This window comes from Urocampus carinirostris, chromosome 5 (genome assembly GCF_059441175.1).
Source record: "Urocampus carinirostris isolate Australia breed hairy pipefish chromosome 5, RoL_Ucar_1.0, whole genome shotgun sequence".
NCBI lineage: Eukaryota > Metazoa > Chordata > Actinopteri > Syngnathiformes > Syngnathidae > Urocampus > Urocampus carinirostris.
This window is the reverse complement of record NC_142353.1, coordinates 25053381-25629281: the sequence shown is the minus strand read 5'-3', so window position 1 is coordinate 25629281 and position 575901 is coordinate 25053381. Positions and strand designations below refer to the sequence as shown.

Below are 575901 nucleotides of genomic sequence, written 5' to 3'. Positions count from 1 at the left end.
AAAGCCCCCAAAGGGCAATCTTACCTCGAGTCTACAACTAATAAAATAAGAACTATGTATCTACAAATAATAACACACTACACACAATTGCAGTTGAATAAAGGGTTTTATTGTCATTATACAACATTTAAAAAAAAATGGAGGACATTTGTCAACTGTACGCAAAGCTTCAGGTATGAGCAAAAAGCCCCCACTTACTTCACCCAACACGCACGCCCCTTCCACCCATGTGTGGTCCAGGCTTTATCACCCTCGATCCCCATGCGGAAATCAGAACACCTGGAGCCTCGCCACACCATCATGGATGTTGGAGCTCTTCCGCCTGTGTGGGTATGGCACAGAGCGGCTGGCTAGTTGCGCACAAGCATCAGGGGTCCTTGAATTGAGCCAAGTCTCTGCAATGATTAAAATACACGAGTTCGGAATGTAGCAGTTACCCACAAATTGTAGCTCTAGGTCATCTGTTTCATGGGTAATGGATCTGGCGTTGCTGACTCTGCAGGGGGGTAACTTGTGAGGATTGCTACGTAGCTTAGCCGTAGCAGGGAGCATCGAGAGGAACAGTTCAGGGGACGTTCTAATTCATGATCTGACTTTAATAAGAAGCGGAACAACGCACAATGTTCTAACGATAGTTGAGTTACCAAATGTTTTAATAACGCATCACATTAGTCATAACTGAGAAAAGTAATTGTGTTCCAGGAACGTATTCCTTTGTAACGGATTACTCCTAGCGCTGCTGAAAGGTGTAACTAATGTTGTCAAGATTGAATTCTAGTATTTAATTTAAGATTGGAAATGCCAAACATTTTCAAAATAGATTTTAGCTAAAACTTCTAAGCAAATATCTAGGACAATTTGCTATACATAATTTTAATGTTCTCTATCCTTGCTCAATAAATTTACAGTGAACAACCATTCTGTAATTAATGTCTTTGTAATTGTTCATTGTGAAGTTGTGTGTTTGTGTGTGTGGTCGGAGCGAGTTTGGGGAATCAGGCATCGCTCCAGCACTGAGACGCCCCGCAGTGGCGACCAGCTGGGATCGCTGACTCAGCCGGGACCCGATCCAACTTTGAGACTGCATCTGTCTTCGACTTAAATCAAGACCAGCACTTCCTAGGAGCATTTTGGAAAGTTTAGGAAACGTGTTGCAGCCCTCAATAAAAGAAAGTATAAAGTATTACATGAACTCATACAGTATTGATTTTTTTCATTTGTGCAACGTGCAGGAAAGCTGTGTGTATTATAGAGACCTGCACTATTTTTATTGTAATACACAGTTCCATAGTTTTCCACGGTTCTAAAATAAGGTGTAGGGATACATTTCCAGATGGTGTACTATCCTTTCTTCATTATCAATTTCCATCCATTATCTGCACCGCTTATCCTCAGTAGGGTCACGGGGGTGCTGGAGCCCATCCCAGCTATCTCCGGGCAGTGGGCAGGGGACACCCTGAACTGGTTGCCAGCCAGTCGCAGGGCACACAGGGACGGACAACTCACTCGCTCATTCACACCTAGGGACAATTTGGACCGGCCAAATCACCTGAAATACATGTTTTTGGAATGTGGGAGGAAACCGGAGTGCCCGGAAAAACTCCGCACAGGAAGTCTGGTAGCTGGATGTGAACCCATGACCTCAGAACTGTGCCGCTGTGCTGCCCTCATTATCAATATTTGTTACTCAAATATTTTAAATACAAAGCCACAGTGGAGAGCATTCTAGGATACGGTACCTGGTGCACCAGGAGCACGCCACGAGCAGGAAAACATACATAGAGTAATCAACACAGTCCAGAAGATCATTGGCTGCTCTCTGCGCAGTCTAGAGGACATTGCCAGCTTGCCATCAACATTATAAAGGTCTCTTCCCACTCCAACCACCACACCTTTGACCTCTTCTTTTCCAATAGGTGTTACGGGTCACTTCAAAGAAGGGCAAAATGACTAAGGGCCATCACCACCCTAAACAAGAGCACAAAACTGTGAAAACATGCATCTTGCGACTTTTTTGTTGTTGTTTTTGCCACTTAATGTTAATTTACAGAACTGTCAAAATAATGAGACCTTTTTGGGTATTTGTGTCGCTCATTTCACTGTTGAGTGACATGGCTGCTTTCTTGTGTCCCGTTTCATCTGGAGGGACGAAAGCATGACCAACTTGGGTGCCGAGGTGCTTAACTTGTTTGGGCATTTGGGTTAACCATGGTCCCCCCCAATTTTTTTTTTTATTTGCTACTTTTTCCCTTTTTTATTTTCTTTGTTTTTGTGTATGTGTTTGTCTTGCTGTCGGTCACCTCTCTCGAGGGTTACGACCAGGGTAGATAGATTTTGAGTTTGAGTTTACCCTTTTGTTCTTATCTTTCTATGTGGGGCACATTATTTAATATACACAGCCATAAATTGCATGGACATTCTGTGTACATTTCTATTTGTACTTTTCTTATGTTTTTGTGTTGGAGCGTTACTTTTCATGACTTTGATATGTCTATCAGGTCAAAGTCTTAGAATGTGTCATCTGGACAGTCACTACACTGCTGTCATTGGTGAAATCCAGACCATATGTTTTTTTGAGCCAGTGTTGTCATGGTCCTCATTCCAGCCATTGTATTTTGTCACTTTTGATCAATATAGGATTTTGGGACAAAATGGTCAATTATGTGGCTTAATGGTGGTCCGTTCATACCGTGTTAATGTTTCCTGTAAATACAGAACAAACAAAATGGTTTGTGAAGATAATCATTATTTATTTATTTTTCTTCTGTTGGTTGATATTTCTGGTCATTTGAATTATCCGTTTTTTTTATTTTACTATATATTTTTTCCAAACATTGTACTTACTTTTCTTTATGTCCTTAATTTAACTGGAAATGCAAGGATTGGGGGAAGAAAATACACAACAAAATTAAATTATAAGTGAAAAACATTTTAAGAAGAGTTTCGGAGTGTATTAGTCGAAAACTATTTACATTTTTGTTGTGGTTAAGAAAGTTACAAATAATGAATGAGTTGACAGGCTGTGACATTATTTTAAAAAGAAAAGCATGCCCAGCCCTCTTTTCTGAGCTAACTACACCCTATTAGTGCAAATAAATGTGTGGTTATTTTTCATCATCATGTGTGATCTCTTATATTTAAAAAAAACAGTTATTATGTTACAAATGTATTTTATGAGCTCTTTTCTGAATATTTTATCACTGGAAGGTGAAAACTTTACACACCTACTCTGTGTTTTCTTTCCAAACAGGTGCCACTACCTCAAAAGCTGGAGAATGGATGGGGTCAGAGGTGGGCTAATATTTTAAGATAATCCCATTGACCTTTTCTCATAAGTGAAAATGAGCGGTAGGGGGGTATATCTTTCTTCTTCTTTCAGCAAAAACACATACAAACACATGCGCTGAACAGTTTTAATTCAGTCACTACACACGCGTTTGCTTTAAACAATATGACAGCACGTGCACACACACACACATGACGCAACGGGGGATGTGGGGTGGAGAGGTCGTCCTGGAGGTCATCGAACATGGCTGTTTTTATACCCACTTTACAGCTATGACTACATTCCATTCCTGCTGTGTTCACTCACAAACATACACATTGATAACAAGCATATTTGAGTGACTAGAGGGCAGTCCATACACCCCATGCTGTTTTCATTCTCTCTGGCACAGAAGTAGTTTTTTACTCCGACCCCTCCTTAACCTGCTGTCACGGTCAAAGTGGGTTGCACTGATTTATTGATTATTGAGGTAAAAAGATACAAAAAAAAGAAAAAACATTTTCCTGTTGAATATTTGGAAAAGGAACAGTCACAAATTTTCAAACAAGAGCTGGATCAAAAAGTGTCTATTGATAACACAGGTCAGCAACAAATGTGGTTTTCGTATTCTATAAGCCAATTGAAGGTGAATCTGATGAGCTAAATCCAGAAATTAATTTGGTTTTGCTCAATCGGGTAAAACTCTCGAGATATGTATGCATGTATCAAGCATTTTAGAAGAAGCCTGGAAATTTTAACAATGGTTATGCAACATGCAATTTATGTTTACTAGATTTTGTCAATGTTTACCATTCAGTTTCAATGTTTTTATCAGGTAAGTCATACATATTATTGGAGAATCACATTTTTCCTAAAAACCTTACTTAAGATGGTGAAGGACAGGGATGGGAAAACTTTTTGCGTTGTGGGCCACATCGGGTTCTAAAATGCTGCAGAAAGGACGGGCCAGGAGGAAAAATGATTGATTCATTTTATTTTCAAGGGACACTGTGCAGTGTCTGAAATAACGCATTCCTGGACGCCAGGGCCATGCATCTTTTACGCCGAGCGCACAATTTACAAAACGTCTCCGCCCAGACTTTTTCAAGAAAAAAAAATCAAACGTTTGCTTTATTCCGATTTTGAAATCTTCGTTCGGTTTGGAAATTTCAGAATTTCGATTCGTTTGGCAATTTGCATACTCTGCAGCCCATCAGAAGCCTGCATCGAATAACTTCGTGCTTCCAGACTGTGCATTTGCATATCATTTTCCGAAGTAGACGCACAGAGAACACAAGAAAAATTGATAAGAGGTTAGGAACCAAGCAAAAACCTCAGCCCCAGAAGAAATATTCAAAAGAAGCAAACAAAATTTATGACGGTACAAAACTTAAACATACATTGAAAGAATCATGGAAAGAGGAGTTCACGTGGCTTGTAGCAGACAACGCAATGCAAACATTGCATGAATCAGGATGAGTAACTACAGGTACATACTGATGGCAGATAGAAAACAGCGATGTCATATACATGCAATGAATGTTATAAGTAAATGTATAATAAACTTAATTTTGAGGTGATGTTCTGTTATATGTTCTGATCATCAAAGTTGGGAAAAATGGGGCAGGCAATTTTTCAGAGTTGTCCTGGTATCCGGTAACCTTTTTGTCATGAGTTTCAGACACTGCACTGTGTAATGTATGACAACTAGATGTTGCTGTTTTGTTTAGTGTAACCAAAAACAAGGGTTACAAAGCACAAAGATGTATACAGACTAAAGGGTTCTGTGACCAAAAAGCATGAGTTTTCTTTCATTTAAATTTTATAACCAGCCTTTTGAAATAAAGGGGAAAAGTCAAACAAAAAAGAAAAGTAAAATATGAAAAAAAGGGGAACAAAGGAGGAAAGAAAAAAGAAAGAAAATGGAGAAAAGCAAGAAAGAGATATTTGGAAAGAAAAAAAGGAGAAAGAACCTATGAATAAAAAGAAAAGAAAAAAACTGAAATAAAAAAAGATTTTTTTTTTTTTTTTTTGGGTTGGGAGGGGGGAGATCAGCCGTAGCAGCATGATTGCCGACAAAGTGGGCATTGCAGCAAAAGGGGGAAAAATATTAATAGGACATTAACATTCTACTTCTACTATTTTCATTTGGCGGGACGTATTCAAAAGCTTGACCACGGGCTATTGTCTGCCCATGCCTGAAAGTAGACAAAAAAAAACTTATAATACCACAAAAATAGAATAAATGTTGTCTCATGGTCTGATGTTTTTTAGATCAACTTAGCACACAAACCTGACCTCATGAGGAGAAGTGGATGCTCTTTCCTGATTCTGCAGTGCAAAACTGCCCTCAGTTGGTTTTAGAAATCTAGACAACATTCAATAGTTTTCTACTATGTTGGCCAGTGTGAAATACAACGTATAAATGGTGTTTGAGTGGTAATATGTTAATGGTGTTAGTGGTAATGTTTAACTTGGTCAAATTAAATAAAGAGAGCAAAACTATTTTAAACAACTCATGGCAACGTGCTGCATTTAAAAAGAAGAGCCAATTAGAATTACGGTTATAGCATCTTGTGAAATAACCACGAATCGATCTATACTGATGCGATACTGTGACTTTTTGCTGGGTGATCTCATGATCATTGAATAATTGAAACTTCCCCATTGAGTTGGTTTATCTGAATGATAAAAACAGCTCAAAGGCAAGATTTTTCTTGTTAAATAACTACAATTGGATCTCTAAAAAAATAAATGTTTCTATTATAACTCTTTCAGGACAAAAGCCGAGAGAGTCAGATAAAAAAGCAGCAATGTAATGAAAATACAAATATAAAAATGTCAATATATCAACTACACTATACCTTCCTTTACACAAAATTTTGAAAATAAAGACAGGATGTGCAAATAGTGTAAACAATACAATAGCCTGTAACAGTATAAAAATAAAATACTTCTACTACAATTACTGTCACAGAGCATAAGGCAAGAGGGTCAAACCAATGTTATATCACCTTCATTTTGATGTATGGGGATTCATATGGTGCCTTGAGACTGACTGGCAACCAGTTCAGGGTGTCGTCTGCCCGATGCCCGAAGAGGGCTGGGATGGGCTCGAACCCCCCCGTGACCCTAGTGAAGATAGGCGGTGCAGAAAACAGATGGATGGAGGAACATATGAAATAAGATAATATTTTATCATTACTCTTGTGTGGTGAGGTTGTTGACAATTCGCAGCCCTAGTGCAGGGAGTACAGTTTACAGTAAAATTGTCACGTAGTGTGAGTCTTCAACCATTCTATGTGTGTTAGTGTGAAGTAAGGAGGACTGCTGGCTACGATTGTAAACAAATTGCATCAATTACTCACTTTACTGTCTAAGTGTTGATTTACACCAAACCTTTGCTTTTATTTTTAAATTATTCTCAGCTTTTCATTAGCCACTTAAATTAGGCCATATTTTGTTAACGCATTTTTGGATAAGTTAAGTGCCTCAAGAGGTTTACTTAGATATAAATGAGCATTTTTGGCCAAACTGAAAAAAATCTGGCCTTGGGTCTTAAGAGGCCCAGTATAAAGGCAGTTAAAAGGCTTTTGTTGAAAGGCTGCAATTTTTTGCCACCAGGACAATTGAAGCCCATGTAATAACAAAGGCTCATTAAAATGATGTGAGAACGTGGCTGCATTTGTCTGGTGTCAACATGGCAGCTCAGGCAGTCCAATAAGTGATTAAGGACATAAAGGGGGCAGTATTGCAGAAGGGGGCAAAATCAAAGGAGAAATTTGGCATTAAAGTGGTGAAATCGAACAAATACAGATGATTATGACGAAGAGCGGGGCCACTAAATGCTCACCCAGCATTTGGGTGCAATGTGTCCATCTGTTTCCTCACAAAAAACTCGAAAGCAATGACAGGAGACGTACAATGCTTCCTTATGCTTTACTCTCTCTCTGGCGTTAATCTCTTTAATCTTTATAGAGTATTGGGAGTTTGGGAAACATTTGCTAAGGCCATGGAAGGCGACTTACAGACAGTTTTAGGGTAATTCCAGTACACCATCCTGCGTCTTCGGGGCAGAAAACAGTACACCAATGAAACTGTATAGCAAAGACTAAGCACTGCTGATCTCAACCCGAAACTGCAGAGACAATGACTCGGGAGTGGATGGGATTCGCCTGGAGTTTGTTAAGGCTCTGGATTTTGTGGGCGTGTCATTGTATAAATGCCTCCGCAATATCATGTGGACAGTGGCTCTGAATTGGCAAATAAGGGAGGGGGTCCTCCTTTTTAAGATGGGATCGCAAAGAGTGTGTTCCAACTACAGGGGCATCACACTTGGTATGGTATATTGGTGGGAGAGTCCGTTGGAAAGTCCGATTCAGAAAGCTGAGTGTGGTTTTTGCCGAGGGCGTGGAACAGTGTGAAAACTTTATACACGCTAAAGGTTTTACATGAATGGATGGGAGTTTGCCCATCCAGTTTACAAGTGTTTTGACCAGGAAGCCTTGCGTGAGATGCTTTGGGAGTATTGGGTACTGGACAGTCTTATTTGGGCTGTTCAGTGTCTATAGTTTTCTCCACAGTAAGTCGGATTAATTTCCAATGGGAGGTGAACTCCACCAGGGCTGAACTTTGTCACGATTCTGTGTATAACCTTTATCAACATAATTTGCAACGGCCGCCCTGGCAAGAATGATGTTGTGCTGTTAGCTTACTCTTCAATTCCCCCAGGAGTGATTCGCAACTGGCTGGCATGTAGATCGAACTCCAAGTCTGAGATCATGGTTGTCATCTAGAATAGCGGGGCATGCCCTTTGTGGGTCGGGATTAGAACCTTCCCCTAGTGAAGTACAAGTAACTCAGGGTCTTGTTCACAAAACAGGACAGGGTGGACCGGGATCTTGATAGAGGGATCGGTGTATCGTCTGCCGTCATGCAGACCCTGTCCAACGTAGTGATGAAGGAGCTTAGCAGAAAGGCAAAGATCTACATTTACCAGTCAATTAACATTCTTTCTTCACCTATGGTGGCTACCTGAACAAGAGTACGGATACAAACGGTTAAAATAAGTGTCCTCCACAGGTTGGCTCCAAACTCCCTTAGAAATAAGATGAGAACCTCGGTCACCCAAGAGGGACTTAGTGTAGAGCTGCTATTCCTCTGCATTGACAGGAGCAAGTTGAGGTGGCTTGTGCATCTGCTGAGGATGCCTCCTTGACGCCTCCCTTAGGAGGTGTTGCATGTCCCCACTGGGTTGGTTGGTTGGTTGGTATGTTTCCAATGGGATTCATCCTTCAACTCTCAATCTAGAAACTATAGTGTGCTGCTCTTCAAACAGAGCCACGCTTTTGACCAGTGGAACAGTGACCTGAAAGTGATGTGTGTTAAGTTTTAACCATGTTTTCTCACTTTTTTTTTCTCGTTTGTATTATTTTATTGGTTCTTGACCATGCACCGACTAGGTAACTTTTAACTGTACAGTATCAGGCTCTCGGGATTCGACACGTCGCAGCAGTTGTCCAGGAATTTGACTAACATAGTGTACCATGAAGGGATCTTGACAGCGCTTTTAATCGGGTGTGTTTCAGTTTTACATCTTGTAAAGTGGCATTATGAAAGGGAAAGTCTATCATTGTGCTTGGAGTTGTATCAGGCTAAAGGGGGATTTCCCCAAATTGGATATCAAACTACCATCACAAAAGTGGTTTCAAACAGTTCCCTTTCCAAAAAAGATAAATATAATGATAAAAGCATTATGGGTTGATATTAGATTTGCAGTCGAGATGCAATCCAAGAATGTAAGATGTGTAAAAATGCAAGAAATAAAATAATTTGTTCACAGATGTTGAGTTTTCAGGCCCACCAAATTAAATAATTATCAGGAAGTTGAGGAGATAGATTTGTATGAAGCCACTTAGCACCTCACAAAAGTATACATTGTCATCTCATATCCAAAATGTAGGACTCAAAACATGACGAACCCAAGTATCGGTGTTGTGCCAGTTCCTAAAGTGGGCACAAACATTTCTCATTACATCAGACCACATCGGCAACATTAGCTTCTTACCCAGCTCTGCCGCTTCACATTTCCATCGCAAGCTCTCCTCCTTGTTCAGGATGCACATTAGATTAAATATTTTATCATCAGACTCAATGCACTTAGAGCATTGGCAAACTAAATCACAGAAAGACAGCATGTCATAGAGGAGACACCTTGGGTTGACTAAGTCGTGGCGTGCTAGCACAAATCGATGAGAGGGACTAATCGGATGGATCTACCGAGGAAGGCCCTGCCCTGAATCCAGATGATGGACATCAGATGGGGAGTGATGTTGCCATTAGTACAGCATCAGCGCGTCAGGCAGCCCAGCGTAACGACAAGGTCTTCCTAGTCAACGAGGAATACATTCTCAATGCTGTCAGCCGAGGTTGTTACATCCCTCGAAAAGAAGGGGCTGGTGCGTGTTTGAGCTGGAAAGATGTTTGTGTGTTCATTAGATTTTGTCGGACTTTGGAGTGCCAAAAGTCATCAGAAGGGCGGGGCAAGAGAAAAGAAGGATTTATGCGGACTTTTGATCAACTACCTGCTCATCATGGGCTGAATTCACACATTGTCAGGTGGCGACTCACGTCAGATGTCTGAGTTATTATGAGTTATCCCTCGTTGATTACCATTATTTCGAGCATTGCATCCTATACAGCACCAAGGACTACTTGTCATCACCGAAAGGTAAATAGATGCCATTTTTATCAGAAAACTTCCCACTTACTTAAATACTAATTATTAAAGCATGCAGACAACATTGCGAAGGGAGAGCATGTTGTGGGTAAGACAAACAAGTGATAAATTGTGGTGTTTAAACATCCATCCATCCATCCATTATCTGCACCGCTTATCCTCAGTAGGGTCGCTGGGGTGCTGGAGCCCTTCCCAGGTGTCTTCGGGCAGTGGGCAGGGGACACCCTGAACTGGTTGTCAGCCAGGCGTAGGGCACACTGAGACAGACAATTTGCTCGCTAATTCACACCTAGGGGCAATTTGGACCGACCGATTAGCCTGACATGCATGTTTTTGGAATGTGGGAGGAAACCGGAGTGCCCGGAGGAAACCCACGCAAGCACGGGAGAACAGGCAAACTCCACACAGGAGGTACAATCTCATGACCTCAGAACTGTGTCGCACACGCACTAACCACTGCGCGGCCGTGCTGCCCGTGTTTAAACATATTTTATGAAATCATTGTAAAGTACAAATGAATCAGTCAATTAAGGCAATTATGAAACAATTATTTAAATGCAAGTAGTGTGCTTCTGTGTGAATTCATAAGTACTTCAAGTATTAAGAGACAAGGTAATTCCAGTCATCCAACTGTTGCACAACTTGTATCAAAAAGTCAAACTGTAAAAGCACATCCTTAGATTGAAAGATACTTTCACATGGACGTTGTCTTAAGCATTATCAGCTGATAAAAAAAATTAATGGGAACATTTCTCACATATTTGCTTGGGAAGTATCACTCCTCATGCATCTGTTTTGGACGACCCATACCCAGTTTTTTGGAAATGCGTGTGTGTGTGTGTGTGTGTGTGTGTGTGTGTGTGTGTGTGTTAGCTTTGCAACAGTACATAACAGTATTCACCAAGTATTGCTCAAGCTATTTAAACCAGTTTAACCTTAGTTGGAAAGAGGGTTTTTAGAAAGGGAAAATTGTGAAAAAGTGTAAAATGATGACAACAATTAAACGAGGGGGATAACTACCGGTGTTTATTTTACATTTTTCGGATTGCTGCTGCCGTAAAACCTCAGGCGGTATCTGGTCCGACTATATTTTCCATGGCACAGCTACTTTCTCACTTCTCACTTCAATTGCAAATATCTTGCAACACACTCAGAAATATTTATTTTATTGCAAAGAAATTGATGCTAGTTGGGCCTCCAATTGTAAATATTGTTACATGATACATATACTTTTACATAAAACATTGATATGGTTGGAATAAAGGCATTAGTTCGATTTATCCTGGCGTGTAAAACTGCAAATTACAGTATGGTCTTATATAAGCCCCTGAAAAGGCACAATTGACAAATCACTCTATGTGATAAATAATACTAAAAGTGTGAAACCCTGTTGCTGCTACCTACGTCATCATTCTGAGCACATCATGAGAGCATTACTGGTAAATGTAATCAAAGTGAATTAAGGCAGGACACCACCGATCCCAATATTATGAGCTCATTGTACCTTCCCCATTATGACTTCTGCGATGAGCGGCTCAATTTGTAGATGCCGTTCTCATCGCTGAGTGATACTTACTAGACATGCAATCATGAGCAAAAAGCTGGGTGGGCAGCTATCAAGTCCTCTTTGCTGCTCTACTCTTTCATTACAGCAATGGATGTACATTCAGTTCTGCATGCTCAAGTCTCAATTTGAAACCTTAGAATGAAATTCATGCCTCACTGTCTTTTTACGGCTCGGCTCTAGAGCAAAAGTATAGATCCTCAGTCCGTGGAAAAAGCTAATATCCAAATTACTGAAAGCAAAGTGGCAAAATGAATAACAGATTCAGATTCAGATTCAGATCTACTTTATTGTCATTCTAGTACACGTGTATACAGAACGAAATGTCGATGCATCTGACCCCCGCAGTTTCCTTGAATGTACAGATATAAATAAAGTTGTATTGTATTTTGGCTACGTATAGTGTTTTACCATAGTGCCGATAGTGCAAGAAGAGTAGCTAACCAGATGTGCAAAATGGGCAGTCAGGTTAACAAGTCAGGTACACAGTAACATTAACACTGTAACAATAACGCTGTAATTACAATAGTGCAGAGAGCAATGTGCAATGAGTGGCAAGCTATAAAAAACTGCCAGTAGTGCAAAAAGTCAGATTAGCAGCCGTTTAGATTTAAGTTAACTATATGTTAGATTGACCATTTAACAGTCTAATGGCCAGGGGGACTAGACTATTGCGGAGCCTGGTGGTCCTGCACCGCACACAGCATAACCTCTTCCCAGAGGCTAGCAGAGTGAACAGTCCATGATGGGGGTGAGAGGGGTCCCCGGTAATGTTCTTAGCATGGGATAGGCAGCGCTTCTGGCCAATGTCCTGAATGGAGGGAAGTGTAGTCCCGATTATTTTCTCTGCTGTCCTCGTTACCCTCCTCACACTACCCCAGTCGGTAGCGCTGCAGCCTCCACACCACACAGAGATACAGCTGGTCAGGATACTCTCTATGGTGCCCCTGTAGAATGTGATGAGGGAGGGTGGGGGCAGGTGGGCTCTCCTCATCCTCCGCAGGAAGTACAGGCGCTGCTGTGCCCTCTTAACCAGTGATGCAGTGTTCACGGACCAGGTGAGTTTGTTTGTAATGTGCACCCCTAGGAACTTGATACTGCTGACAACCTCCACAGCCTTGTTGTTGATGCAAAGTGGGGCATGGTTGGGCTGGTTTTTCCTAAAGTCGACAATGATCTCTTTAGTTTTGTCAACATTCAGGACCAGGCTGTTGTCCCTGCACCAGCCCACCAACTGCTCCACCTCCTCTCTGTAGGCTAGGTCGACGATGTGGTTTGTGGCGGACCTAGGGACGCAGTCGTGTGTCATCAAGGTGAACAGCAAGGGGCTTAGGACGCAGCCTTGGGGGGAGCCCGTGCTGAGGTAGATGACATCTGAACTGTTCTGACCTATCCGCACTGATTGGGGTCTGTCACAGAGGAAGTCCAGCAGCCAGTTCCGCAGGGGGGTGTTGAAACCCAGGAGTCTCATTTTGTCTACCAGATGTTGTGGGATGATGGTGTTGAATGCTGAACTGAAGTCCAGGAACAGCATCCGCACATGGGTGTTCTTCTCCTCTAGATGTGTCAGGCTCAGGTGAAGCGCAGAGGAGATGGCATCCCTGGTGGAGCGGTTTGTCCTGTAGGCAAACTGAAAGGGGTCGAATGAGGAGGGGAGACTGGAGGTGATGTGCTCTTTAACCAGTCTCTCAAAGCACTTCATTATGATAGGAGTCAGTGCAACGGGCCGGTAATCGTTGAATGATAAGATCTGGGGTTTCTTTGGCACTAGGATGATGTTGGCAAATTTGAAGCATGATGGTACTTTGGCTTGGTCTAGCGAGGTGTTGAAAATGTCTGTTAGTACACAAGCCAGCTGATCGGCGCACTCCCTAAGTACCCGCCCCGGAATGTTGTCCGGGCCTGGAGCCTTCCTTGTGTTGACCCTTCTCAGGGTCTTCCTCACGTCAGATGAGTCCAGGTGGAGTGCTCTTTCGTCCTGATTTGGAACCGCTTTCGCTGCAGTGGTGCCGTTTTGTGCCTCGAACCTTCCAAAGAATTTGTTGAGGTCATTCAGAAAGTCCATGCTAGTGTCCTGCACTGGGGCGGTGGTTGGCTTGTATTTGGTAATGGCCTGAATGCCTTTCCACATATCCCTGGTGTTGGTTTTATTGAGGAAACGTTCCTGGATTTTTTGACTGTACGTTCGCTTTGCTAGTCTGATAGCACGGTTCAGGTTAGCCCGCGCTGATCTCAGCGCCTCCATGTCACCAGATTTAAAGACCAGGTTCCGTACTTTTAGTTGTTTGCGTATCTCAGCAGTCATCCAGGGCTTCTGATTGGCACGGGTGCATATAGTTTTGGTATTGCTGACGTCTTCTGCACATTTACTGATATAGGCTGACACAGAAATGGCGTACTCATCTATATTTATTTTGTTGTTGTAAGTGGCAGCCGATTTAAACATGTCCCAATCAGTGCAATCAAAGCAGTCCTGTAGTGCCTCCATTGCCCCCTCAGACCACACCCTCACCTGCTTCTCTGTAGGTTTTTCTCTGGTCAGCAGGGGCTTGTATGCTGGAATTAGCATAACAGAAAGGTGATCTGATGAGCCAAGGTAGGGGCGGGGGGCTGCTTTATATGCACCTTTGATGTTTGTGTAGGCCAGGTCTAATGTGTTCCTACCTCTTGTAGCAAAATTTACATGCTGATGGAAATGCGGGAGAACTGTTTTCATATTGGCCTGGTTAAAGTCCCCCGCCGCAATAAAAATGCACTCGGTGTAAGCATGCTGCAGTTCACTCACAGTTCGGTAGAGAACGTCCATTGCCTCCTTCGTATTAGCGCTGGGGGGCACGTACACGGCAGTAATGATGGTCGCGCTAAACTCCCTCGGTAGGTAGAAGGGTCTGCAGATCACCGTCAAAAGTTCAATGTCTCGTGAGCAGTGATTCGAGATTATCTTCGCATTTCTACACCAGTTGTTGTTTGTATAAATGCATAGACCGCCACCTTTTCTTTTGCCGGTGAGCTCGCCGCTTCTATCAGCGCGGAAAGCAGTTAGCCCCACAATGCTAACAGCGTCATTCGGGATAGATGAGTTTAGCCATGTCTCCGTCAGAATTAAAGCACAACAGTTCGTCAGCTCGCGGTTCGATGAGAATTCCAATTGTAAATGGTCCAGTTTGTTGTCCAGGGAGCGGACGTTGGATAGGAAAATGGATGGTAGAGGCGTTTTGAAGGGTTTAGCCTTCATCCGAGCCGTTAGCCCGGCCCGACAACCTCGTTTCCTTCCCCGGTCACAGCGCTTCCGCTTGCCACTTTTACTCGCTGCTTTGTAGGCCGCTGTGTTCTGTTGACGTAGCACTCCGAGGCTAAGTAAACACTCCAGAGTGATCGTCGAAATTTGCGCTGGATTTCTGGATGTTCGCATATCCAGCAAAAAACTGCGATCGTATATTAATCTACAGTTAGAGTTGTCTTTGTTCGCCCTCATAAACTGAGTCGAAGATTGGGTTTTTTGACTAGAATGTGAGAAACTGTCGGGAGCAGATCCAGCCGCAGCCATAGAGGGCGCCGCCATTTTGAAATATAACAGTTGTGTGAAGTAGAGAACATTAATCCCTTATTAATACTTGTTGATTTTCTGTTCTAATTCCACTTTCTTCGCTTCTGTCTGAATCATAGTTGTATGGGCCAAACCATCATAGGAAAGCTGAGCTCTGTCTATTCACCAGCATTAGTGCTAACAAATGCTTAGCATGCTAATTGTCACTCTTGCTATTGCAAAGGTTTTCTGAAGTCCCATTTCTCATCACATGCACACAAAAATGATCTGAGAAAAAATTGAATTTAGATTATTTTTTGCAAGCTATAATGTCGAACACTGACATTCGAGATTGTAAAGAGACAAACTGGCAGGGTGCCAACAAAGATTTTCCTAGGGGTATTTGCATCCTCATCCAAAAGTGCATATTTTTAAAAGTCGGATGTTTTAACCAAGTGTTGTTGTTTTTTTTTTAACTTAAAAAATACATCTCAGTAAAAAGGCCCATTAAAATGTTAAAAATACATGTCAGCACAGTAACACGGCAATTGAAACTCAGCTCAGGGATCGTGTGTTTTAGTAATTTTTTGTTTTTGTTTTAACGACAAGACTATATTAACTATGTATAAATGTTAGTTTAAAACATCATTCAGTTGTATTGAAAATTCATTACAGCGGGGTAATCACTTAAAACTTTTAAAATATATTAATTTGTATAACAGATTTTCTTGTTGAAAATGTACTTTTTAATGTGAGCTCTCAAACAAACTAAGTACAATGAAACCATAGCTGAGCATCAACAACAAAACAATGACACTGTGTGTGGCAGAAAAAAAATAATTAAAAAAAAATAAAAATAAAAAAAAATAAAAAAATAAAAAATATATATATATATATATATATATATATATATATATATATATATATATATATATATATCATCTCATTAGCCGTACCGCTTATCCTCATTAGGGTCGCGGGGGGGCTGGAGCCCATCCCAGCCATATCCAGGCAGTGTGCAGGGGACACCCTGAACTGGTTGCCAACCAACCGCAGGGCACACGGGAACAGACAACTCACTCGCACAGTCACACCTAGGGACAATTTGGACCGGCCAATTCACCTGAAATGCATGTCTTTGGAATGTGGGAGCAAACCGGAGTGCCCGGAGGAAACCCACGCAAGCACGGGGAGAACATACAAACTCCGCACAGTAAGGCCGGTAGCTGGATTTGGTCTCTACCTGGGCCTCCATCTTTATGTTTTCCATTTTAATGTGTCAAACACGGAAAATGCCACTCAAAATCGGTTATGCGTCTCAACCAACAATTGTGCACAACCATTCTAGTAAATTTGCAGCTTTGGTTAGGTGCCTGGAACAGGTGCCCCTCCTCTTTCTCATGCACTACGAGTGCAAAGAGTCATTCAAACAACAAATGCCATAATAGTTGTGTAGTGTTTTTCCTCCTACACAATACATATCATTTTCCAATATCAAAGATTTTTGAAAAAGCAACAGGGAGCCACTAGGGAGTGCCAAAGCTTCATGCGGTTCTAGAGCCACCTGTTTCTGTCCCCCGTCACAGTGGGTACATCTCTTGTGGCCTCACAATGAACTTTTTGTTCCCTTGGCCTTCAAGAGCGTTATTAAAACTCCGACTAAATATCTACCTATATAAAATAAAAACATGCTTGTCTCTCATTGTTAAATAAATTGGCTAAAAATAAAAAACATAAGAGTTAAATAAAAATATTCCTATTTCCCCCAATTTTGTATTGGTGTCCTGAATATGTTGAGTATATTCCACTCAATGAGCATAAGTCCCAGACATGGGATTGTTTTACCTAAATTTTGTTTTTCAACTCACCTCACAGTGACCGATCGCTCCAAATCTTCTTCAATTGCCAGGGATCGTTATCTTTCCCCTTGTTCTTAATTTGTCGTTCTCTGTAGGACTGAGCAGGGGAGTTATGACTTTACGTTTCAGGATTAACGCCCTTCATGGCAGCAAAGTGATGTAATCAATTCTCTCACGACCAATGACGTGATGCGCAAAAAACATGGCATAAATCAAGATGATTTTTTTGATAACCGCTTAACATTGAGGAATGAAGACAGGAGAATCTCCCTCAACTCATGAATCAAAGTAAGTAAGAACACAGTATCAGATATAATTCTGACAAGAGGCTTAAAAACATGCGACTGAAACTAGCCTCCAAGAGAACACCCTTGTCCTTACTTACCTGAAGGATTTGCAAAGGCAACTAGAATCTGAGGAGTTTAAATGTATTATAATCTTCACCAAAAATATATTTTGGGTGTCTAAATGATAAAAACTTTCTGAATATCCCAGACATTTAAATTAATTCTTAACTACCCTTCCAGACATTATATTTAGATGGATTTGGAAGTCTACATTTAATTTTTTCGTCTGAAGTAAATTGTCTTCAAGATGTTTTGCTGGTAGAATCATTTGGTAAAGGCACAATTTTGTAAAGTGAAAAGCATCCATCCATCCATTATCTGCATTGCTTATCCTCAGTCGGGTCGCGGGAGTGCTAGAGCCCATCCCAGTCATCCTCAGGAAGTAGGCAGGGGACACCCTGAACTGGTTGCCAGTCACTCGCAGGGCACACAGAGACAGACAACTCACTAGGTCAATCACACATAGGGACAATTTGGACCTGCCAGTTAACCTGACATTCATGTTATTGGAATGTGGGAGGAAACCGGAGACTAACTGGTGGTAGAATAAAAAAGGACCATTGGAAAACAGGGCATCCTGTGGCAGAAATCTGCCAAAAATGCATTGTAAAGCTAATTTATTAAAAATTGCAATAATAGTTTTATTGCTTATATGTTACTCAGGGCGACAGTGTGTATTCAAATGTCTTTCTTGCCATTAGCATAAGATGACGATGACATCTTTGCAGCCTTGTACTACTGCGGTACAGTGTTTAAAGGGAGTTCAAATTTAGACAGGGTGTTTAGAACATTATTTCATAAAAACATTATATATATATATATATATATATATATATATATATATATATATATATATATAAAAGAGAGAGAGAGAGAGAGAGAGAGAGAGAGAGAGAGAGAGAGAGAGAGAGAGAGAGAGAGAGAGAAAAATCCATCCATCCATCCATTACCTACACCTCTTATCCTCACTCGAGTCGTAGGGGGCCTGGAGCCCATGTCATTTGTATCAGAGGTGGTCCTGTAGTAACATGTCTGCACACTCCCCACCACTACTTGATTTAAAAATCCGTTTCAGACAATATTTTGCAGTTAAGGTCACTCATGTTTATCGATTGGATAAAATATGCTATTACCACAAAACCAATAGTTACTGTATGCATTTCCAATCCTATTAGCCGTCTCCTGCGGTATATAACGTGCCTTGCGTTGTTAGGCACACTTTTAAATTTCTTAAGAATTGGGGTTTTTAGGTGCGCCTTAGAGCCTGAAAAATATGGTACTTAGGGATATTTAAACTCGCCATGGTGTTTTTAAATGCCGGACTAAAATAGTCAATGTAAGGGAACAAGATCAACTCCATTACAACCATAACTTAATTTTACAAAGGTAGTTTAGTGAGCAATCTGAGTGTTTTAACCCTAAAATCAGGGGAATGCAGAATTTTCCAATTTGCAGCATAAGTCAAATAAGAGAAATATATTGGCAGGGGCGTGGCATAATAGTTTGTCCTAAATAAACATACATTTTCTGTCTTCACCCCCTTCGGGCCACACAAGAGATTTGGATTTATATTTGTTTTTGAGATAAATTTCTCCCCATATAGGTGCTGGGTAATATAATAGAAATATCTCGTTTACATTTTCAATTGCAGGGGGTTATTACCATTACAATTTAGCACTGGGAAATGCTACCTTAATTTTTTGCATGGCCCACAATAAATGTCCATGAGTGATACATAATCTTTGCACTAATACTTATTTCATAGTGCCCTGTTTAGGTGTAGCATGCACCTGTCCTCTTGGGCGCAACCCATAGGGGGTGATGACACTTAAATAGGACAAGGCCATACAAACTAGTGCCCACTGCTGTTAATCACTAGGGAAGAAGAAACCCAATGGCTAAGCAAAGCCACCAGATAAGGTTGTTGAGAAACATGGCAAAAATGTAATAATTTTATGAGCATTTCAGACAAACTTCCACTTTTCAATCCTTGAAAATACAATATTAATATATAAGCATTTCAAGGATGTCAAGCACCTGTTTGAACCCTGCTTACAGTATGTCATGTTGTGGGCTCTGCATAAGCTTTCTAGTTCGGGGAATTCAAAATTAGTGCCTCCTTTTTTGTTTTTCTCTCTGTAATATATGTAACTCCATGGTAATTACAGAGCTGTTACAAATTATTCGATTACTATACTTAGATTAAGAACAATATACCTTGAAAGCTATTTCCTACAACCACAATGTTTTTGGCCGCCATCAAATTCTAACATTGGGTAAAGATTGTAATACTTTTGCCCTAGGGCTTTAAAACTTGATTAGATTTCAATGTGGAATATCTCAAGTTGGGATTTGGCAGGGTTGAATATTTTTGAAAGCCGATGAATGAAAAACAAAACACAGCATTTACGTTACAACAACCGTTTTATGTCGGACACACTCTCGACCCGTTAAGCTGGCAAAACACAGGAAGAACTTTTTTAATCTGTGTTTCACTAATACCATCTTGTCAGCACCATGCATCACCATGGTCCAGGATATTGGAGCAATTACTTTCTTGGAGCACCCCCTCAGATCACAGGGGTTTTCCAAATCTAATTCATCTGTGGGACCAAGTAAAACAGACCCTTACAACATCAACATCATCATAATTGCTTGTGGCATTTGCTGAAAAAGAGGCCAAGTGGGTCTGGCCTCCCCTGGTGTGTTTTATCATTAAGACCACGAAGACACGAAAAAAAAATTGCTCCTATAGGAAGTTGCTTCTCACTCATCTCAAACAGATGTATGCAGTTTTTTCGACAATCACAACTTCAAAAACATGACTTAGCTATATACCCTCAACATTGAATTAGCCCTTTAAACCGTTGTTGTGTCATTGAGAGATGCATTCGAAACTGCTGGAAAGTGGAAAATTCAGCACTCATAGCTTTCAAGGTCAAACATCAAAGCATTACGTCAAATGTAAACAAAGAGAAGTGGCTGACATGTATGATGAATTCAGCTAGTGCCACAAGGAAAAGGACAATTCAATCATGGCTTCGTTCAAATGTGTAAACACATTTTCTGACAGGAAATATATTACAATAGCTTATTTCAGGTGTATGTCTATCGCTATCAAAAAGCAGTGACAGTCTCACAGTTGTAACCCTTTTGAGGTCTCCAAATCCCACCTCAAAGGGCTGTTCGATTGGGTTTTTGATGCGGTTCCTACAAACTGCTCGACTGGAAAGACGAATGATTCATTTTTGATTCCCTTTGTACAAATTTACTACTCAATTTGACTACTTTGGCAGGGCCATGAGTTATTTTTTGTTATTTTCAATTAATATGTGAATCAACATACCAACACTGCAACTATTTTCCAAGGTTATGTCTTCAGGAAAAAAAAAATAATAAAAATGTCTCTTAATGAACGTCTTGTTTTATTTTGTCAATTTGGTCCGCATCTGTTGACTTTAAAGGTAGGGTGAGTCATTTGAGGTGTCCTTAAAAAGTGGACCGGTAAATATTTTCTCATTTAAGTATGTTAAAAATGCCAACCTGAAATTAAAGAGCCTTTATGCTTTATTCTCCACTGTGCCTCTCTGCTTTTTCTTACTTTCATCAGAGCTGCCCGTGGCGGAAAACATTAGCATCGAGGAATGGAGCTGTCGGAGTGGTATAGAGTTACGTCATGCTTTTATTGCATTTTCTTTTATTTAATTTTGTGCACTATTTTTCTAACCGTCAAAAAATTTATTTGAACAAAAAGAGGGAATTAAAATGTGTTTTTTTAAACAACAGATTAATAAAAAAAAAATAAAAAAATACCATATTTCCTGTACTACAGGTGTCACCAGCCCAAAAATGCATTATTACGATCGAAAAAACATATATAAGTCGCATTTTGGGGAAAATTTAGTGTATAAAACCCAACACCAAAAACATACATGTCAGGGGCAGGCAAGGTGTCGGTGATCTGGTAAACTCACGTTGGCAAAAGCGATAGTCCAAATGTTCGGCAGGCGGAATTCATGGTCGAAAACATATGATATGCAGTGGAACCTCGGTTCTCGACCATAATCTGTTCCAGAACCCTGTTCGAAAACCGATTCGTTCGATCACCGAAAATCGTTTTTCCCATTAAAAGTAATGTAAAATCGCTTTAATCCGTTCCAACACCCTGAATGTTTACCATGAACGTAAACATGAAGCTAACCCAGGCTAATCGTACGTTTGTCTTAGCGTAATCTTCCGTACCAAAGATTACGCTAACATGAACGTGTAAAAATAAAAAAATCAGGTCGTTTATACGTCATTTAGCACCCGGGTCTCCACAAAAAGTGGTGAGCGGTTAAAGGATAAAGAAAAGAATTATGAATAGGATTTCTTACCTTTGTGGTGCTCAGCAGAAGCCATGCTGTATGTATAGCAAGATCGGAAACTCGCACCTCTCTTCATATTCTGCTATTATTTCTTTCTTAAATGCAATAGTTGTACGCACTACTCTCTGTAGCAACTTTGCTGCTTGCACCGACCTTCTTCGGAGGCATAATTAGGGGCTAAAACACTCCGTTCACCGATATTAAAAGCGAAAGTGAAAAGAAGTGCGCGTGCACGTCATAACAGTTCTTCAGGAGGGGTTGGGGCAATCGACACGATCTACACCCGCACGCCGCTCAGCATCGCACCCTAGCGTACCGGCGTTCGAACTCCGATTTTTTGAACGAAAAGCGAAGCAAGAATTTCTCGAAATTTTTGGTCGAGAACCGATTTCTTCGAACTGAGAGGCGTTCGAGAAACGAGGTCCCACTGTAAAAGTTATATACAAATAAATGACATCGTGCAGTCTGCCTGACTTCAGTCTACCCAATCTGTACCACTATATTTTAAATGGAGTATCTCCATACACCGGTGCTGATCTAAAACTTGCATGTTGTATAGAAATCACTTTAGAGCATGTGGAAAATATTTACTTTGGGGAATTGACATTTGCCTCCCGTTTTATCCATTGATAAGTTTGCAGTTTATTTCTGCATAATAGGCTTTATGGTAGAGCACAAACCAGATTTTAATACATGTGATATTTGAAATGCTACTGTTCTGAATTGCTGCTTAATTGCAATAAAAGCAGATCATTTCCATAGTAAGACAGGGCAACGGTAAGGTCTCTTTAGCTATTATATTGACTGTCTTTGACGTGATTCGTACTTACGCAACATAAAATTGCTCGGAAATACATAAAAGTACCCTGTGAAAAATATTCGCGGCAAATCCTTGAATAATTTGAGGGCTGGAAGTCCCTCCGTTTGATTTACAGATAAACATGGCCGTCTTATGTCTACATTAAAACACATACGATAGAGCCCGGGCAGCACGGCGGCACAGTTCATGTCTTGGGAAACTCCTGCGTGGGTTCAGCTCCAGACTTCCTGTGCGGAGTTTGTATGTTCTCACCGTGCTTGCGTGGGTTTCCTCCGGGCACTCCGGTTTCCTCCAACATTCCAAAAACATGCATTTCAGGTGAATTGGCCGGTCCAAATTGTCCCTAGGTGTGAATGAGCGAGTGAGTTGTCTGTCCCCGTGTGTCCTGCGATTGGCTGGCAACCAGTTCAGGGTGTCCCCTGCCCACTGCCCGATGACTGCTGGGATGGGCTCCAGCACCCCCGCGACCCTACTGAGGATAATGAGATGATGATGAGATGAGGCGATAGAGCCCAGAACCTTGCCGGTTGGCACAGCCCAGCGCACAACAATAGATCACCATCGTAAAAAGTCGTGGTTAAATTCTTCTCTCGCAGTTATTGATGTTTGTCCCAACTCAAACTCTCAATCAAGTGCTGTCCACTAGGGGGCCTCTAGATGCCCATCATGGCTCTGTATGAGTCTGATCTTTTGTCCACATTTATTATTTGTCTTTAAACTAAAAGAAAGAGAGTGCCGTTTGCAACTGTATGTGATCAATACGCGTGGGAATTTGGAACCAAATTGACATTGCCAGTCTGTCATGTTTGTCGTATTTTATTTCTTCATTACAAAAACCTATTCACTATTTGTCGACTAATTCTCTAGTTGCTGTTCTGCAAAATTTATAATCAAAGGTTTTCGGTTTTGTGGCTATAGGTGTGCCATTTTTGTTGTTGTTTTGGGCTACTGATAGTTGGACTCGCCAGAGTTTCCTATCAATAGATTAATAAGGAGCTTATTTATTAACAACACAAAAACTGTCAGAACACAACAGACATGTTTAGAAATGGGAACAGTCACACAATGTTGTCATCTGACTTTGGATCATAATTCACAACCACGCCCAAATCAAAACAAATCAGGCCTATTCTATTTATCTACTTTATTTTCTGACAGGTACAAGATAGCTGGATTTTTTTAATATACAGATTGTAGTGTACCTTGATCTAAATTGTTTGATTGAGTATATTCATTCATTTATTTTCCAACCACTTCTCCACACAAGGGACCCTATCCAAGCTGACTTCAGGTAGTGAGCAGGGGAGAACATGGACCAGTTGCCAGCCAATCACAAGGCAATAAAATGTATTCAGATGTGAAATTGTAAATGAAATGTAACCATGCTGGTAAATGTTTGCAAAGCCTAAGATGCCTTCGTCTCAAATTGAACAAAATTGAATTGGTAAATGTAAATGAAGCCTAGAAAACAACAACGGAAAAAACTACAATCTAGATGACGCACTTAGTAAATAGCTCCATGTAGCTATTGCTGGAGAAAATAGCTTTTTGGAAGCCTATCTGCCAGAGGAAGAGACCTCTAAATATATGTTGTGGTCGGAAAACCTTGTGTCAAACTTTGATATGGCACGCAAGCAGTAGAAAAAAAACACATTTGCAGTCATGTCAATCAAATTCACATCAGAAGGAATTTGCTGGAACAGAGAGACCGTAAATCCTGTTTGAAGGTAAATGAGCAGAAGCGTGTCCTGATTTGCTTACTGACAACGGCTCAGGAAGTACACGAACCATTCCGCTCTGACCTGTTGCAGCATCTTGGCGGTTTCCTCGTCTTTCATGCCTTCATCCCCGAGGCGAGACATGGGACCTCCTGACATTGGAGAGGCAAGAACACGAGCATCCATGACAGCTTTCCGATGGATTTGTGCATCGGTGGAAGCCTCGGAGGCACGTCTGAGTGGTGAGAAGGGGAGACACAGCGAGATGGACAAACACAAGAATGTGGTCCTGAATTGGAGACCTGATGATGTGTCATATAAAAACTGATGGAGGACAAGTAATAGTTTATGCTTAATCATGATGATAGTCTACTCATAATAACTATTTTTAGTTAACTTTTTATCTGCCATTAAGTCTAGACATGTTTATTTAAAAACCCCTAATCACTTAAACTCTCAAAGGGCTGCATAGACCACTATTACAACACCCCTGATTTGAAACCTGCATAAGGTGCAAGGAAAAACTCAAAAAACATCAGGATGAGGAAAAAATGAAGAAACCTTGAGAAGTGTCTGCACATGAAGTAATACCCCTGTCAGAATGACCAGGCTGCGATGGCTAATGCAAGGACATCAACAGACAATACACAGACATCATAAACATTAAATATTGGTAATAACAGAATGTCCACCAATGATGAATATGGACATCGTTGGCAATAACTCATCACTGTCATTGATGGCTATGCATGTCAATGGCACAATTTGATTCTCTTTACTTATATACTTGCGTGTTACGACAGTACAACATCAAATACATTTAGTTGTGAAATGATTTAAAGGGCATTAGCACCTCATAGTGGTAAAAAAAACTGAAATCATTCAAAAGATTTGAATAAGCAAAAATACAGTATCTATCATATTAACTTGCATTTTTTTTAAATACTCATGGATTGAAAAATGTGTATTACCCCTCTGTTATGAGTACCCACCAGAACCCAAAAACTTCTGAGAGGTTGGGCAAAAAATAAATATGAGATAAGAAAAATGTAGCACTTTGGTCACTCTGGGTTCCATAATTTGAATTATTCCTTGTCCTTAGCAGCACTCCTTTTGGGTTTCACTACACAATAGTGTGACATCTAGTGGTCAAATATTGCACAGTGTCCCTTTAAGGCCTAAGTTAATGTGAAAGAATATTCAAATGTGGACAATATTGCTGGGTATTAACACTGTCTGGGATCAGGAACCCAAAATGTTGAAAGAGCCATGATGGAACAAAGAAAAAAAAAACAATTTTGTCTGGAACTGCAAAAAGTTAAAGCTTTTTATAACACTATTTGTAAAATATGTTGAAACAAGTCGTCAGAAAGTAGTGATGGGAATTTCAACTCTTTATAGAACTGACTCTTTCAGCTAGGCTTACTAAACAGCTCTTCAGACTTGTGTTGCTTTAATCCATACAATACCAGTAATAAGGTAAGATTAAGCAAAAAACTGATTAAAAATTAATCTAAAAAATGTATTATTCTACTATATCATAAAAACCTTTATTTTTCACTCTACAGTGAACATTTAACTCATTTAAACGTTTACTTTTTATCCTAAGCAACTTCAATGTCAATTAAAACAGAATCTTCCCTCCAAAATGCAAATGATTACCTTTTTAGTGCTATACATAAACTTTAAAACAGAGTTTCAACTATCCACAATTCAACCAATTTAGACTGAAACTACACAGACCCTCTGAAAAACACGCAAAACATATACATTAAAATGTGTTATTGCCATTCAATTGGGTAGATTCGGCTCTTGTTTGTCCTTTGACTCAGTTATTTTACTTACTTTTTGTACTCCGTGTTGTACTCCCTCTCAACACTACCTGCTCCTTTAATTGACAAAAAGGCCAGAGAGGGAAAAAAAAGTCTCTTGAAGGGAGCCGGCTTCACACCAATCAGGAGCCGGCTCCCCTTATTTACTTCGAAGAGGTCATAGAGCCATTCTGTTTGCGAACGACACATTACTAGAAGAAAGTTTGCAACGTAGCTTGAACAAGCAATTCATTTGTATACCGGGACCTGCGCCGAAGGTTTTGTATGTTTTAACTTTAAAATGTAAGCAACGTTAGTTAATCATTTACATGTTTTTAATTGGTTCAGTTCTTCTGATGAAAAAATTTGAAATATCTTCTTGGAAGCTCAACATATCTGCGTAAATAGAAAAAAAGAACAGTATGTAAGGCTTTTATTGAGTGAACTGTAATCCAATATTCCCATGTATGCTTCTTCTTGTGCTAGCTAAAGTCGCTGCCACTTTTGAGCATCGCAGGTCTCCAAACAGTTTGTGGTGGTTGTCCCAAATGAGACCAGAAAGCGACCTGTTTTTCCTGGCTTGTCACGTTAATGAATGTGAGCCCCAATTAAGTGTGATCGTCCCACAGCCACTGAAAGAAATATTGGACTCCTTCTCGCAAACCACAAACCTCCCAAACGCTGTCACACGAACATGACATTTAAACAACAAAAGAATCGGGATCAAATTAACTTCTCCTGACCGAAGTTTGCCTTCTAACCTTTGTAGAAGCTAATTTTTTTGTTTGGTTTACGCTGCTTACTAACATTGCACTCTGTCGGGATTAACAGACCTTTGCAGACAAAGCCATGAATCAGGTCATTGACCTTGAGCACAACATACAACGAGGCCCTTTTATTTATTTATTTGTTTGTTTGTTTGTTTGTAATTTTCATGGCTAATGTCTGTAATTCAAAATGAAAAAGTGTATGTCCATGAGTGTTTGTAGACCTTCCATATCGAGGGACCACATCTCATTTTATTGTGATTTTGTTAGTTATTGTTCCTTTTTATGCGCATAATAATGTGTTAAAAAATGTTAGTGATAAAGGAAAGAAAAATTGGAACAGTGACAACAAAGATCAAGTCAAAGAAGGAAACAATTTCAAAATATAAAAATTGCGTACAATTGTCTGCCATTGAAGTGCTGCTGGAAAGTACAGTAAATGGTTTAAAAATGTTATACTTTTAGCTTTTTAGCAATATATAAATCTTTATTAACTACATGCTTAAAGAATGATCAATGTTTAGGTAAAGGCTTTATTACTGTTGAAGGAATTTTAGGGAGTCGCTTAAAAGTGATGTAGGCTAATATGCTTTTGTATGCACTACTTGAAGTTGTTTTGGTTTTGCTGGTCATTTTGTTTTTTTGAAGAAAAATAAGGCGAATATATAATATAATACTATCGGCTTTTAAGTGCATGATCCTTCCATTTGATATTTTATAAATTTAATTTTTTTATTGCTTTGAGTCGCAGCTTGTCATTAGGGTGAAATGGTGGGTCATGAGGTTATACCAGTTTAAAACAAATTTTTTAGAATTCAATTTCATGCTAAAATACATCTTCTAATCAGGTTGCATTATTGTTTTTTTCTGGATTATTGTTACCAGACCTGAATCAAAGTTCTTGACTCTCCTGAAGGGCAAGGCAAGGCAAGGCAAGACTTGTTTTTTGTACACGAAGCAACAAGCAGGTTTGGTTTTAACAATTGCCTGGGAACAATTTTGTTATTCTATCACCATAGTACTTGTCTGTTTTGACCTTTCTGTAATTATGAGCATTCCTATAACCCTTTTTATGTGTACTATGCAAACATTCCTTTAAGACAAAAGACAAACAAAACTAAAAGAGAGTGGTGACCATTAAATAATGAATAAGACAATTTACAATTCGAATGACTAACATGTTGGAAAATAATAGAGAATGGAAGGTCTTCTCCACATAGAAAAGTTGCATGCACATGAACCAACTCCCTGCTACTCATCTTAAATCGACACTAATTCATTAATCAGATAAAAGCCTTGCTTTACCCAATTTAATATATGGACACACACAGAGTGCACATTTAAATGTGTTGAACGATGTGATGTGCTTGGATAATTAAAAAGCAGACTCAATGCACTCAACATTTTTATTAAGATGTTGAAAGACACAAGAGGCACTCAGGGTCCAGTACATCTTTTGTGGCAGGAGTTAACATTGGTGACATCATGATAACATACAAGAAGGTGGCGAAATATGTTTGGTCCGAGTTAGAGGTATGATCTTTAGCCTATGTCCGAACCTTCAGTTCAGCCTATAATGCGTGCGTATAATCGATTGCATCTCCCCTTTGCGCTAAGTGCATGCGCGTCTGTGTTGTCAAGCCGAGCACGGAGGCGGGCTGCATTACGCTGAATGGGAGATGGAATCCATCACACGCGCAGATCTTCCACAAAGAAAATAAACTAAAAACAACGACAGATGGCTACATAAAAAAAGTCCGCGAGAGAGAAGCTCCCCTCCTCCTTAAAAAAATACAAACTCACAAATAAAATGATAAAATTCGGGTTAGCTTGGGGCTTGATCCCTCAAATCAAGGTAATTTGTCTGGCTCAGATTAATACGAGCTTGGATGCCCACAGGCCGGTTCGAGTCCAACTGGATTTTTTTTTAGCCCAACCTTACCTCTAGTCCAAATACACAAAACTGTCAGCAAAAGCCGCACGTATATAAGAACCGCCAAGAACTTTGATGAGTGGAAAGGGAAAGAGTTAACAAAGTGGCTACAGATGGAAGAGGCAGATGGTTCCGTTTGTAAAGGGTAGCCCACAGCCACCATGGTGCTTTATGGGTGATGGATATTAGTCTAGAGTGCCCATGGCCCTTCTTTAGGATTGTGGTATAATGCCACTCAAATGCTGAATGAGGACAGTTCTGGCAAGTGATCCCATCAAATGGCCCGCCATCAGTAATTTGATCTAACCTGTGTGTGAGAGGGTAAGCTCGTTTAGGATCAGTTTGCCAACATAATATGATTTCTCAAACACTAATATATCGTCTTAGTATTTATTTTAATCCTACATAGGGGAAATGGCATCCTGTCCTAGCATTATCCAGGATGACCTGTTTTTATTTCGTCTCATGCAGGTAATGCTGTAGGTCTGTAAAACCGATTGTTTGCCTAAAAAATTGTATACACTTTAATTGTTTAATTTGAGTTAGAAATTGTTTGAATTGGATTGTCTTTATTGTCATCGATATCAAAGTTTGTGAGACATTGTATGCAATATGATTAGACATGGCACTCCATGGTAAATACAGATGCTCCCCTACTTACAACCATTCAATTTACTATAAATGGTAGATACAAACATTTTTTCAGGATGTCAAAAAATATCCGGACATTGCTGTAAATTAGATTTTGTATTGTGTGCACCTTTTTTCCGAGTACAGGGGATTACTGCTTAACATGGCGGCGCATGGATGCATGCTTGCGGCTAGTTGCTCTCCAGCTAATCTTCTATTTATTGCCGTTCTCTTGTCTTTTTTGCTTTCACTTTTGGACACATGTGTGGCCAAAAACACTTACAGTAGGGACGAACTTATTCGGTTGGGTGGGCGTCTAAATTTCGACTTTTCGGGCACTTTTTATACCGCCTATGATATACCGAGCGAACTTCAAAGAGATCCAGCATCCTTGTGGACAGCTATTCATCCTAATAAACGACGACAGCGTCGCCGTAAGGACAGAAAACAGAAGCGTGGTTGCCGTGCAGGTAGATGTGTGAAGCGTGCGAAGTCTAAGCAGCAAGATGGACGCGAGGATGTAACTAATTCCACCATTCATTCCTCGCCGGACAACCGAAGCTTTACACTCAGCGCACACGAAAAGCAACAACCGCGGCATCTTTTGAAGACCTCGACAAAGACTACAAAGAGTTCAGCTAAGTCAAATGATTCAGCAAAGCTAAAATTTGGTCTTTTAAATATTAGATCGCTTGCTCCAAAAGCTTTACTTGTTGATAACATTATTCGTGATTATAAACTTAACTGTATGGGTCTTTGTGAAACTTGGTTACGCCCGGATGAGTATTTAGCGCTAAATTATGCTTCTCCCCCAGACTACGAGAGTAGCCATATAGCGCGTACGTTGAAGAGGGGTGGTGGTGTTGCGCTAATTTCTGAAAAATCGCTCAAATTTAATCCTCGTACCACTAATAATTACAAGGCGTTTGAGGCTCTTGTGATGCGGTCCTCTCTATTGTCAATTTATGTAATAACTATCTATCGCGCACCTGGGCCATACACAACTTTCTTAGACGAATTTGCTGAACTTTTGTCTGAACTAGTAACCTATGCAGACAAAATTATAATTATGGGGGACTTTAACATTCATATGAACTCCCCACTCAGTTCACTTACTATTGCGTTTAAGTCTCTAATTGATGCATTTGGTTTTAATCAACTGGTTGATTTGCCAACCCATAAAGATGGGAACACGCTAGACTTGATTCTGACTCGAGGAGTTTTAACCTCAAACATTATGGTGTTACCGTGTACTACCGTTATCTCGGATCATTATTTAGTTACATTTGAGGTGCTAGCTAAATGTAGTGTTAAAAAAGCTGAAGGATTTAGCGGACGCAATATAAGCACTGGCACAGTTTCTGAGCTCTTTGAACTCCTTCCTGGAGCAGTTGCGTCCTTTCCTTCATACAATGGCTTGATTGACTCACTCATGAATGAGTTCAATACCACCCTGACTAGTGTCCTGGATTCAATAGCGCCCATAAGGCTAAAATCACGTCCTAAAAGACACACGCCTTGGTTTACTGATGAAACTAGAACCCTTAAACAAGAATGCAGGAAATTGGAAAGAAAATGGCGCGCTACCAAGCTTGAGGTTTTCCATCAAACATGGTGTGACAGCTTGTTAAAGTATAAAGCGGCCCTTGCCTCTGCAAAATCGGCCTATCTTTCGAAGGTGATTGCGTCTCAAAAGAACAATCCCAAAGCCCTTTTTGACACTGTAGCATCGCTTACAAGGCAACAGACTACTGCAGATAGTTCGACGCACTCTGCTCATGACTTAATGGTCTTCTTTACTAAGAAGATTCAATGCATACAGGAAGAAATTGCTAAAGAAATTATTAATACCACACATACTAAAGGGCTGAAATCTACAGATGCACGACAGGGTGGCTGTCCTGGGAAATTGTCCGGTTTTAGTGAACTGTCACTTGATGATCTCAAACAGGTGGTGAATGCGGCCAAACCGACAACTTGCCAGTTCGACCCGCTCCCAGGTTCACTTATTAAAAGTATTTTTGGCGTCCTTGGACCTTCAGTTCTAAATATTATAAACATATCACTCTCCTCAGGTGTAGTTCCAGCAGCTTTTAAGTCCGCCGTTATTAAACCCACACTGAAACGACCCAACCTTGATCCAGAAATCTTAAGTAATTATAGACCTGTGTCAAACCTACCTTTCCTCTCTAAAGTACTTGAAAAAGAAGTGGCACAGCAGCTAAATGTTTTCATATCCGAGAATAACCTTTTTGAATCCATGCAATCAGGATTCAGGGCTAACCACTCTACTGAGACAGCTCTGATCAAGGTAACAAATGATCTCCTACTGGAAATGGATTCTGGCGCTTCATCACTTTTGCTGCTGCTGGATCTTAGTGCTGCTTTTGACACAGTGCACCACAATTTCCTACTAGAACGGTTGGAAAAATGGATTGGTCTCTCAGGAACCTTCCTCTCGCGGTTCAGATCCTACCTCTCAGATAGGACGCACTGTGTTAAATATGGTGAAATGACATCTGAGCCCTTTAATGTTACCTGAGGTGTTCCGCAGGGTTCAGTGCTTGGCCCCCTTCTTTTCAGCATTTACATGCTTCCATTAGGTGATATTATTCGCAAGTACAATATCAGCTTCCACTGCTACGCAGACGACACTCAACTATATCTTCCGTTGGAGGAATCTCCCACACTAAACTGTGGAAATTTGGAGGCCTGCCTCATTGAGATAAAAGAGTGGATGTCACTCAATTTCTTGCGTCTGAACTCTGAAAAGACCGAAATGTTAGTCATTGGTCCATCTAAATGCCGTGATATATTCTCAAAAACTGCTGTGAACATTGACAAATGTCACATCACACAGAGTGACTCAGTTAAAAATTTAGGTGTCATATTTGACCCTGATCTATCCTTTGAAATGCATGTAAAGAAAATTACTAGAACCGCTTTCTTCCATTTTCGTAACATTGCTAAAATCTGTTCAATACTGTCTCAGTCTGATGCGGAAATTATAATTCATGCGTTTGTTACCTCCCATCTCGATTACTGTAATGCACTACTCTCTGGTCTCCCGAAGTCTAGAATCAAGTCACTTCAGCTGGTACAAAATGCCGCAGCGAGGCTTTTAACTAGGACAAAAAAGTACGATCACATAACACCGATTTTGGCTAACCTGCATTGGCTCCCAGTTAGCCATAGATGTGATTTCAAGGTTCTCTTAGTATTGTACAAAATCATACATGGACTTGCTCCCTCTTATCTTTCAGATCTGATTTGCCCCTACGTCCCGGTCCGAAGCCTACGATCTGAGAGTGCCGGTCTTCTGGTGATCCCAAGAGCAAAGAAGTGTTCTGCTGGTTCGAGAGCGTTCTCCATCCGGGCACCGGTGCTGTGGAATGCTCTTCCCCCTGAGATCCGATCTGCAACCTCAGTGGAAATGTTTAAATCTAAACTTAAAACTCACTTCTACTCCATAGCATATGAATAACCTACTCTTCTCGTCGGCTGAAAAATAGTCTGTGTAATAATCTGTGGAGCCCTTTGAGACTCTTAGTGATTTAGGGCTATACAAATAAAAATGACTTGACTTGACTTGACTACTGTAGTGCTTCTTTCCGCCACTACCGGCGTGTGGCGCTGTGAGAGGTCACCCAGAATCCACCCGGAAAAAAAAAAATCTGCTTCCTCTTCCTACTTTTTGTGTAAACACTCTACACTGTGAATTTCCCTGCGGGGATAAATAAAGTATCTATCTATCTATCTATCTATCTATCTATCTATCTATCTATCTATCTATCTATCTATCTATCTATCTATCTATCTATCTATCTATCTATCTATCTATCTGTCTACTGTATATACTATGTCTATACTATCTTTGACATTTTTATTGTTTTATATCTCGTGCATCCATTCAATATGGTTGGTGTAAAGTGTAAAGAAGAGGCCGTTTCTTTTGAATCAAAAGTGGAATAAGAAATCTTGACGCTGTTGAGAAAATGGTTGGATCGCTTTTTTCGGCCACTCTCTAACACGGAGGAGGACCTCTTGAAGCTTATCTTCCAAAATTAAGTTACATTTAACTTTATTCATCTTTATAGAGCATATTATTTTATGAAATGTTTATCTTTTTAGTACAAAACAATACAGGTTACCTATACAAGCCCTAAGCATAGTTATATAAACCTTAAGTATACAAAATATAGCAATGAAGCAACTTATGAACAAATTCAACTTACGAAAGTTCATAGGTCGGGCAGCGTCTGTATGTAATAAAGACTTTAAAAATAAAAATAAGATAAAAGACTGGCATGATAACAAACCAAAAATAATTAAAGTAGAGCTTGAGACTCGTCTCGCAAAAAAATTAGTGCAATAACATTTAGCAGCAACAAAAATGTTAAGCAGCAACAACAATATTACCAAATTAGTCTCAATATAAATTTCACCCTGAACAGAGTCCGTTTGTAGTGTCATTTATGAACATAACGGCTAGACGAGCCGACACTTTGGAATCAATGACGGATGCCCGTTCAAATAAATCACTCCCTTCAAGATGTTTGTTTTTTCTTGCACGTGATTGGTCAATATGCATTTTTTTCAGGAAAATTTGGGTTGTTGACTTTAAATTTGATGAGTTTATAAAACCTTTAAATTGTTTTTATTTTATTTTTATTTTTTGTGGATCTGTAAGTATTTTCATGTATTTTTCCGATGTTCCACAATTATTATTTATTTATTTTTTTTTTTTAACGAAACAAATTTAAAGTACAATCGTGTAGGTTGTAAGATATAGAAAAATAACAATTACTGTAATGGGCATTGCATCAGCCCCAATGAAACCTCCTGGCATTTGTTCTCTTTATGGTTTTGCCTCAAAGGCACGGGACATTTTGTATTCATTTTGTATTCGGGATTATGTCTGTAATTTTTTTTTTACAATATGCAAATCTGTTTTGAGGACTGCTATTGCTGGTGGCCCAACAAATAATTCCACATCAAAACTGTGGAGTGAGGCCAAAATTAAAGCCACCCTGTAATTATGTTCATTTAAAATAAAAGAAAATATTGGACAACATCTGTAGGCCATTCACTAATCTGTTATGTAGTTATTGTTATGGAATTTTTTTGAATGTGTAAACAAAACACAACACTCTGGTACAGCTTCCATTATTTAATACATATAATATGCCCTGCATTCCAAAGGGAAAGTTGAAAGCACTCCGAGTGACGGATCTTTGGAAATGTCACCCAAAAAAATCTGTCATAGGCCTAAATAATCGTAACCAGAGGGAATGTTAGACTTTGTGTTTGCTATGAAAGTACAGGCGCGTGTCTGAGTATGCGCCTGCGTGTAATGAGACTCGTCTGCAAACTGTTATTTTGTTGTAATCCTTTGCCGTTTGTGTTGGGGTTGAATGTGAAAGGGAATGTTTATGCTTCCCTCGCCAAGCATGTTTTAATGGTCTGCACTGGTTGGCTAGTATTATCCGGCTTACTTTACAAGATTTTGCATAAACCACTTGTGGTTTCTGGGAAACTTACAAATGTCACTGCCAAGTGAAGCAGCAGATACATTTTGAGGAGAAGTGCAACTCTTATCTTCCAGCTGAGCGCAGATAGATAATTCAATGTATTTGAAGGTGATGCCTGAATGATGATTTTTTTTATGTGTGTGTTTTTTTGGCGCGTTACTCTTTTTTGTTAAGCAACCCGACAATTTGGCCTAATCCATATTGACTGCTCTTCCATGACCTCACTCCAAAGGGTTCATCAGACGACAAGATTTACCAGGAGACAGCCAATCCAAACAACCCGATTTAACCTTTTCCCCCACCGGTACGGGTAGCGAGACAAAGAAGAGACGTGAATGTGTGCAGGTAGACACCACAAATGCGCCAGAGACGCGTTTGTGTATGTGACTAAAGCTTTTCACTATCAGCCTTTGACATGACGAATGGCGCTGAGATGTAAAGTCAAAGATAAACTAAATCTCTAACTGCTCCCTGGGAGCTGAGTCATAAAACTCCCCAAACGTTAGTGGCATATATTAAAGCCTGTTAAGGCCACCATGTTTGTGGGCGGATTGACCCAGATATCAATATTATCAATACTAAGCAAGAACTTGGTTCGAAATGATACTATTGTCCTGGGATCGATAGTTCACTTGTCCACCAATTTCCTCAAAGCGTTGCTTGTATATGTAGAAAGCGCAGTTCCTCTCTCTCTCACCCAGCCTCTTGGTCACTGTCTAAGCTTATGCATGTTTGTGTAACTGACAGGAACACTTTTAGCACCTCTCCCCACCTGGTCTGTTGCTGTATCTTGCTTGCCAGGTAAAAGAGTGGGCTGATCTATTTGTGCGCCCCTATCAGAAACTAATTTTGACAAAGGCAAATGGGAAGCACAGTGCTTTATGGGCTTTTATCTTAAAAAACAACATTTGTGTGGTAAAGTTGTCCGCTACTGCTGCAAATTTACATCAAAATATGAAAAAAGATCACCCTACGGAGATTAACAATCTACAACCAAATATGTACACGTGTTACAAAAACCTGCAAAACCATTGTCACAATGGCAACAGGGCCAAAACCACTTGCTTGCGACGTTGCTGATTTTTTGGGGATTATTCGAATGTATTGCTCTGGTCTCCTGATGTCTAGCATCAAAAGTTTGCAGACCAGAAAGTTTCACCATATAACTACCATATTAGTTAACTTGCACCGGCGACCAGTCCGCTTAAGATGTGACTCTAAGGTTCTCTTACTAACATACAAACGTTTGCATGGACTTTCCCCCTCTTATCTCTGATGTGATTCCCCCCTATGTTCCTGCACAGAGCCTCTGCTTGAAAAATGCTGGTCTACTTGTGACCCCATGAACCAAGAAGAAATCTGCAGGCTCGAGAGCGTTCGCCGTCCGGGCCCCGATGCTGTGGAATGCTTACCTCTGGAGATAGGTCCTGCAACCTCAATAGAAATTTTCAAATCTAGACTTAAGACCCACTTTTACTCAATAGTTGATGATTGATGCCCACCTCATTCTTTTTCCAACTGCCTGGCTGGTGGTGTAACGAGGGAGAAGTACGATTTGAGATGAGTCAGCAGACCAATGCCCTGGACCTGAAGCATGTCAACGTCTGCAGCTACCAGCTGGCAGAAATGGGAAGCTGTGTCGTTGCTGTCATGGACTTTTTGGACAATTTTACAGGATCCAGGTGTCGTTGCTGTCATGCACTTTCTGGACAAATTTCCACATCTAAGGGGCCGGTCACACAGCCGTTTGCGGCTGAATCACGGCTAAAATTTTGAGTTGTTTTTTTTGCCCGTGGTTGCCCGCGATGGAAAATGCGCAAAATTGGCCAACCCGCTGTTCATCGGTGGTATGCCCGCAAAACAGACGCCGGCGACTGTTCCGCTTCCTCATCGCGTCATTTCCGCGTCATTTTCTCGTGTGGACCACGGGTATAAAAGCTCCCGAGCCGGTGTTGTGCCAAAATCCGACTCCTACGCAAACCCCCCACCCCACCCCACCCCCTCGCGTGAACGCGCATTCTGCTGCGATCGCTTTTGTTGGAAGCGTGCATTGACGTTGGTGACTTTTTCATCCGCGTTAACAAATGCATTTTGTCTCTCACAGTCTCTGGGTTTATTGCCTGCATTCAGTAAACAAAACAATACAAAAGTCAGGGGCATCTGTTCACGACTGCAATTATCTTCAGCGCTTACAAATTCACTAAAGCTACGGCAAGCAGACAATATGCGAGCACATTAATATTGAAACTTCCATAGTAACAATGAACATAACTTTCCCACGTACCTGCATTCAGTAAACAAAACAATACAAAAGTCAGGGGCATCTGTTCACGACTGCAATTATCTAAAATATTAAAGATACAAAAAACGGGTCATCACTCAACAGGCCGCACCTTGTGGCTAATTGCATCAAAACACGTTGCATCATCGTTTCAAGCTGTATTGCTTTACTTCTTATTAAGTGTTTTTTTTAATATACATCATTTAGCACAACTTATATATCTTTATATACAAAAATAATTTGCGAAAGCAGCTCATATGTCTAGCAAAATATGCATTTTTTATCCAACTGATATTGGGCACATCTTACCTTCAGCGCTTACAAATTCACTAAAGCTACGGCAAGCGCTGAAGCCCATAAAGTGCCAAACGAAAAAAACAGTCGCAGACGCCCATGACTTAACAACTGAATGAGGTACCGGAATATTAACAGTAATACAACAAAAACACAGATTTTGTGAGAATTCAAAAAAACATTCAAAACAATCAAATTTCAACTCTGTTACACCTGCCATGAAGACAACATGCTCCTTCTACACAACAGGTGTGCATAGCAAGGACCAAAGCAAGCACTAATACATAAAAATTGGCAAGTGAAACCGCCACCTGCTCACAATAGAAGTAATAGAATTGTGTCTCTAATATATGGTGAAACACATATGAGGCAAAGAATAGTTTCTTTTTTGTAGATACTATCATGACAATTTTTTTTGCATTTTCCTGTTACATTTCATTGTACAGTTATAAAAATCAAGACATTTATTAATGTAGACACAGTTCATAATGAGTAATGTTTAAAGTAAAACAACCAAACAAAAACAACAACCATTCGTCAACTTTGTTTTGAAATTACTATATTTTATGCTTGGTGAGTTACATTCAGAACATGACCTAATGCTTCTACCTGGGCAGGGGTCTCAAACTCGCAGCCTCGGGCCATATTTAGCTCCCGGCGACAATAGTTTGATTCCCTCCACCGAAATATCAAAGTTTAATGTCGGTGCGCCTCACGAGTTTGATATAGATGCTAGCTCCGTACTAATTAGTTAGGCAGGGCTCGAAAATTAGGAACAATTCACTCGCAAATGCAGCCTAGATTACATTGTGTGCAGGATAAAAGCAAAAACATTAGATTTTTGCGAGTTCTGTCTGAAGTGTTTTTTAAACGTGGCCTTTGAAAGTCAGAGTACTTGGCTGGCCGCTCGCGTTTAAAAGCGTAAGATGAAGCAAAATAGATAGAGACAGAGAGCAAAAGACATAGAGGAAGGAAGGGACAATGACAAATTGAGAAAGAGAAAGAGAAAGAGAAAGAGAAAGAGAAAGAGAAAGAGAAAGAGAAAGAGAAAGAGAAAGAGAGACATGTATTGGGACAGAAAGAATAGAGAGAAACAGAGGGCACTCCAACTCTGGTCGCCCCCGTATAATTTGGGTTTGAGACCCTGTTCTTGGGGGTTTAATATATTTACTAGTTTTCAATTCACAAGGAATTTTCATCTTATTTTAATTTCTTTTTAAACTGTACAATTTTTGTTTAATTATTTTATTATTAGAGTACGTTTATAACTAAAAATATATTTTTCATAAAGTGGGGGAATGCACTGTACTAACAAACACAAAGGGCATTATTTTCCTTAAAGTTTTTGATATTTCAAAATTGTCCATTCAAGTCACATTTATTTATATAGCCCTTAATCACAAAAATGTCTCAAAGGACTGCACAGGATTACAATTACACAATTACCTGATCTTAAACCAACATTATGTATCAAATATTATGTAAACCTAGCGGAAAGCAGTAATCATTGTTTCATTTTATTTCAACATATTGTTTTTGATTTCCAATGTATAATTTTGGGGGTTATTTTTTTGCAGACAAAAGTAAGTTCTTTAAGAATTTATTTCTTCTAGGAACCACTTTAAAGAGGTAAACGATGCTTTCCTTTACACATTTGACAGTTGGAATGAAAACAACCCACCATTACGTTACACCGCTGTTACTGCATTAAGTGACCAGTTGTTACACGATAGCAATGGAAAAAACACCCAACACGTTAACACAGTCCTGTTTTAATGACATTTTTCTGCATTGAAATCACATCCTGTCGAACATCTTAACTACCACCTACTCTTGGACATGCTCATTGTTTGATATTTTATCATTTATGTGTCCTGCCAAAACAATGACCTATTGGCCCTGGGTTATCCCGCACCGGTCAAGCCTTCTTAAATCTGTCCTCGCTTATTCATCCATGGCGTTGTGATAAGGATGCAGCCGTTGTTGAGCAAGTCAAGCATTCTGCTCTTGTTTTGCCAGACTTAGACTACCAATAAGTTTGGACAATAAGGCGCACTCAGTACATGAGATATTTACAAGGGAATACAGTACACAGAAGGGGTTTTAATAACATACGGTACCTTAACCCCTTAACGTGCCGCAGACTCGCCCGTGGGCTGCCGAACTTTTGATAAACAAATATGTGTCCGTACGATGCCACCAGTCCCTGAAATAAGTCATGCCACATATCATTGGATAGATTAAACTTTTGGGATTCAAAATGTCCATTTCAAGATGTACCTGTCAGAGAATCATCACGATCAGTCTGAAACAAGATACTAGAAAACTGATTTTCATCCCATCTGTGCTGATGGGATGAAAATCAGCATAGAATAATCAAAACTAAAGACCAACATTCCCCAAAGTATCACCACAAACATCACCATGAACCACAGAGAGCTAGAACCTGTCACCAAGTTTAAATATCTTGGAGCTGTCATATCAGAAGAGGGGTCAGAACCAGAAATCATGGCCAAGATAGCTCAAACCACAGCTGCACTTGCCAGACTTCAACCCATCTAGAGGGAAGAACATAGTAGTGAAATCAAAGATCAGACTCATGCAAGTGCTGGTTACTTCCATCTTCCTCTACGCCTCCGCAACACGGACTCTTACAGCAAAACTGGAAAAGAAAATGCAGGCCACCGAGAGTTGATGCTACAGGAAAATTCTAGAAAACAGTTACTTGCCCATAAAGATGGAGGACTTTCAAAGAGGATCTGTTATACAAATATCCATCTTTACAAATAATTTGTCATTGTTCGGATGTTCCTTCTTATGTTAGAAATTCCTGCATAGAAAAGCATCACTCCTGCAAAGACCTGCCGCACTAGGATTGTTCTCAAAGCTCTAGGAAATGAAATTCCATCTGATTCCACTTAATTTTGTGAAAACAACATGAGGAAAAAGGCTATAAATTCCTTGTTACCCTGCAGCTGGCCTGCGTGGGAACAGAAAGTTGGTCACTGACAATGTGTAAAATAAGCGATTAACGATTACAATGGAAATTATTGGAGCTTAGGGATCAGCAGCCATCATGAACGAAAATGTGTAAATTTTTATGTGGTGAAACGAGACATGGCATAATTGTCAGTTCTTTTGTGTCAATGAAATCATTTAAACATCCTTATTTTAAGACAGTTTAAAGGGAACAGTGCACATTATAACTAATGACTCTCTCTCTCTCTCTCTCTCTCTCTCTCTCTCTCTCTCTCTCTCTCTCTCTCTCTCTCTCAGTTTTCTAGTTTTATTCTACATTCAAACAAATGGTGGAGAATCATAGACTTTTGATGAAAAAAACAACAGCTCAGCATCATTGGCTGGGTGCCTTCTTTAAATGTGTTTAAATGAAACCAAAACTGGCAAAACATAATACACCGGGGTTCGGCCACAAGCAACTCTGGAACCGCATTTGGCTCTTTGGTGTCACTAGTGACTCACTTGGGCTTTTTAAAAAACATTTGATAATGGAAAATGATGTGGTTTCTGTGGGATAACAATCATGACACAAACATAGTTAACATTGTCCAATGAATATAGAAGTATACAGTTTATACAATATATGTTGCCTTCCTTGTAAGGTTTGAATAAAGTTTATAGTATTTTGAGGCTCCAAACATATGTATCTGTTGTGGGGGTTCAATATGGCTCTTTCAACATTCTGGGCTGCAAACCCCTGTCCAAGGTAAAACAAGTACTATGATCTCCCATTCCATGGAATAGTTTTTCAATTTAAGCGTTTTCTTTTTAATGTGTTGTAAAAGCTTCTCTCAAACGGAAAAGTAATATTTATATCATTACATTTGGGAAAACAGCACTCTGTGGGAAAACACAAGTTCGTTTTTTCACTTTCAGAGGCGTGAAACTTGCTCAACATTAAAATACAGCATACGCATATACAAATCAAAATATTCGTCCTAAAGGACACAATAAAAGACAATTTACTGAAACATAGAATGCTTATCGACTCAGCCAAATCTTGGAAACATCTCCATAAAGAAGCTGTAAATAATAAGGGTGTGCATCCATTGGAACTCAAAACCTGAGGTATACAGTACAGTCGGAGTCTGGCTCGGGAGTGTAGCTACAGCTTTACAGCACGGTCTATCGGCCGAGGGGCCCTTTAATGATAGTTAACGAGTTGGGGTTGTGCACTGTCCGCCACCCGCACCCAAACTTAAGTGCTTGCAAGTGTGATACTCTCGAGATGAGTAAATCTACCTCCACACTGGGAGCGTTTGCATCCCGTCTTGTCTTTACGATCGTGCTATTTTCTGCTTGAAGCAGCTAACAGACGTACAAAAAGAATGGCTGTGATGGACTCCTGCGACCCTGTTCAAGGTGATATGAAGATTTTTATCCAATTTGAGAGGCTCCTGGGAGATAAAATAAAGCAGACAAAGGGCAAATATCGTATAAAAAGAATGTAAAAAGCTGCAATATACAGGAAAACGTCAAAGCGAGCTGTACTGTCGACCTCCTCATCTTCTTTTACAAGTTGTCAAAAGTCTTGCACGAATTGGAAATGTATCGAAACAGGGAAGACATTCAGCCAGACATGAAATTGATTAGACGGGAAATTAGATTATAAAATCTCGGTGTGTGATGAGGATCTAATACCAAATTTGTCTTGGCCCCTTATGCTGATTGTATAGTGGGATGGCCTCATGAATGTGTAGAGACAGCAAGTAGCTCATATTTGTTGTAAAGCTTTTGAATTTGAAATATTGACAAAATGTTCACATTTGGAATTTCTTATCCCTAAAACAAGTGGAGTATAAGGAGTGAACAGGCACTAACTGCCATATAAAAAACAAAGACCCAGCCTCCAGGGTAATTCTGTCCCAGCCCCTGGAAATTGAGAAAGCATTCCAGAAGTATTATAGTGATTTATACTTACAACCCTTCTCTGCAGATGAATACAGTATCACAACATTTTTAGAAAGCCTAGACTTTCCCAAGCATTGCTCTCCAACAGAACGCAGCATTGACAGCAGAAATCTTAAGAAAGAAATACAGCTAGCAAGTGAACAAAATCACCAAAAATCTCCAGGAATAGGTGGCTTTGGAGACTCATCTTACAAAGGATTCGTAGGTCAACTAATACCATTCCTGAAAAATTCCTTTAACTACTCTCTTAGGTTAGAAATGATTCCTCCCTCATGGAAAGAATTTATTATTACGATTATCCAGAAGGAAGGAAAAGACCAAAAATATTGCGGTACTTACAGACCAATATCTCTTTTAAATGTAGGCTACATGCTTTATATTTGCATTAGAGCCAAAAGGTTGAAGACACTTATGATGTTGATGAGGACATGCTTCATCAAAGAAAGACAAACACAAGACAACATAAGGTACAAATTGCACATTATTGACAGAATGCATAACACAGGTGAGAGTGACATTTTGGTCGGAATAGATTCAGAAAAGGCTTTTGAGAATGTGAACTACAAATGTATCTACAAGACACTGAGAAGATTTGGCTTTAGTAATTAAGAAGTTAAATGCATTGAATCCCTATACCAGGACCCACATTTAAGGATAGAAATAAATAGTAGTTTAACTGGACAAATTAATTTAAAAAGAGTTCAAGGCAGGGGTGTGGACTCTCTCCAAGTCTTTTACCACTATTCATTGATGTGTTAGCAAAATTAATAAGACCAGATGAAGGGATAAAAGGAGTAGTCGTAGGAAGGGAAGATCATAAGATAGCGTAGTTTGCAGATGACATATTGATTTATTTAACTCAACCTGACAAAAAACTTCCTAGGTTGAAGGGACTGAGTTGGACTTCAGCCACTGATTTTCAAAAGCTTGCGTTTCCACGTCAAAGGAAAAGGCAGATCCACTAATCCCTTTACCTCTCCAATGACAATAATCATATTAAAACAAAAAATAACTGCCTTTTGCAAGAATGTTTTTCTAGTCATGAAACAAAAATCAATTGACTCGGGAAACATTTGTTTGTTTCCTGTGCACAACAAGCTCACATGCTTAATCAATAGTCTTGAGGCCCGCAGTGAAGAGCTGAGCCAATCAGACAAAACGTGTCGACTGATATTTTTTGTCAATAACACCACCATTGATGACCTTTAAGTTGCAACCTTATTTGCCCTTCCAGTGTGGCTGGCATCACAAACCACTTTAAGTGCTGTAATTTGGCAATTTAGTCACTTCTGTTGCTAAAACTTTTACACTAATTCATCATTACTTTGTGCTTCGATTTTATGCTGATTCACTGCTTTACGGATTTTGACTTGAACTGTCTTCATTGTCATTGACATCAATGTATCGTGTATTGTGTTCTGAGCTGACAGCACACAGCAAATGCTATTACGGGGGCAGGTTAGGGAGGGTTATGTGTATTGGGTGGGCCTCACTGCCTGTGCGTGACTGTGATAGGCTGGAGTATGCTGTCAGTCAAATGGGCAGGGGTGGGCAGACGCACAAGTCAATGTGTCATTGCTCGGTATGGATGTCATCTTGAGGTAAGATTGGCCCTTGTGAGCTTTTATGAAGGTGCAATGCTACTTCCCGTTTTTTTTTTTTAGTTTTCGTGGAGGGTTTCTGGTCGCCATTAACCGCAATAAACAAAGGATTACTGTATTACCAATATCAATAATAGTGATAGGTAAGGGACCCATTTAAGTGTTTCATCAAATGACCTGTCAACCTAAACCTTCACCTTGACATCTGATAGTGAGACTGGAAATAATAAATAATAAAAAGAATAAATGATAATGGAAAATTATCAGGAATTCAGTACAGAAAAAGCAAAATAAACAAGTTTGTTGCTGAAGTAGTCAATGTGGCTCAAAGTGAAAATTATAACAAACCTACCCTGACAGTGCATCTACCCACTTACTACCTCACTGACCTTTCAAGCTAACACTTGCCAATCACAAACAATACGATTTGTCACAGACCTCCAAAAGTGTTCTTCTTATCATCCTCATTTCAACCCCGCATGTGGGTGCTTCTGTCACATTTGCGGGAACTGTCGATTCAAGACCTTTGTTGTGCCACGTGTTTTCTCATGGTCACTCATTTTTGTTTTTACAAGCTCTATGTGTCTCTTCATAATTGTATATTATCTAAAATATTCGAGGTGCAGATTAGTGATGGGAATGCCGGTGTACCGAATGCGGATAGTGATTTTCCAGGGAATGTGCACAACATATATTTCTTTGAAAGCGGCAACACTTTAAGTTAAAAGCGGTGAGTACTTCCGATTTTCGTTTTTATTCAGGCTTATTTGAAATTTTTACTGCTTTAAAATATTTTTCAGCAGCACGGAAGCGCAGTGGTTAGCGCTTGTGCGGCACAGTTCATGTCATGGGAACCTGTCGTGGGTTCAAATCCAGCTCCAGACTTCCTGTGCGGGATTTGTTAGAATGAAAAGACAGATAACCTCTGAAATAAAGGTGAAAAAAAAATAGATTATAATATGTAAAACTGTTAACTGTGAGGGACTGATTAGGACCTATTTAATTTCGGAAGAAAACCGCACAGCACCAATATATCAAACGCATTTAATAATTTGGTGATGCGTCGCCTAAGTATCTCAAGTGTGCGGTGCACGGAAGGAATGGCAAGTTGCCCTTTTCCACAAGGCTTGTGCTGTAAAACACCGCAATGATGTTCTGAAATTTTACGATGCCCTTATAGAGGAGATATTATTCATATAATACGGAAGTGGGCAGTCTGGTAAGTCGAAGAAGAAAAACCTCGAAAAACATGCACAGCATGCAGTTCCTTTTTTGCCTTTTAGGTATGTGATTGTGACTTTTTTTTCGTGTTTTTTGTCACGTGCCTGTTAATTAATATAATACTGTCTATATAGCTCCCTGAAGCCTTCCAGTTTTGTTTGGTCTAGTTAGGGACCCGTTAGACGTTGGCTAGTTTGCTTGCCTGCCGAGCCCATCGTCTTTTCTCCCAGCTTGGTTCATGTTTGTTGCCAAAATAGTTTTTTTGTAGTTGGCTCCCTGCTATCCTGGCTGCCTACTGCACGCCTTTGGTAGGCCAGCCTTCCGTTCTTCCGCCAATTGGTCACGGGTAGCCTACCGTGTCCCGGCTGGTTTGGCCGCTGTTAGCCCTCTGCGTGTTATTTTTGCCAGTTTGTCCCATTTTGGCTGGCCTCCATTTTTGTACCATTGCTGCACCCACCTGTGACACAACGCCTTAGCATTCTGCACAAAAACTAACAAAACTTTAGTTAAAACACTCAAAATCTTTTTTGACTAATTCACACATAAACCGATATGGCGAGTGGCTTGCTAGGGTGCTTGAGTTCAGAGCTCAGGGAGTCAAAGATGCAATATATCGGAAAATAATTGGAATATACCAACGACATATATAGATATTATGCACAAATGATAGGACAGCCCCCTCTCTCTCACCCAGCACACTATGCTACTCTCCGAGTCTATGTCCTAATCAATGACTGACATAACTCACCCTACGGAGAGCAACGAGATGATGCGCCTGCCGGAGAGCCAGCTCCGGGTTCCGGAGCAACGCCGCCAGGACAACCAGCCACGCCCAGCCCAACGTGGCTGGTCAGGGCTGGCCAACCCCTTTCGGCCCCGTCAGTTATTTTATAAAAAAAATAAAATAAAATGTTTAGTGCCTAAAGTCTTTGTGTTGTGTTTACCGTAATTTTTAACCAACTCACTTTATTTAATGATCATAACATTTCCAAGCAAAAAGCTTCAGATCTGTATTTGTCAATACTACCCTTTATTTATTTTATGATCATTACCAAAATTCCAAGTATCACCCACCCCTTATAGTACTATTTTCCATCGGATCTTAATTTGAGAACAGCAAAACTGTGACAAGAGCCAAAAGACGTACTTTGGAATTTTGGATACGGGAAATAGCTTTTAGAAAAAAGAGGAATGCCCTCTACTCTGCCTCTGTGGGCAATCCCTTTAGGGGTTCTCATCAGTACTGCCATTGTTTAAAAAACACAGCTGGCGTTCCTCAGAAGGGACCACAAGAAGGAGCGGAAGTGGAGACTTGCAGGTCAGGAGTAGAGGAGGAGGAGAACACGATGGGAGGCGAAGCTGATCTGTAGCCGGAGCACAAGCTGGCCAGACATGGAGGGTACTGAAGTTGACCGAATCACAGAAAGATAGAAGAGGACGGATGAAGGGAAAGATGAAGGACGGATGACACTTGTTTGACCTATAACAAATTTCTGCGTGTGAGATCATCCTCAAGTGTGTTTGCTTGCAACGTAGACAGGCTGTGTTTTATTAACCATACCAGGTCAGGATGACGGCAACAGACCAAAAAGTCCTTCTATCGCAAACAGGAGAAAAGCTCTCAGATCTTGACCCACGTCCACAAAATCAATGAGCAAAACATGATTTGACCGAAAGGCTTTAAAAAGATTCCGCTAAAGCCTCTGCACGCTTGGAAAAGCTCCACATAGGGATTGAAAAACAACAATGGAGAAATAACTCTTCATTGTATGGCTAAAGGATTAAAAGCAGGCGCAAGATCCTAGAGATCGATTATGTTTGTTCTTAGGTTGTCGCCAACATTTTGAGAAGAATACCACCATAAGGTTTCATAGGAGGGAAAACTATTTTCGAACCGAGCAAAATATGACGTGTTGAGAAAATGCCTATTGCAGAAAGACAACAAAATAGATCTTGTTTTATTGAAAGTAAAATATAGGTGTATTTGTTTTATTTTATTTGAAACGTTTTAAGATGACTATTATTGACTATTTTTTCTCACTGTTGTCCATTATGTTGGCTGTTGTTGCTCACTGTTGTTCATTATTTTGACTATTATGCACTGCTTAAATCATAGTCCCTATCGGCCAGTAATGATGCTGTTCTTTGACCATCACACCCTTTTGAGCGGATCTGTTGATTTCCTTCTTCTGATCTAATCCGAAACCATTTTATCATAGCTTCATTTTCCTTTTTCTAATGTGTGTATGTCTGTGTAATCGAGCTTTTCAGTATAAATTATCATAAGACTTTGTCCATTCCCGAGTATTTCCCGCTCCTAACTTACCAAGTAGTCTGTCACGAAATGGGTCGGGACTGTCTTGAAACGGGTCGGGAAGCAGGAAGTTGGAACTCATTTGCGTAGACGATCTGTCACTTTAATTGAGAAAGAAAAGTTGTCAACACACAAACGGAACAAAAACAAAACAAAGCAGGCTCAAATGCAGTCAAAACTACAGACTAGATATTTAACGGGATTAAACAGAACTTGCAGAATCTCTCAGAATGTTACACCGAAGTGCAACAAAGTCCAACAAGCACAACAAGAATGAACAGGTATCAAACAGGCATGAACAGGTTTTCAACAAGGGTAAACAATGATCTGGCCAAGGGCAGTTCCAAAAGGAACGTTTAAGTACCCATAGGAGTAATCAAGAAATGCAGGTCAGCCGGTGTCAAGGGGTGGGGCCAGCTGGGCGCCATGACAACCGTGCAGGACATGACAGAGTAAGGATCAGGAAACCAGCAGAATTGAGAAGTTGATGTAGCAGTATGGTACTTGACTCCATTCCGAAAAATAAAAAAATAAATAATGTTGGCAGGTTGCAAGTGACCCTTGTGCATCAGTTCTGCAACCTAAAAAATAAATGCGCCAATTGGTTATAAATTATTTTTAACACAATCAGGTGTAATACGTAGTTCATTCATTCATTTGACATTGTAAAAGTATTTTTTTTTAAAAAGAGCTTGACAGGAAGTGAGCAGCTTGGAAGTCATGCATTGCCACTAATGAGGCTCTCTGCCCTTGTTCCTCTCGCTAAAATTACTCAGTCATAATCATAACATCATCATTCATAACAACTCCCTCAAACGTCCGTTTGAGGGGAAGTCGAACAGAGTGAAGGATGAGTCTTGGATACATATGAGGGTGCATTGGCATTAGTCGAAAACTACTCAATCATCTTGTCTCTACACCTACCTTAACATTGTGCTGGCAGAACACTTCTTTATTCATGACCACTTTATGTCAATGCTACTTTTATTTTATTTTAACTAGTTAGCTTTATATTTAATTCTGTGAAAAAAACTCGATAACGAGTACTGTAACGTGTAATTAAAATTGTGTAACTCCACTGTCATTATTACCTAGTGCATTACTGCATTATGCCGTGATTTTTTACATGCAGATCGTGAATTACTGTGTCCTATGATTACTTATCACTCCAGCATCACTTACTTTGCCATATACAACCCTTTATATTTCTACATTTTAGTAAGAGGTGGGATGTTTACAATTACCTACAAAGTACAACTGAATGCAGTTATTTTAGTCTTATTTGTAAAAATATTTTGGCAATACTCAATTTTGAGTGGTTTGAAGCCCGAGGCAAAATGGATATGGGGTGTCTCGTGAAGTATTCGTTTGAAAGCTTTCAAGATTGCACAAGCCAAGAAATATGAAAGTTTCACTACTGCAACATGTTGGTATCAGCGTTTTATCCTATTTCTTTTATCAAATGGCAGTACAGTATATATGGTAATTTGTAACTAGCTACTTTTTGGTGTCCGTAATCTGAGAGGTAACTGAGTTACATTTTAAATGAACCATAAATAATTAATACTGTAATATAGTTACGTGCCAGACTCTATGACTGGATGAAACTTCAAATGAACACAACAACCCTAAAGTAAATACTTCACTCAAATACATTGATAATCATAAGATGTATAAATTACCATTTAATGAGTAATGTGATATAAATAAAATAACCAAACGGTAAGTACCTAAAACTTCAAACATGACTATACCTGCAGTAAAAACCTGCAAAATCATTGACCAACCCTCAAAAATCACAGATACTTGTGGCGGGTCTAGCTTATGGTAACCATATCAGATCTTTGGTTGATATCCATCAATCCATCCATCCATTATCTGCACCGCTTATCCTCAGTAGGGTCGCGGAGAGTGCTGGAGCCCATCCCAGCTATCTTCGGGCAGTGGGCAGGGGACACTCTGAGCTGGTTGCCAGCCAGTCGCAGGGCACACAGGGACAGACAATTCGCTCGCTCATTCAGACCTAGGGACAATTTGGACCAGCCAATTAACCTGACATGCATGTTTTTGGAATGTGGGAGGAAACCGGAATGCCTGGAGGAAACCGTTGGTTGATATCATAAGCAGAAAGCCAAATAATGGCAGCATTACTCCATGTAACTGGAATCCAAGGAATCATTGCTTCATTAAGAAGCCAATTAAAGTTCCCACAGAAGGACATGGTGCCTTATATACAGTGCCTTGTCAACATATTGCAATATTTCAGGCTTCAAACGTTTAGATACAAAACTCAAAATACTTTCCAAGAATCAGCAACATGTGAGACACTATCCTGAAAAGAAATCAAATGTATTCATCATCTTATATTTTGCTTTATGTCACGACCAGAACGAAATTAGGACCCAGATGCGTAACAGTAACCACAAGTTTATTGAGATATAGAGGAAAGGTAGCGCCCACGATCCGGTGCTTGCTGGATGCGGGAAGCAAGCCGCTCACACAATTGGAATGTGTTCCGAATGCGCAAGTGGATCTTCCGGAGCAGAAAAACGTAGTGTTGTAGACCGAAAAAACAGGTCGATAGCCGGGACAGGAGAGCAGAACGTGGTCGGGATCAAAAAACGAGTCATTGGCCAGGACAGGAGATCAAAACGTGGTCGGGGTCAGAAAGCAGGTCGTAGCCGGAGACTAACGGGGAAATAAGGAATGGACGGGTGGAAAACGGGTGAAAAAGCGGGACAGACGGGAGTCGGAGTCAAAATGCTTTCCTTGTTGAAACAGAGGTTCACAGACGGACTGACAACAGGCGAGTGACTGGATGGAGCTTAAGTAGGACGGGGAATCTCAGGAAGCCAGCGGCGGCTGGTGCCAAACGAGCGGGCAAAAGGGGAAATTAATCAGTCATCATGACACTCTTATATTGTACAAATTTAAAAAAAATGTAAAAGTAGATCTTGCAAAAATATTGGCTCCCTTTGAGTTAAACCTTAGTAGAACTTATTTTTGCTGTGAGCACAGCCACAAGTCTTTTTGGGTATGTCTCTTTAAGATTTGCACATCTTGAAATAGAAATATTTGTACATTTTTTCTTACAAAAAACGTTTTGTCATGTTTAATGGTGATTGTGCACAGCATTTTCCAGATCATTCCACAAATGCTCTATGGGATTGAAGTCTGGACTTCGGCTCCATTCTAACCCCTATTGGTGGTTTTAAAACATTTCATTATAGATTTTGCTTTCTGTTAAGGGTTTTTGTCTTGTTGGAAAGTGACCGTGCGTCCGATTCTCAGGTCTTTTTGCAGACTCCAACAGATTTCCTGGCAGAAGTCAGACGTCATCAGGGATTTTCTAGAGTCAGTTAATGTTGGCCAAGCTGAGAGAACAGGGGGACAATATTTTGCAACACTCACTTTTCAGTTTCTTCGGTGGCCGGAGGGGTAGGGCGCCCGCCCCGAGACTGAGAGGTTGCTGGTTCAAGCCTCGGCCGAGTCATACCTAAGACTTACAACATTGGTACTCATTGCCTCCCTGCTTGGCCCTCGGCATTAGGGGTTGGAATTGGGGGGGTTGATCACCTAATGACTCCCAACGCATCAGTTGGGTTGAGCGAGGGGGCTGGGAATCCCCTCCTCTGTATCAATCTCCCAGAAAGAGTCAGGAATGTGTTCTTGACTCTAGCCACCTCCCACTAGGGGATATGGCTCCAGTATGTATATATATATATATATATATATATATACATATATATATAATATAAAATGTTGAAATAATTTTTTTCCACGATTGTTTCTCACAAAGTCTTGATTCTTAGAAGATATTGATATTTATTATTTCAGTGTTTAGGTTTAAGTTTGAAGCTTGAAATGTGGCAAAGATTCACGGAGGCCAATACTTTTAATAAGTAATGTCTCCATCAATGTTGTCCAATTCCCATCTGTGTTTTTGTGGTATTGTCAAGTTTCTTACTGCTTGGATGTTGCATTTTTCTGGTCTCACTTGCAATTTACCTCTTATAGACACTATAGGGGATTTTGTAAAGTAGTTTGTAAAGTATCTTTATTTAGTTTATGAATAACAATGCAGGGCTCAGCTGCAATACTTCAACTTAAGTCTAGGACATTGAAGGGCTAGATTCTAAAAGTAATGTGCTGATATATTCTCACTTGGGGGCAAGGTTGTGATTGCAGGTAATTGTTCTGCTGTTGTCATGAAAGGGACGAACACCATCTGGCAGCTGCAATATTCATGAGTGCAGGAAAGCAGGAAGTGAGGTGAAAGTAAAAAGATGTCACTGGCAAAGAGTGTGAGTGCTTGGCAGAAAACTTTGATTCATTTTAACTGCTTTCAAAGGCACGGCCACTAGCTTCATGACAACGTTTGGGGGGACTGTGGAAATTGCAGACTTGATAGAATTAGAATTGTCTTTATCGTCATTAAACACAGTTGTCAGAACAAGAACAAATGGTAGACCCAATCGCGTAACGTTATTCACAACTTCTTTGAAATATAAAGGAAAGGCAGCGCCAGCGATACGGTGCTCACTGGACTCGGGAAGCAAGCCGCTCACGGGATCGGAGCGTGTTACGAATGCGGAAGTGGATCTTCCGTAGCAGGAGTTCGTAGCGTAGTTAGACGGAAAAACAGGTCGTAGCCGGGACGGGAGATCAGAAAGTAGTCGGGGTCAAAAACGGGTCGTTAGCCGGAACAGGAGATCAAAACGTAATCGGGGTCAAAAAACGGGTGGTAGCAGGAGACAAATGGGGAAATCAGGAACGGACGAGTGGAAAACAGGTGACAAAACGGGACCGACGGGAGTCAGAGTCAATGCTTGCTTTGTGAAAACAGGTTTGCTGACGGACTGGCCTTAAATAGGAGGGGAACCAATCAGGTAACCAGCAGCATATATATCCACTATTGTCCGCTGCGTCCACAAACACGTCTTACCTTTACTCCAATTCCCATCAGCCCCCGTTGTATTCGCCCGTGGAAAACATGTCAGAATAAGTCTCTAAAATGTATACATTCCAAAAATATACAGTTGCAAATACATATTATACATGGTTACACATAATTACGAAGAAAGACGGTACACCGAGAGAGTTTTCAAAGCTTTAATAATAATATTATAACTTTCATCCCAAACCGTCTCTGTGAAGGATAGCAAAACGCTACTAGGAACACGCTTGCAACACAAGGAAAAGCGTCTGTTAAAAAAAAAAAAATACGGTATTTGTAAAAATCATGGTAAACCGTGCTCATCTTCCTCCTTATAACTGACGTCATTAAAGTCGTCTTCCCCAGTATGGGAAAGAGGCTTTGTCACATAGACATCGTCCTACGCTCCTTTATTCAGAAACACGCTAGCAACACACTCGCATATATTCCACCGGTCTAAATCTTACCTTTTGTACTCGAGCGCTGCTGGCGGCTGCTAGAAAAAAATACATAAATTGGCCGCATCACTGAATAAGCCGCAGGGTTGAACATTCGGGAAAAAATTAGCGGCCTATAGTCCGGAATTTACGGTATATCTTTTTCTCAGTCGTGTGCGCTTGATTAGAGTAGTGATGGCCTTGGGGCAGAAATTGCCTCTGAGCCTGTTAGTCCTCGTTTTAAAGGACACATGGCGCCTACCAGAGGGAAGCAGGTTAAAGAGGTGGTGGCCATGGTGAAATGAGTCACTTATAAGAGAGGACCGACTAATATTTCCATCCCTTTGTCACGTCTAAATGAAACTACTTAAAGTAACCTAAGCAAACTATTCTTGTCCGTTCCAACAACATTTTTGTTTACAGCCAATTTCCAGCATAATGATTGTTTGGGTTGAGTGGTGATTGCAGTGAATTGTGGGTATTTTTAGCCCTTTGTTAAAAATCCATGCTCGGAAAACTTCAGCTTAGTCGATTCCTGCTTGTGTCAGTCCACTTTTGCTTCGCTTCAGTCATGATGCAGGTTCGACTGGGTTCACCTCAGATCTATTGTGTCTAATGATTGGAGCTTTATTTAAAGTTAAAAATGTGAAAAAATGTTCAATGTTAAAGATTTTGACTCACTATGGTAGAAGATGACAACAAAAGTTTAGTCGCAGATTTTTAAAGCCATTCTCAAGATGACCCATTGAAGAGAAGCAAGATCTCTTGAGGAGGTAAAACTTTGTTAACAATTGATTTTGAATTCCATGTTCATAGCCAAGCATCCTTTTGTCCCACAAGAGATGAAAGAAAAAATGTGTTTGTATTGGTAGATAATTCTGCTAATTTCAGTGCGTTTTTTTCGCATTGTACTACATTTGTGTTTTTTTACTCTATGTAAAAAAAAATATGAATTGTATGGATAAGTTCTTATTTTCTCATGATACTAAAATACAATAAAATAAATGTATTTATTTATTTATTTATTCGATTTGATCTTGACGTGCAGTGAGGTTTTCGTCAGGTGTCTGTGCGACACGGTGAGATTTAAAAGTAGATGAACTTAAGCCTTTTTCGTCATTTGATTGACAACGCAAGAAGGTAGTATATTAACGTAGCAGATATAAAAAACGATTTATTGTCTTATGTTAACTTTTAAATTAAGTCTATGCGTTGCTCCTTTTGAATGAAAGCATCAATGCGTAAGTAACCCCTCTATTATGAAAAACGAAGTCCATGCAATGAGAACAAAATTACTGGGTGGCTTGACTTGCTGATAGCTTGCTAATACCACGGGCGTAACCAGCCTGTTTTTTTTTTATTTTTTGGGGGCGCTCAAACTCCCTCAAATTCAACCGAAAGCACCCCCACCAATTATGCCATTTTTAAAACTTTTTTCCTTTATAAAGGACAGAATAGGCTTAAATATGATGAAAAACATTCGATATTTTAAAACAAAACCAAGATGTGTCAAAAATACTCCACTGCCTTGAAATGGTTGTGTATATTTGATTGCTAGCCCATTATGTATTACTAATTTGATTTTTTTAGTGACTGAAAGATTTTTGTATGTGGTTGTTGCTGGAAAGGGAGGGAGATAAGACGCCCAAAGTGCTCTCAACCTAAGAATCGCCCCCGGTTAATACAATCACTAATTTAATATTTTGGGGCTGAGGTGCGCACCAAATCACAATCTTAGGTCTCACTATTCATTAGGTCATGAGGCAAGACAATTGCGTGCATCAATCTATATTGTTCAGCACAGTAATACATCACATACTGCTTGTATTAATAGTGTTCATAATATCATGTTAAAGTTCAGCGTTTTTGAAAAAGAAAATGTGAGGTTAAATGAGAAAGCACTTCAACACTGAATAATTTCTTATATGAAATTCCCATTGCATTTGGGCGATTTTGCAGGTCTGTCACATACATTGACTCCAACTTCCTCCCATTTCCTCTTCAGTTGTTTGTCTTGACCCCTACATGTCTTCCTTGGCCTACCAGTATGCTTGACTTGAACAAGTTCCCATGCTGTTTGTACGTGGTCCAAATCTTCAATACAGCTGCCTGTGAACAGCCCACCTCTTTGGCAACCATACGAGTAGTTACCTTCTTCAAGAAGTTTGACGATCCTGTCTTTGGTCTGAAGAGACATCTCTCTTGTTGGAGCTATGATTCTTGCCATTCCACTTAGTCCAGCAGCCCCCAAGGTGTGATAACAGCTGTCTAACGAGCAGACTTAATCTAATCGAGGTGCCCTATTAAGGAAATTGCTTGGGTGCGTCCTTGTTTTTTACTCAAAATGCACTGATTACATATTCTTTTCTTTAGAATTGAGTGATTCCATATTTATTTCCCTTCACTTGCTCTATAAAAGTAACATCTACTGACCATTGCAATGTTTTTCCTTAATTTATTTTTTTGTGTTTCTGAATGCCAATATGTGCACTTTGAAATGATTTTTGTTTCATGTTTGTGAATTTTTTCTTCATATCTGAGCGAGGGCTTGCCCAAGACTCATGATTTCATACTTTATGCTAGGGGTTGTACGTGCAACTTGAAAGCACTGCAAAAGTGCAGGCAGCACATGACCTGCTGCAAATGTGGATGGTGTCTGCTTGTGCAACACTTTCTCTGTGGGTGTTTGTCAGTCTAAAAACCAAACAAAAAAACATTTAATAGGACCAGCTGCCATGTTCACAGAGGAGTGCGCAAAACCCGTTTGGATTCTTTGATGCTAACCTCTGAATTTGCAGACATCTGTCAGTGTATGCGTGTGTGTATGTGTTTGTATGAAAGAGTTATGGAAGCCATGTCGCCATCTGTTTATATTGTTTCGCTTTTCGATTGCTCAACTTGCATTACACTTGTATTTATTTGAGTGTGACGTGTATTGTTGACACACTCATCCACACGCAAGGCTAACCCTTTCCTGCATCTCCCTGTCAGGAAAAAAGACAAATGCTTCATTTTCTGTTTTTGAAAGATGGAAGAGTTAATCCACACAAGTATCAAGCTCCCAGTTTGTTTTGAATAATCAATTGAGTTTGGTCCATTTCTTCAAATTCGGGCAGACGTCTGTGGAAATGGTTAATGATTTTCCTAATTTGTCAGGAATGCTCCAGAAAGTAAATTTTCCCTTCTAGCATGAACATGCCCTAGTTTTATTTTCACGTGTCACGAGTGTGTCAAGATATCATCAGTTATGATCACTAAATAATCAATTTCCTCATTATTTAAAATGGATATTTTTAAACAAACAATATACTTAACCAGATCGGTAGCCTAGATGGTAGGGCGCCCGCTCCGAGACTGGGAGGTCGCTGGTTCAAGCCTCGGCCGAGTCATACCTAAGACTGGGAATTGGGGGGTTTGGTCACCTAATGACTAAAATGGCTGCGCCCTGTTTGGCTGCGGCTGCATCGGCTCGCTACAGTTTAACTGTATGGGTCAGGTGTATCGACATTTGGTTCTGTGTGCATGGTTACAAAGAATGACAATAAAAGTAAATTTTATTCTAATTCTATTTTACTTGCCAAAGGGTTTACAGTCATCCCTCGTTTTTCATGGGGGCTGCGTTCCAAAAGTAGAAACGTTTATTTATTTTTAATTTTTTATTTATTACTCAAGAATAAACCTAATTCACGGTCTCAAGTATTTCTCTAACAAGTAATAATACGATATCCTACCATAAATTTTGTCATACACTTTGCATTTTTTGTTCTGTTTTTACATATACCTTCTGTACTGTCAAATTACAATATAAAAAATCTTATCGCCGCTTTTTTGCACTGCTGTATGGATTAAGGCTACTTTACACGATGTTTTGCAGCCACCATGTGAACATTATGGAAAATTTAATTCATCTTCCGATTGCTCTATTGAAAACATATCTATAAAAATGGCAGAACATTTTCTTTGTGTCAAATATAAGTGAAAACATGCTGTATACATGAAGTGCAACCAGTTTCCTAAATAAATGAACAAATAAAAGAATACCACAAGCTAGCCCATGAACTCGAACAAAGGAGACGTTGCATATTGTAGCTGGTGTTTGGCACCATTTTTAAGGGTAACATGCCAGGAGTGCTCCTCCTTTTCTGTGTTTTCATAGTCGGTATTGCTAAGTGACGTTTTCGATCTGTTTCATTCATAAAAGAAAATTCTCCCGCTGAAGTTCAATATGGTCACGTGACGAGGCTGCTACGTTTGATTGACTAAACATTGCAGAGCCTGGTGGAGTTTTGCGTGAAAATAAGTGTGCCTTAGCGGAGACGGACAGACAGGTACGTACGTGGAGTGGATTTATCAAGTCACGAAGTAACGACCTCAATGTTGCCCAATGTAGCGGAGTAAAAGTACCATCTTTCTTACCTTAATTACTAAAATTTACTCAAGTAAAAGTATAGGGATTTCAAAATACTCCTAGAAGTACAAAATTTCCCAAAACTTTCTCGAGTACATTCGTAGAGCAGATGTGGGTAGTAACGGAGTAAATGTACTCCGTTACTACCCACATCTGCTCTACGAATGCAGAGTAGAATCTGATACCCGGCGGTAGATGAGGCAAGAAGATAAAGTGAGCCTTTCCAATTTTTTACATTTCGTTGTTGCCATTTCAAAAATAAATTTGGCATTGAATGTTTTTTGGGGGGAAATTCCATTCAGTAAGGACTTAAAAATGACAAAAATGGGAGATTAGTCTATTTAAATGACAGCAATGGCATGCATTTATGTATACACATGCATTTATTTACAAGTATGTTATGTTTCTTTAATCTGGTTTATAAATAAAGTAAATAGTACTGCAGTGGTTAGCACATTCCCCTATCATGCAAATGTCCTCAGTTCGAGACCGGGTCGAAACATATGTTGACCTGGAAAGGGATGAGCTCCACCAGGCTGTACTTGCTAAAGGCATACTACAGGAAATAGTGCCCCTACTACCCAGTGGTTAAGGGATCCAAACAAATAAATAATGTCCACTTTTAAAGCGCTGAATTATATAATTTGAAAAATTCCAAATACAATATGATAAGATGAGATTTTTTTCAACTAAATTTGATACATATTCGATACATAAAATTAATACATGATAAAATTGCTAGTGAAAAAAATAGCCAGCTGTAGCCTGAGGGCTTAGTTTGCCCACTCCTGTTTTAGAATTCTGTGCATTTATGAACATATGAACACATTTATCAACCTAATTCGCCGGTATTTGGTAGAAGCCTTGCTTTGCCAATGAAAATGTCAACAAATATTAAACAAATTGAGCAACTTGCTTTTCAAGGCGGCAAACAAGCACATTTTTACATTTAAAGTATAATAATTATTTAAGTTAAGGGCAATCTAGGTTAGCGTGGGGTGAGGTAAGGTTGAGAGTCCCATCTTTTATGTAATCTTGATTTAAACTGTTAACTCTACCTTGCCCAATTTATTTTTAACTACACTTACTCGTTCCGCCAACCCAAACTAACAGATCAAGCGAACCATAACTCTTATCATCAATCCATAAAATTCTGTATAACTCAAACTGAATACCTCACTCCATAGTTAAAAAATACGGGACATGGGCTGGATCTAGGCCATTGGCTAATTTAATCTGGACCGCTACAGATTTCTGAGTCCGTCAAAAATAGAAGTCAGCCACTCCGCCTTTATTTTTTTAAATAAAATACCGAATGCTGCAAACTGAATGCTCTCTCTGGCCACGAGAGGGCAGACTTGAGTTTGTATAGTATGGTGAATTGGTTCAGGTGTAAAACTGCACTCACTCAATAAATCAGGTAACTCTTTCATCTATCCATCCATTATCTGCACCGCTTATCCTCAGTAAGGTCACGGGGATGCTGGAGCCCCTCTCAGCTGTCTTCGGGCAGTGGGCAAGGGACACCCTGAACTGGTTGCCAGCCAGTCACAGGGCACACAGGGACGGACAATTCGCTCGCTCATTCACACCTAGGGACAATTTTGAACCGACCAGTTAACCTGACATGCATGTTTTTGGAATGTGGGAAGAAACTTGAGTGCCCGGAGGAAACCCACAGAAGCACGGGGAGAACATGCAAACTCCACACAGAGGTTCGATCTCATGACCTCAGAACTGTTCCGCACACGCGCGAACCACTGTGCCGCCTTGCTACCCCTAACTCTTTTAATGTAAAAAAAAAAAAATGTTTTCCCCATTATTTGTGAATATACGTGTTGTTTCATCCATGATATAATATGTAGTAATAGATACATAAACAAATAAATCCAAATAAATAAATGAATCATATGTAATGAAGCCTGAATGATAAAGCATAATAAGAAAAACAAAGTAAACTTTTTGAGTTGACATTCTTATACTGATCCGGCCCGCTTTAGAATGGAAGGTCTGGATCTGGCCCCAGAGCCAAACTCAGTTTGGCATCCCTGCTTTATTTGATGAATGGTAGAAACACAAAATGAAAGTCCAAACCTAATTTTTTTCCTGCCGTCCCAACACTTTTGTAGGAGAAGTGGATTGCAAAAAAACAATAACAGACTCCATGCCAGAGAATTTTGGAACGGTAGTGCAGATCTTACGGGTTTGTGTGAGCACTTCTGTTTAGTAGCCCACCGTTGGGCTTCTGAGACCTAAAAGACATAAAGCAGAGACGAGGGCGAAAGGTTAATAAACACGCACATGCACACTCACGCACTCATGCAAAAACATTAACACTCACCAGACACGCACATTCAAAGGGCTTTTTATTTTCCGGACTTTTGTTTTCCATTAGGAGGAATTAATTGCTGCAAGCTTGCATGTGGACATTTTTTTTTTACTTTGGATTTCAAGTTAAGCTCAAAATTGCCTTACTTCCTTCGAGTTGATAGCAATACACACTAAAACAAAGTATGGATACACGAATTTGACACATGTTTTGACCCCAAGGTTAACAGTACATGCTTTTTAAATTGTGCAAAGACTTTTTGGCCATCACCAAAATGAGAATTAAATACGCTGACTGGGGAAATACCTTCGATCTAGCTCTGGGTGGGCGATACTGGTGTTTTTGACACTGATCCCGTCCATGTAAATACAGGATAGTATTGATCAATACCGATTTGATATTGATACTTTCTTCTTGTAAATCTAATTTGCCAGAGATTTGGGAAGTATGCCTACAATCCAGTGTGCCTTACTATACATTTGGAAATGCATGACTAGAACAGAATGATTCTACATTTACCATTTATGAATTAATCGAACATATTTTCGGTGTAAAACTGGATTCCCTAATATTTTTGATTTTTGAAATGTTTTTTTTAATTTTTGCTTTTGATCTAATGTGCATTATAGTTTAATCCACCTTAAAAATGAAAACATATTTTACATGAGAGTATTTTTAAAGTTATGTCTTATACATAGAGTAAGTGCGCTTCATAATCCACAAAATACGGTACAAATTTTAAAGTTATAATGCACGTATAATCTTACGACACACTCTAAACCTGCTTCATTATCCTAGTTAAAACGGGTAGATCCCATTACTCGCTAGTATCGCTAATATAAATATTTGGATCTGTTCGACCATCCTTACCGGCAGATTAACAAACTCCTCTCCCAGGGAAAACAAGATGAATTTTGACCAGTGCTGAGATCTGAAAGTGAAACGAATGCTAGACTGTTTATCAATGAGGCTACGAAGTTTATTCTGCCTGGAGCAAACACTGCAGGCTTCCTAATAACACCAGCACTTGTTTCTGCTCGGCATATACAAAAACGATAATGTCGGGCCGTGAGAACAGATGGATGTCAACAAGTTTGCGTACACTTAGGTTGCATACAACACCGTGTATGGATATTAGGACGCCAGTTGTTTGGAATAGCCCGCCCATATTTTCTCTCTGGTGGCAATTCAAATGTTTCAACAAGTCAGCGTTGCAGGTAATGGATGGGTGGATACTAAAATATCTAACTGGCAAATGTTTTAATACCATTGGCGTCTGATTTTCTATTTAGCTTAATTTTAATAGGTTTAATAGGTTTAACAAACGTGTGTTCCTGAAAAGCAGTCATTGGTAACCGTTACAAGTTCAGTGGTGGCCAAAATGGCCATGGAGAGCGGCTAGTCCTGCAGGTTTTTGCAATGGTTGGCCACACCTGTACAGTACAGGTTCACTTCATTTAAAAATTAATTAAGCTACCCCTGAGATTACTGAATCCAAAAAGTAACACTTACTCTGAAAGTAACTATCTAATTACAAATGACGATATATACTCGCAGAGAAGCCGACCCTCTAAACCTGCTTCAAAGCCATATTGTAAAAATAAAATAAAATGCGCATACCAACCTATAGATACAGTGAAGCCTTCATATTTATTGGCTTGTGCAAACTTAAAACCTTGGAAACGAACACTTAGCCGAAACACTCTATACCCATGTTGGAGGGTCGTTTTCCGCAGTGCTGTTTTTGTCTTGCCCCTCAATTAACATGGGTCAGGTGTTTTCAGATCATGTCCATGACCATTCAAGATGAGGAGAACCTATAGACTTTTGCGCAATTAGAAAACGAGTATGATGACTGCCTCACAGACGTGCTTGTTTTTTGTCACTGCCGGTTGTTGCAGTCCCTGCGCTGGCTGCCAGCCAGTCGCAGGGCCCACAAAGATAGATAATTCACCTACTCATTCACACCTATAGGTAATTTTGGAAGCTACAAATACCCACACAGGCACAGGGAGACCATGCAAACTCCGCACGGGAACGCTGCAGTAGCTGGAATTGAATCATGGACCTCTGCACAGGAAGACTGCAGTAGCTGAAATTGAACCATGGACCTCCGCACCGTGGGGCTGCACGCTAACCACCCAGCTTTCGTGCTCACTAATGTACTAAATTGCATTCACTTGTCATCGTTCCTTGTGGATTAAAGGAAACTCCAGCGACCTGACATTGACACAGAAGAAAAAGTGTAGTGTTTTGATAGATAACTTTTACAGCTGTTCAATTTATGTGTGCAAAAGTTTAAATATCGTGAGTATGTTGTAAATATTGAAGTAAATATTAAAGTAGCCTATTGTCAAGCCGCCCATTTTACAGCTGTTACGTATTTTTTTCATATCTTTGGCTAAAACATGGAAGAAGAAATGTCTCAAGAAGTCACGAGCGTTTTCTATGCGTATTGGTATGTTCATTGTGTGGTTTTTGTCAGCCAAATTCATGTTTTTGCGCCGAAGGTGCCGCAGCCTTTTATTTAACCGGTCCTGGTTGGCTCACGTTAGCTGCACATATTGTGTAGTTTAGTCATCTAGCCTGCCGTGTCCATTTGTTTATTCCAGGCCGGGTTCACTTTGTCGCTGTAGCCACTTTTCTTTGTTGGTTCCAGGTTTGCCTGGCTGCTCACTGCATGTTTTTGGTTGGCCAGCCTCACGTTTTCCCAACAATGCTGTGGCCACCTTTCGTTGATGGTAGCCGAACCATGTGTTATTTTTTCCTGTTAGCTCCTTTTTGGCTCCTCACCCTTTCATGTACCATTACTGACACAACACCTAGGCATTCTCCACAAAATTAGTGAAATTGGCTTAAAACATTAGAAACATCTTTGGCTAATTAACTCATAAACAATAATGGTGAGTAGTTTGCAAGGGTTCCGCACATGACGTCACAGCTTAGGATGTCTAAGCCAGGACAGGGTGTCTTCAAAGTCCATTATCTCAGAAAAAAATGGAATTTGCGGATGAAATACATATAGATTTTATGCCTAAAAACATCAACTATTTCCTCACATTTTGAATGTTTTAATTTTTTGGTAATACCAAATTGAATGGCCAGTGCGCTCTTCAATAATGACTCCGAACCCTGTAAGAGCAAGATATAAAGACACATAAGGCAAATTTGTTTTAACCACTTAGATGGTGTTACAGGTTGTTTTGGGAGATTAAAATGTTTGCTAAAAAATAATATTTTAAACTTTTACCAAACATTATTTTCTTATCTAATTCTGATAAATCCATTCCGAGCTATCAAAGTCTTGTTGATCAACCGAGTTTTGCAGATTTTCCACGCAGGACAAATGTGGTTTTCAACGATGCACCCGAAGACTAAAGAAAGTCAACAACAACAAAACATCTCCATTGCCTTATTGAAAAAAAACAACACGGATGTTGTAATTTTACAATGCTGGGCCTTACAGGTCAAAAAGTTCAGGGTGTCCCCTGGCCTCTGCCCGGAGATGCCTGGGATGGGCTCCAGCGCCCCCCATGACCCTAGTAAGGATAAGCGATGCAGAAAATGGATGGATGGGTCTTACAGGTTTAAAAAAGCTCGGACTTAAAAAGACTCTGTTGTCATTTCACTTGACAGACATAAATGCGTGTCAGTCGGTGCCCAGTTTAAACTCTGCTTACTTTTCCACCCTATTTTTATTGAATTGATGCCCTGGGCCTTACCAAACCTCGTGGATGCACAATTTTAAAATATTTTTGGGAAAACAAATCAGATGAAGGTTCCTTTTGTACTCATGGTGCAAAATCGGTTCTCCACTCATCACATGATTCCCTGGAACCCCCAAAAAACAACCATAAATCAGATCCAAGTTGAGATCAGTCATTAAGATAAACAGCTGGCCCACTTGCAATTGGTTGTTACACGTGTGTCCATTTCTCTTTGCTCTTGAAGTATGTTCTAGGGCAGGGGTCTCCAAGGTGGTGCCCCCTATGGACAGCTGAAGTGCCCATGGAATTGTTCTGAAAATAGCACACTAGTGCTGGGTATTGTGATTTTCCAGCAAAATGCTATGTTAGTAGTTTACTGTGTCAGTTTAACCCTACATCCAATAATTAACCTGTTAATAACAAAGTACCAACATGATAATAGCATGATACGTTAATATTTTAGAAATTCATACCAAACTGGGTGCTCTTTGCGCTAATTAGTAACAAATAGTAGCTCTCAGTTTGAAAAAGGTTATAGACCCCTGCTCTAGGGTGTTGCGTTTTGGGCAACAGAAGTCATCAGATTTTCTGTCACTTCTTGGTGGATTAGTAGCAGGCCGTTTGCAAGACTCCAGCTGAGGCTGGCCTAGTGCAGTGTAATTAATGGCTCAAGGAAAAGAACCGCATGAATGAAACCCCTCTTTGGTTCCATTGCGTCATTAACCTCGTAAGCCCCAGAAATAGAAAATCACTTGCAAAACATTTTTTGGTCTTTCACATAATCTTGTTGGAGACCTCTGTTGCAGAAATGAGAATTTTCAACGAAAATGTGTTTTGGTAAGTGCCAGAACCGAACAGACGGTAGACCCAAACGCGTAACGTTTTCACAACAAGCTTTATTTTACGGAAGCCGGGCAGTCATGCGTGTGAAAACAAACGCCAGCGATTCGGGGATTGCTGGGCAGAAGAAGCGGGGCAGAGAAGTCAGGCGCGGAATGAAATGAAATGAAATGATCTGCATTTATATAGCGCTTTTCAAGTCAATAACTTCCCAAAGCGCTTTACATTGTGCTTCACATTTGCCAATAGCGGCCGTGATCTGCGCAGCCATGTAAGGCGCTAACTTGCTTATTGGGGGTTTTGGGGGTTCAGTGTCTTACCCAAGGACACTTCGACATGTAACACGGACAAGCCGGGATTCAAACTGGGATCCCTTGATCCTAAGATGATCGCTCTACCTCCTGAGCTACTGCCGCCCCAAAAACAGGTAGCCAGGGGCAGACGAGCAGGATACCTGACAGGACAAGAGAGATGGGATCGATACCAGATACAGGATACACGAGCAGAATACCGGACAGGACAGGACAGGACAGACAGGATCGATACTGGATACAGGATACAGGTGGGGACGGGACAGACGGGATCGATACCGAATACAGGATACATGAGCAGGGTACCGGACAGGAAGGGACAGATGGAATCAATATCGGATACAGGATACACGAGCAGGATACCGGACAGGACGGGACAGACGGGATCGATACCGGATGCAGGATACACCAGCAGGATACCAGATAGAACGGGACAGGCGGGATCAAAACCGGATACGGGATGCACGAGCAATATGCAGGTGAGGACGGGACAGACGGGATCGATACCGGATACAGAATACATGAGCAGGATACCGGACAGGACGGGACAGACGGGATCGATACCAGATACAGGATCCACGAGCAAGATACCGGACAGGACGGGACAGACAGGCTCGATACCAGATACTGGATAGACGAGCAGGATACCGGACAGGATGGGACAGAGTAAAAATGCTTGCTCTGCAAGTGCAGAAATTTGTTGATGGACTGACAAGGAGTGAATGAGAGCACTGAGTTTAAATAGGAGGGGAGCCAATCAGGCAACGAGCAGCAGCTGGCGGAAAATGAGCAGGTACAGGTGGGGGCAATGGGTAATTGTGACAGTAAGTTTTCCCCAAATGATGCTCTCTGCACTTTAAACAGACCTCAGAGACTACCACAGTGAAGGTGCATTCATACAGGGACTTGATTACACACAAGTGGATTCCATTTATCATCGTTAGTCATTTAGATCAACATTGAATCATTCAGAGATCCTCACTGAACTTCTGGACAGAGTTTGCTGTGCTGAAAGTAAAGGGGCTGAATAATTTTGCACACCCACCTTTTCGTTTTGTATTTGTTAAAAAAGTTTAAAATATCCAAAAAAGTGTGTTCCACTTCATGATTGTGTCCCACTTATTGTTGATGCTCACAAGAAATTACAGTTTTATATCCTGATGTTTGAAGTCTGAAATGTGGCATAAGGTCACAAAGTTCAAGGGGGCCAAATAGTTTTTGTTTTATTCATTTTCTTAGTCAACAAACACCATGCTTAAAACCTACGTCAGAAAAAGATATTTTGAAGCAGTAAAAGAGTCAAATAAGACTAAATGAAAACAAAATCGTAAGTACTCACTGCTTTCAAAGCACATATGATAGGTAGGCGCATGCATGCTGGGCTTTTGTAGGAAATCTTGATGGGTAGTAAGGAATCTCAGAACATTGGCTTGTCTTTGAGGAGCAGGAGGACTCTGCACTGACAACGGTTGAGACCAGATGATGGAGGTGCCGTATCTCAATCAAATCAGGAAGCTTCTCTTGCTATTGGTAAATGTTGAAACCAGTACTTTATGTTTCATGAGGGGGAGCAAACCCTACCAAACAATAAAAAACAGCCTGGAGAGGGATAGGCAAAACCCCACTGTGCTTGTCAAAGACACCACAGGAAGTGGTGCCCCGATGACCCTGGCGGTTAAGGGATCTGTGAAATGTAAACTAACAATTAGAAGAACTTTTTTTCTGAAAGAAAAACAAATGTAGAAAGCATAAAAACAAAGAATACCGTACCTGACTGTTCACCCTGACCAAGATAACAAGATAGAATAGAATAGAATAGAATAGAATAGAATAGAATAGAATAGAATATACCTTTATTGTCATTGTTACAAAATGGGTTAACATACTGTGACAACGAAATTGGGCGTGACACTCCAGTTTCACACATTCACAGTGAGGTAAAAAACCCAAGAAGATAAAGGAACAGAGAAGATAAGGTTATAAAACAAGGAGGATAAGGTTATAGTTATAATTTACACAAAATTTACACAAGAAATGTCAGCATGTAGGATGTTACATACAGTTTGGTATCGTAAGGGTTTGTGCAATATGCAATAGTTGGTGTAAAAATAGTCATCATAGTGCGAAAAATAAAGATAACTTGGATGCATGGACATGTGTGCCTCATGTAAAGATTGCGACCCACAAAAATTGCTCACAATCCCTTTCATTCTGTTCTGTTTGTTGTCCAACTTCTTGTTGAATTGATTGCCCATGTTTGCCTTGGAGGGCATCTAGTAGATTGACGATTGAGTCACGTTTGGCCAACAAAAGCCGCTCACCGTTTGCAAAGCTTGCTACAGCATGTGATACTCTCAAAACAAGTATTTGCGGTTCAATGGAATGCAAATATTTATTTCAAACGATGCTTCTTCATTGGCAGAAAGTAAAACTCATTATGTTTCTCATTTTATTATATTCCATCGATCCAGCCAACCATTTTCTAAAACCGATTAATCTCACGGGGATCGTGGATATTTCATATGATTCACTTTATCTAGTAAAATAGGAAATATAATACTTAAAATGAATAAAAGTTATTACATTTGTCAGATGGAAGATGCTTTTATCCGTGAGAATATTTTAAATGAGACACGAGGAAAAAAAATGTCCTAATTTCCTGACATTCCAAAGGTCTCATTTATAAACATGCGTTGGAAAGATCACTAATGGTGGCATATGTAGGAAACACAGGAAGTGCATATAAGAATATAAACTTCACAATTTACAAAACAGTGTGCATGCACGTTCCACGCTTATTTCTCTTTATAAATCACAATCAACTCCAAAGTTGTAGCAAGTGGCACCACTTTATGCCTTAAAAGGCCAGGGGAACGCCCTTGATGAAAATTCAAATGTGCCAAACGTGAAGCTGATTAAAGAGTAGAAAATATATTCTGCAAAATGCGAAGGAGAGGTTCTTGTGGATAAGGTGGATTGTCGGAAACAGTTCTAATTGGGGGGGCTAAGCGTTGGCATCAAAAACTCCAAAAAAGGAAGAGGAGTGGCAGCATGTGGCTGACAAAAATGTCGCCCCAAAGGGCCAGACCGTGGCAGAAAGAAGTCGTCCGACATTAAAGTGGATGCCAAGAAAGGATCGCCCTACACCGCAAGAGTGTGTGCGTGTCAGGTGGGCAAGAAGGGACCACAAAGCTCACCACCATGGAGGAAAGCTGGAAGCTGGCAGGGATTATCGGGGGGATCCCCTTGTAAATGGAGTAGGAGCGGAGGGGAAGTTGGACACAGATTCACCAGAACCAAATGTGCCTGACGCACTGGATGATGCAGGTCATATTAATCCTCTCTTTGAAATTATAATCAAACAAACAACGTGTAGAGTACAAACGTCATGCATCAGTACCAACTGCCATGCGCAACGACTATGACATTTTAGTAATCAATGAAAACTATCGAATACTAATAATTGAATAATTAGTTGTGCTGGCTTCAACATCACAATCCACTGCCACTAGTACTGTAAGCACAGTGGCAATGGGTAGCCATGGTAACCAGAGGCAGCACGGGAAGCTGACTGACATTAAACATAACGATGGGCAAATGGTGGAGGCTAACAATTGTATGCTAACGTCTACATGCTAATAAGAACCAAGTAAAAAATTACTTGTACACACATTCTACCGAGTTAAAAAACGTCATGCTAACAGTTACATCCAGCACAACTCTCACAATTGCCTCTGCAATTGTCTAGTTAATTTATATGTTTGTGTGTACGCTCCCGGGATAGTCAATGTCGCTTACACCTCTTACTTCGTTTTTTCAAATATACTCTTCATATGTGTTATGTGAAAAGTAATATTTGATTTACGTATGTTTTATTTGTAAACATATTGGATTCAGATACTTTCTTTTGTTTCATCAATCTGCTGTTGAGTTGTGGTATCCCATTTCTCCAGATTTTGTGCGTCCAACAGGACCAGAGCTCCGGTCAGGTTTTTTTTTTTTTAATTCATAAATACCAAATGTTTCTTACAAATGGCATACACCTTGTTTTGTGCGTACATAGTCTTTTATAATTGAGGCCCCAGATAATTTATCTTGTTTAATTTAAAAAGTATTTTCCCTAGCAGATATTTTATTCATTTATACATGTAAGTTTTATTTTTACTGAAATACATATATGAAATACATTACATAATATATAGAAACATATAATTTAAATCGGGAAAATAAATTGCCAGAGGAAGAAAATGTTGCACTTGGAAAGATTCAGGATGATATATGGAGTGCAGGTGGACTTCCAACGAACAGACTAACAGGCCTTTCATGTTCAGAATTCTAGCTTATTCACAGGAGTTCAAATATTTATTTGCAGCTGTATCAGACAAATACATTGTTAAAAAATAATGCATTGTGATTTCTGGATTTTTCTTTTTAGGTTATTGTCTCAAATGGTTTATAAGTGGGAGAAATAGCAAAATAGCAGGGTGTTCAAATACTTATTTTCTTCACTGTAAGCATCTAAGAGAAAAAACTGTTGAATGTTGGTTGGGAGTTAATGCCTACTTGCTTTCATACACTAATAATAAAGATTTAAGATTCACTAAATATTCAAGTTTTAACATGCTTGATTTAAAATGAAAAAAGAAGTTTGTATGTTCTTTATACCCAGCGTTAAGTACAATCCTAAAACACTTTCTTCTGTAGTTGAATAAGAGTTTCATTATTGTTTCTGTATGTATTTCCCCAAATCTTATATAAGGCAAAATTAATAAACTGTTCATTATGTCAAAGTTTTTATGTCAAATATATGTCTGCAGCTGGGGCAGCACGGTGATGCAGTGGTTAGCGCATGTGCGGCACAGTTCTGAGGTCATGAGATCGAACCTCCTGTGTGGAGTTTGCATATTCTCCCAGTGCTTGAGTGGGTTTCCTCCGGGCACTCCGGTATCCTCCCACATTCCCAAAAACATGCATGTCAGGTTAATTGGCCGGTCCAAATCGTCCCTATGTGTGACCCTACTGACGATAAGCGGTGCAGATAATGGATGGATATGTCTGCAGCTATTCATCACTGTGATGTTCTTTGCTAATTTGAATTGTGCACTATTTATAAATGGTATCCAGCTAATATCCTGGCAAATAATCAGTCTGAGAACATAAACTGTTTTTATTTGAACATGGCCTATTTTTATTTACATTTCAAGGTCTTTTGGGGATTTCGCAAATAACAAAAAATTGTTTTTGATACATTTGTTAATTGTTTGATTTTATCAAACATTTTTCGACTCAATTCTACAGTCATATCTGCCTGTAATTTGTCTACATTTGTAGCTAAGCCTAATATTGTTGTGTCATCAGCAAATAAAATATATTTTAATTTTAATGATACATTACACAAGTAATACATAAACAATTATGTAATAGGCAATAGTAAGGACTAGTGAGAAAGTGTAAAAATATTTTAGAACAACTTATAAGAAAAACAAAACAAAAAAAGAGAAGAGGGCACAAACGCATTGTGATCATTTTGTTAGCATACACGCATATTTATAATATTGGCATCAGACTCAAAAATGACACATGAATTGCTAATCAAATTATTGCACAGGGGTTTTGGAGCGCTCGCCAGTTTATTTTTGTTTGTTTATTTAGTTAAGGTTTTCAGCTCTGAGGACTTGAAGCATCTCGACAAATGACACCATTCTTTTTTCCTTGTTGACTTGGTGTTTCTCTTCCAGCTGCGCCACACATTTGTCTTGCTGAGTGTTTTTCACACTCCGACTCGGGCGGTCCGCTAAGGCCTCGCCCGGGCAAACTTATCACCCGGGCCCAAGCATCCCCTCTCCATTACGCTGCAAACAAATGGTTGTGTTAGACCTGTGTCGGGACCCTGATTGAATTTCTCTTCTCATCCTTCACAGCAACAACACCCTCCACCGTGCACGTTGCCTGTGCATTGGAATGTTTGGCCTACCTATGGGCATTAGGCTACTGGACAGTAATCCCTCGTTTTTCACAGTGGTTGCTTACCAAAAAAAGTCCAGCGAAAACCTGCTAAGTAGATTAATTTATTTATCTATTAGTGACAGTAACCTATAACATCTAAGAATGTGACAAAATAACTATAGAGAAGACAAAACTATCTCTATCACAGCCTATCACAGATGCTCACAGACAGTCACGCCCACCCAACACACACAAATACACACACAGAGCCCTCTGTGACCTGCCCCTGTGATAGCATTTGTTGTGTGTTGTCTGCTCCAGATCACAATGCACGATGATAATCTGCGATGTTTCGAAACCACAAAAAGTAAACTGCCATAAAGGAAGCATTACTGTACTTTCTATGAGTTGCATTAGGTCAAAAGTTACTTAAAGGGAAATTGAGAAGTATTTAGTCCCTCCTAGGGGTAAAAAATGCATTAAAAAAAACAACAATAGCGATTTAAATAATAAGCAAAAAAAAACTTGCAGTTGACTTGCAGTTATTTGATAAAGACAGGATTGAACGCCATCTCTCAGTGTACCCGGAAAAAAATAAAATAACTTGTGAAAGGCTGTTCAAAAAGAATGAGGAGAACCTTGGTAGAGTTTCGTCACTATGAATCTCTATAGTTTATATTTTTTCTTGTTTTTGACTACATAATACATTGAGTTCAAGAGGTCAAATATTACAGTGTCCCGATACATTTTTGATGGCTTGATTAAAAACGTAGTTTCAATTATTCCAAAAGACCATGCTACCATTCAGCGCAGGAAAAGACGATAGTAATTGGACAGCTCTACCTTTTTTGCAAAAGCACATTGCTCCCACTAGGTGATCCTGATGTTATGTAAAATAAACATATATAGAACTACGAGTGTTTATAAAAATGCTTGTTAACATGATAGTTCATGTGTTTCCTTATGCTAAATAATCCACAATGTCCCAAATAGGTAAATTCTTGTTGTTAAACAGATTTTTCGAATTGGTTATGGTTAGTATTGTCAGGCACCAGGACGGAATCTCGGACCCAATTGCGGAATGGCAGCTTTGTGACAGGTTGGCAGAATCGATACGGCTTAGCGGGCAGGTCGATGGCCAGGGCAGGAGAGCAGGTCGTAATCGTGGGGCAAAAACAGGTCGATACCGAAGGCAGGCAGGAATCAAACAGGAAAGATCTTTTTTACTGGAATCTGGCAAAACTCACAGAGAGACACAAGTACGGTCTGACACCCTCCTCTTGGCCGCTGACAGCTTAAGAGGAGGGTGCCAGCCAATCAGAGAGCGTGCTCCTGCGCACCAAACGGTTGCCACAGGTGTCTTCATTTTGGCAATCATGACAATTATGTTGAGCGCACAACAGTCAAAGCTATTTCACAAAAAGATTGAAAGGTTTGCTAACGCTCTTTAGAAAACGCAGTAAAGTAATATTTAAAAGAGCTGACTATTCACTAGTCCCAGGTGGGTCCATGTAGCAGTGAGGCACATGCGAATGAGTGCATGAGGTGAATGAATGGATGCTCAAAGGATGCTGTGGAAGAGGGTGCACACCTCTCGCCAGGCATTTAATTGCAATCATTTCATGTTATCGCCTTTATATATTCACTCTTGTGTGTTAATGTTGTCTCGATTGTTGTACTTTAAGTATGTAGAACTTTTCATCTAGTTTTGCATAGTTTTTGGATATGCAGTCATGTCGTGTAGACAGGCACCTGGAGCAGCTGTAAGAGGACATAAATGAATGCACTGGTAGATGTGTAGGGAGAGATAGAGAGCGAGAGAGGGAAGGAGAGCGAGCAATGAGAAAAGTACCCAAAGGAGTTAAAACCAGGACCGTTTTTAGGTTCAGAGCTGATTGTTTAGCTGGTTATTATTATTTTGGCATTTCACTTAAAGTGATTTAGGAGCGATTGTCCATGCTGGTGCTGGGAGGATGACTACACACTTACAAACATGTAACAGTTAAGCTACGCTGATCATTGTTGCATTTGATTCAATGCAGCTAATATGGGGACTGATATCTGTTGATCATAACAAAGTCATGGTATTGGGTGGTAAAATAGTTTTTCAACATAAGCACTGTTTAAAATACTCTCGCCGTAATATACTGGAGCCTCCACAGACTCTGCAGTTGTGCCGCAAGTGACACTACCTGAGCAAAAAAAGAGCAGGGAGGGTGACAAGAGCGGTGCTAGATATCAAATGGAAAGAATCATTTCAGGGCAGTGGAGCATTTCTGATGGTGCGTTGTTCACATTTTTGTTTTGTTTTCCTTTTTTATTATTTTTTGCTGGTGTTTTTTGTCGTATTTAGAAGTGGTGTCCGTAACTTCAAAATATTCTACTTGCTGACGCCATCTTCTGTCTGAAATTATCATTGCAGAGTCTTTTTTGTTGTGCATGCAAATATGTGAAATTCTTAGACGGGTTCGAACAAACTTCCTTTTTCATCTTTTTTAGTTTTTTTGTTCTTATTTCGCCATTTTTATCCTAGAATAACAGAAAAACGCGAGCACACACGTGAAATTACTGTCCTCCACTCAAACCCAGGGACCCCAATTTGTGATTGGAGCAACGTAAATAAACATGACTTGACTTGACTCCAATCACCTTGGCGGTTGCTTTCTGTGATGTCCTTGGGCAAGTACGGGCTGGTGTTACCAATCATTATCCAGGTCATTTTTGGCCTTAATGTTTGCTACCCTAAATGAAACAGATTGTAATGGTTTCCATAGTTAACAGTAGCAGGAAAGGCCTCCAGATTCGACGCAGATACTTGATCATTAATAGGTCTTGCTATCAGTGTAGCAAACCAAGGCTAAAAACTATTTTCCCATGGATCTTCTTCTCATGTGGCGTATGCTTTGATTGTTGCAATAATGATGTAAAATTAGCTTAGCTTGACATATAACATAATCCTATCACAGGGACATGAACACCTACATATATCAACATTGACCTGTCTGACTACAAACAAAAGCCCTCCCTTATTTTGACAAGCACATCTCTTGACACAAGAGATTTGTTCCTGTTGACTCGAATCAGTCGATTGAGCTTTCTAATCAAACTTTCTTGGGCACTACTTTGCATGCCGCAAAAAAAAAGAAAGGACGAGGTGGAAGGTGACGACAGACGTGTACAGTCAATTTAAAGCATGTGTGCTGAGCTCGACTTTGGATTCAGGCCGCTTCTGTGAGGGTGCATTAATGATCGGACCAGATAAGGATTACGTTTGAAGCTCCCTTCGCAAATTTCTTTGTGTAGGTGCATCGATGTGTGCACGCGGCAAACACGGAGGTTCAATCACGGCGACTGGATAGCCGCCGCCAGATTCTCGGAGGAGACGCCAAACTTTAACGACTCGGACGAAAGCTTCGGAGAAACATTGTGGGAGGTTATGAGGGTTAATACAATATGGGACTGAGAGTTGGAAGGGAAGAATGTAAATGTTGGATCACCAAATGTCCTTCAAGTACATCTGAAGAAGTACAGACCGACATGTTCTTTTCCATGTGTACAAACTACGGATATGCTTGATCATTTTAAGATTACAGCAAACTTTAGTTTTAAGTTTAGGAGAGTAATGAAAAGGTAAAACGTGTAATGAAAAGAGAAAACAGAAATGGATTTGGAACTTGCAAGGAGAACAGGGCCAACCCCCAAATAAGAGATGCCAACCTGTTCTAAAGGCCCTCCCCTGAGTCCTTTTTGTGAAATCTCCTAGGTTACAAAAAGCAAATCCAAGCCCATAGGGTGTAGATTTCCAAGAACATCATGGTGATTAGCCTATGATAAACAGTTCTTAATAGTCAAATCAATAAACAGCAGAGCGCAATAATCACCAAAATAACAAACTATGCAATCTCATTTTCAGGTGTCCAATATTAAACAGGATACACTTATTATGTTACAAGGGTTACGACAATATGGGACGGAGAATATGAAGGAAGTTATGTAAATGTTGGATCAATGAATGTCCTTTTGTCCTCTCAAGAAGTACAGACCGATGTTCTTTCTAATGGACACTAAAAATAAACCATATATATACATAAACTTGACTATTTTATGATCATAGCGAATTAATTTTAGAGTGAAAGCAGATTTAATAATGGGTTAATTATACGAAATATTGAACTGATAATTCTTTCATTCTAACAGTGAAAGGCAGGGGGTATTTAAATTATGTTTCGATTTATCTTATTGATCACTGTTTCCAAACAAAATGAAATGAAATGAAATAAATCACAGTTTTCGCTGCAGGTTGGCTCTTTCCGGGACATATATTAAGGTCCAGTGAAACATATACGGTGGAACCTCGGTATTCGAACGCCTCTCAGTTCGAACAAATCGGAGTCCGACCAAAAATTTGCGGTAAATGCCGGTATTGCGTCAGTGCGTACGCTAGGGCGTGATGCTGAGCGGCGTATGGTGTAGATCGCTTTTTTCGTGACCAACTGTTATCACGTGCTGACGTGCTTCGTTTTGCTTTTGGTTTTAATATAGGTGTACGAAGTGTTTTAGACCCTAATTATGCCTCCGAAGAAAGTCAGTGCAAGCAGCAAAATTGCTACAGGTGAAAAAAGAAAAGTAGTGCGTACAACTATTACATTCAAGAAAGAACCACAAAGGTAAGAAGTCATATTCATAATTCTTTTCTTTATCCTTTTTTTTTTTTTTTAACGTTCATGTTAGCGTAATCTTTCGTACGCAAGATTACTATAACGCGAACGTACGAAAGCCTGGGTTAGCATTATGTTTACGTTGAACATCAGGTAAACATTCAGGGTGTTGGAACAGAGCCCAACTTTCAGGGTGTTGGAACAGAGCCCCCTTTCCAATGAACTGCTCACGACTTGTTGTGGAGACCCGCGTGCTAAATGACTTGTAAACGACCTGATTTTTTTATTTTTACACGTTCATGTTAGCGTAATCTTTCGTACGGAAGATTACGATAACGCGGACGTACGATTAGCCTGGGTTAGCCTTATGTTTACGATAAACATTCAAGGTAAACATTCAGGGTGTTGGAACGGATTAAAACGATTTACAGTGCATCCGGAAAGTATTCACAGCGCTTCACTTTTTCCACATTTTGTTATGTTACAGCCTCATTTCAAATTGTATTAATTTAATCTCTTATCTCAAAATTCTACACAAAATACTCCATTATGACAATGTGAAAACGCAGGACAACGACCCAAAGCACACAGCCAAGATCTCAAAAGATTGGCTTCAGAACCACTCCGTGAATGTCCTGGAGTGGCCCAGACAGAGTCCAGACTTGAATCCGATCGAACATCTCTGGAGAGATCTGAAAATGGCTGTGCACAGACGTCTCCCATCCAACCTGATTGAGCTTGAGACTTATTGCAAAGAAGAATGGGCAAAACTGCCTAAAGATAGGTGTGCTAAACTTGTGGGATCATATTCAAAAAGACTTGAGAATGTATTTGCTGCCAAAGGTGGATCAACAAAGTATTAAGCAAAGGCTGTGAATACTTATGTAAATGTGATTTCTTAGTTTTCTATTTTTAACAAATTCAAAAAAAGTTAAAAAAAAAAACTTTTTCGCATTGTCATAATGGAGTATTTTGTGCAGAATTTTGAGATAAGAGGTTAAATTAATACAATTTGGAATGAGGCTGTAACATAACAAAATGTGGAAAAAGTGAAGCGCTGTGAATACTTTCCGAATGCACTGTACATTATTTTTAATGGGAAAAATGATTGCGGTGATCGAACAAATCGGTTTTCGAACAGGGTTCTGGAACGGATTATGGTCAATAACCAAGGTTCCACTGTAAATGAAAAACTAGATATGATTTCACAACCAGGGTAACACACACAATCGGATACTTGTAAAAAAGAATTATTGTGATTTTTAGACAGAAATGTAATCACTTCCAAAAAAAAAATCTGGGGCAGACCTTGTGTCATGATTCCAATTGCCCTCATCTGTGCCCGCTTGTTTGGCAACAGCTGCTGCTCGTTGCCTGATTGGTTCCCTTCCTATTTAAACTCAGTGCTCTCATTCACTCCTGGTCAGTCGGTCAACAAAAGGCAAAGTGTTTGACTCTGGCTCCCGTCTGTCCGGTAACCTGCTCGTTATCGATCCCGTATGTCCCGTATCCTGTATCAATCCCTGATCCAAGCCTCGTCATCCTGTATCCTGTACCGATCCCATCTGTCCCGTCCTGTCCGGTATCCTGCTCGTTATCGATCCCATCTTTTCTGTATCATGTTTCCGATATCGATCCCATCTGTCCTGTGCAATATCCTGCTTGTCTGCCCCTGGCTTCCCGTTTTCCCGTGCCTGACTTTGCTGCCACGCTTTTTCTACGCGGTGATCGCCGAATCGCTGGCGTTTGTGTTCCCGCGCATGACTGCTCCTCTTCCGTAAATAGAGCTTGGTGTGAAAACGTTACGCGTTTGGGTCTACCGTTTGTTCGGGTTCTGACACCTTGATCCTTTGACTATAGGTAATTTTCAAGGTGCTTGTAATCAAATGTTATAGTGAAACCAGCAACACATACTCATTTTATCACATTATTTACATTTTACACTCGGGAGAACAGCTTTGTTTACCCAACGACTTTTGAACAAACAACAACTGTTTCCAAAACAGTCAACCCTTTGGATGGAAAATATTAGCTCAGTTTTGATTAATGACTATGTTCATTAACATTCTGTTGCTGCCCTGTTGGAGAGGTGACTTTGAAGTTGTTATTATTGTTGACCACGGTGCATTTTATTTGCACACCCGCACGTCTGCATCACGTAGATCATCCGTTTCATTGGGAGGGCGCGAATAAATGCAACAAGTGCATCTTTTAATTTTTCACAGTGATTTGGTAACAATTCAATGAACAGCATTGATAGTAATCAAACAAATGAAGAAAGTCCAATACAGCAGGTTTCCAAGTGCAAGTACTAGGATTTCCTTTAAAGGAAATATTGCTCGACTAGTTTCTACGATCATAGTAAAGCTCTGTTTAATTTGAAGTCGCCCCTCGAACATACAGTTTGAGACTTTTGGAAAAGTCAACCTTCAGTGTCGGATCATGTTTGTTCCCGAAACGTGTTTTTTTGGGGGGGGGTTCCAGCTCCACATTGAGTGCCTAATCATGCGGTGTAACGTAACAAATGAATCAAGGGGCTATATTAATGTTATTAAATCATTTCCTGCTTTATCTCAATATTATTCCATTATTGCTTACTGTCATGATGCCAAACGTTCTAATTTTGTTTGGAATACTTCCTTTTTCTGGTATTTTGCTGCAGTGATGGGGCACGGAAACTGTTCTGGAGCAGTTTTGATCACATCGATTACAGTGATCTTAATTAAACCTTGTTTTAATGCTCTTTTGATATTAAAATGATCTAATTTGGTCACAGTCCTGCCTTCAGGTTCATCCTCTCTGTTCTCTCTCTCGACCTTGCCTTATTAGGTCAACCGCTTCTGGGTACAAATTTTCCTCCTCACAGCTGCTGTCACTTGTCCTAATTTCTTTCCAATCATTACTCTGCCTTAACACAATTTAAGGTCTCTGTCCTCTTGGCCCTGTGCTAGTTTGTTGACTTTCTTGTCACACCCTTAACACAATAATTTTGTTTATTTTTGTTCAGTACATCATGAACTAAAAAACATATTTGAAGTTTGCCTTTTTGGGATCTCTTTTTTTGTCCCCAAAAACCCGACATTAAGGTCCATGAAAGACATAGGAAAAGGTGGAATGTGTTGTTTGATGTTTCCTCAACAAAAAGGCCTGTTTCAAGGACAATCCAGACACAAACACCAAAAAAGATGAAAAAAGAAGAGTTTATTCAAGCAGATCTAAGAAATGCACACACTTGCGCATGCGACATAAGGAGCTTGACAAAGGTTGCAGTGATGACATAAGCTAGGAGATGGTGGCAACAAGCAAAAAAGTTCAAAATTCCGTACACCTCAGTTAATTGTTTATTGTTTATTGCTCTAACATCAACGTTTGTGTTGTCTTTGTAAAAAGTAAAGTACTAAATAAAGTGTGTTCTTCCGATCCATTGAGTGGAAGCTGCACATTATCCAAACCCTCGACTTTGCCTTCGTGACCTGGAACTCTTCCTCACAAAGACGACTGCAACAGCGGCCTCGATAACGAGCGCCGGGAGGAGTTTGATGATTATGATGAGCATCATGAGCCTCCACCAGCGTGAAGATCATTGAAGAACCGGCGATCGTAACAACATCTCACTTGGGGTCCTGACCGCCGTGCGGCCGAGTGGGACGTAAAATCACATTAAGTGAAATGGATGCAATCGGGCCAATCTGCGAGCGGGCCTCCTACCGTGTTACCTTGTGAAGGGCACCCCAGAGTGTTTGGCGCAGAGTGTCACTTGGAATGTTTGAGATGAGCCGGCCAGTGTTTGTCCTTTGTGAAGTCTGAGCAATGAATATCATCAAGGCTGGGGAAGCAACTTTGTTTTCAACCTGGGCAATCGACGACTTCACTTCAAGAGAGCACTTTTGCTTCACCCATGCTCTAAAAGCTCTTCAGTCAGATGTCCACTCTGAAGATGTCTTGTGACACTTCTTTTTCTATGCCATTTTTCATAAGGTGGAGCAGCTTTGCTCGTCCATCAGGTGCTCGCAGAAGGGGGCAAACTTATTTAATCTTCTTAATTAAAATAGCACATTTCCGAATCTCGCTCACAAGTCAGAAAGTGGTCGATGGTGATCCATAATTATGAAAGTTATTGATCCCTTTTTTTTTTTACCTTCGTCAGCTTTGAGCACAACACCTTTGAGGTTTTTCTGTTGCACACCATTAAACTTGATCCACTTCTTTTCATCTTTCAGACTCTTGGTAAGGGAGGAAAAAGTCACCCCGGTCATCATGGGGAAAGATTTGCTATCCTTCGAGCTTGTCGGGAGAGGTCAGGCGGAAAGGAAGGAAAGAAGAAAGGTGAGGTTATTGGGTCTTGATGGCACAAGGTGAGAGCCAGTTTTTGGTTGGAAGGAGAAAACAAACAGTGCTAGTCTGAGCTACAACCAAAACATTGTAAGAAAGGCCAGAAAAAGTCAATCAATAACTCAAGTCTTTACTTTCCAGGAACCATATTTGGAAATCTTGATAAGATTTTAAAAAGTAATTCATCTCCATGAAAAGATTGAAGTCATCACGAGATTTGAAGAAGTAACGGAACAAGCATATAGGGTTATTGTTTAGGAATTTAGTCAATAGAATTAGAATTATTGTAACAATACTGAAAATGATCGTTAATAATTTCAAATTATTTAATATATATATTTTTTTAGAATATAGAATTATATATTTATATAATTTAATAATTTCATGATAAGTTGTTATGACAAAATATAAAGTCCTGGTGATGATATTCTAAGTAAGAATTTAGAAAGTTGGGATGATTTTAAAGTTGTTAAAAAAAAGGATCTCATAAAATTTTAAGTTGTCGTGAGAAGTTCAAAAGGGATAAGCATGACATTTATTGAATTTGTTAAAAGATTAAAAGAAACAAACTCTTGAGACGATCACTGAATACTTTGAGTAATTGTAATGAGATCGTGACAGGATTTAGTGACCCTGACAAGATTTTGTAACCCTCGTTAAACTGTAAGTTTGATTTTTTTTTTTTTTTAAAGGGCAATTTGACGTTTAAATCAAAAAATAACATTTGGTATGAAACACATTGTGGTAAATATTTGATCATATAACTAAATCATCAAACAGAATACATTATTTTAATCAGCGAACGATTTGTTATTTCAGCAAAGGATTGAAAGAAAATACCTCAAAGAAATCATAGACATTGTATCGAATATGGGTGGTAAATCAATTATTCTAACAAACAATTTATTGACCAGTTGAATTCAAGAGCCGAGTTTATTCCTTTTAAAACTCATCTCGCCTTTTTGGAGCGCCACATACGTTTTTAGATCATTATGTCAGGAAAATTGATAAAAACCCTTGTTTAGTTATTCTGAAGGGTGGCTACACACACTTTGGGTGAATTCTTTTTACGGTTTTGATAGTTCAATATACTTTAATCAAGACACACAAACTCTTGAATTTATGGACTTTTCTTTTGATAATTATCTACTAAAGAAGTTTGAATAGAACACAAAACACTAATGAGAAAATAAAACAAAAACAAAAACTAGAAGTTGAGAACTTAATCTGGCACCATTTGGATAGACAACAACATTGGCTGGATTATTCCGTTCTTGTATTTCGATAGAGTTCCCCCTTTAACGTCACACCAATACCAATACCTGGCAACAACGAGATTTTCTGAGGAATCCTGGTAGGCTTGAGAGCTGGTTGGAACGAGGACAACAGGATGCAGAGCGTTGAACAAGAGGTTGACTGCTGGTGGCTTGAGGCTTCTCCGAGGTCGCTGGCTTTGTCCCACTGGTTTGGGCGCTAGCTTGATCAAGTTTGGCGGCCGACCTGGCAAGGCTCGCCGGCTGCCTGTTGAGCTGAGACCTGGCCAGGACCGGCCAGGGCCTTGGTCCAACTTTTTCTCCTGTTTTGGAAATCCCTCCTGCCTTGTGGTTGGCCAAAATCAGACTGCTCTTGCGAGGTGAGACGTGTACCAGATCTCTGTCCCGGTCTCATGGGAGGGGCAGACCCCCCTGTGGTGGAGTTTTTACGGCAACCTTTGATGCACAAATGAAGCCAACGCCCATGTCACCAACCTCACATTCCAGCAGTATCAGTCAGATAAAATATCTATCTGATTGACTCTAAACACAGTATTCAACTCACAAGTTTTGACATTGTTTGATCATTTCCTGACCAAACGTTGAATACTCTACAACATCATATCAAGAACCAATAGCATGTCTTTCATTATTGAACGCTGCGGGAAGAACAGGCAAGTCAGCATATAGATGATAGACCGGACCTAAGACAACAAAAGCAAAAGTTAAGACATTGATTGAAATAAAATAAATCTCTCCCTTTCGACGTTGACTCCGGTTAGCACCCGTTAGCTCTCTGTGTGTTATTTTAACCAGTCAGCCCCTTTTTGGCTGATCGCCCTTTGTTGTACCATTACTGCATCCACCTAAGACACAATGGCGAGGCATTCTCCACAATAACTAGGCTTAAAAGTCTATTTGACAGATTAAAGCGTAAACCAATTTAGTGACTGGCTTGCTAAGGTGCCAGTGTTCCTCAAATGACATCATAGCTCACTCTTCAAAATGCATTATCTCAGAAATAGTGGGAATATGCCGAGAAAATCTATATAGATTTTATGCAACAAGCATGTACTATTCCCTCACATTTTGCATGTTTTAAAATTTGGGAATACCCTTGTGTGTGTGTGTGTGTATCTGTGAGTGTGTGTAAAGGGGATATGAGGTGCAGAGAATGAAAATGTGCCACACACGTGCTGTGATCAGGGGCGAGACATTTAAGTAGTGGATTAGCCAGCGGCCACAGGTCTATCGATGATGTTGGACTAACAGGTTGATGAATGGAGTCCTGCAACAAGCTGGGTGCAAGACAGCCAACGCTGTGCTCTTGCCTCCCCGTCACCTTTGCCTTGATTCATTACGGGGGTTTAGCTGGCTTGATTTTCAGGAAACGGCTCTTGGAATTTAAACCATTGTCTTCAACAGTGATAGATTGCGACAAGGCAAAATGAATTGAGTTCATAATCTAAGATTTATGTTGCTTTGAAAATCTCTTGGGTTTTACAAGGTTAGTCTTGGTCGGTAACTCCTGACTTCAATTTGTAACATTAATTATCCATCTTGTGGCAACCCTGGATTTCAGTTGCACCTGCATCAAGTTTTTTACTCAATCAATTCGGCAAAAATAGGATTATTCTGAAGGATTCAAAATAGATCATCGTAATTCCCCACACTCACAAAATGTATGCCTTTTTTTTATATTACTATTGTTGTAAATTACTTATGTTGCATTTATTTCAATTTACATCTGCTAAAACTGTTGTATTGCAACAGTTCATTTTGTTCGTTGGATTGTAAAAAACAATAAAATTGGATAAGTCTCATATATTGCTGGGCTTTAGACGCTGTCTTCAGATGAAAAAAAAAATCAGTTATTCTTTGTCTTCCTTCCTGGCGCTCCGACCAAATAAAAAATAGCACTTTAAAATTTTCTATCTGTATTAAAGATTATTTTCTCTTTTAAAAATGCTGTTTGATCTGGTTCTTCTTAGCTTGCCTGCGACAGTGACATCCCGATGTCGTCATCCCTACTTGGTGACCTCTGCCGACCGACCTTATCTGATGATGAATTGGTCAAACTCGAACCAGTCCTGGAAAAAAACAGGGCATGCCAGTAAGAAAGAGACCCAGAACGTTATGTCAAGCTGAAAAAATGAGCTGCTGAATGACAGCCAGCTGGGACGAATTCATCTTTTTTTTTCATGGAAAAGTTCAGTGACTGTCCATCTCTATGAATTACCATAAACATTCCACATGGACATCACCTGCCAACTAAAATAGTCGGGCTAATAAACTAATGATATTGTAATGATGGTTTGTTTCTTTGATTCAAACAGCAGAACATGACTTTTTGCCATAACCTCACTTTACTCTCCAAAAGTAAATATTCAATTTTCAGCAGTCCTGCTGCATACAATAATTTGAAGGTAAAATAGCAGATGCCAAAAGGTCAAAATTTTACTAAACTGATAAATCTAGTAAAAGGGTTCTATTATTATTATGAGTATCATTATTCAATTACAAAACATAATACAATTTTCTGGAAAAATCATACAATCTCACTCAGAATTATTTTTAAATGAGTTGAAAAAGGAAATCAAATGTATTATTATAGTACCAATGCTCCCCTACTTACGACCATTCGACTTACGCAAAATGGTAAATACGAAAAAAATTTCGGGACGTGGAAAAAATCTGGACGTTGCTGTAAGCTCGATTTTGTATTGTCTGCACTTTTGTCCGAGTACAGGACAGTACTGTAGTGCTTATTTCCGCCGCTACTGGCGTGTGGCGCTGTGAGAGCTCACCTAGCATCCACCCCGAAAAAGAAATCCGCTTTCTTTCTAGTTCGTGTGTAAACCTTCTATACTGTATCTCCAGCGCGCCAAGAACTTTGACATTTTTATTGTTTTATATCTCATGCATACATTCAACATGGTTGATGTAAAGTGTAAAGATGCGAGCTGTTGTGTTTTTTTTTTTAATGAAAGAGGAATAAGAAAGCTTGATGCGGTTGAGAAAATGGTTGGATTGCTTTTTACCACGGAGGAAGAAGTCATCTTAAACTTAACTTTATAGAACATATTATTTTGATTTTTTTTTTTTAGTACAAAACAGTACAGGTTACTTATATAAACATTAAACATATTTATATAAACAACCAAAATGTAGCACTGAAGCAACTTACAAACACATTACGAACAATCTCGTTCGTAAGTAGGGCGTCGTCTGTATAAAAAAATATTCTTAAAACAATGGTAATTAACATCATATTAAATAACATGGAAAAAAAATGTTAATCTTTATTAAACATCAAATATTTACAACTACATATAATATTTATTTAAATAGAGAAGGGTAAATACCATAGTAAGAAAAGTACAGCTATCAAACGTAAACGCTGACCAGTATTTGCAAATAGTATAGTAATCAGCCAATTGAAATGCATTATGACAGACATGATGTAAAATAAATACAGTTTTGCTTTTCATTAAAGGCAATGACTACCAGTGTCTTGTTTAAAAAAAAGAAAGAGTATGAACAGACACATGTTGTATTCTGAAAGACACAAGCAAATACTGGCCTTGCAAACACATTGCAGCTTTTCGGGCCATTTTTCACATGTCCACATAACAGGGAGTGATGATATTCCATTTCTCAAATTAAATAGTTAAACGTGAAAAACAAGCCTTTCTTCCTTCATTGTAATGGGAGGAATCAACCATTTTAGTTTATTGTATGATAATCAAAGAAAAGTCATAAAACTACTTCAAGGGAAGCGGAAAACAATCCCCTCAAGGTTCTTTTCCTATTGTGTTATCGGGTTTCATTGCAAACAACAGGAACTCTAAAAATCCGAAGAGACAAGCTGTCAGCGTTTGAACCGCTTAATTAATTCTCTTAAATAGCTCTAAAAAAAAACGGAGGGGAAAATGGTAGTTCTTCTCGATGCTCCTCACGTACACTTGCACACATACATAACTGTTGGATACTATATGTGAGGCTAGAGTATTGTTGTGTTTGAATGTTTGAAAGTCTTCTCTTTTTTAAATTTTTTTTCCGCATACAAATGGAGGCTAACAGACAGAAGCAAGGACAATGTGCAGCTCAGTTGTCTCGTAGTGCCGGGCTGCAGTCAGTAACGGCATGCGCATGTATGTGTAATTATTATGACTTCAACAACGATGCTGAATACGGTAGGCTTTTCAATTAGGCATGGATAGAATGAACATTGACAAAGACCATAAGTTGCCACAAAGGGTTATTTTCCTTGTTATATTGCCGCATGAAAATGAAGCTTTTAACTGGAAATGTGTTGCTTCACACCTTTCAACTGGTGTCGCCACGGCACGAGAGAAAAAAAGAAAGCAGCACCGCCTTTCCAACCGCTCCAGTGGAAGTGACCCTGAGTCAGGCAATTAACACCCGGCCCGGCACAGTTCAGGAATGCTCAGTGAATAACGGCGGGGGGTTGTGGAGTTCGTCAGCTCCTGCTGGCTTGAATGCGTGGGACTAAATGCAGGTGACGGGAAGGAAGGCTGTTGGGGGCTCTCAGGAAAGCAGCCGTGCATGTTCTTCAGTCGAAACAGGCTGTATAGCAACATAAACATTTTTGGTCCACGCACGTGGCCGCTCTGGAGGAGGCGCTATTATCGTTGTTTGGGAAAATAGGGCCATCAAAGATGGCGGTGCCTCAAAATTGGCTGATTCATCAGCTACTTTTGAAATGTATCATTTTTAGAAATATGTGTCTGTTTACTTTACGAGAAGGCTCTCGGGACAAAAAAAGGTAAATGATCGAGACTGTGTTACATTCAACACAGAACAAGACGACTTACCTTTTGTTACAGAAGAAGGAACTTCAGCGCATAGAAACAGACAGTGCTTGTTGTGAAAGTTGACAAAGAAGCTAGAGAAAGATGATGTTAATTCTTGAGGTAGAAGAAGACAATGATAATTCTAAAGAAGATCTTTGCTTCTCTCATAGAATAAGAAAGTTATGGCATAAAAGTAGAGAAGATAAGCTTTAGACAGAGAAGAAGCAGCTAGTTTTTGGCGTGGGAAAATAGGGGGCTAGGTATTAACATAGAAGACGAATTTTTGGCATAGAAGAAGTACATTTTTGCTCAAAGGAAAACAACAAATTCTCCGGGTAAAGGTCGCTAGCTTTCAGTGTGGATAATGAAAATACGTTTTGGCTTGGAAGAAGATGGCGTATGCTTCCAATGTACAAGGAGGAAAGCCAGATTGTAGTGAAAAATCCACTCCAAATTCAGCAAACGAAATTGCAAACAATTGAAATTCGATTAGCAGCGCCAGAATGATCACATTTTCTATTTTCCTTTTTGATCACGAAATTTTCAAAGCCAAAGATTTTGCTGACTTATTTACTTGTGATCAATCATTTGAGAGAATATGAAGAGTATGGATTATTGGTATCAGACACACACTGGTCTGATAAGCAGATATCGAGTACAGTAATCATTTATGTATCGCAGTTTATTTTCACGGTTTTGATAATTTGTGGATTTTCATTGAGCAATGCATTGTGGTCTGCAGCTGACGACACCCAGCTAATGCTATCAACAGTTGCGGAGGGCTTTGCGTGTGTTACGTGACTGTGGGTTACGTGACTGTGTGCGCGACTCTGATAGGCTGGTGTATGCTGTCAGTCAAACAGCAGGGCTGGCGCACAAGTCAAAATGTATACCAAAACATCATCACGAAGCACGGCGACAGCTAGTTTTTGACCCAATTGTTAAATTAAAAAGAAAGGAATCAATGAAATTGGACTTTGAGGAAAGTCAGATGAGCGCACAGAAATGCTGATCCGCACCACGGATCTATAGTTGTTATTTTCTTACAGTCGTATATCTTACATGTTCCTGATAACAAATACATAAATGTTTCTACTTTGCGGGTTTTGACTATTCTGGCACTTTTTTGGAATGCAATCCCCACGGACAACAAAGAATTACCGTACTCTATAAACCTGTTGATATCAGCCACACAGACAACTTGTGTCTGGTGGTGTACTGCAGCAGAATTATGACACATTCCATCTGCATAAGAAAAAAAAGTACTTGCTTACAGGTTTTGGTCAAAATTACATTTTCTATATGAAATAATTGGAGGTATTGGTACTTTGTATCTGTAAATACTTAAAAAAGAATATGTATGTCTTAAAAATGGTCCCTAAAACTATGAGATTAAAAAAATTATAAAAGTAATAATTCAATCATAAAATTCAAACTGCAGATTTCTCATTAAATATAATTTGACTGTCTCATAACATGTCCCGAGTATTCTGCAGTTTGCAAATATGATGTCTCCCGTTTTTAGGGACAACTTTTGGATGAGTCTGAATTATACGTCTACCACTCTGTTTTACGCTCAGTATGCCGCGCCGACGTCTGCCACCGACTTGGGATCACATCTAATACGCTAATCTTCTCCTAGCATCTTGGGAAATCACCTGAGCATGCCCAGCCACCAGGCCGTGAAATACACACCCTGGAAAAATAAGTCAAGCGGGCGTTTGGAGGCGTCCGGAGAAGTGTTCATTTGTGAGCTTTTGCTGATGGAGAAGAAGCAGGGAATTCTAGGATGCGAGCAAATAAGTGGAATGACACCTTTGCATTGGATCGAAGGGGGCTTGGATTGAAACTGGGGCTTGGTGAAAGGAAGGAAATGGGGGGAGATTTGGGGCCACGTTCGGCCTTGAGGCCACGGTTCCGTCACGCCTCACGGCCCGGCAGGCCACATGGGCCTGTCCCTCTAGAGGGGGAGTTGGGTTCGAACATTGTTTCTCCTGCGAAGCGGGGAGTGATGAGGCGTACCGGCATGTCTGACACATCGAAGCAGTTGGCCCAGAGACCCTGACGCCGTTCGGGTCTTGACCCGACCATCTGCGGCTCCCGAACAGGCCAGGGCTTGTTTCCGTGACGAAAACCACGCAAATGAGGGAAGGCAGACAAACAGACGTCGGTGAAATCATATGTGGAATAAAGTACGCGTCACATTTTTCCGTCAAGCTTTCGCGGCCAACGCTGCGTCCTTGAGGGATTATTAGTGTCTGCATCCAATCAAAGTCATCAACACGCCCTTTTTCTTGAAAGCTTTGCTCGATCGTGGTTGCAAGAAACCAGGGCCGGCTGACTTCGGGGGAAACCAGAAGACGACCGGGTCCGGGTTCCAGTCCATCGCAATCAAAACGAAAACACAGATGCTCTATCGCACCTAAATACGTGTAAATGGTCACCATGATTGGCATCTATTCAAAGATACACAAAAGGATAGAAATTGTAAAATCAAATTGTGTGACGAGAGTTTTTTTCATTTGGGCCATGTTAATAGTCATACCTTCATTCTTAGAATAACCAAAACAGACAAAAAGACTTAATTTTGCTGGGCAGATAGAGTTCGGCTGCTTGGAGTGGTCGGTGGTCAGGAACTGCAGTACCCTATTTTGCCGCCAGATGGCGGTGGAGACCCCGCAAAATTAGATGTTTATTGATTTGTTGCTATTTCTTATGGGTGCCTTGACACTAAACCTAGCTAAAGACACTTGCGGAGGCCTAAAGTACAACTGTGTAAATAATTACAAAAATAAATTTAGCCGTTTCAGAGCCTATAATTCACACAAAAACACATACATCGGAATGTACATTATAAGGTAGTTTAGATTACTTTATATTTAAATAGATGTATTGACATGTACGCTATGCCTGACCGAGAGTAGAACAGTTTGCAATTTTGCACGGCATACCTAAATGCCGTATTGATTTTCACACACACACACACACACACACACACACACACACACACACACACACACACACACACACACACACACACACACGCACACACACGCACACACACACACTATTGTATATATACTGGACTGTCTCAGAAAATTAGAATATTGTGATAAAGTTCTTTATTTTCTGTAATGCAATTAAAAAAACAAAAATGTCATACATTCTGGATTCATTACACATCCACTGAACTATTTCAAGCCTTTTATTATTTTAATATTGCTGAATTTGGCTTACAGCTTAAGAAAACTCAAAAATCCTATCTCAAAATATTAGAATATCGTGAAAAAGTATACAAGTAGGCTATTCAACTAATCACCTGAATTATCTAATTAACTCGAAACACCTTGCGAGGGTTTCCTGAGCCTTAAAAACACTCAGCTTGGTTCAGTAAACTAAATCACAAGTATTGGGAAGACTGCTGTCCAGAGGACCATCATTGATACCCTCCTGATGGAGGGTAAGACACAAAAAGACATTTCTCAAAGAGCAGGCTGTTCACAGAGTGCAGTTTCAAAGCATATCCACAAAAAGTCTGTTAGAAGGGAAAAATGTGGCCGGAAACGCTGCACAACCAAGAGAGATGACCGCAGCCTTAACAAAATTGTGAAGAAGAGCCGCTTCCAGAATTTGGGGGAGCTTCAAAGACAGTGGGCTGAAGCTGGAGTCCAGGTATCAAAAGCCACAGTTCACAGACGTGTCCGGGAAATGGGCTACAATAGCCGTATTCCCATGGTCAAGCCACTTCTGAACTCAAGACAACGGAAGAAGCGTCTGACTTGGGCTATGGAGAAGAAGCACTGGACAGTTGCAGAGTGGTCCAAAGTCCTCTTTTCAGACGAAAGCAAGTTTTGCATTTCATTTGGAAGTCAAGGCACCAGAGTCTGGAGAAAGGCTGGAGAGGAGCAAAATCCAAGTTGCTTGAAATCCAGTGTGAAGTTCCCACAGTCAGCAATGGTTTGGGGAGCCATGTCAGCTGCTGGTGTTGGTCCACTGTGTTTCATCAAGTCCAGAGTAAATGCAACTGTGTACCAAGAGATTTTAGAGCACTACATGCTTCCATCTGCTGAAAAGCTCTATGGAGATGAGGATTTCATTTTCCAGCATGATCTGGCACCTGCCCACAGTGCCAAAACCACCAGTAACTGGTGCACTGACCATGGCATCACTGTCCTTGATTGGCCTGCTAATTCCCCTGACCTGAACCCCATCGAGAATTTGTGGGGTATAGTTAAGAAGAAGATGAAAGACACCAGACCTGCAAATGCAAATGAGCTGAAGGCCGCTATCGAAGCATCCTGGGCATCAATAACACCTCAGCAATGCCACAGGCTGATTGCCTCCATGCCACGCCGGATTGATGCAGTAATCCGTGCAAAAGGATTCCCAACCAAGTACTGAGTGCATCAATGGACATTTTCAAATGTTTGATTTAGTTTTGCTGTTATAAAATTTTTTTTTTACTTGGTCTGAGGAAGTATTCTAATATTTTGAGAAAGGATTTTTTGAGTTTTTTTCAGCTGTAAGCCAAAATCAGCAATATTCAAATAATAAAAGGCTTGAAATAGTTCAGTTGATGTGTAATGAATCCAGAATGTATGACATTTTTGTTTTTATAATTGCATTACAGAAAATAAAGAACTTTATCACAATATTCTAATTTTCTGAGACAGTCCAGTATATCCATCCATCCATCCATTGTCTGCACCGCTTATCCTCAGTAGGGTCGCGAGGGTGCTGGAGCCCATCTCATCTAGCAGTGGGCAGGGGACACCTTGAACTGGTTGCCAGCCAATCGCAGGGTACACAGGGACAAACAACCCGCTCGCAATTAACTGGCCAATTAACCTGACATGCCTGTTTTTGGAATGTGGGAGGAAACCGGAATGCCCGGAGGAAACCCACGCAAGCACGTACAAAACAATACAGGTTACTTATACAAGCCTTAAACATACTTAAATAAACCTTAAACACAAAATATAGCACTGAAGCAAATTATGAACTTAAGAAACGATCTTGTTCGTAAGTAGTGCAGTGTCTGTATTTCTTTTACATAGTGGAATCCATGGCTTGTAGTGCTATCTGCAACTTTTGTTTGATATCTCACTGCTTCGCCATGCTCATTTGTCCCTGGGTTTTGTTTGCTTTAGACAATACAATCTAGTGGCCAAATATTACATAATGTACCTTTAACGAATTGAGGAAACTTTGAGGTCAAAATTTAACATAGACACAGGTTAGTGTGCTGTAGTAGTGATAATTGAAAAAAAAAACTTTTTAAGGGAAATGGTCGCTAGAAAAATCAAATTATGTAAAAATATGATATGAGATTTTTGCAGCGCTCACACCCCTTCTTAGATGTTTTCTGCTCCCAAAACTTGTTCTCTTTAATGTCATCAAGCCAAAGGGGAAGTGATGAAATGATGCAATTATGGAGCCATTAGGGCCATTCAGGAAAAGGCAGGTGTAAAATTTCTAATCTGTGCACCTGCTAAATCCTCAATACGCTCTTGAGGGAGTTTCCTGTCGGGGGGCAGGACCAAAAATATCGACAAAACCCGACTCGCAATTCATCTCCTCAGTCTTCATCTAATTTTCTGGAGTCAGTTTACGCTGCAAGAGTGTGGTGGCGTGGTAATTTTAAACAAATATGATAGACTGGATGTTTATAGAATTGCTGGGGAGGGGGCTTCCCAAGACATTCCATTATTTGATTCGGATGTGGTCAGGAATTTGCAAACAACAGCGCAGGGGAAAGCAGGAATTCTCTAGTCATCTCATGTCGGGCACAAGATTCATTTTCCGTTCCCAAACAATTTGTGCTTATAAATATTCATGAAGTGCTTTGGAATCATAGCAGTCAGCGGTAGAAAGGAAAAGGGAAATGGGGGCTCTGTTAAATGGTGAAATATACCCGCCCCCCCCAACTTTTCCTTTCTAAATTTCTAAAGATTTTCACAATTTACCTTTTTTAATAACATGTGCATGATGCATCTGCATATATATGCCGTAAAAGTAGCATGGATATGTGGCTGTTTGCAAAGAAACTGTCTTCCTGTATGTACTGAGTCTGGATTTTGCTCCCTTTTTGCAAGGATGTAAACGAGTGGCAGTGGTGGGCCGTCATACCCTGCAAGGCCTTCTCTGCTGCCTCCAAAAATATCTGAATCGTGTGACGTTAAGTTTTGTCCAGGAATATTAAAAAATGTTTAAACTGTCAGATTATTTTAATTGCTTTTCCCCTGGTTGTGCTTCCAGATGTGTGATTTCATATCACTTCAGTTTTGAAAATAACTTATTGACAGAGTAATTAAAATCTTTTTGAGGAAGGAAAAGAGGATGGATTTTAATAAGGATTTTTGGTGAGTAAAATGTGTCTATGTTACTAAAGTGCAAATTTATGAGGTTATTATTGGTTGTTTTTGTACATCTGCTGCAGTTAAGTTTTTATCGACATAAAATAGTTATTTTGGCGGCACGGCGCCTAAACGGTAATCCAGATACCAGCCTTCCTGTGCAAAATTTGCATCTTCTCCCCGTGCTTGAGTGGGTTTTCCCCAGGGACTCCACTTCCATATTCCAAAAACAGGCATGTAAGGTTAATTGGGGGGTCCAAATTGTGTGAATGAGTGAGTGAGTTGTCTGTGTTCCCTGCGACTGTCTGGCAACCAGTTCAGGGTGTCCCTTGCCCACTTCCTAAGGGTAGCTGGGATGGGCTTCAGCACCCCCGCGTCCCTAATAGGGATAAGCAGTGCAGATGATGGATGGAAGGAAAATTGTCCCAACTTTATTTATTACAACATAGCACTACTGAAATACAGGGCACACCACTGACGCGTCGGCATCCTTCACTACGTAGGTTAATTAACCTTTTCCGACCGAAAGCTGGTCAAAGCCCCACCCTGCAATTAACTCTTTGGAAAAAGTGAAAGACAAATCTTCTGGACTTCATTATCCTTTTAGAAAACAGTGGATTAACCAATCTCATTTATTTTGTATCTGAGTGAGGTTGGATGTGAATGCGGTTTCAGTCAAAGCCTCCAGGTCAGACGGTTAACCGTTTCAAGTTCCAGTCCGATTTCCAAATGCAGCGACTGGGAGGAAAAATCGTTCCCAAAGTTCCTCTCCTTTGAAACCAACCGGCTGATGTCATTCAAACAAAAGTCCAGCTCTACTGCTCCCCCCGAGGGCTGAAACATCATGCATATCTTCTCTGGTAGTGTCAGTTACAAAGTCAATCCATTAACATCTTCGCTATTCTACCTTGCACTTTGCCCAGCGCAGAAACAACAAGAACCGATGCGCGGGAGGGGAAGTACCGGGTATTCCAAATACCTAAGCCTCCCCGGGGAGTCGGGGTGAGAACAGTTTATGATGACGGACAGGAAATATTTTCTCCTTTTTATGTTGCGATATCGAGGCTCTTGGAGCAATGAGGCGAGACTCGCCCCCACACAAGAAGTGATTGACATAATTTCCAAGAGAGAAGAAGAATCCGCGCCCTGAGAGGCCAAGGGTGAAGCATCGCAAGGGAAGGCCAGGCACTGCCAGAAGAAAGGCTAGTGCAGAGTGATGAGGATAGAGGAGGGAGTGTAACGGACCTTTGCAGTCGGCAAATGAGATGACTAACGTTACATTGAGGGGCAGGAAGTTATGCAGCGAAAACAGACACCAGGCGATGGGATCACACGGAAAAAGAAACCTAAAAACTGATGATGAAATGTGAGGGAGATTAATGTCCTTAGCTGGCTTTCACAGTAGGAAGATCGATTTTGATACCCTTCAGCTTCTGAAAAATCTGAAGTAGGCTGACATTAATGTGTGAAAAACAGGCATTTTTTAATAGGATTGGCAAAAATCCAAGAAAGTCAGACTCAACTTTAGGACAAGCACAGACCTAGCTCCACTTATCTCAAATGGAGACTGTTAGAGAAAACCCATTCCTTAGAACTCCTGGGCATAACATTTCTTGACTTGTCCAGTTCAGGCAATGGCGGGAAAGACCCAGCAAAGACTCCAATTCATTTGTAACTTAGAAAGAATAATCTGGAACAGAAGTTGCTGTTGTCCTTTTACAAAGTCACAAGAAAGAACATTACGCTAGCGGACAGAAAAACCATACATAGAATAATCAACACAGCCCAGAAAATCATTGGCAGCTCTGAGCCCAGTCTTGTGGACATTGGTGGCTTGCAATACCACAGCAAAGCCAACATTATGAAGAAATCTTCTCACACCTGCCAACACTTCTTTGACCTGTTGCGATTGACAAAAGGGTACTCATATTATTTGGGATTTCTTGTTGGACTATTCTTTAATGCACTATTGTTACAATGCACTAGCAAGTCTGCACTGCAACCCAAACAAGTCTTTATGCCGGAAATTGGCTGTAAACAAAAATGTTGTTGGATTGATTTTCTTAGGTTACGTTGAGGATTTCCTTTAGATGTAACAAAGGGATGGAAATATTCGAATGCTTTGTTGCTCTCATAAGTGACTCCTTTCACCCTGGCCACCACCTCTTTGACCTGCTGCCCTCTAGCAGGCGCTACATGTCCCTTTAAACAAGAACTAACAGGCTTAGAAACAGGGTCTTCCACAGGACCCAGTTTTGCCTATTTAACCTTACATTCTTTTTATCTTATTTTTTTTTCGTTTAAGTCTGGAGTGATATGTTTCATTTCGTTGCCAACAATGTTCACTGCGTTGTTCTTAATGACAAACAGAATTCTAATTCTAACTTCCTCCATCCGTGCGTTTAAGTCATTTTGATAAACTATTAAAATTGGTTCTGGCCTCTATCAGAGAACTTGAGTTGCACACTTATTTTCAGTTAATAAATGCAAAACGTGCCCCTTTTGATAAAATCAAAGTCTAAATCAACACATTAGCTTGGGAGGTAGAGCGCTCATCTTGGGTTTAAGCGGTTGCAGGTTCCATTCCAGGCTCCTCCGTGTTATATGTCGAAGTATCATTGGGCAAAACACTGAATACCGAATGCCCCCGATAGCCTTGCATGGCTGACCCTGGTATCGGTTAGTCAGTGTGTCAAGGGGAAAAGTGTGAAGCACATTGTAAAGCGCTTTGGGAGGTTTTCATTGACTTGAAAAGTGCTATATAAATGCAGACCACTTACATTTTACAAGAATTTCAACAAAGATTGATTGCCATTTAACAAAAGGAAATTGCAGAACCAACCAATGTAAGGTTATGCATGGTCAGTTTTCCACCAAGCACATCATTACAAACAACAACAGCATGCATATTTATAGCTGAATTGCAACTCCTGTTCTCAATGCTGGCCTTACACACAAACGCAACATCTTGCCCGTTGCATTCGGCAGTCTATTGAAGTGCGCAGAGCCCTCTTCCACCTTGATGAATATTACAAAAGTCCGAGGAGAAGCGTGGCACGTTGAAGAGCTCCACCTCAATCAGCCAGGGAATCGATGGCATACACTTACATTTGCAGAGGGGCTAATTGGCTGCATTAAAATTCACCAAGCTGCATAATTTACCCAAGAGAGAAATGGGAATGAGGTGCAGGGAGATCAGTTCATTTGTGGTAGGGACATTAAAAAGTCCTGTCCTGGGGAGAGGAGGTCTGAAACAGATGAGGAGCAGGTGCCAAAGGCCAGATAATTCAAGCCTTGGCTTGTCACACCTAATGAATGTACAAGCCATCCCAAGAGTTTCTTCTTTTGTTTTTTTCTGCAGAAGTGGCATTAATCCCTCAACGGGTGGTGCTGGTCGTGAATAAAAAAGTTGCAAATTCCGCACGGCTCTTAAGTTTTTGAAGTTGCATCAAGTGGTATTTGAAGTTTAAAAACATATACATGAATTCCAATCAAACTCAAATCGTACCACTTGGCCCTTTCTCTCTATATCGCAAAAAAGGCCATGGGCATTTCTTGGACTACGCTTTTTTTTTGCAAGAATTTTAAATTCGTTTTTCTATCATGTTGCTTGGCCTGGAGATGGATGGGTGCCACCAGGCTGTACTTGCCCAAGACACAACACAGGAAATGGTGCCCCCTACAACCTTTGTGGTTAAGGGATCCACCCGGGCACCCCATTATGCTAAAATATAGTAAGTAAATAATGTAATGTTCATTAGTTCTAAACAAAAAACAACTGTTTTTCAAATTATCCTTACAAATAAAGAAAGCAAAGAAAAGTAAGAAAAAAAAATCAAACAAATACCTACTATAATAGCTCGAAATTGTGAGGGAAAAAAATAGGCTTTAATATTAGTTTTGTTTAAATGTAAAAATGTCACAACCAGAACCGAATCAGGACCACAATGCGTAGTGTTAACCACATGTTTATTGATAGAAAGAGGATCCAGTGCTCGCTGGACGCAGGGAGCAAGCTGCTCACACAATGGGATTGTGATCCGGATACGGAAGTGGACGTTCCAGAACAGGAGATGGCAGGATGGAAAAAACAAGTCGATAGCCAGGACAGGAGAACAAAAATGTGTTCGGGATCAAAAAATGGGTCGTAAGCTGGGACGGGAGAGCAAACGTGGTTAGGGTCGAAAACAGATCAAAGCCGGAGACAAACGGGGAGTTCAGGAACGGACGGGTGGAAAAAAGGGTGCAAAAAGCGGGACCGGCGGGAGTCAGAGTCAAAATACTTGCCTTGAAGAAACAGAGGTTCGCTGACGGACTGACAACAGGAGAGTGAAAGGACTGGGCTTAAAAAGGACAGGGAACCAAACGAGCGGGCACAGTCATCATGACAAAAATGTTACTTAAAGTGATAGAATTTAAATTAGAATACTATACAAAACAAGTAAAATACTTTAGAAAAAAAAACAAGCGCACATTACTTTACTTACTCTGATGTTTTAAGCTTGTTGAGCAATTTTCATACTTTGTTCTCATGTTTCTCTTCTTGTAGGATTTTTTGCATTCTTGGCTTCCTGTCTTCTTCAGTAAATGATGATGTAATAGGTTTATTCTGCTTTTTTTCTGTTTTTAATATATGACACCTGCAAATGAGATTGTATAGGGTTGTTCGTTATTTTGACTAGTATGCACTGTTCACATCAGGCTTGCGAAGCATGTATGGCTCTTTTCAAGAGTACATATTGCTCGGAAATAAAACGGAACTTACACTAAATTTTATTGTACAGTTAAGCCGACCCACAATCACAAGTGCAGAGCATAGACAATACAAACTTCTTAAGTGGTTCGGTCCAGTATAAATAGGACACAGTCAAGGTGTCACACCAGCAGACCCTGTTTTGGCTGTAAATTGCTAAATAATCCTGTCTATGGAAGCTCACTAAGCATCACTGTTAAGACACTTTATAATGAGAAGCCAAACTACAAACTTTAATCCCAAACAAACATTTTACCCAGGGGATCTAGCAAAGCACCTAGGGCAATCTGATTGGGTGGGCGGTAGGAATGGGCGGAGCAGGCCCAAACGCACGCACTCCTCCTTCTCACCAAGCACCATCTGCATTTAAGCCTAGGGTAAATCCGTTGGTATCCTCGTTTGATGTAGTTTGTGACATTTTTGACAAAATGACTGTTCGCATCCCTTTTTGAAACCATTATTTTGGGGGAAAAATGACAGCCAAAATGAGCCTCAACACTCTTAAGTAACTGCATGTGGGAGACACATTTAAAGTGGTATATTTATATTAATATGGGACACAGGCTCTGGTATTGTTATTATTTCATAGATTTGATCAAGTCATCAGACTTAACACAGTGAAATTAAACGTGCTGAAGAATTAGTTTTGGCTGGAGAGTGGGTTTGGCAGGTTTGTAGAATTTTTCATGTATTTTGTTAAATATTTGCAATATTTCCAGTGGCAGCCAGCAAGCTTAGCATTCACCCTGATGAAACTTGGTTAACAGAAGTGTGAGTGATAGGTGACTTTTTTTTTTTTTCGCAATAGGAACGAACATGGGTGCAATTTATTCACAGTGCGACCTTTAAATATAATAGGCACCTAATTGGCACATCATCCACGAAAATTAATTCTCACTGAATTATAATGCTCCAGCGTCGCTCATCGCAGTCTAAAAATGTAAGAAAGGCAACCAGTAGGGGGCGAAAATTGATATAAAAATCGATATTATCGATACTGAGAGAGTTGGATGTGATGAAAACTATTGTTTTGGAATCTACACAGTCTTCCCATTTTAACTATTATCATTTTGTTAGTGGGCTGTAAAAGTATAACATACAGTGCTGTGAAAAAGTATTTGCCCCTTGCCTTTTTTTGCATATTTATCATTCACAAAGGGTTCAGATCTTTAAACCAACTTTAATATCACACAGAGACAACCCAAGGAAATACAAAAGACAGTTTTGAAATGCTCATTCCTTTTTATTAAGGCACAAAAACATCACGACCTATTTGAAAAAAGGAATAAAATGATGGTTCTGGAGTGGCCAAGTCAAAGTCTGGATTTAAATCTAATTGAGATGCTGTGGAGTGACCTTAAACAAGCAGTCCATGCCAGAAAACCCTCCAATATGGAAAATTTAAAACAAAAGGTAAGAAGGGGCCAATGTTCCTCCACAGCGTTTTGAAAGACTCAATACCTGTAAACGTTTAATTTCTGTTTTCGCTGCCGAAAGTGGCCCAACTCACTATGAGGGCAAAACTTTTCTCAAGGCAGTGTTCATTTTACCTCTGACAATGCATGCTCCAAAATTTATGGGTCCCCAAAATTTAGTGTTATCGAGGTTGAAATTGTAAATCGGCGACAAATATATAATATAAATCTATATATTAATTTAATTTTAATCATCACAGTTTATTGGTAATACAAATCAGTTATCACTTCAAACATTTTCAGTTCACAACAATATTTTACATTAAGCAATATTATTTTGTATAACTATATCAATCTATATTTCCATTCAGTTTTAATCATCACAGTTAATTGGTAATACAAAGCAGTTATCACTTCAGATTTTTCAGTTCATATATTCTTCGTGGTTTGCTGTCCCGCCACAGTTGTAATGCCTTCTCAAGGTCCAATCCATTATCATCCTCCTCATAGCGTCACCAGGAATATAATTTAGTCCATTTTGGCAGAAAAGTCCTTTTCTTGCTAGGAGTATTCTTTTGTTTATTTTCTTTCGTCGAATCGTTCGCTTCAACACATGTGTTTTCCTTGCCTCTGCGATCTTCCAAAGAATTTCTCCGCCGTTTCTTTGTGCCGGATTTATTGCCGTTGTTATCACTTTCTGCATTATGTTTCGACTTATTACTGACACTGAAGAAATAACCATTTTTGTGTTGATTTGCGCCTAATACTAACTGTTTTTTTCAGAGGCATAATTCTCTTTAAGTCGACGACGACAAGCACCACAACAATGACGTAATCTTGAAACGAGATCACGTGTGCCGAGATCGGCGAAAACTTGGACCGCTAGACCAAAACAACAATGGTGGATCTGCCTGACGAAAAGTTTGGAGTGCGGTAAATCTTTGTTTAAAAAAAAGTAATCGGGTAATGATGACAATTTTGTGTCAAAAAAGTTGCGTCCCGGGGACACACGTGGATTTGAGACTATACGTCCCCAGCAAACGAGAACACTGCAAAGGGCCAGACAGGTTTAGCTTAGTTAGTTAGTTGTATTAATTCAATAAAACATAAAACATAGCGCCTAACATATTTGTGCTGTGTGCTTTTTAAAAAAACAAAACAAAGGGAGAGGTGAATTTTTCAATGATCATAACATTTCTAAGGAAAAATGATTGGTATCGGATCGGCCTCAATTAGTGCTATCCTGTATTTATTTACTTGGTTTGATACCAAAATTCCCAATATTACCAGCCCAAGTACCAGTCGAGGGCTGGCTGCAGCTGAGAGCAGTCTCCACTTGGAGAAAAAACAGAAGCAAAACCCAATCTCCTGCTGTTTTCGATCTTCTGCGCCAACTCAATTTCACACAAGTAAAAGAAAGAGAGCGAGGATGGGCGGGGCTGGTAGGGAGTTGTAGTTGTAGTGTTTTATTCATCTTTATGCAAATGGAGTAATTTATGCTTGCCTTAACAAACCACGAATCGAGTATGTCAATATCTAACCAAGGAGAAAGTGCGGACAGGGTTTACAAATGAACAAAAACACAAAGGGAGCGCTCATGGCGACAGCGACGTAAGGCAAAAAAAAATATTTAATGATACAGAGACCCCTTGCTACTTTGCGCTTCGGTTATTGCTGGTTCACTCTTTGGTGGATTTTGAAATAATTGATTTTGTCTTTATTGTCATTGATATATGGTATTGTGCATTGTGTTGTTAGATAGTGCTCTGAAGGTGCTCTGTGTCAGGTGGGTGCGAATGTCTGTGTGTGTGACTGTGATGGGCTGAGTTATGCTAACTTTTAGCATCTCGTTTCACTAATCAATTAAATCCGACCCTGAGAAAAGTCAGAAGAGCGCAATGAAGTAGTGATCACCAGCGGGTGCTTCTTGGATTATGATCAGGTTCCAGAAGCGACTGGGTAGAAGGCAAGACTAACAGTGATGCTGGTCTGGCCTACTGCTACGGCTAAGCCATCAAGCCCTCAGAAACTACCCTTGCGGAGCCTGTACATTGCCAACGCCAGGTCTGTTAGCCATGAAATGGAAGACCTGAAGCTACAATTCTTGGGAAACCACTACATTCGAAATAGTCATATTATAATTATCGTGGTTATCTGCCTCGATTCAAAGACAACTGATCCTGGCTAGCAGTTAGCTGGCCACTCTTTAAATTGATTTGTTACACGGAAAGGAGCCCTTCAATTTTGTTTTACTTTTGTATAATGACAACAAAACTATGAATTCAACTGCAATTACGTGTTGTGTGTTATTTTTTGTAGATTTGTATTTGTTATGTTACAGTCGTATACTTATAGTATGTAATAATGTCATCTCGAGGTAAAATCAACCTTTTTGTGGCTTTTATGAAGTTGCAACGCTACTTTACAGATTTTCACTTTTCGCGGGTGGTTCTGGTCCCAATTAACCATGAAAGCCAAGGGATCTCTGTATACTTAAATGAACTGTATTTATATGACATTGAAATCTGAGGGAAAATAAATCAATGTTACTAGCTAGGCTAAGGCTTGAAAATCACTTTTTTTCAGCACTCTTTTCACTCTACAATTGTTGAAGAGTATAGCACTCAGCACTACCAATTTCTTTTCCTTTGAAGGTGATGAGAAATTTCTCACTGAATTGCTAAATAGATCATCTTACAGGTATTAGCTTAAAATGGTTATTACGTTAATAAGTAAATGTCTTCTGGATTAATATGGCAAATGGGGGAATATGATACTCGATTAAGTAGGATGGGGTAAATGTTTGCTTAGCAATTAGGTTAAGGCAATTCTTATGGTGATTTTGGAGTAAAGTGAAACCTGTGAAACCCTTCAAGCCGCATTTCACAAGAAATATTGTTTTGGCCAATGAGGTATAGGAATAAACCTTGATGTTATTTATCCTTGTCTAATTTGGACCGAGAAACAATACAATATTCCTGGCACTAAAATCAGATGAGGGTACCTGATTTTCCATCTTCTGTTTGTTTTTAGAGTCTTCGGTTAACTAAGAATTAACTTGGTGCATTATGACCACGGTTCTGATTACAGAACAGATTCTATGGCAAGACACTGGGACTCGTCACCAGCCTAATATAGGGCACATGTCGACAAACAAGCAACAGGACTCACAATTTCTAGTTAATCATGAAGCAGCTTTTGCATGTGTAGTACACTGGAAAAATATTTTAAAAATTTAAACAATACAACTTAATTTATGTATACCTTTTCATATTTGAATATATTTTAAGTAGTGTTGTGCTAGTAACAAGCACGGCGGCGCAGTGGTTAGCGCGTGTGCGGCACAGTTCAGATGTCATGAGATAGAACCCCCTGTGTAGAGTTTGCATGTTCTCCCCGTGCTTGCGTGGGTTTCCTCCGTGCACTCCGGTTTCCTCCCACATTCCAAAGACATGCATGTTAGGTAAATTGGCTGGTCCAATTGTCCCTAGGTGTGAATGAGCGAGCGAATTGTCTGTCCCTGTGTGCCCTGCGACTGGCTGGCAACTAGTTTAGGGTGTCCCCTGCCCACAGCCCGAAGTTAGCTAGGATGGGCTCCAGCACCCCCGCGACCCGATTGAGGATAAGCGGTTCAGATAATGGATGGATGGATGGATGTTGTGCTAGTTTTTAACCTGTTAGTAGTCATTCAAATTCAAATAATCATCTCTCTCCTTTACTCTTCCTTATTTTAATTAATTTTGCGCACTTGCTTTTTTTTTTGCCAAGATCTCCAAAACATCCTTAAATTTGGCAAAATGGTGTACCTTCGGTCATATTTGAGACTTCTCACTTTAGTTTCTATGTTTTTGCTTTTTTGGGGGAAAAAAGGAAAGAAAATATATGGATGAAAAATACAAAGGTGTCATAAAACAAGCTTTGTTTTTTTTTTGTTTTTTTTGCCAGCAACATATTATCCTCTTGGCAATTTTATTTTCATATGTTAAGATCTGTTTAACTATGTAAAAAAAATCTTGAAAAAAAAAACTATAGACCTGTATAATCATGATGTTAAGATAAACTTGAAATAAGCAATTGTAGCCTTATTTAAAGTGTGAATGCTAGAAAATAGGGCTGAAATATCAAGAAATCGGAAAAATTATAATCAAAAGAATCCAAATTTTGTTTCATTCGGTTGTTATTATGTATTTTTGCAGTGTAACATACGAGCATTTGCCAGATCTATACACAATATGTCGACCTTTGCAGAACACTTTTTAGACCAATGATCAAATCTAACTACTGTATGTATCTATATTTTTTAATGGATGAGCTGATTTTAGAACAAAAAACATTGGCTAGCTTTTAATTCGGATTTAACCCTTTCATTTTATGTATGGTGCTATTAATGAAAAGTCCGAAATGAAAATCAAAAAAGTGACCAAAACAGATCAGGTCCGTTTTCATTCGCAGAGTCCTGCAACGGGTTGTGTTTAAACTGAGGTTTCACTGTAGTCCGAAAACAAAACAATACCCACATTAACCAGAAGGGGCAACTCCTGACCATTTTCATTCACCAATTTACAGCAAATCATGCGTTTTGGGTGAAATAATCAATGCGGTTTCCTGTTATTCAACGGCCAGGGATGGAAGGGGGCTCGGGCTACGACACGATCTGTCGCGTAACAACGTTTACATGTAGCCTTGACAATGATCTCACTGCACGGAAATCCACAAACCCTTTCAGGAAATTCAAAATAAACATCACACGCTTCTCAAAAAGCCTCAAGCGAGTCTCAACGGGACCTCGTCGTCCTCGTCTTCGCCACCATCACCGCAGAGAAAGCTCGTGCCTCGCTAGACTCGGTGGGATGATTGTCCTTTTCCTTACTACCGTCTTTATCATCCTTATTTGCGTCCACTGCGCATTTGATCTTCAACAGGTAAGAACGAAATTTTTAAGTTCAGTGAGCAATCCTCTTCTGTGGTGTTTTGGACTCGAGAATGATTATACAAAGTCAGTTGGAATCCGTTAATGAGTGCAGGGCGTGTGTGTGTGTGTGTGTGTGTGGTGTGTGTGTGTGTCCATGCATATTTGAACAGTAAATGAAAATCAAATAGGGCTGATCTGATATGGCGCTCGTGTGCCAATGTTTGGAATAAAAATGGTCCTTTTGTGCAAGGTGTGTGTGCATGTGTGTTTCCATATAATCAGACCACAGCTACGAGGTGTTGGAAGCACTTGGGCTCCAGCCCATCTGATAGGCTCTCTCCAGGGTTCTCTTGCAGTCCTGCATTACTGTGCTGAACACAATGTGAGGGTACTGGACCACTAGTCTCTCCACCGTCTCCTCGTTCACCTGTGAACACAGCAAACCGCGATTACAAGATTAAAATTAACATAACGTTGTCGTTGTCATGCCATGATACGTAAAAAGCTGCACTGCCGTTGGGAATTTATTTACAGTTCCAGGGCTTTGATTGACAAATGAGTATGGGGCTGGCTGCAACTAACGTTTATGTTAGTAATCGATTAATCGGTTGATTATTTTTTTGATTAATTGATGATCAAAAATAAAATAAAAAACACTCATTTTTAATTTCCTCCTCAATTCAAATATTGGAGTTTTGGACGGATACAAAAAAAAGAGCACAAAACATTATATAATCTATCCTATCAATAAACAAAATGCATACAAATGTATGCTATACATCTGCAAATATGTAAGATACTTTCTTTTAATACAGTGCATCAAAAAGAGAGGCAACATCAGAGGAGAATTTGAGTACTTTGTTAAATGTGACCTTACTGTACATTGAATGTTTTTATAAAGCACCTTGAGTTGCATTTCAGAGTCTGACAAATGCTTTATAAATTTGGATTTGGATCAAGACGACCTTGTGCATCAAAATACAGTCTTAAAGCGCCCATAAATCGCGCGACACAACAAATCGATGATTACCTACTAAAATAGTATTGTTTAAATATGAAAGCACAGATCTGGAATCAATCACAGAGGTAAGCAATGAAAGGAAGCTAGGAGACATTTTGAAAAAACATACCGTATTTCCGCACTATAAGGCGCACCGTGTTATAAGGCGCACCTTCAATGAATGATATATTTTAAAAAAAATTCCATACATAAGGCGCACCGCATTATAAGGGGCTATAAGTGCATGCTGGTTTAAGATCAGGTAATTGTGCAATTTTGTAATTGTAATCCTGTGCAGTCCTTTGAGACATTTTTGTGATTCAGGGCTATATAAATAAATGTGACTTGACTTGACTTGGCTACAGTAGAGGATGTAGTTACGTTATGCAACCGTTAGATGGTGCCGCGCTAAAGGGAATGTCAACAAAACAGTCAGATAGGTCAGTCAAACTTTATTAATAGATAACAAACAAAAGTGAAAAAAGTATCTTGAGAGGCGATTATTGGGGAGCCAGCTTTCTTCCAAGATGTTTCTTGTTTGTAATCACCTGCAAACATACTTTTTTTGTTTCCTTCTATTTATTCTATTAAATGGCTATTTTAAATCAGTTTTAGGTCGTCGGCTTCCATGCAAGCATATACAGTAATTTGTAACTAGATACTTACTATAAGAGTAGCGTGCTATTTTTGGGGGTCAGTAATATGAGCGCTCATGTAATTATTCAAAAATGTATGACCAGTAACTGTAACTAGTTTCTAGCAACACGCCCAACACTGCACATAAACAAAAATGACCTAAAACAGTTGCAGGAAAGAAAGGACTTGAGTGGGGTGAAAACTGAACAAAAAGACGACAACTTAAACAGCGTTTGAGCAAAAAAATAACTGAAGAGATTCTTTCCAACTTTTGGACAAAGGTTTGAGTGTCTTGATGTTCAGCTCATCATTAAAAGAGGAGCCACGTGGATCTTATTAATCAAACACAGTACGAGTATTCATTACGCGGAGGTGATAGACACATGGAAAAAGAAACAAGAGTGGCAGAACGTTAACACCAGCCAATGTGTTTTGGTTTATTATGACAATTGGCTGAGCCTCATTAGTGGCTCACATGACAACGCCCTGATTGCCTTCATAACGTATTATGAAATAGTGGTGAACAGCCTTCTTCGTTTGTTCATCAGGGATTAATTACAATTAAAAACATCTGAAGAATAGACATGTCAAAATAATGGGAGGCCATAACATTTAATGTTCATTGCAAACATGATTCCTATTGCTGTCGTTCCTACCCCTAATGTTAAATAGGGGTACCCGTAACAGCAAGATGGACGAAAATAATATGAACTCCCTCTAGGTGAGTCGCATGGTATGTAAAATAAAATTCAAATTTTGTGACCTACGAGTATTCAAAGTTAATGCACGTTAATATGGTTGTGAATGTATTTTTGCTTAATGCCGTAAACGCGGGGAAATGTCTAGCATAGAAAAGTAAGGCAATGTGCCGTGATGAAGACACTCGTTTGCAGACTGCGCCTGTAGCTGTCAATCTTAATCAACCTGTGCAGCAGTCAATATTACTAAATTGGCATTAACATATACACTGGAGTGTAGAAAAACATTCTCAAAACCAAATGTACTGTAATGACCAAAATTCAGAAGCCTGTACGGTCACAACAGCCTGCAGACATTCAGAGCCATGCAACTGATCTCGAGCTCACCTATCCCTTGCATACATGAAGAAAACAGAGAAGAAAATAAAAGGCTTAAACAAAATTGCTTGGACTATTTCTAAACAGTAGTGTTGGCTGATTCAATATGTTCGTGTGGTAGACGGTGGATAATTATCAGGTATATTTTTTCCCATCGAGCCAAAAACTGTGACATTATATTAGGCTGATAAATGTCAGGCTGATAATTATCTGGTACCCCTACTTAGGACCTAGTGTTGGCACATTCATATGTTGGCCTGGAAAGGGATGGGGCCACCAGGCTGTAATTGCCCAAAACACACCACAGGAATGTGGTTTAAGGGAACCAACCAACCCAAGCCACCCAAGCCCGAAATGCCCAAGCCGAAGCCCAAGCAACAAACCAGCCAACCTGTATAAGCATTACTTAAAAAGAAAATGCTGCTGTGTGGTCACTTTGAGTCTCTGTGGTTTGTAATCTTTCTTGCGTTTTGTAGCACTCAGTTTCAAATGCAATACACATCACAGAGACATCTAGTGGACATAATACAGGTGCCCTTTAAAAAAAACATAAACTATCTCGAGGCACATTAACAAAAAAGGTTATTAGATAAATGTACAGAGTTTGGCAAAATAAGATCAGATGTTTGCAGTCCAAAGGTAATTGAGTTCAGCTGTGAAAAAGAAGAGAGGAAAAAAAACAGTTATAAGTGGCAGAGGCCCATGTTATATTTGCTTTAAAAATGATGAGTCATCCGATTTTGTTCCTGAATAAACGAGTCCAGTGATATTTTGTTGCTTGGCAACTTTAAGCCGAAAAGCAAAGTAATCTGGTGCCTGTCTCTGACAGGGATTTTTGTTCTCTCCACTTTTCCTGATGCTGTATCGTGGAGTCCTTCAAAAGCCGCTGCCAAGTCTGAAGGAAAGACACCCGATACAGCAAATCCCGACTCAGGCATGCGGGATCCGTGCCACGGCTATCTGGAACCGGGCCCGTACTTATGATATTTTCCCCTATTTTCACTTCAAAGATGTAGTGCGTAGATGTGAGAACGGCATAATGCGTACTGATTGCTAATACGACACTGTCAGACTTAACAAGCAAGGGATGGAACCAAAAGACAGGTCAAGGTCCACTGTATGAAAAATGTGCATCTGTTATGGACCCTTACTTTCTGATATTCCCTTTGCGGTATAGGCAAGGGTCTGCCTTCTGATGTTGATGCACTATGTCAGTGTTTTTCACTAGTGAGCAAGACCTTGTCTAGTGAGCCGCAAGAAATTGCCCAATTGTATCTTTGCAAAACGCATATATGTAAGTATGTATATATATATATATATATATATATATATATATATATATATATATATATATATATATATATGCAAAATTCCAATACAGGCCTAGAAGCTAGCCCACTGCACAGAAATAAATCCCCATGGTAAGAAAGTGGTGGTTATATTGTTCAGTTCTTCGGCCTATTCAAGTGCCGTGTGATCACATGCAAAGGTTCAATATATATATATATATATATATATATATATATATATATATATATATACATATATATATATGGTTAGCGCGTGTACAGCACAGTTCTCAGGTCATGAGAACGAACCTCCTGTGTGGAGTTTGCATCTTCTCCCCGTGCTTGCGTGGGTTTCCTCCGGGGACTCAGATTTTCTCCCACATTCCAAAAACATTCATGTCAGGTTAATTGGCCGTTCAAAATTGTCCTCAGGCGTGAATGAGCAAGTGAGTTGTCTGCCTCTGTGTGCCCTCCAACTGGCCGGCACCCAGTTCGGGGTGTCCCCTGCCCACTGCCAGATAGCTGGGATGGGCTCCATCACCCCCGTGACCCTACTGAGGATAAGTGGTGCAGATGATGGATGGATGGAAGGATGGATAATGTATAAACCTGTCTGTATGTCTGTCCACCCAAGAAAGGGGTGATATAAAATAAAATAAGGTAAAAATATTGCACACAGTTTTGTTGATTTTAATTATTTCTTTTTTTAACTGTAATTGTTTTTGTTCTACTGTCTGATATTGTTTGCTCATTTTAAGTATTAGTTTTTTAATTTTTCAAGAAAATGATACCAAAAATTAGTAACCTTTAAAGAAAAAACATTTTTCAAAAAATTGTTAAGCTAAATAAAAAAACCTGTATTTATTTCTGCGCCACGGTGAACAAAAATGACAAAATATTTCATCCTGTCATGGTTAAAAACAATTAAAACATAAATAAATTAAACTGGCTCCGCATGTTCATTTTAAAAATATTTTCTATAGATGTAGTGCCTTAAAAAAGTTTATGAAAAAAAATGTGCCTCGGTTCAAAAAAGTTGTGAAACACTGCACTATGTCACCGCAGAAAAAATAAATAACAATCGACATTTAGCACGAATGCTGGGTGTCGCCTGAATACTTTGTCGTAAAGCTGACTCGTGTCGTGACGATTTACATTCTCATTCGAGTAAAAAACAAAAGGGCCTGATGTTGATTATTGGAAACAGTATCCCAAGTCTAAACAATGCTGGGAAACAGAATGGGAGGTTAGGGAAAGGGGAACAAAAGAGATTTAAAGTTCTATTGCCTTGTTTAAATGTATGTGTTTGCATTGAACGGTAGTAGCACATATTTTCTAATGTTACGGAAGACTGCGGTAAACCACACAGCATGCATCCGTATAGAAACATTTCAAGCACAAATTGAACCATTCTAAACGGCTGTTATGGCATGAAAACACAAATAAAGAATGTAGGAAAAACAGCTGTACAGTTGTGTTGGATATGTATGCATATCAATATTTTCTATTAAAAACATGCCTTTCTTAAGTACAGGCTGTCGTTGCTGAAGCAGTTTCCTCCAAAGCAATCGAAAGGATGGCGTCTTGCACAAACTGTAAGCACATTTTGGTGTGTGTGAAAATTACAGATGTCCCTGGTTTTTGTGTCAGGTTAAACGGTCAAGAGCCAGCTGAGAGCACACGCGGGATCACAGTTTGGATGCTATCTTAGTGTCACGGCCCTAGCTTATATGAAATCAATATAATTTTGAATCAGGCACCTTGTAGTAGAGGATCTTGGATAGTGTTGGCAAAAATTTAAAAACAGTAATATATCAGGCAACCTGTTTTTCAGGGAGAACTCTATTTTGCTCACCACTCAACGATCATAGTGTAATATTCGATTAGTGCAGAGGTCTCTTTTTCATGCTGAGAGCTACTTTTTGTTACTACCGAATTTTCACGCCCATAAGACGCACATAAGTCTCCAATTTCTTTCAAAATGTTGCGGCGCGCCCTAACGTGCAGTGTGCCCTTTCCCTATTGTAGAGCGGCGGACGTAGACCAGCTCCGTGGCCTTAGGGTTAGGCACCCACCCCCAAGACGGGGAAGCCACAGGTTTGAGCCTTGGCCGAATCAAGACATACGTTTTAGGTGAAATCCAATGTTTTGTGAGATTGTTTGCATTTCCAACTAAATTACTTTTAATGCATCTCCTGTGACTTTTAAGTGTCTCTTGTTTGAGTTCCATCATATTCCGGAACTCGGAAGTGCTCATGGATGCTAAGATGATAGCGTATCTAGCAATTTGAAAGTTCTTGTGCTACCGGATGCTGAAAGAGGTGTACCCCTTAATATGAATTAAATTCACAACCTCACTTTCCCTCCATTGAATGCTGTCTGTGTTTTTGTTCGCAATGGTGTGCTGATTTCTAGTCTACGTGCAAGAAAATGAAAACTGAGCAGCGGTACGGGAATTGAAAATTGATGAATCAAAGGTTCGCAAGTGGAGGGAGCTGAAAAACGAACTCCGTCAAGTTTTCAATATTTAAATAAAACACACTTGAATACGCACACTTGTTTGCTCGTCTTTATTGTGCCGAAAAACAATGATCGTTTATGGGGCGGTAATGCACCAAAGTGCCATTCGTGGCTAAGCTTAAGGAAATTGGCTAAAGGAGGTGAAAAAATTTATTTGGTCGCAGATATACTATCAACGACCTTTTCTAGACGGATTTTTCAAGAAAAGCTGGACATCATTTAGAGCAGAAAGGTCGGATAACTCCAAAGCTCGACCAATTATCTTGATTTGCATTTACCCTATGAAAACCTGAAATTACATATTTTATCAGTAAGGACTCAGGAAGAGGAGAGGTGATTTGGGTCCGATTCTCTGGGTCTGACGACGCCGGGAGCCACCGCCACCGTATAACAAAACTGCATAAGCATTGATATATTTTATTATTATCGGTCAGCAGATGTTAAATCAACAGAAAATTTTAATCATTGACATATTTTTTAAGTTGACAGGAACCTTTTAAGGCCGTCTGTCATTTTGAAGGATAAAAATTGGACCATAAATCACAGCAGCAGTATGTCCTTAAGAAACTTGCGCGCAGCACTTTAGGAGATGGAGAGGCAGAGATCAAAAGAACAATGACGGGTGGATAATTTAAAATAAGCAGCGAGAGAGAAGTCCGGCCCGATGCGAACATAGGGATTAAAATTTTAGAGCCTGTTGGACTTAGGCTCAAGATATTACCTCTGCTGAAGGCCTATGTGTGACATGCAAGACCCACTACTAAGTTAGTGTAATGGATCGTAGTTGGGTGTATAAATTAAACACTTACTCAATTGTGCCAATTTGTGATAAAAATGTTAATTATCTAAAATGGAAAAATTGCAGTTTGTTGTTCATAATCAAAAACAATGGCTTATTCCCCCCCTCTGCTAAGCAGCATTACAAAAAGTCACACAGTAACACAACTTCAGAGATTTACCAAACTATACTATATTATACCATACCAGAATATAATCTCAGTAGAACATAACATTGAAATGCATGTATTTTTGGAATACTTTGCATCATTTTTATCTGATAATTTTGGGCTCAAACACCCAATCCTACTCACCATTGAACAAAATCATTCGTTTAAGATGTATTGCAACCTTAACTTGCAGTCCCACCTGATCTCAATGTTCTTCTCATTACCAGCAGGTTGGGACTGCACTTTCTTTAGTACCGAATGAGGTTGAGTTGATTTAAAGAGAAGTCTACAGTCCCGTTGAAAGAGTGCTGACGTCAACCCAAAATCTGATATGCCAAGTGTCATTCCCACCACCAAACGTGCTCTTATTTTGTCATTCATCTTACTTGTATTAGTTTCAGTCCGTCTTCCATGAGTCACCCGGCAGCTATTGCAAGCTGCAGGTAAATTAACAGAGACAAATGCCCCCTCTGGTCTGTGCCTTATTCAATGCATTGAGTGCATTAGTCAACCAGTGAATACTTTTGGGGGGGAAATGTTTAAAAAGTATGTTTAGTGAAGGAGCTGATTCTCCATCAGTTCATTGTTGCCTGTCTGCCTCTAAATGAGGCAGATTTATAGCTTTCTTTTAAACTGTGAAGAGGGAAAATCCCCAGTTTTAAAATCAGTGACTCCGCAAAAGAGAATTCCTCGTTTTAGATAAGGAGAGAAGGGTGGAAACCTTTTACAAGACTGACAAAAACATAAACAAATGATTCGGGAGATTTCAAGTGTGGATGTGATGGCACGCAGGTTGTTTGATGAAAGCTCAACTCCACTGACTGGATTTGATTTCAGTAGGATCAGTACGTCAGTCCCCCTCTCAAAATGCTTGTAAAACATGCTGCTAAAAACAACCAGAACCTTGGACCACTTGCCCCCAAGAGTCCTGCACAAGGTCAGACACGAGCTGGAACTGAAAGTAGCAACAATGGCTCATCTGATCAGCCAGGTAGAGAAAAGCATGACACACGTCACTATTGTAACAAAAGGAAAGCAGTAAAATAAATGTGGGACAATGAGATTTTCAAATTTAGAAAACAATACCATTGAAAATGGTGTTTTATTGTTGTATGTTTTCATGTTTTATTTTTACAATTTTTTTTCTATCTTAGACTTGAAACAATGTTGTTCCTTAAAGGAACAGTGTGTATTATTAAGCACCTCCGAATGGGAACAAAAACATAAAAAACCCAAACAATTTACAAAAAAATTTTACCTAGAGCTCGGGTCTGGACGAGGTTGGGCAAATTTGTTTTTTCCACAAAAATAGTTTGGATAAAAACATTACACTGTTTTCAAAAACAATTTATTTTCATTCCCTGAACATAAAGAACATCAAGTATTCATATATAAGTAAATCAATCAGTAATAAATCAATTCCTGATCAGCTAAGGTTGCTTAAAGGGACAATGTGTATAATTTAGTGCTTCTAAGTAATAAAATCTGTCAATCTTTAAAATATAAAATAAAAGAATATTGATATAATATCAAAAACACACGAACCGTCATATGAATGTGTATCTTTTTTTTAATCCATTTTGCATAACATGGGCGTCACCTAGAGGGAGAATACATGATTGTCTGCAATCTTGAGGCTATGGGTACCCAAAACACAAAACCTGGCAAAATGCTGAGCTAAAAAAATGTGCTTGACGGTCACTTTGAGTCTGCTGAATTTTAATTCTTACTTGTCTTTTTTAGCACTCGTATTTGGTTCCATGACAGAAAACTACAACATATAGTGGTCTAATAATACACACTGTCTCTTTAACTTTCTTATTAAGGCAAGAGGCCTCAAACTATCATCCAGAGGCCTGTGGGTTTGAGAACCCAGCACTACACCATACAGCAACATCTAGTGCTCAAATAATACACAAGGTATCTTTTATATTTTCAAATCCTTGAAATTAATTGCTAGTTAAGTGTGATATCTGTGGAAAGTTTTGTTCAAGCAATAACTGTGATTTTCAACCCCCCTCCCCAAAACATCTTGCCTTTATAAAAGATTGTCTGAAGAAACGAATGATACAATCAAAAATCAAGACAACTAACTTTTTAAATGTGCCTTCATGAGCTCATGTGTGATACAGACGAGGCTGCGATATGTCCATTTGGCTTCTATTAACCCAAAGCAAGCATCTGATTGCTGTCAGATCCTATTCATACACAAACTTGTTGACTTTGGGTTAGCTTTGACCAAGAATTGTTTCAACTGGGTTCAACGTTTCATAACAAATTCGGAGGTCACGATTTAGCTTTAATACATGCAGACACATTGAATTGATCCAGAAGTGCGACAAAGCGTGGACGATGCATGTTGACAGCAACAGTAAAATCAGAGAACCAGGAAGGTGTGGTCACACATGCTGCTTTTGCAGCAAGGTCATACATAAGCCTGGTGGATTCTGTAAAAATACATAAAAAAGTGTTCCTGGAGGGAAAATTCCACGGGGGCTGACTGAAGCTGCACACAAATGGAATTTCTTAAAGAGAATTACAACTAAAGTCACTGTTTAATTTTTACCTCGAAGGAATGGCTCGTTCTCTGGAGTAAATAAAGAACAAGGACAAATCGACCCTTACATGATGAAAAATTTATGTTGTCTCTTTGGAGGGAGGAAAACTCTGATTAGATAGGAGCAGTCAAAGTTAAAACAAGGTGGGGTGCAATTATTATTGTGTCAATATTTTGATGAGTTGTCCTGATGAGTGCTAGATGATCAAACTCCGGCTACGTTTTGGGGTTAAAGTAGCTCCTTTCACCAAACCTTAGCAGAGCAGAATTGATGTTTATCTGAGGCTTTTTTTTGCAATATTCATATTTCTTCCCCTAGCGACAGTCATTAAAAACACAAGATCAGGGATCAGCTCGGGAGACGGATGCGGCTATATAGCGCAAGCGAGTGGCTCCCTGGCACTTTTCCAAAAATGCTTACAAATGGAAAAAAGATGGGGACAATACTATAGTTTTGTTTTGTTAATATAGTTTGCATAAGACAACAAACATAACAGAAACATTTTCCAATTGATATTACATTTCAACTAGGGGTGTAACTACAAGACAAGAGGGAAGATCAGCTGGTAAGAGTTGACGAGTGGGAAGTTACGGGTTTAACTGTCCCTCTCCCACTTGTATCAGATTGTGAAAACACGGATACAGGGTGATCACTTTGAATGAAGCAAAGTTATATATTTTGACGTGAAGTTGTGTCTCTTAGGCTTGAACTCATGCCTGCAGAACTTTCCTGGAATGCAAAACTGCGGGGCTGCTCTTCTCTGCTTGTTTTCATCTCCCTCCACTCTCCCGTGTTATAAGAGCTTTGCGGCCCAGGCTCCGACTTTTAAAGGGGCACCGTACCGTCACAAGCCAGGCACGTAGAGGTTTTAAACAAACAGCTGGGTGTGTGATCAGCAATGGAACACAAAAATAAAAAGAGAAAAAAATACTGCACAGAAATCATACATAAACTGCATGAATGTGATTTTATGTGCTTTCCCTTTTCAAAAGGCTACGATTTCTTTTTTTTTTTTAATAAAAGACATGCTGTGTTTTATTGCACTGTTTTTGTCGCGCAGATAAGGAACATGTCATGCACGTTCCATTTTTTACACTTGAATACCCAAAATAAAAATAACATCAAAAAATGGACTGCATTTCTTGAAGAAAACATACTGTAATTCATTAACATTGTAGTGAAGTGTTCTAGAAATGAGTTGTCATGTGGTACATCATTATTACAGGATGCACTGCTTCCGACTTAGTTATTTTATAGTAAACTACATAAGCTAATTTAGATAATATAGAATGTGTTGCATTCAAAATAAGACATATGCAGTATAAGGTCTTTAATTTTGTGCGTCTTCAGACAAATTTGGTTTTTGGTCGAAAATGTCTTTTTCAACATTTTGGTTTGCCAGCTCCTGCACAAGATGAATTAGGGGCTGACAAGTTGCTCGTCTCAAAAGTTTCCCGAAGCCCTCCCTGGATGTATGAAATATGTATGGCCACAGTTTCCAGAGGGGGGGGGCAGCTATGGCCATCAGCATTGAAAAGCTAATTCATCAGCAGCGCAGTGGGATGCAACACTCTGACTCTACGGTTGACTGCCGCCTCCCGACAGAAACGAGGCAAACTTCTGTGATTGTCCAGAACCAAATCCAGATAGGAAAGAACCCTGACCACAATGAGCCGCATCTCCTTTCTGGACATGACTCCATTGGATTATTTTGGCCTCTGTGGAGATGAGCATACAGTGATGGATCAAGAAAGAAATACGCTTCCTGGGAAGGAAAAAAGTTTACTAGTGTAGTGCATTAGGCCCTCAGCCTAACCTATTTAATATTCATGATGCAGCTAGGGTGTCACAAATGCTTAAATGAGCTAAAAACGTCGCGTTGCAAGAAGTACACAGTACGTCATTGCATGAATACATGAAATGGATGGAAACCGTCACAACCCAACAACTGCCTGGAAAGTCCTTGCTTGAGCTAAAGAAAATATAGAGCAACAGTATTGCACAGGTGACCATGAGGATCAGGGGAGCCTTTGTACAATATTTGTTGAAGGGCAGCTCTAAGATTCCCTGTGAAGCCCGTCTCACTTTATTTCTCCCTCCCTGCGCTTGCCCTTTCAGAACAAGACGGCGGCATGATCAGGAGGAGGCTTCGGTTAAGACCCGCAAATCGATAACGTTCTTCAGTGCGGGACGAGCCTCAAAGATTACACAGAAAATCATAAATGGCAAATGACTGCCTCAAACTGTGAACATAATAAAAGTTCTGCCTGAAAATGGGAACGAGAAAGAGCCCCTATCTTTCAGATTCACTACCATTGCTGCAATTCCCTCCATTCCACAAGCCTAATACTCGGCAACCCCACTGTTCACAATAACAACACTCATCAAAGAAAGTTCGGACCAAGTCCCATTTCCTAAACGAGAGTTGAAATGGCTCTTAACTCCTCTCAATGCTTCATCTTTGTTTCCCTGCCTCCGAAACCTCCAGGCCCCGAACAATTAGGCCCTTGTTTATGTCTGCAAATTGCTACACCGTGCCGATCGGTGTGGAGTCCCTGGCTGCTGGATGCTCCTCCGCAACAACCATATTGATTGGGATGTCTGCTCTTTTAACAAGCTCTGTCTGCATTCCCCATCTGGGAAGGAAAAAGAACGTGGACACGCGCATACCTGTTCCCAAAACACTGTTCCGCCTCTCTTCAGGTAATGGCAGCACACTTTTAAACTGCTTACGCAAAACAATTACAGGGGCTAAAGGGAGGCAGATTGTATGTGTGTGGGTGTTGGGTAGGCGTGACTGTGTGTGCAATTGTGATAGGCTGACGTATGCTGTCAGTCATACAGCCAGGGTGGGCAGACGCACAAGTCAATGTGTCAAGCAAAAAAACTGTAAACCACAGTAACAGCTAATATTTGAATTACATTCAAGATAATTGAATCGATTAAATCGGACTCTGAGGAAAGTCAGAAGAGCACAAAGAAATGGTGATCACTAGTGGGTGCTTCGTGGATTATTATTGAGTCCGGTAAGAGACTGAGGCATTGTCGGAAGAAAGGGCAATAGCGAGGCTGCAGGTTCGGCCTACTGCTACAGCAAGCAACAAGCTACCCTTGCCAAGCCTGTATCTCACCAACGCAAGATCCATTATCCATGTAAAGGATGACCTGGAGCTACAAATTATGGCAAACCGCTGCAATTGGGATGGTTGTATTTTAATCATCAAGGAGACCTGGCTCAAATTGAAGATACCTTATGCTAGCAGGCAGCTTGCCAGCTGGTCCCTAAATCGTTTTCTTACACTATAGGAGAAGCCCTCCAATTTTGTTGTACTTTTGTATAATAACAACAAAGACTATTCATTCTACTGCAATTCTGTGTTCTGTGTTTTTATTTGTAAATCTATAGTTATTTTTGTTACAATTGTATATTCTTAGTAAGGACGTCATCTTGAGGGAAGTTTGACCGTTGTGGGCTAATATTTTATTTCATTTCTTTTGTAACAAAAAAGAACTAAGAGAACAAAACCAAAAACTCAACCAAAACCAGTACCTAGGCATACTCAAGAAGAGTGAATAAACTAAATCAGCCCGCTGGAGTGGGTGCTTCCCCATACATAAAACACCTAAATATTATTGTGACAAAAATAAAGATAACTACGCAATAAAAACCCGTGGGGGCTTTTATAAAGGGGTATTGCTACTCCACAGATTTTCAGGTTTTGCGGGGGGTTCTGCCCCCACCATTAACCTGGACAACCTAAGTAATACTGTATTTCCTTTTAACACAATGCACTACCAGCTCAGTAGCCTAGATGGTAAGGCGCCCGCTTTGAGACTGGGAGGTTCGGGTTCGCGCCCCGGCCGAGTCATTCCTAAGACTTAAAAAGTGGTCGGCGGCGCCCTCTGTTGGCTGCGGCTGCATCGGCTCGCTACAACGGGTCAGGTGCAATCGACATTTCGTTCTGTGTACATTGTTACACAGAATGACAATACAAGGAAATTATTATTATTATTTCTCTTTTTGCCCACTTATTTAACCTCCTGTCTCCCTCCTCCAACCCCCCGATCGGGTTGACAACTCATGGAGTCGTCCTTGATGATCCCTGAAATATGTGAATGCCGTTTTTCTTGTCCACATTATTGCTGACTCTGCGACTTTGCTCCCTTAGGTTTCCTGACATATGCTCACCATTTCTTTTCACTTTAATGAAGTAGTGGAAAATGAGGGTGTTAAAAGAATGAGACAAAGTAGAGAAGTGAAAGATGACAAGCACAAAAAAAGTAGATTGAACAGTGAAAGAAGATACAGAGAGTGGGTGGAAGGGGTTCAGATAAACACAGTACATATACGAGCAAGCTGCGAAAACACTCAAACAAAAAAAAAAAAACATTCCACTGAGGCCGAACAAGATCAAAATCCCTAAAGTGATATATCACTATGCAATGAATACCGCAAATATTCCCAAAGTATCAGCCAGAGTCTGTTCAAGTAAACTCGTATGCAGTTGCCCACTTTGGATGTTCAGCTTTGAAACTTCGGAGCCAACCTGATGAAATTAACATCAGGTCAAGGAGGTTGTCAACCCAGCATGTGATTCGATTCTGAAAAACGGAATTGTTTTATTAATTTAGGAGTCCAGCCTACACTATTATAAAAAAACGCAACGTTTAAAGCAAGATTTAAGATTATTTTCTTCTGATTGCAAAAATGCCTATGCCATAACTCCGGTTTTTCCAATACTACCCATGAGTCTCGCTCGAAAATAAAATTTCTCAGAGATTTTTTAATGTTAATGTATGAGAAGCCGAAGTGGCACAATAAGTTGTCTGCTCAGTTCAAAGTCTAAAGGGTAAAGTTTTAACTACAGTTTACATTCACGGTGTTATACCAACAGACTCCGTTTCTGTACCTCTCTAAGGTATACTTTATATGGAAGCTCAGTAAACACTCGATGTTTACTTTTGAGATACTTTATGATGTAAAACCCACAGAAAACGCCAGCAGAGCACGTAGACCAATTTGACGGTAGGGGTTGGGTGAATTCCTGCATACATAGAGCACTTCCCTTAAATACATCACTATATCCTTCTCGTTTGCAGTATTTTGTGACATTTGTACAGAAGAACTCTGCCCGCACCTTGTTTTGAAACCATTATTTACATCAAAAATGACGGTCAAAATGATTCTCAACGATCTTAAGTGATAGCGAGAGAGAGAGAGAGTGTGAGAGAGAGCGAGAGAGAGATAATAATTTTAAGTGGTTTATTTGTTGATATGGGACACAGGCTCAGGTATTATTATTTCAAACATTTTATTAAATAAGTGTCACAGAGTGAAAGAAAACATGCTGAAGAATTTGTTTTGTCTAACCCGCTATGGGTTTGGTAGTTTTGAAAATTTTCTCTCAAACGATATGGTGTAGCTCTCCTCCCCAAAAATAAAATTTAAATATTTTGCTTTCACGGCTCTTTGAGTCGAAAAGGTTCCCGACCCCTTAACTACATGTTGCTACCTAGGTGATAACATTATCATACAGAAAAAATAGTGTAATGCTCATCGTATCTTTAAAAAAGACTTGACAGTCAGACATTAAGGTAACAGTAATACAAACCAGAAAATCAATAACTTAAGAGATATTTGAAACAAATACTGGCAGTTCTTGGACATATAGCCTCTTAAACCCCACACATCGTTGATCCCATTAGCGTGGGAAATTTGCCAATTGACGCCATTTGCTGCAGAACGCCTACGGAGCTGTACCCCGCATACCTGACGCCGTTTTCAGCTCTACTTCAAGTTGTTTAGGTCACGTCTTTTTGAGTCGTGTGAGAATTTAAGATGATGGCTACCGCAGAGTCAGATAGCGATTAAAAGGACGAGCACATATTTACCTAAGCACCAAAAAGAAAGACGAATGAAGGCTGCATTGCGTAAAATGTGGTGAAAGCCCTATATTTATAGGTGACAGCATCAGGCCACACGTCTATGGAGGGGTGTTTCTCTGTGTACGTGCTGAACACTATGGAAGCGCTGTTTTTGTTCTTAAGGCAGAGGAACTGTAAGACTGCCTGCGCCACAAACATGTCGATCTCACTTCGAAAACCCTGCCTGGACGAGTATTCCACCAACATCTGTGCACAACCTTCCCCGTCAGACGAATGCAGGAAGTGGTACAGAGATTCACCATAGTTTTGCTCTTTCCACAAGGTGACAGCTAGCAACTGGTGTAATTTGGGGTTGCCTAATTTCCCAGAACCTCCTGTGGACCATTTCAAAGCTCTGGATACAAAGGCTGCTCTTTCTGGGGAGTTCTGATCCATGTGGCTGAACAGCTTGGCCAGGCTTTCTAATATCTCCTCTTCCACTTTGCTCTCAGACTGTTCCAGCACTTCCAAAACTAGCATGGACAGATCTGCCGCACTGTTTTGCTGGTTATAGCTGAAGAAGAGTAGGGCCCCGTTGTACATCAGCTCCCTGGCTTCACTGTGTTTTGCCTGTGACATATACCTAAAAAATAACGTCCTATACATTTGGTGTGCTTCATAGTAATCTCCTTTTTCCACGCTTGCTCGTAGTTTTCCTTCAACCCTCTGTACGCCTCCGCGGTTTCTCCCGCTGGAGCACCTGAGGGACTCCTGCTCCGACATCGTCGTAGCTCCGAGCTCGAGTGTTAGCAATGTTGCGAAGATGGAAGAAGGCAGTTCTAGTAATTTGCTTTACATGCATCTCAAAGGATAGATCAGGGTCAAATATGACACCTACATTTTTAACTGAGTCACTCTGTGTGATGTGACATTTGTCAATGTTCACAGCAGTTTTTGCGAATAAGTCCCGGCATTTAGAAGGACCAATGACTAACATTTCGGTCTTTTCAGAGTTAAGACGCAAGAAATTGAGTGACATCCACTCTTTTATCTCAGTGAGACAGGCCTCCAAATTTCCACAGTTTAGTGTGGAAGATTCCTCCAACGGAAGATACAGTTGAGTGTCGTCTGCGTAGCAGTGGAAGCTGATATTGTACTTGCGAATAATATCACCTAATGGAAGCCGCAGCGAGGCTTTTAACTAGGACAAAAAAGTACGATCACATAACACCGATTATGGCTAACCTGCATTGGCTCCCAGTTAGCCAAAGATGTGACTTCAAAGTTCTCTTAGTATTGTACAAAATCATACATGGACTTGCTCCCTCTTATCTTTCAGATCTGATCTGCCACTATGTCCCGGTCCGAAGCCTACGATCTGAGAGTGCTGGTCTTCTGATGATCCCGAGAGCAAAGAAGTCCTCGGCTGGTTCGAGAGCGTTCTCCATTCGGGCACCGGTGCTGTGGAATGCTCTTCCCCCTGAGATTCGATCTGCAACCTCAGTGGAAATGTTTAAATCTAAACTTAAAACTCACTTCTACTCCATTGCATACGAATAACCTACTCCTCTTGTCGGTTGAAAATAGTTTGTGTAATATAGTGTAACAATCTGTGAAGCCCTTTGAGACTCTTCGTGATTTAGGGCTATACAAATAAAAATGACTTGACTTGACTTGACTTGACATCCCCATAATGAACCATGCAATGGAGAATTAAGCCAGATGAAAGTGTCTTTTTCTGTTGTTGTCATTGGTAGTTGCCACAGTAACAGACCAAATTGTATTCACTCTTGGGACAGCTTTACTGCAAAAACTACCCCTGCACACCTGACGCTGAAACAAAATGTCCTAAAGTACAAAGAAGAAGTTGACGTTTTAATTGTTTAAAAATATTTATTTAGCTAACTTCAACTAATACAAATTGTAACTTTATCTTAGGGCATTTCGTCATAACAGTTGGTTTCTCTTTTGTCGGGATTGTGTATGAATATTATTTGAAGACTCTTAGTGGTCGATGCTAAATTTCAGTAAGCATTCGAACGAGCTCCAAAATTGACATACCTAAAGAGCTAGGTTTTTTTTTTTAAAGATATTTTTTACATTTTAAATGCAGTAAAAAATATTTGTTTCTTTTTCAAGTCAAGTGAAGTCATTTTTATTTGTATAGCCCTTAATCACAAAGAGTCTCAAAGGGCTTAACAGGTTATTACACAGACTATTTTTTCAGACTATTATTACACCATCCCCTGATCTGGAACCAACAGGGTTCTTTATTTTTTCTTTAAATTGAAATTGGCCAAGCATCCATAGTTAAGAGGATTCAATGCGACTTTTCGTCTTTGATGTGTTTTTCGGGCACAAGTTCATGATCTATCTTCCCTGTAAATCGCTATTGGAGAGTCATATCAATTTGCCTTGCGCAGCTACAAAAGATGGTATTATCTTCTAGAACTGGTAGAACAAAATTGAGCAATTCATGTCTTTCGACGAAAAAAAAAAAAAAAAAGGAACAATATGAATACAAGTTGTTTTTTTTAATTAAATAAATGCACTACAAGCTGTTCATTTATTTTAGCCCAATAACTGACTTAATTTTCAGTATGTGTGTGCAATGTACATTATTGATTCATTCTGAACGTAGGTAAATAATTTAAAAAAGAAAAAAAAAATCAAATAAGAGCAAAAGCCACCTGGACTGTCCACCATGGTTCAAAATTTAAGGCTGGCTTTTGTATAAGTGTCCTTGAAAGACCTGGCAGTGAGGGGAATCTTTTTGGGACGATTTCTTACGCAGTTTTTACGAGGATTTTTTTTTTTTCAGAAGTAATATTGTTTGATGTGTTTTTTTAACACGCGCCTTGGGACTTAGAAAACAACCTGTGTGGACTTGGGGATGGCGGTGACAGAATTGACTGAATTAGCTTGCACTCTGAAAAACCACCAAACTTAAATGACGGTGGGCTATTTTGAGTAGACATATGTTGGATTTATGTGATATCCAAAGGAGGTTTAAATGCTAATACAATAATCCCACGAGTATCACACATAATAGGGGGTAGAACTCCTTCGAAACATGGCAACCCACAAAGTAGAAACATTTATCTATTTACTCACTTAATTATTTTTTTACCCAAAAACAAACCTAATCTATAGGCTCAAGTATTTGTTTAACTCATGAAATAAAAATTCTGTACTTTTTAATTATTATTTTTTTAACAAAAAATGTATAATATCAAAAACAATTTTGTAGTTTTATTGCACAACTCTCTGAATTATGCACCAATCCACTTCACTTTACTTGATACTCTGCCGCCACCATGTCGCCATTATGGAAAACTGCATTTACCTTCCGGTTCTGTCAGACAGAAATCACATTTTTTTGTCTCCCACTACAGAACGCCAAACACCCGCATATGGGTCCTGAGTAGGTTTAGCAGGTGGAGAGTTCAAACTTTGTTGGCGAGAGAAAGCATCTTTCTCTGTTTAGCCAAACAGAGTACAGAACACGAACAAAATCGGCGAAACAGTGAACCAGCAACAACCGAAAAACTAAATAGCGAGGCGTCTTTGTATTGAACAAAACACCAGTACATTAGTGGAAAGATGAAGTGAGCCCACAAAAAAGCTAGAAAGTTTTATTTTACTTAAACACACTGACATATGGTTCATTACTTAGCAGAGGAAAAAACCAAGTGGAAAGAAACAGTTTTTAAACATTAAGGCCCTTCATGTGAAGTATTTTAATTTTATTTTAACAACATCAAAAAAGCAGGACCAATTTAAAGCTGCAAGTAGACAAAGTTAATTTATGTGATTCGTTTCGGGTGGCATTTTTGTCAGCGCGTGGTGCTCAGAGCCCTGAAGGCAGAGGTGTTATCATCAGAGGTGGACCAAGGACGCCTGTTGCAGGGACCCGGAGGCCGGCCCTGTTTTCAATGCTCCATTATGAGCTTTGCTCACTGAAAATAACAGATTCCTCACAATGGAATGTTGCGTTCCTGAGCTGCGCAACACAAAAGGAAATCGCACAGAGTGACGTGAGTGTGGCCAAGAAAAACACCAGACGCTGCATTAGCACCGTATATAGTCAGCCACGACAAAAAGCGAGACGAATTAGGTACATTTTCTGACAATCAAATAGACGTGGGGCTTGTGGTAGGTCAGGGTTGAAAAAAAAAAACAACGGAATTCTTTTCGGGTCTCAGCGATTCTGAACCGCCTGGCGGCAAATTGCATACGGCACGGAAGCGAGTTTGAATAAACTGTGACGGTTGCAAATCGATCCTTCACACGGCTCGGCGCAACTTGCGCCAGCTGGATCCTGTTAGCGGTTCCTAAACGAATCTTATATTTTCCGGGTCCTGTGACATTCAGCTGGCGTATTAACATTCCTGGCTTTTGGACGATTCCAAACGAATCCCAGGGTCGGCCCAGGCAGGGTGCTGACTCGGTCTGTCAAGATTATGTGTCGATGTGACGGGACCAGCACCGAAACCTCACCCGGTCTACGTCGACGTGAAAACTGGCAAACTGTTTCCTATGAAATGCTAAATGTATTTTTGTTGCATTCTCAGCTGTTATAGTGCATTTATTTATTCCATATCCTTGTGGCATATACTTCCTGACAGGAAATCGTCCAAAGATAAATGTTTGTTTAAGATTATTTGCATGAGTTCCCAAACAGTGTCAACATTGTTCTTGCAAGAAATAACTACCCCCCAGACAGGTACTTTAAGTGTTTATAACAAATTATTTTTTGCAGTACAAACACTTATGTTTAGTACAAGAGCTGACATGGTATAAGATCCTCTCGCGGTGGAATGTTTTCCAGAAGGATGTATATAAAGTGATGCTCAGTGAGCTAAACAAATATTTGCTGTCCAAACTGTTTCTTATCATGTGTTGCATCAATTAGAACAGTGCTTTGCAACAAGGGTATTACTACCTCTGGGGTTGCTTGAAGGCATGTAAAAGGTACCGTATTTTCCGCACTATAAGGCGCACCGGGTTATAGGGCTCACCCCGAAAAAATTGTTTTTGGTCCTATATTTGACATACATAAAACGCACCGGATTATAAGGCGCTACAATGGGAACGTCGGCAAAACAGTCAGATAGTTCAGTCAAACTTATTACCCCCTTAACATTCCGAAAGCTTGCAAAGAAGCAAATACGTGTCGTAGGCACGTGCGGATGAGGTGTCCGTACGATGTCACTCAAATGCATCGTTCAAAATATAATTCGGAAGGTTAAAGTCTTGGGATTCAAGAAATGCCAACCATTCCTTAGTTTCTATTTTCTTTTTCGCTCGCAACTTTACTGTGCATATGACAATAAACACTCGGAATTGAGTTTAATTTAAAAATAGACACTCCATTCGATCCATTATCTGCACCGCTTATCACAGAAACATCGAGTTCAGTCTGAAACAAGATACAGGGAAAATATATAGCCGGAGTAGCTCACCGAAGTCGTTGTGTTCAATAAGAATGTGCATCCATGGTCTTCTTATATCCGTGAGTGTAGTAAATCCAGGAGAGTAAAATATTTACGCTTTTAGGTGCGCCTTATAGTGCGGAAAGTACGGTATTTGAGTTTTTAAAAGGTAAAAAGAACCAATAAAAAAATCACATCGCTTGCACTCTATGCGAAAGAGTCGAATAAACAACACACAACTTTGCTCATGTTGATATCTCTTATTTTCTTTATACTTTTATTGACTACAAAATAATAAAAATATTTATTCTAATTTGATTTTATTTTTAAAATTAATTTTATAGTAGCCTGATTTTATATTTGTAGTATTTTTACTACAGAAAACTCATATTTAAAAAATACTTTTTCAAATATTTAAAATTGGCATTTATTTTAACAGGAAAATATTCCAAAAAAATGACAGAAAAGTAAGCAAAACATTTAACAAAATTACCAAAGAAATACAATTAAATGACGCTCAATCAACTTGGAAAAACTAGCTAAATATATTGTAAAAATACATTTTACAAAATTATACTTCAACAAAAAAATGTATGCTTACATACCAGTCAATCTCAGTCAATGGCTCCCCTTATCAATGATTGCAATTCCCCTTTTTAAGCTATAACAAACAATACAAACACAACACAACACCTATTTACCCACAGCAAGACAGACTGAATGGAACAAAAACAATTATAATTTGTCTAAACCAGTTAATTATTATTTGATAGATTATTTATTTATTTTATTTTGATATTATTATATATTATAGTAGCTCAGGGCGTAGAGTGGTCGTCTTGAAGGGTCGCTGGTTTGATTCCCGGCTCCTCCAAGTTTAATGTGGAATTGTCCTTGGGCAAGACTGAACCCCTAAGGACCCCGACAGGTAGGTGCCTTGCTTGGCTGCCTCTGGCTATTAGTGTGTGCGTGTGTGCGTGAATGGGTAAAGTGTGAAGTACATCGTGAAGCACTTTGGAGATCTTCAGTGACAGATTAAAAACGCTATACAAAATGCAGTCCAACACAAGCTTGATCGAGGACAATATTTACTGGTGTACTGCGACAATGCAATATATAATGGAATACGCGTCTGCTACCTTTGACCGAGACGATCTGGATTAGAGCCAAAATTGGCAAGACATGATCAGTCTTACAAGAAACAAGTTTTTCTAAATTGTTTTTTGTTTTTTTTCCCCCTGCACAGTGTTATATGGCGTACACAATTAGAAATAATCTAACAATGTGTAAAATAAGAGCAAAATATTTAGGTTTACATGTATTAGTTTAAAACATGTTAAACACAAAAAAGGCTAGAAAAGCAAGAAAACGTGTTTCCTTAAATTAAGGAAATTATCTGCCATAGATTTTCGGTGAAACACTACTACAAATTACACTAATTGTACCAGCATTGTTTTGAAATCTATTGTCATTCAAATATTAATTTCCAGGGTGAGGCTGTTTTTCCTGGACTCCTATTTCCATTTAATGGTATGATAAAACGTTGAGCTAACAGGAAATAAGAATATCACTTGAGGGAACTTGCTGGCATCACATACCCAGTTATTTAAGCATCCAGTGCCGGGCAGTAAAAGAACAGAAATACGGAGCGGCTGCATGTAGCAAGGTCTCACTTACTTTGAGCAATGGTGAGGTCAATAAGTATGGGAGGGGAGCAATTGATTTGTCAACATGAATGAGAGACACTGTGGCCGAAATAAATGTAATGCCACGTAATTTGCACAAGACTTTCATTCCATGAGAACCTTGTGCAACAGACAAACAGGCAGCAGTTTGGGTGTTCTTTTTTTCCCAGAAGGAAATTAAGTGCAGTGATAAGATTAGTTAGCCTTGCCATCGAATTGGACACGTCCCTACTGTGATCACCTGATGGAAAGAACAACGGATTCCCACAGATGTTTTGTGCGAACCCAGTTTTAACATTGATGTTTCAATGCATGAATACATGAATCCCTTGATGTATTGCTGGTTACTTAACGCGGTTTTGCTACTTTACGGATTTTCATTGTGCATTGTGTTCTGCATTTCTATTGGCTAAACAGTCACCTTGCCCCTTTTCTGCCTGCGCGTAAATGACGTTGCATTTTTTTCAACTTTATTTTCTCTAAAAAACCTTTCAGTTTTTAAACTAGAGGTGTGCATGGATGATTTGCTGAATTTGAGAGCATTGGATTCAAGTTTCTTTGTTTTCTTTTTGTCCCTCAAGACAACATGCTGGAAGTAATCAGTAAGGGGTCTTACCGTATCGCAACCATCACTAAAATTCAGACATGCAAATTACATTTATTAACACAGCACATTTTTGTAGTTTGAAATAACTAGACGCACTACCCTCAAGCACCTCTAAATTGATATCATAAAACAAATAATATATGCCAAGCAGTTATTTTGACGGTATGTCGTCTTTTTATTCAAATATAATGTAAAGCTTATTAGTCATCTCAGCAGAGGACATTGTCTGACCTTTTTAATGAATACATATTAAAATGAATGAATGGTTTAGTTAATACGATAACAGAACACATTATGCGCTGTAGAATGCATAAACTAATTCAATTTATTCCATGAACCAGAAAAAGAAACACATACTGTACATTAGCACGTGAGGTCTGTTTGTCTTCAGCCTTTTGCATCCCTTGAGATTTTACTAACTAGATGGGCTCATTTCCATCAACTTGTGATTGCAGAAACTGCTGCTCACTACAATACGGTCAGATATTCTTTTTTAACATTGTTGTATACAGACGATGCCCAACTTACGAATGATCGTAAGTTGAATTTGTTTGTAAGTCGCTTCAGTGCTATATTTTGTATGTTTAGGGTTTATATAAGTATGTTTAAGGCTTGTGTAAGTAACATGTATTGTTTTATACTGAAAAATAAATATTTCATTAAATAATATGCTCTACAAAGATAAAGTTGAGTTTGAATTACTTTTGGAAGATGACCTTTAAGAGGTCCTTCCTCCGTGGTAGACAATGGACGAAAAAAAAACCTGATCCAACTATTTTCTCAACCGCATCATGCTTTCTTATTCCATTTTCATTCAAAAGAAACGGCTCGCCTCTTCTTTACACAAGCCATATTGAGTGGAGTTAGAGATATTAATCAATGAAAATGTAAAAGTTCTTAGCGCGCTGAAGATACAGTATAGATAGGTAGGATTATGTTAGCTTGATTTTGAATATGTCTTCCCTGCAAAGAATGAGGGTAGGCACCTAAAAGCTTCAGGTTCAGCCTACTCCCTTTGGCCATATGTTTGTGTATTGTATTGTTGTGTAGAACAGCTGTTTTTTGTGCCAATATGTTGATTGTTTCGTTTTGTTAGGCAGTTGATTTTTTTTCTTTTGTGCTGTGCCTAAAAAGAAAGCTACAAACACACATTTTTGAGTGTTGCGCTCACCAAGGGCAACTCCTGTAATTGATCCTAAAAATATGTGTTTAAAACTACATATCAAATCCCACAAATGCTATCATTCATAAAAATGGTCTAACTTTATACCAGTGGACACTAAAGCTAATAGTGAAACGCAACATATTCAATTGAAGGTACTTTTGAGAGGAGGATAATGTTGGTGGGCAAAATGAGAGTAGGAATTAAAGGCAAAAGCAAGAAGAACGTGCTCTCTGGGAAAACCTCCATCTTTCTTCTCACTTGGACACAGGCCCTCAGCTTTTTACACCTTTTATTTGGTCTCTAACTCTCGTGGTGACCTCGCTTTAACAACAAGCAATTTCTCTTTATTTGATTCCCAACAACCGCGAACAGCAGCTTGGCCTTCTGGCTCCTCAAACTTTGCAGCAAAGCCCCTTCAACATTACTGCAAAGCCCCAATTCGAGTGGGTTGATCTTTTCCAACATGGGTGAGGCAGCGCTTTTTAGTGTTAATCTGTATTTTAGGATGTGAAGGTTCAGATCAAGCAGGCAAATGGGGTCAACTACGCTCATCATTTATCTTTTAACTTTGGAACGTTAATACACACGACTTTGGAATCCATAAAACTCTTTGGTCAATTCACAGTCCATCTCGACTCTAATTCGACCAATTACTGCTTTGCAAGGCCTGGCGTCCCTGAGCATAAAGAGCATAATCGTTTATTGTTTAGTTTTCCAGGCTTCGCAATGAGTAACTCGGGAAATAAATACACAGGTAAACATGCGCACAGGTATGTGATCCTGGCTTACACGGCGCTCTGGAAGAAACTAGGAAGCATTGTTATTCCGCTGCAGATGTAGGTCATTCCGTGACACATTTTTTATTACTGAGGCTGCGGTTATCGATTGTCGGGTCACGCAGTTAGCCAAGCAGGAGGCAAGCAAATGAAAATGGAATCTAAGTAATCACCTGCTATGTAATGCGGTTAGTCTTTATTGCCCTCAGATAAATATGATAGATACACATTCCTGTCTGCAATAACGGTAACCGAGCGCACCGCTTCACTGCGGAGACCTTGCACACCGGGTCACTGTCAGAACCTCGTACATTTAATTTTACAACAATGCAAACAGATAAATACGACGGGACCTGTGTTCTTGTTTCACTGAACGATATCCATTATCGGAGTGGGCTTGTTCATGAGAAAAATCCATGGGGTCAAGCGCAAGACTGGGCCCCAGATATAACCCATATTATAATGACGGAAAAAATATATGAGTTCTAGACCTTATGAAATGACTGCAGTAAGTCAACTTCCCCACTGCACCACTTTCAAATGCAGAAACCTTCATTAATGCTACAAAAAAGGGTCTGAAAACCAATTGTGTAACCTCAACCCAAAATCTTGTTGCAAATGTATTTATGTATATTATTTATGTATAAAACACCTAATAGCCACACATCAATATTTCAGAACCCTTCAAGGGTGGTACAGTAATCCCTCGCTGTATTCCGATTTACTTTTCATGGTTTCAATATGTCACGGATTTTCATAGTGCATTGTATTCACCACTGGGTGCTTTGTGGATTGTTAATGGGTTTGAGAAGAGACTGAGGCCACCTTGGGAGAGAAAACAATAGTCGGGGGCTGCAGGTCCAGCCTACTACGATGTTACAACTCTAATAAGCCACCCCTGCCGAGCCTGTATCTCACCAACATTAGAACTATTACCCATGAAATGGACGACCTGGAGATACAACTCCTGGGAAATAACTACATTCATGACTCTTGTAATTTAATCATCACAGTGACCAAGCTCCACTGAAGGGTCCCGATGCTACAATGCTAGCGCGCAGCTAGCCGGCTGCTCTTCCTTATCACTTTCTTACACTCGAAGTAGAAGCCCTCCAAATATGTTATACAATTGTATACCGGCAATAAATACCATTCATTAAACTGCAATTATGTGTTCTGTGTTTGTATTAGTAAATTCATAGTTTTTATTTTCTCACAGTCGTATACATGGTATGTTATTGATAGCTGATAAATAAATGTTTCTACTTTACGAGTTTTGACGATAGAATGACTTTTTGGGAACGCAACCACTGTGAAAAACAAAGGGCGACTGTATGGTGAAATATAAGTTGCTCGGGTGTATCAGTAACACAAGGCAAACATTTCAAATTTATGCAGAAAAAAAAAATATATAAGTCGCAGTATTGAATGGGTGTGATGTGTTTTCCAAAACGTGTCTTGGACATTCTGTTACACAAGCGGACCAACGCATTCTTTATCTGTGCCCCAATAACGTTTGAAATAAAAAAAGATTTGCCTGTGTTGGTGGATTTGTATTTGCAAGTAATGTTTATTTTCTTATTCTTGTTAACTCATTTCTGAAACCAAAATCCACCTACAGTTATGTTCATGCTAACTGCCCTCTTGTTGCTGTTTGTGAAATATACAAATGAGGCCAAAAAGCATCCAGCGTTCAAAGTGGAAAGTTACATTAAGTTACACGTTAAAACCTTTGTGACTAATAGTAAAAACACACTAGTAATATTAACGTTGTAGCTGTGAGCAAAGCTTGATACAACATACAAGATTTAAATACCTTTTTCATGGCCAAATTCAAGCACTATTAAGCACTTTTAAAGCCAATTTTTCAATTTCTCCAGGACAATTAAAAGAGGGAATCCAGTGTGAATGATGTATTTTGCAGATCCACAAATAAGTCTGCGATTTACATATGTGATCTTTTAATCTTATTTGTGCAATTATCAAGACATATGATTTTTAGATCTTGAGTAAAATATTTGTGAATCTGAAAAATAAATGGGTAAACATTTTGGAGACAAATCTGTTGGCCAAAAGGATGCCAATATGTAGCTTACATTTTCACTTGCTGCAAGTTCTTTCCATTACAATTTATCACTGAAGAATGCGATCATAATTTTTGCATGGCCGATATTAAATATCCATTATTGATACGTCGTAATCCTTGCAGTGATACATATTTAATTGTGCACTGTTTAGGTGTAGCATGCTGTTTTCTTGGACACGACCTGTAGAGGTCATGACGCTTAGTAGCCTTAACAAACTAATGCCAGCTTCTGTTAATCACGAGGGATGAGGAAATGCAATGGTAAAGCAAAGCCACCAGGCAGTGCCTGCCATTTTTTAGCAGACTTGCTGAGAAACATGGTAACAATTTCAAACATTTGCAAGCACTTCATCCAAAATTCAAGCACGTTTCAACCCTTGAAAACAACATTAAAATTCAATACCTGTAATAACTCTGAATGTATTTGCCACAAGGTTTTATGCATGTATTCTCAATGCTAAAGTGACAAAGGCTGGCGGTGGCATTGGTGCATGAGTTATTCAACTTCAAAAATAATTTCAATAGCCAAACCTTTAACCAGATCGTATCCATAATTTGTTAGGGTTGTCCTTGGCTCCAATTTTCAGAAAAGCATTTTGTTTTGCATAATCCGGTTAACTTTATAAAGAAACCATTTGAAAATGGATTCTCTGGCCAACTCATTAAAACAACAAAGCAAGTGGTGGACTTTCGAAACAACACGGTTTGATGTTGTAGGTTGCCAAATGAGAACAGAAAGATGAAAAATCAAAAAAGGGACATTTCTAGCGACGCAAACACCATCATTTAATGCTTTTTTGTATACAATTCTATATGTCGCATTATATAGGAGACAAACATTATCCATCACTTCCCCATAAGGTTTGTCCTTATTAGGGTAAATTGGAGTCAATCCAAGCAGACTTCAGGCACAACTCCACAATGTATTGATAAAAGCAATGCCAATTTGCTTTTGCCCATCAACAGCGTTTGTATTATGCATTGGCATTAGGAAAGTAGGCTTTGTTAAGAGATTTGGTGGATCAATTTGGCATTGTGCAGGCGGTATTCTAATAAACAGCAGTGAGCAATGAAGACTGAAGAACAGTTAGGCACTTGTGTGGAGAATCATGTGAGGAATTCTTATGTTCCTAGGTGATTTTATACAACAGCTTTCTACTTTCCTTTACAGCAGGAAGTTAACAACAGGGGGCATAATTTGTAAAAAGTTTAGGCACTATAGCGATAAGTTTACAGTCCATCCAAAAAGTATAGGAAGCGTAAAGAGAGGAGTGAGTATGCTGAAGATAATTAGGTTTTAGATATAAAAGAAGTGTTTTAAAAAGTTGTGTATTCCATGCCTTGCAAATGTGTCAAATAGCTCAGAACAGGACCTAAAATGAAATGCCAAACTGATAGTTTCTTTAGAACAGGTTGGAATCCCTTATCTAAGGTTTGGCTTCCCTCCCAGTTCTTCTTGCAAGCTTAAAATCCAATCATAATACAACAGAATATTCTGCTAGTTTTAAAGGTTGAGCTAAATTATCTTAGTACATATTTTCAATAACATTTTACAAAATATTTTACAGCAACTTACAAAAGTATAAAAAAAAAATACTATAAAAATAAAAAATTGATATTTCAGGCAACGATGATCATTTTTAAGGATTAGCTTTCTTTATTTACAAGTAAAAATATAGTTGGATCAACAAATTAAAATACAGTAAAAAATACAATAATGAAATGGTTGGTAATCGAAAATAACTTTGTGTACTTTCTTCTTTTTAAATTTAATATCTGGTGGAATGCCCACTGATTAGCTATAATTGCATCAAGGCTGTGGGCCATTATTTGCATAGTTCATATAATTTGCTTTCCCAGGACTTTTGGATGGTATCCATGTGTGAAGGATGGAAACAACTAAATCAAAAAAATCTTACATACGATATATCAATGTTTACAATGTCTAACTGCTGCTAAGTTCATTTAAAGGTATCCAAAAAGATCATTTTTTTCTAACTAGGCACATAACCTGAAGTGTTCCTCCCCACAATCATGCAGATTGGTTGCAAAATATTCCACGCCACAGGCGACTTGAGAATTTTAGTCTTAAACTAAACTACACCCATTTGCCCAGTTTACTCTAGAGCTGTGACGTCATTGAAGGAACACAATACTTTCAAATTGGCGGAATTTTGTTTCCACAACGTATGAGGCAGGTCCGATACAATCAGTGATTATAGTGAACAGCGATTGTATTCAGCTCATTTCGGCTTTGAGAAATTGGAACTGGGCATGTTGTGTTCACGTTTGTCACAGTGGTCGTTCCTGGTTAGCCGGGCTGCTTACTGTGTGGTCGGACAGCCTTGCATTTTTCAACTGAAGCAGGGGTCGCCTTTCATTGATGGCTCCCGGTAGGCACCCATTAGCATCACACAATGTTATCTTAGCCTACCGTGTCCATCGGTTTATTTCCGTGAAGGTTCACGTTAGTTGCTGCAGCCGCTTTTAATGTTGGTTCCTGGTTAGCCTGGGTGCTTACTGGGTGTCTTAGGTTGGAAAGCTTGGCGTTTCTCTGCCAAGGCTGAGAGAAACGCGAGCTTTGTATAGCTCCCCTGTTAGCCCATGTTAGCTCTCCATGTGTTATTTTGGCCAGTCAGCCCCCTGTTGGCTGCTCGCCTAATGTTGTGCCCCAGCTGCACCACAATGCCCAAGTATTCTCCAAAAACACGACCAAAACTTTGCTTCAAACACTCATATTTGGTCAATGGCTCTCTAGGGTGCCAGTGTTACTCACATGTCGTCACAGCTCAGAGAGTCAAAGACAAGGCAGGCGGTTATCAAAATGCTCTCTTACACAAAATACTTGGATTAGATTTTCTGCAAAAAACAAGTGCTATTTCCTCACATTTTGCATGCTTTAAAATTTGGCAGTACCTTTAAAGTAGAATATTGCAACAACGTGAGTGTTGTTACCTTGTCACATCTCATGAGGCCCAGGTAGCGCAGGGACTTGCTGCTCTCAGCGATTTGCATGGCACCCTGGTCCGTGATGTCCTTACACCAACCGGCATCCACCGTCTCTATGGTGCTGCTATACTGGCCTATGGCTATCAGTGCTGTCGACACAGGCAGGGAATTTGGGGAAGGTCCAGAGAGATAGGAGGCACAGAAATGAGAAAAGGCGTTAGTCTGACTAACCTTTCTCATGCAAATGTAACAGCATTCACACTCCCGCGGGGACAGTCTGAAATTCAAGATGAAACCGGTGCTAGTTGTGTGGCCAGGCGAGACACATTATTTTAGCGTTTATACAACACCTCGATATCGCACACATTCTGCTGGCACAAATCTCTCATACACCAGCGCTTGCTTAGACTGCCGCAAGATGAATGTACTGCAGTGTTAGCATTGGGCCCGATGCCGAAGCGCCCTGCCAGTGTTTAATTTTCAGCATTCAAGAGACTTTTTTGGGGGCACACACACATACATACACATTACCAGTCGGATGACAACTAGACAATGATGTCTAAAGACATAATTTTGGACTGGTTAATGATTTCAATTAACTGTTATTGTTTCACATTTGTTTTCTCAAACAACATACAGTTGCTAAGATATGTATAATCCCATTCATTTTACATGATCCTTATTCTGACTTGAATCCAGGTATTAGTCAGTCTAACGGTGTCGGTTTTTTATTTTAGAGTTGCTGGACAAATATGCCTCCCAAGTTCTTGACACGATAATTACTTTATAATGGAACATAATTGTCTTTACTGCTATTGATACCAACAATGAACATTGTTTGCAATGAGATTAAACATGACACTTGTATTAAAGACCGAAAGAAGGAAAATGAGGTAAAATAATGGAAGAATAAATAGTCAAAAATATTTTCAGAGTAGTGCTTGCAGAGTGGCCTTAGTTGTGCAATTCTTTGGTAAAAAAGTACAATGAAAAATAGTGCATCATAACAGTAGTGCAATGAAAAACATGTCAAAATAATTCAATAAATAAGATATGGATCACAATTTTTGTAAAACAGTGGCAAGGTGTATGTCCATCCTGCAAATGTGACCAAAATTATAATACGTGCTGGTATGGCGAAATAAAAAGTTTGCTCAGTCTCATGCAAAATTTTATTATAAACTAATTGTTGCCAGTTACTATGCTAACCAACCACGTGCGACCCCACTGGTGTTTGGCACTTTGCGTTTGCCGTCAGGTGGGGCGCTTTTTGGAGGAAAAAGGTGCGGCGCCAATGGCATCCAGTTGCAAACATGTTTATCATTTTGGCACTCGGTCACCAAATTTCTCAAACAGCTAACTGCCCTTTTCCACAGCATACGCGCATTCAATACTACACTCTTCAATGACACCTGTATACATATATGAGTCTCATTTTGTCCAGGCATTTTTGTTTTCAAATTGTCTTTTGTTCTGTTGTATGGCAAGATTGTTGAATGACACATCAAGTTTGATTTCACCACATAGTGTCCATGCAAGCCTTTTTCTGATGTTTAACATGCAAACACTCGCGATGGTTACGATGCACTTTTAATTTCTGCATACAGTCCGCTCAAAGTGTGTTCGTCACAGCAAAATCAATACAGTCTCTATCTCTGTTGTGCCTTGGTATTTTTGCACAACTTCAACAGTTGATTGATTTTCTCAACCTGATCTTTGATCCTCGACTTTCTCACAAAGTCCAATAATTAGATTGGGATGGTAGGCAGAGCAGGGATGAGTGAAATGAAAGAGGGAAACTCGACAGAGCAAGCCTTTGACTGAACCTTAACAACAATCATTTAAGAGTCATATGTTGTTTTCTTGTTTTTGCCACACAATCAATTAAGCGCCTAAGTCAATGACTCAAAATGTGCACACAGAAACATTCGAGAGCCCTAATGTTATATACATTACATACGCTATTTTGATGAATTTAGACTTTGTTAAACTAAATGATAAAAAAAAAAAGATGGATGAAGTGTGTTAACGTCAGCGTGAAGTAAAAGAAAATGATTATTGATGATATTTCACTTTTGCGTATAATTATACATCTTTCTTTATGTTCATCGATCATGTGTACAATATGAAACATACCGTACATATCATATATCTCTGGGCAAGCACTACACATGTGGTTTCTTCTGGGCTTCAGAATGCCACGAGTAAAAGCAATTATAGCTAAACATGCAGTAAAAGCTCTTTGAAGTCTCTTGGTCCAGATGGCGGCACGGTATAGATCTGTGCACCCATGACATGACAGTGCATTTGCTTTGTTTTAGAACCTTGTTATAAAGTTCAATAACATTATTCCACATGTATAATTCATTATCCGGTTTCTCATGTCTATAGTTCTATTTAATTTAGATTTTCTGTTTTGGTGGTCAATATTAAACAAGACTGGATCAACTTTTTGGACCTTCTGACCATTTTGAAACGCCAAAAAAACATGCTCACTGTGGTGTTAAGCTCCAATCAACTATATGTGGGGATTCTTGCACAATTTTGCACTTCAAACTGAACCCTGTTCCCCCCCATCACGTGACAACTCTGGGTATATTTGTTTGTATGTACAACTGTGAGGATCCTCCACTGCGAGTTTGATTTTCTCAGTAGTGTATGCAGGAACGTGACAGAGTTAGACTTGTGAAGCTCATTTGAAAAAAATACTTGAAAATTATGTGTTATGAGCATTACTGAAAAAATGCCGATGCCAGAGCTTTTAGTTTGATCTTTTCAACATTTTGAAAATGTGTGTCAGGGTTTGATTGCTCCACTAGTCCAATGCAGGCATTGTTTTCACCACTAGCATATCCTACTTACATGTGAGAATTATTTCCACCTAAATAAAACATTCTGGAAGAAAAGGCATCACCATTGCATTAAAGACAAGACATAATCATTTGAAAATATTTTAAACTGAATGAAAGAAGGTCTGGCCAGAATGAGATTGGTCCTTATAAAGTTGATTGCTCTGCTGTGGGGTTGCAAGTCGTCAATATCCGACAGACTGGGCACAAAGCAGCCCATAGTTTTCTGGGCTGTGTTGATTACTCTAGACTAACTGGCTAAACATACAAGGCGTATGTCCTTTAACAATAACAAATAGAAATGTTGCCCGTTGCCAGGAAGTGCCTCCTTCACACGAACTATGGAAAAGATTTGGCACAGTGTGAATATTAGCCTGGTTTCTGCAAGGTTTTGATTTTTCTTGGATGACGGATGAAAATTTTGATGAAGCTGAAAAAAGGATCCCTGTCAGACAGGAAGTACTGAGTTGGAATGTGAGGAAAATCTATTTCAAGCTACAGTACTTTGACAATGTAGCTAACTCAGGAGTCTAACACATTTTACCTGGGGCCGCCAGAGCTGGGGTCTTGGTGAAGTTGGGACAAAATCGGTTTTACACAAAAATGTTTGGATGAAAACATTCCACTATTTTCAAATATCATTTACCCCTGCACAAAATAAGATGTGAAAGTGAAATAAATAAAAAAACATTAAGAATCCGTATGAAAATAAGTAAATCAGGAATAAATTATTCCACAATCAGCTAGGGCTGCAGTTAAACAGTGCGTATTATTCAGGGCCTCACTTGTAGTGAAGAAATGTCATAATATATAAGAAAAAATAATAATATATTTAATATAATAAAAATAATAATATTGATAAGAATAGTTCGCAAAATGCATAAACTATCGCATATTTTAAAATCCTCATAGTTTGAGAAATTTCTTCACATTATCAGCCTCACCTAGAGGGGGGTGACATAAATGTTGGCTGCTACAAGGTACCCCAAAAAACAAAACCTGGCAACAGGCCGGGCAAACAAAAAAGAAAAACGGTGCTAAATCGTCTAACGATTTTTCATTTTTAAGTGCGATTTTTAGTATTCATTTTCGGTTGCAGAACAGAATTCTGCAACACATAGTGGTCAAACAACACACATTGTCCCTTTTTTTTGTTCATTATCCTGTGGGCTTTAAATGGCCCCTGGGCCGCAAGTTTGTGGCGTTTAAGGTAATTACATAGCTTGACACAAGTGGCACATTTCAAAGAAAAAAAAAATTCAAACCACTGAAATCCGTCAACGGATTGTTTTAGACTTGAGACTTGAGTTTCTGTTTTCCTGAGACTCCGTTTTTAGATAAAAGGGAACAAAATCAAGGACGACAGGTGCTTAATGTAGTGAATTAAAGGATGTGCAAGTCAATACATTGTCCATGCATTTCGCGATTGGGGCGCTGCACTTGCAGGAGCAAAGTGCACGCGGCTGAATTTCAATGACACGAGATTTTTCATGAAGATCCCCTGTAAAGAAGCAAATGAAACTAAAGATCATTTTGTGGAGGTCTGACGCAAACTGAAAGGAGTCGGGTAATGCATGGGGCACAAAAAAACAAGCGCCAGCAATCAGACTTGTGGCCATTAGAGCCTAATATCCCTGAGTGCGCTGTTCCTCGCCATCACCCTCCATTGGTGGACTGTAAACTGCAACCACTCCCATGGGGGTAAATGGAAATCGTTGGCTGCTTTTGTAAAGGAGAAAGGCTTTTCTCTGAAAAAGCTTTTCGCTATCGCAAAATCACTTTTGTCCACCTAGGTAGTGGCAGTGGAGTGCAGTCGATGGATGAAGACCCCACTGCACTTCTCGTTCCAATGCAGTCAAATCGGCAGTTAAGATATAGACAGCCTCAAGTCTCATAGGAGTGCAGATACACAGTTTGAGGGAGGGTAAGATCTTTTATCTTACAAATTATTTCGAAAACCCTTTACAAAAATGTAGTTGACAAGCTAATATTTTTCCATTTTCTAGCATTTCATTTTATTATATGGCCTATAATAAATGTCCATAATTGATACATAATCATTTCACTAATAACGTTCCATAGTGCCCTTTTTAGGTGTTGCATGCCCCAGTCCTCATGGGTGTGACCCGTAGGGGGCGATGACGCTTTATGGCAAAATGCCATACAGACTAATGCCAGCTGCCGTTCATCACGAGGGAAGAAAATGCAATAGCAAAGCCAAGAAAGCAGTGTCAGGGTCATTTTGCGGCTTTTTCAAGCATGTACAAGCACATCACCCAAAATTCAAGAACTTTATAAATCCTTTAAAACACAACATTAAAATTCAGGCATTTTGAAGGATTTTAAGCACTTGTATGCACACCGAGTTTTGCTACAATCCCACAATTCGAAACACCAAAGCTCTGAATTAATTTCATAACAGACAATCGACAGTTTACTTTCATTGTGCAATTTGGATTTGTTTAAAACATTCTATGCATCTTTTTAATCCCCCCAGACCTTATCTGGAGACTAGATTCAATTAATTATTTTCTGGATGTAATAACTGGATAAAAAGAAAGAGGTTTATATTTCAATTCCTGTATTTTACAATAGAGAATTAGTCTAAATTACCTACCTACCTACATAGAAAAAAAAAGGATAATTTGGTTACTGGTTTGGCCAACAACATTAGCAGAAACTATTTTACAAAACAAAGCAGTCCAGAACCTTGTACAGTACTCTCCTAATTAATCATATTTAATGAGCCCTAGAAAGTGGTTAATTGTTTTTAAAACTAGTAAAACAAAAAACAAAACCAAGAATACTCACTTGTATGGCTGAACAATGTTAAAGTTTTGGTTTTATTTTTATTCTAAAACATACCAACTATGTCTGAAGTTTCCTATATCATAAATATTTGACTTTCACTGAAACAATAATTTCTAAAGATTGGAAATATATATAAAATAGCTAAATAATAACTATATTCATCCTCTATCAATTGATTAGGTGTACCACCACTAAACTAAATCACTACATTTATCAAATATGAATATATTTTAAAAGTAATTCTAACTCATTTTAAGGAAGGAGTTTAGGTTTATACTGATTAGAGCTCGAATCTTTGCTCTTTAATACTCTGGATTGTTTGCTCCTATTCAAACTTTCCTTCAATTCACTTATTCTAAATACAGTAGTTTCAAATTATAATGATCTTCAATGTCATTAATAACACCGAAGTTAATATTTTTACAGCAAGAATAGATGGCAAATTACAAAATAACATGCATTAAAACTTAAAAGATAGAAAAATAAGAATATTAGGATAAATAGGCAAATATTTACAGGTTAGTGCTTGCAGATTGTTTTAAGTTGTCAGTGTAAAAATGTAATAGTGCAATAATAAAAGCAGTTACATATTTCAAGTGAAGAAAATATGAATTTACATCCTTATGTGCGATTGGTGTTGCCTGAGGGGAAAACTGTCTCTGGCACTGATAACCTCATTTCGTGTAATTAAATGGAATTTGTGTTGTTTTTATCAATCCACATCAATCAAAAATCATTTAACACTATTAGTCATAATTCTGTCTTTTGTAGACATTCAAACTCATTTAATGATTCCACCCTTCAATTATTTTTTGCGATAGCAAGCACACACAATTATTTGGTCTCTTCAAAAGTATAGGGACATTTGTATTCATTGCAAACCATATGGAATTTGCAAGTTTTAAAACACGCAAAAAAAGGGGATTAATCGCAATTCTGGTAATTTCAATTTTGTGACTATTATATGGATTCATTAATTATTTCTATCAAACAAATAATCTTACTGTCATGGACATAATTCTGATTGAAAGGGGATCAGGGAATTGTCTTTGCTCACTGATAAAAAGATTTCCTGTCTACAAAAACAGATGTAGTGAAGCGGTGTAACATGAGAGCAGTGTTGGCGTTGTGACTGAAAAATGTAATTACTTACAGTTACTAGTTACTCAATTAAAAAAGTAATCACATTAACCCGCAGATTACAAACACCAAAAGAAGCAAGTTACTATGAAAGTTACTATACAGTCAAAAATTACCGGAATTATTCTCATTGAAGCCGGCCCTCATAAAAAAATAAATAGAGAAACCCGTGTACAAAGACCTTTGGAAGCAGTAAAACATTCATATTTCTGTGACTGGCTCGTAAGATCTTGGGAAATGGACAATAAACACCTAGCTGAGACACTCCATATCAATTTTGTTTTCAAACACTGTGAGAATTCACTTCTCAATTTCGAGGTCCTGCCCACGGCATGAAATATTGCAAAAATAATTTTACAGATGAAAAGACAAAACTTTAGCAGACTTTGACTGTAAATCTTGTGCTCACTTTTGCCTTACTGATTAAGTTGGTTTGTTGTCCCTTTATAAGCCAGGCTCTCTCCCAAAACATTACTTACCATTCACTACTTGAGAGACAAAACCCAATATGCTCATATAAACTGACCTCAGATTTCAGTATTTTGTTTTATAAATTTATATATAGTTTGCATGTGAGTACAAAGATTTTGGAAAGTATCTCAATGAGGAAAAAAATCCAATGTCCTTACATTCTGTGCTCGAGAGAAGGCCACCCGTAGCTGTAATCAGGTATATATTTTACAGTAATCGGTACCAAGAAAAGTAAATGCATCCCAGGAATATGTTCCTTTGTAACGTGATAGTCCCAACACTGCAGAAAAGGAATATTGAGGTGGAAGAATTTGAGGCAAAAAGACAAAAAATCTCAGTTTGCCAGTCGGTGGTGACTACACACTTGCAGGCGGTAATGAGGACACACCCGACTGCCCAGCCTGAAAATGGTTTTGAAAGGGTTGAATGTGTGTGCTTGTGTAGGTGTGCATACACATTGCCTTATGTCTCTTGGTGTCTAATGTAGCACAAAAAAGAATAACAGAATAATCTAAAGTTCCGTAAATAAGGGTTGTCTCCCATTTACAAAAAGGCAATGTGCTTTCTTAATGTTTAACAGTCACCAAAGTGAACCAAACAGTATGATTTGGTCACTCAATGTATTTGCTTGGGTGACTACCGAACAAGAACTCACATTACATTACTTAAACTCCTGGGGGGTATTGCACGAAAACAAGAAAATGAATTAAGCCAGCATATGTTCATGATCTTGGCTGAATTTACCTCAAGTCAGTTGCTTGGAAGCCGGTTAAATTTTGCTTAGCTTAGATACAATGGTGTTTCATTCTCTAGAGCAGGGGTGGCGAACAAGTTTGACACAAAGAGCCAAAATCTTTAACTGTGAGAGCCACACCACGCACTGAACATTTGAGACTGTCTTTTTACCTGGCCTTTCAAGGTGCTCAATTTTTGCTTGTGTAGTTAAGTACCTTTGGGGAATTCCGTGTCAGTATTAGCATGGGCTGTGCTAAAATGACGTTGAAGATTTGAAGTCTTGAAATGGGATATCGTGGCACTGCATAATAAACAGAGTGATTTGCCATTCTGTTCAACAAAAAAGAAAGCATCTTCCCATTCTTCCTGAAATGCCCTGTGTTCATCTTCCTATTTCCGTTTCGCTTTGCATTTTACCATTTTGACAATGAAGGTAACAGTCTGCACGCTCATGAAATGTTTACTTTATTTCCCGTCATTACATGAAACCTACGCAGATGATTGGCAGTCAGTTATGTGTCCGGAGCAGCATAAAAACAACAAATCTGCCAAATTAATTTCAAAATATTATTTATTATTTGTTATTAACTCTGAAGGATTCAAGTGTGTTTAAGAGGGAAAAAAAACTAAACATGAAAAGAGGCAAAGAGCCACAGTATATAGAAAATATGATGAGGCAAAGAGCCGCATTTTTATTGGCCAAGAGCCGCATGCGGCTCTAGAGCCGCGTGTTCGCCACCCCTGCTCTAGAGCTACCTTATGACAGACCAGATTAACAACCTGGCTATGACTGTCCCCAGAGATAATTCTGGTACTTTTACTGTCAATCGTGTGAAACATGAAAAGATGTTATAGCATTTCCATGGACTTTCTTTATCTGTTGCATTATTTAAATTATCCGGAATTTATTGTTGTTTTTGTGATTCTAAAAAGAGACAAAAAAAACGTGCAGATACTATATCCATAAGGTCCCTGACAAGGGTAACATAGTATATATAGGTCAGACTTCCATTCATCTGGTCCCTTGTAAAAGAGAAAGCAGTTTGTTATCAAAGAACGATCAAGATAATAAAAACAAAATCATTAAATGGATCAGAATTAGAATGGCTGTTTTTGTCATTGATAACAACGTGGTTAGCATTGTATACAATGAGATTAGACATAGCACTTTTAATAAATGATTGTGATTTAAAAAAATCATATTTAATAAAAGACTTAAAAGATTTTAAAAAATGTTAATATAACTGGGCAAAAACTGTGAATCAAACCCATGTCCCCCACGTGGCAGTCAATGATCTTACCACGGAACTTCTGACTATATCGACTCCCATGGCTCTGCGCGGAGCCGTATAATAATTCAAGGTTTTGACTGTCTCAGGAACTTTTTGGTAGCGCAAATAATGAGGGATTATTGTACATATCAGTGTTACTTTTTCACATTTTAAAAAGATAGATCATTTTTGTGGTCTCCTTTGAAGTCATAATTTGAGAGGTGGGTGGTTCTGGCCCGTTCCCAAAATTTGCTTTATTTTGGAAAAGCATAATAACCATTTTTGCAGAATACCAGAAATGGAATGAGCCAAACCACAAAGTAAATTATCTTGAAATTACTTTTGTGTTTGCCATAAATTATTTTTTTCAGTCTCACAATACATGAATTGAAATGTAAATAAGTTTTAGTTTGTTCAATTTACTCATCAAACAACAAAATAGTTGACAGATTGACCGGATTTTTAAACAACCTTTGTTACAGCCACAGATCTATCTGCAGTAGTAAGTTTGTGCCTATGACTTTTTCTCCTGAACGTGAGAAAAAAAAAAAAACGTTATTAAAAACATTTGAAAGAAGCAACTGGAAGCTTTTGTCGGTGTCCTATTTTTCAGGTCAACAGTCTGAAACCGATTAAAGATGTGTTAGGAACATCACAGAATGGGTTTTGTTTCACTGTCTGATTGTGATAGACGAGCAGAATCCTTGTTCATCCACAAGTTTTGCGTTGCTGAGCCTGTTTCTTTAAGTATTTATACAACTCATCTGCTGTTCCATTTCAAAGGGTCAACAGCAGAGCAAAACCTTAAATCTTTGGTCTTTCATTAACTCCTGCTATCACAAGAAAAAGAACGGACACATATTTATTTCTCAGAGTGGGGCTTTGAAGCACCATAAAATAGAGGGTTTATCTACACATAAGTGTGGTCTCGGCCATGTAAACTGCTGCCCCAACAGCGAGGTCAGAAGTTGGTCAATCCCGGGATGACCGCAATGTGAGAAGGAACCTTCAGTAATCAGTTTACTCTCCTATCTGAGAACCTGACCTCAGCACTCCAGAGGTTAAGTATCTTTTTACAGGCTTATTAGATATTCACTTATTACATTGTCCTAAATGATGGTGTGCTATTACAGCTACCTTATTGCACCCAAGCCATCCCGGTGCCCATCGGCCGAAACCTTATACGCGGTAATTTGGCTGCTGATTAAGATGGAGCGTTTACTGAAGACAAAATGTTACAGCACCAAGATTTACATGATGGACAATGTGCTCTCTAAGAGGAGGGGGGAAACAAATGGGTTATAGGGCAACAGGGAAAGGAGGTCTCATTATGGTTGATGTAGTCCAGCGATTACAACTGTCAGGTCTAATGTGTAATACATGCGTTTGGTCCGTTGGCTTGTATTTGGGATCCTCAGCATTGTCACCGAGGGGTATTGCACAAATGTGGAATAGAGAAATCCAGGATAACTAAATAAGCGCACCTTGATCCAGTCTGGCCGGCGCATTATGGCTTAATCTTGTGCAAGTTTGCCGAGTCAAGATGAAAAGGCATGGCTATGTGAATCCAGCTTTAGATATTTGGGACAAATGCACTTTCACATCCTCAAAAGATCCACCAATCAGGGTTTGGAAAATAGAAAAGTGTCACCCATCAACTTTTACAGCCGTTGAACAAGCACTTGATAAGGAATAGCTAAAGATTGTGCACCGGGTCAATGAAATGACATGCTATTTGAGAGAAAGGAGTGCATTTAGTGGTCCATTGGATTTTTGCCTTCCAAGCGAGAGGCCTGTGTATGAATCCCTGCAAAGCAACTACTACAAAATCTATTTCTCCTAACATTTTGTTTTTAATCTCTTCTAATTTTGTTTCTTATTTTATTCCGTTTTATATAATTGATATTTCATAAAGAACAAACTTCTCTCTTTGACGCAGGAACAGATACATGGGAGTTGGACCGATATGTACTATACTACCCTTGTCAAAGACTTCCTTCATTTTTATGTCACATTTCCAAATCTCAAAAACAGCTAAAAAAAATACATATTCATCAATATAAAGCAAACATTTTTCTTTTGATTTAAGGGAGAAACAAGTTAGCATTAGATGGTAGTGTGCCCGCTTTGAGACTGGGAGGTCGCTGGTTCGCGCCTCGGCCGAGACATACTTAATTGGTATAATGGCGGCGCCCTCTGTTGGCTGCGGCTGCATCGACTCGCTACAACGGGTCAGGTGTATCGACATTTCGTTCTGTGTACATTGTTACAAAGAATGACAATACAAAGGAAATTATTATTATTATTATTATTATTATTATTATCAAATAAGAGAACATATAAAAATATTATTGTTATTTGTCCCAATTTGCTAGACTAAAAACGTTAGGCATACAGTATACTAAAGTAGGAAAAATGATCCTTAACATTACAATTAATGATCTGTCGATGGTTCAGGTCAATTTATTATCTAAAACCAGTTAACGGAGAGCTCAAATAGCATGAGGATCTCAACTGTTGCTTGAGCTGGCATTTTCAAGAGTTTTGGGTCTCAAGGTTTCAATAACTGATGGAATAACACACAACGCTCATCTTCAAAGCTGAGCATGGTCACGCAAAACAGACCAGGGCTAATGTTATAAAGAATAAGGTACTAAAACCAAACACGAGGAAATAATTACCATACTTTCCAGGCTATAAGAGCACAAAAAAACCGCCAAACTGTGTAAGCACTTACTGTACAGTTTTTTGTTTGTTTTTGTTTTTGCCTGTAGTAGTTGCATGCACAAGCTGGACAAGCTGATACCAGCAGTAAGCAGTCAAGTCTTTAGTGAAAGCCTTTGGGACTGCTAGTGAACTGTTTTTTTTTCCCCAAAAAAACAAAACAACTATATACCGAAATTCTCGTGTTTAGAGGTATTCGTATGAATAGGTATGACTGTAATTTTGCTCAATGAGGTTAATACTTTATTTTCTGCTGAGAATTTCTCAGACTAATATCAAGGCCTCAAAGTCACATTCACAAACACAACACAGGACAACAGTGTGTGACTTGAAGAAGCTGATGTCTGATAACCTTCCAGAAAAATCCGCCGAGTGGAAAGTGGGAAAGCAGATTGTAGAGTTTGGCAAATGAGTGACAGCAGGCGGCGCAGATAGAAGAGAAGAGTGATGGCCAAGGACAGATAGACGGCGTGAAGGGCCGACAGGAAGAGATGGAGCTGTCGCCGAGTTGACCTCAACAAGGTTTTTTTCAGTGCGACAACGGGACACTAAACGGGTTGATGTTATTCATGGCGGCTCAATTGGGCCGAACATCGCCGAGGAGTGTAGCGTTAGGAGTATTTAATGAGACTTTAGTCGGCCGAGCACACTCAATTTTAAGGGGCCAAACAGAGACGGGCAGAAGAAAGGGCCGACAAAAGAAACTGATGCTGACAAAGTGTTTGCAATGCTGAAGCACAGTGACAGACCTTTTGGAATCGCGTTTTCTTTCTTATTAATACACTGCCTACCATTACCACAAAAATGAAAGTGAAAAAAGGCTAGTCCCCTTGTCTGAATAGAAATAATAATAATGAAAATGAGCAACATTTTTAAATCTTACTTTTTGTATTCTAAGATACTTGAATCACTTTAGTAAAATGGAAAAAAAAGATAATATATGGCATACAAAAGATAGTCATCATAAGAATGTCTTTATTACAGTAGAATTAACTTTATTAAAATAATAAAATAGGTATGACCACTAGATGTCGAGGTAGAGCAACGGCAAACAAGTGCTACAAAGAACAAGGAAGATTTTAAAATACAAAGACTCGAAGTGACCAAATTCCACTTTTTTTCTTGTATTTATTTTACCCAACCTTTAACAAGTTATTTGGAAGTATCAGTAGCGTGTAAAATACACATTCAAATTTCTCTACCTATGAGTATTTAAAAAAAAAAATGCATTTTTATATGAGTGATCATGTTTTTTTCTAGTTATTATTCATATCAATATTGGTTTGTAATGAACAGCTATTTATCTAATGCACAATGTCCCAGAAAAGAAAATTTAGAGTGCACACACCTCTGATACTGTGATGCCAATTGCTTCTTCTAACGCAGCATCTATTCAAACACATAAATCATCCTCAACTTTGATTCTTCTTCATACATGTTTAACTAAAAAGTACAAGCGAGGAGAAAATACTGTAGCAAACATTCAAAGCGTCAAAAAGCTCCATTGGGAAAAAAAGCAGACAGAAGACAGAAAGCAGTACACTGTACAAAGACAATTTGTACAAGTCTGACTGGAATTATGATAGCAGTAGTTATGCTTTTGCTGGTAGATTACGGCTAATCCTTTAGCAAAGAAAGCAGGTCTTAAGGGTAATTACACGCTACTATTGAATGCAGAGCCAAGAAATGGGTCTCTCCCTTGCTTATTCCTCTTTTATTCTATGGGAAACACATGCATTTTGAGCACTGTTTAGACAGAATGCTCGTACATTCTCAAGGTTGGACAAGTTTGAATATAAATACATTTACAAGTTGTGGCAATATCCTAAAAATATTATCCTTGTCAGAGCTTTGCTATGCAACAATTAATTCCAAATTTGCATCAACCATCAACATAGCTTCACGCACAAACCTTAATCACATGTGTGTCCGTGTGAAGTGGAAGGGTCAATTGGGGTATTTGCAATGCTGGGGCTCCACAGTGGCGCCGATTAGTTTATATCAAATTGCTCCCATTGTTTCCCAACAATTATGTTAGAAGAGTTATTTTAAAGGACACAAATCTCCACAAACACATATACAGTGTTTTTCACCAACAAATACGAAAAAACTGCGTATGGTAGAATGCAAACAATAAATTGTATTTTCAGCCTTCAGTCAGCCAAATAAACATTGCAAGTCTCTCTTTGTAGATGCTTTCATGGAATCAAAAACATGCAACTATGAGCCATTTGTTATCAATTTCAAAAGTGCAAATATATGATATTAAAATGCAAGTAGGATATTTCTAGAATTTCAGACAAAATTGTTAAACACAGATTTAGAGTTCGGCTTAGAAAAAACAAAGTAAAAAGGTGTAGCGTATGGTGACTACCAATACTTATTAGGGTCCCACTGGAAAAACATGGTTAGATCAGAACATTTTGTGAAATGGCATTGGTAGAGTAAAATAATCAAAGGTAAAAAAATAAAAATCAAGTGTTTACTTTCGAATGACATTTAAACGTAAATGGTCTGCATTTATATTGCAGTTTTCAAGTCAATGAAGACCTCTCAAAGTGCTTTACAATGTGCTCCACACTTTTCCCTTTTACCCACTAACTAACCGATAACTACCTGCTATCGGGGGCATTAGGGCTTAGGGTTCTTGGAAAATACATAGATCCGGCAACAATAAGCAGTCTGGAAAATGGGTGGCTGACTAATCACATGATAAAAAAATGGCAAATAAAGAATGCACAATGAATCAATAAGACTAAAAATGACAATTACATGATTATAATCTACACAATGAAGTACAAAATACTGTATGAAAAATGTATTTTTCTTGAAGAAGGGCCACAATGGGTCACCAGGGACATGAGAATACCTTTTTCCTCATTTGCTTTTTGCAGGCCGGATTAAAAAGCCTGGTGGGGCATAGGTGGCCCGTTGGCTTTAGGTTGACTCCACATACAATAGAACCTAAACCTTCCTTTCAAATTACTCCTGAGTATACTTTCCACAAACAGAAAATTAAAAAAAATGCGACTTGTAGCAGTATTTATAGTTATATTATGGGTTGTAGCGTTGTGCCATTTTGCTACTTCGACATACGAATACAGCCCCCACCCCCTTCCTGCCACAGGCAGGATGCCAAAAAGAAGAGACTATTCCCCTCATACCAATGCAAGACAGAAAGAACAACGCGTCATGAAATTGACACTGTCTAAAAGCCGTGCATTATGATTTTGAAATGCAGTCAGGGCTAAAAAAAAAAAAAGGCATGGAACACACCTATAGTACATTTTCACAAGCCGAGACAATATGTTGACATGACTTCATTTCAGCAACAACTTGTCTTGTCTTTAAATACTTTGACAGGACTCATAAGATATCTTTTATACAAAACATCAGCTAAAAAGTGTTTTTTTTTGTTCCATTACATACTTAAAAACGTGAAAACTAAGGAACTTTTCTTTCTCGGGAGGAAGTGAACCCAGACCACAGAGAAAGTCAATAGCTGAGAAGGCATTTGTGAAAAACAAATACAAGGTGAATTATTTCCTCCCTGGTATAATAGACTAAACCAATTGTTTCGTTACCACAAACACTTCATTCGATGACTCATTTTTCAAACATCTGCTGCCAACCTACGGCAAGAGCAAAGCAGTGAGAAAATTATTTCATTAGATCAAATTGAGTCAGAAGTAACCGGGAAAACTTTCCCGGCAGCAGTGAAAAGTTCCCACAGAGTCGACAGAAAGGCGTCGCTGTGGACAAATATCATCCTACTGTCATGGCCTCAAGCACTTTGGAGCGAACGTCAATCAAATTCCCGTTTTAAAAAGCATACTTTTTTTGCTCCAAGTATGGAGAAGCATGAAATATTATATAGTGTGTGTCACATTATTCAGTAATATGCACCAATTCCATTCAAAGTCAACATAAATATAATTATTGGATGTCTGTTGAAAAAGGAATTAGACCACAGCAGGGGTCTCCAACATCCCCTGAAAAAAACCTCAGCATGAGGAAAATTAAATAACCTTAAAAATATGTCGTACATGAGGTAATGCCCTTTCTACGATGACCAAGCTGCAATGGATGTGGCAAGGGCATCGATAGACAACACATAGTCTAAAATAAGCATGAGTCATGATTGATAGCCAGTGTTGGGCACGTCACTTTTAAAAAGTAATCAGTAATCGTTACTCACTACTTCTTCCAAAAAGTAACAGAGTTAATAACGAGTAAAGTAACAAGTTACCACGGAAAGTAACAATTATCGTTACTTCGTAAAGAAGTTGTCAAATAATTTTCTGAGCAGTATTCAGAAGGACAGGTATTTGTGTTATAGAACTTGTAATATTTGTTGCAGAGCTTCATCCTACACTTCAAGTACTCGCTATCTAACTATATAGTATTTTGAATGTTTATTACATGATCCAGAAAGACGTGACTCAACTAACTCGGAGGAGAGCGAAAAAACGCGCCGCTGAAAAGATCATCAGGTGTGCGAGGACACGCCACCATTGGCGTTCTACAGCCAAGGTGACACACTGCTTTTGACCGTCAGTAACAATAACCGTGAAAATATAAGTTCGACTAAATCGTTACTAAAAATAATGCCATAACGTAATGCTGCTAATAGCCACAATGTCTCAGTAGATGCAGCAGGCTCTTGATCTCACGTCTCCAATGTGGTGCTTACAGGCACCAGGTGGCAACCAAAGACCACCCGAGTAGCCTGAATACTGGTTCTGAGAGTATATCATGGGTTATTGAGATTTTCTAGGAAATTTTATTTTTAACTGACATTTCATCTAGCTATTGACTGAGGTCTATTTGAACTTGTAATAATTACAACCTAATAAAATCAATATAATAGCAAAGTTACAAGTTAGAAAATGCATATCAAACTGGTAGCTCTTCGAGGTAATCAGAAACCAAAAAGTAGCTCTCACCTTATAAAAGGTTAGTGCCCCCTGTACTACAAGGTGAACTAAGCAGGATATATGCATATTTTAAACAAGGTTGTTTCAACTTTGATTACACACACGTTTTGAAATATTCAACATATTTCACATGTAAACACAGATATGTTTAATCAATAAGCATCTACTGAATTTGATCAAAAGAAAGTGGCATTCAGATCATAACAAGCGAAACAAAGTACTCCTACTGCTAATTTATGTTGATTACTTAATCCACACCGAATTGCCCAAAAAACTAATGGCCAACTATTTTTCTAATCAATTAAAATGTATCAATACCTTCTCAAATAACCTTTGATTTCAACTACTTAAAAATAAGAATTTGCCCAATTTTATTGCCAATTCTGTACCCAACTTTTGATGCCACATTTGGATGAACCTCAGAAATCAATAGTATCTTGTAGGATAAGTGTGGGTCTTATTTTTTTTACAAATCACTGATCGTTTGGAGGTTTCATTGAAATAAATGTGTTTTTTGTTTGTTTTTGGGAACACTGGAAAACGTTTCCCAAAACCTTACTGGTTATATGCCAAATCCTTATGATCAAAAATGTATCGTTATTATTGCTAATTTAACCTCAGTCAATAATTTTTTTAACAAAAAGAAATGGTAATAAATGATATTTAAACAGATGTTACAGTCAGCTTTTCGCATTATATATGTTTCATTCCTTGCCTCACTGTCACCACTGCGCTCTCCAGCTAGAGCGAACTTTGACCTTTTTACAACAAGGGTTCATCTCTTGAGGGAGCATTGTTAGAGGCTCGTATCCACGCGGCTGGTGCGCGCTTGCCTGTCATTTAGGAAATGCTGACCTTTTTATCTCCACTTTAATCTAGCAAGGCAAACCCGCCTGACCATGCAGGGCTGATTCATAATTTATTATATTTCCTCAGGAAAAAGATGAAGTCAGAACATTCTGGAGGTTTGACCTATCTGGGAAAAGATCTAAAAGCCCCCCTTTTACCTCAAACGCTCATTCTCCCGTGATTCTTGTTAAGCTAGCTACAGCGCAAGAGAAAACATCCCACGGTGACGATTCGGCAGCAACCCGCGCCAGGCAACCAAAGAAATAAACATTAATGGCAACCTCTAAATCCTGCCTCCGTGTACAAGAAACATTTTATTTCTTCCCTCCTCAGGGTTATCAACCTTCATTTGGAAATGATTAGAACATGTGCTCATTTTCTTTCTGCTTCCTTCGGGTAACAACAAATGGAGCGGTGTGCTAGCTAATATTGACTTATGAATTTGTATTGATTTCCAGAGCATTACTTTTCATAGGAAGTGGACATTATGCTTTTAGATGCTGAGTCTTACATTTATCAAATTTCACTCATTTTATTCAGTCTCCAACATTATAGTATATCAAATGCAATCTGGATGTGTTTTTTACTTATTTGGAACCAAAAACGTAAAATTGGGCTGGGTATTGACTCGAAGAGTGGTCTGAAACACGCGGTTCTTGGGATGATAGTCCTAGGAACCCCGCCTTAATATGAGTTCAACCCTTGGGAAGTATTTAGACATATTCTGTCTTTTTGATTAGTTATCATCAAAGAAATTTAAAAAAAAAAAAACACTTTTTGGAGGGCATATATGTACGCGTAGCTAAGGTCCCCCTGAACATTTTGAGGGGTTGGAAGTAAAACAAAGTGGAAGTGACAAAATTATAGCACTGCAAGTGCGTGGACATACCATGGTCTAAATACTGTGTGTAGTTAATTTTTTAAATTTCTAACCAATAAATCTTAGGGTCAGCATTTACAAACATATTGGGTTGTATGTCACCACTAGCGAATGGTAGACACCATGTGGGAAGGGGGGAGTGGCTTATACAGGAACAACACCCCAACGGGAAATCAAAGGGCAAACATGAGTACATAATTCACGGTAAAAGTGTGGTAAATTTTAATCTTACCGTGCCTAAAGAAGAAAAAAAGAAAACATGTTTGAAGCCCAGGTATAAAATGAATATGGTGTGTCTTAGGTAGGGGCCGGTCACACAGACATTTGCGGCTGAATCACGGCTAAAATTTTGCGTTTCTTTTTTGCCCGTGGTTGCCCGCGATGGAAAATGCGCAAAATTGGCCAACCCGCTGTTCATCGGTGGTATGCCCGCAAAACACGCCGGCGACTGTTCCGCTTCCTCATCGCGTCATTTCTGCGTCATTTTCTCGTGTGGACCACGGGTATAAAAGCTCCCGAGCCGGTGTTAAGCCCAAATCTGACTCCTACGCAACACCCCCAACCACACCCCCCCCACCCCTCGCGTGAACGCGCATTCTGCTGCGATCGCTTTTGACTTTTTCATCCGCGTTAACAAACGCATTTTGTAGAATACGATCGCACTTTATTGTTTAAATAAACGCGTTATATAGACTAGGATCTCCCAATTGTTATAATTAGCTCGCTTTATTGTTTTAATAAGCGTTTTATATAGAATACGATCGCTTTTGTTGGAAGCGCAGCAGAATGCGCGTTTACGCGAGGGGGGGGGGGGGGGATTTACCGTTCGATTACGTTCACAACAAAAACGAAGACGGAATGGTTTAAGTTGTATTACATTCCCAACAAATGCAAGACGAAGTGGTTTTGGTTATATGTTCGCCATTACATTCCCTAAAAGTGAGATAAAACGAGGTAAAAGTGGGGATGCGAATCTCGACAGGGATGCATTTCTCGGGTAACACCGGGCTGTAGAAATCATAACCGCTCAAGACACAGTCCAGTGAAGATCAAGATTTCAAGCTATGGCATCATTTTTATTTTATTATCTTGAAAAGAAATGTCAAGAAATAAAAATGGATTAAGACAAGGTCACTACGCTGACGGGGATCCATGTTCACCCCCTTGACGTCTCGAGCACAACTGAGTGTGCTCGGCAAATCGCGCTGTATATACGCGGAGAAAGGCGTTTGACTGTCACACGCGTAACACGCTAATTTCACGTAATAACACCGGGATACAGGCGCAGAACACGCTATTACCATGCTCCACCCACGATTACCCGCTGAAATTTCCCGTCCTACCCATGTGTAACCACGCCCTGGCCGCGGCCAGAGCACGTCGTTCCGCGTCATTTTCTGCGTCATTACCTCGTGTTGACCACGTGTGCGTTCAAAACTTTTGAGCAGCTCAAAAGTTTTGAACGCGGCCAACCACGTGAAAATTTCCGACCGCGAGTAAAGCACTGCTCTGTCTCGTCTATATGGCGGTCTCAAAACGTCCAACAGCGCCCAACAGCATCTGCTTCACGGCCAGAAATATCTGGCCGTGGCTCAGCCTCAATACGCTCGTGAAAGGCTGTGTACCCGCGCTCTGAAGAATTGAGCAGCGCAAAACTTTTTTGCGCTGCCACCCGCGCGCGTGTTTCCGACTTCGTGTTAAGCACCGCTGTATCTCGTCTTAATGGCGAACTCAATGCGTCCAATAGCGTCCGCCTCAAAGGCAGAAATTTCTGGCCGTGATTCAGCCGCAAATGTCTGTGTGACCGGCCCCTAAGTGTTCGTTTGCAAGTGCTTAAGATTGCACAAGCATAGAGATATGAAGGGTTTTCTGCTTCCACAAGTTGGAGTACACATTTCAATTGGCTTCTATGCGAGTATTTACAGTAATTTGTAAACAATTACTTTCCGAGTAAAGCGCTACTATTTGGTGTCAGTAAACTTGGGGCTGTAAAGTGACTAGTAATGTTAGCTAGTTACTGTTTTTCAGTAAAGCGCCCAAAACTGGCTCCCTAAGACCAAATATCAGACAAGGCTGCCCTGCACTCGTCCATAAATTACCAGCTCATTACAGTAATGGAGCCCATTTTGCATCAAGTGAAGGCGGTGGTCAGAAAGGGACAGAAGGCCCTATGCGATGGACTCTATGCTCCCGATGCGTTTCTGGAGCTTTTCAATCCCAAAGCAACACACTTTTCATTAGGTTAAAGTCTCTTATCTGTGCGGCAGCGGGCAAAAACAATGTGAGCGATATTAATAGAGATGGCAGCTAGGGCAGGAAATGCAGAAATGAACTCAGCGAGAGTGAGGAGATGGAAGTGTGGTAATTGAATACAGAAATATAGTTCTTGAGTGCTTGTGCTGATTAATATGGCTCCAATTGATCGTCCCCTGGACTCTCTCGCTAGATTTCCTTCTTTTTATTTTCAAGTTCAGCAAGTTCATTATCAGAATTAACTGAAAAAGACTAAGAAAGACCGTTAAAGAACTGGGCCAACAACATCAAGGAATGGACAGATGCCAAATTTGCCACAACCCAAACTTAGGGTTGGAACTGTCAGTAGTGGAGAACGCTATCCAGAGTTGCATCCTCAGGGATGCCCTGACGAGACAAGCGGTTGAGGGATCCGTGGACCTAAAAACTAATGTTCCGTTTACAGACAGACTCATTATTTCAAACATTTGTTTGTTGCAGCCCTATGAATAAACATGCACATGCACACAAAGACACACAATTGATTTTAAAAGTGTAAAGCTGTTCAAAAAATGTGTGTTTTGACAATTTCAAAATGCAGGAATTGGAATTTCAATTTTCAAAAACATGTTTCCTTTTTTCCATTTAGGTACAGGATGTGTAAATTGTCAGAGACGAAAAACTCTAGGTAACTATTTTGTTGCATTTATTTCCTGCTATTGTTGGCACTTTAGAAGCTGCCCACTGCTGACAAGCACCAGAAGGACAAGTAGCTTTAGCACAATATTCACAGTCTTAAAGTGGGTGTGAGACGTGAGGCACTTAAAGCCAAACGCCGACTCACCCGTCCGGGAACATAAATGATGCTTTCACATCCCTGACTATAAATCTTACTGGTTTGCTCCAGAGGTGCAAATGAAACCTGAATCTTCTCCAGTCTCACACATGTCCGCCCCTGCATTTGTCTTCCCTGCTCAAACAAGAATAAAGTTTGTCAAAAAGTTTCCGTAAAAAAACAAGTATCAGAGTAATTTGAATTTGTGATTTAAGATTTAAGTCCCAATAACATGTTTATAAGGTTATATTAATGCAATCATGTCCTTAATTTTTTAAATAAGTATACAAACTTAAATCTTACAATGTAGGCACCCATCCATTTATCTGTTATCTCCACCGCTTAACCTCAGTTGGGTCGCGGGGGTGCTGGAACCTATCCCAGCCATCTTAGGGCAGTGGGAAGGGGACACCTTGAACTGTTTGCCAGCAAGTCGCAGGGCATACAGAGACCGACAACTCACTTGCTCATTTTCACCTAGCGACAATTTGGGCTGGCCAATTAACGTTACATGCATGTTTTGGGGAATGCGGGAGGAAATCGGAGTGCCCGGAGGAAACCCACCCAGGCATGGAGAGAACATGCAAACTCCACATGGGGAGGCTGCAGTAGCTGAACCTTCGTAACCTGGGGCTGCGCACTAACCACCCATCCGTCTTGCCACCCCCTGAGCTAAAAAAAATATTAAATTATTTTTCATTATTTTTTCTATTCTTTGTTTGTTTTATCATGCTGTTTGAAAATTCTGCGTTCATTTCACATAACATGAGCCGAGAGGGAGCTGAAAAAAGTGTCCACCATCTTGCTGCTACGGGCACCAAAAAAGCTTGCTAAAAGCTGGGCAATAAAAACAAAACAAGAAAAATGGTGTTATGCGGTCTTTTAGCGTTTCTGTAGTTTGTTTATTTCCTTGTGCCTTGTAAAACTTGTTTTCAGTTGCACTACACAATACAGCGGCATCTAGTGGTCAAATAACACACACTATCTCGTGAAAGTAAATTAAAAAGGTTGGCCCAAACCTAAAAATAAAATAATAAATAGATTATAAATCAAAAATGTAAAAATTGGAAATCACACAAAAAAACATTGATTTGCAAAAAGCACCTCCATGTGTTGGCTTCTCAATATCAATTATTAGTTAGAACTTCTAACATGAAATTAACCATATTGTGACCTATAAAGTCAGGTTTAAATGTCAGTGACTTTTTTTTCAAATTAACGAAAAATAAACAAATCTTCCATCAAGAAAGAAAACACAAATTGGTACATATTTTCTATTTAACCTGAGTATTTGGATCATTTCCAAAGCAAAAGGTATTTAAAATCCATCCATCCATCCATTATCTGCATTGCTTATCCGCATTAGGGTCGCGGGGAGGTATTTAAAATGATACACAAAAATGTATGGTGATTCATTTAAAATTGGTTAGTGTTAATTGCTTAGTTATGCCAACAGACATTTTAGTTTTAAATTCTAACATAGGCATAAGATACTAATTGAGTGGCTTTGTTTTATATAGAGAAAAATACAGTATAGATGTGGAATTCTATACTAAAACACCGCAGGTTTGGCGTTTCAGATAATAGAGGCGGGTAGCGAACTAAACAGCAATTCAAGTTTGGAACATTAAAAAGCTCTACAGAGGAAAGTGTGTGATTTTAAGACTCCCACATTATGGTTCTAGCTCTCAGCAATAATATAAGAACAAACCTGTGCCCCGTAAGTTTGCAAGGTTGATGAAAACTCTGATAAAAACAAAATAGCAAAAAAAAAAAAACAGGCACTTTAAAAAAAAAAAAAAAAATTGAAGAGGGCTGACGTAAGGCCAAAGAACTTTGAGTGCCAGTCAAAACAAAAGAGCACTTATTTCCAAGTTTTTTAGCAATTACATCCCGCTTTGGGGCAAAGTATGGCGGCGACCCGCAGGCATCAACAGATTGAGAATAGGAGTGAATTTGTCTGTTTGTTGGCACTAATGCAACTTTACTTTTTCCGTCAAACAAGAAGTAAATGGAAAAGTTGAAGATAGGTGAGCATTTAGAAAGTGTGATAACGCAAACGTTACTTTTGATCGAGAAACTGTATTACACCAGAGTGATCGCTTTATGGCTATTAAAATTACAACCATTACCATTTCTAGCCAATTAAGCTGTTAATTTTTAAACAACATTCCTGATCATCCTCACTACTGTCGCCAGAGCCAATACCAGCTGTCTTCAGGCAGTGGGCAGGGAACACCCTGAGCTGGTTGTCTATCTATTTATCTATCTACCTTGGTCATATCCCTCAAGAGGGGTGACAGAGAGCAAAACAAACACATACAATAACAAAGAAAATAAAAAAGGGAAAAATAGCAAAAAAAAAACACACACACACACAATTTTTTGGACCATGGCCAGCCCAAATGTCCACACACCCAAACAAGTTAGGCACCTCTGCACCTACGTTGGTCATGCTTTCGTCCCTCCAGATGAAACGGGACACAAGAAAGCGGCCATGTCACTCGGGTCAGGGTGACACAACACACTCTTCTATTCAACAGCAGGGCCCGACTGCTTTCACTGGTTTACCCCTGCCGCATCGTACAGGTGCCCTGCTCATCCCTTAGAATGCGCCCAAACTTCCCACTAGCTGGTTGTAATTGCAAATAATTAACATAATCTATAAAAATGAATATCAAACTCCTTGTTTAGTAATCCCTTGCTATACCCGGTTCATTTTTCAGGATTTTGGGTTGTATGTAAGGATACTTGTTTGAAAAATAAATTCTTGGGCATGTGTAAAGTGATGCTTTGCTACTCGGAGACACAAATACACCCGACCCCAGCTGCAGACAAGATGTCAAAAAGAAGGACTTAGGCCCCTGGGAACTAAGCCCCTTTCTCTTTCTTCCTGATAGACAGAATTACACTCTTCTCTCTATGCCCCCTGATTGACAGCTTTAAAAGTGCATCACGAGTGTGCACGAGAACGACGACACCCTGGTCTTATCAGGAAAATGATATACCTGGGTAGATTTGCATATTATTAATAAAGATTCAAATCATCCCAGTATTATCATGTCATCAAAATATAGGTGATTTTTCCTTATGTGATGATTTATGCCTACATCGCCGTGAGTTTTAATTGCAAGATGTTTTAAATGAGTCATTTATTATGGCTAGTTCTCTCCCTTTTGGCATCTGGTGAGAACTTTGTTGTCAATAAAGAAAGTGGCAAGTATGGTTGCAATTAACAACTATAGGAGAATATATATTTTTAGATAATTATACATATCATTTTTTTAATTTAGTATGCAGTGGTTATAATGTGGCAAGTGGTAAACACACAAAAAAATGGTACGATGAAAAATATACATTTTATTGAATAGACTCCAGATTTGTAAAAAAAATAAAAATACTTAATTCACTTAGACACAGTGGTTGGTCAGTAGAGACATAAATCCAGGAATAAACCTCTGTCCCTTTTGAAGTACATGCAAATAAATAATAAATGAAAATCAAGTAAACGTGTTTTGTCCCTATGAAGTGTAAACAAAGAACAGTCTCATTAGAGCAGAACAGTAAATAAAACAAATATGATGTGTATTTTGCAAAGTAGTTCATATTCAGTGGTCAACGAAGTCTGTAAAAGAAGAGTTAATGATTCGTGACTGTTTGAAATTAAACTGGTTTAACAACTGATGTTTGTCATTTTTAACATTTTACCAATTGACGTTTGTTCTTCGGAGTGCATGTGTTTAATTTCAAATACGTTTGTCAGGCACAACCTGGCATAACACTTCAGATCTCTTTTATAAAAAAAAAATATATGCGTATTAAATGTAATTTTTTGGGTTAATATTTATGGTGCTGAAGTTGGTGTGTCAATAGGAACTTGTTTTACAATAACTGTAAAGCTATACATCTCTGAAGCACACCTCAAAAAATGTCTCTAATAAATTTTACGACACAAAACTAAGTCGAAATGTTAGACTCCCACCGTCTAGTAAACTATTCCAAAGAGAGCAGCGTGAAATGGAATGTGCTCCAAACCATTCAGCAATGGTGGATGGACTTGGGCTCAATAGGACCTAATGGCCAATTAGTCTGCATGTAAACTAATGGCTCACATTAAATGGCACGCAAATAGGATGGAGTGGACTGGAGGTGGGTTATTTAGATGTTTTGCTACGCTGCGAAAACATACTGTACGTAATGTAGAGGCAGCTCGGGCAATTGGTATTGGCGTTTCCTACTCAATGTTAAAACATTCAGCAAACCCGAGTTAAGTACTGGAGAATAGCTTGAACAGCGCAATGTGAAGCCACAAATGCACAATATGAATCTTTGAAAGACATAAATTAAAAAAAGCCAATTATAAGCACTAGAACTTGCATATTTTATATTTTTGACAGAACAAAGTTACCAAGCAAATACGTTGTAATGGTGGACTGTGCGGCCCTTTGAGACTTTTTGTGATAAAGGGCTGTACAAATCATTTTGACTTGACATGACTTTTAGTTTTTCAAATTTCTGCTTCAGGACCTTAACTGCAACTCAGAAAAGCAATAATTTTGGTTCTAACCCTTGTGGTTTGAGACAAAAAGTAGTTCTTATATGATTGTTTGAGGTTTTTCAGTTCACGGTAAGGACATTTTTTTATTTTTATTTTTTACAATTTGGGCTTTTTTATTTATTTTAAAAACACACACAAAATAATTGTAGTTTTATTGACCATAAAGCTGTGTAGTAAAATAATCAAACAGGTTATTAGAAAATACAAAATTATACATTTCTTACACATCTGAGAAGAGGTGGGTTGAAATATCGCTTCATATTCATCTATCTCAATAAAAACGTTTTTTCGTCAATATTCTTTTTTTTAAAGTTATTGATATGACGGATACGAATAGCAAGATGTAGCATATCAGGCAGTTTATGGACACAATCCCAGAGAAAATCATGAGGAAAATTACTCCCGAGTTTTTGGTCAACCTTGGCCAGTTAGTGTGTGATTTTAGCATTGCACACGTTTTTGTTCGAAAGCAATCTATGTTCGACTTTTATCTTCGCAATTTTTCTAAGACACATGTACTATGCTCTATAAGTCTTTCGGAACTATGAGTCGCACAAGCTAAAAAATGCATGATAAGGAAAAAAAAATGTACGAGTCGCATTTTGGGGGGAAATCAATTTGATAAACTCCAACACCAAAAACATACATGTCATCTTAAAGGTAATTAAAAATAAAAAGAGAACAACAGACTGAATAAGTGTACGGTATATGAACGTTGCATGATTGACAAGCCTGGTAGTGTCAGTAATTACGTAACATATTAAGAGTTGTCCAGTTAACTCTATTATAAGGGTCATGCTTACCAAACTATCAGCTTTACGCCAAATGACTAAATCCAATGAAATCGTAATCACCTGAGTCACTTTTAATAAACAACTCCCCAAACTCAGTAGGTAGACAATACGCCGCTTTCACTTCCATGTCACTTACGTCAGACTCATCAGCACCTCTGCTTCTCGCTATTTTCAAACTTTCTTATGCGCTGCTTGATTACTATTTACGGCTGCAAATGTCACTATTTGCCACTTGCAATACGCAGAATATGATTTTCCTTTGGTGTAATTTTGTTCAGCCCTTTTCAGTTGCTTTTTATATATTATTGGTGGTGTTCGAAAAACTGTCAGGAGGATAAATTGTCTATCTGAACAGAATTATTAGGATGCACGCACCTCATCTTTCTCTGTCTCATGTCAGTGCTTGAAATAATGATTGACATAATTCGTCTATTGGCACATTGTGTATTAGGAAATACACTTTAAAAAAATGTAATCCTTCAAAGCAATCCTTATACAAACAAACATACCTGTCATTTGATAACCATATTTTCACGACTATAAACCGCACCCCCCAAAAATAGTTTTTCTGTAATACATTTTCCATACATAAGGCGCACCGGACAATAAGGCGGTACAGTGGGAACACCAACAAAAAAGTCAGATAGTTAAATCAAACTCATTAACCCCTTAACATTGCGACAGCTCGCAGAGAAGAAAATACGTGTCTCAGACACATACAGACACGGTGTCTGTACAACATCACCAATTACTCAAATGCGTCATTCCACATATCATTAGGATGGTTAAACTCTTGGCATTCAAGAAATGCCAACCATTTCTTAATTTCTATTTTATTTTTCGCTGACAACTGTGTGGACAGCAAACTAAGAATTTCATTGTGCAGGGAAACGTGGTTCTTTACTGTGCATATGCCAATAAACACTTTGAATTTAAAAATAGACACATCACAGAAACATCAAGATCAGTCTGAAACAATATACTGGGAAAATATAAAGCCGGGTTAGCTCACCAAAGATGTCCTGCAGACGTCACGTTTTTTAACAATATGCAACCATGGTCTTCTTACATCTGTGAGTGTAGTAAATCCAACCGTGTAAAATATTTACACACTCCAAAACACGCAATAATGCCGACAAATAAAAGAAAAAAATCCGGCGAGAAGCATCTGCATCAATAGACGTTGCTTGTTGCTAGCTGTCTGTTTAGCCCCACAATTGCTGTTTACAAATACAGACTAGTAAAAAATGTTTTCTCCATGCCGTAGAGAAACCTAAAGATTCATCTTTTTTGGCCAATTGCAGGCTTTGTTTTACCCCGCTTAAGGCTATGCGAGCCTGTGAATGCTAAAAAGGACCCGCCTCCCTTACCTCCAAATAACTTTAGCCAATAGTGACCGATTCAAATGATGATACATTAGTTAGGAAATAAAACGCCGTTGTATACATCCCAGCATACACCGCAGACTACATCGCCTACGGGGGTAAATGTAGTCGGCGGCTGCTAACCTTAGTTGCAAGACCTTGCGACTCAATACTGATCCATATATAGGGTGCACTGAATTATAAGGCGTATGGTCAGCTTTTGAAAAAAAAATAAAATAAAGACTTTTAGGTGCACCTTATAGTGCGGAAAATATGGTACTTATATTTTTTCTGTAAATGCAACGGAATACAATTACATTTTAGTATCCTGTTACATGTATTCCATTACTCCTCAAGCCTTGTTGGGATGGCCAGAAAATACATGTCAAGATCATACCGCAGGGATAAACAAAGGAAGTACACCTTTATGCAACTAGAATTACATGGCATTGTGCTGTTGAATCTCTTCCATTTGCAATGAATAAGAAAGTGTAGTTGAGCGCAACTACCATCAACATTGCAAGTTAAGTCTAGATAAGAACACAGCCGTTATCTTAGAATTCTTATTTTAGTAGTATTTCATTACATGTTTGTACTAAAGTGTCATGTCTTATGTAGTTGTAAACAATGTTCATTAAAATGTTTGTATTGCCAAAGAAAATTCTAATATAACTCTCGGAAATACTTTTTTTTTTTAATGTGACCTATTTTTGCAAGAAGATCCAAGGAAAGACTACAACAATAGTAGTATTAAACTGAAAATAATACAAGAGGGGCTTTGGATTTGATGTACTACCTTATAAATAGGGATGTCAGGGTGGATTGAGCCATGACTGAGGGTGTTATAAAACATGCTCTATATGTGTGACAGTGACATCAGCTGCTTGTTCTTATGCCCTAAAATAAGATAGATTTCCAATGTGTGATGTTCTTCATTTGCTGAAATTTGCTAAATGTGTTTTACATAAAAATGTGCAGAGTTAGTCTAATAAAAGAAAATAAACATTTTTTTTTATTTTAAACCAATACATGGTCATCTTTTAGGATTTTCTCATGAAAGATATATATATTTTTTAACTCTATAATTATATTTCCTCTCTTTAAAATGATTTTCTTTCGACTCACTGGCCATTTTAAGAATGTCATAATAGCTCATGGTGTACAATTGGATTTATTGCACCGCATATCCGTTTCTGTAAACTTTATATGAATATCTTACTCAGCCAGAAGAAATTGCTATCAATGTGAAATATTTACAGCTACTACTTGTAAGCCAACAGCTCACAGGGGCAAATTGCTCTTATTTCATATCGCAATGTTTCTCTCCAGGTCGTTTGTACAATTAGAACATGACAGGTCTAATAAGCATTTAATGAAGTCAATCATATGTCTTGCAATTACATCATGCATTGGTTTGTAACCATAGTCATGTGAGACAAGGCTGAATTCTCCCTCTAACTTTAATTAAGGTTTTCCGGGAGAGGATCTTGACCGAAGCTATGGACCAATTGTCAATAACCTCCGTTTTGCTAATATTGCCTAACTGGCAGGTGAAGAGCAGGAACTCAGAGATGTGTTGAATCGCCTGCACAAAGCATGAACCCAGTATGGGAGGGAAATTAGGATGGAAAAATATAAAAGTAATAACCAACAACCAGTGAGGTATAACCACAAACATCACCATCAACCACAAGGAGCTTGAACCTGTCACCAAAAATCGGTCACATTTAAAAAAAAAAAAAAAAGCAGAAGATGTGATTCGACAGAAAACTTTTAGGCATCAGCTACAAAGCACATGTGACAAATGAAACAGTGTGCAACCATCAAAAAGCACGTTGGACCCTATAAAGAACTATTGATAACTGCGTATCAGACGAAAACTGAAGTGGTATGGTCACGTCACAAGATCAAGTTCATTAGGACTGGCCAAGATCCAGGGCTGACTTTTTTTCAGTTTAATACTACTATTGTTGTAGTCTTTCCTTGGATCTTCTAGCAAAAATAGGTCACATTTAAAAAAAAAAAAAGCAGAAGATGTGATCCAACAGAAAACTTTTAGGCATCAGCTACAAAGCACATGTGACAAATGAAACAGTGTGCAACCATCAAAAAGCACGTTGGACCCTATAAAGAACTATTGTTAACTGCGTATCAGACGAAAACTGCAGTGGTATGGTCACGTCACAAGATCATTAGGACTGGCCAAGATCATTCTCCAGGGCACAGGAGAGCAGAAGGAGAGAAGGACAGAAAAATAACGCCAACAACATTAGGGAATGGACAGGTTCCAACTTAGCCATTGCCTAAACTTAGGCCAGGAACTGTCAGCAGTGTAGAAAGCGCACCGTTGTGCCCTCGGTGGTTCCCCAACAGCTCTGGCGGTTAAAGGAACAGTGAACCATGAACCGTGATGCTGTAGAATATTTTTAAAGCTCAAAACACATTCAAAGACAAATTCAAGCTTGTCAAAAGCATCTCCAAAATACACACACTTGGACACACTTATTAAACAACATATTCACCCACTGCGATTGCCTTCCAAATCACCTCCACTGCAATTAATCAAACCTTGTTCCATTTCTTCTACAAGTTAAGCCTGTCACATTTACTGCTCACTCACTCTTTCATCATCCTTCGCTCCTTAAAAAGCTGCAAGCGGCGGGCGAGCCCAGTGGGGCTCGTGATATGACACGTCGACACAAAGCGGCAGCCGGCGTCTAAATCATACTGACATGCAGATTTATCACTGTTTAACTTGTCCGAAATGTCTCCTCTCGTTGGAGTAGATCTGACTGCGAGAGGCGGTCGTTGTTCCGTCTGGGGAACACCTGAAGCCTCGGGCCAGGCTCCACTCAGTTATGCTGCAACATACTAACAACCACAGCCTGTGCTCTATTAAAACATTACTCAACATTTTGGGGGAAAAAAAATAGTGCTTTAATGCATCTGTGAATTTTTTAAACGGGTACATTTTGAAAATGTGGATTTGAGATATGTGAACTAGGGGTGGGCAGAGAGATCCAAATATTGATAATATCGTTAAGCAAGTACTTGGATATGACCAATAGGCCTACTGTTTTCCTGGTATTAAAAATGTGCTCATCCACCAATTTACACAATGTCCTGCTTCTCTGCACAGTTGATAAACCCCTTTTCTCTCTCACCCAGCGCCCTTTGCTACACTCAAGTGTAGCGCGGTGTGGACTGTTAATGTGGTGCGCTACTGTGGCAACACCAAAATTGTACACAAAGACATGAAGAAAAAATTTACCATACCAACAAAAAATGTAAAAAAAAATGTTCCTCATCAAAAACCTTTTAATCCGTTGTCACAATGGCGACACAGGCAGACAGTTTTATATTTTGTTATCGTTTGGACTGTAGTAATTTAGCAAAAAAAAAAACAAAAACAAAAAAACACGTCAGTGCCTAAAACCTTTGCGCTGTGTTTAAGGGGAGAGAGGTTCAATTATTCAATGATCTTAACATTTCCAAGCAAAAAGTGTCGGATCATTATCAATTGATACTACCCTTTAATTACTTGGATCAGGGGAATACCAAAATTCCCAGTATAGTGTTGAATTCAATTTGAGTATTATAAGCAACATTGTCAAAACACATCTTCCAATATTTTACAAACCAGTTATAAAACAGATCGAAACTTATGAACTGCAATGGAAATCTATCCTATAAGAAAATGACAAAATACAGAACAAAAACTGACAAACTCATTTTCGAAAAGGCACAGGGGCAAGATTTTTAGCAGCACTTGATGTCCATGTATGGACTCCACTGACTCCAATGAACGATGGTTAACAGCTTTCCTAAACTTACGCGTTATAATAAACAAAGTTATCCTTCAACCCATGAAGCAGAATAATACATGTAAGTTCTGTACTACAGCTAGAATTCTTATACCGTTTGGATTGCTTTTGTATTCACATTTTACTGACTTATATGTCCATGATTTTAATTTAAAATGTCTAATATTTTGAACAGTTTTATGTTCAAACTGGTTGTGCAGTTGTCAATAAATCATAATGTTTTAATCAATTGTCATATTTAAAAATAATAATAATAATAATGAAACGTGAACCCGAGGGAAGGAATTTGAGATTAATTTAACTTACTCCAAGCTGATGTTGTTTATTAAAATATGTACCTAAATTTGTTGGTATTATATACAACTTTTGTTTGGTTTTGCACAAAAAAAAGCATAAGCTAGATTGGTTGGCTTACAAAACGTGTTTACAATAGTTGTGACAACAATTGGGATCAGCGTAAATATGCACTGACAGATTACATAGTCAGGTGACAACTATAATACATTTTTTCCTTCTTTCATTCTTTTGAAATAAAATTCTTAAAAAGAAAGCCCGGTTCATTACTGAGCTCAATGGGTTGCAGGAGTCTATTTCGTTCCTCATCAGAATCATTTTTCGGATGTCATTGTTCTTGGTCTACTGACAATTATGCATAATTCGCCAGGAATGCCAAGTACATTAATACATGCTGGAGCACACGCAGTACTGTGATGCCTCGTGAACTAGCACAGCATCTAAGCACCACCACACTGTGATCCGTGATTTTAAACTAAAACACACAGGGTATAACCCACGGGGAATTTTGAAAGCATGGCCACGGGGAAGTAAAAATGAACATAATGAAATTAGAAGCGTTGAAAGGGGGAGAGAGACGAGGGACAAAAGAAATCGTGCCGACTAAATGTAAGGAGACAAGGGATTTAACTAACGACTATTATAATACTCTACTGGTCGCTGACTATTGAGATGATTAGGCAAATAATTGGATGAATATTATTTTTTTTTCAACTATAGCATACATTTAACAACAGTCAAATGAGTACTATGAAAACTGCATATTGTATTGAAATAACCCCGGATTCGAACATACACACACACAAAAAAATATTAGCCACTGTGGTCAGTCAGTTGAAAAAAAAAACATTAAACCTGTGCCCATCTTTAGGGACAGAAAAATCAATTAAAAAAAAAAAGTAAAACATTATTTATCACTGTAAATCAAGAAGAGGCACATTAGCAGCAGTAGAACAGTTCTTCTTATGAAGTACATTCAGTGGTCAACCGCATAGTCAGTAATAAAAGTACTTAATGATTCGCAACAGTTTGAAATCAAACTGTTTTATCAACTGACGTCTGTTCTTCGGACTGCATACATTTAGTTTGAAATATGTTGATCAGGCAGAGAGTTGCGACTTTTAGGGGTTCTTCTTTTATGTTACTGCTAAATGTTGTTGCACGGAACTGTGAAAATATGAACCTTGCGACCTATTTTGGGGTATTATTGCACTTCTTCTCATTGGACTACTGTTGTAGAGCACTTTTCTTTTCAATTAAAAAACATTGCATTATTAGTATAAATTAGGCCAGTCTCTAAGCTCTATATTGAAAATATTTGTTTATGCCTTATATGCTGATAGTCTTTTATCTTTTTTTCATTTTAAAGACTTTATTATATGTTTACTCTAAAGTGCCATGTTTAATCTTGTTGCATACAATATTTCACATTGTTAATTTGAATGACAATAAAGACAATCCAATTCAAATGCTGCATTTAATGCTTAAAACATATGAGGCTAGAAACATACTGGAGAAGTAGAATGGTGTTGTAGAGGGTCTGCAAACCAATAATGCAGTGCTCCCCACATCCCTTGAAGCAATCAATATAATTGAGACTGCCAAATCCCAGTAGCGACGTGCGCATCAATCTATCACAACAGATAACAGTCAAAATCAAGTGCAGTTTGATATATTGCAAGAGATGGATGATAGACAAACAATCAGGTACGGTTTGATTCACTGACAGAAGCACAAAGGATTCTGAAAAAGCCGTGAAGAGAAGCCCAATGAGGAAGTGTGTGGGAGGGAGTTGGGGTAGGTAGCGGCGGCGGCTAGGAAAGAGGTGAGCCACCGTGTTTCATCAGGCGACAGGGGGTCCGCTCTTAGATGGATGGGGCCAGGCTATTGATAAGGTCAGAACTCATTTGCGCCAGACCTTTTACATTTGGTGAAATGTTGGCCTGGCCACGGGACTGTCGGGGGCAATTTGTCGCGGTGAAAAATGTGCGGGCTCCACGAAAAAAGCGGTGACTCTATCACAAAAGCAAGAGGGCCCGTGCCTGCTTCTGAGCGTCGGCATATAAAATAGTAGCAGCCCATTTCAGATCTCCCCTGCAATTCTATCTACAGTCAGTCGCACGGCTTTTCTCCCCTTCCTGGGCACTGTGCAGAATTTAACAACTGCAAACTGCTCTTCCTAAAGCAATATCACAAGTTGTCAGTCGGGTGTGGCTATTTTTGACCACATCTTTGCAGTTGCCTGAATATATCGCTTCTGTTTTTCTATACAAACAATATACCACAAGGTTAAAGGGACAGAGCATATAATTTGATGACTAAATGTAACTGTATTGTGTCGCACAACTGAAAACAAGTGCTAAAAAGTAAGAATCCAAACTATTGAGACTCCAAGGGACCAAACCACACCATTGCCTCCCCACTTTTTGCCAAGCCTTTTGTGACATCTTTGGTCATCAGGTAACCGTAGGAGTAAGATGGCCGACATTGATGTCAGCCCCCACAGCGTGAGGCTCATGTTATGTCAAATAAATGCAAAGTTCTCGACCTGCAAGTATGTATAAAAATGCGCTTTTATACAAAATAGTTAATGTATTTTTTGCTTATTTTTTTAAATCAAGTTTTTTTCCCAATTAATTTAGTTTTTCTTACCACTAGGAGGAGAAAAATAATACACACTAGAATGATTACAATGATTGAAAAACGATACCGAAAAGTACAAAGTGTATTATTTGACTTCGATGGTGTATTGCAATCAAAATTGAGTGGTAAAAAGCACAAGGAATAATACAAACTACGGAGAAAAAAGTGACCGTAACACAGTAATTTATTTCTAATTTTTTGGCCCAGCCTTTTTGAGGTTTTTGGAGACCCGTAGCAGCATGTTGGTGTGAAATTGTGTCAGCTTCCTTTAAGTGATGCTCATGCTATTGAAAATAAAGGCTAACTTCGAAACCTACAAGTATTTAATGTATTATGTTTAATCATTTAAAAGTGCTGTCCAAAATTTCAAACTTTGATAGTCCTTGCTGCCATCTTAAGTCCTAAACGCAGCCTCAAACAGTTCCTACATCAAGTACGTGCATATATTTGATGCACAAGTTATTCTTATTTAATCTCTTTTGGGGTTTGGGTTGGTGTTTGGACTGTACTTGAAACAGACCTTTTCTTACTTTGACCATTTTCATGCTACACTAACAGAAAACTGCAAAGATGATCATTTTACCACTAGGAGGTGCTCAGCAACACACACTATTCCTTTACAGGGGATATTATTAAATTAAAAACAAAAAGTCAAGCACTCCTGCAATTACATGATAAAAGCTCACACTTTTGAAGGTAGACAATTCAAAATGGCCACTGTCTGGGTCATTATGAAAGGTTGAATAGGAAGCTCGAGTGTAAAACAGAACAAGGTAATTAGTGACGTAGGATATATTATACAATAGAGGAATCTCTCTATTTAACCCATCTTGACCCTTTGGGGAGATACTTATCAATCCAACCTTTGCATAAAGTCACATCTCATTCTTGATAAATAATGTAAAAACATAACCTTGGCATGAAGCCGGATTCTTGAGGACATATGTGCAAGTCATCACAGGTCCCATCAAGCAGGCTTCAAAACCAGACAATGACCCGACTAATTGGACGAAAAAGGCAGAGGCTTGCATATACGACGAGCATAAAATTACAATCAGCCCTTGCGAATTTTTGGAAATTAAGACGATAGATGAATTTGCTGTTTCCTCTTTGCTCTTTTCGAAGTCAACGATCAGCTGACCATCATAAAGTCTTGAGAAAACAGTAAAAGTTCTTCATTTTAATAGCACTTTTTAAGTCACTGAAGACCTCCCAAAGCACTTTAAAATGTGGTTCACACTTACCCATGCACACACACACTCACACACCAATAGCCAGAGGCAGCCATGCAAGTTTTCTGTTTTAAATACAGATGCCCAACATTTTTGAGAGTTAAGTACAGTGGAAAGGAAAGTCTCATCAGGAATTAGAATGTCTTACAAAAGCATCAACTTTGACTAAATGAATATGACATTAGCCAAACTTCCACATCAAGACAGTGAAATAGATTCTAACTCATCAAAAACACTTTATTTCATGTATTCATTTCTAAACGGCTGTGCACTCGCCAAGATACCCCTTAAATAAAAAATTTAGACCAGCCAGCTGAGATACTTAATTATGGCCGCATTGCCATGCACAACAAGATTTTGGGTTCACGTTAGGAGTACTGACGCTTGAAAATACCAGCTCAAATCATGCTTAAAAGCATTAGTCAGAATGACACAACAATGGAGGACAATGTAGTCAGGTGGGCAGTATTACGATATTAAATCGATCAGACATGAATGAAGTTGTGATCCAAAAAGAAACTGCAAGATTGATAGATTGCCTATCAATTTATTGAGACCAATTCTATTTTGTTGAGTTTCCGTCACTGATTTATTAACTCATTCCATTGGGCTTTCCATTTCATTTTAGAACTAATATGCCTGTGAGTGATACACGTGTACGGATAACACTTCCACAATGAAGTAAAAACCAAAGCAGCATTACATATTCCCTAGTTTCAATAAAGCGTCTTGAGAGGCCAATCTTAATGGTATTCAATCGCTAATTGAGGAACAGAGGTGCTTGCAAGAAACGAGACGGCTTTTTGCAAAACTGCACAGCATCAGCGTTGTAACACCATTTGCAACTGACCATGATGGCAAAATTATCTGGTCCCCCTTTCCCCTTCCCAAGCTAACAGCCTGCTAGGTGCCGATCGACCCTGACTGCTGCCATTTTGAGCAGGGACCTCCGAGCTGAAATCAATAGCTACTGCTGTGGATGGAGCTTATTTGTCACCCCGTCCCTGGTCTGTCAGTCACCCACTGTTCTCAATGTCCTCCACAGGCAACTGGTTTTAGGGCTCTGTCAATGGAAGGGCCCTCAGGGAGACGTGATGGTAATTACCCATTGAGATATCTTAAAATGAAACTGATACAATTGGTGTGACCTCTAAATGCAATGCAGAATGTTTGAGTGGGGGTTATTTTGCTCAGAAGGCGGTAAACACAATCGTCTTGGAAAGGTTGATTAGCGAGTGCATTTGAGGTTAATTAGCACTTATACCATTGTGCCTGCTGGTTATGATTTACAAGGCCACTGGATGGTGAGCTAAAACAGAATTGTAACTCATCCATTAGATCTATTGGTCTATTCGAGCTGTTTAAAAATACCATCCAAGGAAAACTTCACTGTTACTGAAAAATCATATCACATATTTAAAGGCAAGCACAATGCATTCGGTTTTAAAGCTGGCAAAAATGAAAAGAGTTATGAGGCAAGACGTTTGCAGTATTCGGGCTGATTTTTGTCTGAGGTATGCTACATTGCAAAGAAGGTTTAACAGAAAGTGTGTCAAAAACCAATAGTAACATCAGTTAACGTTGGATGTTGGCACTTTATTACATGTAGTGATAGCTCCTACAAAGGGTGGATAAAAATCAACTGCTTCTCAATATACTACATAACAATCGTTTTCTGGCATCTGAAAAATGCAATTGGAATGTAAAAGGTGGTCTATTTTTGTTTTTCTTTTTTCACTGAGACACTCATCAACACGTTCTGATTAAAAAAACAATGACATTGAATGCTTTTAGCATCCAACAAATGGCAATACGTTGTTTTAGCATCTATTGAATGATGGTTTACCAGAACTGTCCTTCAGAGAAAGACTTCTTCCACACTCTGTTTCAGGTTAAGTAAATAAAGTGTGTTGCAACACCAATCAGAATACAAACAACAATCATAAGTTGTTCCTTAACATTCTGTGGGTGCACGTATTTTAAAAAAACAAAAACATGTTTTTTCTGGGGATATAGACCCCTGTATAGTTTGCGCTAGGGAATCTTTTAAGCTCCAAGTAATGCAAAGTACAATGGAACCCGCGTCTACAGGACTCAAAATAATTGACAGTGCTGTTACCGATATGATTATAAAACAAGTACTCAGACAGGCAAAAAAGGTTTGCCACTAGTTAACGATTTTCAGAATAGCCTCACAGGCTACCCATGTTTTTTTTTTTTTTACCATCAACACAGGAAAAAAAACAAAATGAACATCTGAATCACGACTGTGATCGGTTCTGACCAACCTATGGTAAATCCAATACTATGACGCTACCTGCTGCTAAGGTGGTCTCTTGTTACTGAGTGCACTGGTACGTTGCCGTGTAAAAATAAGATGCTAAGATGCCACTGGCTGCGTACATGATGCCTGGGCTGCTACGAGCTATGGCGCCAGACATTAAATTGAAATAAATTGCATATGCTGGTCATTTTTCTAAGTATGGGTTGACGTACATGGAGCAGGTCATAAGCCGGGTGTTTCTTGCAAGTATGAGTTGGAATTGCTCACACTTCCCTCAAAAGAAAATTATTTTTTTATCTAAAGGCAATTAGTTTAAGAAAACAGTTTGCTTACCTAACTGTGTAAGCAGCCAATCATATTGTTCTCTCACGAAAGTAAACCACTCATTACCAGTGACAGCCAGTGTTTGTTTATTGAAGTTTTAAAAACGACCGTAAGTTGTGAACCTGGTAATCAGCCTGCGTCTAATGCAGACCCAAATTTAAATTGACTATTGAAGCTATTTTATAATTCTGAACACAACTGGCCTCTGTAACAACAGGTTCACACCCTTGTACAATTACATTTTCAGAGAGTAAAGGAAGTTTTTAAATAGCTTATGCAAGTTACAATGATTCCACATTCTTTATACGACAAAAATAGAACACTTTACATGGGTGCAAATTGCTTTTATATTCACACACATATACACACTCTGTCTATACCACACGACATTTATTAAGCCTTTAATTTCTGTAACCAGCAGAAACATTTCAATAAAGTCTCTTAATTAACATTCACACCAATTAGAATGTCATGTTTCAGAATGAGCAGCAATCTGTCATCCTGTCAGGCTGTCTTATAAACACACACGCGCATTTCTGTGCCAGCAACTTAATAGCCCTTGTTTCTACCTGCACTTAGCTTTGGACTATGGTTTGTGCATGGTAAGTAGAATGAGAGTGTAACACAGGGCAGGATGATAGCAAAGTAGGTGCATTTAGAATAGAGGAAGCACTATTTCATGGTCGGGCTGTCAATGTAAACGCAATATGCGGCTGAGGATTTCATATTACTGCATCAATTTCCATTCATTTCACTTTATTGATGTGCGTATTGTAACAGTGGAATTTTCTGGGATTTACTATATTTTAAAGAATGCTGCACCCAAGAGCTTTTCTTGCTTTCTGTTACAGTAATTGGTCGAGTAGAAGTTGAAATAAAAAAAAAATACTGAGAAGCCCATTATGGTTTACAACAACAATGAAGATAAAAAAACATAAGCATCTTTTGCATGCACTCTCAATACACAGTAAAGTCAGCGGCAGCCGGTTCCAACACTTTATGCTTGAAAGCAGGGAAGAAGACTTTGAAAGGCCAGGAGCGATTGTATACTTTGTGCATATACGGGCTATGTCTGCATTGATTGTGTTCTCCAAGAGCCAAGGCCACTTAGACATCTCTTATTGTGTTTGGAAGACAGGAGAAGGTGTTTACAAAATGCCTCGCTGGAGCCGCATTTCTTTGTGGGCGACCCACAGCGCTACACGCTTGTACCAAATGGAGTGGCACTCGAATCAATCCCCGTCGTCGCGCAAACATCGTCTTTTCAAACCAGAAAAACAACGCACCCCCTAGTGACAAATGACAAATCGAGCGCCGTGAATCCAATGCCGTAGGTACGACTAAGCGTGTCTGGCCTATGACTTTGTCGGCACTTGTGTCTAAACAATCAACAAGCAAAAACGAGTCGATGTTGACCCTATCTCCCAGGGGTGTGTCTCCTTGGAGTGAGGCAGACCGACGATTGCTATTTCAATGCATGTTCATGCAAACAAATATGATGTCCATGTCCCCAATAAGGAATAATAAAGGTTATGCTAACCTTATAATGGCTGCTTTCCTGCCAAAACGGAGGCACTGAAAGGAAGTCTTTGTAATGGGATGGGGGGGTTTGCAAGATTACCGTGAGGGTTAACTAAACCTAAAACAAAGTTTCTTTAGAAAAGCAGTCCGACATCAGTTTTGAAATGACACGTGAGCACAAAGCTCATATTGATCTTGATCTTTGGGAATAAATATGGGCCAGTCAGTTTTGATCAAATGTGACATGTTTTTGTTTACTTTTTGTATTTTGAGGGCTTCAAAGGTGCATAGTTGATTTTACACAACCGTAAACGGAATAAACATATGTGATGCTGTGAACCCAGTGCCAATGCAAATTAGCTTTAAGAGCAGGCTTACAAGTTACAATAACGCCCACTAATGAACTGCTACAAAAAACAAAAATAAATAAAGGACGGCAATAATGTTTTCACCAATCCCAATTAAATGAAAACTCTCTACAGTGGCTAAAATGATTACACTGGACTTCTTCATTGTCTTGCTGAAATAATTGCTTTAGTCGGCCGCAATCAGGTGTTTTTTGGCCTTGTTGCACAGAACAGGTCAGGCTGCCTTGAGCGACCTTATGCAGAAATGTTAAACGCAACTCATTCTTTTTGCACTCCAAACTCCACTTTCAAGCTTCATTCACTTCTTGGCTTTACAGACGGAATAGAATGACCCTTGTTTCCGACTTCGGTGCCTTCTAGCAAACACCCTGAAGTTGAAGGTAATGTTCAATATGTCTGTTGAAATGTTAATGAACTGCAAATTCATGACATTTGTTGGAGTGCATTAGAGTCCTGTATGCCATCTCTCAATTAGCTATTCACAAGCGCATTCCTGAAGTGCTCAGGGACACTTAAAAGGGCTTTTTGCAAGGATAACTTAGTCTCTGAGGCCCGTCATTTCTGAGAAAACTTCACTTGAAAAGCAACATCAGGCGACCTCTGTGTGGTTAATTAAAATAAATTACAGTATCGGGAAACCTAGTTCGTGACAAATTATAGATTTACTATTTTCAAATTAAGTTTTGCCAAGGTTGAGATTTTCTTCTGTGTGACCAACAAATAAAAATATTAAATGGTTGATGAAGAAGCAAATCGAACCACCACCGGTAAACTTTAATCAATAATGATTCAGATTCAGATTTACTTTATTGTCATTCGTATACACGTGTATACAGAACGAAATGTCGATACATCTGACCTGCACAGTTTCTTTGAACGTCAGCCGGGATAGATAAGATTAACCATGTCTTCGTCAGAATTTTAGCGCAGCAGTTCGTCATCTCGCGGTTCGATGCCACTTCCAGTTGTTAAATGGTCCAGTTTATTGTCCAGAGAACGAACGTTGGAGAATGGATGGGAGAGGCGTTTAGCCTTTAGCCTGGCTGTTAGCCCGGCCCGACAACCTCGCTTCCTCTTCCGGCGGTCACGCCGCTGTCTTGTCACTCTGATTTGCTGCTTTGTAGGCCGCTGGGTCTTGTGAGAAGGTGGATGTGCCAAAGGTAAGAACTATGTATTCATATAATACATAACTGGAGCACTACTTTGTTCAATATTGTCTACGTGCTCATGATATTTCAACTTTTTCAACAAGTCTACAATGTATGCCTCTGAATTGGAATAGTCTATCAAAAATAGTTTTGTTCTCTTTCCGTATCATTAGAACTTTTGTCAGGTCGGTAAGGTTTCCTTTGAACCTCGAGGAATGATAAAAATCAATTGCAATTTGGTCCATTACCACCAATGACACCAGCACAAAAAACATGTCTGTGTTTCAATCTGACACTATTCCCCAGAGCAGGTGTCAGGAACCTATGGCCATATACAGCTCTTTTCATGAGTATGTATAGCTCTGAGACAACATTGATTCCAAGCAAATTTTCCTCCATGACGCTCCTTATTTGACTGAGCGAAGCCTATTGAAGAACACGTAAAGTCACAGTGGTACTGTCCAGTATATATAGGGCACATTTTTAATTACAGTTTACAGTCAAAGTGTCAAACAAAAAAAACTTGTTTTGGCTGTACATCGCTAAGAAATCCTTTATACAAAAGCTCATCAAATAATTATTGTTTCACTGTTGAGACACCTTATGATGGAAATCCACATAACAACCTATAAATATGCATAAAACACTGGAAGAGCACCCAGAGCAATTTGATTGCATAGCTACACCCATCCCTACCGCACACCCAAAGAGGCCAAGCACGCCCTCCTGTCTCTCGCCCTGTAAATATGTCGGGATCCTAGTTTGCAGAATTTTGTAAAGTTTTACAAAACTACTGCTTGCACCTTGTTTTGAAACCTTCATTTGTGAAAACAATTAAGGTAAAAATGAGCCTTAACTTTCTATCTAAAATCCAGTGCAAATAAAATTGAGGTTTGTTCTTAAATTTGAGACTGTGGCTTTTAATCAGGTGTCCAATGGAGCCCAGAATTTACAGTAATTTGTGTATCATTATTTTAATTTCTTTCTATATACAAAAATAAAAAGAGACATTTTAGAAGAACAAATGATTGTTTGACGTTTTTTTGTAGAGAATCTGATACAGCCCAACATAACTCAGACCCTGGCTCCACTGGCCCCCATGTAAATTAAGACAGTTTGAAAAAATGGGAGTGGAGGGGGCAATGCTAGATTGAGTATTAAAAATAAAAAAAACTCTTTAAGCCACAAAAAGTACAAGGAACCATGCATACATGTGCCTCCGCCGTGCGTTGGGGCGTCAGGCATATAATTGAGAGCTTAAGACTTGCACCCCTTCTGATAAGCTGTCCTATCTATCCAGCCGCATGCTGCTCTCACAAACTGTCCTCTGCTGGTACACATCTGATTAGGGCCGCTCTGTAAATGAGGCTTTACAGGACGCACTGATAACGCAAGGAGCCACGACGGCGGGAGAGCCTAGCAAAAGATTAGAATATGGAAAGGTGAAAGCCAGCGAGCACATCCTACAAGGCGGCCGAAACGTGGTCTCGGTCTCATCGGCTCAACTCTCTTCTGCTGCAACGTAAACATTTCAACAGGTGGACTTAATGCGTTACATGTTGTTGAGGGACCTATGATACCGACCTTTTACATTTTTTTTTATATATTAATTGAAAAAAAAAGTCTAGAAGGCAGAAGAATTAAATAACAGGTGGGCTGCGTCGTTTGAGGTGAAATGAAATGATCTGCATTTATATAGCGCTTTTCAAGTCAATGACTTCCCAAAGCGCTTTACATTGTGCCTCACATTTCCCAATAGCGGCCGTGATCTGTGCAGCCATGTAAGGCGCTAACCTGCTTATTGGGGGTAATTGGGGGTTAAGTGTCTTACCCAAGGACACTTCGACAAGTAACACGGACAAGCCGGGATTCGAACTGGGATCCCTTAATCCTAAAACGATCGCTCTACCTCCTGAGCTACTGCCGCCCCCAAAAGGTGTCTTTAAATAGTTGGAAGGTAAATATGTTCACTTTTAAGTATGTGCCAAAAATGCCCAACTGTGTTCAAATATTTATTTTTCACTGTGCCTATCTGCTTTAATCTTACTTCGGTGGAATGCATTAGGTTCAAAGAATGAGGACTTGGGGGAGTGCTGGAAAGTGATGTCATGATCGTTCCCCAAAGACAGATGAAAAAACATGTTTTCTCAAAAGAAATGTAAGAAATGCATGTACTGTACTGTCCTGTGCGTGATGATTGAGATGATTAAGGCTGCAACAATAACCAAGCAGGAGATGGCAGCAGGGGGTAACAAAGTTATAAAATCTGTACAGCTCATTTAAGGACCAGGTAACAAGCGCTAAAGCCCTGCAGACCACTCCTTATTTGTTTTAGGAAACATATTAAGATAGTTGAAGCATTTGGCTCAAATGGTTTATTTACCTTGCATTGTTAATAGAATAGAATTGTCTCTATTGTCATTGATACCAACGTAGTGACCATTATTTGCAACAATATTAGTTATGGCACTCGAGGATAAAAACCCTATGTCAAAGTCGCGTCCCACAGGCCACATACGGCCCCAAGAATGTTTTCTTCGGGCCCCTAAGTAGATGACGGACAGAACCTGCGAAAATCATAGTAATCATTAGAACGACAATGCTTGGAAAAACAAAAAGAGTTTCCTTCCAAAAACCCTTAGTGTTGACTCTGTCCGGGGACGGTGTGATTGACAAAAAGACGAAAAACCCGAACTAGAAGAGTTTTGGCCTTGTTTCCCCCTGAATTAGTTTTTTATCCTGGCGTGTTATTTTGTGGTATATTTCTAATATAGTATTTGTTGATTACATCAATCACGCAGTGTATGTGTGCATGCCAACCAGTGTTCCCTCTAAGCTGCGCGCGTGCGCAATTGCGCACTGCTTGCACATTCTCAGCGCACAAGAAAATCTAGCCAGCGCACAAAAATGAGGGCTCAAAATTACTAATTAACAAGCGACTTAAGTCAAAGTTACAGTGCATGAAGGTAAAAATACACGGGTTCCCCTGACGTTGTGTCCTAAATGCGGTATTTTGAAGTTAAGTCGAAGTAGAACGAAGTTGAGTAAAGTCAGTAGAGAACCGGCTTTTTCGGTTGGGCTCACTAAAAGGAACCGGCTCTTTCGGGTCCTAAACGGCTCTTCAGGTTGTTTTTGCTTTTTTAATCCCGACATAACCAAATATTATGGAAAATTATGCACAACATGATTTAAAGGAAGGTGGGAATAGAACAAAAAAGAAAAAAATACCAAAATGAAAAAGTAGTGAAAAGCTGAGAAAAAAAGAAACAATAGGTAGAGAAAAAAAGAAGGAAAAATTTAGAAAAAAAGCCAGAAAAAAAGAAAAGAAAGAAATGTAGGAAAAAAGTAAATAGAGAACAAAAAGAAAAAAGTAACAAAAAAGTAGAAAAAAACACGGAAAAAAGAAGAAAAAGTTTGTGTAGCATTCACATAATTTCCAATTATATCAAGTGAATCTTGTTGCTAACATTGTACTTCCACTAAAAAATGTGATTAAGTACAGTTTTGTATCTTACAACCGACTAAATAAGCCCCCAGAAATGTTAATATTATGCGACAAAATATATCAGAAAATAAAAAGAAAAGGATATCTTGTGAAAGAATTGTAAGAACAAACGACGTTTGTGGGCCGTACAACCTTTGCAATAGTACATGAGTCAATTCATTCAAAAGAGAAAAATAATTTTGCATTGCCGGAAACTCCGCAAATGTAACTTGATGTCAAGTTTTGTTTAATAATTAATTATCTTGCCACACTTGGGATTGTGGTTGCTCACTGTTTTTCAAGCGTTGCTCACTGACCCGTGGAAAATTAGAGTAGGAACATTGATGCCAACCCTTGTTTTATCTCATAAGTAAATGTCCTGTGTGCAATAATTCTGAGTTGGAGTGTTGCCGCTTTTACTTAGCTATAAATAAAGCAAAATTGCTGTCCGATCAGCCTACAGTAGGACCTTTCGTCAGGGTGGTACGTTTCGGCAGAAAAACGGACTGTGTGTATGCCATTGATCAAATGATGAGAGGCTTGCTGTTTGACACTGAGGCGATTTGCCCGTCCCGCCGCAACGACGCATTTCATGAGCTAAGATATTCAAGCGGCGCTGATGTGCGGCACATTAATGCCTCTGCCAAGTCACCTGAATGATTTAAAGCTCCTCTGTCAAACTCTCAGCAGGAGTTGAAAAGAGTCCAAAAGGCCGCTCCCGCGAGGTGATGACAAGCAATGACGAAAAATGAGATTAGAGCGGACTAAAAGAGAAAAGTGCCCTTAAAGGAGACGTGTGCTTTGCATTTCAATCCTACAGTAATCTTGCTGTAAACAGGGGCAATCCCGCTGCGATAAAGAGGGGGATGTTGCCGTGGATGGCGGCTTCCGACGTAGGGTAAAAAAAAATAAAAAAATCATCAACAATAGACACTGGAAGACAGGTCAACGGTCGGAAGCGGCAGGAGAAAATGGCCTCGGCGGGAATTATGAATAAACAGTGGGGGATAATCACCCAATACAAGCGCTGACCTTGTGAGGGATTAGTGGCTATATTATCACACAAATGTCCAAACATGAAAAGAAAAACAAAACCAAGGGTGACCTTCTGCTGCTCAAAAAGTTTTTAGGCTAGACTTCCAGTAAACAAATATGATATAAAAATATCATTACAATTGCTTTTTTTAAAATAAGATTTATGGCACAAACATGTTCTAATCATGTAGTCAATGGGAATTCTTGCAAGCCTCTGATCAAATTAACTTTAGAGCTCTCTGTTAAACATTTAAGTGATGATCTTCCTAAAGTTCAGGGTGTCCCCTGCCCACTGCCCGGAGATGGCTGGGATGGGCTGTATTTTATTGTTGTGTGATTTTTCTGTGTGTAATTACATGGCTGCATATGAGTGTAAAATAGGCATTTTAGCTGGAATAGGTGGGACAATAGCTTGATGCCTTACCTGGTAAAATGTCAGATTTAATCACAATCGTCCCAAACTAAATATTTTTTAAGGCTTTTCCAAAAGTGGCCATTTGGAGACGACAACTTTACTACACTAAAACATATGCAAATTTGTAATGTACTTTGGACAATTACTTAGACATTGTGAAAGAGTCGAAAATATTTGACTTTTCTTTCCAAGTCAAATCAATGATTGTGCACATTTGCACGTAATAATGGTGCGTAAAACGTATGACAAATTGCATCGCACATGATTCGTTTCGGCACTGCTTTGAAAATAGATTAAAAAAATTGTATACATTTTTGTTGCAAATTCATTTGGATAACCAATGTGTAATCATCATATGAATCGATTACTACTGGCTGAAGATATTCCGACCTATTGGAGGCGATCAGTTTTATTAAACAGACCCGTATACAGGACTGTCTCAGAAAATTAGAATATTGTGATAAAGTTCTCTATTTTCTGTAATGCAATTAAAAAAACAAAAATGTCATACATTCTGGATTCATTACACATCAACTGAACTATTTCAAGCCTTTTATTATTTTAATATTGCTGAATTTGGCTTACAGCTTAAGAAAACTCAAAAATCCTATCTCAAAATATTAGAATATCATGAAAAAGTATACAAGTAGGCTATTCAACTAATCACCTGAATCATCTAATTAACTCGAAACACCTTGCGAGGGTTTCCTGAGCCTTAAAAACACTCAGCTTGGTTCAGTAAACTAAATCACAAGTATGGGGAAGACTGCTGATCTGACTGCTGTCCAGAGGACCATCATTGATACCCTCCATCAGGAGGGTAAGACACAAAAAGATATTTCTCAAAGAGCAGGCTGTTCACAGAGTGCAGTTTCAAAGCATATCCACAAAAAGTCTGTTGGAAGGGAAAAATGTGGCCGGAAACGCTGCACAACCAAGAGAGATGACCGCAGCCTTAACAAAATTGTGAAGAAGAGCCGCTTCCAGAATTTGGGGGAGCTTCAAAGACAGTGGGCTGAAGCTGGAGTCCAGGTATCAAAAGCCACAGTTCACAGATGTGTCCGGGAAATGGGCCACTTCTGAACTCAAGACAACGGAAGAAGCGTCTGACTTGGGCTATGGAGAAGAAGCACTGGACAGTTGCAGAGTGGTCCAAAGTCCTCTTTTCAGACGAAAGCAAGTTTTGCATTTCATTTGGAAGTCAAGGCGCCAGAGTCTGGAGAAAGGCTGGAGAGGAGCAAAATCCAAGATGCTTGAAATCCAGTGTGAAGTTCCCACAGTCAGCAATGGTTTGGGGAGCCATGTCAGCTGCTGGTGTTGGTCCACTGTGTTTCATCAATTCCAGAGTAAATGCAACTGTGTACCAAGAGATTTTAGAGCACTACATGCTTCCATCTGCTGAAAAGCTCTATGGAGATGAGGATTTCATTTTCCAGCATGATCTGGCACCTGCCCACAGTGCCAAAACCACCAGTAACTGGTGCACTGACCATGGCATCACTGTCCTTGATTGGCCTGCTAATTCCCCTGACCTGAACCCCATCGAGAATTTGTGGGGTATAGTTAAGAAGAAGATGAAAGACACCAGACCTACAAATGCAAATGAGCTGAAGGCCGCTATCGAAGCATCCTGGGCATCAATAACACCTCAGCAATGCCACAGGCTGATTGCCTCCATGCCACGCCGGATTGATGCAGTAATCCGTGCAAAAAGATTCCCAACCAAGTACTGAGTGCATCAATGGACATTTTCAAATGTTTGATTTAGTTTTGCTGTTATAAAATTATTTTTTTACTTGGTCTGAGGAAGTATTCTAATATTTTGAGATAGGATTTTTGAGTTTTTTTCAGCTGTAAGCCAAAATCAGCAATATTCAAATAATAAAAGGCTTGAAATAGTTCAGTTGATGTGTAATGAATCCAGAATAATTGCATTACAGAAAATAAAGAACTTTATCACAATATTCTAATTTTCTGAGACAGTCCTGTATGCTAGTGCGGGTGGTGGACCATGAAAAAAAGCAAGGCCAGTAAAGGTGTTATTCGAAAGGGGAGAGGCTTACTACTATATTGGGAATACTTTTATGAGTCTGTTTATTTTTAAAGGAGAGTTGGATCTAAACAAACACATTTCAAAAAGCAATGGTAAATGAAGCAGACAGGCTTTTAGTGGGATTTCTATTTATCTATCTGCATAAATGTGTTTTTTTTCAAGTAAAGATTTTACACAATTGGATTCTATGGATGTTTCTTGATGTGAGAGACCCGCAGATTTGAGAGCGTTCTCCATTCGGGCCCCAGTGCTGTGGAATGCTCTTCCCCCTTAGATTCGATCTGCAACCTCAGTGGAAATGTTTGAATCTAAGCTTGGGCACACTTCTATTCTATTGCATATGAATAATCTATATTTTATGTTGACGATATCTGTGTATCTGTTTATTGTTTGCCCTCATGTAGGTTCTAAATCAGGTGATGGTGTCATAATAGTCGGTGGTTTGCAATAATCTGTGGTCTGTGCAGCCCTTTGCGACTCTTTGTGATTAAGGGCGTCACAAATAAACATGACTTGACTTGACGTACATTTTTAAAATACTTGAGCATAACATGAGGATCACACTGACATTCTGTCTGCCAACTTGAAGCTAAGGGTACCTTCCCAAAAGCCTTGTGAAAGGCTGTGCAAAATAATTAGAAGAAAATTTGTGTTGTTTAGTCTCTGTAGTTTGAACTCTTTCTTATGCTTTGAAACACTCAGTTTTGCACTTAGTAGCACTAGTTTTTTGGTTGCTCAAAACAATAACGGCGACAGCCCGTAGTCTTATATTACACAGTATCCCTTTAAGATTTTGTAGAAATTGACTGTAATTAAAGAACACTCATGTTGGTGTACTGATTATTCCCCTCTTTTTGTTGCACCGGCAAAATGCAAAAACTCTGCCATGTGCCACACACACAAAAAAGTTTCACGGCAGAGGATCTAGTAAAACGTTATCAAAGGGACTGTGAGCTAACTATAGAACAGCCAACAGGGTGCTTTAACTATTAAACACTCCTAAATGTGGCCACCAACACACATTAACCCTCCGTAACCTGGAGGACAGCTCCATTCACACCTGGGAGAAAGGAAGAGGCGGGAGGCGGCGAGGTCGGAAGAAACTGGGAAATAAAAGGAGATTACCAGGGAGAGACGAAGAAAGCTTAAAGTCATTATTGCACTTTTACACCTGCCCGCAGGCGAGTCTCGCTTGTGAGCATGTGAGGCCGCTTCGGCTATTATAAAAAAATAAAAATAAAAAAAAACACATACACAAACACAAACACAATGCTCCACTTCTCTTCCATAAACAGCAGTCAAAAAAATCCCTATGGGCAACTATGGCAGTGATACCATTTATATTATTGAGTCCCACGAGTTCACTTTTACAGCTCAGTGTTATTAGGAGCTGACAGTGAGAGAAGAGTGAGTGAGTGAGTGAGTGAGTGAGCGAGCGCGGAGAGGATAAATTGAGCGGTTGAATCATGCGAAATCCGTGACCAATTGTTGATGGGGTCCATTGTTAGAGAGGCCTTCACCATCCCAAGCATCACTGCCGTCCTCGTGGGACGTGGATCCGCCCGTTGTTTTACAGCATCTCGGGCATTTATGCAAACACAAATCAGCATAAGGCTGGAGCTGAGAAGGCTTAGGTGGAGTGTAAAGCAGCAAGGACAATATATGTAAAGTAAATTGAGTTATCATATGCGAGCAACGCTCGCCCATTTGTAAATGGAGCCATGCTGGCTAGTGTGCAAGAATGGGACTATAAAGCTAACCAAAATGTGTGTCAACATAGACAACAGTTGACTAGAGGTCACCTCACTAAATGCTTTTAGCCTAGGTGTGACTGTGTGTGTGTAATGGGCGCGTGTATGCTGTCAATTTGACTTCTGGATGGATAAATACAACATTTACAACTCTTTCACAATGTCTATAAAATTGGCCGAAGTAAAATTCACATTTGCAAAGGTTTTAGTCCTGTAAACTGGTCGTCTCTGAATGGCCACTTTTGCAAACCTACCCTTAGAAAAATATTGCGATCAAATTTGACAAAGTACTAGGTAAGGCTTTAAGCTATTGTCCCACCTGTTTTCCAGCTAGGATGCCCATCCTACAATCATCTGCAGGCATTTAATTGCAAAAAGAAATTCAGGCGAGAATAAAACCTTTCTATTTCTATGTGTTCCAACTGAGATTCTTCAAAGTTAGTAGCACGTGCATTTTGGGACAAAACATCAGAGTCCTACCTTTAAAAGGAGACCAAAACATTCCCTATGTTCTAAATAGTTCAGGAAAAGCATTCAATTTACTTCATATTAGATTGCGATTTTAGGAGAATTTTACAGGAACGTTAAGGGGTTGAGAAAAAAAAAAAAGAAAATTTACTTTTTCAGTTAATATTTTACCCAGTGCTGTGTATAAAAATACGAAGAATTAATATATTTTATTTAAGGGCAAAATCAACCACCCCTACATAAGGTTGTATAAGATGAATAGCATGTATTTCAATTATCATAAAATGGCAGCACGGCGCAGTGGTTAGCACGTGTGCGGCACAGTTCTAAGGTCTTGGGAACCTCCTGTGTGGGTTCAAATCCATCTACCGGATTTCCTGTGCGGAGTTTGTATGTTCTCCCCGTGCTTGCGTGGGTTTCCTCCGGGCACTCCGGTTTCCTCCCACATTCCAAAGACATGCATTTCAGGTGGATTGGCCGGTCCAAATTGTCCCTAGGTGTGAATGAGCGAGCGAGTTGTCTGTCCCTGTTTGCCCTGCGATTGGCAACCAGTTCAGGGTATCCCCTGCCCACTGCCCGATGATGCCTGGGATGGGCTCCAGCACCCCCCGCGACCCTACTGAGGATAAGCGGTGCAGCTAATGAGATGAGATGAGAGATGAGATAAAATGGCAACACATGTGTGATTGGTCACAGGTGTGAATACGCTGGAATGAGGCCAGGTAATGGTGTGATGCGGAAACTACTGAATAAAATTGGGAATAACAACAATTATTCAAACGGCAATAGCTTAGCAAACTAGTAATAATTTAGTTTATGAACAGTACAATATACAGAAATTGGTAGGATGGATTGAAAATAAATTTATTTTCCACATAATAAAGATCCTTGTCACACCGTCATTTATTTGATTTGTATATGTTATAATGTACTGTGGACTATTGTTTGCAACATTAAAGCTCATTCAACAACTTAGATGCTCTTCTGCATACTATTCAACTAAATCCTTATTCTGCTTTGTTTGTGTAGATACTAAAGTGCATTAAAATTAACCAGAGCCACCCAAGCTCAGAGGAAAGCCAATAAACCTCCTTAAAAAAATGCAGAAAACATCATTACACACGTAACCATGCCTGCAGCGGTGATACGGACATAGATTGTCTATTGACTCGCTCCTCTTAGAAGACAACATAAATCTGCCGCGCTGCTCTCCCACACGTTTTAATCGGCTGCTTCTCAGTTTCATTATTTACCGACTGAAAGGCCGGGCAAAAGCGAAGCAAGGAAGCCATTACGCTAGCGGAGTTTACATTATATGATGTTTCACGGCACTTGATTGTCTGCCGGCGAATGACTGAATCGTAAACAAATGGGGTAAAAAGGAAAAACAACAAGGAAATTGACAGGACGTAAAACTGAAACTGCCCAGCTATCGTATTTAAGTGGTCCTTGGAGGAAATAATTTAAAATTCATGTTCTTAAATTAGCTGTTTAAATATTTTTTAGCATATTTAAAAACTGGAAATTATAATCGCTATATTTTAATCCAAACTGAAGCGCTGTGTCACCCAACCATCCACAGACAATTCAAACAAAAGCATGTTCATAACATTCTCACAGGGGCCGGACTAGTAAATTATGATGAAGGGATGTAACATGTCATTATTCAATCAATTATAGTTTTTTTTTTCCTAAATATTTTTCCTTCAATAAGATTTATTCTCTTGTGTTTATCAACTGTACCTTCCTAAAAAGAAAGAGGAAAAAAAAATTGAATTTGTTTCCACGGCAGTTAATTCAACTTGGGGAAACTCGTGACAAAAATAGAATATAAACAATTATTTAAACGATTGATTTAATAGTATTTCTGCTTTTTACTATTTTTAATGGAAATATTTACCTGTTATGGTAAGTTTTCTGAAAAGGGATAAATAGGTGCTATTTTTAAAAATGTGTTATTTTTCGTATTGTCTTAGTGCGACCATGAGTCTTATTCTGAGAAAAATAGCATTCAGGCTGGGTTTCCTCGATGTTCTCTTGTTGATTGATGGTAGTCAGAAAATACAGCTACAACCGGTGCTTTTGCGAGTGGCATCCAGCTTTGGCAACCTCCAGTGAAAATATTCAAAATGGTGAGTTATTGTCTGACATGATGCAGCTCATTTCCCTCCTGTTATTCTCAAAAAATTGTCTTGAAGGTTACATGAAATGTTTTGGTGGGGCACATTGGGCCCATGGGCCATGAGTTTGAGAAATGTGTTCTATTAATTTTGTTTGAGAAAGAACCTGATTTTAAAGACGTTGCAGTTTTCCATTGTAGAGCTTAGCTAAAGACAGTATCCCACAAAAGTGAGAACACTTACATTTCTGCAAATATGATATGTTAATGTTTATTTGGACCTCACAAAAAAAACATCACTTTGACACATTGAAAAAAAAACAATGTAAACAAAGGCCATGGCTTATTGGAAAAAATACCCTCTCGTCTGATGAGAAAAAGATAAATTTACATGGCTCAGATGGTGTGAAGCATGTGTGACGGCAACCAGGTGTGTTGTGCCCAAAGTCAAGCATGGTGTCAAGAATGTCATGGTTTGGGGCCACATGAGTGCAAACTTGCATTTCATTAAGGGATATACAAACTCAAGGATGTCCTGTTGAATACTGGAGCAGAGAATGATCCCCTCCCTCCAGAAACTGGGTTGCAAGGCAATGTTTTAGGCTGACAATCTAAACACACTCCTAAGATACCCAAGGCTTTTCTCAAGGGGATAAGGATGAAGGGAATGAACTGGCCAAGCATTTATCCAGATCTAAATCCAACAGAAGAACATCGGGGCATCCTCAAGCATAGGGTGGAGCGGCACAAGATATTGAATATCTCCCAGCTCAGTCATGTTGTCATGAATGAACGGAAGAGCATCCCAGTGGCAATTTGTTAAGCACTGGTGAAATCCATGGCCAGGAGGATTAAAGTGGTCGGCAAAATCATGGCGGACACACAAAACTCTAGGAACTTTTACTTCAGGGTATACTCACTTTTGTTACCGGGGTTTAGCTACTAATGGCTACAATTTGATTTTTGAGGGGAAAAAAATCTTTTCACAGACTACATTTTATTGTGTCAATTAAACATTACGATGAAATCTCCACAGAAATGTGAGGGGTGTACTTACTTTTGTACCATCCTGTATACCACGTTTTGTGCTCAAGTTTTAGCTTTAATTGTGTGAGCTTGGGGTGTGCACTAACTGGTAGTCAGTTGAACAGATGTTGAAGGGAGAATCATTATTTTCACATTTGACTCAGACATGATCACCCCAAAATAGCAAAGGTGTGTAGCTGACAGATGTAATTTCTTCCCTCCTTCTACCCCACCCATGAAAGTCCTCCCTTGACAACTTTATAGCCAATGAGTCAGACAAACATAAATGGCGTCTCCTGTTCACTCATCAAAAACTATCCCAAATTTGATGTGAGGTGGGAAAAAAGCATAGAAAGGTTAAACATGCATTTTGAGCCATCCAAATGGAACCTATACCTATGGTCCACGGGCTCCATGCGGCCCGTCAGTCTTACACATGTACTCCCTGAAAGTGGGCAATTGATAAATATCACTAAATCTCTGTGTTCACTGTGTTCACTGTGTTCATTTTTAAGACTTTTAAAAATTGGATTCAAGACAATTCAATGACAAGTAAGGCCTTATTTTAGTTTAATGTATTTTAAGGCTTTTCAAGGATCCGCAGAAACCCTGTACAGGAAGTTGCTGTGAGTTGCAACTCGTTTAATGTTTGAACTTTTTTATATTAACCAACTTCAAAGTCAAGCAACTCAGAATCTCTGAAAAACATACGACAAAAATGTGAATCAAACATATAGTCTATTCACTGCAATAGCAAATAATGCAATTCAAAAATAAACTTGATATTTGTTATCTAAAACACATTGCGGCACGGCGGCTGCGCGGTTAGTGCATGCTCAGCACAGTTCTGAGGTCATGGGATCAAATCCAGCTACCAGCCTTCCTGTGCGTAGTTTGCATGGTCTCCCCGTGCTTGCGTGAGTTCCTCCGGTCACTTCGGTTTCCTCCCACAATCCGACTAAATGGGTATCAGGTTAATTGGCCTGTCCAGATTGACCCTCGGTGTGAATGAGTGAGTGAGTTGTCTGTCTCTGTGTGCCCTGCGACTGGCTGGCAATCAGTTCAGGGTGTCCCCTGCCCACTGCCCGAAGATGTCTGGGATGGGCTCCAGCACCCCCGCGTCCCTACTGAGGATAAACGGTGCAGATCATGAAAGGATGGATGGATTTCAAAACACGGTACATGAATTAGATGATTCACAGATGTACAAAAATAAAATACAAAACAATTTCAAACTTTTTCATCCTTAACAAAGCAGAATCCCTAGGGGGAAAAACGTGCATTCACCAATGAACCAGGTCAATGACCACACATCACTAATTTAAACTGGAGTGAGGGCCCAAATGTAAATTAAATAGCACATCAATCCTAAAACCTAAATCAAAATATGGGTTAGATTGTCAAGTGGCCGTTTTAGAGCTCATGGGACATTACCGATTGAGACCTCATACAAGCAATGACCTGCTTTCTACCTGCAAGTCGCCTGAAACCTCTATAGTACCGAGCTTCATTGTTTGTGCGACGAGCATTCATGCACTATGCACTATGCATTCGTCTCAGCACACTTTTCTTATCCTTGGTCGCCCAGCCTCTTTGTACAGGGACAAAAAGGAGCGACCTCACCACCTCTATTCTTTACATATGGTAATTCCTTTTCACCCACTGGGCTGCCGACAACCTCTTACCTTGTCAGTCGCGGCCTCTCATGTACATCTGCGCAAAAACAAGATGGGAAGAGGCACCTGTGGGAGCGCCACCATGAATGAGAGAAAGGAAACAGCCTGGTTGTCGGGAAAGTGGGAATAATTACTTTGAGCTTGCGGAGAGCTGCAAGACAAAGTCACTTTAGAGCGCTTTTTATTTTCGGTATTGATTGAGGCGGGAAATCCACGGACATCTGGAGCCTTTCAGAAACTAGGATTCACCTTTAAACTTTAAATATTCAAGGTTATTTTTTTGTTCGGTAAAAGTGAGCTTTACACAGAGGTGGGAAGTAATGGAGTACATTTACTCCGTAACATTTACTTGAGTGAGTTCTGGGAAATTTTATATTTTTTTTATTTAGATAAAGAAAATGCTTAACAAACTATCAGTTTAACTCAAATCACTAAATCCAAAGACATTTTGCTCCTCGGTGTTGGGGTAAAAGTTGCGCGGCTTCCTCCTTCCCTCTCCTTCACGTCAGGCGTCATTTCTGTTTCTTGGCAACAGCTTAAAGGCTTTACAAACATTTTCTCTTCGTTGCCATTTCTTTCAGCTTCGCTTTCATTCGCCGCATGTCGCAGAGGTGCGCACGCCAAACCATTCATTTAGGCGCTGCACTTGCAGAGCAGACTTGATTTAGGCTGAAAAGCAGAGTACGGCGCTAAAGCAGGGCCGGAGTAAAGCTTCGTATTTACTTTGACTGAAAATTAAAACTTTGGGTTTATTCCGGGCTCGTTTATCAGATCAAGTTTATCTGTCGGATTTGAGCAAGTTCAGGTTTCTATACCCGCAACTCAGGTCGGGTTGGGCTGACATTTTTAGGCCTGATCTTACCTCCACAGTACGGTAAGAATAGTCTTAAAGGTACATTTTGTAGTATTTGACCACTAGATGGCACAGTATTTTCTAATGCAAAATAATCAGTGCCAAATGAGCACAGAGTAGCAGCAAGATGCCAGACAAACATGACAACCGTTAGATATTATTCACCCATGAAAAAGAAATACAAATTTCTTGTCCTACGTTTATTTATAAAAATGAAAATTGGTATGATAGCCCATGTATTTTTGCTGGTTATTCAATTCAAGAAGAAACTCAATATTATACATTGTCCCTTTAATGGAAAAAAAACATACAAAAAGAAAAAAAAAAAGAAAAAAAAAAGAAAAAACTGTTTTATTGGGGGGACCATTACTCAAAGCAGCCAAGTATGCATAGAAATGGTTACAGACAATACAAGACCAAAAACACATGCGGAAACCAGATTACAGCTGTTATTAAGTGAGGAAAAACCAAAAGGAGACCAGAAAAAGTTTCTCGTGAAGGTTAAATTTCATAAGGAGTCATTCTATGGACGCATGTGTTTAACAAGGCAGCCCGATTGCCACAAAAACTTGTGTTCATGCTAATTGGTTTGCATGTTTTTGATCAATGGGAGCAAGCATGGAAAAAGGCTGTTTTCATGGCACTAATAGGGCTTTCAGCAAGATCATTACCTCCCCACAAGGCTCTGTCTCAGCTTTTCCATTTATTCCTTTGCGAATTATTGCTAAGAACCATTTGCAGCGCGGCTAAAATTACACGTTTTCGTGGCTTCCTGCTGGCGTCACCTAACAATCCTCTCCGGCTTCCAATCAACTCGCACAGGAAGTCGGAGCTTGGGATACAAAGCGAATGTAGGACGCTTGTGGACATCTCAAAGGCACTCAGAGAGGACATTAATAAAAATAATTAGCACAGGAGATGAGTGGACGGAGGAAGCAAACGGGCGGGAGAGCAGCTCGGCAGATGTAAAATCTCATTTCTGTTATTCGATTTGTCCGAGAACCAAACAGGAAACCCACCCATCATTCTAGTGGTGACTACAGCAGCTTGCTACGCGATTGCGGACATGCAAAACACAAAGAGGGGCTGAAGCTGCTCGGCCGAAAAGGTCATTAGCCAGGGAAGGAGATCCGATACCACTGATTTGTCATGCTCTAAAGCAGAGGTCTCGAACTTGCAGCCCACGGGGCAACTTCTGCCCTCAGGGTTATAGCTTGAGCCCACTGCCTAAATAGAAAAGGAAACGTACAGTGTGCATTATTTGACCAATATATGTGCTTTTATTCTGTCATGCACCCAAAAATGAGTGCCAAAAAGAATCACAAGAATGGTAAATGGTCTGCATTTGTATAGCGCTTTTCAAGTCAATGAAGACCTCCTAAAGTGCTTCACATTTGATTGATTTGCTGACTCATAAAGATGGAAACACGCTAGACTTGGTTCTGACTCGAGGAGTTTCAACCTCAAACGTGACGGTGTTACCGTGTACTACCGTTATTTCTGATCATTATTTTGTTACATTTGTGGTGCTGGCTAAATGTTTTAAGAAAACTAAAGGATTTAGCGGACGCAATATAAGCACTTGCATAGTTTCTGAGCTCTCTGATCTTCTTTATGGAGTAGTTGTGTTGTTTCCTTTATATAAAGGCTCCACTGACTCACTCATGAGTGAGTTTAATGCTACCCTAGTGTCCTGGATTCCGTAGCGCCCCTGCAGCTTAAATCAGGACCTAAAAGACGCCTTGTTTAGGAAGACTCAAACTGGCCATGAAGCACAGTTTTTCTTTTTTCTTTTGCCCAGCCTTTCGCCACTTTGTAAGTTTTCAAGTTTAGAAAAATGTTAAAAAAAAGAAAGACAAAAAAAAAAAAATGAAAAGCAAAAAAATTGAAGAAAAAGAGATGATCATGAAAACATTGAAAAATAGAAAATGTCAATAAAAGTTAAAAGAAAAAGAAAGGAGTAAATGAAGAAATTAAAAAGAGGAAAAAAGAGAAAAACAAGAAGGAAAGCAAGAAAAAGGAAAAAAAATAGGGCAAACAAGCAAGAAAATAAGAACAAAAATATCGTTTTTTGGGGGGAAACCTGTTGCAGAAAGATGACGGACAATGATGTCAGCTCCCGCAAAGTGAACTCTATGTCGAATAAATGCAAGCGACAAGATTCACACGCACTCAAAAACAATAACTGAACTGCTTGCATTGATGCAGTTACCATCTGACACAATTTGACCTTAATATGGACTGCAATTAATTTTTTTATAGTACCATGTCCGCACTTCGAATGTTTTAATTGGGTTATTTGTGGGTTTTGAGTTTTGAGGATATTTATTCTGGATTATTTATTCTGTGGTTTTAATATTTATTTTGTATTAGTTCCTAAATTTTAGATCTTATTTTGTGTCAGAAATTTAAACAATATATATTTGAGAATTGCGAGATGTTTTTATTAGAATTGTTTTTGTGGAAAACTCAATTTGGCCCAACCTCACCTAGACCCTTTTGAGACCCGTGCTCTTTAAGGGATACCCACATTTTAAAACATACAAAATATTAATAAAATAGTAAATGTTTTGCATATTATCTGTATATATTTATGTCATTGGTATAGTCAAATTATTTTCCGAAATAATGCATTTTGAAGACAGTCAGTCTCGTCTTTGACTTCCTGAGCTGTGATGTCATGTGAGGAACACCGGCACCCTAGCAAGCCAGTCACCATATTGGTTTACATGTTAACTAGTCAAAAAGGTTTTGAGTGTTTTAAGCCAAGTTTTGGTAGAATTTGTGAAGAATGTCAAGGCATTGTGTCGCAGGTGGGTGCAGCATTGGCACAACAAATGGCGAGCAGCCAAAATGGGCCCAACTGGCGAAAATAACACACAGAGAGCTGACAGGGGCTAAACCAGCGGGGCCATGGCAGGTTAGCTGGGACCGATCAGCAGAAAAACAAGAGGTTAGCTGACTGAAAACATGTAGTAAGCAGCCAACATAACCCCGAGCCAACGACAAAAAAACAAAACAAAACAAACATTACAGCAACAAACACGAACCCAACAGGGAGAAAAACAATGAGCATGGCAGACAGGCCAGTTAACTGGCCGTCAACAGGGCTAACCTTGACGGAAAAAAAATTGGAAGCGTTTGCGAAGCCGCACGGTATCAGGGAGCTATCCAGACAATATTATATCAACTGCAACACACACCTAAAATGAGGCAAAGGCAAAAAGGGACGCACGCTGTACAAGACGGCAGGTCATCAAAGCACACGCCTCGGACAAAACAGTCAGAAGTCGTCCAGCCACGCGGTAAGCATAGTTCCAATTATTCCAAGCAAAAATGAGTACTATGCTTGCTGTTTACTGCAATTGCCGTCTGTTTTTCAACGGGGCAGCAATTGTTTTGGTTCTCGATGTCTTCCGGGGACATCACTGCTCAAGGGGAAATGAGATCAAAATTAGATCTACTTTGAAAATTATTTTTCTCGAGATCCACGGCGTGTGGAATATTTTGAAACATATCTGCATGATTATGGGGAGGAACTCTACCTGTTCTGTGCCTAATTGAAAAAAAAGGGTCTTTTGTAATCCTTTCAAGGATTACGGACAGAATGAAAAAAGGCTGTTGCAGCTGCAATGTACTTTAAAGATGTAGCAGTCATTCATCAACCCACGCGGCGCGCACGTCTTCGTTGTTGGTGGTTCAGGTTCACGGAGGCGAAGGAGATTATTGTCACGGTAACTCACACAGGCAAAAGTGTTGCCACGTCATTGCATGGGTCTCCACTAGGGCTGCAACCTACAATTATTTTATTAATAGATTCATTGTTTGATTTTTTTTTTCAATCAATCGATGAATCAAATTTTATAAAAATACCTATTTAATTTCCTCCACTTTATTTCAATATTGAAGTTTCGGACAGATGGAAAAATAGTGAACAAAAAAAAAGAATATTGTATAGTATAAAACAATAAAAATTAAATGATTTGTCAAATAGGTTAACAAACAAAAATACATACAAATATATGTCATACACCTGCAAAAGTGCAAGATACTTTTTTTAAAGAAGTGCCAAAAAAGAGAAGACTTCGTGCATTTTGTTGTTATACTACTTTTACCTTTGTAATTTGTTTTATTTACACTGAGTGGAGAAACCCTGCGATTTCGTAACATTTGTATGACAATAAAAGCTCATTCATTTATTCATTCATGCATCAAAATGCAGCCTGGTGGAGCCCTCTGCCGGACCATAACCCTACTCCAAGTTTGGCGCACTACCAAGAGCATGTCACAATAAAATCACCCTCTGCTGGTCCCCTAAATGGCTCAACATTTGCACTGAAATAACGTGTAGGTGTTGCATATAGCATGCAACATAATCGATCTATGATGAGATTCAGCACTTTTAATATATTTTATCAATTAAGTGTTGCAACCTTTATCTCCACCTTGTGTCGACAGGAATTACACTACAAGAAAGTCCTTGGAGGGACATGGGCCCTATAACTATTGGACTTCATCTGTCGTTTCACAATGTCCCGTACTGGACAGTCCTTACTGTTAAGGAATGAAAAAGCAAGCTCTATGGAGGGCAAGCTGAATATATTTGGTCATATTAGAAAATCTCATCTCATCTCATTAGCCGTACTGCTTATCCTCATTAGGGTTGCGGGGGGGCTGGAGCGCATCCCAGCCATCTCTGGGCAGTGGGCAGGGGACACCCTGAACTGGTTGCCAGCCAATCGCAGGGCACACGGGGACAGACAACTCACTCGCTCAGTCACACCTAGGGACAATTTGGAGCGGCCAATCCACCTGAAATGCATGTCTTTGGAATGTGGGAGGAAACCGGAGTGCCCGGAGAAAACCCACACAAGCACGGGGAGAACATACAAACTCCGCACAGTAAGTCCGGTAGCTGGATTTGAACCCACACAGGAGGTTCCCAAGACCTTAGAACTGTGCCGCACACGCGCTAACCACTGCGCCGCCGTGCTGCCTATTAGAAAATCATCTGAACAACAATTGTCAGCGACACAAAGCAGCTTTCCCACATTTGTTTTACAATATTTGGGTGACAGTCATCCAAAAACAGAGGGTGTAATCAAATCTAAAAAAAACAAAAAAGTAAACTAAACAAACGAGCACAAGTTCAAAACAGTTGGTTTACAATTATGTGATATTGTAGTCATGACAGTAGGGGCATTAGTATGAGAGGCCGAGAGAAGTAAATCATACTTCTTTTCACATACTGTTCAACAGCATAGTCTAAGACAAGCACAACTATACTCTTATACAGACAGAGTCATACCCATGCACAAACACTTCTACACTCTTTTATACAGACTACTATACTCTCACACATACGACTATACTCTTACATAAATACTTCTAAATACCCCCCACACACATACACACACACAATACTTTTGACTCTTACAAACAGTATTATTCTCTCTCTCTCACACACTGTTATTCATTCTCTTTCTAACATTACTATAGGGTTTTTTTCCACACCTAGTGTAATGATCACCTCATCTCTTATTTGATAACCATGGTGATTCACACTGATCAGGTTGTAGAATTCCACGTCAAACTGGAGTTGCTCTCAATATAGTGGTTTTTGTGAAAGGGTATAATAGTACGTGTGTAATAGCCTAGTAGTGTGTGTATGACAGCGTAGGTATATGTGTAAGAAGATAAAGCATGTGTTAAGAGTATAGTAATATGTATGAGAGTATAGTATAGTATAGCTGGCCTCCTTCAACATCTGCAAAAAGCTCCTGAAAATATTCTATGAGACAGTAGTGGCAAGCGCCCTCTTCTATGCGGCAGCGTGTTGGGGAGGCAGCGTCAAGAAGATGATGCCTCTCGTCTCAATAAACTGGCTAGGAAAGCGAGCTCTGTTGTGGGCAAAGAGCTGGACAGCCTAACAACAGTAGCTGAGAGACGAGCACTGAAAAAGCTGAGGTCAATCATGGACAATCCATCGCATCCACTACACAGCATTATCTCCAGACAGAAGAGCAGTTTCAGCGACAGACTGCTGATACTGTTTTGTACTACGGACAGACTGAAGAGATCTTTTCTTCCTCATGCCATGAGGCTCTTTAACTCCACCCGGCAGAGTAAAGGCCCACATTAAACCACACCACCTACATTGGATATTACCGAATCTTACTGCAATATGTATTCTGTGTAGCACTATTTAGTTACTCTATATAACACGCTACAGTGGGCATTTGCACGTCACACTGGGTATTTGTATATTGTATTCTTTTGGCTTTATTATTGTACTGTTCTCAGCTCAGGGATGCTGCTGGAAATGTGAATTTCCCTTAGGGGATGAATAAAGTATCTATCTATCTATCTATCTATCTATCTATAGTGGTGTGTATTGGTCCCTTCTCAAGGTTTCTTCATTTTCCTCATGATGAGGTTTTTTAGTCTTTCCTTGCCCTCATGTAGCTCAGGGGATGGTGTAGTAATAGTCTGTGGTTTGCAATAATCTGAGGTCTGTGTAGCCATTTGAGACCCCTTGTGATTAGGGGCTACACAAATAAACATGACTTGTCTTGACTATGAAGAGAGTATAGTGGTATGTGTGATAGATTATAGTAGTGTATGTATAATAGTATAGTAGTATATATAATAGTATAGTAGTACGTGTGAGAGTATAGCAGTATGTGTGAGAGACTATCGTAGTACTTGTGCATGGGTATGTGTCTATATGAGAGTATAGTTGTGCAAGTGCCAGAGTATGATGTTATGTGTGTTTTATTATAATTTTTTTGGGAGCCCGGATAGCAGTGTGTTACTTGACTAGCGGCTTTGTTTTGATACTGTTACTTGTGTAGCTGTGTCTCGGTGCCTTATCCCTGTGTGTGTTTCTTACTAAAACAATAAAAACTATGTGGAAATATCTCAGGTTTCAGCGTGGGCACATGCAGCCTTTAGTCAGATGCTGTCTATGTATGTACATTTTTTTAAGGTGTATTGGTTGCGGCTTATCGTCGGGTGCTGTTTATAGTCTGTGAATTGAAGTAATAATTCATTTTGTGCATAATATTACACCGTTATTGGTAATACACAGATTAAAGTAACAATAACATCTGAACAGCCGTTTGGGAACAAAGTTCCCATAATTAGTTTCTGATCATTTATGCTTGAACAAGAAGGTCAAAATAGGTAAAAAGACATAACTCATTAGATAATATGAGATATAGAATAGAAAATCCAGAGCAATGTCTGTTAACAAAAATATATATTATTCGTGGGAGTTTCCAGGTTCATCAGACAGCTTTTTACAGTGCCAGACCCTCAACAGACACACCTATAGTTGAAAAAACAGCCGATTCCATAAACTGTACTTAAAAGTTGCACTAGGAGTAGGAGGACCACAGAGGAGAACTGACGGCATCCCGCGTAAAACTTTTCAATCATAATTTTTACAGTTTGCGAGCCTCACGTGGGCCAAGCTGTAAAAATAAAAATGAAACCTGAATCATGGTGGTGTCAGCGAGCAATAATGGCTACAATAATTATGTCCAAGGCCGGCAGCAACAAAGGGATGGTGAGACAAAAGTAGCTTACCGTGGTCGGTGATTTTACAGGAGACCAGATAGAGCTCCTTTAGGCTCCTCCCCTCCTTGGCGATGATTTCCACACACCTAGAGCCAGGCAGAAACAGATAAAAGACATTTGAGACATCTGTATTCTTCAGTGCTTTATCTGATGTGTTAAACTCACGGCTCTGAGAAAAAATACGGCCCACCACATTATTTTATGTGGCCCGCCTGAAAATGCAGACCGTATAGGCGAGGACAAAAAATGCCTGCCTTTTTAATATGTCCACTGGATGTCACCAAAGCCAGGCGCCACTCGTATAGCTCTTACTGTAGCTGTATTTGCTGACTACCATTAATTAACCAGAGAACATTGAGGAAACCGATACTTAAATAAAAAAGACAGATGTGCTGTTTCAGACAATACAAAAAATAATCAAATGAAAAAAAGAGCACCTGGGTGTGTTTGCAGAAATCTAAAGAAGCTTTGAGTTAATTTCTGTAATTTAAATGAAATCTAGCAGTGAAGTTCCCATAATCAGGTTAACGTTTTAATACCAAAATAGAAACATTTTTAATGATTAAATTAGGAATCTCAAAAATACAGCCAGCAGGCCAGATCCAGGCTGTATGATGTTTTAATCTGGTTCGACATAAATTTATGAGTAAGTCAAAAAAAAGAAGCGAGTGACTAGATCAATTCGATTAAAACTTGATTTTTTTAAATACGGACGCTCCCCTGCTTACCCCAGCGTGCTGAGAACTTTTTATTGTTTCATATCTCGTGCATCCATTTAATATGGTTGGTGTAAAGTGTAAAGAAGAGGTAAGCCGTTTTTTTTTTTAAATGAATGTGGAATATGGAAGGTTGATGCTGTTGAGAAAATGGTTGGACAGCTTTTTTTCTGCCACTTTTTACCACAGAGGAGGAAGTCACCTAACTGTTGAAGTACATCTTCCAAAAGTAAGTTAAACTCAACTTATGTATCTTTATAGTGCATCATATTTTATGAAACGTTTTTTTTTTGTCCAAAACAATACAGGTTACTTATGCAAGCCTTAGGCATCTTTATATAAACATTAAACATACTAAATATAGTACTGAAGCAACTTACGAACAAATACAACTTAAGAACGATTGTCCGGAACTTATCTCGTTCGTAAGTAAGGCAGAGTCTGTACATGCAAATTAAATGCTTTCTTCAACCGCAAAAGGGCAGTATATGGTGGTGAGTTGGTTCAGGTGTAAAACTGCATTTACTGAACTTTTAGAATAAACCACATTCAATGAGAAACATGGAAAACGTTCCCCCCATTTTTTGTGACTAAAGGTGTTGCGTTTAGAAAAGATCCCTTGTCATCCATGATTATAATATGTAGGGTAGGTTCCTAATGTAGGCTGAATGATAAAGCATAGTACTGTACTTGTACTCTTACTTCCGGTTCCGGTTTCCAACATGGCGGCGCGTGTTTTCGTTGCGGCTGATTGTTATCCGGCTATCCTACTATTTACCACTTTTCCATCAAATCTGGTGTGATAGTTTGTTGAAGTATAAAGCGGCCCTGGCCTCTGCAAAATCAGCCTACCTTTCGAAAGTGATTGCGTCACAAAAGAACAATCCCAAGGTCCTTTTCGACACTGTAGCATCGCTAACAAGGCAACAGACTATCCCAGATAGCTCCACCCATTCTGCCCACGACATAATGGTCTTCTTTACTAAGAAGATCCAAAGCATACAGGAAGAAATTGCTAAAGACAGTATTAATTCAACACATACTAAAGCACTCAAATCTCTAGATGCACGACATGGTGGCTGTCTAGGTATTTTGTCCCGTTTTAGTGAACTGTCACTCGAAAATCTTAAACAGATGGTGAATACGGCCAAACCGACGACTTGCCAGTTCGACCCACTTCCAGGTTCACTTATCAAAGGTCTCTTTGGCGTTCTTGCACCTTCAGTTCTAAATATTTTAAACATATCACTCGCCTCAGGTGTAGTTCCAGCTGCTTTTAAGTCCGCTGTCATTAAACCCACACTGAAACGACCCAACCTAGATCCAGAAAACTTATGTAATTATAGACCTGTGTCAAACCTACCGTTTCTTTCTAAAATACTTGAAAAAGTAGTGGCACAGCAGCTGAATGATTTCATGTCCGAGAACAATCTCTTTGAATCAATGCAATCAGGATTCAGGGCTAACCACTCTACTGAGACAGCTCTGATTAAGGTAACCAATGATCTCCTACGGGCAATGGACTCGGGCGCATCATCACTTTTGCTGCTGCTGGACCTTAGTGCTGCATTTGACACAGTGGACCATATTATCTTGCTAGAACGGTTGGAAAAATGGATTGGTCTCTCAGGAAGCGTCCTATTATGGTTCAGATCCTACCTCTCAGATAGGACACACTGCGTTAAATATGGCGAATTGACATCCGAGCCATTTAGTGTTACTTGTGGTGTTCCGCAGGGTTCAGTGCTTGGCCCCCTTCTCTTCAGCATTTATATGCTTCCACTAGGTGATATTATTCGTAAGTATAATATCAGTTTCCATTGCTACGCAGATGACACTCAACTCTATCTCCCGATGGAGGAATCTGCCACACTAAACTGTGGAACTTTGGAGGCCTGCCTCACTGAGATAAAAGAGTGGATGTCACTCAATTTCCTGCGTCTTAACCCTGAAAAGACTGAAATGTTAGTTATTGGTCCTTCTAAGTCCCGTGACTTATTCTCTAAAACCGCAGTGAACTTGGACAATTGCCATATCACACAGAGTGACTCACTTAAAAATTTAGGTGTCATTTTCGACCCTGATCTGTCCTTTCAAACACATGTGAAGAAAATTACTAGAACCGCTTTCTTCCATCTCCGTAACATTGCTAAAATTCGTCCTATACTTTCTCAGTCGGATGCGGAAATCATAATTCATGCGTTTGTTACCTCCCGTCTCGACTACTGTAATGCACTACTTTCCGGTCTTCCGATGACCAGACTCAAGAGTCTTCAGCTGGTACAAAATGCTGCAGCGAGGCTTTTAACAAGGACAAAAAAGTACGATCACATCACCCCAATTTTGGCTAACCTGCATTGGCTCCCTGTTAGCCTAAGATGCGATTTTAAGGTTCTCCTACTACTATACAAAATCATACATGGACTTTCCCCCTCATATCTTTCAGATCTGATCTCCCCCTATGTCCCGGCCCGAAGCCTTCGTTCCGAGAGCGCCGGTCTCCTGGTGATCCCAAGAGCCAAGAAGTGTTCCGCTGGTTCGAGAGCGTTCTCCATCCGGGCACCGGTGTTGTGGAATGCTCTTCCCCCTGAGATCCGATCTGCAACCTCGGTGGAAATGTTTAAATCTAGGCTTAAAACTCACTCACTTTTACTCTATAGCATACGAGTAACCTAATCTTATATGTAATAACTTGTGAAGCCCTTTGAGACTAATTGTGATTAAGGGCTATACAAATAAAAATGACTTGACTTGACTTGACTACTGAAAAACAAAGGTAAACATCTGGAGTTTACATTCTTTTACTGATCCGGCCCAGAATGACAGTCTGGATCCGGCCCAGAGACAAACTAGGTTTGACATCCAAGATGACCGCTCTACCTCCTAATACTGAGCTACTGCTCCCCCTGTCCTAAATATTGCACCTTTTTTAGTGGCAACATACAAGCAACTTTTAAGGACTTTGTAAGTCAATTTCTTAATTTATCCAGTAACAATAAAAGTAAAAAATAGAGTGAATCAAGTATTTTAAAGATCCACAAATATGTCTGTGATTTACATATGCAATTTTTAATTGTGTGTGTTTATATTTTAAGACATATAATTTTAAGTATCTCTCTTTAGACTAAGCTAAATTGAAAAAGTGTAGTTTACATTTTCAGCTTTAGTTCTTTCCATATCAGTTTACCACTGGGAAACACTTCAGTATTTTTTTTCATGATCCATAATTAATGTTTATAATTGGTACATAATCCTTGCACTTATTAAAATACTATAAAATACTACCCTGTCTATGTGTCATCTTAGACACAACCCATAGGCGGCGATGGCGCTTCATTGGACAATGCCATACAACTAGTGTGTGTTGCTGTTAATCTCTAGGCAAGAAGAAATGCAATGGCAAAGCGACGCCATCAGAGAGCAGTGTCTGCGTCATTTTAAGCAGACTTGTTGAGAAACACGGCAACGATTTCAAACATTTACAAGAACTTCACACAAAATCCAAGCACTTTCGAATTCCTGAAAACAACATTAAAATTCAAGCTTTTTTACGCCTCTCAAGCACCCATATGAAGCCTCATACGAACATGATTTTAGTAGTACTTTTTGGACCTACTTAGTAGCACTTAAGCTAGCATTCACGTGGGCGCCACAGCTGCTAAAGCTAATGCTCGGACTGATGTTTTTCACTGCTAATGATAATAGCTGCTTAGGCGGCGTTAGCGTCCACAACGCTTGTGACTAATGCGGCTAGCTAATGTTAACTGTTGCACGGACAACTCTCGTCGTTTGTGCGGCTAGTGCTACATTGACACATATCATATTAGGGGAGGCAGTAGCTCAGGAGGTAGAGCACTCGTCTTGGGATCAAGGGATCCCAGTTCGAATACCGGCTCATACGTGTTACATGTGGAAGTGTCCTTGGGTAAGACACTGAACCCCTAATACCCCCAATAAGCAGGTTAGCGCCTTACATGGCTGCAGGGCCGCTATTGGGAAATGTAGAGCACATTGTAAAGCACTTTGGGAAGTCATTGACTTGAAAAGCGCTGTATAAAATGCAGATCATTTCATGAGTGAAAAAAATAAATATATTGGATTCTCTTGCAGTCAAGGTTAAAAAGAAAGTCGCTGGGGTCACATACATTTTCATATCCTGTCATTCATTATTTAACACCTGATCTGATTAAATTAGCATGCGATTGAACAACCGGACCGCGGCCTGTTAGCCTGTTCACTTCAAAGAGGAAAATCTGCATTCAGAGCCTTGGTTGAGCCCTAGCGAGCTCTGTGTGTGTGCGCGCAAAGGTAAAATGAAAGTATACACCAGGGAGGACCGAGGGGAAGATCAGAGTGTGTGTATCAAGCAATTCAGTTTAAATGCTTCTAATGAGAAGTGTGTGAGCTACAACGGGATTTTGATCAGCGTGTTTGACCTATTAACCTTCAGCGGGAACTGTTTTGATCATTATGCTGCGGTTCTGTCATGAATATGGATGTTCCAGAGAGGGAACACACACCCTTCACACACTCAAACTGACATGGTTTGTGAGAGCACATTGTGTGAGATTGGCAAAACACAGTCAGTATTTGTCCATTGAATGCCATTTTGGTGCTTTTGGATAATTTAAGACCTCGCATATGAATTACAGTTGTTAAAGTATTGGGGTAATTGTGGGTGCTTGGCCTCCCCCTGGTACACCGCTGCTACCAGTTTGCTCAATTTATGAATGGAGGATAAATGTGGACTAAAGGTAGACACATGTTTATTATTAGCAAGTTTGGTTTAGTAGACTTGCGTACAATATCAGAAGCATTTTTTTATTTTTGAGTACCGTCAATTCTGGACTATTGAGAAGACCTGATTAAAAGCCGCATGCTCTAATTTAAGAATGAAACTCAATTTTGTCTTAGTACAAATTTTACTGGATTTTAAGCCGACAGCTTAAACAGCCATAAAAATGAACTATTTCACGTAGGTTTTTACATTTCCAGCTCGGTGCACACCTGGCACTAACCACGAGGGGAATACGGCGGTGCACTGGGCCGAAGATCACCAACGGTGCCATGCTCCCACAGTTTGGGTGCAAGTTATACAAATGCTGTATGGTCTGCATTTATTCAGCACTTTTGAAGTCACTGAAGACCTACCAAAGCACTTTACAATGTGCTTCACAATGAGTCATTAACAAACACACTCAGACACCAATAGCGGCGACAGCCATGCAAGGTGCCTACCTGCTTAACAGGGATATTAGGGGTTTAGTGTCTTGCCCAAGGACACTTCGACATTTAACTCGGAAAAGCCGGGAATCCAACCTACGAACTCTCTGCCCCAAGACGAGCACTCAATTGAGCTACTGGCACCCCAAGAGGCATTTCAGTTTGTATTATCATATTCGAGCAACGATTGATCAGTCAAAAAATATTGCTGACCACATTTGCACAACATTAGATGCACAGGGAATCAAAGCCAGATAGCAGCAGTGAGAATGCCAATTCCTAACCACTAGACCACTAGGGATGTAGTTGACATTGGAAGAGGCATTAGATTTTACCTCATTATCACACAATTTCTACTCATAGAACCATATAGTTGAATATGTGGGGCCGTGATAAAAACAAATTATTAACAACGTAAACAATAAACAAAATACCAACATAAAATTTGCAATATGTGTAAGATATCCATCTTTATCTTGTGGTAATGACCTTGTGTGGAGATTTGGGAATAAAAAAAGAAAAGGTTGACTGACCTTGCGCTTGCATCTTGACATTGATTAAAAAGGTGTCATATCTCATGTGTTTCTAATTAAGGGTAGAACTTTGAAAAAGTGTAGCACGTCTATTTGGTTACGCGTAACATTGACGAATGACCGCATACATGCAGGTGTCCCTTCCACCAGGCCAACAGTCTCTTGATGCCGCCATACGATAAGATTGACAGTGGTGCTTAGTCAAAAATGCAAAGTATACTAATCTTTATTTGTCAGACAACAGGGCGAGCAAAACATGACACGTTCACTCCAGTTTGTAGTCAACTTAAACGCATTGGGAAAATATGTGAATCGAGTACAGGGGCAGTTCCTTCTGAAGACATGATTTAAAAAGTTAGATTTGTATGTGCAGACCTTCCATGTGTGTTACATTGCACCATGGAATCAGGTTGGTGAGTAAAGTTCAGAATAGCAACACATTCCTAAAATTGGTACTTTCTGAGCAAAGCCAAAGCCGTTCAAATGTGCGCTGGCCTATCTGCTTTAGTTCACTGGGCTGCATCTTTATATGACGCTTTTTCTATTACATCCCAGTTGCAGAGTTCCCGGGAAGTTTTTCTATGTTATCAGGCCAAGCGTTTGCCTGTTGTCCTCTACCTATTTTTTTCTATTTATTCGAGCTTTTGCTTGTTTATTTTTTTATTTTTTTATCTTTTACATTGTACAGTAATCTCTGTATTTTTGTCTAAAACATATTTTTGCTTTCAAAAGTCCTAAAACTGTCAGCTTGTGTCTGATATTGTTTTGACAAAAGTTTACCGGCGTAAACACGTTCGCATATTTCCTATCCGGTTATCCTCACCAGGGGGTGCTGGAGCCCATCCCAGCTGACTGCGTGCAATGGGCAGGGAACACCCGCACTGCTTGCCAGCCAATTGCAGGGAACACTAAGACACACAACCACTCACTCATAAACTTGTTCCTAGGAACATTTTTTACTGGCCAATTCACCTTCCAAACATGCTTTTGTTTGTGGGAGAAAACCAGAGTGCCTGCTATGAAGAATAGAATAGAATTTACTTTTATTGTCATTCTTTGTAACAATGCACACAGAACGAAATGTCGATACACCTGACCCGTACAGTTAAATTGTAGCGAGCCGATAAACCCACTGAGACATGGGAAGAGCATATAAAGGTATTCCCAAATTTTACAACATGCAAAATGTGAGAAAATAGTACATGGTGTTAGCATAAAATATATCCACCTATAGATTTCATTTGTATATTCCAATTATATTCCATTTTGAAGACAACCTGTCTTACCCTTGACTTTCTGAACTGTGTCGTCAGGTGAGGAACACCAGCACACCCTAGCAAGCGAGTCATCATATTAGTTTACGTGTTAATTAGTGAAGAGGATAGGTTTTTCAAGCCTAGTTTTGGTCATTTTTGTAGATAATGCCCAGAGCAGGGGTCGGGAACCTATAGCTCACAATGTCTCTTTTCATAAGTACATATGGCTCTGAGAATAAATGTTGCATGTGGAACCGATAGTCGCACGTACGAGGCCAAAACAATGCTGACTCTCATAGGCGTTTGATCCAGTATATTGAGGACATACTTATAACTAGTTTTCTGTTAAGGTTCCCAACTAAAAGACCCGTTGTTTTGGCTGTTTACGTGAAAAATAAACCAGTGGACCCTGGCAGACCAGGCGGCTAGCTGGTTTCTAATGGGGGTTAACCATGAGTAATCAAGGAAAAAAGCAAGGCTGGCCAACTAAACACATGCAGTGAGCTGCCAGGCTAACTGGGAACAACAAACAATGAAAAACAGCTACGGCGACAAACGCAAACCCTGCCAGGAATAAATCAATGGATACGCCAGGCTAGCTGGGTAGCGGGCTGCTAACGGGAGCAAAACTAAATTTGAACCTTAAGGGACGCCCTAATTCCGTGGGGTCCAGGGAATATTGATATTTTTGAGCTTTGTTTACCTTAAACAGCAAGAAGAAAGAATTATCTAACACCTGATTTGAAACCGGCTGAGCCAAGCCTCATCTTGAGACCATACTTTTCTGTGAATTTTACTTTAGATTCAAAAGCAATATCCACATATCTGTATGAATACCTTTCCGTTGAAATGTCAGAATTTGTCTCACCGTGACCTTAAAAGGCAGAAAAATACTCGACATGCCGGTCCCACTGTCGTACAATAACAGTCCTACTCTATGATTCGGTTGAGCCAGCTGAGCCCGAATACCATGCTGTGTGTCGTAGGGGCAGCCGCAATGGAGCTGCTAATGAATAAATGCGCTGGAGAGAAGCAGCCAACAAAGGCATGAGAAGAAAGAAGAGATTTAGGAATTCTGCGACGAAGGCCAAGCCACAGTTGCATCCAGTGGGAGCTTGTTACTCTTCACGACTGGGGTCCCGAGGGTCACCGCGAAAGCAATTAGATCAGACATCAGTGACTGAGGAGAGGGAGCAGAGAAAGATGGAAAGACAGCACAGCGGGGAGACGCAGTAAGTAGGAATCTTCATTTTGAGGCTAAAAAGGAATAAAAGGAGGGCAGAGCCAAAGCAACAGGAGAGGAAAATGAAAAAAAAAAAAACCATGAGTATTAAAAAGGCAAGCGTGACCGAGAATAAAACAGAAGGAGGAAAAGCTAAAGAGGAAATGACGTTCACGTGTCAGCCCGAAGCGGACGTGGGGCTCGAAAAGGCTTGTCAAGCTACATGAAAGAGGCTAGAGATGCAACAAACTCTCGCCCACTGCCAGCTCAAATCAATGATCCAGCAGCTTTCAATAATAAGCCAATACGAGGGATGTGCCGATACGGCGTTGGTGCCAACACTCAACAATCAAAGTTAGGTTTGACACCCATAGCCAATGTTGGGAGTAACGCATTACAAAGTAACATGTTCCTGGGACGCAATTACTTTTCACGGTACTGTAACGCGTTATTAAGAAAACGTCGTTACAACATGGTGATTTACTTCAATATTAAAAGGCAACTATGTTACCCTCCCTCAGGACAGATTACAGAACCCTTAGTCCGTCTGCATTACACCTTTCATCATGCCGGAAAGTGGAGTTTCAAAGTGGAGTTGCCATGTTTTTATGGCCCTACAAAGTAAAACGTATGAGTTACGGTGGGACCATCACAATCGCAGAGTTTAATAATTCATCCCTACTAATGTTCTCCCTACCCTATATACTTGCATCTAAGCTGTATTCAGAACTATTAAAAATATAGTGAAATCTGGGGTCACCTTAAACGCACAAGTTTGATTCTGTGTCACCAGCAGCGAAAGAAAGGTAGCATGTTGGAAAGGGGCGTGCCTTATACAGCTAAAGCTCAATCAATGGGACGAACCCAAACTCGGGATTTACGTCAAAAGTGTGCTTAATTTTTGTATTTTTCATTGAAAAATATTATTGCAATACACCGTGCTTGGAAAAAAGAAAACGCCTTTGACAGTACTCAGCAATGTAGGAGAAAACCTTTGAGTGGTTTGAAGCCTATACACAAAATGGAAATGGAATGTCTGGGCTAAATGTTTGTCTGCAAGCTCTCAAGATTACACAAAAATATGAAGGCTTCACTGATTCCACAAGTTGGTGCACACATTTACTTCTATTTCTTCGATTGTGCAGCTATTTTTAAGCAGTTTTAGGTAGTCGCCTTCAATGAGAACACATACAATATTTTGTAACTAGATATGTACTCTAATGCGCTACTTTTAGGTGTCAGAAATCCGGGGGTAATGGAATTACTTTTAAGATAAGGTAACTAAGAAACGTAACTAATTATTGTTTTTGACTATTGCGCCTAAAACTATCCCCAGCACCACTCTACCAAAATTACAGAAATAGCACATTGTGATCAAATTCATTTTCTTTATTTTGTTACACAAAACTGAAGTAGTAGTGTGTTGTCTTTTTGTATGTGCATATATGTATGTACAGAAATGCAACCTCCGTGCCCCGCTGCTGGCGCTACCAATGAGACACCCTGTCCCAGGTGACAGACCCCAGCCCCATTTTGCATGCCGCCCTCAGCATCTAAACACAACCAACAAGTATGTGACACCTTTTCAACTGTTTCTACGAGGGGAGGACTTTAAAGTCATTTCTTAAATATCTAGTTTATCTCATTTGTATTTCAATGTGTTTACAGTGATCAGGAAGGTGTGTTTTATAGCTAAATACAGTCGCGGTTAATGGGGACCAAAACCACCCACGATAAGTGAAAATCCGCGAAGTAGCGGCGCACCTAAAAAAAAAATATATATATATATATATATATATATATATATATATTTTTTTTTTTTAAATTATTATTTTTTTAGACCCGTTTAATGGGGAGCAAAGCCACCCGCAAAAAGTGAAAATCTGCGAAGTAGCGACGCCCCTTCAAAAAGAAAAAAGAAAAAAAATCTCATCTCATTATCTGCACCGCTTATCCTTATTATTCGCAAGAGCCCCTAGCGGGTACTTTTGGGCGCTATACGCACGACACCGCGACGGCCTGTCGGAAGCGCAGCAGAATGCGCGTTCACGTGAGGGGGGAGGGTTTTGTACAGGAGTCGGATTTGGGCACAACACTGGCGCGCAGTTTTGGTGCGGCTTCCGCTCCACCGCCGTAATGCATAATAGTCTTTGCGATCCCGTCAGCAAACACAAGCTTAATGTGAATTTCCCTTAGGGGATGAATAAAGTATCTATCTAATACTATCTCTTTTGTCGGAAGCGCAGCAGAATGCACGTTCACGCGAGGGGGGAGAATTCTGTACGGGAGTCGGATTTGGGCACAACATCGGGAAACGAGAACGGCGCGCCGTGCTAGGGTCTTCAGCCGAGGGGGATTCAAGCAAAAAGTAGCGACGCCCCTTCAAAAAAAAAAAAAATTTTTTTTTTTGACTATTACAGACCGCGAAGCTCTGAATCCGCGAACGTCGAACCGCGAAGTAGGGAGGTCTCACTGTAGTGTTAACTTGGATTCTTTTGGGAGTCAGGGAACAGATTTGGTTTTCAGTTATTTTGTATCGGAAAAGTTCACTCGAGATACGAAAACTTCTAGATACAAGCACGATCTGGGAACAAATGAATATCGTATGTAAAGGTATCAGTGTAACGCAAGAGGGTCAGTTAGTTTTTACCTCTGTCTCCTTTGTTTTAATAAAACCAAACATGTTGTACCTTACATGATACAAACCAACAGCAAATGTAGTGAATAAGGACTGAAATAGTGTCTTTGGGTGTTGATATTCTGCATAATTTAATGAAGTCTTAATTGAATGAAGTAAGATGATTCGTACTCATTGACTGCAAACAAGCTGAGATTTGTTGATTCACTTCAATTCTTTTGAGAAATGAAGTGTAACTGATGAACTTGATGGAAAGTTACGCTGTGAAACATCGATTCGCACAAAAAAAAGTCAAAACAATTCAAAAATGTCCAACAACCCGAACTTAGTTATCAAATCAATGACGATTACAGAGTTGCATAATAATCCCTAAAACACAGCTTGATTTAAAAAAAAACATATGCTCAAAAACTTCTTCCAAAAGAGGGCATGTGATTAAGATAACCAATTGAAAGTATTTTTTTTGCTGGATTTTTTCTTGCTCCATGTTTGACGATGGTAGGAGAAAAACATTTCCTTTGTTTTAATCTCCTCATTTGGAACCGACACTTGTTTCATGATTTATTTCCTTCGGATATTTCCCTCGGGTTTGGTTGGATTTCCGGTTTTACCGCGATGAAAGGCAGTTGGGAATTTTCTGTGAATTGAAGAGCACTGTAACAACAAAGTAGAAAGAGGTAAAGTAATGATATTTCAGAATTAAGGAAAATATCTGGTTTAACCGGCACACATTTAAGATGCATAAACTTTCTTAGAATATATTTTAAGTCAACTTAAAACGAGAAAATATTACTTGTGTATTGGATAACTATTTTTATTTGGAATACAGATATTCATATTTTATAGTTTTCCTGAAAATAGCTAATTATTTTCTGAATTTCAGGATAATTTTTTTCAATTTTTTTTTAAGTTCAATATATTGTAGTAAAGAACTATATAAAATTGTTGATTTGTTTACTAATAAAAAAAAATGATTGCAAACATATTTTGGAATAATGATCATTATTCTTGTAAAAAAAACCCTGTTAAAATCCGAAAATAAGACTTACTCAAAAGTTAAATTATTTACATATTTTTAGTCTGTTGGGGAATAAATTCAAAAAATTAAATAATAAAAAAAAACAACTTAAAATTAGATTGGAACTTAAAGAAATAATGTCATAATTTTAACATTTACACGAATAGGAAACCAAAGCAAGAAACCCAGAAATTGGAAAAACCCTAAAACATAATGTTGGTCCTGGCTCATTCCGAAGATCTCCGTTGCTATTGTGCAGCGAGGCGGCCGGTCTCTACATCGCTTTCTTACACTGAAAGGAGAAGCACTCCAATTTTGTTGTGCAAGTAAAGAAAATGGACCTGCAATTCTGAATTCTGTGTTTGTATTTTCAGCTCTATAGTTGTTGTTTTGCTACAGTTGCATCTATTATATGTGACTGATTTCTAATAAATACATGTTTCTGATGCGTGGGTTTTTACTAACGTGGGACCTTTTTTGTAACACAACCCGAGCATAAAAACAAAGGATTACTGTAACTGCAATCGGTACTAAATTCTAACACTATATCCTAAATAAAAACGCTACACTAGTACAATCTGAGTTTTTTGCTGTGCATTTTTCTACTTGCTGAAAACGAGCTGAGCGAGCTCCAACGAGAACTGATGTAGGACAAAGGGACAGGATGCCTTTGGGTTTGTGTGTGTCATTGTGCAGCATGTTGTGAATATGTCTCTAATGAGGCCTTTTGCATGAAACGGCCAGACGGGCAGCGAGTAAGACGACCGGCGACTGAGGCTGAGACGAGCGGGGGGTCGCGCAATTATCACGGAGAACACGGGCAAACAACGAGTGCAGCGTTTCTCTTCGGCAGGTTTGCACAATGGCTCAAGGACAAAAGCGCAAGGGAAGCTTTAGGGCAGGTAGACGGGCGCCGGCCGGGCACACCAAAACCGGTCCTCGTCTTGTGGAGCTCTTCACACGGCCGACAATTACACGGCTGTCCGCGCGTACAAAAGGGAGCAGCGCGATCGCAACAGGCGATTTAGGCGGGAGAAAAGCATGACATGTAGAAAAGGAAAAAGTGCTTGAAAGTCTTTCGAGAGGTTGAAAACGTAAAGGGAGAAGCGATAGGAGGGGGGTAGGCGGGCGGCGTACAAGGTTTCAGACTTGAACGGGCTTAATGAAATGGAAGGGCGGAGCGGCCGAGCTCAAGGCTTTACACTTCTTAGGAAAATGCTCTCGCAAAATGATTCTTGTAGTAAATTTTCTTTACATGGTCCGTAAATCCCAGCGCGAGCACAGAGTCAAGGTCCCACTTTCTCAGAGTTTCTCTCACGCTCGGGACAAAAGAAACTTTTGCTTTTCATTGCAGTCAAATAAATACATGCAAAAAATAAGCACAGTTTCCAAATAGGAAAATGACAGTCGTCTTCTAAGACATAATACACTCAAGAGGATAATTCTCATTACATTAGAAAACAATACAACTCATCTTTCTTTTTTGTGGTGTGATGGTATTTGTATTATCATGAAGTAAAAAACAATAATAGTAACAGAATACATTTGGTTTTATGTCGGTTTACTGCTCCCCGTAAGATGAAATTATATTGTACGTATTGACCACTGCAATATTGAAAATTATTTGTGTGCTTGGAAAAAAAGAAAACGCCCTCGACAGTATTCCCCAATTAAGGAGGAATTCTTCGAGTGGTTTGAAGCCTATACGCAAAATGGACACGGTATGTCTCGGCTAAACGTTTGTCTGCAAGCACTCAAGACTACACAAAAAATATGAAAGCTTCACTGCTTCCACAGGTTGGTGTACACATTTACTTCTATTTCTTCAAATGTGCCGCTATATTTAAGCCGTTTTAGGTGGTCTGCTTCAATGAGAATACGTACAATTATTTGTAACTAAACTGTACTCTAACTCTTTCAGAGTAATGCGCTACTTTTGGGGGTCAGAAATCCGAGTGGAATGGAATTAATTTTAAAATAATGGTAACTAAAAACCATAACAAATCGTTTTTCACTATTCCAAAACTATCCCTTGCACTAACTACTAGACCAAAATCATTGTAAAAAAATAGCATATTGTGATCAAGGTCATTATTTTCTTTAATGTACTGATAAACTTTCATATATTTTGGATTCATTACACACAACTGAAGCAGTATATTTTCTTTACATGGCTAATAAATCCCAGCACGAGCACAGAGTTTCTCTCACGCTCGGGACATTTTTTTTTTCATTGCAGTCCAATAAATGGATTTAAAAAAAAAAAAAAAAAAAAACTCAAATGAGGGTGTGTCAAAAGCACAATTTTCAAACAGGAAAATGACAGTAGTCTTAAAATACAAGTAATACACTCAGGAGGAGAATTCTCATTACATTAGAAAGCAATAAAACCGATCCTTCTTTTTCGTGGTTTGATGGTATTTGTATTGTCATAAAGTAAAAAGCAATAATAGTAATAGTATACATATGGTTTTATGTCTGCTTATTGCTCCTGGTAAAAGGAAATTACATTGCATGTATTATCTATTGTAATATCGGTGATTTAAAGGCAAACATACTTAGAAAAATGAAGTGGTGCCTCAACAATCGTGACGGTTGAGGGATTCCTAATTCAATACATTTTAAAGTCAAATCAATGTTTTTCAATATATTCCTTTTTCCTTAGAATTTTTGTCAGAATATTGATTTTTCTTATCGCAGTAAAAAGTGATACATGGAAAGAGGAGGGGGCGGTTCCTTATTAATAAAACAACCTATATGAGTGGTCTCAAACTCGTGGCCTGCGAGACGATAATTTAGGCCCCCCCTCAAAAATCTTAAAAGCTTAATGTTAGTGTGGCCCGTGCAAGTTTGTTATGGATTCTACCTACGAGGTAATTATTTAACCATGGCTCGAAATTGGAACAACCTCACACACAAATGTTTGGCATTCATGTACGCCTGCACTGCGATTATGATTGGCTGGCTACTGCTTGGTTTGACCCATGACAATGCGAACACATCACAGACTATAAGTTTCGCTGATTCGATGTATCCTTTATTGCAATGTTATCGTGAAATATTTCAATTAAATTGATATGAGGAAGGAAGGGCTGCTTTGGACAGGGATTGTCAACACTGTTGAACTGAAGTTTAAAGAATAGTGGGCTCACCATATAACATTAGGTGAGTTTCTCCATTAAAATACTTTTAATAAATATTTTTCTGGTTAATTAAGTCCATTATTTGTTCTATTATTATGCTTTTGTTTATTTATTAAATATTTCCTTATTCAATATCATTATATTATTTTGTTACTTATTTTGCGTACAAAAATTAACATTTCATCACAGTTGAATATTTATTTAAGAGCTTTTCTTGTTAAAAAGCCGATGTGTCCCAACCTAACCCTGACCCTAGCTCCAGCAACCCCCAAGTATATTGAGTTTGAGAGCCCTGACCTGAATGGAAACAATTTTTTTCACATAAAAAAAAAATAAACAGAAAAATATAGTTTATGTAAGGACAGCAATTTTAATATTGTACAAATAATAAGGACATTAATATGTTAAGGCTACATTTGCCTTCCTTTTATTATTTTGAAGGAAAAACATGTTTTTTTTTTCATATTTGTGAGCATTCAGGGCGGGTACATTTTATGCATAGATATATATATATATACTGTGTTTTGTTTTTTTTGTTTTATTGAATGAATTTGTGACAAATAAAGTAAAAATAAAATAACACCATACAATGAAAACAAATAACTCAATAGCTCAAACACTGCATGACATGAGCTGTTGTAACATTCTTATACTTGAAATCCAGTAAGCATTGCAAAAAGATTCCAGCATTCCAATCGTCGAAATGTGCACGAGGGGTCTGCTGCGGCAATTAGGGTCTGGCTGATTTCCCGGGCCAACCCGCTTTACTCTCCACACAAATTTCAATCGCATTCCTATTGTGCTCCACTGCAGTTTGTCACGTTTTAAACCAATTTCGGGCAGCCCAGCAGGTTGTCATTGGTCGGCTCTGAGATGTGCCAAAATGGGTCATAACTGTAACTATAAATGTCCGTCACTCTGGCTTTCTTGTTAAAGCCGAGGTTTTTACAGAGAGAAAAAAAGAGATATAGCTGAATTGACACATTTGCAAATCTTCAGAGATTACAGAGGGAAAAGTGAAGCCGTGTACACCTTCTCGATGCTGAATTCAAGCACATTTTAAGAACTGTCGAAGCTAATTTTACAATTTCTCATATGCATTTAAATAATAAATACAGTATAAAACAAATATTTTGCTGATCCACAAATATACCTGTGAAATACATAAGTGATGTTTAATGTTGCATGTGCATCTATCAAGACATATGCTTCAGAAAAACATCTCAAAATAACATTAATATATAACATGTGTTTTCGGTTGCAAGAAATTATTCACATCACAATTTACTACTGAAAAATCCTATAATTTTTATGGCCCATAGTAAATGCTTACAAAAGATGTAATCCTTGGACTACGGGCTACACATTTCATAGTTTTGGTGTAGCATGCACCTGTCCTCGAGCACGAGGTGCATACACTTCACAGAACAATGTCATACAAACTAATAACAGCTGTCGTTAATCACAATGGAAGAAGACATGCTGTGGCAAAGCCAACAGAGAGCAGTGTTGACGTATTTTTAAGGAGAATTGTTTAGTAACATGAGCACAATTTCACTCATTCACATGCACCTTACCCAAAATTCAAGCACTTTTCAATCCTTAAAAACACTAGAATTCAAGCATATTCAAGGATTTCAAGCACCTGTACGAACCCTGCTTATGGACACTTTCATTTCTTTGTAAACATCGTGACGTATTCGTTGGACAGGGCTTACCCCCGAGGCAAAAGCTAGGGTGTACAATATGTCAACAAGCGTACAAGCTAAAAGTTTAGCTTTGTATCATCAAATTGGATGGCTTGACGTTACGGTGTAATAACTCCTTAAAATGCATGTGACGTCACAGCAAAAGCTGGAGGCAAAACAAAACTTGCTGGTCAGAAGACAGAGGCAAATAAAGCCATTGTTGCTGCTAGTTGTGTGTTTGGGTGCCAGACTTTGAAAAAAAAAAACGTGGTCGTAAACTAAAGTTTTACTTGATGTCAGCGGAAAATCCTCAAAGAAAAAGAAGAGAGTTGTGGTTAAATGCATTAAAGCAAAAAAAAGTGGACCGGGGCACTCATCAAAAATGCTCGGGTTTGCAGTGCACACTTTATATCAGGTGAGAGAATATCAATGTTTGTGATTGTTGCTATTCAATCCATTTCACTTATACCGGCAAACATCCTGTTATTTTCTAAGCTTCAGTGAACTGTGAACATGTAGCCTAAATGCCAACGTTAACTTTGTATACACTGTGTGAGGTTGCTTGAACAAGCACGCATTACAAACAAATGTTGGGCACACAATCCATGTCATTCACAAGATAGATTCAATCAATCATGTATTTATGATGTTTTTTCTCTTAATGGCAATTGGGCGACACGCGAAAAAACAACAAGATGCAGCTACAATAAGTAAAATGGACTCGAGAGCAACAATCATAAACGTTTAATTTCTCATCATTGATATGAAGTGTGCACTGCAAACCCGAGCATTTTTGATGAGTGCCTCAGTCCAATGTTTTCATTGTATGCATGCATTTATAAAAACTCTTCTTTTTCTATGATCAGGAATATGCGCTGGAATCCAGTGAAACTTCAATCTACGATCACAAATGTTTTTTTTTTTTTTAAATCCAATTCTGGCTCCCAACACACAACATTTTAACACTAAACTAGCAGAAACTAAAGCTTGGTTTAATCAGTGCTTTGAGCAGGGCGGAGTATTGTTTCGCCCCTAATTTTGACTGTGACGTCACATGTGACGTAGGCTCTGAAAAGGTATCTATGTAAACTAGCCACAAAGATACTAAGGCATTCCTTAGAGGGTTGTATCTGATTAATTCGAAAAAAACTACGCCTCTTGAATCTGAACCATAAACAAGTGCCAGTGCCTAATTGGCTGATTGTGTTGAATAAAAATGGGCATGTAAGGTTAATTAGCAGTTACCCACTTAAAAATGACCCAAAAGGGCAGAAAGCCTGTTGCTCTGTTATGTCCATGCTGCTTTGATGTAACTCATCACTGCCTTTAGTCATTACACATTTATTATTATTCCTTAGAGCTACTATTGTCAAATGAAACACTTTAATTATCAGATGTGAGATCTATAATTTATTTTAGAGAAGAAACACCTGATCACTCAACCACTTATCAGTTATCAAATAAATCAGCAAATATTATATACAAGCAGTCATGTCTGAATTAGAAATGTTCTCGAATTAAATATTTTCAAAATTCAATATTTAACCACATTTTCTATGTTTAAAGATTGCTAATCATTGTTTTGCATACAGACACATAAAATTCTGCTCATCCAAACCAAAAATATATATCTTGACAGGTGTGTTAAAAAAGGGGTCTCAACTTAATCTGGCGGGCACCACGTAGCCCCATAAGGGCACCCGAGAAGCCCTCTGATATGTTTTGAAAATAGCCCCCCAGTGATGGGTCGTTGAGATTTCTAGGAAATGAATTGCTAACTTGACTGTGTGGTTGACTGTGGTTCTTTTCAACCCTACTTCTACTAATGACAACCTGATACTGACGTATAATTAACATTGAAACAACATAGTAATAACAAATTGTTTTTTAAGGGATTTCAAACTGATACCCATTCACACTTTTGAGCATAAGGAGCTCTCAGATTGAAAAAGATTGGTGACCCCGATATATAAAAAGGGGTTTCCTATCTTTTTTATAGACTTATTTGATAAATGAGAACAATACAAAATAAACAAGGCACATGTAATTAAAACTATTATAAGAGCTGGAGTTGCATCAAAAATAACCACAGAATTGTTCTTAAAAATATTTCATGGAGCATAATTGTCATAGAATCTGGTATCACCACTAAAATAATTCATTATTTTATAAACGGTCACCGTATATAGTAGCAATTTATTGTAACAATGCATTTCCAATTCTACGTATATTTTTTTTCCCGGTCTATATAGAGTACTAAATAATTTCTCGAAAATGTAAGGAATTTGGGGTGCAAAATGTAGTTCAGAAAATACACTAGTCTGGGTCAGGGTTGGGTAGGGTTACTTTACCTTGATTACTTTCAATTACTTTTGGACTACTCCAATACCAAATATGCTAAGAAAAGACAAAATAAACTAAATATGAATAAAATTACTAAATTTTGTGCAGGCTTGGGGAGTAACTGACTACATGGAACGGCAAAAATGATGTTGGCAAGCTTTTATTTTGTTTCCGTCGCATTTTATGTTAGTTTTGCCGGAGATCAAAGAGATCAAAGCCAGGAGAGAAAGCTTACCACGTGTTGTGAGTCATAATTTTATTCATATTTAGTTTCTTTTGTCTTTTATTAGCGTATTTGGTATTGGAGTAATCCAAAAGTAAGTGAAAGTAATCAAGTTAAAGTAACCCTACCCAACCCTGGTCTGGGTTTTATAGTGTTTTTTTTTTTCTCTTAACTAATTAATGACCAGCCCGAAATGAGAAAATGCAATGTCAATCGTTACAACTGTGTAGGTTTTCTACACTGCTCATTTGAGAATCCATGGAATCAAATCAAAAATATTTACTAAATTAAAAATTAATCATTTATAGTACATTGTGTGTGAAAACAAGTTAGGCAGAGAAACGGGTAAATATTACTCTACAGCACAGTCCCCGGACTGCACGGGTCTCATAGTAGTCTCCTTTGCCAACGGCTTTGTTGCATGCTGTAAATGACTCATTTCGCCGGAATCCTTCCAACCGCTCTAAAACAGTGACCGTCATGGCTGTCCTTCAACAAAACCTCTGGAAAACGGGCTTATTGAGAGAATAACGAAAAAAAGAGTTGCTAGCCCATTGTTACACTAACAAACTAAATCATAAAGAGTCGTGGTGGGATTATGTTAGGTGGATCCATTTTGACGGATTCTTTATATCTGGTAAAAGGAGGCAAAGATTCATACTGCCAAATGATTGTAATAAGTCACCATTTGTACAACACCTTCACTAATTAAGAGTAAACTAGAATGTGCGTCTTAAGAGCATCACCCGGGTTGAGATGTGAAAGCATTTTTAGGTGGCCTTTCCCTTTTTGGCAGGATTATTCACCTCTAGAATGACCTCACAAACTGCTTGTGAAAGAGTGATCCTGGCAAGAATTGTTCGTGTCTGAGATAGTAGAATGTTCTTTGTTTATGATCTTCTTCGAACTTAAACTGAATGGCCTGTGTAAAACCTGGTTGAGACCGGAGGAGTTTTTACCCTTAAATGAGGTTTCCCCCCATGATTATGTGAGCTCTCATGTCGCACGCTCTTTGAAGAAGGGTGGCGGTGTTGCGCTTATTTCTGCAAAAACATACTCAAATTTAGACTTAAAAATCACTTCTATTGTATAGCTTATGAATAACCTATATATAATGTTGACAATATCTGTGTGTTATCTATTGCATTCTGGTCATCCTGGAAGGGGATTACCTCATGTGCGGTCCCTTCTCAAGGTTTATTCTTTTACCTTATGTCGAGGTTTTTCAGTTTTTCCTTGCCCTCATGTACGTTTTAGATCAGGGGATGGTGTGATAATAGTCTGTGGTTTGCAATAATCTGTGGTCTGTTCAGCCCTTTGAGACTCTTTGTGATTAAGGGCTATACAAATAAACATGACTTGACTTAAACATTACTTTTTTCCTGGGAAAGCTGCCGAGTCAGCCAAACTTAAAGTACTCAGTCATATATATATATATATATATCTCATCTCATTAGCTGTACCGCTTATCCTTACTAGGGTCGCGGAGGGGCTAGAGCCCATCCCAGCAATCATTGGGGAGTGGGCAGGGGACACCCTGAACTGGTTGCCAGCCAATCGCAGGGCACACGGGGACAGACAACTCACTCGCTCATTCACACCTAGGGACATTTTGGACTGGCCAATCCACCTGAAATGCATGTTTTTGGAATGTGGGAGGAAACCGGAGTGCCCAGAGGAAACCCACGCAAGCACGGGGAGAACATACAAACTCCGCACAGGAAGTCTGGAGCTGGATTTCAACCCACGAAGGAGGCTCCCAAGACATGAACTGTGCTGCACATGCGCTGACCACTGCCCCACCGTTCTGCCCTTTTATATATACATATATATATGAGAGAGAAACAGAGACAGAGAGATACATACACATACACTTAGATCAGAAACAAAAGCATTATCACCCCCCATACTTTGCTCGCGGGTGATAAGAAAAAAGTCCAAAAGTAATCAACAAGTAGTGTGTAAAAATTGAGGGCTGCTAATGAGTCTGACTTTACAGCAACGAGTAATCTGTGGCGTCATCAAAAACACGTAACTAACGGCGTACCAAACTCTGTCTGCTCAGCCGTGGCTAATTGCTTCGCTGTTTGATTACCGCCGTTCATTTTAATGAGTGTTTACCAACACATACTTTCTGTCACTTTCACTTTGTACTGCAACATGTCACTTCCTTTGGAATAAAAGATGTCAAGGTTATATTTATGAATAAAAAATCTGGGGATAGTGTTCAAGTACACTAAATGATAAACGTCTTAAGTCATGTTTGAAAATAAAAGCTGGTGATTGTGTGCCTGTTGGGTGGATGCGGCTTCATTAGGATCAGCAGCACACATGCCAGGGTGGTAAAATCCGATCAATGGATTCCCACCGTTCACATGATGAGAATGAAAGCCTGTCATTGTGTGTGAGGTTTTCTTTTTACCCTCAAGTTAGCCGACTAAATATTTGCCTCTTTTTCATTGATGTCTCTTCTTATTCTGAAATAGTGAATTTCCTTGGAAGTCCAAAAGACATGATTGGTGAAAATTAAATTTCTGCCAATGAAGGGGTAACATTTTCAAAGGTTTTTCATTACATTTCAATTAGTACATAAAAACACATGGAACGTAATTACTTTTTCTCTGTCATGAGTACTGCAAGGGTTGTTTATTAAAATTTCGTAACTCTACTTTTGTGCGCAGTCCACAAATAACAGTATCCTCTTTTTCCAAAAACTGCATCACATTTGTTGTCACATACAACCCTCTATAACCAGTAACATCCATAGTGGGCATGTTTATATTTACCTACAAAGTACAACTAAGAAAAGGTATGGCAGCACAGTCTTAAGCACAGAGCATGAGAGCACTGAATTTCTCCTCATTGTGAGATTCTCCCTACTGTATATACTCGGATCTAAGCGAGTTTTCAACTATCAAATAGAATTCTGAAATTAGGCGGTCAGCTTATATGCGCATGTTTGCTTGTGTGTAATCAGTAGCGAATGGTAGGCAGCGCTTGGGAAGAGGGGCGTGGCATATTAAGGAAGACCTAACCAAAAATCAATGGGGCAAACAGGAGCACAGAATTTACAGTGAAAGTGTGTAGGATAGTCGTATTTTATTTGTAAAATTATTTTTGCAATATATCATGGCTGGAGAAAAACATATGTCTTGGATGGTAGCCAGATATGGAGGAGGTGGTCTTTAAGCGGTTTGAAGCCCACAGACAAATTAAATATGCAGCACTCGGCTAAAGGTTCCTTTTTAAGATTGCTTAAGCCTAGAAATATAAAGAGTTTAAAGCAGGGGTGTCTAAAGAGAAAGTGGACCAGATTTGGTAGGCTGAAAATGTGTGGGGGCCAACTATTCAGGCTGGCATTCTTCGAAAACTAATCAAATTTTCCTCCGTGAAAAGTTTGCAGTGCTTGGCGATCAGCGTTGCGAACTTGTAGCTCACCTTTGTGGCATTTTCATTTGACTTGCAGGGTCTCATGAAAAAGCGCTGCTGTGCCGTTAAAACAAGTTCCAGTTGCTTCACCTTTTCACATCGTTCCGTTTCAGTTAGCTGTTTGTGGACAGCATGTTTCATTTCGAAGTGCCTGTTGAAATTATATTTGAAAACATCCACAGTCTTTTGGAAAACAAATTTTTTTTGGTACACATTTATTTTATACTGCGGTCAACATTAATAGTGGGCCAGTACAATTTGATCATGGTTCGTAACTGGCCTACGGGCTGGACTTTGGGCATGCCTCGTTTACGGCTTCTACAGGTTTGCTTACACGGGTTTTTCTATCTATTTTAACATGTGGCTATTTCAAAGAAGTTTTCGGGGGTCAGCATCAAGTATATAGAGTATATAGAGTAACAGTAATCTGTGTAGTTACTTTCAGAGTAACGTACAACTTTTTGGTGTTTGTAATCTGGGGGGAAATTCACTTTTTTAAATATAGTAACTCATAACTGTAACCAATAACTGTTTTACAGTAATGAGCCCAACTTTAGTCACCACAGGCTGTTTTGACCATAAACATGCCTCAGACTTAAAAGGAAGGTTGCATTTGCCAGAAAAAGCAAAATAGAGAACAAGAATTCCACAAAAAACATTTAAGCGCTTCAGTCGTTGCAAGGTCATTTGGGTAACAAACCCAACATGTTTATCGCAGCAGTTCCACACTCAAGGACAAGTATCCAAGATTCAACTATGTCAGAAGTGACTTGAATTGACACATGACGTCCATGAACCCTTTTTTTCCCGACTGCAAAAATGTCTTTGATGACGTTAGAAAACAGGCCTTGATTTAATTAACTTTATTGATGCAAGGCAAAACTGTGGCAAGCAAAATGTCACGTACAACACAAAAGCACAGAAAAAGAAGGTACAATAAAGAAACGACATATATTAATTAATTCAGGGAAACGAATAACAATTTATATTTGATTAATCTATTGAGTGTTTGATTATTTTCCGAACAAACAAAAGGACTGGCACTGGGCCAAAATGCTATCTATACAAACTATTAAAAATCAAAAATTCAATATAAATTTGCAAAAGTAACATGCACGTGTGGGCTAACTAATACTAAAGAGCCATTGTGTATTATTTAAGGCTCCTAGTGGTTAAAAAAAATATATATATTTTTTTTTTGGTAGTAATCCCAAGTGCCAAGAAGAGAGCCGCAGGTTCGATAGCGTTCTCCATTCGGGCCCTGGTGCTGTGGAATGCTCTTCCCTCTGAGATTCGATTGGCAACCTCAGTGGAACTGTCTAAATCTAGGCTTAAAACACACTTCTATTCTATAACATATGAATAACCTATATTTTACGTTGACAATGGCTGTGTATTATTTGTTATTGCAACATCCATTGCAGCCTGGTCATCCTGGAAGGGAGGTTACCTCATGTGCGGTCCCTTCTCAAGGTTTCTTCATTTTCCTCATGTTGAGATTTTTCAGTTATTCCCTTGCCCTCATGTTGGTTTCAGATCAGGGGATGGTATAATACTAGTCTGTGGTTTGCAATAATCTGTGATCTGTGCAGCCCTTTGAGACTCTTTGCGATTAAGGGTGTCACAAATAAACATGACATGACTTGACTTGACTTGGTCAACTCATCTAAAAGGAACTGACATAATTGTCTGGCATCTTCCTGCTAAGGGTACTCCAAAAGTACAGAAACCTTGTGAAAGACTGGGCAAAAAAAAAATGGATTTGAGTGTAAAACCTCCACCCACGGCGTCCTTGTTGAGTAAATGAAATAGACAAACAATCTCGTCAATAACAGAAAGAGAATTAAACGAAATGGGCTAAGTTTCTAAAGCACAACTGATGAGCTCTCACAGCACACAGTGTGCTTAGGAATTAAATGGCTCGGGGTCAAGTTAGAGACAAATTATCGCTCGTTTTTGTTCTGTAAGTGGTTGGAAATTTAAATTGCATGAGAAGGTAAGAAGCATTGCTTTCCCTCACAACATTCGTACACCTCTACCTACTGGATGTTGTTATCAGTGAGAAGCTTGATTTACATCACAACACCTTCTTATTCCCTTGTGGTTACTCTAAGATGAAAGTGTCGCACATTGCCAGGGAGTAGTAAACAAAATAAGAATAAACAAATAATTAAATAAAGAGAGACCCATGTGATAAATAAGCTTATTTCAATTTCACTAAAGCTTTACATATAGAATTTAAACGCTCTACTGATTCAATTGTTTCCTCCACTGGGAACTGGGGAAGGAAAAATAGCCTAATTATAAACAGGGAGCTAAACAATTATAGCCGTAATAACGGCGAGGGTGTCTTTCCTAACATGTGTTTGACTCCACAGCCATGCCGCCATTTGATATTTCCCAAAACAGATGGCCATCTGGTTTAAACGAACGCCTTTTGAAAAAGCTCCTCTAGTTCCAAATTGATTTCCAGAAGACCGGATTGTGGCATTTCAAGCTTCGGGGAAATAATACCAAAAATGAATGACAAAAGGAAGCAGGAAAAAGGTTTATCTCTCCAAGATGTTCTGTTTTACTTTCTGTAGTCAGAAGATGGTATCTCAAGCACAAAATAATCCAATGACTTTGATAGCTAAGTGGATTTTCTTAATCAGCTTCCAGCAGACAATGCTTGAGATGCTGGAGACAAGAAGGGAAGACCATAAAGTGGATTGACTTAAAAGACTGGTTGGGAAAAGGAAATCCTGATATTCCACTTCAGAAATATTTGCTGTTTTTCCCCCCAAACAGGAATGTTTTCTTTTACAAAATTACTTTATTTATTTGATTTACTTATAAATGACTTTGGGTCAAAAAAAAAAATCAAATACACTAATTGGATCTGTTTGAAACACATTTCTTGGTTTAATATGTTTTTTTGTTTGTTTTACAATAGGAATGAATAAGCATGGGGCGCTTTAAAACAGGTTTGTCAAACATATGGCGCACGCGCCAGATCAAGTCCGTTGGATGATTTAATCTGTGAGGGGGGCATGCTACATAATATATAAATGTATTTTAATTTAAAACAATATATATTAACAATCAGCCAGAGAATAACCTCCGGATGGATATTGGAGCACAGTTACTTAAAAAGAGATATTTAGTCAGCTGGTGAACATTTTGGAAAAACGTGATGGAGAACACCAAGTAACAACGGCGGGAAAAATATCATCACTATTTTTATGAGACCATGTGTGATAATGTGGGACTATATCTTCTTCTGTCCATCAATTCTCTAAAGATTCCAGATAATAACAGTCCACACACTCTACTTTCTTCCTCTCGGTCTCCTCTGGCCCTACATTCGTCTTTGATCTACTACTTTTGACAAGCCGTCTTTTTTTTACCTTAATACCCAGGTTGATCCTCTTCTGACTTAACTTTGTCTTTCTCTTCTTTTCCATGTATTTCGTAGATTCCCTTTTCACCATACATGTCCCCTCTTGTATTCACAATACATTATATATGTAAATACACTTTCCTTCTACCCTTTTATGCTCCATGAGCGCAACACCATAATTCCTATCTGTGGTTCATGTTTGTGATTGCTTGTTTTATGATGTATTGGTGGCTCTCATGATAACACGAGCAATTATGACTGTTTGGGTTCTTCATTGTTGTTCAAAAAATGTAAATGTGCTGCTTAACTAAATTTAATAGTTCATTGTATTTTAAACGCGTTACATATTGAGTGTCAAGGCTGGAAGGTGCAAGCTTAATTTGTCCTTTACGGACTTCTTAACACCGCTCCTAAATCGTATGTAACTACTAAATTAAAGGTCATTGATAAGACCTGTGTTCATAGATAATAAATGTGTCAACGTTTAATAGGTTCAAACATATAACAAATAATAACCACTTGATTCCCTTTAATATAATGGTGTCTCGTTGATAAAATTCAATTTATCGTGATCCAACTCGATTGCAATGGGGAATCATACTTTACATAAAGATCCAAAGAGTAATATCTGACCACAAGATGGCACAGTGTCTGGTACGAGCAAAAGCCAGTGATACTCGGCACAGTGTGGCATGGCGGCAGGATGCTGGAGAAACATGGCGCCGATCTAAATATAGAGTCCACGGTGTAAAATATATACAAATTTCTTTTTTTTTTTTAATATTAGTAAGATAGTTTATGTATTTTTGCTTAGCATTCAAATCAATATATATTATTTTACTGGATAATTATTTTTTTTGTACGACTAGGAGGCACTAAATATTACAAACTCTTCCTTTAAGAACTCTGGTAGGACCTTATTTTGAAACTAATATTTGAGTTTGACACTGATGGCCAATACAAATTAAAAAATATCTTGATTCACTAAAAACTGTGCTATTTATCTATATGTTATAATAAATTGTTTCCACACGTGAACAAAACTATAAGTGATTTAAATAATATAAGTATATAAAGTAATCAACGTGCAAATTATTATTTGCACTATTGTTCCACTGTAACATTTATGTTTTTTGTATGACAACGGTGTGTTAGCCTGGTAACACAATAGTAGTGTTGAATAAAGGCTAAGAAAAATGAGAGGGGAATTACAGTCAGGAGGCCTGCTGGTCATTCCACCTCCACATGAAGAGCTGAGGCCCCAAATGTTAGCAAATCCCCACAAACAGCATACCATGTTCTTCCTCAATGTCGAGCTTGCTATGCTTATTACCAACTCAGCACGAGGCCTAAATGGGCAGAATCCCTTTTGCACCAGGGTTTGTCCAACAACTGTTTTGTGAGCGTGCCTGGATAATAAGATGTAGTATGTCGACCAGGATGAGACAAAAGCAACAGTGTAATTCGCCTTGGCACTTCAGGCAGATTAAGCAGATTTAAATTGTGTATCGTTCTATGCACCATTCTTGGGAGCTTCCGCATCACGCACGTAGAGTTCAACCAGCGTGAATTTGGGCCTGTTTAATTGCACAGGGTGATATCACGCATGCATAAAAATATACTTCAAACTCCAAAAGATGCACACAGGAACCCGCCCACCAGCAGTACCTTCCAGCCTCTTACTGACATTTGAGTTGATTGCTGCCAACACAAGTTGATTGATAAAACAGAAGCCAAAACCCAAATAAAATAAAATAAAAAACTACTTCCAGAAAGACACCGAGGGAAGACATCACTTCCTCGCGTACATATTTTTTCTTGCTTATACAAACATGTGCATATAGACACAGACTCGCCTACACATCAGCGACAGACAAAACTTGGTAGACTGTTTTATGTCTGGGTTTTGAAACAAATCCTCTGAGCCTGACCGTTCCGTCCACCACCTAAGGTTTATGTGTTTATGCATGCGTCTGCACGTGTTTAAAAATGAATGTTCACAACCTGTGTTTTAATAACTTGAGCCAACCCCAGTCCATTTTCCAACCAAAGTTGTTACTCATAAATTGTTTTGCATAATGGTAAAATAAAAAGCCATTTCTCAACCACTCAGTACTTGCGGCAGCAATTCATATTTGTATCAGTTTACTTGGTTTGGGCTTCACAATCAGGAACCAAAAGGTAGGGTGCGTTGTTAGAGGTGTACTTAAAAAGTTGAAAGTAGATTAAATTCACTCAAAGAGCCATTTTTTCCGAAGTGCCCTTCAGCTCTTATTTTACTTTCAGCAAAGCTGTTCGGGGCAGAAGGCATTAGGAAGGAGGAATGGAGGGTGGCAAGTAATTTAATGGACGTCTCTTTGTTTGTTTGTTTCTATTTATTCGTGTAGCACGGAAATGGTGTAAGAAAAGCCGCATTTCAAATGGAATCCCAAACCCCTTTAAAACAAAAATGAAAAGGAGTTGTGCTTGTCTGAGAAATGCACCCACGTGAAGCTTGAAGAGGCTGCAATGATGACACAAGCCAGGAGATAGTTCCAAGTTTTTGTATAGCTCCTTTCAATGGCTGAGAGCATGAAGTTTTTAGATTATTTATTTGATTGATTATAGTGTATTCTATACAAAATTTACAGTATGTTAACAGAATTTGAAAAACAAATAGCCCAAACATATTGATTATATTGATAGAGAAAAAGAAAAAAATACATTTTTATAGTCAGATCAATACGTAAAATACGAATGCATGCCACACACGTATGAGGTTAAAAAGAAGGTCGCAGAATGCCAGTCTGTTGAGTCCCCATTGCAGTTTGTTTAAAGATTGTGCTTAAAATCCACCATCTCCTCTTCTGGCTCTTCATTCCTGGCTTGAGGGACACTTTGCAATAGCTGACCACTAAACATTGCTGTGTTTTATACAGAAAATGAAAATGTGTGCTAGGTAGTACAAGGAAGAGTACAAACTAAAGGAACTCAAAGTGACCAGATTGCACCATTGTTAACTCATATTTTGCCCAGCCTTAAACAAGGTCAAGTCAAGTCATGTATATTTATATAGTCCTTAATCACAAGAAGTCTCAAAGGACTGTACAGACTACGACTACACCATCCCCTGATCTGAACCCCACATAAAAATAAGGAAACCTTGAAAAGGGGCCGCACATGAGGTATTGCCCCTTCCAGGATGACCAGGCTGCAATGAAAGTTGCACGGGTACGAACAGACAATAGACCAGACAACATGAAATACAGTTAAAAACGGAATATCCAGTTGACAGCTTTCTGGGGTATGTTGATTTATGTACATTTTCAAGCACGGTACAATTCAAAAGCTTGATTAATTTGAGTTAAAATGCAAAGAAAAAGAAAAAGTACAAAAAAAAAAAGAACAAAAAAATTGGTGTCCGTAACTTCAAAATATTGTACTTGCTGATGCCCTCTTCTGGCTTAAATCACCCTTGCCTATGTCAAGCTGCTTGTGTTAAACATGCAAGTACGTGTCTCTCTCAGGTGTGCTCGAATATTTTTCTGGGTTGGCATTTGGACTGTATTTGAAATAGCCATTTCCTTACTTTCAAGATTGTTGGTTTGATTGCATATGATGGTAGACAATCATGTTAGCTTCGATTAATCAAGTTTATTTCCCAAAAGGAGGTGTCAAATAACACACAATGTCCCTTTAATTATTAAGAAATCGTATATATCCAAAACATAAAAAACAACCTTTTCATCAAGTCAAATTACTCCACATACTCTGAATGAAAACTGGTATAAGAACACGCCAATACGAGCAATGTTACATCCCATCGGACCTCCTGACAACAAGGAAATAAACATGAGCTGACAGCCAATCAGACCTCCCATCTGTGACTCCGCCTCACACTGATTGGCTCGCATGAGATGTGCTGAAGAGATAATTCAGTTGAAGGACACACCACAGGGAAGAGGAGAGACGAGGAGGGGGAAAAAAATTGGGCATTTCCGAACAAGTGGAGCGGCCAGCGGCATGGCAACTCCAGGCGACCTGATTGGTGGGGAGCCTTGCGGAACACAAGGCGGGAGAGGAATACATTGAGCAGCTAGTGGGAGGCTGTCTCAATATGACATCTTTGAAAAATTTCAATCTGCAGCCAAGCTCTCCGGTCGCCCCTCGCCTGGCACATGTGGCAGGGAGGTTAAAAGTGTGAGCTCATCGCATGTCAAGGCGAAAGAGGAGGAGTTGTGGGGACTACGGCAGGAGGAAAGAGAGGATAGGGGAAATGTAAGGTAATAATGGAACAGAAGGAAATTACGCGAAACAAGTTTCTTGTCAAATGGTTTTGGAAAAACCTAAACAAAATAATACTAGCTATTTCATAACTAATCTATGTTTGCTGGGACACAGTGAAAACTAAAATTTCAAAAATGTACACAGGTAATATTAAAATAAATTAGTTAGTGACCAACCTACAGATGACCGAATACACATAGCAGGTATTGAAACTATAGAAATATTCTCTCAGCCTTAGTAGGCCATCCGGGTAGTTTGAGATGATGTCGTCAAATCTAATTGCCCATGCATGTCTACAAACATTCATTTTGTTTATCTTCTTTCTTTATTTCAAACCAGTACGACAATTAAGGCAACGATTATATTGTTTTCAGAGCTCAGGTTTGAGTTTGTATAGCGTGGTGATTTGGCTCAGGTGTAAAACTGCATTCACTCAACAGTTAACACATTCAGTTCCATGTTTGCCCATTGTTTGTGAGTAAACGTGTTATGCTTAGAAAGGATCCCTTCTCTTCCATGATTAGGGTAGGCTACTCAAGCAGGCTGAATGATAACGCATAATGCTGTAAAACAAAGCTAAACATTTTTAGTTTATATTATTTTACTGATTTGGCCCTGAGAACAGAAAGTTTAAATCTGGCCCCAGAGCCAAACTGAGTGAATTTATTTTTATAGACGCTGTTACTAGCTGTAATATCAATAGCAACTAGCATTGCTCAATTAAAACATTGGAAAATTAAAATTTAAAGCACTGCAAAGAAAGTTATTTTTTTCCCAATTTTGGTCATCAGCCTGAACTGAGCACATATTTAAATGTAACGATTAGTTATAATATTGTCTCGCTGCAACAAGCACAACATTAGCAACTAGCATTAGCAGCTTCTTTAATTTTCAACAATCGATCAGTCCGGCCATTGGCCTGTAGTCATTTTTTTGATGCGGCACTCTTTCAATTGGACTATAATCGCACTGAACTAGAAAATGGGGTAACAAAGGAAAAAGCCCGTGCTAAGTGAATACAAATCTATCTATTCTGGTCATTTCCCTCGAGAGAAAAAAGGAAAAAAGTAGCAAAAAATACACACAAAAATTTTTAGACCATGGCCAACCCAAATGCCCCAAAACCCAAACAATTTAAGCACCTCGGCACCCAAATTGGTCATGCTTTTGTCCCTCCAGATGAAACGGGACACAAGAAAGCGGCCATGTCACTCGGGTCAGGGTGACACAACACACTTTTCTGTTCAACAGCCGGGCCCGACAACTTTCACTGGTTTACCCCTGCTGCATCATACAGGTGCCTTAAAAGAAAGCCCCAAGCTACCAGCAGGTATGGCAAGTTAAAGTCACCCAACCAGCTGCGACTCCCCCGTCGAGCGCTGCTAACACTCCAGGACCAGATGATAGTCATTGCTGAAGGCCTTCCTCAAATGTAAGTTTCTTGTATTTCCTTACGAGATTAGCATTTTCCACCCAAACTTCCTCATTGAGGCGTAATAATGGACAATAGCATTTTGAAGTGTTTGTGAAATGTGCTAGTGAATAAAAAATGACTCCTTAAGAGAGATGAGAAGTATTTGCTTTGGGTCTTCGGCAGCCATGATCACACAGCAAATCATTTATAATAACCACACCATTGAAAAGCCACTTTAATTAAAGTGCCACACATTGTGTTTAAACAAAGCAATACCAGCTATGCTTTAACACTGCATTTACAAAAACATGTCGCTCAAGCAGGCTCAATATTTGGAGGATGCATTATTTATCATTTGCATTATTCATAAGAGTTACCCGTAGATAAATGAGCCAACTGTCTCAACAGGAGTAATTTAATATCATTTTGAACATGGACAATATGTGCAATTATGTGTCTTCCAAACGTGAGTAAAACAGGACAAATACATAAACAAAACAAAAAAAGGGAAACACTCAAATACAGCAAAGCTCAGAACTTTAACTGAAGGTAAACTGTGGACAAAAATCAATTAGGGCTCGGTACATTAAATAAGTTTAGGCTGCTCAATGAATGAATGAAAATTGTCAATGTTATTTAGTTTTTGCCTTGACAAGTACAAAGAGTCATGACTTTTTCAATGGACGAATGACTTGTAACTTAACTCCTGCTTTTCAACTTTATGGTGCGTAAAAAAAAAGTCAACCTTTACAATGCACCATGACTTCACCGTCGAAGTAATGGATCATTTGTGTAATGTATATGTTACCTTTGTACAGCCTCCAGTTCCTTGGTGGACAAAACATTTTCAACGAACAAACATGAACTATGCTTCTGAAGGCAAAAATGATCTGAACCTCATCTATACGTGGTCAGGTATAGATTGGTGCAAATAAAGGAAGAAGGAACAATGAGAATGACACCTAGTTTCATAACTGTCCTCAGTTAAGCAAACTATGTTGTTTTTTTCCTCTATATTTTTAGCAAGATCGCAGTGTATCTTCTAGTCTATCTTCCCCTTTGTCCCTTATTATTGTTATTTAGTCCCGAGTGTCGAGATGTATTATTTTTTAATCATGAATCTCTAAACCAGTACAAAGTCACGTTTGTGTTCTTGTAGCCAGCTCAAAAGGTGATATCCGCAATTCAAAACTTTGTTACTCTTGCCACCATCTACTGGCTGAAAGTCATGATTGCAGCTTCAGTCAGCTCATTCCTTAAGAATGTGCATAGTTTAGACGCGCTTAAATAAACATTTTTTGGGGGTTTTGAGTTTGGACTGTATTTGAAACAGGCCTTTTCTTACTTTTACTATTTTCATGCTACACTAACAAAAACTGATTACGAAGATAAAGTCTAAAGTTTCTTTACAACCCTATCAAGTTTTTTTTAGATGAAAGTTAAAAAAGTACTCCAACAAAGCACAACGTGTTGCCACTCAAAATCTTTGAACATGAAAATTCATTACAAACTGCAGTTTTCAGAAACAATATGTGAAGCTATAAAACCAACTATTTGCCACATTCAGGAATCATGGCTTGATTGTTGATTTGTCAAAGCCAGCCCTGCAATTGCCTGTACACCACCTCTTATCTTGCATCAAACAGGCTTTTTTGCATCCCACCCGCAACCCTCATCATAGCATGCGCTTAATACATTTGAAAGACAAACACATAGCTGTCGTTTCTGAAATATAAATAAGCGGATGAAGCTGAAACACAACCGCAAACTTTAAGCCAGGCATGAAAAACTCAGGCTCAGGATCCGGATCCAGACTTTTCTGCTCCTAAGTGGGCTGGATCATTAAAATATGAAATATGAAATATGCCAACACAAAATATTTTGCTTTGTTTTTCAGTACTATACTGAATACTTCAGCTTACATTTGTAAGCAATCCTATACATTTTAATCACGGATAATAAGGGATATTTTACAAGATCTCAAACAAAATAATTGAATGGCATTGAATGTGTTAAAAAATGTTTATTTTAACATTTGAGTACCGTATTTTCCGCACTATAAGGCGCACCTAAAAGCCTTTATTTTTTTCAAAAGCTGACCATGCGCCTTATACTACAGTGCGCTTTATATATGGATCAATATTAAGTCGCAAAGTCTTGCAACTAAGGCAAGCAGCCGCCAACTAGAATTTCCCCCGAAGGCGAAGTAGTCCGCGGTGTATGCTGGGATTTATATACCGGCATTTCATTTCCTAACCAATATGTCAATCATCATTTGAATCAGTCACTATTGGCTAAAGTTATTCGGAGGTACAGTGGGCGGATCCTTTTTATCATTTACAGGCTCGCATAGGCTAAAGGGGCGAAACAAAGCCTGCAATTGGCCAAAAAAGATGAATGTGAATCACACGTTGGGTTGCACTACGGCATAGAGAAAACATTTTTTATTATTCTGTATTTGTAAATATTTTACTCTCTTGGATTTACTACACTCACGGTTGTAAGAAGACCATGGTTACGTATCATTATTGAACGTGATGGCTGCAAGAGAACTTAAGTGAGCTATGCGGCTTTATATTTCCCCGGTATCTTGTTTTAGAACGATCTTGATGTTTCTGTGATGAGTCAATTTTTAAACTAAATTCAATTCAAAGTGTTTGTCATATGCACAGCAAAGAACCTCGTTTCCCTGCACAATAAAATTCCTACTTTGCGGTCCACACAGTGGCCAGCAAAAAATAAAATGGAAACTAAGAAATGTTTGGCATTTCTTGAATCCCAAGACTTTACCCTTCCGAATGATATTTGGAACGATGCATTTGAGTGATTGGTGACATTGTACAGACACTGTTTCCGTACATGTCTGAGACATGTATTTACTTCTTTGCAAGCTTTCGGAATGTTAAGGGGGTAATAAGTTTGACTGAACTATCTGACTGTTTTGTCAATGTTCCCATTGTAGCGCCTTATAATCTGGTGCGCCTTATGTATGGAAAATATAGGACCAAAAACTATTTTTGGGGGGTGCGCCCTATAACCCGGTGCGCCTTATAGTGCGGAAAATACGGTAAATGCAGCTTTACACCTGAACCAACTTACAACAAACAACTCAAGAGGGGAGCTGTGAATAAAAATATGCTTTCCTCAATGGTCATACTGCTTTGAAATGACATCAGATCAAACTATCACGCTCGGCCTACTTAAGCTGATGAAATACTACACAATAATGTCTTAAACATGAAACAAGACTGGCTGTCAGCCCTTTTACACCTTTACTGCCATTTAGCAGTGGGAAGGAGCATTTGGTTCGTCGTCATTAAAAAATATATTTTTTTATAGAACAGAGCAAGAGACTTGGTTTCTTTACATTCTAAGACATTTAAGGCAAGACAGATTAAATCATCCAACGAGCTGGAGCCACAATGCAGACCGTATGTTTGACATTCCTGCACTGAGCCTTCAGAGCAACCCACCTGGACCAAAATAATAACATCAAGGGAGGAAACGTCTCAGGGAATCCTGACGTTTGGCTCAAGTATCCTGCTATCTATTTTGTGAAAATGAATGGGATTTCCTCAAGAGGCGTTATCAGCCAACTGGTGACATCACAACTACAGGGACTGACAGTTGGCATCCGCCGACTTCAACAACACGATGACAACCTGGCTCCCAAAAAGCATTTATCGCTACCTTTCAGTCAGATAGAGAAGCTTAAAGAGGCAAAAACACAATCCGTGGTCAGCGTTTATCCATGCCCTCCGGAGTGCGCACTCAACTTCTAGCATTTCATCCAGGAGACTGGACAGAGCCAAATCAACAGAGAGTTCAGCCATTGTCTAAGCACAGTTATCGTGTAAGAGTCTGCCCGGCTGTTTAGGGACAAAGGGGGCCTTCTATGTTGATGAGACGAACAGCGTGTGAATAGGTGGTTAGACATCTTGGCCTTTTTCGTGGTCGTCGACATTCAATCTGCCATATACACATCCCAATGGATCTGATAACATAAAACAAACCCCTGAAAGGGAGGGACGAAAACGAAAAGTCTGACACTAATGGCCTGGGCATTGTGCGTAAATCTGGGCGTATCTGCCTTCTCTCAGTGTGAAGAGGCCAGTCAGGAGCAGAGGGAAATAATCAAATGTGTCACCGCAACATGGTCGGCAATGGACACCGCACACCAGGGATCACCAGGGATGTCAACTACAGGGCCATCAGTCATACGGTACCGGGCCACACAAGAAGTAAGATAATTTTTTTTAGGATTATCGCTTCATTGATGCTTCTTTAGGTCACACCATAGTGAACTGCAGTTTGGATTCAAATCAGTGTAATCCAAAGGTCTGGAATAGTTGCCTGCCGGTCGGTGCAACTGCCACATTGGAAGCGAGGATCCCGGCCTCAGAAGATACTGAGAGGGATGAATTGAACCACATTTCTGCACTTCAGCATCAGCCAATTATCAAGGAGAATGGTCAACTTCAGATTACAACATCATGTTACAAAGATTATCATGATGATTCAAAACGTGAAAAAAACAAACTTGTGGCCGTGGAAGAACTTGTGATCGATTATTGCAGTTTCCAAATCCATTGAATTCCTGTGTCGACGAAACGACAAAGCATTGCACGCGAGGGACTGTTTATTTAGCGGGTTTTATTATCGATTACTTGACACGAAGTTTGACGTGACATTTTGCGTTAAACAAGTGTGCTGCACTGAGAGTTACACATACCATGAAATCTTCATGCCATTTGTAGACACCCAAATATTGCACATGATTACACAGTGGCTTTATGCTTTTTATTAGACATTTTTATTAAAGAGACAGTGTGTATTATTTGACCACAAAAAGTTATGCACAATTTCGCGCAACCAGAAACAAGTGCTAAAAGGCACAAGGAAGAATAAAAACTACTGAAACGCAAAGTGATAAAACTCATTTTTTATGCACAGCCTTTTACAAGGTTTTTGTTTTTTGGGGGTACTCATAGCAGCAAGATAGATATGTCAGCTCCCTGTTGTTGAGGCTCATGTTATTATAAGATATAAACAAGTTTCTAGATCTATGCGTATTTTTAAAAATGTGTTTGTATGATAGTTCAAGTTAGTTTACTTATTAATTTAATTAATAGATATAGGGTTTTCCTTTGAACTAGGCTTCACAAAATAATGGTATTCATATTATAATGATCATTTTTATTATCAATTGTATTTTTATTTGTGTTATTATAATAATAATAATTATTATTATTTATAATTTTGGAAAGTACAAATATGAATGTATTATTTTTAGAATTATGGAGTCAGGACTTTCTATTGGAATCTATCACCCTGAACTATAATCCATACAGTCTAGTGGAGAAAAATATTAAATAACTCAATTTAAATAAAGCAAAAATATCCCCAAATTGAAAAAATAACATTAGTTTAATCCCTCTTTAACATCAAAGAGCGAGGAGGGCTAGTGTGTTATATATTAAAAGTACAGTAGTAACCTGCTTGGCTTTCTATTTTATAAACTTTCACTTTGACAATTAAAGGTGAACTGCTCTTTGCATAAACAATTGAAAGGGCCAATCAAGCTATGTGGATGTGGGACTATTAATGCAAATAATGGCTTCTGAGTAGTTATTGGTATTCAACATTGAAATGTCTTTGAATTTTAAGGCGATATGTTAGCATTTCATGCTTGCACCTAACTTTCCATAACATTGATTTGTATGAGGCAAAAACCAGATTGTTAGACAGCTGGTCCTTATGAAGGACTAGAGAGGGTGCTTAGGGACTGAACAGACCAGCTTGGTTTTCGCCATGATCTTTAACCAGTCCCTGTCAAGTCAAGTCAAGTCATTTTTATTTGTATAGCCCTTAATCACGAAGAGTCTCAAAGGGCTGCACAGGTTATTGCAAAGACTATTATTACAGACTATTATTACACCATCCCCTGATCTGAAACCAACATGAGGGCAAGGAAAAACTCAAAAACCTCAACATGAGAAAAATGAAGAAACCTTATGGTATGTTGTCATATCAAGGACTACCATTCCATCCTGCCTCAAAATGTCCACTATTATTCTGATACACTTAAAACTTGTCAGTTTTAGATTAATCAATTATTAAAATAACCGTTAGTTGCAGCCTTAATGTGGCAGCATAGTGCCATATTGCAATCCAGTATATTTAGTGCTGTTGTCATTGGTAGTTGCTGCAGAGACAGACCAAATCGCATTTGCTTGTCATCGTTTGCGGAGGATTAACAGAAGCTCCAACGACCTGATGATACTGTAAGAGACGTATAGAGTTTTTGATTGATAACTTCCATTGCTGTTCAATTTGGATGCATAGAGTCCAAATATTGTGAGTATATTGTAAATGGTGAATAAAGTACCATACTGTCAAACCTGCTGTTTTGCTCTTGTTATGTTTTATATGAATAATGTTGGCAAAGACGGAGTAATGTCTCTCAAAGGGTGTGATGGATATTTTCAGACATCATTGCGGTGTTTTGTGTTTAGAGCGCATGTGTTGTGGGAAGGAGCGGCTTGCCCTTTTCCTTGGTGCCGACAAGGGGGGGAAAAAAGGAAAAAAAGAAGAACAAGAAGCAGCACCATAATTAAAAGCATCATGTTTAAAATGCAGCAAAAAGGTATAAGCGTGTAGTACGGATTTTACGGTACTTTTCAAAGTCACTTAATTCTCTTATTTGCAAAGTTAATATCGCCCCTCAATCATTGCTGCCCGGCATTGCTGCTTAGCAAGACTGCTGGTGAAGTACAACGCGTTCACCTCGTTGACTTGAATCGGTGCGTCTTCGCCTCACACACTCCAATACACCCTCAGGGTAGGTAACGGGAGCAGGTGTTGGCTGTAATGAGTTTGTCTACAAGCTGTTATAAAACGACAACTGGGAGTGGGGACCTTGTCATTGGCAGATAGACGGCTTTTTGTACACAAAACAAGCTTGAACAATAATGGCACTCAACTTTCACGAGTCAAATCTTTGCATGATAAGATGTCTGTGCAGGAAGTGGGATGGTGCCCCATACCAACCACCCACAAGTGTGTTTGTATGTTCCTTTATGTTGATTTTAATGAATACTAACAGATGTGATCTTTACCCTGCGGTATCGCGAATATAACAATGTATGCAAGAATGCAAACCTTGGTGTGCAAACTGTGCATGGTTGCATTTCTATATAAAAAAAGCAATAGTTGCAAAATATCTTCTGCAGGGCAATGGACCATAATGCCAAATGGACAGAAAAGATTCAGAGTCTTCATTTACTCCAAGCAAAGAAATGACGAGTGACAATTTTCTGAGAAGCGATCTCTATCAGGGTTATAAGAAAGCAGGAATGTAGACAAAAGTGTGGTACACTCTGGACACATCAACTGTCAATCAAAGGACTGACTAATGTGATGTTTTTGGACTGGGGAAGAATCTCATGTACAGTATAACACCCACAAAAAGGTCAAAACTGACAGTAGGCGAGCCAGGAAATTCTCAGTCAAGTTAACAAATCCTACCAATGAATTATTGCCATTGCAGTAGAAAAAATATATTTAAAATCAAAGTAATCCTAATGCCACTGATGACCTTGGGATGAAGGGACAAATGTCCAAAGTTTGAGTGTAGAATATAGCATTTACAAAGTAATAATACATTTCCAAAAGGAATATTGACAGTTTTTAAAGTATTTCAAATTATGACTAAAACCCCAAATGCCCTCTTATTGGGGTTCCAAAACCCAGTTAAAAAGCTCCGGTTTACCTTTTAAAACTATAATGTTTTTCATATAATTATAATTGGAATACAGGAAAACATTGATTTACAAACAGGTTTTGTTTCAAAGCAAGCAAAGTAACCTGGATTCCGGCATAAGTCAGAGTTGACAGTTAAAGTTTAAATTGACTGCAGTTTCAATCTTTTTTTTTTCTTTTTTTTAATAACAACTGTGTGTAGCCTAAAAAATAACTTGCAAGGGCTGGGGGGAAAACAGCAGACGAGGCCTCATCAGGTGTCATAGATCAAGAATCTGCTGTACATCAGATAAAACATTATGCAGATGCTTAAATTATTCTATTTTCCTGCAATGTTAGTATGAAATAAGTCACAGTGAGTATCCTAATACAAATAGATGAGTGTGTTTTAGTATTTTTAGCATTATGCTTTGGATGGCAGATAGTTTTGATGATATAGTATTTTTTTTATTCAGGTAAAAACAAATAAAAAACATATCAAGCATTGTTTCTCAACTGGTGGGTCGCAGACCTGTTTTCAGTGTGTGGCCTTTGCTTTGGCAAAATTATGAAAAGATTTTTTTTTTAAAAATGACTAAAAGTCATTTAAACTCCAAACAGTAGATAGCTATAATTCCTTTCAAATGCAAGTTGAAATCTAAGTGAATAGAATAGAATAGAATAGAATATGCCTTTATTGTCATTGTTACAACATGGGATATGCTGTGACAACGAAATTGGACGACTCCAGTTCCACATTTACAGTGAGTATAAGGAAACAAAGAGACAAAGGAACAAAGAACTAACTGACTTTGCTGTAAGTAGGCTTTGTTTTCCTCCGGGGTGGGGGGGATACGATGAAGGGGGGGTGAGGGTCAAACAGAGTTATTGCCGGATACAACCGAATGTTTGATCTTACATTACACATAGTCTAGTGTTTTTCCGAATTGCTCAGTCCACAATTGAATGGATTTGGGAGTACAGTCCATAAACATGCCCGATTAAAGTCGCCGTCGACGATAAAGCTCCGTTGGGTTGTGCAAGCTGCTGTTTATTGATAGCAGCGGGCAGGAGATTCAGCGTATGCTAACGTTAGCATCCGGTGAAACGGTTAGCGGTGGAAAGTAAACAGCAAACACAAAGACCACAGTTAACTCTCCCAGTACATAGAAGGGTCTGCACGATACTGCTAGAAACTCCATATCGAGTGAGCAGTGTGTGTCAATGGTTCGGCTATTATTGTGGCGCGTAGTCTCCAACCCCTGTTTTTACCGGAGTCTTTGTCTTGTTCGAGCCGGTGATGTAATGCGGCGTCAACGGGAAAGCCAAGACGACAAAAAAAAAAAAATCCTCCAATTCCGGACTTTGTTGGTGGCGATCCTTAGCATGGGTCCGCTAGTGATTCAATGCGAGGCCTGGGGGCGGCTGTAGCCCATTCCAGACTATAGTTATATGCAGACACATATGTCAGCCTGAAAGCGTGCCTCTGAGCTTTCCTATTTACCCGTGAGGACCGCGAGCGAGACATTTATTAGATGAGCAGTAAGCACCCCAGGTCCAAACCTTCAGTCGTGCATTTACTCTCGTGGTAGTCTTTTAATTTGTCCCTCTAACCAAGTCCGTCTTCACCTTACTCACATGCTTGGTTTGAGAACCAAAAAGCTCTCAGAAAAAAAATGAGCATTTGCGTTTATCAATCCGTTAATATATCTGAAAGCACCCCTTTCACTTCCTCCATTACTCTGTCCATCAGTGCTCATTTGTCTCCTACATTACTTTTCCTCTCTCATCACTTTTCCCTTCGTCATTAAATGAGAAGATATTGGAATAAATTACGAGTTTATTATATATTTTTTCCAACAGATACGAGTTCTACAGCAGCAAACACAACATTTATGAGGGCTCAACAGTGGATAATTTACTGTGGACAAACCTCATGAGGACAGTGCCAATTTCTCCACAGGAGTTTAAGTGACCTGGAAGTATCAAATTAATGGATTGAAATTCCAGTCGACAAATGAGAGGGAGTAAAAGAATCTCAACGATTAACCCCAAACCAAGTAATTACCCTCTTTAATTCAGTGCACTTAACGGTTAGAGGGAGACAAAAAAATTATTATCACCAAAATACTTTTGATTACTGAATAAATGCAATGTTGAGTAGTTGAAGGGCATGCACCAATGAAACATTTAAAAGCATAATTCGCGAAACCGAGTAAGCAATTGGCACAAGGTTGTGTGCGGGATCTTTTTATCACCAGCAAAAGTGGTGATGATGATTTAATTTAAGATAAGTACAGTCCCGCAACAAGTATTTGCCCCCTTTCTGATTTATGAATTTTGCAAATTTGTCACAGTTTCTCTTTTTCAAACCAATTTCGATATTACACAAAAATAACCCAAATAAATGCAAAATCTCATCTCATCTCATTAGCCGTACCGCTTATCCTCAGTAGGGTCGCGGGGGGGCTGGAGCCCATCCCAGCAATCATCAGGCATTGGGCAGGGGACACCCTGAACTGGTTGCCAGCCAATCACAGGGCACACAGGGACAGACAACTCATTCGCTCATTCACACCTAGGGACAATTTGGACCGGCCAATTCACCTGAAATGCATGTTTTTGGAACGTGGGAGGAAACCGGAGTGCCCGGAGGAAACCCACGCAAGCACGGGGAGAACATACAAACTCCACACAGAAAGTCTGGAGCTGGATTTGAACCCACGACAGGTTCCCATGACATGAATTGTGCCGCACAAGCGCTAACCACTGCGCTGCCGTGCTGCCCATAAATGCAAAATGCAGTTTTGAAATTTTGATTCCATTTATAAAGAATCAAAACCTATGTGTCGAAAGGTAGCTGGGCCATGAACCTAATAGCAAGCTGGGCCACCTTTGAGAGTGATGAGTGAAATCAAACGTTCACAACATTTGGTAATGAGTCTTTTCACAACACTGTGGAGGAATTTTGGCTCACTTTTTAAAAAATGTAGCATGAGCTGCCCGTTTAAGGTCACACCACAGCATCTCAATTGGATCTGAATCCAGTTTTTTTACTTGGCCACTCCAGAACCTTCATTTTGTTTTTGTTTTTTTAGCTATTCAGAGCTGGACATCTGGGTGTGTCTCTTATCTAAGAGGCATTGAGTTTGAGGGAACAAATTAATGAACAGATTTTTTTCTTTCAGGATCCTCTGGTAAACACCAGAAGTCATTATTCGGTCAACCACAGTAAGTTGTGGAAAACTAGTGTTTTTTTTTTTATCTTCTACAATGGTTCATTCAAGCCTAACCATCTACACCGGAAATTGGCGTTGTCTTCTTCACAAAAAAACGTATTGTATTTCAAAACTGACTTACTCTTCCCTGTCGACAACTAGGCTGTCTTTTGTCCACATGCGAAAGGTCCCCAATTCGAGACCAGGTGGAAACATATGTTGGCCTGGAGAGGGAAGTTTTTGCCAGAATAACAACCCAATGAACATCTCCAAATGGTAACATCTATTTCACTAGAAACTAATTTCCGTGAGAAAATGGGAAATTTAAGTCTTATGAGACTCCTCGTATGTATATTTAGATGAAGTCATTTCGGCAAAGAAAGAAAAAATAGCTTTTTTAATTCACACAAAGTATTTTTTCCAATCTGATTTCCATTATGAAGCAGAGCAAACAAAGGGGGTCTTGATTGTTTTCTTTGGCTCCTCGGGCCTCAAAACTGGAGAAAAAAAGAAAAACTTCACTTAAAAGTTGCAACTGGTAACGCTGACTAAACATTTCTAGTACAATGGATGTCAAACCTAGCCACCAATAGAAAAAATTTGAGAAAGGTGCCAATCCCCTTGAAAACCCTTTTTTTCTAAGTTTTCACATGTCCGACCTGCATTGCCTCCCTTCACTCTGTTTTTTTAATGCATTTATTTATTACCAGCTTGGTGGCCTTGGGGGTATGGCGCCCGCCCCGAGACTGGGAGGTTGTGGTTCAAGCCTCGGCCGATTCATACCTAAGACTTAAACATTGGTACCCGTTGCCTCCCTGCTTGGCGTTCAGCATTAGAGGTTGGAATTAGGGGGTTTGGTCACCTAATGACTCCCAACACCTCAGTTGGGTTGAGCGAGGGGGCTGGGAATCCCCTCCTCTGAATCAATCTCCCAAAAAGAGTCAGAAATGACTCTAGCCACCTCCCACTAGGGGGATATGGCTGTGGTATATATATTTATTTATTGCCAATAATGCATTGTTTAGTCAATTGCAAGACTACATTTACCATCAAAATGCTTCATTTTGGTTCCATACAAAGTAGAATGGGTCAAAAGGAAACAGACAATTACCCACACGCACACTCCGAACTCAGAAACTGGTTGCAGATGTAATCCAGCTTCCTTGTCCCTCGTATTTTCACCAAACATTTTTTATAACAAATTATTGGTGATGAAATGCATTATGTGGAGAAGCTCACACGCAATATCAACCCTTTTTTGTGGTATTGTTATGTATCCTCATGTTTGTCTCAAATCAAAGCCGAGTGGCTTTGTGTGACACGGCATGCTTTCTGTGTAACAACTTGATGTGATTTTTTTGCTGAAATCAAACTCAAAAAAATTACATTGAAAAACGTTTATTGAATATGATTGGTCGGTATGTTTGAAATAGCTGCTGTATCTGAATAGGACTGCAACCAAAGATTTCAATATTTCATCATTATATATATTTTTGTTGATGCTAAATGTAATTGCACTTCTTTTTATTACAGTTTTATTTGTATAACTTAGCCCAGTCTCTAAGCACTACATTGTTTTTTTGCCAATTTATCCTGGAAATGTTATCTTTTTCCTTTATCTTTTAAGGCAGGGGTCGGGAACCTTTTTGACTCAAAGAGCCATAAAAGCAAAAAATATTAATTTTATTTTGGGAAAGATCCACGCCATATATTATGAGACAAATTTACTAAATTGCTAAACCCGCGCCCCAAACAAAAGCTTAGTCTTCAGCACATTTATTTTTGATGATTTGATAAAAAATTATGAAAAGAGAATAATGCCAGAGCCCCTGTCCCAAAATCAACAAACATACCACTTTAAACTTGTATCTTTCTTGCAATTACTCAAGATCGGTTAAACTCCTTTTGACCCTTTTTTTCATACATATTGGTTTCAAAACCAGATGCAAGCAGTTATTGTGTAAAAACGTCACAACATTCTGCAAATAGGGAGCCTGATGAGCTCGGTTTTGGCGCAGACGGCGTAGGGCGAGAGATGGGAGGGAGTGCTTGCACTTTTTGCATAGCTCCACCCATCCCTCCCACTCACCCAATCAAATGACTAAGTTCTCTTCCGGTGTTTTGGCGTATTTACAGTTCTGTGGATTCATCATAGGGTATCTGAACACTGAACACAGATTATATAGTGAACTTTTATATAAAGGATTCTTTAGCGTTGTACAGCCAAAACGAGTTTTTTTTCCCCCTTTTTTGTGTGACACCTTCACTGTAAATGGTAGTGAAAAACGTGCCCTACATATACTGCGAAGTAATGCCATGATAATTAATATTGGTTTGGCTTTGCGTGTACCTGAATAGGATAGGCAACTCAAGTTTTGAACAGGATGGAGAAATTTTGCATGCAATCAAATTTGTCTCTGAGCCACAGATACTCATAGAAAGAGCCATATATGGCTCGCGACCCATAGGTTCCCGACCCCTGTTTTAAGGTATACCCGAATTCTAAAATATGCAAAATGCGAATAAATTGTCCGTATGTTTTTGCCTCATCTCTAGATAGATTTCATTGTTATATTTGTTTCAGATATATTGCATTTTGAAATCAGTCTGCATTTTGAAATCAGTCTGTCTCGTTTTTGACTTCCTGAGCTGTGCTGTCATCAGAGTAACACCCTTTAATTCCAGTCACCATAATGTTTTAGTCATTTATTACTCAAACAAGTTCGAGTGTTTTAAGAAAGTTTTGGTAATTTTTGTTAAGAATGCATAGGTGTTCTGACGCAGGTGGATGCAGTAATGGCACAAAGAATGGTGACCAGCCAAAATGGAGATAAGAGGCAAAAATAGCACACGGAGAGCTAACGGGGGCTAATGGAGCCGGGAATACACCAATGCACATGGCAGGCTAGCTGGCTGCTGACAGGGGCAAACTGGGACCAATTGGCGGAATAACGGGAGGCTGGCTGAACAAATACATGCATGCAGTAAGAAGCCTGGCAAACTAGTAAAAAAAAAAAAAAAAAAAAAAAAAAAAGCCACAGCAACAACCACCAAGCAAGGCGGGAATAAGCCAGTAGACAGAGCTGGCTAGCCAGCTGCTAACCGGGAAAAACCGGGACCAATCGGCAGGTTTTTAAATGCCCCTAAGGGACACTGTAAGCAAAATTCCAATGTCTCCAAACAAGAATTGAGCTTTATGCAAATGCTGTTTTCTAAATTTACTGTCTGTTTCAAAGCTGCCTCATATGTTGAGTGAACGGGGCCCGGGTCTTGTTGTCTTCCAGTGACATCAGAGCTTTAGAGTATATGACCCAGGACGAAGTTTCTCGAGTCCTGGCGCGTGGAATATTTTGAAACATATTGGCATAATTCTGAAAGGGGCTCACTATACGTCTGTGCCTAATTGAAAAAAAAAAAATCATTCATTACCCCTTTATAGTCGTTATTACATGTTTACCCTGGACTGCCATGTCTAATCGTGTTGCATGAAATGTTTCACAACGTTGATATCAATGACAAAAATGACAAATTCAATATTGATGTGTCAAATCTATCTATCTATCTATCTACCCTGGTCATATCCCTTGAGAGGGGTGACAGACAGCAAGACAAAACACATACACAAAAACAAAAAAAAATAAAAAAAGGTAAAAGTAGCAAAAAACACAACATTTATGGGGGACCATGGCCAACCAGAATGCCCAAACACCAAAACAAGTTGAGCACCCCGGCACCCAAGTCATGTTTCTGTCCCTCCAGATGAAACAAGACACAAGAAAGTGGCCATGTCACCAGGGTCACTTGACACAACACACTCTTCTGTTCAACAGCAGGGCCAGACACCTTTCACTGGTTTACCCCTGCCGCGTCATACATGTGCCCTGCCCATCCCTTAGAACACGTCTAAATATCCCACTATCCTTTTACAACACCTATCCACTCATTCCTATTACCAACAAGAGCTATACTTGTTTGAAAACAATGTGTAAAATAAGTAGTGAAAAAGAGGAAAAAAAACTTAACGTTTTCCAAAATAAGACAAAACACAGAAATACATTACAGCTGTTATTGCGGTTTGGGCTGGAATGTTTCAGAAAAATGTAGATTATTTTCTTTTCAAAACAAAAACCTTTGATGAAATTGCACCTGTGATAAAAAAAGACGATTTTCAACACCTCATATTGGTCGATAGTTTTGAGGGGAAAAAAAACACTTGTCGGTTGACTTTTATTATACAATTTTAAATAAGATGAAATAGGTAGCTGAAAATTTCTGTTTTATCATCTTAATACTTTATTTGATTTCAACATAAATGTCATCAGGCCTCTGACACAGATTGCGATGAAATGAAACAAGTTAAGGAAATTAAGGAGGTATGTTATGTATAATCAAAGAAATAATGATAATTTCCAGAATTTTAAATGCAAAGACATCTAAATGATTATTCACTTTTAAAAATAAATGTTAATTTTTTTTTTCACCAATTACTGTTGTCACCTTAACGTAAGATTTGTCTTAAAAATTTGGACGAAAAGTCATACTAATGGCGATGTTGAACAAAAAAAAGAAAGTTGAGTGAAAACTTAAAAGTTGGAAAGTTAAAGAACACAAAACCACTGTGGCTAAAAGAATCATGAGTTCTGTGTGTATGTATTAAAAAAAATAATGAACTTAGAAGGTTCAGGGGGATATCGTAGTAATTGCCACTAATGACGATAATAACATACCTTCACACTGGGCTGCCTCTGTTGATTGCAATCATTGGTAAGTGCACAAAATTGAAAAAATTAAAAGCAGCATCAACGTGTTGGTAATAACCTTGGCCAATACAGGAACCATTATATTGCAAAACTTAGGAGGAAGAATAATGTGACAAATCCACTAAAACTTAAAGAAAATCAGCACCATTAAGTTCTTGAGGGGCAAAGCTTGCACAAATATGGGTTTGTGTGTGCTCAGAAGAACAGAACAGGCTGTGCCTGCAGCAGAAGCCGTAATGGATTCATGTATCTCTCCAGGGGGTGGGCTATAATGTTCAAGCCCGGTATATGATGAATGTGTCGAGGGAATTTCCAGCGGGGATTTTCCTCATATGGATAAATATGTATACTTATGAAAACACACACTTCAAGATGATACCAGAAGCACATACATATATTTATATGAAGGCTTTGTGTGGTCAAATAATAACACAAATGTAAAAGAAAAACATTACGGAGGAAAAAACGGCATGTTATTATACATTAATGTAGTGTTGAAGATCACAGAGGATGTTAATGGTGGGAAGACACACTGTTTGCATAATGTGTATCACAAAACCATGGTCAAACTGAATTCCAGGATGAAACCCTGGTTGCAACGTTATAATTTTCTGCTTGTATTCAATTGAAAATCGTACCTAAGTTACGTTAAATAACACAGAAGGAGATACGATTTTGGCGACCTTTGGATTAGACTTTCCAGATGATTGTCCTTGAGGACGCGAGTCCTTCGGATGATTTTTTTGTCCTACGGACAAATTTGTCAGCTCCTTTTGGGTAAGGCTTGTGTTATTTAAAATAAATGCTGATGTCTAGACCAACAAGTATTTTTTTTAAAACGACATAGTATATAATTAAAACTGTATTTTGATTATTATTAAAATCAAAAGATTTTTTAATTAACGTAGTTTGTGAATATATAATACACAATGTACTCCCAAAGAAAATAGCAAAATGCAAGGAGAAAATGAAAATTCTCGTACATATATCAAAAGGCATTAAAACAAATGATTCATTGGTTTATGAAACAATATTGGATTATACAAACACAACCCTATTACTTTCTCCATCTTTAAAAAGTATTTATACCTTATATATGCTTTACAGGTGGTCATAGATTATTTATATCTAATTGGAGAACTTAGACTGAAGAATACAGACGCTACCCTACATACGAACATTCAACTTACGCAAAACGGTAGACAATTTTTTTTTCGTGATGTCGAAAAATCTTTGGACATTGCTGTAAGTTAGATTTTGTGTTGAGTGCACCTTTTTCCGAATACAGGACAGTACTGTCGTGCTTCTTTTCCATCCACACCGAAGAAGAAATCCGGCTTCTACTTCCTAGGTCGTGTGTAATCATAACAACGTGTACTGTATTGCTAGCGCGCTCAGCACTTTGACATTTTTATTGTTAAATATCTCGTGCATCCATTCTATATGGTTGGTGTAAAGTGTAAAGAAGAGACAAGCAGTTTCTTTTGAAATGAAAGTGGAATAAGAAAGCTTGATGCGGTTGAGAAAATGGTCGGAACGCTTTTTTTTGGCCACTTTTTACCACGGAGGAGGACCTCTTGAAGCGCAAGTTCCAAAAGTAAGTAAAACCTCACATTGTTTATGTTTATAGAACATATTATTTTATTAAATGTTTATTTTTTAGCACAAAACAATTTAGGTTACTTATAAAAGCCTTAAACATACTTATATAAACCATAAACATAAAAAATATAGCACTGAAACAACTTACCAACAAATTCAACTTACGAACGATCATTAAGAACGGGCTGATAACACCGAAATATAATGTCAGAGTTATCGTCCCGAGAAAAAAGAGACCCGACCATTACCTTGTTTTCCGGCCGATGAGTCCTTTTTTTTTTTTATATATTTCGACCAAGGGTGCGACTTATACTGCAATGTGATTTAGGTGTGAAATTATTAAAACATTATTATATCAATTCACATGCTATTTACACACTAAACCTTACGTGTGAAATTGTAAACACATTATTAAATCATTTCACATGTCATTTTAACACTAAACCTTATAAAAGAGATTATTAACTTATTATATAATTTCACATGTTATTTCCACACCAGACAGTATGTGTGAAATTCTTGACACATTATCATATAATTTCACATGGTATTTTCACACTAAACACTCGAAGCCTGTGTAAACAGTTTTTAAACTGATTATATATGATTTGAATCCCCACAACTTTAGGGCTGATCTGCTTTTTATACCCAAATAGATTAGAAAGAAACAGCTCAAGGGAGGGCTTTTAGAACAAATTCAGAATCTGGCATTGTGAAAATGGCGGCATAATTTGTCAGTCCTCTTCTATTCTCCTTGCAAGTTCTAATTCAATGATGTCTTCTCTCCTCATTTTGAGTGTCTACTAAATTATACACCAGGGGTCTCCCCAATGTGGTGCCCCCTAAAGACAGTTGAGTTGCCGTGCAGACCTCTTCTGTAAATAGCTCACCAGTAATGGATCCTTGAGATTTTTCAGTAAAATGTCTTTGTTGTTATTTTTATGGGTTTTTTTTAGGCGGTACGGCAGCTAAGTCAGCTCAACAGTTCGGAGGTTCAAATCCAGCAACCGGCCTCCCTGTGCGGAGTTTCCATGTTAACCCCATGCCTGTTGTGGGTTTCCTCCGGGTACTCCGGTTTACTTCCACATTCCAAATACAAGCATAGCATGTTGGTTGGCGACTCCAAATTCTCCTTAGGTTTGAGTGAGTGTGTGAAATGTCTGTCTCTGTGTGACATGCGGCTGGCAACCAGTTAAGGTGCCACTTGCTCACCGCCCGGAGACGGCTAGTACGGGCTCCAGCAAGCCCTGCGAACCTACTGAGGGTAAGAAGTGCAGAAAATGCATGGTTGGATGGGTGTTTTGTTTTGTGGTTGACTGAGTCTATTTAACCCTATTTACAATAACTAGCATTGTCTGAAATAACGTCTGCCCGGACGCCTATGGCGTTCATCTTTTACGTCACGCTTACAACTTACAAAACGTCTCCGCCCAGGTGGCTGACAACTTTTTAAAAGAAAAAAATAAAATAAATAAATAAAATAAAAAAATAAATGAAAAACACGAAACATTTTTTGTCAAATCAAACGTTTGCTTTATTCCGATTTTGAAATCTTCGTTTGGTTCAGAAATGTAGGAATTTCAATTTGCTTGGCAATTTGCATACTCGGCAGCCGATCAGAAGCCTTCATTGAATAATTTCCGACTTTCCCGAGCGTTATAGGGTCATGCATTTGCGTATCATTTTCCAAAATAGACGCACAGAAAACACAAGAAAATGGAGAAGTGTTTTGGAATCAAGCCAAAACCTCAGCCCCAGAAGAAATATTCACAATAAGCTGACAAAATGTATGACGCTACAAAACGTAAACGTACATTAAAAGCAGCGTGGAAAGAGGAGTTCACGTGGCTTGTAGCAGACAACGCAACGCAAACGTTGCATAAATGAAGATGAGTAAATACAGGTACATATTGATGGCAGATGGAAAAAAGATATGTCATATACATGGAATGAATGTTATAAGTAGATTTATACTAAACATAATTTTAAAGTGTTGTTCTGTTTTATATTCTGATTATCAATCATCAATACTTAGCACCAATGTTTTATTGTTTTTTTTTTTTTTTTTTTTACGATTAGTCGTCTTATTGTGTTTCAAGTTGTGAAAAATAGGGCAGGTAACTTTATGGCTGGGCAGGCAACTTTTCAGAGTTGTCTGCCCTGGTGTCCGATAACCTTTTTTCATGAGTTTCAGACACTGCAACTAGCCTGGTAGTAATATAGTAACAACATAGTAATAACAAATATTTAGTCTAAAGATGTATATCAAACTTATTTGTCACAAAAAGTAGCTCTCAGGTTGAAAAACCCCTGCTATAAACTAATCAAAACTACAATGACAAGATTAAGTATTGATCGAGTGTCTCCAAAACTGCTTTTTAGAGACATGTTCAAGCTGCATAATGAACATATGTATTCGTGTTTAACTCATTTATTGACAATGTAAACTACAAACACAATACCAACATAAGATGTAGAATGTATTTAGTTAATCCTTTCAAAGTCTGATTCAGTGTGAATAAATTTTATTTAGTTTGAAAAATAGTGTGATAATGAGATACGATATAATGCATTTACCTGGGTCATTTTAAAACCCTAGTGTTCTAGTGGTTAGGATTTGTCGCACTTACTGCAGCGATTCGGGTTCGATTCCTGTTGCATACAATGTTTTACAAATGTGGCCCGCAATAATAAACAATAGTGACTAACAATGCTTAAATTGAGCTGATAAAAAGTAAAACAAAATGTTATACCGTTTTGGGGGGCCAAAAAGTAGGGGGGCGCGCATTAAACCCAAGTACACATTATACACAAATAAATACAGCAGCTATAAATGGGATTTTGCATATTTGTGTGTGTTGTTGTTTTTTAACGAAATATGGCAGAAAAAAAGTAAAGAGCAGGATTTTATCATGAGTCCCTAAAATATTCAATGATTCAAAATTGATTTCCTATCGTGGTATCCAAACTGCTGATTCATTTAGTTGGAAAACAGGCCTATTTGGTTACCCCGCCATCATATACCAAACGTGGGTACGTGTACGACTACGAGCCTGATTGTGGTCCTCAAGAGAGAGAAGCCGCCTGCACATTGCCGACAGCGATTTCACCTTGCTGCCGACTGGCACAAGTTTGGGTGCCACGTCTCCTCAGGCGAGAAGCTGGCGACAGAAGCAAACCTCAGTGGGTTTCTTCCACTTCCTCCACATCATCACCAGAGCGCTCCATTCTTTCCACACATCCATATTCAGCAGATCCGACATGTGGAATGAAGAGTGGGAGGTGGAGGAGGGAAACTGGCAGATTGGAGGGTGATGCTGGAGATGGTGGGGAGTAATTGTAAATGCAGCACCCGAACCCCTCGTTGCATGAAAATGACCCATCATTTCACAGTGGGCCAAATGCTATGAATTCATAAATATAAATAATAGAAGCACACTGTTTTGTGTATTTACATGGAGCCGCATTACAATAAAGACTTTTTTTTCATGACCCTAGCACACAGACATTCACAAAACAAAACTTTTGCTAGCAACTTTCACAACTCTTTTGCCTTCCCTCACATCTGCTAGTATATATTTGCATTGCAATCATCGCTTATTTCCGTGGCTCTATGCGGAGGAAAATGCACATGGCTGTGTGGTAGCACTTTGAGCCGGGTGTAGTGCTAAAAAGTGAGGGCAGATTAGCTAAACCGCAAGCTCTCAACACCACCAACGCTAATGGTCGCCCGCTACAGTCACAGATAAACGTGGACAATCAGAGACAATCAGCGTAAAAAAGCTGAAGAGGCAAGTGAGCTGATGGCGAGGACAACGCGACAAAGAGATCGGCGCTCATCAGCCGACCGACGTTTGGCAGCGATGAAAAATGAAAAAGGAAAAGAAAAAGGGAAACAAGTGCTGGATGAAACCTACAAGCATCACTCCCACTTTCGAAAGGACCAAGAGCCATTTACCACTTTGCCATGATACAACTCAAACCAATTCATATTCATGTAAATGTAGGTAAAGGACAAAGGCACAACCATTGTAGTTTTTACAAGATTCACATGTCAGTAAGAAACAATGTTGTCTCTACGATTTTCTCCAGTGAAGGAACTGCGAGGAGGTTACTTAGTGAACTGATGGATTTATATTGTAAATATGTTATTCTACTGTTGCATACTGTGTGCCATTCTTGCTTAGTGTGCCATTCTCACCTAGTTCAATAGTAGTAATATTGTTGATACGATAACATGTTGTTGTGAGTTAAAACAGGTCTCAACTGTTTTTTTCTCACTCCCCCTCCCTTTAGCAGGAAGATATTATGTAACCTAGGGCGTTCCTAATACAATAAAAAGGCAAGGATAACGGAGACTGTTTCAGAGTGAGTTGGTAGACTGTAAGGGCAGTCTCCGGTCATTCTCCTTGCAAGTAAGTTATACTCACGTCCCGGTGTCTTCTTTGAGTGCAGGTTTTATTACAGGTGTTGGGGTTAACCTAACATGAACTACTAGATATTTCAGTGTATTTATACAGCACAAGGCTTTGGCTATATATCAATATTCTTAATTAAATTCAACAATTTAGCAGTATTTTATATAACCTATGTTCTGGACTATAAGGCACACTTACAACCTCAGTTCAGCCAGAAATTTGAAAGTGCGCCTTAAAACTTGGTGCGCCTTTTATACAGCATAATACATTTACAATAAAGCAAATATAAGTATGCCTTACCATACAATGTTTTACGGTATACCGAATTTGAGCAATATTTTTGAAAATCCATAAACATTGGTGACCCTAATCACAAGAAGTTGTGTTATACGTAACCCAAGAAGTGGTTGTGAGAGTGTCGACATTAAACCAGTAGACCACCAGGAGTACAGATGACATACGACAAGGCTTTAGAGTGCCAGAAACACTGATTTGCATTGTGCATTCTGATAGGTCAAACATTCTCTTTACTACTTCACCAATGAATGTAAAAGAATGGAGATACAGAATTTTTCAACAAAATAATTACTTTTATGTATATATATATATATATATATATATATATATATATATATATATATATATATATATATATAAATAAGATTATAATAGAATTTTACACACAGATACATATAAATTAATCTGCAACGTTATTGACTCACAGGTGAAGAAGTGCAAAGACTGTTCAACCAATCAGAATGCAATATGGAAATCGGTGTTTCTGCCATAGTGGGTAAAAATAGTTTGATAATGAGCTAAGCTCTAATGCCTTTTCAGATATGATTTTACCACTGGTGGTAGTTGTCTAGTCGTAAAGCGCCAGCACTCTCACCGTGACTACTTGGGTTCAATTCCTGTTGCAATGTTTTACGATTTGTTCAACGAACAATATTCCTTCACCGATCTCGCCTGTCATCATTATTCCAATTAAGTGGAGATATAACGGCACCTGCCATCATCCTGGACTCAACATAGCCGAACATTGACATCTAGTGCCCATTACTACAGATAGGTTAAAAGGCTTAGCACAGCTGAAACTTGGTCTTTTGAATATTAGATTGCTTGCTTCCAAAGCTTTACTTGTTAATGATCTTATTCAAGACCACAATCTTAACCCGATTGGTCTTAGTGAAACCTGGTTGAGACCGGATTAATTTTTACCACGAAATCAAATCATATTCTAATCATAAGAGCTCTAATGTAGCAAGCCCTTTAGATAAGGGTGGCGGTGTTGCGCATATTTCTCAAAATACACTCAAATGTACTCCCGGAAGTCTAGTATCAAGAGCCTGTAGCTGGTAAAAAACGCTGCAGTGAGGCTTTCAACAAAGACAAGAAAGTTTGATCACAATATTTCGATTTTAGCTGACCTGCATTGGCTCTCTGTTAGCTTACGTTGTGATTTCAAGTTTCTGTTGGTATTATACAAAATGTCAGCTGTAATTCCCCTTGATTTTCCTCTTCTGAGCCCTTACTTGCAAAATGCTGGTCTACTAGTGATCCCAAGAGCCAAGAAGAGATCCGCAGGCTCGAAAGAGTTCTACATTCCGGCCCTGGTGCGGTGGAATGCTCTGCCCTCATATTCAAACTGCAACTTTAGTGGAACTGTTTACATTTAGGCTTAAAACACACTTTTATTCTAAAGCTTATAAATGACGTATATTTCATGATTGATTGTTGATGCTATTGCAACATCCATTGCAGCCAGGTCATCCTGCGGTCCCCCTTCTCAATTTCAAGTTTTTTTTTTTTCATTTTCCTCAATTTGAGGTCTAGTTTTTCCTTGCCCTCATGTAGGTTTTAGACCAGAGGATGGTGTCATAATAGTCTGTAGTCTGTAATACTGTAGTTGGTGGTCTGTACAGCTCTTTGAAACTTCTTGTTATTAAGGGCTATACAAATAAACATTACTTGACCTAGGTCGACTGATCAATCAATTCATTGACATGTACCCTACACATGGTAAGCCTTACTGTTGGCCCAATTCCATGGCCCTTTTAGTTCAGTCTGCCTTTTCTATGAAAAATACATGACATATGAATTTGTTTGGGGGGTGCGCCTTGATACAAGTAAACTTATGGCCAAGGCACCTGTATGATGCGGCAGGGGTAAACCAGTGAAATCTGTCGGGCCTTGGTGCCAATATACCCATTGATCTAGTCATCATACAGTCTCTCCTTTGTTCTAAGTGCTGTTCTAATGTAACTATTGGGATGGATGCCTTGAGTCTTATCAAACCAGCTGCAGAATTCAATTACTTCTGTGGTTCCCTCTTTGGAATAAAAATGAATGTCCGGCATTTCAAAAGCACACTTTTGAAACCATTACGGCCTTGTTCTGTTCTCATAAGACTAAAAGAATCTGTTTTATTTATTTTAATCCACCTAAAACTTCAAACTGCTAACTCCAGCGTTTGTTTTTACCTCTTCTCTGACAAGCCAGATGTTGATTCAAACACACGTAGGAAGAAAACATATACCCTGCTTCAGTTGCTAGCTTCTCCCACGTTAGCATTAGCAGCTGGGTTTCAAGATGCTGTCGCTAGCAACATTAGCTAGTTTTATCAGCGTATATGCAAGCATTACCGGCTAGTGCTGTTGATGGAAGCCGATTTCTTCCTTTGTAATTGTATTCAAAGCGGTTTCTGAAAAAACAAAATATTCAAATTGCATTCAACGAAAAGAAAGCCGTCGGCCATACGCAAAAACAAAAGTTTTACTGCCTCAGAAATGAAAAAATATATATTTTAAAAAAAAAATGCTATCTTTAAAATGGCTATGTTATTCTTATATTAAGTCTTCATAAATTCATGAATTCAGGGTGGAATTAGCTCAGGAGGTAGAGCGTTCGTCTTGAGATCAAGAGGTCGTAGTTCGATTCCCGGCTCCTCTGTGTTATATGTCGAAGTGTCCTTGGGCAAGACACTGAATCCCAATAAGCAGGTAGGCGCCTTGCATGGAAATTACCAATAAAGAAGGAGAACGTTTATTAAAGTGTTATATTTTTCTGTTTCACTTTTTTTTTTCTTAACGCGAGTTTGTAATTACAAACATTTTTCATTGCATATCGTAACAGCGTCCGACAATGACTTGTAAAGGGAATGCCTCCTTTTATGGAGCTCCTTAAGTCCAACTAAGTTTCGTTGTTCCATGAAATTTGTCAAACTCAAGTGTTATATCATGCTATGTTTGGATGTTTTTCCAACATTTTTTGTGTGAAATGTCGGTCTCTTGCGCCTCACAATTTATTAGCACATCTGGATCCAGTACCGATTAGAAAGCCTGTTATTTTTCTTCTTCTTAAAACGTTAAGCAATTCCCCAAATAACAATGTTCTGATAAGGCCAAAGATGTAGCTCTCACATGGGAAATTGAATCACAGTATATTGTCTTGAGCAGACAACAGTGAAATACATCTTAACTCTCTTAGCCACATATGACCTTTCTCTTTTACTGCATTTTTCTTTCATCCTCATCCGTTTTCCCAACCCCACCGAATTTATGTTCTCTTTTGTTCCATGCTGTTGGTATAACATGCTTTTATGGGAAATGAGAACATTGTTGCAAGTCAAACAAAGGTCAATATGTGATATCGGAGCACAGGTTCACGCGCTCGCCTTTGTGGAAAATGCAGTCATGTTGGATAGCTGGCAAAGGTCACAGTGACATAAAAGCTAGGAATACCGCAGCAATAGCAGCCGGCTCCTTTTAGCATGAAGTGGGTCAATAGTAAGCAATCATCAAGAGTGTTTTCCTTAAAATGAACTGTGAAAAGTAACATAACAGTTGTGGACACCCTATTCAAAATGTAGGTCACATTTGAATAATTTCATGTAAAGGTCTCTTTTCTCCATAAAATAATCCCTCGTTTTTCACAGGGGTTGATTCCAGAAGGGCCGCGATATCCAAAACCCACGTAGTATAAACCTTCATTTATTTATTTTTTATTTATTTATACATTAAAACAGGCATTTATATTTTTAAGCTCAAGTATGTATTTAATAAATAAATGTACTGTACTTTATAAAGATTTTTTTTTCCACAAGTAACTTATGTACTCTACTTTCAATAATAATATTGATGCTTTATTAAACAACTGTAATAAGGACATGATCCACTTAATCTAATATAATACTTTACTGCCATCATAAGGACATTTTGGAAAACAGCATTTACATTCCGGTCAGCAATTCCGGTCTGAATTTGGAAAAAAAACTAAAAGCCTTGTATAGGCTTTTTTAAAAAAAAAAGGAAATAGAAAAACATTAAGACTGTTCTGTTTGCCCATTTACAGATGCCATAGATTTTTTCATTATCAAATATTGTTGAAAAAGTGGCCAGGGAGCCACAAGAGATTGCCCAAAACCTGCATGTGAATCCAGAGCAAGTTCAGGGGGTGTAGAAGTCCAAGTTTATTGGCGATAGAAAGCATTTTCCTCTGCCTCTTGGTGTTTTTTTTGGTCCTTAGTGTTTTCTTGATATGGCTTTCAGGGAAACGATGAAAAATATTTGGCCAAACATAATGTAGATTTTGTGTATGTGTCCAATTAAGACCAGAACGTCATTGACACACAGGTACAAACAAGGATGAAAAGGGCAGGGCAACTGTTTAGCCAATCAGCATGCAGAACACAATGCATGATATAAATCAGCCACGTAGCAAAACCATATTCATAGGGAATACTGTACACATTTGATGACTACTTACCCTTCACAATGGCAATAAGGGGAAATGTTTACTGTATTATGGAATCTTCAAGCAATTTCCTTAATTTGGGGGGATTGGTGATAGGCAATCTTTGGTACCAATCTCATCTCCGCCTTCATTGGTGTGGAATATCGAAAGATATTTCTATATTTTATATTTTATATATTTATTATATTTCTCCTCTCTGAAAGTCTCAACACAAAAGCCCTTTTTTCCAGAAACGAGTGTCCTAATAGTACATCGTGTTTGCTAATTGCGTTAGAAGGGCTAATGGTTGATTAGAAAATCCTTTTACAATTACGTTAGCACAGCTGAAAACAGTTAAGCTGGTTAAAGAAACTACAAAACTGACCTTACTTTGAGCGAGTCGAGTATCTGGAGCATCACATTAGGTTTGATTCAACTTTAGGAACGGCCACAAAAAAGATAACCTTGAAGAAAATTTAAAGTCTCTAGTGAAATAAATAGGTCCTCAACTAATAGATTTGTTACGAAGTAGCTGCAAAACACCAGTGTCAACATCTACAGTCAAAAGTTGACTGAGATCCTGGCCTTCAAAAGCCATATCTGAGACCGTCCAACAAAAGGAAGAGATTAATATGGCAAGAATATCTGATAGTTTTAAAGTTGTCCAAAACTACAATTGGACCCTTCCCCCTCCACACTATCCAAACTTTGGAGAAGCCAAAAGTGGGAGGACTATGCCAAAGATTGCTAGGGCGTCATTAAAGATCCACTCTTGGCAAATCAAATAATTTATTGACCTTCTAAATTCGCTACATTAAATATGATCCCCTTGGGCAGAAGAGAACTAGCTTGTGGGTTGTAATTTGACATAAAAAGCATAGAGTATGGTCGAGATCGTTTTAATTTAGAAAGATAAATCAAGTATGTTCTTTTACATGAACAACTAACACGTGAATAAAGTATCCTTTTATTATTGAAATACTGTGCAAAATGCAGCTTAAGCTTTTGAAATATTGATATTTTTGTGAAGTTGGTTTTTTTAATGAAAACAATTGTTTCAATGTTCGACACAAGCTAAAACTAAAAGGTGGAAAAGAGGTAATTTAGCAATATTCTTATCTTAATTCTTGCAATAAGTTCTCAAAGCTAATCGCACTTAAGTATGTATCAACACAATCACTAAGACCTCGAAACTGTCACATAATTAATATATATTGGAGCTCACATCAGGAGAGGGGTCACAACTAGAAATCATGGTCAGGATAGCTTAAACAACCGCCAAACTTGCCAGGCATAAACCCAACTGAGGGATAAGAACATAGTGAAATAAAAGATCAGACTTATGCAAGAGCTGGTTACCTTAATCTTCCCCTATGCTTGCAAGACATAGACTCTCAAAGTAAACCTGTAAAGTAAAATCCAGCCCATATGGAGATGTGATGCTGCAGGAAAACTTTTAGGCATCAGCTATATAGCCTGTGTCAAACAAAACAGTGGCGCATCACCATCGGAGACACTATTAGGTACTGTGGTCCACTGTGCGCAGACGAAAACTGCAATGGTATGGGCACATCACAAGATCATCAGGACAGGCCAAGATATTTCTCCAGGGCAAACTCCAAGGTGGTAGGAGAGGTAGACCGAAAAAGAACTGGGCAAACAACAAGGAATGGACAGGTGTCAACTACAACCCAAACAAAGGCCGGGAACTGTCAATAGTAGAGAAAGCTGTCCAAAATTGCCCCCTACACTGGTGCCCCAACCACCCAGGTGGGTAAGGGATATGCATACCACACTCACTAAAACCCGGGATAGAACCATAATAGTAGAGTGCAGTGGCTCAAAGAAAAATACTTTGTACGAGTGTTGAGGCAAGCAAATTCACAAATAGTTGAGCTCTCATTGTTAAAGTCATAATGTTTACCCCCCCACATAACACCAAAAAACGTGCCAACCCTCCATCATTTCTTCTATATATCCCTCTAAGCCGTCACAAGTGTATTGCAGCATGATGGAGTGTGAATACCTGAGCTGCAGAATGACAGTTGGATCGTTAGCTGTCACTTTGACTGATTTTGATCCCGACTCACGCTTAATCCTTAAAGTACAGTCTTGTAATGATTGACAGAAATTGCTGACAACAACAACAAGCGCTATGGCACTTATTTTTTGTGTGTGGTTGGTCAGCCCAGAGAAAACAGAGTTTTGTGCCACAAAAAACAACCAAGCGGACTCCAGACTAGACATCTTAATGTCTTCCGAGCTCAAGTACTTCAAGACATAAAATTTGTGACCAAAAATAAAAGAAACTTTCCCCTCAAGCATTAAGAGGCGCATGTCACCACTCCAGAATCATACACTCCACCGTGTACACTTGAAATACTTCCTGTAATCCCAGCAGCCGTCTCATTGTTCTCTGTGGCTGCAAAACTGTTTATTTTTGCATTTGCTCCAAATCCAACCAGTTGACTTTGGCTCCGGTCAACCCGGTTAAGACTTTTCATTCCGCACTCGGAAAGTAGTCGTTGGGAAAACAGTCTGGGAGTTGATTTTACTGTGAGGTAAAGTAACAACACTTAGAACAGTTTTCAGGTTACCTAAAAAATGAGCTTTATATCACTAAAAGTATGTTAAGCTGTGATTACCCAAGACACAAGACCCAAAGAGACAACAATAAGCCCGCTCTCGCATTAGCGTAAAGTTGGAGTCAAAACCCTTTGCCCCTCCGGGTCGTATAGCTGTCTGACAACACAAGTGTGCCAACCATTATAGAACTTAAAGTTAACTTGTGCCACCTCATTGATAAAATTAGAGCATATCATTTTCCAAAGTAGACGCGCAGAGAAAGCAAGAAAAATCGATAAGTGGTTAGGAATCAAGCCAAAACTTCAGCCCCAGAAGAAAGATTCGAAAGAAGCTAACAAAATTTATTGAATTAGACCAAGTCTAATAATTTGAGAATCTCTGACTTGATAGTCAGTTGGTGGGTGGGTGTAATTTGAATGTTTCATCACAATAACAGTGCTTCTTTGTAGTTTAAAAATCAACTGATTATTTTCTTTGTATTTCATGACACCTTCACACGATAAGTCAGGCATGGTACTGGTAGAATGGAAGAGTTGTTCAAACATTATCTATAAATATTAATACTGTAACAAATAAATTTTGCTATGTGCTAGCTTTATTTATTTGCAGGGGAAATTAAACTACCAAAGTGTGGTTTATAATATTTGGTTCCAACAAAGACAAAATAATTTATTTTGATTTAATAAAATGATAATGGCTTGGTCTTCTATCATTTAGGGCAACAAAACTTCACATGTATTTACTATTGACTAACTTGAATAAAAACAAGTGCAGAAATCAAAAAGATAAATTATTATAAGAAAATAAATTAAACAGTGCATTGGCAATATTTTTTTTTAATTACGGCGGCGCAGTGGTTAGCGCGTGTGCGGCACAGTTCTGAGGTCATGAGACAAACCTTCCTTTGTGGAGTTTGCATGTTCTCCCCGTGTTTACGGGGGTTTCTTTTTGGCACTCCGGTTCCCTCCCACATTCCAAAAACATGCATGTCAGGTTAATTTGCCGGTCCAAATTGTCCCTAGGTGTGAATGAACGAGTGAGTTGTCTGTCTCTGTGTGCCCTGCGAATGGCCGGCAACCAGTTCAGGGCATCCCCTGCCTACTGCCCGAAGTTAGCTGAGATAGGCTCCAGCACCCCCGCGACCCAACTGGGGATAAGCGGTGCAGATAATGCATGGATGGATGCATGGATGGATGCATGGATGGATGAATGGATGGATGGATAGTTGTTGTGCCTCCACTGACCAGTCCATCAGTTGGAACGTTGCAAGTTAAAAACACTGATATGGATTACTCTATTTTCTAGATTACTACTCAAAAAGACATGATAAAAGTGCCATGCAATATATTGGCAATGTGATGCCATCGCCATTAACATACAACAGTACGCATTTTGGGTGCATGTTGTCTTACAAAGGATATGCTCCTCTTCTGTCTCTAAGTTATTGGATCTGGTCTCATGAAGGGTTATCCATAAATACAGTTGATTTACACGCACACCAACACGTGTGGTTGCCCATCTTCCACATTTGAGCCATGTGCTCCTTCCCCACTCTCTCCCCTCCCCACTGCCCTATTAAAGGCGAGAGACTCGGGGAACGAAATGAAACCAGTAAATATGGTCCGCTTTTATGATTGACCTGATATGATTTGTATTAGGATTCGAATTGAGTGTTCCCAGAGTGTGCTGCTTCCTCATAACTATGGACGCTGCCCTTCCCCTTCAAATTTCTTTTGTTACTTAGATTGGTACTCAGGCCAGGTTCAGACTGCTGGATTTTTTTTTAGCACAAACGCAACTTGCGTCCGATATGTTAAAGACCGTCTGAACGGCACATATTCGATGTTTTCACACCAGACCCAGCTAACTTTCATGTGTTCCTAAATCCGATACAGATCGGATCTTTTGGAATATGATTGGTTTGCGACCTGCACGTGATTGATCGGCAACATACATGACAATTCTGTGTGTGGGAGGAAGTGGATGAATCAACAACTGTGGCGGACGAAAAAGCGGGGAATAATAAAATAAATATTAAAATAAGTGTCAAACCTGAAAAAAGATCAGATGCTTGATTTTCCATCCGTGGAAAAAAATCCCTATACACTATATACACAATTTAATTACACTTTTGAATCAAAGGCCTGAGAACATTTCTGTTCACAGGTGTACTGAGATGCCGCACTTGTAACTAAATTCATGTAAGTGTTTGGGTGGTTTTCTAGAAGAAAGAAAATCATATTTTATAATGAAATCCAACTAAGCATGAATGTCAGATTGACTGTTTACAGTATTGTCATAATAACTACTGGGTCAATTGATATCTTTTAGGATCTTTTATTCAGAAAATCCGCGGGGGCATGCTCAATATTAACAAATTCAAAGTGAGACTGTAAATATAAATTTTAAAAGAGGTAAAGCAGAGCGTCTGAAACATGCTGTGTTAATCTTGTCATAATTTCCGCCGGATTGAACAATGTGCATGTGCACAGGGTTAAGCAATGACATCCTCAAGCTGTTTCTAAAAAGCATATGATGTTTAAAAGCAGGGCAAACTTCACAGTAAGTAAAGGATTGTATGTTAAATGAAAACCGTATTGATTTTAGAATATGTTCCTATTGACATTTTTTTTAAATCTCATAAAATATGACAAAATTGTTTAAATTGACAGCTATTTAAATGTAAACAACATGATGGATTTTGTTTCTGCAGCGTTTCGACTTGCACTGACAATAAAATAAATGAAAAACTATATGTGTATGAATAGGTATTCCACTGAATATTTTGAGTGGTCAATAAATATTCAGGAATGGGGGCGTTATTACACGTCCGAATAATGCACAATTGTAACAAAGGTTAAGCAAATGTCTTAATAAGCAACTTCTAACACATTTACAATTGTTGGCAACGATATGCACAATATATCTGTTGGAAAGTGCAACCTCTATGGGTTCTAAATAGTACCTACCTACCAACTCAGTTTTCATGAACATCAACATGTTAGCCATAGGCTGCATTTAAACCATAGTTGAAAAAGGGGAAATGTGGTGCTGTGAAGAGTTGAGACAGTGAATAAATTTGATCCGAAAGTCGAGATCTCTTGCGGGGCAGGCCAGCTCATAAAAATGCATGTATAGGAATGCCCGCTAGAATAACCAAAGTCTCTGGGGGCCTAAGAGAGATAGAATCGTTATATTGACTAAGTACTGGACAAACTGGCGGACTGAATGAAGCTATGGGTGGCTTTTGAAATGCAATTCATTTGAAGTTTTGCGTCTCAGGGTCTTTGTCCGGCCCACTCTGAGCTGACATGAAAGGCTAGAGAGGCCAAGTGTGCCTTTTAGCCTTGTGCCAATGCATGAAAAGCAGGGAGGACCACATCTATACTTTCGCTTGCGACCTTGAGGGACACTTTGCTCTCTGGCGCTTGTTTTGGGAGCGCTACTGTTGAAAAGGAAAGGCCAAGTCACTGGCTCTCAGCCGGACCTCTGTACTTGACACTGAATAGGTGCCACTGCACCTGCCACATTCACTCTTGTGCAAAATCTCGCTTTCAGTGACATGTTGCCGCCAGGAGGTTGGTAGAATGTGAAGAAAGTAGCAACACGGGTATAGACAGACATTTTATTTTCTATAAATAGGGTTATATGCATCTCATGAGAGGGATTATTGATCGAAGGACTTACATGGTCAATTGGCTTCTGTCTTTGCATTCTTTTCTAGCATCTGACTGGGGTTTGAATTGCTACTGTTTGAGGAAAAAAAAGGCTTGCCAAGCCTGTAAAAACCCAGTGTTTAAAAGTAAATTAGGATCAATAAAAAGGATGATTTGACATTTAAATAAAATATTATAATTTAAGACAAAACACATTGTAGTAAACATTTGATCACGTAACTAAATTATCAAATGAGATATATTTTAATTAGCCAACATTTATTATTTTGATTCCTGTTTCAATAAAGTTTTGTAAAAAAAAGAAACGCCATCGCATGTAATGCTCGCAGCATTTTGTCATTGCTTGGTGCTGGCAGAACATGTACGGCAGGGGAGACAACAGACCGAACCTGCGATTATTATCGCAATCGTTAGTAAGACATTACTTGGAATTGAAAAAACAAATGTTTCCTTTTCTTCTTTTTGACTCCACCTGGTGACAATGTGATTCACAATAGACAGAATACCGGATCTAGACGAGTTTTGGCCATTTTTTTTCCCAAATAGGGCGATTGGACATCTTTGGTGATCCAAATCTAAGGATTGGATTATTCCTTTGATCTTGACAGTGGACTCATAAACTCTGACCCATGGATTTGGGATTACTTGAATTGGAGAACATCAGAATTGTGTATTCCTTGCTTAATTAATGTGCCTTTTTGTCATTTATTTGACTTGTCAATGAAATTTAAAATGTACTATCGTGTAACTTTAAAATCTGACACAGCAATTGATTAAGGTAGATTCTAAAATCTTACTGGTGCGCATAAAAATACAACTTGCTACTAATAATAGGTTTATCAACCTAGATGATGGATGATAAGGTATATCTAAATAACCTAACACCTAAAACTAAATAAGAATGTTCTTTTCATTTAATGTATGTTAATTCTCTTGTCCATTGTTAAATTGTCGACTTCTGTGAGAATTATTTTTTACCCTGGTGTTTCTCTTATTAATTTTACCTTAGTAAAATTAACTAGTCCTTTGCTTTTCTTCCCTCTGCCTAACAGCAAAGGTGCTACACCAGTCTCACGTGCCTCCTGGGCCCCCGAATCGATAGCAGCAGCAGACTGCAAAGATGCAAACAAGTATACTCATAAATGTGCACTCAAACACGGACTTATTTCCAATCTCCCGTCGATGTCATACATTCTTTTGACATCCTTTCCTGCCAATGTCAGTTCATTCTGATGGAACAGAGGCAAATGATTCGGTCTATATTCTGCGGGAGGAGGCCAGATCCAACTGTGCCAGCGGGAAAGTCTTCGTGGGAGAAGAAAAGGACAAGAGGGAGAGGAAAGGTGCTGAGAAGGATGTGGACGAAGAGATCGAGAAAGGAACGAATAACGAAAAGCAAAGGGAATGGCAGGGGGAAGCTCGATCTGTATGGTAATGCTATTACCTCCCATCTGATCAGCATGGCCCCCTACACTCACTGGCTACCTCCTAGCTTTCATTAGTAACATGAATTATGGATCTGCCCTTGCATCTAAATGATAAGCATTATGCCACCTCCTCTCTTTCTTTTTCTTCTCTTCAGTCAGTCTTCCCCTACTTGGCGCACGTAGTCTTTTTTTTTTCCACCCCGCATAGCTGCAAGAATACAATTTCAGGCAGAACTATTAGCGCCCGTGCTGAGAAAATTTCCATACCATCATTTGCCCCTTGAGATGCTGATAGCGAAGAATTTGCTGATTTTGTATGCTATTTTTCATATATTGCACACACCCACGCACACAAACTCAAACATCAAGATGAAGATAGAGTGAGAAATCAACAATTAAAGGGACAAATGCATAAAAGAAAACATGGATTGGTGTTATTTTTTTTCTTCAATGAATTGTGTATCTATTTACTTATTTACTTAATTTAGAACGGGGATAGGTAAATAGGCTTGAGACCTACAAGATTGCAGATGTACTTGCTGTAAAGGGTTTCGATCACGCAGCCCGGGGGCCATTTGCGGCCCCCAGGATGCTAGTTTGAGGCCACTGCCTTAATCTGAAAGTTAAAGAGACAGTGTGTATTATTTGCCAACTAGATGTTACTGTATCTGTCATGCCACCAACAGCAAGTGCAAAATTCACAACAGAAAAAGACAAAATACGAAGACTCAAAGTGACCAAAACCCTACCTTGAGTTTAAGACCCCTGTTGCACAGTATAAAAGCAAACTTGTTGAGAGAGAATTGACAATGAAATAATTATATAAATAATGACAGATAAAACACTGAATATATTCTATTATTAAAATGAGCAGAATTATATGTTATACATGCACAATATTCAACGGTTCAGTCAGTATTATCCTGGTAAATACTTTGATGTAAGTCAGTAATTCCCTGTAGAAAATAGAGTGCAGTAACATACATTGCAAAGGCTGTAACTGCAGGCTGCTTATCACTTCTTGAAGCTTTATTTGTTATTTTAGCCCAGAATCCATTTGACCTGGCCTTTCTTTGTTTTGTGTCGATCCCCTCTAAACCTTGTACCGTACAGTAGGATGTCAACTATATACTCCATTTGGCCACCCACAATACATATCCACGCTGACTAAACAAATAAAACAAAATTATTCTGATAAATACATTACCATGTGCAGTCATAGAAGAGCCTGGACAAAATGTCTTACGATTTGCAGTCTGACACAGGACAGAAGCCACATCCATTAAATTGTTTTGGGGCAGATTTTTTTTTTTTTAAATGACATAGCAGAGAAACTGTCCAGTGGGTTCACTGAAAAACATTACAGGGACACATAAAGCAGCCAAGCTCATTTTAATAGCTGCTGTGCTGTTTCCTTTGGCTCGAGGAGAGTAGACATGTCTGATCGGACAAGATGCAAGAGAGGCCTGTGGGCACTCTAATGCAGGTCAAAGCCTCTGGAAACAGCTGACTTATTTTTCAGCAAAAAACAAAAAGCAGTTTGTCGGGTTGAACCATACTTTGGTTAGCTAGGTCCTAAATTGCTTATCAGCGGCAGGCTCGAGTGACAAACCACAGTTCTCCTGGACATAGGACACATGCAAAACCAGGTTTCGTAAACCTTTATCATAGCCAAAATCAATGACTTACAAGGACTTTCAAGCCATTTTTTCAATTTCCCCAATACTACAGAAATAAAAAATCCAGTTTGAATGATGTATTTTGTAGATCTGCCATTGTATCGGTGATTTAAATGTGTGATTTTTACTCTTGCATGTTCATTAAGCAAGCTATATTATTTTTAGATATTGAAAAAATATATTTGTGGAGCTGAACAATACTTGTGTAAATATTTTGAGACATATCTCTCCCCATATCGGCGTTGGGTAAAATAAAATTTAGCTTACATTTTTGTTATCAGGATGTTTTTTCCTGTTACAATTTACCGCTGGCCCATGATAAATATCCAAAGTTGAAATGTAATCTTTGCACTAACATACATTTCATTCTGCCCTGTAGGTGTAACATGAACCTGTCTACTTAAACCAGACCATAAGAGGCGATGACGCTTCTTAGGACAATGCCATACAAACTAATGCCAGCTGTCGACAACCACAAGGTAAGAAATGCATTGGCAAATCATGGTAACAGTTTTAAGCATTTACAAGCACTTTACCCAAAATGCATGCACTTTCCAATCTCTGAAAATGCATAATTAATATTCAAGCATTTTCAAAGATTTCAAGCAACCATAAAAACCCTGAGAACCTTGGTAAGACAGGCCCACACAACCGATGCACATAAGAATACCACAAAAGGACAGCAGTAGGGCGAGACCTCACGTACTTTCCCTTGTTGACGTGGGGCTAGTGAGTTATAATAATTGAGCTTCTCTTCCTGGCGGCATTCCTGGTTCAAACCTCAGATCTTTTTGTGTAACCCTTTAACTGATGATTCAGATTGTTATGATTGGACTTTGTACTAAACGCCAATACACGTCATAGAGCAACAGTCGCCCTTGCCCACAGTGTCTCTTTTACCCTTGCAAACTCTGCAAAAGGGTTGTTGGATTTCAGCAAAGCGCAGGGTCAGTTGAAGGGCAGAACCCAGAACACGAAGAGAAGAAATTTGAACAGAGCAATGAATCTTTAACAATTCGGTTTTGCTAATAAAACACATTCAGCTGCCTGACGTCTGACAAAAAACAGGCAAATGTACGGAGAAATAGATAGAGGGATCAGAGCAGTGGGCCGCTTCAGGACAAACAATAGTCTTTTTTTAGGAGCTGTTTGTCAGCTGCCACTTGTTAGATCAAGGGTAGGCAAAATTATTGAGCTGTGGGCTGCATTGGGTTAAACAATTTGACAAAAAAGCCCGGGTGGGAAAAAAAAAATACTTTATTTGTTGTATCTGCTGATGCAGTCTCAAATTAGATACTTGAGCAATACATGAAAAATAAAGATAATGTTGGCCTACCCATTTTTTGCTCATATTGTCGGTGCCATATCAAAAATAAGTATCTGTATTTATATTTTTTGTGTGTGTGCATGTTTTGCACCTTCCATTAAGGCAAAATAAAATGCTTGGTTAGTTATTTAATAACGCAGACCACATTTATGACCACATTTGTTCAACATCAGATACAACGATATTCGAATCAAGAGGTAAAAACTCCACAAGACTACTATGGTATAAACGACACAGAGGAATTCATTAGAATTTATCTCATCATCACGTTTACTTACAGGGCCAGCGTTGTAAAATGCTTATTGGCATGAAACAATCGAACAAAAATGCAAAGTAAACAAGTTTAAAGGGAAAAGAAATGGAGCAAGGTTTAGCCTCTCCTTCCCATAAGTCTCCATTTCTATTTTTTTAAAAATGATTAACTTTGTATTACTGTTTAGCTGTTTTTTTGTAACGATGCAGTGTTATATAAAAAAAACATGTTGTAAAAGTGGAACCAAGAGTAAAAGTAGTGTGACGATGATAAAATTTAAATAATTTTCCTTTTTATATAGTGTAGTTTTTCACTCCTGTTTTGGGTTAAACAATTTGACAAAAGAGGCCGGGTGGGAAAAAAAAATATTTTATTTGTTGTATCTGCCGATGCAGTCTCAAATTAGATACTTCAGCAATACATGAAGGATAAAGATAATGTTGGCCTACCCATTTTTTCCTCATATTGTCGGTGCCATTTAAAATTCTATCAGTCTGTGCGTATACTTTGGAAAATGCGGATCACTGTCGCAATCTATGTTCAAAACCCCATTGTACACAATGTTGAGCTATTGTGGGAATAATTAGTAATCTTATCAGTCACTGCTCAAACATGGTAATGTACTATCCAGGGTTAACGCAACATTTGTAATCTAGAATTCCTTATTTGAAAAAGTAAAATAAATAAATAAACTTTACACAGGTTTTCATCCAAAAATGTACAAACCTATGCGAGTGTGTGTTATACACAAAATGGTAGGTAATTTTTCACTGATGTCACTGTTACAGAAAAGCAGGGATCTTAACACAAAGATGAAGACGGAAGAGGAAACATGGGTGCTACTTTTCCTTGTCCTCTAAATTCATTGGGGAGGGAAATGATCACCGGCAGGGATATGGACCATTTTGCCTACTTCCGCTTAGATAATCTGAGTATTTCTGTTTGGTGAACCCTCCAGACAAATCCTATGTCTCATTACACTAATTGTATTGCAGTCCAAGGTGAAGTGCGCTTTGAGTAACTGGACACTGTCGGTGCCAAAACACATCTCAAGCACGAAAGAGACACGGTGTCTCAATATGTATAAATATGAACTTGCTGCACCTAAACCTAAACCAAGTCTGGCACAGCCCCAGATACACAAATATGTACAACACTGTTGAATCACTTATAGTACCATGACCGGACAGAAGTTTTAGAGAGAAAGAAATCTTGTATTCAAAACTTGACAGGTGAGAATGCAAGTTAGTAACCAAGGGAAAGTAAAGCAAGATTACGTCAATACATGCAGAATCCATTACACTGAGTTTTCAAGAAAAGCCAACAGGTTTATGTGAAGAATGGAGTACAAGGTCTATCAGAGCCAGACAAAACGGGTGAGGGAGAAGAAAAAGAAAGCAAAATAAAATATTTCTTGGATCCACAAACACCCAATAGGGCAACATTTGATTGAATTGTGTCATTTAAAGTAATAACATAAAACAGGGTTGTCAAACTCATGTTGACCAAAGGCTACAATAGCGTAATGGTTGTCTTCAAAGGGCCTCATTTAACTTGTAAATATAGCTATAAATGGTACGTGAAATAAATGTAAGTACTCCTTCTAATAAACTCACTCAAAATGTATCAGTTATTCAAGTCAAAAAAAGCAAAATTACATTGAAAATAATTGTCCCTGCACATATAAAATATGGTATAAACTGAATAGAAAAGAATCGTGGACATTTTTAAGACTGTCATGTCAACTCATTAGCATTAATATGGAAATATTGGCATGTAGTAGCGCTGAGACGTTACTTGGCGGGTATTGCAGTCCACCGGCATTGTGGTTAATGTAGCTATTGGTCAAAACAAATCTTTTGACTTGTTTATATTTAGATGCACCAACATTTTAAGCTCTTGTAGGCCGAATACAATGACAAGTGTAAGTAATAGAGTGTGCTTGGCATAAAATAACAGGTTGAAAATGATCATTCTCCAATATCAGCCAGTTTGTTTAAGTATACTGTAACCAGTGACAAAATTAATGAGTCAAGTCTCATGTGCTGCAACAAGAGAATGTGTGACATATTGTATGCCTTATACATTGCCCCCGAGTATAAAACGCATCGTTAGGTAGGCAAACAGGAGAGTATTTGCATTATAAATCCAGTTTTTAAAAAAAGTTGTTTGGTTTTCAGTGCAGAAGAAATTATGCTAGTTTTAAAAAAGAAGATACTGGTTATCACACTTTCAGCGTGCTTTCTTCTGAGCTTGGTATTTTCAGAAAAAAATAATTTATCAGTACATTTTAGTAATTGCTCTAGCATTTACGCTGCTTTAACAGCAAGACAAAAATTACAGTATTTGGTTGATGTGTTTTTGGTACAAAGAGGGGAAAAAAAAAAAAAAAAGCCAGTCCGACCAAAGCAAAAAGCCATGCGTGGTATACTTGCTTTTTTATTCAAGTAACTTGGAACAAAACACTTTACAAAATAAATCACCATCTGCTCAGACAGCACCTAATGATAAAACAAAGGCCAAACATTTTCTAGACATCCCTGTTCTTTTTATTATTACATTCATTCCAGGTACGATGTCCTAAAGAGCTGAAAGAAATATTAAACTTTTTTAGACTGTCAAAAATTCCTCTGGTAAGAACTTGAAGATAGAGCAAAAGCGAGATGGTGGTCTGACAGATTGCAATGCATTCATGATTTCCCGCTGTGAGGTACAAGTTCTTGTCTTTGGGTTTGTGAAATGGTTCAGCTAACTGGAGCCAAATTCTCAAATTAAAGCATTCCAATCTATCCTCCTGATGTGCACCCAAAATCAGAATCGAACCTGCCACTTTTTATTGAAGGTTGATGGAATAAATAGGGCAGGATGCAAGAAAAGCAATTAGACTGTTGAATGCTCAGAGCAGGGGCTGTTGCACAAAAACAAAGGTTTAAAAAAATTGCCACCAGAGGGAACTCACACAAGCAGAGATGCAAAAAAAACTGTTTGAAGGCTTTCAAAAAAAGGTATTATTCATCATTGCATTCACACGCCAACAGAGTAACGGGACATGTCAACTGATACGGTGACACCTCAGTGGGACCTTTGTCTCGGTTCTCATAGCAGCCCAGGTCAAGCTGTCTAAAATATCCAGTCGGATGTAATGAGCTTGTCGTTATTGAGATGGAACCGCGAGACAAAGAACTTACAAGGCCCTGAGAACAACAACCAACGACCAGAAAAAAACAAAGGAATGAGTACTAACCGCCATTAAACAGAAGCATTTGGACCTCCCATGGTTTCCACGCTTGAAAGCTAACATGACTTTCAGATACACTGGCACAACTTTACACGAGCACCTCTAATCAAGAGAATTTTGGTACACCGGTTTTATTTGCAACACAAATTTCAGTTCATGATCAGTCCAGTCCCAGAGGCTACCAATAGAGGGTGCTTTAGATTGCTGACAGCCCGTGACTACTCACTCCCATCATCAGCTCATCCAGTTTGCACAAGCAAACTACTACAGGCAAATAAATGGTGCTGTAAAATGTATTTGTGTGTCTATACATTTAAAGTTACAGTAACGTGTGTGTACAGTAAGTGCTTACGTGTCATCAACTGTCTATCTCATACCTGTCAACCTCGGGCAATTGTTACTTTTATTAATGATTGCAAATCCTTCTTTTAAGCAATAATAAACCTTACAAACAAAACGTGACACCTATTTCAGCAAGACCAAATAGGTCTAATTAATCTAATTACTGTATTTTTTTATGTTTAATTACTATTTGAATGCATTTTTAGTGATCAGGTGATTATGTGTTTTATAGCTATTTTGGGTACACTTTGAAAGTTGAAACAGACAATTAGTTTTTAATTATTTCATATCAGGAAAATTTGCTCATTACACTAGCCATTCAAGCTCCGAGCACGATCCCGGAGCAAATCAAGCCAGTATGAAGAGGTACCACTGTTCAAGTTAGATGCTGAGTACATTCAACACGAAACCATCAGGAAAAGAAGAATCCTCGACAAACTAAAACTGAATCAAACATCCTTCAAGCACACAGCAAACGTTATATCAGATCCTATACCATGAAGGATTCAAGGAAGGAGACTTTTGAAGTGTTGCTTAGCGGTTTGGAGTTCAGCCCTCTTCTCCATCTGCTCCAATTTATTCTGTTCTCTGTCATCATGCCGTTCCAATCTCCACGACCAACGGGGCCAACTGTCAAAAAGTGCTCCAAATTTTAATTCGAGTGGTGACACACCTGACACAATCCGTCAAAGTTCTAAGACGAGGAGAAAGGGAACAAACCAATGTTTCTTTGTTCACGCAAGTGTTTGAAAACAAGCCGGAAGATGTCATAGGAAAGATTTGAAATGTATAGGTTAAAAAAATGTTGGGGACCAAAACAGGCTAATTGACTGGCAACTTCCAAATCCATTTTCCAAGTGTGCACTTTAATTCAGTTCACAAGTTGAAAGCAAAATGAGAAGAACAACTAGGTCACAGCAACATAAAATAACAAAAGTTTCAATAATACACCACAGGTTTGCCGCTAACACTGATACATGCTCAGGAATGTTTTTATGCTATGCATTAACTAAATCGCAACAAGGTAACACAATACAGCGTGAGCATTTGGTCTTTTGTGCCCTCACACAAGAAATCTCGTAAAATACTTATGGAGCCTTGTGAAAGCGTTAGGCCTCTTTGAACTTTTTAAACCATTCAATACATTTCAAGCTAAAATTATTAAGAGAGAACATTTATTAATTTTTTGGTAAAGACCAAAGAAGTGGGACACGATTGAGGAAATGTTATAATTGTTATTATATAAAACTGAAGCGTATAGTGTGCAATTTTGTCACCCTTTCATTTTCAGTGCAGAAAACCTGCAGAAGTTCAGTGAGGATCTTTGAATGATCCAATGTTGTTTTTAATGTTTTATCCATGAGTGCCATGTCTCATCTCCTTGTAATCAATGTTCACTATGTTGTAATCAAGGACTATATAATTCTAGTTACAGATGTGAGTTTGAAACATGTGTATTCCCTGCTAATTTTAATAATAATAACAGAATCCTTTTTCAAAACCAAAAATTGCATTCTTGTTTTCATGTACTTATTCATAAAGTTCTGTGTTTGGGCCTGCTAACAATTTTGTGAGGACTTTTGAAGCTAACGAAAAATATCCCAGCTCTACTTCAAGAGCGTGAGTAACGCACCTCCTAACTAATTGAGCAAGAGAGTAATGTGACCTTTCCAGCATCATCATTATCTCCTGTGCTTTGTTCAAAATGACACCCATGAACTGAGTCACTGGGGAAAGTGCTTTGACACGTCAAATCTAAATACAATAGGCTGCAACTGCGGAGATTTCTATTCACCCTGGAAATACTCAATGGCTTTATGGAGTCTGAAGATGGTCCTAACTGCCCGGGAAAGACCATTCTTAGCATACTCCATTAAAATTGATATTATAACAAATACATTTTAAAAACTGATAGACCCAAGAGACCGAGACTGTAGTTTGATGTTTCACTATACAGCGTATACACACCGATCAGTGTGCATAGCCATGCTTACCTTTAGTAACAAAAGTAAAACCACACTCAGTGGTGAGGTGATTATTACACTATATGTAGGAAAAAACTATAAAACAAACTTTAATGATGTGTGAGGAAGATTAGTGTGTGTGTTAGAGTCTATAATAGTGTGTGTGGGGAAGTAGAATCAACTGCTCTGAATATTGACAAATGTAATTTCACCCATAGTGACTCGGTCAAAAATGTAGGTGTCAGATTTGACCCCAATCTGTCCTTTCAAACACTCGTTAAGAATATGACTAGAACAGCTTATTTCCATTTTTTGCAACATTGCTAAAATTTGCCCTGTGCTGTCCCAGTCCGATGCGGGGATTATAATGCGTGTGTTTGACAAGATAAGAACGTTTGATCACATCACCACGATTTTAGCTAACCTACATTGGCTCCCTGTTAGCTTAAGATTTTAAGGTTCTGTTGGTATTATACAAATCATGCATGGACTTGCTCCCTTCCTATCTTTCAGATTTAAATTCCCCCTATGTTCCGGTCCGGAAAATGTTGGTCTACGAGAGCCAAGAAGGGAACAGCAGGTTCGAGAGTGTTTGGGCCCCAATGGTGTGGAATGCTCTTCCCCCTGAGATTCGATCTACAACCTCAGTGGAACTGAGGCTCAAAAAACACTTATATTCTCTAGTTTATGAATGACCTATATTTCCTGTTAAAATATGTGTATTATTTGTTATTGAAACATCCATTGCAGCCTGGTCATCCTGGAAGGGGGATTACATGTGCGGTCCCTTCTCAAGGTTTCTTCATTTTCCTCATGTTGAGGTTTTTGAGTGTTTGAGTGTAAAGGTTTTAGATCAGGGGATGGTTTAATAATAGTCTGTAGTTTGCAATAGTCTGTGCAGCCCTTTGAGACTTCTTGTGATTAAGGGCTATACAAATAAACCTGACTTGACTTGAAGATGTGTGCGAGCGTAGAGTAGTAAGTGTGTGAGAGTATATTAGTATGTTTAAGAGTATAGTATTGTGTATGAAAGAATATAGTAGTGTGTGTCTATGGGAACGACTGTGTTTGTATGAGAGTATAGTTGTACATGTGTGAAAAGATGATGTTATATACATATGCAAGTAGAATTTAATTCTAAAAAGGCTTCTCTGAGCAAAATATTTAGCTTCTATTGTGGTGAATCACTTGCAACACAAGGTTCGTTAAGCCTAAAGCAAGTTAAATTCAAGACTTTTTAAGACTTTTTAAATGCCTTTTGATATCAAATTTAAGACCAAGTCGACAAAAAATAAACACAATTAAAACAAAAAAATTAAAAAAAAAACACAAATCATGGCGGCGCCCCTGTTCGGCTGCGGCTGCATCGGCTCGCAACAGTTTTTTACACGTCGGCCATAAGACCCAGTCTTCGACTCAGTTTTGACGGCGCACAAAGTCGGCTAGCACTGCAGATTAAGATACGATCGCAGTTTTTTTTTTGCTGGATATGCGATCATCCAGACATCAAGCGCTCGGTGCTGCGACCACTCGGGAGTGTTTATTAGCCACGGACTGCTATGTCAACAAGACCCAGCGGCCTACAAAGCAGCGAAGCAGAGTGGCAAGACAGGGCGTGACCGCCGGACGAGGAAGCGAGGTTGTCGGGCCGTGCCAACAGCTAGGCTAAAGGCTAAACGCCTCTCCCATCCATTCTCCAACGTTCGCTCTCTGGACAATAAACTGGACCATTTAACAACTGGAAGTGGCATCGAACCGCGAGATGACAAACTGCTGCGCTAAAATTCTGACGAAGACATGGTTAATCTTAACTATCACGGCTGACGTTCAAAGTAACTGTGCGGGTCAGATGTATCGACATTTTGTTCTGTATACACGTGTATACGAATGACAATAAAGTAAATCTGAAATCTGAAATCTGAAATATTTCTTGCATCATGCCTCGTACACATTACTTGGCACAGCCTTCAGCCATTGCGAAAAGTGTTTGTCGTACAGCCACTTTTCATAATTATACACTTTCTTATAGTCCAAAGTTAACGTATCTGTCCGAAGTTGCTATTTGTAATGTGAGTAGACCTAAGACATGCATCTGCTCAGAAAGGCATTTTCATCATTTTAAAAATTCTGTTATTGTTGCCACCTTATGATGCCACAAGAGTAAATAGGTGAATTAATAAAAGAGACAATTGATAAATGTTATTAAATATTTTTCGTTCAAACAAATATTAATCGTATTGATTAAATATTTTAAGACATTTAAAATTGGACTTAAGACATTTTATACCAATTAAGGCCTTGTTTCTAGAATAATGAGTCCAATGCCGTTTAAGTTTTTTCAAGGAGCAGCGGGAACCCTGTATATTTATTCAAAACCAACACACCAAATTGCTAAATGTTGGCCAACATTATTGCCCCTGCACTGACACTCTTAAAATTGTCAGGTATAAGGAGGTCGTGCAGACCACTGTTACAAGTCCACCTTTAAAAAGAGGCAAGTATTAGTAACTTGCAAAAGAAAAAGACCAATGTTGATGTTCTCTATATCAAAGATTGCAACATTTGAAAAGAGGGAGTCATGCAGGTTGGTAGGTGGAATCGAATATATTTTGTGTAATCATGTTTTGTGTCGCTCGTACACGCTCACAAATGCACACACGCAACACTCTTGATTGTAAATAAACACACACTGTCATTGGTAGGCAGACAGAAATTCACATGCTGACAACACATCATTAGAATGTGAATATATGCAGGAAGCCGTACACAAACATCGATTAAGAAAGAAGCAAGAGTGTTTACCATGCATCTGGCTCAACTGAAACGACAGTCACAGATGGAAGTTATCTTAATGTTTTTAATCAGATAACTGGTTTCATCGGCTGAAGCTAATTTATAAATCTTAGTGGGAAGCTGCATTAATTTTGCCCCACTAAGATCAGTTAAAAATGTAATGCAGAAACACACACGCAAGGGTTAATTAATGCTTTATGACAATGGCAAACAGCAGTGACCTACAACGCGCAACTCAAAATCCAACTCAAAAATGCAACCTTAACTCAATCAAATGTAATAGTGTCAAGGAAGATGGCATGCTGTTCCAGTAAAATAAAATGTTTTGGGGTTTTTTTCATTTGGCCTTTATCATAAAGAAACCTATATGTTTGCCACCTCACAGTTCTTCAGTGTAGTGTATCACAATGTGTTTTACTTCAAAATATCCCGCTTGATGGTCCACGGGTCCCTTAACCGCATGGGTTGTCGGGTCAGCAATGAGGATGCAACTCTGGGTCGCCTTCTCCACTGTTTACGGTCCCTAGCCTGTTTTTGTGTCTTGGCAAAGTTGGCACCAGTCCATTCCTTAACGTTGTCGTCCCAGTTCTTTTTCAGGCTTCCTCTCCTCCCACCCCTTTGGACTGTCCTGGAGAATTATCTTGGTCAGTCCTGATAATCTTGTGATGTGACTATACTACTAAAAATATATATGTGAAAATACAGTAATCTCTTGCTCTATTGCGGCTTACTTTTCGCGATTTTGCAACTTAGCGGATTTTTATCGTGCTGTGCGATGTGCTTTGCTAAACAGTCCGCCCACCCCTTTTCTGCCTGTCTCTGACATTACATTTTGATCCGTACAAGCACGTAAAACAGCTTGAAAAACCTATGTGCACATTTTAACATTTTCAATTTTCTCTAAAATCCATTATGTAAACAAAACTCTCTGGACCTACAAGAGCACCAGAAGGCAGCAGGAAATGCTTTTAAACGCCAACAAAGCTGAACTCCTTGCTACGCTACTAATTATGGAGCCGTTTATGCTTAGTATGCCCTAGTGATTCCCTGACACTTGGTGAATAGGTAGGTAGGTAGGTAGGTAGGTAGGTAGGTGCAAACCTACATGCTTGAGCCTGCTAATTGGCTTTGTTCTTCTGTTTAAATGTATAATAGAGTGTTTAATAGGTAGGCATGAAGGAACGTAGGTAGGTAGGTAGGTAGGTAGGTAGGTAGGTAGGTAGGTAGGTAGGTAGCTAGACAGATAGATCAATAAAGGTTTCTACTTCGTGGGGCTTAGCTATTGTGAGACCTTTTTGGAAAATAACCCTTTGCGAAAAACGAAGGATTACTGTATAGGCCACCTTTTCGGTGTGGAGTGCCACTTTCAAATTTCCTTGTAAATCAGCTTGCCACACCAAGATCAATGACCCGCACAACATTTTTATAATATCCAACTGAGCTGTAATTTTACACCAGTCCAAATATACAACATGGATATACATTTTAATCGTATAACTCAATGTTTTTCAATCCTTTTTGTACCAAGGTACACTTTTATTTAAAAAAAAATTCCGAGGCACACTGTCCGTCAAAAATGTTTGAAAATTAAGTCATGTCAAATATTTCATTGTACTACCTCATAAGCAGATAATTAGTATATAAAAAGAAGACGAAAATAATACTTAAAATAAAAAAGAATGATGTGCTTTATGTTTTTATTTTTTACAGTGCAATCTTAAACCGCTTTGTTAAACAAATTAAGTTATTAAGTGTACTGCGCTACCTCATGAGCAGATAATTAGTATATAAAAAGTATATAAAAATCTACTACCACCTACTGATATGGATGACTATTACAGTTCCTCGTCTGAAGATTGCAAAAATACTGAATAATGGCCTGATTTTTTGGAAAGGTAAAATTGGGCAAATTCTAGCGGCACACGAGACAAGGTCTCACAGGACACTAGTGTGTCCCAGCACACTGCTTGAAAAACACTGGTATAACTGACCAATTTATCTTCCACTATTCTTGTTCATCAATCAACTAAAAAATTAATGTGAATAACAAGTGTAAAGGCCTGTAGCCATCCATGACTTTTTGCCAGAAGTGTTAACCAGAATCAACCATTCTTCATTAACAATGAACTACAATAAAAAAACAAGTGCTATGGACAGCTAGCATACCATTCATCAATGATATTTTGTTGCAGAAAATATCAAAATTTGAAATAACAGCAGCAATGCAGAAGGCAAGCGCATGCGACGCACGCACATGCACACGCACACACACACACACACACACACACACACACACACACACACACACACACACACACAAACACAAACACACACACTTATCTTTAAAATATTCGCCATCAGTAAATGATTTTCTGTGCTTTGCTATGCAGTGAGCAATGGCTTTTTTAGCAGTGACAAGGTTTTCAGGGTCTGTGTTTGTTTGCCGTACCTGGACACAGCGCGTTTTAATGTCTCCGCCTTGAATTCATGTTCATGTTTCGTCTCGTAATGATGTTTAACACTTGCTGTGCGAGGTACAACGCTCTCGAGGCAATATGTACAAAACAGCACGGTCATTTTAGCACAAAGCCCCAGTCATCTGTCCATGCTGGCTGGAAAGAACGATATGTTTTTGCTTGAGGAGCCGTCATGATTCGTTCATTTATCGCGCGCGTGTGTTTCGTAGGCTGGGTTAACTGCAGACACGGACTCACACACGAAACAGAAAAGGAGGGGCGCTAAACACGGCGCGCAACTGAAAATGTCTAAACTTCAGGTAAATGCGCTTAAAAAAAATCATTATTATTTTGCCGTGCGCTCGCGTGCCACTGGTTAGCCCCTCGGGTGCCACTGCTGACACGCGTCTCATGGGTTGCCAACCCCTGGTATAGGCAAATGAGTCCCCTGTCCATATTCCCTTTAGCATGAAAGGTTAAACTGTTTCTTGGAAATAATTTCAAATAATAATAATAATAATAATAATAACATAATGACTTTCATGATGTGAGTGCCAATTTAGTCCCAAGTCCTGAGGATGCTGTGATTGTTTTTCCTCCCAGTGCTACTTCTACAAGTTCAACATGCTGATCTGTTAGCTCAAAGTATTACGATCAATAATGGGGCATAACAATCAAGACCCAATCAATTAAGTCCTCATCTGTGATTCACATGCTTCTTCTTTTCAAAATTTGTAAGTGATGGGCACGCTTGGTGCAGAGTTATAATATGGAAACTTACGAACAGAGGTATTATTAGGTTTACAAACTCCTAAATGTACGTACATGTTCACTGTTCACAGATCCTTTAACTTTCAGGGTCATCAGGGAACCACTCCCTGCTGTGTGGCTTGGGAAAGTGCAACTTGGCAGTGCCCATTATTCTCCAGGCTGTTTTTCTGGGGTAGGGGTTTGCTCCCTTTTGGTTTTGATGTTTTTGCTTCTCCCTTAAATATCACTGCAGGGTTTGCGACACATAGTGAATAAATACAGTACAAAATTATAGTACTGTATTGCAGACTCTACAAGTATTTTCAAAGCACACGAGATTCTGAACTGAATGAGGAAAGAGAAAGGAAGTGTGGGAGAACACCAAAATATTTGCCGTTTTAATGACGCTGTGTCCCAAAGCAATTGGGACCAGCATTTTTTATGATATCAACCAACAGCAGACAGTCATTCAAGAGACGTAACACCACCAAGCTTTTGAACATGTAAAATAATTCGTACAGAGTTGGCAATAAAAGATTGTATTCCACACCGTGAACCACAAATTCCACAAAGCAGGGACACCTTATCCAGGGTATACTCAATGAATTCAATATACACCTATTTGTATCCATTTATGGGGGCAGCAATTCCGAGAGACGACGGCATCTCTGATGTATGTGACACTATTGTAAACTCGCATCAAAATGTGTGAAGACCAGCAACGCAAATAGCTTTACTGGCAGGTTGGAGAACAAATTGACAGCAATTAAGTTGTTCCACCTACACTAACCTTTATGTAATCGCATGCTTCACATTGTTCCAAAGCTGCCAACTTGTAATGGGTCCAGGGCTTGCAACAAGCTAATTTTGCAAACAGCGCTTTGAAAATAATATTAAATGCATGCCTGGAATTTTGCATGAATATAAATCCATCACTGAAATTTCTGGGAACAGAAAAATTGTTGTTAATATGTTAGAACAGTGGAAACTAAGCTTTCTTTGACTTTACTTTGAAGGGTGTAAAGATAATGTGAAAATATATTTGTTTAAAACATTTTGAGCAACATTTTAAGATTTTTAGCTTTCCTTGCTACAAGTTCCTAAGAAATTCATTAGTCATGATGCTAAGAGAGCAAAATGGGCAGTTTTATTTACAAGCCCCTTTGAATATAGATAGCATTTTATATCATACAAGCTAGCAAAAACAAATCTCTAGTTAAATAACTAAAGGCTTCTTAACTGGGTTGCATCAATGTATCAGAGCCAAAAATGCTATTCAGAATTGTTATCTCACAAGATAATTTCATAAGGTTTGCCGGGGTTCAATTGTTGAATTGTTAGTCCAATAAAATATTCTTACTACCTTTATTAACACCAAAGCAAAGTGATGCAGATAAATAAAGATCCTATAGTACATCAGGGTGGATTTTAAACTAAATGGAAATTCTTTCATAGCTTTGAGACCACCGACCTTCCAGCGAGCAGGTTTTGAAAAGAAAATAAGAAGCAAAGTTCAGTCAAATATAAATTTGAAATCAAGCACACTCACTCAAGAAAAAAATAGGTAATAAGCTTACCCTAAATTCCAGACTACAAACCACTACTTTTTTTTGCTACTTTTTAAAAACTTCGGCTTTAAATATGGTGCAGCTTCTTTTTTTTGTGGCGACACAGAGGAAAACGGTGAGCTGCTCTTTTTCAAAATGCAAGCGCAAGCCAAAAAATCAAATCCTCAATTTATGCATCCAAATTGAACATCAGCCAAAGTTTTCTATCAGCGTCAATGTCATGTCACTGAAGTTTCCTTAAATCTTTAAGGAACCATCACAAGCAATATGTAAGTAATATGGTCCATTGCCACAGCAACCACCAATGACAACAAAACAAAACAAAAAGTGCCTGTGTTGCAATCTGGCACTATTCTCCACAGTAAGGTTGCCCTGGTGCTGTCGTCTAGAAATTAAGTTCTTAAATTTTATGCGAAACATCCCTCCTTTGCATTTTTGAGGCAATAGTAAATAAGTTTGTGATCACAATCTTGAATGGTCACATGAAGCGAAAACACATGACCCTAAGGAAATAAGGGAAGTGAGAAGAAAACAGCGTCGGGTGAAAATACAATCAGTTAGAGCTAGGCTTCAAATGTTTCAAATGGAGTAAGTTCATTTTTATGAATGTTTAAGCATGTGGCTTAAAATTTGGTGAAGCTTTAACAAAGACAACATTAACTTTTGTTCTTAAATTTGAGCATGCAGATTCTAATTAGATGGACTCAATAGTCCGGAATTTAACTACTAAATATTAAAGAAGAACACAAAAAAAAATTCCCTTCTCCACACTAACTAACCGATCGCAGCGTCAGCCATGCAAGGCAACTACCTGCTTCTAGGGGGGACTAGGGATTTAGTGTCTTGCCCAAGGACACTTCAGCATATAACACGGAGGAGCTGGGAATCGAACCTGCGACGTCTTGATCCCAAGACGAACGCTTTACCTCCTGAAATCCTGAAGTCATCTGTAGTATCCTTTCTCCAATGTATTTTGCCTCTGCTCCTCTAAATGCTTAACCCATCTCTGGTGATAAAGACAAAAAACTAAGATCAAATGCACAGCCCAGAAAAAAAGCACCTAACAAGGCCCCCAGAGTTCTCCACTCGGTTTGTGACATGACGGCCATCACCCATGACATCTTTAAATTAGCAGGCAAAGTGCCGACAAACGAGTAAGGCCAGAAACTGATTTACATCTGCCTAAAGATAGGACAAGAAAGAAGAGGGAAAAAAGGATGTGCAGATCTAATTGAATGCAATACTCCTTACGTATACAATATGAGCATTTATTCCTCGTGTAATAGGCACGGGTCTCAAAGGGGTTTTGCACGATTGCATTTTTCACAGCATGCATCAAAAGAGCAGCACGGCTGGCGAGCTAATGACCCATCATATTTAAGCAACCATGCCAGGCAGCCGTCATATTAGGCCTAATTTAATCTGCTAATGAGACAGCTCGGCCTGTGTGTTTAACTCTCGCTTGCTTAGCGATGCAACACTCGCAGCGCCTGCCATTAAATAAACAAAATATGTAATATTAATTTCACCAAACATCTAAATACATTGTTTTTTTTCCCCTGAATTCTGTCATATCATTTTATGAGTGGAACATGGTTCTAGGTAAACTATAGGAATGTCCCTGAAAATTGCATACTCGCCCGGTAACAATATAAACTATTTGTCAGAAATGACAAAATAATTGTAGGGATAGAAACTACTTAAATTTTAGTTCATATTTGGGTGTCAATCAAAAATGTATTTTTGAGAACCCATTATTGTATTTTCTTCACTATAAGCCGCAACGGATTAGAAGGTACACTACCGAAAACAGTCTTGTGTCATGTTTTACATACATAAGGCGCATGAAATTGAGATGACAGAGCTTCCGTAGGAACATATACAGTAAATGCAAAGCATCAATATATGCCGCTGACCAAAAACGCAAAACATATGCATAAAACATCGAACCAGAGTAGTGGCAGTGAGAGCACCAACGCATTAACTCTAGACCACTAGTGGTGCAGATGACATCTGAATTAGCTTTAGCGCTTATCCCATTATCACACTTTTTTCACTCAAAATGCCAAAACACTGATTTGCATATCTCGTTCTGATAGGTTAAACAGTCTCTCAATTTCTTCACCTGTGATTCAGTAACTGCTAGATTTTTTTATGTAATTGTACGTAAGAGCTTTCATAGTATTTTGCCGAAAGACTTATTGTTTTCTCCATTCTCTTACATTAGTTAGTGAAGAAGTGGAGAGACCGTTAAACCTATGCAAATCAACAGTCAAGGCACAGTGAGTAAAAATAGTGTGGTAGTGGGATGAGGGCTTATGCCTTCTCATATGTCATTCGTGTCGAGTGGAAATTTTCAGCAGGCGCAACGCCATTACTCGGGTTTGATTCCCGTAGCATACAATGTTTGGCCATTTAAGTCAGGAATGTTTACTGATTTGTTGAATTTGGTAATATACCGTAAAAATGTGTATGGTAACGCATACCTATAACTACTGTATGCATTTTCAATCTATTCTACAGTAGACCAGTTTTAAAGGTTCACTTTCAAATTAATGGCTAAATTCGGGTTTTATGTGTTCCTTATTGTCCAGAAAATATGGTATAATATTGGCCAATCATGTTGCTGTACTTTGATTCCCACACCCCATAGGGCGGATCTGCTTTTGTAAGAGATTTGATAAAAAAAAGAAAGGGCTCAGGGGAAGGCCTTTAGAACAGGTTGCAATTTCTTACCTGAAGGCTCCCTTGTTGTCCTTGCAGGTTTAAAATCCATAGATGTCGTCTCTTTGTTTTGAGCGTCTATTAAACTTCAAACAAATATGTTTTTATTTTTTGTGTATTCGATATTGATCACTTTAAAATGTAAAAATGTAAAATGTAATGTTTCAACAAATAAAAGGTGTTGAAGGTCTCATCGAAAATCAAAACTTTGGAAGTAGAAAGTTTGAAACACTGTCATTTACTTATACTTTGGAAAATAGAGATCAACATTTTTGCAAACTGTATCTTCTGACACATTATGGGCCAAGTTAGGAAAAGTAGATTAGAATGTTCTGCAATGTTAATCTAAACTCATAATCATGTTGTATGATAAGTAATTTAATGAAAAAATGTCCACGTTTGCGTGATTGAAAACACAACTGAGCAGTAATTAATAATAAATAATAATGTGGGTTCTAGAACGTTTACAAAGGGGCAAGTAAGAAAGGGAGAAAAATGAAGAGAGAGAAGAGAAAGGAAGAAAAAAAAAGCAATTAAAGGAAAAACAAAGACAAAGGTGTATTGAAGGAAGGATGTTGTGAAGGGCAGACCGAACCACAGAAGCACAAATGGGCAGACGAACAAAGGTTCTCAGACGAGAGCACCCTGCTAGCGAAAACATTATTATATACATGCATTCACATGCACAATAACACAAGGCCACTTTTTATTTCTAAAGCAAAGCAACAGTGTTATATGCCGGAGGACTTTGGCGGATTCACATCGAGAAAGGCCAGCATAAGGCTGCTAAATCCAAAAGTGGAAAACCCGCTGGTCAAAAATCCTTGCATCATCATGAATATTTTATTTGAAAAAAAATACCTAGAAAAGACAGTGAGTCTGTTTGCGCCAGTGTCTGTTTTTGCAAATGGTCTGCAAATTATCATGAGACTGAGCCACATTTTTTATAAATGGTTCTTGATCACGTGATCTATATCTGGGCACTGGTGGCGACCATGTTGCATGGGTATGGGCATGTTGTTGTTTTGTTGGACAAACTTTCCAGGCAATGTAACGATGATAAATATTAAAATGTTCATGTTCTGTAGTTTTTGTACTTCCATGTTTTTAGTTTTTTCTTGGTGTTTCCTGTGGAATTATGCTATTCGATGTCTGAAAGATATGATTTCACAAAGAGTACAAAACAGATGATTAGCCCAATGACTAAAAGTGCAATAAAAAGTAGTTCAAAGGGAGTTTAAGCCTGTGTGAAAAAAATGTAAACATGCATTTTGTATTTGACTTATGTGGAGGGAATTGGAGATAAGTATGTCGATAGGTAGCCTCAGCTAAAGACCAAGTGCTGTCAATGTTATAGCTGGCACTTGGCAGAGAAAAACAAATGTCTGGCCCGAGAAGTTACGTCAAGTTACCTTTTTACCCAAAAGACAGACAACAAAAGATATAACTAAGTTTCCCTAATTTTCATTCTAAAACGACATTGTGTTCGTGATCACCAACCATTTACGAAATGTTCAGAACAGAATATCAGATGGATACGAGTTGAGTGTTAGGTCCTCTGTACTAAGCCTCCGTCGCCTCCTTGATGGCAATTCCTTACTTTTCTTAATCTGTGAGGTAACTACATTATAGCAGAGAGACGAAAAAAAACGACACCTTGCACATTCCAACTTTCATTTCAACAGCCAATAACTTAACCGTGTAGACACATGATAACATCGAACCACATGTGTTGGACCCATCCGGTACATACCGGTATACGCGTGATGTCACACAATATAAATGAATAAATATATATATATATATATTTATTTATTTTTTTTTGATCCTTCGAGTTCCCTCTAGCTTTGACACCGCACGCAACCTACGTGCTGCTTGGTCAAGACTTCAAATCCGTTGGCTTCTGTAGAGTATGCCCACAACAGATTTTCCCGAAACTGTCCGGGGTCTTACCAAAGTCCAAAAAAGGAGACAACCTCAAAACGGACGCAACTGCATAAACATTTTTAGACATAGCTGTGGCTTCACACATAAATGCTCCAGAGCTACACTTCACTGTACATACAGGCAGGCTCTCCTTGTGAGCTCTAGAGACCTTCTTTAAAAGTGTTTGGCTTAGAGGGGATGTGACGGGACCTTGGAGCAAAGAATGATTCAAGCAGTCCTTGGCTTAACGGAGGGAAAGATGACGACAGCGAGGAGGGGAAGGATGGAGTGAGAGGAAAAACAAAGTATGGATTCAGAAAGATCAATGGGGGGAGAGGGAAGGTGGGTGGGTAAATTAAGTCAGGGGAGTGAAACTGTATAAGCCTGAGCAAATAGTTATTACAAGTCTCTGAAGGGTGGCGGTGTAAGCTGAATAGACTGGAAGTTGGCGAGCACTAGTAGCAGCGGCGACCAGTGCCCGCTTCACAGTGCCGCAATCCGATAACGGCTTAATAGGTAATGGAAGTGGACATAAAATATAGAAGCTTTGGCACGCTTGAAGAGTCAGATAAGTCCAAGACCCACTTCAGGTCCTACATGGTAAACACTGAAAGTCTGACACATTTAGAACGCCGTTTGTCAAACGTGGACTAATATTAATTCAAAAGGGGAGGATAACATACTTCTTTCAGAGGATTTAGGGCTGTGATCACTCTGCCAAGAGGGCCACTACCAATTGTAAATAAAAGACACTAAGTTCTTTGGCAGGATAACTGTCGCTATAATGCTTTTCTTCACACCAACCTTTTCCTCACCCTAGAATCAGAGGTCTGCCTGTCCTTTAAAATTACAGCATCAATAAAACGGAAAGAAAAGGGGGAGTTTTCCCAGGGAGTGTCTGGAGAATGAGCCTAAAAAAATATGAATGTATCAGTATTACGACTGTTTTAAACCTCGAGTGAGTTAGTACTTGATTTTAATAAGAAAGAATCACTTTAATTTAGATTGAAGTCTGCTGTTTTGCAACATCCTCTGGAAGAATGTGTTGAGAGAAAACACATTTAACAAAATATATTGACGCTTTGCAAGTGACGTCATGTTGCCTTCCCTGGCAGAATGAGAACCATGACAGACAGCGGAAACACAAAGCAGATAGCAGTTGAATGGGCAGTTCAGTTGAAACTAGAGGTAAGAAAATGCTTTCCAAACTATCAGTTTAATTCAAAATCACTGTATCCAAAGAAATTGTCCTCCTCAGTGTCCTTACACCTGCATCACGACAGGTGTCACTTGCGCTTCTTGCCATTAGCTGACAAATTTTACAAACTTTCATTGCCCTTTGACCAAATGTTTTACTATTTGCAGCTTGTAACCTGCAGAATTAGATTTTCCTTTTGGTGGCATTTTGTTCAGTTTTAATTTTGTTCGCTGCATGTCGTCGAGATACGCACCTCAGCACCAAAACGTTTATTTTGTTGCTAGAATTGCAGTGCACACTTGATTTGAGGGATTCTGCCCAAAGTAAAACCCAAGCTAAGTAGCCCAGCCGAAACACACAGTTCGGCGTTGAAGTACGCACAGCCGAAGTAAAGCTTCGTGTTAACTTTGGCGGCAAATTAAAACGACGACACAAGGATATAACCACAGCTTCTTACGATAGTTATTTATTGCTCTGTGTTTGGCTGTGTTAACATGTATAGTTCTGACCACGATTTGGAATTGTATCATATATTTCTTTTTTGATGAAGCCAGACGACGGAAATGTATATCTGCAAATCAAATGCAGGGACTCGCAACCTCGTATTTTTCTAGATTTTCAGCGAGTATATTTTAGAAGGTACGAACAGTTAAATGTTAAGTAGGTCCGAGTCACGTCAAAAACACTTGAAATAATAAAATCAGCTAGTGCTGACCAGCTACGTTAGTGTATAACCTTTGCAATTTCTTACTACATAAAAAAGCTTATTTTATACGGATTACCAGTGATTCAAAACATTAATCTTCCGAATATCACATACATTAAAATAGTATGTGCTCTACCATAAAGCTTTTTACAGAGTAATTAATATTTTCAACATGCTCAAAAAAAAATTCTATGCAAGCTTTAAATGTCCTGTGCTTTACAGTTCTATCAATTTTGTCGATGTCTACTGCTTACTGGCCTTGTCCACTGTTTACTATAGTTTACTGCAGTCAGTCATGGTGTTGTCACGTGTCACGCGTGTGCAACAAGTCAATGCACTGAACAAAATAAAAAAAACGCTTTGTGCTGTGTAGAGCCACGCCTATTAGATTTTAATTATAAACAATCTGAAATCACGGCTTCTCTTCAGAAAACTACTGTGCTTAATGCAGGAGTATCAAACTCAGTTTGGCTCTGGGGCAAAATTGAGAGATTCTGTTCCCAGGCAGACCAGATGAGTAAAGAATGTCAACTCCGAATTTCTAGCTTTGTTTTCACACATCACACATATTATAATTACGAATGAAAAGGGAGCTTTTTAAACACAACAAATTTATTCATAAAGTTAGTTAGTTAGTGCTCAATTAGCTGCATTTTGTAATGAAATCTTAAATGCTTAAATACTGCAGTGGCTTTGTCTTTAAGATACTAATATCCATATCTCCAACATTCTCTGTCGCATCTTATTTGGCCATGCTTAAAATGTGTAAACAAATTTTTTGAAACGGTGGGGGGGGGGGGTGTCGGGGGGGTTGGTGAACTTGTATTTGAAGGGAATTATAGCAATCTACTGTTAGGAGTTTAAAGGACTTTCAGTCTTTTTTTTTTTTTTTTTTTGCAAAAGCAAAGACCACCCACTAAAAACAGGTCTGCGACCCACCAGTTGAGAAACAATGCTCTTATTTGAATGGTGCAGACATGCACTTTTGTGTCAAATAGGATTGGGGGAAAATGAAACAAAGTTAATAAAATTAGTCATAGCAGTTTAGCAAACCCCGCCTTCAATCACCGAAGAAAAGCCTTACCTATGCTTACCTGATCCCTCTCTCTAGGTATAATAAGTCACCTTTGATAGAATAATAATGATAATCCATTTGCTTCATGGGTGCCTTTCTTGTATGCATCTTAATAAGCATTTTCACAATACTTTGTTGTTTTTATATGGTTCCAACAAAGGACGTTAATAATTTTAGAAAGCAATTTTATTAACAAAACACATAACTTACCTGACCCCTGACACTCAATAAGAGCCGTTTAGCGATTAGTAGCTCTGCACACATAGAGATTCACGGATATTGTTAGTCTGGTATTGCCTTTTATCGATTGACAATTCCCACGACTTAAGGAGCAATTTTAGTGAAATACGTCTAAAATACTTATATACGGCGGCTGAATGGTTAGCGTGTCAACCCCACAGTTCTTAGGTCCCGGGTTCAAATCCAGCTACTGGCCTCCCTCAAGAGTTTGTGTGTTATCCTCATGCCTCGGTGGGTTTTAATCGGGCACTTCGGTTTCCTCCCACATTCTAAAGACATGGATGTCAGGTTAAATGAGTCCTCCAAATCGTCCCTAAGTGTGAACGAGCAAGTGAGTTGTCTGTCTCTGTGTGTCCTGCGACTGGCTGGCAACCAATTCAGTGTGTCCCCTGCCCACTGCCCAAGACAGCTGGGACAGGCTACGACACCTCAACGACCCTACTCAGGATAAGCGGTGCAGAAAATGGATGGATGGAAACCTATTTGAAAATAATATATTTGGAAACTTACAGACAATGGGGTCGAAGGCACAACAAGAAAGGCAGATGGCTGGTAATAGTGAGGATGCCATGTGTCAATGAACATGTTTAAATACTGGACCAATATAGCTCCCAATGAGAAGTCACTTCCGGTCTGAGAGTTTATTTAAAAAAAAGTAGAGAAAACTCCATAAAGTTCAAAAAAACTTTTGCTTGGGGCAAGTGTCAAACTAATCTAAAAAAGGCCAGAGCTCTGCCTGTTTGAAAGGGTTTCCTTTTATACACAAATACATATTGATTCTATGGTAAAGCTAAGCAAAACTTTGACTTAAATTCTTGTGTTTAGTGGGGGAAACAGAGGTCCCACCGCCGAACATCGGATTCTGACATGTATGAGTATGTAAAACCCTTGTATCTCGCTATAATTTTAAGTGGAAATATTCCATTAGGTCAGATTCTTTACACCCACTTCCAGCAAATATAACAATTTTTAAATTCCCATAATCCCTAGACAGTCAAGTCAAGTCATATTTATGTGTATAGTCCTTAATCACAAAATGTCTCAAAGAACTGCACAGGTTACAATTACACCATCCCCTGATCTCAAACCAACATGCGGACAAGGAAAACTCAGCATGAGGAAAAGAAGAAACCTTTAGGAGGGGTCTCACAAGTGGTAACCCCCTTCCAGGATGACCAGGGTGCAATTAAATTAGCATTAGGTAAAAGTACAAAAAACATAGTGAACATCAAAAAAATAAAACAATAGGTAAAATGTTTAAATATGTCCAGGAAGTGTATGCCCTAAACCTACATTAGGTGCCAGGCAACGTATTTTAGTTGCTTTTAAGCTAGATGGGTTACAAACTATCAGCTGACTTGCAGATTTGATAAATGATTTAAAATGCGCACACACTCGGAATAGCAATTAGCAAAGTGTTTGTTCCAGTAATGTTTAATACAAACCAGTTTAGCAACAACAGCAGTTAATAAAAGGTCCAATTTACTTTCAAAGCCCCATCACATAACACAGTTTAAAACCAATTTAAAACATTAAATCAGCCTAGAAGCAAAGACTTTCTCTCGTTTTTCCCCTGAGATTTGTATACAAATATTCTGGCGAACAAATCCAAGCAGACGTTTAGCGACGACCACAAATCCCTTTGTTCTTATTGTATTTCTACAGCGGCTCGACCCCACTGGTAATCTTCTCAATTTCAGCCTTTATTTGGAAACATTTGCATGAAAATGTCGGCTTCTGAGGATCCATTATATACCGATGCTCTAAAACACAATTACTGCTCTTTAAGTAGAGGTTGCTAATTACAGAGGTGTGACAAACGAGTAATGGGCAAACCCGAAACGCTTCTGCAGGCCAGGTGGGCCACTCGGGAGCCGACAAGTCAACGGAAAGCAGTAAATTCATTTGAGAAAGCTTCATTAAGCCTTATGTTATGCCCCCCCCCCCCTTCGTCTCTCACCTTCTCATTTGCCTTGCGTCAGATGTTGGGCATGGGCGATACTTGGAATTTAGTATTGATCCGATCCATGTATATACATAGTAGTATCAATTGATACCGATCCGATACAGATACTTTTTGCCAGGAAATATCATGATCATTGAAAAATTAAACCCTTCACCTTGAATTAGTTTATATTTATGATAAACAGCACACAAATATTTTAGGCACTAAAAATGTTTCATTTTTTTATTGAATAACTCCAAATGAAACTGTAACAGTATAGTTATATTTCTATTACAACTGTATTAGAACAAAAGCCAATAAAGTAAAATAAATAAACAGTAATGTAAAAAAAAACAAATATAACAATGTCAACATGTCAACTACATCTTCCACCGCACAATATTTTGAAACTAAAGTCAGAAAATGCAAATAGTATAAACCAGTGGTCCTCAACTAAGCTGACCCCAGGACCTACTATTCCACCCTAATGACAAGTTGCAAACCAAATCAAGCAAAATGTTCCACTTCTCAAAATTCTGATTGGATTGTGCAGTTTAAAGCATATATAGTACAATATATTATTTTTCAAAAAACAAAATGACCAGTAAAACCACAGCATACCGTATATACTCGCATATAAGCCTACGTCGCATATCAGTGACCCCCTAATCCTGATTAAATACAGCCAAATGCTAAAAAAAATGTGTACCCAAAATATGTATGTATACCTAAACATTGATAATTATTTGATAATGTATATAATGAACATACTGGTAATAAACTAAAAAATCTAACATTTTTAAACCATTTACTGTACATCATTTTTGTATTTCGCAACCATTCCCTCCTTTCACTCGATTATTTTTGTCATTGTTTTCCTTTCCCTAATTGCTAACTTTCTTTGGAACCATTATTATGGGCGGAAAAGGGAAATAAAACCAACAATATCACAATAAAATTAAATGTGATCCCTATTAAACACAATTTTAATTCCGAAACAGTAACATGTTTTTATTTTTGATGGCAGCTTGTTGCTCTGTGTGAGTGAGGTTTTTTTACATGTGTTAAGGTAAATAAGGCACAGTAGTGGACCACTTTACCACACAAATGACCCCTGGCATTGTTGTTTTCGGTTTTGTTTTGTTTTTTTGGGCCAAACCGCTGTACGCTTCCCGTTTGCATGTCATATTTAGCTTCCACGCATAGATTTAGCCCTCCCTTCTGCCTTGCAGGCAAGATACAGCAGCAGCCCAGGTAAGCAGAGGGGTTAAAAGTGTGCTTGTCAGTCACACATACAGGCATGATTCTTAAGAGTGGCCGAGGGGGGTAGGTGAGAAAAAGAAGAACTGCAGGATTTACAAATCTAAGTGGCGGTTTGAGGAAATTGGTGAGGTGGCAAAATATCAATTTGAGGGCAACAGTATTGACCTGATCCAAGTAAATGCTTCGTATCGATAATATCGATATTTAGATCAATCCGCACATCGGATGTCCCGCGGGTAAAAAAGCAGGGATCAGGCCAATGCGCAAGAGAACTCTGCGGGGAGGCACAGGGGGGGGGTTAATGGATGAAGAGTGAACGGCAGCAAAGGAGAAGGGGAAGCGAACAGAGGAAGGAAGACAAAGGAGAAGGATGGTATCAATAAAAGCAGAGCAATAATAAAAAAAGAACAAGGCAAATTCATACCACATGCTGGCAGGACAGAACAAGGGCACATGGACATGTGCGCAATTGATGATAAAGAAAGAAGACTTGAAAGGATAAGCATATAAAAGAATACTTTTCAACATGTTTTTTTCCAAGACCCCCACCCACCGAAGAACCGGGGAAGAAGGAAAATTACAGCTTTTGGTCCTGAAACAAGGGCCAAATGCCAAGGCTCCAACATGGTGGAACAAGGGCAGCCGAGCCCTGCTGTCTCTTTACCATTTAGATTACACAGGCGGCGCTCTGACCTCACAGTGTGGATGGCCATAACAAGGCACAGAATCTGCTGCCTGCCACCTGTGAGACGAACAACCTGTACACCGTAGCAAAGATACTTCAGTTGCTACAATGGATAGAATACAGTGAATAAGATAAATACATAACTTAATGTTTGCTCGGATTTATTTTTACTCTGCTTATTTACACAGAAGAATGTGGTTATAAATTTACTATTAAATACCTGCAAAGTAGATTGCTGAGGATGCCAAAGTTGTCTTATTTTGACTTTTGTGTACAATTTTGCTTTTTATTGGGGCTCACTGTTGTTTGTTATTTTGACATTAAGATATGTTAGCACAAGTGTCTAGCAACTTTGAGTCGCGAGTCAGACTGGGTTGAGAAAAATTGCTTTTTACTGGAAAAAACAAAAATTAAAATAAGAAAACATTTACAGAGAATGAGTAATGGCCAATTGAATTAAAAGTGACCTAAAATAAGAAAAAAATACTAATGAATTTCAATTAAATTTTTATATTTAAACTACATTTCAGATTGAACTGTATTTTTTCATGTAAAATTAGGGGGAATAATAAAATAAAAATGAGCAAAATTTCCAGTTCAAAATGTATGCTTTCTTCATTCATTTAGGGGAGTGTACATAAAACTGATGGAATGAAGAGAATAAATAAAAAATAAATAAAAATACAGAGGCACCTTTCTACTTCGCACTTCCGTTATCCCCGTTTCACCACTTATTAAATTTTGAATGGAATTGTCTTTATTGTCATTGATATAGACATATCCTGCATTATGTTCTGCAAAGACAGCAAGCAGCAAATGCTATCACGGGGGCAGGTTGCAGAGGGTTTTGTGTGTTGGATAGGCGCGACTGTGTGTGCGCAACTGTGATAGGCTAGTGTATGCTGTCAGTCAAACAGCCGGGGTTTGGGCGGGCGCACAAGTCAATGTGTTCACAAAAAAAAACTTCAGCGGCTCGTTACATTGAAAATTAATTCATCAATTATATCAGATTTTGAGAAGTCAGAAGAGTGCTAAAAATGGCGATCACTAGCAGGTGTTTTGTGGATTGTTATTGTGTCTGGTCAGAGACTGAGCCGGTGTTTGGAAAGAAGGCAATAGCAGCTTGTTACCCTCAGTCGGTAAGGGCGCCGTCTTGAGGTTAGTTTGACACTTGGCTTTTATGAAGGGAAGCGGCTACTTTGCAGATTTTCACGTTTCGTGGGAGTTTCAGCTTCTCAATAACTGCGATAACTGAGGTTATACTGTGCGTTAAAGACTAATGCTCAAAAAGGTATGCTATAGCTGTGAAGCATTGTCTATTCATTCTCAAGGACTGTCCTTCACATTTGAACCATTTTGAACTAAACTCAATCGAGCGCATGCTGAGAGGGTGATAGGTGTTGCAAAATGGGCATGGAATGGAGAAGGTGCATCACACAAATTGCTGCATAAAGCCATTCAGAGGTTTGGTTTGTGATTTTTTTATTGGAGCTCAGTGACCGTACATGTCTACATGGAGTCCCTAGCTTTGGTTCCTGGCCATTGGAGCACTTCATAATGACATGGTGTTATTACGTACTCACATGCTGGTACTAAGAATTCCAATGACTTTTAAAACAGAACAATCTGCACAGTGGCCAAGAATCTAAAATAGCAAGTCTTGGGGCCAGTTACACAGAGCCTTGAGGCCATATGAGCTCAAAACACACATACGGTAAAGTGTCAGCCATATGCATTATTGTCTGCCCAAAATGCAGAATATCTACACTTATTCTCAAATGAATGTATTGGGACTAGAGCCCAAACCCAGCCCAAAATTCAGGTCGGTCGGGCCTAAAGGTCAATCATTACGTTTGGGTCCGGGCTGGGATTCTCTCTTGCTGACCTATCATTGTTCAATGTTTCTTTTTCTTTGTGGAGGATCCGTGCAATGGATTCGGTCTCACTCAGACGCAAGGCAGACCACATCCGCTCGCTCAGAGGAGCACCCTTCCTCCTTCCCCGTGTTCTCACCCAAAAAAAAAAAATTCTGGTTTGCTTCAGGCTTGATCCTGCAAATAAAGTGAAGTGGTTGAACGCGGGTCGGGCTCAAATACACGCAAGCCGGGTCGGCGGAATTTTTTTAGGCCCGATCTTATCTTTAATTGGGACACACGCACTACTGAATTTGGTTAAATTGAAATAATATTAGCATTGTTTAAAAATTGCATATAAACTGAAATAACTGAAACCCCTGGGGGCCAAAGAAACAAGATTTTTGAGATGTAATACAGTCCAAAAATTACACAGCAGAAATGTCTATGTAAAATGATACCAAAAATATAGTGTTTTGGAAAAAATTAAAAGTAACCTTGAGATCGGAAGTAAATGATAACTATACTAAAAAACAGGCTGAAGAAAGAAAATTAAATCAATGGAAAAATAATTTTTGCACACACAGTTCGCATCTTCGTGTCTTTACGCGCATTAGTAGCATTTCGCCTTTTCTTTCGTGCTTGTGATCGAACAAAGAAATATCTTGGCCAAATACAAGGCATACGATGTAAAATTACACTCAGTGGGAATATGTATTAACACAAAATTGTGGGAATAATTTTTAGCGTCGTGGGTCAAAAACTTGAGTATCATGGCTTTCAGTAACAGGCCTCTATAGGTAAGAGTGAGACAAATGGAATATTTGCCAAGGAAGGCGCAAGTTTAATGTAACTTTGCGTTTTGTGCATTGATAAATCTAGTATGAAAAGACCCTAATCGTGGAAAAGGTGTCAGTCAAAAGGGGAGCGCTAACTACAATATTGAGAATAATTTTACGAGCCTGTTTATTATGTGGCAAAACGGACAGATTACAAGAAGCAATGTCCAACGCAGCCGAATTGTTATCGACGGATTTATATGCATCTGTCAGCATTATTGTGTATTTTGAAGTAAATATTTTACACGGTTGGATTCTATGGATTGTCCTTGATGTAAGTAAGCCATTTTTGCAGATATTCAAAGAAGTTGGAGACGGCCAGGGGTCGTACTGGTAAGTTACGCCGGCTCTATAGTTTTCGGGTATCTTGTTTCAGACTGATCGGGATGTTTTACTCTGATGAGAATATTTTGTAATCCAAATCTTGAATCCAAGGGTTAAAGCTTTCCAATGATATGTGGCATGACACATTTCAGTCACTGGTGACATCGTACAGGCATGTATTTGTTTATGAAAATTCTGGCAGCCTACCAGCGTCAGAACATTAAGCTACTGTAAATAATTAACTCCTTTTTTGTAGCGTCTTTCCTTGTAAATACTTATGTTTAAATGTGGGCACATGTGGCTTATAGTCAGGTGCGCCTTATGTATGTACATTTTTTTTCCATTAATAATGTGCTGGGTGCGGTTTATAGTCTAAATTTTAAGTTGATGATTTGGGACATTCAAGGTACAGATGTAACAATCTTAACATGTGCTGAAAATACACTACTGATAAATATATTCTGTTTTTAATATTGGACACCTGCAAAGAACATTAAATAGGGTGCCAGTTAGGTATTTTGACTATTATTGTGCATTGTTCTTTGTTGCCGTGCCTGTTAACTAACTGTTAACTACATTGTCACTGTCGAAAAATCATGTTGGTGTTCTTTGATATCCCACACCCTTAAAGGCAGATGTGCTTTTGTAACCTGGGAGGTTTAATAAAAAGAAAGTTCCCAGGGAAGGGGTTTTAGAATATGTTGGAATTTCTTATCTAAAGACTCGTTCTCTCATGTTCTATCAAGTTTAAAACCCATAGATGTCTTCTTTCCTTATTTTGAATGTCTAACTTAACTTTGAACTTATCAACTACCAAATAAAACTTACCATACAAATAATTTGATGTCTGCAAGAAAACTTAAAAAGCCATTCACATTGGTTATTATCCATACCAGATGTATCGATATTTGTAATGGTAGAGTACTATTATCTGCTTCCTGCAGGACCAATTTTCCAAACGGGAACCTAGATTGAATTCTTTAAAATATTTGATTGCACAAGGGAGACTTTTTTTCATACTCGAAGTATCAGTATTTGGTATAAATGACTACAATAATTGGGTATCATATTGGTTTAGAAAAATCTTGTATCAAGCACCTCTAAGGTCATGTATTAGACAGAATTTGGAATTTGGAAAGATGCAAAAGCACCAAGAAAATATGACTAAATAAGCCCCTTCTCGGCAAGCTATTACCTCATAAATAATGGATCCAGACCTTCTTGTAGTCAGGCAGGCAGGGTTAGTAAAATAATGTCAACTCTTTCAACAATGCACACAGAACGAAATGTTGATACACCTGACCCGCACAGGTAAACTGTAGCGAGCCGATGCAGCCGCAGCCAAACAGGGAGCAGCCATTTTAGTCATTAGGTGACCAAACCCCCCCAATTCCAACCCTTAATGCTGAGCACCAAGCAGGGAGGCAATGAGTACCAATGTTGTAAGTCTTAGGCCAAGGCTTGAACCAGCAACCTCCCAGTCTCAGAGCGGGCGCCCTAGCATCTAGGCTACAGAGCTGGTATTAGTAACCTACCCTGCAAATTATAATCGCAGATGACAGGGGATGTTTTCTAAACACAACACATTTTTTCACCATCGACTGTTTGGCATTGAATCAGTTAACATGTTTATTTGAACAGTTGACTGAAAGCAGTTTTACACCTGAACCAACTCACCACACTATACAAACTCAACACTCCTCTCTAGCAGCTGGAGAGAGCATTTGGTTTGCGTTTGTCTGTAAATGATAACTTTGATACTTAATTATTTTTTGACGTACATTTCTCAGAAATTAATAGTGGGCAGTATGAAATCATCCAATAGGACAGATCAGGCCCTCGGGCCATATGTTTGACATACCTGTACTATTGATTGTTTTCAAATCAAACAAATAGTATAAAGAAGAACTATGGAGCCCAGGTCCTTTAGAGCAATATTCCTACTCATTTTTCCACATGTCTCTTGTTTAACAACAGCTGCAGCTCATCTGAAAGCTCTGTAGAAGCCCGGTAATCATATCATCGTCTGTTTTGGAAGAGGGATACATGGAATTAAGGCGGGATTTAGTAGAACAATTGATCCCTACCCTCAATGTAGGACGAATGAAAATATGACTTCCAAAAGTAATTCAGTTGAAATTTAACAGACTACAGCAGGATTGTGATGACAAGGAATTGATGTTAAGAGGTCTTAAACATTATCATTAAAAAACATGGAGTTGAAATTTATTTGGAAATTCAGGATATTGCCAGGTAAAACAAAAATAATTTTAAAACCTGTAATTCGCTTTCAAATGACAGCCTTTATACTGCCTCCGTCCCGAACACGTATCAAGACTCACGGTTTGACGCCACTGTAACTCAAAATAAAGCACCGCGGCACCCTATTTGTCATAGCACACCTTTGCACGCTACATGCCAAACAAAAGTCACTTCATTGTTTTGTGTGCCAGACAGCAAGACCATGTAATAAAAACTGGAGAAAGTAACTGGAGGACAGTTGAAGTATGAAAATACAGTGGAACCTCGGTTTTCGAACGACTCGCAGTTCGAACAAATCGGAGTCCGACCAAAAATTTTGAGAAATTCTTTCTTCACTGTTCGGTCAAAAAATTGGAGTTCGAATGCCGGTATTGCGTGAGTTCGTACGCTAGGGTGCGATGCGGAGCGGCGTACGGGTGTAGATCGCCCCCACCCCTCGTGACCAACTGTTATCACGTGCCCACTTTCCTCTTTTTGCTTCGCTTTTTATATCGGTGAACGGAGTGTTTTAGCCCCTAACTATGCCTCCGAAGAAGGTCGGTGCAAGCAGGACAGGTAAAAAAAGAAAAGTTGTTCGTACAACTATTGCCTTTAAGAAAGACATAATAGCCAAATATGAAAGAGGTGTGCAAGTGTCTGATCTTGCCAGCGCCTTCTGCTGACCGCCACAAAGGTAAGAAATCCTATTCATAATTATTTTCTTTATCCTTTTATACTATAACGCAAATGTACGATTAGCCTGGGTTAGCTTTGTGTTTACGTTAAACATTCAAGGTAAACATTCAGGGTGTTGGAACGGAGCCCAACATTCAGGGTGTTTGAACGCAGCCCCCTTTCCAATGAACCGCTCACCACTTGTGGTGGAGACCCGGGTGCTAAATGACTTGTAAACGACCTAATTTTTTTATTTTTACACTTTCATGTTAGCGATAACGCGAACGTACGATTAGCCTGGATTAGCTTCATGTTTACGATAAACATTCATGGTAAACATTCAGGGTGTTGGAACGGATTAAAACGATTTACATTATTTTTAATGGGAAAATTGATTTCGGTGATTGAACAAATCGGTTCTCGAACAGGGTTCTGGAACGGATTATGGTCGAGAACCGAGGTTCCACTGTACTGCGAAACTGTGACACCTAGAACCAGAAAGCAGTGATGAAAGCATGAAGGTTTCATGGAAACCTGGAAAAAAAGAGGTGAGAAAGACGAGGGAACGCCTCTCAGCAGCTCCCCTAAAATCTGGAGAGACAGATGGCAGAGTAACAAGACGAAGACAAATGTCCATCAGGACCCGGCAAGGGCCCGACTGACATTTCGCTTGGCATTTAGAAAACAAGTTTAGAAAAACAACAAAATGAAAGGAGGGTTGGTTCAGAAAAAGACTTAGTAAGTAAATCAATTTTATTTCCCCACCTAGGCCAGAGAAAACATACACATGCTCATATACCTACAATGTAAAAGAAATAGAAGACATGAAATTGATTTGAGTTAAATCAAGCGTGCTTAATATGAGAAAGTTTCACACACCTTTTTCAAGGCTAAATTCAAGCATTTTTTAAAGACTCCCAAAGATCATTTTTCAAGATCTCCAGTACCATTAAGAGAAGAACTCCGGTTTGGATCATGTATTTTGCAGAGTCACAAATAGATCCACAATGTTTTATCTTGCACGTGTATTTTCCACAATGTTTTATCTTGCACGTGTATTTTCCACAATGTTTTATCTTGCACGTGTATTTATCAAGACATGATTTTTATATCTTTGAGTAAATTGCGAATAAACATGTGAATACGGACGAAAAGCATGTGATTTTTTTTCTTTTAGACCCATGTCTCCCCATATACTGTAGGTGTACAAATGATAATATGTGGCTCAGATTTTCAGTTGCAGAAGATCTCCCCACTACAATTTAGAATATAGAATATCCCTTTATTATCATTGTTACAAAATGGGTTGAACATATTGTGACAACAAAATTGGATGTGGCACTCCAGTTACACATTTAACTAAGGATAAAAAATTAAAAAAGATTAAAAAATAATTGGGGCAGCACGGCGGCGCAGTGGTTAGCGCATGTGCGGCACAGTTCATGTCTTGGGAACCTCCTGCGTGGGTTCAAATCCAGCTCCAGACTTCCTGTGTGGAGTTTGTATGTTCTCCCCGTGCTTGCGTGGGTTTCCTCCGGGCACTCCGGTTTCCTCCCACATTCCAAAAACATGCATTTCAGGTGAATTGGCCGGTCCAAATTGTCCCTAGGTGTGAATGAGCGAGCGAATTGTCTGTCCCCGTGTGCCCTGCGATTGGCTGGCAACCAGTTCAGGGTGTCCCCTGCCCACTGCCCGATAATTGCTGGGAAGGGCTCCAGCACCCCCGCGACCCTACTGAGGATAAGCGGTGTAGCTGATGAGACGAGATGAGATAAAAAATAATTTACACAATATTTAAACGAGAAAGTGTGAGCATGTAGAGGTATATTTACATTGGGTGTTTGCTTACAGGGGAAAATGTATTAGTGCAATCTGCAATAGTGCACAATAGGCAACAATGTGCAAAGTAAGCATAGGCATTTACCACAGGAAAACAGTACCTTAATGTTTTTGATTGGCCCATAACAAATGCCCATTGATATGTAATCCTTGCACCAATACACATTTCATAGTGCCCTAATTTGAGTCATTTCCATGCAGACTTGTAACGGTTAAGACTTTACATGTACAACATCCAAACCGTAAGCCCTTTTAATTCCTTAAAAACACAACATTGAAATCCACGCATTTTCAAGGACTTTAAGCATCCCCTCAAACCCTGTATTAGGTAAGACAATGAAACAAACAATTCTTACCTTATTATCAGAAAATGTTGCTAATAGGAAGTACATGTTTTCTTCTAGGTATTTTATTTGAGCATATTTTTTACTTAATTTTTCTGATAAAGTAAGAAACACAATGCATTGAATGAGATTGAAAAACATGGTAAAAATACAATAATATATAATAATATAAGCAACATTTTGCCAATAGAGCCTAATGAATATTTGGGTCAATTACATTTTTGATTAAAAATTGATGAAATAATTTGATTAGAAGTTTCTATTGAGCTTGTCCTACTATTTCAAAGCTTCAAATAAGTTAGGTCAGGAGAACAGATGAAAAATACAGTATTTATTAATTAATATGAAGGTGGCTGACAGTTCTATTATATTATTTTATTCTACATTGTAAGTTCCAAATTTATTGTCATTGTACAAAATGCACAACTTAATAAATATTTGTCTTTGGTACTGTGACTAAAAATAGTGTGATCTCATTACTGTACAACCAAAAACACGCACCATAGACTTCAGTTGTTTGTATGAAAATAATAAAAATAATAATAGAAATGTGATTCAAAATAATGGCTGGTATTGTTCAGGGGACCAGACCAAATGAGGAGGCGTGTCATAGTTTGGAAAACCCTGGCATAAAAGAATAAAAAAAGAAAATAATAAATTGCAAAGGACTGTACAAATCACAATTTAATATCTCGGGGGAATTCAGGCCCACAGACAAACTTGCTGTAAACACAGATCAAAAAGGAATGGTTTGAACAGTCAATCCATTATGTGCCCAACATAGAAGCTTTTGAGAATGGCATAAAAAGACCTAACATCAATAAAAAAAGAAAGCAAATCAAAGACAACACAGCCATTTATCCAACTATCGCACCCGAATCCTGGCTCCCTCCCAATTTTCAAACTGTGGAATTTTGGCCCACTATCAAGGCTGGAGACGATACAGAGAAATCACTGGCCTGTCAGCCCGCCGCCATTGTATCCTCTCATGGCGAGAAATGACAGTGACCAAAAATTGACGGCTTTTGCCGCAATCTGCCTGCCGGGCAGCCACAGTCGCATAGTCTTGATTTCTGCCTCGTTTCACACTTTCTCACATGGACGCGATTTGCGACCATTACCCAGGAGAAGGGGGCAATCCAGAGAGCGCAGTGTTTCTTTTGGCATGAAATGAAAGACAAGTGAAGAAAGTAAAGGGCGGGAGAAAAAAAACAAGAGGCAACGCAAGAAAAATGACCAAGTACTTTACCACCCACAGGGCTGTATGTCTCCAATAGGCTCTTATCAGGGGACAATTTGATCCTGGAAATAAGGGGTCATTTCCTGCGCCTGTTTACCTGCCCCTGGCCAACTGCCACCCCACTGACGCATTCACGCAGTTACTGACCCTGCTGTGCCCTCGCATCACTATTGTTAAGAAGGCTGGAGTCTTTTCGGTCTTAACTGTGACAAAAATGGTGGTATGCATTTCTGAAACTGTGTGCGAGCATGGAAACGTGCATGTGTCACAGCGGCCATGACACAGAGAACCTTTAAAAGCATCTAAAGATAACCCACTCGAGATTGCTTTCTTGTAGATAAGATAACACTGGTCTGCACTTATAACCTTAAAGTTACAAATGTCACGCAACGTACTATATTGGTACCTTAACCTACAACTACGATGCAAGATTAAGGATGGTTATTTTTCAGATGTGTACATCTAGGTCACAAAGGTGGCCATTAGGTGCCACTACTCACAGTAGAATACTGTTCTTTAGAGTTTAACAGTGACTTTATTTATTTTATATGACTGGATTTACTGTTTATAACATGACTATTCGCCCGATTCTGGTTTGTAAGACTATGTAAACACAAACAGAAACACAAATATATTGGTATTTGGTATGACATAAGCTAAAAAAGGTGGTCTAATTATGGTCTCCGTAACCGGCGCGCGTGATATCTTAATACAGGGGTAGGGAAACTATGGCCTGCAGGCCACATAAAGCCCGCCAAGCTTATAGATCACCCGATGAAAATTGAAAAATAATAGTTATAATGCAGTCATCGGAGAGGTTGTGTTCCGAAAAGGACCGACAATCAAAACCCGTGAAGCAGAAACATTTATCAAATACTTTGTTATCCAATAAAACCAGAGAACAAACTATTTAGAGGCTCAAGCATTTGTTTAAGGAAAAAAGGACTGTATTTTTTAGTGAGTTAGTTAGTTAGTTAGTTAGTCTTGCTGCTACACTGTAATACACTACAGTGTTAAAAATTATTACATTTGGATGTTATTGGGAAAAAGACAAGTGTAGCAAAAACATGCTTTTACCTTCCTTTAGCATCTGATGAAGTTCAACTTTATCAACGACAGAAATAGTCTTAGTCTGCTTTTTGGTGCTTTTGTGGGCCACAGCGTTTTATTTACATAATGACTTTTAGATAAACTCAAAATTAAAAAAGATTTGCATGTGTGTAATGTAGGTTTTTCAAGCTGTTTGTGTCTAACTTAGACCGCAAGGTTATTTGACGTAAAGGCAGACACAGGCAGAAAAGGGGCGGGAGACTGTTTAGCCAATCAGAATGCAAAACACAATACAAAATCAAAATCTGGAAGTAGCGAAAAGCAGACCGCAGTACATTTAGGGATTACTCTAAATGTGATGGTAAAAAAGTAAAAGAAAAAAACAATTATTGTTGTTTTAGTGGCAGTCTTGTTCCCTTTAGTATTCATTTTATTTATTAAGATGCGTATCCAACGTTGAGCACAAAAAATTGCAATTTATGTCTTTTGATTGCATATTATTAAAACCAGTATTCATTACTTTTCTTTCGTTCTGAGTGTTTCAAAACCAATTGTATGAAATGAATCTATTTATAAACGAACATAAAATGAAATATAGCATGTACATTTAATTATTAACGCATCTGAGATGAATTGAACAGGCCTACATTATCCTTTTTCATCATTTATCGCTGATGTATCTGATTAAAGACCCTGTATCGGCAGATTAGTTTAAAAAAAAAAATCTTGTCCTGGCCTGTCTGTGATATTTTTAACCCCTGCCTTAATAGTATTGAGCGATTGAATTAATCGCCTTGCACATATGTGCAATTTCATTATTGGTCGTTTTTTTAAGTGCATACATTATTACTCACCATGAATCTTTGTATTTAAAGAACAGGAACAAAGAAAGCCCACCAAACTGGCTAAATGAGTCTCATTTCAATTCCCTGCAGCATTTTCAAATTATCTTACGTCTCAACTACAAAAAAAAAGCAGCTTTCTGTCGCTGCATGAGGATCGTCTAAATCCTTGGTGTTGGTAGTAATCCCTGAAAGTACTTAGCCTTAGTAAACACATGAAGACAGAAAAACACAAGCCATTCCCTTTCAAAACAACAATGTACACCCGGAGTAGCGCTTTCTCCTTTCCATATTAATCCAATTTATTCAGAAACTTTTCTTGAATTTGTGTACATTTCTCCAGACCATTGGTTCCCTACTGGGTAGACTTCAGTACCGATCATTCCACCTTAATGACAAGCTGCGATTTAAATTAAAAAAAAAAAAAATTAAATGTAGCTAATGAAAGGGTTGTACAGTATATTGCAGAAATCGTATACTACATATACGTTTTTTACAAAAAGAGTAAAGAGTAAATAAAGGTTTAATAAAATGAAATTATCGGCTGCGTCACTGAGCAAAAATCCATTCAAAATGATAATAGGAAGCATCTAAAGTTCACGTTTAATCTTAATCACTGCTGTCATACGAACCAGAGTGAAATGGTAAAAGACGACACATATAAAGTTATGGTACTTTTAGTACAGAGACTGAGCAATAAAATGGCTGACAGACTGTTAAAAAGCAAAGATAGAGTGCATGTTCTGAACTGGTATATGGCTATGTTGTTTATGGAGAAAGTATTTCACAAGTCAGATCGGGCACCTCAAAGCACTTTAAATACTAATACTGTATTAAGCAGGGACAGCTGTATCACTTAGCACCTTCTGATGGTAAAAAACATGTAAAAAAAAATATATGTCAAGAAATCACATGAACCTCACCTAGAGGGAGCTTCTTTAAATCATATATTTATTACAGCAGCACGGCGGTGCAGTGGTTAGCGGGTGTGCGGCACAGTTTTGAGGTCATGAGATCGAACCTCCTGTCTGGAGTATGCATGTTTTCCCTGTGCTAGCGTGGGTTTCCTCCGGGCACTCCGGTTTCCTCCCACATTCCAAATACATGCATGTCAGGTTACTTGGCCGGTCCATATTGTCCGCAGGTGTCATTGAGCGAGCGAATTGTCTGTCTCTGTGTGCCCTGCGACTGGCTGGCAACCAATTCAGGGTGTCCCCTGCCCACTGCCCAAGGATGGCTGGTATGGGCTCCAGCACCCCCGCGACCCTACTAAGGATAAGCGGTGAAGATAACGGATGGATGGATACTTATTACAACATGATGTAAAATATGACTGAACATACATTGTCCTTTTTTTTGTTTTTTATTTTTTGACAGAGCTTAAATAAATGTCCGCCATCTAGCTGCAACAAAATCCTCAATGAGTAAAATGGACTTTTTTTTTTCACTTTGAGTTTATATTCTTGCTTGTGCTCTTAAGCACTCTTTCAGTTGCACTCCACCATACAGTGAAATATATTGGTCAAATAAGACACACTTTCCCTCTAAAAAATATTTGTAGAGATCCTTGGCAGAAAGGGACAGTGTGCATTATTACTACGGTGACTTAAAGTGACCATATGGCAACGTTTTTCTTATTTTTTTGCTCGAACCTTTCTCTAAGTAATGCATATGTTGTTTAAAATAAATGCAGATTTCTCAATCTACGAGTATTTCAAATATAAGTGGGCGTCACTTATATGATAACTCATGTAGGTTTTGCTTATGTCTGAATCAATATTTATGTTGTAAGGAAGTACTTTTTACCACTAGTAGGAACCAAAGTTTTTATTTTTGGGGTGGCAGAAGTGATCAAAAATACAATGTATACATACGCAATCTCTAATGAATAATAATTTTAAAAAATAAAAACATTGATGGAATATTATTAGCATTTGTTTGCAATTGATCCAGGTTAAGCAAAAAACTTTTAAATCACCAGTTTGTCCTTCACAGAGAAGTTTGTTATTTACCGTTTTGCTTTTGTGGAAAATACATTCAAGTGCAGATGAGGGTGACCTAATGTGCCAGTCTCAAAGGTGTTCCATAGAAGAAACTGTTGTTGAGAGTGTCATCACTCAGCGGGCTGAAAGTTCTAGCCATGCATGATGAAACCAAGCAGACCTGACTGGAGAGAAAGGTGGGAGGGGAAAAAACCCTTACCTCCAATTCTGTTACAACTGAAGACACTTTTAGGATGATGCCAGAACGTACCGCAAAATATAAAGTACAATCCAAAACACTTTTTGAACACATTTAAGTCCAACGTGTTCACAAACACAGCCACACTTTTAAATAAAAACAACCCAATCTTTTTAACAACCTTTCAGGAATCAAAAGCAGCGTTCCTGAAAAGCAATTACTTTTCTCAGTAACCAGTAATGTAGCGCGTTATTAATAACAATGTCTTGACTCTTTACTGCGATTCCTACATCGTGTGTCACTGTGATATTCCGCAATTCGTTGAATAAAGTGTACTGAATACAACACACATGTTGTCACATACAACCCATGGACCGCCAGAAGTATTTTATGAAGGCTGGGCATATCTATGTTTACCTACAAAATACTACTGAATACAATTATGGCGGTGCCTTCTCAAGCACAGAGTACGAGAACGCAGAATTTCTCCTCATGGAGATAATCTCCCTTCTGTATATGCTCAAATCCAAGCTGAATTTACAACTATAAAATCTAATTTAAAAGTCAGGGGGTTGATATATATGCATATATTTGGTTGTGTGTTTCCCCAGTAGCAAATGATGGGTACTGGGTGGGGTGGTGGGCATGGCCTGTACAGGAAGAGCAAACCAATTGGTAAATGAAGGGGCTAACAGGAGCACAGAATTTATGGTAAAAGTGTGCTTCATTTTGGGGCTTTTATTTGTAGAAACAAATTGTGATACACTACGCAGGAAGAAAAAAGAAAAAGTCTTGTACAGTACAAAAAAATGAAGGAGACATTTGAGGATTCAAAAGCTAGAGACAAAATGTACATGAGTGTCTCGGGTGTTTGTTTGCGAGCTCTCAAGATTACAAAGCCATTACATACGAATGCTTCAATACTTCCACAGGTTGGTATACAACTGTTGTTCTAATTATTTTAATATGTTGTTTTGTTTTTTTTAAAAAATAGGGGGTCGGCTTCTATAAGAGTATTTGTGGTAATTTGTCAAGACATACTTCCAGAATAAGGCACTATATGTTATGGTGTCTGCAATCTGGGAGCAACGGAATTACCTTTCAAATGAAGTAACCAGCAACTGTAACCAATTACTGTTTTTTCAGTAATGTGCCCAACATTGACAAATGAATAGCACTTTAAGGATGATGCCAGGAAATGTAGAGAACAATCTAGAACACTCATTGAGAACCTTGAAGTTCAACATCTTCACAAACACGGCCACCCTTAAAATATGAACCATCCCCCGCGCCACCACCTTTTTGAAAACCATGTCAAGCCGAGTGACGATAAAAAGCAATCATGACAGAATCTTAAAACTGGAATGCATTTATTGGATTTCAGTTCTTGAGCAGCAGCTAGCATGTAAGAAGTACACACATTCATGTATGCACAATAATAAATCAGGGTTGGTATACCTTTTTCATGGCCAGATTCAATGACTTTTTAAGGACTTTCAATCATGTTTTTCAATTTCCCCTGTAACATTTGAGTAAAATCTGGCGTGAATCATGTATTTTGCAGGGCTACAAATATATCTGCAATTTACATATGTGATTTTTAATCTTGCAAGTACATTAATCATGACATATTATTTTTTAGATCCTGAGTAAATTGCAACATTATTTATGGATCTGAAGGATATGTGTGTTAATATTACTCAGACAAATCCCTCTAAATATTAGGTGTCAAGATGAAATGCTACCTTAATTTTTTGCATGAGCCATTTTTTTGCATGGCTCATAAGAAATGTCCATACTTGATACATAATCCTTGAACTAATACACATTTCATAGTGCCCTGTTTAAGTGTAGTATGCACCTGTCCTTTTTGGTGTGACCCATAGGGAGCGATGGCGCTTAATAGGACAATGTCATGGAAACTAATGCCAGTTGCTGTGAATCACGAGGGAAGAAATGAAGCCTTCAGAAAGCAGTACCGGTGTCAATTTTAAGCAGACCTATTGAGAAACATGGCAACAATGTTAAGAGTTTACAATCACTTCTCTCAAAACTCAAACACTTTACAATCCCTGAAAACACAACATTAGAATCCAAGCCTTTTTAAGGAGTTGAGGCACCCATACAACCCCTAAATACCAGAGTCTTAAAACTGGAAGGCATTTATTAGTTTTCACTTCTTGAGCAGCAGCAAAAAAAGTAAACACAAACGCTCATGTATGCACAACAATAAATACACAGAAAAAGGCCAGGAAGCACAAAACATAGACTGCCTGTAATACTTAAGGATTTTGAAAACAATTCTCCTTTGGGGGCTGAGTGTGGAAGATTTAGAGGGATTGGCTGACCGAATCAGTCACACACACCAAACCAATTAAAAATTCCAATGTTCCCACAGGTTATCCGGTCCGGCCGCCTCATGTTAGACGCATGCACGTCTTGAGCCCACAGGCCGGTTCAGGAAATATCATTATGGCGTCAATAGTGTGTGTTTGCCTACGTGTGTTGTATACGCACGTGCAACTCCTACAAGCATTTCACCAAAATTCATGTTTTGTTAAAGGAAAGGTGATGGGTAGGGTATTACCTTTACAATCCTATTGCATGTCTGCTACACAGTTATTGCAAGAATGATTTCATGTGCACACGCACACGCAGAGGCTCACACACGGTTGTACCATGCCCAAATTCAATATTGTGATGGCACTCTTGAGCAAGAGTGGGAGCAGAGTCAACAACCGAACCTGCAAATCGATATATTGCATTGAAACATATGAATAAAACACGGCATGATAAATAAAAGAGGAGATTGTTTACTGTTGCTGATGGAATACTACGTAAGCCACTGTCTCTCAGAGCAGATGAGCAAAGGGACAAAGAAAAAGCAAAATGTTGCACTATATCTTAACATCATTTTTGAGAAATAAGCTTCTAGGGTAGCTAGAATGAATTGTTAAAATGGATTAAAAGTGATTCAAAGCGTCAACAACAAATTTGATGATCGATTTGTTGTGTCACGCGATTTATGCAGCACTGTGCACGTTAATGCAATGCAATGCAAATAAGTGACTGCATTAAATTTCCTTCTTATCCCGCAATTAACTCGTCGTGGAGCTTTGGTCAGGCAGATGAGACCTTATTTAAACGCACATGGTTCTAATCCAAATTACATTTTATTTGTACAGCACTCATCAGGCACCGTAATGCATCGCAAGGTGTTGTACAAAAACATTCAAAGTACAAAAAGATGACATCCTACGACGTACAATTCATCGATTTTTAAAATATTTTTTACTTGCTGCCCTAGAAGCTTGCATTAAAAGTGCATGCTACATAAAGTTCAAGAAAATGTGATGTTTGCATCAACAAAACGTTTGTGTGACCCAATGAAATTGTCAATCTAAAATGTGACGGTAATCAACACACAAATTGGAAAATGAGAAAAGAAATTGTATCCATTCTTTGCAAAAGTTGACAGTCTTTTATCGCATACTTTATTTGCAATTGTTATTTCCAGGATTGGTTAAAAAAAAAAATTTGCAAGGCTTGGCTTAAAATTCTGTATATGGTATGGTAAGTATTAGGGATGGATTATACCAATAACCCATGTAATCTTTCCCCTTTGATATCGATAACTTTCTTTTACTGCATAGTACACAAACAAAATCCATTTTTTTATGTGCGTCTTTATTTTTTTATAATTACAATAACATTATAAGATTTGTCTCAAAAACGAGTGTTGGACACGCGAGCTTGACTTAATCAATTGGTCAATACTTAATTTGTTTTTCAATAATAACTATATCATAACAATAGCCTCCTTAAACAAGTGAGACTAAGAAAATGTATACATATCTCCGTGTAGAGAAAAGTGGATATTCATATCTTATTTATCAAGCTATTTTGAAACTATGTTGCTGCTAAAGGCCATTGGTCTGTTTTCATTGAATTTTTGTTCTGATACACTTACAACTTAAGCCGGTCTCTAAGCAATACGTTGTAAACATGTTTGCATATTTATCCGGAACATTTTTTAATCTTGTTTTTCTCTTTAAAAGTCTTTATTACACGTTTTTATTATCACACCTAGAGTTCTACATCTAATTTCGTTGTAAACGATGTGCACGATGTTGTTATTAAAGACTAAGAAATTTCTAATACTAATGACTGCAATAACAAGATGTTTTTGTGAGCACCTTAAAATGGACATATAGATCGCAGACAATGCAAAGGAATATAGGTGTGTTACTTATGTGCCATTCTGTCATTATGTAAACAATACACAAGTATTCTAAAACCTAATTTAAAATAAATACACAAATGTCGATGCATAAAAGGGAAACTGCATTAAATAAACAAATTATTTGGCACTTGTTAATAAAATTTCAAAAAGTGACTTACCAAAGGAGTACAAAAAATTAAAGTATGCATATTACACTTCTTGTATACACAAAAGGAACACAATTACTTTGCAGGCCTCGTTAGGGTTTTTTATAAGAGGTTTCCAGGTTCCTGGGTTTTTAACTTTTACTTTTTTACTGATATTCAAATGTGAATGTTAATATGTGATTGGTCTTGATTATCATCCAAAGTTTTATATATATATATATATATATATATATATATATATATAAGCACAGCAGCACAGTGAATAGCACAGTTCTGAAGTCATGAGATCGAACCTTCCTGTGCATGTTCTCCCCGTGCTTGTTTGGGTTTCCTCTCACATTCTAAAAACATGCATGTCAGGTTAATTGGCTAATTCAAATCATCCCGAGGTGTAAATAAGCAAGTGTGTTGTCTGTCCCTGTGTGCCCTGCGATTGGCTGGCAACCAATTCAGGGTTGCCCAAAGACAGCTAGGATGGGTTCCAGCACCTCCGCGACCCTACTGAGTTAAGCGTGTGCGGCACAGTTCTGTGTGGAGTTCGCATGTTCTCCCCATGCTTGTGTGGGTTTCCTTCAGAAACTCCGGTTTCCTCCCACATTCCAAAAACATGCATGTCATGTTAATTAGCAGGCCCAAATTGTCCCTAGGTGTGAATGGGCGAGTGAGTTGTCTGTCTCTGTGTGCCCTGCTACTGGCTGGCATCCAGTTTAGGGTGTCCCCTGCCCGAATATAGCGTGGATGGGCTCCAGCACCCCCGTGACCCTACTGAGTTAAGTTTTAAAAAAAAATTAACAGTATTGTACTCCTAGGAGTGGGTTCTCAAAATCGAGTAGTATGATCGGGGCATCCTTGGTATTTTGTCATTTGTAAGTCATATGAAGAAGTTGGTCTCTATTCCACAAAATCAACCCTTCTTTCTCTGTGAGAAGGTCTGATTATCAGTTATCGAATGTCTGAAATGAAAGCATCCAAAATACACCCCATTTGTGGCAAATCGTCGTAACTAAAAAAGACATACCTGTCATTTATACTCCAGTTGAGGCAAAGGTTGAGTGAACTGAGATTGTGACACTTCCTCACCACTTCCATCACCGTCTCGTTGTTCAGCTCCGAGATGTGTCGCAAGTCCAGGACCGTCAGGTTGCGGAGCTGTAAACATGATAAAGGTTGCTTAATGTTGAAAATTTCTATTGTGCTGGTTATTTGATGATTCAGACGAAAAAACACTCATATCACATTATTGTCGTTGTGACGGATTTTCCCTTAAATGTTCATTAAAAATGTTTGTCAATTTGTTTAGATTGTAGTTTTATGCAAAACAGTACTACTTGTCTTGATTACAACAGAAATATATATTCTGAACAATGGAATGGTACATATGGAGACATAGGACCCCTATTTACCCATGGATGCATAAGTGGGGTTGAATATACAATATTGTCATATCCCAGGTATTCTTCATAAAACAAGTTAAGGACATGATGTCATGAGTATTTATATTATTCCTACCACTGATTTTGACCACACTCATGGAAATTGATATGCACTGTTAGGTCATGCCTCAAGGGTTAAAAATTGTAAGTGTCTATAATATTTCACTTCTTCTCCTACTATTTTCCAACCATTTCCAGTCTAAAGCCCGGCGCACACTTGGCACCAACCACATAGGGAATTTGGCATTGACGCCTTTGGGTGCAGAATGCTGACAGCGCCATGCTCACAGACACCTGAAGCTTTTTGCAGCTGCAGCATTTTCAGTTCTAACCAAAGTTGTTGACATTGCATGTTTTTGGATAGCATGACCATCTGAAATAGTGACTACCTAAGAATCAGATAGACAACAGAACAGACCAAATTGCATTCGCTTGTCATCATTCCTTGAGGAATTAAGACCAGCGGCCTAACAATGACTCTAATGATATGGAAAGAGAAGTGTAACATTTTTGATAAACTTCCACTGTTGTTCAATTTGGATATATAAATTGAGAAAACAGTTGAAATTTCATGAGTATGTAGTCAATATTAAATAAAGTACTGTCAAACTTCCTGTTTCTATCCTGTCATGTATTAAAGGAATAATGTAGGCAGAAAAATTAACAAATTTATCCTAAAGAAGGGCATCATAAAGACAGCTATGCAATGTTTTGTCTTTAGAAAACACGTGTTGTGGAAAAGAGCAGCTCGCTGTTTTCCTCAGTCCCCTGCAAGTCAAGTCATGTTCACTTGTATATCTCTTAATCACAAGAAGTCTCAAAGGGGAATTTGGTGACCAAGAGCCATCATTGTCACACATGGAAAGAAAAGTGTCAAATAACTTCAAAATTAACAAAAATACATACAAATATATTCCTATACACCTGCAAATATGCGAGATACTCTTTCTCTACCACCTTTTTCCAAAGATCATATGACATTTAGACTTACCATACAAAACAAAAACGAAAGAGCAATAATTATATGTGTAGCAACATTTTTATCCGCCAAAAATATCAAATGTAAACCCTCCATCCATCCATCCATTTTATGTGCCACTTATCCTCACTAATGTAAACCTACTTTTTGAAATATTGACAACTTTTTTGGGGGGTTAAATCTTTGAATATGATTAACATCCCCGATGTGCAAAAGATATACAATATGCTTAAGAATCTGGCCCTTGTGTTGTCATAAAAATGTCATAATTATTGTTTTACTGTATATGTTTTATTAATCCATTTTGATATTTTTCTCTGTATTTCTGCAAGACTTAGTCCTTGACTGTTTCATACCAATTTTGTTTGTGATGACGCAATGTTCAAGACAAATGATTTTTTTTTTTTAAAAAGGAAGAAACCCGCAACTTCACCCCATTATACTATCCTGCCTTCGAAAACGAAATCCATTTGACTGCATGCATGTTGGATGGGTGAGGTAATAGACGAGTGATGTGCCAGGCGGCCTCCGGGAACGCGAGGTGCCAAATGTCACGGCCTGGGCTAAAAAGAAAACAAGGCCAGATTGGCCGTTAAGATCACGGAGCGCAACTGTTAGGTGCATAGCTTTGACACATAACGCTGTTGAATGAATGAACGCGGGGGCGGAGGCTTGTTGTGTCAAGCATACACACATGGAAAAAAAGCGCCGAGGCTGAAAACCATCCTTAAAGTGCCTTCCCACGGCTGGTTTTAAAGGTCTTTTCCAGCATGAAATAAAGGCGTAAGGCTGGTACAAATTCAAAAGTATAAAGGCATTATATTATATATTATATACAGTGTATTTAGAATAACATTGTCTATTCAAAAGGTGAATCACCTTCGATGCGATCGGAATTGTAGACGAAAAAAGATAGAAAACATACTTTTATAGGATCAAGTAAGCAATCAATCAAACAATAAAGTCAAGCTTATCTTTTGAAATACCGTGTGGCCTAAACCATCAAACCTAACTCGATCTACATTAAGAAGTATGTTTAAAATATAAGAATCTGACGAGCAACACGTGACGGTTGCATCAGCTAATAACATAGCTTTATGGATGTAAGGCTTTTTGGACTAACAACAATATATTACTGGAATAATTTTACTGAACTCTTGTCGATGTAATATGATCATTGATGGATTATGAAATGGTGTCGTTTATTAATGAGGCTGAAATGGTGAGTTGCATTTCTTGTATATTAGCCATTGTTTGTCATAAATGTTCGCCACACATGCAAATGTGATTTTATCTTATAATGTTTGGGATCACTGGAATCTGCAGAAACACTAACAATATATAACATTCCCGGAAATGCTCTGAAGATCTGTACAAATTAAATTTCCCTAAGCTATGACGCCACTGGCCCACGGGTGGCCAGAAGAAACGGAAAAGGTGAATGCAGATAGGAACAAATAAGAGCCAAAACTTTCAAACAACTATGTTTTTATTGTTTTTCTTTAAAAAAATGTAAATCTTTTTGATTATTTCGTTATTTAAAATATTCTAAACGTAATTGTTTTGGGGGTTTTTTATGTCGTAAAAAAGAACATGTTAGGAGTGCTTTCACCAGTTTCTTTTTTCTTTTCTTTTTTTTTTTTACGATTTGGAACCAAAACACCCTCTTTTTAAAGGCACTTAGTCTGTTTAAAATGTTCAAAAATGATATCCTGGAAACGTTTCATGTTTTGTTTTGTTTTTCTAAAGCATAAGAGTATATTATAAAGTTTTTCATATCGTTTGTCGTCAGCGTGGTGAGGGAGGTTATTCGTTTTGGTTAATAATTTAACAATGTATTTTTTACTAACCTGCTTTTTAAGTTTTACAATATTTGTTTGTTAAAAAAAAAATCCCTAAAATGAGCAGAAAATATCTTCAAGTAGGACCAAAAATATTTACTATGGCATTAGCTTGAGGAGGTAGAGCGCTCGTCTTGGGATCAAGTGGCCCAGGTTCGTTTCCCGGCTCCTCCGTGTTATATGTCGAAATCTCTAAATCCCCAATGCCCCCGATAGCAGGTAGTTGCCTTGCATGGCTGACGCTGCTATAGGTTAGTTAGTGTGTAAAAGGGAAACGCGTGAAGCATATTGTAAAGCGCTTTGGGAGGTCTTCATTGACTTGAAAAGCGCTATAAATGCAGACCATTTTCATCGTTAAAACTATTTACGTTTTTGTAATAACTAAGCGCAAGGATTTTTACTTGATTCTATGGTTTTGTTTTGTTTTTCTTTAACCGAGAAGCATCAAACAGCTTTATCAGACAAAAATATATTGCACTACCTCCTGATAATTATGATATAAAAAGAAAAAAAAGTACTGGATGCCACTTACTGATATTGGTAAGAGGTAAGAACGGGCCTTAAAAATCCAGCCCAACACGACTCACGGGTATAAAAGCCCGAACGCAACCAGCTAACTTGATTTGAGGGACCAAGCCCAAAATTAAATGCAAACTTTCATATTCTATTTGTGAGGACTCGGGAAGAAGGACAGGTGATTATGGCAGACCCCAACCCCCTGCCGCACGCCTGCTTCTCTGTGTCTGTCCGGTGAGTGGCACGAACCCGACATCATGATTGACATTTCAGGCAATTCGGGCAGAGATCAGCTAGTTACAAGACTGGAAGAAAGAATGGCATGTTGTTGTTTTAAATAATATTATTACAATGATAAAACTGAGCAATTCCCTGCAGTAAAGTAGATATGGATAAAAAATGAATACAAAAATTAACAACTTTCAGTGATTACTCAGACCCACATAATGTTACAAGACCAAAATCCCACACTTGAAAGATTACATGAATTTGACTCCAAACATTTTAACAGCTCCAATCGTGGTTAATGTATTCCACTCACGAAAAAGTTCATTTTTTGCTGACATGTTTCAAAGGAAAATAAGAAAAACAAACTAACGCCACAAACGGCGGCAATGGGAAGGAACAAAGAAGGTAGCGAGAAAAAATAAGCGGACAAAATGAGGGGTTTTGGCTTTGGTTTCCTTCCCCCAGTCATTCTCAACCACACAGAATTCGTAACGTCTCCCACGAGTTGGCAGCTACACCTGGATAATTATTCATGCTGTTTGTAAAAAAATAAAAGAAGAAAATACCTAAACCTGCAAAATCCAGCTGCTCTGAGGCCAGCCCGGCGTCCCAACCCACGAACACAAGCAGGCTGGTGCTGAAATTAATGCATGCGTTGATTTTCATGAATATTCCGACGCGCGTGCACATGCGCATGCTCAAACGCACAAACACAATAGCGTTTCTCAGAACACAATCGCCCTCTATGAACTCGCCCTGCTCTAATGAATCAAGCCTTTTCGACAAAAACAATTTCATCTCTAATCAGTAAATTAACAACCAATAGAGAAATGTCTTAAAGGCATGTTTTTAATTTAAATTTAGATGGAAAAGAGCAAAGGGGTTGGAGGTCTTATGGGTCTAAATTATTGGATATAAATTATGTAGAGATCTTTCATTGGTTCCATCCCATAATACGTATTGCACACAATGTGAGACAATGGGTGTAGCAGGATACAGTTTCACTTGATAAATTGAGTATTATTAAACGGGGCCAGCATAACTAGAGGGGGTTGTGCCTTTTGGCCCCGCTTCAGATAGAGCCTCTCCCAGTCATCCTGGCCGAGAGAGTCTGAGGTCAAAGCTTGGTTTGCAATGAAAGGAAAAAGACACGCACTTCAAATAATGCCCCTTCCCTTGGTTATGAGTACAGGGAGTTCCTTATTAGAGGCGGGTGATTTGACACTTTATTGCATTAAGAGTGTGTCATGAGGCCAAGTAGTTCACGCTTGCTTACAAGTCTTGCGTTATTACTACATTATTTGCACAGCTTTAAGTCCCATGCGGTGCCAAGCAGGAAGCCGGGGTCTGATGGACCTTTTGTCGAGGATATGATGTCATAACCTTAAACCGCATGACTTCAAGACTGGTGCTGTCCGTCACAACTCAACAGCAGGCGTTACTTTTGTACAAAAGAGCATGATAATTGTAGCTCTTTTCAGAGAACCGGCTCTTTGGGTCACCTCACTAAAACGAGTCCGCTCATTCAGCTCCCAAACAGTTTTCTATTTTTTTTTTTCTTGAATCCAGGGTTTCCAACCTTTTTCAGGCCAAGAGCGACATCTTGTTACTAATTAGCGCATATGTATTTGTAAAATAATGTATTAAGTTATTACTATGTTGTTACTATGTTTTTACAATCTACTCCCACATTAATTATTGGAAGTAGGGTTAATTATACTTAGTCAACCCCTAAACAAATAATTTTACTACAATATCACAATGACCCAGCACTGGTGAGTTATTTTCAGAAAAATGTCTGCTGGCGATTTAGAAGCTCTTAGGGGGCACCAGGTTGGAGACCCCTGCTTTAATTTATACAAGTTTAATGGGCCGGCTTGGCGTGCCCAGCTTGTCGTTGCCGGGAATTCTGTAGTTTGTCGTGGCTTGTTAAAAAAGAGCTGCTAGGAAGGACAAAAGCAGCACAAAAGGGCCACATGGAGCTCCAGAGCTGTCTGTACACGAAAGCAAATAATGATTGATTGTGTTGGTCTTAATTAAGGTGCCTTGACAATAAACCTAGCTAAAGACACCCACAAAGGCCTAAAGTACATCTCTGTATATGTTCATGATAGTCAGTTCAGACATTTTGGAGCCTTAAATCTGGAAATATAGAGTAGTTTCGAATTTTGATGGGATGTATAGATGGATACAGATTTAGATGTATAAATTATTTCTACATTTAATACAATTAGATGGAAACTACACAGAACTCAGTGTTCATTTTACCTCTGAAAAGCAATGGGTCCCGGGGACTCGCTTGCTCAAAGATCTATAGGTCTCAATAGAGATCTATGGGTCCCCAAAATTTAGTGTGCTTGATGCCCTTGCAAAATACAAAAAAATCATTTTTTTTTTTCAAACATGTTTATTTATGTAGTTTAACATGTTATATTGTACATGTATTTCCTTATATCATATATATTGTTAATGAACATTTTGTTGTGAGACACTGAGTTGCTCGACATGAATGAGGTTTATTATAAAAAAAGTTCAAAAATGAAGTCGCTTGGACGTTCACTGTCAAAAGAAAAATACATGCAAATAGATTTAAGTAGAATAATACATTTTCTTATTCAAATTATTAATTCATTTTCTGCATTAAATTATTGTTGGTAATATACTGATTAAAAGGGATCACCACATACCTGTCTTTTTTCATTTTCTCTTTTTATACTTCCTTTTTTTCTTAACTTCTTTATACAACATAATGATTCGTAATATAATGCATCAAAGCAAGTGAGCCGTTTGAGAGCCAGCTCTCTTTAATGAGTCGAGTCGAAAAAGCCGGTTCCCTAAAAAGAGACTACACAACTCGAACTCGAGATCGGCGTGCAGACGAAAACTCGAACCACGAGACCAAAACAACAATGAGGAAAGGTTTGGAGTGCTGTAAATCTTTGTTGAAAATGATAATGATAATTTAGTGTCAAAAAAGTTGCGTCCCGGAAACGCACGTTGATTTGACACGATGCGTTCCCAGCAAAAATAATGCGTCTAGGACGCAAGGACGCGAGCAAACGAGAACACTGAGAATTTAAATTCAAATGTGTAATTATCATTCATACGAGTCCAGATTTGGCTCGTTTTCCTGCTTTGACTCCTTGCATTTTTACTGATGCTTTTTTTGTCCTTCCTATTGTACTCTTTCTACTCTAGACACAGTTATGACACAATAATAATAATAATAATAATAATAATAAATGCATATTAACCAATCACATCTGTCTTCTATATAAAAAAAGCGAGATGGAAAGAGAAGAAAAGCATTTATCGCAACATTTGTGATTATCTCCAGATTATTAGTATGTCTATATTCAGCTGCCATACTTTAACAGCCCATTATCCTCTGCAGGGTCGCCGGGGTGCTGGAGCCCATCCCAGCTATCTCCAGGCAGTGGGAAGGGGACACCCTGAACTGGTTGCCAGCCAGTCGCATGGCACAGAGAGACAGACAACTCACTCGCTTGTTCATTCACACCTAGGGACAATTTAGTGGGAGGGAACCGGAGTGCCCGGAGGAATCCCATGCTTGCAAAGTCCGCACAGGAAGGCTGGTAGCTGGATTTGAACCCATGACCTCAGAACTGTGCCACAGACGTGCTAACCCGTATATTTAGTAACATACGGATATTCAAAATGGTTTTGGTTAACATCGATAGGTGCACTTGTCAACTGTTAATTTTAGATCCAAGTACAACAGGAGTTAGAATGACCACCAGTGCTAATTGCGTTCACATGTAGCAGAAACAAGTAAACATTTTGTAGCGGTAAGATCGATTCTTAAAATATCTAGCCTGACCTGACCACCCAAACCAGCTTGAGTGCGGACGAATAACTTGATTTGAGGGACCGAGCCCGAAGTAAGCCCGAAGTAAACCCGAAACTGTACTTAGGCCGAAGTGTGCGTGTTGGCCAAAGTGCGCGCGCCGCCGATGGGCAGCGCCTAAGTGTGCACTTCTGCCGCATGCCTGGGTAGGTCTCGTCACAAATTGCAAAGGGCAAGAGGTAAATAAGCTCTAGGGGGATATAAAACGTCAATCATTAGGTTGGCAGGCTTCTCTTTCGCAGAATTATTTTTCGTCATGGAGGATCTGCACAGCATGGATGCTGTTTGGCGCACTTTGGCACTGATGTGTGCTACATTTTGGGGCCAAGTGTACCTGACCAGATTAAAAAATAAAAAATAAACCTAATGCGTCTTTTTTATGATTTGGAATATTACTTTAAAGGTTGTTACTTGTTAAATATTATACACACATACATATATTATTCATATATATTATTCATATATATATATATATATATATATATATATATATATATATATATATATTGTATATATGTGTGTGTAAAATGATACTTTGACTTTTTTGTGCACTATTTTCTGTCCAAAACTTCAATATTTGAATAGAAGAGGAAATTAAATATGTGATTTTTCTTAATATCAGATTCATTATATACCAAAATAATCGTTTACCACAGCCGTAGCGTGAACTAAGTATTATTTTTTAACTGAAACAGCCACATTATTTGTACAACATGTAAGTTTGGTACAATACGAATTTTATTGTCTAGTCAGGGACGCGTGTGTGCGTGTTAGTGCGTGCACACGTGTGCTCCTACATGCACTTTATCAGTCAACCACTCATCTACTGTCTATCACTTATTTCTTGGCCAAATTCACTTTTTTTGCTCTTTCTTCAGCTAATCCCACATGTGCCGGTGTTGATAACAAACTCAGTATTGAGGAAAGGCTCCAGGAGAAGATAGCAAGCGCCGGATTGTGCAGATGTCTGTGCTCAGTCGCACATGCAGAAAACAGACAATACTGTGGCACTCGCATGGCCAACAACCAGACAAGATGTGACACGCACAACACTAGTGGAGGTCAAAAACCTCTCCGTCTGAGGATTAAAACGTCCGACAGCTAAATTATTATTCTTCAATTACATCAATGACTCACACACACATCCAATTGCATCATCTTCAGGCTCTTCTTTGCTCATTACATTCATAAATCCTCCAATCTCCTTCATACAGCAGCAGAGAAATGTATAAATAATTTCCAGCGACGCCCTCGACCTTTTATAACCTTTCTTGCTCTAAAGCCCCTCTAACCACCAAATCCTTAACTCCCTCGGGTTATCCCCACTTGCCTCTCTGGGCTATATCATACATTTTTTTTTTTGTCATACAGCAAAAGGTCTAGACTAGTATTTAGTTCATTAGTGCGTTTCTGGGGGTGTTATCAGTGTAACACAAGATACATAGGTAATGTATTTCCAGTGTGCCAGGGGAAGGAACGGGAGATAAGCAGTCAGCTGACTAAGACCAAGCCAGACATCAATTATCCCTAGTAGGAGGTCGACTGTAGGTAAGGTGCAACGGAGAAAGAATCCAAAACAACTAGAAGTAAGAGCTTGGGCATGAGCCCCGGGCAGAAATTGTCTAAAATATCAATCATTGTGTTCAGGTCAGGTAGAGCTTTTTTCTTTTGCTGACTTTTTTTTTTTTATTATCATTATCCACCTGTCATTGTTCTATGTTTCTTTTTCTATGCGAGTGGTCGTCGGCACATGCGACATGTGCTCTTGTAGAAGTTAACTGGATTAATTTGTATTTTTTAATTTATATTATATTTATATATATACAGTGGAACCTCGGTTTTCGAACGCCTCTCAGTTCGAACAAATTGGAGTCCAACCAAAAATTTCGAAAAATTCTTGCTTCGCTGTTCGGTCAAAAAATTGGAGTTGGAACGCCGGTAATGCGTGAGTGCGTACGCTAGGGTGCGATGCCGAGTGACTAACTGTTATTGCATGCGGACGTGCGTCGTTTTGCTTTCTCTTTTAATATAGGTGTACGAAGTGTTTTAGCCCCCAATTATGCCTCCGAAGAAAGTCAGTGCAGGTAAAAAAAGAAAAGTAGTGCGTACAACTATTGCTGATCTTGCCTGCGCCTTCTGCTGACCACCAAAAAGGTAAACAATCCTATTCATAATTATTTTCTTTATTCTTTTTTTTAATTTTACATGTTCATTTGAGCGTAATATTTTGTACGGAAGATTACGATAACGCGAACGTACGATTAGCCTGGGTGAGCTTTAAGTTTACGTTAAACATTCAGTAAACATTCAGGGTGTTGGAACGGAGCCTAACATTGAGGGTGTTGGAATGGAGCCCCCTTTCTAATGAACCGCTCACTACTTGTTATGGAGACCCGGGTGCTAAATGACTTGTAAACGACCTGATTTTTTTATTTTTACACGTTCATGTTCGCGTAATATTTCGTACGGAAGATTACGATAACGCGAACGTACGATTAGCCTGGGTTAGCTTTAAGTTTACGTTAAACATTCAAGGTAAACATTCAGGGTGTTGGAACGGATTAAAACGATTAACATTATTTTTAATGGGAAAAATTATTTCGGCGATCGAACAAATCGGTTTATCCTCAGCAGGTTCGCGGGGGTGCTGGAGCCCATCCCAGCTATATTTGGGCAGTGGGCAAGGGACACCCTGAACTAGTTGCCAGCCTTAGCTTAGAATCACCTGGTTTGGAGCAGAGAAACCTAAAAAAACAGGCAGGAAATGTGGCCTTCATCTCGAAATATCGGAGAGATCTACTTTATTTGCAGGACTGAGCCCGAAGCAAATCCCAAATTTCATATTTTATTTGTCAGGACTTGGTAGGGGGAGAGGTGATTTGGGCCAACCCTGAGAGAAAATGCGCTCGCTCATTCACACAATTTGGGCCGGCCAATTAACCTGACATGCATGTTTTTTTGGAATGTGGCAGGAAACCGGAGAGCCCGGAGGAAACCCACGCAAGCACGGGGAGAACATGCAAACTCTGCACAGGAAGGTTGGTAGCTGGATTTGAACCCATGACCTCAGAACTGTGCCACACACGCGCTAACCAACGCCACCGTGCTGCCCATATATATATATATATATATATATATATATATATATATACACATTTCTTTTTTTTAATTTAATAAATATTTTAAATAATTTAACTTTACGAGACTCTGGTAGGACCAATTAAACTTTGGCACCCCGCCAAAGAGTTTCTATGGTCTGGGGAAGACAAACTAGTTCGAGTTCAAGTTAAATAGAGAACATTTCCTTGTGGTCGTCAAGAGGATTTGGAGAGGTAAATTGATGAAGAGTACAATAGGTTAAGAACAACAAATCTAAGACATATGGGTTTGAGTGTGACAAGGCGGTTTGGCATTCACTGAGTTCCTTCAATCCCCCACTTCCACATGTGTTTTTTGTTTTGTTTGGCTTTTTCTATATCTATACCCGAGGAATGATAAGCCAATCGAGAAATATGGTAATGACAGTCATGGAACTAAAAAGAGGAACTAGAAAAACACAGTTTGTTCTACTTTGATGAATAAGAAAACAGGGAAAGTAGCCTACCTCAATCCAGTGTGGCGAGAAGCGGAATCTCGTGTAAAACCAAAAATATGCACAATGGAAAAATGACTCGGCGTCATGGCCCAAAATAAGAGTGCTTTAAAGATTACATTAGAATTAAAATTGTCTTCATTGTCATTGACAACATTATGCAGGGCATTTTTTTAAAACAAGTCAATGTGTCCACCAAAACAAACTGACAAGCAGGGCTACAGCTAGTATTTTAGCTTTAAAAAAGTAATTCATCAATTAAAACGGACTCTGAGGAAAGTCCGAAGAGCGCAAAGAAATGCTGATCACCACTGGGTGCTCCATGGATTGTTATCGGGTGCGAGAACACACAGAAGCGGAATCAGGAAAGGAAGTAAAAGCAAGGCCGCAAGTCTGGCCTACTGCTGCAGCTACATGACAAGTCACCCCTGCCGATCGTGTAGCTCACCAACAAAAGCAAGGCCGCAAGTCTAGCCTACTGCTGCAGCTACATGACAAGTCACCCCTGCCGAGCGTGTAGCTCACCAACGACAGTGCCATTACCAATACAACGGATGACATGGACTACAACTTGCGGAAAACTGCTACATTCTTGACTGTTGTATTTTAATCATTAAGGAGACCTGTCACAATCCGAGGATACCTAATGTTAGCATGCAGGAGCCACTCTCAACATCGCTTTCTTATTCTGAAAGTGGAAGCCCTTCAAATTGTACTTTTGTATGACAATAAAGACCAATTAATTGTAGTTCAGTGTTTTTGTTTGTAGATATATAGTTGTTACTTTGTCACAGTCATATATAATCTACCATAGTGATATCTTATAAATAATTGAATGCTTCTACTTTACATGTTTTGAGTATCGCAGGATTTTGGGGGAACGCAACCCCGGTGGAAAAACAAGGGATTACTGTAATGTGAGGATCGGTACCCAAACATACCTCTGATTGTTCAAACCATATCAGTTATGTCTAGAAATGACGAGCTGCCCATTTCTAGATGTATATTTGCTCTTAAAGCACTCGAAGTGTAACCTGAAGGATTAAATCTTGGTTCTTACCACTTGTATGCTGTTGAATGTTTGACCCCTAGGCCAGGTTACATATTTCTTAATTATTACTTACTGGAGAAAATAAATTCAATATCCACTATTTTCATATTTCCATAACACTGCCACCACAAAAAAACATATAATTGTGGTTTTTAAATTAAGCCGCCTCCCTGTCCGACACAAGACTGCTTGTTAAGCATGAGGCATTACTTGCGGTCCATGTATCTAAAATGTAGGGAATATTTATCAAAGGTCCCAACATTCTGTGGTGCAGAACGACAACCACTGAGGCAACACGGTTGATTGGAGCTACAAGGCCCCAAATTAAAACCAGAAAAGTCCCAGTTCTGCACATCAGAGAGACGGCATAAAGCTATCACAGATTGAACATATATGTTGTTTTATCTCGGACACATTCTTCAACAGGCTCGTCATTTGTTATGTCTCGGGGTGGCCCTCATTTGCGCCGACATTTTGACTTTCTCACAGGAGAGCATAAAATGTCTACGAGGCACACATTGTCTTGGGGCAGTGATAACTTGATGCATGAGGAGGGGCATTGTGGGAAGGAAAGGCAGGCAGAAGGAAAGCCATCGAAAAGCAACGGGAGGAACACTCGTAACATCGACTCTTAAATAGAGTCGACCTCGGACTTAATCACTACCAGAAGGAAAAAGCTACACTTGACAGGAAGATGGGACTGTTTGTGTTAGCGTGCGTAACCAATAGAGCACATATGCATGAGGGAGGCGAAGTCCAAAGACGGATTGATAAAAATAAAACAGAACCTTACAAACACAAATACAGGAACAGAAACAAAGAAAATCGAATGCACCTAAGAGTCAGAAAGCTAAGTAAATTGGTCGTACGTTAGGAAGTGGTCGCCCGTCAGGGCCTGCAAGACCTCCTCTGCTGGCCTAAAAAATATCTGAATCATGTGATTGTTTATATTTCTTCCATGAATACTTATTAAATAGTTGAAAATTGTGTCAGGTTTGTTTCATTGTTTTTCCCCGGCTGTGCTGCTTCCAGATGTATGCTTTCATATTTAAGCATTTAACCAATTACATTTCAGCCATTACTTGTTGCCAGGGGCATTCCCAAGCAGATCTGAAAGCCATTGTAGCAATAATGTGGGTGTCGATAACATCGTTGGTTTATCCATTAAAATTTTAAGTTGGCAACATTAGGGGGCGGTCATGCACCAAAATGATCGCATCAACCACGAGGAAAACCGCACAAGCAAATATATCGTTTGTTTGCTTTAATATGTTATCCACCCACAATGGCTGGAGGAGGAGAATTAATTGATTTAGTTGAATATTTACTCTTAAAGCCATTTTCTAGACCAAACCTGGGCACTCTGGTCCTCAAAGGCCCCATGTCCTGCATGATTTTGATTTTGAAGGTTTCGCTTCTTGACTTGTTTACCTGACTGCCCATTTTGCACATCTGGTTAGCTGCTCCTCTTGCACTATTTGCACTACTGTAAAATACTATACATAGCCATAATTATTTAGTATATTATTAATACTCAATACTCCAACTCAATACAACGTTTTATTTATATCTGTACATTCAAGGAAACTGTGCGGGTCAGATGTATTGACATTTCGTTCTGTATACACGTGTACTAGAATGACAATAAAGTAGATCTGAATCTGAATTCAACTTAGGTGACACAAATTAAGAGCCCATTAGAAGGCTGGCAGTAGCTTAGAATCACCTGGTTTGGAGCAGAGAAACCTCAAAAACAAGGAAGGAAATGTGGCCTTCGAGGACCAGGCTGCCAAGGTCTGTTCTAGACCGGCTTTTGAATAAAAGTTGGACATCATCTCGAAATATCGGAGATTTACTTCATTTGCAGGACTGAGCCCGAAGCAAATGCCAAATTTCATATTTTATTTGTCAGGACTTGGTAGGGGGAGAAGTGATTTGGGCCAACCCTGATACCCGCTGCGCATTCGGTTCTCTGGGTCCAAGCGAGGAGCCAGTAACACAGTCTGCGCGACACGCAAAGCCAGTCTATTGTGACCAAATTTAGGTAAAGCAAGACTAAATAAACTGGTGTATCTTTTCATGTGTTGGAGATGATGCATTAAGCAACAATTTTCCATCGTCTCATCTCATCTCACCGCTTATCCTCAGTAGGGTCGCGGGGGTGCTGGAGCCCATCCCAGCAATCATCGGGCAGTGGGCAGTGGACACCCTGAACTGGTTGCCAGCCAACCTCAGGGCACACGGGTACAGACAACTCACTCGCTCATTCAGATCTAGGGACAATTTGGACCAGCCAATTCACCTGAAATGCATGTTTTTGGAATGTGGGAGGAAACCGGAGTGCCCGGAGGAAACCCACGCAAGCACGGGGAGAACATACAAACTCCGCACGGGAAGTCCGGTAGCTGGATTTGAACCCACACAGGAGGTTCCCAAGACCTTAGAACTGTGCCGCACACGCGCTAACCACTGCGCCGCCATGCTGCCCATTTTCCATCATTGTAGGATTTATTTATTTTTTAAGTTGAGGGGGAATGTCGTGAAATGCAAGGCCCGCCACTGACATTATCTATCAAGGTAATATGTTTTCCCACAAGTCAAACAAAGAGAACCGTGTATACTTACAATAGCACTGTTTTGTGAATTGTAGTGTTTTAGTCAGGATAGTGGAGAAAACACCACCAGAAAGTAGTGAAACCCGGCAAAAAACAACTTCTCCCATATCTCAGAGATCTATTATCTTCCTAGCTTCTATTTGGCACAAGCAAGCCGATTGCCTAGCATGCAGAGCTGTGCAACAAATATTGAGGTTTCATTTATTTTTTGCATATCACTGAGATCCACAAAGCCCGCTAGGAATTAAACACCACAAAAACCATTAAAGGATCATAAATGCTAAGTCTTTATAGACATTCCGCACACCATCTGCATCAGCACCATGGGAGTCTCATCTCAAGAATGAGATTGCTTGATTAGGAAAATACCATTTCCAATTGATTTGCTCATACTCTCATTTTTGAGAAGTCGGTTAAAGAAAAGAATATCACTCTCTAATGGAAAGGGGGGCAGTGCAAAGGAAAACTTCAGAAAAATAATGAAATGTGTTCAATTCAAGTAAGGGGGTTGGACCGCTTATGAAATATACAAAAAAACAGCATGCATTCGAGGAGGCAAATAAGTTGGAGGGAGGGCGATAAATGGGTGAAGATAAAAAAAGATGCGGCTTCAAGCTTAGAGTCCATGGAGTCATCGGAAATGCAACGATTCTAAACACGGGAATATTATTTTCAATTGACACTGTGTGGGATTGAGTGGGATTTAATGGAAAGTAATCACATGCTAAGGGAGATGAGTGTTAGAAGTTTACTGAGTGAGGCAGCTAACACAAAAGTGAGCATGGCAGGAAAAGTTGAGACACAAAAAATGGTGGTGGAAAAAAAAACAATGATGGCTTAGTCTTGTGTACTTTAGTAGTCCATTCAATTAAGAATGTTATTCGATGAGAAATGTAGGAAAACATTATATTTATATATATATATAATAAAATAAGTATAAAGTATGTTTTATTTTTGCAATCTTCTTCCGACCAAAGTCATTCTTAACACCATAACAGCAACAGAGACATAGCTTTTTAACATTATTGGTCCGACTAAGTTTATTCATAAACATCAACGTTCCTTCAACCTAGCCCTGATAAAAAAAAAACTATTGGTTTATTGTTCAGCAAATCAGCAAGCAAAAAAAAAAAAAAACACAAAGGAAGAGGACCGCACGAGTCAATCTGCTGATCAAAGGGCAAAACTTAGTTGGTTGACACAATAGGCTTAAACGCAAAAAGGGCTTACGTTTATAAATGAAATAGCCCCTCATCAATATGAAAATAATAATAATAATAACAAAACGCTATAATAAAATGCGCCAAAACGCGGTGACCATGGAGAGCACAATATTTTATTCTCTTTCAATAGAAAGTTTGTCCTGCAAATCGGGGCTATAGTTGGAACTGTAATACACGAGTACCGTATTTTCCGCACTACAGGGAGTGCAGAATTATTAGGCAAGTTGTATTTTTGAGGATTAATTTTATTATTGAACAACAACCATGTTCTTAATGAACCCAAAAGTCTCATTAATATCAAAGCTGAATATTTTGGAAGTTGGAGTGGGGCTTTTTTAGTTTTAGCTATTTTAGGAGGATATCTGTGTGTGCAGGTGACTATTACTGTGCATAATTATTAGGCAACTTAACAAAAAACAAATGTATACCCATTTCAATTATTTATTTTCATCAGGGAAACCAATATAACAGCTCAACATTCACAAATATACATTTCTGACATTCATAAACAAAACAAAAACAAATCAGTGACCAATATAGCCACCTTTCTTTGCAAGGACACTCAAAAGCCTGCCATCCATGGATTCTGTCAGTGCTTTGATCTGTTCACGATCAACATTGCGTGCAGCAGCAACCCTAGCCTCCCAGACACTGTTCAGAGAGCTGTACTGTTTTCCCTCCTTGTAAATCTCACATTTGATGAGGGACCACAGGTTCTCTATGGGGTTCAGATCAGGTGAACAAGGAGGCCATGTCATCAGTTTTTCTTCTTTTAGACCCTTTCTTGCCAGCCACGCTGTGGAGTACTTGGATGCATGTGATGGAGCGTTGTCCTGCATGAAAATCATGTTTTTCTTGAAGGATGCGGACTTCTTCCTGTACCACTGCTTGAAGAAGGTGTCTTCCAGAAACTGGCAGTAGGACTGGGAGTTGAGCTTGAGTCCATCCTCAACCCGAAAAGGCCCCACAAGCTCATCTTTGATGATACCAGCCCATACCAGTACCCCACCTCCACCTTGCTGGCGTCTGAGGCGGACTGGAGCTCTCTGCCCTTTACCGATCCAGCCACGGGCCCATCCATCTGGCCCATCAAGACTCACTCTCATTTCATCAGTCCATAAAACCTTAGAAAAATCCGTCTTGAGATTTTTCTTGGCCCAGTCTTGACGTTTCAGCTTGTGTGTCTTGTTCAGTGGTGGTCGTTTTTCAGCCTTTCTTACCTTGGCCATGTCTCTGAGTATTGCACACTTTGTGCTTTTGGGAACTCCAGTGATGTTGCAGCTCTGAAATATGGCAAAACTGGTGGCAAGTGGCATCTTGGCAGTTGTACGCTTGACTTTTCTCAGTTCACGGGCAGTTATTTTGCGCCTTAGTTTTTCTACACGCTTCTTGCGACCCTGTTGACTATTTTGAATGTAACGCTTGATTGTTCGATGATCACGCTTCAGAAGCTTGGCAATTTTAAGAGTGCTGCATCCCTCTGCAAGATATCTCACTATTTTTGACTTTTCAGAGCCTGTCAAGTCCCTCTTCTGACCCATTTTGCCAAAGGAAAGGAAGTTGCCTAATAATTATGCACACCTGATATAGGGTGTTGATGTCATTAGACCACACCCCTTCTCATTACAGAGATGCACATCACCTGATATGCTTAATTGGTAGTAGGCTTTCGAGCCTATACAGCTTGGAGTAAGACAACATGCATAAAGAGGATGATGTGGTCAAAATACTCATTTGCCTAATAATTCTGCACTCCCTGTATAAGGCGCACCTAAAAGCCTTTTTTTTTTAAAAAGCTGACCATGTGCCTTATAATACAGTGCGCCTTATTTATGGATCAACATTAAGTCGCAAAGTCTTCCAACTAACTTGCAGCCGCCGACTAGATTTTCCCCCGATCGCCAAGTAGTCCGCGGTGTATGCTGGGATTTATTTACCGGTGTTTCATTGGCTAACCAATGTGTCAATCATCATTTGAATCGATCACTATTGGCTAAAGTTACTCGGAGGTCAAGGGGCGGATCCTTTTTATAACTTACAGGCTGGCATTGGCTTAAACGGCAAAACAAAGCCTGCAATTGGCCCAAAAAGATGTGTCAATCATCAGTTGTATCGATCACTATTGGCTAAAGTTATTCGGAGGTCAAGGGGCGGATCCTTCTTATCATTTACAGGCTGGCATTGGCTTGAACGGCAAAACAAAGCCTGCAATTGGCCGAAAAAGATGAATGTGTATAGCACGTGGTTGACGGCTTACAGAAAGCATTTTTTACTATACTGTATTTGTAAATATTTTATTCTCCTGGATTTACTACACTCACGGATATAAGAGGACATTGGCTGCACATTATTATGAACACAACGACTTCGGTGAGCTACTCCGGCTATATATTATCCCTGTATCTTGTTTCAGACTGAACTCGATGTTTCTGTGATAAGCGGTGCAGATAATGGATGGAATGGAGTGTCTATTTTTAAATTAAACTCAATTCCAAGTGTTTATTGTCATATGCACAGTAAAGTTGCGAGCGAAAAAGAAAATAGAAACTAAGGAATGGTTGGCATTTCTTGAATCCCAAGACTTTAACCTTCCGAATGATGGAACAATGCATTTGAGTGACATCGTACGGACACCGCATCCGCACGTGTTCTCGACACGTATTTGCGTCTTTGCAAACTTTCGGAATGTTAAGGGGGTAATAAGTTGGACTGAACTATCTGACTGTTTTGTCGATGTTCCCATTGTAGCGCCTTATAATCCGGTGCGCCTTATGTATGTCAAAAATAGGACCAAAAACTATTTTTTCGGGGTGCGCCCTATAACCCGGTGCGCCTTATAGTGCGGAAAATACGGTACTACATTTTAGAATGTGGCATCCATTATTGTTTGAGAAGTAGTTACATACAAAACATAAAAAAAAAAAAAAAAAAAAAGGATAGGCATTACTTTTCTCAGTTGGAAACAAGTCAATAGTATTTGGACCTTACTACAGTACTTCCTTGCCGTATCACGGTTTTCTTCAACACACAGCAAATGCTGTCACAGGGGCAGGTCGCGGAGGGCTGTGTGTGTGAGTGTTTGTTGTGTGGGCATGACTGTGTGCAGGACTGTGATAAACTTGTGTATGCTGTCAGGCAGAGAGCTGGGTGGGCGCACAAGCCAACGTGTCCACCAAAAAGTAACTGTGAAGCAAAGCGATAGCTAGTATTTTAGTTTATTGAAAAGAAATTCATCGAATAAATCTGAGTCAGAGGAAATTCAGAAGAGAACAAATAAAGTCAGATACTCCGTGAGTTGTTACCAGGCCCGGGAAGAAACTGAGGGAAACTGCTATTTATGACAGTTGTATTTTAGTCATTAAGGAGACCTCTCTCAACCAAAGTATACCGGATGCTAGCGTGCAGCTAGCTGGCGACTCACTCTCTACATCGTGTTGACTGAAAGGAAGGCCCTCTAATTTTGTTGCACTATTGTATAGTGACAATTAAGACAATTTTTCTTATTCGTAAATTCAACTACAATTCTGTGTTCAGTATCATTATTTAAGAGCTATAGTTGTTCATTTGTTAAAGTAGTATATACATTATGGAGACACAGTGGCTGGATGTTAAAGGCGCAGCCCCACTGTGCGGAGGTCCAGGCTTCAATTCCAGCTCCCGCAGCCTCCCTGTCCGAAGTTTGCATGTTCCCCTCGTGGCCGCATGGGTTTCCTCTGGGCACGTTGGTTTCTTCCCACATTTCAAAAACATACATGTCGAGTTAATTGGCCGGTCCAAATTGTCCCTAGGTGTGAATGGGCGAGTGAATTGTATATCTCTGTGTGCCCTGCGACTGGCTGGAAACCAGTTTGGGGTGTCACCTAAAAACTGCCGAAAGGTGGCTAGGATGGGATCTAGCATCCCTGTGACTCTCTTGAGGATAAGCTGTGCAGAAAATGGAATAATATTTCTGGTAATGATATCTGATAAATAAACAAATGTTTCTAATTGGCGGGATTTGACTATTGCTGGACTTTTTAGGGAGACAACCGCGAAACACAAGGCATTACTGTAATCTGAAAACATTTTATCAATGAGAGTGTTTGAGGCAATACTTTTCTAATGACAGCACTCACTAATGCCATCGTCTGTCTGTCGGACACAGCATAAAGGGTAGCCTTTCACAACCCCGCTTCATCATCCTCACTTTGCGAGGCTTTCTCCCCCCAGTGACCAGGTTCACTTGAGTGCAAGCTTTCCAGAAGCAATCGAGGTGGAGTTTTAATCCATGCTGCCAACGCTTCGGTTGAACAGGTCTGACATTGTTCCTTTCCAGTTGGCAACAGACTGTGGAGCCATTACCTGCATTGCCGTTTGCTTCGCTGGTATGGCTCTTAGACTCTGGGTTTTTAAAAATGATACTGGCAGTTCTGAGGGTCTTTCGAGGGTAATCTACGAAGATATACTGTAAGTCCTTTGAATGTTTGTGGTGAAATGTTCAATGTATATTTTCAGTAGTTTCCTCAGCTGTGTGTAAATTATATATTACTAAATTGTCTAATTCTATGCACGTCACACAAGTTCAACTTCTAAGCTCCCATATATAGGGTGAAAATGAATAATTTGATAAAGCATTATTCAGAACTTGAAAGTTGACGGTGTAATTGAAATATTCAATAAGCAATCAGAACTCACTTAAAGAAATAGACATCGAGATTATGGCTAAAACTCCCACCGGGTTAACATGGTAATAAATAATAATGAAGTGAGCCAGACACTCCATGTACACGTTCACCTCAATGTATGCCGATGTTGTTATGATTGGCTGGCTTCATTACAGTCTGTCTACAACACCATGGCCAAGGTCAGAAGAGGCCACTGAGCTGATAAGGGGCCAAAACCATAAGCGCAAATTAATCTGATGTTAAATCTAATAATGTAGGGCGGCATCGGCTGTCTGAGTTAATTGCATTCGAGGGGGGGAATGACTTCCCGGGACCCACGTGGGTCCATTGACACTCACATGTGCATCAAATTCTTCAGAAAGAAATTGAATTGGGTGACAAGAGCACATATGTACATAAATAACACACACTGGTGCAGGCGAGCAATCATGCATTCTAGATGGATGTTACGACAAAAAGAAAAAAGTGGAGTGAACTGAATGCTGTCTGAGGATTCATCATTGTGTGTCCGTGTTTATATGGTGCCAAGCATCTTTAACCACAGAGCCCCGACTCATTAGCATGCTAATACACAAACAGCGGGGTGCAGTTAGACAAGTGGCATATTATCTGGATTTGTCTCATTAGGCTTTCATGAGATTTAATAATGAAAGCATAACTTCAAAATGAAATCAGAGACAAAAGGCAGAGACAAATTCTGGGACTACTTTCAAAAAGCACAACTCACTACTTGAAAAGAGTGGTTGGACAGCTTATGGTAGGATTATGCATAAATTAAAAAGCTATGCTTGGACTACTGCTTTTTTCAAAATTCGTTTCTTTGTACCAGTAATTCATGTTGAGAAAATTAATGGATAATCTTCACTCTGCATTACCAGGGTAACTTGTAAACTGGTACAGCATGGCCATGTTTGCATATGTAAGTATAATGATTGACATTTAGTCAAGAAAGAAGAACATATATCTATTTTTTCACCAGTAAAGTAATCCCTTGCTGTATCATGCTGTATCGCTGTTACCCTACTTTGCGGATTTTCATTTTTCATTGTGTTTTCCATTCTGATTGGCTAAACAGTCGCTCCACCCTTTTCCTATCTGGATTTGCCCATGCCGTCAATGATGTCACAGTCAGTTCTACCGGTTACATAATGCAGCTTGACGAACCTACGTTACTTGTATCCTAATCAATTTGAAGTTTCTCTATAAGCTATTATGTCAACAAAAAGGTCTGGACCCACAAAAGCACTTGCGGCCGGGGCCAAAACTAATTTGGACATCTCGACCCGCTAAACTTCCTCTATGGCGCATCCAAGTGGCTCCCTGGCACTTTTACAAAAATCTTAGATAATGGGAAAATATATGGTTGTATACATTATTATCATATAATATAATAACTTTTGGGCAGCACGGCAGTTGAGTGCTTCGAGCGTCCGCGGCGCAGTTCTGAGGTCATGAGATCGAACCTTCCTGTGAGGAGTTTGCATGTTCTCCCTGTGCTTGCGTGGGTTTACTCCAGGCACTCCGGCTTCCTCCCACATTCCAAAAACACATGCTCAGGTTAATTGGCAGGTCCAGATCGTCCTTAGGTGCGAATGAGCATGTGAGTTGTCTGTCTCTGTGTGCCCTAACTACTGCCCTAAGATGGCTGCACCGCCGCAACCCTACTGAGGATAAGCGGTGCAGACAATGGATGAATGGATGGATATTAACTTTTAACATTATTGAAAATTATAAAGCACAGCTACTCAACTTTACAAAAGTGCATTATGGAAGGGCAATTTTTTTTTAGCTCTGTCTTGTGGTCGAGATGTGTACTTATGTCCAGGTAAAGTGAGCATTATCTCACTTTGAATTGTACTTTCCAATAAACCTAAAAGCAACTACCATCCAATGTTAATCCTTGTATCAGTTACCATTTTACTAGATTAAGACCATCAACTGGGCAGCAATTAACAATAGTATTGTAGTAAAGGCTGCAATGCCCGCATTGAAGTAGTTTTTTTCTATTTGTCATCGGAATGTGTTTATTGTGATACCACTTGAATGAATTGTGTTTCTTTTAAATGCTTTGTTTTCCTAGAAAAATCAACAGTCACCTTGGTATACTGTAAGGTTGGATTTATTGAGTCTAATAAGGGCTGCACATATTTCCACAGGGGACTGTAAACAGAAGGGTGGCAGCAAGCAAATGGAGTTATATTTGATAAGAAGCAACAATGCAATTACTTCCTGCTACAGCATGTTTTTCCCTATGTTTACTTATCCAATTTTTGTTTCTTTGTACACAAAATTGACAGTTCTCCAGGAATCAATTACCACCTATTGAGGGTTATGTTTCATGTTAAATTTAGATTATTTTCTCTTGAGATGGGCAATGGAAATGTATTTTCTGTGTTCTACATTATTCAAGGGCAGCACAGCGGCTGAGTGGTTAGCGCGTATGCAGCACAGTCCTAAGATCATGGGATCAAATCCAGCTCCCAGCCTTCCTTTGAGGAGTTTTCAAGTTCTCCCCGTGCTTGTGTGGATTTCCTCCGGGCACTCCGGTTTCTTCTTACCTTCCAAAAACATGAATGTCAGGTGATTTTAGCTGGTCAAAACTGTCCCTACGTGTGAACGGGCTAGTGAGTGATCTGTCTCTGTGTGCCCTGCAACTGGCTGGCAACCAGTTCAGGGTGTCCTCTGCCCACTGCCCGAGGACAGCTGGGATGGGCTCCAGCAACCCAGCGATCCGACTGAGGATAAGCAGTGCAGATAATGAATGAATGAATATATTATACAAATGAATTTTGAAGAGTGATTTGGAGTAATGTATTAGTTAAAGAATCAATCTCCCAATCACCAGACTCCAAATGACATGGATTGGTCTTTGAAAACTCAGTAGTCCAAATGCCAATAAGTATGCTGATGTAGGTAACAGAAAAGCCATTAGATACTTACAGCAGTGAGATGAATGACTCCTTGGGATGTGACAGGGCATCCCATGAAACCCACAAACTGCAGCTCTGGGCAATGCTCCGCGACTGCTCGTACTGACTGGTCCGTGACCTGAAAAAAATAGTAGGGGATATTGAGTTAGAATATATGTTTCGTCACACACTTCACAAAGGCAAAATGAAAAAAAAATTACAATGTAAAACAAATAAATGACTACAAGTCAGCTCCATCTTCTTTGTGCTTTATGAAGAGCTTAAATAAAGACACCAAAGAAGGACCATAAAAGCTGAACGAGGAAAAAGAGAATAACGTGCAAGAACCAAAACTATTGCGCCGAATACCACCAACTTATGATAGATGGACTACTTATATTTTTTCACCCAGCCATCCACCAACAGGCTCAAAATGAATCTGCTGGAATCGATAAGAAGGTAAAACATTTCCAACCACTTTATATTAAGGTCATCAATACAGGTATTGATAAGGTAGCAATTTTCAGTCTAAGAAAAGATTGGGGGCGGCAGTAGCTCAGGAGGTAGAGCGATCGTTTTAGGATTAAGGGATCATAGTTCGAATCCCGGCTTGTCCGTGTTACTTGTCGAAGTGTCCTTGGGTAAGACACTGAACCCCCAATTACCCCCAATAAGCAGGTTAGCGCCTTACATGGCTGCACGGATCACGGCCGCTATTGGGAAATGTAAAGCACAATGTAAAGCGCTTTGGGAAGTCATTGACTTGAAAAGCGCTATATAAATGCAGATCATTTCATCAAAAGAAAATGTGGGATTTTTTTCCTCTTTGTGCTTTTTACACTCTTTTCATCAATCACCGCAAGAAAATAAGATGGGATGAAATGGAAAGGATCAACTTTTAAGGCTTATGGATAAAACATCAAAGGACTTTAGATAGCAAAAAAAAAAAACATTTCCATCACATGTACGCCCATGTCAAATATCGATTTCAGGAATTCAGTTTTATAGTAATTGTCTGTTTTTCATCTTTCATTTTAGAACATTCAGCTCCAGTGTTAAACAGGGTTCCTACAGCTTAAGGCAAGGTTAATTGAAAAAAAGACTTTTAAGGACTGTTTATTGCGTTTTTAAATCAAATTTGGGTGTAAAGTTCTTCAATTATTCTGGATATGTGTGTGTGAAATGTTTCAAGCAGTTTGATTGGAAAAAGGAACGATGAACAATGCTAAAATACTGCCTAGCTTTGTTTGCAAAGCCATCAAGCATTTCATTTTTTGTTTTTCCTTTTGCAAACATTTGACCTATACAAAAGCTCTCCAATGAAGGACGGATAAACTCATCAATGTTCAATTTGATGGACCCGTATGTGTCGGATTGAAAAAAATGTTCAAAAACAGTTCTTGTTACTACCCAAGTTTTAGTGCCATTCGAGTAGCAATTAAAGTTGCAATCAAAACGTAACACCTTTATCAGCTGGTTGAAAAAATCTAAAAATTAATAAAGAAGTTCTATCATTTCAACCAAACACAAGAGCATATTATGGTTAAGTGAACTTGACAAATTCACGAATGAAGTGAGAAAATCTTTGCAACACAATTTTCCTGTGTGAATCAAAGTAGTACCTCAATAAATCAACCGCCACAAATGCACCACATCAGAAAGCAATGCTGTACTTTTGAGCCTTGAGCAGATAAAATCTTAAAAAATCTGCACCTCAAGTTTGGAACTACCACACCACCGATCCCGCTCTTGGTGCAGTCAGAAGTGATTATCTGAAAGGGAGACAGTGCTCCCAACTGGAAAACCTGATGCATATGGAACAGGATCCGGCAGGGCCGGAGGAGACAGGGGATGTAGGAAGAACAGAGCAATATTGTTGTTTGTGCGTGAGCTTCAATGGAACAATCCTACAAAAGCTTAACTCCTGTAGCACACCCTTAACCAAGAAACTAGCAGCAATTGAAGAGCTAGCTGCTTATATTAAAAAGTGAGTCTTGTTTGAGTAAGAACCTTACATATTATTCACTAAATTTTCAGGTGAGAAAGGAGACTGCAAAGACAAAAAAGGTGAGAAAGCACGTTCCAAATCAAATTCAGGATAGCACCAGTGTATGTCTGCTCGCAACTAAGACAATGTGGGCTCTTATGGAAAATTCAGGACCTAGAAAAAGAAGTGTGTCCCTCTTCAAGATTGAACGGATTTTGATTTAAAAAACATGATGGCTATGATTTGTTTAGGAGAGAAGTGGCCCACCAAGAAAGGCCTTCAAAGCTTTCACCTGGTATTTGATTTAATGGTCTCCTAACGAACAGGTCAAATAAAGAGAGGGAAAATCAGACTGGTTGCAGAATGCTGCAATCATAAAGATGGATTTTGTGTGTGCCATGTTGCAAGGTAATTGTTGTGAGTGCTGCGTAAAAGTGTGTTTCATCTTGCAGGGGACGTACCCAGAAGCCATATCTCCCCACATATGGGCAACAATATTGTCTAGCACATATCTCATTTGACTGCATCAGCGCAAAGGCATGTTCATCATTTTTGATTTCGAGGTGCTGTTGTTTCCTACTACATATATGACAATTGTGACATGGCAATTAGGATATGGCATTGCCATTTTCGTCATTGAACCTATACAGACTTCCTAGACCTTTTTAATGGCCGAATTCAAGGACTTTTAAAGTTCTTCAAAGCAAACTTTCCATTTCTCTAGTAGCATTAAAAGAAAAATCTGGTGTGAATCATGTATTTTTCAGAGCCATAAGGAAATGGTGCCCTTAAAACCCTAGAGGTTAAGGGATCCAAACAAACATAAAAAAAGGCTTAATCACTTAGTAGTTAAGCAAATGCAATTAAAGGGTTTTAGTTTCCGAAAAGACACCCGTATATAGTTATATAGAGGAAGTTATATAAAACATTAGTTCATAACATGTAAAAAAGTGCATTTTGAGCTGTGACTGACTTTTTGGAGGAAAAAATAAGTAAGGCGAAACCTATAGTTGCAGAAAGTCCACACAAAAACGCTTAAGAGCCATCCAAATCCAAAGACCCTTGAGATAACAAAGCCGCATCTCAATCAGAGGCCAAAAAGTGTAATGATGTCTTCATGAAACCACTTTGTTCCAGAAGCGCTCCAGTACAATTTTGCAAATTTCCAACATTATGCAAAAACACGGACACCGAATGTATGCCAGTGAGGTAGAAATTCAAGTGGGACGATTTTCATCAAAGTTGGGTTCTTTTCCAAGGTAATCATTTCCCAATAAATACTCTCACGGGGGTGATCCTGCAGTGGGCTCATCACAGAGTAGCATACACACTAAAAGATCTGTGCTTGAGCTCTAACACACACAAAGCATTCCCTACTTTACAAGCCTGTGTTGGCCAGTATAGATTTTGAAGGACTGGTGATCTTGCAAAAATTCTAAATGCATACTTATTATCTTCTGTAATATCCGTCGCCTGGGGACAAAGGCAACACAGAAAGTCGTTAAGTTTTACTACGGCGAGGGAGTGTCTCAGCTTTACTGCGCTTCCTCTGTGCTGATGAGCTGTTTTGCACTAAGCACAATGCTTGCTTGGGTATCAATTACAAAAGGATTTCTGGGTCTGGCTGTGCTTTTTTTCCAATATAAAACAGCCATCTCTATCGAAAAACAACACAAATGTAAGCTGTTGGATGGCGCCTTTTCTCTATTGGACAGAAGTTGTGTTCATCTATAATAGCCATCCATCTTTTTTTGTGGGGTTGCGCTTCAAAATTGTCCCGCAATAGTCAAAACCCCCGAAGTAGAAACTTCCATGTACTAATTTAGAATATACCCAAGAACAAACTCAATTTACTGGCTAAGTAATTTAATTAACAAATAAAAGTACTGTACTTTATTATACAACTTCTGTATTGTCAAATTATATTTCTAAAAATTAACTGCCGCTTTATTGCACAAGTATATTGATTAAAGGTGCTTTCCGGAATTTAAAATTTACTCTTTGCCGCCATCTCTTGGCTTCAAGTCATAATCACAGCCTCAGTCAGCTCACTCCTCAAGAACATGAATATCTTTGATGCGCTGGAATAAATCCTGCTTTTTTTCGTCTTTTTTTAAATTTGGGTTGGCGTTTGGACTGTATTTGAAATACGCCTTTTCTTACGTTTATCATTTTCATGCTACACTACCAATAAACTGTAATTATAAAGTCACTCTCCTTACCTTATATATATATATATCTCATCTTATTAGCTGCACCGCTTATCCTCAGTATGGTCGCGGGGGTGCTGGAGCCCATCCCAGCAATCATCAGGCAGTGGGCAGGGGACACCCTGAACTGGTTGCCAGCCAATCACAGGGCACACGGGGACAGACAACTCACTCGCTCATTCGCACCTAGGGACATTTTGGACCGGCCAATTCACCTGAAATGCATGTTTTTGGAATGTGGGAGGAAACCGGAGTGCCCGGAGGAAACCCACGCAAGCACGGGGAGAACATACAAACTCCGCACAGGAAGTCTGGAGCTGGATTTGAACCCACGCAGGAGGTTCCCAAGGCATGAACTGTGCCGCACATGCGCTAACCACTGCGCTGCCGTGCTGCCCCTTTTATATATAAGTCTACCCTAATTGCCCTACACTGTAATTCTGAAGTTTTTGTTTTTGTTTCTGTTGTTTCTCCCCGGTACAGTCGGTGGAGGGGAATTACCCTAAGGGGACTAATGAATCAAATTTTGAAAATATTTTGTGGGTCATTAAGTTTTTTTTTTACACACATAACCAAAGTTTTGGAAATATTTTCATATTACCAATCTAGCGCCTGGTCCTGAATGTATTCGATTAACAGCTTGAGACAGCAAATCCGGTCTGGCGACGTCCGTGACATGCAGGGCGGGAGTGGGGTGTCGGACGAGTCGTGTGCAGAGAAGGCGCATGAATATGAAAGATGTCTAATCTTATTAAAAGCTTGATGGGACAGAGGCGGGAGGGCTGGGAAGGAGGATGAGCGCACTGAATAACCGCTTTCTAATCTATCAATCTAATTAAGCAAGCTTTATGAACGCCGCAACAAACCGGGGAAAGCTCGGCCGACACGCAGATTAATAATGATTACGGACTAGCCACAACACATTCTATTAAGCATCGACCGCCTGTCTGACAGGATTGCATAAGAACTTATTGTACTACCTGCAGAGGAGAATTCACAAAATAAGTCCTCAAATGAAATATTTTTGTGTTCACGGTTCATGGATCCCTTAACCACCAGAGTCATAGGAGCACATCTTCCTGTGGTCGGTCTTGGGAAAGTACAGCCTGGTGAAGCAGATTCCTGTTCAGGATAGTTTTGAGTAGGGGTTTGTAACTGTCCGGACGTGAAATAACTAGGTAGTAAATAATACAACATGAAAAACTTAGAATTATAGAAAATATTCTGCTATTGGAGTAAGAATTTATTTTTCGCTGTGTGCATAAAAGCTCATGCACAATATAAAATATTGTAGATTAAAGGACCCCAACCAGGGCATACTGTATGTGGAATGTAACTCAATTACAGTGAATAATTTGTATGTCTTTTAGTACAAAATAGGACACTGCTCACTTAAAAAGAAAATATATTAGGTGATATGTTAAATCAGAATACATTTTGATGTTACAAAATTCCTTAGTCAAACATTAACCTTTGGTAGCTGACCTTTACTTTACATGGCAGCCTGTTCAGTACCTTAATTGCTTTAAATTCCTTTTATTTCTTTTGAACCTAGGATATTTGTAGCTAATTGTTGTAAATGAGGTAGTTCCCTGTCCAAACATGCTAAGAATAAATCCCTAAAATGGGAGGACAAACATAGAATTAAAATACCGTGATTCATTTTGTTTTATATAGCACATCAATCTTGACTTAAAAACTCACTTGCCAATTTACCACATGCCACACCTTAATAAACTTATTTATTTACAGTACTAATGCCCCACAACAAATTTTACTTTTATGACATTGACAATAGTAAATTTTTACTGGCACTCTTCAGGAGAGATTTATGTTAATGTATCTACTCGTAGTGCAGGTGAGCTGAGCCTCTCTCTCGGTATCGATTTTCTTCCTCCCATTTGAGGTTTATGATAAAGCCTTGACAGGATATATAAATAAAACTGATGTGAGCCTCAGAAAATAAAAAAATAACACAGAAGTCACTCCAACACTGTTTTGAAAATGCAATGTATATTTGTAGAAAGAGCTTTAGTTATTGGGTAATTACCTATTTTAAAAAACAAACTTGCTATGACAGGGTTCCTACAGCTTAAGGCAGGTTAAATTCAAGACTTTTTAAGACTTTTTGAATGCCTTTTGAAATCAAATTTAAGACCACGTCGAGAAAAAAAAACACCACATGGATTTGAGGCAATTTTAAACAATTGTTTGTTTAAAAATCACAATTTGGTCCAGTTTAAATGTTTTCATCCAAAAAAAACATTGCACTCTCAAAGTTTAAATTACGGAAAACAACAAATGAAAAAGAGGTTTACAGTACTTCAAAACTGGCAGAAAACTATTTGTTCCAAAGAGCTCTTCTGCTACATTCATGAAGCATTTTTATCATGATGCATGAAAAAAAATGCCTTTTGTTTCCCTAGTTAAAAACTTTTTGAAAAAAACACTATTTTCAAGGATGTGCGGGAACCCTGTATAATAAAACAAAATAAGCAGACATGTTTATGATGGTTTCTTTAGAGTGTGCATAAATCATTTTTAAAAACAATTGGCTCATACAGTAATCACATTTACATGCAGGCAAAAATACAATTAGAAATTGACTATTGGATTTCTTTAGTCATCTGAACGAAGCGTTTCCATGCCTGGATTAAAAACGATAACATGGTGTTTGTGAGTACTTTGACTAAAGAGGCACGTTACGTCATTAAACAAATAGACGTCGTTTCGGCATATGACGTTTGACATTAACTCATTCAATGCTTTGACGTATAAAGACATTTTCAGAAGCACTATCCCTGAATGGCAAAATGGAAAACTTTGATTTTCTTGTTTAATTAAAAAAAAAAGTAGTAATACATAAATATTTTGTTTGTTTGTTGTACATGATTCAATTGTTTGTTTGTTTGTACATGATTCAGATTGAATCGTTTCTTGTACATGATTCAATTGTTTGTTTGTTTGTACATGATTCAAATTGAATCGTTTCTCCGGCGCCGTCACGAATGGCAGCCACTCCAGCAGCTCCCGTGTTATTTTCGATTGTTCTCAGTTATTTTCGATTGTTCTCAGCTTAGGGATGCTGCTGGAAAAGTGAATTTCCCTTCGGGGATGAATAAAGTATCTATCTATCTATCTATCTATCTATCTAATACGCTGATCAGTAAGTATCAAGCCTCTGTGAATGATTTCAGTATGATAAATCACCATTGAATGGCAGGAGTGACTTTGATAAGATCTTTGTCCACACATCATGAAACACAACTTTCTAGTGATGCTTCCTGTTCCAGCAAATAAGTGTGTGTAAGCAAAAAAAAAAAAAAAAAAAAAAATATAAAGGGTTTTTGGTGCTGCTGATCAGTAAGTATCAAGCCTCTGTGAATGAATTATTTCAGTATGATAAATCACCATTGAATGGCAGGAGGGACTTCGATATGATATTTGTCCATACATCAGGAAACACAACTTCCTATCATTGCTTTGTGTTTCCAGCAAATACGGGTGTGTAAGTAAAACACTAGTACAAAGGGTTTGGCGCTGCTGATTAATAAGTATCAAGCCTTTGTGAATGATTTCAGTATGATAAATCCCTATTGAATGGTAGGAGTGACTTTGATAGGATCTTTGTCCACACATCAAGAAACACAACTTTCTAGTGTTGCTTCCTGTTTTTAGCAAATAATTGTGTTTAAGCGGCCCCATAGCAGTGAGATGATAGTCACGAGAATATGAATAGGTACATACGGTGAATGCTTCAACAGATCTTTTTTTCTTTCTAAAAAAAAGATGACAGATTGCCCCGTCAATGACAGTCTGAGAGGGATGACGGTTCATGCGTTACATCGGAATAAAGTCGCTCAAGGGAACGCGATTGGCATGGTAACCCGAAGTGACAATCTGGTTTTGGGTTGGGTTTTTTTTTTTTACCTGAAGTGATTCAGGATCATTCAACCCGGTAATGGGTGACACTTCCCATTTGTGAACATCACATTACACTCTGTTTATAGTCATGTTTCTAATAGATTACACACACATACACCAACAAAAGAATAAGCATGGAACGTATTAGACAATAGAGCATTCTCTCTGCAACACTATTATTCCAACCTACACTTGAGGGTCGAGAGCGGTGCTAGGAATCAACTGGACTGAACCATTTCAAGGCAATGCAGTATTTCTGACGCGGTTTCGTCTATACTTTATTCTTGTATTACTTTTTTTTGATCAAACATTTTTCATCATATTCAAGCCTATCTGGTCATGTATTAAGGAAAAGACTTTTTTAAAAATGCTAATAAACCCGTTTTAAAAATAGCGAAACCCTATTTAATCTTGTCTAAACTACTTATAAATCTTAATGTGTGAGAGTATGAGTGGGTTGCATGTTTGTATGTTCCGAAACGGCTGAACCAATTTTTGTGAGGATTTACAAAGTTGTACACTTAGGGCATCTCTAAGATTTTTTACTTAGGTTTCACCCCCAATAAATATTGACAAAATCGATAAACACCTGCTTTTGTGTGGTTTTCAATGCCTTCTGGCCGCCAAATTGGATACCGCAGCTCCCAAAATAAGACCACTTCAAGCACCCAAATCCAATATACTTTTGGTCCGGCAATGCTTGTAAGCAAATTCATTTAATCTATTGTTGATCCCTACTCCAGAGACGTGCGTGACTGGGCCATTTTGAAAGGACGATAAATGGCAAAAAAAGAAAACAAAACTGGGAGGTAGAAGTTGATTAGATAAGGTTAAATAGCTAAAGAACAATCTACCCCCTCAAAAAATCAATTATATAAAACTGAAACTAATGAATTTAATCCACTATGATCAAAACATTACATAGTGAAGTATGTGTGAGCAACCACAACAGTAGATGCACTTCTAACATGTAGTGAGAGTAATGAAAATAATGAACTCCTGCATTCCTGTCTCTTCCAAAATATCACCCACCACTTCACTCCACTCTATTCCACACTGTGACAAAGGCACATAAACTCTGTGCAGAAGCACTATGTATGCGTTTCAAAAATCGAAGTTGTGGCTGTGAAAGATGACCGTGTTTGAAAAATGAAACTCTCAGGATCGATAAATCCACTTTTCTCCTGCTGTGGCCTTGCCAGACTAGTTTCGGATAGAGGAAAGGAGAAATCCATTTAAAAGAAAAAAATAATATCATTCCACGTTTAAAACATTTGGTGCAAATGACACCCACGGAACAATGATGCATCTCCGGTGGAAATCTATGTTTCATTTTCAAATGCGCGCCAACCCTGCAAACCCCATGCGCGTGCCGAGCATCTTGTACTGTTTCATCGATGTCTTGGGCTCGATGATGCCGCAAAGACTAGAATCTGCATGGGTGATCGCCTGACTCATTGAATGGCCATCTCGTCTGTGTATGGCGCTCTCCACTGAAAAACCCTCGTCATTTACCCTCTGGCCTGCAGGCCGCATCCAGCCCATTAGATGAGTTAATCCGGTTCGACATAAATCTAGTATGTAAAAAAAAAAAAAAGAAAAAAAAAAAAGAAAAAAGCGGGTCCCTAGTTAATTTATATGAAAAGTTATTTTTTATATATTTTTTTTATAATTGCAAACCCAATGCCTTCTCCGGCCGATAGAGGAGAGTTTGCATAGCAGGACGAGTTGGTACACATGCAAAGCTGTATTCGCTCATATATTAAAATAAATCAGTTAACACATTCAATGCCAAACATGATAATCCTTTTTCCCCATCGTTTGTGGAAAAAATGGGTTGTGTTTAAAAAAGATCCCTTTTCATCTATGATCATAATATGTAGAGGGTAGGTTACTAGTGTAGGCTGAGTGATAAAGCAGAATACTGAAAAACAAAGCAAAATAATATTTTACTAATCCAGCCCGCCTGAGAACAGAGTCTGGATCCATCCCCAGAGGCAAACTGAGTTTGCTCCCTAAAGTGGTTTTCAACTGGTGGGTAAAGACTCAAAAGTCGTTTACGGACCCTCCTCCATTGGGTTGCAGGCCTTTGCCGTGGCAAAATAATGCTTAGAGAAGAAAAAATAATAACATAGTCCATGACACCCCTTAAAAGAAGATGGTGATAATATTGTACAGACGCTCCCCTACTTACGACCATTCGACTTACGTAAAACTATGGATACGAACATTTATTTCGGTATATCGAAAAATATCCTGAAATTGCTGTAAGTTTTTGTATTGTGTGCACGTTTTTCAGGGTACATGACAGTACTGTGGTGCTTCTTTCCGCCGCTTGGCGAGTGGCACTGTGAGAGGTCACCCAGCATCCACCCCGAAGAAGAAATCCGGCTTCTACTTTCTAGTTCGAGTGTAAACATCAATACTACATCTACTGTATCTCGAGCGCGCTAAGAACTTTGACATTTTTATTGTTTAAACTCTAATGCATCCATTCAATATGGTTGGTGTAAAGTGTAAAGAAGAGGCGAGCCATTCCTTTTAAAATGAAAACGGAATAAGAAAGCCTGATACGGTTGAGCAAATGGTCGGAACGCTTTTTTTCGGCCACTCTCTAACACGGAGGAGGACCTCTTGAAGCTTATCTTCCAAAATTAAGTTACATTTAACTTTCTCCATTTTTATAGAGCATATTATTTTATGAAATGTTTATTTTTTAGTACAAAACAATACATGTTACTTACACAAGCCTTAATCATACTTTAATAAACTTTAAACGTACAAAATATAGCACTGAGTTTGAAATTTACAAACAAATTCTCATTTGTAAGTAGGGCAGCCTCCTTGATATTGCCAGTTGGCAATTTTGCACCACAGAAAATGAACGGCTAAATTTGTTTTCACATGTTGAGCATGTCCAAACACACAATCAGCTGAGAGTATATGACATATGGATATTATTATATTGAATAAACAGCTCCTGAAGTGAAGCATTTTGGAGTTCATTAAAGATGCCTGTATGTATTATTTGACCACTAGATGTTACTGTATCATGTAATGCAACTAAAAAAAATGCTAAAAGCACAGAGAAGAAAACATAATACGAAGATTTAAAGTGACCAAAAAGTATTATATTTTTTTCTCATTTTCTTGCCTAAGAAAAAGAGAAGGAAATGAGGGGAAAATGAAAAACAAAAGGAAAATTCAGAAAAAGAAAGGAGAAAAAAAGAGAGGGTAAGGGAAAACAAATAGCTAGACACTGTCCCTTTAAACTTTCATATTAAGGCAGGAGTCTCCTCAAACAATCATCCCGCGGGCAGCATTTCGCCCCCTGGCCGCAAGTTTGAGACACCCGCTCTCATGTTTCTGGACAGTTTAGCAGTCAGCACCCATAAAAGCAGGCTGTTACAGACTGCAGGTTATACTGTGAAAAATCACGGAGGAAAAATGAAGATGTGTTGTTCACAACAGTTTTCCTTGAACGATCAATACAACTTTTGAGTGTCAAGCTGAAAATCGGAAGCGATTGTTAACAGAGGCTTTGCTCCTTAAACACTCAGCCGCTCCTGCACGTCAGCTTGTAAAAGGCCTCCGTTTGTTCTTTTGAAGGTTCAATTTTGCGTGTGCTCTTTTACGAAATTTTGTATTTTATTGTTGCACACCAAACGTGAATGTGAAGACACTGTGGGAGCATCCCTTGTGATGCGTTCCCCCCTTTTATATGTAGTATGGCTTTCCTGGACCGTAATTCCATTTCTCAGACAAGAGTATTGTAACGTGTTATCATTAAAAATGTTGTGACTCAAACGTTACAACATGGTACGTTACTCCGTTACGAAGGAACCCTTAGTCGGCCAGCATCACCTCGCTACTCACAACAGTGGAGTTGACATATTCATAAGGCCCTAAAAAGTACAACTCAATACAATTACAGTAGCATTGTCTCAAATAGAGAGTATTAAGGTGCCCCTTCACTGATTATATATTCGGTGGCTTGTGAAGCTTTTTGAACTTTGTGACCTTTTGCCACATTTCAGACTTCAAACATAAATATATAAAACTGTAATTTCTTGTGAAGCATCAACAATAAGTGGGACACAATCATGAGGTGGAACAGACTTCATTGGATATTTTAAACTTTTTTAACAAATAAAAAACGGAAAGCACCGGTAACGGTCAATCCCACCATGTATTACTTGGATCAAATTGATATCAAAATTTTTACAAATGCTACAATAAACCATCGAAGAAGAACCAGCATCCTGTCGTAGCAGCAATCACAGGAGAAGCGGGATTAATATTTAATACGGTCATTTACCACATCACCAATATGAACATTTAATTATATTAAAAACTCATTGGTGATTTGGTCTGTTTACAGAATCATTGCTCAAAAAATGCAACTTTATCTATGCGTTTGAGTTTGAAATGTACACAATTTTCTTCTGGTGGAGCATGGCCCAGGACGCCCCTGGACTGTCCACCCACCGGGTGTCACAAAATTCTATAGGGAACACAGAGGTCTCTAAATTCATAGCACTATGCAAGTATTCCAGACTAATGAGGGTGCAGTGCAGAGCCGATTTTAAAGCACCTGGTGGGAGATCAAGGCAGTGCTCTGTGAAAAATCCTGTGATTGTCCGAACCAGTCCGGATTGTAAAAATGAATGAACAATCAGTGTGGAAAATGGATGCATGACATTCCAAAAGTAAGAGCCAATGCATAACTGATCTTTTCACAAAAAAAGCCTGTCTAAGCTTGAAAAGCCAATCTGACACACTTTAGTCCACGAAACCCAAACATCTTAACCCTTCTACACAGTTCCCATGGTAACAGACCCATTCTAATCAATCAGTGTGTGGCCAAAATTGACTTAACATTTAAGCTTTTTCTTAGAGATCAGTTTTATGTCCCCAGCTAATGATGACAAATAGGATTTAAAGAAGTCAAGTTGCTCATGTGTCTGGACTAGAGCAATGACCGTTTCGAGTGGCCTGCATATCAATGTTAGGCTTAAGAGCTACGGTTCTGAAAGGTTGGTTACATTCAGCTGCTTAGGTGGCAAACCATAAACCTTTCTCTCAATGCCCACACCAGGCATGACAAAAAAACGGTATGCGGACCAGATCCAGACTATTAGGTGATATAATCCGGCCTGCCATAGATTTCTAAGTACAGTAATCTCCCGCTACTTCGCGCTTCAGTTGTCGCTGGTTCACTGCTTTACGGGTTTTGAATTAAATTCACTGTCATTGATATCAATATATCGTGCATTGTGTTCGACAGTAAATTCGCAAAGTACCAGTTTTAATGGACAGTTTTAATTAACCGCAGTAATTGAGGGAATACTGTTCAATTGTTTTCATGTAATTATTATTCTGCACTATTTGAAGGTTGAACTGTTAAAAATCTTCCATTTATGGTGGTTTTCTGAACAGGGCCAGGTTTATTAGCCAAGTATTTAGAAAATAAAATGCAGGCAAAGAGTGAAACTGGACTTTTTTGTCCATTATATATTCAACGAAACTGGTTCTGAATGTCAAACTTAAAATAATTTTAATATTTTGGAATAAAAGTGCCAATAGCAATGGGCAGCAGGAGCTTCAAAAAGCACTTGAGATGTTGATCGATTCCTCTAAATGGTACTCTTTGTTTTGTTCTTTACAAATGTACAATTCATAAACACACCAAAAAATAAAGATTAGTTAAGGAAAAATGCATCAACAATCGTTTTAAATTCATACACCCCAGAATCATGACTGGAATCTAATTGTGAGCTTCCCCAAAAATCTATTGCACACTTTTTATTCCATTAATTTTCTGGTCTGGTTCTGTTTTTACCATGTGGCCCATTAACTAAAATGAGTTTGACAACTCTAATATCAAGGATTAAAAATTAACATTACTAAGTTGTTGTTTTTTTCTTAAACATCAGTTTTAATCACTTTTAATAGAAAATGCTTATTTTGTGATTTACTTTTAAGTGCCGAAATATGGACGATTCTTAATATTTGGTAGCTCTGGCAATATCAGTTAACCAATTGCCAACCGACATTACTTGGTTTCAACAATTGGTTTACGGTAAAGAATCAGCGCAACGGTCAAATGTAGGATTAAAAAATGATGTAAGGGCTTTTTGATCCAGAAAATGTCAGTCGTAAATAACAATATTACGGTCTGACAATCAAACTTTGGGGACCAACAGATTCATCTTTGCAATAAAATGTTTTGGGTGTATTTAAATAGGTTTATGCAAGTTTTATCGTGTGGAAAAACATTTTACCTTCACTTGCTGACGTTTCCCTGAGTAGTTGTTAAACCTGAAATGCAGTGCTCTTCACTTTGAAAAGGCAACTTGACGCAGACTGATCATAAAATCAAATTGCTGCCTTGTTCGGACGCAGCAACATCTTGGTTCTGGTATTCAGAGACATCCCGCGCTCTGCATTGCAAAAGTGCAAAATAATTTGAGTGTTTTAATCATCATAATAGTCAAAAACATACCTTACATGTATGTTTTGGTAGTTTTTAGTTACATTAATTTGATTAGTTCCTCTCTGGACTTTGGCTTTAATACATTTTAATTGTGCCACTCCCTAAATGTTAATGGTCCGAAATAAAGGTATTTTATAGGTGTAGTTTTTTAAGGCAATTTCTGAAAGGATTTTACACAGCAGCAAGCCATACTTCTTTCACTACACATCCCAGAGTCATGATAGGCCAGGAAGACCGCAGGCTGCCCTAGGGGTACTGGCATCCTCTGCCCTCATGGCCTCCAGGCATGTAGCCTCTGCCTGCTCGAGGTTCATGATTAGAGCTTGAGGAACGTTATGGAGACAGCTGACATCCTAGATACTCGTGAGGCGTGCAAACCTCCGAATTCAGTGAGTTCTGTAATGCAGATGATGGCCAGGCAGGTGACACAGCCCTAGGCAGGGAAATTAAAAGGCTGTTACATGTTATGGCAATGTGCAGAGCTCATTCGTGGGGACATTATTCATGCAGATAGTAAGAAAAGTGACAGGGACAGATATTTCCTGTCAGAGAGTTGGAGCAACGCTTCAAGTAAAGTGCAAGGGATGAGCGAAAAAAGTGTATTCCATACATTGACTTCAGTGGCCCTGAATGTAAGGAAATCACATTGTCCTGCGGCGATTTAGTTCTGAAGCTGGATTTTCAACGGTCCTGACAGGGGAATCGGAACGTTACTGACATAGAATACTGTACCTCCCATAAATCCTATGTACCTAATGTTCAATCACCAATAACTCGAATAAAAAAAGTTTCAGCAAGGAAGTACCGGTATTTGACAAAATACCCTATACTAAAGACAATGAAAAATTAATGAACAAGCCAATGTTTAAAACTCCTACTTGAAAGCCTCTATAATATTAAGCAAAACTATCAATGATGTACAATAATTACTGGACCAAATTACGTATAACGGTAACAGTATTTTTATGAAAATAAAGGACGGATTATTGGTCATTTGTGTTTACACATAAAACCTGTGTACCTAATGTTCAATACCCAATAACTACATGGATGTACAGGTATTTGACAAAATACACTACACTAAAGACAATTAAGAATTAATGAGCAAGCCAGTGTTTCAAACTCTTAGCAACAGTATGATGAAAATAATAGACAGGTTATTGGTCACTTGTGTTTACACATTTTAATTTTAGCTGTTTAAAAAGTTTAAGAAATTAAAAACATACAAACATTATTAATCATTTGGGGGGTTATACAATGTAAAAGTAACATGTTACTCCATTGGGGAGAAAATGTTTCTCATATAGTATCATTTTTATTATCTTACTATATTTGTATTTATTTTTTTGTAATAAAAGAAAAATAATCTTTACATTTGAGCAAAAATATCTTATATAGTACATAGATGTGTTACCACCGTAAATATTGTCTTTTACTAAGGACAGATTGTGTAAAAATCGGAACTATCTGCCAATTCCAATAACTTTGCTTGTTTTAAATATTTCTCAAAAACAATTATTAAATTGAATTTTCTTTATTGCCATTGATATGAACGCTGTTAAACATTGTATGAAACAAGATTAGACATGGCACTAAACATGTTACAAAGGGTAAATACATATTTACAATGTAGTGCTGAAGACTGGCCTAAATTATAAGAGTAGTGCAATGAAGAGTAGTGCAATAACATTCAGCAGCCACAAAATCAAATAGCTGCAACAACAAAAAAAACGTAATCAATTGAAAAGATAGTTCCACAATTTTCCGGGCTTGTTTAGGACGGTGATCGCCCAAGGGAAGAAACGTAAAACTTAAAATAATCTTCGAATGGTGTTTAATTTTCTGTGTAGTAAGGAATATAAGAAAAATACATGAATACAAAAAGAAGACTGGGTATGTTATTGGTACAGAAAATAACTTGTGCTCTTATCTCTAAAGATAATGTTCCCACACCTCTTCTTATTGTGCCTTTTTTGCAAAAATTTCAAGATTTAGCTTTTCGCTGGACACATTCAACCGATTTATTAACACTCAATTGATTATCTAGCTAATCAATGCTAGAAAAAAACATGCAGCAGCAAGATAATGAACAAGGGAAAGAAAGCAAGTGTCTGAAAAGAAGGAACGAGTTCAAGGTTCAAAAACAACAACAAAATCAATTCCCAACATTAAAATCGGGGTGATGCTTGCTGTGAGAGGTCTATAGCCAGCACTCGCCCTTTGTTTTGTGCCGATGTAAACAAGAGGATCATTATCTTTCCCATTACAGTTCAACTTGACAATTAATGACCGAGGGACCCAAGCCATTAACAGGCTAATAGCTAAATCTAATGTGTGGGAGTGTTCGTGTGTGTGAATGTTCGTATATGTTTCTACTTGAATATGCTGTATGTGTGTCACACAAGAGTGGTATCAAAAGATAAAAGGTGAAGGGTCTTTTTTCCACCACACCATTAATTAATTGTCCTATTATCCACACGCAAGCTAATTGTACAAGGGCCAGGTCAGAGTTAGTTTATACTGCATTATAAAGATGCCTTCAAGACTTGGTAGTAAAAATGACCTTTGGTGCGCTGTTATGTTAGCAATACTGCTCAATGATTGTGTCCACAAGCCTTTAATAAAAGGTATTTAAGACTAATTGTTCACCAGGGTGCAAGGGGGGGCGTGCAAATGACACAGGAAAATCAAAAGGGCAAAAAAAATGGCAAAATATGGCATTGGAAAACAACAAATTGTTGTATTTTTAGAATGACAACCTTTGGAAAAGAAGCAACACCACACAAGTCGTACTGATCTGGCATGTGACCGTTAAAAGCTGATGAAAAATGACTTGACGTCTTCAGAGAACAGCATGAAAATATCAGCATGTCTCCCGGGGTTTTCATGTTCCAAACCCAAGTAATAAATGTCAATGTGTCAATGTTGGGAACAGCACATGGTTTTTACGGCGTCTTTGAATGAGGTTGGTGGGAAATGTCATAATTAAAAGGGAAAGAGCAGACAAAGTACTTCTATCGTGCTATTGACATTAGCATCCAGGATTGTTTAGTAATGCCTTTCTGAAAAGTTGCCACATGTGGATGGATGAATCAAATGGAAACATAAAAGGATGGATTTTAAAGTATCTTAATAAAGTAATCGGGAGTGTTGAATATTTCTTTCCTTAACCAATCATACGCACACTGAGCTTCTCATCGATCAGCTCATCTAAGCCTCATCAATCTTTCCTAATACCAATTTCATCTTCCCTGACCATACATCAAAAAATGTCACAAGTTTCCCGTAACAATAAAAGAGGCCTTTGCGGGCAACAACTTCAATCTTAAGACACGAAAGTGTTCCAAGACCGGGTTGAATAGCAGCAGATGTTGGTTGGCTAATTTTAAACATGCTTCCTATTCGAGACAGACAGATGCCTTTTTGTTAAGCGTGATCAGACTTTGATCATGACAATTCTGTTTAAGCCGGTGGAATGCGCGCCCCTTGAAAAAAAGAGAAAGGGAGCACTGTTTAACTAACTTTTCAATTGTTTTCGAATTAATAACAGTGTTTAAGTGACAAATTGAATAATTCCAACTATACCCATTTGAAGAAGAATGTTCAAAGAATGTGTTTTTTGGTTTCAGAAGACATTTGTCTCTTGACAAATGATCTTCAAGATTTCGCATTAAAAATACATAGGGTGAAATTGTCTCTCACAACTCTGACTTATTTTTTTTATTCGGAAGAGGTTAAACGCATCAGCCGAGAGGTGCATTTTGTGTCACAACTATAGATGGACAATAATTGTTTTTTTCTTAAAGTTACTGCTATATTCTAAGATGGTGGCACTCACAAGTGTAGGAGCTAATGGCTCTCCATGTAGTTTATTTATTCCTTACAGTTCTCTTGTTTTCTTACTATGTTGGATATGTGCTTGGACAATAACGCCTATAGTCGTCGTTATTTATTTATTTTAGAAAACCAATTGAGAAAGTATTTACAGAAAAATAATAACAATTTTAATTAAATTTTAGAGCAATCATTTTCAAAATAAGGTATACAATAAAATACAACATTGGTACCTATTGCATTCCTGCTTGGCGTCCGGCATAAGGGGTGGAATTGGGGAGTTTGGTCACCTAATGACTCCCAAATACAGGTGTTGCGACACCTCGGTTGGTTTGAGCAGGTGGCTGGGAATCCCCTCCTCTGTATGAATATCTCAGAGAGAGTCAAGAATATGAGCGTGTTTTTGACTCTAGCCACCTCCCACTCGGGGATAATGGCTCCCGTATGTACATTTAAAAAAAATAAACACACGCACACACACAAAATATAATGTCAGAAAAAGCATGCCATTTTTATGTGTGTCTTTTTTTTTTTTTTTTAAACAATTACATAAAATCTGTAAAGCCCAGGTAAAAGATTAATAACATGGCCCGAAAGTGACTATTCCTATCAAAAAGTTTTTGTTATCCGAACAAAAACTGTTGTCATTTTTTTTTCTCCATTCATCCGTCTGATAATTAACGTGCGTCACTAAAAAACAACCGAAAAAAATCCAAATCAGATTCCGGGCAGATCTTATGGATCATGTGGGCATCAAATGACTTCCTGGTATGTCAGGGACAGGACTGAAAATTGAAGCCAAATACAGTTCAACTTTTTTCACTCATTATATAATTCTTATTCTACTGCCCTGGTATTGTCCAATGTCAGAGGATATCGCAAAGGATGCCAATTAATTTATTATTTAGACGGTTTTCCCCACTGATATTATGTGTTTGGACGATTATGCACTGTTTATTGGCAAATAATAATGCTGCTCTTTGATATCCACTCTTTAGGGCTGAGCTGATCCCGGCGATAAGCCGGGCGTTAGTAGCTCAGGGGGTGAAAGCGCTCGTCTTGGGATCAAGAGGTCGCAAGTTCGATTCCTCGCTCCTCCGTGTTATATGTTGAAGTGACACGGATCGGAAGGCTTATGGAATGATTTGCATATATTATTAACATTCAACCCTGCTTGATCAGGGTATTAACATGTTCAATCATGCTAAAGCTGCAAGGAATCTCTGCATGTTATAATTAATGCACAGAGGTTAAGACTTGTGCTACCGTACAACTGTGACCATCTGAAATTCTCACTGGTAGAGTTGTTTCTATATGAAATGTATGTTTGTTGTTTGAATTTGTTTAACACTGGATTTTTTCCCCCTTTATTTGGTTTTATTTTTCCGATTTAGAGTTGCAAACCAATTGTTGAGTTTGTTATTTTTATTATTTTTGTTTATATTGATTATTTTGCCAATTACTTTAAAATCGCATATGTCCCGACATCTGTACCACACATAGTTGGGCTATGATTCACCTTAGCAACAGGAGAGGCCGTAATCGTATCTACTTGAGGTGATGAGTAAAGAGCAGAAATATGAATTATCGATGTGCCGTGAGCAAATGGAAAATCATTTTTTTCATGGTGATTGTATGAGGTCTCATTCAGAATTGTAATATTGAATTATTAATTATTTCAACAAAATGAATATTTGATGTGCGCAATAAAAAGGAATAAAGTTTGGGGTGATTTGAGGGATGTCCTGGAAGGTCAATCTTCAGTCGGAAGAGAAAAGTCATTTGAAGAGTAGAAAATTAAACTGAAGATATTAATACAAATTGTACAATCATCACATATTTAATTTGAGAAGTGCTAGCTATCCTTTAGCCATAAAGGAAATGCAAAATCTCTTACGAAATACCCCTTTGAAATGATTAAAATGATCAACAAGGACAGTTGAATTCCATCTGAGAAGGAAAGTGTATGAGCGGTAATATAATATATACCGTATTTTCCGCACTATAAGGCGCACCTAAAAGCCTTTATTTTTTTCAAAAGCTGACCATGCGCCTTATAATACAATGCGCCTTATTTATGGATCAACATTAAGTTTTCCAACTAACTTGCAGATGGATGGTGGGATTTGTTTACCGGCGTTTCATTGGCTAACCAATGTGTCAATCATCAGTTGAATCGATCACTATTGGCTAAAGTTATTCGGAGGTCAAGAGGCGGATCCTTCTTATCATTTACAGACTGCCATTGGCTCAAACGGCAAACAAAGCCTGCAATTGGCCGAAAAAGATGTGTCAATCATCAGTTGAATCGATCACTATTGGCTAAAGTTATTCGGAGGTCAAGAGGCGGATCCTTTTTATCATTTACAGACTGCCATTGGCTCAAACGGCAAACAAAGCCTGCAATTGGCCAAAAAAGATGTGTCAATCATCAGTTGAATCGATCACTATTGGCTAAAGTTATTCGGAGGTCAAGAGGCGGATCCTTTTTATAATGTACAGGCTGCCATTGGCTTAAACAGCGAAACAAAGCCTGCAATTGGCCGAAAAAGATGAATGCGTATAGCATGTGGCCGATGGCATAGAGAAAGCATTTTTTTCTATTCTGTATTTGTAAATATTGTATTCTCCTGGATTTACTACCCTCACGGATATAAGAGGACATTGCCTGCACATTATTATGAACACAATGACTTCGGTGAGCTATTCCCGGTTTTATATTTTCTTGTTTCAGACTGAACTCGATGTTTCTGTGATAATAGAATAGAATAGAATAGAATATACCTTTATTGTCATTGTTACAAAATGGGTTAACATATTGTGACAACGAAATTGGGCATGACACTCCAGTTTTACACATTCACAGTGAGGTATGAGCCAAGAAGATAAAGGAACAGAGAAGATAAGGTTATAAAACAAGGGGGATAAGGCTATAGTTATCATTGACATGGTATTTACACAAGAAATGTCGGCATGTGGGATGTTACATACAGTGTTGTCGTGATACCGTTGGTATCGTAAGGGTTGTGCAATATTGCATTTAAAAAAATTATGAACAAGATGGCTAAAGGTTAAGTCTTGCCTTGCAGTAAAATTTAGACAATGACCCAATTGAATCAATATTTCTTATTGAATTGAATTGTTTTTAGTGTCATTGATATCAAAGCATTGTGCATTGTGTTTCTAATAGACAACAGATTCAGGAGGACGATCGCTGTTGGGAGTGTGTGACAGTACACACAGTGTTAGGCTGGTGTATGCTGTAAAACAGCCGGTTTGGGCATGCACAGTCAACGTCTTCCAATTAAAACATCTGGTAAAGGATAAAGGCTGCTAACGTTTAGCGGCTCATTCATAGAAAATCAATTTTTGAATCAAATCAAACTCTAAATAAGAACGCAAGAAATGAATCGCATGAGGCGGCATTGTCGAGTAAAGCAATAGCCTGACTGGTCTGGCCTGCAGCTCAGCTAGGCTAACAACCAATGCTAACACGCAACTCGCCAGCTTCTCTGTGCTGTACTCAACCTTCATGACAGTGTGGCAAAAGTCCCAAATATTAAGAGACATATAAACCCATGCTGATTTAAAAAAAGCTGCAGGACATTGACCAGAGGTGCAGGGCAAGAGCGATTGCAATATGGAGGACAAAAAGAAGAAAATACTTTTTTCTTAAAGCAGGTACAGCAGCTGAGTGGTAAGCGCGACTGTGGCACAGTTCTGAGGTCATGGGTTTGAATCCGGCTACCAGACTTGTTGTTCGGAGTTTGCATGTTCTCCCAGTACTTCCGTTGGTTTCCTCCCACATTCCAAAAACATAAATGTCAGGTTAGTTGGCCATCAGAGAGTGAGTTGTCTGTACCCAGCACCTGGCTGGCAACCAGTTCAGGGTGTCTGTCCCCTGCCAGAGACTGCTGGAATTGGCACCAGCACCCTGTAACCTTACTAAGGATAAGCAGTGCAGGTTTCATTTATTTGGACTAATTTTAAATATCAAAATGGCTTCAAAGCATTGGCAATCACTGACAAAAGAATCTGAATCATTCCCTCTAAGCTTAATGCTTTTGTTTTCTAAATGCAAATATACATTAGACTTTAAACATTTAACTTTTTGCAGGCTATTTTACAGGTTCTGTGTTGTTTCAGTCTACTTTGGTTAGAAGTTGAATTGTAAATAGATGAAAGTTATTATTTAAACGTGTTTTTATTGCACTGAAGAGTTATTTTTAATTGTTTTTTGGTGTGTACTTTGTTTTTCAGGGATTCTGAGTCGCTTGACTTTAAAGTTGCTTTGTATAAAAAAGTATACATTAGTTAAAAGTTCAATGTAGAGTGAGAAAATAAAGGCCAGTATAATATAGTAGTATAATACATTTTCTATTCATTCATATTATAATACTAATGGTAGTCTATCGTTTGAAGCAGCGACAACATCTGAAGACTCATTTGTCAGTTGAGCTGAAAGAGAAATTTCTTCAAAAAAAAAAACTAAATTCCCAGATTCCTAGATAATTTGCATGTAACAATTCCTGTCATCGTACGCTTTCCCTAAATTGTATAGGTTTTCAGACCATATACCGATTTTTGTATGTGGGAAAAGAAAAAAAGTCCGTCTTGCTATGAGTAAATAGGTGCAGCATTGTGTTTGTAAGGTTTATTGTCGCTTAGGGCCCGGTCACACAGCCGTTTGCGTCTGTATCGCGGGTAAAATTTTGCGTTTTTTTTTGCCCGTGGTTGCCCGCGATGGAAAATGCGCAAAATTGGCCAACCCGCTGTTCATCGGTGGTATGCCCGCAAAACAGACGCCGGCGACTGTTCCGCTTCCTCATCGCGTCATTTCCGCGTCATTTTCTCGTGTGGACCACGGTTATAAAAGCTCCCGAGCCGGTTTTGTGCCCAAATCCGACTCCTACGCACGCGCGTAAATTTCCGACCGCGTGTTAAGCACTGCTGTATCTCGTCTGTATGCCGATCTCAAAGCGTCCAATAGCGTCCGCCTCACAGGCAGAAATTTCTGGCCGTGATTCAGCCGCAAACGGCTGTGTGACCGGGCCCTTAACAAGGGAAATGCAATCATTAGTAAGGGGAGCAATGGGCTTAGGTTGCCAGGGCTGCAATAACCCCCTGTAAACCTAAAAGAGGAACCAACATCTTGCCATAGCAACAATCACAAAAGCGGCGGTACTGATATTTAATATTGTAATTTACCAATTCACAAATGTATTACATTTAATTACATTTAAAACTCATTTGGTCTGTTTACTTGCAATACGTTTTAATTTCATAGGAAATCAGCATCATAACAACACTGGTTATTTTTAGTCTAATTAGATGACGATGTATTTTTTTATTAAACTCTAGTCTTGTTCACCATGCTTTGTTACTTAATTGCTGCCATTACCTTTTATAACTAGTCTATCAATGATGTTTACAAGGGCACACATTTATCATTCATCTACATTCTTGATTTTGCCCCAAAAAAACCACCAGATTTAAGCGTTTAAATTTAAAATGTACCAAATTTTCCACCCACGGGGTCTAACTAAATGCTATGGAAAACACTGTTCACCTTGTCAAAACTTGAATGTAGGACACGATATAACCCCTCCAGTTACAGGTTACCCAAAAATAGTATTAATCGGTCATTTTAGAAAGCACCCAAAGCCTTTGAAACACGCTGGGAGATGGACTCCATTGGAATAATGTCCAAACGCTGTACTCCCTTAATAAATGGCGGTTTTCACTACTCTGCAGATTTTCATCCTGCATTTGTTCTGGAGCAGAAAACAAACAGCAAATTATATCACCAGGGCGGAGGGCTGTCGGTGTATGTGTTGGGTGGCTTGACTTTGATGAGCTGGTGTATGCTGTCAGTCAAACTGCCGGGGTGTCAGCCGGGGTGTCAATGAATCCACCCACCCAAAACACACTGCGAAAACCCATCTACAGCTAGTATTTTAACGGTTCGTTACATCAAAGATAAATTAACTAATTAAATTTAACAGAAGGAAATCAGAAGAGCTTCAAGAAATCACCTGTGGGTGCTCAATGGATTGTTATCGGGTCCAGAAAGAGACTGAGATGGCGTCGAGAGTGAAGGCAATAGCGGGGCTGCAGATCTGGCTCAATGCAGTTAGGCTACATAACAACTCTAGAAATCAACTCCTGCCGAGCCTGTATCTCACTGACGAAAGATCCATGACCCATGAAACGGATGTGCACAGCTAGCCGGACACCTTTTACATTGCTTTCTTAGACTTAAGGGGAGAAGCCCTCCAGTTTCTTTGTACTGTTGTAAAAAGACGAATCATTCATTAATTCATCTGTAATTCTGTTTCCATTTTTTTTAATTGTAGCTCTCTAGTTGTTATTTTACAAAGAGCATTTGAAGGGGGAGGGTAGAAAGTAGCTAAAAAGAGGGGTAAAATATCAAGACAAAAGCAAGAAGAGTCCAAACAAGGAAAAAGTACCATGTAAGAGTAATCAGAGGCTAAAAGCTTCCCCTGCTGACTCTAAGTGCTCCTGGGAAAGGGCAAAATTGTAAGAATAAAAAGATTTGAGGAATGAGTGCGGTCGGTGGCTTTGGATCTGTGCTGGAGACGGAGGAAGCGGACTTGTGCTGATGAACAAAAAGGTAAAAAAATGAGTGAGTGATTGAAGACGCAAGAAAGGATGGGAAGCGGGGAAATTAGCCTGCTGAGAACTCCAGCAGGGGCGTTTTGGCCATTTGGAGACTGTCCTGGACACCTGTCCTATTAGTGCTTCACTTCCGGCTGTCCGAACATCGCTGAAGCCTAATAAAGCCTGAACTCAGTCACACACTCGACGCTTGAAAATGGCTGGAAAGGAGGAAATCCAGCAGGCTTTTAACAACGACCTACAACACCGCCTCACTCTGCCAACAAGCCGGAAACTTTAATGGAAACCATTTGGATTTTTTTATGATTTGGTGGACAGGCTATTTGGCACTGGCATCTTACTTTTTTTTCCACCCATTTTAAGGGAATGGCCAAGCGTAACATGCACCTGAAATTCAGAATGTGTGAGTTTGTGTGTTTGTGTCAGAAATCATGCTGCTGTGCCCGTGCCAGTCTAGTTTTTGAACAATTTTAGCATAAAGATTGAACTCCGGATGAGTGAATAATTTTGCTGAAATGCTGGTAACCAAAGCGGCACTGAAAAACTCAAGGCATAGTTGTTTGACGGAGTGTGAGACAATTAGGAGTTATCCCAAAAAACAACTCACGCGAGGGTGTGAACACAAAAATGTCAAAAGCATAAGCACTTTGGCCGACAACTTCGAAAGGGAATAATAAAACAAATAAGACAAAGGCTCTTTTTCTTTATACTTCAAGTAAACCTTGAACTTTCAACACATTTAACTAATAAACAAAGTTCTTCCATCTGTTGTTAGAACCTGCATGCCCATTATGTAGTATCTTTAAATTTAAATATGCGTAGCTTGGTAAGGAATGTGAAAGTGTAGTGTACTTTGCTAGTAGTAGCGTGCATTGGTGACATCGCCTCAGTGGTTGAAGATGCTTTTAATTAGTTAATTTTGTTGCAGTTAGCCTAGGCCAGTGCAAGTAAGATTAGCAAGGCTTTTTTTACTTGATCATTAAAATGTCAAATCAAACCAAACATTTCAATTCCTTAACCAATTTCCGTTGAGAACAACGTTTCTTAAAGTTTCATTTTAATTAATATTACATAATGGAATACAATTAAGGCAGCTTGGCGGCGCAGTGGTTAGCGCGTGTGCGTCACAGTTTTGAGGTCATGAGATCGAACCTCCCGTGTGGAGTTTGCATGTTCTCCCCGTGCTTGTGTGGGTTTCCCCGAGCACTGCGGTTTCCTCCCACATTTCAAAAACATGCATGTCAGGTTAATTGGCCAGTCCAAATTGTCCCTAGGTGTGAATGAGCGAGTGAGTTGTCTGTCTCCGTGTGCCCTGTGACTGGCTGGCAACCAGTTCACGGTGTCCCCTGCCCACTACCCGAAGATAGCTGGAATGGGCTCAAGCACCCCCGCGACCCTACTGAGGATAAGCAGTGCAGATAATGGATGGAATACAATTAACACTGTAAAATCAGTTTTTAACCTTATTACTGTATTACAGTGAGGCAATGGGTACCATTTTTGTAAGTCTTCATCATGACTCAGACAAACCCAGACCTCACAGTTTTGTGGCAAAAAACTCCACCACAAGGCCCCTTATGTCGGATAGGAATTTTACAACTTACTTTTAAAAGAAAGTTAAATAAAGGTTGCGTGCATCCAAAAAGATTCTAGCCTGAAAATTAAGAATTGCGGTAAAATAGGTCAAAAAAATGTGTTTTAAAGTACCGTAAATCCCGGACTATAGAGCGTACCTGATTATAAGCCGCACCCACTACATTTCGGGAGGAAAACCGATTTTGTACATACACAAGCTGCACCTGTATATTAGCCGCATGCGCCCACATTGAAAAAATGCAATACAAACACGAATTTAACCCTTACCCGATACAGTCCAGAAAACACAGCCGGCAAAATGAACGGAAAATGATACCGGTACTTAACATTTAATGCAGACCTGCAGAGTCCAGGTGCCCGTTGAAAGTAATCCAAGGAAAAAAGTGTATATTTATTGTCAGCCGCGTCCACACACACGTCTCACCTTTACTCCACTTCCCGTCAGCCCGCGTTTGCCCCGCCCCTTCTTTCTCATTTGCTCGTACAAATCATATCAGAATAAGTTTCTAAAATAAATACATTGAAAAATTTACAGTTGTAAATACATATTATACATGGTTACACATATTTACAAAGAAAGACGGTACACCAAGAGAGTTTTCAAAGCTTTAATAATAATATTATAACTTTCATCCCAAACCGTGCCTGTGAAGGGTAGCAAAACGCTACTAGGAACACGCTTGCAATACATTAGCAGCTCTGTTAAAAAAACATACCGTACTCAAAGTGAGCACGGTAAACAGTCCTCATCTTCCTCCTTTTAACTGACGTCATCAAAGACGTCTACCTTCAATATGGGAAGGAGACTGTCATGTTGACGCGGTCCCACACTCCCTTATTTAAAAACATCACGCTCGCAAAGTAAGTTCTATATCGGACTGCTCGACTGCGTTTAGCATGAAAGTTGCGTCATGTGCCTTTCTTTATGCAATTTGCATAATAAGGATATGTTTACGCTAATTTAATTTGTGCACAAGAAGTTGCAGTTAAAATCTTACCTTTTGTACTCGAGCGCCGCTGGCGGCTGTTACAAAAATTACATAAATTAGCCGCATCACTGAATAAGCCGCAGGGTTGAAAATTTGGGAAAAAAGTAGCGGCTTATAGTCCGGAATTTACGGTAATATCTTCTTCAACTGTCATGCAATTTTGAGCCTTATTTATTTATTGGTAGAGTTTTTAAAAAAAATCTCAACTCTACCATGATGCCAGTTGACAGATCATTTTGTTCATTTTAAATAGAACACTCCTACTTTACTCAAAAACAAGGTTTAACAATATAGGTAAATGACAAAAAAATGATAATTAATAATGTAAAAAAAGTCTGCAAGTAGGACAAAAAATGTTTTTTTACCGTGTGAGGCTTGGGAGAAAAAAAAAAACAAATCTCAGCTTAACCCTTATTGTTCCTGTACAATTTGCCTCAAACCCCAATCCAAGACGTACCCAAAGTAAATTGAATGCTGTTTTTGAACCATTTGGAGAATAAGGAAGCTTTTTGTTCTCTTTTGAAAGGTAAGACTCTGAAGTTTTGTCCCATGCTAAAATCATCATTGCAAGTGCTACTAACAGAGTCATCTGACTAGGAACACACAGAATTAGATTTGTTTTTCAATCAAATGCCTGCGGATGATTGCAGCATCTTAGGTGGAAAATAGGTGCGACAATAAGCTACCATTCTTACCTAGAGCCTTGTTGAATGTAAAATGTATATTTACTTTGGACCATTTCTTAGCCAATGTGAAAGATATGTAAATGTTTGACTTCTCTTTCCAGAAGTCAAATCAATGATTGTGCGCACTTGCATGTAATAATGGTGCATAAAAACAAATCACGGATTGCCTTGCACAAGTTATTTTTGGCTGGGATTTGAATACACAAGAAAATAGCATAAAATTATGTTGGAAATTTTAATGGCTAAACAGTGTGTCAATCATAATTCGATTTTGTTACTACCAATTGAAGATATCCAGACCTATTGGATGCGATATTCATTTTATCGTATCTGTACAGGCTAATTTGTGCTGGGGACCGTGAAAAAAATCCTACTTTTGGCCAAGAAAGGCGTCAATTGAAAATGGAGGTCTAACTACCATATTGGGAATTATTTTACAAGTCTGTTTAATTTCTAAGGGTAATTCTGGAGAAAACCAAACAAATTTCAAGAAGCGACAAAATACAAAGAAAAAATGTTTTTGGCAAATTTCTATTTATCTGTCAGCACTATAATGTGTTATGAAGAAAATATTTTACACAGTTGGATTCTATGGATGTTCATTAATGTAACATAGCCATTTTCGCGAACATTCAAATGATTTTAGGACAGCCAGGGGACGTAATAGTGAGTTAAACCGGCTTTAAGGTTTTCAGGTGTCTTGTTTCTGACTGATCGTGAGGTTTCAGTGATGAGTACATTTTGAGCTGGACATCATATCTTGAATCCCATGAGTTTAAGCTTTCCAATAATATGTGCCATGTCATATTTTAGTGACTGGTGATATCGTACGGACACGTATTTATTTATCCAAAGTCTAGCGGCCCGCCAGTGGGACCTCGGAAGGTTATGGGGTTAAAAAAGCAGGTGACTGATGTATTCCAAGTAGCGAGAATACACTAACATGTAAACAAAATGTCACAGAAATGGGGTTACTGTAGTTCCAACCAAATAAAATGCATCAAGGATAGAAAAAAATAGTATAAAGAGAAAAACCTTAGAGACGTTACATTGAGGTGGTGCCTTTATTCCCTATGCATAGCTGTCTCTCCAAATCAATTATACAGAAGTGGTTGGAGAGGGAACAGAATGGGAGAATCCGAAAGGAGTAAAGTAGCTAAGGATACAGGAATAACATTAACCTCTCATTTGTCGTCACTTTTAGCGATAGAGTAATTAGATATATCGGACAGAAAGCAAAAGCAATGGGGACAAAGAACATGTGGTGAACAGAACTCATGAGGTCAATTGCTAGTTTCAGTCTGACAGGGAAATATGTTTTGGTTGTTTTCATTAGACCTTGAGAACATAGGGACAATTTTACTAACTTATTTGTCAACAGCAGTCAAAACAATTTTATTTTATCTATGACAGAGATGTCAAACACAGGCAGGCCAGATCAGTAAAATAATGTAAACTTCAAATATTTAGGTTCGTCTTTCAGTACTATGTTTTATCATTCAACCCACCTAAGTAGCCAACCCTATATATTTTAATCACGGGTGAAGAGCGATATTTCACAACACATTTGTTCACAAACAATGGTAAAAAGTGTTTTTGATGTCTGGCATTGAATGTGTTAACTGGTTTGTTTTACCAGTTGGGTGAATGCAGTTTTTGACCTGAAAAACAAACCATGATGTACAAACTTGTGTTGTGATTTTTGCCTGACGTTTTGGTTTGAAATGAATGATAAGTAAATGTTTTAGCTGTGCGACACATCAGCACTTCTCCACATTTCCGCACTCTAGTGGCCAATGGGAGCAATTGGTTTCCATTTCTTTAAAAAAATCCTAAGTTTCGATAGAAATGACCTAGCCTTATGTTTTACATACTCAGAAATTGTTGGCGAGCCTTATTAAATCAACGGGGGGGTCGTATGTTTGTCATGCTTGATCTATGAGGAAAATCAATTGTACAAATAGGATATCAATTAACCTGTTAAATATATTTGATTCTATGAGCAAAAATACAACTAAAATATCTTATGCATTGCCCGAAACTCTGCAGAAGAAACTACAGGGGCAGCTCCAATCCCAAAAGACGAAAAATAAAGTTATCAAAAAAAGGTTTGAGGGGTGATATTAGAAATGATGTCAAACTATAAATACAGGAACCTAACAGTCATAGCAGACACCAAAAATACAGCCAGTGCCACAGAGACCATAGAGAGTCTAATTGAGCCTTAAGGGTCCGTGACATGTGGGATTGAGTGTGTGGTGAGGTGGCAAAGGTTTGGGACACTCGTTACCAGTGAGGTGTGAACATCAATCACTGGATGCCGTGTTGTCCCAGCTCAAGAGGGACTGACCTTTGAGCCAAAACTTTACGTCAGCATTGGACCGCGACTATTATTTTGTTTCGAGCCCCGAAAATGATCTCTGAAATTGTGCCTGATGCAATGACAACAATTTTCAACCCATAATTTCTTCATTGGAGTACATTTGGTCATGTCCTGAAACAAACTCTGCAAAACCTTAGTATTTAGTTGATAAGACACTAAAGACTTTATATTACCTAGATACAAATCTTTATAATTGCAGTTTTAACTGAAAATCAGTCGGACAAAACAATAACAAAATATTATGATCGTTAAAAGTTGATTTCAAAGGAAGCCACCAACGAATATGGCCAAAATGTGCAAGAATGAGGCAAAACATTTTATCAAATGACAGTGTACAGTAATCTCTTGCTAGATCACAGTTTAGTTATCGCAGTTTCGCTACTTTGCATATTTCCATCATGCACAAAAGAGGCAAAGGCCAAAAGGATGATGCATTCTGTTGCCAAAACTTTGTCTGTAGCCACATGCAGATCTTTGCCGCTACTTAGTGGCTGGCTCCCAGGCGCTTATTCCAAAATATTTGACAAAAGAAAAATTATTTGGTTTCTGTAGGACAGATGAAGTATTCTATAACGTATCATGTAAAGTAAAGTGGATTGTGTCTTCAAACCATACGTTTGAGCAATAAAACAGCAAAATTATTTTTACATTCGTATTTCGACAATACAAAAATTAAAAATAAAAAAACTTTATAAAGTACAGTACTTTCAATTGTAAAACAAATAATTGAGAATGTAAATTTCATTTGTTCATGAAAAATAAATATATAAACAAATATTAAAGTAAATAAGTAGAGAAGACGTTGCGGGTTTTGACTATAGCAGGACATCTTTCGAACGCAACCCGTAAAACAAGGGATTAATTTAATTGCAGGAATTAAACAATCTGAATTGGTTTTTTTCTCCAGGACCATTCTACAGAGTGCGCTAACAAAGTTGCATTTTTATGTACATCTAGCTAAGTATGTGTAAAAAGCTAACAAACCGTGCTTTGCAGAATAATTATTATTTCGAATCACTAATCCCTAACTTTTATTGCATCAATGAGTACCATTTACCATTAGGACCACCTGGGCTATCATGAATGATTATATGGATATTTATTCAGTCATTTAACAAATCATTGATTAGCCCAAGAAAACCTTTTTCTTTTGTAAGCTAAAAACAAATAAAACATAAATGTTGGCTTTACTGATTTGGCCAAAAAAGAAGACAAAATTCACTAAGTAAGGGATTTAATTACCACTTTTAAGATTTAAATGGACACATTTTTAGACATGAAGTTGTGATTTTTACACATAAAACATGTTCTGATGTTTATTTTGATTGGAAATATATAGAAAGTATTCTAATAATAGAAGAAAATTGGAATAAAAAAGTTCACAATTTATTGGTGGCGAGTGAAGATGTGCTTATCCCTCCAGTTTTTTTTCCCATTTCTTAGTGTAGCATTAAATGGTATAAGTAAGGGCCTAGTTTAAGTACAGTCCAAACAACAACGCACAATCCAAGCAATATGAAAAAATGTAGAGTGCATTCAAGCATGTCTAATAAATACACATACTTACACGAGCATCAAGAAAGAGCTTGACAGAGGCTGCAATGCTGATACAAGCCAGAGGAGGGAGGCAATAGTAAAATAAATAATCCGAAGTCTGACCAGCTCCTTTAAGACATAGTGGATTTTAGAAAATAAAACACAATTATCCCAACTGCCTTCACAATGATTTTAATTCATACTTGCAACTCCGGAGCACATCCACTTTTAAGTACTTGCACTGTGTGCATTATATAAACAGCTTCAATAAACAACAATCACCCAACCGCGTCAAATGATGAACTCTAGTTCATAAAACCAAGCTGATACTAAATCTTGCAGTCAAATATCTCTGTCTCGGAATAGTTTAACTGAGCCTTTTGTGAAGTGTGCAAGTTGCTACACTTTATTGAACTGTGCGCAGTAGAAGCGTGCAAATACCACATCACTAAAGAAAGTGAAATAGAAGCCTTTAAATACCGGCTAAATTCAATTGAACCAGATTTGCTCATCAAGAATATCGAAAATAATTTTTAACTTTTGCAGCTTCCCAGAAAACAACAACTAAAAAATAACAATAATAATAATAATACAGCACAATGCAGGCTGCTTCCAGGAACTCTGCTTCAGGGATTCTTGGTAGAAAAGAGGCTATTATCATTAAAATAAAAATCTTTGATATGTTGTATATTGGGAAGTATATTAACAAGATGTATTATCTAGTCTTTATGTAACTCCAAAATAACAGTTCAATAGTTTAACGGTTTATTATCCAGCGCCTCCTAGCTGTAAAAATAAAACTACATGAAAAATAAATATTGATTTAAAATCAAGGAAAATTACATGGACAAAAGACTCAGAGGTTGAGATATGGCATTTCTTTTACAACAAGCAGTGTTTCTCAACTGGTGGGTCACAGGCCACCGCCCTGGAAAAATAATGCTAAGAAGAAGAAATAACAGAGAGTAAATTACAAAGTAGATGGCGAAAATGCCCTGCTTGAGATCTTATTCCTGTTCAGACAATCGGCGCTGACCCAATCGTGTTTGAGAGTGACCACATTTCATTTGATTGTGATCTTTTTTTGTTTTATTTCCTTTTTTTACCTATAACAATGGGTCTCAAGAAAAGCTAGTGATAATTGGGAGGAAAAGTGACAACAATCAAGTCAAAGAAGGAAATGATTGCGAAATAGAGGTGCAAAAATAATATATGTGTTTCTGCAATTGAAGTACAGTAAATGGTCTAAACGTTTTCTAATAATTATCAATGTTTATGTAGAGTTTTAGGCGGTCAGTTATATGCAATGTAGGCAACGTGAAGTATCTTTTGTTTTGTTGGTCATTTTGTTTTTGAAAAATTGGCCGGTCCAAATTGTCCCTAGGTGTGAATGAGCGAATGAGTTGTCTGTCCCAGTGTGCCCTGCGATTGGCTGGCAACCAGTTCAGGGTGTCCCCTGCCCACTGCCCGAAGATGGCTGGGATGGGCTCCAGCCCCCCCGCGACCCTAATGAGGATAAGCGGTACGGCTAATGAGATGAGATGAGATGAGATATTGTATCTCTGATTTTAAATAGCACCATCCTTCCACTCAATACATTCGAGAAGTGAAAATTATTTTTTGATTTGGGTCTCTGCTCATCTTTTTAGTGTGGAATAGTGGGTCCATAGGTCAGACCAGTTGAGACTCACTGACCTAGAGGGACATGACATCATTGCCTATCATCTTGCTGCTATTGGTCACCCAATAACCAAAATCCTGGTGAAAGGCTTGGCAAAAAAATGAAAACAAAATGGTGGGGTATGGTCACTTGGTGTACACAGTTTGTATTCTTCCTTGCACTCTGCAGCCTTGTCTTAGATAGCAGTACACAATACAGAGACCTCTAGTGGTCAACTATTACACAGTGTATTACAAAGTAGATTGTGTCCTTCAAGACAGTGTTTCTTAACGTGTGGTTTGGGACACATAAGTGGGTACTCAGCATATAGGCGGTCTACACACTGCCATACAGTATAATACAGGAGGATACAGGAGGCAAAACCAATCACCATGTGTGTTGAAAAACATCCGATCAATGCTATTGCTGCCAACCAGTGTTGACTTTTCATCCTGAAATCATTTCCAGAGCCTTGACACTTAATAATTAGCAGTGCCAAAGCCCTTTCAACATTAAAAATCCTATTTTTACGTTTTGGCACTCAGGAACAATGCTACTGAAAACACATTTCTACATAATAGTTAAATCTCAGACAACAATCTTGACAGGGCGGCAAAGTGATTCGCTAATGAATGAAATGCTAGCATGTACAGTAAATTCAAGAAAAATAATATGTTGAAAAATTGGTGACATAGGTTGCCATATTTCCTTGGTTTACGAATAAAGAAGAAGGAAATTAAGTTCAAACTAATTTAAATGGATTAAAAGCTTTTAGCGCAGTCTTTTGTCATGAATTTTACAGAAAAATTGTCCATTATTCCCCCCACGTGGTGTGACTGAGCTGGAAGGCTCGCCTGTTCATCTAATTTAATTTTTTTGAACTTATACACCGGTTAAAAACCTTTGTGTTTTCAGAAAGTCTCTACAGTGGATTAGTGGTTTCGGCCACAAGAGAAAACCACCTGGGCTTCAGTACACGGTGCCAGAGGAAACGAATGATCCAGAGAGCGGATGACAGACAAAAGTGAGCGCGCCAGAAGCAGGTGTTGCTCCAACACACCGGAGGAATGCATGACTAAATTATTCAGGGGGTTGTCAATGCATCTGGGTCTCCTCTCAGACGTTCAGCCTAGAATCACTGGACCGATGGCAGTCATTGGGGGGGGGGAACATTGAAAGAAAAAGTGAAAGGAAAAAAACCTGATGAGGGACTTACAAACCATGCTTCATTTTCTGCAAACAAAACAAAGTTGTACATTATTTCACAAATTTGATGACTTGTGTTACCATATATTAGAGGTTGACCAATCATTGGTTAGGATGATTATTGGCACGATAATTGGGAACTTGAGAGATATTGATATCTGCATTTGTATTTATTTGAAAGGACGGTTATTTGGGCTCAGATACAGCCGAACCCCTCTCCATCTCTTGCTCAAAAGTAACCCAACCCGCACCTTCTGATTGGATAGATAAATAGGGGGCAGAGACACTGAAACCGAGTACACAGCTGCAGCTCTGACAATTCCTGAGTCCTGACATAACTGTGAGTCAAGACCAAGATAATATTGAGATTTTAAAAGGTCCGTGTTAGAAAAGCGTGTGTGATTGATTGAAGATATAACCTAAAAAGTGTAGTTAACTTGTTTAAGGGAAGCATATTAAGGTGGAGACTGATATATTAGCTCTTAACATAACATTAGGTTGTCATTCAAAGGTGTGAATGAGCATAAAAATTATGCCAAATTGGAAAACTGAGTGATTAGCGGTTACCATGAGACTCTTTGTGATTAAGGGCTATACAAATAAACATGACTTGACTATTACTCCAATTTTTCAGCTAATGCGTATCAGCTCCAAATATCGGCTACAAGCCTCCTAATACTTATAAACTGAACTAGCCCTGAAAAATCCATATCATCGATCCATTAAGTATGTACTCGCATCCAAACCGAATAATATATTGAAATCGAGGGGTCACCTTATGAGCACATATTTGGTTGAGTGTCACAAGTCGCGAATGGTAGACAACACGTAGGAGATTAGGCGTGGCTTATACAGGAGAAACAAACCAACAGGAAATCAATTGTGCAAATGTGAGCACAGAATTTACGGTGGAAGTCTGCTGGATTTTGGTATTTTTATTTGTAAACCTATTTTTGCATTACACCATGCCTGAAGTAGATGGGGAAACCACCACCAAGAAGTATCCAGAAATGTAGAAAAAGATCATTGAGTGGTTTGAAGCTCAGGGAAAAAAGGATATGGAGTGTCTCGGTTAAGTGTTCTTTTGCAAGCTCTCAAGATTGCACGAGCCAATAAATATAATAAAAGTTCCCTGCTTCCACAGGTTGGTTTACAGATTTTCCTCTATGTATTTGATTATGTGGCTATTCTTAAGACATTTACCAGTAACAAAACTCACTCTAGTAATGACATTAACGTTGCTATTTTATCTATGGCTTTAAAAAAACACCTTGTAGTTGTATGTAACATGAGTGTTAGCAAATAAGATTGAAAAGGTAGCGCCTTTACCGGGATATATTTTGCAATTACTCTCATAAGTTGATTGTAAAGCATAAATTGGCTTTTTTAATTCCCAAAGTAGGCATCCTGTTTTCTGTGACAAAATTTTGTTTTTTTTTCCAAATAATTCAGCTGCGTTGTAACATAAAAGTCAAAAAAGTGACATTTGCAGCAAGACTCATGTTTTGGTTTTTCATAATTGCATGTGGCCTAAAACTAATTGTACTTGACAGTGACTTGAAGTCTGGAAAATGTGAGAGTAGAAATAACTGGCTAAAACAGTCCATACGCAACTGCATGCTGAGAGACCCACCAAGAGTCACAACCATCAAATGTGTATTATGAATGTGATTATTATGTGGGGCAGCACGGCGGCGCAGTGGTTAGCGCTTGTGCGGCACAGTTCATGTCATGGGAACCTGTCGTGGGTTCAAATCCAGCTCCAGACTTCCTGTGCGGAGTTTGTATGTTCTCCCCGTGCTTGCGTGGGTTTCCTCCGGGCACTCCGGTTTCCTCCCACATTCCAAAAACATACATTTCAGGTGAATTGGCCGGTCCAAATTGTCCCTAGGTGTGAATGAGCGAGTGAGTTGTGTGTCCCTGTGTGCCCTGTGATTGGCTGGCAACCAGTTCAGGTTGTCCCCTGCCCACTGCCCGGAGATGGCTGGGATGGGCTCCAGCCCCCCCGCGACCCTAATGAGGATAAGCGGTACGGCTAATGAGATGAGAGATGAGATTATTATGTGATTGTTTTATCTTATAAACTCAATGCATTGGATTTTTATTTCCTTCGTGGGATTGGACTATTTATATTATCCCACAGTATATATTTTCCATCATGTTGTTTTCTATGATTATCATTAGACAACTGTATTGTACGACAAGTAGGTCAAGTGAGAAGGAACACATACTTTCAATTGTTTTATCTAATTTATTTATCAAAAAAGTAAAATAACATTTTCTTTTTTCAAAGCAAATAGTTACTCCAGATACTCTGTCTTTCACATACAGTATATATGAACAAACACAAATCAAAGCAGTATTAATCTCTACATACTGAATACAACAGTTCACAGCCTGAGTCTAATCCAGCATTGAAGTCGCACGGTCTCCTAGAAACCCCACAGGAGACTCGTGTTCATAGCTTAATTTCATTTTTACTGCGAGGCTTGCTACAGACCAGGGGTCCCACAGTATTAATGAACTTAGCCAATATAAACGCAATCATGCCTGAGGAGTAATTACAAATCTAATTGAGCATCTAAACAGAATATTAAATTCCCGTTAAGCCAAGCCTCTAATTTGGAAAACACTTAAAAAGTAAAATCTTGCCTGTAAAATAAACGCTCTATCACCAGGCTGGCTCTTTGAAAAGAGTTTAGGGTGAGCAGGCGATTTTCTTCTTTCAGACGGGAACAGCTCTACTAAGCTCAACAGAAAAATGTTCAGTCCAAGTGTAATATCAAAATATGCAGAGGCTGCAAAAAAATGAATACAGAAAAAATACATTTATAGTTAGGTATACATTGCAGTGTTATGATGATGCCCCAACCAATAAATCATATTCTCCAGTTGTATGGGAATATGACTGCTGTTGAGAACTCGGTAGTGTGCGGGGAATGATTCGGCTTAAATTTATTTGTATATGTCTGCACATCAGGCTTTTCCTGTGCAACTTCAGAACCATTGCACAAGCGTCTTCAAAATGGAAAGTAGAAATACTACTCACACACAGCGTGGATTTGGAAAATGCTTAATACTTAGTTAATTGTCTCCTTGAATTTTGAGGCTCATAAAGAGTTTTGATTTGAATCAATTGTTTTACAGACTGACATGAAAATGTTAGTGATTGCTTGTTAAATGGTTCATTAAATGGTTTGTTGACAATCCTGCACCAGAATCTAGCAGCATCTTAAATCTAACGTTTATCTTTTACGCCGCACTTTACCATCATTTTCTGATTTCAGTAATTAAGATGTGTTGTTAAAAATGTGACTAATAGTTCAGTACTACTATTGAATAGATAGGGATGGCTTGTAATATCCACCCAACCATCCATTATCTGCACCGCTTATCCTCAGTATGGTCGCGGGGGTGCTGGCGCCATCCCAGCTATCTTCAGGCAGTTTGCAGGGGACACCCTGAACTGGTTGCCAGCCAGTCTCAGGGCACACAGGGACAGACAATTTGCTCTCTCATTCACACCTAGGGACAATTTGGACCGTCCAAATAACCTAATGTGCATGTTTTTGGAGTGTGGGAGGAAACCAGAGTGCCCGGAGGAAACCCACGCAAGCACGGGGAGAACATGCAAACTCCACACAAGCAGTTCGATCTCATGACCTCAGAACTGTACTGCACACGTGCTAACCACTGCTCCACTATGCCGCCCTGGCTTGAATATATTGATCGATATTAGAAAAAGGCTGCATCCATTTTTTTTTCTCTGAGCATCAATAGAATTATCTGCCCTTGTGCTAGCTATTACTAGCCTCCGGGAAGACATTAGCCGCTGCCATTCTAGTGAGTTACAGGCTTCAGTCACATGCAAACAAGCTCTGCGCCAAAGCCAGTACCAGCTCATACAGAGAACACATTGCCATCTAGTGGTCAAATATTACACATTGGGGATTTAAAGTCAGACAATTAAATTACATCCGGATGGCAGGGAAATTGCCTATTCTCTTATTTTTTGCCAACCTAACCTGTTTTCAGGATGTAAATCTGACAAGAAGCTTAGTTTTCAATTTTGTTATCAACTGCCGTTATTTTAGGAGTTGGATGGCTTTCCTACAAGATATGAAAACAACATGGCACTTTCATTCTGATATTTTATGTGGACACATATTGTGAAGATAATTGAAAAGGAAATTAGGTTTATTTTTATTTTTTTAACACGCTGATCAGTCTGGTTATATGATTGCAAAATATGTTGCGGTATTGAACTAATTTCATCAGTTCACAGCTGTTCCTGAAATTGATCATTGCACCTGTAAAAGTTGTATAGCATTATGTAAAATAGTATCGACGTACAATCCTAGTTTCTGTGGTATGAATCATATGGCTCAGCAATTCATTGACAAGAAAAGTTAGGACAACCAAGAGAAATATAAAAATATCAAACAAAGTAATTTTTGCCAACAGTGAATCACGAATAAAATATATTTTTCAGTGTTAAGCGAACTTTTCTGATACTGTTATACATATACTAAATGCATTCACTTTAGCTGTTAGTACTTAAAGCTCCCCCCAAAAAAGTCTTCCTTTCTCTCTTGCCAGCAGACCAAAGTCATAAAAACAACAAACCACAACAGCAATCTTTATATACATATGTATTTAAGAAAAACTTTTTCAAGGGTAGTGGCTTTGGTGACAAACTGCTGAGTTGCTTTCTTCTACTATGGGGATGAAATGAAAGGAGCCAATGGTGGCAATGGTTTAAAGGATTGGTCATAACAATAATGAGGAAAGGATTACCGCTTTTAAAAGAGTGATGTGTTTTTATACAGAAGTCTACGCCAAGAACAGGTCAAGCATGTTGGTGTTTAGCTGTGTCAAACTCCCCATGGCCAAGGTGGAGGTACGGCTGGAGGCTACTGGCTCACGCCAAATGGCACTGGAGCCAAAAACAATCAGCTTGCCTGGCAGCTCATGTTTTTAAAAGGACTTTGCCACCAATCAAATTTCTTTGAAGAAAAGCAGCTGTAGAGCCAACAAAGAGGGAAAACTAATAAAAGTTTGCAGAACAGAAAAGTTACAATTGAAAGGCAGCAGGGAGCAAAACAACTTTTTCCTCAATGGCACAGAGGTCAGATGTATGATGAAAGCGATTTCAAAGAGTTTTTTGTAAAGGTTCCTTCTGTCTCAGCCAGTTGCAGCTTCTGGAGGACAGCTTGGCTCCGTATCTCAGGGCAAAAGATAGAAAAGAAGGGTAACAGAGAGTAAAGTGGCACTGAGGAACTAAGGAGCAGAGGAGTTACAACACACAGCGCAGGCCTTGGGAGAGGCCTGGGGCAAGGTTAGCCAAACACTCATTTCCTCTCCATCTTCTTTTCTCAAATCCAAATTGCTAACAGGATGTTTAGATGAGAAAATGCTTCCTTGGGTTTTGAAAAGTTTCACTTATTAAGAAAACAATGTTGAGGTCATGCGGGGTATGGTAAAAATGACAGAAATCGCTGCAGCGTATATGCCAGGTAAGAAGTTGATAGACATGCAAAGCTCGATAGGAGGTCTAACGACTTGTTATGCCCCGGCAAGTTGTTTATACTTCATACCACATGGCTCAAACTCCCGGCCCGCAGGCCAAATGTGGCCCAGAACATCACCCTATTCAGTCTGTAGGAGCTTAAAATGTTTGAGCAGGTCAAGAGTGCTTTGACCAAAAACTACATTTCCCACAATGCCTGCCTACAATGATATCCATGAAATGACGGTTGGTGGAATTGAAAAACAAATAATCCTAAAAATGTCTAAAACATTTGTTTAATTTTGTTACAAAGTGACACCTTTACATACAAGAATAATTTGTTCCCGGATCATGCTCTTATCTAGAATTGCTCGAATCTCGAGTAATTTTTCCCCAATATGAAATCAATAAAAAAAAAAACAATACGTTCCAGGCTTTCCAAAAGCATCCAAGTTAAACCAAAATAGCAATGAGATACATATTTCTGATCACGAAAAATACATTCAAATAAGAATTAAACATACGAATAAAATAATAAGATAAACAAGATGATAATACATTTACTTTGAAGCCCTGTTTTTGCATAGTAATATCTGGAAAATCTTGTAACTTGGATTTTCTCTTGTATGTAAGGATGGATGGAGAATTTTTAGAACTTATAAAATACAATATATGTGTAGTGACATTTTTTGAATGCATCTGTAATGTTTGTGACTTAAATAATAGATTTAGATATACTTTACATGAAGGAGTAGGTGCTTTTATTTTACATACCAATGACATTTAGTTAGTTATAAGTTTCATCAAGCCCTTTGAGGACAGCCATTAAGCTGAAGTAGCGCTCAGTGAAAATGAGTTTGACACTCCTACATTACACACTCTTACCGACGTTTGCAGGGCTTTAGTGTAAAACCAAAAGCCGAGGCCTGACATATTTTAAATATGTTTCAATATAATAACAGCTTTTAGGATAATAGTGTGCTTTAAATATATGCAGTAAAAGTGTAATGTTATCAACACCAGAAACCCCCAAAATACTTGATTAAAATAATAAATGTCAGGATGATCAACACTTTGTTGACAAAATAACATTGCTGAGACAGCTTATTTAGAATGCATTGACGACGCTCGCGCCCATTATGCAGAAATATCAGGTAATGCTAGCAAAAGTAGCTGCTAGCGCGAACGGCAGTGTCTGCAAAGCTAGCATTAGCGTCCTCCAGGTGTGAAAACTAAAGCTCCAAATCCAGGACAGCAACTGCTATAGACACACTACACCGAATGGATTTGGCCCTGCACAACAGTGGTCCCCACCCCTTTCTGTTTAGTGTAGGGCAGGGGTGTCAAACTCAGTTTAGCTCAGCGGCCGGGTCCAGAATTTCTGTTCTCAGGTGGGTCGGCTCAGTAAAATAATGTCAACTTTCTCAAGAAAAAAAAGAAGAAAAACAAATAAAAACGTACTGCAGTTTTTTAGCATTATGCTTCATTGTTCCGCCTACACTACATTAAAATCTTGGATGACAAGGGATCTTTTCCACGCATAACACATTTATTAAAAAAAAAAAAACGGGGAAAATGATTGTCATGTTTGCCATTGAATGTGTTGAACACTTGAGTGAATGCTCCTGAAACAACTCACACTATACAACTCAAGCGGCAGCTGTGAATTTTTTTTTATCTTTGCCTTAATTGTTGTACTGGTAAGAAATAAATAAAAAAGAGAAATACAAAATAAAAGTCTTAGCAGAGAGTGGGCAATAAGATTAGACAACATAAGATCGAAATACTAGGCTGAACCTACTAGGGCTGTGAATATATGCTTTACTGCCCTCTAGAGGCCAGAAGGATAATTTGGTTCAAATGTATTTTTAAAAATTATAAATTTTGAATGAAATGACCAAGAGGCATGCTTCTTTTTTTTGACACACTCGGAAATGTATGGCGTGCCGTGTAAAATCATCTGTGCCTGCTCATGAGAGCCACACTGACTTTAGTTCAAACCTCTGGTTTACATAGGATATGATCGTAGAAGTATCGCTAAAACAATAACAAGCAAAAACACTTACTGTTAAGCCTGGAAATTATAATGACACACGGTCAGGAATCCCTGCTGTAGACGATGTAGGGATTTTTTTCAGTTTTTTGGAGCTGACAATCATATTAAATTAAATTTCCAACCATGCATTTTCTGCACCGCTTATTTTTACATGGGTCGTGGGTGTTTGCATCAAACACAAATCTGAACACATCCTGGAGTCTCACAACACATGGGCTGGCCTCAGCCACTGTCAGCAAAGGCAACATGGAAATATAATGATGATAAATAAAAAATAGGAACATAAAGAGCTAGTTCATATGCGAGCCCCAGGGGCAGGTGTGACACTAAGTAGGTTGCCTGTCTATGCAGAGCCTTAAGGCCTGAGGGAAAATACTGATTTACCATCCTTTGCTAAGAACAAATAAATCAACCATCACACTGAGCCAGAAACAGATCTCAAGAGATAGCACCGTTTATTGATTCCCTGATTGTCTGAGTGCCTGCATATGAGCGGGTGTGTAAGGAAATTAACCTGAATAGTGCGTTACTTCTTTAGCTGTTTATCAATTGGTAAGGCCGGATCTATCTCCTCTTGTGTTTGAGAAAGTTAAAGTGCATACATTTAAATTAAAGAACCACTTAAGTAAGGTTGGATGGCAAATGAGTGTGGTCAAAAAGCAGAAGAGGACGAGGAGGATGACGAGAAAGTCAGGTTCGGCTGAGAAAGCCTCGCTGTGGAGAAATATATCGGATTTCAATTAGATACAGATTTATATACAGCTTACATGGCAAAGCATGGCTTGGGTGTTCAGCTCTTCCCATTCAAACAACTGTTCTGAACCATTTCCATAAATTAACAAGGTAATTGAAAATTATTTTTCTTGTCTTTTAAAGAGGATGTGAATATACAGTAAGTAAAAGGTGAAGAGGGTGGATAACACAACTCAATTAAAAATTGGAATGTAAATGGCACACACATCCAAGTGGCACAATAGTGTTTCAGTAGGATGTCTTAGAAGTATGAGTAAAATGAAGATGTGAATATTAGTTCTATCCACACCTGCCTCCTCAATTGGTTCACATAACAGTTTGACCAAGACAAAAATGTCTTCCCTTAATTAGTAGCAATTTAATCCATCTACTGGTAAATTAAGGCCGCAACTAACGACTATTTCAAAGACTATTGAAACGATTGGTCAAATATTCAGATAATCATTATTTTTTCCTTCAACTTAGCACAAAGTTGATTTCATTATGTGCAATATGATAAGAAACACACACAAAAATTGGGTGAAATAAAAAATACATAATTTATTGAACAATCAGTGGATTTGCAGTAAAACCAATTAGGCGCAGTGCTATGTCAGTAAAGACATACATCCATAAAAAAAAAAACTGTTTTTTAAGGGACATTATAAACAATGATAAATGAAAATCAATTAAAAATTTGTTATTCGTGTAAACCAAGAACAGGATCATTAGCAACAGTAGAACAGTAAAACAAATTAAAATAAGTGCATTTTGTGAAGAACACTCAGTGGCCAACTGCAAATTCTGTAACAAAAGCACTTAAAGATTCTCAACAGTTTGAAACCAACCCGTTTTACAGGCCTTATTTTTATGCCTGCCTCTTGTCAAGAAAAAATTAATCAACCATCACACTGAGCCAGACACAGATCTCTAGAAATGACTATTTTGTGATTCCTTGATTGTCTGTGTGTCCCAGCATTTTAGCGGGTGCGTAAGGATACAATACATATAACTGAGGATTGAGTTCCAAGACTGCCTTTGAAAGTTGAGAGATTTTCATGCCTGGGTTTCAACAACTGCCGTTTGTTATTCGGACTGCATACATTTAATTTCAATTGCATTTGTCAGGCACAGCATAGCTCAAACTCTCAAGCTCTCTTTTATAGCAAAATATACACATATAAAATGTAAAATGAATGTAATCAAAACCGTATCGGCTTGAAAGTTTCCTGAATCTTACCAAGGCGAGTCAAACTAAGTTTTGTTCAACTGTCCAACTACTGAGCTACCGCCATCACACTCAAGATCTGCTTTGCAAACTCCTTGAGTCGTGTTTTTATTGACTGTATCCAAGCTAAAATGCTTCCAAACTTTAGAAATTTTAGGACGTATACTTGATGTTACAATCGAGACGCTATTGCGCTTGTGCGACTCTCAGCAGAGAATTAATTCATGTAGAGACGTCTCTGTTGGGAAAAACGCTTCTAGCGACAATAGTTAACAATGGAATTCAATATTGATTTTTGTCAACATAGACTAATTGTTTTATCCCTAATGTAAATGTGAACCAGAAAGGTTTTGTAAGAAGATCTGGATTGATGTTCATATTAGTAAAACATGCAAGACTATTTTGCTACTTGACTAGTCATCAATAGCGGTCACAGTGAGATGACTATTAAAATCATAGGTAAATTAGCAGTGCTCCAGTGAACATCATTTTTAGTGAAGAACATCATCTTATAGCTTTTATTCTTCCCGCTATGTACAAATTATATGAGAATAAGATGATTAAGATGACAAAAGTGTAAAGTCTCTCTGCTGTCAGGGTCTTAACATTTTTAGTTGAATTTTCTTTTTTGCATCTTGAAATCTTACAAAAAGAAAGGCACTTGTAAACATAAGATAAATAAAAAAGAGGTCAGGCGCATCTAAATAAAAAGCAGCAACGAAAGTCCAGTCTCCATCCAAAAAAAGGGGGTAAGCTGTCAATATATCATCACAGAAACCATTCAAAATTGAGACGTATTTACCTAAACTACTGTGACAGACATGGATCAAATATCAGAAGAGTGGAAACGCGTCCTTAATTTTAAAATTCACAGTTCAAAAATAGGGGTAACACTTTTATTAAACCCGAGACAAGATTGCAAAAAGGCTTGTGTCAAATCCTAACAAAAATATTCAAAACAGTCCCAAACTAACACAAGTCAGACAGTAAAAATAAATCAGATGAAGAGAGGATGATGTACAGCAGCACGCCAGCATGAGCTGCAAAGCCAAACATTGAGACCTCAATTTAATCTTTTCAACGATTACCATTGCAATTTGCTGAACCTATTGCCCTCTAGTGCTTCTTGATTATACTGATAATCTTAAAGGGGTGAACATTTTTAGTCAAATCTTATGCTCATTCTAAACTCCCAAGATTCCAGTCAATTAGAAGGACATCTGATCTCCCACTGAAATATTTCAAAAATGCACATACATGTTGCCTAATTATCTTTTGAAGGAAGCACAGAAATTAATTTCTTATGTCTTCTTAGATGTGATGCATTGTAAACAAGTATGGGCTGTGCTGTATTCTCAGGAGGTTGCAAGGCGGACTTCTGGGTGGGTGTGCTTGCGGTAGCCATTTCCTTGTCATTATTCAAAACGCTTTTCCAAATTACCAACACACAGGCTACCACAAATACACCGTGCTCAATCACACAATGAGAAGGTCCATGCTGGACAGCTCCATCATTTTGAAGCCAAGTGATCCAACTCCATTAGTCTTTCTTTGGTGCCTAATTGGTCTGACTGTGCAAACAGTTCGCAGTCCAATTGCAAAGCAAGGCCCCTCAACACGGGCGTATTGCCACATATACATACTGCACACTGGCACATTTAACCCTTTACCGTTCCTGTGAAATTCACCTAATAACCCAATCTAAGACATAAGCAAAGTAACTTGAACGCTTTTCTTGAACCATTTGGAGAATATAGACATTTTTGGTCTCCTTTGAAAGGTAAGACGGCTTGTCACAATCTAAATCATCGTGGCAAGTGCTCCTAACATTGAGTAATCTGAGTTGAAACACAAAAAAAAGGTTTGTTTTCCCGTCTAAATTTTTGTTTGCAATTAAATGCCTGCACATGAGTGTAGGATGGGCATCTTAGCTGGAAAACAGGTGAAACAATAGCTTACCTAGTACCTTGTCAAATTTGATCAAACCTTGTAATCTACAAATTTTTCTTATGGTAGGTGTAGTGTTGAAGATGACCAGTTCGCAGCCCTAAAAACTTTGCATATGTGTATGTTACCTAGGCCAATTTTTAGACATTCTGAAGGAGTTCTAAATGTTTGAATTCTTTCCAAAGTCAATCACTGATTGTGCATACATGCGCATAATAATCACACGTAATAATGTTTCCCGGGTTGCATTTTCGCAAGTTTGATTTTATTTTTTATTTTGTGTTTTTCATTATTTTCTGCTTTGTTTGTTGTGACATATATTAAAAGGAGATCAAAATATTTCAATATTTCGACTGATGGCTCAGAAATTCGAAATACAGTAAGAATTTAAGTTTCCCAAAACTATTCTTTTTTTGATTGTATGTTTTGTTTTTTTATTTCAAGTGGTATTTAACTTGTTAACCTTCAATTATAGTTGAAAAAATTCTGCTGATTCACCACAAATTTACAATACTGAAAGTCAGAGGATCAATTATTTTGTGTTGAATCAAAATAAAACATTTTACTGGTATAGGAATTTAATTCATTGGTCATTTGGTCGAGACCTAATGAATGGATGTTATTTTTACAAAATATTGACCAACTTGGAGTTTGAAATTGCAATTTTAATTGTTGAAAATATTAAATTAAGGCCTCAGAAATATTGACCAAACAGGCAAATTACTTTGTTTTAGGAAAATAATACCTTTTGAATACTTCCTGAATCCTAATGATTGTGTTTTCTACAAATTTAAATGTCAAATGGAAAAATGTTCAGTTTTAAAAAACATATTTTTCCCCATTTATTGATGAATCCAGAAAAAAACAACTAATAAATTGATACATATTTTGGGGTATTGCAGCCCTGCAAAAAATATATATATATTTTTTCTAAATCCCAAAATCATTTCATGTAAACTATAAAGTTGATTTAATAAATTGTATTTTCATTAAAGCAGCGCGGGGAAAAAAAGGGTAAGACACAGTTTCCAAGTTACAAATTATGCTGGGTAAACATTTCTATGCGTCTAGGGTTAATAGGACTTTAAAGAATACAAAAAACTGCTGAAATAATTCAAGAAGAAGAGAACGTCAAAAATCAACTTGAAAAGAAAAAAATGTTTTACAGCGAGTATAAATTGAGGCACATAAAACATATTCAAAAAGTAAAATCACATGTTTGCTAAATCCAGGGATGTTTTCATTGACTAAAGAATCCCAGTACATAAAGCAAATGTCGAGACAGTGGCGTTTCTGAGAATGTCAACTCATCTATTATATGCGACGATATATTAGGAAGAAGAGTAAAGCCCTCCAGAGACAGAACTATCAGCTGTAAGTGAAGTCAAGTCTCTGTGCTAAAGTCCTGCATTGATATTGTGCCGGTAATTGGAGCCCTCCAACTATGCCACTTTGTCTCCGGAGTTACACAAACAAGTACATTGGGGATATCCCATTTGTCTTACCTTGAGCCAAAGCAAGGTGCATCATTATAAACACACGCATTAGTGGCGTGGTCTAACAAGGTTTGTGTATTCGCAAAAAATGGTGCTGCAGTAAAGATGTGCTTACTCCTCTGATGTTTTCAGTAACTGTATAGTTTGAAGAGAACATGGAGGAAACCACAGAAGGTTTTCCCAATACTTTACTTTAAAATGAGTCAAGTTTTGACATTAAAAAGTGGACTGTTGAACATACAGGAAGAAGGCATTTACATTTTCTCACATAAGTAATCCTCATTTTCATTATTTGCACTCATGGAAAATGAGGGAACAGCCATTCCAGTCTTTTTCAACCTTGAATAAGAAAAAGTAATACTGACGTGTTCGGCGCCCATGAAAAGCAGCAGTTGACAGCAAAATACAGACAAAGGTGAGGGGCCAACAATGGCGCCAATAAAAACGTACGCTGCATGATAATAGCATTGTTAGAGGGAGAAATTTCTTTGGGGTAAGGAAAGGTTGTCACACTCTGGTAAACATCCCCTGGTGTGACATGGCAGGGGGGTTTAGTGAGCAACTGGGCCATGCAGAAGACTAGATGCTATTGTACTGGGAGGGGTTGCTCCATATTGTGGATATATTTTGACCTGTCTTGTGGATTTTGTTTTCATGCTCTGTAAAAAGAAAAAAAGACCTTCCGTATTCCCTCCTCTGCTCTAATAAATCCCCTTGACTCATAATAGCAATCATACGCATAATAGTACAGATGAATATTGCACCACAAATAAATGGAGATTTACAGTGAACCCATGCTATTCAATATAAAACGGAGCAGATATTTACTTTAATTAAAATGTTTATTATTGGTCAGGTATTTACGCTTACCAGAATATTTATTGAAAGTTTTATTATTTGGTCTTTAAAAGGTCCATCCAATCCTCTTTACAAAAGCAATGCATATCAAATTTTAATCACTAAGGAAAATTACATTGAACAGTTTGCGCTGTGGAGCATTTTTACATGATGTAAAGTACTAAATACAAAAAGCGTTATCAAATGTAATTTCATTGCATTTTGACTGAATTAACATGGAAATCAAATATTTCATCTACTCAATCGTATCATACCTAAAATATTGGGATATGCATGTAATTGCCCTTAAAAATATATTTTGTTTTTGAACTATAACAAAGGGCTTGGCGCAGCACGTCAGTAAATATCAAGCCTCTGGGAATTATTTCAGCATGACAAGTCACCATTAAATGGCAGGAGTGGCTTTGATCAGATCTTTACCCACATTCCTGCTGACGATTTTGAGATTTTCCTTGCCCTCGTGTAGGTTTTAGATCAGGGGATGGTGTAATGGTGGTTTGCACTCTGTCCAGCCCTTTGAGACTTCATGTGATTAAGAGCCATACAAACTAACATGACTTGACATGACATTGAAGGAGCCCCCCCTTCATAGTGTCGTTTCCTGTATCCAGCGATTGAAGTGTGTAGGCCGCCCATATGGAAGGTAGGTAGTGAAGCAGTGTGTGATGGAAGTGGATAAATGGAGAAGAACTGACAGAGCATTTTCTTTCCAAAAAAAGATGACAAAATCCCATCGTCATCATTGAGGCAGAGAGGGATGAAGTTTCGTGCACTTCGGCAGGAACGCGATCGCCATGGTGACCTAAATGTGATCACATCACCGTGAACATCGGGCTCTGAAAAGTTCTTGCTAAGTTCATGCATCATTCATGCATAAGTTCAGTGTTTTCGCGATAACATGTTATTTTGCAACCAAAAAGCCCCTGTGTTTATGGAAACACTGATTTCAGGTGGAGACTCAAATCCTAAAATGGGAGTAAAAAAAGGCCAAATATGCTATTTGTCTAAATATATGTTTGGAAAGCTGCTGCGTCAGCAGAACCATAAATTCCAAGTCAGATCTTTTGGGTAGTTTTTACATCTGGGGTAATCTTACCTGACTGCCTGTGAAATATGTTATTGCTATTCAATGTTATTCTGACCTGGGAGAGTAGAATGTCTTTCTGGGGGTAAAAAATCAGAGTCAACAAAACCAAAAGTGATAAGCTTTTTTTTTATATTCTTCATATCTAGCGTAACCTACCTGACTACCAGTAAAAGTTGGTGGTCATATCTAAACTCATTCCCGCTTTTCTTGGGTGGACAGACACACAAACAGACAAACATATAAGTACAAAATCAAATCTCAAACAAAAACATCAGATCCCTCGCTTTGCTCGCAGGTGCTTAAAAATTTATGTTTTTTCTTTTCCTCCTTTATGGCTGAGGTATCGGATTTAGGACTCTCTATCAAAAAAATGAAATACATCATTCAGCTATATTTTTTTCTGGCTGTGCAATTTCTTTCAAACCAATGTGGCCCACAACCTAGAGTTTTCCAACCCATGTTTTAAAATATCTCTGTAATAAACATCGGCTATCTAATGTGATTTTTTAAAGGAAGGAACATAATATAAATATTTAAATCAAGTTCTTTTTACTCCCGTGTCATTCGTATTGTAAATATTTAACATGATTTGATTTGGGCCTTCAACCCTAGCAAAACTGATTCTGCTGAGCTGGTCATTTTGTTTTTGTTAAAATATTATGGTATTTTTTCCTCATTTTTCCCTTTCTCCCAGGAGCCTAAACAGTATAAGCAAGAGGCCACCCTGTTTCCATCCCAGCGGCAGGCGGTTGGGTCACACAGGTCACAGCTCCAGGGCCGGACGGCTCTCAGACACTACGCTAGAGCTCAGTGTCACTCCGACTCATACCGTGTCAGCGTGAAGTGACAGTTTCGACAAGACGGCTGCGCTCTGAATCCGGCGTCTCACATTGCTTCTAAGGCTAATTCCCCGTTGGTCCGAGCATCCGTAGGATGCTGAGCATGAGTTGGGATGAAAAGGCGGGAGTAAGGGGTCTTGTGAAGTGACAATAGATGGGGCAGGAGGCCATGGAAACAGGGGAGGTGCACCCTCTCGCTTGAGTTCCTGTCTCCTCTGATCAGAGACATTTTAGATCTGTTTCCACTTTCCGTGCCTGACCAGTGTCACAAAGATCAGGGTCAAAGATCACTGCCTCTACGTGCCCCTTTTCACCCACATGAATTTTAAAGTCATTTACATGCAGTTGTATCTCCAGGATGCCAATAGGTTAAAAAAACGAGAATTAGGACTGCCTTTAAAGTAATACAGGGACACCAATTTATACAAGCACCTCTTAACAGGATAATTATGGGATAAAGTTTTTTTTTCCAAATCAAAATTCTTGCTCACTATACACAGGGAAATCACGAGCAGTCCCAGAGGCTACCACTAGAGACCATTCACCGCCTATGACTGCTTACCACCAGCATAAGCTCGTCCAGTTTTTGCACGCAAACTACTACAGGCAAGAAAGTTTGAAAAATAATAAAAAATTGTGCTGCAAAAATCTTGTGTGTGTGTGTACTTATAGTGACAGTAACTTTAATTTGAAGTGTACAGTAAGTGCCAATGTATCTACAACAGTCTCTTGATCTCATACCTGTCAACCGCAGCCAATTGCCCCCGTCAGTAATAATTGCAAATCTCGATTATTAAGCAATAATAAACCTTAAAAACACAACGCAGCACATATTTACCTATAGCAAAGCAGATTATGTAAAGACCGCGACAATATTAGCAATCTATAATGACATTGTTGTCTACTATGAGTGGCCGAGATGATCCGGATTAGAGTCGAAAGGGACAAAACAAGATTGGCAGGGTTTTTTTCCCCATAATTCTTTATAATTTATAATGTGAAATTATTTTAAAATGAACATATATAATATGGGGAAAACATAAGTTGACAGGTTTGTGATTCCGGGATTCCAGTTTATTAAGACGAGAGGCATCCTTCTTCTTAGCGCTGCCTCCCCAACATGCTGCCGCATAGAAGAGGGCGCTTGCCACAACAGTCTCATAGAACATTTGCAGGAGCTTTTTGCAAATGTTGAAGGACGCCAGCTTTCTGAGGAAGTACAGTTGGCTTTGTCCTTTCCTGCATAGAGCTTCTGTGTTGGCAGTCCAGTCCAGTTTATTGTCCAGCTGCACACCCAGGTATTTGTAGGTCTGGAAAAATTCTACACCTTCTCCTTTGATAGTTACAGGAACCGGGTGAATTCTAGTTCTCCTGAAGTCCACCACCATCTCCCTGGTCTTGGTGGTGTTCAGGTGCAGGTGGTTAGCGTCGCTCCATTGGACAAGGTCCTGAATCAATTTCCAGTACACCTCCTCCTGCCCACTTCTGATACATCCCACGATAGCAGTGTCATCAGCAAACCTCTGCACGTGGCAGGACTCAGTTGTACTGAAAGTCTGACTTATACAGGGTGAGTAGGAACAAAGAGAGCACAGTCCCCTGTTTCATATACTGGGGTCTGCCTGTCAGGTAGTCCGTAATCCATGCTACAAGGTGCGGATTACGGACTAATTGACAGGCAGACCCCAAATGTCTCATCTTGTCTCAAATTTGTGTTTATATGTAACAGATGTCTGTTTTAATATCATTTTTTTTAACGAATTACGTTGGTTACTACCACTGGGAGGTGCTAAAATATACACGATGTCCATTTGAAGGAAATATCATTACTTTAAGTCATTTTGATTATTCTGGTAATTTTGTTAATTGTGAATATATTCTACTATACCCAGTTCAAACTGCACAATCTTGTTGTTCAATACATTTGAGAAATTAATTTTTTTATCAATCTGAGTCACAATTCGTAATTAGGATGGGTCAGACCTGAAGTCAGACCACATGAGTTTTAAAGTGTAACCCATTCAGTTTTTGAACCCGGAAAACTGTCACAAGACTCAAAGTAGTATCAGACTACTAACTATTGGATGCGACTCTTTGTTAAGGACAAAAATTGGTCAAAGGCAAATGTGCAAATTGTGCAAAAATATAACCATTATGTCACGTGTCTTATATGATGATGTATATAATGAGTGACTGGAACTCCCCAAAAAAATTCCTGTTTTTCCTACCACATTGTCAAGTTAGTTCTCCATAGCACTGCTGAGCCGATAAAACAGGCACCATATGTCTCATTCTTGCATGAATCAACATGACAACGTATATTTTGTCGACAACTGGGGCTAGGCACAGTTCGGTAGAGTAATGTGATTTTGTGCCTGGGAGGGCTATGTGAGTAGGGTTTAAGTCAGGCTAAAACACTGTACAGAAGAATTGGCCCAAGTGTAAGTCAATACTAAGTGACACGTTTTGTAGGCACCCAAATTCAGACTAAACAAAATACAAACATTTTAGTAAACTAATCACAACAGTGTTCTTTAAAAAAAAAAATCAAATAAGTGTATACACAGACTTAAAGTCAAGGCTATGGAGAGGACTACAATATTGGTAGAATTTCTACGTCACCCCTACAGAAGAGATTAAATAAGGTGTGGGAAGCAAAGGAGTGGTCAGGTTCAATGGAGAGAGCAGGAAGACAAAAAGGGGACAAAAAGACAGACCAGAGAGCAAATTACAGGAGTGTCTCATCTCGGAGAGTTCTCCATGCATCTCAGTCCAATATCCTCTTGCTCTCACCCAAGATAATAAAGTGACTGCAAGAAAAGCCACAGGAGGGAAAGGAGAGACAGAAAAGCGACAAGTAGATGTGTCATCTGGTTGCTCCTAAAAGTAATCCTCTTCCCTCGGCCTGCTTTCTCACTTTTATCAGTCCAAACAAAAGGGGCCTGCTTGTGCTTCAGGTCCAGACAACAGAGGTGGCTAGTAGGTCGATTTTAGCTTTTAGGTATGGGTGGAGGCGGGGTATTTGGTGGTAATCGATCAAGGGAATTGGGTTTTTAGGGATGGGTGCAGAGAGACATTGGTGAATGTCTACGTGTCAAGTTAGCCAAGGTCTTTTGGCAAAAGGGAACAAAGATGGGAGAGCTTAAAAAGACAGGCCACAGAACGAATAAAAGCCAAAAGGCTTAATAGAGGATCTGAACCAATATTCATTTGCTGTGAAAGCCTAAAAATTGGCGTATTTTTAATCATGCAAAAAGACACAAAGAATATTTGTTATAAATTTAAATAAAACTTGAATAGCACTCTGGAAGTCTTTACAGTAAAAAAAAAAGGAATTTCCGATTATATGTAGCATGACATATTTCAGTGACTGGTGACATCATACGGACACATATTTGTCTATTAACAGTTTGACGGGCCGGTGAAATGTTAAAGCGTTAAAAAATTCAATAATTTTACCAGATTTCAAGCACCTATATGAACAAACTGAATGGGAGACTGGCGTGAATGTTACTTGACCACTGAAAAAAAACCTTTCTGCACTAATTCAAATCGCCTGGGATGCAAAGAGATCAAAAATAATCCGACATCTCTACCTTATGACCTTATTACGTTGTTTTTTTGGACAACGAACTAGTCTGGAATCAGGAGTGCCTTTTTATAGCCTAGTAAAGTACTCCATTAGTCTACTTTGCTTCAAGACATAGTTAATCAACATTGAATTACACAAAAAGACAGTTTTTAACGATCCGTTAAGTGATTATTAACCCAGGTTTATAAATATTACAGGATCATTAAGCAAATGTAGTTTGACTATGAATAATAGCAGTAACGTGAAAAGACAGCAATTATCTTAAAGACTATCAAAGTTTTTAATGACACACAGTTACGCATTGATTTATTTTGAGTTCAAATTAGACCTAATGGAACTTTGACAAAGGACAGAGCCAAGTCTGAACATCTTGCCCCCTTAACAAATTTTATTGGATCAACACAATCCACTATTACTATGATTATTGCTTTCATTTTTTTAACTGAATTTAAAAACAGGCAAACAAGATGAGATTAAATGTCCAATGATTAAATGTTGTCTTTTTTTTCAGTTGCACAAATCCCCCAAAAATGTGACCTCGCTAAAAGAACAATCGAAGTTCAGGGTGTAGGTGACCAGATAGAGAAAACTGCATCTGTGAATCTAGGGTTGCAATTTAAAGCAGCTTCCCTTCAGTGGAAGGTGACCTTTCGGTCATACGTCTAATGTCTGCTAACTTCCACATTGTGTGTCGGATATGAAATCAATGTTTTGTTTCCCTTTAATAATGGTGAATAGTCAATTGGAATAACGGGCAAAAACTATAGGTGATAGCACACATTCAAAACCCTTTCAAAACCAGTCCTACCTATGCACTAGAAAATTGGCGAGAAAATAATCTGATTTATAGTTAAAAAAAAATGACAATGACAAATGCAGGTACGATTGTGATTCTAAAGCACTGAGAAAGTACATCACAACTCCTACTGCCTTCAATTGTGTAATAAAATCAATAAGAATAACTTGCTGTCTGATATTAATAAATGACGTTCTAATTAAGCAAATAGCAAAATCAAAACTTTCTCAAAAGATTACAACTGAATAGACCTCAACAATCAACTTGTGCAGGCAATCGAAAAACAGACTTTCAATAAGAAACAAAAAATGAACAAAGGGAAATCGAAACCTGCTGCGTACTAAAAACAACAACAGTGAGGATGAGCTCTCCTTTGTAGTGACCAGAAAACTTTGATGAAAGTTATTTGTCCTCATCCATCTTTGACTCTCCTGGCCAGTCATAAATCATCCACAATGCCAACTGTCAGCCACAATCCCATAAGTACAAAGCGCTAACTCACTGGCAACAAAAGAAATGACCGAAAATACGGAAAAACTTGAGACAAAACTCTGTTCTGCTGCTTCTGTCCATTTTTTTTCAATTCACATATGAAATCCAACACAAAAATGTCTCATTTCACTTTATTGGGCAGATACAGGATGAGAATAATTTGAAATGGTACAATGTTTTGTTTATTTAGGGCGGGGGTTAGCAACACAAAATGAGAGCCATAGTGGACCAATGTTTGGATCTGTAAAAAAAAAAAAAAAAAGCTTTATATAAGCCTTATAAGGAGGGCAACACATACTGTACGTGTGTGTATAATATTATGTGTATATATATATATATATATATATATATATATATATATATATATATATATATATACACATATACTTTTACATACATTGTATATACTGTAAATATCTGTTTTTATTGGAAAATGCTGAGAATGTTTCTGCCAGTACTCCTACAAAAAAAACATTCAATTTTCCATTATCAAACAATTTGAAAAAGCGCCAGGGAGCCACTAGGGAGCACATGATGCTCCATTGCAGCTTGTTGCTGACCCCCGAGTATGGGTGTGAAATGGTCCAGGGAAGACATATTGTGAATTGGGTAATTTTAATCCAATTTTTAAAAGTTGCTGTTGAAGGAGTTAAATACCGAATTACTAAAGTATTCGTACACTGGCTTGAGCTATGCAGGCATTCTGGTTGTTACCTGAAGTGACTTGAGTTACTTACGGTTTATTTTAATGTGATCTAAAGTAACAACGTTTACAACGGTCTTTCGAGTAACCAAAATGATCCTCTTTATTATAATAAAAGTCCCTTAAATATGCCAAATACAAAAGACACACATGAGCCAAAAGGACAATAAAAAGCCAGCTTCCGCGTTATCTAGCGGGCAAAACCTTTTACGTAACAGGATACATCACTGACGACACGAGCAGTGCTTACACACCTCAAAATCAAGATGTGCGACCCTCATGGATAAAATAAAACCAACAATTAATGACAAACATTGATTTTGACTCCTAAAGTTGCAATCCCAAAAATCTTGAGAGGGAGAAATGTGTCCGATGCCATTTTGATATAGTTTGACACATTGGCATGTACGCTAGAATTGGCTGCATCTTACCTATGAACCTTGTGATGATAAGAATGAATGAGGTCAGTTATGTAGTTAATCGAGTATTTTGAGGTCTGGACCATTTGGTTGAAAATTACTTTTGAAAAATGAACACTCTGTGTGATTGGCTGACAACCAAATTCAACTGGCTTAGGCTTCAGCCCAGCCATGAGAGTAATGCAAGTAAGTCGTGTTAAAAACGGATGGATGAAGGTTTCCACTGTAATTGGTCTATAAGGAAAGTGCTTTCATAGCAAGGCAATCTAAAAGTGTTGCTACATGCTTTTTGAAAATGTCTTATCCTACATTGCTTGTTTACGGGAATCGGACAAACCTTTTTAGCCTTCAACTCCCTGGTGGGCCAGTGTCATATAATCATTTGCTTGGCTGCATTCAGGCGCTGCCAGGGTGCATTTGCAAGACTAATAAACTGTCGAGGCTGGCAGGTAATAGCGCGCTACTGTAACTTTTTCTTCCTCAGTTTACAGCTCAATCACCCCACACCAGAGGCCTTCGTTCCACGAGTCCCCGCGGCTAGGAATCAGCAACTTTCAATCTCCGTGTTTGCACGTGAGCAGACAAAACTGTACATCTGGGATTGCAGATGAGACAAGCAGACAGAGTGCGTGCACGCGTAACGTCTAATATCATGACGGTGTCTGACACCCTTTAAGAGAGACTTGAGAGTGGGACGGGGTAAAACAAATATTTTGCTTTATTACTGAGAAACGAAAAGAAAAGTGTGGTGTTCTGAAAGAAAGAAAATAAAGTATCAAACTCACAGAAGTGTTCTTGCTGAATCTATCATGCAGGGGATAACTCTTTATTTTCCCCAGTCAGCAAAGCTCCTTCACCCCTCTGGTAACATAATACTGTCAGCGGACCAAGGACAATGAAGAACTGCACAGTGTAGGGAAATATACACAGTGCAAACCATGGGTGTCAAACATATGGCCGAGGCTGAGAGAAGCACAAGAGAAACGTGAAACGCATCACGTCAAACAATGACCTGCAGTTTTACATGAGTCCATTGATGTCGCCAAAGACAGTTGCCACTCCCAAAGCAACTGTAACTGTATTTTCTGACGACAATCTTATCAACAAAGGCAGTGTTTTTCAACTTTTTTTGAGCCAGGGCAAGTTTTTTTACGTTGGAAAGATATTGCGGCACACCACTAACAAAAAATGTTGTAAAATGACACTGAACATTGTGTTAAACTACAATATAATTTATAATGCCCCCTTTTTTATATTACAGATACTTGACAATGACCTAATATTCGTAGAAAACGATTCATAAGTGTTTTATAAAATTTCAAATTTTAAAAAGTGACATTGGATAATTTCTCACGGCACACCTGATGATATCTCACGGCACACTAGCTAGTGTGCTGCTGCACCGTGGTTGAAAATCACTGAACTAGAGAACATTTAAGGAAACACCCATCCCGTTATATCACTTAAAATAGAAGTCATGGATCAGCTGTTTAATACGATCATTCTCTTAAGCGCAACATATGCCACTAAACTATGCTTTTCATGCCTTTTTGTATTGGTTAGCACCTGGCTTAAAATATATAAAACTTAAAAAAAAACACCTGGATGTCTTTGCTGAAGCATAAAGAAGCTTTGGTCCTTTTCTATAATAGATATGCAATCTAACAGTGAAGTTCCTAAATTCAGGTGAACATTTTCATCAAGAAAACACAAATAAAAAGCAGATATTGAAATAATTTAATAATTTGCATTTACAGTAAATTAGCTTTTTCGTGCAATTTTTGTCACTTTCCAGTGACAAAAGGTAAAACATATTGAGGGGAAAAAACCTCAGTAATCATTACATAATCTAATCTTATACCCCAGAATCACAATAGTAATGTAATTATGAGCCTCCAAAAGGCCCCCAGCCCTACAAGTAATCTTTTCTTGCCGTTATTTTTATATGTCCAGCCCCTGTGAGAGTGTTTTTCTACCATGTTCCTCCTGAAATAAAACAAGCTAGACACATCTTCTTGTAATTGTAACCTGGTGATAACATAGTAACATATGTTAATTTAGAAATACACTGTATATCGAAATGGTAGCCCTTCATGCCAATCAGTATCAAAAAGTAGTTCTAAGCTTCAAAAAGGTTGGTGAACCCTGTATTAGAGGCTAGCATTGATAATGTGTACACTAAATTTAGCTGCTAGCGTGACAGATGTGCTGAGAAGGTGCGAGGGATGTAAATGCATACACAAAAGGCTAAAATCAACTGTACAGATCAATCAGCAAACTCATTCCTATCCCAAAACAAAACCATGTTGTTTGTTAAGTAAGATAAGTTCTGGTGACCTATATTTATATTTTACTTATATTTCAATTATTATTACTATTTTAATAGCAAAATATTGGATAGCTTCACCCCTAAAACATCACAGCTTCAGTCATTGTTGTATGACAGCAACATACCCCCTCCCCTCAAAAAAGACCAGATAACAGCACCTGGGGAACAAAAATGATTGAAGTTCACTCATCGATGAAATAAAATTAAAGTTTCTTATGGAATTTAAAATCCTCTCATCCTAAGACATATGCAAAGATGTATGCTGTCCAGCCGTTAGAAAATGTGCATTTCTATGGGTAACTTAAGTTATGTGCACAATCTCTTTTTTTCCTTTGTGGCCACTGTAAACAACTGCTTAATTTAATGCACTCATCTAAATGATGAAAAAATACACATAATGTAATTACAGATAGATTTCAGTTTAACTGTTAAGGCAATCTTCAACATATTGCTGATCAAAAAAGAAGTACTTAAGCCTCTCATTGGACTGTAAGTGTGGAAACTAAAGACATTTAATAATTCGTTCTCTGGATGAAAATGTGGTATGCAGTATTTTTGTTAATATTAAATCCAGTCTGCCATCAGTTTTTGACCTTCCTTTTCTTTTTCAGCGTTTCTATTAAATACCCAATTGAAAGATCTTTTGTTACAGCCTCTAGTTTGAGTTGGCAATTACTGCAATCCTTCAGTAACATTGTTTAATATCATTCGAGAAAATGTGTTTGAACAAATAATGGCCCTCTTCCTATCTGAAGTTGAGCAAATAAACTCCCCAGGCCACTGGGGCATGTGGTACACTAGGGGCACCCACCTAAGTGTGGGCTGTATATGGGTTGTGTATTTTGATGTTTGTGCCTGGGATTAATCATGTTGCTGGGACATAAATCTGTTTGTCTCCTGCCATCCTAAACCTATGCCACGCTGGCACGGCTCCAGCACAGATAGGAACGCTTATAATCAGAAACTCGGAGCTCATCAGTTTCTGTATATCAGAAAAGACGATCAATAAATGGGAAACTGCAGTACATCTGCTGGATTAAAAACTATTCTTATGACTCAACAGTAATACAGTTTCACTGACTCATTTCCTAACATTAAATACACTTAAGTGGCCGTAAGCAATCAATTTGTATTGGTTGAAAAATGTAAACTTACCAAGAGAAAAAAAATTATCAATATTATTATTCAAATATGTTGATGATAGAAAGCCCCTAGATAGTTCAGCCATTAGGAAAACTGTCAAAAATAATTAAATTCAGCACACCCGTGGGATGAACTGTATTTTACAAATCACACATTGTTTTACAGGTTAGTTATTGCAGCAAAATACACCGGTACTCCAGAGCAACATACAAAAAAAAATATTTCCCAGACAGGGCTATACACCGCAAACACTATACACCATTCTTTTTCATTTGCCAACATTAAGTCGAGGCGTTTCAACCCCATATAGGTTTTGGGTAAAAATGACGGAACCTACAGAACAAACAGTAAACACCAGAAAACACCAGCCAATCACTCAGAGCAATGTGATTGGGTGAACAGTAGTGGTAGGCTGGTCTTTGCTCACACAGCATGCTCCCTTCTTCCCATCGTCCAAGGCGGGGATCCTTGCTTGAAATGCGACAGTTAGACCGCCTGACAACAACCAAACTGACTAACTTAAATGCACCGCCTTAAACACAATTTTACGTTCTGTGTGACCTAAGCAATTTCAATAAAACAAAAGTTAGCAAAAAAAAATAACGTTAATAATAACTTCTGCCACAAGCCCGTGAACATGTACCAGTCCATGGCCCAACGGTTGGAGACACCTGCGCTTTAGGCCATACAGGATAAAAATGTTCATCGCTTGGTTGTATGGCAGGAAAAAAGCCTCAGAATATCTTTAAAAAAACAGTGACAACAAATGAAAAAGGATCTGTTCAGCAGAGTGCTTTTTACACGTCCACACAAGCTGATGTCAATCTGCCATTCTGCCTTCATATTTACAGCATGTGCAGCCTTTCTGCCCACAATCGGCAATTCTTGTCTATCACTGGTGGCCTCTCCTCTTTTGCACCCGATCTTCAAACTTTATACACAAAATCCAAAACAACAAACTAACAAAGACCTATGCTTGGTCTACAGCAGACGTTTCAAACTCACAGGCAGAGGGCCATCTGCGGCTCTCAGGATTGTAGTTTGTGGCCCCCGCCCTAAAGAGGAAATTGAAAGGATGTATTATTTGACTAATAGATGTTGGTGTATTTTGTTGCGCAACCGAAAGCTCAAAATCACAAGTAAGAACAAAAATTACGAAGACTTAAAGTGACCATACAGCAGCATTTTTCTTTAATTTAGTTTTTTGGGGGATACCAGTGGCAACAAGATGTAGCCCCATCATGTAATCTCCCTCTAGATGAGGCTCTGGATAGGTAAAATAAATGGAAATTTCTCGACTGATAAATTTAATCTGTTTGTAATATAGGCCAAATGCAAAGGAGATTTCATAGGATACCAGTTCCTTATATAGACTTTTATTGCACTCTGTTGTCCATTGTTTTGACATCATTGTCGCTATTGGCCAATCATGTTGCTGTTTTTTGATTCACACAACACTTAAAGTCAAGTCAGGTCTTATTTGTATAGCCCTTAATTATAAGATGTCTCAAAGGACTGCACAGGATTACACCATCGCCTGATCTTAAACCAACATGCGGGCAAGGAAAAACTCAAAACCTCAGCATGAGGGAAAAAGAAACCTTGAGAACGGGCCTCACAAGTCGTAATCCCCCTTCCAAGATGACCAGGGTGCAATAGATTTAGCATTATGGAACAGTACACAAAACATAGTGATCAATAAAAGAGGACAATAGGTAATATGTTGAAATTTGTCCAGAAAGTGCACGACAGCAACCACGCCTCAGGCCAGTAAAATAGTCCAATAAGTCCATAAGAGCAAAAACGCATCGTCCTATCTCTGCCGGCTGGTCGATCTATGTTTTGTAACCTTGCAGATTTAATAAAGAATACTTAAAATTGAGTTATGAGTATTTTAAAGAAATGCTCATCCAAGTGGTATTTTATGTTTTTTGCTGATTATCTATATTCATATTATTTTCTTCTTAATGAATAACTTTTGTTCCCCCTGGGAGATAATAATATACACAGTCCCTTTAAGTGCAGCCCTAGCAATAATTTATTACTAATAGATTGATTGATTTTCATATGACTTCTTGATTTATTTATGTATTTTTTAGTCTTACTTTGTGTAGGGAATTAAAACCAATGATATTTGAAAACAGTGGAACGTTTTTTTGAAAAACACAATTGGGCCCAACCTCACCCTAACCCTAGCTCTAGTCGCGCCCGGGTAACTTGAGTTTGAGACCCCTGATGCCTATTTTCATGCCTCTACCTATCGCAAAGCTATAAAAAGGAATTCCAGTTTCACATTGACTAAGGAAATTAGATCACCGTTATATCATGTTAGTAGAAATGTTTTTCGGTTGTTGCTGTTCCGTGAAAACGTTCTAATGTGAGGTATGTGCATCTGACTCTGTGAGAATACGGAAACATCGCCTGCCTACAAGTATCCAGTGGAACTTGGCCAACCACAACTCAAAATTGTAAAAATCTACAACCACTCTTGCTTGTTTCCTGCTCTGCTTTTTTCTCGCATAATAAATTATAACAGTAGCCATGAAACCATAAGCGAGGGATTTACTCCTATCTGGCATTTTTATTGTGGCTTGGCAAACACAAGCACCCCTACTGAGTGCTATAAAGATATGGGAATTAAAAACTAAGCTTTGCCATATTTTACAAGAAAAGCAGTAAACCTACACTCACTCAAGAAGAAATAAATTAATACATCCGACAGTGCTTTTTTCAGCCAATCAGAACGGGAGGCAGGAGACACCCCTGCCCATATTTGTATCAAACACAATGCATGGAATACTCACGGATTCACAATGGATGGAAACCTTAAGAGTTATTTGTTCTACAGGAAGTGTTTTATTTTTCTTACGCTGAAGTTGTCAGTTAGTTGTCAGTAAATGGAGTTTGTAAGTTAATGCGGCCACTTTACTTGCACTCTTTGATTAGATCACTGTGCCCTCGTTTTCATACCTCGTAAGCATATGACAAAAACAAATACAAGCGAAGGTGGCGTTTCGTAATTAAAGTAAATTATGGGATGGATACGATGTGCAGTACGTGATTCAGTGTATCAAGTTTTTGAGTCTCGTGATGTAGTTTCCATATGTTCCTCATCGGAGTTGGTGCATGGCTTCTGACTTCCACATATAACGCCAACATTTTGCATCCGCCCTATAAAGGTCACTGGATGCCATGAATACAACTCAGTGTATCATAATAAAGACCCTTTTCTACTGTCTTTTGAGATAAATTCGTGTAATGAGGGAGATATGATACGACTATGCTACCGTGACTATAGTTTATTGCTGTTGTTTTGGCCGTTCTATTGGCTCTGCGTGTGATACATGGATACCACAAATATGGTGGGCGCGGCTTAGCCCTCTCTGTCGGATCTATTAATTGGAGGAGATTCGGAAAGGCTGTAAACAAAAACCTAAGGCAAGGTTCAGGACATGATGTACTGTACAATATATCAATGTCGTTATTTATTAAGAAGGCTGAAGGACAGATTTGAAAAATTGAATATTTCCAACTTCATTCAGCAGCCACTCGTCCTATAAAGCATGTTCATATTAGCCATTAATTTTGCATTGCATATCCCTACAAAGGTCAAGAACACACTTTATTTCAAGCAGATAAACACTTGCATGCATGAATGTTCATGATGAATAACACACACACAACATATAACACAACATCTGTGGTGAAGGTAGAAGGGTCTGAAGGGTAGGGTATGTATCACGCACACAGTATTTTTAGATTCCAAAGAACATCATGCACAGCTAGCCATGGAGCCCTCAAAAGATTTCTACACCAAATTCACTTTTGAGTGCAAATTTAGCCGGGCCAAATTAACATTGGTGTGCCTTGTGTAAAGCGAGAGAGGGTTTAAAGGTAAGTGCTCTCAGAGGAGGTAAGCAATTTGGAAGATGAATGCAAATCTTGGATGGAATTTTTAATTAGTAAAAGAAAAAGCCCTAACTTAACACCAAGCTAAAAGGTTTGCTTTGGTCCCTGTCTACAATTCTAATAAATGTTTAATGCGAACGCAAAGGGCCACTGTTGCACCTCAAGACAAATAATGCAACCCAACACTAAATTTATATTATATTGCTGAGGGTCACAGCAGCCCATTAGTTGCTGTGACAATAATCTTGCGTTAGGGCTGCAACAACGAATCAATAACCTCTATTAAAACCAATTATTAAAAGCGTTGGCAACTAATTACCTCATTGATTTATTGTGTAGCACGATTTATAAGGCCCTGAGCACGTAAATCAATGCAAATAAGTGCGTTGGATCTCGTTTTAGGGTGATCCCTTAACAACTAGGCTCATAGCGGCACCATTTCCTTTGGTGTGGCTTGGGCAAGTACAGCCTAATGGTGCCCATCCCTCTTTAGGCCAACTAATGTTTCCACCCAGTCTTGAACCGGGCACCTTTCATGTGTTGGGCGAATGTGTTAATCAGAAAAGGAAATTAAAAATGTGTTTTGTTCAAAATTCAATCCATCAATTAATTGAAGCAGGCTGACCATAAAACCCGACTGAACTGGATATGGTCAAAAATTACTTCAACTAAAATCCAGACCTTCATTCAAAGCGTTTAGAGCAGGGGTCTACAAAACCTTTTGATAGTTCCGTTATTGTGGTCATGCGATGTTGCTACGGAAGTAAATTTGTGAAGTATTAAAAGAGACAATTGATAAAGGTTATTAAAACTTTTTCAGTTCAAAGAAATATAAATCACATTAATTTGATCACATTTTTAAGACTCTAAAATTTGATTCAAGACATTTTAAAGCAGATTTAGTCCTTATTTTTAAAGTAATGAATTCAATGCCTTTTAAGACTTTTCAAGGATCCGCTGGAATACTGTACTAATAAAAAAAGGGCCCAACAGAGGGGAGGTATTTTCAGAAGAGGTCCGCCGCAGGCACCTAGGATGTCATTCGGGGGAACCCTGGTGCCTGCGGGCACTACGTTGGAGACCCTGGTTTAGAGGCTGTTCTTTCTTCAAAAGGAGGATAACTTAATATTCATGTAATTTTTCTGTTGGGCTCTCCAGATTTATACACTTGCCTCCTTTAGTTTAAGTGATTACTGCACACTTTCTGTAAATCTTAATTTCACATCTTAAATATCACTTTGTTTGTCTGCTCAATGATATACTCCGGTCATACTTCTATGTCAAATTATTAACACATTATTATACAATTGAGTTTGTAATTTTTGTTAGCCATACTGTATATAAATTCACATATTATATTTTCACACTAAACCGCAAGAGGGCACTCTAGGCCTGATAATTTCAACCTCGATATGTTGTGGGTGGACATTTTTCGAACCGGAAGGAGGAAGTTGTTTATCGTCGAACTCTCAAGTTGGTGGAGTTGTTTACCGGTAAAAGTGACACAGAGGATGAATATTTCATCGGATATGCCCTTGTTTGCAAAGTCATAATTCCTCACTGAATTCAGGAGAAGCAGCACGTCATACTTATGCAAAAAAGTATTTTAAACCCTGTCGTATAGCACCTTGGAGAACGCCACACCCAAAGCAGGCATGTTGACAAATTGAGAAAAAAACACAGTATGGATCCGCCCACCGACGCACACTTTGTCGACATGAGGAAATATAATAAAGACAGTGAAATGAAATAATTATTTCAATTTTTTTAAGGTTTGTTGGTTTTGTGTTGTAGTTTCATTCCAACCAAATAAAAATGAAAAACATAGCCTATTCAATCCCCTTTGCTGTTGATAAAATCTGGTAAAGACCCAGTGGTCTCGGAGTAAGAAAAAAAAACAAACACTGCCTTTTCTCCCTTTTAGAATAAAAAACAAAGGGGTAAACTAAAATAATGATGTTACCACATGGGAGAGATAGGGCTGTTACGATTAAGAATTTCTGGAGACGAATAATTGTCACACAAACAGTGTTGGGAATAATGCCGTTATAAATACCGCCTTTGCCTAAAAGTGTTATTTTTTTCAGTAACAGGGTAATTATTTATTCCACCATTACAACGCCGTCAAAAGCAGTGCGTTATTTCTGTTGCACAATGCACCGGCGGCGTGCTCCCGCACAGTAGACAGTTTTCAGCGCCCTGGTTTCCTGCTCTCAGAGTCACGTCACGTCTTTTTGGATCACGTCACCATTCAAAATAGCAACTACCAGATAATTAGATAACGATTACAAATATAGAATTTACTAATATGCAGAAAGAAAAGGCGAATGAGGGCTGGTTTATCTTTTTTTTTTTTTTCAGATTGTAAATAGTTTAACTATAGATCCTGTTTTTTCAGTGTTAATGTTTTTAAATGTATATGTAAAGTTTATTATTTTTTTCTTTTATCTCTTTTTTTTCCCTTTTCGTTATTGTATATTTTTCTTTTATTTTTTTACTCCGTTATTGTCTTTTTTTCTTTTTTTTTCCCTTTTTTACGTCATTACATGTATGTTTTGTAATAATTGGTAATAAAGGGATTAAATAAACCGAAACAACCTGAAGAGCCGTTAAGGACCTGAAAGAGACGGCTCTATTTAGTGAGCCGAGCCGAAAAGGCAGTTCTCTAAAAATAGTCAGAATACCCATCTTCTTAAGTGAACTCCGGTCAAAGACGTCACCGCGGTGTTTCGTTTTTACCCAGAAAATTCTAAATTCTTGGACATGTAACAGCTTCTTTTTAAAGTAACAGAAATAGTTACTTTCCCTGGTGACTAGTTACTTTTACTACAGCGTAATTCAGTTACTAACTCAGTTACTTTTAGGAATAAGTAGTGAGTAACCATAACTACTTTTTTAAAGTAATGCTCCTAACACTGCACACAAATAATCACGATTGACGAATATATTGCCCAAAAACAAAAATAATTTTTGCATTATATGCTACCGATACCAGCTTAATATAACATATGGTTGCTTGGTCAGATCCCTTAACCACACGGGTGGTAGGGGCACCATTTCCTGTGCTGTGTCTACTTTCACGTGTAAGGCAAATGTGCTAAGAACTATACTGACACCTTAATAAAGAAGAGCAATGTAATAGTCAATAAATCAATTACAGAATTAATCAATGAATTATGATCAAATTAACATTCTGATCCTTTTATTAAGACAAATGCAACAGTGCAAGATTTCAGCCTGTTAGGTTAAAACTTTGAAGGAACAATGGACACGAGAGGTATCAGGGCGTAAGGTCTTTGACTCAACTTCTCAGTAATGAAGTGCAATATTGAACAAAGTGCAAAAATGAGGTGCACAGATGAGAAATATACTTTCAACACACACACTTAAAGTAAAAACACCAACAGAGCAGATAAATATATCGGCTTTTCTGCAACTTCTAAGATTTCAAAACATTTGAAGTAAATGCAGCTAACAGCAGCAGACAAATGTCTCTTCTCTTAAATTTCTAGACTTTAAAAACAAAGGCTTTTCAACAGTAAAAGGAGGTCCTGTATGCAACTACATAAACATACAGTTTCCATTAGAAACTGTGAAAAAAATGCACAGCCAAAGCTCTGTTAACATGACATGAACTTGAATGTGAACTTGTAAACTTAAATTAGTTTTTCCTGGTGGGTCATACTGCTTATCAAACATGTACAGCATGTCTCTGAGCGCTAGTTTGTCAACTGTACTGAACGTCAACATTTTAGTAGCACCATTTTACACTGTCTTGTTTTTATGTTGTGACTCGTGTGTCTATCATATAACCAAACGACAAGCTGGAACCCTTGGATTGTTTGCCATTCTTCCTTAACCAACTAGCTTGACGAATTGTGCAGAGTGACTGGATGCATCTTGAGATAATTTGTGTTAGAACCTTTCACTGGCACCTTCTTGAAAAAAGTTTGCAGACCTCTGCTTCTGTATTTTGGGGCTTACCCCTGTATTCTGTATTAAACCAACTTGTGTCCAAAATATTGAAATGGTGCGTGGTTTTGAAACTAAAAGTTGTGCCGCCATGATAACCACATAAAAGAGTGCCGATATTGTCTGATTCCGCTTGTTCGTAGCTACATTTTGACGGAATTTCCTCGACATTTGAGTCAAGGGAGGTCACAATCGGGGGTTGGAAAAACAAAAAAGACGCAAATGTGGAAAATATTTGCCAACATTCACGTTTAGACAAAAATGTCATAATCGCGACAGCCTTAAGGAGAACAATGAAACTGTTGCTCAATTAAGTAACTCATGATTCACTTGTTACATTTATTAAAAGCTCTTTCGGAATACTAGCGGAAACTATCTCAAAATGTACCAGTTTTTTTTTTTAATTAAAGAACAAAATCAATCACACCAAAATCATAGAAAAATACTCCAGTCACACTTTTTTTCCAAAGTAGTGGTACTATTATTGGGTGTTTAGACATATTTTCCTAAATCGAGTGCTGAGAGTTGCCAGGGTCAACGAAATGTCTTAATGACTAAACTGACATTTCAATTCATACAGTAGTAGTTTTAAATTGCTCTATCACAAGCATTTTGTTTTAAAAATGGCTTACGTCATTCATCAAAAAGATGGCATTAGCGCAGGTAAACAAACATAGTTTATAACGACAAGAAATGTCATTTCAAATGTTCCAATAATAGTAGCCAAAAATGAATCACTGCATTGCCAATGTTGTAAATGTGACAATATGGATGAACGTCAGGCAACAAATACATACTAGTAATTCGTTGGATCAAGAGGATCTCGTGCATCAAAATACATCAGGGGTCTACAACCTGGTGCCTCCTAAGGACAGCTGAGGTGCCCGCGAACCTGTTCTGAAAATAGCAAACCGGTGCTGGGTCATTGTGATTTTTTTTGTAAATGGATTCTTTTAGTGGTTGAGTCTATTTAACCCAATTTCCAATAATGAACATGGTAAAAACACTATCAACATAGTAATACCATAATAGGTTCATTTTAGAAATGCATATCTAACTAGGTGTGATTTGTGCTACTAAGTAACAAAAAGTAGCTCTCAGCTTGAAAAAGGTCGGTGACTCATTAAATATGGTCTTAAGGCACCCTCTGTCGGACAAAAGTGCTACTACAAGTTTGTAGCCTTATCAAAAGAATGTCGCACAACATAATGTGGTCTTGAGTTGCCTCAGCTTGATTTAAGTTGTACATTAAGCATGTCACCTTCATGTTCCAACAAAATTCCATGCATTCTTATTTGCAATGAATTGAAGTTGGTGAGTGGCAGATAAATAAATGAAATTCATTGCCGATGCTTTTAATAGTGGATTTTAAACTATTTAGTCCATTCCCTTTTCAGCGCAAATATAGTTTCATTAAGATTGATCAGGGGCAGCATGGCAGCGCATTGCTTAACGCGTGTGCTGCACAGGTCTGAGGTCATGAGATCGAACCTTCCTGTGTGGAGTTGACATGTTCTCCCCGTGCTTGCGTGGGTTTCCTTCTGGTTCTCCGGTTTCCTCCCACATTCCAAAAACATGCATGTTAATTGGCCGGTCTAAATGGTCCCTAGGTTTGAATGAGCGAGTGAGTTGTCTGTCTGTGTGCCCTGCTGGGATCGGCTCCAGCACCCCCGCGACCCTTCTGAGGATAAGCAGTGCAGATAATGGATGGATGGATAAGATTGATCAGGACGCTTCCTAGGTATGGGTATTTAAAATGGGGTCAATCATTTTAGAAAACCGTGTACACAAAAGTACTCATATGACAGGGGTATGACAATTCTCAAAAATGAGGACAAAGCTAATATTGAGAAGAAAAACAATTGGTACTATCATCAAGCAAGAAGACCCAGCAATGGTACCTTTCGCAAGTGATGGGAACACAGATGGATAGAGCATAATTGGGATCCCCTCACCAATAGTTTTTGACCTGGTTAACCCCTCTGGCTCGTTAAAGTCTCGTTACAGCAGCGTTCTACGTGCCCCATCTTCTGTCACGCCTTCATTAAGCCCATTGACCCACTGCGCTTATTAAACACATTCATTACCCGGTGTATTGAACCTCTGTTGCTGGCCTGCCCCTGAATGCATTACACTTGAAGGCAGTAATATAGCCCAGCGTGAAAGGCGGACCAGAGGAGGGCTGGGGGGAAAAGGACAGAAAACTAGAAGAAAACATGTTCTGTACGTAAATAAATGGGCACAGAAACACATGCCCCTTCTTGCTGCCGATCAATCATCACTAATGAAGTCTGTGATTAGAGCGGGTTTGGCCTCTCAATCACGCAGACAGGGACGTGGCAAGTAGAAGACGGGGAGTGATTGAACAGAGAGTGGCGGACATGAGCGTGAAACAAAATGGAAGCGTACAATAGAAGAGCGCAGAGAACCGCCAAGGTTGAACTGTTACAAGAAAATGGAGGGAAAATCTAGGCCAGGGACAGCTTCAGCCACCAGAAGCATGACCTATGAAAAACATTAACAATACAAAAGATTTCTATTTCATAATGTGAAATTCAAAAAAAATAATAACTTTCATCTTGAAATATATATATATATATATATATATATATATATATATATAATGTTGAAAAAAAAACATATTGAAACTATACCCAAATAAATCATAAAACATTTTTAAACAGTAAACATGAATTAAACTAGTCGATTCCTTCAAAATGACTTTTTCTTTTTAATTCAATGAAGAAGAAAGGGATAATCTGATTGGCCTTTGCCCACCTGGACCATGCAGACAAAGAATTTAAAACAGCTCAGGGATGCTGCTGGAAATGTGAATTTCCCTTCGGGGATGAACAAAGTATCTATCTATCTATCTATCTAAGTTTGGGGCCTTTCCACCCTAGAGCAACAGCACTTGGAGAGCCCGTGGTTCTCTCAGTTCCTGTCGCCTGGATGAAAACAGCCGCAAGATTTAATGCCAAAAAGTATAAGAACTGTTAGGATATGTGCTGCCTTACAACAACCCCTCCTCCAAGGTGCCCCCTTTGTTCTCAAGAGGCATGCAGGAAAATATAATGCAACATTTAGTGGTTCAAAACAGGGATCTGACATTTTTTTGTCTTAATTCTGATAAGGATAAAAAATACAAAATTAATACAATAAAAATCCAACAACAAACATATTAAAAATACTAAAGAATTAGTAAAAATATACTAGTATCGGTTTACTCAAAGTATTGTCTGCTAACCGTTAAATGTCCCTGCAAAGCATTTGGGTACAGAATTTCCACAGGGACCAGTTTTGAGTGGCACCAGGCTGTAATAGCCCAAGATACACCACAGGAAATGGTGCCCCTATGACCCTAGTGGTTAAGGGATTCAAACAAACAACCGACCAACCACTATCATATGTGTGCTTATGGTGTCATGTAGGTTTTAGATCAGGGGATGCTGTAATAATAATCTGTAGTCTGTTATAGTCTGTGCAGCCCTTTGAGACTCCTTGTGAGTAAGGGCTATACATATAAACTTGACTTGACAACCTGTGTTTGCTGTTTTGGGCACATATTCCATGTTGACACGCTTTGTAAACAATTCATGATTATCTAAATGAGTTGATTATCTTAACATCATGATCTACTGAAAAGGCATTGGTGACGAAATAGTGGACAGGGCTCGATTGTCGTGACGTTAAAAGGTTGTAAGTCGACAAAAAAACAAGTGTTTCAAGTGTTCCGTTCATTTTTGTTTACACATTCATACAAAAATTCTGGCTCTTTAAGCAAAAGAATAAATACGTTCATCAAAGCATTCTTTTTCACTTGTACTCATTTTGTTTGTGCACGCAAGTAATCAAAGAAATTGTACAAAGAATTTATTCATTCTTCCACTTTTATTTTTGTTCATGTTTCTGTCTCCCAGCAGCACAATCACAACATAATGGAACCATCAAGGACAATTATTCTTACTAGTGCATTTGTGCTTGTCCACAGGACTATTAATGCCTGCTGCTCAATCCCAGTTTCAGACAATGACATCATCGCTGCCCTTCTGAAAACAATAGAGAACCTCCTCATTGGTGGCAAACCAAAGGGCCACCAAACTCCCAAAAGAAAAAAGAGAAAGGCAAAGAGATTCTAGGGGAGTAAAGGCGAGGTTTAATGAATCAAAGCAACATCCCTGGCCGTTTGTCGGGACCTTATGCCATCTGGTGCAGAATAAACATTCAAACGCGACGCTTGATAACCACTTTGGTAGCACAGGTTGCAGTGGATTAAGGCTAGGAGAGAAATGAAACAAAAAATATATTGAGCGTATGCTTCTAAACAAATCGGTTTCAGGCACCAGAGATATCTATGTATACAGTCAGTCAAACCGGCAAGCGGGCGCACAAGACAAAATGTGGAACGAGGCGCCAGATAGCTATTCGCCGCTCGTTACATTGAAAAGAAATGTATCAATTACATCAGACTTAGTGAAAAGTCTAACGAACGCAAAGAGATGCTGATCACCCGCAGGTGCTCTATGGATTATTATCAGATTCGAGAAGCGGGTTCCAGAAGCGACTGAAGTGGTGTCTGGGATAATGCAATTCCGAGGTTGCAGGTCTTTAGCGCTGTTATGGCTAGGCTAACAACTCTCTTAAGCCACCCCTGCCAAGCCTGTATCTCACTAGCGCTAAATTGCTTTCTCGCACTAAAAGGAGCCCTTCAATTTCATTGAACTTTTTTAAAATGTCATTAAAGAACATTAATTCAACTACAATTCTGTGTTCTGTGTTAGTGTTTGTAGATATATAATTTTTATATTGTTACAGTTGTATACTCTGTCGGTAAGGATGTCTTCTCAAGGTAAGTCTGACCTTTGGGGGGTTTTACAAAAATGTGACGCTTCTTCGCGGATTTTCACTTTTCACGGGTAGTTCTGGTCCCCATTAACTGCGATAACCGAGGGATCTCCAATACTGTCACAGCTCTTAACAAAAAAGAATGCAAGGAAGAAATAGAGTACATGGAATCAGAGCTTGGATCTCTCATCAACCGTTTCTTACATTTTAAGTCTGGGACACACCAAGCGGCAACCGCATGGAGAATTTGGCGTCGCGACTTTGGTTGCAGAACGTCAACCGTGCCGTGCCCCCGCACACCTGACACCAATTTCAGTTGCATTGTTTTCAGTCCTGCTCACAGTTGGTTGAGTTACGCGTTTTCGTAACATGCGACCATTTAACAAGGCGATTACAACAACAAACACACATTTACTACTGCCCCAAAAGAAAACGTAAATGAGGCCTGTGTCGTGTTAAATGTGAGCCCAATATTTCTAGCACTGAAGAATATTGTGGATTTAAAAAACGAACATGTGTCCGTGTTGTTGTCGTCATTGGTGGTTGCTGCGGTAATGGAACAAATTACATTAGATTGTTATTGTTCCTCAAGAATTAAAGAAAACTTCAGCGACCTGTCATTAATGCTGAAGATAAAGAGAGAGAGGTGGGGCATTGTCGAGCAAATAAGCCCAGCACAAAATTGACTTCCAAGTAACTCAGAACTTTGGAATGGATGGAATGACTGCGTCCCCTTATGGACTGTTCCCAAACGTACCAATTCACTATGTACCATAATGAATTCTGATAACATGAAGTTTTGAATCTAATTAAAACATCCAAGGCTATGTATTGATAAAATAATGTTCTCACATAATTATATAGATTGGAGGGGATTTTTTAAGTACAGAACATTACCCAGATTTCTCACTTATTTGGCCTTCCAACAAGTTTAGCAACTTCAAAGTCCGTTACCTGATACTGTGAGTATCAGAAATCTAAGACCACGCTCAGAGAGAGGCATGATCTGGTCAAGCGTCCCTGGTCCAAATAAAAGAGGAGCTGATCGATAGCTCGCTCTCTTTCCTACTGCCTCGCTTGACGGCAGCGTGGCGCGACTGCGCAGACCTGCAGTGCGGCCTAGAGTTCAGCACGTGGGCCATAAGTTGCGACCAACAGGCGCACAAGACTAAATCTCTCCGCAACAACAAGAGGACAGTTTCAGATTTAACACCGCTGGTTTTTGTGAATGAACGATTTTTCTGTACAAGGGAATCTCCCCAAATTGACTAGCATTATAGCAGGAAACTTCCTTTTAGCGGTCAAAAAAAAAAAAATTGCCTCTGCCCCCCCCCCCCCCCTAAATATACTATATATACTGAACAGAAATTTGTAATCAGTCAGACCTGTTTCGGCTTTGCACGTGCGACAATCGGCTACGTGTAGTACAACAAATAACGTAATTGTGCAAGTTGCATTTTATATCCAAGCAATGAAAAAAGCCATATATGGCTCGTGAGCCATAGGTTCCCAACCCCTGCTCAAGTGTATTTTGGCTGGCCGGGTACTCCGCTTTATTCCCACACCCCGAAAACATCCTCAGCAGATCAACTGGCAAGTCCAAATTCTCTTTGGGCATGAACGTGAGTGAGAATTGTTTTTACTGAGAGTATACGCGTTTGAAAAGAGAACGAGTGAATACAACATAAGGGTTATACAGTCACATGTCAAGTCAAGTCACACTTATTTGTATAGCCCTTCATCACGAAATGTCTCAAAGGACTTCACAGGTAACAAGTTACACCATCCCCTGATCTTAAAACAACATGTGAGCAAGGAAAAACTCAAAACCTCAGCATGACGAAAACAAGAAACCTTGAGAAGGGGCCTCACAAGTGGTGTTGGATTTAGCATAGGGTAACAGTACACAGTCATAGTGAACATCAATAAAAGAAAACAATAGGTAATAGTACATGTTATACACAGTCCAATTTTAAAAATTGCAGCAACCAAAAATTATAGGCATTTTTGACCTTGTTCATGTTTAAAAAAAAGAGACATTTAGTCTAAATTAACTTCAAATCGTTCTTCATGCAAAGCTTTGTATTTTTCCAACTTTAAAAAAATATATAATAATCAAGGATTTTTCGGGTTGGAACTCGCCATATGTAACAGTTGGTGAAATAAATTCTTTGTCTTTTCTAAAAAATATATTTTTAAGAAAAATTGTTTTTTGTTGTATTTGTTATTCATCTCGTCATATGTAATTATCAGATTCCATCATTTGCAAAAAATGCCTGGCAGGTCGTACTGGCTAATAACTTAAAAACCAATGGACACCATGTTCCAGTTTCATGAGTCAGACCATAAATAACTGATGCTCAGTGGGATGTTGTGCATTTGTTTGTCGGGAGTACACAACTACTCAAAGAAGTATAATTGAGAGAAGTGTGTAGTTGCAAATCTCTTTGACAATGCTAGTCAAAAGCGAGCTGTGTTTGTGATCAAACTAAGTACAATCAATACCTAAAATGCAAGCGACGTCTTTTCAAAATTCTCATTATGAAGCCATAGAGTGAGGTGACTGCCTGTATGCAGTCTTAGCACGCCCTCTAGAGGCTCCAAAAAACCTGCAAATTCCCAGTCAGGTACTGTGTAAATTCGTAAGACAACATCCAAAAGAGCAATAAAAAAAACAACAAAATAGATTATGGAAATTTCGATCATTTTAAAGTAGGTGGCAACACGTTTTTAGTGGGAAAGGAAATGCAATACTGCAATCTGTAAAGAATGCAAGAAAGTGAATGTTGTTTATTTTACCTTACTGTGTTGGTTTTACCATTTTAGTTTTTAAATAAAACAACAGATACGACTACTACTTACAACAAAACTTACCAAAATTATGTCAAGTGACAAAGTGCGGATTCTTATTTTGTTCAACAATTTATTTAGATTAAACAACAAATATAATCAAATTCCTCCATATCAGACAACTCTACCCATTTAATATTATTATTTACTTTGGGGGGGGGACTGAAATCCAGCAACAACAAAAAAAAAGTAAATACAGAATAGTGTTGCTCTTTTTAAAAATGTGTGCTTTTATTTCACTATTTAAAAAATGTAAAATTCTTAAACTAGAATTTAAAATCCGCAAAATGTTCTGCTCGTGGAAAAACAAAATTGACTTGCAACAGGGTTTGTGCACTTTTTTCCATGAATACAATGTTTAACAATGTTGATATCAATCACTTGGGTGGGTGGGACAATTCCGTGTATCCCTTGACCACTAGGGTCATAGGGGCACCATTTCTTGTGACATTTCTTGGGAAAGTATAGCCTGGTGGCACCCATCCCTCTCCAGGCCAACAAATGTTTTCCACCGGTCTCTACCAGGGACCTTCTGCGTGCTAGGCAAATGTGCTAACCACTGCATTATGGACACACATCAATGACAATTCCATAATAAAACTTAAAAACACAATACAACACCATTTCATTCACAACAAGACAGACTCCGTAGAATACCGCAACCTACAATGATTTTTTTGACTGCTACCAGTGACAGACGATCCAGATTAGAGCTAGATCGCAAAATTAGATCGGTCTTTTTAAAAAAATAAAAGACCATATAAAATCACAATGTGAACTGATCAAAAACGTATAGAATAAGGGGAAATGGTATAAGTTGACAGGTATGCAATCTCCATGACTCCACGTTGCACCCCCCATTCCTCCCCAGCACTCGCACACATTTGTGACGGTGCTCATAATAAACTCACCTTTTATTTCGTTAATATATTATGTATCTTATTACTGTATTTTTATATGTTTTATTACTATTTAAAAGTGTTTCTGGTGATCAGGAAGATGTGTTAAGTAGTTATTTAGGGTTAACTTGGATGTTTTTGGGAGGACAGGGGTAGACCAATACGTTTTTAATAATTTCATATCGGGAAATTTAGCTAGTTACAGGAGCAATTCGGGCTACAAGCGCGATCCTGGAACGAATTAAACTCGTAAGAAGAGGTACCACTGTACACAAATGGAAGAGAGACGATTCCATCTATACCTTGTCTCTATCCAAGGAATTTGTGCCACCTGAGGGCAACAGAGTAAATCCTTGATTTATTTTATTTTGCGGCTAATTTCCACCCTAACTGCTAAGCAAACCGTTTTTTTGCCAAGTATATGGCAACAAGTCTTCAATATGTGGTTCCATGCATTGTATGCAACAGGATTAGAAAAGGCATTCCTGGGTAAAGCACTTTTGAAAGCTTGAAACCTTAAATGCATATTTTCCAATGTCTCCAGTACCATAGAAAAAAGAAAATCCCCTGTGAATTATCGATTTTGCAGAGCCACAAATACATTGGCAATTTACATATGCGATTTTTAGTAGTGTGTGCGCATTTATCAAGACATATGATTTTTAGATCTTGAGTAAATCGTGAATATATTTGTGGATCTGAAGAATATGCTTGTAAATACTTTTCAGACAAATCCCTCCCCATATAGTTGAGCAAACATGAAAGTTATATGCAACCTACAATTTCAGTTCCTGCAAGTTCTTCCCATTACAATTTACCACTGGGAAACGATAACTTTAATTTTTTGCAATACGTAATTTTTGCACTAATCCACCTTTATACTGCCTTGTTTAGGTGTATCAGGCACCCATCATCTTGGGCGCGACCCTTAGGGAGCAATGACGCTTCATCGGAAAATGCCATACAAACTAATGCCACCTGCCGTGAATCACAAGGTATGAAGAAATGCAATGGCAAAACGAAGCATGAGAAAGCTGTTTCTAAATCATATTTAATCCGACTTGTTGAGAAACATGGCAACAACTTCAAGTATATACAAACATTTCACCCAAAACAAGCTCTTTTCAAACCTTGAAAACACAAAATTAAAATTCAAGCATTGTCAAGGATTTCAAGTGCATAATTGACCCTATTGTAAAAATAATGAATTTTACCTAATTAAATATTTTTTTTCTCTTTTATTTAAAATAAGGTAACATGGGTTAATTTATGTTGCATCAAATCCTGGAAAGGTTTTTACACATGAGATGTTATCCACTACTTTTACATGGTTTTCTCACCTAACTCACAGTTTCCACATTTTCAACGTGGCCGCCCAGATTTTTGTCTGTCACCAGAAAGTCACCAGCTGTGTTGGCCCCACTTCTCACTTTCCATAAAATATAAATGCACAACATTCCAAGACACCACCCAGGCCCAATCATAGTGTTTGGCATTTTTGGGGGAAACTTTCCACCTGTGTTGATTATCCCAACATTAAAAAGGTTGAAAACAAAACTTCCAAAGTAAAACACTACTTTTGAGGCTTCAAAGACTTGTAACTTTTCTTAAAGTGACTTCAAAAGGAAAGATAGGGGTAAGGAAATGCCGATTATTCTCTTTGTTTTGTTTTTCTGCTTTTTAGCGCCATTTCATTCGTGGGCAGAGCAGCAGAGGGAATTTATCGACGGTGTCCTTGTCGGATAGCGGCCTGGTGTCCAAGTTGATGTCAGAGCTCATTAATGCATCTTATTACTCTCCGGGCAAAAGGTAGCAACACCTACAAAGGCGCACACACAAAAACACGCACGCAACGGGGTTTTGGAGGAAACAAATCGATGCAAAAGCACTTGCAGATATTGAAGAAAGGCGTTTTGCCACGAAACATGTGCAGAATTCCAAATATGGCAGCCGATCAGGTCAAACTTTTAAATAGCTGACTACTTTATTTCTTCCAACACTGAAAATTGGTAATATTTACAATGCCAGACGAAAAAAAAATTGGGCTACCTTTTTCGGCACCGTCAATGCACAGGTAAAGGATTATAATATTAGGGATAAGGGCTGCACGATTTTGGAAAAAAAACAAATCACGATTTTCCTCCCTGTATTGCAACTTTGATGCAATTTTCGATTTTTTTCAAAGTGCATTTCTGTGCTTGTTTTGTTTTTGGGGAGAACTTAGACATAGTCCTCCAGATGACGTCCTTAAGACTGAGAGTATACCATACCTGCCAACCTGTACGGTTTTACCGTACAAAGTACGTTTTTTTATGCATTTTAAGACGAGTACGATGTACAAGGTATGGAAAACCGCAAATTTGTCAATGATGGGTACCATCCGGTATACACCGACTATCACGAAACGGCAAATCAATCAAGTCAAAGGAGTTTAATGCGGAAGCCTTTATCTCGGTATCGTTTTTTTTCGTTGCAAACGAAGCAAGCGGTTTGATGCTACTGTGCGCATGCGTCTGCCGCCTGGTGATTTCCCATCATGTATCATTCCGAAAAATAAAAAAAAAAGGTGTGCGTTTTTTTTTCTATTTTGTACGGGTAAATACGACAGTTTGTACGGGCATGGAGCCGTGGAGGTTGACAGGTATGGTATACGAATGTAACAAAATAACAACTATGGATCTACAAATAAAAACAGAATTGCAGTTGAATGAATGGTCAATATTGTAAATAATCAAAAGTACAACAAAGTTGGAGGGCTACTCCTCTCAGTGTAAGAGAGCGATTTAGAAAGCAGATGGCTACTTACATGCTAGTGATGGGTCTCCAAGATAATTAAAATTTTGCAAGTTCTAAAAAGTCTGCTTCCTCTTCCTAGTTTGTGTGTAAACATTCTATACAGTATCTCCAGCGCGCTTATTGTTTAATGTCTCGTGCATCCATTTCATATCGTTTGTGTAAAGTGTAATGAAGGGGCGAGTCAAGTCAAGTCATTGAGTCGTTTCATTTGAAATGAAAGCGGAATATAAAAGCTTGATGTGGTTGAGAAAATGGTTGGATCGCTTTTTTTTGGCCACGTTTTACCATGGAGGAGGAAGTCGCCTGACTGTTAAAACTCATCTTCCAAAAGTCAGTTTAACTTTTGGGGCTAATTACTATTTTTGCATTTTAACTTTATTTATCTTTAAAGGGCATATATCATTTTATGAAATTTTTATTTTCTAGTACAAAACAATACAGGTTACTTATACAAGCCTTAAACATACATATATAAAACTTAAACATACAAAATATAGCACTGAAGCAACAAATTGAATTTACAAACAATCGTCCGGAACCTGTCCCGTTCGAGAGTAGGGCACCACTGTACTTGCAGGCGCCACGCAAGCAGCTTGACAGAGGCTGCAATGATGATCTAAGCCAGAAGATGGAGTCAGCAAGTAGTACATTTTCAAATTTGGGACAGCATGATCAAATCCAATCTTAGAAAAATGTAGGAGGAAAATGAAAAAAAAAAAAAAAAAAGTCCACTATTTCAGCCATTGCAGCTTTCTATCCAACCTATGGCCCAGGGGGCATTTTCTGCACACAGACTTTTTACGTGAATAACAGCATTTACTATTACAATCTGGCTTTCTGCAAAAAATGTGTTTCATACACTACAACTTTTTTGCTGGCAGCTTGGTTAAAAAAAAAAAAATAGATTGACAGCAGTGAATAATTGCCACCATTAAAGACTGTATGGGTGGAAAGTTTGCAGCGCTACACAATGCCCTGTTTGTGCGCCAGAGTAAGTGAACTCAAGAGTGGTTCTATTTATGTGTAATTACAGTGAAATATTTGAATAAAGTTTCCATAGCACATTCCAGTGCAGCTGGCAGCTGTTCACTCCATCAGCTCCTGAGCGTGAGTGTCCCTGACATTTTTTTAAACAAGGGCTCCGTGTGTGTTAGTGTATGTCAAAAGGGCGATCCCATAATAAGCGACAGCTATCATTAGCGCTTCCTTTGACTTTGCTGGCCCTATAATCTGCTCAATTAAATCTGAAAGTGTCAATATACAATTTAATCTGCCTGATTTAAGTGTCTGGGGGTTCGCGGTCATTCTGACTATCCGCAGAAAGAAGACTGCTGACAGTTTGGAGGAACAGAGGCGTCCAAGAAACACGCTTCAAGCTCGAGCAGATTGCAGTTTTATGTCGATTTCCCGCAGTAGTTTTTTGCAGAAATAAATTTCCCCTGGTCTGAGCCTCGGAAGTGTCGGGGAAATGATGGAAAATTGTGGCAAAGGTACCGCTGGCTCTGATTGAAAATGCAAAGTAGTAATTAGCCCCAAATTGAGGGCACATGCTAATCTATCTTCGGGGCTTCTGCAATTCCACTCGCATTCCCTTATTCTGGACTGATTAAAATTGTAAATAATCAGTGTGTGCGTGTGCTTTGTAATGTAGTGCGAGAAAATGAAGCCCATGCTCTGTGATTTTAACAAGACAGGAGAGCAGATAAACGGCATTTGAAAGACTGTTAAAAGAAAGAGACAAAAGTGCTTCTTAAGCAAAAATGTCTACCAATTTCAAAAGTCATTTAATTGAAAGGGAACAATAAAGTAAAGTTGCCAACTGCCCACCACTACAGAAGTCAAGTGAAGTAGAGTATTGTTATTCTGGGCCTTTTCCCCATCCAAGTGATGGTAGACAACAGAATACAGATGGCCAAGAGAGGGAGTAAAAGTCACTTGGAAGGATGACAACAAGACTTGAAAAGGAAACCAAAAAAGCAAGAGCAACATAAGGTAAGAGTATGAGCACCAATCAGAATGTAGTAATACTTAACTCTCAAGTTTTCATTAAAATCACCATTATATAGACCAGGTAACATCCTAAATCAGGCATGTCAAACTCAATTTTAAATGCCTTTGGAATAGAAATGATCCAATATCGCCGAAATTCAATTCTCCACAAAAGTTGGCAAAGATGATTGAAGACAGACCATTCGTGTTTGAAGTCGAAAAAAAACATTTTGTTGTCAGAACTTCATAGATCACAATTAGTTAAATGTATGTTTTCAGGAAAAGCTCAATATTCTTAGGGGGTGTAATTTACGAACCATTAACAAATTGGCCATTTTGGGGTTTGAATACTGTAGCAGAGCCAGTAACATTCTAGATTGATTTTTGGCTTGCTAGTCAAATACGAGGGGAAAAAAGGCACAAGAAGCCACATGACAGCGCTATGGCCATGCATTGGGAGCGTCATGACCCTGGGGCTTCACTGTTAGTAGTTAAAATACTCAATCAATTTTGAGAAGCAAATGACAATACTTTTTTTATCCCGATTTACAACGTATGGCTGAACATTCAAGTGAACCGAGAGCAAAGTAACGGCAACTGCTTGTTTCGTCATGGCAGAAGGTTGGATTTTGAAGTTTTTGATTATTTCATGACGTCACTAATGATTGTTTAACAATTTACATGTTCCCATTTCAAGTTTATTTTATATATCATTATTTAAAGGGACAGTGTGTATCATATAGCACTTTCTAGTGGTAAATAAAAACATATTTGGAAAACAATATTGTTTTGAAAAATAAGCAAAACTTACATGTATAGGTGTATTTTTTAAATACTTGTAGGTCAAAAGATTTGCATTTATTTTACATAACATGAGCCTCATCAAAAGTGAGCTGACATCATTGTCAACATAGATAAATAAAAATTTCTTTTTTTCTGTATTTATTTCTTTTTTAATTTTCTTCTATTTCTGCTTGTTTCTTTATTTGTTTTCTATTTTTTCGGTTTTCCTTTTTTCTAATGTTTTTTCCTTCTTTCCTTTTTTCATTTCTTGTTTTTAAATTTTTAATTTTTCTTTTTTCTTATTTACTTATTTTTTCCTTGTTTACAATAGTTTTCTTTTTGTATTATTTAGTTTTTCTAATATTTACCCTTTCCATGTGCTTTTGTTACCAGTCCCCCCTTCTTTCCTCCTCTCTTTTTCTCTTTTTTTATTTCCCCCCGTTTTTCTTTCTTTGCAGACGGCTGTGCAAAAAAATGAGCTGCAAGATGTTGCAGTTTGGTCACTTTGAGTGGCCATAGTTTGTTGACTTGTTTTTGTAGCAATCGTTTTTGGTTACACTACACAATACAGTGACATGTAGTGGTCAAATATTACGCACTGTCCCTTTAGAAAGAGTTATGTACATAGTGTTCTGGATGCACGAGGAAGCCGGAAAACCTAAAACAAAAGTCCTCATCAGATTACACACATTAAATCCACAACAGGTGTAGCTAATGATTTGACCAGTGATTAAAGTCAGCGCTGCAATTAGCGGTTCGGAGTCTTTCTTTAAATATACGTGAGGAAAAGTCATGGACACTCTAATAACACAAAAAGAAGACCCTCCAGCACGGAAAAAAACATCACAACTGATGGCAAGAACGGCAAGAAAGGAAAACTCACACAAAACATCCTGTGGCGCTTTGCCTAATCACGTTTCGACAAAATCAAAAAAGGCACACCGTCCATATTAGAAGCAGATCAAGTCAAAGGGTGGTCTTGTTTAAAGATCCTCAAATGGCCAGAAAGCCTAGACATAATTTTTATTCTTCCTCCATACATAAACCTGCCCCAATCTCATATTTGAAAAATGTCTGGGGCGCATACTGCTGCCCTGAGATGTTAGAAGAGACAAAATTCATCTCTCAGCAAGCATCTATCCTTAATATGCTGAACAATTAAGTTGATGAATGGGCTTTTAACAAACTGAGCAATTGTTAACGCCCATGAGTGGATGATTCATCAAGATTGCTATGGTTTTACTTTGGAAAATGAAAGGGATTTAAGGGCCGTCATGACAAATGAACAGTTCTAGTCCATTTCTATGTGAGAGTCCGAAGACAGCATGCCAAATGACCAATGAAAGAGGTTTCGTGATAGCCATTTGGCAAAGAAACACTCAACTCTGCTCTGCACGCTATGAATATACTTTGTGAAAGGGGAGGACTGCAATTGGCTGGCTTTTTTTTTTTCAAGAAAGAAGGCAAATAGCTCTATCTAGTGGTTAATTAATGAACAACAAGCTGTTCAGACACTGAATAGGAGGGATATTATAATAATAATAATAATAATAATTTCCTTTGTATTGTCATTCTTTGTAACAATGTATCAAATAAATGCAAGGCTATATCATTATCCTTCTATGATTGTATTTGTAGAAGTTGTTATATCAGTCTTAATACTGTATTATTTTATGAATAGCAAACAGTAATGGGCTAAATATTTTCTCATGCATTATATTTACCTTCAGTAGAAGTATTACTAGTAGGATTTATATATAGCTTTATAGCAGCCCTTTGACTCTTTGTAATTAAAGGCTATACAAATAAAGAGGACTTGATTTCACTATTTAACAGAAAAAAGAAAGACTCATATTCACTGTATTGTAGAATATTGCCATAAAAGATCTTTTATCAGTTGTTTTTATGGGATATGCAAATAAACTAGTCACGTTTGATAACCATTCATCCATCTATCAATTATTTTGCGCTTATCCGGGGGTAGCTTGCGGGTGTAGCAGCAACAGCAGGGAAGCCTACCGTTCCCTAGCCGCTTATTCCAGCTCATCCGAAAGGATCTTGAAGCGTTCCCAGGATCGCCAGGAGACGTAGTCTCTCCAGCATGTTCTGGGTTGTCCCCAGGGCCTCCTGCCATTGGGACCTGCCCAGAACATCTCCTGAGGGAGGCGTCCAGGAAGCATCCTTAACAGATGTCCGAGCCCCCTCAAATGTCCCCTTTCAACGCAGAAAAGCAGAGTTTCTACACTGAATCCCTCTCTGATGACAGAACATCTTACCCTATCTCCAAGGGAGAGTCCAGCCACCCTGTCCAGAAACCTTAATTCAGCCGCTTGCATCAGGATCTTGTTTGTTTGGTCACACACCAGTTAATGACCATAGATGAGGACAGAAACGTAGAATTTACCAGCCAAGCTCCTTTATGACGACAGACCGGTACAGGGTCTGCATGATGGAAGACTTTGCACTGATCTCCCAATCCATCCTACACTCAGGAAAAGGACCCCAAGATACTTGAACTCAACTTGGAAAAGGATCTTATCCCCACCTTAAATGAGCATACTACTCTTTTCTGGACTAGAAACGTGGTGTCTGACATGGATGTGCTGATTTTTATCCCAGCCACTTTGTACTTGGCTGTGAATGGCCCCATTGAGAGTTGAATATCACAGGTTGAGGAAGCCAACAGCACCACATCATCTGCAAAAGGCAGATATGCTAATGGACCCAAATCGGACCCATTGCACCCCCCGCTGCACCTACAAATTCTTTACTTAAACAAAATCAGTGACAAAAGCCACTGGGATCAAATCCGACTTACTACCGACAATGTGAGCAGCCTGGATAAGACTCTCGGGTACCCCATCCTCCCTGATGCACTCACCACAGGAGCCCTAAGGAACACGGTCAAATGCCTTCTTCAAGTCCAAAAAACAAATGCAGAATGGACGGGCAAACTCCCATGCACCCTAGAGAACCCTGCAGAAAATGAAGAGCTGGTCCACTGTTCCACAGCCTGGACAAAAAAGCCACACTGCAGAATGGAGGAATTCGAGATTTGACTTCTCGACGTACAATTTTCTCCAGTACCCACGGACAGACTGAGAAGTGCAATCATCTTATAATTGGAACACACTCTCCTAACCCAAACCCAAATGGTTTTAGGAAATTACCATCAATTACAAACCCTTCTATAAGTATTCAATTTAATTAAAAATGTAAAGTACCAAACCATTTTAAGTCATAAAGTTTAACTGCAGACCGAAAATAAAGAAAGCATTTTTTAAAATCAAATCTCTGGTCGACACCCAGGGGTTCAGGTAAAAATGCAGCCTGCTGATTTAAAAATAATAAAATAATGCTCATAGAAAGCATCTAAATCCCCAACAGAAAAAACAAGTAAACATTCAAATAGATACCAAGCATGGTAGGGCATCCAAGGGCAACAGATATGACAAACAACTATGAAAACAAGACAAACAACAGACATCGCTGCTCCTCCTCACACCTAAGAAGTAGCAAGCATTCAGATAATGGAAAAGTACTGACCAGTTTGTTCTCCTGCAAGTACAATTTCTGCAGTTTGGGGCATCCTTTGGCCAAGGCTACCATGCCGTCATCGCTGATCCCGTAACACTGACCCAGGTGAATGTCCTTTAGCTCGCTACAACACTCTCCAAGCTAGTGGAAAAAAAGTAAGATTTCTGCTTTTCATACATTACGGGCCACAATAGCGCCAGATGCATACCTTTACGAGAGCCCTGTCTGTCAGTCTGTCCTGGTTCCCCACGTGCACTTTAATCAGTTGAGGACAATGTGCCGCTAAGGCAGCCAGTGATATGTCACCTAGCTGCTTGCACCTGTATGCTGTGTACTTCTGCAGGCCAGGACATTGAGAAGCCAGGGAGAACAAGCCGTGGTCATGGACCCCCCTGCAGTCCGAGATGTTTATCTCCGTCACATTTTGTCGCCTAGAGGCGATTTTTGACAGGAGTTCATCGTTCACCTGCAGGGATTACAGTTTGTTAACCGACAAGTGGATAATTGCTAAAGCATTCATTAGCAGTAATCCCTTGCTGTATCGCGGATTTTTAATGCGTGAGTGTGTACGCTAGGGCGCGATGCTGAGCGGCGTACGGGTGTTTTAGCCCCTTATGCCTCCGAAGAAAGTCAGTGCAAGCAGCAGTTGCTACAGGTGAAAAAAGAAAAGTAGTGCGTACAACTATTGCATTTAAGAAAGAAATAATTGCAAAATATGAAGGAGGTGTGCGAGTGTCTGATCTTGCTAGGGAATACAGCATGGCTAAATCTACAATCAGTACGATACTGATGAATAAGGAGGCTGTGAAATCTAGTGATGTGGCTAAGGGAGTGAGTGCTATAAGCAAGCAACGGCCGTCCACCTGCGCCTTCTGCTGACCACCACAAAGGTAAGAAAACCTATCCATAATTCTTTTCTTCATCCTTTTTTTTTATTTTTACACGTTCATGTTAGCGTAATCTTTCCTACGGAAGATTACGATAACGCGAACGTACAATTAGCCTGGGTTAGCTGTATGTGGGTGTTGGAACGGAGCCCACCTTTCAGGGTGTTGGAACGGAGCCTCCTTTCCAATGAGCCGCTCACCACTTATTGTGGAGACCCGGGTGCTAAATGACATGTAAACGACGTGATTTTTTTTTTTTTTTTTTACACGTTCATGTTAGCGTAATCTTTCGTAAATGAAGATTACGATAACGCGAACGTACGATCAGCTTGGTTAGCTTTATGTTTACGTTAAACATTCGATGTAAACATTCAGGGTGTTGGAACGAATTAAAACGGTTTACATTATTTTTAATGGGAAAAATGATTTCGGTGATCGAACAAATCGTTTTTCGAACAGAGTCCTGGAACGGATTATGGTCGAGAACTGAGGTTCCACTGTATACTCAAAATTCTTTTCAACTTCAAAGTTTCACGAAAAAAACTCAACAAAACGCTCTGGACGGACAAAAGGAGAGGAAGATGCGGCAACGTGGCCTTTTTGAAAATGTTTGATAATAGAAAAATATATGGTTTTAGTAAAAGGGGCAAACAAGATACATTCTTAATGTTTTCGAATGAATATAGATAGATACAGTATAAGTTTCCTTCCTTGTAAGGCTTATTTAAGACCTTGTTTCCAGCTCTACACATATTTTGGGGAAGGGAGACTTGGTCCAATATGGCTCAACATTATAGGTTGCCAACTAGAAATTAAATGTAGTTTTCCATAATGTTCTCACGAAAGTATCGTGTAGAGTAAACTGAATTGTGTTCTTAAAGGGACAGTGTGCAATATTTACTGCCTCCAAAGATTGATTTTAAAACAAGGTAAAAATACACGAACTACCATATTAATTTTTGTAAAACAATCATAGGTTGAGAAATGTGTATTTCTTTAACATAGTGGAATCTCTCCCTAGAATATGCTGCCATGTTTGTCTGGCATCGTGCTGCGACACTGTGGTCTGTGGCACTGATTTTCATTCGCATTAGACAATACAGTGCCATCTAAAGGTCAAATATTACACACTGGGGCTTTAATGCAGTTGTGCAATAAAGCGGAAAGATTACTTTTGAATTTAGAATTAGACAGTACAGAGGTTGTTAGTAAAAAAAAAAAACGAGTTTATAAAGCACAGTACTTTAATTTGTGAAACAAATACTTGAGCCTATATAATGTTTGTTCTTTGGCTTTAATGTATAATAGAGTACTTTCATAAATGAAGGTTTCTATTTCGCGGGTTTCGACAATCACGGGAACATTTTAGAACGCAACACCACCAAAAAACAAGGGATTACTGTATATGGATGCTATCTTGATGTTATGTGTAACCTAATGTGTTTTAAAGATGCCCTATTTTGATGGAGGTCTGTAAATGTGTGTCACATGATGTCAAAAATATAGTCATGTTTAGTTTTGGCTTCGCTCCTGATGCAGAAAATGATAGCCCAACGAGTTAACACTTCTATAGGTACATTTTGGTTATACTCTCTAAAATTTTTTTTTGTTCATGATTGCAAAAATCTGACATCAATTACTATAAACCATTTTTAGCGGGTTGCATCAGAGTACATAATATAACTGATATTTACTCTTAAACAGTGCTTTTTAAAAACAGTGTTTTCTTTTTAAATAAATAAGACAAAAAACGATTCTAATGTTGTGTGTGTTTTTTTTTTTAATAAAAACTTCTGCAGAAGTGAGTTATCTCTGTTGTGTTAGGATGTGGGCATTAACCAAATTCTGTCTAGCGCAAGGATCTCTAGCGTGGTGCCCCCTAAGAACGGCTGAGGTGCCCGTAGACCTGTTCTGGAAAATAGCTAAATCTGGGTCATTGCGATTATCTAGTAAAATGTTTTTTTTTAGTTTTTGAATGAGTCTATTTAACCCTATTTCAAATATTTAACCTGGTAAAATCATGGTAACAACATAGTAATAAAATAGTGCAGGGGTCTCCAAGGTGGTGCCCGCGGGCTGTGGACCTGTTCTGAAAATAGCTCACCAGTGCTGGGTCATTGTTATTTTCTAGTAAAATGTGTTTTTTAGTAGTTGACTGAGTCTATTTAACCCTACTTCCAATAACTAACCGGGTAATAGCACACTAACAACATAGTAAAAAGTTGTTATTTAAGAAATACATATCAAACTTGTTGCCCTTTGCACTAATAAGTAACACAAAAAGTATCTTTCAGCTTGAAAAAAAGTTAGTGTTTAAGATTCGGCCCTCTTACCACCGCAATCTGGATTCGATTCACATTGCATCTTTTTACAATTGTGATCACCAATATTTTTGACTGATCAACTAGTTCAAAAATACCCTACTAAAACCTCGAGTAAAACGCTTCCTCAATATTTGAATTATTTTGAGTTAAAAAAGGATACATTAAACACGAATAAATGCAGTAAATACATCAAACAAAGACAGATTGTCATTGTCACATCGGGGCTTGATCCATATCCTTAGCAAATTGTCTTTGGTTCGGATTACATTTCTTCCTATAGTGTATCGTGTATGCGTTGACTTACCTGTTGTAAGCCACTGAGATCAATTTGCTTCCAGAACTGAAAATCCAAACACAGGTCTCTCCAGTACTTGCAGACCAAAGAGGCGCATAGGCAACGTTCCTTAACTGTCAAATGCGAGAGAATCTGTAACGAGAACGAAGGTTTTTAAATAAGGGAATTCTTTTCTGGGTTATTTCTAAAATTGTATAAATTTAGCAGTAAAACAGCAATGATTAGTCGACGTTATTGACAAAAAACGATAACAGAAATAGTCGACAATGTAATACTTTGTTGACTATTGTCGCCATGCACGTTTTTCCAAGAAAGTGACGCATCTCTACATGAAAATATTCTCAGCTGATAGCGTCTGGAGTGTAACACAAATACACAGTAATGGCAGCGTCAACAGCTAGTACGCTTACCAACATTTCTAAGATTTAGGAGCATTTTAGCCTAGACATAGCCAATAAAAAGACTTCTTGCAAGGTTTTTAAAGCAGACCTTGTGGATCATGTCAGTAGCTTGGTGACACAAGAACATTTAAAAAGCACGGGAGACATTTGAACAAAACGGACTCGGAGTCGCTTCAGTAAAATTCAAGTAACGTTAGAGTCAATACGCTTTTGATGACATGCATTATACATTTTATAGACATATATTTTGCTATAAAAGAGAGCTTGAGCATTATGTCAGACTTTGCCTGACAATCATATTAGAAATCAAATGCATGCAGGCAAAAGATGTCAGTAGTTTAAACGTTTAGATCGACAAACGTCAATTGTTAAAATTGTTTGATTTCAAACTGTTGAGATTCTTTAAGAACATAGGCTGCAACAGTGTATCAAAAAAAAAGTAAAATTGATCTTTAAAAGCATTGGCAACTTCTTTCTTCAACGATTAGTTCTGTCACGCGATTAACAAGCCACTTAGCACTTAAATAAATGCGTATAAGTGCATTGCATTTTGTTGAGAAGTTATGGAGTAGTAGTATCACGTTAGTCCGGTAGAGGACGTCCTAAGACAGTTTCCATAATGGTATCTTACATTTTAACACGCGAAAGGTCAATGGTTCAAGACCAGGTGGAAACATATGTTGGCCTGGAAAGGGATGGGTGCCACCAAGCTGTACTTGCCCAAGACACACAACAGGGAATGGTGCCCCTACGACCCTAGTGGTTAAGGGATCCAACCAATGTTCCCTCTAATTTTCCACGGGTCCGAGCGTTCACACAAAGTCGGTGAGCAACGCTTGAAACAACAGTGAGCCACCGTAATCCCAAATGTGGCAAGATAATTAATTATCAAACATGTCCAAAACTTGACATCAAGTTACATTTTGCTGAGTTTCCGGCAATGCAAAATTATTTTTCTCTTTTGAATGAATTGACCCATGTACTATTGCAAAGGTGGTGCAGCCTACATACGTCGTTTGTTGTTACAATTCTTTCACAAGATATCCATTTCTTTTTATTTCCTGATATATTTTGTCGCATAATATTAACATTTTTGGGGGCTTATTTAGTCGGTTGTAAGATACAGAACTGTACTTACTCACATTTTTTAGTGGAAGTGGAATGTTGGCAACACGATTCACTTGATATAATTGGAAATTATTTGAATGCAACACAAACTTTTTATTCTTTTTTCAGTGTATTTTTTCTACTTTTTTTTTTTATTCCTTTAAAAAAAGTCTTATTGTGTTTATTTTTTCCGAGCTGTTACTTTTTTCTTTTTGTTCTACATTTACTTTTTTCCTACATTTCTTTCTTTTCTTTTTTTCTGGCTTTTTTTCTAAATTTTTTCTTCTTTTTTTCTCTTCCTTTTGTTTCTTTTTTTCTCAGCTTTTCACTACTTTTTCATTTTGGCATTTTTTTTTGTTCTATTCCCCTCTTCCTTTAATTCATTTTGTGCATAATTTTACTTAATATTTGGTCATGTTGGGATTAAAGAAGCAAAAACAACCTGAAGAGCCGTTTAGGACCCCTTTTAGTGAGCCGAGCCGAAGAAGCCGGTTCTCGTCATACTCTACTAACTTTACTCAACTTCGTTCGACTTCAAAATACCGCATTTAGGACACAACGTCAGGGGAACCCGTGTATTTTTACCTTCATAGACTGTAACTTTGACTTAAGTCGCTTCTTAATAAGTAATTTTGAGCCCTCATTTTTGTGCGCTGGCTACATTTTCTTGTGCGCCGAGAATGTGCGGGCAGTGCGCAATTGCGCACGCGCGCAGCTTAGAGGGAACACTGGATCCAACCAACATATTTTTTATTTTTGTATTGATAATTGCATCTTCTTGGCATGAAAGAGTCAAATGCTGCAGAAATGCACAGGCAGAAATCTAAAAATAGATTAATAAAATAAAATAAATATGATGCCATTTTAAACTCGACGCAAGGAACTGATTCTGAAAAATATTATATATAATTTGCAGTGTGATTATTTATCATATATAAAGATTTAACTTAAAAACGACATTTGTTGAAAAAATTTAGACAAATGGGTTTTACGTCTTCTTTATTTTTGGCGAACAAAAAATTTGCTACTGATAAAATCAAATGTATTGCTCTTTCTTCGTTTTTGTAGTGGATGATAAAGCCATATGTAATATGATCCAGGATGATGGACAAGGTGGTAGATAAAGAATATCGTTAGCTGCAGCCCGAGTTAAGATCTTTTGCTAGACTTTGCAGTGGACCAATGAAAACGAATTCACAAAATGCACTAAGAATGTGTTTTGTTTACTGTTCTAATTTGTCTGTTCTTGGATTAGTCATAAGAAATGTATACTTGATTTGAATTTATTATTTATTTGACTGTCCTTAAAAATGGACAAAGGTTTAATTATGAATGTATGTCTTTACAGACAAAGCATTACTCCTAAATGTTTTTACATAGTCCATTTTAATTTAATTTTTGTAGAAGTCCACTGTATACTCAATAAAATATTTTTTCATTTAACCCATTTTTCTTGTGTTTCATTTTCCACATAAATAAATCAACTTCTAGCTTATTTTAGGAAAAAAAAATAACTATCCAATTATTCCATTAATCATTTCAGTAGTAGACTATTAAAACAGTCATTAGTTGCAGTCCTAAATCACAGTTTATGTATGACTTCTGACCTTAAGAAGGATGGAGGACGGTAGATGATTGATACTCAAGGGATCCGCAAGGTCAGGACCTCGGGCCTGGCAGTCATCGTAGTGTTGCAGGCTGGAAGGGGACAAGTCTGAGCTTTGGGTCAGATCAACCTGAAGAACCGAACCGCAGCAGTTGTCGGGTGCGGTTGAGGACGAGGAGGAGGATGGAGAAGAAGATGAGGAGGGCAAAGGACAGATGGGAAGGCGGCAGTGACTGGTTTGGGAGTCCGATGACGACTCCCCCACACTTCCGCCTACTCCTCTGTTTTCAATGCTACCGTCAGGGGCAGAAAAGGCACAGCGAGGCTGCTTGTTGCAAGGCGTGCACTTCTGGATTTCGGAACACTTTCTCTTGCACACCTAAACACGGCAGGTCACACAAATGTAATTGTTAACATACAGCTGCTCATGTTCAATAGACGAGGTTTTGGCATGCATTGTTTTGTGGTGTCTGTCATGTAGCACAACTGCCGCTTCTTGTATAGTGCCGTGAGGACACTTCTCTCATTTTCTACTTGGTTAAATTAACCTAATGCTAAATTTAAGAGAAAAGGAATAATCATCAGATTATTCGATTAATCGTTTCAGTAGTCGGTGACTAGTCGACTATTTAAATAGTCATTAGTTGCGACCATATATTGTAGAGTATCCACGCTTACCATACATAAATGTAATTTTTGCTTGCAAGTAAGAAGTAATAATTGACCTTACAATAGTTCCTCGCTTTATAAGTGTCTTCTTACCATCTCTGCGTAGTCACAGGTGTTACTGGGTATGGGCACAGGAATGGGCACGGTCACAGATACGCCAGCGGTTCTGAAGAGAGCCGACGGTGGGATGAGTGTCCCTGGGACAGCTGACAGCAGGCTCCTTCCCTGCCCTTCCCAAATGGCTAACTCCGGTGTAGAGAGCAAGAACTTGGAGCAGTCTTCTGGAGAAGCGAGAGCTGCGTATCGCTCGGCAAGCTTGGATGCAGCGGTCGCCGCACTGATTCCGACGGCACCGACACCCGAAACGTTGATACTGGCGACGCTGTTGTGACAGCACCTGCTGCCGTTGACACCGACCTCCAGCGGATCACTGTCCTCGTTGAAACCGCCGCCACTGCTACTGCTGCTGCCGCTGCGGATGATGAAGCATAGCATGCAAGGTCCCTGCAGAAAACAGTTCCTCTTCTTCTTCTTCCTGTGATGCTGTTTGCGAGTCTTCTTTAGACGGTAACCATTTTTCGAGAGAAGATGGCCCATATAGATGATTCAAAAAAACTCTACAAAGGGAAGTGTATAAAAATTATTTTTAAATACAGAAGACCATATTAATAGATTCCGTGTAACTTTACAGTATGTACATTCTCAGATGTAAACAGCCAACTATTATGGATAGGTCCACCAGACACAATTTTATTTCGTCATGGGTTATCATTAATTTGTTGGATGTTCAAATAAAAGTGTAAGGTGTACGGCATTGTTTCTTTGCGACTTAACAGTTTTTTGTAAGTACCGTTACTCAGTGAGAGGGCAGAGGGACAATACCTCACTTAGTCAATACCACTTCCAAAGCACGCCATAAAACCTAGCAGAAAATAGTGTGATGTTTTCTGGCTGAAATAAACTCTAGAGAGAATGTCCGGGAAAAGGTGGCTGAAAACGGTGCACTCTTATCCAGTGAGTGGAGTGCAGAGCAAGGTCCTGACTTAATGCAATGCAAACTCTGGGTATGGCCTGTACAAGTTTAAACGTCTGGCCAATAACTGTGAGCCATTCGCCGGCCAAAAAAAGGGCCTTAATTGAACCCTAACTCCTTTTCCACTCATTCGTCTCTAGCTCATATAGGTGTTGTTTTTTATATCAGGGAACTTTTATCGCTGTTACATAGACTGGAACCTTTATTGAACGGCACCTTTGGTTAACAAGAGCTTTGCCTACGATATTTCTGTGGTCAATCACAAAAACCTCAAGGTAAACCTACACACGCAAACACGTCCAATATGGCCGCCGCTGCTAATGTTGCCCGGATGTCGATCTGATAGGAACTATCATTTAGAACAAAAATCATGCTTTTCAAGGGACTACAATGGGGTCCATGTTGAAACAACAAAGTTTTTTGTTAAAATTGGATGGACTTTTGAAATTCAGAATTCACAGCAACTTAAATGTCTCCAACTTGTGCATAATAACAAATATAATAACAATTGGAGATGCAGTACCTGTCAGCTACTAGAAGAACCACAAATATATTAGGTGTTTTTAAAGGAATATATTAGGTGTTTTTAAAGGGGCTTTTGGGTTGATGGCTCTCAGCAAAAGGGAATAAGGGCCAAAAAGAACCATAAAGTAAAAACCAATATAGCAGATTAACACAACTTATTTCCAACTGCTGTAGTAATAGGCGATGGCAAATGATTACCTACTATACCTCCAAAATTTTGGTAATCCCACAGAGCTTAAGGTTATTCAAAGGCAAAACAATAAGTAACTTGAAAAAAATATTGACCAAATATTGAAAGAAAAACAACTGTACACATTGCTACTGATTGTAACTAGCAATGTAAAGCTGTCTTTATCAAATATGACATCCTACAGAGTTTCATTGGTGCGATACTGAACATCAAAAGGTCTGGCTAAGTTTTCTAGCTCATTTTTCTGTGCTGTTTCGGGGAAAACGTGAATTATAACCCATTTCTACTACAATAGTTTTGCATGATGCCTTTGCAACAGCCATTGCAGCCTGGTCATCTTGGCATGGGGATTACCTCATGTGAGACCCATTCTTAAGGTTTTTTATTTTTCCTCAAGCAGATTTGTTTTTCTTTTCCTTTCCCTTATGCAAGTTTCAGATCAGGGGGTGTTGTCCTTTGAGACTGATCAAGGCCTACATGAATATATAGTATACTTGACTTGTGACAAGTGTAAACCCTGGACTGGTCGCCTGTAAATCAGTATTAAATGGAGGAAATAGCTAACCACATACGCTCATACGTAACTTCAAACGGGATTTGACAGTTCTGACGGCGAAAATGAGAATCACTATCCGAGTAAAGGGCTGACGTTTGATCAAATATTTGGTTATAGCATAGTACAAAACTAAACAGACGACTCTAGGTCCATAACAACAACACAACATGACAGTTTGGCTCAACTTACGAACACTTTGCAATATTGTACTAGTTTGTCATACGAATGGTCTTATGCTGTATATCAAATTAGACCAAAAAGGTGTCAACAACCAAGCAGGTGGCCAATTGAGGCATGCATACAAAGCAACACTAATGTGATGATTAAGTATTTGAAAACCGAGCAACGCTTTAACCGTTGACATCTTCCGTATCTTCGCAAGCTTTAATGGGTGATAAAGAGGCGACTGTCTGAATGCAACCGTGTCTGGCTAGGACGCTCCATCTTCGGATGCTAAAAATTAGCAATAGCAAAAACAAGGAGACACCCCTCACCAGTTTGCACGGTGCTCCCACGCTTGGTCGCCGAGCTTACATAGTCATTTTCTGTCCGGTCGAAATAAACGATGACACCGCTGGAAGAAAAACAAACAGGGACGTGGAAAAGCTCCGTTAGCCGAAGCAGCGCCGCTTACGGCGAACACTAAACACAAAAGTGGGTCTGGTTGTGCTCTTCACAACACTTCCGCACCGTGAGGGCAAATACCGAAACCGAAGAGGGACAAAAATATACATGCTATTTGTTTCCGATTCTGAGGGATGGATAAAAATACAAACCCTCAAATGAAGGCCAGTCGTTGCAATCAAACCCGGGACCTCTCAACTAAAAAACGCGTGTGTTAACTGTCACACAATCTACGTTTTTGTTCATGTATTTATAAATAATTGCATATTGTTTCCCCCTGATGATAGGAAGGGTATGCTAGACTCTAGATCCAGAATTTATGTTCCCAGGTGGGCCAGGTAAGTAAAATAATAATAATAACGTCAAATATTTAGCTTTGTTATTCAGTACTATGCTTTATCATTTACCCTACTTTTGTAGCCTTTCCTACAAATTATACTCACGGATAATAAGGGATTTTTTTAAGCACATTTTTATTCAGAAACACTGGAAAAAGATTTTGTAAAAGCAGATTTACCTCTGAACCAACTCACCACGAATAAACAAATAAAGACAAATGTGTGCTTCTATTCCAAAGCTTATGATTGATGCCCACCTCATATTCTGTATTGTCCTGTCTTTTGCCGACTGCCTGCCTGGCTGATACGAAGGAGAAGGATGATTGGAGATGAGTCAGCGGACCAGCATCTGACCTGAAGCATGTCAACCCCTGCATTTACCAGCTGGCAGAGATGGGAAGCCGCGTCGTGGCCGTTATAGACTTTCTGGACTAGTTTACAGGCTGGGGGCGTCATTGGTGTCATGCTCTTTCCGGACATTTTCAACATCTTACCTAGTGTTTACTATTCTGTGTACAGTAATGCTAATGCTAATTGTGATTCACCCTGGTCAATCCTGGAAGGGGGTTTCTCTTTTCTCCTCACACTGAGGTTTTTGAGTTGTTCCTTGCCCGCATGCTGGTTTAAGATCAGGTAATTGTGTCATTGTAATCCTGTGCAGTCCTTTGATACATTTTTGTGATTAAGGGCTATATAAATAAATGTGAATTGACTTGACTTGACTTGACTATGAATAAAAACATACTTGCCTCTATCGCCACACTGCTTTGAAATTAAGAAAAAAGGGGAAAATAATAGTTTTTAGCAGTGAACGAGAAATGACATTACATCGAACAACAAGCGGGCCTACTGAAGCTGAGGAAATACTGCACAATATTGTCTTTGAAATTTATCCATACTGGACATCAGCTCTTTTTTACTTTTCATGCCCTTTAGAGGCGCAAACGACCATTTGTTTTGTATTTGTTTTTAAAAATCACACTTTTTGATAGAAATGAGTTACAAACTTATGTTTTTGTTTTTCTCCTTTTTTTTACTTGAGCACTGTTGTTGGGGCTGTGTTGCCAGAGATCATGCAGCTCCAGAGCCGCTTTTACACAAAAGCAAATGTTTATCGTTTTTGTTGGTATTTATTGGGGTGCCTTAACATGAAACCTAGGTAAAGAAACTCCCAAAGACCTAAAGTAAGACTGTACATTTTCCCAAAAATCAGTTGAAAAATGTGTTAAATACAAATTGGGTAAAAAAAATAACTTTTTTTTCCAGTCAATCGATTGCACATATTTCTTCCAAAAAGATAGGTAATAGGGAACAGACACCTTTTCATTTTTTCATTTTTATACAATGATCTGCTAAGTCCTTTTAAGTAATGCCGGATAACCATATTTTCCCATGTTAGTGGTATCCACATAGGTCCTACAAATTTGCTTATAGTATATATTATATTTGAATAACATGCAAACACAAGGAGAGATTGCACCCAGGACCTTTGCATAGTCACCAGGTAAAATAGGAAAATAGTGTCAATGAATTCTTTATGGGACTAAAGATGGCCAGTTCAATTAAATAACTGGGAACCATTATAATATTGTTGTCAAACCATTAGTGAACAAAATGTGATTTATATTTAAATCGAATTTCTTGATTGTTCCATTTACAGTATTCAGGATGAGAAAAATTGTGTTCGATAATAAGGGACCAAAAAAGGAAATCCTGATTCCGTATATTTTTAATCGTTCAGGTCGAGCGCAATGTGAGTGACGTATGCGATATGGGCGTGGCTTTTTGTCTGAATTGGGGGGCAGAAAATGGCAGAGGTGAAGTTGCCTGTAACTCGACAAATCGAGAGCGAAACTAATCGGGACAATGTATCTCTTTCGGCCAGCGTGCACCTCCAAGACGTGGAGAAGTGTTTAGTTTACGACCGCAACGGAACGTCTATTCCTTTCAAGAGTTTGTATCAAGACAGGAAGACGATCATTGTTTTTGTGCGGGTAGGGAGAAATTTGTGCCTGCATTTGTTTACTGCTCCTAAATATTCAGTACATAGGCTTCAACATGATGAATGCATTGCAGTATAACAAATATGTTTTTAGACAGAGTTTGAGGTAACGATTTTTTTTTAATCTCTTACAAATTGTCTCTGTAGAATTTCTTGTGTTACAGCTGCAAAGAATATGTGGACGACCTGAGCAAAATACCTAAAGAGGTTCTAGAGGTGAGTGTAGCTTTCCCCAAAAACGACTGCTGCTACTTCTACAGGACTTCCTCAGAAAAATCGAATATTGTAATAATAATGATAATAGTCATATTTCAAAGTGCCTTTCACGACTCCCAAGGTCGCTGTACACAAAATATAAAATAAAAATAAAACCATAATAAAATACACATGCAATACATTCAAAAATAAAATAAAGTACTGTTAAAAAGGGAAGGGGGCTGCATGTGAGACAGTTTATAGATAGGAAAGTCGGAAGAGATGGGTTTTGAAGATGGACAGGCTAGTGGAATTCTGGAGGTCAGGTGGTAATGAGTTGCAAAGTTGGGGGGCAGAGCGTCTGAAAGCAATGCTCCCCATGGCTACTGAGATGGGCAATGTAAAGGAGGTTGGAAAAGTAGCTAGGTGAGAGCTTACTGATGGCTTTATAGGTGTACAGAAGGTGATTCTTTGGTTGATCGGGAGCCGGTGGAGTGGTGGAAGGACACCGGTGATATAGGGGCGTGGGGGGGGTTTGGTGATAATGCAGGCAACCGAGTTCTGGACCAGCTGTAGTTTATGGAGGGACTTTAGAGGTAGGCTGTAGAGGAGGAAATTGCAACTGTCTAGACAGGAGGGGATAAGGCTAACGACAAGGATGGCAGTCGTGTGAGGGTGGGGCAAAGATGGGTGATGGAGCAAAAAGTAAGCGGACCAGTGATGTTCTTTATGTGAGTGGAAGAAGAGTATACATGTTGAGGACTGTTTTATTTCAGAAAGGCAGGAGCTGTGAGGGGAATGTAGAGTTGGGCATCAGCCGTGGAAGGCAATGTTAAATTAATGGAAGATATGGCCTAGAGGGAGAAACCAGGTTAATGAAGAGAAGAGGCCCCAGGACAGAGCCCTGAGGCTCACCTGTGGGGACTGGAGAAGGGTCAGAGTACATCTTAAGTTGTATGAATTGAGTGCGGTCAGTGAGGAATGGAACCATTAAAGGGGTGTGCGGGTTAGGCCAGTTGAAGAGAGCAGTGTTCATTTTACCTCTGAAAAGTGATGGGTCCCGGGGACTCGCATTCTCAAAAATCTATGGGTCCCAACAGAGATCTATGGGTCCCCAAAATTTAGTGTGCTCCAGGCCCTTACAAACTGTTGTATTTTCCCTTACAAAATCCTTTTTTTTTTCAAACATGTTTATTTATGTAGTTTAACATGTTATATTGTACATGTGTTTCCTTATATCATATATAATGTTAATGAACATTTTGTTGTGAGACACTGAGTTGCTCGACATGAATGAGGTTTATTATTAAAAAAAATTCAAAAATGAAGTCGCTTGGACGTTCACTGTAGAAGGAAAAAATACATGCAAATATAATTAAGTAGAATGATACATTTTCTTATTCAAATTATTAATTTATTTTCTGCATTAAATTTTTGTTGGTAATATACTGTTTAAAAGGGATCACCACAAACCTGTCTTTTTTCATTTTCTCCTTTTATACTTCCTTTTTTTCTTTACTTCTTTATACAATATAATCATTCGTAATATAATGCATCAATGAAATGAAATGATCTGCATTTATATAGCGCTTTTCAAGTCAATGACTTCCCAAAGCGCTTTACAATTTCCCAATAGCGGCCTTGTATTGCAGCCATGTAAGACGCTAACCTGCTTATTGGGGGTATTAGGGGTTCAGTGTCTTACCCAAGGACACTTCGACATGTAACACGGACGAGCCGGGATTCGAACTGGGATCCCTTGATCCCAAGACGAGCGCTCTACCTCCTGAGCTACTGCCGCCCCTATGAGTTGAGACGAAAAAGCCGGTTCTCTAAAAAGAGACGGACTTTCACTACACAACTCGAACTCGAGATCGCCGTGCAGACGAAAACTCGAACCGCGAGACCAAAACAACAATGGCGGATCTGCCTGACGAAAAGTTTGGAGTGCGGTAAATCTTTGTTAAAAAATGATAATGACAATTTCGTGTCAAAAAAGTTCCAACCGGGGACGCACGTTGATTTGACACGATGCGTCCCCAGCAAAAATAATGCGTCTAGGACGCAGCGACGCGGGCAAACAAGAACACAGAGAGTGTGCTAAGAAGAATTGGGTGAGACCTGCTATCAAGGGCGGCATTAAGGCAGAGGAAGGTGAGAATGGAGAGTCATCTTTAAATCAGCCGCAGTAAGGAAGTCGTTAAGTGATTTCGATAAGTGCAGTTTTTGGGCTGTGACGTGGACAAAAACCGTACAGAAAGGGTTCAAATGAACTGTTGGTAGTAAGATGTGCTTGAAGTTGGCAGACTACTTTTTCAAGGATTTTGGATATGAAACGTAAGTTGGAGATAGGGCGGAGGTTATTTAAGTTGTTGTGGTCTCAACCATGTTTTTCAGAATGGGTGTGACACCGGCAGTTTTAAAGGGGAGATGGGACAATACCGGTCAAAAGTGAAGAATGAATAGTAGCAGAGATGAGGGGAAGCACAGAAGAGAGGCAGGAATTTGACCAGAGATGATTGAATAGGGTCCAGCAGACATGTGGAGGACTTGGAAAAACTGATTAGGTTGGAGAATTGAGCGGCACTGGGGAGATGAAAGGAGAACGTTTTACTGTAGGGGAATGGTTCTGGTGTCAAGGGAGGAGAAGGGTGGGAACAGAGGAGCTGGTGCATGAAGGTATTTATTTCATGAAAAAACACATCTAAGAGTTTCAGGAGTCTTTACAGTAGAGATGGGGTGTAAGGAGTGGGAAGGCTGGAGGATTCCGTTGACTTGTGATAAAGTTTTTTATTTTCTGTAATGCAATTCAAAAAATATACATTCTGGATTCTTTACAAATCAACTGAAATAATGCTAGCCTTTTAGTATTTTAGTGTTGCTGGTTATGGCTTACAACTTACTAGTATACTTTTTTTATGCTATCCTAATACAGTGTTTCTCAACTTCTGGGCCACGGACCCTTGCCTTGGCAAAGTAATTCTAAGAAGAAAAATCTTAGGGTTTATTACATTCCTTAACAATAAATAGCGATCTGTCTCTTCTACCTTTTCAGTCAATCGCAGCTTTTGAGAAGGACCACATCTCATTTTATTTTGATTATTTTGGTTTTATTTCCCTTTTCTGCCCTTAATAATGGGTCCTAAAAAAGTGTGATAATGGTCAAGGATAAGTGAAAAACGGTTAAAACAATGATAGTCATCAGGGTGAAAAGACCGCTCCTGAAGTCAGATCAATTGAGAACCAGTGTTCTAACATTTTGAGACGGGATCTCTGAGTTTTGATCATAATCAGCGATACTATTATAATTAGACACTTGTAATCTTTCAGTTGGTCTGTGATGAATGCAGATTGTACGACATTTTTATTTTTACAATCACATTACAGAAAATAAAGAACTTTATCACAAATTTCTGAGACGGTATGGTAGTCCTATGAGACTTAGGTTGAGGATTGTTGGCAATGTACACAAGATTATTATTTTTTGTTGTTGTTCAAATGTTTGTTTTGCAGGATGCTGCCGTTAGTCTAGTTGTCATTGGCCAGTCTACTTATCATTACATACAGGTAGTCACTTCCAGTCTTAGTTTTATTTAAAGTCTTGTGTTATATAGGATCCACTTAGATTTTGGTGTCTCGTCCAGCCTTTCTGCTCTCTGACAGGCTACAGTCATGAGATGTACGTGGACCCAGAGAGGAACATTTATCAGGCACTTGGGATGAAGCGAGAAGAGAAGTATTCTACTTCAGGTAAACTCAAGTCAAAACAGATGAATGCCACATTTGTCCCATGAGTAAGGTTCCTTTTGTTCTAAAGCCCAACCTAGTCCTCATGTGAAATCTGGTGTATTTATGGGCCAAATGAAGAGTATATGGAGAGCCATAACGAGCCCTGCATTCGACTTCCAGGGTGATCTTTATCAGCAAGGTGGCGCTGTCATTGCAGGGCCAGGTGGGAATTCCTTCTGCCAAATGGTCTTCAAGTTAGATTATTGGTTGTCAAAGGTTAAACATAATTAAGGTGTACTTTATACCCAAAGCTCTATTTAACTCTTTGCAGGCTCCCAGGTCCATTTCTCCCATTTTGACATGAACTACCTGGACCACATGCCCATTAACTGGCTGCTGCAGCTCGCTGGAGTTCGGCACTCAATCAACTTCAGCAATAAATCAAGGATCATCCACGTGTGACCGACATCGTGCCCAAAGAAAAATATTTTGGGAAGTACTTAATATTGTTCAAACCTCAACTTTGACGCATTACATCTGTATACGTTTTAGAGGTTTCTTCATGAGATTCAAAAGTGTACACTCTGTTAGGTGTACAGTATCTGTAAACAGAATATTTGGGGTTTTTATTCTTTCATGACTGTGTACAGGAAAGGAAGTCTGCAATGAACTTTCCAGAGATGAACCCCAGAGAGCAATAAATCACAATACGAACACTCACATCAAAACTGTTTTGGGCCATGGCTCACACTTATGCAGGCTTGGTCAAATAATATTTCAAATGTATATTTTTGTGGGTTAATAAGTGTTTCAGTATGTCAATTGTGGCTAATACATAATGGAGGGGTGAAAAAACTAAAAACTACATAATAAAGTAAATCTCTTTTGTTTGAATGTTTTTATTTGCAATTGCATTTAAGGTTACCATTAAACGGTTCGCAATATATTAAATACATGTTAAAGCTGCATTGCAAAGACTTATTCCCTCTTGGTCCATACACTGTCCACCTTAGGGATTCTTATGGACAATTTAGCCTCACCATTTGACCTGCCATCCATGATTTTGGTACGGGGGAAGAAACACTAGCCTGGGGGCGAAGTCACATGTATTTCTTTAGACCTTAATCACGGAGTGTGTCAAAGGGCTCTTCACGGATCCCTCAACCCTCTGGTTGGGCAAGTACAAACTTACGGTGCCTATCCCTTTCGAGGCCGTTTTTTTTTTTGTTTTTTTCCAGTTCGGGGTTTCCTCTCCACGATAAACGGTACTTGTTTTAATGGTTACCATTAGCTAGTACACCACCTTCATAATCTGGTCGCCATTGTTGTCTGTGTAAAGCAGTCAAGTAAAGCTGTGTAAAGAAGTCATCACGTTCTTCAGAGATAAGCCGGACCTCGGCATTGGCATAGCAGCCCGAGCGAGTACGTCAGCTGATCCTATCGTAGCGCACTTTGCCCCTAAGGCCTTCTTGTATGCATGTGACAATGTGGTCCTTGCGGGTACAAGGGTGTCCCCTAAAAACAGATGCCCTTGGACTTGTTTTGAAAAAAGCTCACGAGTGCTGGGTGGGTCATTGTGATTTTCTAGTAAAATTATTTTGTGGGAGTTGGTTGAGTCTACTTAACCCTACTTCCAATGATTAACATGGTAATAAAATAGTAACAACATAGTAATAACATGACAAGTTGTTGTTTTAGAAATGCATAGCAAACTGGTTGCTCTTTGCACTAGTGACAAACTTAGCACTCATCCCGAAAAGGGCAGGAGAAACCTGCTCTAGGTGATGGTATGCATTAGGTCCAAATGCTGGTTTGCTGACTGAGAGTACATCCTTTGTGCAGACAGTATATGGGCTCATCATTCTTCCTTGCTCACAACAGCCAAGCAGCATAACAGACAAGAAAACAAAAGTACGAGTTTAATCATAAGCTGTAGAATATGAATATGTATTGAGTCTAAATTTAAACATTTGCCTTTCAAGTCACAAATGGTATAGCCTTTTCTGAGCGGAAGCTCCAAGAAGGAGCATTCAGTGCGACTAAATAAGAAAGATGAGAATGAGCGAGACCAAGGAAAGTTTTCTATGTTAGTAACACAACTTAAAGTCACATCTTAAATGGACAAGGAACCAGTGCAAGTCAACTGGCATTGTGGTAAAATGATCAAACTTAATAGTCCTGTTCAGACGTCGAAAATTTTAGATGCTACACACTGGGCAACCAGAAAGCAAATACGCTACATTACAATAATAAAACAGTAAAGACGAGATGTAACCAATGCATCAATTGTAACCTCGACAAATCTTCTGAAATGACGGATCAATGTCAAATATGACACCTAGATTTCTAAAAATGGTAGATTTGACACTGGCCGATAATTACAGTACATAGCCTCTCCAGGTCAAGATTGGGTTGCTGTTAGGTTTAAGTCCCCAACATTTTTAATAAAACGCTCTGAAATAAAAGAAGACACAGAGAATCGGTCATTTAGAATTGGTTATTTTATTAATCATTATCATGAGAGCAGCGGAGACCAGGCTGTTACAAATCTCCTCCTCGCTCTGAACAAGTCCCCGAACCCTCCCTTCTAATATTAAGGTTCTTGGTGAAAAACAACTTGAGTTATGGCATGCACAGGTCAGGGTGCACCCACAAAAACAACTCATGGCCTTGAAGAACAGCTTACGGCTGAAATTATACAAAAAGGGCTGAGAACACTTATAACATATTAATGTCAACTGTAGGATAAATATATGTATATAATTCCAACAGTTGCTTAAGTATGGCTTTCTTGATAGAGGACTTGAAAGCTGCCAGAACAATACGCATCAAACCAAAGATCCAAAAAGGTTATTTCACCAGTGAGCCAGCAAGTAGTCTGTTTGGGCATACTGATCAACTGTGTATAAGACTATCAAGGGACAGGGGAAAAAAAAATCGACCCAGCTACAGGGGATGCCTCCTCCACCACTGTCCAGCAGCGATGTCATGACAAATTAAATGTGCAAGTCACTTACCTTAAGTCAGTCATCAAAAATACCACAATTATTTTGAGTTTGAGACAAAACCTTTGATATTCATGAAGATGTGATGGAAATTTCCCTGGTGTTGAAACTTTTCGCCTAGAATGTTCCTTCTCTGAAACTTGCCTGTTCTGCCATTGTGTTTTCAGCTTGGGGTTTCAATCTGTTTGGTAGGACCTTGAGCATAACTTCACTTGTGTGACTGATGAAACTGCTGGTGCTGTAGTTTTTATATAGTCTGATATATTTTGCTTCTAATCTTTTGCTGTTATATAGTTTCTATTCCACATTTTTATCTATTTAGGTCTGTAGTTGTCGTATTTTATTTAATATTTTCTGTGTGTCTGTGTGCGTTTGGGTTCAGGGGGCTTCTGTATTGGTAAAGTGTTGTTCAAAGGCTGAAAATCCAGTGTAGATGAGTGTCCCTCAAGTCCCTTCCCTCACATGGTTAGTCTGTGCCGTGCCATAATAGTATTTTTTGTTGTTATTATATTTATTTTAACTATTGTTTTTGTGTCTGTGGATGTGTTGTTTTGGGCTGTTGGGAAAGGAGGGGGTTGCATTTTCTTATTGTCCACTAATTTGTTTAATACGGCACTTTAAGTGTCAATTCATTGCCTGAAAAGTGCTTTACAAATAAATTTTGATCGATTGATTGACTGATTAATTATGGGGTAAAAGGATTATGCATTTTTGGTGTAGCCCACATGTTCTCAACTAGTCTGAATTAAGGACACCCTATTTCACCCTAATGACAGGCTGCAACCCATTTCAAGAAAAAAATTCCCCTTCAAATGTATCCATTGAAGGAATTGTGCAGTTTAAAACAGAGATTTGGTAGCATATATTCATCAATGACTTCATGTACTGTATATAATCTCATATAAGCCTATTCCACTTTTCAAATGTATCCATTGAAGGAATTGTGCAGTTTAAAACCGAGATTTAGTTACATATATTCACCAAATGACTTCAAGTACTGAATATAATCTCATATAAGCCTACATCACATATAAGTGACTCCCTAAAACTGCCTTAAAATGACAACATACTAAAAGAAATTCCAAAATATTAATAAAGTATGTACCTAAACATAAAAAATTCGTAATTATTAAGTTAACATAGATTAATATACTGATAAAGAGTTTAAACTACAACATTTTTAAACCATTTACCTTCCAGCAACGCTTACATGGCAGCCACTCGTACACCATGTTTGTACTTCACAGCTGTATCCTTCTTCAACTCGATGGTTTTTGTTACTGTTTCCCATTTTTCCTTCCTTTTATCACTAGTTTTCTTGGAACTCATTATAATAGACAGGATAAGGAAACAAAACCAATAAAATGAGATGTGGTCCCTCTTAGATGTGCTGATTGACTGAACAGGAACAAGAGGTTCGAGCAGGACATTACCGCCATCTACCGTTTAAGAGTGTAATTGACCCTCCGTTGTATTTCCCAAGCGTTATTTTGCCAAGGCATATGCCTGCAACACACAGAAAACAGGTCCACGACCCACTTTTGGGTCCCCACCCCGCGGTAACCTATCCAGTTCAATATGGGGCGGATGACGTCACCGCAATTGCACGGTGTGGGGGAAAGTGGAGGCTCGTTTTGAGAAGCAGGATCCCTTCTCCTTGTGTGCGCGTTGCCGCTCACACGCACGCGCTGACTCGACGTCACATGCAGGGGATTCTGGAAGCGCAAGAAGCTGCCAAGCCTAGTTTGCACGTCACCGCCAACAACAGAGGACAGGGGCTTAGACACAAGGTTGACATTTCGGTGCACGCACAAATCCAAGGAAAAACGACTTCGATCGTGCAAAAGGAGGAATCCTAATCATGTCTGCTGCACAACAAGCCCTGAAGGCAACATGAAGCGCAAGAACGAGAAGGGACGAGTAGAGTCGAGTAGCAAGAAGTCCTGCGCAGCTCAACACTGCTCAGAGGCGGAGCTAAACTCGAATATTTACATTCAGATTTCTGGTAAGGGTAAACCTGATCAACTTTATACCGACTTTGCAAAATCTCAGCGTGCACACAAGATTGTCATTTTGAAATGGATGCTCAGTCTTTTTTTCTTCTTTTGCTCCAATGTGGTGACACCGTTATTGCCTTTACTGTTTATGCTCGGCTTGTTATTTTCCTTGTGGAGATTTGACAACACTGTCGTAAATATCCTCTAATTTAGTTGTGGTCTTCTGATTAGTCCTTCCAGACTTGTTGTTTTTAATCTGTACGTCCTTCCATCAATTTTGGATACAGACGTGGTCCTGTATGTACATAACACAGAACTCTGTCACTTTCTCCGCCATATTGGATGTGGAGAACGAGAAGTCGTGATCAATGTTCCCTTTGATCTTCCACGGTTCTGAGCTTTCACACAAATTCTGCAAGCATGGCTTGAAACAACGGTGAGCCACATCAATCCCAAGTGTGGCAACCAAATCCTTATCAAACATGTCCAAAACCTGACATCAAGTTACATTATGCTGAGTTTCTGGCAATGCTAGATTATTTTTCAAGTCAATTCATGTTTATTTGTATACCCCTTAATCAGGGTTGGGTGGGGTTACTTTAACTGGATTACTTTCATTTACTTTTGGATTATTCCAATACCAACTATGCTAATAAAAGACAAAATAAACTAAATATGAATAAAATTATGACTCACAACATGTGGTAAGCTTTCTCTCCTGGCTTTGATCTCCGGCAAAACTAACATAAAATGCGACAGAAACAAAATGAAATCCAAACAGCTTGCCAACATCATTTTTGCTGTTCCATGTATTCCATACTCCCCAAGCCTGCACAAAATTTAGTAATTTTATTCATATTTAGTTTCTTTTGTCTTTTATTAGCATATTTGGTATTGGAGTAATCCAAAAGTAATTGAAAGTAATCCAGTTAAAGTAACCCTACCCAACCCTGCCCTAAATCACAAGGAGTCTCAAAGGGCTGCACAGACCATTGCAAAATACATACTATTATTACACAATCCCCTGATCTAAAACCTACATGGGGGCAAGGAAAAACTCAAAAATCTTGGCACGAGAAAAAATGAAGAAACTTTGAAAAGGGACCGCACATGAGGTAATCCCCAGCCTTTGCTCTGATAATGCCGGTCTATGAGTGATCCCAAGAGCCTTGAAGAGAACTGCAGGTACAAGAGCGTTCTCCATTCGGGCTCCAGTGTTGTGGAATGCTCTGCCCCATGAGATTCGATCTGCAACCTCATTGTTTCACATTTTTAATAAATTGACACGGTCCACAGTTTCAGTTGTTTTTACAACAATGTTTTACACAATGACCTTTTGTTACATAATACTAATATTTTGGAGGATTTATATTATCGGTTACACAATAATAAACTGTATTTAATCACACTTTTTAGTGGAGTTACCATGTTGGCAACAAGATTCACTTGTTGTGGCTGATAAGACTGATGGTCCTGCAGTTTTTATATGGTTTGATTTGTTTTTACGTGTAACTTTTACTGTATTGTATATTTTACTTTCTATTCCATATGTTTATTTATTTAGGTCTGTAGTTTTCTCTGTGTGTTTCTTTTCAATATTTTCAGTGTTTCCTTGTGTGTGCGCTCGCTGTGTGTTTGTGTTCAAGGGGGGCCCTCTCTCACATTCTTTTGCTCCCTCTCTCTGTCTTTCGTCTGCTCTTTCACCTTTTATTTTCCTCTTTCTGGCATGCTCTCTCTCTCTCATTGTCTCTATCTTTCTCTTTCTTGCTTTTTTCATTTCCTCTTTATTTCTCTAACTCCTTTCGCTCTTTTTTCTCTCTTTCTCACTATCATTTTCACTTTTTCTCGATTTCTCTCTCTAATGCACTCTTTCTCTATCTTTCTCTCAAAGACGCTCGTACCTGGTCGATATGAGAGGGGTTATTTCTGTGTTGTTTGCCAACAGGGGTGGCCAACCCGGTCCTCAAAAGCCGAATGCCTTGCATGTTTTGGAGGTTTCTCTTCCCCAACTAAGTTGATGCCAAATTAAAGCTTGTTAGCAAGCTGTGTGGGAGCTTGATAATGAAAGGTGAATGGATTCACCTGTAATCGAGCAGAAAAACTCCAAAAACATGCAGGACAAGCGGTTCTCGAGGACTGGGTTGGCCACCCCTGGCCTAGTGTAAACAATTTAAAAGTTGTAAATGAGGTAAAGGTTCACTGTATATTGAAAGAGGTGATTAGAATTTAGTTGTATAAATGGTTCCTGACTACTAGGGCTGGTTAATAGATTTTCAAAATGCGTTAATTTGGTGCATGTTTTATTCTTATTGGGAGTATGAATGTATAAATGAATGGCCTTGATTTTCATTATACAAGTACAGTGGAACTTCGGTTCTCAACCATAATCCGGTCCAGAACCCTGTTCGAAAACCAATTTGTTCGATCACAGAAATCATTTTTCCCATTAAAAATAATGTAAATTTTTTTAATCCGTTCCAACACCCTGAATGTTTACCTTGAATGTTTAACGTAAACATAAAGCTAACCCAGGCTAATCGTACGTTCGCGTTATCGTAATCTTCCGTACGAAAGATTACGCTAACATGAACGTGTAAAAATAAAAAAAAGGGCTAAAACACTTCGTACACCTATATTAAAAGCGAAAGCAAAACGAAGCACATCCGCACGCGATAACAGTTGGTCACGAAAAGAGCGATCTACACCGGTACGCCGCTCAGCATCGCACCCTAGCGTACGCACTCACGCACTACCGGCGTTCGAACTCCGATTTTTTGACCGAACAGCGAAGCAATAATTTCTCGAAGTTTTTGGTCGGACTCCGATTTGTTCGAACTGAGAGGCGTTCGAAAACTGAGGTTCCACTGTATAACAAAGTTGGGGGGGTGCTCCTTTTAAATAAAATCAAAACAAATGCATTTGTAAACCACTTCTCAGGGATAAAATTGCCACTCAAAATGCTGTATAAAATAATTTAGCATCAAACAAGACAGTAAAAATCCCCACTAATGAGAACAGTCAATAAGTTGCTGCCAGAAGACCTCAGGGGCCACAGGGGCTGATATAATAAAAGCAAATCAGACTGATAGCATGGCCCAAGACCATTAAGACATTTAAAAACACGTAAAAGCACCTTAAAATTGATCCTGAAACGCACATGTAGCCAATGCAGAGATTTTAAAACTGGTGTAGTGTTACAGTCATCGAGACGGGAGGTGGTGAGCTGAGCCGAAAAAGCCGGTTCTCCTAAAAGTTTCGGGATCCCCATCCCTAACTGACACATCCAATGTGGCGGAATTAAGCTGTTGCTCAAGAGGCTGCAATTCGGCACTACCACAACCAGGGAAGCGCCTTGTTCAACATCCTAGCAGCCAATCGTGTACCACAACAACAGAACTTTAAACTAAAATGGGAGGGACTTAGTGCAGCTTCCTCCAATAGCGTGAAGAAATGAATTCCTGTAGGCCAATTGTGTTTCGAGGTGAATGGGGGGCGGTGCCAAAAGCGAGCTTACGTTTAGCGGAGTGCGCACTTTAGACACATGAAACTCGCGTTGAGGCGCTTCCACTCAACAAATTCAGCTTTTTTTTCAAAAGCACATTTATTGCAACGTGGGAAATTTCCTCCGCGTTTAATATATATCTAGGGGAGGCAGAAGTGATTTTAACGGAATTATATGCGCGCTCTTGTAAGAAGTCTGCTTGGCCGTCCATGTCCCAAACAACTCAGGTCAACATGAACGCGGACTATGTGTCTTCACGATGTGTCGAGTTTCTCAAGGGTAAGAATGCAGGGAAATAAAACAACCCAAAATCGTGCGAAACCAATGTGATTTAATCTTTACAGTACAGCATGGAGTGAGTATGCACGACAGAGCTAACAATTCATTTCTTATGTTTGCATTTCTCTAGATCGATTGTATTTTGCCATCCTTCAACAAAAGATCAAAAGTACAACAGAACGACACTGCTTCTGCATAGATGAAGAACTTGCATATGAGAAGTAAGTCAACAGTTTCCTCCCCGTAAACTTGTTTTTTTTTAGCCCTGTGCTTGTGAACATTGTGTCGTTCGTGAACGTAACGGCTTCAAGAGCTGGTTTCTTTAAAGTGAACGACGGGAACCGGTTCCTTTCTGGGTGTCAAGTCATATTTATTTATACAGCCAGTGCCTGAAACACATGACAAAAAGTTACCGGACACCAGGGCAGAAAATTTTTCACTACTTGTAATGCAATAAAACGATTAATGGCAAAAAAAAAACCTTGTTGCAAAGTATTAAGGATTAATAATCAGAATATATAATAAAACAATACTTTTAAATTACGTTTATTATAAATCTACAGATAACATTCATTGCATCTATACGCCATCACTGTTTTCCATCTGCCATCAGTATGTACCTGTATTTACTTATCTTCATTCATGCAATGTTTGCGTTGCGTTGTCTGCTACAAGGCACGTGAACTCCTCCTCCCACGATGCTTTTAATGCACGTTTACGTTTTGTAGCGTCATACATTTTGTTAGCTTCTTTTGAATCTTTCTTCTGGGGCTGAGGTTTTGGCTTGATTCCTAACCACTTATCAATTTTTTTTATTGTGTTCTCTGTGCGTCTACTTTGGAAAATATAATGCAAATCCACGACCTTAGAACGCTGGAAAATGCCCGGATGCACAAGGTTAATCGATGCAGGCTTCTGATTGGCTGCCGAGAATACAAATTGCCAAACGAACTTAAATTTCCATACCGAATGACGAATTCAAAATCGGAATATAGCAAACGTTTGATTTGGGTTTTTTTGTTTTTTTTCACCCGGGCGGAGACGTTTTGTAAGTTGTACGCCCGACGTAAAAGTTGTATGTCCCAGCCGTTATTTTAGACACTGATATAGCCCTTTATCACAAAAAGTCTAAGAGCTGAACAGAGCACAACAACAAAATCTAGTAAAATACAATCCATATATAAAAATATTTTTGTGTGAACAGGAATATTTTAAGCTTAATATGTAATAAGTAAATATTGCTTGCAAAAAAATATAAAAAGATGGGTATCTAACTTGCTAAACAGCAAAAATTGTAGGATGATAACTAGCTACAAAGATAAAAAAAAGTAGTCAGATAGCAAGATGAAAAAACACTTTTATTCTTTTCCTCATGAAGGCATCAAATGTTATGAGTCAAAGCAAGAAAATGAGCCAAATTTGTACCTAATTGAATGATGATCATGTGTTTTCATTGATATTATTGCGTGGTTTTGTGTCGTTTCAGTCTAAATAAAATAGTTAGGTCTTTTATTTGAATAATAACGGCACTGAGAGTTAATATTTGCCTTTTTTTTAACATGGATTCTGTGTTGTTTGACTTTAAAGTTGTTCATTATAAAATAAATGTAAGTTTAAATGAGTTACGTTTACTAGAGTTTTAAAAAAACAAAGGGTATTTTAAAAATAAAATATGTTATTTTAATCATTCATCGTAAGCACAATGTTAAATTGTAATTGCAAATATACGAATTAAAGCAACAAAAGTAATCTGAGAGCCGGTTGGGAGTCGACAGAACCGGCTCTTTTTCGTGATCCGAGCCATAAAAGCTGGTTCTCTAAAAAGAGTCGGAATTCCAATCACTAGTGTACACGTACGAATTTCACTGTCGTAAAGGTCATTGGAAACGGACCAGCTTGGCTATCTATATTCACTTAACAAACAATACAAAAGTTCATTTGTGGTTACTTTTTTGATTACCCAACACCAATTTTTGTCATATGGGTTAATGTTCACAATTTACTGTCACTATTTTTGCTTGGAATCCAGACCTGTCAACCCCCCAAAATCAGTGTATTTTTTGTTTTGTTGTCTTTTTGCTTCATTTTTTCGTTTGTTTTTGTAAAACATACTTACTGTAGGGTAGTACTGACAGTGTTGGAAACATCTTGTCCCGAGATTTTGTTAACTAGTGGCTTTAGGAATTTACATTTAATTAACAAAAATAAATTTCCCGAATTGTAATCGGCCCTCACACATTTTCATCTTACCAAATCTGTCCCGCTTTTTGAAAAGTTTGGACTCGCCTGTAACACTTGAGTATAATTGATCGCAGGTATATATCTTGTTCTTTTGCAGTTTCTATGCAGACTTTGGACCCCTCAATATGGCCATGCTTTATCGCTTCTCTTGCAAGCTGACTAAAAAGCTAAAGGTAAATTTGGCTCCTCCACAAAGAAAATAAAGACCGCTGTTCTCCATCTTTTTCTCTATTTTGATTTTTCTCTAATTACAATGGTAATTGTAAAAATAAACTGTCTTCGTCAGGTTATATAACACAATGTTTCTTCACAGTCCACGGCACTTTCAAGAAAGAAGATTGTATTTTACACCTATGGTGACCAGAAAAAGCAAGCCAACGCTGCCTACCTGATAGGCTCATACGCAGTGAGATTAATAAAATGGACGAAAATGTATAAAATACAATTATTATATATAACGGAGTCTGTGTGTGTGTAGGTAATGTACCTCAACATCATGCCAGAGGAGGCCTATAGTCTGTTGGTGTCAAAGAATCACACATACATCCCGTTCAGGTAAAAGGGTTATATTGTGTATACTACTACTATTTGTTACCTATCATAATTTTGTTGTGAAAAATAAATTAATATTCGGTGCTTTAATTTAGCTTTTTTTCCAACATTAGCTAGAAAAAAACTTTGGGCCATATTTAGTTTTAATTTTTAAATGTAAGTTTGTTACATCAGATTTTTCGGACAGAAATTCGCTCTGGATTAGAAATCACACCAGGAAAGACATGCATAAAAATATCTGGAAGTCTAACTGGAGTAAAACTTGCATTCAAAATTTGAAAGTAGAAGGGTTTCTTTATTAGGTATGTGTTAACAATGAGTTCAAAGAGATTTTAATATTCTCTTTTCACTGGACCCATCTACTTGTATCTTACTTTTAGCAACGCTGTTCAAGACGCGCAACACATTAGGTAGAAAGAGAGGGTGGGGGTGTTGGTAATGATTTCGTGCCAGGAGATGGCGGTAAAAAGGTTTTAAATCCAGCACCAGGCAGCATTAACTCAGGAGGTAGAGCGCTCGTCTTAGGATCAAGGGGTCGCAGGTTCGATTCCCGGCTCCTACGTGTTATATGTTGAAGTGTCCTTAAATTAAATTTTAAAATCAATATACCGCACTATAGGGTGCACTGGATTATAAAGCGCACCCCCAAAAATTTGGCCTATGCGTTTTTGTTTTTGGTATATATGGCGCATTGCACTATAAGGTGCGTGGAATTAAAACTACAGTATGGGCTAGGGTTGCACTAGTAAAAAGTATGTACCATAATTATGCCTTGTTTAATCAATCGAATAATGTCACAAACATTTAATTCAACAGGGATCGATCACGGCGCTCCCTGCCAAATCTTATCACATAGACCACTAGGTATGCATAAGACACTTGAAAAGACATTTGATATTAGGTCACCATCACACTATTTTTAAACACTGTGCCAAGTTGTTGATGCTATTATTTGGCCAGGACAAAATAATATTGTCAGACATTAAACCGCTCCGGGTACAAAAAAGGTTGGGGACCACTGAAATGCAACACTGTAGGCCGACTTGCCAAGTCTTTACGACACACTCTCGATTCTAAACTGAATTAAGAAAAAGGCAGTGTGGGAAGTTATTCGGTCATTCTGAAATATAAAAATAAACACATGGCCACGTGTCCTGCGTTTGTCAGTTACAATGCTTAGTTTGAGCTGAGAAAAAGGAAAATAAATTTCATAGTGATTTTAAATCGCTTTTTGTTATATGTTTATACGGGTACTTGAAAATGCTTATATTTTAATGCTGTGTTTTCAAGGATCTAAAAGTGCTTGAACCTTGGGTGACATGCTTGTAAATACTTGAAATTGTTGCCATGTTTCACAACAAGTCTGCTTAAAAATGACACCAACACTGCTCTCTGCTGGCTTCGCTTTGCCAATGCATTTCTTCTTCTCGTGATTTATTGCTACACCCAACGGCACTATCAAATCTGTATGACTGCAAGGATTACATATCAATTGTGAACATTTCTTATGGGTTATACAAAAAAATTAAGGTAGCGTTTTCCAGTGGTAAATTGTAATGGAAACTCCCTGCAACGTAAAATGTAACCCTACAACTGTAAATGAAGAGATTTGTTATGAAAACAAAAGTGTTCGGGATTTACTCATGATCTAAAATCTTATGTCTTCATAAATAAACACGCCTTATGTAAATCACATATATATTTTGTGTCTGCAGAATACATGATTTACACCTCTTTATTCTTATAATGGTACCGGAGAAATTGAAAAAATGGCTTGGAAAGTCCTTAAAAAGTGCTTGAATTTGGCTGAGAAAAAGGTGTACGAATCCCGTTAAAGGGTTTGATCACCAATTGTGGTCAGCGATATTTATCGACTGAACAGTAATTGCATTAACAAGATAATGTACTTGAATGCACTTCAGATTTTATCTGTATACGGGGAGCACCGGATTACCAGGCATATGTTCAAATTTATGGGCAATTTGGAGTTTTACGGTATTCCCCCGCCCCTCTGATAATCCCCAGGCCTACTTAAATGTGGTGATTGATCACCAAAGTTTCCAACATATTTGCCTATTCGAGTACACAAATTGTTATGTTAATATTTCAAAAAATAAATTTGATCCGGTTTAAAGCCCAGATTAAAACAAAAAAAAGTTAAAACCCTGCTTCTGAATTTTGTGTGTAGAGATGCCTCGTTTGGGACCTGCATGTACAATCTGAACATCCTGGACTGCCTGTGTGCCGTCCATAAGGTAAGCCTCTCTGCCGCTCCCAATTTGCAGAGTCATGTTCCCATTCATGAAATTATCCACGGCCAGGCGCTGCATTACGGCTGGCTTGACTTCTCTGACTTTGACGTGGAGGAATACGAGCATTATGAGAGGGCAGAAAACGGAGATTTGAACTGGATCGTTCCGGGAAAGTTCCTGGCGTTTAGCGGGCCTCATCCCAAAAGCAAAATAGAGAATGGTGATTTTAGTAACACGTGTCACGCTTCTCAAACTGTTTAATATCCTGCTCATGTGTCCTGTTTTTAAATACAGGATACCCTCTGCATGCTCCGGAGGCCTACATCCCTTACTTTAGGAAACACAACATCACCAGCATCATCCGGCTCAACAAGAAGATGTACGACGCCAGGCGCTTCACCGACTCGGGCTTCGAACATCACGACCTGTTTTTTGTGGACGGGAGCACGCCCAGCGATGCCATTGTTAGAAAGTTCCTCAATATCTGCGAGAACGCAGAAGGAGCCATTGCCGTTCACTGCAAAGGTCGAAGCTCAAACAAATCGGTGTTCCGGATTTCTTTCCTACCCAACGAGACGTCCTACTAATGCCCAATACACATGCGCACGCATCAGCACGAGGCTGATAGTTTTCGTGCTACCTGTTATATGTGCTTTCAAAGCGGTGGTACATTCAGTTATAAGCGGTGGGTACTTATGATTTTCGTTTTTATAATAGTAATAATAATACATTGTATTTCGAAGCACCTTTCACCAAGGTTCTGTACATATGAGTAGGACACAACAATAAACGAAGTGTAAAACAAGCAAGTAATAAATAGCAAATAAAACACAGTAGCGTACATGAGGTTTTTGGTTAAGAAAAGGCAAGTCTGAAGAGGTGATTTTTGAGACCGGATTTGAAGGTGGACAGGGTCGCAGAATTTCAGAGGTCAGGCGGCAATGAGTTCCAGAGCTGGGGGTCAGAGCGGCTGAAAGCTCTGCTCCCCATGGAACTGAGGCGGGCAGGGGTATAGTGAGATGGAGTGAGGAAGATGACCTGAGGGTGCGGGATGGCGTTACAATGTGAAGGAGGTTGGAGAGGTAGGGAGCAGCAAGGTTATGAATATAGGTGTGGAACAGGATATTGTAGTTAATTCTATGGTAGGTTTGGAGCCAGTGGAGTTGCTGAAAGATAAGGGTGATGTGATGGCGAGGGGGGGTTTTGGTGATGATGCGTGCAGCAGTGTTATGGACCAACTGAAGTGTATGAAGGGACTTTTGCGGTAAGCCATAGAGGAGGGAATTGCAGTAATCAAGGCATGAGGTGACATGGCTATGGACGAGGATGACTGTTGTGTGTGGGGTGAGGGAGGGGAGGAGACGGTTGTTTGAGTGCAGGTGGAAGTAGGCTGACAGGGTGATGTTATTTATACAGGAGTTCAATGAGAGTGTGCCATCCAGTCTTCGTTGGCTCCTTCACTGCTTCAAAATACATTTCGACGGATTAGGCTTCAGTAGGATGTCTCGAGAGGGTAGGATGTCTCAGCAGAACACCCGAATAATCAACAGCAAAGGAACTAAGTTGTTTCTACTGCTCTTTGGGTTTTATTTCAGCTGGTTTAGGGCGAACCGGGACTCTGATTGGATGTTACATGATGAAGCATTACTGCATGTCGGCGGCAGAAGTCATTGCTTGGATTCGGATATGCCGTCCGGGGTCCATCATCGGGCCTCAGCAGAACTTTGTTGAAGAGTAAGTGCATAAGTTAACCAATGGATAACTTTTGTGTTCAAGGAGACATATCCTCTGATTTTTAACTAGATTCTTTATTACAATATAACTCACCTTTGACGCAATAGAGATGTCCTTTCTGTAAGGTATTCCTTAGTCCCTAAACATACCGTATATGAGGAGATCGTACAAGGTTTTTGCATAAAATCTATATATTCCAATAAGTTTCAGAGATAACGCATCTTAAGGACCGCTTATCTCTTATAGTGTTGGGAATAATGCCATCATAGATAACTCCGTTACGTAATGGCGTTCTTTTTAAATAACAGGGTTATCATACCAATTATTTTTTAGCACTGTTACTGACAGTCAAAAGTGTCCCGTTACTTCGTCTCGGACAAATCAGCATGATGTCTCTTGTTAAGGCTATGTCAGAGTTAGCAGTCGTCTTATGTGTGAGGAAGATAAGCAGGATATCCTGTCAGCACATTTATTCACCAACAACACGAACGTAAACACGGCTCTCGTTCAACTTGGTAGCCATCTACAGTGACACAAAGGTTCGGCACAACGGAGTATGTACGGCGGAGACAGCCCTAATCACCCTTCCTTCTCCTCAGTCCTCACAAATAAAATATGAAAATTCAGGTTTTCTTCAGGCTCGGCCTTTTGAATCAAGTTAATTGACCAGGCTCAGGCTAGTACAGGCTTTCATACTCGCAGATCAGGCTGGATTTTTTTTAAGCCCGATTCATACCTCTAATGCAGGCTGTAACAATAGCAGGTTAACTTTGCTCTCCCACCTTTTGGGGTTCTAAGCTAATGACCCACAAGGCCTCCAGCGACAAGGTAAGCAAAGTTCAAATATCTTGAAGGAGAAATAAGCTGTATGCAATCGCTGTTCATGACAATCGCTGTCTGTTTCGGAGCTGCCTCACATATTATGTTAATGGATTCTCCACGTTGAAAGTTATGTGTTCCTTCAATGATGTCACAGCTCTAAGGGAAACAAGCTGGATTGGTCAACTTTGAGGAACAATATTTGGCGCACGGAATATTTTGTGACATCTGCATAATTGTCGTTCTTTGCCTAATTAAAGAAAAATGTGGTCTTTGTGACTACCTTTCATGGTAGTACTTTCTTAAAGACCATGTATTAGAGCGCAACATTTTAATCTTAAAATGTTGTTTTCCTTCAGGAAGCAGAACAGTCTTTGGAAGGAGGGTGACATCTTCCGAGAGAAGATTCTTAACGAAAAGAAGACCGGTAAACTGTCTGTGACCAGAATCCTTTCAGGAGTTGATGACATAAGCATCAATGGCAGCAACAAGAGCAGAGCAACCCAAAAAAAAGAAATTGAACTGGTATGTTATTTAGTGCAAAGTTTTGCAAATCGTATTTGTGATTTGTGATTTTTTTATTTTGTTGTCTCAGAGGTACGACGACGATGAGGAGCGTAGCGGCCTGACGCAAGGTGACAAACTGCGAGCACTGAAGAGCAAAAGGCAAGCCAGATCATCCAGCTCATTATCGTAAGTAGAATGAAAGACCACTGCTCTTCAGTACCTCCCCAATCAATGTACATACAATTTCCCAACTTTTGACAACAACGTTGTCAATTTAGGTTATTCCAATGGTTATTCGTGTTACATAGCATTCAGATTTAATTGAAATCCAAATGGTGACTCATAATATTTTGGGAAAGGGTACAAGGAAATTTAAAGAGTGACTGTAGAAGGCATTTGTGTTGTTCAATGAGGCATTACCGGTTTTGTACTAGGCCAACAGTTTTTTTTTTTTTTCCGTTTAGGGCTTTTGGCCATCTAGGCAATTAAGCAATCCCTCGTTTTTCGTGGGTGTTGCATTCCAAAAATGTCCCGCGATAGTTAAGGACCGCAAATTAAAAACTTTTACTTATTTCATTATTTAATTATTTATTTATTGCAGAAGAACAAACCCAATAAAATGCTCATGTATTTGTTTAAAAAAATAAAGGTCATGTTTTTTAAAATAAAAAAAATTACTAATAACTTCGGTACTGTAAAATTATCATTTTGAAATAATCTTGCAGTTTCAGTGCAGAAGTGTTCGGATTAAAAACCCTATTAGGTTCTGTCCTACAGAAATATAGTTTTTTAAATGATCAAACATTTCTTAAAAAGCTCCAGCGAACCACCACTAGGATTGCCAAAGACCCGCATGTGACTCCAGAGCAAGTTTGGCGGTTGGAGAGGTACAGCTTTGTTGGTGATAGAAAGCCTCTCTGTTTAGCCAATCAGAATACAGAACACAATGTACAATGAAACCGCAATAAATAAACCGTGATGCAGCAAGGGATTACTGTATATTCTTGAAAAATGTAAATCACTTATTTTAGAAAAACATATTTTGTCAAGTAGCTGAGGCAGTTGTCAAGTGAGAGTACATAAACTGAACCTTTGTTGTCAGTGATAAACGTAATGAACATTGTCTGCAACAAGAATAGACTTGGCACTCCAGGATAAATGTAACAAAGGCTTAAAATAGAAAAAAAAGCATGTCAGGATAAATAGCCATAAATATATAGAGTGTAGTGCTTGAAGACTAGCCCAAGTAGTAAAAATGGTTCAATTAAAAATAGGGTATTGTAATAATAGTCATTGACATTGATCAGCAACTAAAAATTCCAGTAAGTCTATAAAAATATATCAATACCCAATTTCCCTTACATAGGCAAGATACAGAACCTCTGCTATTGCTGTTATAGGGGACCAGAACTACTTGCAAAAAGAGGTACCCCTTTATAAAAGCCCTCAAGGGACAAACTTACCCCGAGATGATGTAATTACCGACTTAGAGTATACAAAATACAAAATAACAACTATCGATCTACAAATAAATACTCAATACAGAACTTCAGCTGGATAAATTGTCTATAATGGCTTCTTTCAGAGTAAGAAAGCAATTTAGAGAGTATCTAGCTAGCTGCGTGCTAATTGCACGCTAGCATTGAGTATCTTCAACTTCAGCCAGGTCTCCACAAGTCCAACAGCCATGGGTAATTGATCTCGCATTGGTGACTAGCCAGGTTAGGCAAGGGTTGTTTGAGAGAGTTGTTAGCCCAGCCAAAGCACTAGGCTGAACCTGCATCCTCACTATTGCTTTCTCTCCTGCTGCCGCCTCAGTCAATTCCCGGACATGATAACAATCCACGGAGCACCCTCTAGCAATCAACATTTCTTCGCTCTCTGACTTTTCTCAATTTGATTGATGTTTTTATTTTCAATGTAACGAGCGACTGAAAGCTAGCTGGCGCTGTTAGTTTTGGCTGGACCTATTGAGCGCACGCCCACCCTGACTGTTAGACTGACGGCGTACACCAGCCTATCACAGTCGTGCGCACAGACAGTCGCGCCCACCCAATATTCACACACATAATCTGCCCAGTGCAGCATATGCTGTGTGCTCTTTGTTGACTACAATGAACAATACATTTATCAGTGTCGATAAAGACAATTTGATTCAAAAACAGCGAAGCAGTAAAGCAGCAATGAGTGAAGCTCGGAAGTTCTAAGGCGTCTATTTTTCACAGTTTTGCAAACTCATTTAGTGGGGGTGGCCCTGGGGAAGAAACTGTCTCTGAGCCCGTTTGTACTTGTCTTAAGAAACATATAGCGCCTACCAGAGGGCAACAAGTTAAAACGGTTGGTTTATAATGTTGATGGCTCTGCTGCAGTATTGCAAGCTAGAAATGTCCTCCCGCCAATGATTTTCTGGGCTATACATCTTTGTGAATTGGCAGGGTGCAGGTCTTCCACAGCTCCCCAACCCCTAAAAAACACAGAGTAACGATTTAGCTAGGAATCCTGACGTTTCCATCTGAGAAAATCAAACTGGAGTTGTCATTGAATAGCTAAACTTTGAAAATTAACATTAAATTTAGTTTTGTTCTTCTGTGAGCAACCACGACATATTTCAGTGTTTCCTATAGAATTTTGTGAGACCCTGTTTTGTGGGTCTTGGGGCGTCCAGTGGCACACTCCCCTGGAAGAAAACTTTATAAATTTTTAATTAAACTGCATCGATCTGCTGCTTTTTTGGGGGGGGGCGAAATCAAGAATCTAGCTCAATGATGAATGTGTGCCCTTGTGCACTACTGATTCATAAAATCGCTAGTTGTGAAAGGCAAACAAGTCACACGAGCAAAGCACAGTAAACAAAACAGGAGTTTAATGCAAAAAAATCTGCTCGTCATCTAAATAGACTAATGTAACTAGTGTCGATTCTTTGCCGATGCTGTACTATTTTAAGGGAACGCATCGGCGAGTAAACATCAAATCAAAATGAGTTTTAAGTTTGATTAAATGCCATACCCATATTGGTGATTTGGTCAATTATAGTATTAAATATCAGTATCGCTTCTTTGTGATTGCTAATATGACATTCTTTGATACTTTACAGGAGGTTATTGTAATGCGCAATGCATGAGCTCTAGTTGGGGCCCATGTCCACTAAAGCTTTTCTCAACTCTTAGCCAACGATACTAATTGCGCAACTTTTTGAAAGCGCAACACTTGACAATGTCACATTGTACCCAGCCGTCTAGTCACAGTGCAAGCAGGGCGGGACAAACACCGCAACAACCGAATATCATCAAGATTGAGCAAGATTCCTTCAGACTGACAGATTCACAGCAAGAACCAACACCATGGCGTTTGCGATCGTTTATATAATTGGAAATTTAAAAGTTATTTTTATTAACTTTGCGTTGATATATATTTAAAAATATAATTATTGTGTTAATAATACAAGTTAGACCAATCAAATCTTGGTGAACTGCCAGAATCTCCCTATGGAATAGAAAACACTGTATTTTAAAGTAGCAGGATCGTAACCAAGGGTTCCTCTGGCTCTTGCCAAACCTCCCAGCTGTGTTGTTCTTGTGCCAGGCAGGTGGTAGTGCTCTGCTGTGGCATCTCTAGTGCGCTGTGGCCAGTGTCTTGCCTGTCGTTTAAAAGATAGCTCAGCGAGAGGACAGGGATGAAATGGATGTGAGGTTTGAAGGAGGTAAGATCATGTCAATCCTCCCCAGTGCTCCCATCTCAATTTCTTAAAGACTGATATTCATCATTTGAAATGAATGGCCGATATAATTTTGTTTTTCATTGGCTTTGCTTTGACATGTTTGTAGTAAGCACAGGAGATACATGACATTATTGCCTCTCAACTCGTTTGGCTTTCAATGTAATTCTCAATCAATGAAAGATATCCCGATCACTTTTTGGCACCCGAGTTGCAATATAACTAATATATACTTAAACATAGATTAATTTAATGAGGCACATCAAACAGTTTAAAATTAATTTTAACTAACTCTGAATTGCCTCTGCATGGCATTTGTTTTTGAAACGAGTTTTTGGATACATTTAATGTTTCATTTGCAATTACAAGAAATCTATCAGCATTAATCTTGGCTTTGAGCACAATACATTGCTGCTTTTGTGATTATAGTACTGACAGTATGCCGATTCTTCTCTGATACTTGACAGTGACATTTTACAGGTGGTTATTGTAACATACCACCTTATAAGTGGTGGGAATTACGACTCTTTTTAGAGAACTGGCTCTTTCGGTTTGGCTCACTGAAAATAGCCGGCTCGTTTGACTCCCTAATGGCTCCTCAGATTTGTTTTTTTAACGATATTATTACCAATAATAATCAAACATTATGCACCAAATTAATAATTTATTTTAAAAACGTACTGTTCCACTATTTCATAACCTTTAGTGTTTAAACTAGGTAAAAGTTGGTGATTGAAAAGTTCAAATTGATTATACTAAGTATCTGATGAGTCAACCAACACAGAACCCCCTATAAACACACAACACAAAAAAATGTAAAGTAAAAAATATTTACGTTTCAGTGCAACAACAAATAAAGAAATAAAATAATCATCTTTTAGCTTTTTTACACGGAACAAATTTAAAGTGTCATAGGACTTTGCTTCTGCTGCTGTTAAAGAATACTATCTGCTTTGTAGCCATCAATGTCATTAGAATAAATCAAAATTCGACATATTTTCCTTTGACTCGTTTTTTTACACACAGTACTTTTTTTATTTTTGTCCGACACATTGAACTCTGCCAGCCTTCTGATCAGCAAGAAAGATAGGCTGACACAAAGATGATGCCACTCAGTCACAAGCGCCCTCCTTAGACAGAGAGACGAGCAAACATCAACACGTTGGAGAAAATATTTAAATAAAATATTGCATAAACGGCCAAATTGCTTTGGTGAAACAATGCTTTTTAAAAAATAACTTCACTCCTTAAAGGGACAGTGTCTTATTTGACCACTAGATGTCACTGATTTTTTTTTTTAATCAGTGCTTTCAATCAGACCCTAGCTGCGGTAACCCCCAAGACAAATGAGTTCAAGACCACTGTTTTGGGGTATCATATTGAATATTTTTTTCTCCTCAAGCTAAAAACTTTTTTTTACTGTTTTTGTAGTTGCGTATGTCAGTCAGTGTGCAGGGAAAAAAAAAAGTCCTCCCATGGAAACAAAGAGGCACGGTGGAGATTTCCTTATGCTTTCAGTTTTGGCACAGTTGCCAGCGCTGCTATGCGACCATCAGCTGAGCTCTTGCAATCTAGTTTTGCTTGTTTAACACTGGAGAGCATGTGCTACTTTCCTGCAAACGATCTAAAAGCACCTTCCTTCCCTGCCTTTTGTCCACATGCCTCCACGCATGGCAAGAGCCGGGACATCTTCGGACATGCAAGCTCATACACCACGAGTCTTAAAAATATCTTTGTGTTTAAAATTGAAAGTGGATCAATACAAAGGCAAAGTTTATTTTCTGTATTTATCTAGCAGACTCTATTTGCAGTACAATAAAACAAATGCACGTTATGATTTAACATCTCAGTAGCTTGAAGACAAAACATAAGTTTTGTATGTGTCTCTTCTCGTCTACCGACACCTTGTTGATCCAGCTTATCCTTTTGAGAGAGAGCGGCCATTTTGACACTTGCTGTCTAATGAACCAATCACAGTGCGCTGCTTTTCCGGCAACTGGCAAAATGGTCATCCTCTGAGCAAAATGGTATTTCAATGAAAATTAGGCTTTATTCATGACACAAGCACAATTATTAATCTGGATTCTATTTTGGGACATTTGAGGCAACCAGACCCACAACGGTTACAAGCAAATACTATTCAATTCCTTTTGGATAAAACTGTTTTTATTTTAATCCCTGTTGACAAGTTGAGTAAACACTCAAAAGGAGAGAAGACATCAATGGATTTTGAACTTGCAAAGAGGACAGGGAAAAAAGCCTTGATCTAAGAAAGTCCAACCTGTTCTAAAGGCTCTACCCTGAATATTTCTTAATGACATATCACATTTCGTAATTACATATCCTAGGTTAAAAAAGCAGATCGGTTCTAGAGGTTTTGGCTATCAAAGAACTGCAACATGATTGGTCGATCGCGCCAATGATGTAATAATCAAAACAACGAACTGGCATCCTGTGTAATTTCCTTAGCAGGTGTCTAATACCAAAACAGAATAAATATATCCACCATCTTCTAAAGCCAAACATTTCAAGTAAGGTAGAAAACAAATTGATTTTAATTTAGATGCTGGTTTAGGTGAAAAATGTTTTTTTTTCTGAGCCATTAAAATGTACATTTTACACTTTGAGACTGGACAGTAATGTGTAAAAGTGTAATCCACTTACTTGGCCTCACTGCCAATGTGTGACTCTTGTGGTTTCATTCTCACTCAATGAAATATTTGTCTTTGATTCAAAGGAGAAATAAAGTCTTATCACGAGTATAATAAAAATCGGCAAACACGAATTATTGTAAAGCTGAAATATCAGGAATTTGACCATTTCTAACACAAAAGGTAAACAATTGATTATCAAATTCATCAACTATTTTTATATAATCGATTAGTTGTTCTCTTCATAGAATATATTACTATTGTTGATTTCTTTTACGAATACACCTGTCAACAAATCATTTCAGAAATTAGTTTTATTGATCCACTCCCAATGTAAAACGCAGACCACCGCGTACCGTGTTCCACCCAGTCGCCTCTTGTCTCTCTTTTTCTTCTATTTTTAGTTTTCTTGATGGATTTGTCCCCCTTCTAGATGGCTGGTAGCCATGCTACTCTTCTTCCTGTGTAACCTTGCCCTGTGGTGGATTGTGTATGGCTTCCCTTCTCCCTTGCTGCATTTCTGTAAAGACGAATTAGGATTTCTATGAGTCCCACTGGCCCGGGCCCCCGAAAAAAAAATGTGAGCTGTGACTGTCCCCCTGCCCCAATCTGGAGCACTCACTCAGAATGCTGTAAGTGAGCCCCTCTCTTTCACTTCCAAGGCATATCAAATACAGGGAACAGGATGCGACTTCTTCTGTTTCATGCTCATTTTTATACTGCTAAGTTGTATTTTGTGAGTGTCCTGAGGGAAAATGCCTGGTTTGGGTCAAAGGGATAGCTAGTGTTAGTTTTGAAACAAATGTAGCTTATTTTCAGGGTACGTATGGGTGCTTGAATCCTTAAATGCTTGAATTTTAATCTGATTTCAAGGATAAAAATGTGTTTGAATTTTGTGTGAAGTGCTTGTAAATGCTTGCAATTGTTGCCATATTTCTCAACAAGTCTGCTTAAAAAAGACGCCAACACTTCTCTCCAGTGGCTTTGCCATTGCATTTATTCTTTCCTAGTGATAAATGGCATCTGGCATTAGTTTCAATGGTCTTGTCCTATAAAGCTTCATCGCCCCCCCTACTGGTCGCGTCTAAGAACACTGTTTCATGCTACACCTAAACAGGGCACTGTGAAATATGTAGTGGTGTAATAATTACCCTTCAATAATGCATATTTGGTATGGGTCATGGAAAAAATATATTCGCGATTTACTCAAGATCTAAAAATCAAAATGCGCACGCAAGATTTAAAGTCATAAATGTAAATCAGAGATACACTTGTGAATCTGTGATACAGATAATTCACACCGGATTTCTTCCTGTAATTGTACCGGAAAATTTGGAAAAATAGCTTTGAAAGTCCTTAAAAACTGCTTGAATTAGAGCATGACTGTGCAATTTTTGTATTCAGTCAAGCATTTAAAATGAACACGAAACAGAAAAAAAGAATCTTGGGATTTTCCAGCTAAAACTACTGTTTGGGATAGGTGTTGTTTAGCATTAGTGTTTTTCCCATACTAGTGTTTTGCTATGCTAATATCTGGCTATATCGAGAGCGAAATAAGTGAAGTGAATCCATCGCTTGTATTTCTGTTGTTTTCACAGGCAAGAAGAAAACAAGATTCACACAAGGTCTGTGTCACAGTCCCTAAAGTAAGCCACATTGCACGCCCTTGGACCAAATTGACTTCAGACATGCTAGGACTTACCCGTCTTTCCTGCAGCAAAGCTGTCCTGCAGGCCAGCATACAGAGCTGCAAGACCGCCGTCAACTCAATGGCGCTGTCTGACCACTCCGACACCAGGAAGCGAACCAGGACCTCGCTGCCTGCCGTTGGAGTAGCATGCAGGTATGAGACTAGTGCGGTGCTTCGACCATAGAACCACATCTAATAATAGTTACTGGTAATTCAGTGTGGTTTGTTTCACTTTGGTCTGCAATATTTTCCACCTCTGACCACTATCATTCATAATTGTGAAATCAATAAGTGTAATACCAAGGCATGGATCAGGGGTGTCAAGCATTTAATCCTACCCTCTTAGACAATGCTGAAAGAAGTACAGCGGAAAAATGAGCTTCATCACGTCTAACAGTGGACTGCTGTTTTAAATATGTCCATTGCCTGGCTTTGGCACCACTCCCAAAGCAAACCAGCAACTAACGCGATTTGCTGACTATCATTTATCAACCAGAGAACTTTTGAGGAAACGCCCATCGCCATTTTATTTTACTTAACAGATGTTACAGGTGCTTTGTTAAGGCAATATACTTTCCTGCACGTGTGCTCGTTTGCTACTAAACTGCAGTTTTTATGCTCACACTTCAGGGATGGTCTGGATTTTAAAAAATACTAAATCAAAAAAATAGGACCTGGATGTCTTTGCAGAAGCTTCAGTGTGATATTTGACCACTAAGTGTAGCTGTGCTGTGTGACTGAAAGATCAGTGCCACATCGGAGACTCATAGTGACCAAACAACATTTTTGTTCTGCCCATCCTTTCGAAAGGTTTTTTTTTTTGTACTTGTAGCAGCAAGATGACAATTATGTCAGCTCCCTCTACATGAGCCTTGTGTAGAATACACATTTCTCAACCTTTTAGTGTTTTTTAATCATGTTTATATAATGGTTAATGAATGTTTGCTTAATACAGTGGGACCTCGCTACTTCACGGTTCCACGTTCGCGGGTTCAGAGCTTCGCGGGTCAAAAAAATAATAATAAGATAGAATAATTTTTTTTTTTTTTATTTAATTTTTTATTTTTTTCATTTTTTAAGCATTTTTGAAGGGGCGTCGCTACTTCGTGGTTCCACGTTCGCGGGTTCAGAGCTTCACGGGTCTAAAAAATAATAATAATAAAATAAAATCATTTTTAAAAAAGGTTTTTTTTTATTTTATTTTTAAGCATTTTTGAAGGGGTGTCGCTACTTCGCGGATTTTCACTTTTCGCGGGTGGTTTTGGTCCCCATTAACCGCGATAACCGAGGGATTACTGTATTCAAATTAGTTTTTTTAAATGATTTTTTTACCACTAGGAGGTGCTAAATTATACAGAATGTTTCTTTAAATAAGCTTTAGTGGCCTGGCATCCCATAGAAATGTAACTAAATGTCATTGAAGTGTATGTCAAATAGATAACTGTTACATGTAAAATTACACTTTACATTATTATTGAAAAAAAGTGTTGCGACACATACATACTTTATGATCTAATAATATCAAAATAAAGAAATCTAGGACTTTTGTTATTTATTTGAATTAAATGGTCTGTTGTTATTGACGAGAATTTTATTTTATTGTTCATTGAATACAGCACTTTTAGTTGCCATTCATTGCCTTTAAAGTGCTATACAAATACTATTTTTGATTTGATTTATAAATTCCCGTATTCTGATAAACATTTTCATTAAAAGCAGAAACATTTCTATTTTTGTCACTTTCTCGTTTGCATGAGTGAAGTAAATTGTAGTGAAAATGAATCCAAAGTTGGTTTTAATTAAAAAATGCAAAGAGGTTAAATTGTAGTGGCGGGACTTTTAATTATAGTTCTCACAACCCTGAATCCTAATCATAATAATTGTAAATCTTTGAAAGATCCCCTGCCCTACAGGCACCTGTGTTTTTTCTATCTTGCGGCACCTGAGCTAAAATAAGTTTGACACCCCAGACTTAGATTATATGTGATCACAATGGAAACTATTGAATTGCCTGAACATAGGAACGCCAAAACAGTATTTCCCATATTGCAGTCCAATTCAAAAACGACCAAACTGTAGCATCGGTAGTGTGTTGCCAATGCTTAATATGTCCTGAACAAAACGAGCCAGAGGTTATAGCCAATCATGGAGCTCAAATAAATGGAGTCCCCTGTGTCCGCCAGCTCCGTATGTCGCAACCCGCTGCTGGGCTCCCTGAGCAACTTGCATGTAGCGGCCAGCGACAGAGAACTGGTGTGTTGTGAGGCGGTCAACCGGTGCACTCCGGTCAACTTGAACATGGCACACTTACAGGCAAGATCCCCTCAGGCCCACACAAAAGCTGACTGATAAGCACAATCGCATGCATTCTCCTTTTTGAACTTTGAATCAAGTTAAGGCTCTTGACTTTACCCTAGCCTTCTAATGCTAACCCTCTTACTCCAACCACCTAGCTTCTTAAATCCCACTCTTCCTAATTCCTACTGTCTGTCTTCCTAACTACCTTTTATTTTGTAACGTAATTCCTCTTATTTTCCCCCCGGTACAGTTGGTGGAAGTGAATTTCCCCATGCTCAAAGTCCAGTTACGGTCCGTGATCAAACTTTTACTGGCTAGCGGCTTCTGTCATGAAATTAATATGTGGGCTGCTAGTATAGTGAATGCAGTATTAAAAAATAAAAGATGGCGGCTTGTAGCCTTTTAGCTAACTTGCCCTTAGCTTTCTGTGCTAATTTTAGCCTACCCCATTTCCAACAAAAAAGGAAAGTTGACTGTGAGGTCAACTACTTCAATGACAAGTGGAAATTGGAGTATTTTTATTTTTTACCAGAATCTAAAACAACTGTCTGCCTAATTTGCCTAGAGGTTGCGGCTGTTTTCGAAGAATATAATATCAAGAGGCACTGCCAGACAAAACATGCAGACTACAAAAACCTAACTGGAAAAAAACGCTGTGAAAAGCAAATCAACTGGAAGCTGTTTTACGGCACAGTATAACTTCTCAAGGCCCGGCGAGTCAAATGAAAATGCTACAAAGGCAAGCTACGAGGTTGCGACACTAATTGCCAAATACTGCACACTTTTCAGAGTGTGTTGATTTTATTAATGACTGTTCAAATAATGCCAGGCTGAATACACATTCAGCTTGCTGCTCTGGCCCGCTTTCTGAGAAGTTTGGACACCCCTGCCCTCAGGGCACTGATAGATTTAAATTAAATTTAACTCCCACTATCTTACTCCCCACTAACTCACATTCCCCAACTCTCATCTTTCCGAACTCGCCCAAACACTACCACTCTCAATCTCTTAATGTTAGGCTAAAAAGTAAAGGTTGGTGTTAAGTTTAAACTTGGTTCCTTAATAATTATTCAAGCAGTACTACTGGGATTTGGTTATGTTCAACACTTTATGACCTATGTTCCATTTCACAAAGGAGGTTAAGAACCCGGCGGGTGTAAACCCAACAATGAGGGAAACGCCGAGTTGTTTCGCAAATCTTGGGTAACGCGAAACGGGGTAACTGTAATGGTTTCACAGATAGGGAACTTGAGACCAAAACAATAAACTATAGTGACAATGTCTCCAAAACTAACCTACCAGTTTTTCTTCGCAGAACTTATGTTTTCCACTGTTTGTCCCTTTCATTTTAAGTATGCTGGACTGTTTTGTTAATTTCTGGGTAGGGGGTAGTGGTAAAAGACTTGCCAAAGTTACTAATTTGTGAGGATTGTACATAAACAAGAAAGGATGTATGCATGAAATAGTGTTGTGGTTTGTTTCATAGGGGGTATCATGTATGGGGCTTCGTGTAAGCTCTCTAGTTCAAAAGGAATCCAAAATGGGGTCCCATTACCATTGTGATTTGTTTTTTAAATCGATGGTGAGTCAGTTAAAACTACACTATTTAATTTGATCAGACTTAAATATGCAGTCCTGCAACCAAAAATGTGTTTCCCCCATCAGGGTGGTCCACCTCAGATGTTAGGGCTAGATACAGTGCTTATTGAGCCTCCTTTGTGAAATTGTTACCCATTTAGCAAACTAGAGCCTATTATGGGCCAAAAAGCGAGTAAGCAGTTGTATACCAGCTCAGTAGCCTAGATGGTAAGGCGCCCGCTTTGAGACTGGGAGGTCGGTGGTTCGCGCCCCGGCCGAGTCATTTCTAAGACTTAAAAAGTGGTCGGCGGCGCCCTCTGTTGGCTGCGGCTGCATCGGCTCGCTACAACGGGTCAGGTGCAATCGACATTTCGTTCTGTGTACATTGTTACACAGAATGACAATACAAGGAAATTCTTATTATTATTATTATTTGGAAGAGTGCAAAAAGTGAAGTCTGAGGTTTAGGGGCACAAAGTAGTTTGGAGTCAGACTGGCTATAGCCTCACTTGTTCCTTTCTTGCTTGTTAACTATTCTCCACTTTGCTCTGCCTGCTCTTAATTCCTTCATTTGATCTTCTGCCTCTTTTGTTACGCATGACAGACCCGCTGCCGCCTTCAAAGGACTTAAAGTTCACCATGCTTTGCAATCTGTGCGATTCTCTAAGCTGTGGTACCTATTTCACGTACTTTCATACGTCTTTGCAGTGTGAGGGTGATAATATTTTAATGCGTGTCCTCTCTGTGCCTTCTTTAGTCACTCCATTCCTAAAGCAAGAACTCCCTTATTCCGATGATCCTGTGGAAATCAAATGCTGAGTATTTTGAAACTTTGTATGACTGGCTGTCGAGTTACTTGTATTTTTTTGAGCCCTAATCACAATGTCCAAAGTCCTGCACAGATGTTAGACCAAACTTTGTATGGTTTAATTTTTTATTTTTTTTTACAGTATTTACTATATGGTCCTTCATTTTCAGATTGAGACTGTCTAAAAAAATTATTCATATTAGAATTATTTTCTATTAGTGTGTTCACTCCTAACATGGAACAATATTGTTTTATCAATATCATTATGCACTTGAGAGATGAGTTATTGTATCTAACTGTAAATATATATATTTTTTTTTACAAAGAATTGTACTTACAGGACAATCTGTCAACATGTATTTGAAGCATGTACTATATAATCATTTTTTAAAGTAAAAGATTAATCCTGCCTGTATGTGTACTTTCCCATCATATATACTTGCATTAAAACACACCAATAACATTTGCAAAAGTTTTTATAAGATGAGTGACAGTGAATGGGAATCAAGTCCCAGCAGGAAACAACACCAGCCTGTGAAAAGTTTTTAACCAACATCTAGTGAAACAGTTTCACCCATAACAACTACATGTAGAATAAACATTCATGTGCCTGCTATTAATGCCGGAAAGTCTTCAGGGTTGTCTGGGTCGGGGACAGATTCACCCACCTGTGAACAGACAGCACAGTTACTAATGAAGGCCAACAGATATTACTTGTTACAAGTCAGAAGACACAGCGTTGAAGCTTACCTTTTCCATCGTGGGTTTGGCTCCAATGGGAATAATACGAACCTCCCTGCCTATCCCGTATCGAAATGGGCATCCCAGAGTACCAAAGTTGATGTCCAATAGGGAGGTGATGTCATTCATAGACCGTCGGAAAAAAGGACCTTCCTCCTCCATGTCCTCAGCCTGCTCTTTGGGATGCTAAAGATTGAATGTGACTGTTTAATGGCAGAGCTGTAGGAGTTGACTCTTGCCTTCTTGGTATAACAATTAAGATTGCACAATGATTATCAGAAACATAGAACAAAATAACATACTTATCAGCAAAATGAAAGTGCACCAATTATTAGTCACTATTAAGAAGGCACAATGCATCATTTGAGTTGTCCTTAAGTTGAATGCTAAATATTTTCTCAGGTATGCATTAACAATTCCCAACTTAGTTCAAAAAGCCCTAATAAGGGTCTGCTTTTATCTTACTTCAGGCAAAGCAGCTCAGGGTAGAACACACTAGGTAAGAGGAATTGGGCGTTTAGGTACGACGGATGATCAATCATTTGCTTGAAAAGGTCAAGTCAAATTTATTTGTATAGCCCCTACATCACAAAATGTCTGAAAGGACTGCACAGGTTACCATGACACCATCCCCCGATCTTTAACCAACATGCAGGCAAGGAGAAGCTCGAAGGTGCAATAGATTTAACATTGGGTAACAGTATACAAAACATGGTATACATCAATGAAAGACAATGGGAAATATGTAAAAATTTGTCCAGAAAGTGCATGACAGCAACAACGCCTCGAGCCTGTACAATTTTCAAAAAAGTCCATGACGGCAATGACGCAGCTTCCTATTTCTGCCGGCTGGTGTTAAGGTGTTTTGAAACATTATGCACTAGAAAATGACAAATAACCACAATTATCCTAATTTTTGTCAGTGAGCATCTCTCTAATTTATGAGATCAATGCACATTACGTTTGTCAATCTAGCCTTCCCGTTGCATTTATTAACTTACAAATCCCTTGTAAGGCATCAGTTTGGTGCTCTCACATCCCTGTCCAATGCCCTACTTTTATTTTCCTTACGTCCAGTCTCAACATGCATCATGAATGTGCTTAATTGTGGCTCCAATGATAGGTCAGAGGTTCCAAATTCTTTACACCTTTAAATCCCAAGTAAAATAGAGGCTTCCGAAGGTCCTATGACTAACCGGTGGCCATCTTTGATTACAAGCAGACCTTACTATCATTTTAATATCTGCATACTACTCACCATGCATTTAGACTGGTGGATGACTGTGGCTTTTGATGGAATCATGCCGTCCGTTTTGCGGGTATTAAACTCTGCCTTTGGGCGGCTGACCTCCTGCAATGCCTTCCATTCATCTAAGGTCATCTCCATCGCGATCTGAACCATCATTTCTCCCTCAGAAATTGCTCTAGTAAAGAAAGTACGTATTTTTTTTCCCCTCCAACATCCTCGTTGTTTGGTAGGACTTGTTACCTGTTCTCGTTTTGTTCCACTGATGCTTGAGGTTTCTCAGAATATGTGTGGGCATCAGGAATCTCAACCATCAACTCACTTCATGGGGGAAAAAAAAAAACCGTTGTACTCAACAATTTTAACACTATTAGAACATTGTCAACAGACACCTTGCTGGTTCATCCACACAACCCCAGTTCCAGGGTCCTCTGCCATTCCTCTTCTCATTGGTTGAGATGCCGCTACAGTGAGTAGAAAGGATAACGGTAATAAAAGCAATATCTTGAATTGTGCAAATGAAAACTTGCGTTGCATTCCGTCGGTCAAATTCTCTCTTGCCCCTCTGGAGAAAATGATCAGAATTCTTTGTGTACCCGCTCCTGCCCCTGCGGCCCCCAGGGTTTCTGGGGTCCCTTACCGGATCGTTGGAAGGCCTTCAAAACAAACAGGGTGTTACTTGAACTTTGCGAAGGTCTAGTACTAAGCTATTTCAGCTACACTTTGCATTAATAACCTAAACGTTATATACCTAACTACTGGTACTTCAAGTTCAACAGCGGTTTGGCACCAACATTTCAAGTGCATTACCGCCCCATGACTACTCTGTGCTCAATAGTACAAGTAGTTCAAGTTTTGCACCAATATTAATCGGCTTAAAACACATACCATACCTAGAGGCTGAGAATTCTGTTGGGTACGCAGCTGCATTGGCCCTATGCTCTCTACTGACAGCCATCTTGGGGACTCGTGTCATCTTTCCTCTTCCTTCTCCTTCGACACAGACTAGTGGCTCGGAAACTAAAAGAAAAGGGGTCGTTACTCCAGAATGTATTTTCTTTCAGCCTTATGCTGATACTTTTAATTTGTCATTAATAGCACTTTTATACATTTTTCTCTGAAAAAGTTACTTTTAAAAAGAACCTTTAATTCCCAACCCATCTCTTTAATTTTATTAATTGCATAAATCTATTTCCCCCCTGTTATTATAAAATTAAATATTTTATTGTACACTGAAACGAGAACACGCCTTTTACAGGCTCAAAAATTTGTTTAAAGGGACAGTGTACTAATTAACTATTAGATGTCACTATATTGTGCAGTACAACCATAACTACTGCTGCAAAGCACAAGGAATACAAGTTAGAGACTCAAATTTGCTTCTCATTTTTTCCTAAAAGCCTTTTGTCAGGTGAAAAGGTGCAAAAATAGACGAAAGCAAGAAAATAAAAATAGGGGGCGTGGGGTATCCTTAGCAGCAAGATGGCTGATAACCATGTCAGCTCACTCCAGACGAATCATGTAAATGACAAATTTTGTAAATTACCAAAAGTTTTAAAGAAAAATAAAATTTACATAGCTCACGTATTTTTGCCAATACAAATATTGTCTTTTGGGTTTTTTGTAAACAAGTGTTTTACCACTAGGAGGCGTTAAACACACACTTTACCTTTATGGTAACGCAATAATTGAAGCTTCTAAAAAAGGACAGTATTATTTAGCACATTCTAGTGGCAAGAAGGCTCAATCAGAATAAAGCTATTAAGTATTAATAATAGTAAAACTATTGATTTAAAATAAGTATAAATACACATATTAAAGTGTTTTAATACTCATTGGTCAAGAAATATACATTTATGTTACATAACATGAGCCCCACCTTGATGCGCTGTTATGATTGTCCACCATCTTTCTGGTTTGGCTACCCAAAAGTCTCACTCAAGGCTGAGCAAAAAAATTAAAATGTTCAGGTTCGGTTAATACTCAGATTTTTTCAGCACTTTGAGTTACACTAGAGAATACAGCAAAATGTAGTGGTCAAATAATACACACTGTTCCTTTAAAAAAAAAAGCATTTCTTCCCTTGCTCAAAAAAGTGAAACGTTAGTCTACAACAGAGTTCTCCAACGTGTTGGCCTCGGTCACCAGATAGACCTGTAACAGACCTGGGAATAGGTTCTGAAAATAGCTCACCAGTGATGGGTCATTGAGACTTTCTAATTAGATCATATCTGACATGTTTTACTTGTGGGCAGCATGGCGGCGCAGTGGTTAGCGCGTGTGCGGCACAGTTCTAAGGTCATAAGATCGAACCTCATGTGTAAGGCTTGAATGTTCTCCCTGTGCTTGCGTGAGTTTCCTCCGGGCACTCCGGTTTTCCTCCCACATTCCAAAAACATGCATGTCAGGTTAATTGGCTGGTCCAAATTGTCCCTAGGTGTGAATGAGGGAGCGAATTGTCTGTCTCAGTGTGCCCAGCGACTGGCTGGCAACCAGTTCGGGGTGTCCCCTGCCCACTGCCTGAAGATAGCTGGGATGGGCTCCAGCACCCCGCAACCCTACTGAGGATAAGCGGTGCAGATAATGGTTGGATGTTTTACTAATCGACTTTATGGCCAATATTTACAACCTGGCGATGACACTCCAATATAAATTTGTATTTTTAAATTTGTAAATCAAAGCAGCAGCCTTTCATGCCAACCAGCAACAAATAGTAGCCAAGCTTCAAATGGTTTGGTGACCCCTTGTCTAAAAAATGAGTTTTTTTATCTTGTACATGGTCGTGTTGGTCGAAATTTAATGAGCAAGAAGTTCCCTTTTTCAAAACAGCACACCTTTATCCCTCAGGGATTCCTTCTGTTCGTGTTTCTTCTGCTTGGTTTTAGCCCTGTTTTCGTCATTTTCTTTCGTCTTATTCGTCTTTCTGTCAGCCTCGTTCATGAATTCCAACAGGTCGTCGTCGGGAAGGTTCGCGAACCTGTTAGCCACAACGCAGCCGTATGTGACTGGCAGCATCTCCACTGGAATTGAAAAGAATTGATGGAATTTAACCCTCGTTAGTGACGCCATTTTAAACAAATAAATAAACCGACTATAACTCATTTACTGACCGTTTTTCTATCCTGCCGACAATAGAAGTCCCAACAGGCACTCAGATCTCCGTTAAACTTCAAAGAAAAGCGGTGACATAAAAAAAATACAATTTATTTTTAAATGTTTTGCACGTGCGGTTGACAACACAGCCACGCCTCTCAAGGAGTCACAATTGGTGATAAGTGATGACGTCACGCATAAAGTGGAGAGTCAAGCTTCCAGCGTGCGGCTTCATTCAGTATCACGTGACTGCAGAAACGGAGGTAATACATCGTTTTTTGCGGGTGGTACGCATACCTGTCAACCTCCACGGCTCCATTCCCGTACAAACTCGTATTTTCCCGTACAAAATAATTGTACACCATATTTTTTTTCTGAATGATGCATGATGGGAAATCCCCAGGCGGCAGACGCATGCGATTGACAAATTTGCGTTTTTCCGTACAGATTTTCTCGTACGTTGTACTCATCTTAAAATGCATAAAAAAAACGTAGTTTGTACGGCAAAACCGTACAGGTTGACAGGTATGGGTACGTTCCGAAAAATAGTCAAAATCTACGTAGTATGAAATGAAATGATCTGCATTTATATAGCGCTTTTCAAGTCAAGACTTCCCAAAGCGCTTTACAGTGCGCTTCACATTTCCCAATAGCGGCCGTGCAGCCATGTAAGGCGCTAACCTGCTTATTGGGGGTATTAGGGGTTCAGTGTCTTACCTAAGGACACTTCGACATGTAACACGGAGGAGCCGGGATTCGAACTGCGATTTCTTGATCCCAAGACGAGCGCTCTACCTCCTGAGCAACTGCCGCCCCGTTATTTATTTATTGACCATTTTATCGTACAGGCTTAACTGTACTCTTTAAACGTTATTTTTCTTTTGATGATCTTGCTGCTATGGACCCCTTTCCAACCTACATCATCACGGGATCACCACAGGATGAGTGTGTATTGTTGAACCAAAACAGTCGGAGTAGCAATACGAGTTTGAATGGAACGAGAGAAGATATGTGTATGTTGAGTTGCGTTTTTAGAGTCGCAATTTAAAAAAACAACGAGCCCATCTTTTGTGTGTGCGGTGGTTCAATTCGCAACTTTAAAGAACTATTAAACAACTGACTGGACCAAGGACATAACTAGGATAATCTGCGTTTTGTGGTGTCCATATCATATAATCTAGGCCACAGGTGTCAAACAGGCAGCCCGCAGGCCAGATCAGGCCCGCTAAGGGATTGAATCTGGCACGCGAGACACCGCTGAGAGAAGCGCAAGAGAAAAACGAGCTGCAGGTTGAAATATGTCCACTTGATGTGGCCAAAGCCAGGTGCCTCTCACAAAGACCCTGTACTTGTATTTATTTCTCTCTCTCTCTCTCTCTCTCTTTCTACCCCTTTTCTCCCACTCTCTGTCTCTTTCACTGTCCGTGTCTCTTTTTCTCTTCCTTTGATGCTCTTTGTCTCTTTCTCTCTGTGTCTTTTTAACTTATTTTGCTCTAATTTCCTTTTTTCCTTTTCTCTTCTCTTTCTCTCCCTACCCTTTGCTCTTTCTTTTCTCTATTCTCTCATTCTGTCTTTCTATTTCTCTTTGGATTGGGCGACAGTAGCTCAGGAGGTAGAGCGATCGTTTTAGGATTAAGGGATCCCAGTTCGAATCCCGGCTTGTCCGTGTTACATGTCGAAGTGTCCTTGGGTAAGATATTGAACCCCCAATTACCCCCAATAAGCAGGTTAGCGCCTTACATGGCTGCACAGATCACGGCCGCTATTGGGAAATGTGAAGCACAATGTAAAGCGCTTTGGGAAGTCATTGACTTGAAAAGCGCTATATAAATGCAGATCATTTCATTTCATTCATTTGGATTTCTTTCTTCCTCTCCCGTTCTTTCCCCCTCGCCCATGACTTTTCGTTTTATCTCTTTCGTTTCTCACGCTCTCTCCCTCTCTCTCTTTCTTTGTCCCGCCCTCTCTCCTTTAGCCTCGCTCTTTCTTTTATTTCTTTTTCTCTCTTTTTCTTTCTCTTTAATCTACTAGTCCGGCCCCCGACAGAATGTTTGTTCTATCGTGTGGCCCCCGAGTTAAAATGAGTTTGACACCCCTGATCTAGGCAATCTGTACCTGAATGCCAAATGTATTAGTAATTTAAAGGTGGTATGTTCTTTCAAATTTTGCTACTCTCTGCTGCCATCTTCCGGCTTAAAATCATGATCGCAGATCATTCCTTTAGTATTAATAAACATTCATCTTTTGGGGAGGTTTGGGTTGTGTTTGGAGTGAATTTGAAACAGGCCTCTTCTTACTCTTACAATTTTTAGGCTACACTTCCCAAAAGAAAAAAAAACAGGAATGAGCATGAAATCACTCTCCAGTTTGGTGCAAGCCAAGTAAATTATATTCTTCTAAAGTTTAACTTATTTGTCAACTATCCATCCATTATCTGTACCTCTTATCCTCAGTAGGGTCGCGGGGGTGCTGGAGCCCATCCCAGCTGTCCTTGCAGTCGGCAGGGGACACCCTGAACTGGTTAACAGTCAGTCGCAGGGCACACTGAGACAGACAATTCACTCGCTTATTCACACCTAAGGACAATTTGGACCGCCCAATTAACCTGACATGCATGTTTTTAAAATGTGGTAGGGAACCGGAGTGCCCGGCGGAAACTCACACAAGCACGGGGAGAACATGCAAATTCCCACACAGGATGGTTTGATATCATGACCGCAGAACTGTGCTGGACACGCGCTAACCGCTGCGCCGCCGTGCTGCCCATTTGTGAACTAAGCTACCTTAAATATGGACCAGTCATCATTTTTATCAATTTAGTTTGCTGTCATAAGAAGGTATTTCACTTGTTACTTACCCGATATGGACCGTTGTTGTACTGGGTGGGAATAAAAAAGTCTCACACAAAAGCTGCACAAAGTGGCTTGCACAATCTACACGTAGCGGCGATCAAAAGAACATTTTTTTGTTGAATCACAAAAAATGAAGTCGCTATCTCGCTCCTTGCACATACTTTGCGCTTTTTCGAAATGTTACTATCCACGATCTTTTTCTGTCAATCGGCTGATATCAACCCACATGAATTTTGCATTCTGCCTCAGTAATGCGCACGCAGCTTGGAAAGGGGTCTTTATGCAGACATACACTACCCCAGTGTTTTTCAACCCTTTTTGAAGCAAGGTACACTTTTATTTATACAAAAGTTCCGAGGCACACTGTCCGTCGAAAATGTTTGAAAATGAAGTTATGTCAAATATTAATTAATATCACTGTACTACCTCATGAGCAGATAATTAGCATATAAAAAGAAGAAAATAATACTCAAAATAAAAAAGAATGATGTGCTTTATTTATTTTTTTATTTTTACACAATCTTAAACCGCTTTGTTAAACAAATTAAGTTATTAAATGTACTGTGCTACCTCATGAGCACATAATTAGTATATAAAAAGTATATAAAAATCATATGCCACCTCCTGATATGGATGACTATTACAGTTCCTCGTCTGAAGATAGCAAAAATACTGACTAATGGCCTGATTTTTTTGGAAAAATAAAATTGGGCAAATTCCAACTGCACACTAGACAAGGTCTCACGGCACACTGGTTGAAAAACACTGCACTACCGTTCAAAAGTTTGAGGTCACTTAGAAATGTACTTATTTTTGAAGGAAAGGCACTGATTTTTAGATCAAGATAACGTTAAACTTATCGAAAATACGTCCCATTACTAAGGTGGTAAATGACTATTTTAGCTGCAAATGTCTTTTTTTTTAATACAATATCTACATAGACGTATCAAGGCCCCTTTTGTGCAAATCACACCAGTGTTCTAAAAGTACATTGTGTTTGACAATTGCGTTAGAAGGATAATGGATGATTAGAAAACTCTTGTTCACTTGGCAAAAAAATGACAAGACAATTGGTGCAGTTTAGTCACTCTGAGGCTTCATAGTTTGTATTCTTCCTTGTGCTTTTTAGCTAGCGTTTTCAGTCGCACGCCACATTACAGCAACAACGATTAGGCTAATAATACACACTTTCGCTTTGATTATTGTATTTAGATCAGACTGAAAAGCTCAAACATTTCTATTGCACACAACATAGAGCAGTGTTTTACAACTGGTGGGTCCGGATCCAAAAATGGGTTGTGGAAACGTTTTGTCTGCTTCGCATTGTTAGATTTTAAATATATTAAATGTACCGGTTACCAAATTGTTCGAATTAGTTATCTGACTCCATTAACCAAACACAACCTGCATTCACCTAACAATGCGTGCTCGTTTCTTGATGGGAAAATATGGACAAGAGACCGACATTTCCACACTTCGATCTTCCTCCTTTCTTTCACCCACGTCTCTTCCGCAAGCCGGCGTGCCGGCTCCTCCCATGGGCGCCCCAGTAAAGCCCCCTCGCCTCGATGTCTGAAATGGTCAAAACATCTCCGAGCGTTTCTACGTCACCAGGGCCCCTCTGCGTCGAGAAGTGCTGATTTTCTTATCAGCCCTTTGTCCCAGTTCCCCGCTGTTCCTGTAAACATCATTCTCAACTAGGTTGCATTGACCCCGCCCCACAGCTCAGCCAGTGAATAGCTTTTGCATTTAAATGTAATTTGTATTTGATCGTACAAAATCCTTTATAGTCAAATGTATAAAATCCTTCAGCATCGATTAAATAATTATTTTAAAAACAAATTTGAGGGTTATTTAAAGTCCTTAACAGTAGATGACGATGATACCCTGTCAGGACCAGAAGAGAAACAGGACCCAATTGTGTTACGTTTTTCACAAGTTTTATTGAAGGAAAGAAGAAGGGCTGCTCCCACGATCCGGTGTTCGCTGGACGCGGGAAGCAAGTCACTCTCATGCTCGGATTGTGATGTGAACACGGAAGTGGATTATTCATAGCGAGAGATGGTGGTGTCAGGGAAGGATAAACTGGTCGGTAGCCAGGACTGGGAGAGCAAGGCATGGTCGGGGTCAGAGACAAATCGTAAGCCAGAACAGGAGAGTAGACGTAGTCGGGGACAAAAATAGGTCATAAGCCGGGAAGGGAGAGCAGACGTGGTCAGGATCAAAACAGGTCGTAATCTGAGACAGACGGGAGCAAAAACGCGACAGGTGGGAGTCAGGGTCGAAAAAGGCTTGCCTAGCATTCACTGAGGTTCGCAGGCGGACTGACAACAGGGGACTGGGTTCGAATAGTGACAGGGAGCCAATCAGAACCCGCGATTGTTGGCGCCAAATGAGCGGGCACAGGTGAATCAGATCAGTAATCATGACATTGTTGTAGAAAATAGACTCGCATTTGTAGAATACAGTTGCATACATTAGAAATGTAGAAAAACCTGCTTACGTTGCTTACAGTATTGAGGGAATGTTGACATCATTCGAGAAGATCCTTGACAAGATAGTCGAGTTTACCAAAATGGGCATGAGACCTACAAGGCCTTTCTGCAAGGACTCTCTGAGCAAACTGAGGCAACAACATGTCCTAATAAGGGTACGAACAACATGTCCGGGTTGATTACTGAGGACTAGGGCCGCCTTTTGGGCTGAAGCTATAAAAGCATTGTTATTTTTGGAGTTCTGTGAGTTCTTTTGGGATGACGAAATAAAAGGCTCCCCCTCATGGCTGGTTCCCGATGTACTTAATTCAATCACGAAAGAAGACTTAAAAGATTATCGAACTCACATTTTCTCCTACAAATGGCGCCCAGACGTGTTTTTTTTTGGCTCAAATTGACTTCTCGTCGTGAACGCTGCCCCGAGAAGCGGTTGAGGTAAGGACAAGGTTTTTCTTTCCTTATTTCGGTTGGCTTGTCGGGGTAAGTGAAGTACATTGGGGCATGTGACGTGAGGGCTAAATTATGAAAATGCGTGCACGTGGGTAATCCGTCTGTAGTCCGGCAACAAGTTGGACGGATTGTATGAGTTGATATGTGATTTATGCAACCTTGTGCTCAGGGACTGTTGTGATGTTTTTTGGTCGGGCTCCGGGGAGTCTAGATGAAGTAACAGTGAACTAAGTGTCGGTGTTTGTGCATTTGGTGACGGTTCGGTTCTCCGTGGTGATGTTAAAAGGGATCGGTCTAGAAGGCGATGATAAGACTTTATCAGTTGCTGATATTTTCGGTGACAGAGAGTAGACGATCTATTAATGGTCCTACGGAGGTGTGTTTTTTTTATGTGAAGAATTATACCGGCAGAGGTTAATGAGCAGATGTTCAGATGTTGTATTATTGAGATGACCTTGCGTATAAACAGCGTCTGAGGAGCTGTGTGTGTACTGACGTTTTTTTTTCCGTTCTGAGCGATATCTCGCTCGGGAATTTTCTTGTGATGTGGTGTGTTTTTTTATGTGAAGAATTATACCGGCAGAGGTTAATGAGCAGATGTTCAGATGTTGTATTATTGAGATGAACTTGCGTATAAACAGCGTCTGAGGAGCTGTGTGTGTACTGACGTTTTTTTTTCCCGTTCTGAGCGATATCTCGCTCGGGAAGTTTCTTGTGATAAATCTGCCGCTCCGTGGCGATGTTAGGGGAGATCAGTCTAGGAGGCGATGATGACACGTCATCAGTTGCTGATGTTTTCGGTGACGGAAAGTAGACGATCTATTAATGGTCCTACGGAGATGTGTTTTTTATGTGAAGAGTTATACCGGCAGAGGTTAATGAGCAGATGTTTAGATGTTGTATTATTGGGATGACTTCGCGTATAGACAGCTTTGGAGGAGCTGTGTGTGTACTGACGTTTTTTTTTTTTTTCGCTCTGAGCGTTATCTCGCTCGGGAATGTTGGCTATTGGTGTGTGCGTGAGTTGTTTGGTGTGCGTCTTTGCCTTTTGCGGTCTTGTGTGTATCTTTCGCGCGTCTGAATGCGTGTTAGGGATGGGAGTGTATTTGAGACAGTTGTAATCGAACTTTGTGTGTGGGGGTGTGTGCCAGCTGGCGATAATTGTGCGTGTGTCTCTCTGTATGTGGATGTGTGTTCTGTTCGGTTCGGTTTCTCCTCCGCTCGCTCGACCCCGCCCGCCGGAGTGAGTGTGTGCGGATGATTTCTTAACTGTTTAAGGGCTGGGACGACGTTGTGCGGAGGAGAGCCTTTGTTTCTTTTTGTCTGTTTTGTTTTTCGTTTTGTTTGGCGTTGGGAGGGGAGTTAAAGACGTATGGATGAAAGATGGAGTGACTGCTTATTCTCGCGGGCGAGGACACAGTGGTAGTAGAGAGTGGTTTAACGGCATGAGGGGTTTTGGGAGGCAGTGAAACCGGGATGAGAAAATATTGCGCGACTGGTGTGTGAGATAAGTGTAAGATACTTACGTTACTGGGGAATACATTGGGATGAATGATTCGTCCAGCGCTTCGTCTGCGTATGGCCTCTGATTTGTGAGATCTTGTTCCGTTAAAGGTATAGTTTGGGTAAATTAAGAAAACGATTTGTCAAGCATTTTCAAAAGACAATAAGGAGCAGATTACTCGATCTTGAGGAAGACCATGAAAAATTTAAGAATTTAATTGCTAAGGTGATGTCTTCATGGTCATTTAACCTAGACTAAACATCCGAGTTTGTAAACATGACCGATTTAACAGGATTCTGAAGTCAAACGGACTGTTGAAAAGGGCTGAAGATGGACAGAAAAACAAACAAAGAACAAACAAAGACGTTCACTCATCCGTTGTCTGCGCCGCTTGTCTACAGCAGGGTCGTGGGGACACTGGAGCACATCCAGGCTGTCCTCAAACAGTGAGCAGGGGGCAATCTGAACTGATTGCAGCCAGTTTCGAGGAGAAAGAGGAGGAAAACTGGGCACGACCAAGGTCAGTGATAAGGCTCATGGTCACATTCCTGCTGCAGATTGCGGTGGAACGTCACAATGGACTGAGCCAGACAGCCAAGGCCGTCGACGAGGCGGTGATAACGAACAACACGAGTCTGCATTGAATCACGTTAGGATCTTGTTGATTGACGTGGTGTTTACAAATCTGAGGAATATTGATACGTTTGGATTGTAAATTATTTTATTTTTAACACAGGAATACTGCTAAAATTGTATTTTGAATCTGCTTTCCAGGAAAACGGTGATGTGTCTCCAGATGCAGGAGCATCAGGAGGATTATTAAGGAGAATAGGTAACAGGGGAATACCTTTGTAAAATAGCTGGAGAAATAAGGTTACAGGTCTCCTATTTACAGGCCACGGTAGACGGAGTGCTCAACCAGTATATGAAATCTGTGCAGAGAACAATATCAGGAGCAGTTCCATCAAAAGATCTAGGTGCGGAAACAGTAATAAAGTTTTTGATCAGAGAAGTTATTCCGCGATTTGGTATACCGTCTGAAATAAGCTCAGATGGTCGTAATAAGCATTAGTTCAAAAGGTCGTGGAAAGAGTAAATGGAATATTAAAATCAAAGATGAACAAGATCTGTGTGAGTACTAGGCTCAACTGAGGGGATGCGCTACAGTTAGCGCTGATGAGTTATCGCATGCAGACTCATTGGATCACGCATTTAACACCGCATGAAATGCTAACAGGCAGACCAGCGCCGCACCTAGGAGGTCCCTACAAGGGACCGCCACTTGAGCAACTACAAACTGAACTGAGAGACTGTATGAGACAATTGACGGCTGTCAACTACCGGCTGGTTAAGAGACGAGGGTCCAAGGTCGAGCAACCATTGAGGAAGAAGGTGGTCCCAGGGGATCTCGTCTACATCAAGGGTTCGACGAGAGTGGAACCAACCGAGGCGTAAGGGACCGTACACCGTCGTGAGGGCAACGCCGACCGCAGTCCAGGTCGAGGGCAGCTCAACCTGGTACCATCTGAACCACTGTACCAAGGCTCACGCTGCCACCGTCAATGGGATCAACCAAGATCAACAGGGCAGTAATGTTAAATTAGGAAAACAAGATGTGTATGATAAAGTGGTGTGTGGTAATGAGTTGTTTGATATGGTTGTTACTAGGGGCAGAGCTCGAGAAATCGCAACGGCGAATGGAAATCGCGGGTCCGGAAGTGCAGACCTTGACGCATCGAAAAGACAGCAGCCCGGTTAAGTGTGACATTACTGTACAACATGCCAAAACGGTTGAGAATTTGGAAAGTACAAGTACATTTTACCTCATAAAGGGCTCATTGGCCCTGAGGTATGGAAACTCGAGAGTACCAAAATTAAATTATTACAAAAAAAAAAAAAAATAAATAAAAAAAAAAATTGGAGATAAGACGAAAACGTGTAAAATATAATTGGTAAAATATGGTGTCATGAGAAACATGCACTCAAAACCTTTTAAAGGGACAGTGTGTATAAATTGACCCCAAGATGTCTCTGCATTGTGTAGTGCAACCGAAATAAAAGTGCTTAACAGGATAAAAGAGGAGAGTCACAGTGCCCAAAGAAGCACTATTTTCTTCTAATTATTGTGTCATATCCACTGCCTCTAGGTGATGCTCATCTTATGGAAACTCTAGTAACTCCAGTTTACAGTCACGTTGTCACACCAGCAGTCCCTGTTTTGGATGTAAATTACTAAAAATACTTTATAAGAAAGCTGATTAAACGACTTAGGTTCACTATCGAGACATTTTTGATAGAAACTCACAGGAAAAAACTTTAACCCAAAACTCAAACAATTTTGATTGGGTGGGTGTTAGGAACTATAAACAGGACATGCGCATTTTACTCCATTGCCCAGCGCCTGTGCTAAAAGTAAATACTAAATATCTTCAGTTTTAGGAATTTTTGACATTTTCACAAAATTAACTTTGAGACAAAACGACAGACAAAATGAGCCTCAGCACTCATAAGTGACGGCGGGAGGAAGTCGAATTTTAAGTCCTACACCTCTATTGATATGGAACACTCAAACGTCACACAGTGAAATTAAATTCGCTGAAAGAAAAACACCGTAGAAGTACTACGACAGTAATACGGTAATGCAGAAATGCCACTAGTGATATACTACATAGTTACTGAACGGGTTAACATATCTTAACTGACAATTAAATTTGGCATGACGCTCCATCATCAAAGTGAGGTAAAGGAACGGAAAAGATATAGGTTCTTTCTAAAAAGCAGAATGGAAGCAAAGTTTTGAGCTGTTTATAGGTGATGATGAAATAAGTCAATATATTCTCTGTAGAGCGTGCCGTCTCGTTTGGTCTCATGTTATAGTCGTCATAGTTCCATTCCACTCCATTTAGTTATTAATATCGATACGACGAAACACACACACGCACACTGCTGTCGTCTTAATAAAACTGAATCGTCTCCGAGTCTCTGCACCACACAACACAGTCGGCACAATCCCACTCTCAGTCCACTCTTGGCGTCCATACTCATTCTCTTGTTGTTCATCACTCTCCTCAGAGCACCCAAAGCCTTGCTTCCTTGATTGAATAGAAGGACGTGTATAAATAGTGCAATTCACAATAGAAGACAAATTTGAATTACTGAAATTCCGAGTATTATGGGATGAGTCAGACGAAAGAGAGACGTGCAACCAGTCGGAGTGCCGACTGACTACCAGAAACCAAATATGCTAACGACAGTACGGACTAAAGTGACGGATAATAGGCCAAACCTTAACGGCTGGTGGACCACTCCAGCACCTAAAGTGATGATACGGACGAGAGTGGTAACGACACACCAAAGATCAGAGAAACCTACACCCACGGCGACAACCCTGAAGAGTGAGGTTACAACTCCGACGGCCAAAAATGAGTGCACTGCCAGTACGTAAAATTCAGGAAAATTGTGTAGAAAAGGAAAACCATAACCAAAACTCGGTAGTTGTGTAGGCGCATGGCTTCAATGTGCACTGACTTAATTAAACTAATTAAATTAAATTTTGTGGGCCATCTGTCTTGTCTTATGTTTTATGTTTGTTCAATGTTGTAAGTTTTTGTATTCTTTCCTGTATTCTTTTCTTTCTTGTCTTATATGGTTGTCCAGCGCTGGCGTGTAATCGGCCCACGTAACTGAAAGAAATAACAGAAAACTATCGAAGGAAAAAGAAAAAGGAAGAAATACAGTGCTCATTGAAACGAGAAAAACGTTTTTTAAAGAGTATGACGATTTGAAATGTGTTGTTTTGGATGGAAACGATAGCACATCTCGTTAGGCCACACCATGAAGAGATGGAATAGTGACAGAAAACGAATAAAAATGTTTCGTTTTACAGTTAAAAATTGGAGAATTAAGGAAGTAAAGACGAGGAAATAATCCAATTGAGTGAATTGGGATAGATTAATGTGAGTTGAAGGCATGGTTATAAGATCAATGCACGTCAATTTCACATTAAGTAGGCGAAGCTAAAATAGTAGATTTAGTTGGTTTGGTAAAGAAATAAAATGAGAATAAGGTAAAATTAATTGGGATGGTTATATGTCAATTTCCCATTTGGACTAGTGGGCTAAAAAGCAAGTGCTAATATTCAATATTCAATATTTATCTGGATAACTCCGGATGAGGCCGCAGACTGGATTAATTACATTTATTAGTTTATTACAACCAACGACGTTTTATTTATTACACTAACAAGGCCTTTAGTAAAATAGGAGAACGTCATGATTTTTATCTGGTGGCATTAACAGTCGGGAAAACCTACACTAGATGATGGAGCATCTGAGGGAATGGACACATACAATGATCTGGACTAAATGAAATATCTAATAGTAATTTCGGTTGACACACAACACACAAAAGCGCTAGGAATAAAAGCTACAAATATGTTGTTTTCTAATTGTGATTCTCTTGTTGGTATGTCACACTGCCGGGGAGTATGCTGCTGTCTAGGATTGTCAGGATGCATCGTCGCTTCCGGGTTTTGGGCTGCATGGAAACTGCGCGTGATGCCTGCTGGGATGAACACTCACTCCAACATCTGACTTCACGACACCCGTTGACGAATACGATAATGAATGGTCTTCAAATTGTTCACGGGGGTCAGGCCAAAGGCCAATGTGTATACTGTATCACTATCCAGTCATGCACTCATCTTGAAATGTATCAACGACTGTTACCAAAATTTGTTATCACTTATCAGTTCAATTATTCATTTACCTTTATCACGTACCGATCAACCGTCGACGGTCCACGTGTATAATCCAGTATGTACGGATAAAGATAAATGAAGGGGGGGGTTAGTGCATGGGTCAGATGTTTGGAGTGTTGGGGGTTTTTGTAAATGAATCATGAACAATGAAAGTTAGAATGATCACAGCAGGCTGACCGCCAGAATTTTATTTTATTTTCGATTCGCGTAAACTCTGTCCGTGTATTGATGTCTATGATTTGTAATACTTTACCACTACCCTGTATTAATTTTTGATTTTAATTTCTGTTCAGAATGGGAGTATAAACTCCCAACAGGGGGGATAAGGTAACAGAAGAAAAAAAAAAAAAAAAAAAAAAAAAAGGGGGGATATGTTGTAGAAAATAGACTCGCATTTGTAGAATACAGTTGCATACATTAGAAATGTAGAAAAACCTGCTTACGTTGCTTACAGTATTGAGGGAATGTTGACATCATTCGAGAAGATCCTTGACAAGATAGTCGAGTTTACCAAAATGGGCATGAGACCTACAAGGCCTTTCTGCAAGGACTCTCTGAGCAAACTGAGGCAACAACATGTCCTAATAAGGGTACGAACAACATGTCCGGGTTGATTACTGAGGACTAGGGCCGCCTTTTGGGCTGAAGCTATAAAAGCATTGTTATTTTTGGAGTTCTGTGAGTTCTTTTGGGATGACGAAATAAAAGGCTCCCCCTCATGGCTGGTTCCCGATGTACTTAATTCAATCACGAAAGAAGACTTAAAAGATTATCGAACTCACATTTTCTCCTACAACATTCCCTGAAAATAAAAGTTGACACCCCTCCCCATTTCACACCATAAAAGACAGAAAAAGCTAGTTTGCAAGTCGAGCATTTAGAATACAATTGTCTTTATTGTCATCTATTTCCAACATAGGGCGGCACGGCTGCAGAGTGGTTACCGTGTCTGCAGCACAATTCTGAGATCATGGGTTCAAATCCAGCTACCAGCCTTCCTGTGTGGAGTTTGCATGTTCTCCACGTGCTTGCATGGGTTTCCTCCTACATTCCAAAAAGATTCATGTCAGGTTAATCGGCCATTCACAATTGTCCTCGGGTGAGAATGAACAAGTGAGTTGTCTGTCTCTCTGTGCCCTGCGACTGGCTGGCAATCAATTCAGGGTGTCGTCCGCCCAATGCCCGAAGATAGCTGGGATGTGCTCCAGCACACCCGTGACCCTACTGAGGATAAGAGGTGCAGATAATGGATGGAATATTGATTCTATTATCTTGAAGACAAAGCTACTGAGGTGAAGCGTTTGGGATAATATTACAAATTCAGCTAAATCAGCATTAGAGGGAAAATTATTACTTGAGGTCGTTTCGGTTTTTGAGTGTGACTATAATCCACTATCGCTGGTTTAAGTTGCACAATCTTTCTTTTTAAATAAATGCTAGAAGTGGAAATTATTTTTTGTTTTGGGTCGGAGCTTTTAACTAGAATGGGATGGTGGCTCTTGAAGTCAGACTAGTAGAAATCCACTGTCATATCCAAATTGTTTTTATGCATCCGAATTCTTTTTAAATCCAAATTATTTTTATCTTATATCCAAATTATGTTTGATCTTTTTTTAATCTTTTATCTTTACAGTCAAAGTGTGTAACTAGAGTGCCACGTCCAATTTCGTTATCACAATATGTTCAATCCATTTTGTAACAATGATAATAAAGGTATATTCTATTCTAGTGAATCCCATCTCACAGTTATAGCCATAAAACATTCTGCAGAAATACACGAATAAGAATTAGGACCTAAAGAAATGTCCGTTTGTCTCTCTGTCAGTGGACTCTTTGTTCTGGGAGTTTCCTGTTTCACATTTTTACGTAATACTAAGCGCCAGAGATCCGTGGAGTGCTGTACCTTTAACGTAATAACGCAACTACAGTCCGGTGCGCGGGAAACGGCCACCATCTGCTCGCTGGTACTGTAAAATTAACCGCCTTTCATTTTGATTGGTTGGACCAGAGCGCGCGTCTGGGCCTCAGATTTTTTGGACCAATGGAGGAGGATAAACCAGAGCGAGCGCGGCCATACTTTAAACCTCATTGGGCAATACAGTCTCGACCAATCACATTTGCTGAGTGTTGTGACTTCCTGATTACTGCGGGGGAAATTCTCTAATAGGGCGATATACATTAATTCTATTGGTTGCCTTGTGGTTGGGAGGGATTCATGGACGATGATTGGTGCGTTCGCGTCTCGGGCGCGATTTTGCATCACTGTACATTCATTTTTGTGGAGACATGCCGACCAGACTGGACTTTTTGCACTAGGTTCTATATGAGCAATTTTTCTATCATCTTTGCGGATATTTGTTGCAATTGGGCGGTGTTATTATTTCTGTTTGTTGGAAATGAAGAATGTATTCAGACCGGACTAACACGGTGCGCCGTTTTAGTAAGGAATTGAACTAGCAAGTGGAAAGTCCCTCGGTCTGTAGTTCATCTTTTTCCAGTCGTTTTGGACATTAAAACGATGTCCGACCAAAAGCAGCCGCATTTAATATTCTGCAACGACTCACCGAAGGGAGTCCTGGTTTCCGTCATCAAGACCACCCCCATCAAGCCCAAGAAGGTGGATGCCATGACGCCTGCGAGCCCGGGATTCAGCGACTTTATGGTTTACCCTTGGAAATGGGGAGAAAATGCCCACAACGTGACGCTGAGCCCGGGCTCGCTGAGCGGGTCTTCGTCTCCAGGAGGTCCGGTCGGAGACGCAGACGCGGCTTCTTCACCGGAACAGATTAAGGTACTAACGTTTGAACTTGACTTGAATGGGGCAACTGCAGCCGGGGGAGAGAAATGAATGCAAAAACGCTATATTTCAGAGGCCTTTGGGGTCATTTAAAATGTAAAAAAGGGACGCTCGTAACTAATGGCGGTGACTTGGTAGGTTTAAATCCCTTCCTAGTTTGTGGAGCAGCTGCTTGCATCTATGACGTCTCCCCTGGCGCCAAAATGTCACCGGAAGTGAGTGGAAATGAATTGAATTGTTTTTATTGTAATAGAAATCAACGATGTGAAACATTGTAGACAACGATATTTCACATGGCACTCCGGCTTTAAAGAGAAACAATATATGTCTTGATAAATAGGCAAACATCTACAAAGTATTGATTAGACACAGGCCCAAGTAATACCAATAATGTGATTTTTTTTTTCCATAAGACAAGATTTATAGATAGATACTTTATTCATCCCGGTAGGGAAATTCACACATCCAGCAGTATCCTTGTGTTGAAAATAAAACAATAATAAAGTAGAAGGAATATAATGCATACATACTCAATGTAACGTGTTGATATTGAGTATTTAAATAGTGCTACATTAAATACACACTGTAATAAAAATAGGGTAATATGCAATGTGGGGGTGTGGTTTAATGTGGGCTTTTACTTCCCCGGGTGGAGTTAAAGGGCCTCATAGCATGAGGAAGAAATGATCTCCTCAGTCTGTCCGTGGAACAAGACTGTGACAGCAGTCCGTCGATGAAGCTGCTATTCCGTTTGGAGATGAGTTAAGATAGGTGCATTGTAACCGCAATGCAATAACACTTGGCAGCAACCAATAAAAATCCAAGTCGCAAGATAAATATTTTCCCAGTTTGCCTCCTTGTTTACGGTTGTGACAGCCCTGGGAAAGAAGTTGTCTCTGAGCTTGTTGGTCCTTGTCTTGAGGGACCTGTAGCACTTACCTGGGGGCCACAGGTCAAAGAGGTGGTGGCTCGGGGGGAAGTCTTCTAATGTTGATGGCTCTACTATGTCCTCCACACTGGGCAGAAAACAGATGAAGATCTTCTTGGCTGTGTTGATTGCTCCCTATATGTTTTTCCTGTCCACTTCTGTGCTCCCAGCATACCACATGGTGACACCGAAAGCGAGAATGCTTTCCACTGTAGCTTTGTAGAAGGACACCAGCATCTTCCGTTCCAGGTTGTTCCTCCTCAGAAACTTTAGAAAGTGGAGTCGCTGCTAGGCCTTCGCCACCACTACACTGGTGTTGGCGAACCAGGAGAGATCATCAGAAATGTGCACACCCGGGAGTTGGAAAGAGTGAACTAATCCCACACAGATGATGAGTGGGGCTTGGTTTGAGCTCGCCAGCCTTAAGTCAAGTGAGACTTCCTTGGATTTTGTGGTGTTGAGAATTAGTTTATTTTTCGAACACCACGTTGTCAGCATCACCACTTCCTGTATGCTGTCGCAACCCTATCAGAGACCAGTCTCACCAAGAAAGTGTTGTCAGCAAACTTCACAATTGTGTTTGCAAAATGGGTTGTTAACAGTTATGAGGTATGCAGGGTGATCAGTAGAGGGGCGCAATACACATCCTTGGAGGGATCCGGTCCTCAGAGTCAGGTTGGAATGACATGGCGGCCGACTTTGACATTCTCCAGGCGGTAGTAGTGCCAGATGTATCCCTGGGGATAATCTTAGCCTGGTTGTTAAAATGGTCTGGAGAAGGATGCCCGTACACTAGAGAATATATCACTGTGATAACGGAGCCAATCTAAATTTAGCCTGTTCTCATGCAACCGATTTGAGGTTAAATTTAGTCAAAATGAAATGATCTGCATTTATATATGAAATGATCTGCATTTATATAAAGCTTTTCAAGTCAATGACTTCCCAAAGCGCTTTACAATGTGCTCCACATTTCCCAATAGCGGCCTTGTATTGCAGCCATGTAAGATGCTAACCAAAAACGTATGTAGGCTTAATCTCTTATCTTGGGTTTGTCAATAACCCCAAGTTATATGTATATGGGCATGGTTCCTCTCTGCAGATTACTGAAATACAGTGTCTGTTTTTAACCCCTGCCTGCATTATTTATGACAAAATGAGCCTCAATCTTAAGTAACTGCAGGAGGGAGACAAATTTATAAGTGGTATATTTGTTGATATGGGACACAGGCAGGCTCTATCATAATTATTATTTTATAGATTTTATTTATCGTCAACCAGTGAAACAAAATATGCTAAAAAATTAGATTTTTTGTTTTTATGGAGAGCGGGTTTGGGTGTTTTGTTAAATTTTTGTCTTAAAAATATGTTGTGGCTTTTCTTTTTATATATTATATTCATAAATATATATACCATTTATTTTGGGTGGCTCTTTGAGTCAAAATGGTTCCAGACCCCTGCTCTAGTGTGACACGATGCAATCCTTATCTTGTACATTTCCTTTAAATACCCATTTGACTGTCCCGTTTTTAGACAAACCACTTTTTCTTTGTGTATGCTGTCATTGCAAGTTTCTGATTTAGTTGTGTTTGGGTTATGGTCAGGACGGCATCCGCAGAGGGCGCCCTCGAGCCGACACCGTCCGGGAGCTGATCAACGAGGGGGAAACGTCCTCCAGCCGAATCCGCTGTAACATTTGCAATCGGGTCTTTCCGAGGGAAAAGTCACTCCAGGCCCACAAGAGAACCCACACCGGTGAGTTGGGTGTACAAAACACATTTGAAAAGGAGGGGCAATGAGTTATACGTTCAAATGTACATGTGAATTAAAAATGCACCACTTTTATTGAAATCATTGATCTGCTCGCCCTCTCCCGCTTTTAGGTGAACGACCATATTTGTGTGATTACCCTAACTGTAGCAAGGCGTTTGTCCAAAGTGGTCAGCTGAAGACTCACCAGCGTCTGCACACTGGAGAAAAACCCTTTGTGTGCTCAGAAAAAGGTTAGTCATTTAGAATGAGTGTGTACCACATGGTGATGACGTGTGATATCTGCGTTTTTCCCAGTTGCTTCAACATAACAGGTGTTGCGATAGATATTTACTAGCTTAAGCATAACGGGGTAAACGGTGTTTTTCATTACAAAGAATGTAACTAATAATACTGACTAAGTCCAGTGATTCACATACATAATTGGACTAAGAGGTTTCCCATTCTCAATGGGCTAGACTATCTTATTTACATCTAGCACTAATGCCTCACATCAAAAAGGTCCAAGTAGAAAACCAATTATGTATTAGGTATAACAAAATCAAGCATTTTGCTGATTTAGGAACCCAGTGATAAGAAACAGCATCCGAACCTTTAGGAATTTTTTCCATTTCTGGGTCAAAACACCATCAAATGTGATCTGATCTTTGTCAAAATCCAGTGAATAAAAACAGAGTCTGCTCTAACTATAATCACCTAAACAGTTATTGTTTTTCATTTTATAGTGGGCAATGCAAACAATGACAGAAAGGGGAGGAATAAGTAACTTCCCCTGCCTTAGAGATATTAAAACCCCACCTCTACCAAACAAATTGTCATCACTGGTGTAAAGAAGAATGGGCCAATGGGCATTCTATAGTCATTAAAATATGAAGGCTATAAATGTTAGGGTGGCCTTAGTTAAAGAAGACATTGTATTTTTTCTGTGTACTTTTGATAGATCAGATCACATTTGGTGGTGATTTTAAGAAGAAATGTGAGAATTTTCAGAAGGTTCAGAAACTTTTTTAGACCCATGTATAAGTGTTTGTTTTGTTTTTCTATTGATCGTTTTCCCTTTTTTATTTTTGTTATATGAGATTAGTGATCACATGTGTCAAACTCATGGCCCGCGGGACAACTGTGACCCGCCACATCATTTTATCTGGATGCAAGAGCTCAAAATGTCGGAGCGTCTAATAATTATTAAACTCGGAGTTGCTTCTTATGAAGTAGTAGCCACATATACATATCAATTATATTTATGAGTTACATCAGGCCCGTTGAGGACCACTTGTATGCTGATGTGGTTCTTAATGAAAAGGAGTTTGACACCCTTGGTTTGGATGATTTTGGCCTATTACAATTTGCCTTAACTTTCGAAAAGAAAGATCAACATTTTGCCCATTTTCTGACACTGGACCAAACCACTAATGCAAACGCACATAACGCGCACTGCGTAACCTGGCCTGTTGGCCTTTTGATTTTTGCATTCCGGAGATGGAATAAGAGCTTGCTCTGTCCACTCCACGCATCGGCCCGGTATTGCAGTACCTCCGGGATCGGTGCATTCGCAATGATCGCAACAAGGCTTTAGGGCTAGGACCTTAGCTTAGCCTTTTGGCTGAGAGTAAGTGTCCCGGCTCCTAGGCTTTGTAGCGTATAATGAACTGACCGATAACGGATAATGAATAACGAAGATAGATCAATAACCCTTAAAAACCCCAAAACCCCCACTAATACAATTTCATAAATGTATGTTTTCTACATTTTTTTATTCAATTAATGTTGTGCTTCAAAATACAAAGAGTGAAATCAATTTATTTTTATTTTATCCTGTAATCGAGGGAAAAAATGGAAATCTGACTGATTATTCAAATGTTTGTTGCAGCTGTAGTCCTGAGGTGTTTTACCAATTATGCGTTTTTGTCATCAGAGTGCGGCAACCGATTCACGCACGCCAATCGTCACTGTCCCAGGCATCCCTTCTCCCGCTTGAGGAGGGAGGAGCCTAAGGAAGGAACGGGCAAGGCGCAGTCTGTGGACAACAAGGCAGTGGCCGAGTGGCTGGCAAGGTGAGAAGATTTCCACCTGGCTAACTTGGCCGGAGGTCAGCACCCTGCTGGTCTTTAATGCTGCTGAGTGGCAGTTTTCTTAAAACGTTTATTAATTCAAAAAGATGGGGGAGGGAACTACATTTTGTATTGATGTTTTTTTTGGGGGGGGGGACAGGGGTTCGCAACTCATCATCTCATCTCATCAGCCGTACCGCTTATCCTCATTAGGGTCGCGGGGGGGCTGGAGCCCATCCCAGCCATCTCCGGGCAGTGGGCAGGGGACACCCTGAACCGGTTGCCAGCCAATCGCAGGGCACACAGGGACAGACAACTCATTCGCTCATTCACACCTAGGGACAATTTGGACCGGCCAATTCACCTGAAATGCATGTTTTTGGAACGTGGGAGGAAACCGGAGTGCCCGGAGGAAACCCACGCAAGCACGGGGAGAACATACGAACTCCGCACAGGAAGTCTGGAGCTGGATTTGAACCCACGACAGGTTCCCATGACATGAACTGTGCCGCACAAGCGCTAACCACTGCGCCGCCGTGCTGTCTCAAAATGTAGAAAGAGCTATAATGGACCAAAGAAGAAAAAAAACATGTTTGGAGCTTCAAAAATTAAAAGCTTTATGTAAGCCTTATAAGGAAGGCAACATTGTAAACTCTGATGCCTTTGCTACCACGGCTTTGACCAACACCTTTATCATACCAAGGACTCTTCAAACTTGGATGTGTCAAGCAGGTTTAATTATAATCAAAAGGGTGGATCAACAAATAAAGACAAAAATACATTACAAAATGTACATTTGGCGTCTGTCCAAACATATGAAACAAAAGAAATGCGTCCCACATCCCATTCTGATGAGTTCCATGTTCGCGAGTTAATTGGCCTATTAGAAGAATAGAAGAAAAATAGAATAAACCTTTATTGTCATTGTTACAAAATGGGTTAACATATTGTGACAACGAAATTGGGCATGACACTCCAGTCACACATTCACAGTGAGGTAAAAAACCCAAGAAGATAAAGGAACAGAGAAGATAAGGTTATAAAACAAGGAGGATAAGGTTATAGTTATAATTTACACAAAATTTACACAAGAAATGTTGGCATGTAGGATGTTACATACAGTTTGGTATCGTAAGGGTTTGTGCAATATGCATTTGGTGCAAAAATAGTAGTCATAGTGCAAGAAATAGATATATTGCAAACTTCACCCGTTACCGGCCCAATTCTTTATTGTATACAGCAAACATAAATCCGAAAAAATACCGTAAAGTTGTACCACACAAATAAGTCAAATGGCAATGCAACTCCAAAATGAAAAGATTTCCAATAACTCTGGGATGGTAGAAAATGACTTGTTACGGTTTTCTGTCTCGTACATACCGAAAGCACAACTTTCTGCTTTACAAAAATGACTGCGCACACCGGTGCACTGACCTAAATGCAATTCTAAATGGTGCTGAGAAGACACAATTCAACCAAACAATGAATTGTTTTACATACAGAACATTGCAAGACAGGACAGTACATATATACTGTATGTATCTATGTTTATTGGAAAACATTAGGAATGTTTATGTAATGTTTGTCCTCTTACAGAAACAATCTAATTTTCCATTATCAAAGATTTTTGAAAAAGCGCCAGGGAGCCACTAAAGAGTGCCAAAGAGCTGCATGTGGCCTCAGAGCCGTTTGTTGATGAACCCTGCTGTTAAATGTCAAACATTACAAAAAAAACTTATCACGTTTTTCAATGCTGTGAAAATGTGTTGAATAATTATTATATTTCAACAAAGGGTATGACTATGTGATGAGAAGGAAGATAAGCTGGTATGAGTTTCCAGGTGGGAAGTGACGCGTGTGGCAGCCGTTTTCTCTTTTATATCAAGATGTAAAAGCACTGGATAAAGGCTGTCCCCTAAAATGCAGTCCAAGGCTTGGGCTCCTACCTGGAGATCTTAGCTGCAATGCAAAGCTCCGGAGCGTCTCTCTTCCGCTTGTTTGCCACTTTCTCCTCTGTCCCCTGTGTTAGAAGAGTGACGCCTTTTAAAGGGACAGTGTCACAAGCCAGACAGACAACCAAATGTTACCTTATTTCATAAATGCATTATGTGCTGTTTTGCATTCTTTTGGTTGCCCAGATGTGTTATGCACGTTCCATTTTGATGTTTTTGTCAAAAAAAGAATGTCATCAAAAGTTCATTTATTTATTGCATTTCTTTAATTTTATCAAAGCAAAGAAGAATATACTGGAATTCATTATTATTGTAATGAAGTTATACTTCAGGCGGTACCCTACTACAGAGACGTCCCGTGGTGCATCTTTCTCCACAGGATGCACTGCAGCCAACTCATTTTGATAGTATGCTAATATAACTAATACAGAACCTTACAGCATGTGCTGCGTTTACCTCAGGGATTAAATGAAACTGGTTCCATATGGCTCATTTAACATTTTCGGTTGCTGACCCCTGAACTCCGACCCTTCTATATCAGGGGTCTCAAACTCCCATCAACTTGCGGGTGTTTCCTTTGCAGATACTGGCAGACCCGAGAACAGAGAGCCCCGCCTGGCGCCAAGCCAAAGGCCCAGGACAAAGCCGGTTCACAGTCCGACGAAGAGAACAACGAAGAGGAGCCGCCAGAGGAGGAGAAGGGTGGCCAGGGCGGAGCTGCCAAGCGGCGCCTCCAGGAGCAACGTGAGCGTCTCCACGGCGCCTTGGCGCTTATCGAGCTGGCCAACAACCTATCGGCCTGAACGCCTCGGCCCCTCGTTCCTCCTGGCCAACTCCAGTCCGCCTTCCTCGGTAGTGTGCTGCAGCTAGAGTACAGATCTGCTTGTTTCTTCTCGACTTCTAAGAAATTACGTAAGATTAGAGTTCACAACTTTCTGCCCAGCATCAGTCCCTCTCCTCTCCAGGAAGGCACAAGCTAAAGCACCTTATTCAGCTTCCATTCATCCTTTTAGGCTGCTATAGTAGATATAGACTGTATGAAGAATGTCGACTGTCTTTTAAAGGCAAACAAAGAGTACTTTTTTTTGGTTTGTTTTTCTTTTGCACTTTGACAGTTTATAAAGGAGTGACTGTAAATATGGTTTTGCGAACAGGGTGTGTGGGTAGTCGCCAGCATCTCAGTTTCCCATGAGAACTGGGTGTTTTGTTTGTTTTTGTGTCTGCAGACTAATTCTTAGGTGTTGATTCCTTATGGTGACCATTGTGAACCTAATCCACTGTGAGCATCTGATACCAGTTTTCCACCAAGCAATGTAGGGCTGTGGGTACTTTTTATTATGTTTGTATGTTTGGCAGGTTTTAGCTGGTATTGTTTGGATCTGGTTTTTTAAACGTCAGTCAGGCTCGTGTTCTCACTGCAGGTGGTGAGATGGCATCATAGAAAGCCAGTCATAATCGACGCTGTTTTATATTTTCAACATGTTCAACTGGCTCATAACAGTAAAAAAGAGGAAATGATTCTTTGAACAATCGAAGGACTGCATTGTCCATCACCGCTGCAGCATCATGCCCTGTTTAGCACTTGCTGTGAGCTCTCTGACCACAATGAATGATAAGTTAATATCAATAGAGACGATCCAATTCAAATTCCGTGAGTGGACCAGCGATAGCCGAAGCGCAAACCATCATTGGGTCTCTATTTCATCTAACTTGCTTGGTGGAAATCACTGGAATTTTCCCTTTGGCCAGCTTTTATTTTAAAAAGAATCATTACTTTTAAGAATCCCATTGCCAAATGATTCTGATGAACTAAACAGCGACGTGGTCATCTTAATAGAAAATAAAGTTCTTATTTTTTTAGAGTAAAGTTACGAGTATGCTCACAATGCTTTGGATATCTTTGGGTGAAATGGCTTTTGTTTCAAACTGATTTTAAGTACTTGCTTGGGTTTTTCTTTTAAAGCTACACTACACAAAATACTGTATCGTTCTTTGGAATAACCCAACTTCAGTTTTGTTTTAAGAAGAAATGTATTTTTATTTAAAAGAATAATTCTTTGTACATTCAAAAAGGGCCCGCATTGTTAACAATTCACCAAATGTTTATCCTACGCGATTTCTGAATCTTTTCTACCCTTTTAGTCTTTTTGTGTGAGTGTGGTTTGAGAATACGATGACATCTAATATATACAAATTGTTAGACTAATTATGCACATTTACCAAGTGTTTGGGGGTGACATTTTAGAGCGTATTCCTCAGTCCTCTTCCTGTTTCCTATAGTGATTCTTGCTTCCTTGTTATAGGTTTGTATAATATTTTCACCAAAAGCGTTGGCGTTTTCTAACAAGTTGTACACTCTTATAACGTTGATGTTTTTAATAAACATTCACAGATCCTGAATCAGCCGTTTTGTGTGTGTGTGTTTTTTTACATTCCTGATTTCATTGTGACTTATTGAGTAAAACAAGGTTTGTATAGTCCACGGCATCATATCTTTTCATGGATTTTTTTGACTTAGAACTGTCGCTTGCAGGACTGAAAAATGTCCCCAGAGATGAGTAAAAGCTGCCGTATTCAGTTGGATATGAGGACACGTTTATTCTGGTACCAGAAAAGATGAACATGTGGTAGAGTAATGACAATTTAACAAAAAATGAAACAATTTTTTTCATCAGGTAACAGATGCATAACATACGGTGCTACTTCATTATCATCGGAACAAAATACTGACATGTTTGGTTAATAGTCAAAGTAAAGAGCATTTACTATAGCAGCACAGCTATGTTAATCATTAACAAATTGATTATAGAATAAACTAATAATTGATGTGAGGGCATTAATTTGTGCAAGATATTTGTCCAAACAAGTGTGTAATAAAGTTTAATGCATTTGTCTATTAATTTAAAAGAACATTGTTTTATTTAGCATCTCTGAGTGGTTAAAAGAAACTATTAATTCATGGAAAAAATATTGATTTAAATAAAAAGTAAATATAAACTTGCTTTTTTGTTAAATAATTGTAGGTCTGGAAATTTGTATTAATTTTACATTCATGAGCCTCACCTAGGGGGAGCTGACGTACAAGTCCAACATCTTGCTGCTATGAGGAGCTAAAAACCTTGCAAAAGTGTGTGGCAGGGGGGATATGAGAGAACAAAAAGGTGGGTTTTGGTCACTGTGAGTCTCTAATTTGTATTCGTGTCATTTTTAGCACTCGTTTTCGGGACTACAGAATACAGTTACTATACCTAAAACAAAATACGCACAGTCCCTTTAATAACCGAACCCGGTTAAAAAAAAATTGGCGTTTGTGAATCTGTTGGTGATTTATGTATTTCTTTCTAACACCAAAAAATCTATCAGAAATGCGGAAAGATAAATAGTTTGTATGAATGGCTGAACCCACCTGGCAACTTATAAAAAAAATTATTGGGCAATATGACCTTCCATGGCTGAAATGAAAAACGAATATTCCCACCACGTACTTTCATTTCCGAAATGTCCTTTCAAATTTACCTTGTGAGCAAAGTTGCCAAGGATTATGGTTGCCAAATCTAGACGTAACTTCTCTAGGAAGTTTTATAACTTTATTTAAGGACACTTTTTCTCGCAGTGTTCTTGGGCTGTAAAGTTCATATCCCCAAAAGCAGCTGCTGTTTATACACTGCCCCTTATTTTAAATTTCTTTTTTTTTCTAAATGTGGGCATATGATATACATTTTAGACATGTTTACATGATGGTCATATACTTAGATGAGTCACTTTTTTTCTCTGATCTGACCTGTGGTTTTAGGTGTTTATGTTAGTGTGGAATTCCTGATTAACAGTTTTGATTGCTAGTTCGAATGTACTACAAATACTTTTGCATAAAAGAAATAATTTGAATGCATTGGTTGAGTCATTTGAATCCACACGTAAATCATTCAAACATGATGGTGGCTCGAATTAACAGAGTCACATTTTTAAACTCTATGCTAAATCAGTAGTTCTCAATATGTTTTAGTACTGTACAGCTTAAAGGTGTATTGTGTATTATTTATCTCATCCTGGTGGTAAAAAAAATGAAATTATTAAAATAAAAACAATATTAATGTGAAAAATAAGGAAATATACATTATTTTAAATAATCGTCGGTCAACAAATTCTTGTTTATAATAACAGAATGCTCACCGAGAGGGAGCATGATGGTCTTCCATTTTGCTGCTACGGGTACCCCAAAAAGCAAAAAACCTTGTGAAAAGCTGGGGGAAAGAAGAGAAAGAAAACTTGCACTTTAGTCACCTTGAATCTCTGTAGTTTTCATTCCTCCCTGTGCTTTGTAGAACTCGTTTTCATTTGCACTACACAATACAGCGACGTCTAGTGTTCAAATATTACACGGTGTGCCTTCAGGGTGGCTTGCATTTAAGTCAACAGTTGTTTGCAGGTGACACTGCTTTGGTGGCTGACTGCAGCAGGACTCAGTGCTTTGGTAGTGGAGTTTGATAGAGTGTGTAAGAGAAGTACTCTTAAGGTGAAACCAGACAAGTGCAAGGTAATGAGGTGTTTGAGAGGTGGTGAGGTAGGTGGATTAGAGATTTTGTTGAGTGGGGTAAAGTTGCAAGAGGTAGACGGTTTTAAGTATTTTGACTCGTATGAAGCAGCGGGTGGCGGTTCGGAGGAGGATGTGAAGGAAAGGGTGGGTGAAGGGTGCAAGGCAAAGGATATTCTGAACGAATCGTTCAAAAATTAGAGATCCGCGAATGGATGCAAAGCGAGGATTGTATGAAGGTGTGGTGGTACCAACAGTGATATAAGGCTCAAAAGCGTGGGGTTACAGAGGAAATGAGCGTGGTGGGATAAATGTCTCTGAAATTAGATGTTTTGTGTAGTTTGTATGGAGTGACACAACTGCATTGGTTAAGGAATAGGAGGTAAGGAGAAAAACGGGTGTGGTTAAAATGTTCTGAGCTTGTTTGGACATATGGAAAGAATGTATGAAGGGCGTTTGATTAAAAGAGTATTTTGTGCAGAAGTGGTGGGAAATCGACTGTGAGAAGGCCCAAATATGTTTGGATGGATTGGGGGAAACATGCTCTGGTTGTGAGGTCAGTTAATGAAATGGATGCAAGAGTGCGTGCAAGGGATGGATGTAAATCGTGAAGGATAGTTAAGAATGACTGACATAAAACTTTTCAAAGGGCCACCGTGTAATCTTTTACCACTATATGCCGCTGTATTGTGTGGTGCAACAGAAAACGAGTGCAACAAAGCACAAGGAAACATCAAAACTACGGACATTCAAAATGACCAAACTGCATAATTTCTCTTCTCAATTTCTGCCCAGCATTTGGCAAGGTTTGTGTTTTTTGTGTGTACCGGTAACAACAAGATGGCAGACAATAATTAAGATCCCTCTAGGTGAGCCTCATGTTATGTAAAATAAATACAGTATTTCTGGCTATGACGCTGTTTACACAATTTCGCCACTTCACGGATCTGATTGGCTAAACATTCTCCACGCTTATTATTATTTGATGGTGTAAAAAAAAATCTTTAAACAGTAGTTTTATTTGTTAAACAAATACTTGAATCATTAATACTTAAATCAATAATTACGCCATCAAATACATCATTTAAATAAGTGTTTGTATGTGTTTTTGTCATTTTCCAGTCTGCATGAGTTTCTCAGAGTTAAAAAAAAAATGCAATGGGGACAAATTTAATTGTTTTGCTTTTTTGTTACAAATGCACAGTTGATAGACACTACAAGAGATTACATCTCAGTGATGGAAAACAAATAGTGAGGAGGAAAAAAATGAATACTCGTTTTTAGATCAAATCTTGAATCTAACTATGAGACTTCAAAATGGCCCCAAGGCCCCAAGTAAAGCCACACTTTTCATGACATTAATTTAATTGCCTGTCCCGCTTGAGAATGTTTTCCTACCATGTGGCCCCCGAGCTCAAATGAGTTTGAAAACCACCGTCCTTCTACACAGTGTATGAGGCATCAGTTATCTAAACAAATATAACACACTTTTGATATACTCTACATGGTTTTATTCCACTTGAACTCAACAGTCACATGTCACATACATATACGTATTTATCTTCAAGTCCAATATACTGTAAAATATTTGCTAACATCATTAATTTGTTCACACTCATTGGGACCTGAATGTTGAGGTACATTGGGAGTATACTGTAGTAATCTTACAATTTGTTCATTGTTATGAACCATTAATGTTTTGATCGTCTCTCTACGCCAGTGGCTCACAATACATTGACCAACCAAGCATTCAGTGCTCTTCCACTAAACATCAGAATGAGGCGGGGATTTTCATCTTCGTACCTTAGTAAAATAGGAGCCTTTACTCATATGAAGGTTTAGATATCACTGACTTAAAAATATATATCTATTTTGAGGTCTCGAGACTTAAAGGCATTAAAATGAATAGCTTGGAGGACTGTGTTTTAGTACTCCGTCTGTCCCCTGGTGGCTACATGAAGAAGGCGCAGAAGCAGCTCTGCAGGCAAGTTCCCTGCAGAAGTTTGACTGGGATTGTCCGTCTCGACCTCTGCCGGGCAGGAGGAATCAACTGCACAACTCTCTGGTTGAAAGAAGGAGGGACATCCATTTAATCATTGACTAAACATACAGACAAACACTGAAGAACATTTTCAAAAAACAATAACCATTACCAGAGTTACAACAGAGTCCTGAAGCAGCACAGTGGCCCCCCTCCAGGCCGCATGCTCGGCCCCCAGCCTGGCAAGGGGTGAGCAAGTAGTTCTCTTCAACGCAGTGAGTTGTTTCCGGGGAGCCCAACAGGCAACCAAAGCCGTCCACGCAGCAGATGTTGGGTCCGTAGCAGCGGCCTCGTTCTCCGGGGCCACAGGACATGCACTACGATGCATATATGCAAAAGCATATAATTCATTCATTCATTAACTGCTCAGAACTACAAAAGGAGGAGACAAGCAAATTTCGAGGTCTTATTGGTCAAAAGTAGTGATGTCCCTGGGGCCCCCAAGGAAGAAACAAGGGCCCTGGTAGATTGGATGTTGTGGTGGGGGAGCTGGCAATGTCGCATTTGTCGGATGATTTTTCTTGAATATTAAAACATCACATTGTCACGTTCCTGCACTCTTGTTCCTGTATCTCTATAGATGATCTCTCTATCTAACCATACTCTCTCTCTTTTTCCCACCTCTATCTCTCCCAACCTTACCTTTTTTGATCACTCACTTCTTGGTTCAATTTTCTGCATCACAGCTGCAGTCACTTGTCCTGATTTCCCTCCTATCATGACTCTCCCTCATTTGTATTTAACACTATGCCCCATTGGCTCTGTGCTAGCTAGTTTGTTGCCTTCTTTGTCAGGTCCCAAGCATTCTTGTTTCACCCTTTTCGTTTGTGCTTTGTACTGAACCCTTGCATGGCCTTCTGGATCATGAGTACCCCCTGAAAAATTCTTGGCCAGTCGCCTTTGCTGATTGGGTTTAATGGACCACCGACCCCTCGCCTGCATCTTGGGGGCTCGATTGTTGCCACAGCACCTGATTTTCCATGTACCTAACCCTGTCCGAATAAAGACCTCCGTTATGACATTATCTGCACTGTCCTTCCGCATCACCCCAAGGGGGTCACATTTACAAATGAAATGATCTGCATTTATATAGCGCTTTTCAAGTCAATGACTTCCCAAAGCGCTTTACAATGTGCTCCACATTTCCCAATAGCGGCCTTGCAGCCATGTAAGGCACTAACCTGCTTATTGGGGGTATTAGGGGTTCAGTGTCTTACCCAAGGACACTTCGACATGTAACACTGAAGAGCCGGGATTCGAACTGGGATCCCTTGATCCCAAGACGAGCGCTCTACCTCCTGAGCTACTGCCGCCCCTGTATTGTATTGTAGTTGCACTTAGTTAGAATTACTTTTTAAAACAAAATACTATATTTTTATTCATTTTGGCCCTCCTAATGGTCCTATTTGGACGAGCTAGTTAGTGGTTAGACTGGTACACAGTAGGGGGGGTGTCTAAAATATGACAAAATCTTTCATGCGATTTAATCCACAAAATTGAGACATTTTTCGTTGTTAATAAAATAAAAGAAAATAATTTAAGAATAAGACGGAGTAAAATGGTGTGTCACTGTTTTGCACATCTGCTTCACAATTTTGACTAGGTTCAATTGTAACCACCAGTGGAGTTTTCTTCAGTTTCTTCGAAAATCCTAAAACATGTGTAGCGCGTTGATTGACGAGTCGAAATTGTTCCTGTGTGTGAGTGGATTGTTGTTTGTTTCTGTGGGCCTTGCATTCAACCAATCCAGGGTTTCCAAAGCCCATTGCATAAATGCTGGGATGGCTAGAAAATGACCAGCTGACATTCTGCTGGGACGGGCTTTTGCAACCATAGAGAGGATAAGCCACTGAAAATGACAGACTGATGATTTTTTGGGGGTAAACATAAAGTAAATCGGGCAGCACGGCGGCGCAGTGGTTAGCGCGTGTGTGGCACAGTTCTAAGGTCTTGGGAACCTCCTGTGTGGGTTAAAATCCAGCTACCGGACTTCCTGTGCGAAATTTGTATGTTCTCCCCGTGCTTGCGTGGGTTTCCTCCGGGCACTCCGGTTTCCTCCCACATTCCAAAGACATGCATTTCAGGTGGATTGGCCGGTACAAATTGTCCCTAGGTGTGAATGAGCGAGCGAGTTGTCTGTCCCTGTGTGCCCTGCGATTGTCTGGCAACCAGTTCAGGGTGTCCCCTGCCCACTGCCCGATGATTGCTGGGATGGGCTCCAGCACCCCCGCGACCCTACTGAGGATAAGCGGTGCAGCTAATGAGATGAGATAAAGTAAATCAAAACAATATAGGGCTGGGGTCTCAAACTCAATTTATTCAGTGGCCGCCGGAGCTCAGGTCAGGTCAACCTTAAGCCAAATTCGGGTTTTCTAAAACAAGCTCGGATAAAAACATTCCTATTTTAAAATATCATTTTTAAAAGCTTTCTTACACAAAATGACGTATAAAAAACAACAACATTAAGAATCCAAATAAAATGAAATAAATCAATTAATTAATAATCACTCAATTCATAATCGTTAGGGCTGCACTTAAGATGTGTATAATTCAGTGCCTTGGAGTGATAAAAAATGTAATTTAAAAAAATATATAAAAATTGATTCAAATAATTTGCAAAAATAAAGGAACTGGCGTACAGATGCACACTTTTTTAACACTCGTAGATTGAGAAATTTCCATTTATTTTACATAACACGAACCTCACTTACAAACTTGTACGCAATCTTGCTGCTACAGTACCCAAAAAACAAAAACCTGTCAAAAGTCTAGGCAAAACAAATAGGAAAAAATTGTGCTTTTTAGTAACCTTGAGTTTTCATTTTTACTTGTGATTTTCAAGCACTCGATTTTGGTTGCACGACAGAATACTGCAACTTCAAATGGTCAAATAATACACACTGCCCCTTTAACGTTCTTAGTAAGCCAAGGGTCTCAAACTATCATCCTCAGGGCGGCAAGTTTGAGACCCCTGGTATAGCTGCTCCAGTTTTGAACATGTTTGAACCTTAAAGACTGAGAGGAAATTTACAAGCTGATTTAAACAAGAAATTAACATAAATAGCTCTAATTGTTATAGGTTCATCTTTCAATTTCTCATTACGTTTATTAGAGGTATCGCTGACAAATATAGATGACAAAGAGACAATTAATCGGGCTTCGTGGCTTCTTAGACAGTAACAAAGACAATCATAAACCACACTAACTAATTACTACTACTCCTTACTCTCTTTATTTTCTTATCCCTCTTTTCCCCTTACTCTTTTACTTTAGCTGTTCTGATGTCAAACAATAAGATATGCACTTTAAGGGACAGATATTCGGCCTCCTCCTGGCTTTTGGGGGCCCAGGCAATTGGCTGATTTTCATAACATAACTGGTAGGTTTTCATAAAACAGTATTTCTTCAGCTATGTTTTTATAAGCAGAGATAATTCAAAATACTTGACATATTTTGCCATAGTTATAAGGGCGCTCCCTTATTAAATGCATGTTTGTAGTTTGTGTCATTCATATTTCATAAAATATCGAGTGATTTTGATTAATATTGCACGATTTGCATTACACGTTTTGTAGCAGTTGAGTGAAAGGTGGAGTATGCACACTCATGCTCTCAGTGGCACTATTCTACAAGGTCATCTTGATAGATAGATAGATCGATAGATAGATAGATGGATCCAAATTTTCCTTAGGTGTGAATGAGCGAGAGAATTGTCTGTCTCTATGTGCCCTGTGACTGGCTGGCAACCAGTTCAAGGTGTCCCCTGCCCACTGCCCGAGGATAGCTGGGATGGGCTCCAGCCCCCCCGTGACCCTACTGAGGATAAGCGGTGCAGATAATGGATGGAAGGATGGTAAATTAGTGCTCAGCGAACACACGTGTGTTTAAAGAAATTGCATTTCATATTTCAGAAAATATCATAAGTATAGGTGGATTTCTGTTACTTGTATAATTCTATAGATTTGTAATATATGTTTTATAGATATTCAAGCCTTGAGAAAAAAAATTGCTATGCATGACTTTGTTATTATTCCTAGAGAGTAAGGAGGACAAGGACGGGAAAAGAAAATAACCCTCAGAAAAAGTAAAATGTCAGGACCAGAACGGAAACGGGACCCAATTGCGTTACGTTTCTCACAAGTTTTATTGGAGAAAAAAGAAAGGGCTGCGCCCACGATCCGGTGTTCGCTGGATGCGGGAAGCAAGTCGCTCTCGTACTCGGATTGTGCTCCGAACGCGGAAGTGGATCTTCCGTAGCGAGCATCGGCGGTGTCAGGGACGGGAAAACAGGTCATAGCCGGAGACAGACGGGAGCAAAAACAGGACAGGTAGGAGTCAGGGCTTGCCTATTATTCACTGAGGTTCGCAGACGGACTGAGCACAGGGGATTGACAGGACGAAGTTGAAATAGTGACAGGGAGCTTATCAGAACCCACGGCGGATGGCGCATAATGAGCGGGCACTGCTGAGTCACATCAGTAATAATGTCAGTAAAATATATATTGTGATTCAAACAATGGACTAACAACCTATTGTTATAATGATGTGATATATGATAATGTCTTGTAATGATTTATAAAAGAAGTATTTTTAGCGACGGGCTTCTTATAAGCCTTTGGCTTCAAAGGGTCATCCCTTTTTTCTTTTCAGGTGATTTGTTTATTTTGTGATGTGATGTTAGATAAAATCGCTTAAAAACAAGTTTTAATCATTTAAAACTACTTAAATGTTTTGTAAATAAACCACATTTTGTGTGAAAAAACGGTACTAAATGAAAAACTAACAAAGAATATTTTTTTGGGTGTTGGTGTGGACACGTACCCCCTGTCCATGCCAAAAGTACGCCCCTGGATCTTGGCTTTTTTTTAAATCAGCAAAAAAATCTACAAATGTAAAAATGAAATGCAAATAATAAAGTTGTGTGCACCCAAAAAAATTGATTAGTAATCACAACTGTATGTGAAGAGAGGAAATAAAAACTGTACTATATGAATAATGCTCCCCAAGACATCACATATACAGTAATAATACAAAATCATTTCCTCTGATCTGGCTCAACCGCCATCTTAATATTTTAGTAAGTGCAATGTCATTTTAGAAACCTTGGTGGGGATATTTTTAAAATGTGATCACATAATATTGGTGTGGACAAAACAAAGATTTATTGATATTGGTGGGGATACGTGGAAGACACATATCACAAAACTACACCCTTGGTTCTTGCCATTATTATTTTAATCAACGAAAAACGAAACACATGTAGAAATGGAATACATACCTGTCAACTTATCAGTTTTAGCCATATTTTACAAGTTGTTAGTTCGAATTATGTTTGCCATGTAAGAACTTTTGTACAGGAATTAAAAAAAAATACGCTGCTACTAATCAATTTAAATCATAGTTATTTTAAAATGCAATTTTCATGTAATGAGATGACAATCGAAATCCTGTATAGAAACATTTAGTGTACAATATAGGAATAAAATCACCCCCTTTTCCCCCACCAAACAACTTGAAACTGAAAAACGAACTACATTTGATATAATAAGCAACACTGAATTTACCGCAACTGGGGAAAGAACTAAGAAAGATGCTGAAATAATTGTGTTTTTTATTTGGTAAATGAATACAAACATGTTAACACAAATTGTGTTGTTTTAAGTATTCTCCATAGTCTGTGCAGCTGTGAGTAAATAGATTCCGCGTTGCATGTGTTTATTATCGCTTAATAAGACGAATTGCAATCATGTGTAAGGAGAGAAAAGGCTGCAAGGTTGTATGAAAATACAAATATTAAAGTTGTGCACAGCCAAAGAAAATCACAACATATGCAAAGGGGAAAAAAAGATAAACCCACCTGTCTAAGCCCAGTTTCAGCCAGGGCGCGTTTGCCCCCCCGGGGGCAGTTCTGAATGTAGCAAGCGGATGAGAAGGCGATGAGTCCCAGGACGCACAAAGGGAGCACAAAAATGCGAGCCATCGCTGCAAAAGTCTTGCTTTCTTGCATGTTGCTTCACTTCGACGCTCGCTTTTAAACACTTGAATGACAGATGCCAGTGACGTCAGAGGCGCGCGGGAGAGGTCGCGGCGGATGTGTTTGCGCATCGATTATCTGCACCAACGACGATTAATGTTTTTGTCTGTATTCAACATGCATCTATAATCAGTGTTACTGAAAAACAAAAAAAGGAATTACTTAAAGTTACTCATTACTTCAATTAAAAAGTAATTGCGTTGCCCACCGGATTAGTGACACCCAAATATAGAGTGTTAACCTCACTGTTGGATGTAATCTGGGTTGGGTAGGGTTACTTTAACTTGATTACTTTCAATGACTTTTGGATTACTCCAATACCAAATATGCTAATAAAAGACAAAAGAAACTAAATATGAATAAAATGACTAAATTTTGTGCAGGCTTGGGGAGTAACGGAATACATGGAACGGCAAAAATGATGTAGGCAAGCTGTTTGGATTTATTTTCATTTTGTTTCTGTCGCATTTTACGTTAGTTTTGCCGGAGATCAAAGAGATCAAAGCCAGGAGAGATAGCTTACCACGTTTTATTCATATTTAGTTTCTTTTGTCTTTTATTAGCATATTTGGTATTGGAGTAATCCAAAAGTAATTGAAAGTAATCCAGTTAAAGTAACGCTACCCAACCCTGGATGTAATGTGTTACAAAGGACCACCATAACTTTTTTCGGGAGCACGTACTATAACGCAATATTGATCAAATTTCAACTATCGTTACAACAAAAGCTTTCTATCATCTACCCTGGTCATATCCCCCAAGAGGGGTGATCGACAGCAAGACAAACACATACAATAACAAATAAATTAAACAAGGGAAAAAATAGCAAAAAAAAACACAAGCAAACATTTTTGACCATGCCCAACCCAAATGCCCAAACACCCAAACAAGTAAGGCACCTCGACACCTAAGTTGGTCAAGCTTTCGTCCCTCCAGATGAAACGGGACACAAGAAAGCGGCCATGTCTCTCGGCTAAGGGTGACACAACACACTCTTTTGTTCAACAGCAGGGCCCGACAGCTTTCACTGGTTTACCTCTGCCGCGTCATACAGGTTCCCTGCCCATCCCCTGGAATGCGTCCAAACATCCCACTATCCTTTTACAACACATCTCCACTCATTCCTATCACCAACAACTGCTCTAGCTTCCACTAGATTTAGACCTCTTTCCTGCAGTGCACTCATAACACCCTCCATCCACGTCAATCGCGCCCTTCCTCTTAGTCTCCTTCGATTGACTTCTGCTCTGTAGATCCTCTTCAACATTCGCTCCTCATCCATCCTCTCCATGTGTCTAAACCAACCGAATACTCTCTTATTCACACGCTTGCTCAGTTCCACAACTACTCCAGTACTGTCTCTCACAATTTCATTTCTCAATCTATCCAATCTTGTCACACTTAGCATACTCCTCAAACACTTCATCTCAAAAACATTTAATTTCCTTCTTAAATCTGCGTTCAGGCTCCAAGTCTCTGCACCATACAACACAGTTGGCAGAATCACACTCTCATACAGTCCCCTCTTAACATCCATACTCAAACTCTTGTTGCTCATCACTTTCCTCAGAGCACTCAAAACCTTGCTTCCTTGATTCTCTCTGTCCAATACCTCGCATTCCATTCCACCAACTGCAGCCACATCACAACCCAAGTACAACAAAAGGTCTTTGGCAATCCTCAAACCCCAGGCTACACTATCCTGCATACCATAAGCGTAAAAGTGTGGGTGCGTTTACGACTACCTAAAAAATACAACTGAATATAGGTATATGGTGGCCCCATCTCAAGCACAGAGTGCAAGGACTTGGGTTAGGCAGATTGATCCAAATATCGATATTATCGATACTAACCAAGGACTTGGATCAGAATTATACTATTGTCCTGGGATCAATACTTCACTCCTCCACCATTTTCCTCAAAGCTCACACACACACGCCTGAAAAATCCCTAAGTGTGTGACAGACAGGCACACTTTTAGCACCTCTCCATGCCTAACCTGCTGCTGCATCCTGCACATGCGCCCACTGCTACTAGAAGCAAAAAACGAGGCAAAAATGAAGCGCTGCATGGTGTGGACTTTTTTTCAATGACAAAAAAAGGAAGGTATAATTTGTGTGGTGGTGTAGCTTGCTATTGTGGCAACACCACAAATTGTTATAAACACAGGAAAAGGGAAAACAACAGGTAACGGGCTGCATTTGGGTGTCAGTAGTCTGGAGGGGTGACACATAACTGTAACGTAACTGTAACAAATTAGTTTTTTTTTTCAGTAACTCGCTCGACACTGGTTACTCTGAAACTACCTATCAGGTAACAAATTAACTGTATCTACTCACATGGTAGCTCACCCCCAAATTTCTTAAAAAAGCCACATAATAAAAGAAATAGAAGAAAACGTGCATACCAACCTGCAAAGGCGGTTAACCGTTCCTACTTCTTGGCTTGTGCCATTTTGAGAGCTTTCAAACCAACACTTAGCCGAAACACTCCAAATCTTGTCTCTGGGCTTCAAACCACTCCAAGATCTCCTTCTCCATTTCTAGGTACTGTCTAAGACCTTTCCTTTTTTATCTCTGGGCATGGTGTGTAGGAAAAATAATATTACAAATAAAAATACCTAAATTCAGCACTCTTTTAACGATAATTTTGTGCTCATGTTTTGCCCCTTTATTTTCCATAAATTTATTGTTCCTGTATGAACCACGCCCGCTCCCTACATGTGCCTACCATTTGCTACTGGTGAACACACAACCAAGGATGCGCATACAAACTGGCCCCCTGCTTTCACTATATCATTTCATTGTTTAAAATATGGCTTGTGTGTGAGCAAAGAGTATAAATACGATAGGGAGAGTATCAGAAACCTAGTAGGGAGAAATTATGCGTCCTCCTGTGATTGAGACAGCGCCGCTGTAGCTGTATTCAGTTGTATTTTGTAGGTACATGTAAACATGACCACCCATCATGACTCTATGTGTAGTGTAGTGTTGCTGGAAGATTAAGGGTTGTATGTTACTTTGGGCGTGAAGGAGAAATCATCCAAGAACAGAATACTTTTAAAGTATTAAATATTTTTTCAAGATATGCTTTTAAAAGTAGCGGTGTAACGCATCATGTTGTAACGAATGTTGAGTAACAAAATGTCATTAGGAACGCGTTACAGTACTCGTTACAGAGAAAATTAATTGCGTTCCTGTTTCTTTGCACCTCATTACTATTATTATTATTATAATCACAGAACAGCATGGAAGTAAACAAAAAATGGACGCAAAACCTTAATATGATTAATGAGTTTGTCAGCCATTCGAGAACTTCGTGATCAAGCAGTTCAATGGAGACGTCCAAAACACTTAAAGTGCAACCTCAAGGTTACACAGATTACCGCCTTACACTTTGTTGTGATGACTATGAGAGATCCAAACAAAATTTACATTTTAAATCAACTTTTGTTGTATGAGCTGCATGGTATCACAGTGATTAGGCGGTGTCTTACTTGCACTCAAGGTCAACGGAAATCTTGCAAAAGATGCTAAAGTACGCACACGCAGTAATTACATATTAAAATGATCAAGTAGATTTATACTGGTGGCACGGCGGATGAGTGTCTGAAAACGTGTACACCAACCTGTGAAAGCAGTGAATCCTTTATTTTTCCTGACTTGTGCAATCTTATGAGATTCCGAACGAATACTTAGCCGAGGCACTACGTGTTCATTTTGTCTTTGGGCTTCAAATGACTCCATGATCTCCTTCTCCATTTCTGGTTACTGCCCAAGACAATTTTTTTTTTCTTCGATCTCATGACCTCAGAACTGTGCAGCACACGTGCTAACCACTGCGTCACTGTGCTGCCCAGTTCTGAGGTCACGGGATCAAATCCAGCTTCCAGCCCTCCTGTGCGCAGTTTGCATATTCTCCCCGTGCTTGCATGGATTTCCTCCGGGCACTCCAGTTCCCTCCCACATTCTCTGTCAGTCTCTGTGTGCCCTGCGACTGGCTGGCAACCAGTTCAGGGTGTCCCTGCCCATTGCCCGAATATAGCTGGGAGGGGCTCCAGCACCCTCGCCACCCTACTGAGGATAAGCGGTACAGATAATGGATGGATGGATGAACTGATTTATACTGTTTTTTAAAGGTGGGGTGCGCTGTTTGACGTACCCTTAAAAGTTAAATATTTTCTCTATTAAGTGTTTACAATGTCCAACTGAGTTTAAAATGCTCTAATTGTTTATCTTCCACTGCGCCTATCTCTTTTACCTTACTTTTGTCAGAGTTGTTCGGGGCGGAACACATTACATTCGAGGAATCGGGGCTGGGGGGAGTGCTGGAGTGACATTGCGCTCTGCAGAGCTCCTTTGAGTAAAGGTAGAAGTATACTCTCTTTAAATATTAATATTAGTCTACATATTAAAATAAGTGTTTATATGAGGGGTGTCAAAGTAAAAGGATAGAGGGCCAAATCAAAAATTTGATCGTCAGCCGAGGGCCGGACTGACGGAATGTTTAAAATCTTTTGAACAACGGGTATACTGTAGTCTAGTACCAGTGTCAAAATCTAAGTGGCCCACCACTTAGATTTATACGTCTTGCGAACAATGCTGAGGGAATTTCTACATATTACCTCTTGTTTTCTTCTATTAATGCTCACTATGTTTCGTATAGTTACCCAATGCTAAATATATTGCATTGTGGATGTCCCAGAAGGGAGATTACCACTTGTGAGGCCCCTTCTCAAGGTTTCTTATTATCCTCATGCTGAGGTGTTTGAGTTTTTCCTTGCCCCCATGTTGGTTTAAGATCGGGGGATGGTGTAATTGTAACCTGTGCAGTTCTTTAAGGCATTTTGTGACTTGACTTGACCAGATGCTCAAGAGAAAAATGAACTGCATCGACAAACAATGACTTAAAGTTTTAAATCTGTCCGCTGGAAGCCGCCAAAGCCAGACATCACTCGCAAAGCACCCACTGCAGGTGTATTTTCTGACTACCATTAATCAACCAGAGACTATTGAGGACACCCATCCTAATGTTATTTTACTTGAAATAAAGTCATGGACACCCTGTTTAAGGCAGTACACTAAATAATAATAATAAAAATGGCACCTGGGTGTATTTGCAGAAGTTTAAAGAACCTTTAGCTACTTTCTATTATTATCTGCACCACTTATCCTCAGTAGGGTCACGGGGGTGCTGGAGCCCATTCCAGGCATATTTGGGCAGTGGGCAGGTGACACCTCGAACTGGTTGCCAGCCAGTCGCAGGGCACACAGAGACCGACACATCACTTGCTCTTTCACACCATGTTCTCAAGAAAGGCTATATCTCAATAATTATGTTGGACAAAAAAGGAAAAAAACAAAATCAGGCAGCAAAAACAAGCATTGATGTTTTTACCTGTGGCTGTCTTGCTGGAGGCTTTTCGGGAGCGGATGCAAGATCACGACCTTCATTACGCTTGAGGTTGTCATGGAAACTCAATGGTTAGAATGCACAAGTCCCGGTCACTTTGTATCTTTTCAACTGATGACTGACAGTCCCAACGACGAAGAAATGGAATAAACAGGGTTCAATGAAATCTGACACGGAGTTTCACAAAATACTTGAAAAACAGGTCATCAAAATGGCTTGTACAAAAACTGATGCCGCTTACTTGAAACAGTGTGTATTATTTGACCACGAGATTTCCCTGAATTATGTAGAGCAGCTGAAAACATACAGTGCATCCGGGAAGTATTCACAGCGCTTCACTTTTTCCACATTTTGTTATGTTGCAGCCTCATTCCAAATTGTATTAATTTAATCTCTTATCTCAAAATTCTACACAAAATACTCCATTATGACAATGTGAAGAAGTTTTTTTTTTACTTTTTTGGAATTTATTAAAAATAGAAATCTAAGAAATCACATTTACATAAGTATTCACAGCCTTTGCCATGAAGCTCAAAATTGAGCTCAGGTGCATCTTTTTTCCACTGATCATCCTTGAGATCTTTCTACAGCTTAATTGGAGTCCACCTGCAGTAAATTCAGTTGATTGGACATGATTTGGAAAGGCACACACCTGTCTATATAAGGTCCCACAGTTGAGTGTGCATGTCAGAGCAGAAACACCATGAAGTCAAAAGAACTGTCTGTAGACCTACGAGACAGGATTGTCTTGAGGCAAAAATCTGGGGAAGGATACAGAAAAAATTCTGCTGCTTTGAAGGTCCCAACGAGCACAGTGGCCTCCATTATTCGTAAATGGAGGACATTTGGAACCACCAGGACTCTTCCTAGAGCTGGCCAGCCTTCTAAACTGAGCGATCGGGGAAGAAGGGCCTTAGTCAGGGAGGTGACCAAGAACCCGATGGTCACTCTGTGAGAGCTCCAGCGTTTCTCTGTGGAGAGAGGAGAGCCTTCCAGAAGGACAACCATCTCTGCAGCAATCCACCAATCAGGCCTGTATGGTAGAGTGGCCAGACAAAAGCCACTCGTTCGTAAAAGGAACATGGAAGCCCGTTTGGAATTTGCCAAAAAGCACCTGAATGACTCTCAGACCATGAGAAACAAAATTCTCTGGTCCGATGAGACAAAGATTGAACTCTTTGGTCTGAATGCCAGGCGCCATGTTTGGAGGAAACCAGGCACCGCTCATCACCAGGCCAATACCATCCCTACAGTGAAGCATGGTGGCGGCAGCATCATGCTGTGGGGATGTTTTTCAGCAGTAGGAACTGGCAGACTAGTCAGGATAGGGGAAAAATGAATGCAGCAATATATAGAGATACCCTGGATGAAAACCTGCTCCAGAACGCTCTTGACCTCAGGCTGGGGAGAAGGTTAATTTTTCAGCAGGACAACGACCCAAAGCACACAGCCAAGATCTGAAAAGATTGGCTTCAGAACCACTCCGTGAATGTCCTGGAGTGGCCCAGCCAGAGTCCAGACTTGAATCCGATCGAACATCTCTGGAGAAATATGAAAATGGCTGTGCACAAACGTCTCCCATCCAACCTGATTGAGCTTGAGACTTGCAAAGAAGAATGGGCAAAACTGCCTAAAGATAGGTGTGCTAAACTTGTGGGATCATATTCAAAAAGACTTGAGGCTGTATTTGCTGCCAAAGGTGGATCAACAAAGTATTAAGAAAAGGCTGTGAATACTTATGTAAATGTGATTTCTTAGTTTTCTATTTTTAATCAATTAAAAAAAAGTAAAACAAAACCTTTTTCACATTGTCATAATGGAGTATTTTGTGTAGAATTTTGAGATAAGAGATTAAATTAATACAATTTGGAATGAGACTGTAACATAACAACATGTGGAAAAAGTGAAGCGCTGTGAATACTTTCCGGATGCACTGTATGCTACAAAGCAGAATATCTCATAATCTAAAGTGTAGCCACACACAGAATTTAACCGTGAATTTAACCGTTTATGCTTCATGCATTTTAATCATGTAGAGCAAATGAGCCCAGCACGAAAAGGACTTCCACCTTTTTGTTTCAAATAACTCACTTTGGAATGGATGGAATGACTGTGTCCTCTTTTGTACAGTTCCCAGTCATACTTATTCACCATGTACCATATTGAATTCTGATAACATGAAGTTTTGAATGTAATTTAAATGTCCAAGGTCATGTATTGATAAAATAATGTTTTTACAGTACGTAATTAAGTCGATTAGAGGGGCATTCTCAAGTACAGAACATTACGCAAATTTCTCACTTCTTTGGCCTTCTAAAAAGTTTAGCAACTTCAAACACCGTCACTCGATACTGCGAGTATCATATATCTAAGACCACGCATAGAGGCATGATTTGGTGAAGTGTCCCTGGTCCATTAAAAAGAGGAGCTGGTCGATAGCTTGCTCTCTTTTCTCCTACTTGCTGCGGCCCTGCAGTGTGGCCTTGAGTTCAGCCCACGGGCTATAGTTGCGACCATCCGAAGCAAAAGACCAAATCATTCCGCAACAACAAGAGGACGATTTCAGATTTAACACCATGTTTGCTGGTTCTTGGGAATGATCTTTTTTTCTGTACACGGGAATCTCCTCAAATATAGTGGGTTTCTTTTTGCGCTACTAACTTTTCAGGGGTCGAACACTCCCATAATCTCCTGTGCCTTACCCTCCCCCTTTTTATCATGAATTGTCTGTGTTAATAAATTGTGTGTTTCAAACGGCCTGGTTCATTGATTCAATTTTCTTGGGATTATTAATTCATATCAGAACTCAAAGACTTCAAAGTAATCACAATTTTTTTTATCAGTGTAGGAAATTCTAGCATCATTCAGAGAAAAAAAAGATTTATGGTGTAGCACCAGCAACACCTAGAGGTAAATTCATTTACTAATTGCAGGAAAGAATAATTCATTTTAATCCTGACGATTTTTAAAATGAAACCTAAAAAAATCCCAGCAATCAAGGCACACACACTTCCTTATTCAAAAGGAATTTCTTTACAAAAAATCTACAGAAAACACTTGAAACACGACAGTTCGGACACAATAAGAAAATTGATGGATAAGGGGTAAGATTGGTACATGTGGGATGTGGAAAAAAATGAAGATGGGAAAATGACAGTTTACTTAACTTTGCGTTAGGCGCAAACATTTTGGATGATTGTTAGGCAAACGGACGTTGTTTTAATCTAGGGGTCAGAAACCCAAAATCTTGAAAGATCCATAACGGACCCATGAAAACCCCATATGTTTGGAGCTGCAAAACATATAAAGGGTGTTTTAAGCCTTATAAGGAGGGCAACACACACTGTATCTATATACAGTAATATATATGAATTTACAAGTGTATCAGTAATGTGCAGTCAGAGGAGGCAGAAGAGACTGTGCCTCACATCTCAACATGGAAATCTAAAATATATGAAAAGGTAATATTAATTCAGTCATAAAGGTATTTTTTGTTTACTGTCACAATTCTGTAATTTTCTTTTTCAATGTCATATCATGAATATTATTAATACATATATGTAATGTATTATGCTAAGCATCTGCAGATGCAGTGAGGCAGAATTTTCTTGCCTTATGGCAGAGGGCGATAGTGAGACCGAGGATTCATATTAATGTGTAAGATGATTTTTTTGTAAATCGGAAGGTGCCTCAACAGACACAAACCTCATGACATCGATCTCTTTTTGGAAGTTCGAATTATATGTATCTTTACTTTTTCCGTTAGTCCTGGAAAGTGTTTTTACAGAATTTATGTTGAAATGCCTGTTGAGGTTTTTGGATCAAATTCTCTTGACATATTTGAAATTGATAATGTTTTCAAGTCATATTGTTCTAGAAAACATTGGGGTAAAATATTTTCTTTTTTCCAAGGAGCACAGTGTATCTGATCGGGGACCATTCATCATAGTTTTTTTGGGGGTGAGTGGGTAAATGTGTATATATGTGTGTATTTGTGCTCTTTAGTATCAATCTTTAAAGGTCTTTCCCTATTCCAGAGTATTTTTCAACTCAAGCATTCAGTAAACCAGCAGAGGTGAATAGTACATGTAGCAGCGTGATACCTTATTTGTTGTGGTGGCGTGTCAGAAGAATAACAGGATGATTCACAGGTAAAAGACGGCTTTGTAGATCTATGATAAGATGGTCCAATTGGTAGAAAAGTTTTCAATATATTGTTTTTATCAATCAACACTGCAGCCTTAAAATAGGGTGCGGCTTTGTTATTTTGGGGGCGCGCCCTGTGCTAAAATGACAAAACATCGCGATGATGTCTTTCTACAGTAAAAATGAATCCATGTTTTTGCCAACATTATTCATATCATACCGTAACAGGAGCAAAATGGGAGGTTGACAGTCCTTTAACACACTCATGGTATCTTAACTTTTTTTACCCATTTATCAAATCCTCAATTTTGGATTCAAATTGATTAGTAGTAGTAGAAGTTACTTGTCTCTTTCCGTGTCATCGGCCTATGTCAAATTAATGGGGTTTCCTTCAATCTTTGAGGAACAAAAACAAGCAAATGCCATTTGGTCCATTACTGCTGCAACCACTAATGAAAACAAAAATAAATGTCTGTGTTGCAATCTGGCACCGTTCTCCACCGTATGGTGTCCCTTTGGCTGTCGTTTTTAAATGTAAGGATCACATTTTACGCGACGCAGCCGTCATTCGTGTCTTCTTTTGCTACAGTAGAAAACATGTGCTCATTTTTGTAATCTCCATTTTGAATGATTACATGATCCAAAAACACGTGATGTAAACCACTCGGTAGTAGAACTGAATCAGACGCAGCTGAAAACGGCATCAGGTGTGCGGCGTTGTTAGCATTCTGCAGACATAGGCGTCAACGCCAAATTCCCAATGAGGTTAGCTAAATTGAGTTTGGTTCTTATATTTTAGCATGCTGCTTTGAATCAGGTGCTCTCTTTAGTCCAGAGTGTATTGTAATTACTTATTAGTAAGGTAAAAATGTGATGCTGTAATAATGATAGCTTTAATTCAAGGCTTTAAAGCAGCTTTTAACTTCTGTTTGGGGTTTTTAAGGGTTATTGTTCTATCTTTGTTATTCATTATCCATTATCGGTCAGTTCATAATACGCTACAAAGAAGGAGCCGGGACACTTACTCTCAGCCAAAAGGCCAAGCTAAGGTCCTAGCCCTAAAGCCTTGCTGCGATCATTGCGAATGCACCGTTCCCGGAGGTACTGCAATACCGGGCTGATGCGTGGAGTGGACAGAGCAAGCTCTTATTCCATCTCCGGATTGCAAAAATCAAAGATCATAAGTCCCTCAAATCATTTGGAACTTTATTAATCAAGCTCAACTCAGATTAGACTGTAGAACCACAGTTAAGATATTTGCAAAGGTCTTAAAAAATTAATTACAACAAGCAATTCAAATGTCTACCGAACCTATACCAGTGATATGACAATCTTTTAAACATTGAACTAATTACTGCATCCAACTTTTAATCCAGCATTTTTTAATGTATTCCATGTCTCCAATAGTTGCGACAGGAAAATGTTCTTTAGAGTCAGAAGATTACACAACCTAAGCATTCATGCTTCTATCTTTATGTGTTTAGCCTTTGGATATGCCAAACTGTCCTTCTGCCTTTGTGTGTCCGCAAATTGTCTGAACCAAGGCTACAGAGCTCAATGGCAATGACAAAAAAAGCGCAGAGTAGAGGACAATCGTTGTGTTTCTATGTGTTCCCTCCCCCCCCCAAAAATATTTTACACAACACTTTTTGACGTCTTCTGTTGGACTGAGAACATCGTGGGGAACAAGGACAAACACCATTTCCAGCGCCTTTCATCTTGAAAAGAGATTTTCCGCCTGCTGTCTCCGAGCAGGCTAGTGATGCACGCGCATGACATCACGGCGGGAGGTGGGGCTTTTGCAGGTAGAGCACAGGAAGTGGCCTGGTGAAGACGTGGTCGCAGCAACTGTCTTTTGAGCGGGCACTAAGTTGCTTTGCAGGCAGGAATGACACAGCAAGTGGCCGCAGAGCAGCCGGTAAACAGGCGGTGGCGCTGTCGAGTATGAGGAGAATGCGCGGGAACATGATGAGCAGAAACTCTTACCTAGAATGAGAAATATTTTACATATTAAAACATTTATCGTATTTTCCGCACCATAAAGCCCTCTCGGTACGTTGGCTTTCGTAAAGCAGACTCATTTGAAATCTTTAATATATAATTATTTTCGATTTGTTCTTTTAGTCGGTAAGTCGACTTTAATGAAGGTACGCTCCAAAAAAAACCATCAACACATTAAAAATACTGTTAAACTATACAATCTTAAAGTTCGCTCTTTGTTTTCCCTCTCGCTCAGTTGGTGAGTTGGCTTCAATTAAGGTGCGACAGAAAAATAAAGGGGGAATTGTGTTCTGCAACACTACTTAGCGGAATTTTACTTTTCACAGGTGATTCTGGTCCCCATCAACTGAGAAAATTGGGGATCTCTGTATTTTTGATACATGGAGAGCAACAAACTAAAAGACGCATGAAATTGTGACCACAGTGAGAGCTAACATTAAACTTATCGGCTCCTCTACACACTTATGGCATATAAAAGAGAAATGATTAATCAGTCAATAAACATCACTGATTAAAATCACAAACTATTGTCAGAAAAAAGAATTGACTGTGGATCTTGGTAGTGAGAGCGCAGACAATTTACAAGTGGAACACCAATGGTACAAATGACATGAAAAGGAATGACCGCTTATCTTATTATCACACTGAAACAATAATTTGCATAGTGCATTTTCCTTGTCTTCACATATGCGTCAATAACCCCTTAGTGTAATATGTACAGAAATCCCTCGGATGTCACGTTGAATGGGGTGCAGAAACTTACCACGAAACAAAAAATGTGCAAAGTAGAAATCTTCATTCATTAATTTATTCATTACTTAAGAAACCCAATTTACAGGCTCACGCCAAAATTACCAACAAAGCCAATAACATAGCATCAAACATTTACAGACACTTTTACAACAAGAACCCAGCATTCTTAGTTCGAATGTTTTGCGTTTATGTTAGACCCGGGTTAGAATATAACAGCGTTGTGTGGAACCCTTACTTACTCAAGGACATTAACCTACTGGAAGGAGTTCAACGACGGTATACGAAGCGAATACCTGGGATACACACCTTGTCATGTCCGGAAAGACTACAGACTGAACTTGGACTTTTTGGAGCTCCGCAGAATTCGATTTGATTTAATTTTTGTGTTCAAAGTACTGCATGGAATGATCGATGTGCCTTTTGATCAATTTTGTGAGTTCTGTCGTGTTGATGGTTTACGTGGTCACAGATATAAGTTACAGGTGCGTAGACCTACCAGCAACTTGCATGGAAACTTTATTTCCTTCAGGATACCAAAACTTTTTTGCCTAAACGGGTTATTAGTGCAAATACGGTGCAAAACTTTAAGCAAAGGTTGGCAGAAACAGATCTGTCAAATTTCCTTAGGGGAGGGGGCGTAAGGTGACCATATTTGGCCATGCTCACTCTCAGCATTAGGTTTTTTTTTTTGGGTCATGTTTTGATTAATGTAACCAACAATACCTTCAATAAACATTTCATTAATTAATTAAATTAAATTATTTGTTTAACAAATATAAGTACTGCACTTTATGAAAGGTTTTTGTCTTAAAAATAATTTAAAAAATAATTTTGTTGTTTCATTGCACTTTATGAATGATTGATGGATTGATAAATTACTGCTCTAACACATATTTATACCGTACAACTTTGTGTAGTTACGAACACTCATAGTTACTGTATGCATTTCCTATCTTATGCACTGTATTCTGCAGTATAAAAAGCCCACCAGGTTATAAGGCGCACATCCAAATTTCTGGCCAATTTAAGGTTTTAAGGTGCGCATTCTAGTCCAGGAAAAAAATGTTTAGTTTTTTTATGCCACTATTTTCGGTTCCTACCTGTTGCAGTAGCGGAGGTAGCCTGTGGCTTGATAGAGAGCTTTTCTGATGCATTGCCTTGCATAGAAAAGTTTGACGTAAATGAGGGTCGTCCCTTTAAGACGGACATGAGGGCGTCGTCCAGGCTAGCTGACAGATGTTGTTCATGTGAGCTGCTACCACTTGGCTCTGATAAAGACAGTTTTGGACAAAAAAGGATACTTGTAAGCACTCCATTAGTTGTTGACAGTGTTGGTACTAACGTGTTATGAGTACTGTAAGGCAAAATCAATTGAAATCGAATTCTACTACTTTTTAATACATTTCTCCACTACTTTCAAAACATGAGTTATTTTATTAATATATTTACTTCAATTATGTTGTCATATATTTAATCATTTGATAAATTTGACCATTGAGCGCAAAATTTATCAAGTGTGCATGACAGAGGACAACAGCGAACTGCATTTGTCCACAACGCATGCGCTCTATAAATACAAAGACCGAGATGACATCAGAAAACATTTTAGACTCCCTCCTGCAGGAGATATTAGTCTATGTTTTTGTCATCATCATTCATATATTACATGAAAAGAAGCAAAACAGGATGTTTGACATAATTACTATGTACACCCATGAATCAAGTCCTCATTTATGCACCCAAAATGAACAGCAGTGCAAGCTATCCATCAAAAAGGCTACAATACTCTCCGTTTCATCAAAATCATTGTCAGGTCACCGACTGGAGTTTCCTTTAATCTGCGAGGAACGATAACAAGCAAACGTAATTTGGTCTGTTACCATGGCAACCACCCATGACAAACAACTAAAAAGACAGCTTTTTGAGTCTGTGTTTTAATCTGGCACTATTTTTTACAATATGGTCGCCATCATCTAGAAAAATAGGGTTCTTCAGCAACAGGATTTTTGTTGTTGTAAAAACTTAACACATGTACTGAATATGTATTCTCACCTAAGGTTGAGTCATTTTTGAGTCGTTTAGCTTCAGGTAGCATTTGTTGCACATCTGCTTCTGATCCACTCCATTGTATTTTCTTTCCACAGTTAGGATTTAGAGTTGTGTTTTTGTTGCAAAGCTTTGAGTCAAATGAAATGTTGCCATAACTCGATGACTGCGTTGGAACGTTATCCTCGATCGCAGCAGCCATTTTATAGCTATCCTCATTTTCTGCCAAAGAGCCGATCAACCTCGAGGGTTTCGGTTTCTCCACCTTCCCTTGCCTCCCTGTGGTCCCGTCCCTCCTTGCGCCGTTGTTATGCAGGAGGAAAAGGTCGATTCGTCTTTTAAGCTGGGGGTTGGGGACTGGCTGCGAGCTGGCAGTGAAGGGAACGCCAGTGAATGGGTCGCTCCCCGTTCTCCCCCACGAGGCTTCTCTTTTCTGATGCTCCTCAAGGGTGGTGCTGTCCACAGACATGCCGCTTGGAAGCATCATCGGAAGTGCCATTACTTCCTGTGTTATAGGGTCAAGGAACTCTTCTGGAATTGAGCTGAGGGATTGTGTGCTAGAAAAAGATGGAACAGCACATGCTTTTCAAAGTGTAGTTAAATGATAAGGTTACCGTACTCTGTTTTGAATATTGGGCACGTTGCATAGGACGCCAGTTCGTTATTTAGACTATTATTGCAGTGCATTATTTTTTACAGTGGAACTGCTTTTGCAACTTACAAAATGTAAGGTGGAGTGCATCGTTTGAGGTGTCCTTAAAAATGTTGAAAGTTAAATATTTCCGCTAATAATTATATTGCCCAACTGAGTTAAAACAGTGCGCATCTGCTTTTATCTTTCAGAAACATTGTTCGGGGCGGAAAATATTAGGTAGGAGGAATGGGGGGTTAGGGATGTGCTGGAGAGTGACATCTTTTTAATCCTTGGGTTTTTTTGGTGTTATGTTTTCAAGTGTAGCATTAAAATTGTAAAGGTAAGAAAAGGCCCGCTTCAAGTCTAAAGGCCAACCCAAACCCCAAGAAAATGAAAAAGTATTGGTCCGAGCTTGCTAAATAAATGCACGTATTTGCACACGCATCATGAACGAACTGAGGCTGCAATGAGGTAGGCAGGGAGTAAAAGAGCTCCAAATTAAGTATAGCTCCTATGATAAAAAAGGAGGCTCAGGTGGGCCTTTAGAACAGGTTGGATTATCTATTCTCAAGGCTCGCTCTCCTGTTCTTTTTGCAGGTTTAAAATCCATAGATGTCTTCTCTCTTTATCCTTTGTGTCTACTAAACTCTAAACTTATCAGATAGGACTAGCAAGAGACACCAAACAATAATGACTCTTCCCCAAGTTTAAGATACTTACTTTTGATTACACCTGTCCTTTAAAAGGACATGCTGCGCAAAAATACGTTTCCATGCATTGCATACAAATTGTTTGGTCTTAAAATGCTTGAGAAAAATAAGCATTGCTTTGAAATGTGAGGAAAAACATGTGTCGTTCATTTGTAAGGAAACATTTATTTACCTCAGAGGTGTGTCCAAGCGGGGTTGCAAAATCTGATTGACAGGTACAAGTTTATGAAGCAGCCTTTGACTGGCCTTTTGAACATGCGCAATCTTCTCCACTTCCTCCGAGGAGCAGCAACGAGCCGGTTGCCCCCAAACCGCCAAAGCCTTGAGTCCCAGAGCAGACGCAGAGCCGCCAAAAGGCAGCGTCACACGGAGCTGCGTGACAGCGTTCAAAGAGAGGTAACCTCGGCTCCACAACTCCACTTGCCGACTGTCGTCAGGGAGATGTGGGGGAGCAGGATAGACAAAGGAAGGCCGCGGATTAAAGAGAGGACGGGTGAAACTAACTCTGGTTTCATCTTTCAGGTCGCAACATCCCACAAATTTAAAGTCATGCTCAGATATTGCAGACTGAATAAGATGATTCTGTTGAGGCACTTCAAGAGTCTCTCCAGCCCTCTTTTGAGCATGTCGCTGGTGCCCCTTCATCTGACGAGATTCACAGCCCTCCTCTTGCTCCCTTTTAAAATTGAGAGGAGAAAGCGGATCTGAGCTGGTGCTGATCTGAAGCCTTTTGCGACATTGTCCTTGGTCCATGCCCCATGGCCACAGCTCCACATCCACTCGGCAAAGCTCCACTTGAAAGCCAAATCTTAATGTCACCTGGTAGACAAACACCGCATGTTAGCAACAAGGACAGGTGAAAGCTTTGCAATTACAAAGAGGTGTCTTAAGTTGCACACTAATGTAAAATGTTACTTGCTGTAAGTAATCCTAAAGAAATTGATAAAAAGGCGACAAAGATTAATTAAATCAAATAGCCATTTGTTCTCTCAAAAAGATGAAATTGGGAAACTTAAGGTGGAAGAAATAGCTCGTAACAATTCGCAGTTCACGGATCCCGTAACTGTTTGGGTTATTGGGGCTCCACTGAGGACCAGCTCTGGACAGCTCCTTTCAGTGCTGACCGTTACTAGCCTGAGTTTAGAGAGTGGAAAACTTGGCATATCTCAATTATTTAATGTTGTCAGGGAATTTCTTTTTAAGTATTCTGCCCCTTGTACGATGCCCTGGAGAATCATCTTGGCCTTTACTGATGATCTTGCAGTGTGAACATACCACTGCAGTTTTGGTCCATGGACAGTTCACAACAGTTATTTGTAGAGTTTAATCTGCACTTTGATGGCGTTGCTCAGTTTAATTTATTACATGGGCTTTGTAGCTGATGCCTTAAGGTTTTCCATACCATTGCATCTCCATGGTTTGGATTTTCCTTTTCAGCTTAGCTGTGAGACTCCATGTCTGTTAAGAGTAGAGGAATATGGAATTACCAGCGCTTACATGAGTCTAATTTTTTATTTCACTGTGATGTTCCCGTCTCTCCAGAAAGGTTCAATTCTGGCAAGTGCGGCTGTGGTTTGAGCCCTCCTGTCCATGCTTTCTGGTTGTGACTACTCGTATAATATGACAGCTCCAAAAGACTTAAATTTGGCAAAATGGTTCAAGCTCTTGTAGGTTGATGGTTATGTTTGTGGTGATACCTTCGGAGTTGTTTGTTTTTAAGTTTGTTTTATCCTGTGCTGATATCCATCCCCTACTGGGTTGATGCTTTGTCCATGAAATTGACCGGATCTGATGAATTGTTCATTTCTTGCCAGCAAAATGAACAGCAAAATGGAGGTTAGTGACATTATGTCCTCCAATTCTGACTGTACCTCCATGTTGGTCCAGGCCTTTGGTCATGATCCTCACTAAGAAGATGTTGAATACAATTAGAGAGAATTCAGCCTTGTCTCACAGGACTGAAAAAAACATAAAAACCACGCTCCAATGGTGCCATTGATCAATACCTTACTTGATTACCAAATTGTTAATAAACTGAACATATATTTTTCAAAATAGGTGTCATCAAAATAACAATTATTAATCTAGTGAAACTTCCCAGAAATGTGTTGATTTTTTAACACCGAGTAGTGTAAACATCAACCATTAGTCTCATCAGGCATGCAAGTTAAGTTATGCTAAAGGTCCTACTGAACAGACTGAAAAGACCACCACAAAACAGATATTTAATATGCACATCCTATGTAAGAAGTTTAAACAACAGACTTTAAGTCCTGCCATGTGCAAAAGTTTGCCGACGACACTGCGATCGTGGGATGTATCAGAAATGGGCAGGAGGAGGAGTACAGGAAATTGATTCAGGACTTTGTCCGATGGAGCGACGCAAACCACCTGCACCTAAACACCACCAAGACCAGAGAGATGGCGGTGGACTTCAGGAGAACCAGAACTCACCCGGTTCCTGTAACCACCAAAGGAGAATGTGTGGAATTTGTTCAGACCTACAAATACCTGGGTGTGCAGCTGGACAACAAACTGGACTGGACTGCCAACACAGAAGCTCTATGTAGGAAAGGGCAAAGCCGACTTTACTTCCTCAGAAGGCTGGCCTCCTTCAAAATCTGCAAAAAGCTCCTGAAAATATTCTATGAGACAGTTGTGGCAAGCGCCCTCTTCTATGCGACAGCGTGTTGGGGAGGCAGCGTCAAGAAGAAGGATGCCTCTCGTCTCAATAAACTGGCTAGGAAAGCGAGCTCTGTTGCGGGCAAAGAGCTGGACAGCCTAACAACAGTAGCTGAGAGACGGGCACTGGAAAAGCTGCGGTCAATCATGGACAATCCATCGCATCCACTACACAGCATTATCTCCAGACAGAAGAGCAGTTTCAGCGACAGACTGCTGTCACTGTCTTGTACTACGGACAGACTGAAGAGATCTTTTCTTCCTCATTCCATGAGGCTCTTTAACTCTACCCGGCAGAGTAAAAGCCCACATTAAACCACACCACCTACATTGCATATTACCGAATTTTATTGCAATATGTATTCTGTGTAGCACTATTTAGATATTCTATATAACACGCTACAATGGGCATTTGCACGTCACACTGGGTATTTGTACATTGTATTCTTTTTGCTTTATTATTGTATTGTTCTCAGCTCAGAAATGCTGCTGGAAATGTGAATTTCCCTCCGGGGATGAATAAAGTATCTATCCATCTATCTATCTAAACACCAGAAAAACCTCCATCACATTTTGGTTTATTTCAAGAAGGCATTTGACAGAGTACAGCACTTTATGGTCCACCATGCAGAAGTACAACATGGGCCAGAAACTAGTTCAGACCATAGAACACAGCCCAAGGGGGCAGGAGGAGAGGAAGACCGAAAAATAACTGGGCCGACAACAATAAAGAATGTACTGGTGCCAACTTTGCCACAAGTCAACAGGCAACAGTGGAGAAGGCTGTCCAGAGTTACGTCCTCATTGATGCCCGACGACCTATGCGGTTAAGGGATCCAGGAATCGTGAACCGAGAACAGTTTACATGTCAACCATTAAAACCAACCACCATCAAAACACCACTAAAAGCTATATCTACCTGTAGGGGAGGACGCAAAAAATACTCCAGCTTAAATCCCCGCTTCTGTAGAACAGGGTCGGCCGATAGAAGATTGGTGACATCGTATCCATCCGCGCACAACTGCAATCATACAGAAGAAAATTCTCAAATGGAAGCAAACCACAATACAGTGCTACGAAAAAGTATTTGCCCCCTTCCATATTTCTGTGTTTTTTTGCATATTTATCAATCACAAAAGATTTCAGATCATTAAACAAATTTTAATATCACACAGTGACAAGCTAAATAAAAAAAATGCTGTTGTTATTTTTTAAATGTTGCATGATAAACATTGTACCTGGAAATCCAGGAGCAACGATAAAAAAAGTTTGTCAACGTTCACCTCTTTCTGGACTTGCTTGATGTAACAGAATTGACGATCTTCTGGACCTATGTTTTTTATTTAGGTATTGTCTTAGATATCCCCTATACTGCCACCTCATGTCTACTCTACACACTAATAAGCCAAGTTGCCATTTTTCTGGACCAATTGGAGCCATGTGACGCTGTGAGGAGCTGGGCAAAGGGGTTTTGTAAAAACAACAAAAAGGTTTTTGCAGCCATGCCCAAAATGATGGATGACATGCAAACCTTGTTTCACCTATGTGGCACTGACTGAGTTAACTGAAAGCACACACCATGTGGCAACCCTAAACAATCCAGTATATGGCATTCGACTGAAACAATTCGAGGCTATCAAATCTGCAGAATTTCAAGTATTAGATGACTGACAATGTCAAAAATGTTGGAAGCAGAAGCTGCTGGAGAAAAAGTGTATAAAAAAAATACCGCTATTCTTTATATGACAAAACAGATAAAGGAGCGTAAGGCCAGCTATGATTCATTCACCCACACACCACTGTGACACTCCACATCTTTATTTTCAAGGCTTTTGTCCACCACCTCCACCTTGCGTATTTTTTCCTGTGTTCCAAATTCTACAAAGATCCTTCGATCTTTAAAAAGGACACACTATCCTGGATAAAGGTGGGAAAACTACTTACCTGTGGTGATGTGACACTATAGTTTAACCACTAATTATACAAAAAGAAAGAAAAACTTTATTAGCTGATTAGAATGGTTACAAAGCCCTTATTATTGAATGTGGCATAATTTATTGATAAGAGTTGTTGTCTTACAAGTCACAACCCAGAACATTGGTAATTTGAACTCATATTGCCTTTGTGAACAAGTCAATCAGTAGAAAACGAGCAGTTCAAACAAAACACTTTTGCAGGCCTTCTAATCTGGAATGTGCAATTAAAAAGAAATATCATTATCATTTAGACATTTATGACACCCACTCAAATGTAATAAGACAATGCAGCTCGATTAATAAGAAGTGCAATGGCGGATTACTTCAGAATATTTTTGTATCTTTTATCAAGCCCTAAAGAAAAATTTGACCCTAAAGCTGTATTTGCCGTAATGTGCATACATTTTTTAAATTCGCGCACGGTTGTCCTAACAGAAAGTACAATTGTTTATACATACAAAAACAAAAATGTTTCTGTCATGCAGTTGTTTTCAAATGGGGCACGTGTCCCCCTGGAGATAGGTGAAGGTACTACCATGAGAACTTTGCGTTTAAGAAATTAATTTTAAAGTTGTACTCATGAGAATTTAAGAAAAAAAAAGGAAATTACAATACTGAATAACTTGTATAAATCACACTCTGCAAAAATCTTAGCATATTGGCGACTGGGTTTTAATAAACTAAATATATTTTATTTTATGATTTCTTGCAACTTGTAGCGTTCTATTTATTCTTGATCATGCAAGCTCCACACAGGGATGTCTCTATTGGTATTACATTAATGGCTTCTGTGTCACACCACGCTTAAGTTTTAAGGTAATGATTATTTACACTTGTCAAGGGATAGGGTAATGTATCAAGTACCAATAACTAAGTGCAGTCTAAATAAATGAACACAAAGAATGAAATAATACAGAAATACATTACATAAATGCAGTTTGTTCATATATTAATCCATTTTGTCATCTACTTATCCCGGTATTTATTTTGTCATCACCTTTTTTATCAATAATTTGTCATGTAGTTTGTCACAATAAAATGTTTTTCTAGATATATTTGAAATTTTGCTGTAGGTCGGTTTAGGCACTTTCAGAATTTTGCAGTTGCCGACCCCTGAGATAAGGAACTGGGCTGCCTCTTCATTCGAATATTTTGTTGTGACAGAATACTTGATAAATTACATGACAAAATACAAGGCAAAAATCAATAACAGAAATAATGATTGGCTTAATAAATGACAAAATGCTTACATAAATGAATCAATTGCATTTATGTTATATATTTAGGCATTTCGAGATTTATTTACATGTTCATTTTTTTATATGGCAAATACTTGTAGGTATTTGTGTATACATTTGTTTCTGCATATGGCAGGTTCGGCCCTCTATAGGGTAATCAGAGAAATACAGACGCTGCCCTACTTGCAAATGAGATATGTTCTGGACTATCGTTCGTAAGTTGAATTTGTTCGTAAGTTGCTTGATATATTTTGTATAGAATGTATGTGTAAGGTTTATATAATTATGTTTAGGGCTTGTGTAAGTAACCTGCATTGTTTTGTACTAAAAATAAACATTTAATAAAATCAAATGCTCCATAAAGATGAATTAAGTAAAGTTTAACTTACTTTTGGAAGATGAGCATCAAGAGTTAGGCGCCTTCCTCCTTCGTGGTAGAAAGTGTCCGAAAAAAAAAAGCGATACAACCATTTTCTCAACCGCATCAAGCTTTCTTATTCCACTTTAATTTCAAATCAAACGGCTCGCCTCTTCTTTACACTTATTGAATGGATGCACGAGATGTTAAACCATAAAAATGTCAAAGTTCTTAGTGCGCTGGGGATATAGTATAGTATATTTACACATAAAATAGGAAGCCGGATTTCTTCTTCGAGGTGGATGCTGGGTGAGCTCTAACAGCGCCACATGCCAGTAGCGGCAGAAAGAAGCACTCCAGTACTGTCCTGTACTTGGAAAAAGGTACACAATATAATTTCTAACTCACAGCGATGTCGAAGTATTTTTCGAAATCCGGAAAAAAATGTTCGTATCTACTGTTTTTCGTAACTCGAATGTTCGCAAGTAGGGGAGCGTCTGTACAGAATACATTTGCTGCAAAAGCAGGTTGACAACCACTGCAGTACTGAATTCAAATTCTTGTCCGGTGTGCCCGCCAACTACCTTAAATAATATGTAAAAAATAAATTTTGAATACCTTGTTGCAAGTTATGTTGGTGTTGAAATGTGGCAGACAAAGATTCACGACCATGTCTTGTAATCTGATGAGATGCACATGAAAAACACAATCAGATGAATTAGGGACTCAGATCAAGAATTTGCTCAACAGAAATCACCGTCAAAAAACGGACTTCAACAACAGTTATCCACCCACTTGACATGAATACAGGTAAATGAAACAAAATGAGACCTAACCTCATGTTATCCTCATGGCACGTTACCTGGGTACTTAAAGGACCATCTTCGTACTTTTTACACAGCTAACATGGAAATGTGAATAAAAGCGTTTCAATTTTTTTCTACTATTAAGACCGATTTGGGGGATTTCCCCCCCCCCAAGATTTTAATAACACCTTGGCGGGTCAATTTGACCATAAGACCAAAAAGAGGGTTAATGAAGCGACTGCATCATATTTAATACGTGCAGTTGTGTTTTCGAAGTTCTTGAAAAGGTGCCCCAATATAAGAATAATTGAATATCACTCGTGCCGACGATACGACAATAACAACATTTTTATAGACCACACACAAAATATAACCAGTTTATTTAACACGAAAGTCTGAAAAATGAATATGTGAAGTTATCAACTCATTTACCTGGTTGCCAGGAAAATAGTCTGAAACCATGGCAGGCTAGCTTGAATGCTAATAACTACGGAAAGCGAGAGAGGGCAAAATGGCAAAACACGAGCGTATGATATCAGTGCTGCGCGCGTTCATTGCATACACAAAACTATTTAAGACGATACAAATTATATGGGGTTTAAGAAAGATGAGCCTGTAAGGAGAGAATTTCTTAAAACAATGCTAAACGCGAGATACCATTGCATACCTGTCAATCTCCACGGCTCCATTCCCTTACAAATGGTCGTATTTCCCCTTACAAAATACAAAATACAAAATAATCTTACACGATATTTTTTTTCAAACGTGTTTATTTATATTGTACATATACTGTATATATTGTTAATTAACATTTTGTTGTGAGATCCTGAGTTGCTCGACATGAATGAGGTATATAAAAAAAGTTAAAAAATTAAGTAGCTTGGACGTTCACTGTAGAAGGAAAAAATACATGCAAATATAATTAAGTAGAATAACACATTTTCTTATTCATATTATGAATTTATTTTCTGCATTAAATTATTGTTGGTAATATACTGATTAAAGGGATAACCACAAACCTGTCTTTTTTCATTTTCTACTTCATTTTTGTCTTAATTTCTTTATCATATATATATATATATATATATATATATATATATATATATATATATATATATATATCATCTCATCTCATCTCATCTCATTAGCCGTACCGCTTATCCTCGTTAGGGTCGCGGGGGGGGCTGGAGCCCATCCCAGCCATCTCCGGGCAGTGGGCAGGGGACACCCTGAACTGGTTGCCAGCCAATCGCAGGGCACACAGGGACAGACAACTCATACGCTCATTCACGCCTAGGGACAATTAAGACCGGCCAATTCACCTGAAATGCATGTTTTTGGAACGTGGGAGGAAACCGGAGTGCCCGGAGGAAACCCACGCAAGCACGGGGAGAACATACAAACTCCGCACAGGAAGTCTGGAGCTGGATTTGAACCCACAACAGGTTCCCATGACATGAACTGTGCCGCACAAGCGCTAACCACTGCGCCGCCGTGCTTCTATATATATATATATATATATATATATATATATATATATATATATATATATATATATATATATATACATATATATATATATATATATTTATTTATTTATTTATTTATTTATTTATTTTTTTATTTTTTTCGGGGGGGGGGTTGAACAATTTTATTGACACTACTAACTGTAGCGGCAGTAAATATATATATATATGTATATATGTATATATATGTATGGTGATAATGTCAAGCATCAGTACATTTGGTACGACTGTAATGGAAAAGGAGACTCGGAAAAGTACTTAGTACCCGCAGCTAGGCGAGTCGAAAGAATTACAATATGTAAAACAATGTTTAAATAACCCTTGTAATGTTTCATGAGTTGCGAAAACCCCTAGCCGAAAAAAAAAACGCCGCACGCCAGGCTGTTCTTGAACAAGACTCATCACAGAACTCGTACCCCAACGACCCTCGCAGTTAAAGAAGGCAAAAATGAACACGCGTACATAATGAAATTTAGAATATTTGATTTTTCACATTACAGTGACTGGAAAATCGTTTTTTTAAAGAAAAATAAATTTTAATCGAAGCAGGAATTACTCTCATCATTGGAAAATTTGTAATGACTTTAGCCACCGAGGCTAAATATATATATATATATATATATATATATATATATATATATATATATATATTTACTGCCGCTACAGTTAGTAGTGTCAATAAAATTGTTCAACCCCCCCGGAAAAAAAAAAATAAATATATATATATATATATACAGTATATATATATATATATATATATATATATATATATATATATATATATATATATATATGTATATACACACGACAGCCATATCCCCCTAGTGGGAGGTGGCTAAAGTCATTTCTGGCACTTTTTGGGAGATTGATTCAGAGGAGGGAATTCCCAGCCCCCTCGCTCAACCCAACTGAGGCGTTGGGAGTCATAAGGTGACCAAGCCCCAATTCCAACCCCTAATGCTGAACGCCAATAACGGTTCTCTAAAAAGAGACGGACTTCCTTTCACATCAAACCGCTCGTTTCGTTTGCAACGAAAAAAACGATACCGAGATAGAGGCTTTCCGTACACGTCTTAAAATGCATAATAAACGTACTTTGTACGGCGAAACCATACAGGTTGAAAATATTTTAACCTAGAGCTACGGAATTCGAGAAGGTACAAATTTTCCAATGATGAGAGTAATTCCTGCTTCGATTAAAAAATTTTTTTCTTTAAAAAAACGATTTTCCAGTTACTGTAATGTGAAAAATCAAATATTCTAAATTTCATTATATACGCCTGTTCATTTTTGCATTCTTTAACTGCGAGGGTCGTTGGGGTACGAGTTCTGTGATGTGTCTTGTTCAAGAACAGCCTGGCGTGCGGCGTTTTTTTTCCGGCTAGGGGTTTTCGCAACTCATGAAACATTACAAGGGTTATTTAAACATTGTTTTACATATTGTAATTCTTTCGACTCGCCTAGCTGCGGGTACTAAGTACTTTTCAGAGTCTCCTTTTCCATTACAGTCGTACCAAATGTACTGATGCTTGACATTATCACCATGCACGGACACCAAATTTCTTCTTGAGGTCAATTTTGCAACCTACACTATGTCAAATGAGCTTTTTTTCCATTCAAAATTGTGACCATGGGCGTGACCAGCCCGTTTTGTGGGGTGCTCAAGCAACCTAAGAAATTATAGCATATTAAAAACTCTCTTACTCTTAATAAATGGCAGAATAGTCTTAAATATAATGAAAAACACAACATGAAAATAAAAAAGATTAAACAAAACAAAAATGTGAATAGCGCAGCTTCAGAAATACCCCACTGCCTTGAAATGGTTCAGTCCATTTAATCCCTAGCACCCCTCTTAACCCCTCCCCACTCCTGCGCTCGGCCAATGTGTCTTGCAGCACAGTGGCGGAGTCTGTGGAGGCTCCAGTCTATTACGGTGAGAGTATGTCTACAGTGGTATGTGTATGTGTGTGTGAGTGTACTCTATTAGAAATAAATGAGTAAAAACTTGGCATGGCGTAGTAATAGTGTTTTTGCTAACCACAAAGTGAAATGTGATCTTCACTATTGGGAAGTGGCACTTCCGAACAGTGTTTATTGATCCCAAATCCCTTTTTATTGAAACAAAAACCAGCTAACCACCCCCGAAGCTCTGAACCTAAAATCACCCCTGCTTGTGACTATAAATATTTATAAGTGTCACATATACCGCTTACACAATTTGAAATGATCAAAAAACATATAAAATGGGGGGGAATTTTATGTAGGGGTGTAATGTAATCTCTGGGGCCATAAAATCAAATTCAAATAGGAATATGTGGTTATGAATGCAATGCGGTTTAACGACAGTTGGCATCCATCTGTTTGGTGCATTACCGCCCCCTGTCACCACATCCTTGTCACCATTCCACTCCTCAAATCCTAATAAAAAGTCCCGTACTCCTCAAAAATGTAAAAAAATCCTCCGTTAAGGCCCATGGTTCAAGTCCAGCAACACTTACATTAAAAATGCCATTACTCATTCTTCCACTTGCCTATCACTTCCTCCCTCTGAACTTTATATTTCATGCAGTCCATTATTACATGCTGACTCTTCCCTTTGACACTCTTCACACAATACAGTGACATGTTTTGTCATCAGTTTCAAATGTTTTGTTAAAGGCAGTGTGTCCAATTGTTAATTGCGACAACACAACTTCCCTCTTCAGCATTCCCCATCAACCCTTGCTGTCCTAACATTGCGTTAAATTCTATACATGTATTGCCGTCTGATTTCTCCATCCCAAATGCTCCTCCATTTCTGAAGTATCCCCCCTTAATTATACAATAAACTTTCGCTCTACTAACGCTCACATGCATTTTAAACCTATGTGCACCCAGGGCCCTTTTCACCAACTTGTCCCCTCTCTCATTCTACTATACCCCCAAATGTGCTATCAAGAACCAGCCCATAACACTGCCTTTATGAAGCCCCTTGTCCAGGAGTAAACAAAAAAAAAATCTTCTTACCGCTGTAGTATTCACCTCAGTCTTTGGGGCTTGGCCTGAGCCGAGTCTATCCCCTGAGAGTGGCAAATCCTCAAGGGAGTCTGTGTAACCCTGATCTCCAGCCTGTCCCGAAACATTTGGCGAATGAGCCCAAGTACCCTTATATGGAGCCAGTCTGTCCCGATTCAGGGCAACTCGCTTGCCCCTATGGGGAACCGCCACCTGACACACTACCTTCCCCGCTCGCTCAAGAACCCTACAGAGTCCCTCGCAATCATTATCTAACTTAGGGCAGCATACCTTATTTCTTATGAGAGTGTTGACCCAAACCAGCTCGCCAGTCCGGAAATTCCGCCTTTTGCTCCGCATGTCATAGTTCCTCTTTTGCCACATGCCGGCCTTCTCCAGCAGGTCCCGGGCAAATGTGTGCGCCGCCTCCAACCATCAAGGTCACAGAGAAAGAGTGTCCGCGGTGGTGGGCCAAGCCCCGACCTGATGCATCACTGTGAAATGGACTGCATGTAACTTTTCTAGCCAACGTGCCACTTTTCCTTCTGGTTCCTTGAACAACATCAGCCATCGAATGTGCCATTATCTGTCGTGTTGGTGAATGGCATGCTGCACAAGTAGTATTTGAAATAGTGTGCCGCCAAGGCAACTGTCAGTGGTTCACGCCTCGTGATGCAGTAGCGCTGTTTACTCTTGTCAAAAATGCGTGAATATTTCTTAACGCTTGTTGGCCAAGCCAGAGCCCAAATGGGCAACGCCTTTTGGTAGCTCTACTGCCTGGAGCATGGCATCCAGCCAGATGGTCAAATACCCTCTGACAAGACTATTGGGGGGTGCGATGACTCATTCAATACCTTCTTTAGTAAGACAGGATCTGGAAAAATGTGCCAAGGACAATTTTTTGTTGATCTGAAGCCCAACGTATAAGAACCTATCACCAACTCTTCCACTCAGAACTATTAATCACTGGCAAGAGGATGCAGCCAACAAATATGCCCGGGGGGCACTACACTCTTGGCAAGGAGATCATAGCTCTTTTTTTACACAGGACTCGTAAATTGGCTGACCAATGCTTTGACTTGCAAGGATTCCTGATCTTTCATTCCTTTGGTTGTGGCCCAGGCTCAGGTGAGATTGTCTGTAGATTACGGGAAGAAGTCAAAACTTTGTAGTCTACCCCACCCATCAAGGGACCACTGAGTGGTGGAGCCTTACAATCCCACTTCTGACACCAATGTAATGCCCCTGCGATGGTCAAGGATGCACACAGTCGCTGCTTTGGTCTGATCGCTGATTTAATAAACAAATAACAAGCTGTAGAACACATTCAATAGGAGATGCTGTCAGCCACAAGTTATTCACGCTCACTCGTGCCACAAACAGACTAACAGAGCCGAATTTCTGCACCTGTCACCTGCCCCTCTCCCGGAGGTCACGTCTCCCTTAAAGAATCCGCATTCCAACAAACACAAAAGTAAAATACAGTACAATATTTCAAGTAGAAAGATTACCCAGCTTTGCTACACAATAAAGTTTTTTTTTAATGGCCTGCAGTTTCAAGCTACGTCTTCAGACCAATTTCATTTATTAAATCACGAAAATCCTATTCAAATCTAAAACATAATGAAAGTGCACAACAAAAAAATAATTCCTCACTTTTATTAAATCAACTGATTTTAACAAAGAAGTGTTTTTTTATCAAGCCAGAATACTACTAACAGCAAAATTGTAAACAATAAACCTGAAACACATTGAATTGATAACATTTTGCTCTCTAAACAATGCAATACTGTAACTACATGTATCATCGACATCAAAAGGAGGGTCTCTTCTCTTTTTTTCCTCACCGGACGAAGTTGCTGTGGTTACAACTCTATATGATAGGCCAATAGGCCATCTACAGTCAAAATATAAAACAATGAATCGGTGAAACCCAATGGCACGTTGTCATTTTTCTGTATTTTTCATAACAATGATGAAAGATGATAACACTATGTCATACCTTAGCCATAGTTTAATATACTTGGGCGATGTCTTTGTATGTCAGCATGTACAGCACATATAAAAGCAATGGTATTCACATTGGGTTGTAATGTACATTTCAATTGGACTAATGTAGTGCAATTGTACTGAATGTGCCCACTGGTCAGTTCAAAACAAAAATCAATTCATTCTTTCATATAGATTTACTTGCAGTATTGCCATTAGTCCCTTTTTCATCAATCTCTATAAACTGACTCACGCACACACTCATGTCCACACTCACACTTACAATCTATAACTGTACAAGTACTGTATTTTATTTCCTTGTATATAATGCCTTCTCTTTCTTTCTTTATTTCTTTCTTTCGGGATTTCTTTCTTCCGGGATTTGTTTCTTTCGAGATTTCTTTCTTTGTTTCGGAATTTCTTCCTTTCTGGATTTCTTTCTTTCGAGATTTCCTTCTTTCGGAATTTCTTTATTTCTTTCAGGATTTCTTTGTTTCGGGACTTCTGTCTGTCCGTCTATCTGTCTTTCTTTCGGGATTTCTGTCTGTCTGTCTGTCTGTCTGTCTGTCTGTCTTTCTTTCTTTTGGGATTTATTTTCTGACATGACATAACTTTGAAGCTGTGCCTCCGTTCATTTGTTTCCACCGATTTACAGTCATTGAACGAGGAAAGAAATTCATGTCGGAGCACTATTTTGATCAACATTGATCGCTAGAGTTAATTTTTAGTCACCACACGTTAAGGTAAACTAATTATACTTGGACTGGGTTGATCATCAGATAAACATTTGATATTCTATTAATAATAATAATAATAATAATATTATTATTTCAGAAAATATATTCTCTGTTGTACTTGAGGATATGTTTGACTCATGAATGTTGTAGATTGTGCATGAAATGTAAAACTGATTCAAGAAGAGTCCAGTGCGATGCCACCTTATATGAAATAAGTAATTGATATAAGCACTGAAAATTTAACTCGTACCATTTGTTCTTGTTTTTATCCCAACAATGATTATTCTCTTATTCGTGCTGAAAAAGATGGGGTAAGGCGCTCTCTGGCCCAAAACGTCACACACGCTGACCACTAGATCTACTTGTACGTTATACGACTGACACAGATTTACAATGAATAATAAATATCGCGTTATAACGACAGTAATACTCTTGTCGCAATTTCTGACAATATCCCTGATTGTCTTTCTTTTTGTCCTGACACGGGAATTAAATACGACTGAGGTTTAGGTGCTGTAACCCAGACAATTTTTGTTTGTTTTCCTGCAGAGTGGCACATGCTTTTTTGGTAATGCAGGTAAAGCTGTGCAACCTGCAAGATAAAGGCTACCAGGAAAATTGATGTATTGTCTGTTGTAATCACCTCCTTATACTTTGAAATATTTTGCTTCTAGGGTACATGGTCAGCTGAAATACTTTTACAGTACGACGTGATATGTTGTTGCATCAGTGTGTTCCCCATGGGCTGGGTATTGATGTGAAAACCAGTTTTGGTTCCCAAAAGGTTTTTTTTTTCCTGTTTTACTTAAATTCAACCATTTCATTGAAATATATTTAAGGGAAATAAATATCCATTCTTCTATTACGTTAAGACTGTGATAACTAATTGAATTAGGTGTAAGGAGTAGCCGGACAAAATATTGAGTCTTTATGTTGTTTTTGTTTTTAAATACAACTTTTGTTATTTTGATTAAATAAGTATAAATTAGAATGATTCTGTATTGTCTTGGGAAATCAGCCTTGATATTTAGCTAATAATATTCATAATAATAATACAATTAAGTTTAAAAAAATACACAATTATTCACTCATCCAGACACATAATTTATATTAATACTCTTTGTGGGTAATGGGAGTTAAGAAGTTATATACATTTTCTATTTCAATGATCGCAATAATAATACGATTTCCGTTTTAAGTCTAGTACGCAGGCATAGATGATATTTTCGTAAAAAATATACTTTGAAATGATTGTTTATCTTTTTAAAATGACACAATATTAGGGGCAGAGTCAGGACTTGGCCAATGGGTGGGCCTGGAAAGGTATTTGCATTCTAAAATTAAAAAAACAGATAAATAAATCACAATAAAACCCAAACAGGATTAAAGGAATTACAAAACAAATACATACAACATTTGGTAATACGTTTTTTTTAAATGAATTCCTTTGAATATTAATAATTACTCCTTGTAATAACTATATGTTTTCCTCTCTGGTAACATAAGAGCAGATAAATGGTTTATGAAAAGAGAGAAAGTAATAGTAATTTGATGGAAACTATTACCCAGCGTGTTTGTCAGGAGCTGGATTGAGGACTTGACGTATACCATGTCTCAAGTGGTGCACATATTGAACATTTGTGAAATTGTTCCCATAATCCACATGCGTTTGAAGTTCTCATTCGGTTTTGGAAGAATAAATCTTATAATCTTCAACATTAATAAATTTAAAATTTAATTTGCCATAATCATGTACTTTCTGTGATATTTACATTAGAGAGCATATCGACTCTTGACACCCTGGCACTTTGAAAAATACTTTCTGTGCCGTCATCAGATTTTCTTGAATCTCACGAAGAAGGTAGTCTGTTATTGTGGCCCACCCTTAGCTCCTCCCCTGACGGATATCGGCTCATGTCAAATCATTTAATATTGATTCATTTAAAAAAAAAATTAAAACCCAGCCATAGTGCCTACTAGGAAATTTTGGGGAGACTTTTCCTGCATTCTTTAAACTTAAATCTCAGTGGACTCTATCCTTTCCAAGCGTGAAGGTCCTGCCCAAGGAGGGGCAAGTTGGTGGAGTGACGGCGGACCCTTCTGGTCTTCACAGGGCGGGGACAAGGTGAGGGCAATGGGGCCTGGTAGGGATGATGGCGGCTGAGGGGACAGAGATGGGAGTGACTGCGGGGGCGGAGAACCGGAGGAGGGGGAAGGGGAACTATTAGTGATAGTTGTGGTTGGTATGGCACAGGCTGCACAGGCCGGTTTGCTCCCCAGCTGGGTCATCCGTTTCTCTAGTGCCTGGTTCTTTTGCAGGGTTTCCACATAGCTTAACTGCAACTGGGCCTGGTACTTCAAGACACGTTCCTTCTCGTCCTGCCAGGTGTGACGCTCCTGGTCGAAGTTGAGGGCCTGGCGCTCGCGTTGCTGCCGCTCCAGGCGCAGGGCAGCCTGCAGCTGTTCCAGCTGCCGGCGAAGCTCTCCCGCCTCGTCCCAATGGGCGTCCTGCTGCCGCTGCTGAGCCTCGTGGCAGAGCTGAGCTTCGTGGCGCAACTGGGCTTCGTGGCGGAGCTGGGCCTCGTGGCGCAGGTGAGCATCCTGCCGCATTTGCATGTCCTGCTGCGCATGCGCGTCTTGGCGCTGCTGCTGCTGCCACTGCGCCTCCTCGCGCTGCTGCCTCTGAGCCTCCTGCCTTTGAGCTTTAGCTTCGTCACTCTGAAGACTCAGCAGTGTGTCGGCCATAGGGGGTAAGGAGTTGGCGGACTGGTCGCCTGGAGCTCGCGGACAGTGGACAATTCCCCATGGTGGCAGGAGTCCGGCGGCAGCTAAATTTGGGCTCATGACGACCTCAGCTCCTCTACTGACCTCGTTCAGGGCTCGTTTCAGACTCAAAACCTCCGCCTCGAAAACGCCGAGTTTTTCTCGCAGAATGGAAACCTGGAGAGAGAATAAAATCAAGCTGACTTGTGAGACTCTGTTCCATAGTACTGGTTCTGCGCCGCAACCTACCACATCGCAAAGTTTGCTACCGCGCCACACGGCCTGCTTAATTCCTAGTTCACAACAGGCACCCCACAGGAAGGTATAGTTGTCATGAATTTGTCATATTTGTATTTTTACTACATGCTGCTTTTTTGGTTTCACTCCCATGACTTTTTTTCTGGTACACTTATAATATAAAAAAATTACATTTATTTTCTTGTATAGGTAAAGTTTGCATCTTAGATGTATAATAAGATAATAGATTTTCGATGATAAGTAAGCACTTACTGTATGCTTAAAATTAAAGTTACTGTAACGTGATATAAACATGAACACACAAAATAATTTTGCAGCACAATTTTATTTTTCTGACTGTTTTAGTTTTCATTCATCACTTTCTTTGCCCTTTTAGCTGGACTCGCAACGCTTTCACTTTCTACAAGTCTTTTGAAAATAAGCTTATCCAAGGAGATTTGTCTCTGCATCCATTCCAAATGTTAAAGAAAGTTGTCGCAAGACTAGATGCCACGAAAACAGCAACTCCCTCCCACTTAGCCAGCACCATTTTAATATGCTTTGCCAGCTTGTCTCGTTCGTCCTCCTCTTCGTTGCTTTTTTTTTTTTTTGCAACAATTCCTCCGCAGCTTTGTGATCGGCACTGCTTGCTTCCCAAGTCTACTCCTTGGCACACCGCGCTTGTGTTTTTCAATTTTTTTTTGCTCCGTTTCAATTGTCATCGTTGTCCTTTTTTCAGATATCTTACCGTTTCCCTTTTCGGAACTCATGGCTAAGGTCCCAAAAAGTCCAAAAAGGAGATGCTCTAAAATTCCGTTGAAGAGATGTGATCAAAACAAACTTGCTGCGGAATATATCATTTGGCACTGGTTTTCGTTCGCATTAGACAATACAGTGCTATCAAGTGGTCAAATATTACACAATGTACCTATAAGTTTGAAGCCTGAAATTTGGTAAATGTGGGAACTCGCCTCTGAGAGAGTCCTCCTCAGATCTGCCTCGCACTTCTCCAGCTCCAAACTCTTGGTGCTGTAGGACTCCTTGAGTCCGAGCATGGCCTCCTCCTGTTCCCTTAGCTGGGCATTGAGCTCCTTGAGCTGGCCCCTCAGTGCAACCATCTCGCCAGCTCGCTGTGTCACTTCCGCTTGGCTTTCCCTCAGTTGCTGTTTCAGCAGCGAGATCTCGCCAGCCTTCTGACACACCTGCAGAATTCGGGGGAGAGAGGTGACATGTTTAATAGTCGTGTGTTATTCCATTTGTGTGAGCTTTCTGCAGAACTGACCTTATGCATACATTTACAGACACATGCATTGACACAATGTTAGTTTTTTTAAAAAAAAACACGTTGCCTTGAATCCTGCAGGGTACAGACTTTTAGAAAATTTCCTACAAAATGCATAATGTGAAATTCGGAGAATTGTTTTGAATTGAATTTTCTCAAGCATTTTTTTTATTAAGATGAGAAGAAACCTTCAGTCCAATAAAGCCCGCTGGCCATTTTAAAAAAAAGTCAGAGTATTGCACCAGTGGCGCATCATATACTAAAAATTTATATTTCCTTCTAAAAAAACAATTGCCTAACACAGATTCTTTTTTTTGAATAAGCAAAAAGGTTGGACAGGGGGCTTTTTTATACTAAATGCACACTGCTACACTTGCATATCCTGCTGTTTATACACAATACATGGCGTTTTAAAGTACTGTAATGTCTGTTACTTTTGTTTTTTGTGTTCACGCATGGTCCTTTTAAGAAAGGCTGTGTCGTGAGGGAGGGAGGAGGCGACAATATGGAAGTTTTGTGCTTTGAAGTAGTTTTGCTTTGTAGTCTGGTGTGCATGTGAACGGTGTGAGTTCAACCAACAGTAGCTCCTGTGTGAATGTTTATACCGCTTGTTATTCAGTTATCAAATTGGCGACGAGACTTAATCGTTGGTCATCGAGGGGCATTATAAATTATAAATGAAGTTGAGTTTTTTGAGTATGGCTAAAAGGAATTGATGGCATTTTATTTTTATTTGTCCAGACATTTTTGCTCCTGGCCAACAGATAAGAAGAAGAAGTTGCAAAAATAAACCCCTAGAAACCTCACCCAACAACTTAATCACACCTCAAGGATTTTCGTAAGGATATTAATGACAAATTTAAAACATTTAAGGATCTCTTTCCAAAAAGATCTGGTTAAAAAAATATGCAAAGTAGTAGAAGATAAAGATGGGCTCATCTTCTCCCTCATTAATTTGAAAATCTTGACCAAAACAGCTGTCTAATTGATCTTCTAATACATGGATGGAAATCAATCTGCTCACCTATTCCAGGGACCGAGATGCACAACGGATAAAAATGAACTAAATAATGGCGGAAAATGCAGTCCAACAAATGCTGTTTTAACTCCAAAACCTAGACATACACATTATTCCTGAAAATCTTGATTTTTGTTGTAAACACGCTGGAGGCAAAAGGCTACGTGTTACAATCAGAAATTAAGGCAAAAATATAAGGAAAATGTGTGAACATTAAAAAAATGCTGACTTCCAAAAATTCACAAATTGCAAAAAAAAGGCACAAGAAATAAAGAAAAAAGGGGCATATAAAAAAACATGAATAAAGAATTGCAATAAAACGGTTGCAATCCAGAAGAATATAAAAAAAAAAAACTTGCCAAGTCAATGGAGCATATGGCCAAATTTAAATACCAAACAAGCCACCTCAAAAGGTTTCCATAATAGCTACCAATCAGTTGAATAACCCCAAAATTAACTTTTTGGATCTTATGATCAAACTATTTTCAACTAACCAACAAGAAACAACAAACAATGGACTGCAAAATTTCGGCTCAAACTGGATTACTCGACCCTAAAACTATTTTTAGCATAACAAGAACAGCAATACAGAATAATTATTGTATGCTTGACAACGTGGTGTCAATAAAATGTTTATTTTTATTTTCTTCCCTTTTCTTGTTTATTCTTTGTCATCGTCATTTTGTTTCGTGAATATATTACTGTGGAAGGAGTCATGGTATTTAAGAGGACAGGACCAAGTCAAGCTTTGACTTTTTCCCATTAGCCCTTTTGTTTTTCTTTTAAAAAGTATTTAAAATCTTGAATTGATTGAAATCTTAGTTTGACATGAAATAAGAGAAAAAAGTTAAAAGCCAACAACAATATGACTGTTTTGAGTCAGGAGCATGGTAATTAAGCCATTTGAGTTTGTATCTTCCTGCACTACTTTGAACCACATTATGAAGTAGCCAAAAACATATTGAAATTGGAAATACGGTAACCAACAAACCTCAGAAACTATTTTTTCTAGCTATACTTGTTAGTAATGGCTAAAATATTTTAAGGGCAATGTGTTAAAGGTTTTACTTGGGAAACAACATTGTCATTAAACAATTATGGACTACATTTAATTTGTTTGGACTTGTCTCACCTCCCACTTGGTCTCCTCCAGCCGTGGCAATATGTCTGCCTGCTCCTTCCTGTAATCCAGACACTTTCTTTCCAGCTCTTCTCGTTGGGCAAGCAAGGCTGCCATCTCCTCCTGCAGTCGCCTCTTGTCTTGGGAAAGACGGGTTATTTGGGCTTGCAGGGCGGTCTGCGAGCGCTGAGCGCGCCGGGTAACCTGTAGGAAGAAGTTTTATAGGCCGTTTACTACAGCAATTTTACTCCCAAAGCATATGGTCAAATCAAGTGTCAGAATGGAAGCGACATCAAGAGCGTGGAGATACAAATTAAGCAGTTTTTAAGAGAAACCTTGACTACTTTTTTCTGAGTCAGCAGTGTAGCTCACGTTAGTCACCAGTGTTGGACTAACGCATTACAAAGGAATGCAATTACGAACTTGGTAACGAACTGTAACTGTTAAATGCATTAAAAAAAAGAGTCATCTTTATTTAATTGTTTCACACACATTCTGTGGTTCTTCAACCACACTCATTCATCTAACATGCTTAGAAAAGATTTTGACACAATTGCCTTAAATTAGCCCCAATCATAGCCCTACATGCCACACTCTGCTACCTGGTTGAAGAGGGAAGCTACTGTATGTACAAATGCTCTTTGTGGATGACGGTTCTGCTTTCAACACTATCCCACCCCACAAACTAGTCAATAAACTGCTGGACCCGGGCATTACACAGCCTTCTGACGGATTGCACTCAGAAGTTTAGAGTAGGACATCACACATCTTCGGCAATCAACACTAGCACTGGATGTGTGTTGAGTTCCTGCTCTGCAACTGCTAAAAATACAACAGCACCACTGTTCACGACAACAGCATCTATGTGAAGTTGGCGCATGACACAGCGAATACCAGGCAGAATGGTGCAGCTAGCACAATCGTTGACTCAACTCGGCAAAGACTAAGGTGATAAAAGTGGACTTCAGGAGGACAAAAATCCACACCCGCTCCTTATCATTTACAGGCACAGTGTGGAGCAAGTGTCAAACTTTTGTTTCCTGGGGTCCACATTGAGGACAGTCTAACCTGAAACAGTCACAGCACGCTCATGGTTTGGTTCCTGGATCTCTTCACCGCCTGGTTGTAGGGGAACCACTGAGTATGCAACTCTGGACAGCTCTCTCCACTGCAGATGATCCCTCTCCCGAGTTTGGGTTGCGGCAAAGTTGGCACCTGTCCATTCCTCGATGTTGTTGAACAAGTTTTTTTTTTCTGTCAGCCTGCCCCCATGGACTGTGTCATTGAGAATTATCTTGGCCAGCCCTGATGATATTGTGATGTGATAACACCAATGACGTTTTCACTCCAAACTCTACAACCATCCTACACAGGGGAATCCTGAGGTCTTTACGAATTGTAGCCCAGGAGAAACAGTGGTAAACTAACTATAGACATCTTGACAAAGATTTGCAAAAAGGTCCAGCAAACAGGACATTTACTATCTGCAAGGACAACATCGCTAGTAATTATGCTATCAAAGAAAAGAAACCTCCAACTAAAGAACCATCAATCCCAGCATCCATGCATGTAAAAATATTCTAAAGGTCATACTAAACAGACTGAAACCACAGGCTGAAAACATCTTATCCAAAGAACAGGCAGGTTTCAGGGAGGAAAGGAGCACCACAGAACAGATTTTTAATCAACACATTCTATGCGAGAATGTTCAACAACATCAGCGTTTGACAGAGTATGTCAAGCTACATGGTGGGGCACTATGAGGAAGTACACAGATCCTTAAAAAGGAACAGAAAGACCACTTCCTGTGGGTGCTTGGGAAGAGCAACACAGAGCAAGAACTGCTTGAGTAAATCTCGACATACTATGTGTACGTATGATTCACCAGTTACACAGCGTCCCAGAGAGTTTCACCTTAGAAAGTTATCAGCACTGCCCAAAAGAAATTGTGTACTGCCCCCTCCCCTCACTTGAAAAACTGTACATAGCTTGCCGAGTTAAGAGAGCTATAAAATTGTAAAGGACGTCGGTTGACCATGCCTTGAAAGGGACTGTGCAATAATAACAAGGGATAATTCAGTTCTTTATTTTTTTTAATATGGCCCATTTAATACTATTCCCTTTACCTCAAGTTGTATCTGATATTTTTGTAAATTTTCTTTCACCATCAGCATGGCACTTTTTATTTTTGCTATGCATTTGACATGTTACAATCAACTGGAATTCTATTCTATTCTTTTCTATTCTATTCTATTCTATTCTATTCTATTCTATTCTATTCTATTCTATTCTATTCTATTCTATTCTATTCTATTCAGTGGTGCATAAGGCTTTGGGGTCTCCATCACAAAGTTTGGAACATTGGACAGCTGTGCTTTATATCAATGTAATTATTTTACACACATGGTGGATTCAGGGGTACTCAGACTTTGTTCAATGATTGTTTTAAGGACAGCGATTGACATCAAGAAGTGACCTGCTGTAAGCGTGAAGCGTAGTTCTGTCTCAGCTCGTCCATCTGCCGCTCCCACACGCGCTGCTTTTCCTCAAAAACTTGAATGATGGCGGCTTCGCTTTGGTCCAAGTTGCGGCGCATGTGCTGCACCTAGTGCACGAGACAGTATTTACTATTACAATACATTTCAACAATGCAAAAAAAGTGGGGATAGCAGATGACCAATTCTTATGTCATCCTTTGATTTTTTTTTTGACATAATATAAATTAACTTTGTTGATAGACATAGTTATTTAGTAGCATGAAACCAGCAGAGACTCTGCAATGGACATAATAGTTTCCTTGGCACTATCTTTGCCACACACATCATAACAGCTTTTCGAAATAAAATTATGGTTGTTAATTTTCATTGAGATTGACTGTGTTACCATTATTTTAGACGATATCAAAATGAATGAAACAAAATGAATCACCTTTATTGGGATTAAACGAGTATAACACAATTGGAGAGCTTCACCTTTATGCGCAAGTAAAACAAGTTAAATACTGTAGGTTCAAATTGGCACGAGGATAGAAAACGTTAAAAAACATATGAATGATAAATATGTGCATAATGTGCAGTTGCACAGTACATTGTTTTTAAGGACGCAATAGATTCAGTGCGGTAATTGTGTAATTGTGCTCTTTGTGTAGAAGCTGTTCCTCATGTTGTTTGTTGTTACAATTATGCACCTGTATTTAAAAAGTGCTATTTAAAAGGGATTTAAAAAAATTTCAACGCTATAATGGTGAATCTATAGAATGCAACGGGCTGAATCTGAAGCACACATTTCTTACAATGACCTTATCAGATTCATACATTTTGCTATTCCTTTCTCCATTGGGTATATGTCCTAGAGAGAATGGTCAAAAATGCCATCCTCAATAGTACGTAAAACACGGTCAAACAGGCTCAGAGACAGTTTATTCCCTGGGCCATCACCACCTAAACAAGTGCGCAAAAGTGTGAAAAACATATATCTTGCTACTTATTTGGGAATGTTGGTTGCTCATGAATGATTCTGCACTCCTTTTCATTTCACTATTATTATATTTTAGGCCAGAGTCTATACACTATGTTGTATATATTTTTGAGTTTTTTTAGCCCATTTTTTTTTTAAGTCTTTATTACGTGTTTATGTCTAATCTTGTTGCATACGTTGTTATTAATGACAATAAAGAGAATTCAAAACGTACAATGACAATCATATTAATGTTTTTTTTATTAATTATCTTTGACATTTTGAATTAATGTAAAATCCAAACCACTACTAAGGCTGGGTATCGATACAAATTAACTCAATCAATTAAACTCCACTGTACAACAATTTGGTTCAATTTGTTTGTTGCATCCAATGTTATGCAGTTATGTGAAATTGTATGCAATTATGATTATTGATATTGTGTGGAAAAAATATTGCAGTTTTTTTGGGGCTAAAAGCCTAGCCTTCAGAGTGGTTTTAATTCTATGCGCATTTTAGTCCGATGTGCCTTATACAGTATGTCACAAAAGTGAGTACACCCTTAAGTAAAGGTTCCTGAAGTTCAATATTTTGTGTGGCCACCATGATTCTGCAGAACCACTTTAATCCTCCTGGCCATGAATTTCACCAGAGCCTCACAAATTGCCACTGGAATGCTCTTCCACTTCTCTATAATAACGTGAAAAGGCTGGGGGATATTCAAGATCTTGTTCCTCTCCACCTTCCGCTTGATGATGCCCCAAAGATGTTTTATTGGATTTAAATCTGGTGAGATGCTTGGCTTATCCTATTTAGAAAAGCCTTGGTCATCTTAGAAGAGTATTTGGGATCATTGTCAGGGGGGAACATTGACTGTGAACCAGTTTCTGGAGGGAGGGGATTATTCCCTGATCCAGTTTTTCGTAGTACATGCTTAAGTTCGTGTTTCCCTTAAAGAAATGCAACTCCCCAATTCCAGTTGCACTCATGCAGCCCCAAACCATGACAATCCCACTCCCATGCTTTACTTTAGGCACGACACAAACATGTTTGTACTCCTCCACCTGGTTGCCGCCACACATGCTTCACACCACCTGAGCCAAATACATGAATCTTTGTCTCATCAGACCATGGGATATCTTTTCAGTAAGCCACGGCCTTTGTTTACATACTTCGTTTTATTTGTGTCAAAGCAATGTTTCTTCTGTGATGTTCCATTAACATTAACGAAACATCTGCAAAAAATGTAAGGGGTCTTTTCACTTTTGTGACATACTGTATATAAAAAAATATCACAGAAAACTATGTTTTTTTGGGTGCATCCTCTGCCGTAATGTGGTTTGCCTTACACTGCAGAAAATATGATAAATTGACAGGTATGGATTTGCAATTGGTGCATTGAAATAAGTTAAACTGCAGAGAAAAAAATGTTTTCATTGACCTCTTGCTCTTTCTCCCACAGGCGGTCCTCCAGGTCCTGAATGATGTCGTCTGAAGAAGGGGAGGGGCGTAGCGGTCCCGGTGCGTCACTCATGTGGCTCAGCCTCTGATAGGACGAGGAACTCTTTCCTGACGAAGATCGGCCACTGTCTGAGGCACAAAGTCCGTTCTGCAGAGAAAATCAAAAATATGTTCAGTGCCATATCTCATTTGAACTGTAGGGCTGCATCGAATAGTCGACGTTACGGACAAAAATCGATAATAGAAATAGTCAACAATTAATTCCATTGGTGACTATTTTCGCCATACAGTTTTTTCCAACAGAGGTAGGAATCTCTACATATAATCTCTGCTTAGTGTCACACATGCGCAGTAGCGTCTCTGTTTCAAGCGCTAACATAAACATGCAGAAATGGCGGCATACACATTAAGTAGGCGTACTAAAAACATTTTAGCCGGATACGAGGAATAAAAAGACAGGTTGCAAACTTTTTAAAGCAGACTTTGCGTATAATGGCAGTAGCTCGGTGACGCAAGAACATTTAGAAAGCAGGTTGGACAGTTTAACAAAATGAAATCTGACTTTGGTAATACTTAACTAACTTTTAAGCGGTTTTGATGCCATGCATCGTACGTTTCATATACCTAAATTTGGCCATAAAAGAGCTTGAGCTTTATGCCAGACTGTTCCTGACAAATGTATTTGAAATTAAACGCTTGAAGTCCAAACACCATTTGTTAAAATGGTAAAAAGGACAAACATTAAATGTTTAAAGTGTTGAAAATTGCTAAGTTATTTTGTTACAGACTGCAGTTGACCACTGAATTTAAGACACAAAATTCACATACCTTTTGTTATAATAACTGTTCTACTGCTGCTAATGAGCTTGTTCTTGGTTTACGGTGATAAGAAAATGTTTACTTTATTCTAATTTATTATTCATTAGCAGGTCAATAAAAATAGACTGATGTTTATTGATGGATTTATGTCTCTACGGCTCTGTGCCTAATTGGTTTTGGATTATTATTTAATTGTTGTACAAATCTGCAATATGTTTCAATAAAACATGTATTTTTCATTGTAAAAATTGCCTCTGTTTACAGGTATTATCTTTTACTATGTAATTATAGCGACTTTATACTAAATTTAAGAAAAGATTAATAATAGTCCAATTATTCGACTGCTTGTTTCAATAGTCGTTGACTATTGCACGGTTAAAAGAGGCTTTAGTTGCAGCTCTGTTGATTAGGCTGGCATCAAATGAGTTCTGATATCATGAGAGGGTGAAGGTATGGAGGTAAGCCCACCTGGTAGCCGGGCTTTTCCATCTTTTCCAAGCATGCGGCTGCTCCAGCAATGCCCAACCTGTTGATATGGCTTGTAGAAGCACTCAACGGGCCAATTACGGCAGGGGGTGCGCAACCAGAACCCGACCCTGTGTAGGTGGGGAGGCTGGTCAAAGAGTTCCTGCCTGAGTCGGACATCCCCCCTGGAACCACCTCGCTTGGATTTGCACCTCCCTCCCCTCTACTAACCCTCACAGGGCTTTCCTGGTCCAAGAGCAGGGCCTCCGGGACTTCTCCTGATCCTCCCCCTCCACAGTCTCTGCCTCTCCTACCGCCCCTTCCCTCGCCGAAGCCTTCTCCCCTGGTTTCGGTTTTGCCTTCGCTCCCAGCCCCGCCCGTCTGACCCACAAGGTTCTGCATGGAGTGAAAGCTCTTTGGAACCACTGGTTTGAAGGCAGAGGGACGTACAAGGCCTGAGTCTCGCTGCATTGCCTGGAAAATCAAAGCAAATAAAAATATTAATTGGTGAATAAAATTCCACAGTAGAATGTGATATTCTTCAATGTATATTTTCAGTTGCTTGATCCAACCCCGCCTAAATGTTGTTGAGTGTCATGATTTCTGATGCGGGGCACCTGAGTCTGCTCCGTTGGTGCCAACAACCGCGGAACCTGATTGGCCGTTGTACTCATTTTAAACCCCCGCCTTCCTTTTAACATTCGTCTGATCGTCTGTGAACCTTAACTACACGCAAGGCAAGCTCTTTTGACTCCTGACTCTATCCTCCCCTGTTTTCCGTCTGATTCCCGTTGCTGACCTCTTTTCTGAACCCGCTTACGTTTCTCTCCTCCGCCCCGGCCATTGACCGTTTTTTCTTGCTCTCGACATTGCCTCCGATCGACACGAAAGTGCCACTTCTGCGCTCCCAGCGATCTGTTACCCGTGCCTGACGATCCCTGGATCGTGGGTGCAAGTCCTTTCCTCCTTCTAAATAAAGCTGAGTTAAACGAACACAATTGGGTCTCGTCTACGTTCCTGGTCCGTGACAGTTGAGTCTAAGTCAATTTCAAATCTGGGACTACTTTGACATTTTTTATGTACCGTTCACAAGTTTTAGGGTCACCTAGAGATAAGTGTGTTTTCCACACTAATGTCTGGGTCACACTTTTTTTCTGATTCAAATGTTTTGCAAAATAAATAGATACCATAGTCATCTATACTACAGGTGGTCCAACTTTTGTTATCTGAAGAATCCATAGAATGTTGTTTGAATATTATTTATTTCATTAATAGTGTTACTATTTTTTAAATTTAGGCACTGCAGCAAACATCACCCTTTTTCTGTTACAAACTGACCCTGGCCTCTCATCAGAGAACGTAAAAGTTATGTGGCCCTCACAGGAAAAAGTTTAGGGACCCCTGTTATAAATTAAGTTGATGGGTCTCAAGTAATACCTGCTCCAGTTTACCCGACACAGCCATGATTTTGGGTGGGTTGTGCCCTGCTGGGTTGCTTTCCCCGTCGGTTCTGGCAGTCACCATCTCCCGGTGCTGATGCTGGCTCACGTTCTTCTCTTGTGCCTGCCGGCCCACGACGTTCCCGCAGACATCCAGCCCGGCAGCTTGCATCTCCCTTTCCCGCTCCAGCCGATCGCCCTCCAGCCTCTCCCGTTCCCGCTCCCTCTCCCGTTCCCGTTCTCGCTCCCGTTCCCTTTCGATCTTCTCTCGCTCGATGCGCTCCCTCTCCCTCTCCCGGGCTCTCTCCCGTTCCCTCTCTCGCTCTCGCTCCAACCGCTCTCTCTCCACCCGCTCCCGCTCTCTCTCTCTGTTCCTTTCCCGTTCTCGCTCCCTATCCAACCTCTCCCGATCCCAATCCCGGTCCCGGTCCCTGTCTCGTCCCCGTTCCCGTTGTCGCTCCCGTTCCCATTCCCGTCTGAGGGCGGCGTTGCCACACTCTAGCTGGCTGTTGTTGTTGGGTGCCGCCATGGTACATTCAGTGTTGGTGGTGGAGGCTGTTTCGGTGGGCCGATCGGTGCAGGTTGCGGTGCCGATACTAACGCTCCCTCGCTCGTCGCTGGAGGCCGTCCCGTCGGATATGGTGGCAGGGGGTCGGGGAAGACGCTCGGCGCTGCAGCTGCGGTCGGCCGGGCAACGACGGGAGAGGGGTGGAGCGCGGGGCAGTGTGGTCCTGGTGCCTACGGACTTCATGGCAAATTCCTGCTCGCCTGCCACCCCACTGCCAACACTGCCCATAATGAGGGGGCCAAAGGTCAGGGGTTGGACGCTACGAGTCAGGGGTTGGGGACGTCACACAAACATAGAGTTGTATTGTAGTGTAGTGAGTCATCACAACCTAATGCAGGTAGTGGGAGCACACACACTAGAGAAACACAGAGAAATGACACGTGTTATTCAACAATATTAGTTTGTTCATATAACATTCCACTCAAACGAACACAGACCAGAAAAGTTTTACTTATTATCACGTACTCATCCCAGTTGACTTAAGGCACCTTGGACTGATTGCTAGCCAATCCCAGGGTGATAATAAATTTAAAGAAAACAATCCCCAACTTATCCATAACTACACGGTCAAATGTTCTCGTACACATACCTGTCAACATCAGCCAATTTTTTCCCTTTTTAATGAATGCAATTTCAGTTATCAAGCTATAATAATAATAATAATAATATAATAATTTCCTTGTATTGTCATTCTGTGTAACAATGTACACAGAACGAAATGTCGATTGCACCTGACCCGTTGTAGCGAGCCGATGCAGCCGCAGCCAACAGAGGCTAGAAACCTAACAAATAATAAAAAAAAGCTGGCACCCATATACTCACAGCCGGACAGACTTTGAAGAAAACCGCGACGATATTAATATTCTACTATGACGTTGTCATCTGCTACCAGTGACCAGGACGATATGGATTAGAGACAAATTATGTTGGGGTGCATAAAGTTCTGTGTGCCACTGCATTTGCATTCCTACCAATACGATTGCTTTAAGCGTTAAACTACCGCTTTTCTACACTTAAATAACTGTACAGATTTTTAAGAAAAATCTAGTGATTTAAAAAAAAGTCTTGACCCGAGTATAATATCGTAGTCTACAGTTGCTTTATTTATGTTGAAGACTCAGTCTTTGTGAGTCAATAAACCACTCTAATAATTGCAAAAGATGCTATTTGTAGTAAAATATTTTGCCACTTTCAGTTTTAAACAAGCATATTTTTTTGTTTTTTTTTTTTAACCGAGTAGGCAATAAGATCCAACGCATATGGCCACGGTGTGTAAAATGATATTCCCCACTGCATTTGTATCACAACATGCAGATTTAAACCCCAACAATTGTTATTTATTAAACGCTGATTGAAACAATAAATCAAACACAGTGCAGCTCTTGTTTTAGTGGAGCTAACTTATGAAGCTGTGCAAAGTATAGCATTCCCTCTTTGCACATACAGTGTTCTCCAAAACGACCATTTTTGTAATTCTGCCTTGACCAAAATAACAGTCCTCATTTTTTTCTAAGAGCAACTTTCTCAAATTTTAGTTTGTATCTCAAACTTGTGATACTTAACACATTTTTTGAGTGAGCTGCTATAAACACGTAGACTCAAAAAACTGGCCTGAATATTGGTAAAGTAAGTCAAGTATCATGTTTATTTGTACAGCCGTCAATCACAAGGAGTCTCAAAGGGATGCACAGACCAAAGACTATTGCGAACTATAGACTATTATTACACCATCCCGTCTCTTGGGTGACAACATACTAAGGGTCGGCGCATCAATCCAACTATTTTTATTATCGATACTATGCAAGTACTTGGACCGGATTGATATTAATGTCCTGGGCTTGATACTTCATTCTTTCTCAAAGCGGCTATCTGGAAAATTGCTCAGCCCCGCAACTCTCTATGCCTGAGTTGGTGACTGGCAGGCACACATTTGGGCCCTTTTTCTACCTGACCATTTTCTGCTGCAGCTAGCCAGGCAGAGTAGAGGGCTGATGAGAACTTTAGACAGCCATTAGCCCAGTCCTAACAGAAGCTAGAAATCTTAGAGGCGAAGAGAAGGCATGATATAGACTTTATTTTCAATTACAGAAAAGGGCAATGCCAGGTGTAATTTTGTTTTATTAAGTGGTCTGTTACTGTGACAACAACACAAATTTACATAAACAATGAGATGCAAGAAAAAATGTAAACATGTTACCGTTCCTGTACAAAAACTTGTAAATCCGTCACTATGGCAACAGAACCAAAAGGGCTTTTTACTGACTTTATTTTCAAAATATTGTGAAATGGAGGATATTTAAGTTGTCTTGTTGACATTCTTATACAGTATTTGTATTTTTGATACATTGCTTTTTTTGGTTTGATTCTCTTGGCTTTTATTCTGAAACAGTTGTAATAGAAATATATATTTTTTTTTATATACTAATGATATAGTTATTTAAAAAACAGCAAACATTTTAGTGCCTAAGATTTTGTGCTGTATTAATTTTTATTATAAACAAACTCAAGGGGTGAAGAGTTCATATATTTAATAATCACCAGAGGTAAGATCTTCACCCAACGCTGAGACAGACTCGGGTTGGGTCAGGCCTGTAATGTCAATCATTATGTTTGGGCAGGCTACGCTACACTAAAATCACAGTGGGCTGAGGCGTTTGGGCGCCATGAGTAGTTTTGCCATGAGAGACCATGGTCGACCAAAAAACACCTTATCAAAACTCTTACTGCACTAAACTCTTGCAATGTCAATTCAAAAAAATCCTTCCTGTTTATGTTTGTTTTCTACCCGTCATTGTTCTTCTTTTTCTTCTTTCGTCTCTCGCCCTTAATGTACCACACTAGATTCTTGAGGACGTACTGCTGTTGTGGTTTATGGGCTAATTTTTAACCCTTCAAAGTGACGGCCGGCCTCAAGATGTTCCCTTCAACTCGTAAAAAATATGTAAATTATGGAATAGTGCAGGTTTACTGTAACCTCTGCAGACACATACATATAAAAATATTTTTTTTTTATAAATTCTCGTTCAACTTGTATTTCGTAACAAAAGACAAGTTTTAGTTTGTTATTATAATTCACCTCTCCTAGTCCTAGTCCTCACAAATGACATATGAACTTTTGAGTTTGTTTTGGGATTGGTCCGGCAAATCAAGTTAATTGGTTGGGCTCTGGCCGGGTCGGGGTTTTGTACCCGCTGGCCTGGATTTGGGCATGGATTTTTACGCCCAATCTTACCTTTGATGATTATGACATTTGCATGCGAAAAGTATCGGATCGGTATCAATTGTTACTACCTTGTATTTACTTGGGTTTTGCACAGTATTGCCCATCCCAAAGTGATAGTCATCGATTAGTGCATCTTCTGGGTCAGTGGTAAGCAACCTTTTCTGTACCACGGAAAGGTTTGATGTCTGACGATAATTCTCGTGACCTGGTCCAATATTAACATTAGTAATAATACTAATAATAATAATGATCATCCCAAATCTACTGTGTAATTACTAGACCACTAGGGGTCTAGATGACATAAGAAAGGGTGTTCAATTTTTTTTCTAATTATCACATAATTTCTACCACAGTGCTTTTGGCTGAACCGTTTCCCATAATGCTCCATTACATCATTTTACGACGTGGCGCCGTGAGTAAACTTACTGTGATGATGTGCTAAAATGCAATGCCTTTTCTTTTGTCATCTACGATAATGGTAGCCTGGTGGTAAAGATCAACACTGGCTTTAGGGCTAGGACCTTAGCTTGGCCTTTTGGCTGAGAGTAAGTGTCCCGGCTCCTAGGCTTTGTAGCGTATTATGAACTGACCGATAACGGATAATGGATAATGAATAACGAAGATAGATCAATAACCCTTAAAAACCCCAAAACCCCCTTATAAGGTTCTGGATATGTCTGGACGGATCACTTCTCGGCTTATTGGCCAAAATTGCACTGTGTAGTAGCCATGATCTTTAATTTTTGCAATCCGGAGATGGAATAGGAGCTTGCTCTGTCCACTCCACGCATCGGCCCGGTATTGCAGTACCTCCGGGAACGGTGCATTCGCAATGATCGCAGCAAGGCTTTAGGGCTAGGACCTTAGCTTGGCCTTTTGGCTGAGAGTAAGTGTCCCGGCTACTAGGCTTTGTAGCGTATTATGAACTGACCGATAACGGATAATGGATAATGAATAACGAAGATAGAACAATAACCCTTAAAAACTCCAAACCCCTCTTACCACCGCGTTCCGGGTTCGATTGCCATTTCATGCAATGCTGAGCGAAAGAGGTCAGCGATATTTGTCTGATAATCAATCATTGCTCAATCATGGTGATCATGGCCAGGGTAGTTCACCACTTCCTGTGTTGTGTCTTGGACAAGTACAGCCTGGTGGCACCCATCCCCTTTCCAGGTTTTATTTTATTTTGGGTAGGGGTTTGTTCCCCCCACAGTAACCAGATAGTACTGGTTTCCATGGTTACCAGTAGCAGGCAAAGCCTCCCGATCTGACTCAGATACAGTGCCTTTATCATTTGGTCACTGTTGGTTTTCGGTGCACGTTCTTTTTCAGTGAAAAGCGTTGTTCCTGTTCCTGGAGATAAACAAGAGCTTGGCACCTACGTACTGTTACTTTAATAAGCGGAATGCAACCAAGTATTATTGACTAACCTTTTATTATTGACTGCTTGTACAGTACTTGTACATTCTTTGTCCACACTGATAATAAAATGCAATTCACTATGAGTGCAACTGTGCAGAATTGCCATGGGAGAAAATGTTGATGATATATTACCATATAAGCCTGTAATAGCGCACACCCAATCTTAGTTTTTTGGCATGGTGAAACAAAATGTGTGTATGAATACACGCAATAAGCAAAATACAGGGCAATTGTTTTTCTTTATGTTGCGCCCAGTACCGGTCCGCAACCCGGTGGTTGCCTACCAATGTTCTAGGTGCCATGGAGGCTTCCTCCACTACCGTCCACTCACGACTCCTTCCATCTCTCTCCCTCTCTGTTGCTCTCGCTCTTTCCCTCCTCATTTTTCTCTGCATCCCATGGGTGGCAAGGGCGGCTTTATAGCAGCATCCGCATCGAGCACTCATTGCACCGCGCTTCCACGCATTCACTAGGCCCCGTAGCTGCAGCCCCACACGTCGAATCCTCTCCACCATCGAACGCATCCGAATAAAATCAAAAGGCCGTGTTGACATTAGTCCAAACGCGCCGTCTCTTGATGACCATCACACGCTCGATATTTCTATGGTTCAGCCCTCCCCAGCTACCAGCTACTGTGCACCGCAACCCGATGTTTTTTGTCGTCACAGGCAATACTCACTTTTTTTCCTGGCAGCCGTGCGGGAAGCTCCGTGTTTTTGTTTCGTTCGGCGCCATCAGCCGCGACCCCCCCGGGCCCCAATCATTTCGCGATGTCACAGCCCGCGATGTCGTCCTCGGCGTCGGATGCTGATGATGGAGTCGTCCGCCTGATACGCGCATCAGCTGTGAGCACTCACACCCACTTGTGGCCCCGCCCCTTATTTCGGCTGCATGATGCAAACGCCCCCTTTTTGGCATCCAGCCACTCGGTGCTCTCCCTCGAGGGGGATGGACGTGGGAAGAAAAGGATAATGTAGATGGAAATTAAAGGGGCAATGTGTATTATTTAGCGCCTACTAGTGGTAAAAAAGAGTTTCTTTTCCCAAGTACTTTCGGGTCTAGTATAAGTATTGTCACTCGCTTCTCCCCTTCGATGTGGAGGTCTGGCTCATCTCTCGAGCATGGGATGACGCTGTACACAGAAAAACAACGGTGACCAGATGATGAAGGTGCTGTATCTGAGTCAGATCAGGAGGCTTCCCCCACTACTGGTAGCCATGGAAACCAGTACTCTGGTTACTGTTTCATGTGGGGAAGAAACCCCTTCCCCCAAAAATGACCCCAGGCTCGCCCAAGACACACCACAGGAAGCAATGCCCTTATGACTCTGGCGGTTAAAGATCAGTGAGCGGTGAACGTCCTCATACATTGGAAAAATACACGAATTGATTTGATGGGAAACAAAAATACATGAACTATCATATAAAGGTGTTTTTTTCCCAAATACTATTATTACTCATAGGTAAAGGGTGTGATTTTAGCCTGGGGGCCACATGGTAGAAAATGAAATTCTCACGAGGTAGGAATAAGCTTATGTCTTTTTATTGTGGCACAGCACCAAAAATACAACAATTATTGATTAAAAAAAGTGTTTATTTTTGCAGAGGTGGACCCAAATGCGGGGAAGTCTGAATGGAGACAGGTGTTGGGATTTATTAACAAAAAATCAGGAACAACAAAAAAAGTCTTAAAACAACCAGCTAACAAGAGTCCAAAACAAAAACCAAACGTGACATGATAACAGAAAACCGGATGAAGGTTGAATGGAAAGATGGCATTTTACGTTTCCGTAAAACACAACAACTAAACTCCCTGTTCGCGTTGATGTTTTTGACCAGCACAGCCAGTTCGTCGGTCTTATTTGGTAGAGAGTTCGCATTTACCATGATTACGGACGGTACTGAAGACTTATAAGGGCGCTAGCTGCTTAGCTAGCTCCGGCTCTCCATCCACGATAGGCCCCCTCATCACACCGGCACAAGAATTCTTTAGGGCAAGGAGTTGATTCCTCGAAAAAAAAAACACATTTTTGTGCGTTAAAACCTATGTCTATAGGATAGAAAGTAATCCAAAGTGTAGTTGTTGAACGGGACGAAAAACACCTAAGATAGAAGCAGACAATAAAACCATTATATCACAAAAAGTGCGAGATAACAGGTAGCTACTGGAAAGGCTGCCGCTCATGGCGGCGCCTCTTTGATCTAACAACGAGATGGATAAACGAGACAGTAGACAGTCCTTCGATGGAACAGGGGACAGTTGAAGATTTTTGTCCATTCCCGCTGTAACAAGGGCCAGGAGCGGCCAAGGCACCTTTATGTCACCAGGACAGGAAACAGAAGCGGCCGATCGACCTACTCCTCGCCACTGGCACAGGGAACAGGTGCGGCAAACAGTCTTTCATACCTGTCAACCTCCACGGCTCCATGCCCTTACAAAATACAAAATAATCTTACACCATATTTTTCTTCGAATGTGTTTATTTATATAGTTTATTATGCTATATTGTACATGTGTTTCGTTATATCATTTATATTGTTAATTAACATTTTGTTGTGAGACACTGAGTTGCTCGACATGAATGAGTTGAGACGAAAAAGCCTTTCACTACACAACTACCACTGCCTTCCTTTCACTACATCAAACCGCTCGCTTCGTTTGCAACGAAAACAACAATACCGAGATAGAGGCTACCACGGCGAACTCGTTTGACTTGATTGTTTTACCGTTTCGTGATAGTCGGTGTATACCGGATGGTACCCATCATTGACAAATTTGCGTTTTTCCGTACAGATTTTCTTGTACGTTGTACACGTCTTAAAATGCATAATAAACGTACTTTGTGCGGCAAAAACTTACAGGTTGACAGGTATGGTCTTTTGATGTCAAAAGAGGGACAGATGAGATAGACGGTTCCCACTGGGTCCTTTGGTGGTTGGTCATTCTGTCATGTTTTGTGAAGGTGGAACTAAATGCGAGATAGAGGCAGATCATCAAAGGTTGGTGATTATCAACAGAAAAAACAGGAACAACAAACAAAAACAAACCATCAGCAAAACCAAACCATGAACCAAAAAAAAACCTGACATGACAACAGAAGATGGATGTTGCATGGAAATGGCAAATGACCCAACCCAGTGTGCAGTCCCAAGAGTCAATTTGGATGTCTGGTATAAGTAGGGGACATGATTGAGATTATTGGGCTCGAGTGTGTCCAGTTCCAACCCCGTCTGGCGCCCTCTGGCGGAAGAAAGGTGGCATATCAGATCGTGACATTACCTCCCACTCAAGAGCCAGATGTCACACTGACCAAAAACTAAAAAGAGATAAAAGACAGCCTTTCGCTGGAACAGGGGACAGCTGAAAGTACTTTTCCATCCCCAGGGAAACAGGGACAGAAGTGACCTTATCATCGCCAGGACATGAACCTTCAATATCAATATTGGAACCTGCATTTTTTTATATATACACAGTATATTTCTTCAGCTTCATTTGGCAACAACAAGAAGCGAAGTAAACCTCAAATTGTCACAAGATATGCATTCACAGTTTTGAGCGCTCGTTTAGGGTTCTGACAGCCCAGTGAAGAAGCAGTCTCTGAGCCTGTCCTAATTTTGAAGGACTACTGAAGAGGCAACATTTTTGATGTTTTAATTCATTTGAAAGAAATTTGAAATATCAAAAGCTTTTATTTTGTGTGATGCTCTATTGGACACTTATAAAACCCAGCCGATGCACAATTGCTCAAATACAAGCAGAAATGTGTAAAAAGCGAATTTAGATTGAAAACGATCGAAACGTTCCCCCTTTTGCTGGCCACAAGAGGGCGTCATAATCTTTAGAATTCAAGCCCGTCTGGGCTTCAAGGGCTTTAAATATTTGACAAATGCAACGTGCCTTTCTTTGTAATTTGTTCTGCTTTTATATATGAATTAAACTATTTGAGTCAAATTATTAAAATATCTGTCGAATTATGTGAAAGAGGGGCCGATAATAGCCCTTTTATGGTAGTAAAGATTTTTCAAAATTGTTTATTATTATTATTTATTAAAAAAAACTGTAACCTGTTTTGTGTTCTCTTGGATGCAGACAGACGTACTGTTGATGGGTTGTCATATATTCAACTATATTATGTAATGTTTACTCTGCTTTTTTTGTCATTTTGGTGATGCTATTCCTTCTCTGGGTGACCGAAAACTCGAGTTTCTTGTCCAACCTTCCCTAAGTTGGCAGACAATCGTGTCACCTCCCACTATGTAAGCCCTGTGTTAAGTAAAATGAATACAAATTTCGCTACCTATGAGTATCTAAAAATATATTTTTATATATTTCATTAATATTTGCTTATTATTAGAATCAGTATTTTTTTATGAAGTGATTTTTTACTACTTGGAAGCGTTAAATAATACATATTTGCCAGAACCAGAACAAATGGTGGACCCAAACGCGTAACATTTAACACAAAAGTTTATTTGGATATCAAGGAAACAAACGCCAGCGATCCGGTGCTCGCTGGACAAGAGGAGCAAGCCGCTCACAGGATTGGAGCATGATCGGAATGCGGAAGTGAGTGGATTTTCCGGGGCAAGAGATCGGAGCGTGGTCAAATGGGCAAAATGGGTCGGGTCGATAGCCGGAGCGGGAGATCAGAGCGTGGTTGGTGGTCAAAAATGGGTCAACAGCCGGAGACAAACGGGAAATCAGGAACAGACGAGTAGGATATGGATGAAGACTGGACAGACGGGAGCCAGAGTCAAAGTGCTTGCTGTGCATATGCGGAGGTTCGCTGACGGACTGACAAGGAGTGACTGGAGTACTGAGTATAAATAGGAGGGGATTCAATCAGGCAACTAGCAGCAGCTGGCGCCAAACGAGCAGGCACAGGTGAGGGCAATTAATAATCATGACAATAATATCCCTTTAAGAAATAGATTTGTAGTTGTTTTAAATACAAGATGGAAAATTCACTCGGCTTGACTGTAATCCAAGATTAAAATATAAAATCCTGACACTTCTTTTTAAAAAAGTAAATTTTTGTAAATGTGCTGCACTCAGATAGGTTTAAAGTTTAGGGGTCAGTGTTTCTGTAGTGCAGTGGTTAGCACATTTGCCTCACACGCCATGAGACCCCGGTATGCGAACAGGTAGAAACATTTGTTTGCCTGGAGAGGGATGGGCGCCACTGGGCTGTACTTGCCCAAGACATAGCACTGCAAACGGTACCCCTACAAGCCTAGTGGTTAAGGGACACAACCAACCACCCTGACTCTCAAAATAAGGACAGAAGACAATTATGCATTTTAAATTCGCAAGGAGAATAGGGGAGAGAGGCAAAATCTCAGATAAGGAATTCCAACCAGTTCTAAAGGGCCTTCCTTGAGTCCTTTGTTATCATTGAATCCCCAAGGATTTCAAAAGCAGATCCGCCTTAAAAGGTATGGGTATCAAAGAATGAATACAGTTCATGATAGTCAAAACAACAAACACAGTAAACAATAATAGTCAAAATAACCAACTAGCATCCTATATAATCTCTTTTAAAGATGCCCAATATTAAAAACATAATAAACCTATCACACTAGAAACAAAAAATTAGCCCAATGGTGGCTCACTTCTGTTCATACAATGCGAATTCGGCTATGTTCTACATGAAATGAATCCCTCTGGCTTTGCATGTGTGAAATATTACTTGAGTCCCTAATGATAACACTAGGCAAGACTTGAGGTCATTTCAGTGTCAAATGTAGAGCGTGAAATCCCATTGTGCTGCTTGCTCACGGGGGGCTATAAAAATACTTTTGTGTTCCTATCACATGGCAGGCAACCTCCCTTTTAGTTAAGCTTCTCTAGTAGCTAGAAGTCAGTTGAAATGTCTGGAGCGAGTGGATGCACGTTGGGACGGTGCGTTTGCATCATCACGGGAGCCTCCAAGGGGTTTGGACGGGCACTTGCACATCTCGTAAGTCCTAAGCTATTTTTATTTATTTTTTGGGGGTGTAGGCCCGAAAACAGTCAATGTCTCGTCTTCTTTCAGGCGTCACAATATCTGGAGACGGGCTCTGTGCTGTTTCTTGTAGCTCGATCCAAGCTTTTGCTGCAAGAGCTGGAGAAAGAACTGCTCCAAAACCTCAATGACACACAGGACATTTCCATTCAGTGTACGGAAGCAGATCTTAGTTCCAAGGCGGGCGTGGAAGCAACTGTGGGTATGGTGAGACAGCAGAGTCTCAGAGAAATCGATCATGTGCTCCTCGTCAACAATGCAGGTGAGGCTTTTTTTTAGTTTAGGATTTAGATAAATGTAATACATCCTATCTAACGATTGGGGTTCAATAATAACTTTATTGATTCTGCACATTTTGCCCATCTGGCACTAAAGTAGTGGTCATCAACCTTTTTGAAGCTGTGGGCTTCCCTTTGTTACTGATTAGCTTGAGGTGAAGTGAAGCCCTTTGAGACTCTTTGTGATTAAGGGCTATAAAAATAAAAATGACTTGACTTGTAGCATCATTGCAATATAGCTGTAGTCGCTTCACTTTAACTAGCAAATAAAGTGTAACTTAAGAAATAAATTATATGTTTTTCTATTTAAAGAAATAGTGTGTATTAACTGACCACTAGATGTTGCTGTATTTTGTCGTGCAACTAAAAACGAGTGTTACAAAGCACAAGGAAGAGTACAAACTCTGGAGACTCAAGGTGACCAAACCGCACCATTTTTCTTCTCAATTTTGTGCCCAGCCTTTTGCAAGTTTTTTTGGTTTATTGGGTATCTGTAGCAGCTAGATAGCAGCCACATTTCTGGATCTGTGAGTATTTCTAAAAATGCACATTTATATTATGGTTAGTGTATTTTTACTTATTTCTTAAATCAATATTTCCTTGGGTTGCAATTTTCCCCTGAAAAAAAATAATACTTCACAGCCTACCTTTATGTCATTAATTTAAATGTAAAAGCTTTGCAACCATGACCAACTGGGGGAAGTCTAATTAACAATTGATTTTAGTATCCTATGCCCACTGCCTGAAGATGGCTGGGATGGGCTTCAGCACCCCCGCGACCCTACTGAGGCTAAGCGGTGCAGATAACGGATGGATCATAAATTTGGGCATGTTGGGAATCAAAGTTAACTTTTTCTCAATTATCTCCAACAGCCTCTTTGGGTGACATCTCCCCGTTCGAGTACTTTACCGAGCTGGACTGTATCAACTCCTACCTGGCCTTCAATGTCAGTTCGGCGCTGGCTCTGACCGCCAGCGTGCTGCAGGCCTTTCCGCCACGGGTCGGACTGCAGTGGAGCGTAGTCAACTGCTCCTCCTCCTTCGCTGTGCAAGCGCTCCCCTCCTGGGTGCTCTACTGCACCGCTAAAGCCGCCAGAGAGATGATGTTCAGGGTGCTGGCGGCCGAGAATCCCAATGTCAAAGTGCTCAGCTACTCGCCAGGTACATGCATACATTTCGCTCTTTCATTCGTGTTTGATCATTTTTCTAAAAACATAAATGATTTTTTTAATGTCGAAAACATGTTATTTATATAGTAAATTGTATGCAACATAGTGACAACAGGGCACGTGGGACCCGCCAGGGTTTTTAATGAGGAGCCGTCCGACCACTCTTAAAAATAGCTTGCCTGTGCAGGATCATTGAGATTATCCTGGAAATGTAAAAATGCATTCAATGGAAAAGATGCATATAAGGATTGGTATTTATGTTTCATGATTGTATTTACGTGATCAATCACAATGATCACAAAGACTAGGCTGTTTGGAACTATTTTATTTAAAGATAGCACCAGGTTCAAAGATACAGCACACGCCACAAAACAGTCATTTGTCACCATGAACACCCATGAGAAATTTTTTTAATATGATGATGGCGGCGCTAATTTTACTAGTGTTCCCAAGAGCTAAGAAAAGATCCGCAGGTTCGAGAGCGTTCTCTATTCGGGCCCCGGTGCTGTGGAATGCTCTGCTCCCTGGAACTGTTCAAATCTAAGCTTAAAACACACTTCTATTCTATAGCATATGAATAACCTATATTTTATGTTGACAATATCTGTGTATTATTTGTTATTGCAACATACATTGCAGCCTAGTTATCCTGGAAAGGGGATTACCTCATCTGCAGTCCCTTCTCAAGGTTTCTTCATTGCCCTCATGTTGAGGTTTTTGAGTGTTTCCTTGCCCTCATGTAGGTTTTAGATCAGGGGATGGTGTAATAAGTCTGTGGTTTGCAATGGTCTTTGATCTGTGCAGCCCTTTGAGATTCTTTGTGATTAAGGGCTATACAAATAAACATGACTTGACTTGACTTGACTAGATACTCTTCTTTAGTGGTGTTTTCAATAACTGGTAAGCAGGCTGCGGCCTGGGGTGCCATTTTTACCGTGACAAATAAGGGGCGGCACAAGATCTTCCCAAAAATATAAAAAACAATTACAATAAATATGCGCCACAAAGCGGTTTTGTAAATGAAATGAAATTAAATGATCTGCATTTTTATAGCTCTTTTCAAGTCAAGACTTCCCAAAGCGCTTTACATTGTGCTTCACATTTCCCAATAGCGGCTGTGCAGCCATGTGAGGCGCTAACCTGCTTATTGGGGTTTAGGGGTTCAGTGTCTTACCCAAGGACACTTCGACACTTAACACGGTATTGGTTTGGCACTGCCAGTTCAAGCAGAAGTCTCTAGTTGGGGGTCTCTAACGTAGTCCCCCGCGCACACTTGACTTGACTTGACTTGACTTGACTTGGAGGAGCCGGGATTCGAACTGCGATCTCCTGTTCCCAAGACGAGCGCTCTACCTCCTGAGCTACTGCCGCCGGTTTCGTATTATCTAAAAACATATAGATAGATAGATAGATAGATACTTTATTCATCCCCTAAGGGAAATTCACATTTCCAGCAGCATCCCTGAGCTGAGAACAGTACAATAATAAAGCCAAAAGAATACAATATACAAATACCCAGTGTGACGTGCAAATGCCCACTGTAGCGTGTTATATAGAGTAACTAAATAGTGCTACACAGAATACATATTGCAGTAAGATTCGGTAATATCCAATGTAGGTGGTGTGGTTTAATGTGGGCCTTTACTCTGCCGGGTGGAGTTAAAGAGCCTCATGGCATGAGGAAGAAAAGATCTCTTCAGTCTGTCCGTAGTACAAGACAGTGACAGCAGTCTGTCGCTGAAACTGCTCTTCTGTCTGGAGATAATGCTGTGTAGTGGATGCGATGGATTGTCCATGATTGACCTCAGCTTTTTCAGTGCTCGTCTCTCAGCTACTGTTGTTAGGCTGTCCAGCTCTTTGCCCACAACAGAGCTCGCTTTCCTAGCCAGTTTATTGAGACGAGAGGCATCCTTCTTCTTGACGCTGCCTCCCCAACACGCTGCCGCATAGAAGAGGGCGCTTGCCACTACTGTCTCATAGAATATTTTCAGGAGCTTTTTGCAGATGTTGAAGGAGGCCAGCCTTCTGAGGAAGTAAAGTCGGCTTTGCCCTTTCCTACACAGAGCTTCTGAGTTGGCAGTCCAGTCCAGTTTGTTGTCCAGCTGCACACCCAGGTATTTGTAGGTCTGGACAAATTCTACACATTCTCCCTTGATGGTTACAGGAACCGGGTGAGTTCTGGTTCTCCTGAAGTCCACCACCATCTCTCTGGTCTTGGTGGTGTTTAGGTGCAGGTGGTTTGCGTCGCTCCATCGGACAAAGTCCTGAATCAATTTCCTGTACTCCTCCTCCTGCCCGTTTGTGATACATCCCACGATCGCATATGACTTTGCCCATATATTGCCAAATGGGTGCCCCTTTGTTGCAGCTTTAACGCTCCTGCTTGCTGCAAAGCTGTGCGGAGATACTGAGGCTGAGATGAGAAAAAGCGTAGGGGAGGGACGGTGTGGGGGACACTTCACCTTTGACTGGGGCAAGAGGAAGATTCTCTGTTTTACTACTATACATAATAAAATAGTTGTCGGCTCTTGTCTTCCAAATAATAACATTATTCATAACTTTAAAAATATATTTCCCCACTGCCAGTCACGATGCCTCATGCAGAGAGGAGCTTTTTCAAAAAGTAAGATGATAAAGTCTTAATTAAGGTCAACTATGTGTATGGAACGACTCACTGGCCTTGCTGGGGGGGCGTTTATAGGTGGTCTCGCCCATGGAGTAATTTAGTGTAGAACCGCCACTGCTGTTATTATTTAGTATCCTGAAAATATATGTACACAACAATAATGATGATATGATGATGAGGACGGTGAAAATAGTTATAGTGGTGGTGATGATGATGATGAAGTGACTGTACATCCACAGAACCTATGTAAATGTGTATATTAGTGAGGGTTTGTTATATGTAAATACACAGGAGAACTACGCAATTATTAGAGAGGTGAAGGGGTAGAAAACGATTAAGCAAATGCTTCTCCCTATTCCTTTTAGGACAAGTTACGTTAACGTTGTTTTTGTTTTTATTAATTTGTTGTTTTGTTTAATTTTGTTTTCTCCTGTTCGAATTTAAGTTCCATTCGTTCATTCCTTCATTCATTTATTCATTCATTTGAATATATGTTAGCATGATGTAATTGAATATCTTGAAAATACACAAGGGAAAAGAATAATGTAGGCAGATCCAATTTTTTTATATCTTCAATGCTATTCCCCAAAAAACATATGTCAGTTTTTAAAGCAAATTTTCATTGCAAACAAATTGGATTCATGCAAAAAAGACAAAAAAGTGAGACAATTGTTCTATTTTTATTTACATTTTCTCTTTAATGGTGGTACAGAAAATTGAAAGAGACCGTAAGCAGGGGTCTCTATTGAAAAACAATTTTGTAAGTATGACATTTCCCACCTAAACACACTCAGCCACACATTCATACCATCCAGGGGAGAAGAAAAGGAAACATGGAATTAAGAAAAAGCGGTGGCTGAAGTAGAAATAATTATAATAACTATAACAATATGGATAGTGTATGTATACATATGGACACACACATACACAAAGACAATTGTTTTTAGAATAGCAGCTACAATATCCATATACGAAAAAATAAATATGCAGACATGTACATTTACATTTTCTTTTTAAATTTCAAATGGAAAAAGCTGTTGCAAACTCAATATTTGAATATTGGGGACACTGACAAGAGTGACACAAAATAAGCACTTTTTTTGTGGTACTTTTTTTTTAAACATTTTATACATATTATCAGAAGGGCAACACGGCGGCGCAGTGGTTAGTGCGTGTGCGGCACAGTTCTGCGTGGGTTCAAATCCAGCTCCCGGCCTTACTGTGCGGAGTTTGTATGTTCTCCCCGTGCTTGCACTCCGGTTTCCTCCCACATTCCAAAGACATGCATTTCAGGTGAATTGGGCGGTCCAAATTGTCCCTAGGTGTGACTGAGCGAGTGAGTTGTCTGTCCCCGTGTGCCCTGCGATTGGCTGGCAACCAGTTCAGGGTGCCCACTGCCCGATGATTGCTGGGATGGGCTCCAGCACCCCCGCGACCCTACTGAGGATAAGCGGTGCAGCTGATGAGATGAGATGAGACATATTATCAGAAGCCTGACGGGGCCGCATGTGGCCACCCTATCTTAAAACATAATTCTTTGAAAATATGCAAGAGTTGAAAGTTGGTGTCAATCAGGAAATAAGTGTTATCAGAGATCAGAAATAATATATAGTCATTTGCCCTTAGAGACCCGTGACTAAAATCTACAAATACATTTATTCTGGAATATTTCATCTTCTCATTTTCAGGGCCAATGGACACAGAAATGCAAGCGAACATTCAGAGGCTGACAGGCATCAAGTATCATCTGCACCCATGTCAAGACTCTGCAACCAAGTTGATAAGACTTCTTTTAGACAATGACTTTGTCACTGGCTCGCATCTTGACTTCTATGAGTTGTGACTGCAGCAGCATATATGAGAAGCAGTGTTGGGTGCGTTACTGAAAAACAGTGATTAGTTATTAGTTACTTCATTTGAGGAGTAATTCTGTTAACCCCCAGATTACTGACACTAAAAAGTAAGGAGTTTCTCAGAAAGTAAATACTTAGTTACAAATTACCGTATTGACTCGCGTAGAAGTTGACCTTAAAAAACTGCTTTAAGATAGCCACATAATAAAATAAATTGAAGAAAATGTGTTCACCAAACAAGCAGTGAGGCCTTTATTTTTCTTGGCTTGTGCAATCTTAATAGATTCCAAACTGACACTTAGCCGAGGCACTACACTACACGTTAATTTTGTTTTTGGGCTTTAGATGACTCCACGATCTCCCTCTCCATCTCTGGTTACTGTCCAAGACGATTTTTTTTTTTCTGCAGGTATGGTGCAGAGCAAAAGTAAATTCTGTTTTCACGTTTGACCTATTGGTTTCTGTGGGTTTGTTGTTGCTCTAAAATTATGAAAACGATAATGGCTAACAGGGACCAAAAAGGCCCAACTACAACTAACTTTGGCTTCTAACATATACTTTGCCAATGATAAAATTATTATAAGTTGCATTTAAAATGTAAAATATATTTCTGAAAAACAAACACATTGAAATTAATTTATATTTTTAATTGGCAATTAGAATTTTCCTCAATATTTTATTCTTAATTATTATTGATGGGTTGCTTTATTTTGCTTATATTTCGACAATAGGCTTCTGTTTAAGATTCTGAGGTCCTGGGTTAAAATCTATATATTTTTTAAATATTTCATTTGTTTAATGTGTAGCAAATACATCATGAAAAACTCATCCACTGCACACATGCAGACATTCATTTTTAAATTTTAAACATTTTCAATTTTTTTAAAATACTTCATTAATTAAAACTGTTTTCGTTATTGTAGGACATTCATCATTGGGTCGGGGTTTTGACTTGCATTGGGGGAAAGCCTCTCCTTCACCTTTTATTTTCTCCCCTTCCTTTCCCAGTTGGACTCCACAATTTTGAAATTTCATATAATTTCATGTAGAAGCAGAACAACAAATGTACCAGTATGCAATGTCAGGAAATTATTAAACAATGCCAAACATGTGAAAACTGTTTTAATTTAGATATTTACAGTGATTGAATCTGGTAGCAACTGGGTGTGAGGTTTGTTATCTCAAATTTGCGAAAATAAAGGAACCTTCAGAGACGTGGGAGCAGAGCAGTCTCAACACTTTCAATTTCAATTTCAAAGAAGCCAACGAGGGGACATGAGGTCTGGCTTACAAGAGGCCCAGTTTAACAAGCAAAGAATCCAAAGAGTTCTCCTGTGCCAGCAAAGAGCTAAGAGGGGCCCGGCTTACAAGAGGTCTGACTTAAAGGATAAAAAAAAGTTTGGAAGTAGCCAGCCGGGTTCCATCAAACAGACAGCAAAGCAAAGTCCCAACAAGGCAAGCAACCGAAAAACCTTGCTTCACGTACGTCCAGGCCTGATCCAACCCGCATCAAAGTTGGTGGGATCCAGTAAAGCACCACAGCTTCAACGCCATGCAGTGATCCTGGTCTAGACCAGGCCTACAGACTTGAGGACTGCCGCTCTACCACCAAGGACATCAGAACAGCAAGCCACCATTATCAAACAAAAACCAAAGTTCATCTCATTGTGTCAGGTATAGATTGGTGTGACTTTAGAAGGGAATTCTATCCAATTATAATCATGCCCAGTTTCTTCAAATCTTATTTATCGTTAAATTTAAGACGTTATTTTCTTATCCACCTGGTGCCATCCAAGATCCGAACTTCTATCTTTTTTTGTTTTATTTTCGTATCCTTATTTTCTTGTGTTCTATTTAAGTTTCTTCAGTAGATTAACAGTAATTAAATTCCATAAATCCAAGAGTGTTTGCCTTTATTACAGCATGTCAAATTATAAAAAACTGTGAAACAAATTAATTAAAGTTGAGTGTGGCCAACACTACAAATGAAATAGGTTTTTTAAATCCGGTTTTCTGATATAATTATCTAGAAACGAATGTGGGGTTTCAAGAAAGACGAGACAAGTTTGAAAAGAATAAACCTGGCTCTTTAATTTAGTCAATCAATTATTTCTTACATAATCCATTGAGCACCCAAATTTTGCGATAGGTTTTTCAAAAATACGTACAATATATGGCTTAGAGCAAATAGCGCTCAACTTGACTTTCGCTCTCTGCTGTGTGACTGCAAAATGCCCCCAAAAAATTATTGACTTTTTTCTACTAATTAGTTTTATATATCCCACCAGAGTGGGGATTGCCAATTGGTTGCTGCTTGATCCGTCTGTGAAAGGGCTGGACGGATCGATCCAAATATCAATATTATCGATACTAAGCATTTTCTTGTCTTGAATTTTTCTATTGTCCTGGGATCGATACTTCATCCCTCCTCTAATATCCTCAAAGCGCCACTTTTTCATGTAGAAAAAGCAGTTCTTCTCTCTCTTACCCAGCACTCTCGACCACACTCAAGTTTATGCATGACTGACTGGCACACTTATTGCACCTCTTTCTACCTGGCCTGCTGCTAAATCTATTCATTTTTTAATACAGTTAAAGGTTTTTAGACATTCTGACTTTATTTTCAAAATATTTTGCAATGTAAGGTACAGTTGACATGATGACATATTCATATTTGTATTTTCGTTACACTGCTGCAATTTTACTTTATTTCTTTTTGATTTTGTTCTGAGCCAGTTGTAGTAGAACTGTTTGAAATATAGTTATTTGATATAAAATAAAACATTTTTAGTGCCTGAAATCTTTGTGCTATGTTCATCTTAAATATCAACCAACTACCGGTAAATGGGAAGGGTTCTTATATTCGATGATTGCTTATCCTCAGTAGGGTCACGGTGATGCTGGAGCCCATCTCAGCTGGCTTCGGGCAGTGGGCAGGGGACACCCCCTAAACTGGTTGCCAGCGAGTTGCAGGGCATGATTGTGACATTTCCATGCAAAAAAAATAAAAAATACTAAAGAAATATGACAAAAATTCTACAGTACTATGGAAATAATACAAAAACTCTACAAAAATACTACTAAAATACTGCTTTGGAAATATATAAATTATACTTCTACTTAAATACGTAAAAACTTACATAATAGTATCATATAAAAACTAATACAGAAATATTACTACAAAACTACTACAAGAGGTTTTCAACAGAAATACTGCAAATTACACCTTTAGCGATACTACAGAAACTTATCACAAAAATACTACAAAAACAACTACAGTAACAATGTACCACAAAATACCACAAAAATACTATAGATACATAATATACACATTCTTATATGGAAATACTTGCAAATGCAACATAAATAGTACAAAAATAAGAATAAATAAAACTAAAGTAATACTACAAAAAATCTATAATCATAAAACTACTGTAATAATACAGAAATATTATGAAAATACTCCAGATATACAAAAAAAAAATCTACTTTCGATATACAACAAAAGTGCGACTGAAATACTAAAATAATACTACTATGGAAATACGAAATAAAATTACTTCAGAAATACGACCAAAAATAGTAGAAAATAAAACTACAGTAACACTGCAAAAAACTACAGAACTTCAGAAAAATCTGTCTTCAGAAGTATCCCCCCAAAATATAAAAAATAACCTGTACAGTACTATTTTAAAAATAAATAAAAAATGAAGTGCTTGAAACTAAAACACGATTTTGCTTTAATTGTGGTCGTTTCAAAACCAATTTGATCAAAAGAATCTATGTAAAAGGAAGTGCAACATGTCACACGTGGCCCAAACTCCAAATAGTTGCCCACCCCAGGAGTAGAACATGGAATGAGTTATCGTAGGTATGCAAATGTTCAAGTAGTAGGGGGCCCGAATCAAATTTTCCCATGGGCCCCATGACAGCTTCGGTCGATCATGTTCTGATGCTGTTCAGTCTCCAAGCACTAGCTTGTAAATATATTTCCCTTTTAATCCAAACATTCTTTCTTCCTCTAAGACCCGGAGAGTCTTGTATAATCTTGTTAAGAATTGTTTATTTTGTTTTTATCAACGACAATAAAGAGTAATCGAATTCTAATAATGTCAATGGATGTCCTCACAGTGTGTTAAGTCCAAGTATGTGCGTGTTTTCTAGAAAACTATAGAACCGTGGAGATTCTATGAGGGCGGGACTTTAGGAAATGGGCGTCAATCGTGCAGCTGTCCAACATCACCTCAGATTCCTGACGGACAGAAACAAGTGAGGGACAAAAATAACCTAGTGGAAAATGGCACCTACCAACTCATAGGAGTCACAGGGGTCTTCCTGCCTGTATGGTTGACACTTGCATTTACCCACAAATTAAAAATATAAAAAGAAAGGTTTGCAAAGTAAGAGTCAGTCGCAGAAAACTGATTGGATGTAGATATTTAGACAAGTAGTTCCTGGAAAGATGTCCATTCTGACTGACAAAAGACCCTAAACCCATACCCTGTACAATGGTGGGCCAGCTAATCAAGTTGTTGGCTATTTATGTAGTTTATCTACTCCACGGGCAGTTGTCTTTTTAGAGAGAGCTGGTGTCTGGGATTAAAGGCAGCCCAGTCTGTGACTAACTACAGACATTATACCCTTCCTGGATAGTACGTCTCCACTCTTGGAAGCAATGGAAAATGTGACAGTTTTTGACTCACCTGGAAAGGGGCGTGGTCTGAAGGCGAGCAAGGAATTTTGGGCTGGGGATGTTATATTTTCAGAGCCCAGCTTCGCATCTGTTGTCTTTGACAGGTACCAACTTTGGAAAACTAATAACCATTTTAAAAGTCGACTAGTCACAGACTACTGAAACCTTCAGTCAAATAATAGGATAATCATTAATTGTTTTCTTGAATTTAACATGACGTGTGTTTAATTATGCAGAAAATGACAATAAACACAATAGAAATGGGTACTATTAAAAACACATATTTTGTTGAGTATCTGGAATTGTACAACAATTAAATAAAAAAGTATCTATCCAAAACCAATTAGGCCTTGTGCTCGAGCAGTAGAGACATAAGTCCCCTAAATAAACCTCTGTATATTTTAAGGGACAGGCAAATGAAAAAAAAATCAAAATCAAGTAAACTTTTTTTTGTAAACCAGGGATGTCAAACTCAGTTTGGCACTGGGGCCAGATCCAGACTTTTTGTTCTCGGGTGCGTCAGATCAGTGACAGAATGTAAACTTAAAATGTTTAGTTTACCATAGTTTGGGAGTATTATGCTTTATCATTGAACCAGCTTTAGTAGCCTATAACAGTGTTTTTCAACCTTTTTTGAGCCAGGGCACATTTTTTACATTGGAAAAATTTTGTGGCACACCACTAACCAAAAATGTTATAAAATGCCACTGAACAGTATGTTTAATTACAATATAATTTATAATGCCCCCAGTTTTTACACCACAGACACTTGACAATGACATAATATTTGCAGAAAATGAGTCATTAATGTTTTATAAAATTTCAAAAAGTGACATTGGATAATTTCTCACGGCACACTTGACGATCTCTCACGGCACACTAGTGTGCCGCGGCACAGTGGTTGCAAATCACTACACTACATATTATAATCATGGATGACAAGAGCGCTTTCTAAGCATAACACATAACTTCCTAAGATATACAAAGCTTAAGTTGATCATTTTCCTTGTAGAGATGTTAGACTTAACCCTGTATGTGTAATCAATACTATTTGTGATTTTGCAGTCTGTCTGAGCGCATCTGCCATAGCTGTTTCCGCAGACAGGATAAATTGCAGCGGTGCGGCCAGTGCAAGTTTTCGCACTATTGCGACCGCACTTGCCAACGTGCTGGCTGGGCCGAACACAAGCAAGAATGTGCCGCCATTAAAAATTACGGCAAAGCCCCCAATGAGAACATTCGGTGAGTCGGGTTTCTAAAAAGTAAGAACGTAAACACGAACACTTAGATAAAATCAAATGTGTCTTTTCCCACCCGCACAGTTTGGTGGCCCGCATCATGTGGCGCATGGACAAGGATGGCGACGTGGTGTCTGACTCACAGCTGACCACGCTGGACCAGCTGGAGGACCACATAGAAGACATGCCCGAGGACGATCTAAAGGAGTTCAAAGTGGACATTCACAATTTCCTGGACTACTGGCCTCGCAACAGCAAGCAGCACACTAGCGATGTCATATCACATATTTTTGGATTGGTGAGTATTTATTGCAAACTTGAAACGGGGGCGCGGCCCACTTTACCCTACATGATGCTTTTGCGCTTTCATGCGTACATTATGGAACCTTCCTGTTGGCGACCCTAAAAACATGTGACCATAAAACAAAAAACAAAATCTGTATGGAGCCACAATAAATAAAAAGCAATATATATTATAAGAAAGGATGCACAAGTTGTATCTATCCAAATACATTGGAAAACCTTTAAGGATGTGTCCTGTTTTGTCCAACAGAAACCATATATTTTCCATATATATATATATATATATATATATATATATATATATATATATATATATATATATATATATATATATATATATATATATATATATATAATAATAATAATAATTTCCTTTGTATTGTCATTCTTTGTAACAATGTACACAGAACGAAATGTCGATACACCTGACCCGTTGTAGCGGGCCGATGCAGCCGCAGCCAACAGAGGGCGCCGCCATTTTACCAATGTTATAAGTCTTAGGTATGACTCGGCCGAGGCACGAACCAGCGACCTCCCAGTCTCAAAGCGGGCGCCCTACCATCGGCTACTGAGCATGGCGGTGCAGTGTTTAGCGCGTGTGCGGCACAGTTCTGAAGTCTTGAGATCGAACCTTCCTGTGTGAAGTTTGCATGTTCTCCCTGTGCTTGTGTGGGCTTCCTCCGGGCACTCCGGTTTCCTCCCACATTCTACAACATCGCATGTCAGATTAATTGGCCGGTCCAAATTGTCCCGAGTGAGTTGCATACCTGTCAACCTATACGGTTTTGCCGTACAAAGTAAGTTTTTTTTTTGCATTTTAAGACAAGTTCGACGTACAAGGAAATCTGTACAGAGAAACGCAAATTTGTCAATGCATGCGTCTGGGGATTTCCCATCATGCATCATTCCGAAAAAACAAATATATGGTGTACGATTATTTAGTATTTTGTACGGAAAAATATGACAGTTTGTATGGGCATGGAGCCGTGGAGGTTGACAGGTATGGAGTTGTCTGTCTCTGTGTGCCCTGTGACGGGCTGGCAATCTGTTCAGGGTGTCACCTGCCCACTGCCCGGAGATATCTGCTTGTTCAAATTATGTCCGGTGTTCTGAGGCAAAATTGGAAAAAGAAACCACACATGAATAGAGTTGTTCCACTGAGTATTTTCTGTTAATGGCCTTGTTAACAGGACAGGGTCCTTAAAAATACAAGCCTCGTTAAAATGTCTTACCATGGATACATTGAAACGCCAAGTGAACCAGCATTTGGAATCAGATGATTAAATAAAATGAATCGAGCTGGAAAACACATGCAATCACGACAACATGTTCCCTGACACTTATCTAACACACAACAGTGACACAACTACTGTATTTGTCTTACACATCATTCAAATCAGTTTGAATTTGACTTTGTCCATCCTAGATTAACTGCAATGGCTTCACAGTGAGCGACCAACGAGGCCTTCAGGCTGTGGGAGTAGGCCTGTTCCCTAACCTGTGTCTAGTAAACCACGACTGCTGGCCCAACTGCACTGTTATCCTCAACCA

General features: G+C 39.2%; 10 protein-coding genes and 4 pseudogenes across 26 annotated transcripts in view; 7 read left to right on the top strand and 7 right to left on the bottom strand.

The window, feature by feature from the left end:
• Positions 1 to 99455: 99455 nt before the first annotated feature.
• Positions 99456 to 442711, bottom strand: fbxl17 (F-box and leucine-rich repeat protein 17). Of its 5 annotated transcripts, XM_088336305.1 has the most exons (12): positions 431916 to 432005; positions 431634 to 431713; positions 428929 to 429452; positions 428168 to 428545; positions 425062 to 425184; positions 421755 to 422012; positions 421556 to 421687; positions 335626 to 335733; positions 311694 to 311824; positions 198080 to 198156; positions 133528 to 133670; positions 99456 to 103354 (listed from the first exon to the last, which is right to left on the bottom strand). In XM_088336305.1, the coding sequence occupies exons 3-12, from the start codon at positions 429430 to 429432 to the stop codon at positions 103217 to 103219; spliced, it is 1992 nt and encodes a 663-aa protein (XP_088192431.1). In that variant the 5' UTR covers positions 429433 to 429452; positions 431634 to 431713; positions 431916 to 432005; the 3' UTR covers positions 99456 to 103216. The 5 variants fall into 5 exon arrangements, with proteins under 5 accessions (XP_088192431.1, XP_088192432.1, XP_088192433.1 ...); XM_088336306.1 differs by lacking the exons at positions 431634 to 431713; positions 431916 to 432005 and adding an exon at positions 442226 to 442711; XM_088336307.1 differs by lacking the exons at positions 99456 to 103354; positions 133528 to 133670; positions 198080 to 198156; positions 431916 to 432005 and adding an exon at positions 210045 to 210312 and having other exon boundaries at positions 431634 to 431834.
• LOC148365871 (Golgi to ER traffic protein 4 homolog pseudogene) lies at positions 118846 to 119644 on the bottom strand (annotated as a pseudogene).
• prxl2c (peroxiredoxin like 2C) lies at positions 433879 to 438921 on the top strand. Of its 4 annotated transcripts, XM_088336302.1 has the most exons (7): positions 433879 to 434095; positions 434251 to 434319; positions 437812 to 437865; positions 437943 to 438048; positions 438116 to 438250; positions 438359 to 438520; positions 438679 to 438921. In XM_088336302.1, exons 1-6 carry the CDS (start codon positions 433910 to 433912, stop codon positions 438487 to 438489), a joined length of 681 nt encoding a protein of 226 aa, XP_088192428.1. In that variant the 5' UTR covers positions 433879 to 433909; the 3' UTR covers positions 438490 to 438520; positions 438679 to 438921. The 4 variants fall into 4 exon arrangements, with proteins under 4 accessions (XP_088192428.1, XP_088192427.1, XP_088192430.1 ...); XM_088336301.1 differs by having other exon boundaries at positions 438359 to 438921; XM_088336304.1 differs by lacking the exon at positions 434251 to 434319 and having other exon boundaries at positions 438359 to 438921.
• A 19-nt stretch (positions 442712 to 442730) lies between the features above and the next one.
• Positions 442731 to 468118, top strand: cdc14b (cell division cycle 14B). Of its 7 annotated transcripts, none has more exons than XM_088336316.1 (16): positions 442731 to 443037; positions 446941 to 447031; positions 449149 to 449224; positions 449365 to 449457; positions 449530 to 449606; positions 451792 to 451858; positions 451925 to 452075; positions 452150 to 452380; positions 453451 to 453589; positions 454768 to 454933; positions 455004 to 455101; positions 462880 to 462927; positions 462999 to 463124; positions 465155 to 465284; positions 467452 to 467520; positions 467605 to 468118. In XM_088336316.1, the coding sequence occupies exons 1-15, from the start codon at positions 442926 to 442928 to the stop codon at positions 467476 to 467478; spliced, it is 1632 nt and encodes a 543-aa protein (XP_088192442.1). In that variant the 5' UTR covers positions 442731 to 442925; the 3' UTR covers positions 467479 to 467520; positions 467605 to 468118. The 7 variants fall into 7 exon arrangements, 6 of the variants coding, with proteins under 6 accessions (XP_088192442.1, XP_088192439.1, XP_088192437.1 ...); XM_088336312.1 differs by lacking the exon at positions 442731 to 443037 and adding an exon at positions 446532 to 446810; XM_088336313.1 differs by lacking the exon at positions 465155 to 465284 and having other exon boundaries at positions 442742 to 443037.
• On the bottom strand, positions 468114 to 472900 carry LOC148365867 (intracellular hyaluronan-binding protein 4-like). Its single transcript, XM_088336317.1, has 9 exons — positions 472753 to 472900; positions 472477 to 472662; positions 470536 to 470662; positions 470173 to 470298; positions 470035 to 470106; positions 469886 to 469963; positions 469655 to 469820; positions 468406 to 468582; positions 468114 to 468323 (listed from the first exon to the last, which is right to left on the bottom strand). The coding sequence occupies exons 2-9, from the start codon at positions 472655 to 472657 to the stop codon at positions 468258 to 468260; spliced, it is 993 nt and encodes a 330-aa protein (XP_088192443.1). The 5' UTR covers positions 472658 to 472662; positions 472753 to 472900; the 3' UTR covers positions 468114 to 468257.
• Positions 472901 to 487045: 14145 nt separating this feature from the next.
• Positions 487046 to 496698, top strand: znf367 (zinc finger protein 367). The gene is made up of 5 exons (XM_088336300.1): positions 487046 to 487586; positions 490125 to 490275; positions 490404 to 490523; positions 492206 to 492344; positions 494877 to 496698. Exons 1-5 carry the CDS (start codon positions 487314 to 487316, stop codon positions 495094 to 495096), a joined length of 903 nt encoding a protein of 300 aa, XP_088192426.1. The 5' UTR covers positions 487046 to 487313; the 3' UTR covers positions 495097 to 496698.
• LOC148365866 (U2 spliceosomal RNA) lies at positions 491730 to 491845 on the top strand (annotated as a pseudogene).
• A 3282-nt stretch (positions 496699 to 499980) lies between the features above and the next one.
• avp (arginine vasopressin) lies at positions 499981 to 506858 on the bottom strand. Its single transcript, XM_088335125.1, has 3 exons — positions 506723 to 506858; positions 500978 to 501182; positions 499981 to 500886 (listed from the first exon to the last, which is right to left on the bottom strand). The coding sequence occupies exons 1-3, from the start codon at positions 506843 to 506845 to the stop codon at positions 500750 to 500752; spliced, it is 465 nt and encodes a 154-aa protein (XP_088191251.1). The 5' UTR covers positions 506846 to 506858; the 3' UTR covers positions 499981 to 500749.
• Positions 506859 to 517536: 10678 nt separating this feature from the next.
• Positions 517537 to 517714, bottom strand: LOC148365863 (U2 spliceosomal RNA; annotated as a pseudogene).
• ubox5 (U-box domain containing 5) lies at positions 517643 to 530222 on the bottom strand. 3 transcript variants are annotated; one of them, XM_088336297.1, is made up of 7 exons: positions 530094 to 530222; positions 529474 to 529537; positions 526203 to 526304; positions 522774 to 523420; positions 521264 to 521814; positions 520312 to 520479; positions 517643 to 518443 (listed from the first exon to the last, which is right to left on the bottom strand). In XM_088336297.1, exons 2-7 carry the CDS (start codon positions 529525 to 529527, stop codon positions 518214 to 518216), a joined length of 1752 nt encoding a protein of 583 aa, XP_088192423.1. In that variant the 5' UTR covers positions 529528 to 529537; positions 530094 to 530222; the 3' UTR covers positions 517643 to 518213. The 3 variants fall into 3 exon arrangements, with proteins under 3 accessions (XP_088192423.1, XP_088192424.1, XP_088192425.1); XM_088336298.1 differs by lacking the exon at positions 530094 to 530222 and adding an exon at positions 529718 to 529849; XM_088336299.1 differs by lacking the exons at positions 529474 to 529537; positions 530094 to 530222 and adding an exon at positions 524299 to 524508.
• Positions 530223 to 535826: 5604 nt separating this feature from the next.
• On the bottom strand, positions 535827 to 557033 carry lzts3b (leucine zipper, putative tumor suppressor family member 3b). Its single transcript, XM_088336296.1, has 8 exons — positions 556866 to 557033; positions 550969 to 551893; positions 549535 to 550005; positions 548228 to 548395; positions 545807 to 545935; positions 543343 to 543534; positions 540882 to 541112; positions 535827 to 539850 (listed from the first exon to the last, which is right to left on the bottom strand). Exons 2-8 carry the CDS (start codon positions 551764 to 551766, stop codon positions 538927 to 538929), a joined length of 2913 nt encoding a protein of 970 aa, XP_088192422.1. The 5' UTR covers positions 551767 to 551893; positions 556866 to 557033; the 3' UTR covers positions 535827 to 538926.
• LOC148365861 (U2 spliceosomal RNA) lies at positions 555447 to 555593 on the top strand (annotated as a pseudogene).
• Positions 557034 to 562010: 4977 nt separating the features above from the next.
• Positions 562011 to 569442, top strand: sprb (sepiapterin reductase b). The gene is made up of 4 exons (XM_088335124.1): positions 562011 to 562145; positions 562221 to 562452; positions 563342 to 563629; positions 567952 to 569442. Exons 1-4 carry the CDS (start codon positions 562056 to 562058, stop codon positions 568104 to 568106), a joined length of 765 nt encoding a protein of 254 aa, XP_088191250.1. The 5' UTR covers positions 562011 to 562055; the 3' UTR covers positions 568107 to 569442.
• Positions 569443 to 572709: 3267 nt separating this feature from the next.
• The window catches only part of smyd1b (SET and MYND domain containing 1b), a 13754-nt gene continuing 10562 nt past the window's right edge, over positions 572710 to 575901 (top strand). For both annotated transcript variants that reach the window (XM_088335121.1, XM_088335120.1), the window contains exons 1-4: positions 572710 to 572913; positions 573875 to 574051; positions 574132 to 574345; positions 575777 to 575901. The exon at positions 575777 to 575901 is cut by the window's right edge and continues 6 nt beyond it. In XM_088335121.1, coding sequence (XP_088191247.1) covers positions 572792 to 572913; positions 573875 to 574051; positions 574132 to 574345; positions 575777 to 575901 — 638 coding nt within the window. In that variant the 5' untranslated portion in view covers positions 572710 to 572791. The remainder of the gene's footprint in view (positions 572914 to 573874; positions 574052 to 574131; positions 574346 to 575776) is intronic.

Bases quoted from the DNA above. Each gene is read 5' to 3' on its own strand.
- avp (XM_088335125.1), bottom strand. From the start codon at position 506,845: ATGGCTCGCATTTTTGTGCTCCCTTTGTGCGTCCTGGGACTCATCGCC. The intron at 501,183-506,722 runs GTGGGTTTATCT...TATGCATCGTAG, and splicing joins CTGAAACTGGGCTTAGACAG to TGCATGTCCTGTGGCCCCGG. The intron at 500,887-500,977 runs GTAATGGTTATT...TCTTTCAACCAG, and splicing joins AGGACTCTGTTGTAACTCTG to AGAGTTGTGCAGTTGATTCC.
- prxl2c (XM_088336302.1), top strand. From the start codon at position 433,910: ATGGCAGAGGTGAAGTTGCCTGTAACTCGACAAATCGAGAGCGAAACT. The intron at 438,049-438,115 runs GTAAACTCAAGT...TTTGTTCTAAAG, and splicing joins AGAGAAGTATTCTACTTCAG to CCCAACCTAGTCCTCATGTG. The intron at 438,251-438,358 runs GTGGGAATTCCT...AACTCTTTGCAG, and splicing joins CGCTGTCATTGCAGGGCCAG to GCTCCCAGGTCCATTTCTCC.
- ubox5 (XM_088336297.1), bottom strand. From the start codon at position 529,527: ATGGTCGTGAATCTTTGTCTGCCACATTTCAACACCAACATAACTTGC. The intron at 520,480-521,263 runs GTGAGAATACAT...TGTCTTTATCAG, and splicing joins CAAAAATGACTCAACCTTAG to AGCCAAGTGGTAGCAGCTCA. The intron at 518,444-520,311 runs GTAGGAACCGAA...TTCTCATTCTAG, and splicing joins TACCTCCGCTACTGCAACAG to GTAAGAGTTTCTGCTCATCA.
- sprb (XM_088335124.1), top strand. From the start codon at position 562,056: ATGTCTGGAGCGAGTGGATGCACGTTGGGACGGTGCGTTTGCATCATC. The intron at 562,146-562,220 runs GTAAGTCCTAAG...GTCTTCTTTCAG, and splicing joins GACGGGCACTTGCACATCTC to GCGTCACAATATCTGGAGAC. The intron at 563,630-567,951 runs GTACATGCATAC...TCTCATTTTCAG, and splicing joins AGTGCTCAGCTACTCGCCAG to GGCCAATGGACACAGAAATG.
- znf367 (XM_088336300.1), top strand. From the start codon at position 487,314: ATGTCCGACCAAAAGCAGCCGCATTTAATATTCTGCAACGACTCACCG. The intron at 490,524-492,205 runs GTTAGTCATTTA...TTTTGTCATCAG, and splicing joins CTTTGTGTGCTCAGAAAAAG to AGTGCGGCAACCGATTCACG. The intron at 492,345-494,876 runs GTGAGAAGATTT...TTTCCTTTGCAG, and splicing joins GTGGCCGAGTGGCTGGCAAG to ATACTGGCAGACCCGAGAAC.
- lzts3b (XM_088336296.1), bottom strand. From the start codon at position 551,766: ATGGGCAGTGTTGGCAGTGGGGTGGCAGGCGAGCAGGAATTTGCCATG. The intron at 548,396-549,534 runs GTGGGCTTACCT...TTTTCTCTGCAG, and splicing joins TGGAAAAGCCCGGCTACCAG to AACGGACTTTGTGCCTCAGA. The intron at 539,851-540,881 runs GCGAGTTCCCAC...TTCTCTCTCCAG, and splicing joins TGAGGAGGACTCTCTCAGAG to GTTTCCATTCTGCGAGAAAA.
- LOC148365867 (XM_088336317.1), bottom strand. From the start codon at position 472,657: ATGCTGCCAGTCACATACGGCTGCGTTGTGGCTAACAGGTTCGCGAAC. The intron at 470,663-472,476 runs GTGTGCTGTTTT...CTTTTCTTTTAG, and splicing joins GGAATCCCTGAGGGATAAAG to TTTCCGAGCCACTAGTCTGT. The intron at 468,324-468,405 runs GTAAGCTTCAAC...GTCTGTTCACAG, and splicing joins CCAAACCCACGATGGAAAAG to GTGGGTGAATCTGTCCCCGA.
- cdc14b (XM_088336316.1), top strand. From the start codon at position 442,926: ATGAAGCGCAAGAACGAGAAGGGACGAGTAGAGTCGAGTAGCAAGAAG. The intron at 443,038-446,940 runs GTAAGGGTAAAC...GCATTTCTCTAG, and splicing joins TATTTACATTCAGATTTCTG to ATCGATTGTATTTTGCCATC. The intron at 452,381-453,450 runs GTCGAAGCTCAA...GTTTTATTTCAG, and splicing joins CATTGCCGTTCACTGCAAAG to CTGGTTTAGGGCGAACCGGG.
- fbxl17 (XM_088336306.1), bottom strand. From the start codon at position 429,432: ATGGGCCATCTTCTCTCGAAAAATGGTTACCGTCTAAAGAAGACTCGC. The intron at 311,825-335,625 runs GTAAGTATCTAA...TCATGTTTACAG, and splicing joins GAGTCATTCATCTCACTGCT to CTCCGCAACCTGACGGTCCT. The intron at 133,671-198,079 runs GTAAGCTACTTT...CTGTGTCGACAG, and splicing joins CTGTAAAATCACCGACCACG to CACTGATAGCCATAGGCCAG.